At 37.3% G+C, this 576716-nt stretch overlaps 48 protein-coding genes, 4 long non-coding RNA genes and 1 other non-coding gene across 74 annotated transcripts in view; 37 read left to right on the top strand and 16 right to left on the bottom strand.

Annotated features, from left to right (window-relative positions):
• LOC126366813 (uncharacterized) overlaps positions 1–1688 on the top strand; it is a 2665-nt gene extending 977 nt beyond the window's left edge. The window contains exons 2-3 of the long non-coding RNA XR_007566393.1: positions 1–564; positions 1257–1688. The exon at positions 1–564 is cut by the window's left edge and continues 586 nt beyond it. This is a non-coding gene — a long non-coding RNA (uncharacterized LOC126366813). The remainder of the gene's footprint in view (positions 565–1256) is intronic.
• Positions 1–5822, top strand: part of LOC126366769 (larval cuticle protein LCP-17-like) — an 8328-nt gene extending 2506 nt beyond the window's left edge. The window contains exons 4-6 of the mRNA XM_050010010.1: positions 4486–4610; positions 5149–5317; positions 5696–5822. Of these exons, the coding sequence (XP_049865967.1) occupies positions 4486–4610; positions 5149–5317; positions 5696–5761 (360 nt within the window). The 3' untranslated portion in view covers positions 5762–5822. The remainder of the gene's footprint in view (positions 1–4485; positions 4611–5148; positions 5318–5695) is intronic.
• A 1067-nt stretch (positions 5823–6889) lies between these two features.
• Positions 6890–9045, top strand: LOC126366805 (endocuticle structural glycoprotein ABD-5-like). Of its 2 annotated transcripts, XM_050010059.1 has the most exons (3): positions 6890–7416; positions 8248–8372; positions 8838–9045. In XM_050010059.1, exons 1-3 carry the CDS (start codon positions 7414–7416, stop codon positions 9043–9045), a joined length of 336 nt encoding a protein of 111 aa, XP_049866016.1. In that variant the 5' UTR covers positions 6890–7413. The 2 variants fall into 2 exon arrangements, with proteins under 2 accessions (XP_049866016.1, XP_049866017.1); XM_050010060.1 differs by lacking the exon at positions 6890–7416 and having other exon boundaries at positions 7436–8372.
• Positions 9046–19798: 10753 nt separating this feature from the next.
• On the top strand, positions 19799–20545 carry LOC126366799 (endocuticle structural protein SgAbd-6-like). Its single transcript, XM_050010052.1, has 3 exons — positions 19799–19929; positions 20010–20122; positions 20200–20545. Exons 1-3 carry the CDS (start codon positions 19921–19923, stop codon positions 20423–20425), a joined length of 348 nt encoding a protein of 115 aa, XP_049866009.1. The 5' UTR covers positions 19799–19920; the 3' UTR covers positions 20426–20545.
• Positions 20546–22349: 1804 nt separating this feature from the next.
• On the top strand, positions 22350–23568 carry LOC126366793 (endocuticle structural glycoprotein ABD-5-like). Its single transcript, XM_050010042.1, has 3 exons — positions 22350–22433; positions 22810–22943; positions 23232–23568. The coding sequence occupies exons 1-3, from the start codon at positions 22425–22427 to the stop codon at positions 23455–23457; spliced, it is 369 nt and encodes a 122-aa protein (XP_049865999.1). The 5' UTR covers positions 22350–22424; the 3' UTR covers positions 23458–23568.
• Positions 23569–26435: 2867 nt separating this feature from the next.
• Positions 26436–28786, top strand: LOC126366792 (endocuticle structural glycoprotein ABD-5-like). Its single transcript, XM_050010041.1, has 3 exons — positions 26436–26476; positions 27167–27303; positions 28487–28786. The coding sequence occupies exons 1-3, from the start codon at positions 26468–26470 to the stop codon at positions 28713–28715; spliced, it is 375 nt and encodes a 124-aa protein (XP_049865998.1). The 5' UTR covers positions 26436–26467; the 3' UTR covers positions 28716–28786.
• A 1561-nt stretch (positions 28787–30347) lies between these two features.
• LOC126366946 (endocuticle structural protein SgAbd-6-like) lies at positions 30348–31405 on the top strand. The gene is made up of 3 exons (XM_050010290.1): positions 30348–30366; positions 30526–30733; positions 31183–31405. Exons 1-3 carry the CDS (start codon positions 30348–30350, stop codon positions 31403–31405), a joined length of 450 nt encoding a protein of 149 aa, XP_049866247.1.
• A 5034-nt stretch (positions 31406–36439) lies between these two features.
• LOC126366795 (endocuticle structural glycoprotein SgAbd-5-like) lies at positions 36440–42539 on the top strand. 3 transcript variants are annotated; one of them, XM_050010045.1, is made up of 3 exons: positions 36776–37024; positions 37318–37439; positions 41414–41703. In XM_050010045.1, the coding sequence occupies exons 1-3, from the start codon at positions 37016–37018 to the stop codon at positions 41637–41639; spliced, it is 357 nt and encodes a 118-aa protein (XP_049866002.1). In that variant the 5' UTR covers positions 36776–37015; the 3' UTR covers positions 41640–41703. The 3 variants fall into 3 exon arrangements, with proteins under 3 accessions (XP_049866004.1, XP_049866002.1, XP_049866003.1); XM_050010046.1 differs by lacking the exon at positions 41414–41703 and adding an exon at positions 42256–42539 and having other exon boundaries at positions 36778–37024; XM_050010047.1 differs by lacking the exons at positions 36776–37024; positions 37318–37439; positions 41414–41703 and adding exons at positions 36440–36576; positions 42256–42539.
• Positions 42540–43302: 763 nt separating this feature from the next.
• Positions 43303–44140, top strand: LOC126366945 (uncharacterized). The gene is made up of 2 exons (XM_050010289.1): positions 43303–43484; positions 43899–44140. The coding sequence occupies exons 1-2, from the start codon at positions 43303–43305 to the stop codon at positions 44131–44133; spliced, it is 417 nt and encodes a 138-aa protein (XP_049866246.1). The 3' UTR covers positions 44134–44140.
• A 1253-nt stretch (positions 44141–45393) lies between these two features.
• LOC126366774 (uncharacterized) lies at positions 45394–48109 on the top strand. 3 transcript variants are annotated; one of them, XM_050010018.1, is made up of 4 exons: positions 45394–45590; positions 46437–46615; positions 47210–47534; positions 47806–48109. In XM_050010018.1, exons 2-4 carry the CDS (start codon positions 46437–46439, stop codon positions 47878–47880), a joined length of 579 nt encoding a protein of 192 aa, XP_049865975.1. In that variant the 5' UTR covers positions 45394–45590; the 3' UTR covers positions 47881–48109. The 3 variants fall into 3 exon arrangements, with proteins under 3 accessions (XP_049865975.1, XP_049865976.1, XP_049865974.1); XM_050010019.1 differs by lacking the exon at positions 45394–45590 and adding an exon at positions 45597–45746 and having other exon boundaries at positions 47221–47534; XM_050010017.1 differs by lacking the exon at positions 45394–45590 and adding an exon at positions 45597–45746.
• A 6703-nt stretch (positions 48110–54812) lies between these two features.
• Positions 54813–58628, top strand: LOC126366809 (endocuticle structural glycoprotein SgAbd-9-like). The gene is made up of 3 exons (XM_050010063.1): positions 54813–54970; positions 55544–55659; positions 58286–58628. Exons 1-3 carry the CDS (start codon positions 54956–54958, stop codon positions 58467–58469), a joined length of 315 nt encoding a protein of 104 aa, XP_049866020.1. The 5' UTR covers positions 54813–54955; the 3' UTR covers positions 58470–58628.
• A 127-nt stretch (positions 58629–58755) lies between these two features.
• Positions 58756–62337, top strand: LOC126366786 (endocuticle structural glycoprotein SgAbd-5-like). Of its 3 annotated transcripts, none has more exons than XR_007566391.1 (3): positions 58756–59537; positions 60376–62006; positions 62113–62337. XR_007566391.1 is itself a non-coding variant. In XM_050010036.1 (3 exons), the coding sequence occupies exons 1-3, from the start codon at positions 59203–59205 to the stop codon at positions 60566–60568; spliced, it is 321 nt and encodes a 106-aa protein (XP_049865993.1). In that variant the 5' UTR covers positions 58756–59202; the 3' UTR covers positions 60569–62337. The 3 variants fall into 3 exon arrangements, 2 of the variants coding, with proteins under 2 accessions (XP_049865993.1, XP_049865992.1); XM_050010036.1 differs by having other exon boundaries at positions 58756–59214; positions 59422–59537; positions 60376–62337; XM_050010035.1 differs by having other exon boundaries at positions 60376–62337.
• A 119-nt stretch (positions 62338–62456) lies between these two features.
• LOC126366780 (larval cuticle protein 65Ag1-like) lies at positions 62457–82382 on the bottom strand. Of its 2 annotated transcripts, XM_050010028.1 has the most exons (4): positions 82367–82382; positions 65921–66089; positions 65404–65540; positions 62457–63326 (listed from the first exon to the last, which is right to left on the bottom strand). In XM_050010028.1, the coding sequence occupies exons 2-4, from the start codon at positions 66053–66055 to the stop codon at positions 63125–63127; spliced, it is 474 nt and encodes a 157-aa protein (XP_049865985.1). In that variant the 5' UTR covers positions 66056–66089; positions 82367–82382; the 3' UTR covers positions 62457–63124. The 2 variants fall into 2 exon arrangements, with proteins under 2 accessions (XP_049865985.1, XP_049865984.1); XM_050010027.1 differs by lacking the exon at positions 82367–82382 and having other exon boundaries at positions 65921–66160.
• Positions 72471–74673, top strand: LOC126366808 (endocuticle structural glycoprotein ABD-5-like). The gene is made up of 3 exons (XM_050010062.1): positions 72471–72550; positions 73218–73330; positions 74266–74673. The coding sequence occupies exons 1-3, from the start codon at positions 72539–72541 to the stop codon at positions 74453–74455; spliced, it is 315 nt and encodes a 104-aa protein (XP_049866019.1). The 5' UTR covers positions 72471–72538; the 3' UTR covers positions 74456–74673.
• Positions 82383–86635: 4253 nt separating the features above from the next.
• Positions 86636–98293, top strand: LOC126366746 (protein lethal(3)malignant blood neoplasm 1). Of its 2 annotated transcripts, none has more exons than XM_050009984.1 (4): positions 86636–86760; positions 95441–95588; positions 96873–97004; positions 97121–98293. In XM_050009984.1, exons 2-4 carry the CDS (start codon positions 95441–95443, stop codon positions 98056–98058), a joined length of 1218 nt encoding a protein of 405 aa, XP_049865941.1. In that variant the 5' UTR covers positions 86636–86760; the 3' UTR covers positions 98059–98293. The 2 variants fall into 2 exon arrangements, with proteins under 2 accessions (XP_049865941.1, XP_049865942.1); XM_050009985.1 differs by having other exon boundaries at positions 86675–86755.
• Positions 98294–101616: 3323 nt separating this feature from the next.
• On the top strand, positions 101617–150152 carry LOC126366755 (uncharacterized). The gene is made up of 5 exons (XM_050009996.1): positions 101617–101951; positions 113869–113924; positions 147451–147616; positions 148024–148145; positions 148223–150152. The coding sequence occupies exons 2-5, from the start codon at positions 113898–113900 to the stop codon at positions 148955–148957; spliced, it is 1050 nt and encodes a 349-aa protein (XP_049865953.1). The 5' UTR covers positions 101617–101951; positions 113869–113897; the 3' UTR covers positions 148958–150152.
• Positions 138742–139727, bottom strand: LOC126366797 (flexible cuticle protein 12-like). Its single transcript, XM_050010049.1, has 2 exons — positions 139688–139727; positions 138742–139148 (listed from the first exon to the last, which is right to left on the bottom strand). Exons 1-2 carry the CDS (start codon positions 139694–139696, stop codon positions 138804–138806), a joined length of 354 nt encoding a protein of 117 aa, XP_049866006.1. The 5' UTR covers positions 139697–139727; the 3' UTR covers positions 138742–138803.
• Positions 150153–150262: 110 nt separating the features above from the next.
• On the top strand, positions 150263–151926 carry LOC126366758 (uncharacterized). The gene is made up of 2 exons (XM_050009998.1): positions 150263–150342; positions 150878–151926. The coding sequence occupies exon 2, from the start codon at positions 150882–150884 to the stop codon at positions 151872–151874; it is 993 nt and encodes a 330-aa protein (XP_049865955.1). The 5' UTR covers positions 150263–150342; positions 150878–150881; the 3' UTR covers positions 151875–151926.
• A 911-nt stretch (positions 151927–152837) lies between these two features.
• Positions 152838–153950, bottom strand: LOC126366944 (uncharacterized). Its single transcript, XM_050010288.1, has 2 exons — positions 153828–153950; positions 152838–153307 (listed from the first exon to the last, which is right to left on the bottom strand). The coding sequence occupies exons 1-2, from the start codon at positions 153948–153950 to the stop codon at positions 152858–152860; spliced, it is 573 nt and encodes a 190-aa protein (XP_049866245.1). The 3' UTR covers positions 152838–152857.
• Positions 153951–155354: 1404 nt separating this feature from the next.
• Positions 155355–156295, bottom strand: LOC126366943 (flexible cuticle protein 12-like). Its single transcript, XM_050010287.1, has 2 exons — positions 156287–156295; positions 155355–155705 (listed from the first exon to the last, which is right to left on the bottom strand). The coding sequence occupies exons 1-2, from the start codon at positions 156293–156295 to the stop codon at positions 155355–155357; spliced, it is 360 nt and encodes a 119-aa protein (XP_049866244.1).
• A 1045-nt stretch (positions 156296–157340) lies between these two features.
• Positions 157341–159215, top strand: LOC126366942 (uncharacterized). The gene has a single exon (XM_050010285.1). The coding sequence runs from the start codon at positions 157341–157343 to the stop codon at positions 159213–159215; it is 1875 nt and encodes a 624-aa protein (XP_049866242.1).
• A 56-nt stretch (positions 159216–159271) lies between these two features.
• LOC126366737 (cytochrome P450 302a1, mitochondrial) lies at positions 159272–166593 on the bottom strand. 2 transcript variants are annotated; one of them, XM_050009971.1, is made up of 8 exons: positions 166481–166593; positions 162417–162648; positions 161536–161720; positions 160918–161119; positions 160537–160696; positions 160085–160333; positions 159535–159741; positions 159272–159451 (listed from the first exon to the last, which is right to left on the bottom strand). In XM_050009971.1, the coding sequence occupies exons 1-8, from the start codon at positions 166521–166523 to the stop codon at positions 159338–159340; spliced, it is 1392 nt and encodes a 463-aa protein (XP_049865928.1). In that variant the 5' UTR covers positions 166524–166593; the 3' UTR covers positions 159272–159337. The 2 variants fall into 2 exon arrangements, with proteins under 2 accessions (XP_049865928.1, XP_049865927.1); XM_050009970.1 differs by lacking the exon at positions 166481–166593 and adding an exon at positions 163617–164020.
• Positions 166594–166754: 161 nt separating this feature from the next.
• Positions 166755–168151, top strand: LOC126366744 (tRNA N6-adenosine threonylcarbamoyltransferase, mitochondrial-like). The gene has a single exon (XM_050009981.1). It carries the CDS (start codon positions 166905–166907, stop codon positions 168144–168146), a length of 1242 nt encoding a protein of 413 aa, XP_049865938.1. The 5' UTR covers positions 166755–166904; the 3' UTR covers positions 168147–168151.
• A 1553-nt stretch (positions 168152–169704) lies between these two features.
• LOC126366775 (uncharacterized) lies at positions 169705–170810 on the top strand. Its single transcript, XM_050010021.1, has 2 exons — positions 169705–170136; positions 170220–170810. The coding sequence occupies exons 1-2, from the start codon at positions 169916–169918 to the stop codon at positions 170581–170583; spliced, it is 585 nt and encodes a 194-aa protein (XP_049865978.1). The 5' UTR covers positions 169705–169915; the 3' UTR covers positions 170584–170810.
• Positions 170811–171074: 264 nt separating this feature from the next.
• On the bottom strand, positions 171075–173799 carry LOC126366764 (eukaryotic translation initiation factor 3 subunit G). Its single transcript, XM_050010005.1, has 6 exons — positions 173673–173799; positions 173196–173384; positions 172841–173005; positions 172197–172320; positions 171512–171726; positions 171075–171295 (listed from the first exon to the last, which is right to left on the bottom strand). Exons 2-6 carry the CDS (start codon positions 173382–173384, stop codon positions 171152–171154), a joined length of 837 nt encoding a protein of 278 aa, XP_049865962.1. The 5' UTR covers positions 173673–173799; the 3' UTR covers positions 171075–171151.
• Positions 173800–174105: 306 nt separating this feature from the next.
• Positions 174106–177140, top strand: LOC126366729 (band 4.1-like protein 5). The gene is made up of 2 exons (XM_050009958.1): positions 174106–174217; positions 174676–177140. The coding sequence occupies exon 2, from the start codon at positions 174696–174698 to the stop codon at positions 176721–176723; it is 2028 nt and encodes a 675-aa protein (XP_049865915.1). The 5' UTR covers positions 174106–174217; positions 174676–174695; the 3' UTR covers positions 176724–177140.
• A 1713-nt stretch (positions 177141–178853) lies between these two features.
• LOC126366941 (adenylate kinase 7-like) lies at positions 178854–185593 on the top strand. Its single transcript, XM_050010284.1, has 16 exons — positions 178854–179076; positions 179225–179380; positions 179460–179599; positions 179674–179801; positions 179878–180030; positions 180105–180186; positions 180289–180375; positions 180443–180601; positions 180682–180801; positions 182293–182480; positions 183062–183153; positions 183245–183355; positions 183713–183994; positions 184239–184366; positions 184834–184992; positions 185328–185593. The coding sequence occupies exons 1-16, from the start codon at positions 178854–178856 to the stop codon at positions 185535–185537; spliced, it is 2418 nt and encodes an 805-aa protein (XP_049866241.1). The 3' UTR covers positions 185538–185593.
• A 338-nt stretch (positions 185594–185931) lies between these two features.
• LOC126366731 (pickpocket protein 28-like) lies at positions 185932–191542 on the top strand. 3 transcript variants are annotated; one of them, XM_050009962.1, is made up of 11 exons: positions 185932–186254; positions 186356–186453; positions 186616–186676; positions 186760–186937; positions 187100–187245; positions 187328–187433; positions 187515–187784; positions 188633–188811; positions 189512–189618; positions 190624–190807; positions 191375–191542. In XM_050009962.1, the coding sequence occupies exons 1-11, from the start codon at positions 186076–186078 to the stop codon at positions 191484–191486; spliced, it is 1620 nt and encodes a 539-aa protein (XP_049865919.1). In that variant the 5' UTR covers positions 185932–186075; the 3' UTR covers positions 191487–191542. The 3 variants fall into 3 exon arrangements, with proteins under 3 accessions (XP_049865919.1, XP_049865917.1, XP_049865918.1); XM_050009960.1 differs by having other exon boundaries at positions 185933–186254; positions 186574–186676; XM_050009961.1 differs by having other exon boundaries at positions 185934–186254; positions 186574–186676; positions 187515–187791; positions 188673–188811.
• Positions 191539–211168, bottom strand: LOC126366723 (polyamine-transporting ATPase 13A3-like). 3 transcript variants are annotated; one of them, XM_050009939.1, is made up of 20 exons: positions 210956–211168; positions 207406–207633; positions 206847–207078; positions 206452–206656; positions 204473–204686; positions 203894–204024; positions 203474–203656; positions 202949–203137; positions 201854–202066; positions 200642–200779; positions 199844–199957; positions 199193–199466; positions 198748–198893; positions 197960–198083; positions 197495–197656; positions 196772–196926; positions 196243–196466; positions 195507–195655; positions 194904–195091; positions 191539–194271 (listed from the first exon to the last, which is right to left on the bottom strand). In XM_050009939.1, exons 1-20 carry the CDS (start codon positions 210987–210989, stop codon positions 194131–194133), a joined length of 3444 nt encoding a protein of 1147 aa, XP_049865896.1. In that variant the 5' UTR covers positions 210990–211168; the 3' UTR covers positions 191539–194130. The 3 variants fall into 3 exon arrangements, with proteins under 3 accessions (XP_049865896.1, XP_049865897.1, XP_049865895.1); XM_050009940.1 differs by having other exon boundaries at positions 207406–207621; XM_050009938.1 differs by lacking the exon at positions 210956–211168 and adding an exon at positions 208344–208631.
• A 373-nt stretch (positions 211169–211541) lies between these two features.
• LOC126366745 (popeye domain-containing protein 3-like) lies at positions 211542–230100 on the top strand. Of its 2 annotated transcripts, none has more exons than XM_050009983.1 (8): positions 211542–211726; positions 211806–211864; positions 211939–212023; positions 212115–212296; positions 212949–213080; positions 226055–226162; positions 229290–229587; positions 229851–230100. In XM_050009983.1, the coding sequence occupies exons 1-8, from the start codon at positions 211606–211608 to the stop codon at positions 230069–230071; spliced, it is 1206 nt and encodes a 401-aa protein (XP_049865940.1). In that variant the 5' UTR covers positions 211542–211605; the 3' UTR covers positions 230072–230100. The 2 variants fall into 2 exon arrangements, with proteins under 2 accessions (XP_049865940.1, XP_049865939.1); XM_050009982.1 differs by having other exon boundaries at positions 229824–230100.
• On the top strand, positions 214466–215716 carry LOC126366800 (uncharacterized). The gene is made up of 2 exons (XM_050010054.1): positions 214466–214843; positions 215202–215716. The coding sequence occupies exons 1-2, from the start codon at positions 214505–214507 to the stop codon at positions 215208–215210; spliced, it is 348 nt and encodes a 115-aa protein (XP_049866011.1). The 5' UTR covers positions 214466–214504; the 3' UTR covers positions 215211–215716.
• Positions 230101–244031: 13931 nt separating the features above from the next.
• LOC126366816 (uncharacterized) lies at positions 244032–244784 on the bottom strand. The gene is made up of 2 exons (XR_007566395.1): positions 244503–244784; positions 244032–244295 (listed from the first exon to the last, which is right to left on the bottom strand). It is a non-coding gene; the product is annotated as an uncharacterized LOC126366816 (long non-coding RNA).
• A 2089-nt stretch (positions 244785–246873) lies between these two features.
• Positions 246874–283156, top strand: LOC126366940 (blood vessel epicardial substance-like). The gene is made up of 9 exons (XM_050010283.1): positions 246874–246885; positions 248343–248460; positions 249572–249837; positions 250354–250556; positions 254011–254205; positions 257842–257950; positions 273514–273625; positions 281823–282002; positions 282936–283156. The coding sequence occupies exons 1-9, from the start codon at positions 246874–246876 to the stop codon at positions 283154–283156; spliced, it is 1416 nt and encodes a 471-aa protein (XP_049866240.1).
• Trnae-cuc (transfer RNA glutamic acid (anticodon CUC)) lies at positions 280557–280628 on the top strand. The gene has a single exon. It is a non-coding gene; the product is annotated as a tRNA-Glu (tRNA).
• A 4328-nt stretch (positions 283157–287484) lies between the features above and the next one.
• LOC126366738 (lipoamide acyltransferase component of branched-chain alpha-keto acid dehydrogenase complex, mitochondrial) lies at positions 287485–293947 on the top strand. Its single transcript, XM_050009972.1, has 9 exons — positions 287485–287708; positions 288670–288830; positions 289409–289593; positions 289902–290026; positions 290177–290416; positions 291188–291454; positions 291550–291678; positions 291911–291982; positions 293697–293947. The coding sequence occupies exons 1-9, from the start codon at positions 287625–287627 to the stop codon at positions 293859–293861; spliced, it is 1428 nt and encodes a 475-aa protein (XP_049865929.1). The 5' UTR covers positions 287485–287624; the 3' UTR covers positions 293862–293947.
• Positions 293948–294588: 641 nt separating this feature from the next.
• Positions 294589–296314, bottom strand: LOC126366938 (m-AAA protease-interacting protein 1, mitochondrial-like). Its single transcript, XM_050010282.1, has 4 exons — positions 296310–296314; positions 295650–295821; positions 295323–295521; positions 294589–294797 (listed from the first exon to the last, which is right to left on the bottom strand). Exons 1-4 carry the CDS (start codon positions 296312–296314, stop codon positions 294589–294591), a joined length of 585 nt encoding a protein of 194 aa, XP_049866239.1.
• LOC126366751 (beta-1,3-glucan-binding protein-like) lies at positions 294879–301386 on the top strand. 3 transcript variants are annotated; one of them, XM_050009992.1, is made up of 8 exons: positions 294879–295017; positions 297233–297422; positions 297872–298026; positions 298529–298692; positions 299233–299484; positions 299559–299704; positions 299953–300054; positions 300198–301386. In XM_050009992.1, the coding sequence occupies exons 2-8, from the start codon at positions 297237–297239 to the stop codon at positions 300312–300314; spliced, it is 1122 nt and encodes a 373-aa protein (XP_049865949.1). In that variant the 5' UTR covers positions 294879–295017; positions 297233–297236; the 3' UTR covers positions 300315–301386. The 3 variants fall into 3 exon arrangements, with proteins under 3 accessions (XP_049865949.1, XP_049865948.1, XP_049865947.1); XM_050009991.1 differs by lacking the exon at positions 294879–295017 and adding an exon at positions 296537–296562; XM_050009990.1 differs by lacking the exon at positions 294879–295017 and adding an exon at positions 296873–296975.
• Positions 301387–301392: 6 nt separating this feature from the next.
• LOC126366752 (beta-1,3-glucan-binding protein-like) lies at positions 301393–306644 on the top strand. The gene is made up of 8 exons (XM_050009993.1): positions 301393–301477; positions 302145–302337; positions 302727–302881; positions 303923–304086; positions 304593–304844; positions 305332–305477; positions 305567–305668; positions 306451–306644. Exons 2-8 carry the CDS (start codon positions 302149–302151, stop codon positions 306565–306567), a joined length of 1125 nt encoding a protein of 374 aa, XP_049865950.1. The 5' UTR covers positions 301393–301477; positions 302145–302148; the 3' UTR covers positions 306568–306644.
• Positions 306630–333185, bottom strand: LOC126366765 (rab-like protein 3). The gene is made up of 6 exons (XM_050010006.1): positions 332738–333185; positions 310057–310266; positions 309021–309160; positions 308706–308842; positions 307089–307143; positions 306630–306845 (listed from the first exon to the last, which is right to left on the bottom strand). Exons 1-6 carry the CDS (start codon positions 332868–332870, stop codon positions 306699–306701), a joined length of 822 nt encoding a protein of 273 aa, XP_049865963.1. The 5' UTR covers positions 332871–333185; the 3' UTR covers positions 306630–306698.
• Positions 310408–321194, top strand: LOC126366743 (general transcription factor IIE subunit 1). 2 transcript variants are annotated; one of them, XM_050009979.1, is made up of 9 exons: positions 310408–310574; positions 315368–315496; positions 315665–315781; positions 316158–316336; positions 317036–317262; positions 318068–318266; positions 318828–318960; positions 319812–319910; positions 320974–321194. In XM_050009979.1, exons 2-9 carry the CDS (start codon positions 315373–315375, stop codon positions 321147–321149), a joined length of 1254 nt encoding a protein of 417 aa, XP_049865936.1. In that variant the 5' UTR covers positions 310408–310574; positions 315368–315372; the 3' UTR covers positions 321150–321194. The 2 variants fall into 2 exon arrangements, with proteins under 2 accessions (XP_049865936.1, XP_049865937.1); XM_050009980.1 differs by lacking the exon at positions 310408–310574 and adding an exon at positions 311019–311053.
• Positions 311024–314471, top strand: LOC126366730 (tyrosine-protein kinase transmembrane receptor Ror2). The gene has a single exon (XM_050009959.1). It carries the CDS (start codon positions 311185–311187, stop codon positions 313108–313110), a length of 1926 nt encoding a protein of 641 aa, XP_049865916.1. The 5' UTR covers positions 311024–311184; the 3' UTR covers positions 313111–314471.
• LOC126366740 (putative ATPase N2B) lies at positions 321452–324873 on the bottom strand. The gene is made up of 7 exons (XM_050009974.1): positions 324037–324873; positions 323744–323938; positions 323260–323501; positions 322999–323173; positions 322693–322842; positions 322502–322615; positions 321452–322287 (listed from the first exon to the last, which is right to left on the bottom strand). The coding sequence occupies exons 1-7, from the start codon at positions 324433–324435 to the stop codon at positions 322162–322164; spliced, it is 1401 nt and encodes a 466-aa protein (XP_049865931.1). The 5' UTR covers positions 324436–324873; the 3' UTR covers positions 321452–322161.
• On the bottom strand, positions 326712–332731 carry LOC126366812 (uncharacterized). The gene is made up of 2 exons (XR_007566392.1): positions 329486–332731; positions 326712–329224 (listed from the first exon to the last, which is right to left on the bottom strand). It is a non-coding gene; the product is annotated as an uncharacterized LOC126366812 (long non-coding RNA).
• A 1765-nt stretch (positions 333186–334950) lies between the features above and the next one.
• LOC126366735 (zinc finger protein 729-like) lies at positions 334951–342922 on the top strand. Of its 2 annotated transcripts, none has more exons than XM_050009966.1 (10): positions 334951–335159; positions 335386–335477; positions 335611–335890; positions 335973–336105; positions 336481–336609; positions 336762–336986; positions 340183–340330; positions 340918–340984; positions 341532–341678; positions 342545–342922. In XM_050009966.1, the coding sequence occupies exons 1-10, from the start codon at positions 335049–335051 to the stop codon at positions 342833–342835; spliced, it is 1623 nt and encodes a 540-aa protein (XP_049865923.1). In that variant the 5' UTR covers positions 334951–335048; the 3' UTR covers positions 342836–342922. The 2 variants fall into 2 exon arrangements, with proteins under 2 accessions (XP_049865923.1, XP_049865924.1); XM_050009967.1 differs by lacking the exons at positions 340183–340330; positions 340918–340984; positions 341532–341678; positions 342545–342922 and adding exons at positions 337506–337653; positions 338060–338129; positions 338757–338903; positions 339334–339679.
• Positions 342923–342936: 14 nt separating this feature from the next.
• On the top strand, positions 342937–345915 carry LOC126366771 (prothoracicotropic hormone-like). The gene is made up of 5 exons (XM_050010014.1): positions 342937–344062; positions 344440–344802; positions 344922–344960; positions 345049–345159; positions 345591–345915. The coding sequence occupies exons 1-5, from the start codon at positions 344060–344062 to the stop codon at positions 345735–345737; spliced, it is 663 nt and encodes a 220-aa protein (XP_049865971.1). The 5' UTR covers positions 342937–344059; the 3' UTR covers positions 345738–345915.
• Positions 345916–346335: 420 nt separating this feature from the next.
• On the bottom strand, positions 346336–353105 carry LOC126366734 (zinc finger protein 347-like). 2 transcript variants are annotated; one of them, XM_050009964.1, is made up of 9 exons: positions 352767–353105; positions 352425–352516; positions 351984–352311; positions 351625–351850; positions 351238–351489; positions 350685–350832; positions 350290–350356; positions 349767–349910; positions 346336–348563 (listed from the first exon to the last, which is right to left on the bottom strand). In XM_050009964.1, the coding sequence occupies exons 1-9, from the start codon at positions 352902–352904 to the stop codon at positions 348333–348335; spliced, it is 1626 nt and encodes a 541-aa protein (XP_049865921.1). In that variant the 5' UTR covers positions 352905–353105; the 3' UTR covers positions 346336–348332. The 2 variants fall into 2 exon arrangements, with proteins under 2 accessions (XP_049865921.1, XP_049865922.1); XM_050009965.1 differs by lacking the exon at positions 349767–349910 and adding an exon at positions 349939–350082 and having other exon boundaries at positions 352767–353104.
• A 465-nt stretch (positions 353106–353570) lies between these two features.
• On the top strand, positions 353571–375091 carry LOC126366722 (rapamycin-insensitive companion of mTOR). The gene is made up of 24 exons (XM_050009937.1): positions 353571–353817; positions 353935–354214; positions 356167–356298; positions 356846–357072; positions 357726–357948; positions 359197–359350; positions 359803–359907; positions 360147–360272; positions 360361–361029; positions 361456–361644; positions 362343–362551; positions 363033–363420; positions 363556–363779; positions 364235–364442; positions 364975–365239; positions 365549–366080; positions 366157–366275; positions 366729–366819; positions 367184–367327; positions 367941–368102; positions 368458–368603; positions 368928–369341; positions 369720–369835; positions 371849–375091. The coding sequence occupies exons 1-24, from the start codon at positions 353781–353783 to the stop codon at positions 372080–372082; spliced, it is 5394 nt and encodes a 1797-aa protein (XP_049865894.1). The 5' UTR covers positions 353571–353780; the 3' UTR covers positions 372083–375091.
• Positions 375092–376754: 1663 nt separating this feature from the next.
• Positions 376755–377867, top strand: LOC126366770 (uncharacterized). Of its 2 annotated transcripts, none has more exons than XM_050010013.1 (2): positions 376755–376972; positions 377058–377867. In XM_050010013.1, exon 2 carries the CDS (start codon positions 377097–377099, stop codon positions 377787–377789), a length of 693 nt encoding a protein of 230 aa, XP_049865970.1. In that variant the 5' UTR covers positions 376755–376972; positions 377058–377096; the 3' UTR covers positions 377790–377867. The 2 variants fall into 2 exon arrangements, with proteins under 2 accessions (XP_049865970.1, XP_049865968.1); XM_050010011.1 differs by having other exon boundaries at positions 376758–376947.
• LOC126366810 (uncharacterized) lies at positions 377368–379705 on the bottom strand. Its single transcript, XM_050010065.1, has 3 exons — positions 379576–379705; positions 378743–378770; positions 377368–378155 (listed from the first exon to the last, which is right to left on the bottom strand). Exons 1-3 carry the CDS (start codon positions 379657–379659, stop codon positions 377983–377985), a joined length of 285 nt encoding a protein of 94 aa, XP_049866022.1. The 5' UTR covers positions 379660–379705; the 3' UTR covers positions 377368–377982.
• A 2125-nt stretch (positions 379706–381830) lies between these two features.
• Positions 381831–384889, bottom strand: LOC126366773 (zinc finger matrin-type protein 2). Its single transcript, XM_050010016.1, has 4 exons — positions 384839–384889; positions 384525–384742; positions 384114–384355; positions 381831–383943 (listed from the first exon to the last, which is right to left on the bottom strand). Exons 2-4 carry the CDS (start codon positions 384637–384639, stop codon positions 383704–383706), a joined length of 597 nt encoding a protein of 198 aa, XP_049865973.1. The 5' UTR covers positions 384640–384742; positions 384839–384889; the 3' UTR covers positions 381831–383703.
• LOC126366817 (uncharacterized) lies at positions 381831–572058 on the bottom strand. The gene is made up of 2 exons (XR_007566396.1): positions 571933–572058; positions 381831–382445 (listed from the first exon to the last, which is right to left on the bottom strand). It is a non-coding gene; the product is annotated as an uncharacterized LOC126366817 (long non-coding RNA).
• LOC126366757 (uncharacterized) lies at positions 464989–530210 on the top strand. The gene is made up of 8 exons (XM_050009997.1): positions 464989–465225; positions 480598–481003; positions 503108–503316; positions 506188–506323; positions 518389–518522; positions 528049–528252; positions 528650–528860; positions 529403–530210. Exons 2-8 carry the CDS (start codon positions 480937–480939, stop codon positions 529468–529470), a joined length of 1029 nt encoding a protein of 342 aa, XP_049865954.1. The 5' UTR covers positions 464989–465225; positions 480598–480936; the 3' UTR covers positions 529471–530210.
• LOC126366732 (luciferin 4-monooxygenase) lies at positions 565587–576456 on the top strand. The gene is made up of 11 exons (XM_050009963.1): positions 565587–565796; positions 568063–568270; positions 568839–569028; positions 569809–569931; positions 570294–570459; positions 572065–572202; positions 572547–572672; positions 573400–573480; positions 573657–573803; positions 575218–575383; positions 576089–576456. The coding sequence occupies exons 1-11, from the start codon at positions 565653–565655 to the stop codon at positions 576229–576231; spliced, it is 1632 nt and encodes a 543-aa protein (XP_049865920.1). The 5' UTR covers positions 565587–565652; the 3' UTR covers positions 576232–576456.
• The last annotated feature ends 260 nt before the right edge of the window (positions 576457–576716 follow it).

Raw genomic sequence — 576716 nt, 5'->3', positions numbered from 1 at the left:
ATATCATGTGGAATTTTCCATTGCAAAAATATAAATTAAAAATAATTTAAAAAATATACGCAAGTAAACGGAATACTCTTCATGATATTAACTTAGAATCATGAGCTGAATCATCCCTTTCAGTATTCGTTACGATGTCACTATGACATACAATACAATACTATTATAATAATAATACTACTATAATACTATTAGATAAGTACACAAACATTAAAATATTGAATATTGAATAATTACAATGTCAGAAATTCCTTTTTATTATACCAAACCTTTTTTTTCAGTCTGGTATTTATTTGCTGGTACTCTTTACAGTTCTGGTACTTTTTATGGGCAGCAGATAATCTTCAGATGACTAATAAGTACCTAATTCTACCCTACTTTATTTATTTTATTTTATTTATTTTATTTATTTATTTTTTACTTAAACAATATCTTTACAGGTATACCCAATGCGATATCGATACATAAATGCGATTAAATATTTTATAAAACAAAGTATGAACACACACACAACATAACATCTAGTACCCACTGAAATAATTTAGAGACCGTTCTGTGAATAATGTAAGTATAACTTACATAAAATATACTGAAATGTAACAAGGACTTATTATTAGGTACACTCTTTTTTTCCTGTACTCGAAGGTATATAGGGCCTATTTGCCTGTCTTATTTTTTTTGTTTCTGTACTATATACTCAATAAACTATAAAAAAATATATTACATTATGACGGGTTTAGGCGCCGTGGTAGACCTCGAAAGAGATGGCGTGTCGATTTGGACGCTTGCCGGAGGGACTGGCCTGAGTACGCACAGGAACGCAAAAAATGGAAAGAGGAAGGGGAGGCTTTTGCCCAGCAGTGGGGTCTTGTAGGCTTGATTATATTAGATTAGATTATACTTAGTAGTAGAACTGGTAGAGGAGTTACAGTGATTGTTATAAAGAAAATGTTACAAGTATATTAACTTTCTACAAATCGAATGTACTTAAGTGCTAAGTGAATTTACTACGATAATCGAAGCCCACGTAGACAAAGGCGCAAAGCTAGTTGTTTTATTTTATAATTGACCTCTTTGCTGGTTGATTACGTTATTACACGTTGAACCGCGAACAAACCATAAAATGACCTTATGATGTCTGTGACTCTAGTAGTGCGCATGTGTCAGTACATTCCGTAAAATTAAAATAAGAAACATGCAGGCAAGTACCAATACACTACTCTACTCGTAATTAAATTAAATCAATTTTTTTACAGGAAAAAATAAATTCGAGTAAAGATAGGTAGTGCCCTGCTCTTGCGCTTCGTTTTGCTCGTCTTGGTTGGGGCACTCCTATGCCCCCAGATAATAACCTCTCACAAATAGGATAAAACCCACAAAGACAGAAAGCTCGGTGTGAAAGGAGTACTCAGTTGCGAGCTTGTTTTTTTTTAATTGAGAGAAGCGCTTTTGACAACAATCTCACCTGATAGTAAGTGACAATGTAGTCGAGAATGGGACATGTTTATCTAGAAAATGGCTATTCGTTTAGTTTGTAATTTATAGGTAAACAATTTCATCAAGCTAAGGTCTTTGCCTGTCAGTGGGATTAAGTAGCCATGTATTTGTAATGTTTATTTCTGTTATTTGTACGTACTTACATCATTTTACGCTAATTTTATTTTATTTATATACTTACTTACTCAATGTTGCAGGTAAAATATTTTGCATTTATATTCAGCGCGTTAGTGAATATTCCACCATCTTCAACTCAACAAGCTGTGGATAATATTATAACATATTTGTATGAAAACAGCGGGACTGGTGAATACAAATTCCAGTAAGTAAGTAGTTTATGGAATGCATTTATTAAGGATATCTAAGTCAGCCAAAAAAATATACTTACTTATTCTAAATTGGCTTAAAATATTTTTTTCTAAATATATTAACTAAGTTGGGAACATAAGGCTATCTTACTACGATGCTTTAGTGGCGCCACCAAGGTTGCGCCACTGCTATCAATTTATTGCCGGCACCCAAATCGCGAATAATTTACCATCGGTAAATTCAGCCTGAAAAATGTGTAGTAATAACAAAACTTCCGTCGTAACTTTGCTTGTAATTGGCCTTTATTTACTACTAAGTATAACATTGTGGGAATTAAACTGTAAGCTCCCCAAACAAAAATAAAATAAAATTAATGATGACAATTTATATTTTTTTTATGAAATAGATTCCTCAACGCTAATTCCAGTAAATATTCTTAAACTTACTGAAACTATAGGTTGTTTTAGTTATTTTACTTTTAAATTTTACGTTGCGTGCATAAGTATTTACATTTGACTAAACGCCTATATTGTTATTCTATACAGATTTATGACATCAGACGGTACTACTAGAGAAGAAAGCGGTAAATTTGAAGCCGAAGGGAATTATGTTATCAGAGGATTTTATTCATACATCGATCCTTCGAGAAATGAGCAATACGTTTCGTATTACGCAGACAAAACGGGATACCACCCTACTTTTATTAAAAATCCTGTAAGTATCCTTATAATGTTTAATTAAAATAAGTAGTGTGTTAAAGCTATTTATGAACAAAGTACTGAATGCTCTATCGAACTCATGTCATTATTTTTTTATTTTTTGGTTATATAAAATTGTCCGTGTCTTTAGCTTTATCCGCCGCACACTAACTAATACTAATTCACCTAGAGGGGTAGTGTTTTGTTTAGTTCGGGGGGGTTAAAAGGGCCTCATCGAAGCAATTCAAATTCAACTTTATGCTTGTATGGCAACCGGTCGAAAGCAATTCATCTAAGAACGCAATATTGTAATTTGACATTTGCGCATATAAAAGTAAGTGCGCAATGACAAAAAATGTCAAATAGCAATATTGCTTTCTTAGATGAATTGCAACAATGTGGACGTTTTAGACACCTCGTTTATAATTAATATTTTAATGAAATCTTATTTATGAAATTAGTTTTATAAAACTAGTTTTGTTATACCCTTTTATAAACTAGCATTTGCATTTTCAGAAAATTAACAATTATTTTAGAACCCTCAAATACCTAACTACAAATTTTATTACTTAATTTTATTGTTTACTTTCAGGCATTCCCTGTAAGCACGGTGCAAGGATTACCTCCTGCAATAGTAGCTTCACTTGTTGGTTAAAATAAAACAAATAAGTAGGTAGCTTTAAAAGGACAGCTGCCTAAATTCTTTCAAGTTGAAAACTGTGTATTATATATTCTTCTTTTTATAATTGCGTAAATAATATTATTTTGAAATATTTTCACTACGTTATAATAATATTCTCATTAATATTATTCCTTATACCAAAACCTGTCCTATTTTCCTCACCTGACTATTATTGCTTTTTTTACAAATCCTTATTTTTCCCTTTCACACAGTAAAAATTCAGAATACCGTGGAATTATTTAATACATGTGTAGTTAACTATTGTCGGTTGACTTTTCACTTCAAACCTGTAGGGCTAACATGCGCAACAAAAAAAAATAATATGTCGTTTTGTCGATTGGGCCTAATATGTGAACCAAAATAAGCCATGTCGTTCTGTCAAAATACGAACAAAAAACGTGACACACATGTTAGGGGAAAAAAAACAAACTTATCGTTTTCGACAAAATTTATTGAATTGATCGATAATTTTATCACGTTGCCGTTGAACCAACTTACTTACTAGGCTGAATTTGCATCTTAAATCAAATACATCAACGTTTTTAAAACTTATTTTACCTTGGTTCTCAAAATGCAGGCATAAACAATATTGCATAACTTATCTTTGCCTTTATATTTAGAAACTTAATATGACACATCTGAACATCAGTGACCTAAGACTTGTTTGTAACTCCGAGAGAGCGCTAGTGTCTAGATTAAGAGAAAAAAAAAATAGAAACAAAATTTTATTAAGTAAGCAACATGCAGGTGAGTACCTACAGCAAAACAGAATTATATTTTGTTTAACCTTCTACTGTAAATTGTAAAACATTATCAGCTTATCACAGAATTTCTATTCTGTACAAAAAACCCATTTTCTTCTTGAACACGTTTTATAAATCATTATGTTTTTTGTACTACATCCTTTGATAATGCCTAAATTGATCGTTTATAAAGTCAAAATGAATAAAATTTTAACACGAAATAGTAATGTAAAAATGTTTACTTACCGGTAAAAGAATTAGGTAAATACTTTTACAGCAACAAAATACATTTTATAGCATTTTGGGTTAAAAAATATATAATTCTGACATATTTTTTGCATATTCAATTACTTATGGATAAAAAGTTTAATTATTTTACTGCAGTTATTTATGATTTTATGGCGTCATACAAAATACTTAAACACAACTGCATTAGCTTTGACATTTAATAAATATTTCATTTGATCCTATTAGTCTATACAATAGATTATACAAAACCGTGTTCAGTGCTCTATTTATTTACTTTTATCATATTATTCCGTTATTTGCATTACAGGTAAAATGTGCTGTATTTATCTGCATTGGATTATTGAATATTTTACCAAGTTCAACCCAACAATACACCGTTGATCCAACCACGTTTTTGTATGATAATCAAGGGAATGGCGAATATAGATTTATGTGAGTATTTTTATTGTTGTTGACATAATATTTTTTTAATCAATATTAACTTAAACTGCTCATTATTGCAATTATTATGGTGGGTCTTGGAGCAACTCATATAAAAACAAAATTTAAAATTCAATATAACATTTTAGATGAAATGGGCAGAATAAATAAATATATTTATCAGCAATATGGTCGATTACGTTCATCATATTACAACTATTCAATTATTATAATATATTATAATTACCTTAGTATGTCGTTTCCGTATCTCAAGCCTATGGAGTCCCGGACTTTTGGAAGGCGTGCGTGGGGCCGAAGCCGACACGTAGAGGCCCCTTAAGACCATTTAATCTAAATGTTGTGTGACACCAACCGGCGATTATCCATGTATGCACTATGGAAGTGCACCCAAAGCCAATCCCCAGTTCGTGTAAGACTATTGCAGATTATGGGTATAATGGAACTGGGCTATTGGGTTGGGGGTTAGTGAACCGGATACTGGGGCTATGGAGACTATGGCGTCTGCTCTAATTATAATTGTAATTTTCAGAATGAGGACGGCGGATGGCACTGAGAGAGAAGAAAGTGGTAACTTTGAAGGTGAAGGAAACTACATTGTAAAAGGATATTACTCATACTATGACCCTGCGGGGCAGAAGCAATATGTATCATACTATGCAGACAATACTGGATACCATCCTACTTTAATGAAGAAGCCTGTAAGTTTTCATGTTTTTTTTTTTAAATTACTGTATTTATGGGCTCTGTGGTTCAGTGGTTGAGCGGTGGGCTGACGATCCAGAGGTCCATGGTCCGAATCCCGGTGGGAAGTTCACAAAAAAGACTTTGTGATAGCAGGACATTGTAGACTGATCACTCAATTGTCTGAAAAACAGATGATCCGTGATTTTAATGGTGGCTATTTTCATCACTTTCACAGTCGTTTGCAACTTGGCTAACGGCTTCCAAGATCAGGGATGGTGGTTAATAGTATTATAATGCAGTGAATTATAAAAATCAATTCTATTTAATTTTATAATTATATATACATATTTTTAAAAGTAATATATTTTGAATTAATTGTTTCGTCCTTTCAGTTACCTGGTGATGTTCCCTATTCCAGCCCACTTCCTCAAGCACTAGCGGCCACGCTTATTGGTTGAATACACTCAAGCACACCTCAAACTAATTATGTTAATGCTTATAATACAAAATATGACTAAATTTTTCTTTTATTTGCTCATTATTTAACAATGTTTCTCAGTCAGTCAGATAATGGGTATTTAAGTCAGAGGCTTAGCTTTATAAATGTTAAATAATTTATAGAGGCAATGAGTGAATGTGACTGCTACTTTATATTGTATAATAGTGGACTAAAAAATGGACACAAGTTGTGTTGCTCGGGGGTTTGGGAAAATAATTGCCTACAAAACTGATTAAGATATAAACTACGAGTATATACCGGTAGTTAAGCATAATTTAATTTTATTGGTTGTATGTGTCGTGTTCCAGTATTTAACTAGAAAATAAAATTAATATTTTGATATCATTTTAACGATAAAGTTTATAGCAAAAAACAGAAAATGACAAACAATAATTTGTGTGGACTTTAGTTATTTTCTCGAATGCCCAGAAAAAGAGTCGATTTTTTGTTCAACAGTGTGTTTAACCAGTCATCATCACTAATTTAAGAGCCACCCTCTTGTCGGTGTAACATTCTCCGTGTTATTTTAGGGAAAAATATAGCAGTGGTTTCCCTCTTGCCTTCCGCCCCGCAGTACTGAGTCTGTCGCGAGTGGGATGGCCCCCAGAGTAGTCTATTTTCGTGTTATCTAGTATGCGTACTAGGACAGGAGTCCTAGTACGACTTTGAAATAGACAGCAGCAGGGAGGACAGGAGTCCTCCATCTCTGAATAGTACTGACAGTTACTGCTGTCTGTCAGGTTCCAGGCTCCCATCTCCGCCTCTGCAACCGTTTAACCAGTAGTGATAGTAAATACAGCAGGACGTCATTAATTTAGCTTGATGCATACAAAGCCAGGAGAGTACTACAAACAGCCGGATCGTGTTATCTAGTATGCGTTTAAATTCAATATCCTACGCTCATTAGTTAATCATATCACAATTTAATATGTGTATATGTTTATGTATACAACTTGTTAGATCTTAGTCATAATGATGGCTGAAACTTCCCATTAAGCAATCCAAATATATTGTGGTGGAAATATCTCGCAACTTCATTAGGGGTACAGTTTGAGATGAGTCATTGGATACTAAGTCCACTTTGCAATTTCTTACCCAAGTTCTCCCTAATAAGTTTTGAATGTGTGTTAGTGTGTCCACATAAGGATCCGTAGACATTGCTTCACAAGTTACGTTTGTTAAGCAGCTTATACTTCTGTAACTTAAAACTGTTAGAAGTATGAAGAATTACTTATGTGCATGTGCATCTGTCACATTGGTCTAATATATTATAATTGGGATATAGTGGGGAGTTTTTGTATGTATGTAAAGGTAATAAAGCGGTTTGTTGTATAATTAAACTGGAGTAATCATGAGCGATAAAAAAACGATAAATAAATGTCTATTAGGTGTACATAGCAACATTGATGTCGTAAACGTCCAACTGTCCACCTACAACAAAGTGTGACGTTTTATAAGTGTCAATGACACAGGGGAGTCCTTGGCGACGCATTATTTGCGAAGGAATGAGGTCTAGACATGGCATTCTTGAGGAACAGGATATAAGGAGTGGGCAGTGGACCCGCCTCACAGTCCACTTGCCTTCACAACGTGGATACAAGGACAGATATAATGGTGAGTCCCACAACCAGTTTTTAAAACGCTTTTAATATAAAAAACAACATTAATAAAAACTTAGATAGTTTTTTCATATCCATAAGTTATGTTATATATAGCTATACTTATAATTAATCATGTAATCATTTGTCTTTATTAATCATATTTAAAGTTTAAGAAGAAAGAGCTTCCAATCTCAAATTGATTACTCTCTACTATGGATGACATACTATGGCATCCGATAATGTCTGCCATATTCCATTAGGGTTCATCACTTTAGCGTAATCAGTCGACCGGCACACATAGCTCTGCCTTAGCCTTTACATTCAGTTACTCAGAAGGATACACCATAACTCACATTTATAATCATAATACGTGTTTATAAAAGGTTCAAAGGTTACTTTAAGGTCACACACAATGATAATTTATGAATTTTTAAACGCTTAATGTCAGTGTCAAACTAGAATAGCAAAGCTCATCAAGTATCAACTTGATCGAAGTGGGTACACAATTATGAATCAACTATAATACAATCAAAATAATGTATGAGAACCCGGAATTGGAAGTAGGAAGTCATAACCAAACAAGAGAACTTTACATTAAAAACGCAAGTTGAATAGAAGTTAGACGGAACCAGCCATCGTTGTAATAACGTCACGATAAGATAAAAAGATTTCAAAATACTGAAATGCTTAAAAGGTTTGGTTTGTCTCCGCCTACGCGAGACATAATATGGCTTAAACTAAGTCCCTAGCAGTGGTTACTAAACAGGTTTTTTGTTTAATAAATTTCACATTATATCGTCAGTTCGGATGACACGGTGGCCTTGACATATGATGCGTTGCGCAGGTAAGAGGTGCCTATCTTCTGTTGGTAGCCGTGGTTGGGATGAGTGTGCCGGCAGCCATCGGCCTTCAAACACAAATTAACAAATTAGTATACAACAACAATGGACTCGGCACCTACAGTTTTGAGTAAGTTAACAGACAACATTATTTTTATGTAGGTATGTCCAGCTTAATTTAAATAAATAATTTGAAAATGAGCTGAATATGTAAATCGATGATATCAACATGTCATAAGATTTTTAAATTGTATATCCTTTTATTTAAATTTTGTATAATATCCGATTTGTTTTTATAATATTGTAGTAAGTAAATATTAGCATAGGCACGTTAAGCCGTTGGTCCCGGTTACTACTTACTGGTGTAAGTTAGTAGTCGTTACATGAGCCATATCAGGGGCCTTTGGCGGCTCAATAGTAACCCTGACACCAGGGTTGATGGGTTTGGTAATCTACCTCACAATCCACACGATAGAAGAACAAGCATAGATAATACTTGTGCAGGAAAATGTAATCGACATTGTGATATTCAGAGAAAGCTAATTAAGGCGCCTGCATAAAAAAAAAAAGTCTTTTGTATATTATTTGTTTTAAGGTTCGAAACATCAGACGGGACGTACAGACGAGAAAATGGTGGTATGGTCCCCAAACCTGAAGGAGACGGTTTGGTCGTTCGTGGAGAATACGGGTATATAGATCCTCAGGGCCGCCACTACACTGTAAGATACATTGCCGACGCCAACGGGTTCCAACCATTAAACGACATTGAGGACACTAGGTTCAATGATAGAAACATTGTTTAATGAGTATATATATTTTTTAAATTTAATTTTTGGTTTTATTTGTCCGAATTGTTCCTATTTATTAAATATTTCAGTTTCAAATCAAAGCAATCAATGATATGCACAATAATATTCGGTATTGGACACGATAAAATCAGAAAAATAAATAATATATTTGAAAATAAAATAACGGAATTTTATGGTTAACCAAGTATTTTATCATAAAATATTCTGCAGTTTCTTTTTATAGCTGCATTTCCCAATAGGGCAAGTTGGTTTCTGGTTGGAATTTGCATTGCAGGTGTTTCTGAAATATCACTCATAATGTGCAAAATTACAGGCTGTCTATCAGCATACGTCGTAAGTGCTATTAGTTGTATGTTCGACACAAATGTCTAAGCTTTTAACGAGATTAATTCTTCATCTCCGCATATTATAGGTGCTCGGCTTAATCGGGTTCAGTGTTGCGGCAATTTATACCTAGTGAGTGTCGAAATTTATCGTGCATTAATCTGCATAAAGTTACATAGGGAGGGCATAGTTCAATCTGTTTCGATTTCAGTGAAGATGTAGAGTTGAGGAGGATTTTCCCAAATGAATTTCCTCAAGACACTATCAGAAAAAGCGGCTCGTTAGATCCAGAAGTAAGAAATTATTGATATAATTATTGTTTCATTTATTCCAAATATTACTAACTTTGTTATTTTTCCCAGCATTTGGGACGTTACACGGAATTGAAACATTATTTTAAGTATCCGAAGACAAGACTAAACAGTCATTTCGAGGAGCTCGTGTGCTACGAGGAAGGTGGAAAAAAGGTAACATTATGATTTATGCAAATACAAGATTACAGAGATTAGAGATGCTCTATCACGCTCGCTTACAAGTTGTTACAAAATGATCCTCTGATATTTATCGAAAAACGATATACGTATGCCATGATGATCATGTACTTCACGTTTTTGTACTGTATTACTTAAAATTACATCAGACATACCGCATCAAAATAATTTAATATTCAATCTATTAGTTGATAATGTAAATTAAAAAAGTAGTGTTCAAACTATATAGTGCAATGCCAATCTAACAATAGTATTAAATAATTTTAAATTTTCAAAGTGACACGCATTTTCCATCAAGCTTATTGACGTTTATTTCTAAGAAAAATGGTAACGAAAGCACATACTAGAAGATTATTACGACCAACTTGCAAAAGTCATGTATTATATTCGCAGGTGTGTAAACCTAAGTTCACTCGAGATTTTGACAGCCTTATAGAAAGTGAACGAACCAAAAGAAAATTATTCTTAGCAGATGAAGACGTTAGACAAGAAAAGAACTTAGGTAAAATGACGGGCTCAAGAAGAAAAAAACATTCAAAGAAACTTAATCGTCCTCATAAAATCAAAAAACACAAAAGGGGAAGGAAAAACCATGTAACTAAACATAAATGTTCTTTAGAAGATTTAAGTTTACATGCAAGTGAACATCAAAGTATAGAAAATCTGAACAAAGGAATGCGCCAAAAGAGAGAAACAAATAAGAATTCGTCTGAATCTGTATCCATGACTAGTGACGAATATTACTCTGACGAGAATTCTAACAACATAGAATTATTAAATTCAAACGAAATACCAAGGGTAGTAGAAAATAGTTCAACTACTATAAAAGACGGTACGGGGCGAAACCAAAAAGAGGACGGAGAGAGTTTAGACTTAAGCATAGAAAAACTTTCCACACGCAAATTAGTCTTTAAACCGATCAAGATATCGGAAGAGGATGACGACTTAGCGTACAATGTGATAAATCAAAACGGTCGAAGAAATAAGGGACATAAAAAAGTAAGAGTAATCATATTTAGAAAACAATTGAAGGATATCATGAGAGGTACATCCTTAACGAATGCTGCGACTTCAAGTATTGTATCCAACAACACATCGAGCCGATTTCATCATTGATTTAGTAACACCTACTTATGTTAAAAAATGTTTAAAATATGTTACATACTATTCTACGTTCCTTTCTCAAATAATTGTTTTTTTAATGTATTCCTTCCGCATCTTGCAGGAAATCAAAAAATATCGTATTGTCAGGAAAAAAAAGCAGGGAGCTAAACTGTCGTCGGATTTTCATATAAATAATAATATGATCGAGACATAATATTTGTAATAACATCTACTTACTACAAGTCACTACTTTTAAATTAATAAAATAGTGGGTAATTTATATTGTAGTATAATTGTCCTCCTCAAAATACTACCTCCATTCATGATAGGAATGATTACCTTGTTTCTACCGTCTTTAAGGAACACAGGCTCAAGTTTATACATAACATAACATACATAAACAATTAAATAGCCTATATGTATACGTCCTACTGCTGGGCACAGGCCTCCCTTCAATCAACCGGAGGGGGTAACGATGAATGTGCAAGTTTATAATGTATAAAAAATAAATTACCTATAATAATATGCCGACTATCGCCCTTATATTCGAGAACTCCATAGGTATTTGAAATCAGTAATGCCTAGGTAACCCACCAAAATACTTTAAAGAAAATTTTTACTAATAAATATACAAACATACATAAACTCACGCCTATATCGCACTATGTTCTTATTTTTTTAGTTTGTCTTGTTTACGCAGCCATTATGGAATTCCATAGTCTCTGCTTACCCCGGTGGGAAATAGAAATGAAGATGATCGTAAAATAAGAAGTACACTTAATTAATGCTGTGATTTAGATACTGTACACAATGGAAGCACATTACCTTAATAAATAAGACCCTAAAATAATATAAATAAAAATATTAGTAACTTTAAAAACTAAAACCGACTATGGAAAAATCACGCTCTAAAAAGTATGAAACCAAAAGTAAAAAAGTATGAAATGTGGCGTCCAATATGGAAATAAATGTTTTCTTTCTTTCTTTTTTTTCTTAAACAAGAATTTATTTCTCTGAAATTCTTCCGAATAGTGATGGTTACGAGATAGCCGAGAAATATGTCACTCAAACCATACTACGTTAATCAAACACATAACCTTCCTTTTTGCTTCGTCGCAGTCGGGTAAAAAGGGTACGATTACGTGATCGCTATACGGTCACTCATGTTGTCGTTTATATGAACTTGACCGGATTTTTCTGGTTGATCAGCTTTGAGATACCAGTTAGCAGTACTTAATTTATAATTGGTAAAGATTTATAAATCATCATTAAGCTTCCGATAGGTAAATATTACTACACTGTAGTTAAAAGAATATCATAGGTAGGTACTTAATAATTAAAAAAGGTATTTATATTGCCAATAAATATAAATATTTCTATATACATACATGTAGGGAAGTAAAAATACTATGGAAGGATAATAAATGGGACTTTGATTGTTTATGGTATGAATGGAGGATGGTTAATGAATGGGACGTAAGGCAGTTTTAAAAAATAAGAAAGGCGGGTCTATGGTGGGATGGCTGTCAAGGTTAGAGGATAAAGGATAAAGTTTTTGTTTTTTTTGGTTAAAATTAATTAAAATAGAAGGAGTAAAGATATTTAAAATATCCCGTTTTATTTCTATATCCCACATACATACCCATAGGTAACCCTACAGGTACGTCCCACTACTGGGCACATGTATCCCCTCAATCAATCAGATACAATAATAATATAACAAAATAGCATCATGCCTGCATCCCAGAATGAGTAACCGAAGGTTTATAGTACATCAATTCCTCGACAGATATGTTTAAGTCAAGTAAGTAAGTAATAGGGCGAGTCCATTGCATTTAACTGGGCACAAATCCTGGAAACAACATGATATTAATTATTTATGGTCCAAACATGGATTCAAACCCGTAACTCTACGATATAAGTCACGCGTTCTTCGAACAGGGCCTTCATGGATTCATCTACCAATATAGGTAATATTTAAATAATTATAAATTCTTAAGAAGAATTGTAGCGTTGACAGCGGATCTCCAAACGGCGACCCACGCTACGGCGAGTCTCTTTACGGCGAGTGGCCTTATTTTCCCTCTACGTCGAGCGAGTTTTGATGTTATAGTACAGTTATGGTAAAGAATAACGTTAACTTTTTTAACAGATTTGTAAAATAGACTTGGATCGTTACTCGCCCGAGGAGGACAGTTACTACTATTCCGCGCAGCTGGAGAGCCACGTGGACCGTCGCCGAGTCTTCTGCTTCATGCTGCTCTGCTTTACAGAAGATGAGCTGGATAGAGTCGTCTCATCATTCTAAACACTAATACATGTCATCTTATCAGAGTAATTGTTTTATTTACTATTATATAGAACATATCTGTATTCAGATGCCAATTAAAAACTTGAAGAAGTTTTCTGTCAATTTGTGTCTGTAAAAATAACAATACAATACACACTATTTTACAGCAAAAATATTACATTTTCTTAGAACACAAACACGGTTAAGCGTAGTCACTCCATCCATGGGTGTACCTCTGACTAGCACAATTGGGATAATCGTGAGGTAATGTTATGAAAAAATACAACAAAACAGTGAGTATACATTGTTGTAGTAAGTACATTACAAATTAAAATAGTGAGCAGGTGCGAAAATAATACAGGAATGAACGTGGCTTTAAGTATTTGACAACCAAGTAAAATTGAACCCAATTATCATACAATTCAACTGAACTTTGCTTGGCTGTCAAATACTTAAACCCACGTTCATCCCGGGTTTATTTTTTATTTGTAACGTGGATAATATATAAAATGACGAAGATACACAATATTTTTGTAACGTTTTTATGAGTGTGTTTTTTAACTGATGTTATCATCTAGTACATCTCTTTTCGTTACTTATTATTAGTCAAGTTATCAAGTTTTTGCTTTTTATAAAAAGCTGTTATACCAGTCGCGGTACAGTAGTATCACTGGTTTTGTAACCTATTCTTCTTATGGAAAAGGAATGATTGAGAGCTAAATGCTTTAGGTTACGCTGATTGCATTTTGTTGCCGACTATGGATGATGACGCTTTAATTGAATAACATAATTAATGAACATACAATCTATTTATGGTGTGGAATGAAATAAAAACAGAATGAAACGTCGTGTATATAGTCTTAAGCATAATGAAGTCAACCTATATGAAATGAAGCATCACATAGTATGATAAGTAAATAGCCAACTGTCGAAGGCTTCTCCTGCAAAGTGTGTGGTAGAATTCTCTTGCACAGCCATGAAAATAAGAGCATGACCCTGCGACTATTATAGTCGTGAATCGTCTAAAACAGACGTGTGAGGCCTATGATGACAGTAGATGAAGTAAATAACAGATTTTCATCCCTGCTCTTAAGACATATATGTATTTCCCTAGCGATATCCCGTGATCGCGGGGTCCGAATACCTAACTTGAATATTTGACAGGTTGTTTTTACAGAAGCGACCGTTCTGACTTTCCAACCTGCCTTATCAACGTATTTTATATATAACGCGATATCTAACGAGTGAGAGTTATGTGTATTTTTTACTTATAAGTACTATAACATAACATAACAAATACTTTATTGCACAAACAGGAAAAAAACAAAATTAAAAACAAAAGAGAAATAGAATGTGAATGAATAATATACTATCTAACATAGATCAAAATTACAAAACATGAATTATTTATTGACTGATATAAAATAAAAATGAACATAGTTTACTTTTAACTATTTCCTACTTCCTAAATCATAAAAGCTTATTGCTCTTAACTTTAAAATGCACAATCAAAGTAAACTAAAATTAGTTATGGATAATAAAACAAATCAGTAAGCTGTAACATCGTAAAAGCGGTCACCACGAGCATAAATTGTTATTGCTACACTCAAAGTTGACACAGTTACAATACTGTTCAATCATATACCCATCGTTTGAAGCGTTATGTAGTGTATTCAATATTTATCGATCACGCCTAGACAATACCCAATACAATGACTACAATAGGTATTACATAAGTGGTCAAGTTTGTAGTTTCACCCGGACGCATTTGGAATATCTGAATGTCTACGATCTGATAGCATTGGATGAAGTTGTAATGACGTTCCCATAGTCTAAAAAAATAGCTCAGCTCAGGGGTTCTCAAAGTGTGCGCCCGAACAATGAAAGTTGAGCAGTGAACATCTATTTATCTACTCTTCTCTAAACTAAAGTATTCGTGCGTATACAAGTATATTTTTTTATTTTGGGTCTACTTTGTGTCTAGTATCTTATGTGGACTAGCTAAGTCCACTAAGGTACCGAGACAAATACTAAACCAATCGCTTACATCACGAGTTAGTACTTCTTAGGACTAAGTATTATCTTCAAACTAAATGTGGCTCTGTAGTGACAGTGACTGCGGGTGTGAGTTTGTTTATGTATGTGTGTGTACCGGGAACTGAAAATCTTTGCGAACCCCTGATTAGCTTAACGGAGCCACCTACAAATAACATCGTGAAGAAACTGCCAGAGGAAAATGACATAGACAAGCTGTAACCAGCAGATAAACATTCAAATTTCATGTTTACGGCCTTCTTATTACATTTTATTTGCTACACTAACAGAATGGCTATTGGTAATACCTACTTATTAAGCTTAATAAATCTTAAACAGCCTCCGTGGTCTAGTGGTTAGAGCGTTAGGCTCACGATCTGGAGGTCCAGGTTCGATTCCCGATGGGGACATTGTCGAAATCACTTTGTGAGACTTTCCTTTGTTTGGTAAGGACTTTTCAGACTTGAATCACCTGATTGTCCGAAAAAGTAAAATGATTCCGTGCTTCGGAAGGCACGTTAAGCCGTTGGTCCCGGCTATTAGCCGGAAAAACACCTCCACCAACCCGCAGTGGAGCAGCGTGGTGGAGTATGCTCCATACCCCTCGGGTTGATTGAGGGGAGGTCTGTGCCCAGCAGTGGGACATATATAGGCAGTTTATATATGTTAGTATGTACATTTGACTATTTCATTCGAAATTATTATCATATATATAATACATAACCGGTACAACCAACACATAAGTAATGATAAGACAAGTAAATAATAAATGTACAATAACAATTTAACATAGCATAACGCCTAATCCCTGAAGGGGTAAGCAGCTGTATAGTATCTACACCCACTCCTCGCCAGCCGTATATGTACGTATTTAAATGTGTTTATAACAATATTCGCAGAAAAGTTACATTATCATTGTAATAAGCTGAGCAAGGCTTGCTCGTTAGAAAATCCTTCAAAGCCAGCAATAAAAATAAATAATGACTTAAGTTACTTAAAAAACTGAACATTCATGAGTTTATCATGTTTAATGCGACATGTTACTTTAGATAACATAAGCAACATGTTATATTCAAAGTTTTCTTATTGTCCGGTCACTTGGCATTTGCCATCTAAGTACAAAACTTGTAGTAATTGACACCTGTCAAAGGCTTATAAGAAAACGATGAAAACCATAAGTAAGTTGCATTGTAATGATGTAACAGTGGGTGTCTGACCGCTTGTGACCGCTACGTTATGTCAAACAACCTTGTCCTACTTTTGTAATTTATTTATTTAGTAGTGTTTAGGTGCCTGAACTTCGGCCTCAATAACCTGGGCAGAAATATTATTGGAATACCAAATTACGTTGGTGTCAACAGCTTGTTACGATGTTTATTTGAACTCTTTACAATTAATTACTTACTTAATGTTGAAATCAAAGCAAAATAAGATGACTCTACAAAGGTAAGATTAATAGGAAATAATTATACGAATATGTAAACTCCGGGTAACACCGCTCAGTGCTCCATATTAGTTTGGTTGTCACTAGAACGACTGAATCCTGCGACTTTTTTGAAACAGCGCAGTGTAATGATTGTCTATATTAGGCCAGCCTACATTATAGAGTGACCTAAAAATGTGGCAGTAAGGAAAGCCCGAGAGGCAAGGGTCACCGTCGCGTCTTTGGCGAGGCTTAGTTCAACACACTGTGACGTAATAAAACCGGTCCGCACCCACCACCAACCGCAACCTCACAGATAGCCTAACTGATCATTATTCACTCAATTTACTAATCTACTTACATCTGCATAAGAACTCAAGACAAACTCCTCCTCAATTTAACTCTCTTATTGTGCCAATTTATATAACCAATGCAATCCGATACAATTTACAAAAGTCTATTCTAAGCCTGGGAATGGTAGACGAAAAATATTTAACTGTAGTTAAATGCAACAATCTTATGCATTTATAAAATTATAATTCTCTCACGTACCAGTTAAGAACTTGGAATGAAGAAACTTCATCTAAAACACCCATCAAAAACCAATTGGCCACAAATTATTCAGCGCAAAATGTAAAACCTTGGCCTTTTCGCCATGATTATTGACTTAACGTTGTGGTTTGTACACTTATTAATATACGTCATGAGTGTTTCATGCAAGATGGACTTTATTTACTTGTTTTAGGAGTTATTTTGGTGTCAGAACGTAATAAAATGCCTCATCTTCCGAATAACATCCACCAATTGAAAACGCTAAAGGCCGCCGCTTGAGCTGATTGATGTTCCCACAACCTTCCAAGAATGTTGCATTCTATGAAATGTACACTATTATCAGGTGCAATACTTTTCTATATTTGGTGATCTAAATTACCTCATAATTATCTCTTTTTTGGATCATATCATGGGCACTACAACGTAATTATCACTTTATTTTCTTATAAAGTACACAATTATCCAATATGGTATATGGCACCTTTATTGTAGCATTACTTCACTCTAACGTTAATTTCCATACGCAATGATCAAGAAGCTTCTTGTGTATTTTTATTAGCAATAAATGTTATTATTATTTATGAATGAATTGCATCACTAAGTTATTGTGATATTTCTAAAGGCGATACATCATTTTGTAGTTTAAGAATAATTATATTTAACAACAAATTGAATGATTGCCCTAAGCATTTATGATACAGCACTATACTATGTATAAGAAGCGATTCACAGAATGTAAAAAAATGCGAATCAGTCCGATATAATTGGGTGAAATAAGGCTGAAAATGTAATGTTACCGTCTTTGCACACCATGATTCTGAGTATATATCAAATGGTTTTTGTTTTGTTTTTTTTTAATTATTATCAAAAAAAAATCCACTTGATATTAATTTAGAATCATGAGCTGAATTATTCCCATCAGTATTTGTTACGTTGTCACTAACACTCAGTATTTTAGACCCTACGATTATCTTTGACCTTAATCTTTGTTTTATACGAAATATTAATGTTTACGCAAAATAAGCTTAATATATTATATGTATACATCAATGCATAATTTTTACTCACACACAAATCTGTTAGTCAAATATTGCAACATCAAGTTATAGCCAACCCTACGGATTTCCTAAAGGTTGACAGTATTATGCAAAGTCATTATCATATAGTTTCAAATAATATGCGCCGTCGCCTTCGTGTCAGAGTTGAACATTATTAATTGCCTTTCAACTTGACTATTATTGCGTGTAGGTACTTCATGAATGGACTACTCCAAATAGAGAGTTCTTACGTATTGCTCAAACAGATCTTTGTCTGAACCTGCTCCACCCAATTGATGTATCTGTCCCAGACTCTCGTCAATAGACTTAATTCGTTTGCGCAAAAATATTTTACAAAGGATCCGCATGCTTTTCCTGTTGCCTTAACGCTTCAAGCTATGAAAGAAACCTAGTTTAATATATGTATATTAAACTTCAATAACATTCAGAATTACGCAATTAGGATGTCCTAATTGCGTAATTCTGAATGTTATTGAAATCGCACTTTTCATATTACTGTGTGTAAAGATTTACTTATGTAAATCGACACACAAAATTTGAATTCTGTACCACTAGACCACCGAGGCTGTTTACTGAGTACTTCATTTATTTTAAATGTTTCAGTTCCCTCATTCAGCGTTTATCGCAATCGACCCACTATTGGTCAATTAATTCTTTCAAATATTCTTCCTCTCAGATGACGCCCTGAGCCGAGGTTGCGCCCAACGGGGCACCCTCAGGCCTGTTGTCTTAAATTTTGTACCGGATGAGAGCCCTCAACGCTCCCGATTTGTCCGGCCAAGTAGTTAATGCCATCTGCGGCATATCTACAATTAGTCACGTCAAAAAAAAAATATTTCAATAGGTACCATTCCACTGGCAACTGGTTAAAATGTTACAGAATTGAATTAATTTGTTTCAAAAGCAAATAATGTTGTTAACAAATTAATTATAGTGTATTACGGTTGCAATAGAAAGACTCGCTGATGTTGCTGCCGTTAGGCAATCCTCATTCATTACGAGCCTCAAATATTAAACAATTTGGGCGCCTTCCGTGCGAAAGGGTAGCAGGTCATACACAGGTTAGAGGCGGCTCCTATTGAAAACCTCTTTCACACTCAAGTTCTAATTAAAAATATCACAATGCTCTCAATTATTGCCCCACAATAAACCATCCATATCGCTCTACGTCTCAACAACATTTGTCATACAAATTACATTGTCTAGTAAATGTACGTATAATAACGACGCATTGTATATGCAGAAGAGAAAATGATTACCTTATGAAATCCCTATTAACATTGACATTTATACTCCTATTATTACTTAATAAAAATTGCATAGAGTCCAATTGGATGTTTACGAACACATGTGAAGTGAAGCGTGCGTGTGCGCACTGTGGCGGGGCACGGGGCGGCGGGGCCCGGCGCGACGTCGTGACGGCTGGTGCAGCGCGAGCTTTACGAGAAAGAAGCTCCGACCGGGCATGGTGTTGCAACCAGGTATTAGAAGATACGAAACCGCTAGTACATATAAGAGGAGGGTTCGGACACGTAATCATCCCATACACTTTGTGTACTTTGAGGAAGACGGTCGTCCTGAACAATAAGAAAAATGAAACTGGTCAGTACAGTGCAGTGATTGTGTGAAGTGTAGTGACGTGTGCATCGGATACGGATGGCATAATGGATTTATTGTTTCAGTTGGTGGTGTTCGCCTTGATTGCCGCTGCGTGGGCCGCGCCGCAGAACCCGCAGGATGTGCAGATCCTGCGTTATGATATCAACAATGGAGGACTCGACGGCTACAATTTCGCGTAAGTACCTGTAACATTTAATTTACACTTTAATTAGTATTCTGGTTCAGACCCTAAACTCAATTCTACTTTTATAGGTGGGAGCTCTCAGACGGCAGCAAGCAGCAGGAAACAGGTCAGCTGAAGAACCAGGGCACTGAGAACGAGGCCATCGCTGTCCAGGGATCGTACTCGTGGGTGGGCCCTGACGGCGTCACCTACACCGTCAACTACATAGCTGACGAGAACGGCTTCCAGCCTCAAATCGAGCAGGGCCCTGGAGGTGCCGTACCATCCGCCGTCGTCGCCTCCCTCCTCGGCTAAACACACCCCACTTTCCCATTAGGAAATACCATTGTAAATAGTACAACAATATGAACCTGTATATAATATTTATATACTGATTCATTAGTATAATTTAAAAAATAAATACTATTTAAATTACTTGTCGTTTCAAATTTCCGTCGTTCCTCACAATGAAGTGCTCAAAGTTGATGGATTATCTAAACAATAATGAAAAAAAAAAATGAATGTGCAGTACACTAATATCTCTCATTATAAATTTAAGATGCATAAACTGAGGTCAACATCTATGAATAAGTGTAAATTAAATAAATGTCTTTTTTGAATTAATGCACATATAATTAACTTTGAAATGCCTATAGAAAACCGGTTTAATACTCGTTGGTAGATTTCGTAAAAAATCTTTCAATTTGTTGTTATCTCTTGATTTAAAAATAAGTTTAACAACTGATATAGCTACTAAATGTATACAACTGATTTTCGTAGCATGTTGTTCGTAATTGAATAATTTAATTTTCCTACGATGACTTGAAAATAAAATGTGTCTAAACTATTTGAGAAGTATTTTATACTTCTAATAAATAACCTATTTTTATCCCAAATTGACATTTGCATTGGTCGCGTTAAAAAAAATCTTGAAAATGTCAACAAGTATCTTGTAAATCATAACGGGTATAACTACTTATAAGTTATATAGAAAAACAACCACATTATCGAACTCACGTACCTACATTAGCACCATTGGGATAGACATACTTTAGAGAGAGTATTTTCAATCCTTTCTGTTGTTACTCGGTTTGCAATGTATTCGTTCGGAAGGAAACGAATATTTTCGAAAACATTCATTTGTTTAATTTTCTTTTTGTTTTTAATGCTTTATTTATGTTTTCCTTTTTTAAGATTACTCTATTTTTAATATAAAACTGTCTTGTTAATGGTATAAATTAAATATAACCTTTCCAAATCTGTTAGTTACACAGTTGTCTAGTTAATTATTTTTTTTTTTAACTACACTATTCAATAAAATCAGCATAATTTTCTAAACTTATTTCATACTCTGTATGCCTGTTTCATTATTTTTATATCCAGCTAAGTTAGGCTAGTAGAAATCTCCTTTCGAGATAAGTAATGTATTTTATAATATTTCTGCGAAAGAAAAAAAAGGAATAAAAAGAACGCAGGAATATAACTAACATTCTACTAGCCTCAGTAATAAATGTTACAAACTAGGTGAATAAAACGTCCGAATACCTAATTAAGAATAATATTGAACATTCTTAATTTTCAACCCAGAGTATAATAATAGAGGCTTTACAACTATCCTTAGGATTAACCTTAATATTAACTATGTTGTGTTTTTATAATATAAATTTCGATACTGCAGAGAAATATTCTTGAACACGTTTGTTCATTATGGTTTCTTTTACAGTTAAACATGTGCTATCAATATACATCAATATGAAATTTAGGGATACATAAGAAACATGCGACTAATGGAATGACCTAAACTGTACGACTGAGCCATCAGAGCTTCTAATATTTAATTCTAATTCAAACATTTAGTTACACTAATAGTTTACATCAAACGGACACTGATGGCAGTATTTGGGAGATGACAGCCATACTGAATTTATGTCACAATAGCAAACAATACATTATTAGCCATCATTACATAACGCACTATAAAGTTAAGTAATACTTGTGCCTCTAAAGGTTTAGTCAAGTATATCTCCTTACTAGAATTTGTATTGCAATATGTTGAGAGGGCATGACACGAATAGATTGACACAAACGTAAAAAGAATCTTTAATTGCGAATGTTTTAGTGAAGCTCCGAAAGCGCGGGATCTTCTAATCCGGAGTTAGGTAAGTGGTTCGCCTTCAAACTCCAGTAATGGCACTAGCTAGGTCAAGTTTGACATCGAAAACAGTATCATCTCGACCGCCACATATAAAGCAAAAATATATAGCACTAGGCTCATTCCCTCATAATCAGAGACAGATTCAACAATCGACTCACTATGAAATTGGTCAGTACTTTATAGTATAAATTTAACAATTGTCGTGAGTTGCGCGTGTTAAGTGTTGTGAAAGTGATAACAGTTAAATAGTACCATTTGATTTTGTTATTTTTATAAATTATATTAATTTAATCTAAAATTGAAAACTTTTGTGTGAAAACAAAACTACGTACTCTATATATTTATTTTCTGTTTCTATTTCACTTTTTACATTTCTACAGCGGTTAAAACATTTTAAGTTGTACATAATTAATTTTATTATTAACGCATATTCTACAGTGACTTAAATTCATTCATTCTGTGATTTTATGTAATATTTTTCATTTTTAATGCATAATTGTACATATATTATAATAATTCAATATTTTACATTTCTTCATGACAGGCGATAGTCCTTTGCCTGGTGGCGGCGGTGGCGGCTGCTCCTCAGAGAGGAGGCAACTACTACTCTGATTATAGAACCATACAGCTCCAGCGATACGACAATGACAACATCGGCGTCGGACCTTACAGCTTTAGGTAACCTTATTAACACATATCTGTCTAGTTATACTGCCTTTATGTTTTTCTATTTGCGCCCGTGACTGTGATACAGAAAAGAGTAAACTCAATGAAATGTTAATTTAGGCATATACATATACATACTGTAATTTCTATAACAAGTTGTATTTACATTTACACGTTTCGTAGTCAGGAACTTCGTAACACAATCGTTATGTAAAACAGAATAAGTAATGTATCGAAATAAGTTTAATAATTGTCATTTAAACGACAATAGTTTAATATTATATCACTTGATTTTTGCAGCTACGAGCAGTCAGATGGCCACAAGCACCAAGAGCAGGGAGAGTTGAGGAATGAGGGTCGTGAAGATGAGTCTCTGGCTGTGAAGGGAAGTTACCAGTGGGTGGGCCCTGACGGTGTCACCTACACTGTCACATACATCGCTGACGAAAACGGTTTCCAACCAGAAATCGAGCAAGGTCCCGGCGGCGCGGTCCCTGGAGCCGTTGTCGCTAGTCTTCTCGGCTAAGGCTAAAATATTAAGTCTGAACAACAAAAAACTTACAGAATGTAAAATATGATGTAAATAAAAAGTGAAAATATTAGTCATAATATAAGGACAATAAAAATCTTCCGGAAAGATGATTCATTTGATTACGTATGCAGCTCGTTTGTTTAGTTCTGTGTGAGCTAAACGATCTTTACACCATAACCTAAGCTAACATGCGGCCAAGTTGCAAACGATTACGAAGAACTGCAGCGACAGTGATCAAAATATATCGGATTGACGTGTAATCTTACCAATCCCATATACTTCTATCACTGTCGCGTTTCGAAATGGCTTGCAATTTTTTAATGAGGAAATAAATTAATGAATTATCTTAATTGAACCAGTTCATGAATTTCGGATTTTCTAATGAAATTGGTCAGTATCTTTACATACATAAAGTCACGTTACATTCTTATGAACTCTATCGGCATAGAAACCACAAGCCATCAATAATACAATCTGCAGCCACCCTTCATATTTATTTAGATATTCATCCCAAAATGGATATGGAATAAGGGGGACTGTTTGTCTTACTCGCTCTTACGCGGTAAGACAGCAGACGGTAAAAACGTGATTTTTGTATAGAGTGTCCGAGCTGTGCTCGGGTGTCAGTCCTTTGATAAATCATAGTGGTGGTAGACTACTCAGCTGTCTCCTATAAAAATAGTCCACAATTTGGAATATAACTTTGTTTAGGTGAAAGTGTGTGAAAAACCGTTGAAACAAACAGAATGCACAGTTAGTAATAGGCAGATAAGTCTGCTTGTAGTCAAAGATACCTGAGTAGATTTAAATTACACATGGATTGTGCAAGTTTACACATACCTACACACCTTCCCATTTACTTGCGGCTCCGAAGTTTTTTAGTTCTTCTTATGAAATACTGTGCAGAATGTAAGATGTTCATGTCTAGATCTATCACAATACAAACACTTCTTATTACACCAATATACAAGAAAAATAACAATTACAAAAAGGACAATAGAACCTTAAGGTGAAAGGATCTGTAAGTAATTTAATATTATAATCGTTAATCAAAACGGATAGATACCTACTAAAATAGAAACAAGCAATAATCGAAGTAAGATTACTATACTTCCCAATTTTCTTCCCAAGTATTGTTATTACGAATTAACTTATTTATTTATTTATTTATTTTTACAGTTTTACATTCAGCCATTACAGTAAAAACCAATTCGACTGAAACAAACACATATAAGACATAACAATTATTATTATTTAACTTGAACAATAGCGAAATGCCACATCTGTGAATTTGGCCACCGAACAGCTGTACAGGTCAACGTCCGGGTTGTCCTGGGCCAGGGCGTTAAGCATCCGCATCGCGCGAGTAACCGGCGAGTACCAACCAAGATTGGTTCTCGACAGCGGGACTTTAAACATTTGCGGTTGCCGTCGCACGTTGCAATAATTGTCCGGTACATAAAGACATAGTGACGACAAAATTTCCGGATTGGTAAATTGTCCTCTAAATACTTTAAAAACTACGCGCATGGCGTGTTTATTCACTTAAAGACTCCACTATAGTTCCATTTTTTTTAATGATGATTTTTTTAATCAAATGCTAAAACTAAATTAAAACCCAAACCTGAGAAACGGTGTAATGACAAGTTTTTAAGTCATCAAGAAATTGTATAGAATTTTGATGAGTCAATTCAATGCGTTTCATATAAGATTTTCAAACGTAATTACTTTGAGAATTATCACTTTGCCATAAAATACTACGATTACCTTCAATTGATGGTGTTGAATTGACTCATTGAAATAGCCTAATGAATCTGTGGCATCTCTTGGATATGGCAACATTTTGAAAGCTAATAGGTACCTACTATCCTCTTTGATATTATTTGTTCCAGTTGGATATTGAGATACATACTACATAATAATGTGCTAATATAATGTTGTGCGTATACATGAGTTGATCTTCATATCCTAGAAATCAGATATAAGTTCATTAAATTACTGTCTCGAGTATCTTTTACAAAAAATATTACAACTATGTAGGTACAATAAAATCATTCTGAACGGCCACTTTGCATTAAATATAAATATATTATGAATATATTTTATGATCTTTAATGATTTTTAGATTTTTAATGTTAGTGGTTTTCCTTGACGGCAAAATTTATTATGAAGAGTGCATCACTTCCTGGTTTTTGCTATTTTCGTACTAAGTATCTACAGAATACATGAAGATTTCATCTACAGTAGAAATCTATTTAAAGGAACTCTATTTTGACATTTAATTAGCATCATAGAAAGTTCAATTTTCTACCCTGGTTTCCGATTACTATGAGTCTCACAGTTGCCATAATAAACTTCTATCGTGATTCTTATTAAAAAAAACTTTTTTAATTTACTCCATGTTATTGCTCGAGTCCTGAATTTATTATTCTAGTTACAAAATATGGACCGTTAAGAAAAGGGTTGAGCTACCCTACATACTACTACCGCAGTTTTTCCAGTTCATTAGGTCGTGTATATCAAAAATAGGAGGACAAGGAGATTCTTGTGCCACCCCTGAGACGCGGAGACGCAAAGTTATTTTTAAACTAACATATAATAAAATCATAATATTTACTCTGGGGTACCAAATTAAGGGGCGGGTGGGTACAGGTGAGCAACAGACGAAGGGAGGGAGATTATGAATGGCCGCCGTCCTCCACCACCCCTAAGCATTATAACAATCGCACGGTTTATCAGCATAGTCTATCACTGGTAGGTATATTTTAAGAAAAAAATAAATTTTATATGCAGTTGACATTTTCGATATAGGTCATATAGTGACCTAATGAACTGGAAAAACTGGGGTAACTAGCCTTCACATTTTTGTAATGGCATAGGTTAAGCTTTCAGACTTCGAATATAGCCATAGTAAAATAATCTTCACAGCCGCATATAAAGTAAGAATAAAAGAAACCTGCATCATTTCCTACTAATCAGAGACAGCTTCAACAATCACCTCGCCATGAAATTGGTCAGTACCGTATTGTTATTCCTTTTTCTATGTCTCACTGTAGATGACTCTGTGCTTCGAAGAGTACGTTAGACTTTCATGGCCACTTCAATACTTCGAATAACCCGCAGCGGAGAAGCGTGGAAAAGTTCCATGCTTCTTTCGGTTGATAGTGGGGACGCGTGTGCCCAGCAGTGGGAAATATACAGGCTGTTTATGTTATGATAATGTAGAGTCATTTGTAAAAGAAAAGCCCTGTCAACAACATAAAAAATAATCCTTAGAAATTAGATTAAATTAACCACATAATATATAAACACACCCGGTTACTACTAATGGGGTGGGCAGAGCAAAAGTAATCGAAAGACAAAAATGACTGCCGCTTCTGTTATGCAGTTCCAAAATTGATATAAAATAATGCAATGTACCATATGGTGAAAGATGATCAGTCCGTTGCGCAAAGATGTAGTTCATCATTTTGGAAAGATTACATAATATATGGGATACAATTAGTTGTAGTAAATTAGACGAATAATAGAAAATTCTAAGTTATATTTGACCATTTCTTACATTGCAGGATTACCTTGACCCGTTCTGATTACGGCTTCTTAAACTGTACTCTATTTCTTGGACAAAAATTATGTGCTGTATTTGAAATTATTTTGTTATGTGTTTCAACTTCTCTTCGACTTTTTGACTTTTCTTTTACAGGCTATAATAGTTCTGTGTCTGGTGGCGTTGGTAGCAGCTGCTCCTCAACGAAGAGGCAACTACTACTCTGATTACAGCACTGTACAGGTCCTCCGATATTTCAACGAAAACTCCGGAGTCGGTTCATACAGCTTCGGGTAACCCTCATTATCATTATTTCAAGCGTCACGCTCTTGTCGGTGTAGCATTCTCCATGCTACTTTTTAGGGAAAAAGTGTTTTCCCTCTTGCCTTCCGCCCCTCAGTACTCTGTTTGACGCGGGTGTGGTGGCGCCCAGAGTAGTCTATTTCAAAACTTTACTAAGATTCCTGTCCACCTCTGAGTAGTACTAATAGTTACTGTGCCCTCCCGCCACCCTACCCTCTCCACACATACATACATAGGGTTACACCAGAGGGTAACCATATTATATTAATATACTTTATTATATGCATACATATTACTCTCTTGAGTAACCCTACGAATATGTATACAGGCACTGCCTTAATACTCGTGTGACGTTGGTAAGCAAACTTTCCGCCCAAGTAGTTATGGCATCTGCGGCAAATCTACAATAAGTCACGTCAAAAAACAAAGGTGAGCAAACAGCACCTCGCAAGTCATAACAGTTTATAGTATGACTTGCGCGATATTGTTTGCAAGAATAAGCAACCGTTATCCCCACAAAACTTATTAACATAACTATTATACATGATGGCCCTAACAGTGCCCTAATATAGGCATATATATATAGGCATATTATATATAGGCGTGTAAATGCACTGACTGTATTAATTTTCTTCAGTTCTACTGCGATTGTTTATATACCTACAGTATTTTTTTAGTATGTCATATTAATTAAAATATTAGTTTTTTTTTATATTATCTTGTTGTCATTTGTAAAACAATTTTCATGCACGAATATCCACAGCACATTATTGTAAAGCTGTTGTATTGTAAATAACAATCGATGGACAAAATGGCGCTAGGTAAAAAATATTTTTTACCAATTTACTCCCTTATCATAAAATATGGACTTAAAATACTAAGTAATCCGGTAGTTACTTTAATATGGTATAAACTTAAACCGTGCTTCGGAAGGCGCGTTAAGCCGTTGGTCCCGGTTACTACTTACTGATGATGATTACTAAGTTAGTAATCGTTACATGGTTCAATATTACCCTGAAACCAGGGTTGCTGAGATTGGTAATCCACCTCGCAACCCACACGATAGAAGAAGGAGACTTAAACTAGTCCCTAAAAACAACACGGTTCCTATTAAAAATGTTTCACGCTATCAATCTTCATAACGTGCAGTTCAAAAATCAAATAATTTTCCAGTTTCGAGCAATCAGACGGCAACAAACGCCAGGAACAAGGAGAATTGCGGAATGAGGGTCGCGAAGACCAGTATCTGGCAGTAAAAGGAAGCTACTCGTGGGTGAGCCCTGATGGTATAGTCTACACTGTCACCTACGTCGCCGACGACAAAGGTTACCAACCAGAAGTCGAGCAAGGTCCCGGAGAAGTCCCTGCCGCCCTCGCTGCCACTCTTCTCGGCGCAGGATAAACAAAAAATAGTCTAGTTATTCTGAATGTGAATAATTCTACTAATGTTGGTTACAAATAATACATCACATCAATAAATTCCCTCCAATAGATTATATAACAATTCTATTACGTGTTTCTATTTTACCTAACGGCACAAAATTGCGAAACGAATTCTTCGCGGCGACCTGTGGTCGTAAATCGTCCCTGCTAATAACGTCACTCGGGTGAAAAGTCAATGCTTGTGTTGATTGAAAGTTACAAAATTCTTAAGATGTTGCCCGTAACATTATGCCAGCTGAACAGTCCTAAGATAACGGTGCCCTGGTCAATGTTACAACAGAATGTATAAATAATTCAATTTTTAGGATATATAGATTGAGAATCGGAGCAGTTCCTCATTCTCTTGTGACCGTATCTCAACAGCGTATCTATAATGAAGTTGGTTAGTATCCTCATTCAGATCAATAGTGAAAGTGTGAAGTGCAGTGAAAAAAATCGCACAAAGAAACGGAATACATTGTAGACCATTTTGTATTGATATTATACAGGTTGTTAGTGACATCGTAACGAAAACTTTGAGGGATGATTCAGGCCATAATTCTGAGTTGATATCAAGTGGAATTTTCCGTCGCAAAAGTATGGAACGGAAAATAATTTAAATAACCTCTAAAATTTTCATGACTTCTTCGACAGGAAATTCCACTTGATATCGACTCAGAATCATTGTCTGAATCATCCCCTTCAGTATTCGTTACAGTGTCACTAACACCCATACCTACTTGTATGGCTACTGTATGTACTTGTATGGGGTGTAAGTGACATCGTAACGAATACTGAGAGGGATGACTCAGCTGATTATTTTGAGTTAATATCAAGTGGAATTTTCCATCGCAAAAGTATAGAATTGAAAATAATTTAAAAAAACTAAAAAAATAACATGAATTTTACGACGGAAAATTCCACTTGATATTAACTCAGAATCATGGTCTGAATCATCCCTCTGAGTATTCGTTACGATGTCACTAACACCCTGTATAAGAAAACGTGTATAATGTTAGTAGTAAGTAGGAATTCCACCGTACTTGCCTACCCTAACGATAGATGGGCGTGATCTATCTATGGAACGATTGATGAATGTGGAGGAAGCAAGAAAAGTGGGTCAGGATCGAAGCAAATGGAATTCCATAGACTCTGCTCACCTTGGTGGGAAATTGGCGTGAGTTTATGTATGTTATTATAAACATGTGGATTTTGCGAAAGTTACTATTTCACATACCACCAACTACCCATTTACTTGTGAACTTTTATAGTTCTTGTTATGAAAATATTACGTTGAGTTAATACATTTATTTGAAGACGGATAGGTTATTTCAAGATTGCTTACATAGTATAGTGAATATATTACTTTATTAGTAACTTTATTACATGTAAATTTACGTACTTGTGTTAAAATTGAAGACAAAAAGCTAGTACCTGAACGAACATAGTCGATGATGTAAAAGGAAGCTAAGTATTCGTGGGTGAGCCCTGATGGTCTAATATCACTGTCAACCATATCGCTCCTTCTTCTCTCATGTAGGTTGTGAGGTGGTTGACCGACCACATCAAACCTGGTATCAGGGTTACTATCGAGCCGCCAAAGGTTCCTAACATGGAACTAACTTCCATCAGTAAGTAGGTACTTAGTAACCGAGACCAACGGCTTAACGTGCCTTCCGAACCATATTTTCCAACAGTTACCCTGACATCAGGGTTGATAAGGTTCATTGGTCTCACAACCCGCATAAGAGAAGTATTATTCATTTATTTAACAGTTTTATTGTACACAGAACAGAATACAAAAACCACAGACAAACGGTCCAGCTTATTTCTAGTAGAAATCTCTCCCAGCAGACCGGGAATTACTTTATTGTTAATAATTTTACAGTTCATCGCGTTGTGTTTGGTCACGCTAGCCGTCGCCGCACCTCAAACTCAAAATGTGCAACTTTTGAAATACTTCAACGACAACGATGGACTTGGAAAATATCAATTCGGGTAAATATTAAATAATGTATATAAAGATAGAGCTTTATTATTGATTGATGAGCTTTGCGATGGCTAATGAGGACTCACAAATTACTTATAACAAGATTATCACCACATAACTTATCACTTATGATGCGAAATCCTAAGATGATAAAGACGATTTCTTGTAATTAGTAACCCTATTGTTAGCGATTGCGTAAATCTGATCGTATTTTAAAAACAAATCGTGCTACAATGGCGCCATCCCGCGGCTTTTAGCCGCGAAGGAGCATTAAGTAGTTGTCATTAGCGCAGAATGGCACAATGAAGAAAAAAATAATTACAACGAACAAGTTCAACGGAGATTATTATGTTAACAATAGTACTAGAGTGAATTAGATAAAGTATTTTGTAATTGGTAAAGGGACTACTATTATATTATGTGTACTGACTATACTAGAAAACTATTTCGGTTACAGATTCGAGCAATCCGACGGTACTCAACACCAGGTGCAAGGCGAGGTGAAGAACCAGGGTCGTGATGACGAGGCGCTGGTGGTGCGGGGGAGATACTCCTGGGTGGATCCCAATGGCGTAACCTACATCGTCACCTACACTGCCGACGAGAATGGATACAGACCTGTGATAGAACAAGGACCAGGCGGCGCTGTGCCTGGACCTGTTGTCGCCAGTCTTGGTTGAAAACATGCCACATTCACATTCAGCCCCTGCTCTTGCGCCTCGAGCTACCCCCGTACTTGCTATTATGTCACGGGCAGTGAATGTTTACAGAGAGCGAGAAACGTTGGAACTTTGGCGCATTAGCCGGCAGAATTTCGATTCAGCATGGGGCAAACATAGTGTGTAATGAGCTATACTACCAAATATAAATCTTTTTCTACTTCTGTAGAAGCGATACGGGTATTTTTGCGCTTCGAGGCTACTAATATAGATTTAAAAGTAAATAGGTACTTTAGTGTACAATCTACGTTCAAAAATATGAAAACCTAGTTTCAATGTGCACCTTCTAGGTAATGATGCGCCAAAAGAAGCATATTTGCCACTGTTATGGTGCAAGGTGACAAATGACCTTACTAACAATGCTAACATTAGTGATAGGTTGTCCTAGATTGCATACGATACAAAAACAAGAAGACCATTAAGTCGGTTTTTTTTTAAATAAGTACTTATAGCCTTTATTTTTTTCGTGTAGGTATTACTTATCTCGACTATGTAGTAGGATATGTACTGGAATAGTTTCACACGCAAAACAGAAGAGATAGAGGTTCTCTTTAATATATGGTTTTACGAGCAAACTCTAATGGCGGCAGCATTGTTCGTTGTTCCTAAATTTTGACAGTTCTCTATACTACTGAAGGATGAGTTGCAGTTAAAAAAAAGACAATTTTGATCGAATATAAGTTTCTCTACGTTTTCTGCTTTTCGATACTTAGGGAATAAATATAACATTATGATTTTGCAGTTAAACGCTGCGCAAAGGGTTATAGTGTAAAAATATAACAAAAACAATAATTATGTTTCTTTACTCAAATAGTATGTGGAACTTTTCAAAATTTTAGAACACTCAACAGTAGCGACACCTGATGGGAGAAATAGGCAATTTTTATCCTCAGATTTTACTGTTTCATAAAGTAGATTATAGCGGGAATGTAATTTAAACCAGCTTTGTAGAATTTTATGTGAGAATACAAATATACTTTATTATACCAAAATAAAAAGAAATAATTACAAAAGACTCTTAACTATGTACAATAGTAGGGGGGATATTACATCTTACAAGGTGATAGGGTGATCTATTGGTTTGCACATTATATACTCTCTTCATACTGTGGAAGATCCATCATAAGAAAACGAATTAAATGTGGCTGCAAATTATCTTTTGAACACTTGGTTCTGCCCGTCCCTATAAGTACTACCTATGTGACGTACCCAAAATGTTATTTACTTTTGTATGGAGGATTTCTAGTTTAAGTTAACTGAATAAATATAATAGTACCCACAAAGTATTGTTAGTAACAAATATAGTTATTGAGGGTCAATACAATACAATTCAATACAATCATACTTTATTGCACCAAAAGAAAAGAAAGAAGAGGCTCCTGTTTTTAATACAGTGTAACCTAGTCAATCTAGTTATTAAACTTCGAGAATAAAATTAATTAGAATAAATTTTTAATGTATGCGGTGAATAATGAAAATGTATAAATACTTCTTAAAAATAAACATAAAATAAAATAGACTTTTACTTATTGTTTTCATTTCTCTTTTTTAACCTATTTTATATTTTACTGTGAGGTTTTTCTTGAATGCTCTTATTTCTTGAGCTCTGTTATAAACATTTAGCTATATTATCTGTAACTTGAACCTAAGGCACTATTTGACTTATATAACTACAGATGTGTATTGGGTTCTTACCAAAAAATATAACGAGGAACTAAAGTCCTGCCGTAAAGAGAATGCGCATTTCACAGCTGGTGATTCGATATTCGGGATATCTTTGAAGCGGCGAACACATTACGATGAAAATATTTTGAGCTTAATGCCCATCCCTAGTTCTGTCAATCTGTTAAATGTCAAATGCGCATTCTTTTGACGGCAGGAATTTAGTTCCAGGTTATATTTTCAGACATAGTAATTAAGTAATAAACTCCTGCCGTCGGACTTTAGTACTTAATTACTATGTCTGATAGTTTCGCATTAATATATATAATACGAAGACTTTTAATGCAAATTCTGCTTAGTACTTAGCATTATTATTGATTGTATTGATATTTAGATTTTTAATGTTAGCGGTTTTCCTTGACAGAACTACAAAATGAAGAATGCACTTCCTGGTTACGACGACGTAAACAATAATCGCATCATGTTATAAAAATAATTAGGTAAGCTTTTGCCTTCAATACAAGTATAATAGAAAGAGAGAAAAAAATCTTTATCTTTTTTTAACAAATTTATAAAATTAAACACAACTAAAAGACATAAAACTATTGTATTATTTAAGTGGGTAAGAAAATAGAAATAGGAAATGAATTTATAAGTAGTTTATTTCTGTTATGATTTTTAATATGGTGGACAGAGAGTGTAAGAATGAACTAAAGAACGCGTTTTACTAAATTATTTTCCCGTAAAAGCCCTTTCCAACAAAACGGAAATTATTTACGGGCGATGGGCTGATTACCGCATACAGGGTGTTAGTATAACGAAAGTTTGAGGTAAGTTTCAGACCATGATTCTGAGTTGATATCAAGTGGAATTCTCTGTCGCAAAAGTATGGAGCTGAAAATAATAAAAAAAAACAAAAAAAAAAACATGAAATTTCTGACAGGAAATTTCACTTGATATCAACTCAGAATCATGGTTTGAATCATTCCCCTTAGTATTCGTTACGATCTCACTAACACTGTATATGAAAATCGTTGAGTACCAAAAAGTTTGTACCGATTTGAAAGCTATTACTAGATTGCAGCCTTGCAAAATTAACCGACGAGTTAGCATAATTTTGTTGCAACGTAAATATTTTTATTATAGAGAGTACATACACGAAATATAAACTTATTATGAAATTTTTTACGAAGATGCTACAAAGGTCAGGCGGTGACTGTATTGGGGATCCTCGTGCCATTAGGGTCAGATGTCATGAGAAAATAATCACTGTTAGGATGCTCATATCGTGGAAGGTCACAGTCAACCTTGTTTGAGTGATTAGAATATTAAGTAAATAAGGATTATTTTCGCGATATGTATTTTTGCAACTATACAAGCAAAAATACATATCGGGAATACTGTAAAAATAGGCATTTATTTATTGTTTTTTAACAATATTTTTGATTAGGATTGAATAACATAAGTACTCCAAAATACGAAAAAGGACTCGATATCCTTCGTAATAGGAGATGACTGTTTTAGAAACTACAAGTTCAGCAAAAATATCGTTTATAGTGTATTGACAATGTAATATATAAATATATTAATAATTCAGCGTGAAGATATAGATATAATATACGTGGAGATATGATTTTGCTTATAACACAAGAGGAAGAATTAAAACGAACGAGATAAAATTGTTATTTAACATCCACAGTACTAGATCTACAGACAAATACAAGAGTCCTACTACTTAGTGTATAATTTCCAAAAGCACAACAATTACAGTTTTATTTTAATTGCAAGAAGCACAAGAAGCATCAAAATATATGATTTCGTAAAAGTCATAAATCAGATATAAGTATAAGGATCAGAGAGCCTAACCCTTAACCTAACCTTAGGCAATATACACGGTTCAAGTATGCTAATCATCGCATTAGCTCGTAAAATGGTTAATCAATTTTATGACATTGTGTTATAAAAAGAGATTGAAATACTCGTAAGATTTGCATATGTAATCTCTATACGTGTTAACTGAATCACAACACACGTCCAAATGAACAAACATTTGTCTTCAAGTTCAACAGACTGAGAAATAAGAGGATTATAATTGAAAATTAATTTCAAAAGATCAAAACAAGGTTTGAACGGTCCCAACAAAATGTTTAATTGCCATCAATCAAACAAAGCGGTTATCAAATGCTAAACGCACATATAATTAAAAGAGTTGTTGCGAAAGTCATCATCATGTCCTCTGATGATGTGCGGGTTGCCTTCGCCGTGTAGCGTCGTTATAGGCGATGTCCATATACTACGGGCATAAGACGATTGAGTTTCGTTTTTTCAAGTCTTTTATGTGTACGTATATTGCTGAATAAGGATCACTCACTTCTCCTCCAAGCATTATCCCTTTTTGTAACAGGACCCGCTTACCTTACTTGAAGATTTGACACGTCCGGTTTTTTACAGAAGCGACTGCCTGTCTGACCTTCCAACCCGCGAAGGGAAAACCAGCTCAATACAGGTTAGGTCACATACTTCCAAAAATGTATTTCTCGGGAATGTGGGTTTCCTCACGATGTTTTCCTTCAACGCTGAGCACGTGATAATCATTTATCCAAACATGAATCTAGAGTCTGATCTATTTATTAACAGTAATCTTCTCTAAAATAATAAATAAATGAATCCTGACAAAGCGTTTAGTTTGATAACTAAACGCTATGATTATTTTTGTTTTTGATTTTTTTGCGTTTGTTTTATGATATGATTATCATAAAAATCAACTTAGAGATTAAGCCCTTTGTAATCATTATGATGGACTATTTGTTTGTGCGATAGGCTGGTAATCTGTTAAGATTACGGTGTATCAATCTATCTGCTGGGTAAAGGCCTCCTCATCATCCTTCCACTCTACACGGTTTTCGGCAATCTGTCCGGTAGGCATCAAGATCGTCGCGCCATCTTTTTGTGGTCTACCTCATTTTCGATATCGATCCTGAGATACCCACTGAGTGACAATATTGTTCCACCGCTCTTGGCTCCTACAACTTACATGACCAATGATAATTCCGAATCTTCTATCGTGTGGGTTATGAGATGGATTACCAACCGCATGATTCGAAGTGTATTGAAGACTGATAAGTTGTAACTTTTCCATCCGAACTGGTGTTTGTTCTGTTTGTTTATATTATGCCTAGTCAACTGTCAACCTATTTTGTTAGTAATCTTGCTTTCAAAAGTTTAAGGTACAGCTTACTAGAAACCCTCTAAGAAACATAAATAAGAACGTCTTTCAAAATATGATAAATTTGTTGCAATTTTGTAGTGCTCACTTACTAACTACTTACATGTTTCTCAGTCTATTATTGTTTTAAATATTTTCTCATGATTGTTGATATAAACGTCATTATAACTTTATTATATAAGAAACTTGTCCATGTTCCTCGTAGACTGTTTAAAGTCGCTAGTATAGATACTTGTCTAGGAAGGTAGGACGTTAACTAATTAAATCTTAGTATAATACACTAAGAGTATTTTAGGCTTTTTAATAATTATTATATATAACAAAGTGTCACAACGTAGTGTATACATTCATTTCATTAAAGTAATCAACAAATTCACATCATATGCGGAATGGAGTCGTCAAATTAGGTATTTGATTATTGTAGAAATTGTCGGATTTAAATAAACCGATGTCCAGGATCTGCAACGAATCGTATAAAATGGCCAGTGCAGTATGTGAAGCACCCCTTCTAAGAGTGTTCGGACATAATGTACAAAACATTATAACGAGATATTTTTGTACGTCAAACAAATAAGTGTGTTGTAACGCGATATTCGGAAAAGTATAAAACACGGGTTAAGGTAACTCATGCAAGCACAATTTGACTTGACACGATACGGTAAACCGTTTAAGTGAATCTAATCATGAAACTGGTTAGTAATTTTTATTATATTTAAGGTAAAAGTGTGAATAAAAAGTGTTTGATGTGAAAGTGTAAAACAACCCTTTGGATACAGTATTGTGGAATATGAGTTTTTGGACTTTTGAATTGTGAAAATTTGTTTCGGATGATAGGACATCTTCCCCTTTGGTTGTTAAGGGGCGACCTATGGCCGTATCCGTAGCTGATCGCTCAGCAGTGTACCTTCTAAGGGTCGCGATGTTACCTGGACATCTAATAGCAGTTTGTATGAGGGTGGTGTTTAACAGTGCGTGTTGGTTTCAGTTGGTGGTTCTCGGTTTAGTGGCGGTGGTGGCGGCGGCTCCCCAGGGTGCCAATCCCAATCAGGATATACAACTCATCCGCCTGGAATCCGACAACGATGGACTTGGCACCTACAGTTACACGTAAGTTTACTCCTTACTTTATTTTGTAAAGGAATATCCGATTTATTGGCTACTCTCCTGCCTTACACATTTATATGAGATGGTTCAAATGATCTCTCTCTCTCTCTTTATTTAAGAGCTGCGCTCTTGTCGGTGGAGTAATTGCCATTCCTCTCTTCTTCCCGCCAAATCTTTCACCTCTTGATATGACACGACCTGCATCTTCTCTTTTATTTGTTTCATAAATGTTCTAAGTAAGTAAAAAGTTTATTTCCTCTACAAAAAAGAATCCATAACAAAAGACATTTGGTTTGTGCATAAAATTTTTGAGAAGAGGCTGGTGCCTAAACTAGGTAAAACCTGTCATTAGGATACCAGGTCTCCACCTCTAGATATTAAACAGTTAACTTTACAATTATGAAAAATTTGCAGAGCAGCTGGTAGATAATACAGTAAAAGAGTAAAATTAAAGACAGTAAAATAATAAATTTCAACGTGTTTGTGTGTATGTATTTGTGTGTGTGTGTGTGTATGAATGTGTGTGTGAGTGAGCGTGTTTGTTATAGTGGACGTGAGAGTATGGTTGTTTCATTGTATTAATGCGTAATAATAAAACAAAGATAAAATAATGATAACAATGATTAAGATTCAACGAGTAGCGGATTTTCCGTATCATCATAGGCCAAGTAAGGCCAAGGAGCCACACTGAGACACATATTTTACAGCGGTAGTTATTTAATGGGAAAATATTGTATATCTTGTTACATTTATTATATAAATAATTACTAAGGAAACCAAAAAAACACTGCGAAGGCAGTTTTTCATGGTATGTTTTCACAGACTATGTCATGGCGTCTTTTTCAAAGAATTAGAGTGGGATCATAGTTAACTGTGGCATGTTTTCTCAATATTGTGCTTAGGATAAAGAGTTTTCTGACGGACATTGGACAATACTTCCCAAATTTTAAAAAGTTCATTAGTAGGGAAAAGGAAAGGCTTAAATGTGGCAACCTTTAAGACTGCTCTTTGAGCGGTTTCTAATTTTATTAAAGTAGTTTTAGGTGCACCACCCCAAGAGGTGATGCAATACGAAATGACAGATTGACAAACAGCGAAATAAAACATTTTTATAATTTTAAAATCTGCTATTTGACGGAGGGATTTAAAGATAAAAATTAATTTTCTAATACGGCTTGAAATGGTATTTACGTATATGTGGGATTGAAAGTTAAGTTTTCCATCAATATGTATAAGTACCTAGATATTTAAAAGTGCTTACATTTTCCAAAAGGGGACAAGAACAAAAAGTATTACAGACAGAAGAACAGGAATGAGCGATAAGAGATGGTACTATATATGGGAAGGATGAGCTTCGCATGCCGAACATCATGAACTTAGTTTTCTCTGCATTTACGGTTAGCAAATTCGTTCTCAGCAAACATATCACATGATCTAGGCCGGTTTGAGCTGAATTAAAAGCATCAATCCATGAAGTCCCATTAAAACTAAGGCCGCATCGTAGGCCAAAGTAATTATTCTACTGTTCGCCAAGGATAAATATCCCAGGTCATTTATAAACGCTAGAAATAGAGAAAGACCAAGGATACTGCCTTGAGGCACACCGTAGGTCACTGGCAAAAAGTTACTCACGTAATCCCCAATCCTGGCACACTGTAGACGGTTACTAAGGTAACTTCTGAATAACCTAAGCTGAAGGCCTCTGATTCCCAAGCGTTCCAGCTTTGACAGGAGAAGAGAAAGGTCGACCGTGTCAAACGCCTTAGCAAGGTCGAGAAACACGGTGACACATTTACGAGTATTGCCAATATCCAAGTGTCCGATTAGATTAGCTACTGCACCATCAGTGGATTTGTTTGTTCTGAATCCATATTGTTGAGGTGAGAGAATATAGTTCGATTCCAGGTAATAGACGAGTCTCTTATTTAAGTAGGCAAAATTGAAATAGGTCTGTAGTTGGTGACAGATGTTCGGAGACCAGACTTGAAGATGGGAGTAATTACCGCCTTTTTAAAGACATCAGGGAACACTACAAGTGATAGGCTTAGTTTACAAATGTGAGTAATCGGGGGTACAAGAATATTTATATAGCGCTTCAAAAAAGCTGAACTAATACCATCCCAGCCAGAAGTATTGCTAGTTTTCAGAGACATAATTAACCGCTCAACCTCTTGTTCATCCGTGTCAAACAACACAAGCGAGGATGAGCGAGTAGCTGATACCAAAGAAATATCAGGAGGAGGGTGAGGATTAGAAGATTTGATATTTTCTGCTAGTGTTTTACCCACATTTACAAAATATTCGTTTACCGAGTTAATAGATTCCTTAGGACAACTGAAAGATTTTAGTAATTCGGAAGAAGTCTCATACTGCCTTTTTATATTGGTATTGTCTTTAATAATATCCCACAATTTCTTACTGTTACGTCCCGCTTCAATTATTAGTTTCTTTTGATAATCTCGTTTTAGATTTTTAAGTGTGTTGTTACAAAAATTACGATATCCACGGTAAGTTAAAGCAAGAGTTGTATTATTTGGGTCCGATCTGAGTTTTAAATGAATATTGTCTCGATTTCGCATACATCGTAAGAGACCTATCGCGATCCAGGGTTTAAAAATAGTGACACGGCGTGATAATCTTAGAGTTTTGGTATTCTTTACAAGTGCTTGCATAAGAAGGTTGACGAACAATAATGCTGCATGATTTGGGTTGGAAGAAGACAAAACCGATTGTAGATCCATAGAGTGCATACTATTATCCAAGCCAATATAATCTAATTTGGAGTTAAAGCGCTGGGTACGGTTAGATTGATGAGCGTCTAAACACAGTAAAATTGGATGATGGTCAGTGACAGCTGAATGGATCACAAAGGCATTGCTAGGGTTTTTGGATTTTAAAACAAAGTGATCAAGACATGTCTCCTACCTAGTGAGCAATTTATACGTAGGTAACATGCTGTATGAAGCCAATAGATTAAGGTATTCATCTGAAAATTCTTCATTTGAGTCCGGTCTGATATCGATATTAATATCACCGGCTAATATTATGTTTTGAAAAGATTAAATCGATTTAAGTTTATTATGTAACGATGACAAAAATAGTGGCACATTTTTTTTGAAGCAGTGTGGTCGGTACATCGCGAGTATCGCCGTTCGGTTACCAATTTTTAGTAGCAAACAATTGCACTCCGGAAAGTTGGGTTCGGTAACGGAGAACGAGAGAGATTTGTTGACATATAACACAACGCCATCGCTTTTGTTATAGTTGTCATTGGTTTGATAAGAATTGTAACTCGTATCAATTACCGGGAGACTGTCGTGGTAAGTCGCTAACCAGCATTCTGACAATATGATGATATCCGGGGCAAAAGAAAACTATCGAAATTACGATTGATACTACGAATATTTAAGCATAATAATTTTGTTTACTTGCGTGAAAAGTTAAGTAACAAAAAAATGCTTTCCGCGTCACATTCCGTCGAATGTGATAGAAATCAAATGATAAATAGTGCTAATGTGGCTTACCATCCTGATAGATTATGGGCGTGAGTTATATTTATCTGTTTGTATATCTTCCTTAAATTGAAATTCTCGCTGGAACTTACCTGTTTAATAGACTTTTATCCAATTTATTCAAATAAGATGAAATCAATTTTAATAATCCATGAAATTAGAAGGTTATATGCTCTACATCTTTTATCTTTATGTTTGGGTATAAATGACGAGTAGTCGTTACATGAGCCATGTCAGGGGTCTTTGGTGGCTCTATAGTAACTCTGACACCGGTGTCAGGTGTCAGGGTTACTATAGAGCCCTGGGCAACCTCATAAACCCTGGGGTTGATGAGGTTGATACACCACCTCATAACCCACACGATAGAAGAAGAGAATTTTAATAATCACACGAGTACATAACTGATATCATCTTTGATTCCAGTTAACAATACGAGTACATAACTGATATCATCTTTGATTCCAGTTACGAGCAGTCTGACGGTAACAAGCGCAACGAGCAAGGGGAGCTGAAGAACGTGGGGACTGATGACGAAGGCATTGTGATGAGGGGATCGTACTCGTGGGTGGGTCCTGATGGCGTCACCTACACCGTCAACTACATCGCCGACGAGAATGGCTTCCAGCCTCAGATCGAGCAGGGCCCCGGCGGTGCTGTACCCCCCGGCGTCGTGGCCTCCCTCCTCGGTTGAGCCACCAACAACATAGTCAATTCTCATAGTCAATTTTTTTAATAAAATGCTGTTTACCTACTCATGTTTGTTCTTTTGTTCTCTCTTTATTTAAGAGCTGCGCTCTTGTCGGTGAAGTAATCGCCATTCCTCTTTTCTTCCCACCAAATCCTTCACCTCCTGATACGACACGACCTGCACCTTCTCTTTTATTTGTTTCATAAATGTTCTCCTAGAAATCAAATGATAAATAGTGCTAATGTGGCTTACCATCCTGATAGATTATGGGCGTGAGTTATATTTATCTGTTTGTTTATCTTCCTTAAATTGAAATTCTCGCTGGCACTTACCTGTTTAATAGACTTTTATCCAGTTTATTCAAACAAGATGAAATCAATTTTAATAATCCATAAAATTAGAAGATTAAACATTATAATAATATGCTCTAGATCTTTTATATTTGTTTTTGGGTATAAATGACGAGTAGTCGTTACATGAGCCATGTCGGGGGCCTTTGGTGGCTCTATAGTAACCTTGACACCAGGGTTGAAGATATATGTACTCCACCTCACAACCCATACGATAGAAGAAGAGAATTTGAATAATCATACATAACTGATATCATCTTTGATTCCAGTTACGAGCAGTCTGACGGTAACAAACGCAACGAGCAAGGGGAGCTGAAGAACGCGGGGACTGACGACGAAGGCATCGTGATGAGGGGATCGTACTCGTGGGTGGGCCCTGACGGCATCACCTACACCGTCAACTACATCGCCGACGAGAATGGCTTCCAGCCTCAGATCGAGCAGGGCCGCGGCGATGCTGCACCCCCCGGCGTCGTTGCCTCCATCCTCGGTTGAGCCACCAACAACATATTCAATTTCAGTCATTTTTTTTAAATAAAATGATATTTACCTACTCATGTTTGTTCATTTCTTATCCCTTTTTTAACTTGATTGCGTGACGCTGAGAGAATAATGTATTTATCCTACAAGTGTACTTTTCAACCGACAGAGGGATTGTGTCCTCTAACATGATGGACTAATGTTATGGGCGATAGGCTGATCCCTTATCACCATAAGGTTCATCATATCCATCTTTGGAATTCGTATCAACAGTGGCTGCAAGTTGTCTTTGATTACTTGTGGCTCTGCCCACCCCATTAGGGATTACGGGCGTGAGTTTATGTATGTATGTATGTATGTACTTTTCAAAATGTCTTATTTCCTTCTAAACTCAATACTCAAATGAAAAGCTCAGTTAGAGCGTGGCTACTCAAATCAGGTGACAATATTATATTATATTGATAATTATATAATACTTATTTATTTTGCTATGGCTTGTAATGTACAAGGGTTCCAGAAGAAAAAATATTGATAATAAAATTAATTTATCAATAAAAATATGTTAGCTTATGATCTTTTTTTTATGAGACAAATAATGTGGATTAATTTTGAAACAATCTCGCTACGGAGAACCTTTTTCATACATTTTGACAGAAATGACTGACAGAAGTGGACAGAAGTGGTATAAATCGTTTACTTATAGGAACAGTCACATGATAAATTTCACGGTAAGAGTTTCAATATTTGAAATGGTTCTTAATTGATATTATTTTATATTTATCGCTTAGCTGGCTGAGTAACGAAACTGAAATTATTCTAGTTACATTGTAAAAGCAATGGCAAAGCCATCCAGAAGAAAAGCTAATGTCTCGGCGGCTTGTCAGAACACCGGGGAAATAGTTTTATCAGCGATCAAAAAGTTAATGAAGAATACAGGCTGGACTGCAAGGACAATCGTCAAATTCATTAAAATGGAATATACAATAAATGACCCGAATATTAGCCGTAAAGTATCGAGGTACTTACGTACATTTTTGTGAAATTTCTTGTGCCTTTCATCATTAGTTTGAGCTTTTTAAACCATGTGTTCTTTAACCTACTTCACTGCTATTGAATGTATTCATTATGATTTCATCCCCATCAGAGATGTTTAAGTGAACTCTCCAATATTAAAACTTACATTGAGTTAGTAAGTAGATACCTGTAGTAAGTTCGTCCTTTCAAGCTCGTAATCCTCACTAAGCTGATCTACACCTAATCCATTTATAACAATATAAATTAGGAAAGGATTTTAGAGATTATCGGATAAGTCCAAGATAAACAAAAGATATAGAATATGAATGAAAAATATTTAAGCAAGTCTAGGCAAAGGCAAATATTTTTAAATTTGATTTTGACTGAGTGGCCTCCCTATAAAACCTATCACCAACAGGGCATTGAAACGCGGCGTCCGACTGGGGCTGCTGATGATGGACCGTGGTCGCTACCGACTCAACGACATGTCTCGCCTGGCGCGGCCCATCGAGGCACGGGAGATACGAGGTCGGCAGGCGCGGATGAACGAGGCGAAGGAGACCCGCGTACGACAGAGGCGAGGCACGCGCGAACGACCCCTCCGTCTATACAGCCGATCTTGCTCAAGAGCAAACATTAAACGAAAATCGTAAAGCTACTTATCACGATGTAAATTTTTTGACTACACATGATCTTGTTTCGGGAAATAAACTGACAATTTTATAAGTACCTATCTAACATGTTTTTGTGTACTTATTTTGGATTTGTGGCATTTACATTGTTTGTTTCATTCGTGTAGAGGCGGAGGACAGGAGTCCTAGTACGACTTTGAAATAGTCTACTGTAGACGCCACCCCAATCGCGTCAGAGTACTGCGGGGCGGAAGGGAAACCACAAGAGCATGGCTCTTAAATTAGTGATGTGATGTCTCATTCGTCTCATTCTGGTGATTGTAGATAAAACTTGTTTACAAACACAGATATGCATAGTAGAAGTAAACTGGAACTAATTTGGCATCCTCGCACATTCGAAGATAAAAAATTATGATGCAAGTTATACACCTCATTAAATGCATTAAAACCTTGAATATTGAGTATCTACCTAATACTATTGAAAATTACTCTTAGTTCTATGGGTAACATGATAGAAAATGGAAAACAGCAAGCGCCTTACAGAATTGATTACAAACACATTCAATGTAAGACTAGCGCCTGAATAAATATAAATAGTGTATTCGCTGGTGGGTCGCATGGTATTTCTTTCTATTCAGGCGTTTAATTTGAGTTTTGTTAAAGAACTTTACATGAACTTTCCTTTATTTATTACGTAAGTAACCAAGTGAGCCGTGTCAGGGTTGACTAGTTGAGGTCCTCAACTCACACTCACAACACACATGAAAGAAGAGTTTAATTGCCTAGCTAGACAATGAAAGCTTTTTATCCATTCACCACCTTGTATCTAGTCTTATACGTCTTACATTAATGTTCTTTTTCTAAAAAATAATATGTTTAATAATACAATCGTGCTAATAGAGGGTGCGTACTTACTTAGAAACGAAACGTAATCGGCAATTTAAGTAATCAGTTAATCGGAAAGTCCTAAGATCGTTCACCTTTAAATATCTCTATATTTTTTTTGTTACTAGATAATAAATATGGAAACTAATTATATTAATAAGACTAGGATAAAAAAGTACCTATTACTGGTAGGAACTGGTTACTGTTGTTATTATTACGTTATATACAAGGTTTGTAGCTATACGATGTGTAAAGTAGTGGAATTTGATATTCAACGTTATTTGACTTTACTTACAGACTACACTTGAATTCACCGCGTATTGAATACGTGACCATTGCTTACTGGCTTCGTTTATATAACTTTGTAATATATTCTAATATAGAGGAAGGTTTATTATTAACTGGCAGTATGGAGAGCGTCTGAGATCCACGCTGTCTACGCTCCTTAATGCTCGTAGAGTCACGATTGTTTATTTGTTATTACATTTTGTTATATGACGTTACGGTTATTATGTTCTTTATGTTGATATCATTAAAAAACGAAGGTCAGTCATTAGTGAGTTCGAAGAAGATTTCCACTAAACAAGAAACAGGTAAGTAGACTCTTGTATCTCATTCGTAATGTAAGAAGCAAAGGGATAGAACGTAAACACGTATTTTTGTTTGAAAACGTTTTCTATTTCTACAAGTGAGACTCCTTTTACATTGGTGATATTTCAAAGTGACTATTCAATATGACTATTTGCAAGGTAATATAATATTGCAACAATTTTCGGGTTCGGGCCACGGGATTCCACTCACTGCTATCCTAAGACACGCTTTTGTTTTTTCTTTTTTATTTATTTATTTTATTTAAGGAAAACCAACAGTTATAAAATACAGAAAGTAGATAGTAGTTAGTTTTTTATATATAATTATATAGTATGAGACTAGAACTAATTATATATGTTGCTGGCGAGAAGTGGGTGTGATACTATAATTCACCTCTGACTGCCCCTTCGGAGACACAGGCGTGATGTTAGTTATGTTATTATTATTAGCCTGTATGGTCCCACTGCTGAGCAAAGGCCTCCCCCATATCTTTTCAAGTATCCCGATTCTATCCAGTCTTTTCGATAACCGTCTAGATCATCGCGCCATCGATTCCGTGGTCTACCACGTCTACGGTGTCCGTCCTGTGGTACCCAGTGCGTGATGATGTTATGTTATATTCAACTAATATGTAAAACTTCCTACTCCCTACAAAATATATAAGTGAGGTGTTGGATTATGTCATCAAAAACAAAATATAGTTTATAAAGTGGTGTTCGAGTCTATAATAATAATCTTTTTATTTTGGAAAGGGTTTAACGGCTCTGGTCTAGTAGCCTTTTAAGCCTTTTAGCCTTTGTCATGTGAAGAAAGCCTATTCTATAATACCTACTACTATCTCATTTCAGATGACGACAATTTTGATTTTGCAACTCTTTCTATCAAGTTCCGAAAGTGTACCATATGGAAGTCTCCAACAAAACCAACGAGGATTTTTCCAGCCACCAATGATGGTTCCGAGGAAAGTTTTTATACCAGAGTTTTATGAGCCACCTGAAAATGTACGAGCAGGCCTTAGATTACAATTGTAAGTGAAATTTATTCCATCTATCTAGATACAATTAGCAGTTTGCTACCCCTCGGGGCATATCTTCATTTTGGATCACCTTTTTTGCTTCCATGATTATTTTTTTGACGTGATTCTACGCATATTGCATTAACAACTTGTCCAAAACTACTACTGCACTTTGTTACTATTGATTGGTTTGCTACTTGGTTACTATTTACTGATGTAAGTGAGTAATCGTTACATGAGCAATCATAACCCTGACACCAGGGTTGATGAGGCTGGTATTCCACTTCACAACCCACGCGATAAGAAGAGTTGTCCAAAAATGGCTGCCATGATAAACAGTTAGGAGTATCATGTATCACTCATTGCAAATCGTTTACTCTTAAATCGTTTACTCTTGAATTAGGTAAGAAAACTAAATTTGCTACTATCCCTGACACCTTCATCAACTAGCACCGTTGTAACGTATTGGAGTTTTGCTCCATACCCTCCAATCAATAAGAGGGTAGATCTGTGCTCAGTAGTTGAAGATACATAGACCGTTTTTATTACCATATCCTTATTATAAAAAAAAAGATACTTGGTTAGCATATTCACAATTTTTATTAGTTCTTTTACAGCACCTCAACCATTCAATCCAGTACAATTCACACCGACAAGTGAACAAAACTGGTTGCCTGACAATAATTTACAAGACAACCTAAATATTCAAGTTCGAGGGCAAAATAATGTCCTAAACAGTGAATCACCGATAAATGGTCCACAAAAGTCAACACATAATGAGGAACAAGGAAAATTGGCGAAAAACAATATTAAAGAAGATGACAAAACAAATGACGTTGATAATTTGAAACCATATGATGTACGTACTACAACAGTAGATCCATACTTTACGACAGAGGACACAACTGGAACGACAGATGAGTACGACACGGTTAGTAATAATGATCATTTTTGATATTTTTGATAATTTGTTTTTAAGTTTCTAAAAGCTAAATCCCTATGTATTAAACCACTCATACCCGCTAAAAGCACCTATAACAATGATGCAACAATATAGGTACTGAAGTATCTTTTACGTTCCGATCGATGAAGGAAAGCCCATCAATAGGATGTGGTGGTTTATTCGATCGTTGATGAATTATTTTTATATTTGGAATTATTAATTAATATATATAATATTTCGTACCTATTTTTTATTTCAGTCAACCTTCCTTCCCGACGAGCTCAATCGTTCAGCAGTATCAGCGCCTATAGTTGCTACTCTCTTAGGAGGCTAAATTAAATTTAGAAGTTAATTTAAGTTTAGTTTTATACATATTTATTTGCGTATATATATAATTATATACACCTAGATATATACGTTTTGTTGTTGTAATTGTGAATGCTGTATGTACCTGTAATTGGAGCACATATACAAAAACTAATTTAAGACTTGCATTTTATAATTTTACAATATGTGTACTGTTGGTATACTATCTAAGTAAATAAATAAATTAAAACATCGGACTCATTTGCTTATTTAATGATGAAAATAATTATGTTTTATCAGGAGCATTAGTACATTTCTTCTTTTTGAACTTCATATCTTCACATTTACCATGACAAACTTCGATTTGGAGGAAATTCTTGAAGAAATTCTCGACGTCATCTAAACTGTACATCCAAACTTCATTTAACAAGTCACCTGTCTCTGACCACTCTTGATACAAAAGACTTTCAACTTTTTTTTTCTTTCCTTGTCTCAGCGGTGATGTCTCAGTATCATTATTAACAGAGACAATTAAGACCCTTCGCCTATCTGTTTTGAAGGTACCGGTTGATGTTCCGTTTCTGTGTGAAAATTATGATGTTAGTTTTAGGAAAATCATTATTTATTATTATTATACTTACCTATCTCATTAAAAATAGTTCACGTAAAACTTGACAGATTATCTAGAAGAGCTTATAAATTATCATCATAGTACATATAGTAGTTCTTTATTTTTTTTACGCCTTTAATTTTTTTAATCTTCTTCTTCTAGCTATGAATTATGCTTGTGGGTTGGGAGGTGAATTACCAACCTCATCAACCCTGGTGTCAAGGTTACTATTGAGCCGCCAACGGCCCCTGACATAATATAATATAATAATATTTATTGACAAAAATATCGGTACATAGTTTTCCTTAAGTTAAGCATAATTGACATGAATATAATTGAGTAGGTACCATAGCCGACTAAGTATATAAATACTTGTATTTCAGTCTATGATGCCTCTCTCCTGGAGAAAGACACAAAAATATAGCCAGCATACAATCCTATGTTTCCGACAGAGTCAACAAAAAAGATACAATAAAGTTATTATCATACAAAAGGTTGTGAACCTCTCTTTGTGTAAAATGTAAGTGTACGTGAGTGATTGTGAGAGGGTGTGTGAGAAGAGTAAATACAATGTTCTTATAACTAATCATTAAATTGAATACAAAGTAGATTTTTAAAGGATTCATACATAAGTTTAAGGGTCTGACTGATATATAATATACATGTAATTGCAATTTATTTTAATCATGACAAAATATGTAATAATTCTTCAGTGTCGTCATACGATAATTTTTGTAACCACTTAGCTGTTTTGGTTTTACACTTATAATGATTCATCGAATATATTGATATGTATTTATTCAACTTATTGTATAGGTAGGCCCCTATAAAGCAGAAAAACCTTTTTGAGAAGGCCGTACTAAAATTAGAAGACCTGTGACAAACTACATCACACCTACGTTTCAATAGACTACCTGGGTCATACGTTAGCTCACAATGCTGTCTGAGTATGATGCTTAATATGAATAATTGTCGCACGGTAAGAACTTCCCAAGATTGATAGAGGAGCCGTGTTGGATAAAGATAGGGTTTGAATTATGGGTTTTGAATTATTATATGGGTCTCTATTTTACATAATGATACTTCATAATTATGTTCGTACATACCTTTCAGAGGATTTTTGCGTAACATTCAGAGTAGTATTTAAATCACAGTTTATTAAAGTGATCAACATTATTATCTGAGGAGTAATAAAAAATATTATGTAAATTATTGTACACAGCTAGTATATTAAATTATTAATGTATAATAAGATATATTTTTTCTTACTTACCCCAAGACATTTTATTATAAGAAACATTTTGTTGAAAATATCTTCCTTTTCTGAAATGTCATTACGAGAAAATGGTTTAAACACAGAAAAGTAATTTGTTCCGCCAATTATCCCATTTCCGGAAATCAAATAATTTAAATATTATTTTACAACCTTGATAAGGAAATTTGCGTAGCTTGATTACGATTTAACAAATTCCACTTGGTTAAATGTGCTTGTTTAATCAAGTAGAATTTGTTAAATACTCAGTTGTTGCTACACCTGAGTAAAAAATAAAAGCGAAGGGATATTACGAATCCTAAAGACATTATTTAGGATATCTGTCTTGATATAAAAACAAATAATATAATAGTGTTCACTTTATGTATAATATGATAGGTTGGTAAAATAGAGAAAAACACTGACGTCAGCGTAGACAATGTTAAAAAGATAACATATATTTTCTAAATATTTTATTAAATTAATTTCAAAAAATTAACTCTAACTTGAATCTACTTCTATATTCATCCTATCACGAAGCACTTCTACGACGTCTCTCAGGTCATAAATCGACTTCGAATATACAACTTTGTTATTTTTGTCAATTTCAGAATAATACAAGTCGGTTACTAGTGGAGGTACTTTTTCGTCCACTAGTTCAATATTAAACCTGTTGCGGAACAATACAACAGCATCATTGAGATTGTAAATCCACTGGCTATATACTAGCTTATTGTTTTTATCGTATTCAGCGTAGTGAAAGTCAGTTACTTCTCTTGGAAGATCAGTTTTAGGTTTCAGTAACAATTTATACAGTTCAGAAATAAACTTCTTTCGTCCCTTATCTTGTTCTCTTAGCACTTTTCTTTCGATACTGGAGCTGGATGCGCTTTCTTCGGACCCAACCGGTTCTCGTATGACAATTACCAAAGGTCTGTATTTTTCAGTAAGTCGTTCCAAAAATAAACCATTTGCTTTTATGATGATACAGGTCACAAATAATAACAAAAAGATTAGTTTCATCTGTTGATAGAAAAAGAAATAGTTAGTAGTAATAGTACTAAACTGAAGAGGCTAGATTTATATCTAACTCAGATAAATTGGACATGTATTGAAATCTAACAGCTAATTATGGTAACTTTAAAATACGAAGATAAACCGAGAATGAATATTTAATAGGTATATTTTATTGACATTGTCTCGCAAACAAACATTTTAGAATTATAATAAAAAGGCGGATCCTTTCTTGTTTTATATATAATAATGGTCTGTCGTCTGAACGTTCGGGCTAATATTGTAAACCTCTGAATAAATAAGGTATAATTATGTAGGTAGGTGGTTTTATAATCTGCATTTCTTCAAGAAGACTATAGGGGAAAAAATTACCTAGGTGAAGCCGAGTTGAGTCGCTACTGGGTATTTTTAATATTGTTATGATATAACAAGTAAAATTCAATTACCATTTGTTTTACCCTATAGTATTTACTGATTCCAAATGCACTCTACAAATCTTGCACGATTTGATAATAGCTTAGAAATCCAATTTTGTGTTCAATGAAGGATTCTGGTTGGAAAATGCTATCACAGTTAATTATACGGCTACCTCCAACTTAATTCATTAGTCATGTTGAAACTGTCACTGGCAAGAATTAAGTATACATTTTCATGTAAGTAATTCACTATTTGGTTATCGTGGTATTCACAAGGTAGCCGTAAACAAACGACCGTATAAAATATATTAATATATATTACAATATATCTACATTTTCTAATTCAATTATGAATTGAGGTGAATTATCTACATGAAAATGTATACTTAATTTTTGCCAGTTACAGTTTCATCATGACTAATGAATTAACTTGGAGGTAGCCGTATATATCTCGTATACTAGTGACAGACGTCAGGTTGGCGCATACCGCAGCTCGGAGCAGTGTCTGACAGGATTATATTTTAAGAAGAAGAGGGTGTGGACTGATAGCAATAGTGTTGAAGGGGGGAAATGCCATCTATGTTAGCGTAGTTGGTGTCAGGAATCTTTTCTTATAACATTAATTGTTCTTATTTTAATGTTCATATTTTTCTCAGTGCTTTTGGATGCTTGCCGGAGGGACTGGCCGGAGTAAGTACAGGACCGCGAAAAATGGAAAGAGGAAGGGGAGGCCTTTGCTCAGCAGTGGCATCTTGTAGGCTAGATTAGATTAGATTTTTCTGAAGGTCAGGCATGAGTAGAAAAACTTTTAGAGACAAACAGTGATACCTACAAATACTCGTAATTTTTAATGTTCCTTTTTTATAGATAATATGTTATTTATGGCACGTTTGTGTCGGAACTCGTGTAACATTGTCATTTTGCATTCTAAAAACATCATTATAAAAAGTTACATTACAGCTGATTTTTATGACCATTAAGAGCATTAGGTGGGCATTAATAAAAAACACGTAATTTTGACATCAGCTGCTAACATTGGTTTACAACTTACCTACTTATAGACTTGTTTTTGTTGATAAAACTATGTCGTCACAAGAATATAACTCATGATTCATAATCCTCTTTTTTTACTTTCATGGATAAACCACAAAACCGATTTAGATAATTTACGAACGTAAGTAGTTTCTAGAGATGAACTTAGTGCGCAAAATGACCGTAAAGCTAGTAATAAAATATTATTTCAGTTATTAATTTATTTTAATATAAGTGCAATTTTTATTACTAATAAAGACAGTTGGCATCGACGTTCACAGACGATTTTTTAGTTCATTATGCGATGCTGCATCTCTCTCGATCTCAATGACCGTGAGTTTATATTGAATTGTTAGTATTTATTATTGGGATTTAGACATAGCTTGCGAGGTGTGGGTGTATATACTATACACCTCTGCCTACATCTTTGGGAATACTGGCGTGATGCTCTTTATTTTATTTATAATCTTCCCTACTTTTACATCTTCCGGTTACCGTTGGCCCCGGTAATTACTTACTGATGTAAGTACGTAGTTGTTACAGAGTCATATCAGGGGCCTATGGTGGCTCAGTAATAACCCTGACACTAGGCTTGATAGGGTTGGTAATCCACCTCACAATCCACACGATAGAAGAGATCTTCCGGTTGATTGAGGGTAGCCCTGTAGCCAGTAGTGTGACGTGTATAGGCTGTTTACATTTTATGATCTTTTGAGCAAATAATAAAGGTGGTAATCATATAACTATGTGGTATAAGACAGAGTAACTCCGACGCCGTCGAAACTTATTTGTGAATGATATTTAAAAAAGAATGCTATATGATACTAAAAGTACCGTTCCGCTTTCTTGTTTTTAATTATTTTCACATTTAAAGCTTATCAATAAATTATTGTACCTTTATTATTTAGTAACATTAATTTCGCATAAACTATTTCGAAAAAAAATACAGACAATAAATTATAAAGCTCTGTTTTCCTTATTTCTTTTACGTGACTTATTTTATAATTTCAATCACTACTTACACCACATAGCCGGACTAAATGGGAACGCATTGACTCTCGCTGAAGGGCTTATTACACTACCCGATCCATCGAAACCGACACATTGGGTGTAGGTACAACATGTACAAGTCCCCTGATGAGCTATTGCACTGCCCGATTCATCGGGTGTAGGTGCAAAATGTACCCATCCCCTGATGAGCTATTGCATTGTCCGATCCTGACGCGTCGGGCCCGATAGATTGAGTAATAATAATATAAGTAATACTAAAATCCTTTAGCGTGTTTAAATTTTTTCGTGTATTCAATGTACCTTCAGTAGAGCAGTGGTGTTTTACCGTATGTAGGCTAGATAGAGCATTTTATTTTATACATAATATTATATAATTCATGTAAAGAGTGTCATATTTGGTTTTTGCAACAACGTTGAATTCTAAGCGCGAATTACCGTAAAAATGACAAGTTTTGAGGTCAACACCCTTCGTAATGGACGAAATCACTATCCGTTTATAGAAACACGGTTTATCTTAACAGGTCACGTACCAAAAATATGGTATTTGAACATAGCATTTTGTCTCATTCTGTTGTTCGTGTGAATGCGGTTGGTGACCCTGCCTGAAAATCTAATATAAGATCTATTATTATACTAATTTATCTGTGTAGATTTTGCCATAAGGGTGATATGATAAGACGCCAATACACCAGTGCAGCTGTGAGGCATACATACGAGTAGTTTAGGAATCAGACACTGGGGGCCATAATAATGGACGCAAAGGATGTCATGGAACTCTCGTCCCAAAGGACCTTGAATCTAATCAAGCGGTCTGGTCTGGAGGCTTCTTGAAGTTGGGTCCTGGTCACAATTTATAGCTCTAACTTATACAGCAGTTTTAGGAAATACCTAATAATATATACTTTTTAGTCTGGCAGTAAAAAAACATAGAATGTGTTTAGCTTTTTGATGATACTTATCGCCCTGGGCATAATATCATGTCGTGAAGGGCGCCATAAAACAGACTGCACCACAACAACTAGTACAAAAAGTTGTACGTTCGACTTCGTACAATTCGTCGATCTGCGATTTTGGTGAAACTGATTTACACCTTTTACGGTTATCAATAAAAATATTTTTTTGCTAAATCACTTTAGCAAAAAAATACAGATACGTGTAGTTAGCAAAGTCAGCTACGAATTGTGATATCAACTTCACGCGGTCAGCTGCAGTCGTCCGAAGTACCATTTCATTATCTAATGCTAAAATTCACGAAGTTAAAAACTAAACAGTTCATTTTGCAACGAGACAAACTAAGCAACACTCATCATCAACATCTGTCCTCAGTAGATGAGCATAGAGCCTTCAACCCAGATACTAACTCTTCCGATAATCTACTTCTACTACCAACTTATAACTGTAAATGTACGTACACTGCATACAAAATTTAATGTATCCTATCTGTAAATACCTAACCAATAATGTAAACATTCAAAATGGACGTATTGAGTAATAGATCAATTTATAAAACCATGTGCCATTTAGGCGCTATTGTCTGTTAAACGTCGTGTTCGTTGGTCGGAAAATCCTGAGTCTATTCACATGTCCATCGTAATGGCGTTTAGAACTGAGTCAGTTTCAGCCGGAGCTTGTAACACGTGCGCTGGCGCGGCGGCCGGGCGCGCTCCTCCTACTCTTTATATATAAGGAGATCTTGCGAAACTACGGTCGCATTTGGTGTAGACTGTCCAGGAAGTTACCTGTTCTTTTTGTCACCCGTGAATACAACATGCTCCTCACACTGGTGAGTAATATGTAGTACATGTGCTAATTGACGATCAAGCAATGATTCATTAACAAGAAAATGATGTGCAGTGATAAGTGATGAACGTTTACAATCGCTTGGCCTTCCCGCGATTACGCGACATAGCCAAATCTGTTATGTTGCTAAATGTCCAGTGCATACCTATTTGTGCGGATGCTAGACTTCTAACACGACCTTTGGTTTATCCACGCCTTATATTGGCACTTCTTAATTTATACTTAGCTATTTCTATATGATTCTAAGAAAACTGCACCTCTATTAGCCAGGACATAAACAACACTTTGCTATCCTATTAACATTTTAAATGTCTGCTTTTTTAGACATATCAAAATAATAAAGTTGAAGGCTAAATAAACCGACGTTTGTTTCTGATGAGAGTGTGATTGAATGAAGAGCATAGTATTCCACTTATTATGAGTTCGAGGTTTATTTCCCAAAAAGCATGCATCGTTCATTACATAAAATCAATCATCATCATCAATTATTGTGTATTCGATATTTGGAGTTTATGTTACTACTTTATTTAAATTGTATATTTTGTTGAAATTTCAGTTAGTAGGAGTGTCAATTCTGGCACAATCAATCGCCGCCAAGCCTGTGGTTGACAGCCAACCCACCTCACAAGTCCTATATAACACCGACAATATGCCCAACTCATACAATTTCCAGTGAGTATGAAACTTTCATATTACATATTTACTAAATAGATATTCTGCTCTTGTATGAAAATTTCTACACTCGACAATATGAACGACGCAGCAAGGAAACCATGATAAAAGGAAGAAACAACATAATGTAGCATTATGCCTCGAAGGGGTAGGCAAAGGTGTATATTATAGTATACATTCCTCACCTGTTATATGCTAAGGAAGAAATATATTGTATAAACAATTCGTGTCAAATTCATAGCTCTGGTTTTAGTGTTTCCAGATTCTATATCTTATTGCCATTTTAACATCATACTTAGTATACAGTTATTTAAATTAATAGAACAGGTTAAGCTTAAATCGTAGATACTAAATGTAATATTTCGCTGTCATAATTATTCATTTTTCATAGTTACAACTTAATTTTATATTAGCGTCGATAAAACGCATTTGTCATTACAAAAACTGTAAACTACCGAAGCCCATTTGTATTATAAGATATGTGTGACCGTCGGTTGCCTCTAAAATCTATTCAATAATTCAAATCCTTGGCATAAAGTTAAAGTATAGGAGCAACTGCGTATAGAAACATAAATAGTTAATTTACATGAGCGTCTTTTCACCGAGATGCTATTTCGATTGGGAAAAACCTGGATGCTATTAAAAAAAAATGTGCTTTTCAACTGAGGATGGAACTCTTAATAATACTTATACCTACGTAAATACCAATGTAGGTATGTGATCGCATTGCTTAACCGATATACCTCAGAGAAAGCGAATAAACCGATACATCCTTACACTTAATTTAATGGATGTTCCAAAGATAAGTAACGACACAAGAGTTATTTCGCACAAGTTTCTTAACCCTTATGGAAATCAGGAGAAATGCACAAGAGGTAAAAGTAAGGAAAGTTGCACATGTTAAAAGTGTCAATAGCTCGTAAACTCGTCGTAAAACACATTGGCCAAAACATTCGTGGAATAGAATACTAAATAAAGAGAGCATTATGACTCACACATCATAGATCGTCGGCTTACAAAAATATTTGCGAACAAACACCTAGGAATGCCATGTTTATGTAAATTAGCCTTTATATTGTCCTTGCGTGCACAAATGGGTACATATAAGTATCCGGCCTGATTACTCGCAGACACGTACGTGACCCAACGTTTAGATTGACAAGCATTGTTTTTGGCGAAAGTAAACATTTTAAGGTCTTCCGTGACCAAGCTGGCTATCTGCCATACCAGGACATGCCTTTCTTAAAAGATTTACTTGCTTGAATAAAAAATAATTGACTCACACATTCCAGCCTTTATTATAACTGGTAAACGAGATTTAAGTGTCACATCGAGTCATTAACATTGACAAGATAAACGGCTTTATCAATTGAACGCTTTTAAATCGGCGTTTTGTATACAATTAAAGTTTTTGCGTGCCATTGTCATATTAATTGTCGCTACATAACGCACCATAAATCATGCGACAATAGTGGCACAAAAAGTAGAACAGAGAAGCCGATGTGGGATACCTTTAACAAAACATAGTATGTGTTACGCCTTCTTGATAAGTTGAACATCCGTTGGCGGGTTAATACCCTTAAAATATCGAGATCCGTTAGTCGAGACATATCTCCCATAATGTACTAAATCCCTGACACGAGTATTAGTTTCCTTGGACATTTTATTTCCTTACGTGTCCTGAGGGGTTAAGGGCCACATATATATAGCAATAATATTCATCTTAAACACACCCAGATCGGTAAACCATATGGATTTAACGAAAATGATTAAACTATAAGCTTCTAAATAAACATTTACAAAATAGTCAATAGAGCCAAAAGTATAGTTCAACATTGTTAGCGATTTCCATAGAATGCTCCCATAGTGGACTTCCAGTATATTGACTTCTACCGTTCGCGCATTAACTTTACTGAACGTGTTAAAGCTATCCTCTAACATGCAAATTGACACCCCTTAACTAGTATATTTATTTATTTTACTAAGTATAATGTATTGTTCCGAGCAACATAATTGAATTCCTATACCTATACTCGTTGCACAATATCTCGTGTTTACTTCACGTTCACGGATGCAAAAGTGACGCAAGAGATCGATCTAAAACTATACGCCAATATTTATTTAAAGATGCATAACATACAACACCATTGATAAATCAAATAGCACAATAGCTGAAAAATCAATGAGCCTTAAAATCTTTTCTTAAAGTCAAACAAATGATATAGGTAAATTGATTGATCAATACTTACTCTTCCGTTTACTTACTTTATTGACCACTTGCTAAGTATTGCTTTTATTATAGTTTTTTTTTTTACTTACGTTACCAGTTTCATCATATGCCAGGGCCATTTGTACGAGATGACATACTCTTAATCAAAATATAGACTGTTTTGTTTGTAAATAAAATATTAAAGTTGTTGCCAGTGAGATCTGGAGGCAAAACCATCCCTGAAATTATATTCAATTACCTAATGCATTATAAGTAAAAGGTAGTGTGAATTTATCTGCTTTATATAAAAGTCTACTATTTTCTTTATTATATTATTTCGTTTATTTATGTTATCAATAGTCACTGGTCATAGACTCTCTGAACTTAATAACTTAAAAGTTTTTTTTTTCTTTTCAGTTACGACGCCGGAGATGGTTCATCCCGCACAGAGCAAGGGAACATAATAGACGCTGGCACTCCCAATGCTGCGTTAGATGTGCTAGGCACCGTGCGATGGTACGACAACAAGGGCCATTTGTACGAGATGACATACAAAGCTGGCAAACGAGGCTACAGAACCATCATCAAGAAAATATCCTAACGAAACATTCATCCGATCCAATGATATACAAAAATCAGATAAAACAAGACTGGAAAAAATACTTATAAGTATTTATTCGTACAATCTAACAAAATTCTAATCGATATGCCGCGAAGGAGGTTTATTTTAGTTACCTATTTATTAAATAATAATAATTTATTTTGTCATATTTATTTTTAATTACATTTTTAATTTGTTACATAGCTTTTGGAATAGACTCTTTATAATATTAGGTACGTATAGTAAAAAAGTGTATGCCAAAAAATGCATTTATAGTTTGCCTGTATCCACTGAGAAAAATTGTGGACGCCATTATCATAACTAGACCTATATCGAGATAAAATTGGCAATTTCTTATTTTTTCTGTCGAATTTCTAACTATCCTATTTTGGAGATAAGTTACTTTGGCGCATCATAATGATCAAAAAGAAAAGAATAAATATTTGCGCTTAGAAGTAATTGTGATTTTTAAACAAAGATGCCATTTTAAATTACAACATTTTACATGAGTACATGAGTGCTTAATAGTGCTCAAATAAGACAATTGGCAAAGGCTGTTTGTAGATGCAGTCGTAAGTTCTATGTTTGCAAAATTTCGTCACTAGATCCGAGTTATCACCTCAGATGGCACTTTGCCAATCGCTGTAACAACTACAAACAAGTGTTGTATTTAAGAAGAGTGTGCCACTATTTTTTATCAGTTGTCTTTATTGACGACATTGAGAATCGCACCATGGTCTCCTTGGTAAGTCTAACATTTTTTTTTTACTTTTTAAATATAATGGAATAGAAGGACAATTATTCCAAAAAGTGTAGTCTGGATCGATATATTTATTAAATAAAAATAGTAACCATGACACCAGGGTTGATGAGGTCTCTGCTCTCACAACCCCTACGAGAGAAGAATAAAAATAAAGCACATTCCTTTCATCATCCATCGTTAATTTTGCAGAAGCTGGTTATCTTCGCTCTGGTGGTCGCGACAGCGGCAGCTGCTGACTCCGACAAACCTGAAGTAGAAACCCTCACAGAAAAGTCTTTCGTCAGAGAAGATGGATATGATTTTGTGTGAGTTTCATTTATTGTTCGTGTTTATACGTACCCGTTCACAGATCTTCGCTGATGTCGTGAACTGGTGTATCTTCAAAAATTTTGGCGAAACTGATTTGCACCTTTTACAATTGTCAATAAAACACAAATCACTTTAGTAAAAATTACAGTTATGTCAGTTATCAAAGACAGCTTTTTTTTGACGTGACTTATTGTAGATTTGCCGCAGATGGCATTAACTACTTGGCCGGACAAATGGGGAGCGCTGAAGGCTCTCACCCGGTACAAGGTTTAAGACAACAGGCCTGAGGGGTTGGTATCGGGGTCATGAAGTGTTTGGTGTCGCGAGCTGATTGGCTGCCTCTATGGCTAGAGTAATTGGGTCGTCGGGATCACAAAGTCAGCCACGACACATGCGCTGTGCAGCATAACCTCTTGTTCTCCGTCGTGTCGCATCTGTATAAACTCGATATTAGGACTCACTAATAATGAATTTGGTGTTCTACTGATTTCAATAGTTACAGCCTGTTACTTGCTTAATACCATTATTCAATCCAATAACGTCTACAGACGTTGCTGTTTTTTCTTTTAGAGGCTTAATGTAAAAATGCATTGTTTGTCCTGGGTGCGGAACATGATATATTTTTCTTATTTTTAAAAAGTTACACACACATCTCCTGAAGATTTGACAGGTCCGGTTTTTTACAGAAGCGCCTGCCTGTCTGACTTTCCAACCCGCGATTGGAAAACAGCCCAAAAAACATAAATAGTACATAGCTGAGTATTTAAAAAAAACAGAGAACAGAAATTCATGCCATTGAAAATAAAGCTAATAGAATTTTCAATATAATTTCAGCTACAAGACGAGCGACGGCGTATCCCGCCAGGAAGAAGGTCAGCTAATCACCGTGGGTGACCAGCAAGGTATCGGCATTAAAGGCTCCTACTCATACGTGGCTCCTGACGGTCAGGAGTACCAAGTCACCTTCACAGCTGATGACAAAGGCTTCAAGCCGCAAATCCGCGTCATTGCCCCTGGCAGTCAATGAAATCTAAATTAAATAATTTTCTGTTAATATTTTATTTTTATTTTTCTACCGGCTTTTTGATAAAAAAATAATTTTAAATTTTCATTTTTATTTGGACTACCCTAGTAAGTAAAAAGTACTTCATGATCCTCTCCTAAACGTATAACCTGAGTCAAATTAAACGTTCCATTGAAGATTTGTAGATACTTCACCAATTCCGATAACGCCTGTCGTTATATTCATGTATCCACACACCAAAACACCAGTTGAGAAAATTGCTATTACAATTTTGTTGCGCCAAGTTATGCAGCAGTCAACATAAACATAGACAACGTGTTTATATACATCCATGTAATAATATACCTAGGTTATCTCCCTTATTAATTGAGGGAATACAAAGCACGCTACACACGTTATATTTTATGACAGCGATACATACACAAACTCACGCCCACAATCCGTAATAGAAATGGCAGAACCATAAATAATCAGTAGATAACTTGCAGGCACAATTAAAGTCCTGAGATGAATTATGTTGAGTGATCTTATAAGTACTTAATAGTAAGATACACGCCGTTTATCCAGGAAATTATTTTTCAACTTTAAAATGGAAAACGATCCCAAATACAAGTAAGATCACTCTGTTCGAGGTACTTACGAAAATAAAGCTTTTCTCAATGGCTTCGTTTCCATCAAACGGATTTCACAAACTGTTACAAAGTTGAGACATGAATGTGAGATTCGCCATCTTTATACATTAGGTATATATTGTAGATTTATTATAGTAAGTATACATTTCACTTATTGTTCGAACAAATGAGGACTCACCTATGATGACAAAATAATTCAGCAAGCTTTATCTTTGTGTTATGAGAAGATTATGTTGAAAAAAAGCGGCCCGGAGGGGGTCGATGGCGTATTTGCTACCGCGAGCTAAAGGTAATCAGAGAAATAAAATTTTGTGTTTATTCATAAAAACCAAGTGCTGTTATAATACGAATAAAATAATGCTGAAAACAGACCAATTTTTTTTTGGTATCGCGACCCGAATTTTTCAAATCAACAAACAAAACTCGACCTTTATCTGTTCTATTACTATTTTTTATAATTTCAACGTACGATGCGAAAGAATATTGGTTTGCTTTCAGCTTATAATACAACAAGCAAGTCAAACTCTATTGTAAATACAATATAGCTAATTATAATACATGTCACGTTCTCACGGGTCTAAAAATGATTTTACTGTCTGCGATTTTCAGGGTTCCGACTCTAAGTGGCAGAAACGGCATTGCAGGATTCATGCCGGATCACATTTTGTTTGCTATTCCTAATTATAATAGTTTTAACCAGCAGTTGGGGCCAACCACAATGGAACCTACCACTGGCTTTTGTTATTCTTTTGGTGTCGGAGGAAAACCTAATACGGAAACGAGGGACTTTAAACTCAACCCTCGAATAGGTATACTAATTTAGATACATTTTTACTTGTTGCACACACACAAGAAATAATTAATAATACGTCAAGAAAGATTACTTATCTTACAATTATTGGCGGTTTCTTCTAGGCGAAAGGTGAATACTTCAATAAGTTTTGGATTCTAAACCCTTGGAGCGCGAGTTTGAATTTGCACAAATTTATTATTTTGGTTTGTCTTGAAGACACTGAGAAAATTCAAGATTCGAAGTAACAATTGTGTGGCTGGTCTTAATATAACTAGAGTAATTTAAATATAATAAAGCAAATGTTTATCTTCATAATTATCCATGTAAAGTTGTCTGTGAATGCGCAATTAAAGTGAGTGATGTTCGTTGAATCTTATTTGTTTTTTTTAAGTAAATAATATGTTTAAAATGTCAAATTTAGTCAAGAGCTTCGAAAGATAAACACAGTTAAGAAATAAAAATCAAGTTTAGGATCTTAAAAATATTTTATTTGGTTTGTGCAAACGTCATTTTTGACAAAAGCTTTATGAGACTGTAAACGCCAGTTTTATCATCTCACAAGGCTAATGCAATAGGTACGGTCACGAGCATTAATATGTATACACTTTGGGGTACCAAAGTGATATGGTAATATCACATCAACTTTTTTGACAAATTGAACTGTAAGTCTCACTAAATGTCAAATATGTTAGTGTGACAGAGTCCTAAAGTGAGTACATTATATTGCTCATGACTGTACTCGTACAAGCGTAAAGTGTTTATTACGTCACCACCGCTAAACAGTTTCAAATTCGATTTGAATACGTGTAGGTAGACATAAGGGCTCTAATATACAATGCTTACAGACTTATACATTCTTAAAGCTACAAGTTATATATTAAGCACGATACAACATTACACACAAAGGATTCTTCTAGTAATTAACGACGCTCTTCTTATTTTATCACAAAAGCTATTAGTCACTCAGACGATATTATGACTCTTCTCGGAAGTTTCTCAACTTGATTTATGGTACACATTTTAAAATTATTTTTTACAGATGGCTTTTTGCAGCTAGAGTCAACCCTAATCAGCCAGTCGAGTAGCTAAAGAACATCGATCAAATCGTTTAAGTAGTATAAAGTGGCTTCTTTCTTAGGCTTGAGGGGCAGATTTCTGGTCATCTTTTTGTTCGGTGGGTTGGTAGCCGTTCTTGTCAGCGAGGAAGGTGACGGAGATCTTCTGGCCATCAGGGGCTGTGTACTTGTAGCTGCCCTTCACTGATAGACCCTGTTGGTCAGTGTCGTTCTTGTACTCGCCTTGCTCCTGGCGTGACGTTCCATCGCTTGTTTCGAATCTGGGTAAATACAACAACTTGTTTAGTTTATTAACATACGAGTACTGTTTTAAAAAGAAACAAGAATAGAAGACATAATCAAATACGAAAATTCTAAAAATAGTGATTAAATCTACAAAAGAATAAAGTGCATTCTCACTCTACTGTATTTTAACAACTAGACTGTTATGGTGGATTGGCTCATAATTTAATTAGTTAGTAATTAATTAGTTTAGTTATATAACTCGTTTATTCAGAATTGAGAACATAGGTGGGCACATAACTGCATTGGAAAATAACATTAAAAATAATTACTGTTAACCAAAGTAAAGCTTTATTTACTTCATTCGTTTGTTATTTTCCAATGCAGTCGTGTGCACACCTATGTTCTCAATTCTGAATAAACGAGTTATATAACTGATAGCAACTTCTCCTTGTACCCAAAAAGGTTTTAAGGCTACTTTATTTAGCAATCACGTGCATTCAAAACACTGTCAAAGGTTATGTTTGATATACAGGGTGTTAGTGACATCGTAACGAATACTGAGGGGGATGATTCAGACCATGATTCTGAGTTCATATCAAGTGGAATTTTCCGTCGCAAAATTCATGATTTTTTTTAGTTTTTTAAAATATTTTCAATTCTATACTTTTGCGATGAAAAAATCCACTTGATATTAACTCAGAATAATCAGATGAATCATCCCCCTCAGTATTCGTTACGATGTCACTTACACCCCGCACAAGTACATACTGTAGCCATACAAGTAGGTATGGGTGTTAGTGACACCGTAACGAATACTGAGGGGGATGATTCAGACCATGATTCTGAGTTGATATCAAGTGGAATTTTCAGTCGGAAAATTCATGAAAATTTTTGTTTTTTTTTTAAGTTATTTTCTGTTCCATACTTTTGCGACGGAAAATTCCACTTGATATCATCTCAGAATCATGGTCTCAATCATCCCTCAAAGTTTTCGTTACGATGTCACTAACACCCTGTATAAAAAAAAATATAAAAGTTAGCATTATAATACAACGAACCAGACGGTTCGAGTTAATAATTCTACTATAGTTCGGACATTAATCATTTACCAAAAAACAGTCTAATTACAGATAACAGACAATTCAAGAACAAAGCTGTCCTATCCCGTGAGTTCCGGATAAAATAAAGGTTTTTTATATAAATACTTATATACACAAATAGAGCCCCAGGTGCGATGTATAAAAAGTGTTTATTACTTCTGATTGATCGCTGCTAAGGTCAAAGGTCGGTGATTTATTTTTCTATCAATTCGGAGTTACGAAGGTTGCCAAGTTCCGAAGCTTATTATTGCATTAAAAGTGCATTTATAATTATAAAACAGTCTATAAGGCTGCACACGTTACGGCTCCGTTGCGTTCGTTAGTATTCTGATCTGTGGTTGCAATCTTCGTAACGATATGTTTTCAGCATACTGAGCTAAGTATCATTACGTCACAACGCATCGTATGGTCATCTTCTTGTATAGCTCATAAAAGCAACAAATCCCTAAATAAAACAAGTTGACAATATTATTCATAAAAGATAATTTAACTCATAGAAAAACATCACGGTTAGATCTCAACTGACATAAAAGCTCATAAACAATTGTGTTATGGCTCGAAATGTTAACTTGATGTCCTCATAAAAATAAACATGCATTTACGCAAAACCACAGACCTCATTTTGTTACAAATAAATTATTCTCCGTCTATTGTGAGTTTAAAGGTATATTTACTTAAGTGTACTTGCTAGAACATCATTTCCACACAAAGAAGAAACGAAGAAAGATCTCTCGATGGCTGTGGAATTTCAGTCACTACACTGCTCTCGAGCTAGGCTTCATTCTTTTTAGTAGTTTTTTTTTGGCGTGACTTATTGTAAATTTGGCAATAAATGCCACTTAATTATTTGGCAAGAAAACAGAATAAAGCTATCTGTCTTTTTATACAGCTGGAAAATGTGTAAAACTAATATTCGGACTCAGTAACCGCACTTTAGGGGGCTATGATGCACAGCTCATCATTCTATTGCTTTAATAAATAAATCAGATCGGTGTTTTTATGATGTACTTACTCAAAATTGTATCCATTAACGTCGACCTCAGAGTCCTGCTTGACAATGGACACGGGAGGTTGCCCGTTGCCCTGCGCTGGCGCATCCTGCTGCGGCAGTGCGCACACTAAAGCCAGGGCAGCGATGGCGAATACTGTCTGAAAATAAAATTATTTTATATCATGATTTTATTTTTGCCCCGTAACACCCCGATTTCAAGAGACAATAGTTAAACGATAGGGTCTTACACCCTTAATGCATGAGTAACTTTGTTATTCTGGATAGTACTGGCATTTTAATTTATGTATCTCATTTTATTATTAACAGACATTAATAAAAACATATTGCAAATAAACTAAGTTCCTAAGATTTTCGATAAATAGTTCAGACAGTCATATCATATAAAATATGTATTGACATCAAACACTCTGTATACCAATATTTTATGTTTATTTTATTATTTATCAAACACTCTTGTTTTAATCTACTACAGATAATAAGTCCTTAATTCACTTTATATTTATTTTCAAACACTTACAATTTTCATCATCTTGATTTTTTTCACTGGTGAAGTGTTTACCGGTGAAGGAGTCCTGTACGTCTCTGCAGTGAAGTGGCATCCTGGGCTATAAATATCTTGTCGCGGTATTGACAATGTGTTATGAAGTTTCATTGCAAGTCGAGGTGCTAATCACAATCGTATGTACCTAAATCAAACAGTTTATTTAAGGTGATCCACGAAAATGTTACGGTGATTTGTCAATCGTGTGAATTGTTTGCCTCCGTCGGCTCAGTCGACTGCGCGGGTGCCACTTAACCTGAATACGCTTCTTATTTTCTGATAACTATTTACATATTTCTATTTGTGAAATAAATAATAATCATTTATTTTTGACGATTTAAACTTTCAAGTAAGTAACAGTAATTTATTATATTTTTCTCATGACTAATTCAAAAGCGTCCATGTTCAAAATAACATTGGCAATTTGAATAAAGACAGTTATATACTTTTATCAGGTAGAATTAAGGCATTTAATTTTGTGACTTAGTTTATTTAAATTATGTGATATGTGCCCTGTGCCGCTCCAGAATTGGCTTGCACAGCCACGAAAAAAAAGGCATTACTTCGCGAAAATAATACATAAATCGAATGAATCAGACGTATGATTCCTGTGTGTGATATAAAAAATGGTAGTGTATTGTTTTAAAATGAAATAACAATTTAATTTGTTAGAGTAAATGGTGGACTGGTATAAAACATAATAAACAAGCATAAGATAATATCAAATCTTGGATGCAAATTCAGATTCAAGTTTTAACTCGTCACTATTTAAGACGAAAGGTCATGGATCCTAAAACATCAGTTATATTTTCATTCTTTAATAATATAGTACTCCCAGCTTTATGACTAAATATATATTTATAACATAGATACGTCTTGTAAGTAGGTAGGTAACTGTTGTATTTATGACTTATTCGTATGTAGGAATTTTAATTATGATTAAATTTTAATCATCTGAAACCTAATTCTGGCTTTTCGGATTAGCATGCAAAAAGCCGAAAGCCTTGAAGGGATATACGAATATCAGGTTCTGGTAGGTAGGTAAGTAGTCCCTTCTCGTCGACCATTTTCCAACCGTTTTTCACAGGGTCCGCTTACCTAACCTGAAGATTTGACAAGTCAAGCTTTTTTACAGAAGCGACTACCCTGTCTGACCATCCAACCTGATGGAATAACCAGCCCAATTACAGGTTAGTTTACATACCTCCGAAAACACATCTCGGGTGTCCTATGGGTTTCCTGATGAATTTTTTTTCACCACTGAGCACATGAATTCATGAATTACGTAAAATCATCAGTTTATGTCCGTGCTGGTTTTGAACTGGTGACCTCACAAGAGTCAAGCTTCTTCCAATTAGGCTACCATGGCTCCATAATATCTCGCGTATATGTCGCGTTCTTATGTTGTTTCATGTTGTCCCTGGTAAGTATGTGTTTTTTAAAAGAAGCGATTGCCAGTCTAGACGTATAACGATAAAGTATGTCCGTTAGGACCATATCAGCCTACTGCACTTTCCGAAGCACGTAATCATTTTACGTTAGGCTAAGATTTTGATCTGTGTATATTGTAAATATTCGAAATTTTTTTTTTAATTCACAATTATAATGTAGGATTTTCGACGAGCAAGTTCCATTTATTCATCATAAGTTTGCATACTCATACATTTACATTTCATAACCGATGTGGAGGGCTCATTAAACAACCATTTCTATATGCACATACGTACATACAAAGTTAAAACCACAAAGGACATACTTGATTCAATGTCGTATTATGTAATAATACAAGCTCAGTGATGGTGTTGCGTTGTTTTTAAATGTTTCTAACATGAGTCGATGTATAAAAACGTTTATATGATTTTTATGTTGTTTTCTCTTGTAGGCTTTATCTCTTTTGGAAGTTTTGTCTTTGAAGCAGCTTTGTCTCTTTTGCAAGCATTGGCAATGAGGTACTTTCCAGGCTAAGTTCCCCAAAATAAATACGCTGTTCAGATTTGTTGTTGTGATAATGACCTCTTTTCACATTGCTCGGTGTACATAATTATTCAAAAATATAATTTAATTACAGAAGCATGTATTAAAATAAATGTTGCTTGATATTTGGATCAGATACGTAAAGAATTATGTTGTTATCTATGTTGGTTCTATTTCTTTGAACAGAATAATAATGGGTGGAAGATGTGTTCTTCAAATAGGGAACATCGCCTGGAGTCCTGAAGTCTCTCATTATCTATGGTCTAACTAAATCATGTCCTAGTTGGTTACAGTATTTCATACCCAAAGGCAATGCAAATGCGTACTAAAGAAAGAAAGAATGAAAGAAAGAAAGAAAGAAAGAAGGATAGAAAGAAAGAAACATTTATTACTTCCGGACACCACAGACACAGACAGACAGGTACACTACATTCAACACAGGACAGAAACCACACGGAAATCAATACACAGAAAAAATACATAAGATCTAACTGTTTCCCATTAGGGTAGGCAGAGAGCACGGAATTCCACTTACTACGATCCTGACACACCACTTTCGCTTCTACCACTCTCATCAAAGACTTCATTTATGCTCGGCGGTTTAGAGTACCAAATACAATGGCAATGACCCAAATAATTTAGACATTTTTTCAGTCACTGTTTCTATTCTTGTTACGTTAAGTTGTCAAAGAACTGAATAACTTACAATGAACAAGTTGAAATATTATTATCATAATTTTATAATTGCTACAATCAATTGCAACGGGTTAACCTTCAAAATGACAAGATTAGAATACTTTACTATTTTTTGTTAATATAAGATTATAATAACAAATTCCCAATTAAATAAAGATTACGTTTTTGCAAATTAAATGCAAATATAAAAAGTATTTTTAACATTTTATTCCGTTTAAATCTAGTTAGTCATTTGTTCCGCTCATTTTTTACCTTTAGTACCTATGTACCTATTGAAACTGACTTTGTTTACATTTAGTTTCAACACATATTTAGGTACCTACATAAGTTATATATGCGTCGGTAATCCCTATTGCGGGCGGTAGAGCCAAGTAGACATACGACAACTAATAGCCATTTTAGAAGTGGGGTCATAAGATAAATATAATGTTGAACAGTGATGGGTGCGTAACCTATAATACTTTACTTTTTACAGGGTGTTAATGACATCGTAACGAATACTAAGGGGGGTGATTCAGACAATGATTCTGAGTTAATATCATGTTGAATTTTCCGTCGCAAAATTCATATTTTTTGTAAGTAGTGTATTTTTAATTATTTTCCGTTCCATACTTTTGCGATGGAAAATTCCACTTGATATCAACTCAATATCATGGTCTTAATCATCCCTCAAAGTTTTCGTTACGATGTCATTAACATATGTTATCATAATACGTCTATAGACATATATGTATTATGTATATGTTTTTATACATATTAAGGTCACGTCACGGGGTAGGCAGAGCTACAAGTAATCAAAGACAACTTGCTTGATACCAAGTCCTAAGATGATATAAGTGATTGCTTGTCTTGGCGGATCACCCTATGACTCATAATAATTGTCCACCTTGTCAGAATCGACACAGACCTGTGTTGTATTTTACGATAAACTGTATGATATGTTTTTGTTTTTTTATTAACTCACACAACAGCATTGAAGCAATAATGATATAATTACTTATAATCGTGTAATAATGATAAAATGCAAGGTTTTCATTTTCAGCAACACAAGCATGAAACTAATAAATAATTTAATTTAATTATTTAATAATAGCACCTACTTTATATTCTTGTCATGTCTCTATAGATTTTATAATTAATTCTTATATGTATACTTAATTATGTATTTACGTTGGGTAAAACAATTCCACTACGCATCATCTCAAAACAAACACGATTGCATCGCAATGTTTCATACTTATGAGTTATTAGTAAAAAACGTAGGTATGTCTGTCGAAACGTAAAACGTCTGTCATAATTTTAAAAATATCACGAGAAATTAATTCTGCCAAAAATATACGAAACCAAGCCCTGGAACCAATAAAAAAGACGACGATATGGCCCGTTCAATTTTTTATAGTAGTGCAGTTATAATAAGCTCGATTTTTCTAAACTCTGTCAGCACTACTTTTATCGGTGGTTTGTGGTCAATCTTTCGTCAATTTTCTGACAAACAGTATATGGCACTACAAATAACGATCATAACACTGTAATAATAAGGTCAATTTTTGTTTGAATATAAAATCTTGATTGACGAATGGTGTATAGATGTAATATCCCTCTTAGGATTTCTTTCAAAGCTAAAGAAAATATAATATCTAAATAACGACGCTGAAAAATAAGCTAAAAATACGCTGAAGAAACTAAAAGGGGAGCGGGTTGCAATTTTGCAAGTAAAGCAGCGATATGTCTAAAGCGAAGTTGTTGACTTGATTAGGACAACAAGCAATCATATTATTTATTTTAGTCGTGCAAGATTATGATCGGGTGCATACCATCGTACCGGATGTTAAATAGACCACGATTGCTCATCATTAAGCTTTATTTACTTACTCAAATTCTCAATCGCACTGAAATAACTTCCTAGAACATCTGAGCTATCCGACTATTTATAGAAATAGCTGTACATAGAAATGATTTTACTGTTTAAGCTTTTTGGAAGAAAAGACGTATTTAACTCAATGACTCGACATTTACTCGACTTTTATCGTCATACTCGTAATAATTATCAAATGGACTGTACAGGAAAGCAATAGATGGCAAAAATGAATATTTAATTATGTAGTGTTCAGAATGACGGACTATTTATTGTCAATCAAGCAACTAAAGGTACTATATATATTTTCTTACTTTGGTCATAATTGTATGATATAAAAATATATTTTAACACAATTTTGTGAACAACTTACAATAAATTGGAATTGACAGCGACAAACGCAAAATATATATTTTTAAATAATATAGGCTCGTGTTTGACCACAATCTCACCTGATGGTAAGTGACGATATGGTCTAGGGTGGATCACGCTTACCTAGCAAATGCCTATTCCCTCTAACCTTGAAGGCTTTCAGATTATAACGAGTTGGAAAAAAAGACGACGGCAGACAGTTCCAGTCCTTTGCTGAACTAAAAAAATAAATAAACTTATGCTGCCAAAGTAAACATTTAGGTTCCCAAAATCCAGGTCGTAACATTTAACCTCTACATTCTCGGCTTATCTTGACCATCTTTTGTAATTTAACTATTTCTCACTAATCCAGCAACCGACAAGCTTTTGCAAACGTGTGTCATCATTACTGTGATATGACGCTTTAAACGAACCTATTGTGTTTTCACTCACGTACTGTCACCTCATATTATATGTCTGTCCAATATAGTACTCGGATTTTTCTGTTAATTAAAATTGCAGTATTAAACAATATTTAATGCCTTTTAGGTCTGACTTATAGTAGGTCCTCCGCTGGAATTTTCTAGTTTATCTAAAATACTATTCTTTAGCTCACAAAATTAGAGAAAGCGCATAATTATGCGGACAATTTGACACGAAATGTCCTATTCTAAATCTAAGAATAATTTTGAAAGAATTGTTTACTTTATATCCTTGCACTATTCATTATCTCCCTAGCACTATCCCCTTTTTTTCACATTTTCCGCTTACCTAATCTGAAGATATGACGGGTCCGGTTTTTTACACTCTTTTATATCCTTTATAAAAGGATAGGGTTTTTTATATCCTTACACTATTAACCTATCAAAATGCCTTGTTTTTCTAATTCACTGACTGCCGGTTATATTGGAAGAGCTGGTTCGTCACATCGTGCATGTTTTTGATGTTACGCTTCCGGCCAAGTAGTTAATGCCATCTGCGGCAAATCTACAATAAGTCACGTCAAAAAAAAAAAAAAGATGTTACGCTTACATGCTTGTCGCGTGTTGCTGAAGGAAGCACCATAGAACCTCATCGTGCGATGGAAAAGTCGCGACTCGAGACGCGATGTCGCGCGGCTTAATTCACTTCATCTAATCGAGAAAGTAGATAAATTTAATTTAATTAATATTATAGGGCTACTATTGGTTTATAATATTGTGAATATAGTATTTACAATTCATAATTATTAAACCAACAGTTAACATTAACTATAGTTATATACAAAATAATCGCTAATTTTATTTATAGATATATTCTCCACAACAGTTGTTAGGTCTATAAAGTTTTCCGTCATTTAATTACATAAAGGTACATACTTGTGTTGCTTGCGAAAAAGTTACGAAACTAGCGGTTAAACAGCAATAAAACCCTTGTTTACAATGAACGAACCAAAATTATTAATGACCATTATTAATCATGTAGTTTCGTCATAATATTAAAAAAATATCGGTCCTATAGATTATGTAATTGAATCAATTGTATTGTCGTGACGGGTTTTGATTTGTGACCGTGTCAAAAGTTGGCTAAAAAAGTTAAGGTGTTGTGTGCACCTTCGACCCATCCTCGCAGTGACGTCACCTCGCCCCTGCATCTGCACCACGGAATATATATAAAATGAGCGATCATACACTAGTTACTCATTCGTTAGTTTGTGCTCAACTCGAATACTAAGCAACATGCTCAAATACGTGAGTCGCTTTTTGCTAAATAACAATTACAAAAATCACCGAAGGTCTTCGCGTTTAGGCTTTTTTTTATAATTACTGTTTACAAATGTTACGCAAGTGCGTCGTGACTTCAGTGATGTATCAAGGTGTCGTAATGTAACGAAGTCCAGAAGACAGAACAATGGACCTAGAAGTCGTTTCCATGAACTTCTGTTCGAGGCAGCGCTGTGATTTCTCCAGCGACTATTGTCTAAACGCGATGTGATAACATATATTAATTTCAAATTTAATATTATATTTAATATCTATATAACTACCTATATAACATCCTTTCTTAAAATCTAGATACACTCTTGTTGCTCCATTAATTAATTAGTACTAGTATAACACCAGCACGATCGGAACATCTTTTTTCTGCGGAAAACTTTGGTAAATTGTGTATTTTTAAGTTATATACAACCACGATTTCCGCAATTTTTATATACAAGGTCACAGTATTGTTATTATATCTTTTTTGTCTTAACAATTGCATAATTATAACACCCTTTAGTACATGTTACCCATAAAAATAGCTTTTCCGAGTACCGAATATAATATTACAAATTATATATTGTGTGTATCTCCGTTCGATGCACCTTGAACAATCTGTGAAAACTAAAACATGTAAATATAAATTGTACCTAATCAGGTGACAGTACTATGCGTGGTGGCCGCCCTCTGCGCCGGCGTACCCCAGAACCCGCAAGAAGTGCAGATCCTGCGCTTCGACAGTGATGTCCAGCCCGATGGATACAATTTCGCGTAAGATATTATGATATGTTTTTAATAATATCCATTTTTTTTCCATTTTCAATGTTAGTTATGTATTATAAATATATAGTTATATAAGAATTAAAGAAATTATCATTGTATAAATCAGGAGTGAATTTATGAATTTCTACAGTAGGTATCGTAAGTACACTTAGTTATTTTTTCATTAGTACAAGATGAGTAAGCAAGTACCTATCAAGGTACACCTATTTTAAAGCCATGGATATGTCTAGGTAATACAATGAAGTGCTAATGCATAAGTTAACAATGCCATGTTTACATGGGTTCAATGGTTTTACGCTAAGTAACTGCGGAAAAGAAACAACTATCGTCACATTAGTGCATTGAGAACACCTCAGTGAGAACACCTCGCTATATTTTTACAAAGTAGGCAGGTTTAAAACGAAACGAAACTGAAAATATACGATTTGCTCTGACAAACCCCATTTAATTTTATGAATACTTATTTAAAGCTTTATCACTTTAATTGTCCATAATTTTCGAACGGCTTTAGAGCTCTTATAAAAATACTTAATACCAACTGACTCTTGGTGTCAACTTTAATGCACCTATACACAATCGCCGAATACACACTAGCACGATCGTGTTGAAGGCATACTTGGTTGTATTTACCGATCATCGTATGAAGATCGCTTGTAAATGGTTTTGATCGGGCTCGCTCCCAAACATCTATAATCGCCGTTAGTGTAGAGGAGGCATAAGAAAGATTTTTCACTTTGCAGGTCTAGGCATAAAGTACTTAACAATAAGATTCATATTTTTTCAGGATCAAATATACTGTCCAGCGCTAATGTTTCCACCATATCTTTAGCTAAAGTTTTTCCTACGATTTAACAAAAGCGTTCGCAATATGTTTTTAAGGCTCACACTGTATGTTTACAATATTTTTTTACATGTTTCTGTAGATATGAAACCAGTGACGGCACTTCCCGCCAGGAAGAAGGCAAGATTGACAACCCTGATTCCGAAAACGCTGCTCTGACAGTCAATGGACAGTACTCGTACGTCGCCCCTGATGGCAAACACTACACCGTCACCTTCACCGCCGGACCCAACGGCTTCCAACCCAAGACCTCCCTCGGACAGAGGAAGTAAACCTTCGAGTCTTCAATCATGGTCAATATCTCTAAAGCTTCGTAAGTCCTTATCGCGCAATGCTCGATAACTCCTGTGGCCATTAGATCTCAGTCATCGCAGTACAGAATAGGGCATCGTTGTCTCTAAATTCTTGTGCCATAAGTCTTTTGTATTTTTTGTAAAGAAAATTGTGATAAACTTACTTACTTCAAGAAATAAAAGTTTCTTTTTGTAAATTTTATCTTTTACTTCCCCTTTAATACTTTAAGTATTCATTTAATTTTTTTAAATTTAAAATTTTAATTTTGAATGAAAACAAATTATTTATGAGTACGTAGTTAATATTTTATTACAACATAATACCATTCAAAATATACTTAGTTATCCGCGATCTACGTTATTTAATAATTATAGTGTATTCAAATTCAACACACAATTATCACTTTAACTACAGGTCATAAAAACATAAATAAAAGAACTAAACACCTTCACACGCCATATGATAATTCAAGGGTATTGTTGATTTCTATAATTGCCAATGTTTATTTAAGGACTTCGACCAAACTTAGAATTACATAAAGATCATCACAAAATTCACAAGTGGCTCAAGGACAACTGGCTTTTTATCTTACTTATAGAAAAAATTACACACTTAAAATCAATAAAATAAGGCTCAATAAAAAATATACCGCGCACAAAAACACATAATGGTTTATAAATAGCTCTCTAACTACAAACTCTTAAAAATCTCAACAGTTTTGATAGAATTTCAATAACTTTGTACTGAATTTATTTCTGATTAAGATTGTAATCACGGGTATGATTAAACAGATATGTTCGTCCCTCTACTGGTCGCAGCCCTCCTCATATAAACCAAAAAAGTCTTGTAAACTATACCCCACCACCACCCAGCTCCATTGCAAGTTGATGAAAATACCTATGATGACTGTTTTTACGTTTTTCCCGCTCATCATGTTCCGTATTAATTCATAGCTGGCATGAACGAATTGCTGTATTTCAGGTATTATTACAAAACGGGCATCAAAATAATAATTCGTAGTGTACTACCGCTACTTAAGTTGTGAGAATTTTAGTACCTTTAGCAGTCCCGTAGCGTGAATCGATCAGAACACAATTTATATTACATTTTTATATTATATACTGGTGAGCTTCACGGGCTTCTTGAAGCACGATTCAACAGGATAGGGTATTTCACACAATTAAAAATAAATTATAAAACATAAGGAGGTCAGTGTAAGAAGGAGTTCGACGTCACTAGACAGAAAATAAAAAAAATACGTTTTGACGTTACCTAAAAAGTCACTCTTTCGACTAAGTTTTAAAATAGCCTATTGCACGGCTATTTTAAGACTTCAAATACATAGTCTTAGTCATTCTTCTGAAAGTTGAGTGCTAAGAACTTGAAGTTTTATATAAATACCTTTTTAAGAAAAAGTAAAGTTTAATTTAAGTAATTGTACTTTACGGTCGGGACATCAACAAAAATTCGTCGACAAACGAGCATCGGTGAACTATTAAGCAAAACGTACATTACTAAGAAGGGTTACTTCAAAAGTCATTGTTTTTCACAATACTACTTATTAAAGGTGTGGGTATTTTATAGTTAAACATAATCCTGCAAGAACATTAACAGATATTTTACACCTTCGTAATATGTTAGACAGAAATTTCACGTTGCAAGTACTCAATACGCGTTTCGTAAACATGTAAATGCCAACACATACTGTGTGTCACAGATTCATCAAAACTTTACTCGTAAATAGCTATTTATAACTTTGTAATACATTAGCAATCTTTGCGTAGATTGTAATATAGGTAATATTTAAAACTTCATATTGTCGAGTCACATTACAATCTTATCAAGTATGTATACACATTCTGTGGTCGTAGGATCGAATTTGAAATTAATTATCATTTTGTTAGCATGTACAATCCTCCACCTACTAACAAACTCGCAAATTGTGGCCCATTTTTGACATGACTTATTGTAGCTTTGTTTTCATGTTTATAATACTTGTGTAGATAAATAAAGGCGTTAACCATGCAGAAAACATAAGACAACACCTATAAGGATGCCTAGGTTGGCGCTAACTCTGACTAAGGACATTGTTTACGAGGATTATTGGTAAGTGTGTAGACATACACATTCATACATACATACATAAGAACACGTCTATTTCCTGTTGGGGTAGGCAGAAACTACGGAAGTCCCAAGTGTATAGAATATTTAATTTGACCACCTATCACGTTGGTCGAACAGAAAGCTCGGTGAGGTGTGGGTACTTAGCTCATCTTGCGATGGATGTACATCTGACTACCCCAATAGGCATATAGTTGTAAGCTTATGTTATGTTATATAATTTATGCTACAAAACAACGCAATAATAAATAAAACGCATGTCTACGACATTGTAAGTGACAGGGAATAGGCCGGGTACTAGATGCGCGTCGTAAACGCTATGCCAGACCTGTGACCTAGCTGGTCATCCGCTCTTGCGCAATCACTTAGCGCTGGGCAATGTCAATTTTGTATTCATTACTAATTTTACTGTACCCTGTGTTAATGGAAAGTAAATATATTTTAAAATGTTTATTTGTTAACATTCCTGCATCATCCGCCTGGTGCGTAGGTAAAATGGTTTACTAAAAGATATTATGAGTATTCTCCTTCTGGCATGACTGCCTACAAAAAAAATCTAATTGCTTGTAAGTATAATGTTAACAGAACTTTGTAGATACTTTGCAGTAACCGCAGGTAAAATTTTTTAGAGTTTTGTAAGTGTTTGTTTGCAGGCTGTCTTTGAGTGTCACGACGTCGCATCGCATTGTGTAAATGCATAAACATTTCGAGGCATATGCCCCGCACACCCCACGTCTTACTATGTGTTATATAGGTACGTGCGTGGGCGTAGCACATGCTTCGCAATGTACTTTAGACCTCGCCACAACGACCAAACATCGTGTTGCCGCGCTTTATGATACAACTTTTTTTATTATTTCTTTCATGCATCTCGTATGAAAAATATTACCTATTGTTTTAAAAAAGTCTTTAATTTCCCCGTTACCTCGTTAATTTCAGATCCGGCGGGTCGTGTGTCGAAGTTCGGCTGATATAACGTAAAACACTCAAGCATCGGCGCACGAGTGTTAAAGAACCTTCGTTACGTCATATCTCATTATTTAAAATGGTTACAAAATACATAAGTATGGTGAAACCTAGTCACCTTTTGTTCTTACTTAATTTATTTAATTTTTTTTGTATGCGGCACAACACAAGACAAATTTGTTATAAACATTATAGTGCGCGATCCCGTCTACCACGTCGTGTTTTACTTGGCGCAATAACACAAGGTAAGAGAGATGTCGGAAGACCGGTGCTTCGATTTAAAGATTGCGTCAAAAGAGACATGAGCTCATTTGGAATTTACTACGAGGCATGGGAGGAGCTCGCCGATGATCGAGTCCTGTGGAAGAAGCGTGTGCTCGATAGACGCGACACTCATGACCACACTTGGTTTGACACACTGGCCAGCAGGAGAATGAAACGCCATCAAACCGACAACAATCCACCAGTTGGAGACTTCTCCTGCAGAGTGTGCGGTAGAGTTTGCCGCTCTAGGATTGACTTGCACAGCCATGAAAGAAAGTGCATTTCTTCGTAGCAATGACGTCATAAATCGTCTGAAACAGACGTATAAGGCCAATGAGGATGAGGCGCGCTCAGTTCTCACCTTGTGTGGCTCTTACTCACTCTTATTTTGCTTTCTACATTTAGGCCACTAATTATTTAAGCCCCGTCATTTGTACTTAACGTTTCATTTTGTACTAAAGGTTTCATGTTACTTGGAGATCAAGAAGATTAAGTACCTCCAGATCGAGACCCAATGCTCTAACCGTCAGACCACAGAGGCCCCTTCTGAGATTTAAAGTGAATGACAAAATTCATTCATTCCTATTTGGTCTCGAAGGCATAAAGGTCAGTCCATTCGCTCGTAACTAAATTAACACTTACCATTGATTAAAAATGACATTATTAGATAGTATATTTTAAATAAAAATTGGAGGAGATTAAAAAAGAAGTTTATTTCTTTCGTAGTACGATGCGATTAGCAAAGTAACTTGACCATTAAGCACAAATTTTAATCCAACGTAAGCACATATAAAAGGACACCCCTAATTCTATAAGCAGAGCAACACAACTATAAAAGAACAGAAAAATATATAATTGTAACTGTATTGTTTGTTTTCTTTGTTCGATCCTTTTGTCTGTTTTATTGTGAATAAATAAATAAGATAATAAAATGTATTCAATGTTAAAAAGTATAACACTCACATTATGTATGTCAGTGATAGTGACAGCACGAGTCTTCGATACACGCATACTGATAAAATTGCGACACGTAACAACGCATACATCATTATTACATACGTCTTTCAAACTAATTAGGTAATTAACGGTTATTGAGCCTTTTATATACATTATAGGTATACAGGTGTCAGTGACGTCGTAACAAAAACTTTGATGGGTGATTCAGATGTTCATGAATTTTCCGACAGGAAAATCCACTTGATATCAACTCAGAATTATGGTCTGAATCATGCTCCTCAGTATTTGTTACAATGCCACTGACACTCTACTTGTATATGTACTTGTGGTGCAGGGTGTAAGTGACATTGTAACAAATATTGAGAGGGATGATTCATAATAATGAGATGAATTAAAAATAATTATAAAAAGACACAAAATGATTTTTGCGACAGAAAATTCCACTTGATATCAACTCAGAATCATGGTCTGAATCATCCCCCTCAGTATTCGTTACGATCTACGTTACGATATCACTAACAACCTGTATATTTGACTGATATGTACGTACACTGATTATAAAATCTTCAAATTACGCAACACTACCATTGGTTATCAAATAATATGCGACTTAGATACGTTTTAACTAATAAACAGACAGGGCCGGATTTTTCATAGGTACGGTCACGAGCATTAATATGTATATACTTTGGTACCATGTCACATTAACTTTTTTGACAAATTGAACTGTAAGTCTCACTAAATGTCAAATATGTTAGTGCGACAGAGTCCTAAAGTGGGTACATTATATTGCTCATGACTGTACCTGTGTGCATTGCCTATGTATGGGCCCCGCAACGACTGGGGCCTCTTTACCAGATACATTTTTTATGTTTCTTCCTGTGTATGTATGATTATTGCTAGAAAAATAATGGCTAGACTAATCCGTACATTAGAATTTCACCTCACGGATTGTATTGTCAAAATTGACGAGTTAGTTTAATTTATATAAAAAATAATATTAAATATCTCCTGGTAAAGGTTGCCTGGAAGAGATTGCTATTTAGCAATAAGGCCGCCTATTGTACGCATTCTATTTCTCTTCTTGTATTTGTTTGTATTTTGTTTTTTCCTGTTTGTGCAATAAAGTATTTGTTATGTTATGTTATATAATCATAAGAGAAAAATAAAAGACATCAACAACAAAGAGAAAAAATACAACAAAGAGTTTTTTTAGTATTTATAAGTACTACAAAAAATAAAATATATGAGTGTATGCGGAAGAGTGAAAGTGTGGGTGCAAGAGGGTGTATATAAGGGTGAGTCGGTGTGAGTGGGTAAATAATGATGTGATGGTTTGTATGTGCGTGAGTGTGTGTGCGTAAATGACAAATATAATATACCTAATTAACTGCGTAGTATAGAATGTTTTAGAAAATTTGAAAAATCTTTATCGACGAGCATAGAATAAATAGTAATACTCGAAATGCCGCTGACATACCTAGTTAGTCCAACCCTGTACACAGATTACTGAAACAGAGGTCATCGTCGGTCAAATGTCAGTGACGATTAAGCCAAAGATTAATGCCTATTATTACAAAAATCATTAAGTACCTTCGTGTTCGATAATCGCAACCAATCTATAAAAGCAACATTATAAGGTTAAATCTCTGTAAATAAAAACGGAAGTATTTAGACAGTAGCAATTTTATAAAAACCTTGAATGAGTCAAAATATTATCCTTGCTTAATGAAAATGCTAATGCACTACCTACGCATATAAACAATACGATAAAAATACTATAATCTAAATGAATAATAAATTTTTCATTGATTAGTTTTTAGTAATTTTAAAAATTGGGAAATAATAGCCAAGGACATCATGTCCGTTAGGCAGTTAAAAATTTACAACATTTGTGAAGATTACCAACATTTGAAGAAGGTATCCATCAAAACATGCAATACTAAACACATGATTTGATGTTTGATGTTTGTTGCCTTTAAACAACTTATGAGTTAATTTCCATCAAAAAATATTGCTCAGAAATATAATGAGGCGTTGCGTATGAAACTTCAACGCAATTGTTACTCGCGCGATGTCTGCAAACATGAATACAACAGGCGTTGTATGTTCCTTGTTTCATTCAATGAACATTATTAAATATGTTATATAATATGTAGTCTAAGTGGATACTACGTGTCAATTAGCATATTCATTTTAATTATAAAAGTATTATAAAGTAGTACTTATAAATACTTGTAGGTACGCCATTACACACAAGTAACAGATTAAAAATTGCATAAGTTTTCGTTTCAAACTTAAAACCCCAATTGTTGTCTCAATAGAAAGCCCGGTGGGTACTTAACGCGATGCACGTACCGCTGACTACCCCAATTGGGATATAGTCGTGAGCTTATGTTGTTAATCGTTATCTACTTATATTTGTAATCTAATTAGATTGTTATGGTTGTCAAGCTCTTAAGGATTGCCTTCAGTCACAGGTTAAGAGCCTGAAAGATAGTTTTTATACATCTATTAAGGATATATAATTATTAATTAAAACCCAGTGGTTGAGCGTTGGGCTCACGATCCGGAGACCCCGGGCCGAATCCCGGTGGGGACATATCAGAAAAATCACTTTGTGATCCCTAGTTTGGTTAGGACATTACAGGCTGATCACCTGATTGTCCGAAAGTAAAATGATCCGTGCTTCGGAAGGCATGTTAAGCCGTTGGTCCCGGTTACTACACAAATTTTGAGTAGGACGAGTGTGTCTTCAATCAGTTCTTTACGAACGCAACTTAGTCTTTTCTACTTTACATTTTCTTACAAAGCCTTCATAAATAACGCATTAACCGTTTAAAATACCTCATAAAACTATTATTAAACTGATACGTAATAGGCGATAAAGCAGTTAATCGATGCAGTGACATTTAAATACAATAGGCTCCTTCATTACTAGATTAAGGTCTCAGGTAAATCATGTGTAAGCGTGAAGGAGTGTCATCAATCGTGACTAACATAGTTCCTGAATTGCCCTAAGAGGTCATCTGTTAATAAATAAAACAAACCTCTCGATTGTTTTATGGTCTACATACATTTAATATACATAAAATCCCGTCTATTTCCCATTGGGGTAGGCAGAGACCACGGAATTCCACTTACTAACACTTACACTTACTTACATTCACTTACTCAATCACTTACACTTATTTATTGTTATTTAAATTATTTTACCACCTTTTTGTATTTTATGTGTTCTCGCAAATAAATTGATTTGATTTGATTTACTACGATCCTGATACCGCTTTTGATTTTCCCACATATATTTTTACATAGAAAATCATGATCTGTTTCATTGTCGTGTACACGAAAACGAGTGATGGAATTATGACAACGATGAAAGCCTTTATTGTCTGTGATCTGCTTAAGAGAACCACAATTATACTCCCAAATGAGGTGAAGCTATCACACGATAAAGTAAGTACTTACCTGGCGTTTCACCCAGCTTTATTAGACCAACAATGGACGATTAAACTAATATTTCTAAATCATTTCTTATTTGTTGTTTATAACTGAATGTAAAAATAATAAATACCAACCATATAATGTCGTTGTCTTTCCCACAACCTGCGAGTACTACCGCATAATCCATGCATGAATTATTTAAATACCTTACTTAAACTACGCCTATTAATCATCAAGCTAGACGTAAAAGGTTTTCGTATAAACGCATCATTATATGCAATGTGCTACGTTGAAACACGCGGAAGTAAGCTTCATCATAAAATTGAAAAAAAAAAAAAAACATCTGCCGCCTAATAAACTCTTAGCTAATACTGGATACACTCAACTACATAAATACCTCGTTTTCAGAAATTCCAATATATAAACATCATCATAACATCTTAAAATACTAAATAAAGCTAATGCTAAAGTAATGCGAAGGAAAAGCACACTTTGTTGACATCGTAACGATTAAATGAGTTGATATCAAGTAAAATTTTCTGTCGGAAAATTAATGCAAATTTTAATGTGTTTTCTAATTATTTTCAGGTCCGCACTTTTGTGACAAACAATTCTACTTGGTATATATCAGAATCATGGCCTAAATCATCCCTCAAAGTTTTCGTTACGATGTTACTAACACCCTGTATTGTCTGAAATATAGCTACCTACGGCAACGCATTGCGTGCTGAAAAGAGTATAATTATTTATTTTTTATCTTGGCTTTTTGGAGATTTGCCGTTAATGACATTCATTACATGGTCGGCAAAAATATAAATTATAAATGTAGGTATAATTTGTTCAAATTGCACTGAAATTAGGTAACAGTATAATTGAATTAGACTTAATTATCTAAGTAAGTACAAGGAAATTGGCAAAAATGTGAGTACAAAAGAGCTATGTTGCATCCTTTCTCGATCTCAATGGCCTTCAATCATTTTGTTTGATTGGAGTATTTTATTTTTGACGTAAATTATTTTAGATTTACTTCAAACTGCGTTCACTAGTTGGCTGGACAAATGGGGACCGCTGAGGGCTCTCACTTGGTAATAGTTGAAGTACGTGATTGAACAAACCTTCGAACCAAATCCATTTTTATGTCATCAAACCGAATTTCTCTAAGTGGTGAGAGCGTTAGACTTACGATCTGGAGGTCCGGGTTCGATTGCCGATGGGCACATTGTCGAAATCATTTTGGAAAGCTGTCCTTTGTTTGGTAAGGACTTTGCAGGATTGAATCACCTAATTGTCCGAACAAGTAAGATGATTCCGCGCTAGGGAAGGCATGTAAAGCCGTTGGTCCCGGCTATTAGCCGTAAAAACACGTTTACCGACCCACAGTGAGCAAAGTGGTGGAGTATTCTCCATACCCCTTCCGGTTGATTTTCTTTCGAGGTATGTGCCCAGCGTTGGCACGTATATATAGGCTGTTTATGTTGTACCGAATTTGATTTCATTAATGCTATGTTATACTACGGAAACGTATTATAATAATGATTAAAGACGTTATATATAATATTCGTTCAGTCTAGTACCCTGGGGATGAACAATATTATACACAAATATTATATATAACACTTTTCAAATGACTCTGAGAAAAGACAATCTTGAATTCATCATAATGTGGCCTTGATTACAGGCAATTGTAAAGTAAACATTTAACACTCTGCTGACCTTTGTCAATTAGTTAGAGTATTTTTATAGATGGGCCATTGAGGTGTCAAGACCAGTAGTAGGTGGTGCAGTATAGTATTTTATGCAACAGTTGTATAAGAAGGGTCAAAAAATGCGAGTGGCGTGAGTTGCGATGTGAGCCTTGGCGAACATCGCAATAAGAGACGCCACGAGCATTTTTTGACCTAGTTATACAACGTTGCATACAATACTTTTTCTACGACGACGTAATTTTAAACGAAACACAAAAATTTTCCAATTTATTTTCCAACGCGCGGGAAAATGGCGGCAAATGTATACTTTTTTTTTATAGTATATCTATGGCACCAAACAAAGTAAAGGTGCCAGTTTCCAGGTCAAAAAAAAGAACAACAACAATGCTTTTTTGGCGACATTATAGTACAGTTACACTTTGTAAACAATGCTTTTATAGGCCATAGAGCGTACACTTTTTCAAAGAGTTTAATTATGTATGTACTTATATTAGACTTTTTGGTTATTTAAATGCCAGATTAAAGTAGAGGAGTAGAAAAAAAAACGAAACAGTCTCTACGGCAACTGATACTGTTAGGATACAGCACTTTGCAGACAAGGCTCCAGCTTACCGCGTTCTTAAACTTAATGGGTACGTAGGCGTTACCAGCAGATTCTGCACAACAACCCCGCCGCGCGTTACGTGGATAGATGTCGTACGGCCATTGATCAAAGCTCTCGATATAACTCGCACCGCGCGTGATATGGATGCCGTGCCGCAAGGGCTGGAGTAAGTATCGTAAGACCCGTGGTAGCCCAGTTGGAAGAACACTTGACTATCATTGTGAGGTTGCGAATTGGAATCTCAGCACAGGCCTAAACCAAAACACACCGTGAGGAAACCCGCATTCCTGGGTAATGCGTTTTCGAGGTTTGTGAACTAACCTATATTGGGCCGGATTTTCCCTTCGCGGGTTGGAAGGTCAGACAGGCAGTCGCTTCTGTAAAACACCGGTTCTGTCAAATCTTCAAGTTATAAATGGGCTGACGCTAGAGAGGTTGTGATGATGAAATATGATGCTTCTATAATAATCACCGCCTTGAGCTTTCTAAGTAACACTCTTATATTATCAAAGAGATATTGATGCATTTACTTTTTGTGTTTATTTCTAACAAAAGGCTTAGACAAAAATACCACTAAACTATACCAACTGTTCACATCAGACAGAGCACTGCGGGGCAGAAGGCAGGAGGGAAACCACTGCCCTATTTTTCCCTATAAAGCAGCATGGAGAGGAATGCTACACCGACAAGAGCTAGCTAGTTATGATGATGATTATACCTATTGTTGTCCCGAACAATGAGCATAGCCTGGACTTTGTGCCCGTGCTAGGCACAGGCCTTCCCTCAATCAACCCAAGGGAGTATGGAGCATACTTCACCACACTGCTCCAGTGCGAGTTGGTGGATCAATATACAGAATTTTTCATTTTGTTCTTGTTTAAATTTATTTAAAAAAAGCTTCAATTTTGCAATTCTAATTGGGTACAAAAAAACAGGATAATAAACGACATATCCGATTTAAAAAATAAAAGAAATATCAAATTAATAAAGGTAAGATGTAACTTGGATAATCTACGGGTGGTCAGCATTATCCACCATTAGTAGGCGAATGAAGACATTGACAATGCAAAATATATGTGCAAGGATCCATTATATAAAAACTAAACACGCGACATACAATATTGTTCACGGCGATGATTGTGTAACGAACAGATTCGACTCACAACAAGATTTAAGGTTCAGTGTCTCTCAGAGGTTTACAATAATCATAAAAGTTTATAACGTAACGTACCGACCACTTAGTAGGTATATTCGAATTGTAGATCATAATGCGGCTCTACAATAGATCACGTCAAATTAGTAACATAAAGTAGGCACTTAAATATAATATTAGATTTAAATAGATTCAGAAATTTACTTTTTATATTTAGTAGAAGATTGTTCATGTCATAAAAGTTCAAGAAGTGATAACCGCCGCATAAAAGTCGTATTCCTCTTTTTCTCATATGTTATTTTGTATACCTATTCATGCTCGATAGTTTAGGGTATATGCAACTGGCGTACCTTCAATATCGATCACCTCTACACTTTGGAGGTGTACAAAATTTATGACTATTGTGATATTGACGTAATTACGAACAGCCTCCGTGGTCTAGTGGTTAGAGCGTTAGGCTCACAATCTGGAGGTCCAGGTTCGATTCCCGATGGGGAAATGGTCGAAATCACTTTGTGAGACTGTCCTTTGTTTGGTAAGGACTTTTCAGGCTTGAATCACCTGATTGTCCGAAAAAGTAAGTTGATTCCGTGCTTCGGAGGGCACGTTAAGCCGTTGGTCCCGGCTATTAGCCGTAAAAACACCTCCACCAACCCGCAGTGGAGCAGCGTGGTGGAGTATGCTCCATACCCCCCTCCGGTTGATTGAGGGGATGCCTGTGCCCAGCAGTGGGACGTATATAGGCAGTTTATGATATTGACGTTAGCCTTAGCTAAATCAGAAACAAACGCAAACAAAAGATATTAAAAACTTACTTGAATATATGTGACGACCTACCTATTTCATATTTTTATATTTTTGCTACTGGTAAATACAACTTATGACGTATTCTTAGGCATAATGTAGTAGCTTTTCTAATCTGTGCGCGAAATTATTCTGTGCGTGTGTATTAATAAATTACGTGAAGCAAAGAATCGGCACAGTCTCGTGCGAACTCTTGCGCAACAGGCCGTTGGTGGCCGCACACTCGCCCTATACAAGACCCTAGGGGCTGCATATTGTAAGGTAAATAAATCTCATATATACTTATTCAGATACGTAAAACAGGATTGCCTACTCATGAAACTTGTTATGCCAAAAAATAAATAATATTTCAAGTGATAGATAAATAAAAGTTTATTTGATTCCGAAATAGTAAGTAATCCTTATTTACAATATGGAACATTCCACTAATAATTTATTTATTACTAATACTAATTATCTATTATTTAATGCAAGGCTATTTATAATTTTATTAACTGTCTGATAATAAATAATATCTTTGAAATGAAATGAACTTTTATAACCTATTATTAAGCTCTGACATCAAATTACAGAATTATAAATTATAACATAGTAGAGTACTAGTAGAGTACTTAACTCCGTAATTATATTAAATTAATGGTACAATGGATAAATACAACGAACTATTAAGTTAACCTACCACAGACATGACACATAAACTATTTTCTAACCATATTATCATAAGTACGTACTTAATGCTATTTACGTACAGACTTTAGAGCCAAAATACGCCTTAGACACTAAACTTTCCAAAGTGGCGGTGAAGTGATAGTGATTTCGGATGATCTTAGGTACTTATGTTGAAAATAAACAATTTTTGATATTTTTTTCAAAAATCTATAATATTTTCTCTTTTACCTTGCGCCTTGGAAAACAACTTGCTGTTATCATATCATATCGTGTATTATCATATCGTTTCAAGCCCAATGGATTGTAAATGAAAACCCGTGCTTAGAGAAGCTCCCAAAGAAAAACTTGAATTCTAAAACAATTTCTGACTTGGACGGGACTTGCACCCAATGTCAAGCCGGGACAAACGTGTTAACCATCGCACCACCAGGTCCTCCTCCAGTCCATGTGAAATTCTTGCGATCTCTGTTTGACAAGAGCTGCGGGTTCAAGTCTCGTCCGAGTCAAAAAATAATTCAATTTAAATTTTCTCTTTGATTGTTAATAGTCACGAGACCGAATGTCCTTTTAAAATAAAAATCCCATTTTAAATATTATGTCTGGAAATCTCGCCTGCGAGAAGATATTGGTAATACAAACATATTTTAACTAATTTAATAAAAAATAACTTTTACGACGTTAAGTACTTATTCTTCTTATCTTCATCATCACCAGTCCATTAACGTGCCCACTGCTGGGCACGGGCCATCCCTATGGATGGATAGGGAGATCGGGCCTTAAACCATCACGCGGGCCCAGTGCGGATTGATGGTTATTAACGACTGCTAATGCAGCCGGGACCAACCGCTTAACGTGCCTTCCGAAGCACGGAGGAGCTGGAGATAAAAACTTTTTTCCTCTTATCTAGCCTAAAGTGTCCCACTGCTGGGCAAAGGCTTCCCTCCATTTCTTCCAGGACTCTCTCTCCAGTGCTTTCTTCTCTCAAGTACTTATTACTAAAGTTTATTTATAAATGCCAAGTTAATACCTATTTAATATCCCTGACCGCGAAGGTACAGTACTCGTAATCTACTCATTAGCTACTCAACTCATGCGTACCTAATTGGAAAAGTTCCCGGAAAGCTTTCACTTCCATTGAATAGTAGTAGATTTTACTTCTTTTAAAACATATATAGTTGTTAAATTGATAAAATTAACATTTTAATAAGTATCTATTTAAAAAAAATGTTGGTAAAAGTTACATCTATAAGAAAAAGGTTCTTATTTCAAACCATATAGCGGCACTTCTTAGAACATTCCATACTTATTGTCTGTGACCTTACTAATTACTACAAAACAAACCAATAGTTCAATTTTTACTTAATGTTACCTAAGTATATTATTACTGACACCTACTTAATTATGTGTCCAGGTTATAATATAACGACTTATTATCAAAATTATCTTTGATCAAAAAGCTAATAACTATATTCAAGGACATTTTTAAATGAAAACGAAATAAAAAATAACTCTCATATATTTAGTATGCTATCTTTTATTATGGCTCTTTATTTGTTTAAGATGCAAATGCAAACGGCTTGACAGCAGATTTAGGTAGTAACTTACATCTATGTCATAAATTGTATTTTATGTCTCACCGTAAAATTGATTGAGAGCCTCAGTATCTAAGGACATACAACCAGCCGCAATTTTATAATACATATTTTATGGTTTTATAATATTAAATAGCATTAATAAAACTAGTAGGTAATGACGTCTCACGCATAATCACATAAGTGCTTGCTTCAGGTTACAGTCAATCTACTCTGATCGCGTAAACTTCTTATCTATTTAAGTAATTATCTTATAATTACATGTAAGTAAGCATATTATGCAATATAAAAAAATAAAAAGAAACCAGCTTTTTACAATGTCTAACATCAACATGTCATATGTGTGTGTCATGTGTGTCATATATATCAATACATATTGATCAATACGTATATATATATTGAGTCTCGTGTAAATCTGTCTCCCATTAGAACTAAGAATTACTTCTCTCATTGTAAAATTACTTTACTTCATTAACGGCAAATACTTAAATGTAAAATATATGTTTGGTCCAAAAGTTACGACTAATTTACAAGTTGATCTTAATAAAAAATCTCGCAGATCTTTCTTTTCAAATACAAAAATAAACCGTTTGTCACCAATTAAGAGTCGGTTAATGTAAAAGTAATAGATTAAAATGCAAATAATAGAAAAAGCCGGTATTCATCCGTAACAATCTAAAAATAACTTTTGAAAATATTTGTAAACAAGCTCAAGTTACGCTATGAATTTTACTCTCATGAAATATTTAGATCGTTGACCCACCGTCACTTTTAAAAAGGTTAAAGTTAGCCGTGACATTATCTATACCACGTGGCACAAATTTCGTTCAACAAAATCTACGACGGACGACAATTAAAATTTTCGCAGGTTTTTACGCAAATAAAACAAAAAATATGCTTAAAAAACTGGATTAGCAGGTGGCATCTTTCCGCATAATTAGACGATATTTCATACTCAGAATCATCTCGTAATAAGATGGGGACAACTCATTTAATACCATCAAAATGTTTATGCTAATTAGAATATTTAATTCAATTATTATCTAACAAGCCTGCGTTTTATGGTTAGTTTTATAGGGTTAAGTATATCTTTATCAAATTAAAACAACACTTTGGAATTATTAATTTTCTGTCTAAATTATAAATACTTGAAATTAAGAATCTTCAATGAATTTAAGTCTTCATCTACAGTCAATCAATTATTAATTGAATTTATATTTTAATACGACCTATTTTGAAACATTATTTTGTTTTATACCAGCAAGACTCATTATAGTTTATAATTCACAGTGTAGGTATGTTCAATTCGATAAAGTAACGAATAATAATCAGCATTTCGTTTCGTTCTGAGAGACTGTCAGAATTAAGACTTAAGATATGGTTAAGCATACGTATCTTATTTATGATACTACTTACTTACTTGTTAAATAAAAACTCTATTAGGATAGTTTTAATAGCTGATTAAATTGACATATTTTATTTCATCGCCCACTATTGTTAGTCACCAAACTTTAAATAAAAAACGCCATTGATGTCATAGTTTGAATAAATTTTATATTCACGTTTAGGCTTCTTCAATAGTATGATAAAATCAATACGGCCTCAAAAAATTGTTAAAATGTCGTAAAATTTTTGCCAGGCGAATAATAAGCAAGGTCCTATAATGACTTCATACATCCAAAATTTTTACCTTTGTTTACAATTGCGTCATAAATTTATTTTTACTTAGAATTTTTGTGTAAATACTTAGATGTAAGTACTTCAAAGCCATTAGGTTTTTTAACATTAGATGACATAATAATTTAATAGCAAGTAAGTTTGTACTTACATATAATAAAAAATGTTTTTTGCGTAGTCGAAATTCAGGAGACAAGGACTTCCTTAGATGTCAAGTAATAAATAGATACTTTCAGTACAATTTGTGGTCACAAAAAGTCAAATAATCCAACTTAAAATTACTTAACCTAGAACCCACTCCGTGTCAAACCTGGCCCAAAAGTGCCCATGACACTAGCAGCGTTACCGCGCTGGATTGCCACGGATAACCTCTGAGCCAAGTAAGACCCGGAGCGGGGGTCAAAGCCCTGCTCTCTAAGGCGACGGCCCACGTCCTTAACGAATTGCTTCGCCTCCTCCCCCCAGCAACCACACGTCTCCACCGCAAATGGCACAAAAATGTAGCCCCCCTGTAGCAAGGAGTACTTTGCATGCTTTAGGACAGCTGCCGCTTCGGCTGCCGCCCCTGCGCGCTGACTGGTTTGCCGAAGATGACTGGCGGCAAAAGTATCGACACACGTGGCGTCCCACACCATGCATCTGCCCTCACGCCAAGGCACCAGCGTTAGGCCGTCTGGGCGCTTGCCGTCCGTACGGCTGAGACCCGGAGGCTCCAGCACGCACGGAACACGAGCCGACACCAGCGCTCTTCGAATGATATCATTGGCCTCCACCATGGAACCGCAAATGCAAAGGTGTGGTTCACACACTTTGCAGCCAAGGCGGAGAGCCACAGCCACACGCAAGGAGTCCCCATCTAGAAGGGTCCCCATATGGGGCGAGGGCAGTGCCTGCAACCAAGCGCCGGCCTCAGCTCGCGACACAGCCATCAACCGGGCAATATCAGCTCCTGGCGAACACTCTTTTAGCTGTTCGAAAGTTGCCCTACACTGAATCTCGTCCCAAGAACGCTGAATTTGAGGGATTTGTGGTCCTCTTTACTAATTATGGATGTTCCTTTATGTTAGAATTTATATATCTTCATCATTAATTGAAGAGCCACGCTCTTATTGTGTAGCATTCCCCATGCTACTGTTTAGGGAAAAATAAGACAGTGGTTTCCCTCTTGCCTTCCCCTCGCACTACTCTGTCTGTCGCGAGTGGTCAGTCCCTGTGACTTTACCTTTACCATCCTGCATTGCCGTACCTATAGCTCCCATCTCCGATACTGCAACCGTTGAGGTCTTCACTCGTTATACCCCGTAAGTCTGGGTCCCTATCCGAACTCAGCCAGCATCTCCCTCTGGCCTACTAAGAAGTAAAAGGCACTCACGCTCACGGCAAGGACGCGCACTAACAGAAATTGCCCCAGTGGAGGGTAGACAAAAAGACTGTGTCCCCCCTGGGGCTGGGTTAATGCGGGTCTTGTATGAAACCAAAACCAAAGGCAAAGAATTTATATATATACTTAGCAATAATAAATGTCTTTAATTATAAGTAAAATCCAATGACAAACCAAAACAACCAAAATTATGTAACCACAGTGACAATAATCGTAAAATTAACAATTATTGTCCCTTTACGCGCTTTACAACTTATTTATTTATCTAATAACAACAATTAGCAAGAACATGATGTTTTTTACAGATTTTTAGATGACCTTAAAATCTAGTTATCATGTTATTTTTGTTGGCGCATTTACCACACTAATTTATTTATCTTGATTTGTGGAAAAGCAAAATTTTGTTATATAAATACACACTTGCTGGAAACGTACACATGAATTTAATCATAATATACAATTTCTAAATAATGTAAAGTTATTGTTCCCATCTGTTAGGAGTGGTAAATCCTAAATAAAAAACTTGTTCAAGTTCGAAAACTAAACATATCAAACACCATTATAACAAGCTTACCTATATCGACAATATTCTGAGGTTCAATTTAGGTGTCGATATTCGCAATCTCAACAATTAAAGCAAACACGATGAATACCATTTTGGTTTGTGCTAACACATTTTTTCCTCTCTTTACATAATCCTACTAATTTCGGAGAATTTCTAAGTCTATATTTTTTTATAAGTTTTAAATTTTTTCTTCAATTAACAAAAAAAAACCGACTTCAAACGCAAAACTAAAAAGCAATAAATAAATTTACTTCGCACAAAGTAATTAGTACGTATTTTCAATTAGTTAATTATTTTATAATTCTGAAGCCGGTGCCAAGGAAATGCTACAACGAAGTACCGATTCATATATTTTTCAATACTGATTGTTTTGTAATTTTTTGTTTGACATTGTTTTGTAATTGCTTTGATATAGGTATTAAACAATATTGTGTGTACATAGTAATTTGATATTGTAGTAGGGTTGTTGTAGCATTTACTTGGCACCGACTTCAGAATTATAAAATAATTAACTAATTGAAAATACGTACTAATTACTTTGTGCGAAGTAAATTTATTTATTGCTTTTTAGTTTTGCGTTTGAAGTCGGTTTTTTTTTTGTTAAAAATTTTATTTTATTTTACGATTTTAAGTGATGGTTAGACCGAGCAAGGATGCAGACAGACAGATTTTGTGATTTATATTCATATATAATAATATAATATATTATTAGTAGTGATCACAATTATTATTGATGAACATGTTTACACACACACACACTCACACACGCGCTAACGCACACGAGCACACGCGCACGTACACACGCACACACACAGACACACGCACACACACACACACACGCGCGCACACACACACGCACACACACACACACATGTGTATGTGTACATACACACATGTGGTTGTCAGTGGAAGCTGCTATCATACACACTCACGCATACATATAGATACAGTAGATTTCGCGTGGTTCGCTCGCTGCTAAAGCAGCTCGCGTGTCCTGTTTATTCGAAACTGTCCCTCTTCGTATGGCGGCCATCTTGTTTTTCCGCCACTTTGTTCTTTTTCACCGGCGACAGAATTTGACCAAGATTAAAATGGGTGTCGTGGAAACAAACAAAATCCAGGTGCAATAGGTTTGCCAGGCCGTAGGATGTCTCCCTGATTGGGAGCAGTTTTCAAAGATGACGTTCCGATCACACGCCTATACATCATTTTTACCCCCAAGACATTTTCTGGAAAAACAAAATTTTGTATGGCGGCCATCTTGTTTTTTCGCCATTTTGTATTTTTTTCACCGGCCATTAAATTCGACCAAGATTTAAATAGGTTTCGTGAAAGAAAAATTGGTTCAGGTGTGATAGTTTCGCCAGGCCGTAGGGTGTCACCCTGATGCGGAGCAGTTTTCGAAAATCGGGAAGTATTTCCATACTTAACATGACGATCCGACCACAACCCCGATATATATTTTATATCCCGAGACATTTTCTGAAAAAACAAAATTGTGTATGGCGGCCATCTTGTTTTTCCGCCATTTTGTTTTTTTTTTACGCGCTATGGAATTTGACCAAGATTTAAATAAGTGCTCTGAAAGAAATATTGGTTCACGTGCGATAGTTTTGCCAGGCCGTAGAGTATCTCTCTGATGCGGAGCAGTTTTTGGTGATCAGAAAGTATTTCCGTACTCTACATGACGTTTTGAGTAAGCGCCCCATACATTATTTTTACCCAAACGGGCTTCTTCCAAAATCGACAAAATTTTGTATGGCGGCCATCTTTTTTTTCCGCCATTTTGTTTTTTTGCACCGGCGATTGGATTTGATCAAGATTTAAATACGTTTCGTGAAAGAAAAATTGCTCCAAGTTGTATAGTTTTGCCAGGCCATAGGGTATCTCCCTGATGCTGACCAGTTTTCGAAGGCCGGGAAGTTTTCCCGAAGCCTAAAGATCGATCCGATCAATATGACTTTACAAACGCACTAGTCGCTCCTACGATTTTTGAAAATTCCCCTCGATTTCTCTGGTCTTCCATCATCAGATCCTGACTTCCTTGACATGGGACCCCCTTGGGTATATCTCCTTTCAAACAAAAAAAGAATTATCAAAATCGGTTCATATACGACGAAGATATGCCCGAACAAACATAAAAAAAAAAAAAAAAAAAAAAAAAAAAAAAAAAAAAAAAAAAATATACGGTCGAATTGAGAACCTCCTCCTTTTTTGAAGTCGGTAAAAATACAGCTAATTCAAGACGAGTCACATTATTTGTATAAGCTATATTTTTTTAAATGGACACGCCCAAATTATCACAAAAGTAGTGTGGCCTTTACATAACACATTAGTATGTCAACTCTATGAATGGAGTGGTTTTGAAATTTTAATTCAATCAATGGATAAATTAACAAATTATAAAAGCTCTTACAAGATGTTCATGGCTTTCTTAAGAACCATTGACCTTTGCAATATAAATATGAGGCGGAAGACTGAAATTCAAATACTTAAATGATGCACGTGTAAATGCTTCATCTTAAAATATGATATGACATTCAATGCCGTCGATGTGTTGGCGTGCACACACTATCACAATTTAGCATGCGAAAAATATTAAGTATTTCATATTAATCTTCATCTCCATACTTAATCTTAATCTTACCTAACGTGGTTAGGTCGCGTGGAGCATGTGGGTTATTCACGATGTCTTTCTTTACCACTGAACACGTGGTATAAACATTTATGATCCAAGTACGAAAAATTTTTTTTTAGTTATTTTATAAACATGTTTAAACATAACATAACTAATAAAGCTAAGGAATATATATATATATAAAAATAAAATACAAATAACGAATATGATCGTTACAATAAATAAATGTCAATACTTAAACTACTACATTAGTACTATGGTTAACACAATCTTAACGTATATAAACATTTCACACCAAAAAGAACTTCATTTGTTTCAGAGAATTTAGTTTAGTAGTTATTACAATAGATTGATTCCCAAAAAGTGTTCTATAATGATCCGATTTTAAAAAGTAACGATTTTTTCGTTTATTCTTCCAGATGTTCCAATTGAGCAGACTCTCCATCCTAGTAGTGATCCTGGCATGTTTCCTGCAGGCCCAGGGGGCTGACAAATACACCGATGAGAACAGACCCTACGAGTTCGGGTTTACAATTGAAGGGGAACAACACAGACATGAAAAGAAAAGTACGCATTAACATAATGAGACTTATTTTTGCCTTATCTTTATAAGTAAGTTTTGCTTACACCAGGTAACTCAGAAAAAAGAACATTTGTAATCTTGCCACATACTATAGGTACAATTTAATAGCTATTTCAACGTGACTTTTTGCGGGTAGGTACTCTAAAAGAGGAGAAAAATTTTCAAGACTTTTTTTCTCTAGGTTTAGTTTTAAAGTTTTGAATATTATTAATAAAAATTTACGATTTTTGACTAGAAGCTAGTTTTGGGCACGAGTAATTTTTTTAACGATAAGTACTGATTCAAATCAAAATATGATAAGTATTAAGGTCTATATTACTCACAGGCCCACACAAGAAACTTTTCTTGACCACTGTAGATAATATGTCTGTTGATTAAATATTAAATATCAAGAAAATCAATATCTTTTTACCACTAAAGGTCATAAGAACTTCCTCTAGTGATCAAAGTTATAACTCACATAAACTCGCTCCAATAAATCTGTAAGATGATATTTACATCGTAAAACTGGGAACCGTTTTTTATAAATATCTTTAATATTACACACATATTAATGATTATTATAATACGAATAATACTTACGTCATATTACATAATGAACTCCAAAATTAATTGTTTTTTTAAAATATTTTATTGTGATTTATTTAATTATGATTTATTATTAACAATTCCTGCGCGTGTATCGTTATTTATAAGTACGTTTAGTATAAACTGCTCGTAAGTACTGCTCAAACCAGGATCTGTTACGGTATTCGTTAGGTCAATCTATAATGTTCCATTCACTATTCCAATATCGAAAATTTATAGGAGACAAGTGGACGCCCAGGCCGGAGTCGCGCCGTTAGCAACCGGTCACGTTGACTCAACTTATTAACAATTCTGATATAATAACACGTTATTTTACACATTTACATAACAACAATTCAACCATTGGGAACACTAGACTAACCAATATTTCCATAATTTTATCCTTTAATGTGAAAGATGTTGCTAATCGCAACCATTAATATGCTCTTATCTTGTACAAAACGGATAAAGATTTAGTTATGATTATAATAATGATGTCACCTTCATAGCAATTTCGGTCAAATTAACATTGGAAATCGGTAATAGATAAATCACTGTTTGATTAATGTGTTCGTGATTGCATCATGAATAATATTGACTTCCTATTGCTGAGTTCCTTTCTTTACATTTTATGGAAATCTGTATTAACTTCTTCCTACATTTAAGCAAATGTTTTATGAAGTATTTTATTATATTTTCAGCTGAGGATGGTCTAATAGAGGGTGAGTTCGGCTTCATTACCGCTGACGGCGTGTACCATGTTACCGTTTATGCCACCGATGAGAACGGCAACTTCAAGATCCTGTCCATGAAGAACATTCGAGTGAAACCTTGTAAGTACTTACAACATTATTCTTTAAAAACATATATCAGTATCGATATCATGGTATTAAATACATTAACAATATAAATTATGATATTACAATAGTAATAAATTCATTTTTTTCAGACCCCACAGCTCCCGAAAGAAAAGGAAACTCGCTTCCGTTCCCTCCATCTGTCAAGAAGCCTTTAACTCAAGGACCAGAATTGGCTCCACCACTACCAGTGCAGTCTTGTTCTTCTTGCAGCATTCCCTCCACTACGAAAGCACCCGCGCTAACCGACTACGCCGTGGTCTCTCAAGATAACCCAAGTTACAACCAGCCTGAAAACCAATACCCGCAAAATCCTCAATATCCAGGAAAGTCACAGTATCCAGGAAACTATCCGCAAAATTCTCAATATCCAGAAAATTCTCAAAATCCTCGATATCCTGATAATTCACAAAATCCTCAATATCCTGATAATTCACAAAATCCTCAATATCCTGATAACTCACAGTATCCTCAAGAGAACTACCCACAGGACAACTATCCCGGACAACCGCAAGATTACCCTCAAACTTCACAACAGTATCCCCAACAACCCTTACAGGCTGGTGAACGAGACCCGAAGCAGATCAATATCCCACCGCAATTCACTGGACAGGATCCGAACAAACCTATCCTTATCTCCGCTCAAATACAGGTCGTTGACAAGAACACAGACATCTACTCTAAAGGACCCGGAGAGAGGGAAGGTCTTCCAAACGGCTTGAACAAGGGAGATATGACGCTCCTTCTATACACGTTCAACTACACCGTCGGTTTCCACGGCCACCACGAGGAAGGATACACCAACGGAGCCAAAAAAGGTTACTATTACGTAACTGGCAGAAACGGAGTTAGAACACGAATTGATTACGAAGCTGATGAAAGAGGTTTCCGACCTAAAATTACTCAAGAGTTGCTTGACTTAGCGTCTGAGGACGTGCCCAAACCCGAAACCGAAAAGGACGAGAAATATGGTCTCAAAGGCTACGAATTTAAGTGGTTGTACTACCCAACGGATTCAAAAAGACGATAAACACACTCATGTACCTTATTTAGTCTAGTTTTATACTTTTAGTGTTTATATTTAAGTTAGAAGTTTTATATTATAACACTAGTGATACATGTTAGGTGCAATTATTTTTACTCCATTACTGTAAACCTCCTGTACATATTCGTAATTACCGCCTTGTGAACTGCCATTAAAATTACTCAACTGTACATAACAGTCGTATTTATTAGTTGAAAAATAAAATGTTAACCAATTTTAACCTTGTCATTTCCTTTATTTGCGGACTTCTTCTTTTCTTAAGCATAAATTTAGATGTACTAAGTTTGAATTTATGTAATGTATCTAAGTGTTTACCTACAAATAGTATGTATAAATAATCCATACAACAATACTGTATTTGATCATTTCTTTGCTACTTGAATGACAATCAAATCGTAGCAATTCCTCAAAGTCCACTTAGGTACTTGTGGATAAAATTAAAATTAACTATATAATTAAAGTTCATGGCCTCACGTGGTCCAGCACATCTAACTTATATTAATAATAAAATTTAAATACAAGTTTTTTAAATAAAGATTGTTATCTGTACTTGCATAAATTATATCAAATATGATATGATTTTCCTCGATAAATGAGTAGATTTATTGTGCTTTTACTAGAGACATACCTACCTACATGATAGGTATACCAATTGCATAGGTACCAAAAAATCGTAATGTACCTATTGTGTCCTCAATCGTTTCAAGCTATTACTACGTATACCATACTATGTACACTAATCTACTTCTACAATAATTATTAATTCCATAAAGCGATAAGTAAGTAATGCATTCTCGGTTAGGACCTATTTTGGCTACCTAACATTAGATATATGTTTTACGTTGGGAAATGCACTTACGCATACCCGCTGCCATGGGGATGACGATGGGTTATGTGGGGCTCTGGAATATCCAGTATTCCGTCTACCTACTAAAACTCAATGCGAATCCCAGGCGGTATTCCAGTGTGGTCCAAGTGTGGCAGGTGTGCGGACCCAACTTGGTGAGCACTTCTCGAATGCTCGGAACCGGTCAGAGGCGTGTAGAACAAGCACTCCTACCAACACGGGGGACTGAATACCAGGCGACGGACGACCCGGATGGATGCGGATCCATCAACACATCCCCACTTACGGCGGGTCCGCCGATAACATCACATATACCTGGGTAATACTTCAAAATAATATCCAAGTCGGTACATTGATGTAGCGATGCTAAATGGGTATTATTAACAATATTTATTTTTACAATACACAAATTACAATTTGTTAAATGTGGATTTGTCCCATAACGTTTCAAAAGCCATATCCAGCAAATGTAATGAAAACGGGAAATAATTCAATACCATTCTATAAAGTTAAATTAAAAGTGTAGGTATAAGTTTTACGTACCACATAATATACTATTAGATATAATTTTACTCTGACAAGACACCAGAAAACTCGAACACTGCGCCATCTAGAAAAATCACAAGGAACTATTTCGGAGCTAAACATAACATTCACACTTGTAACTCTAACCAACTAACAAGCTTCTAAGTGTTTACTACACAAACTTGTTGGATGCTGTAACTTAAACTAGATGGCGCTTTTTTGAATGATCAAGTTAGGATGAAGTGTAATCTAAGTTATAATCATAATGAGTCAAGCTTAACAGATGTCGCTTAAGTGGTAAATCATCCATAGCAGATAACAAATAGTCAGCAGGGTTTGGTATACTTACATAAATATGGTACACTTACATAAAATAAACGTAGAAAATAAAATGGCGCGAGTCAAATGTCAAATATTTTGTTTCAACATTACATTGCTTGAACTCTGTTGTGGTATTAGAGTTCATCATTATCACTCCAAAAGAGTTGAAAGGATAGGTTTGTAATGAAGAATTTAGCAATACTTAAGTAATTTATAAAAATAGAACAAAATGGCGTAAGTAATTATAATACTTACTTCAGACGAGTGGAAATTTGTTTTATGTTTTGTGCCCAATAATATCACTGACTACACTCGTGATTCAATTCTTGTTCATGATTTAAACTTATCACACGCACAGAAAACATATCTTTCCTCTCTTGTTGAATAAACAATTATTATTTATATCCCTAGAGCAGATGTTTCACTGAGGAAGTCTTACTAAGTCTTGCTAATTCGAAATTTTGCAAACAATTCTTCCTAAATACCACCTGCTGGCTTTGACATTTATATTTTTTTAAAGTAGGATGTATAATTTTGGATGGCAAAAGAATTTAATGTTAAAATAATTAAGTACTACAATAAATTCTACATAGATTAATCGTACCTATTTTTCCTTCAACTTGAATGTCAAGACGCTTTTAATTACAATGATCTCTGAAATATATATTTTTTTTATTTCAAATTTATTACACTAATTATTAATTTAATGAGGGATTTTCCAGACTAAATTCACCGATAAAATATACTAGATGGCACTGCACAGTGTTGGCTACTTTTAATATCGTAATTTCATTGACAATAGACATATGCACCTTTTATCTTTGTTTTTGGGTATAAATGATGACCCTTGTTATTACACCCAGGCACAACACATCTTCCACTTATTATTATTCTGATTAAAATAAAGAGAAGCAATATAAGTAGGGTTGGTAGCAACATGATTCTATATATAGCTGATCCAAATAACAAGCAACAATTATTTTCATACTATATGCCTCCGCCTTAACATTATATTTTTGTATAATTATCTACCCGAATAACTATCTGAATAATTATCTGATTGTCCGAAAAAGTAAGATGATTCCGTGCTTCGGAGGGCACGTAAAGCCGTTGGTCCCGGCTATTAGCAGTAAAAACACCTCCACCAACCCGCATTGGAGCAGCGTGGTGGAGTATACTCCAAACCCCCTCCGGTTGACTAAGGGGAGGCTTGTGCCCAGCAGTGGGACGTATACGAGTATAGGCTGTTTATGTTATGTATGTACCCGAGCAATGAAAAAGTATCACGTTAAATCTGCGCAGTGGCATCTTATGTTTTTTTAGGGATCGTTGTTTGGAAAGTCCCTCATTACGTTAAAATAAATTGATATATTCTGGAACTGTTATTATTTACCAAAGTTATTTTTTTTTATTTTATTGTTAAACAAAACACATTTGTTTTGTCGGCAAATCGGCACTTTTCTCTTAACAATATCGAAGCGTACAATATAGAACAATGTAGTAAGAAGTAGAAGTAGCAAATGTGCTAATCGTTCCAAACCTATATATAGTTTCAAATATCATCAAACAAGTACAGAATATTAAAAATAACTTTAACAGGTGTTGAAATTACGGGTTGTGGCTACAAAGGGAAGATAGTTACGAAAATCTTACTACATTGTTCTATATTGTACGCTTCGATATTGTTAAGAGAAAAGTACCGATTCAAATGCGTAATCGCGCAGAAAAATCGTGCTTTGGCCGCAATAAATCAATAAACAATAAACTGAATAAGGAGACAATTGCATAATCTTGTTTATGAATGAGTCTGTGCAGTCGCGGTAGTATTTGCGCGTGGTTTTGGCGGGAAGCCGTACACAGTACGAAAACAGACGGCGCGTGCGCACCACGCGTTCGCATTCAGACCAAGCTCGATGCGATCGCGAACGCGACGTTTTGTCTCCCAGTCTCTTTGACAAATTTTCTAAATGGAAGTATTGAGGACACACCTCATTCCCTATTGTAACAACTCTGTTGTGTGAATATGCTTTGTTGCCTCATAAAAGAAGTGTTAGTTCTACTTTCATAAATTTTAAAACAAAACAAATCCTTCTGTGTATATATCACTTTAGAGAATAGAAAAAGTCCAATTGGAACAAACAATCACACCGTGCCTTCACACATTTTGGATTCTTTGATAAATCCTGTAAGTAGGTTTTCAGTAATATAGACTCACATACTCACTATCTTTACATTACGCATATTAACATACTACGCTGAAAGATGCTAACAATTAAAAAAACTTATTATCCATTTATACATAACATTTAAAATCGCTTAACTAAATAATATAACCAATAAAGCATCTATTCACAACTGCCTACTTTAATATGAGTATTGCAGAAACTACAATGATATACTTAATGTAAATTAATAATAGGCCTTTCCAGAAACGTAGAGTTTAAAACTATTTAGCTTGTGAAAAATACAAGGTAAATACGTAAACGATAATTTACTTTGCAAAATTACCCGCACGCAGAATACGCAACTCAAACCATGTTTTGAGGCAAAATACGTACTCTAAAATTCTATTTTCATTCATCTAAATTATTGATTAACGGAATGACATCATTGATATAACTTTAAAAACAACAACATATTTGCCCTATATGAGCCGTTTATGATTCAAAGCTAGCAACATCGCATATCTAGAGGAATACGAACAGACACCTACGTCTATTAACATAATACTGTGTAGTTAAGGTACTATATAGTTACTGAGATTAATTATTTATATGTTATAATTTGCTGTAATAACTGCGTGCCTCGAGCGACACATCTAAGGCCATCTATGAATGTCTAAGTCTAATGAAGCCTACAAGGTTGATAACATATTAACATACTGTAATTGTTTAATTACTGCTGCGGTCACTATGTCACTGTCTTGCATGTGTCATGGGCCATCTACCATCCGTAAAGCCTTTGAAATTGTACGAAACTACTAGTCATAACTCATCTCTATTCGCCGACAATAAAGTGCAAAATGGTTTTGAAAAATGGCAATGATTTGCAAGTGCAAATAAGTTGGCGTGAAACAGACATTAGCTTCACACTTGACCGCGTCTGAAACATGATGGATGGTAATTGATTGCAGTAATGTTCATGTAATACAGTACGTAAGATACCCGATATTCATGTACTGAGGATAACTGTCCGGAAATATCAATTGTAATCTAGATGTCAGGTGGTTCAACCACATTTTAATCAGGTAGAACCTTTACAATCGTAACGCCCAAATACCTTTTAAAATCTAAAACTCTTTGTTTAACTGTGTCTGGAAATCCGAGCCTTACTAGTTTAAAATAATTCTTGATTAATTTGTTTAATTATTCTTTATTTATTTATTTATTTGTACACAATGAAACAGACACAAGAAACATACAAAGAAAACAGATAGTACAGGCAAGCTTAGCTTCTTTATTTCGAGTCAAATGATGTTAGTAGGTATATTATGTTAGTACTTATTTACTATGAGGTACTTGGTATTGGTAACATTAGTGAAGCGATAAGGCACTTATTCCTCTCCCCATTTGTCTTCGGAAGACTGTTGGGGCTGACACGTATAATAGTATACAATATCATATGGTTAAAATTATAGGGACTTAGTCATAAAATGGAATGGAATGGAGCAGAATGCAAGAGGAAAACCACTGCCCTATTTTTCCCTAAAAAAGTAGCATGGAGAATGCTACAACTACAAGAGCATGGCTCTTAAATTAGTGATGATGAGTCATAAAATTAAATGGTTACATAAATTACTATTATAAACAATCGATTAGTTTGACAATGTCTGTCTGGTGTGATCTGTAATATTTTAAACGTGTATGTTCTAATTATTATTTTTTTATTAAAATATTTGAGTGCGTTTGACCAGGATCTAGCTTGTTCTAAAGCAGCGATGTGGTCTAAGGCGGAGCCCGCAAACTCAAATAGTGGGCACTATTTTTATATTCACTCTTGCTAAAATCCCTTTGAAAAATTTTACAGTATTTTTCAAAAATGTCAAGTTTAAATTACACATTTTTTTTTCTTGCATTTTCCGCATTAATATTTGTAAATGTCTTAACAATATAAGAGTAAAATAATAATATACCTACTGACATGTAATCTAGTAATTATAGCCCCACACGCGAGTGGCCGCACTAGCTCCGCATCCGATCGGAAGTCAGTTTTTATCCAAGTTGTCTAACACAAGAAGGGAAACTATTCTTATATAATACCTAACACTATAACTGCAACCAATGTTGCTACATTTATAACGTTTTTATTGACGTAAATTGAATTTAATCCAATTTGTAACGCAAAGATGAGATTTTATTGTGGAATGTTTGAAAGTAACTCTATAATTATATATAAACTCCTACTGCCACATCACGTGACCTCTCACACTTTCAGCACTTATCGCTATCGGCTTATAAGGGTTGATTGATTCTTTCAAATATAATCCTCATAGACGACGGCGACTCCCTGAACCGAGGTTCGCGCCCAACTGAGCCCTCAGGCATATTGTCTTAAATGTTGTAGGTGAGAACTTCTGTCGTGTGGGTTGTGAGGTGGATTACCCGCATCAACCTGGTGTCAGGGTTACTATTGAGCCACCAAAGGCCCCTGACATGACTCATGTAACGACTACGTACTTACATCAGTACCTTGACTGAGAACCCTTAGCGCTCCCCTTTGTCCAGGCAAGCAGGCCAGCCAAGTAACAAAAATATAACATAGCACCCCGCCTTTATTCATCATCAGACGCAAACCTACAATAAGTCATGTTAAATAAAACACTCGCGTACGGGATGACGTGGGATGTGGATGTGGATACATACTCCATTTGTCTGCTGACTTTAGACCATCATCATCAATTTAAGAGCCACGCTCTTGTCGGTGCAGCATTTTCCATGCTACTTTTTTAGGGAAAAATAGGGCAGTAGTTTCCCTCTTGCCATCCGCCCCGCAGTACTCTGTTGCTGTGTCTGTCTGCTGACTTTAGAGAAAACCAATAACATAAGCTACTGACTTAGCCAGAAATTGCTTCGTGTTTTTCAACAATATACATCGCGCGCGAAATTTCGTCGATGCACATTATAATTATTCAAAATTGTAGACAATTTTGTAACATAATTTTAAATCTACAAATTTTAAATCTACTTAATTCAAATTTTAATTTTTAATCTACTTTCCTCAACTTATGGTTGTCTAGAAGAAATCGCTTTCAGCGATTAGGCCGCCATTTGCCATGTACTTAGTTAAGAGTCTTTTTGTAATTATTTCTTTTTTATATTGGTGCAATAAAGTGTATATGTATTGTATTGTAAATCTGCAAAACTTTTGGAGTCCACAAATTATCATACTCGTAATAAAAACAGTTATTCCGACTTAAAAATCATATTATTATCTGTTTACAAATGCGAAGTTCAACGATCGCATAATATTCTTAAAAGGTAGCTTGATAGTACCTTATTAGAAACTTATCTTGTACCGGTTTATCAATCCTTTGCCTTTAGCTGCAACTGGTAAATAAAAATAGTTTGTTAAGAAATATAACCTATAGATATTAAGAGCGTAATATTATCGTTTGTACCTGTTTTATCTCTTGCGTTATCTAGAGTGAGCGTAGAGTAATCGATTGCTAAATGTAGTGACTTTCAAGCTTTCATAATAATGCTAAAATATCACATTCAACCCCTCTTGGTAAAATATCACGACATTCTTTACATTAAAAGCAACGCTTTCGTTGTCCATTGTAGGGTTTTTAAATTAATGAAGATGAGTTCTAAATTCGCATACTTGACATTTTTTCCCTAAACTTAGATCTACACAAAACTTTTAATTCATTTCATTTACAGACTAATCGTTAATTTCATAATAACTGGACTTCTTTTTTTTGACGCAGTTATACCAGGTTATCCCCAACCGCATAATTCGACAATAGCATCGGTGAAAATTCTATTTATTATTTTTGACCGCTTTGTAATGTAATGTTTATTGCTAAATGTTAGTGGTTAAGGTTTTTCTTTTCACGCGCACTCGGACATTAGGTACAGAAAATTTTAAAAATATTTAAAGCCATTATAGATAAAAAAAGTTGGCAGAACGCTTAACTCTTATTATGAGGTCGCAGGTTTGAATCTCAGCACGAGCCTAAACCAATGATTTTTAGAATTTGTTTTAGAATTCATCTTTGGTTTCTTTTTGTTTATAAATGATTATCACGTGCTCAGCGGTGAAGGGAAACATCGTGAGGAAACCCATATTCCCGAGAAATGCTTTTCGAAGGTATGTGACCTAACCTGTATTGGGCTGCTTTTCTCTTCGCGGGTTTGAAGGTCAGACAGGCAGTCAGGTTAGGTAAGCGGACCCCGTGAGAAACGGGATAACACTAGAAAGATGATGAAAATTGTAGCATCGCTTTTGGTTGCAAAGGAAGTAACAAAAGAATATATATCTACTATGTTCGTAGTTGCAAATGAACACGATGTCATGAATTTTATCTTATAATCGAATTAGTTCTGTTATTTGAACATGCTTATCACAAAATACTCGGTGAGTTTCTTTATTCGTCTTTTTATTTATTATCTCTATGACTCTTTATTTCACTTAAAACAAACATTAAAATAAACAATTATAGTCAGTTAGTTAGTAAAACAGGTGGCCACACACAAGATGATACATAAAATCACGCCTATTTCCCGTTGGGGTAGGCAGAGGCCTCAGAATTCCACTTATACACCACTCCTGACACACCACTTCACCACGTAGGTAATTATTCATTGTTAATTGAAGCAAACATGAGATCTTACTAAGTCCTTTTATAATTCCCAAACTAATCATTCAGAATAATCAGAATATAAAACATTATAACCCAGTCTAGATTTTTTGCATCGTTCTTAGAAACTTTTATGGTCTGTCCGACTAAATCAAATGGACGCGGTGATAAATTCATTTAAATGATTAAGAAGAACATTATGTATTTATTAGTCCCGACTTCGTTAAAATTCGTGAGAATTAAGAGCAGTTACGACATCCATTTTCGGTTTTTATTGGCTTGATGTATTATAGGTATTTTGACCAAATCCGCTATCAACGTGGGTGTGCCTTTCAAATTAACCATAGAGGCGACCAATCAGCTCGCGAAAACAATCACTTCAGGACCCCGATACCGACCACGTTTTTCTTCATTCAGTGCTTATCGCTATCGGCCCACTAGGGTCGAATAATTCTTTCAAATATAATCCGACACCTTTATCCGAGGTTGGCGCCCAACTGGGTACCCTCAGGCCTGTAATCTTAACTTTTGTACCAGGTTAGAGCCCTTAACGCTCCCCATTCGTCCGGCCAAGTAGTTAAAGCTATCTGCAGCAAATCTACACATAAAAAGCCTTTCAAATGTAAGGTTAGTGACTCAAATTGCCATGCATAAATCACATCACTAATTTAAGAGCCACACTCTTGTCGGTGTAGCATACTCCATGACACATTTTTAGGGAAAAATAGGGCAGTGGTTTCCCTCTTGCCATCCGCCCCGCAGTTTTCTGTCTGACACGAGTGGGATGGCACCCAGAGTAGTACATTTCAAAGCCCTACTAGGAATACACATACACGTATCGATATAATGCATTTTTTTATTTTATATTGCATTGGTAAAGTCTCAATTACAATACACCTACCTATCGGATGTTTTCTGGAAAATAAATTGTATTTAATTATTTAATACACTAGTTAGTAGCTACTGCATTTTATTTAATACACTAGTTAGTAGCTATTGGCTGGGAGAGTAACAGTAGATACGTAAACAATTCGCATGTAAGTACATTCCTTATATTGAGTATCCCCGTACACATAGAGGTGTACTGAACCATAAAGACTTAAGGAATGATAGGTCATATTCCTTAATTTTAAAAAGCTTTTGCTTAACCTGTATATAACCAAACCTTTCCAACACAAGCATATCCATTTCGGTAACTTTCGCAACCAACTTGACATAACGTTTAAATACTTTACAAAATACAACACGCAAATAGCTAAGCATAGGATTATCTGCACTACGGAACCTTAAAACGGTAGAACCTGCGGTAACCATGGTAACCGCAAAGAGCTGTTGGTTGTTGGCTATAAGGTTACTTATCCGTGTCTTTCTTGGAATAAGGTACATTAAATTATAATACTTGGAAAAAATATAGCAATAATCTAATTATTTATGTTTGCCTAAAGCTTTTAATACTCGAGAAGAACTAACTTCAAGCATTGCAAACAAATCTATCTACTGTGAATACTTCATGTATTGTTTTAAGTACTAATCATAATCAAAACATTTATTAAATATTGTAAATTTAATACTCTATCGAAGTTTTCTGAAGTAGTTCATGCATTTTAAATTCTATTCAGATATTCAAAAACATTACTCCTAAACTTTTTTCTATTATTCAACCAACACAATAACTTATTGAACCAAAGTTCGATAGACTAATACGACCTAGTTTTAGACCAAGCATTCCTCACTTGCACTAAACTGCATTGTTTGTCATATTAACATCATTGAAACGCTGTCAATCATTATCTATAGTCACAGGTCCACCAGTTACAATACAAAATACCTACTTAACATTCATAGTGCATACCAACATTTTCACTATCGTTCAATGTCCCATTGTATGCAGCACTTTCTATAAATGAACTTCGCCTTATTAAATTGTATTCATAAGTAATTACGTAGATATTTGCAATTGTTTGTGTGCAGAATAATGTTACGCGGAATTTGATAACTGATAGTAGGTACTGTGAAATGATTACCTATACAGTGGAAGAAGATAAACTACAATGTAGATATAAAAATGTTATAAAATATACAGGATTATAACGAATACTGGCGGGTAAAAATGTTTTAATGTATTAATTTGGCCGATACGAACGCATATACATACATAAACTAACTCTTATGCCCACTGCCGAAGACCAGATCAGGATCAGAGATCAGGGTCTCGTGATTTGGCCGAGACTTAAAAAATAAAAGATGATATAATTATGAAAAGTATGATAATCTTGTCATACTCTGCCCATTCGTAGGTTTAAACTTCTTGATAGACTATCTTTCAAATAAATGGTAAGTATAACTTCTAGATCTGCAATACAAAAATATCGACAGCCAATCTGCAAATGATGGAACTTTAACCATCGTTATCTGTTTTGAAGTCTATTCCGAAGAAAAGTAGCAAACAGTGAGATCTTCCTACTTACTAGGTTTCTAAATATCTCCACTGGCTGACCAGTTTTGTGCGTTCCACTCTAGTCTACTTAAGCATAGAAATACCCTGATACCGATCTGTCTCATAAAAGCGTGTTGCAATTCAATGTCAAGGTTTTACCGGTGACCTTTTCAAGTCTATACAATTGTTTTCTAATTGTTATCTGTTTGTTTTCTCACGCTTTAAAACTAATATTGATTATTCACGACGAACTAGAAAAATGCATTAAGATCTTAGAAAGGATGTGACGTCATTGAACTGTGTATTGAAAATGATTTATGACGACGATAGACGCGAGCAAGATGCTGTATAATAACTTAAATATTTAAACATAATTCAGGTATAAAATAATGTTTCTTGTGCAAGTAAACATTGCATTTTAGGACGCCTTTCAGCAAACTCTCAAAACTGAAAACTCTCAAATAAGTACTATATTTTCAAGTAAAAAATATTCTCTGGTTTTGTCACATATCACACTATACCACAAACCATAATAAAGCTAATTATAATCAATTTTAGCCTTAGACTCATATCACAATAAGAAATATTTACCGTCAGTTTTATCTTAGCCGTTGCCAAATAATTTCGGACTGCGCACGTAGAATGCAAAGTGCCTTCACTTCAATGTCGCGAGGCGCCGCCGGCGAGGCATAGAGGCACCACGCGTGTCTCGCGAGCCATACTGCCTTACACATTGCGAGCTATACACCCACGGCGACCTTGCCTAACTAGAGCACAATGCTTAGACCTACCGACCACAACAATCTGATGTGCACATGGCTCTGGAGTTGAGCGACCGAATGTTATCAGGTTGGTAAAGAGAGTTGTAACCTACATCAAACAACAAACAAAACAGTTTTGTTTTAAAGTTAATGTTAAAATCCGTATATAAAGATAAAAAAATACAATAAACTGTTAAATAAATAAATAAATCATTGAAATTCCTGTGAGGGTGATATATTATTTATACAAAAAACTTTTGAATAAAATAAATAGAAATAGAACTATATAGACTAATATAATATGACTGTAATCTTCGAAAAATTCACAATTTAAAATATATTTTTTACGCTCGTAATAATAAATTGACACAATTTAGTCCTCAAGTTACGTCCAATTCACATCACACCAAATCAAGTGACCTTTTGTTATTAAACAGGAACAGGAGGCAAAAATGAGAAAGTTGTTGATTGTTATGCAATAATATAGATGCCTTTATAAATGTCGACGTAAAGTAAATCAACGAGAAACAATGAGCGACTGGCTCATATTTGATTTGACGGATCTTGATGGCTCTGAGATAAGCAACTAAATAAGACCACACAAGTCTTAAAACATTTTTTAATTAAGCTCACTAGCTTTATAGCAAAAACAAAAATGTATATTTTAATATTAAATAACTTTACTTATTATTAAGTAGTAATTGTTGCTTTAATAGTAAGTTTTAGACACATTTCTAGTGAATATAAAAAACTAAAATGTACTTAAGTGTTCTCATCCTGAGCATGACATAGAAGTCAACTAAGGGCTATGGCCCTTAGTCACTAGGACACCAACACCACAGTCGCGCCACCAAAAAATGTACGCGACAAAATGTAACGAAGTCAAAAGCAAACCCATCTTAATTAAAAAAACGTTTATACAATGAGGAACTATCCAAAAAAAGTACAATAGATGGCGCTGTACAGATTTCCCTCTGTTTAACCATCTAATTTCATGAATAACAGACATATACACCTCTTATATTCGTTTTTGGATACCTACAAATGATGACCCTTGTTATTACACCCAAGCACAACACATCTTGCACCCATTATTATTCTGATCAAAATAAAGTGGAGCAATATAAATCCAAACATCAATTAAAAAATATTTTTATATATGCCTCTGACATTACATTATATTCTTGATTAATTTTATACCCGATTAATTAGAAAATAGGTAATTAACACGTTAAATCTGAACAGCGCCATCTACATTTTAAGGGAACGTGACCTGGAAATTTACTCATTGGTTACTTACATTTTGATGATGGCGCGACAATGGTATCCTAGTGAGATAGGTGGTCCAGTGGTTGAGCGTTGGGCTCACGATCCGGAGGTCTCGGGTCCGAATCCCGGTGGGGACATATCACAAAAAATACTTTGTGATCCCTAGTTTGGTTAGGACATTACAGACGGATCACCTGAATGTCCGAAAGTAAGACGATCCGTGCTTTGGAAGGCACGTTAAGCCGGTGGTCCCGGTTACTACTTATTGTAAGCACATAGTCGTTACATGAGTCATGTCAGGGGCCTTTGGCGGCTCAATAGTAACCCTGACACCAGGGTTGATGAGGTTGGTAATCCACCTCACAACCCACACGATAGAAGGTCGTAAAAGGGTCGTGTTTAAAAAAAACAGTTTATTTATGTATTAAGTAGTTAAAATAATAAACCCTTCAACTTTATAATATTGCCACTGAGGTTTTTTCCCCTATGCCACTCAAAGACAATCACTATGTCATCTAACCATCTGTCCAAGTAATTATCTCATAAAAACGTGATGTAATAGATATGAGGACAAAATCAAAACATACAAGTATGCGCAACCACCGCCCACAGCTAACCTTGCTTGCTCGCGACTTATCTGGAGCACAACAAGCACTTAACAAAAACAATCGTACAAAAAAATGCATTAACATATCAAATGTCACAGTGCCACTGACTTCTAGTGACAACCCGATTAACTCTAGCCATAGATGCGGACAATTAGGACGCGACTACAAACATTTAAGGCCCCGATACCGACCCAGCAGTAGTGGTCGATAATTTCCCTCATTTGGCACTTATTGTCATTCATTATTAAAATAAACTCCTCTCAGACGAGACACTCAAGCCTGTTGTCTTAAACTTTTGTACCAGGTGAGAGCCCTCCAGAGAAGAGGAGGAGCTCGGTGGCGCAGCGGTTAACGCGCTCGGTCTGCGATTGTTGAAGTAAAGCAACTTTCGCAAAGGCCGGTCATAAGCTAGGTGACCACAAAAAAAAAGTTTTCATCTCGAGCTCCTCCGTGCTTCGGAAGGCACGTTAAGCCGTTGGTCCCGGCTGCATTAGCAGTCGTTAATAACTATCAATCCACACTGGGCCCGCGTGATGGTTTAAGGCCCGATCTCCCTATCCATCCATAGGGAAGGCCCGTGCCCCAGCAGTGGGGACTTTAATGGGCTGATAATGATAAGAGCCCTCAGCACTCCCCATTTGCCTGGCCAACTAGCTAATGCCAAGATGGCATTGCCATCTGAGGTAAAACAATAATAAGACGTTAAAAATAAAAAACAAAAAACTGACTTCCAGTCTCCCACATATGATTAGACATGACTGACGATAAAATCCGTAACGTAATATGTCTTACATATTATGATTGAAGATACGTCAGTAATCATATCAGTTATACAGACATACATGGCGAGGTTTTCAACTTGTAACCTTGCCACGGGCTAGGGTTCAATAACTTGATCTTGAAACGTGCAAATACAATTTGGCTAGATGGAATATTAATATTAAATTCAATAAATAATAAGATTTCATATTTTCTTTCGAACTTAAACTGGTCTGTGATGGCATAAACTAGTATCTTTATTATATGCATGTATAAGGATGGATACTAGTCATACAGAGTACTAAAGAAAAGACATTTAAGTAGAGTACGATAGCTGAAGATATGATGTTCTTGAGACTTATTGTAGAAATTATATAGAGCATAACGAATATTGGAATTTGGAATCCATTAGGGAAAAATACCAAAAATATTTAAATTAATATTTAAAAGAAAACTAAATATTGAATTTAATATTTATTATCCCTGCTTTCATTATAATTATTAAACTTAAACGTGTGTGCGGTAGGCTCACGATCTGGAGGTCCGGGTTCGATTCCCGATGGGAACATTGTCGAAATCACTTTGTTAGACTGTCCTTTGTTTGGTAATGACTTTACAGGCTTGAATCACCTAATTGTCTGAAAAAATAAGTTGATTCCGTGCTTTGGAGGGCACGTTAAGCCGTTGGTCCCGGCTATTAGCCGTAAAAACACCTGCACCAACCCGCAGTGGAGCAACGTGGTGGAGTATGCTCCATACCCCCTCCGGTTGATTGAGGGGAGGCCTGTGCCCAGCAGTGGGACGTATATAGGCTATTTATGTATGTTAAACTTAAATGTAACGAATAATTCACACTTTAGTTATATATAGCTTTAAAGTCTCAATTCATATAAAGCCTTTTAAAATATATTTCTTGTGAGGTGCTTATAACAACTTTTACTGATCGGAGTGTTTTGAAAGTTGGCCATTTTACGACAGCGTCCAAACAATCTAGCAATTTGATCTAAGTGCCTCAGATCATTTCTAACGATGCTAGTTTTGTAATCATAAATTACTTGATACTAATACAATTTATTTTACATAACATTAGTAGTTACATAGTGTCCTAAACCTATATTGATTATTACATACTATAAGAATGCAAATGGAATTCCATAGTCTCTGCTTACCCAGGTGCTACTACCAATTATATTTCCGCGTTAATTAGTTCCTACATACATTTGAATACGTACATCATGTCATTATGGAAGCGTAGGCGATTGATAAATGTAGATGAAACAAGAGTATGTCATGATCGAAGCAAATGGAATTCCATAGCCTCTGCTTACTCTGGTGGGAAATAGGGTTGACTTTATGTATGTATGTTTATGGTAGTACTAATGTTATCACCGCTTTAAATTGTGTATTTGTAATTAACTTAATTAAATTAGTACCCATCTGTGATCGGTGATTTTTTTTTGTTTCAGACACGCCTACCACAACACTGTAATGAAAAATGTTTAAACAAGAAATTCTTTTGCTGGTAAGTGCTTCTTTTACAACATTTTTCACCTTTTGCAAAATAAACGAAAAATATTACCAACCGGGTCATTACTTTTCCATACAAAAGACATCAACGCGCTTGTGGTGTTATAAATCATTCGGTAAAAAATATAGTATATAGTGTAGTTTAGATTTTTGTCAAAATAGTAAATAGGTAAGAACATATCTTACACAGTTTATGGAACGTATCCCACTGTCGGGCACATGCCTCCCCCAATAAATCGGAGGGTAGTTGGGAGAAGTTAATTTAATTTTGTTTCTTGTATTAAATCATTCAAGAAATAAAACTAAAGCCAGGCCCATGTTAAGGATTAAGTCAACGACATATGTGATAGAGGTGACCCTGAGGAGAGTTATAATAATCATAGCTTAATATTTTAAAAGTTTTGTTTGAGAGCCCATATATTATTCCTATTGAAAGGAATTCTTTCAAAACATTAAATGTACCCATTAGTTATTAAGTGATCCTTTGTAGAGAGAGAAAAAAATAAAATAATAATAAAGGTTTCTATTTTGGGTCATCTCGCCATACTTATATAGATATTTTTATGCCCAGTAATTTCGTATTACAACCATTGTTTGTGTTTTCAAATTAAGTCCAATTCCTTGTAATAATTTGCTTTGGAGACTATATATATTTTATATACACACATACAATCGAATAGCAAAAGTCCAGTCACTGATCCCAGCGAATTATTTGTAAACAGTGGTGAAATTATGAACCATTACTTGTCATAATTATACAATTTTTAGTCTATTATAGAAACGACTTATAACCAGGAGGTCTTAAGTGCAACCAATTAACTTATTACTTTGCAAGAAATTGGTTGGACTTTTGCAGCTTATAATACGGTCACGAGTACTAATATGTCTACACTTTGAAACCATGTCACATTACCTTTTTTGACAAATTAAACCGTAAGTCTCATTAAATGTCCAATATGATAGTGCAACAGGGTTCTAAACTGGGTACATGATATTGCTCATGACTGTACATAGGATAATGTGTATGTGTGTGTGTGTGTGTGTATTTCAAGCCATAAAATAGATAAATATCTGTTATTACGTTTATCTAAAAATGGGGTAACACATACTAAACAAAACTACGTATATACATCTAATCTAGCCTATTATTTATTAGGGCGGAAGGCAAGAGGGAAACCACTGCCCTATTTTTCCCTAAAACTAGCACGGAGAATGCTGCACCGATAAGAGCGTGGCTCATAAATTACTGATGATGAGCCTATTCGATCCCACTCCTGAGCAAAAGTCTCCGCTTGATTTTTCCACTCATCTCTTCTTTGTGCGATCTCCGGCCAATCCCTCCGATAAGCATTGAGGTCGTCGCACTATCTTTTACGAGGTCTGCCAAACTTCTATAACCGCCTTGAGATATCCAATGGATAACGACTTGTGACACACAGAAATATACAACAAAATCAAGAGCAAATATATAGAAAATTAAAGCAGAATTTGCACAACATGCGCTGAGATATTACACTACTAAGATACTTGACATAAATAACGAAATATATAAACAACTTGCTGGCAAAATCTGTATCATATAATAATATGATTATATTTATTGCTAATAAGTTGATTAAAATAAAAAAAAAGATTATTAAATCCTTTTTACAGCAAAATTTTGTAATAAGCTCAAGGTGGTTAGCAAGTTGTAAAACTGGTCACACTTTGATTCCTCGTTTCTACACACAGAAATTGCTGCAGAGCTACCGTGACATGCAATCCTGCGCATCTACGTTTGACGGCCAATGTGGTAAATGTCGTCAAATGTCATGTAGAACAAACTTAGTATTTTTCGCGGGTTATCATTACAAAGTCTAACCAAACATTGGCCATGCTTGGTCGTTACACACTTCTTTTAGAAACAGGGTCCATATTTTTACATAAAAACATGCGACCTACTGCTGGGCACAGTCCTATCCTCGCTCAACGGGAGGGGTTATTGAGTATATGCTCCAGAGTTTTTTTTTTAATGGAATACTATTTAATTACTTATTTGCAAAATAATGATTCGTCACGCGTTGGTCCAGTTGGCAGGGCGGGGGAGGCAGACAAACACTAATTAGCAACTGAATCAGCTTGATTGACATTAGTGTCCGCCACAGTTGTCTCACCGCTCACATAGCTCAGGCGGTGACAACTTGTGCGTGGACTATGAACAGAAAGCTTGTTAAATCGTGGCTCCTTAGTTTAGACTTGTGAGCATGACGCAACAAATTTTCTAGCACCAAAACCATCAAATCGCACTAGGTATGCTGTGTCCAACGTGATTGAGCAATGAAACAACAATCAAAATGTTTCGTTCGTATTGAGAGTCATGTGTCTGTTGGGAAGTAATTTGTCTCCGCATGCCCGAACGCTTTATTGCCCGTAAACGAATGTTTCCAATTTATTTCAGTATCAACGTGCAGTCAACCAAACGACTAGCATTTTATAGCCTCCGACTTCCTTCTTCTTTATATTTTGCATGCGTGATGTAATAATATAGACATGAATTTCTCTTTTTTGTGTTTAGTCATCATTCAATGTGGTCTACACCACATCTATGCGGTAACGTACTGTAACGACTTACATATTATATTATATTCTATTTCGAAAATTATTCACTAAAGATTTGATGTCGGCTTTTTTTACAGAAATTTAATAAAGACGTAGTCTGCACTATTGACAAGGTAATATTATTTTATATTACAAAAACAACTCCACTATAATAATAAAGGGCTGAAATGAATTAATTACTTCATGTTTTTTAAAGTATTTTTTTTTAATTTGCTGACTGACGTCTTTGATATTTGACTACAGTAAAATGTTATACAAAATTATTTTGCAAGCTTATATGTGTAGTTTCCTATTGAACTCGTCAAGACGTACCCGGAATTCCGATTAATAATACGTGTTTTCCGTCATATTTCAAAATTAAGACACAACAGACAGCATCACGATTCTTGTTAATTTCTTAACAAAAACTTATACCGGACCTTAGGAAACTCGTGGTACAATATTTTTTTTAAATTGTAATTGTGACTAACTCTATAATAATAAATGAGTTTTTCAGGATCAATTCCCGGTGTGCACGCCGGTTGTGCCTTCAGGCCGCAGGAACAGCAACCCCAATGTACCCTCATATGATCCCTACATACCAAGATCCCACTCTGTATTTTACAATTGCACCAACCTAATATGCGAACCAATCAAATTGCTCTCCATAACCCAAGTAACTGATCCAAACCTCAAACTCAAGTCATGTTTCCAACACTCGCCTGGTAAATTCGACTGCGAACCTATTAGATATAACTACTTCAAGAACCTTGATAAATTACTGTTCCTTAGAAGTAACATCCCGAATAAGAGTTTCTATGTAGTTGACTGTTTAATATACTTGGATAAAAGTCGCGTATGTCATGAGAAAGACGAAGCCATACCCCTAGCCGTTGGACTGAACGCCATCGCAACTAAAGTTAGACCAAAAGAAGATAACGTTCTATCTCAAGAAGAGTTTATATGTGAAGAATCTGACATTAAACAGGTGAATTGTGACCTGGATCCCTTCGTCCCCTTCGATGACGGGTTAAAATTAAAACAATTTGTCGCAATCAGCGGAGATATTCTATTAAAATCAGGAACCTATGCTGTGATATTAAAACGAAATTGTGTGGATAGTTGGTGCGGCTACAGTGGTAGTGTATCGCCCTCAAGAAGAACGTGGTTCGAAAGATATGATCCTCCGGGTGGCAAAGTCTTCCGATGCTACTTCGCAAAACATCAACAAATTTGCAAGATGATAATTGATGACCCCAGGTCGGGTTATTCTAAATCAGGACGAACTTACGCGTGAAAATGTATTTTATTACTAAGTTAATATGAATAAACAAATATTATTGATTTTTAGTATTGTTTTTTAAATAGCTCGACGTCGTTGGGGCATGTAAATCAATCTGACTCAATACATTCGTATGGAAGTAGCACGTTGCGCTGCGTTGCGATACGCTCTGTTACCTAACATTCAAGATGAATTTTAGATAATGCAGTCTTTTGTATACGTAATCTTGAAATTCGATCTTTTTAGTTGGTAAATAATCTACAATAATTTGATAATACTAATAGATTTTGGCATATTTTTTATGTAGTGGGTTAATTAGCCGTAATTCAGTTAAGACAATGAGTGTTATAACGAAGGGGATTAAGTAAGAACATTCGACCAGCTTAACAATGCTATAGTGTCTCCCACAATGCAGTAACTATGTGACAAAATTAAATATGTGACATTAAAATTTGAATGCGTGTGCTAATTATTTTGACCTAAACTTATACTAACTAAAAACGATATAAGTACTTAAAATATTCATTTCGAATCTTCATAATCAATAAAACCGCTCTTTTCATTTCTCTTTTGTTTTAAAATGAAATGAAAGTAAAGTATATATACTTTATTAGACACACACGAAATACAAAACAAAAGAGAAATGAAAAGAGCGGTTTTATTGATTATGAACATTCGAAATGAATATTTTAAGTACTTATATTAATTTTAAATATTTTTATTTTGTTTTTGCAGAGTATGCAATTATAATAATAATATTTATTTTATCAAGACAGTCTATCAAAAAATGTGTAAAATTAATGCAATTAACTCCACCTGTTCACAACTAACAGCTAAACAATGGCATGACAAGAACACCTTGCACTGATTTCTCCCACTAGGCGGTCCACAGTTCATTCCCAACTGATCTTTAGCTTAGATGTAAGTAAACATTTGTAACGAAAATCCTCGATAAAACTGCGGCCGCTTTTAGACAGGATGGCGAAAGGTTTTTGTATATGAACTATATAATATTTAAACGCATAAGTACCGTATCTGATTTAAATCAGGGATAGTAAAAACACCAGATACAATTTTGATTTACTGAATTTCGATTGCTTGTAAAATAATTTATGACTGGCACATATCAAAAAGGTAGATTACATGTAAGCTATGCATAGCTGATCATAATTTCAAAATAACACAAACACACTTTTTTAAGCTCACGGTTACATTCCAAATTGGGATTGGTATCTATGAATATTTAATAAATCTATACTTATATTATAAATGGGAAAGTGTGTGTGTCTGTTTGGTTGTCCGTCTTGCACGGCAAAACGGAGCGACAAATTGACGTGATTTTTTTAAGTGGAGATAGTTGAAGGGATGGAGAGTGAGGCTATTTTTCGTTTCTTTTAACCCCCCACTTACCTAAAATGGGGGGTGGAAGTTTGTATGAAACAACTCGCAATTTTCAAAGCAGAAATTTAGGCCCTGCGCAGACGACAGACTATCCGTGACGCACTTTTTAGTCTGTGAAAATATAACCTATGCAATTATATGCAGTAACGCGCCGGACTTTTTGCGCGTCGTGTGCGTTACTGCATATAATTGCATAGGTTATATTTTCACAGACTAAAAAGTGCGTCACGGATAGTCTGTCGTCTGCGCAGGGCCTTAAAACTTATTAAGCGGACTATTTGTGAGTAACAAGAAAATCGTGAATCTTTTTTTTTTTTAATTTACTGCCAACCCCTTTAAAGAAGGGGTGAAATTTTATATGGGACTTTTCGCATTTTCAAGGTAGGAAGCTATAAAAGAATGGGTACATTAATTAGAAAAGGGGGATCCGTGTTACCCCGAATTTAACGCGAGCGAAATGAAAAGGTTAGTAAGTATATGAAAAATAATATTATGGCTGAAACTCTCGTTAGTCGATTTGGGAATGAACCTCGGAAGTCCGCACACGAAACAAGGGTTTTGCGAACACAATACGCATTCTTGCCAGATACTAACTACTGGGAGATCTTGTTACTTGTAGATATATTGTTGTAGATAACCATTGCAGATTGCGGTCATACACCATACCTACCTATGCCACACATTGTGCAATCATAATATAAAAATATCTCCGATAATTACTAAGAAACTATTCATTGTAGTACCGATCGCGCTTAGTACCTATTCTCCCTCCAGTAATTATAAGGCATTCATCAGTGCAATCCAGATATTGATGTCATAGCAAAACACACGGAAAAAAAAAATATTTGTAATATACTATTGCAAGTCATTAATTAAATACAATAATTCAGAATAGGTACAGTCATGTCATGAGTAATATAATGTACCCACTTTAGGACTCTGTCGCACTAACCATATTTGACGTTTAGTCAGACTTACAGTTCAATTTGTCAAAAAAGTTAATGTGACATGGTACCAAAGTGTATACATACTAGCTTTTGCCCGCGACTTCGTCCGCGTGGCGTGTTATAAAAGAGAGTTTTTTTTCATACAAAAGGATTTTCCCGCTAATTCCTGTTCCCGTGGGAATTTCGGGAATTCCTTTCTTAGTGCACCTGTACGGTGCCTAAGCTACGTCCCATCCAAATTTCAAGTGCCTACGTTTAGCCGTTTAGGCTGTGCGTTGATATGTCATTCAGTCAGTTTCTCCTTTTATACAGGGTGGCCCAGAAGTTCAGGTTCAAAATGAAAAATTAGATAGAGGGGCTCATTAGCTACCAGAAACACCCCCATGTATGTTCAGCAATTATTTACGGTTTAGTAGATATGACCCATTTTGTACCTTTTTCTAGATTTTCTACCTTACTTCAGAAATAATCATTTTGTCGCTATCCCTTTCATAAGAATTATTTTATTTTACTTCACAACTATGCCTTAGGCTGTGTACCGCTAAATCAAAGATAAATCAAAGTCAAATCAAGTATAAAAAAAAAGTTATCGGAAGTCAAAGTGAGAATTCGACCAAAATTGTTACAGTTGTTAAAACTTCGCCGAAGAATAATAAACACATGAGATTGTCATGGACCCTGAAAGTATTTCTAAAAACTGCTCCATTTAATAGGTTTTTAGAAACATCCAAAAAAAGTACCCTTAATAAGGGCATAAAACTAAGTAATTAGCCCTCAAAGATTGCAAGACAGACAGATTTGAAGGAAAATTTGACATTCTCATACAATGTAGCTGCTTCTTTCTAACGTTGTTAGGTATAAGAGGTAATTTATCGTTATGAACATGCTTTTATAAATCGCTGCCACCTGCATAATGTATGCAAAATTATAAATAACCCTCTTAAGAACCAAACCCATTTGCCGCAAAGCTCTGAACCTCAAAGCAATTAAAAATAATTAAGCTAGGTTCACTTTATTAATTCCTTAGAAAACATAAAAAGTGACAGGACCTATAAAAAACACATGATTTTCAGTCTTTCAGCAATTGAGAATATACTTATTTAAAATACATTAATAAGAGTCCTACATAATCTAAACTATAAATGGACTGTAATCGGCAGTTTCTAAAACAGTTAGATATTACAATAGGCGGCCTTATTGCTAATGGAGCAATCTCTTCCAGGCGACCTTTAGGTACAGGAAATGAATTTAACAAAAGCTATCGGGATAGACAGTGCAAAATAAAAGTTAAATACTTTAAGTATACCTACATAAACAATATTAAAAGCAATATATACAAGACAATAAATAATGATTATAATAATATATACGTATGTACATACATACATAACTATGAAAAAGAGGAAAACATGATAGTACTATTATATATCTACTTTATAAAGAAGAAGATGTAAGAAAAATGGAGTAGAGAAAAGAATGGAATAGAGGAAAGTACTTATTCATTTATTTAATTTTTATTTCGTCTTCACTCACAAGTCACCACGACTTGTGCATTTATGTAATCCCTAAAATCTTTATATTGACACCTTTTGAAGGACCAGATTTTGCATTAGTTGAAACGTGAATCAAATAGCATTTATGAGGTCATTGATTGATTAATAAGCCCAGTGGGAAGGCTGTTTGGGCTAGAAGGTGGCGTGGGTGCTCCACCTAGGTAAAACATGCCCATATAAGGTCCATACATTAAAATTTTACGTAGGTTACCTCTATGCCGTAATTACCGGTTTGAAAGGCAACTTAATATTAAAGTACATACAGTTAAGTAGGCTATTGGTATTATAAATGTATGGAAACAGGAAAATCTTTCAAGGATAGATATACTTACCAAGAAGTGTAACGATATTTTATGCATAAGTTACATATTCACTACGCGCCTTTTGCTAATAAGTACTACTTGAAATGCATGGTGTTAGAGAAATCATAACGAAAACTTTGAGGGATGATTCAAACCATGATTGTAAGTTGATATCAAGTGGAATTTTTCGTCGCAAAAGTATGGATCTGAAAATAATTAAAAAACACACCAACTATTTAATGAATTTTTCGACAGAAAATTCCACTTGACATTAATTCGGAATCATGGTCTGAATCATCCCGCTCAGTATTCGGTACGATGTCCCTAATACCCTGTATGAGTAAGGGACGTATCTGCAGACTAATTATAACATTTCTACACTTAGATATAATTATTTATCACTAAAATCTATACTGCACGATACTTATGTCGTCAACGGATGTCAAGGTCAAAGAAGCTACTTAAAATATACATTTCACTGCTATAAGCATCGTTAACATACTTTTCTGTCTGCTTATTTCATTAATCGAAGCGTTGTTACGTCACGATAGCATAAATATTGCGAAACGAAAACGCCCTTTACTTATTGCGGTAAGAATAGTATCTCCTCAGGATATAAGGTAAGTAGTTGGTTGGTAAGACAAAAGGTGGAGTGACCAGTAAGAGGCAGGCTCGCAAGACAAAGCGAATGTGGAGCAAGTTATCGAGGCAGTACGCTAACTGACTTGCGTAACACTCGCCAGCTCGAACCAGGGTTGCCCATATATGTACGTGACATTATTATAATTTTTACAACGAGTTTTGCGATATGACATAGGTACGATAGTATATTAAAATGATATAACGTTATAATGTGAAAGTGTGTATGTCTGTTGCTTAATCATATTAATACGACTGCTCAATTGGCCCGACCATCGTTAAAATTATCACAAAAGCCTGAACTAACTAATTTTGAAACAGTTTATTTCAATGTAATTCAGAGAAAAACATAGGCACGTGTAAACCAGTAAGTAATAAACAAAAATATTCCCGATAACAAAATATATGACATATTGCGGATGTTTCTTCCCTGATATTCTGTTTATTATTTGTTATTGAAATAACTGTTCCAATAACAAGGATATAGTTTACTAATTAGAAGTGGAACAATTGTTACATTTAAGTACTTATATATTATGTTTTTAAAAGCATATTTATTATTCAAAAATATAACTTTATCATGTACATGCAAATAGCTATTGTTTTTCTAATAAATAATTACTAAAAACAATTACCTACACAAAGGAAAATTATAATAATGACACAAGTACCTATTTTCCTGTTTTTCGTATGTTTAATTACTGGAAATATTATTTGTGTAATATAACAATGGCTTTAATAAAAACATTCTAAAACGGATGTTTTCGAAATAAATGATTTTATATAATACTCGTACCTAGTATTTTATTGGTCAGTCAAATCAAATAGTTTTGATTTTATATATAATTAATTAATTTAAAATGACGTCATTATTTAAATAACAATGTATAAATTGTGGTTTTTATTTTCAATATTCTAGCAATTAAATTAAGGATAACTAGAAGTAAATGAGTCAATAACAATGTATGGATAAATAATGTAGATAAGAATTCTAATTATAAATGTTTTACAGGAAATATTGCCAGTTTCGAGCAAATGATAGAGTTTAGTAAGTTTAATAATTAATTAATTTCCTTAATTGTCTTCAAAACTCTAGTCACAAAAAAGTTTACAACGATGTTCATGATGGTTGACATATATATACATATTTGTACTATGTAGAAAAGGTAGATAAAATATAGTGGCCTTTTCTGAATATAGGTAGTAGTATAATATGGGTAGGTATTTATGTTTCATAAAAACACTTATTTGACATCTGGATTTTCACAACGCGTATTGCAAAACAAACCCATTGCACTTAAGCCTACTAAGTGCATTCGAGACAGTTAATATAAATAAAAAATGCGACAAAATAAAATACTTGAAAAATGTGAAGTGGCAGCCCTACAAGTATGCAGCGCTACTCTCAGTGACCACTAGGATACACCCACAAATCACAGCCGAAACCTGTATCTATACCGTATCTATTACACCGACCCACTTGCAAAACCACGATTTCTCACAATTTCCATCTATCTATACCTTATTAGGTAGTACTGTCCATATACAATTAATATTCCCCATCGCATAAGCATGGTTATGTAAGAAAATTGTGCAAATGTTATAAAAAAATCGATGTATTTGTACTAAAATCTGTCATAGCTTACATAGACAAACTCGTACCTATATCTACAAGATCAGGAAAAACATTTTATAAAGCATCTCGGATAAGCTCTCGCTTTTGATGATTGCAATAATAACTTTTATTGCTTTGTTATAGCACAGGAAATCCTACGAAATAATATTACTAGTTTTATAGCAAATTAGTAATGTAAAAGATCGAAATGTGTTAACCTCACGAATGCTAAGAATCGAGAACATCGAATAAATGCATGCATACATAATACTCACACATAAACTCACGCCCGGGATCGCTAATGGGGTGATCAGAGCCACAAATTGTACGATTAGAAGTTTTGTAGTCCATCTCCCATAGGTTACTTGACAACTAGTCAAACTTTTTAAGAAACCTCAAAACGAAAGTTTACTTTGGAGTTTGTATGGAAATACTGTCCTGTGACATCATCAATAAAATTATCATTATGAATGCCTGCGACTTGGGTTTTTGTACCTACATACTTACCTACACTTTCATTTCCGTCCGATCTGTTGCAGCTAGTCGTAATTTATTCATGCTTTGCAATCTCAAGTAAAAACAACTGGCCTAAGTGAAATCCTTTGCAATAATAGATACACGAATTATCTCAAGGCTGTAGTTTTTTGGTTATTATCTAAGAGAGGAAAATCGACGTCAGCAAAATTAAAGTCCAACTAAGGAATAAATAGATAAGATGAATGAATAGGTAAGTAATCCGTACTTCGGAAGGCACGTTAAACTGTTGGTCCCGGTTACTACTTACTGATGTAAGTAAGCAGTCGTTACATGAGCCATGTCAGGGGCCTTTGGCAGCTCAATAGTAACCCTGAAACCAGGGTTGATGGGGTTGGTAATCCACCTCACAACCCACAAGATAGAAGAAGAGGAATAAATAGAATTCAGTATGTCACATAACATACATAAATAATCTACGTATACGTGCCACCGCTGGGCACAGGCCTCCCCTCAATCGACCGAAGGGATTCTGCACCACGATGGTTGGTGAAAGTGTTTTGGGCTAATAGCCTGAGATCAACAGCTGAACATGTCATCCCAAGCACGGAACCAGTATGACATAGGTCTATGAATATAAGAGTTGTGTTTCTGTAAAGATTAAGATCATAAGTGTTTTTTAAGAAAAAAAATGGTTACAAAAAGCCATAAGCACATCCAACACGCTCTTGGCCGATTAATTTTATTGTCTGTGTGACTCACAAATGCGACACCGAAATTATTCCATCTCGTTTTTTAACAAATCGTAAGGTCGACCATATTCAAAAACAGCAATATTTCAACATATTTGTATATTGGTCAGATATTTTTGACGCACTTATAATTAATGACTAAATATAGGTAGGTATATATATGTATATATACAATGTCTGGCGAAACATATATCTATATTATTATCTAGAGAGAAAAAAATTAAGTGTCTAAAGAATCAAAAAATCGGCTAGGTTATACCTAATATAAGATAAGGGCGCTTTATGTTCAACGACATCCTCCCTTCTTAGAAGCCAACAGGTTAAAAATAAAGTGACTCGGTCTGTCCGTCTGTTACGCTTCACGCCAAAACTACTGAACCAATTTTGATGAAGTTTGGAGCACAGATAGATTAGGCTTTTTGAAAGAACATAGGATAGTTTTCATATCATTTAGGGGTGGAATTAACATGTAATGCGATAACAGAAATTCATGCGGACTGAGTCGCTGGCGGAATGCAAGTATTTAAATGAGATCTCAAATATCCGAATAGTGAAGGTCAGAACGCAGGTACGAGCGAGGAATTAGCACTACCAAATAAACCAGCACTTGGGACCAGTTGTCGTCCCTATATAAATTGAAAGCGATGACCGCCGATGTTGGTCTAGGTCACTTCATCGAGTAAGGCGCAAGTTAGAGGCGATGGCGATAGTCGGCGTGATTATATCGAGGGTTTCGGCCACACGTGGATAGACGTGGTAAGGTCAAAGCCCTCGACATGGCTCATGTAACGATTACTCACTTACACCAACAAGTAGTGACCGGGACCAACGGCTTAACGGGGACTTTGGCGGTTCAATAATAACCCTGACACCAGGATTGATGAGGCTGGTATTCTACCTCACAACCCACACGATAAGAAGAAGAGAGAATGCCCTCGACAAAACACGCGCCGCGCCCGTCACGGTTGCCGTGCCGCGAGGGCCGGCTATATTAACACCGATTATCGATAAATCCTTCATAAATTAAAAAAGTCATATTTAATAGGAACATAAGAGGCAATAAGGCCGCCAGATTGTTCTGTATCTTTCATCCATGTGTGTAAAACTTGTTTCGTATATTGTGTGCAATAAAGTATATTTGTATTGTATTGTAACATAATCTTTTCTTTTTTTAAATTAAATTAAACGGGCAACAATTAGATAGAAATTCCAAAACATGTTTCGATGTACCTACCTAATAAAAAATTACATACGCGTAAAAAAAACAAGTTCACCTCAAAGTAATGAACTCAAATATTAACTAATTGTAGATAATAAAATCCTTAGAATACATTTTTTAATGTGATTGCTATTATTATAAATTCGTTTATACAAAATATCACCAACGAACGTCCACTAGTAACTTGAGTCGGCGCGCGGGCAATCAAAATCACGCGCGAATCAAAACAAGCCGATAATACTTGGACAAGTCTGTAGCTTATAACTTATAACAAGGCCACAAATCCATCAGTAGCTAATCAATTGATGTCACAAGATCTTCAAGAACTGTTTAAACAATATTGGAGGATGTAACTTTGGTAGGTAAGTAGATATATCTGTTTACTGGGGATCATACTCATCTACGCACGGCCTCAAATTTTCTTGGATTTTCCTAAAATTTTCGAAAAAAACCACAATGCTTCTTATGAAAGCTGATAATAAAAACATACAACAAAAATAAATTGAGCCAAATCAAGCCAACCTCAAGTAACGCTCCGCCACACATGTGGCAATTCTTATACAGAATAAAAAACTAATCTTATTAATTCAGTATTTCTTCTTTTGTAAAAATATGTTATAAATCATTCTAGTGCCACATTACAAAAAGATTCGATTTATTTTTAAATCTGTATTAGTAAGAAAATTACTATTAGTAAGGTGTCGTTGAATAGTTAGTTTTTGTTTTTAAATGCAATACTCCCTCTGATCATGTAACCCAGCACTAGCGCCTAATGTATAAGCTTATATTCTCATAACAATTAGGCAATATTTGCAAGTCTAAAATGTACTTAATAATGCTCGTTTTACAATGGCGACTCTTGCGGCCAAGGTCGGTGCCATGGCATGCATGATGCGACGAGGCGACACATTTGCTTACTCTACGATTACCGCGACTGTTCTAGCGTGACAAATTTTTCTCTTTATTTCTTTATCATTTGAAAGTAAAATACTTATACAATCAATTGTTCATCAACTGTTGTTTGTTGAGCGCTGCAGATAGCGCCATATTTGTAGCCAAGTTTAATAAGAAGAATTGTTTTATTTATTAATTAAGAAAAATATTCGCATCAAAAATAATTTCGCTAGCAAAAAAGACAACAACTTTGTGAAACATGATTTTGTTTCTAGACTAAGAATAGAAATGACTACATTAGACTAAAGTCCGAATCTTAACTATTGATATATTTTATACTAAGCGTACTTAAATCAATAATTTATTAAGAAATATAACAAAAAAGACAAAAATCGTGGTTATTTATTTTATTAGTCGTTAATTCCGTAAAAACGTAAATAACCGCAAAAAAGACAAATATTTACCAGAATTCTGATTCATTACGTCTTACGTCGTAATTATTATTATAATCTGATGACTTGATACTAATTCCGCTATTGTTACGTACGTTCGGTCACAATAGTTCTCAAGCTGAGTGATTAATTGTGGAGTTGGAGTATGATAAGGGCATAAACACTTTAATTAAACAGTTGCCTTGTATCAAAGCTGACTGAGTACTCAAGGATCGCACACACACAATGCGTTATTCACACAAGGTCTGGCGGTACCCACGTTCGATCAAACCTAACATGACACAACAATTTACCAGCGCCCACAAATGACAAGCTTGATCATAAACAGCAGACAGAGTAAGGACACCGATAATAGCATAAAAACAATGAATGCAGGTCCAAAGAAAGAATGAAAAAAATATGATTAAATATGCAATTCGTTATCTTGCAAGTCAAGGTAGGAACCGCCTAATAAAATAAAGTTTTTCATCTTTTCTATCTAAAAAATAATAATAATAATAAGTACTCAGGTAGCGATGTAAAATGTTTTAAGTTGAAATACTTACATTGATAGATTAGAAAATCTTAATCATAGTAAAATTATAATGTATTCAAACGTATGCATGTGAGGTTAGGTAACTCGAGGTGTTAAAGACTATACATACATATATTGATATGTGCTAAACTAGTTACACTAAAAGCCGTGTGTGCGGAAACTGCTAACGAAAGAGAAGTTCGCTATTTAGCAGTAGTAATTAGCATTCGCACACTTTCCAAAAGCTGTTACAAACTTACTAGAACTGGCAAAAACTGGTAATAATAGCGGTGAATTCACCGCGGAGCTCTGCTGCAAATTCTACCTTCCGTAGGTACCTACTTCGTATAGGTAACAGAAATACATCAAGTGTTATACCCCGTTAACAATGATTTGATTATAATAATAAGTTAGACTTAAATAGTATTTTATGCAACAGTTGTATAAGAAGGGTCAAAAAATGCGAGTGGCGTGAGTTGCGATGTGAGCCTTGGCGAACATCGCAATAAGAGACGCCACGAGCATTTTTTGACCTAGTTATACAACGTTGCATACAATACTTTTTCTACGACGACGTAATTTTAAACGAAACACAAAAATTTCCAATTTATTTTCCAACGCGCGGGAAAATGGCGGCAAATGTATACTTTTTTTTTATAGTATATCTATGGCACCAAACAAAGTAAAGGTGCCAGTTTCCAGGTCAAAAAAAAAAACAACAACAATGCTTTTTTGGCGACATTATAGTACAGTTACACTTTGTAAACAATGCTTTTATAGGCCATAGAGCGTACACTTTTTCAAAGAGTTTAATTATGTATTTACTTATATTAGACTTTTTGGTTATTTAAATGCCAGATTAAAGTAGAGGAGTAGAAAAACAATATAATGTCCAAATATTCTAATCAAACTATTATTAAAAAGGCAAAATATTTATAATATATATCATTTTGTTTTTTTTTTTTCAATTATATTTATTTATTCAGAAACAATAATAATAAAAAAAACAGAATGTAAATCCACCACAGGCTTCGTCAGTACCAACATTCATATTAAAAAAAATAAAAATAAGGGAAAGCATATTCAATTCATACATAATAAAATCCGCACAAGCTTCGTCATTTTGTTATTTTATATATTTTTTTCTACTCCTCTACTTTAATCTGGCATTTAAATAACCAAAAAGTCTAATATAAGTACATACATAATTAAACTCTTTGAAAAAGTGTACGCTCTATGGCCTATAAAAGCATTGTTTACAAAGTGTAACTGTACTATAATGTCGCCAAAAAAGCATTGTTGTTGTTTTTTTTTTTTTGACCTGGAAACTGGCACCTTTACTTTGTTTGGTGCCATAGATATACTATAAAAAAAAAAGTATACATTTGCCGCCATTTTCCCGCGCGTTGGAAAATAAATTGGAAAATTTTTGTTTCATTTAAAATTACGTCGTCGTAGAAAAAGTATTGTATGCAACGTTGTATAACTAGGTCAAAAAATGCTCGTGGCGTCTCTTATTGCGATGTTCGCCAAGGCTCACATCGCAACTCACGCCACTCGCATTTTTTGACCCTTCTTATACAACTGTTGCATAAAATACTATTAATTGCTGCTTAGCAATAAGGCCGCCAGAATGTACTGTATCTTTCGTGTAAAACTTGTTTTGTATGTTGTATGCAATAAAGTACCTATATTTGTATTTGTTAAAATTCGATATTTGTCAGGGGTGTACCCAAATCTTATCCAAATCCGCTACTGGTTAGCGGTATTGAGAAAAAACCGCGTGAAACAATGTTATCAGTGAGTGACCGTGTCGAAGGTCGTCGAACAATGTTGTTGGCTTGTTGCTTCTCGCCTCGTTCGGGAAATTCATCCATCTGTACCGAGTCAAGGTTCGATTCGCGAGAACTTCTACATCAGACTCAATGTCACCAAACTAATCATTAGAACACACATCACACCGATCAATGTCAACTCCGATGTGATTTTAATACTATACAATGTTTAACTCAAGGTGTTATTGTTCCTGTTTGTTAAATAAAAGACGGCGTGTGGTCGATACCATATGTATTTCAGAACTGCGTAATGATATCTACCTACATACAAATATATGAAACGTTATAGAAATACCCACCACCTTCACCCTTAATAGTACTTACATAACATTCTTGTTTTACACCAAATGCTTATAAATACAAAGTTTTACTTTTACAAATACCCACCACTGTGTATAATTAACCGCTGACATTACTTTTAACTAGGCAACTTAAATAACCATAATCCTCCATCTTGACTTAATCTGCGACAAATCTCATTTAACATTTATGTTGTATTATTAAGTATAATGTCTCTCTACATTTTACTGCGCGCACGTCGTGATCTGTAACATTACTTATTGGGACATTGAGTTCAAAATCATTTGTCATTTGCATATTTAATGGTTGTAGCTGTAACATTACGCAATTGTTTGATTTATAACCGTTGTTGCACACGTCGCAGTCTCGATTCCCCGAGGTGTAAGTAATATTATATTGTAATTGCTCTAATTGGAGCATTCAGAAACGTAGCGATATACTCGTATTGCGAGAGGTGTGCCTAAAAGCCGTAGCTAATTCTAACTTGGTTTATTGTGGCATTGAAACTTACTCACTTTTGATACAATAGCCTGGTATTTAGTTCAATAGTGTAAAAACTGTCTTTATTTGGTAAGGCGAAACTGTTTGAAAGCTGTTTTTTTATGTTTCAAGCATAGTCTGGGATAAAGTGTTAACTTCAACCGTATAATAATCTGGTGATAAAGACAAAACGAGGTATATGCGATGAGTTATCTATACCAGTTTTTTACTCGTGTAGAAAGGTTACTCAATTTCATATTCAATTGAAATGCTTAGGCTTGACTGGATTACGTCAGTATCTTTCAAATCGATGATTAAATGCACCGGTGCGCATGCACTTGCTAATTATAGCAATCAAGAGACGTAAGCGCAGCAACCGGGTGCGTCGCATACAAAGCCTTAAGCCACGAATCTAGGCAGGTCACGAGCGTTTACGTAAAGCGACGACATAGTTCGACTGGTCCCGTAATGTCGCGGACGTGCTCTCCCCACAGCGTGGGTGAAAGTGGTCCTTCCTCGCTCGCCCTTACTCGGCCCGATTCGGTAACCTGACTCAACCACGCTTTTAGTTAGGACGTGAATCACGCACGCCATATCTGATCTCCAGATATACACAACGCCGTTTTCGTAAGCCAATGTCACGGCTTATAGGACTCCATATTGTCCTTGTTGTAAACAAGCTTGTTAGTTTAAACAAATATGGACGAAAAAATGGAGTTGTTGAAAATTGACCGGAGATGACCTTTCCTGATTAGAATATCACTCAAGATGCGTTTAATATTCTTCTTTTCTACTCTGATGTCTAAAAATATCCATTTTAAAATGATACAGTTGTTAAAATCGCATCAGTAATAATAAGATTATATAAACTAGATTGATAACCTCGGCATCATTTATTAAAAATGAATTACACTTTTTACAAAAAAAGACCGACTATTTTGATAAAATTTTATGTAAGTTTACTTTTTTTTTCGCATGTTCTTGTATGATAGATAATAGTCGTAAACTTTTCAAAGGAAAAGCACATAATAAACAGATACCCGTTTATCTGGGTCGGCCCACCCACCTACCGGATAATGGAAAGAGCCGATAGGAAACGTACGAGAGATCTCTTGATCGCATTGTCGCTGCTCAATGACGGTTAAATTGTGAGAAGTATTTATAATTGGCATTAGATAACGTTGTTTTGATTTTGGCACTATTGACTTGTCCGGTTAAAGTTTTCAATTAGAAAGCGCTGGAGGTTCGGGCACATGCCAATGTGTCGCAGGTTATTGTGTAACTTGTTGTGTAATTCAATATGTTAATGTTTCGGACTTCCGATCGGACATGTCAATTTAGCGACGTGCAATTGCACGTTTGTTAGTGTCGACGTTCTCCAATCAATTCTGGTCACGTTAGTTGCCATACAATTTGTCTCGTTAAAACGTGGACCGGTATACTGAGAGTACAATGAATGTCTGTTAGCACATAACGAGATCTGATACGTTCACGTTTTTAAATAAATCTGAGCAGGTGTGTGCGAAATCGAAGTTTGTAAACGGGGACAAAATAAATTGTGAGCAAGATCCGTTTCGTGAACGACTTAGTTTACCCGTGGACCATACTGCGTTGACCCAAATCGGGCACAAATTCACCAGTCACAAAACCAAGGCTGTAGCTTACTTACAACATAAAATGCATTAACCGATTCAATTAATCGGCACGCCCGTGCTTTATGGTCTCATTCGACGACTTTACTACGATATTAGACCACCGAGCCTAATTTATAATTAGTTTTTATGCCTCTCGCACACCACTCTATACTTTTATGTTACCAATTTTAATTTCACCTCAAAAATAATACTTAATTTCTATACAATATCAACACACCTACATGTTGTAGAAATCTATTAAAGTTGTAACTTTGTCTTGCTGGGTCTGCATGTCAACTGCGCCGCACGCGGCGGGAGTTATATCGAGGGCTTCAACCAATAGACGCAGCGATTGCTATCTACATAGATAGATGTCGTACATAAAATACTTAATTATTACTTTAGATACGTCAACAGCTATTTCTTCTTGTGGAATCCTTAGTAGTCTCTCCACCGTAACATAGCCCATACAATTACAGTAATATTGTATTTTTAGATGACTATGAGTATATACGTGTATCTACTGTTTCGATTCATGCATTATTTTTGGACATAAAATAAATCAGGCTAAGTATGTTTTGAGATTGGGTTCCGTTGCATAAATGTATAACATGAAATAGGTTGGTAGCTTGTCACACGACTATGAATTATTTATTTTATGAAACATGGTCTTAAATATTGACAGTTGTTTTCTTACGACTTTTAACATTGGTTATCTAATGCACAGAGGATTAGGGTCGTCAGATTATGCGTATGTATAATAAAAAGTGAAAACGATGTATTAATGTTACATTAGTAAATAACGAATAATATTTATTTATTACAATACTCGTAGCTTACGTATATTAACAAAGTAGTTACTTTACAATCAAAATATGGTTACCTTATTAATGATTGAATACATATTTTAAATAGATTTTCCAATCTTCTTCTTTTTCTATCATGTGGGTTGTGAGGTGGAGTACCAACCTCATAAACCCTGGTGACAGGGTTACTATTGAGCCGCCAAAGGCCCCTGCCATGGCCCATATAACGACTACCTACTTACATCAGTAAGTAATAACCGGGACCAACGGCTTAACGTGCGTGATTTTCCAATATTACTAACTTTATAAGTTGTATATATTATAAGTAATGTGTAAACAAAAATGTTATAGTTTTGTCTACTTTTATCTGGTAACACACGTTTACGCCCCAATTGATCTCATGTTTCAAGATAAATTTATAATGAAACAAACAATAACATTGTACATGTTTTATGTTAAGTACTCATAAAATACGATGTCAGATTATCATAAACGATTTGTTAAAACTAGATAAATTGCACTTGTGTTTCTTTTGATACGTACATAGTTGTTAAGTTATACAGGGTGTTAGTGACATCGTAACGAATACTAAGGGGGATGATTCAGGCCATGATTCTGAGTTAAAATCTCAAAATAATTAAAAAAACACAATTTTTTTTTATAAATTTTCCGACAGGAAATTCCACTTGATATCAACTCAGAATCATGGTCTGAATCATTCGTTACATTGTCACCAACACCCATACCTACTTGGATGGCTATCTGTATGTACTTGCACGGGGTGTTAGTCGTATTGAGAGGGATGATTCAGCTTATTATTCTGAGTTAATATCAAGTAGAATTTTCCACCACAAAAGTATAGAATTAAAAAGAATAATTCAGCGACGGAAAATTCCACTTGATATTAACTCAGAATCGTGGTCTGAATCATCCCCCTTAGTATTCGTTACGATGTTACTAACACCCTGTATAGTGAAAGAATGTATTACGGACTAATGTCCATATAAACGTCGCGATATCTTACATGCTTAATGATTGTAATGATTAATTGACTATGACTAGCAATAAAGCATATTTTGTGAGTTACGTTTTTGGAAAGGTACCTAATTCGTGTTACCATAATATTACATTATAAATACTTATTATGCAGTTCTATTCAAACAAGTCCAAATTCGCGGCATTGCGTATGTCGTATCGCTCAGAATACAATAAGCCGGTCACAGGAAGGTAGGTCGACATGCGGTGGCCATTAGGGCTGCCAATGAGGGATTTTCCACGCTACTTTCATCAAAAATAATATAAATTGCGTTGTACAGCTTTAAAGTGATAATTACCTATGTTCTCATTACTTGGGTACATTTATTCCAAAATACAATGTATTGGCAGAAGCATATTATATAAAAACTAGCGACACGCCCCGGTTTCGCTCGGGTGCAAAGCTGAGGAAAAAAATAAATTATTTACGACATCACATTAAAAACCTCAAAAATAATAGTATTTTTCCACTATTTAATGGATGTTATTGAACATAATATAAACCTTTCTCTTGAATCACTCTATCTATTAAAAAAACCTCATCAAAATCCGTTGCGTAGTTTTAAAGATTTAATCGTACATAGGGATATAGGGACAGAAAAAGCGACTTTGTTTTATACTATGTAGTGATAATTTTTGCCCGATATTTGGATCACATTATGTATAGAATTACGTTACTACCTATATTGCTTTTCTTTATTTTGATCAGAAAAATAATGAATGGAAGATATAATTGTGCCTGGGTGTAATAACAAGGGTCATCATTTATACCCAAAAACAAATATAAAAGATGCATATGTCTGTTATCCATGAGATTAGAAGGTTAAACGAAGAAAAATATGTACAGCGCCATCTATATTGTTTTTGAGGAACGTAGTCTGGAAAGTCCCTCATTATTTAGCAAGTTTTTAATTTGCCCCAAATTTGCTAGACATATTTTTTGCTAATGACGTGAATATAATCAAGCAGATTGATTAGTCTGGAGGAGGATTTTTAAGATCAAAATAAAATAAGATAAGGTTAAAAACCCCTTATCGAAGCAATTCATCTAAAAAGCAATATTGCAATTCGACATTTGCAATGCAAACAAGTATCAAATAGCAAAATGGCTTTTGTAGATGAATTGCTTCGATATGGCTTTTTTAACCCCCCTGGTCGGAATTCATTCAGGCTGCTTCAAAACGACATCTTTTAGGATAAGTACTATAAATAATAATAACGTGACTTATCATATAACCCGTTAATTATATTCGACACAACCAAGCCTTTGTGCTTATCCAATAACACATACATATGATGACAATCTGTAAAACTGTATACAATCCAGCAACATAGAATACATTGTCTAGAAGGAAGTTTTCATAGTGATTAAAGTTACAACGAAGCAGTTCGGAATTTTTTTTGAATAGTTTTCTGGAAGACCCTGCTCAGTAACCGTTGCCCGCGGGCTGTTACGTCACCAGCTTTCGTCGCGTGAGAACTTGCGCGTATTGTGGTGCGCGAGCACAGCGCGCATCACTTTCATTGTTCGCGCGGAACTGCGCACGGACCAGCTGTGCGGAAGATCACTCGATCGCATACTCTGCATAAACGGGCGAATGTGTCCCGATTGTTGCAGTTTTTGTTCCTAGTTAAATTACTTTTTTACCATAATGAGATTTTAAACAAAGTCGCAAGATAACAAAAGTGAAAGATGTTCACAGAAACAATTGCAATTTTTAAAGCTAATTAATCGTGCAAACAAATACATACATACATAATTAAGGAGCTTAGTGGTTAGCTGTAGTACTTATTAGGTAATGTCGGTAATGTCAAGTGCAGTATGCCGTTACAGTTATAATGACGTCATTAATGCCGCGGTCGGCAAGGCATGTGAGTGCGCCGGCAACAGGCAGCCGGCGCGCGCGCATCCCGCGACTTTAAAACGCAACTAATGAGCTTCACACAACCCATGAATACCCTTTGAACGTCAAATGCAAACTTTCTACAATAAAAGATTGCCGTGGAATTCTTTACAACTCTTTGTTCTTCATGCATATATGCTATTCTTTAACATTCAATAGGATCTTTAACTGTTCCCTTCATTATACTCGTAGTCTTCTTAAACGGCGCTTTCCCACTATTAGTATAGAGAATAATCACAAAATAATGTGTCATCCTGATTACTGCGCGTTTTGAAAACAAAGTAAGTATATTGAAAATAAAATTAGTTACTCAAGATCATGAGCATCTATTGCAAAAATGCAGGACCGACTAACCTAGATCGTTACGAAATTGGTCTGCGTAACGAACACGAGAGGCTCTTGTTCCACAAAACCCATCTCGAAGAACCTTATGCAAGGACCAAGGATAACATGTTCGAAGTAGGTAACGGACATGTACTAGCTAAAACCCATTTAGTTCTAATCAGTAGGTAGCTGATAGATATTACGTTTTCTTATTATTTTATTTATTTGTACACAACAGAACAGACAAAATAAACATACAAAGAAAACAAACAGTACAGGTAAGCTTATCTCTAAGAAAGAGATTTTTTCCAGCTGACCTACGTGGCAAGGAGACATGCAGTGTATATTACTATAGATAGACATACCTACATACGCGTACAAATTTTATGAAATTACATGAACAAATCTACCTACTAATATAAAACTAAGACAAAAATATATACATAAAACTAAGAATTAAAATACACTAGAATAGATTTCTTCTTCTCTCGTATCGGTTGTGATTGTGCGAATAATGACCGACCTTATCAACCTTGGTGTCAGAGTTACTATTAAACTGCCAATGACATGGCTCATGTAACGACTAAAGTAAATAGTAGCCGGGACCGACTTTTTATCGTGCCCGGATAAGCACGGATCATCTTACTTACTGACAATAGGGCAATCAGCTTGCCATCACAAAGTGTTTTTTGTGATATGCCCCCTACGGGATACAAACCCGGGATCTCCGGATCGTGAGCCCGACGCTCAACCACTGAACTATGGACGCAGTCACTTACTCATAAACTGTAATGAACATATAAAGATCCGTATGTACCCTACATCTTCATATAGACACATACCTATACGGAAAATCATTAACAAAATTTGAAGAAAGTGAACATATCAATAACAAAGTAGTTGAGGTAATGTTCTTTTAATCATTGAAGCATGCAGTACGGAACTTGGAATACGAAGCGCTTCCAATTACCGGCTTAGTATAATCGACAAACCGAGAATTAAACTTATTAAGTACTCGTACATAGAGCGTGAACATGCGACCAAACTAACACGTGCTCCACATTTATGGATTAATGGTAATGAAACCAATAAGGAATGTAAATTACACCTGATAAGACGACTTACAAGGTTACTTACAAGCGCAATGCGGATTTGCGCACCCTGAGAACCCACGCCGTTTGTGGGCGGCGCCCACGGTCATTAATGCGCAGGCAACGAAACTAGAGTCTTACCTACATAACTATAGTGCCTTCAGCGCAAAAATCGACTCCAATTACGCGTGAACAAATAACTCGCCGCCCACTCTACGCTACTTGGCGTCTCAGCGCGCTGATCTCATATCTCGACATTCCTGTCACAATAACTGTCTGCAAGACTGATATTTTAATTGTGAATTGATTACTGTGAGCCTTAATTAACGTTTAGTAAAAACGTACATAAAAAGTGTGAACGAATAACACGGAAGTTTGTTTATTGTCCTCTATTTCTGGACAATCTAAATTCGTTTCAGCTTACATTGGGTACAGATCAGAGATCAGAGCAGGAACTGTGGGCAGTTGAGAGCAAACATTGGAGGTATCATTTGCATAATATAATACCTGCGCAATATAGGAAGGCTGGTTGTGACCCTAATGCGAGTGCGGCGAGTGGGTGTATCGTCCGGCGCTGGTTGCACAAACGTGAACACTACACGAGGCCTGGCACTGTCGCCTCCAGGACTAATTTGTGGCCATGTAAGGACATCGGCGCGCCTCTAATGAATCAGAACAAACCCAACCTTGTTGACGTCAGCGCGTGACTAGTTCACACGACATCTGACTACTGATAAACCTGAGGTTTTAGACCATGACGACAACGAGGAAAACGTTTTCTCCAAAACTATCAGAAAAATGGCAAATATAATAAAAAATAAAAGTATTCGTTTAAAGCTTTATTTTATTTCACGGGGAGAGGTTCGGGCGCCACGGGCAGATGGTTGCCCTCGACCTTGACGCCGTCGAAGCCGGCGCTGTACTTGGTGACGTAGGTGCGGCCGTCGTCGCCGATGTATGAGGTCTCCCCCTCGGTGACGAGCACGTGGCCGGTGCCGTCCGGGTTGGGCACCAGCCGGCCGCGCTCCGACACCACGGTGCCCTCGGCGGTCACGTAGCGGAGCGCGTACTGACCGAACTCGTCGTGGATCTCCTCGTGCTGCAGCGCGGGCAGCGCGCGCCGCGCCGCAGTCTCCGGGCTCGAGGGCGCGGCCGCTACCGCGACGATGAGGCAGACAGCAACCACAAACTAAAATCAACAAAAACATATGAAATACCATTCACGGACATTATACTTAACAAAACTGCAAGTAAACCAGACTTAACCTCGAGCTGTCAATTCTATGAAAAATTTAAACCATAGACATTACTCCTTCTGAATCGTAATTCAGATGGTTAACGGTGGTCATGCTTTAAGATATAATCTGATAAATATTTAAGAAAAATAACGCTGTACTTTAATTTAATTTATTATTTGAATTGTACATTTAAATAATGCAACAAAAGTTAATGACACCTCAAGATCAGCCAATCATAAAGGTATTCAAGGGTATCATAACCCAACTGCTCGATTAGAATCAGGCACCATTATTATAAAAATGTTCACGAAATTTATATACTTACGACTATAAAATATTATCAAACGCTCTAAGGTATCTCCCGATAGAAGAAAACAGAGCCCCAAATCGAGATGATAACAGGTGACCACGGGAATAATAAACTGGTTTTCTATTCGCCCCAGACTACGTTTCGCACTAATTTACAAAATAATATGGGTTGTGTACTCACCAATTTCATTTTAGAAGGTAAATTCGTAAAATAAAAATATCTACAGGTAATGCGTTGCTGTATTTACAATTGACTGATGCCAAAACGTTCCCCATAACAGCTTTTATACTTGTAAAAAAGAGGATTTATTATAATATTGCAATTCAATGATTAGGTGCAATTAGATTAATGAGATATCTTTGTCATTATGTAGATAATGAGAGAACTTGATCCCTAATGCTAATCGGCGAAGCAGTTATAGAGAAATCATGAAGTCATTACAAGTTGAATTCTTGACATATTTTACAAATGGCTTCGTATGGTATAAACAGGACATACTCAGCCTGTCTCGCCCTTTAGGGGACCGGTCTCCTTTTCCTTTCACCATACGACTACATAAGACACCATGGGTGCATTTTCTACGTGTAACTTTCTATAGGAAATCAAACTAAGTATTTCAACTATGTTCAATACATGCGGACGGGTGAGCCATTGCGTAAAAGAACATATCTTTTTATGAGTGAAATTACCCATGAAAGCCGCCTCACGTTTTATGAGGTTTTGATGACATTGTCCTGACTTCCTAACTAGATAACGAATACGAATTTCTACAATTTGTTTTATTTACGTTGTTCCATAGGTATATAATATTAACAATAGATTACATAACTGACGTTTGATTGGACACTGCTGTCGTCAAAGTATTGTGTTCCTTCATAAGTTTAACAAGGTTCGTATCCCAGTGACGCGTGTTGATTGAAAAAGACTGAGAGTGAAATCACAATGTCAGTCTTTTTCATGCATACATGAGCATGAGTAGTCACTCATGCTTCGTCAGTCAGTAGATGGGTGACGATTTTATCACTTGTCAGTTTCTGTTTGGAGCGACGATTGTATTTTGAGACGATTGCATTTATATGTAGACAAGAAAAAGACTTGGATTATATTTTTTGACATGTCAAAAAATCCAAATACTTAATATAAAAGAGGAAATAATGGCTGTTCATGTAAGATTTTCATACACTTTTCGCTCCAGCTTATTTTAGTTGCCAGTTAGTGTAGTCGAGTAGGTGCAGCAATCAAAATACATAATAATACTCGTAGGTAGGTTGTTTGTTTATGTAATATTTGGATATTGATACTCAGTACCAGAAATGATAGAGCGGTGAAGCTGCGCTGGGTTCGTGGGATACTTTCTAAGGCGAGGTCAAGGGTTTATTCCTGCTCGAACGAGTACCTAAGGTCTTCCGCTTTAATATTTTATACCTAAACATAAAATGACACACCGTGGACAATATCTATAATTAAATTATCAGCTCATGCAACACCATGATCGCCATAAAACATTTATTAATCTTATTCTCCTACATAAAATCCCGCTATATCTGTAAGGTCTGTCTGAAGTGGCAAATGTTCAAATTATGTACCTCTGACTAGTTATGTTATGTTATAAAGTACCAGGTACCATCTATTCGTAATCAATTCATCACGTTAAACAAGCGTATTTCTTGGTCTACTTTTAAATCGTGCTCTAAAAGATCATTCCCGAACATCATCTCAAAATGCAAGGTACATTTTTGTTTGCAATGATTGAATTTGTAATTTTTTGTTCAATAATTATTCTGACATTTAATATACTAAACGAATATATGAAACAAACATTAATGTTTAATTGTCCTTAGCTAATCATCGATGTTGTATACAATATTATTATACCGTCATCATTATGTCAGTAGCGTAGCAAATTCGGTACTGACCATCCGGACCATCAAAGACGACTTTTTTCCTCAAATTCCTTTTTTTACAGAACTCACGAAGAATTTATTATTCATCCATTAGTTAAGCTTATTACAGATTACATATTTTGTTAAAAAGGAATGATGACTTAATATTTTATTTCTGTGTTCACGTCATGTATGTAGAGGTACTCGTATAATAGCAGACGCATGTGGCGTTAATGATTGTATTTGTTACAAACATCAATCCTACGCCGATAAAGATGTATTGTACAATAATATAATGGAATATTAATAGTTAACATTATGCTTGAATAGATCTCGGGGGAGGTGGATGAGCGGCACGTTTCCAAGTAATCCTGTAACCTAACACAATTTTACTAATTTAAAAAAAATATCGGTGGACTCAAAGACGTAGATGCTTGTAGAACTAAACCCTGTATCATAGTAGATAAAATAACATAAACAGCCTATATACGTCCCACTGCTGGGCACAGACCTCCCTTCAATCAAGAGCGCAGTATAATAATACTAATTAAAAAGCAACATAATTATTTAACTTGTATTTTAATGGTCATTACCACAGACACAAATTGCTATATAATTAGTAGGGCATACGTTTTAGATACTTAAGGAAATATTCAAACGACTTCTTAGGGATTTAAAGGTTGCAAAATGTGCATGTGTTTGAACTTGCAAATGTATGCAAACCTCACAACCATGTCAAATCTAATAAGTTGGGTAAAACTTAATTAGTATGACATTCACGTGGAGGTATTAGTTACGCTATACGCATGCAGAGTACAAACAAATAATTATTTGGACTCAAATGAGAGGCTTTTGTGACAAGGCCCTTAAATCGAGCACTAGGTCGACATTGCACCACCTGAGATGCTCTGGTATTTTTCAGAAAGATGCGTAACGGGTTAGTGAAGTAGCCAGAAAGTGACGCTATTTTTGGCTACTTATTGTTTTGACTACAGAACCCTAAAAATATACTTTTTACATTAACTGGTTCACTTTCGATCGTAACCGTAAGTAGTAAATTACATCGTAAATTTTGATGTTATGAACTGCATAACATAATCGTAACGTTTATTATAGAAAATACTCAAATGTTCGAGAGTGTTAACTGTAGCACTGCATGAACACTTATTTTGATTATTGCCTGCTTAAGTTAATGACAAAATTTACGAAAATTAAAAAAATAATAATTATAAATTACATCACACACAGTTGAAGTTGTCTCCACGAAAAGTAGTCAAAATGAGAAATAGACTGTTTGAGAAGTAGACCCCTGGCGCCGGAGGGCGATATGCGACCATAAAAAGCAGTGATTCATTTTTGTACGTGTACGACACACCAAAACGCTTAGGTCTGGTAACTACCGATAAACCTTATCTACTTACTTATAAATAAGTACCGAAATACTTACTTATAAGTAAGTACTTACCTAGTAAGTAAGTAATAAGATCGACAAAAAGAAGCATGATTTATGATAAGTTGCGTGCATAGTGACAGTTTCATCGGATATAGCTCTCGAATACAGAGTACTAAAGAAATTTAAATCATAATATAACTATATACATCCCATTATAGTATAATTAGGTCAATACCGAAAGCGATTGCCAGTTCTATCCTGAACGCAACCTCAATATTTCCAGTTGTACCTCAACATTTCTATTACGAGCGTGAAACTATTCAACATGAACTGACCGATCTACTACTAAGTCTTGTAAAAAAGTCTATCCTCGTCAGTGAAGAGCGATGATTCAAAATAAGATTATTCCTTGATTCCTCTGTTAGAACCGGGAGAGTTCCTGTTGAAAAACTCTTCAATAGTTAGGACACTGGCTGGTTTTTTTTTCAAATTGTTGTTTCTTGTGCTCTGGCCTAAAGCCTAGGTGATAAAGCTTTTTAAGTACATAATTTTGCGTCCGACTTATTGCGCTATTTTTCGGAAATCACATCACACGATTAATAAAGCTAACCTTAATCCATATTAGTTCTGTACATGCTTCCTTACAATGTAACATGTTCTATTCTGGTACAGTTACATGGCAATCAGCGTGACTAGGTACACGATGAGACGGAAAATACGTACCATTGTCATAAATAATCATTTTTAACTCATTGCCATGCGAATACTGTCCTCCGGCACAATTAGTGCGACACTGTTGAAATACCATTGTCTGCTTGTTTACTCATCGTCTTTGGTTTCTTTGACAAAAGAATTTGTGAGTTGTGGAAATGAGATAGCGGTGGCTTCAGCGAATAAAAGAGTTACTCATAGGTTTACGAATAACCTATGATTTTTTAAAATACTTGTAGGAAAAGTTTCACTTAGTTACTCGGGAAATGATTCATCGTCACCAGCGAACGTCAATCACCTAAATTGTCGACGAGGGTAAAAATTTTAGTCTAGTTCTGACATTGGCAGTAATGGTTGTCTCTACTCTATGACGACCGGTTGCCATACAACCATAAAGTTGAAGTAGTGTAGTTCTTAATCATACAATACCAAAATGGAATCTTGCAAATCCTAGCTCGAAATTATCTCACCATGTATGGTCATCAAAATAGATAGAGCTTTATAATTACCAGCATGATTCTGAGATCCGGAATGTTTTTCCACGTTTGTTCACATTACTTGGAGTAAAAACAAGTTTTATTTTTCATGATAATTATTACAAATTCTTAATTGCGTGTAAAGTCCACGAACATAAAATGTGCATTATACCTAAATTGTTTCTATCTTTAAGTACTAAAACACTTCGATAAGTATTTTATTATTCTTCATTTTGGACCACATAAATCTACAGGTATCTTCTCACTATTAACAATATGAATAAAATTTAAGCAATAATGGAAGTCAGAAAAATTATATTTGCTTGCAAAATAATGAAATTGTTGCCAATTCGACATATTTAGTGAGAGTTACGGGTGCAACTGATTCAGTGAGCTAATTCAATAACTCAACCACAGATTAGGTAATAGAGTCAAATCATCGATTGTGGGTGTAATTTGAGGGAATGTTAGTTGATTCATGGTATAAGAAAACCAGGTATGCTCAAAAGTGACAGCTAGCATTTCAAGGTTAGCCCAGCTGACGTCATCCCACCCTACGTTGCCATATAGTAAAAAATGAATTACCCACGAACAATGTCTTTATATTTACTTTGCAAGTAAATTTTGAACTTTTAGTAAAAGAGTTAATAGTTACAGTTTTCATGATTTTTACATATGTGATAAGGGATATCAATTAAACACACATAAACATAAATAGCCTATATACGTCCCACTGCTGGGCTGCTGGATAATTAAATACATTAGCCAGTAATTCATTTCATTTTCAATAATAAAATTTATGTCCTTGGAATGTTGGAGATACCAATTTAATGGTAACACAGTGGTCAACACTCATGTCATCAAAGTGCTAGCAATGGTGGCTTGTAATAGCCTATAGGATTGAGCATACCTAGTCTTCTTATAATGTTATAAGAAGACTAGGTACGCTATGTATGTAGGTTTATATCTCAAACCGAAAACTGCTTAGGTATTTATCTAGTTCTTAACTGTTTTCAAATCTCTAAAAATCTAGATTAAATGCTTGACAAAGTATAACTAGCTATTGAAGTTGATTACAAAAGTAGTCATTGAATTAAAATTCGAATATTGCTTCCAGTTTATTAACTATGTCTAGTTTCCGCGTAGAGGCTCATTGCTTAGTTTCCGACCCACGTCTCTCACGAGGCTGTCGTGGGTCGGTTGATGAACATATTGTTATTCCATGAGAATACTCCTTAAGGTCGACCCGACACATCTGTCATCATCACTATTATTCTCAGTTTCCTGATACGCAACCTACCGTGCCCAATTAAAAATGTGCAAAATTAATTATGTATGGTATATTATAAAAAAAAAATTCAAAGTGCCTATTCTTAAAAAAGGAAGACGCTTGTATCCCTGAAGGGGTAAGCTGCGGTTTATAGTATAAACACTCCTCGCCAGCTATGTTTAAGGGTGGTATTAATAAACTAATCTCAGCTTCGAGACTGCCCTCAAGATCATGTCAATGTGACAGTTCTCATATAAAAACAGAGACTTGAGCGTGATCTTGAGGGCAGTCTCGGCTGAGATTCGTTTATTAATCCCACCCTAAGTCCCATGTAATGGGCGAGCTTATTCCATTCACCAGGCACAAATCCGGCAAGCGCTCATGATGTTTGTTACTTCTAATGTTATTTTGACTATTTTAAAGATAGATGCGCAACGGTAGGGGAAGTTAGTGGACGCGTTCTGGACCGGGAGACGGGCGGGACAAACTCAAACATTAGGTACTTACAAAAAATCTGCATTCAAAATCCTTTTAGTTCACAAGAGACAGTTAGATTGTGCTTAATAGTCTAAGACAAAGTAGTTTATTTGTATACCTATATTCTAGCCGTTCACTGCATAACGAATATCAAATTGTCCTATTCATATTATGTTAAAAGAACTGCTATTGAAATTGAGAATAGTCATTTTGCTTCTCGAACCTTTTACATCATTTACTTCACACTTTACTACTATTGAAATCACTTTCGTTGCCAATTCTAAATTCAATGCTGCAAATCCAAAATTTCTGCAACAGCGTATTGTCTCAGTGCATGAAGAATCGGTGTAATTTTTCTTTTCATATAAATGGTTTTCATAATATTCCATATCAGTGGAAGGTCCGTATGTTGCCACATCACGGCCTTCGAGGCTCAGTTAGCATCTATTGTTTACAAAATTGCTGACTCTGGCTCTAATTCGAACGAACCCATTGTTTCCCACCGCCTGCTCGATTTTACGGAGACTGCACATCGCGAGACTGACATCTCAATAAAAACACCTCATTTATACATACCACTGGCAAATTAAGCGTGTTTTACCCAATTACTTAGGTGTATTCAACAATAATTCAATAAGAGTTTGTATACGATTCCGCGGATATCTCTTTGATTTTTTATCGGGACAATAAGCAATTAACATAATAATTATGATCATGCGGATACCTATCCGCCTGAATACCTATTCATTTGGTGTTATTGTTCGCTCCAGCAAGTGTTCCACGTTGTCCTTGACACCACATCTGATAAACTGTTGTTGCAAACAATCCATCCCACGCCGCTTGTGCAGCGATTTATGAATCTAATACACTAATCGACGAGGCACTAAGCCTTGTCTTAGTACAATACGTACCTATAGCCCGTAGGAAGGTAATAAACGATTAGGTACAAGAGAACGGAAGTTGTCTGACGGATGCATATAAATAAGCCTATAGACATTTGCTTTAGAAACAGAAACTTACTACATATACTTATTTTTTGCTGATTCTTCTCTATACCTACTAATCATGCTTCAATACATAAAAGACGGTTTACCAGTCCATTAATGTCCCCTCTGCTGGGGCACGGGCCTTCCCTATGGATGGATAGCGAGATCGGGCCTAAACCACCACGCGGGCCCAGTGCGGATTGATGGTTATTAACGACTGCTAATTCAGCCGGGACCAACGGCTTCACGTGCCTTCCGAAGCACGGAGGAGCTCGAGATGAAAACTTTTTTTTGTGGTCACCCATCCTATGACTGACTGGCCTTTGCGAAAGTTGCAAACGCAGACCAGCGCGTTTACCGCTGCGCCACCGAGCTCCTCTACTACTTCTACCTATATGTTTTACTAATGTAAGTTTTGGGGTCCTATCAGCACCGTATTCTGTACAGTAACAGGTAGCCAATCCGTATCATATCATTATCATTTGTCTATCTATTTTGACCCTTAAGTCGACTTGTACATGCTTGGATCAATCAGCATCGGAGAGCATCAGACGTACTTACTTTTCAACTTACAATAGGTAATTGATATCACGTGCTTACCAGGATTTGTGCCCGGTTAACGACAATACGCTTGCCCTTACATGAGAAAACATAGCTGGCGAGGGTTTATATACTGTATACCTCTGCTCTCGTAATGCTTTGTCATGTTGTGTTATCAACTAACAGAACCGTGTGTATGATTTCCAGGTGTGGGCATGCAGCGCTCTGGCGGCGCTGGACGGCTACAGCCCGCAGCAGGATCCGGACCAGTTCCACATCCAGACGGACGAGGACGATGAGCGCTACTTCCTCTACCAGACACACAACGGACAGTACCGCAAGGAGAGGCGACTCAAAGACGGCTCCGTCGTCGGTAAATTACAAAATTAATATTGTTTTCATAGTCAACGAAACTTAAGTGATCGGAAGCGTCCAACTGAGCACCCTCAGGCCTATTTACCGAGTTAGAGCCCTCAGCCCTGGCTATTTGTTCAGCTAAGTAACTAGTTAACTAAGTATATAACAACATCTGAGGCAAATCTAAGGCAAAAAAAATCTAATTGAGTTCATTCAGTAGCACGAACTAAGTGACTTTAGACTTAAATTTAAGGGTGGTTATTAATAAGTAAACTAATCTCAGCTTCGAGACTGCTCTCAAGATCATGTCATTGTGACAGTTCTTATATAAAACAGGGACTTGAGCATGGTCAGTCTCAGCTGAGATTAATTTATTACTACAAAAAAGTATAAAATAAAAAACATTTCTATTTTATCTTACAGGGTCTACAGGATGGGTAGGCGCAGATGGATACCTGCGGCTTCAAGACTACATAGCTGACAACCAAGGTTACAGAATCTACAAATCGAAGACTGTTTACGTGGGACTGAACCGACCAATTGGCGTAAGTACATTACCTTACCTTATACAGGATGTTTCATTTGCATTAATGTACTACAAAATACGTTTATTGATTTTCAGGAGTCACTGAAAATAGCGAAAACAGCGCCGACCGATTCTGGCTTTGGCATTACACCTGCTCCCGCAGTACAGTCGCGTGGACAACAGAGGTTCAGAACTACTACCTCAGCGCCTATTGCACCTTCCACATACGCCTCTCCGCACTCGTTCCCAGCAGAAGTGTCTGTCACACCTCCACCAGTCGCTTATGGTCCAACATCAACACCACAAGTCGTTGTGTCACCTAACTCTATAGATTCTTCGACTAAGTACGACTTCAGACCTACTGTTCCCCCGATAACGGCTAGTGAAGCGACGCCGTCACCCAGCCCATACGATTATGATTCGTCAAACACGAATACAATTGATGATGGATATTATGGAAGTGACAGCTCACCCTACAGACGCTATGACGTGTACAATCCGAACTCGTACCGGCACGCTGACGCATGGCTGCAGCGACAGCAGCAGCGGCCGGCTGTCAGACTCGGAGATGGCTACACCCCACAGTTCCCAGGATACGATGGAATAGCATTCAGGAGAAACGGGTTCCGGTATTACCTTCCCAAACAGTACCATGAGGAAGAAACAAGTGAGGCTGACGACAGGACTGGAAGCTTCGGTTATGTCGATCCTTTCGGTATACGTCGTGTAATATACTACAACACTTCCCCCGGGCAAGGGTTTCAAATTCGGAAAAACAACAGATACGTCGGTCACAACGCAACGCCGTACGATCCCAGACCGATAGATTAATGTAGAGCAAATTACTTTTGTGATAAGTGAAATTGGAAGTTACCTATTTATTTATCAGTATTGCCAGTGACTGGGTTTTATTGGAGACAAAACGAATGAACCGAACGATGCGAATAATGTCTTAGCCATTAATTTGTTTTTAGATTACTTAATTATTTATCTGTCGAAGGTCGCTAGTAGAGATATTTTTGTTAGCAATGTTGATTTCTGTGTTAAAATGCCATTCCAGTTTATTTAGTTAAATCTATCAATGTAGCTAAAGCTATAAATACTTAGTAAATAAGAAAGCTTTAACAGTGTGATGTGCTGATTTTCAACAACTATTAATATTTTTATTTTATCAGTCTCAGTGCCATTGTACTGCGAAATATTTCGTACTTAGATGTTATGTGTCAACAAACGGTACAGACCTAAGTAATATAATGTGACACCAAAAAGACACCTGTCTACAGATCTTCACATTGTCTTCTATACATTGTACGCCAAATAAGCTTAATTTACAGGCAAATAAAATGTACCGTTAATGTATTCAAATCAAAATGAGCAATAAAATCTTGTATAAGGAGGTTCCTGATTATGTCCAAAATCACAAAGGTCGTTGAACCCATTTATTTCGTCTGATTGGTCATTTTCCTTGCTAGTGTTTCATGTAGGCGAGCAGAACGCTTTAAATGTATCTCACGAGTGCCTTTTAAGTTAAGTATCATTTGCTATTCCAAGTACAGTGCAAAGTGTAAAAAAAAATGTTTTCCTCTCTACTATACTTATTATTTTCAGGGATATGATATGATCATACTTTATTTGTCCTTAGTTCAATCTTGTCTTTGAATTATATAAGGCGTATTTAATTTGAATTTATCTTTAACACAGTAGGTTTGGTGCAAGTCTTAAGTCATTGCGAATAACTTGCCATTATTGAACGACACACTTATGTTCCGAAAGAATGTTATCATTTTACCCGACTGCGAAGGAAAATCTAAGAGAAAGAGGATTATGTTTGATTTAAATGTCAACTTGTTGCAGTGACTAAAATGGGAAATTATTTATAACTTTGTAGGTTAGTATCACGTGGGTATTATAATAATTACTTGTCACGTTTTCTTTGCTGTATATAATCATAACATGTATTTGTCATAGACAGTGAATATTTAACTAATGTTATTAAAAATAAATAAATACCTTTGTTAACGATATCGAGTTTTGTTTTTATTCATATTTTTGCAATATAAATCCACATTCCTGTTTTTGATATGCATAATAATTTAATTTTAATTATAATGACTAATTGGCGGTCATTTTAGTATTGGATAATGTTAGCAGTCGTCTATAAATAAACATAGTAAGTGAAGCTGTAGTCAGCTGCAGAGGAGACACACATCCAGCAGGTAATGTTCACTTTATTAGGTGTTTTAGATAAGTTTTTTTCTTTTTATATATTGACCAAGTATAGTGGCTCAACTATAGTAAACATACAAATGTAAACATAGAGAAGCCCTAATTGCAGTAGCAATTGAAAAGCAACGCAATGAGTCATTTTCGAATCAGTTGCGACTACCATACTGGCCTACTAGGTGCTTCTTCACGCTTCGCTTAAAGGTTTGTTTTAGATAAGTAAAATCATTTCGCTATTAATTGAATAAGAAAAGGAAGGAGTTTAGTAACCTTATAATTCTTAGCAATAGAGACCTTAAAAAAGTACGTAAATGGGAGGATAGTTTTTAGGTAATTGAGGGATCGGTAATAAGTCATCCTCATAATTTGCTACCACTAACTGCAATGATTTTGGATTCGACGTCGAAATTGTAAAATTTTCGTAACATCTCCAGTCTCAAACAAGTCACAATAATTTTTGGTTTGTAATTTGCTAATTTGTGATTAAAAAATATTATGACTAATTTTCATTTATTTTGAATGTTTTAGGAAGATGCTGGTTCTCACAACGTGTATGTTACTGGCGACGTCAACCTTGGCGGCTGACTTCGCTCCTTACACCGGCCAACAGGCTCATCGCAGGCCACACAATTATGCCGCCTCCGGAGCAGTCTACCCAATGGACTACAATGACGACTTATACATCAACAATCCATTGATCAAACCGGGATCCAATATTATTTACAACTTTGAACAAACCAGAAGAGATCAGCCGCCTCAAGTAGAAATGAGAGAAGAGGATGTGGGCAGATACATGTACAGAAGACCGAAACATACTACTACTACTACTACCACAACTACCACCACAACCACACCCGTTCCTGAGCCAACAACAGAAGAGATCCCTGAGGAGGTCCCTGAAGAATTCCCTGTCGAAGTTCCTGAGCAAAGTCCGATATACATTCCGGGTTACCAAAGACACTTTCAACAGCAAGCTTACCCTGAAGAAAAAATATGGCGTCAACCACCTGAAACCAAACCTTTGACAACCCTAAGAAGGCGTAACCAAAATATCCCCACACTTGATGATTTTCCAGTAGAACTTCCCGATTCAAGTAAAATCAATCCAGCATCCCGGTACCCGCCAATTAACCTTTGGCAACCGCGCGTCACTTCTACTCCAGTACCACCTCCTCTGCCAAAATGGGACGACTTTTCCGAGAAACTCACTCTCCGACCCCGCTCAGAACAACGTTCTGAACTTAGACGTAACAGTTTCCAAACTCAGCCATCAGTTCCTGCAGAACCATCGAACCAATGGTCCGAGATGTCGGGGCGCTCGGCGCCAATGTCTTTCTCAGGCAACACGCCACGCAGCTCCAATAGGGGAAGTCACAGATTTAGCTGGGATGACTTGAAGCTGGAGGCCCCCGCCCCACCACCAACACCAAAGGTCCCAGCGCCTGTGGCGCCCGCAGCGTTGAACAGAAACGGACCACCACCACCAATTCCGACGTTGACTCCATGGGCTGGAGACAGCTTTTAAAAATGTGGATGTACTTAGTAATAAATAAAATACACTGGCATTCAAAACTAAATCCTACACTTTTAATTTTTTTATTATGTTCAAACCTCTAGAAGTTAGCCGTTTTATAGATAATTTTGTCCCTTCGGGTCTGAAGAAGCGTTGCTAGATTCCAACTGCATTTAGGTGGCGATATCTCAACACAGTAGAAGCAATATAATATCTGGATTATAAAACCCGACGAAGAAAACCTGTTATTAAAAATAAATAACCATGTAAAACATCCTTATAAACATAGCTAAAAATGGCTATTTACAAGAATATGCTTTATTTTTTCTGTTACTTATGTACTATAGTTACAAAGAAAGCTGATAAAATTATGAACATTTATTTTTAATTTACATCTCTAACTTCTATAACTCGTTTAGAAAAAGGTTTAAAAATGTAGTTAGTTTAGTTTTTCAAGCTAGACTCTTCTGAAAAAATAAATTCAACCATGTTACTACCCCTCCTTTGTTACTGTTTCAATATCTTCAGCCCTAATTTATAAAATATGGTATTTTTATTATTAAGGTAAGTGGGTATGTACCTACTCGATATCTGCTTCTAATAAATTCGCTAACCCAACCTCGCACGATACGAATTGCACGGTACGGTAACAAGCCAGCTTGCCACTATATCTTCATTATTGTGAGTTAGTCCTTTATTTTTTTCACTATTATTTATCGTTTTTCTATATATATTTAATCTTGTAGACAAACCATAATTATATTTTAGGAATAGGATGTAAGTTCGATCTATTCAGAGGAGTTTTGAGGATCTAATCAAAATGACATCAGTAAGATTTTGAATGTACTTATCGGTAATGTTCTAAGAAGAAGGGAAAATAAAACACTAGTTCCACAGCTTGATACATTTCAAACATCAATAATGTCGATTACTAAAACATTATCATCATAGAAAAAACCTGTTTTCTCACTCGTAATAACATTAATGTAAATACCTTATTTTTCAGCATATACATAAGTGGGGTATCTGAGGGATATGTATCTTTGTGAACCGCTGGCACCTGGGAGACTGGGTAACCAGGAAGGCCATGACGGGAGGGTTAGCCACGACGGCCGAGATATCGTAGGTATAAATGACCCTAGGGACGATAAGTTTGGTATTTGAAATGGAATTAGGCTCAGTATTCCACTAGATGTAGTTGGAGGCGCAGGATCTTCAAGCTTGATCATAATAGGTTTCAGTTCTTCAGGCTTGAATGCCGGGGCAGCGGGGGCAGCTGGCAGAGCGGGTTTTGGTTCTTCTCGATGCTCTTCTTCAGGGGCCTCTTCGGACCTAGGAAGATTTTCAACGGCTTCTTCAGCCGGGTCTTCATCTGGTTCCTCAGAAGGGCTAAGCTTAGCTTCTTTAATGGCTGGCGCAGGTAGATCCGCAGAAAGCGGTATGAACTGAATACAACACAAAGTAACAGGAATATTAGATCTTATTGACCTCTTAGTCAGTTAATTAGATAGGAATTATAAAATATGTAATTTTTGTAAATACAAACTGGGATTTACACTTGCAAGTAAAATAATTATTTCTACTGGGCAAAGTCAAAGGGGCAAACCAACTTTGACTTTGTATACTTAATATTTAAGCAAAAATTGAATTATCTTAGGGCTACTGCTGCAATACAGGGGAAACCCTTGTGCAAGGCCCGCTATTGACTGATGTTTTAATTTGTTTAAATAAAGAATTTTTACTTTTTTTACTTCAACTTTAACATACTCGATGCGAGGTTGATAATCCCAACCCACATCATAAGTAAATGCGCAATTCAATGGAGTAAAAATATCATTGTCAGCGAAATGAGATTCTTTTTTAAATTATGCGGCGATTGCGGATATTTTCCGAGATAAAACAAAGCCACGAAAAAATGCAGATGTTCTCCTGCGGAAATCTGATGATATAATAATACGAAGTTACCTGGCTAGTCCGCAGCGGCGCCGGCGCAGGGATAACGAGCAGACGTGGTGGTAGCAGCTCAGGATCGGGAACCGGAACTGCTACTACTGCCACCGCCAAACATATACTAACGAATGCTAACATCTGTAACGATATTTTTGTTTTTTATTTTTCAGGAAAGGATTTCTTTTTGTGCAGGTAGACTATAATTTTGAGGTAATAAAGTGGCACTTTGAATTCAGATAGAATTAGAAAGAAAGAAAAAAAATATTCGACATACGTATAAGACTTATAAATGAATTTAATAATAAAAACAAGATAGAATTAAATCTCAGGACAAGGGGGTAAAATTATTGAAAATGCCTACCTTTATGCCGTAGTGTCACACCAAAAATAATAACACTAAGATACCTAAGATGATTCGCTTTATATATATTTGATACAGTTGATTTAAAGTTAATAGTTAAAGCAATCCATATCCAATTAAAACAAAGGTTTTCCTTGAGATAATTTTGATGAATTAAATCTATAATCGTTTTTCTCATTAAAGCATAAGTTTTAAAAATATCCTAGAAAAATCTTTAAGTGATTCGAGAATTGATAAATGAAGTAAATAAGTTCAAGAGGAATTTATTAAATAGATAATTTACAGTTATGCGCATTCTAAAATAAATTAAACATAAATTGAGTAGAGACATTACTAGTCTGTAAGCACCCTAAGTGAACACAGCATTCAACATAAAAAGCTATAATCCCACTTCTTGAGAACTCAAACAAAAACAAACTATTCCAACAGAAATACACAATTAAGATAGAAAGGACTATGCTCACAAGATTTACCTAACCTAACCCAACCACTTATGGCTTTGTTAAGTGTCTCAATGGAGATGGCCATGCATCCGTTTCCTGACAATAACCATCATTATTAGCTTCTTACGAGTGTAGCAGATAATAGGGTAGTTTCCAACGAGTCAAATCAGTTACTTTTTACTAAACGCCAAAACACGAAATTACTATGGAATTTCAAAAAGCAACGTCATAGGAAAACGTGACAAAGTATCGCACTTATTATTACTTACATTTTTCTTTATTAAAATTAATAAATAAGTTAAATAAAAAAGAAGAAAACGTCACCTTAGATCTCTTTTTATTTAGTAATCAGAATTATACAAAAGAATAAATAGGTCTCCATGAGTTCTTAGAAATGACGGTTATGGCCACAGTCAGATGACTGGATACCTACTGATGATGACAAAGTCTATTTAATAGGAAGTCTAAATTGAAAATTGAGACGTATTAGATTAGTATAAGTATTTATGACTTGGTTCCATGATATATGCAGAAGAAATATGAGTAATTTACGCAGCTTATTCCGTGAGCTATAACAATAACAAGGTTTCTATGAGGTAGTAGGTACCTAAGGAACAGAACTGAAATAGATATTTTTCGAAATGAAGTTCATCAGATTATTTCAAATACCAGTAATCAAATAAAAGAGAAAATTAAAGTATGTATATTTTTTTATATTATTTAACTATTCAAAGTTTTTCACTGAGCTGGAAGAGGTTCGGGCGCCACGGGCAGATGGTTGCCCTCGACCTTGACGCCGTCGAAGCCGGCGCTGTACTTGGTGACGTAGGTGCGGCCGTCGTCGCCGATGTAGGAGGTCTCCCCCTCGGTGACGAGCACGTGGCCGGTGCCGTCCGGGTTGGACACCAGCCGGCCGCGCTCCGACACCACGGTGCCCTCGGCGGTCACGTAGCGGAGCGCGTACTGACCGAACTCGTCGTGGATCTCCTCGTGCTGCAGCGCGGGCAGCGCGCGCCGCGCCGCAGTCTCCGGGCTCGAGGGCGCGGCCACCGCCATCGAGATAGCTACTAAAGCGAAAACCGCGAAGAACTGAAAAAAAAAACCATGTTCAGTACGACATTCAAATCACATTATAAGTTCACTACTTGACGGAATTAACTTATTTGAGTCTTCTTCTTCTATCGTGTGTGTTGTGAGGTGGATTACCAACCCTATCAACCCTGATGTCAGGATTATTATTGAGCCGCCATAGGCCCGACTCATGTAACGACTACGTATTAACATCAGTAAGTAGTAACCGGGACCAACGGTTATGTCCATATCCTAACCAAACTAGGGATCTCAAAGTGATTTTTGTGATTTGTCCCCACCGGGATTCGAACCCGGGACCTCTGGATCGTGAGCACAACGCTCAACCACTGGACCACGGAGGCCGTTACTTATTTGAGTAACTGCACTTGTTTGTACTTATACGAGTACAAACCTTGACATAATGGATATACCTTCGGCAGGCATTATCACATAACATCAGGCCTGTATCGCTGAAGGGGACTAGGAGGTGTATAATATATTAGTATTATCACCTTTGGCAGTAAATGGCTGATTTGCTGGCCCAGTAGCTAGCAAGTATTATATTGATAGGTACCTAATAAAGAAGATACCATTCTTACCTTATTCATTATGATCACGTTTAGGTTTTTTTTAAGTAGGTACACACTTTACCAAGCCTGAGTGAACGATGGCTACTAAACAAGTAGAAATGGTTTATAAATACTATCTAATTAGCTAACTAGCTCTGTCAACTATATTCCACATGATGATGACAAAAAAATTGTGCAATACAAGTTCCGGACCTATACTTCTTCATGACGAGTTGTAGGAAACGAGTTCGTTGTTTTAAAACTAGATTAGGTATTATTTACCTACTTACAATCAAATATAAGGCACCATACACATAGCAGAACCGGCATGTGCGGGGTAATTCTATTTGCCAGCAGTTTTTCCAAGAATTTGTACATAAAAGTAAGCAGTACCATTGGTCTACAACTTTTTGCTTGGCTGGTTTTCCAGTTTGAGAATAGCATTATGATTGGCGTGCCCTTAAATGAAAGACACTTAAATAATGTTATTTTATTTAACACATAAATATCCTAACGGTTTGTTTAGTATTTTGTTTTTGTATGCGTTGACGTGGATGTTCTTTTTGTTAGTAGGTAGGTACTAATAGGACAAATTTTTTTTTGTGAGGCGAATTCTCAAATCGAATATCACAAGTTTTAATACGCGTATGTGTACCAGCCCTAATGAAATCATAATTATTTTGATTTACATTGCAATTATAAGGCTAATTATGTAACTAATTATCAATTTTCAATAATCGTAATACGTAAATGCTTATTGTTAAACCAACCTGTTCTTCTGTTTTGGATGTTGCACCTATAAATGGATGCGAAATTAACATTTGACATCACAAAACGATTGATCATCCAAAAAACATCATGGTAAGCAAGATCAAAACTAATATTAAGTAATTCAATAATTTTTAATTATGTATTTCAACTATTTATTTATTTATTTTTTATTAATATTCTTTTTCCTTTTTAGTTTGCTCCAAGAATTTTGTTGTTCTTATTTGGAACAACAATAGTTTCTTCTCACGTGCTAAGAAATGGGAAACCATGCATAGATGGATATGATCATCTCGCACCAGGCCAGGGCATATTCATGGGCCCACCAACAGTCCCAAAATATCCCTTCCTGCAGCAGGGCACAAATCTATTTTACAAACCACAGTTTATGGTTCCTGGTATGGCTATTCCACCGCCAATAATGAACATTATTAATGATAATAATATCAAAGAACCAACAAAACCTGAATTTATTATTCAAGAACCGTTACAAATTCCGGAAGCACCAATTGTGATTGCACCAGCGCCTGTTGAAGAAATAACTGATAATAAGCTTGAGATTCCACAAGCTCCTGAACTTCCGCCACTTATAACGCACGAGCTTCCCACCGTAGTGCTTGCAGAACCGGTCCCTGAACCTGTTGAACCACCAAAGACAATAGAAGTTCCACAAGCACCAGAATTGCCACCACTTATTCCTGGACAGATCATTCCCGAAGCAGTTGTGCTACCCGACACTGAACAAAAGCCGATTGAAATTCCGGAAGCCCCAATTCTACCGCCTTTGCCTGAACTTCCTGCTTCAATTATCATTCCTGCTGCACCCGAAATTCCCATAATCGAGGAAGTTCAACCTGCCTCAGAACACGAGACTCTCCATTTGCCAGAGGCTCCAATTCTACCACCATTCACAATGCCGGAGTTGCCTGCAGTCATAGTTTCGACCATACCTGACAAACCTGAATGCGACGAAGCGTTAGCTGTACCGGACTCCAAGCCTGTACAAATTCCTGAAGCTCCGATTCTTCCATCTTTCACGATACCCGAGTTGCCAGCGCCAATGTTAATCCCAACTGTCCCAGAAATTCCCACCTTCATTGAAGTTCCAGAAACCGAGCCTGTAAAAATCCCTGAAGCTCCCGTCCTCCCGGCGTTTACTATGCCCGAGTTACCAGCTCCGATCGTGATTCCTGTTGCTTCTGAAATCCCCGCTGTCATTGAAGAACAATCTGCTCCCGAACTTAGACCAATTGAGATCCCTGAAGCTCCTGTTCTACCACCATTCACTGCGCCTGAGCTTCCATCGCCTGTTGTATATCCCGCTGCCCCGGAAAATTCTGTAATAATCGAGGATCAACCAGCTCCAGAGTTTGAGCCCATCAAAATCCCTGAAGCTCCCTCCCTCCCCGCTGTTACGTTGCCCGAGTTACCAGCTCCAATTGTGATTCCTGCTGCTCCAGAGTTTGAACCCATCAAAATTCCTGAGGCACCAGTTCTTCCACTTTTTACCATGCCTGAATTACCAGCACCCATTGTTATCCACGCTGAAGAAGTTCCTGCTCCATGCCCTCCAGCGTCCGCATCTCAACCTCTTGAAATTCCAAACCCTCCTGAACTATCTCCTTTTGAAATACCTGCCATACCCGTCTTATATGATGAATCTCCTAAACCAGCACCTGCTATAATTCCTGAAGCACCTGAACTTCCTGCTATTGTCATTCCAGAAATGCCAACAATTCCAGAAGTAATAGATTATCAACCTAAAAACATTCCTGAAGCTCCTCAGTTACCTCCTTTTACTTACGCTGAAACATTTATAGAAACTCCTTCTCCAAACATTCCTGAATTTAAGCCTATTGTCGTTCCTGAAGCCCCTCAACTACCTCCTTTAACAATCCCAGCAATACAAGAACCTGTTCAAGTTGAAGTTAACCCGGAACATCTTGAAGAACCCTGTGACGATAACGAGCTTCGGTCGAGGAGTCCACTTTCAACGCTTGTCATGCCTCAATTACCTATGGTTGCATCTCCAGAACAACCACAGATATTGCCACCCACGTTTTGGGCTCAAAACATTATAATAGAACGAGTTCTTCCATACATAATCGTTGGTGAAAAGAACCTTGAACGCTTAGAATTAGATTCAAAATACCCAGTTTTCCCCAAAACTTACATTTCTCCACAACAGTAGGTATGTAGGTACTGAGGACTGACATGAAAAATGCCACCAAAATAAATATTTGTACATACCCTTAACCAGTTTTATTTTTTCACTCAGTCGTCATAAATTAATAATATGATTAAATGTTTAATTCAAATAACTTTAGGTGTAAAAGACAAAGTCAGAGGTTTGTCAGGCTTATTAATTAAGAGAGTTCTAATACCAAGCTCGTCTCCCAACCATTTTACATCAAATTCGCGGAATACCTAAAAACAATAAACGTTCATTAGTACCACACATCTACACCTATCTATAACAGATTAGCAATATATTATATGCCTACACTTACTCGAAGCAAAGTAATAGAAATGTTTTGTTCGGCCAATCTTCTGGCTATACAAGACCGTGGTCCGAAGCCAAACGGCAGACTGAGGAATGGATGTATATTTTCGTAATCTGGAGAGCCCCGTAACCAACGCTCTGGTTTGAATTGTAATGGATCTCGTACATATTGCGGCAAACGAGATGCTATCATATTTTGTGTTACTATCACCGTCTGAAAATATGAGAAGTATGTTAATTTAGAGCCATTTGAACAAGACGTCATAGATTAAATTATTTTCTTTTGTCATAAAGGGTGGATTACCAGTCTCAGCAACCCTGGTGTAGGGTGAGTCACCAATGTAAACAGACCAACGGGATAACGTGCCTTCTGAAGCACGGATAATCTTACTTTCAAACACTCGGGTGATCAGCCTGTATTGTCCTTACCAAACCAAGGATCATATTTTTTTACATCCCGTAATTCTAACCCGGGACCTCCGGATCGTGAGCCCACCGCTAAACCACTGGCCAACGTAGTCTGTTCAGCTAGATTAAATAATTATATATGCACTTACGTCCTTAGGTATCAAATATCCCTTCAACACAATATCCTTCTGTAGAAGTCGCCCAACTCCTATTGAAACTGGATTGAGTCTAAGACTTTCTTTGACACAGCTCCGAACATAAGATGCTTTCGACAAGACATCAGCAGTTAATGGAGTATCCTTTGTAGGAAAGACCTTTACAGCTTCTTCGAAAAGTTTTTCTTGGCATTTTGGATTGCGACTCAGGTGATATAGCGCAAAAGCCGTCGAATATGCTGTCTGGAATAAAAAAATGTAAGTGGTGTGTTGTATCAGTTTTACAAGAGTAATTGAGTATAAACATTGAACCATGGTAATAAATGGCATTAACCATTGCAAAGGTTACGAGATGATTCAGAGCATTTTATTTGTTTTTTGGGATATAAGTTGGTGGCGAAAACAAGTAGTTTTTGACACAATAAGTAGGTTAGAATAACACGTACGGTGTCTATAGCAGCCATCAGAATATCGACCATCATTCCTGTGATATCTTTCAAGTCCGTGTTAGGCTGTTGTAGGAATGAAGTCAATAAAGATTTGTCCACAATCTCATTCTCCTTTTCGAAAAAGTTAATCTTTCTAAGTAGAATTTCTGATGATATCCTGTGCAAGAAACATATTTTTATTAGGTAAATGTGTTTATTACATAAATAAGTAAATAAACGTTAAAATTGTTGTAAAGTGGAACTTAAAATTTACTTAATAATTCTAAAAAGTCGAATCAACCCATTTGTAGTAAGTATTTAAATAAATAAATATACTGAAACAGTAATGGAAGGTTTTTTACTAGTTTATTTAATAATGGAAGACTTTTCGATACTAACTTCTCCAAATACCCTTGTGATTTGGCAAGTCTTTTGTATAGCGGAGTCCTGAAATACTTCCATAGGAAACCTTTATCCAGCTTCATGACGCCAGCATTGGAGCCGAAGGCAGCTTCTATAATCTTACTGCTGCGTGAATCGGAGTCCTCTTCACTTGGAGAAAAACTATTAAAACGCTCATTGAATGCGACTATACCCATTACTGAAACATTTTTAAATAAAAACATATAAACATAATCTCTTGCATATATCTGCTCAAGTATGTAACGCAGCGTAAGTAAGACAAAAGTTTGCTAATTATTTTGTTTAAAACCTATGATCGATCACCTAAGCCGACTTCTACGACAACCATCACAATATGCAAACAAAAAAGAATCTTGAATATTGAACCCTATCATGATGATGATATTGTCACATTTTAACATTTTCTTTTCATTTCATATGGTTGTGGACTTGCCTGATTCAGAATGTTTGCCCCAAAATAAATGGGTAGGAACCTCTCTCCTACTCCTGAGTAACGTACTTCATCGTGAGGTTAAGCCACGCGCCTTTTCGCAGGCTTCTTCCACGATGATATTAAAAAAGATTAAATAAACATAACCGTTTAGAAGTATTTACCTTCTAAATTAAGGCGATTTAAGTATGAAAGAAAATCCTCGTCACCAGATAAGTTTTTATCCTTAATCCATTTCACAAACTCTCTTACAACGCCGTCTGTGCCTTCTACATGTTCTTTGACGCTCTGAGGACTTGTGAAATTCTTTTGAAATGAGCTCCTCAATCTCCACCAGTCTGGTCCATTACTAGAAATTTGAAAATATAATATATAAATCAAACAGATTTCTAAGTAAACATAAGTAGGTACGTAACACAATATACAATAATGTAAGCGCCTACTGTATTATCAACTTGTTGACAACTGCAGTTATGTGATTTTGCTTGCATACTACAGGAAGCCTTATTCAATAATTAGCCTTTGTCGCATGGTTACTGTTGGTACTTTATGGGTTTGACAAGAACCCCAAGGTGATGACCATGCTGCCTAATAAGCAGCCTGTAAATTACCTTAGTCCTAATGACTTGTTATTAAATATTAAAAACTAGGAAAAGATTCACATAAACCAAATATCAAAACAATTTATTTTTATACTTCTCCCGATAAAATAATGACAATACTTATAATACGTTAATCATTTTTATATCGCACCATTGTTCGTACAATTTGTTATGGCGTTGTTATAATCAGTTAACTAATAAAAAAAGAATTGACTGGGTGAAGCAGAACGACACTGTAGATAAACTATTATTGAAAACATCGCATCGAGATTTTTTTGTGTGTGGCGCCTATCCTATTCTATTCTAGATGCGGCAGACGAATGAAAAAGGTTGTGTTTGCATTGGAGTACTGGCACATGATAGATAACGAGTGTTGTGTGTTGTGGTGGTGTGTAACGAGTGTGTGTGTCCTTATATCCAATTTGAAAATGAAGTAGTCTTACGTGGATATCAATCCGCCAGTGTTGTAAACATGCGGCTTGCTCATCCGGTAGTGGTACATGGCAACATGGCTCCGTCGCGCAGGATACCTGTCGTCCTGTCTGAACACCGCCTCTATATCGTCAGGGTCGAAGACATGCAGCAATCGAACGAGAGGCACTTCCCTCGCCAACTCTCCATATCGCCGCCAGTTCAACCATGCGTTTTTATCCAGGCTTTCTGCATTGTAGTCGCCTTAAATGCGATACATTTAGTAAATACACACTCACCTAACATTTATCAAACAAAAGCGTTAACGTCCCTTTGCTGGGATAGGGTTCCCCTTAATCAACCATTGAGGAGAATATGAAGCATATTCCACCACATTGCAGCTCCAATGCGGGTTAGTGGAGAGATACATACACAAATACATTTAAATAAATTAATGTGTTAAGTACTCATTACTCGGGTAGGTACATAATTATTTGAAAATATAATGTAACGGCAGAAGCATATACCTATAAAAATAATCGTTGCTTGATATTTGGATCAGATTATGTAGGTAGGTGTAGAATTATGTTGCTACATATGTATTGCTTCTCTTTATTTTACACAAGCAAAGATAAAAGATGCAGAATATGTCTGTTATCCATGAAATTTGAAGGTTAAACGAAGGCAACTCTTTACAGCGTCATCTGTAAGTTTTTGGGGAACGTAACCTGAAAAATCCCTCATTGTCACGCATTGCTTTTTGGTAATCGAAGTTATAGGTAGTTTTTGAAGGTAGGTTATTCAATTTTGTTCCAACCAGTAAAGTAAACACTACGTTAGAAGGTATCTAATCTACTTACATTTTATAGGCTAGAAATAATCTAGTAAATAAGCAAGTAAATATGATCGTGACTTATTCTAGGTGCCATTAACTAGATAGGTACCTACTTGGCCGGATCAAATATCACTGTTCCTAAATAAAATACAGTCATAGGTTCCTATTCTAGTATAAAATATAATTAAACAACAATCTTTGTATCCGTACTTAAAGTAGGTAGGTATAGGGTGGGTGACATCGTAACGAATACTCAGGGGGAAGATTCAGACATCATGAATTTTACGACGGAAAATTCCACCTGATATCAACTCGGAATCATGATCTCAATCATCCCTCAAAGTTTTCGTTAATATGTCACTAACACCCTGTATGTATTATTTTTAAGTATACTTACCGACAAATGGCAAATACTTGTGCAGTGTCCCAACAATTGGATAGCTCTTGGGCCCAGGAATTTCTTCAAAACTTTTAACATTTTCATAGTTTACTCTCACACTTTCGTTTTTATACTCACAAGAAGATTTTGATCTGAAACGTATTCCTAGGTACGGTCTAAATGCATATAATATTTGCTTATCAAATAAAGTTAGCATGTTTATGAGAGTAAGTTCGAATTACAAACACGTATCACACTCTCCACTGGGTTTTGCATTACTGGTATAAGATACCGTCCGCTTCGAATTATATGCGCATAAAATAATGCAAAACAAAAAAAAAACTTATGGGCAAGATGCTGTTAAGTAGGTATCCCACCTATGGAATTATGGATGACTTACTTGGGATATACAATGTTGCGATCATATTTATTTATCTATAGCTTTTTTAACAACTTAGGTACCTACCTACCTACCAACTTGTATTTGGTACTAGCTTTTGCCCGCGACTCCGTCCGCGTGGCGTGTTATAAAAGAAAGATCTTTGTGTGTGTGTGTGTGTGTGTGTGGGAGAAAGGTTATTTTTAAATGAGGTTACAGTATAAGTAGCTCAGTTAAATAATGAATTGTTATTAATTTCTAGATTATTAGTTTATGATTTGGTTTGATATTTTAGGAAAATAGGATCAGTTTCGAAAATTTAAACAAAATTTAAAAATTACATCAGAAATACGCCGTGAAACGTCCACCTGGAAAATTCAACAGAAAACTACCTACGAAAGATTTGAACCATCCAAGAATAGTGAAAAGTTCGCCCGCAAAATTCAATATTTGACACGACCATCAACGACGTCTGCCCTCACGCGTCTGCCTATTTTCAAGCCTCTAACTCGCTTCCCGTTCCCAGGGAAATTTTTAACTTTGCATTCACTAAGGTATATAATATATGCATGTCAAATTTCAAGCATCTAACTTATGCAGTTTAGATTTTTTCATACAATTTTTTTTACCCGTTAATTCCCATTTTTCAAAATTCAGCCATAACTAAAATTTATATTTACTAAGGTATGCATGCATGCTTTTATTCGTAGCATGCATGCTAGATTGAAACCATCTATCTTACGCGGTTTAGATTTTATCATACAAATGTTTTTTCCCGCTAACTCCCGTTCCCGTGGGAATTTTGCAATATCCAGTTGCAACTAAGCATTAAGTTAACTATGGTACCTGCATGCCAAATTTCAAGCGTCTAACTTAAGCGGTTTAGAATTTTTATACAAAAGGGTTTTCCCGCTAATTCCTGTTCCCGTGGGAATTTCGGGAATTCCTTTCTTAGTGCACTTCTACGGTACCTAAGCTACGTCCCTTCCTAATTTCAAGTGCCTACGTTTAGCCGTTTAGGCTGTGCGTTGATATGTCAGTCATTCAGTCAGTCAGTTTCTCCTTTTATATATTTAGATATTTCCGTCATACATGATTTCTATGTAACTTTAACCATTAAGGCTGCTCACGCGACGGAAGCTTAAAAAATGGAGTAACTTCTCCCGTTTTCCCAAAATTTCCCTTCACTACTCTGCTCTTATTGATTTTAGCGTGATGAAAAGTATACTATAACCTGCCCAGGAATATGAAGAATAATTGTACCAAGTTTCATTAAAATCCGTCCAGTAGTTTTTGTTTCTATAAGGAACATACAGACAGACAGACAGACAAAAATTTTACTGATTGCATTTTTGGCATCAGTATCGATCACTAATTACCCCCTGATAGTTATTTTGAAAATATATTTAATGTACAGAATTGACCTCTCTACAGATTTATTATAAGTATAGATAAGTTTAAAATTACCTTAATTCTCACGATAAGTACATTACGTAAGTCTTGTTTTATGATGGGATGAAAGGGTACAAAAAAGTTGAACGTGCTCTTCAACTGATTCTTCCCGATCATGTGTCGTAAAAAGCGACAGAGGTATAGGTAATTCAGTTATTTATTATCCTTAGGTAGGTACCTGATCTGATCTGATCACCATGCAGTGTGCTTCCTAGGCACCTATACGGTGTCCGTTTTATTAGGACCGGTCTTTTAGAACAGTAAGCTCAGTGAAGCGTGGGTAGGTACTACCAGATACTTCTTTATAAGATTTTTATTCAATATAATTAGAATACAATGACCACGAACCACTTAACAATTCCGATTTTTGGTGATAAAAAAAATATTTCCTCTTGTTCACTTTGTTTAGAAGTGTACTGGTCCAAATCGGAAACAGGTCGAAGAATAAATTAAACATGAATAGAATAACACAAAATCTAGATGTTCAATTAAAACATAATAATGTTATCGACATCAAAGAAAAACTCTACTTATAATAATTTGGTAGGTAGGTACTACCTACTTAGTTTATCTTGCGATCTCATGAGGTTGTGAGGGACTTTCCAGGCTAGGTACATTCCCAAAAAAAATAATATATGGCGTTAAACAAATTTAACGTACCTAATAATTATATAATATAAAATGATTGTTGCATGATATTTAGATCAGATGTAATGAAATGCAATGTCAAAAGTTGTAACTATTGTATATGAATAAAATTATTATTATTATTCCATATCTCGGGGCTAGGTATGGAGTCCCGGACTTTTGGAAGGCGTGTGTGGGGCCGAAGCCAACACGTAGAGGCCCCTTAAGACAGTTTAGGTATATTACCTATTCTATTAACAGATACAGTACATAATTATGTTGCTAGGTATCTATCTATATTGCTTCTCTTTTGATCAGAATAATAACGGGTGGAAGATGTGAAGTGCCTGGGTGCCTGAGTGTAATTAATAACAAGCATCATCATTTATACCCAAAAACAAAGATAAAAGATGTAGGTACCTACCTATAATGTCTGTTATAATGTCCATGAACTCTGCACACATCATCTATTTAAAAAAAAAATGCCTGAAATGTCTCTCATTTTAGTGTTCGCCGTCCCTCATTTTACTTGACCTTACACTACAAACTTTGAAAAAATCATTTAATAAATAAAATAAATAAATCTCTAAATACATAAATAACAACCTAACAAAATGCCACTACACTCAAACCAGGCAATGAAACATTTAAAAAAAAATTACGTCAATGTCACTTGAAAAGTTAGGTTATATTATTATTATTATTATTATAATTCTTAATAATTTCATTTGGTTAGATTTTCCTTGATTAATATTGAGCATTAAAACCATTTTGGAGCTTTTGACTCACCAAATGTTTACTCAGTAATATTTATAATTCACAATAAGTGTTATTTAGCGGTTCAAAAAATGTTAAACTATTCAAGACTACTTCGGGCAAGTTTCAGAATACGAAACTCTATAAGAAGTTCTACAGTAACTAACAGCATAAACTTTCATACAAATCATGCCATTCTTGGAATAGAGACTTCAGCAGATGATACTGGATGTGCAATTATTAACGATAAAGGGGAATTGTTGGCAGAAAGTTTACACTCACAAAATTTGATGCATTTAAGAAATGGTGGAATAATTCCTGATGTGGCTCAAGACCTGCACAAAGCATACATTGAACCTATAGTATCAGAAACTCTTATAAAGGCAAAACTTTCTATGGAAGAGATTTCGGCTATTGCAGTTACCTTACAGCCTGGACTTCCACTGAGTTTGGTTGTGGGTATGAAATACGCGAAACATCTGTCGAGACGACATAATAAGCCTATAATACCTATTCACCACATGGAAGCACATGCACTTGTGGCCAGAATGCATCATAACATAACTTTCCCATTTCTAGTGTTGCTTATATCAGGAGGCCACTGTCTGCTTGCTGTAGTCCAAGATGTAAATCATTTTCAATTACTAGGACAAAGCATTGACTCTGCACCAGGAGAAATGTTTGACAAACTTTCTAGAAGAATGAAATTGAGAAATGTACCTGAATATTCTACAGTGAGTGGAGGACAGGCAATTGAAATGGCTGCATCCAAAGCTACAAATCCTCACACATTTAAACTTCCTTTACAATTAGCTGAATATAAGGACTGTAATTTCAGTTTTAATGGTTTAAAAACAGCAGTTTTACTTCAGTTACATAAGAAAGAAAAAGAGCATCAAATAGTTGCTGATCAACTTATACCAGAAGTAAACGATTTATGTGCTGCTATGCTCATGGCTACCTCAAGGCATCTAGTCCACAGAACCCAACGAGCTATGGAGTTCTGTCACCAAAATAATTTAATACCAGAAGGGAAAAAACAACTTGTAGTCTCTGGTGGAGTAGCATGCAACAACTTCATATTTAATGCCTTAACAATGCTATGCAATGAATTCAACTACAGTATATACAGACCATTACCTAAATTATGTACTGACAATGGTGTAATGATAGCATGGAATGGCTTTGAAAAATGGCGAAAAGGTTTAGACATAGTAACAGATATACAAAAACTGGACATACAAGCTACTAGTCCTTTAGGTGAAAGTTTAATACATCAAGTTGTGCAATCTAAAATCCCTACGAAATTAATAAAAATTAAATTAAGTATCTAATTAAATTATATTGTTTTTTTTACTGATTGCATTGCATGATGCTAATTCATCAAATTTTATAACAAATTCAATAACTTGATAACAGATTAATTAATGCATGGCTGAGTTTGAGTGTTAGGTATGGGTCATTTAAAATTTAATATCCCTATCTAACATTGTGTGAGTTCGATGACCGACTTCACCAATCCTAGTGTCAGGTAGAGATGGCGATCTGAGATCGATTAATCGAAAAATCGATTTTTCGAGCCAGGAAAATCGATTTTTTAAATCGATATGTAGTACTGGATCGATTCATTGGATCGATACATCACCCTTTAAAATCGACATTCGATTTTTTTTGTTTTTGTATTAACCATACAATTAGTTGTAGGTGCCCGTATTACAAGAGTGCTGCCGGTTAATTACTCAAAAACTTACGAGATGGCTGTGTGTTTAGTTTCCTTCGCCTCACTTCTCTTCAATAGAAAAAAGTTACGTTTATAATCTGTGACTTTTTTTATCTGTTCTGTGATTGCGTCATCACATCATTCGATTAAAGATCGTTAATTATAACATTCGTCTTATTTTGAATAAAATTGATTAATACTTATAATGGCCCCGATTCCTGGAGACACCGTCTAATTTAATTTTAAGTTATATCTGTCATTTTTATATCCGTCGAAAAGGAAAGGGACGGATGATTCACAGCTCTTAATTTTAGGAAGAATGAGTAAATGAACGTGTAGGGTTATTGACTGATGTAAAATTTTTAGACGGTTGGTTTAGATTTGTGCTTAAAATTGACGTGTGTTCCATAAATTTTATGCTTGTCGATTACCCGTCCCTTTCCTTTTCGGCGGATAAGAAAATGACAGATATAACTTAAAATAAAATTAGATGGTATTTACAGGAATTAGCACCATTGTAATAGAAAATTGGAAAAAAGATCGATTTTTTGGAAATCGATATTTTAGATCTCGATTTTTTTGTGGATCGATTCATCAGGTCACGATTCGAATCGATTTAAAAATCGATCTTTTTTGGAATGGATCGCCATCCCTAGTGTCAGGGTTTCATTTGGTCATAGACCTAAACCTACAAAAAAAAAACACGTGACACTGACGTTTCATTCAGTTGTCAATTTTGACATTTCTGATGGCTTTTTGGCGGGAAACGGGAACGGGACAGTTGCTTTCTTCGTTGAATGATCTAAATAATTAAGACGAAGTGGTGTTTTGTGGTTAATGATCGCATTAAGTTAGTCGGAAGACATTCGCGAGTGTTATTATATTGGAGTATTCAATGAACAAAGTGTATCTGCCTATTTTCGCTTCGTGCCAGGAAGCCGCTTCATAACTCAAAAGTTTATGCGGACTTTTGAGTTAATTCGTTTGGGGTTCGGAGTAGGAGTCTACTCCGAGGGTGGGGGCTTAGGTTTCATCATCATCACCTTTCATCATTTCATTAATCATCAAGAAAAAAAATACGTCAGACATGGCTGTATGGGCATAGTTCCCTTCGGGGAAAACCAAAACAAAAAAAAATGACATTTCTGATTCGGACTTTCGGAGTCTGACAGTCTGTCACTGGTTAATTTTCTTTCTTTGTGGCTTGGACGATTTCATTGCAAGACCGAGATTATAATGCTTTTTATTGATTAAATTACAGTATAAATAACATCACAAACCTTAGCACTTGCCAAATAATGTATGGCACTGTAACCTTGTTATAGACAGTGGTATAAAGTACAGTAATCACTAACAACTGCATCATTGTTCTGTATGTAAAAAATGGAACTATTGGAGCGAATTTACCGTGCTTTCCACAGTCAGGTTGCTAATCTTCCGACCACTTTACCAAAAACTGTGGATTATGTGAACAAGTCATTAAGTAAAGTTAGAATACCACCAATCACTAAAGACAATGTCTTATACTATTATTTGCCAATGCAAGGTTTGGTCAGTTATACAACTTTGTCAGTAAGTGTGATGAACCCGCATTTAATGGTCAGGTATGGTGTTATTGGTTATACAATATGCTTTTTATCTTGTTGAATTGTTTATAATTATCATATTAATGATGAATTGTTTACAGGTTGTTCCCACGGAGAGATATAACTGACATATTATTTCTATCGGCGGGCACCGGCGCCGGTCTGTGGTTGTGGGCACGGCCCCATATGGCTGCTGCTGTACCAGCCAGAAGGTTTTCTTGGGCGTTCCTTGGAGGCTGCCTCTGGCCATTGGGATCTATATTTTTATGGGCAATTTTAAGAAGCTCTGTGGGTCAGAGACCTGTCATCGGCACTGTACTTGGTGTTACAACTGGAGCTGTTCTTACCAATATTGCTTTTGATTATTTTCGTTATGTCGAATTGATGTTTTGTGGAGAATTGCATATTCCTGAAGAAACTTACAGTCCCAACAGTGACGATGAGAAATATGATATTGATATATAAATTAATATTAAAACTATTTCGATGGATATTTTGTAAATATTAGGGTGGTAAAAGTACTGGAAACTTATGAGCATGCAGCTTATTAATTGGGCAAAGTGTTAGAGATAAATCTGATTTCCTATCAGCACTTTTAGGTAGTAATTATGTTGATTGCTGTCATTGTCTGTTTAGTCTAGTCCTTCTATCTCATTTACAGAATTGGTTATAATAAATTAATATTTACTGTATTAACTGCATTTTTTTTGACTGATTTTATCTTAATTTCATGCCTGCATGCCTGAAGCCACTTTATTGTCCTGGCTGTTAGCCGTGAACCATCTGCACCAACCCACAATCGAGCAGCATGGTGAAGTCTATATCCCTGGTTGATTATGGGAAGGCCTGTACCCAGCAGTGAGACATATGTAGGCTGTTCATGTTATGAATGTTACACAATTTTATAAATTGTTATTTTTAAAATATTTCCTAGGTTGCCAGTGAGAAACCAAATATAATTATAAGTCACTTTTATTGGTTACTTGAAACAAATTATAACTGTATACAATAAGCAAAATATGGAAATGTATGTTTAGTTGTTCTGTGGAGGCTTAGACCACTCAACATTCAGGATCAGATGGTCAAAACCATGGCCGTTGAGGATCTGGATAGCCTTGGCAGCATCAGCACGGAACTTGAAGTGCACATAGGCAAAACCTTTGCAGTGACCGGTACTCTAAAAAATGCAAAAAATATTTTAATGATTGTTTTGTTCTTTGTTAGCACAAAGCAATATAAATCATGTATATAATATATTAACATCCCACTGCTGCACTGGCTAACATACCATGATTTCCTGCATTCTTCCACTTTGAGGAAGGTGGAGCTTCATATTGTGTCAATGCAAATAAGGGGAAGACAGAATGAGAGAACACTAGTATTTAAATCATACCTTTTCCTTAGCAAGGTAAAGCTTCTGAACAGGGCCAAAGCCTTTAACCAAATCTTCCAAGTCTGTTTCGACAGCAAAGTTGCTAAGGTTAGAGATGCGGATGGCGGCAACATCGTCACGGCGTGCGCCCGGAGGCTCACGACCCGTGCCGCGTCCAGCGCCGCCGTCGCGGAGGTACGGCGCCACGTACTTGTTGCTAGGTGCTGCTTTTGAGTCTGAAAATAAACCACCAAAGTTAGATCTAAGTGTTACTGAATAAATGCCTATTTTACACACTATTTCATTTCAATAAGTCTATTAATAATTCGTCATGACTCCCATAATAACAGTGTCTGCCAACCGCATTAGGGATAACGGGCGTGAGTTTATAATATTGCCTCTTGACTCTTGATTGCCTTAAACAATGGAAATACAAAAAACCTCTGATACATATGTAATCACACCAGAACTAACAAGCACTTTTGAAATGAAGTCCTCAGATGAATTTGATGAACCATCTGACAAGTCGGTATAAAATTGATGCCACCTACAGCATCCTCTCGAAAACATTTGTGATATTCATCTTTTGGTTCTATCATTCCCAATTGACAGTGGATTCTATAGGTTAAATTCAAGTCTCCAATGATAATCCTACATTATAATAGAGCTTTATGTAATAGATTGTAGTGTAAATATGAAATTTTACCGGCAGATTTAGCAGCTTCCTGAGCCTTAGCCTGTGCCAGCTGGGTATGCTTGAACGGGCAACTGAGGGTCCAGTGCTCACCCTGGCACGTTCGACACTTGAAGATCACACTGCTGGTTTGAGGCTGAAATAAAGAAAGTAAAATTTCAGAGACAAGGTTATATAGCTAACAAAAATAATGAGTTGTATCTTCAACAGTTTAAATATTAGCCATTTATTAATTAATTCATTAATTACCTGTATGTACTAAACCCAGATACAATTCCATAAGTCCTTTCACTAATTTATACAGGGTGTTAATGACATGGTAACAAATACTGAGGGGGATAATTTAGACTGTGATTCCAAAGTTGATATCAAGTGGAATTTCCTGCCAGAAAATTCAATTTCAGTGTTTTTGTCTAATTATTTTCAGTTCTATTCTTCTGCAATGGAAAATTATACTTCATATCAACTCAGAATCATGGTCTGAATCATCCCTCAAAGTTTTCATTACTATGTTACTAACATCCTATATGTAGGTATCAAGTCTTTTTCTTTTGTCTGCTTTTGTTTGCTTTACTGTTGTTTGTATTAAGTATATTGTGTGGGGCAAGCTTTCTCAATCAAGTGTTTAACCATAAATTATTGTTACTTAAGCATACCTTAAGACCATCAAGATCTCCATCGTCAGGACGCGTACTCTCCTCTTTGCTGGTGATGAACTGCATGAAAACATCTTCAGCTACATTGGTGGTGGCTGGATTCGGGCCAGGCTTGTCACTTGCAGAATCACCAAACTTACTCCATGTTTTACGTTTGGCAATACTCTGTAAATAAAAAATAGTATCATTACTCTCTTTTCTCTTTAGGAGTATATTATTTTGTCTAGAAAATTCAAGAAACAGATATGTAATAGATGTCACATATAATCAAATGAAGAAGTATTGAATAGTTGAGAAATTCTAAATTACTTATCCTATATCTAAGATACAAGTCTTATTCAGATTGAGAACCTACCTTTGAAACTACACGCTTCTCGATTTTATATGTACGGACAATCTTGACCTTCTTGTTATCATTATCATATTTGTATTCTGTTACAATTTTCAGCCCATTTTCAACAACTTCCGATGGTGGCGGCAGGGCACCCTGATCGATTTCAACCTCATCGGCCCACGAGGACTGGATGTCATCAGCTACTGGCATCTAGAAATAGAAAATCAAAACAGTATAGACCCCACACATAAATTTCATTAACATTAGCTTAGCGTTACAACCACTGTACGACTTATTTTATTTAAGGTTCGCCGTGTTCCTGCAATATACATTAACCATGGAAAAATAACCAAATCAAATTCAAGAGATCTAAGACTAAAGGATCACATTGAATAATTCTGAAAAAGTGCCTCTAACCTTTTGGTTATAGCGACATTGTAAATACGAAATATTACATGAAATATAATTTACAAAGGATATTTATTTGTGATTATTTACCTTGAATGTTAAACTTTGAAGTTTTTAATAATTTACTAGTATTTTTAGTCAATTTACTAATTTGATGACTTTCCACTCCACGCACACGCACCACATTTGATGCGTTCTAATCAAAAAGAATGTTTCAATCGTGACAACAGAACAGCTAGATACAACATTCAGGTGTTAAACAGAGAAAGACGGTTTTGTTTTTAATTGTGTTCCGCATTCACAAGAACGGCATGATAATACTGATTGAACCGTTGAACTGAGTGAGTCAGTCATGAACATGGCTCATGCCATGAGTGACATAACAGAGTACTGAATGAGATAAATATATACTAATGGGTATAAAGTAGAAAGAGACAACAATATAGTAGAATCGCATAGGGTAGTGATAAAAGTGATTGATTGAGTTGACTTTATTTGACAACTACCAACAACAAGAAGAAAACATCACTAGTTGTTCAGTGAATGGCCGTGGTGGTGATAAATGTTTGTTCTTCGTCCTAAAATAATATTTTTATGACGATTGTAACTTCAAACTTACTTCATCCTTTGTTTTGGTAAGTTTTAACAAGTTGTACTTTATTTTTAGTGTAATTTTATGTGAATAAAAGTGCATACGTTGCTAAATACCCATACTATGAGTACTTTGCTCGGCGCAAGTTTGCCCAATCAAGTTTTTGTCGCTCGACTCGCTGCCCCGTTGACCTAAGCAAGCTTTATGTCAAACTCGCTAAACCTCCACGTTCACAACAAATTGAATTAAGAGGACGTTATTATTATTTTAGTAACAGAATACCGTATGGTAATTTGTGAAGCCCTAAAGGGTGTGACCTAAGCTTAGAAAAATCCAGAAACGAAAGTCAGATGTCGCATTCCGCATTTATCACTTGTTTTCGTAACAATATGAAAAGTACATTAGATCTTACTGAAAGTCGATATCCTCCTTTATGTTGTTAAGATAGTTAAATTATATGACTTCGTATTTGTAAAAAAATAAAAACTATATTGCTTGTAGGTGGTGTTCAAAGGGTGACAATGCTACGTTTCCTCAGCAGAAGAGGACGCTCTTCGAGCCAGAATCGCAACAAGCAAGGTCAGAAACCTTCCATTAACAAAAACCTCATACAATGCAAGGTAATGTTGCTTGATGACACCGATTTGTCTATTAATTTGTCTAAAAAAGCCAGTGCTGCTGATCTCTATGAACAAGTTTTTTATTCATTGGACTTAATTGAAAAAGATTACTTTGGTTTACAATTCACTGATACAAATAATGTCAAGCATTGGTTGGATCCCACAAAAACTATTAAGAAACAGGTGAAAATTGGCCCACCATATACTTTACGGCTGAAAGTAAAGTTTTACTCTTCTGAGCCAAACAATTTGAGAGAAGAATTGACTAGATATCAGTTCTTTTTACAATTAAAAAAGGATATTCTGGAAAGCAAGCTTGAATGTCCACATTCTACTGCTGTAGAACTGGCTGCCTTAGCCTTGCAGTCCGAACTTGGAGATTTTGATGAAAATGTGCATACACCAGCTACTGTTTCAGAATTTAGGTTTGTGCCTAATCAAACTGAAGAAATGGAAATTGAAATATTAGAAGAATACAAAAAGTGTAAAGGACTTACACCAGCTCAAGCTGAAGTAAATTATCTTAACAAAGCTAAGTGGCTTGAAATGTATGGTGTTGATATGCACATTGTTTTGGGAAAAGATGGATGTGAATATCACCTTGGTTTGACACCTACAGGTATCTTAGTTTTTGAGGGACCCCAAAAAATTGGTTTATTTTTCTGGCCAAAAATAAGTAAACTTGATTTCAAGAAAAAGAAATTAACATTAGTGGTTGTTGAAGATGATGACCAAGGTCGAGAACAAGAACACACATTTGTGTTTCGCCTACACAATGAGAAAGCTTGTAAACATCTATGGAAATGTGCTGTAGAACACCACACTTTCTTCCGCTTGCGAGCACCAGTTAAAGGTCCATCTGCCAGACAAAACTTTTTCAGAATGGGATCAAGATTTCAATATTCAGGTAAAACAGAGTATCAAACAACTCAACAAAATCGCGCTCGTCGTACTGTACAGTTCGAAAGGCGACCTAGTCAAAGATTCGCGCGTCGCCAGAGTCACGTTTTGCGGGAGCGTGAAAAACAAAATGTTGCTGCAAAAACTGACACAGCTGTCTCTTCAGAGCCAAGTAATGAAATGCCCAGTACATCTGCTGAAGCAGCAATAACACTTGTTCCTGATACTGGCCTTGATACATTGTCTAGAAAGAGCAGTGCCAAATCACAAAAATCAACCCTCATTGATACTGCTGAAACAAAGGCAACAGAAATCGGAGAGTCGTCTACTAAGAATTTGCTCCATGATGAGCAACCTGAAGAAGTTTTGATATCGAAAGATGATGCTATTAGCAACAAAGTATTATTTAATAAAGCAGAAAAGACTGTTCAAGAAGAAAAGAAGAACAATTTGACTCAACTTGTTATTAATAAGCCTTCTTGCAACTGCTCATCACCAGTTACTGATTCTAATCCATTAAATGATCTCTTAATGAGCTTGGTAAAAGAAAAATTAAACAATGATGATTCCAAGAATGAAGTTAAAAAAGATCAGTTAGATTCAGTTGAGAAAGAAGTACCCAACAACCAAGCAAAATGTTACTTGTCATCCACTAAAGCCCTTCCGCCTGGCCAACTTAAGTGCAATAACATTTTAAAAGCTCGCGAAAACGAAGTTAAAATCATTAATGAGTCTACAAATATTAATCTGTCCATACCATCTACACCATCGCCGAAAATTTTGAATGATACTCCCACACCAAATAATTCTCAATATGTGTCTATAGTGGTTGTAGAGCCTCCTCACACTCAAGCAAAGGTGTCTTCTCCAAAATTGCCTGAAAGGAAAGAAGATGTGACGCCAAAATCACAGCCGATATCTTCACTCTCACCATGGCTTGTCACTTCAGAGCCTAGTTCGCCATCAGGCATCGGAGAAAAGGAAATAACGATAATTCATCGTAAATCTGTTATTACAACTCAATTGTAGATTATTTGTAGGTGATTTATCATTATGTAGGTAATAACAGGTGAGCCTAGTTCAAGATTGTAAGCATAACTTACTTATTTAAAAATATTAGATTTATTTTTTGTTTGAAAGTTATATTGCTTTCTAGTTTTAATAGTGCCTTACGACTTAAGTAACGATAAATTTTATTTATCAGCGTTGACCAACGCCTATTGGTGATAAAATAATTTATTAAGAAAGAAAATTGTACTTAATTAAATATATTTTAATGGTGCTCTCCTACTGTATGGCCACAGGTATGGCGAACCGCCATTGGCGACATTGGATGACGATAAAACATCAATGCAATGTTTTACCTTATTTGGGTAGTAAATCGTAATGATGTACCTATGCTCTTGTGCCTTTTATGTGTAAGAGTTTCAGAATTACTATTTTTACCGACTTCAAAAAAGGGGGAGGTTCTCAATTCGACCGTATATATTTTTTTACCTCTTCCAATTGAAACGGGACTGAATGTGTGACTTACACGTGTATCACGGAGTCGAATCCCAATCCGGGCTCTAAACCACTGAATTCGACTTTATTCACATTTGAATCATAGACAATTGATATGACGTGATTTCCAGTATTTATGCCTGGTAATGGCAATGGGCTCGGTCCCTATTACATGGGACTTAAACATAGCTATAGCGAGGAATGGGTGCATGCATATACTTTACACCTCTGCCGACACCTTCGCGGATATAGACGTGATCTTTGTTATGTTAAATATTTTCATACGTAACCCGAATATGATGATGTCACATGATTTCAAAGCCAATATTTATAATAATAAGGATAGTCTCCTTTCGAGAAGTCTGGTAAACCGCCTTATATATCATTGCAGTTTATTGTGATACCATGAAATTCGATTAAGTACCTACTTAAATAAAGTTCAGAGACTTTTATTACGTTTTTATCAAGGAAGACTTAAACGTAACGTGAATCATTCCATTTTATATACCTACGTTTGATTTTATTGATGTACTTAAATAAGTTAGATTAAGTGATATATTGAAATGAACCGTCCTTATACATTGTAGGTGATACGATAATGTTGATAGTAGTAAGTACAACATGCTTGCAGTATTACATGACAATCAAATTTTGTGATAAGTGCCATAGTATTTTTTTTTAAATCAGTACTGGATAACGATGAATAAATTTATCAACTATACTAGCTAAATTAGCTATTCAATTTTCGTAATATGTGACTGACATTTTCAATTACGGTTGCATATTATGAATGTGTCTGTATAAAAGTATGTATACTACTCACGATTACTAAATAAGGTGCTATGACGATAATCTGCTTGATTATGAAAAGATTTCTGGAATACGATAATAAGTGCCAATTTATTAATGGTTCAGAAAGACACAATTTGAATTTGACGAGATATCTTTTACATGAACAAAACGAAATACCTATCTGCTCCAATTAAATTTTTATTTGCAAAATACAATTATATACTTTATGTAAATTTTAAATGTTACAAATGAAAGATATGCCTAATATTTGTTAAATCCGTTTCAGTTATATCATAACAAATTAATATTTTTTTCATATTTACAATATTTTAATAACAACCAATAATTTTAATACACGACTTTCGAGGAAGTGGAAACGTAGTTGTACTACTTAATGAAATACTTAATCATTTAATTAACTACCTTAATTAAGCATTCTAGCAAGTTACAATTTATCTTAATGTCAATATTTTAAGGATTACTATTTACAATCAGCTTTATATGATGTTATATTATTAATAAAGTACATATTTTAACTCAAAGCAGTATTTTCATTTCATTAATATTATTACTCGATAGACATCCTGTTAGAATCCCATGGAAAAGCACTTTTTTTCCTCTTAATTTTCCGGGCAACTTTTCCAATGTTTCTTTCTGATAAAAACCTTATTCGGACTATCATAAATACTTTAAAAATATTCAAATCGATGCAGCAGTTCTCAGACAAAGGAAAAATATAAAATCTTTTTTTTGTCTGCCTCATTTCAACGACATTATAGATGAAAAATACGTTCTGTCAGTTTCGGATATTTATATTTGTTTCAGTACCCATACCTGAACAAACTTTTGCACTTTTTAATATCAATGTCTTCTGTAGGATCTTATGAATTAGAACATCAATTTTCATTCAAGCGTTATTTTATAAATAATTTAGATTCGTATCATGGCAAATACATCTTGGCAGAAGTGTCGAAAGTGTTGGAAAAAAACCAGGCGGTATCGGAGAAGGGGAGTATGCGATCCATCCTCGGAGAAGATGCGGAACCTCTACCACCCCCTCCTCCCGAGCAGCCCTATGAAATAATAGGTAATCTAACTACCTTAGATATTCGCCTCTAACACGTTTCGAAATCGTTCTTCCTCTAAGTACTTTCAGGTGTTTACCGGCTTTGTTTTACGTATTCTTTAATTTTTCAATCTTTCCTCGACTTGATTTGATGCAGTTTTTTTTCTAGGAACTGTTACCGATTCGAAAATAAAAACTCTGGATAACGTAGCTAGAATCATACCAAAGGAAAATTGCTTCCCTACGATACTCACTTGCGGAACAGTCATTTGGGATGTAAGCTATTGCCGAGAAGAACTACGAGTTGCTTTGGAATATATGAATCGTTAGTAAAACTATTCGATTGTGACCTAAATACAACATTTTGATAGCTGGTTACCTGACTGAGAGTGATTATTTTACAGTTTTAAAGGAGCTGTTAGAAAAGCAAACCCCACAGCAACAACCGAACGATGCAGACGGAGGTGGCGGTGAATCCAAAAAACGATATTTGATTCTAATATCCTCTATAATGACATGGGCTTCCACAAAACCTTTAGATCCGGTAATTGACGTAAAAACCTATTTTTTTTAACATGTGTTTGCCTTTCTTTATTTGACAAATATTTTGCCTTTTAGGAGTCTCCAGATTTGCCCTTCATCGAAACAGACTTTAGGAAAAGGAAACCCCATCCGAATTACAAACTACACTACGATTGCGAAAACGAAGTCATAGGCATTGCTAGAAAATACAGAACACAAATTGGGTAAACTAGTCAGACTTTCACGGTTTATTGTTGTTTCAACATCTAAGACTTGTTTTCAAATGATCACGTTTCGCAGAGCCCTAGTGGTGGCGCTAGGCGTAACATACGGAGGACGCGAGGATGTGCTATTTTACTGGTTCCAGAAAGCTTGGGAATGTGAACGTCTTTTGCCAATTCTAGGTCGCGGCAGTAACGTCATACCACTTCTTAACGTATTAGATTTGGCCCAGTAAGTATTTTTGTACCTAACTGATTTAAATGCTGCGTAATTCTAGTTTATAACGCCGAAATACTATTTTTCAGGATAGTCTACAACCTGATATCCGACTTTCCAAAGAAACTATACATTTTGGCCGTTGAACAAAACGTTACGAAGCAACGAGAGGTCGTATTGACTTTGTTTACTTGGAAGCTCGCTATTGTCTTTTATCGTAGGTTATTGAATGGTATGTGGGGCAATAGATAACGAAAGTTTCGCACGTTGCAGATAGTGAAACCTCTTGGAAAAATAATAGGCACCGGAATGTTCAAATGTATACCTCCCGAGGATGCTTTTTTGATTCCAGATATAGACGTAAGTGTTGCCCGTTTATTTGGTATTCTTAGTTGTCGCTGCGTACGTATTACCTGTAATGTTGCAGCAAAGAATTTTCGATTTAATGACCCTGAATTTGAATATGGAACCGACTTTCATTACGGAGACAATGGGCTTGCAATGGACGTCCGAGTTGACTTTTGCGGAAAACGTGCCTGTTCTCATGAAGCAGTATAGAAAGGAACGAGGCTTAAAACCTTTTAAGGTAAAGTTCATCGCTTTCTTATCTTTCGGCTCGGCTGTTGCAAGGTCATACAGCTATTCTAAATGCTTGTTACCTCACAGATAATTATATACGGTCCCCCGATCGTGGGAAAGACGACAGTATGTAAGCAACTCTGCGAGGCTTATGGCCTCGTGTACATATCTCCGGATACTGTCGCTCAAGACATCATGGAGGATTTGGTTAGTAAGGCACAAAGCTACCAATATTTTTTTATAGTAGGAGTACTTATGTGAAAACTAAGTACATAAATATATTCCATTTGCCTTAATTTTGCCATGCTTCTCTAGCCTGTTGCTAATCATTTTCCTAAGTAGTACATACGAGTATAAACTGGATCCTATTCATAAACGTGATAGGTAATTGTAAATAATCATTTTGGTGAAATGTGTGATTTGAAGTATGTATTTTACAGATTCATTTATTATTATTAGTACGCGACGAACACCAAATTTACGTACAATTGTCTCGTTTATGAAATAGGGCCCAGGGGGGTTAAAATGGCCACATCGAAGCAATTCATCTAAAGAGGCAATGTTGCAATTTGACATTTGCGCATATAAAAGTAAGTGCGCAATGCAAACAAATGTCAAATAGCAATATTGCTTTCTTAGATGAATTGCTTCGATGTGGCCATTTCAACCCCCTGATGTGAAATAACCCACCCAGTTTATAAAATGTTGGTTGGTTGGTACGAGTATATTAGAAAGGTGAAACATAAAACGCCCATAAGCAAAGTCCACGTCCATGAGATTGCGCAGATGTATTACAGGCACAAATGACTCAATACGGCATGCATTGTATAAAATATTAACAAATCATAACGATCGATAGTACGTGCGGAGGCATATGGTACAAATAGATAAGCATTTGTAATAATACCGACTTGACCGAGTAGGTAGGTACCTATATGATGATCGAGATTATACAGATGCGTTGCAACAATAGAATATGGTTGCATAACTCTCACGAACGTTATGAATAACACATAGAGATTTATCTAGATCAGATTTTTCTCTAGAGGAGCCGTGGTAGCCTAGTTGGTAGAACGCTTGCCTCTCACTTTGAAGTCACAGGTTCGAATCCAGCACATGCCTAAACCAGTGATTGACGAAATTGTTTCCGAATTCATGTTTGGATCATTAAATGATTATCACGTGCTCAGCGGTGAAGGATAACATTATGAAGAAACCCACATTCCCGAGAAATGCATTTTCGGAGGTATGTGACCTAACCCGTACCTATTGGGCTGGTTTTCCCTTCGCGGGTTGTAAGGTCAGACAGGCAGTCGCTTCTGTAAAAAACCGGACCTGTCAAATCTTCAGGTTAGGTAAGCGGATCCTGTGAAAAACAGTCCTGTTTTGTGCTAGGGAAATGGTGATTTTTCTCTAGAGGTAGAGTAGAACATAAAGATACGTTAAGTAAAATCATATACCTACCTACTTTTATAGATACGTGGTGTATCACCTAAGGTTAAGTATACTAACTGCATTATAAAAACAATCTGAGCTTTTGAAACTAATCTTCTAGGTATCTACATATCTCTTTACTTGGTACCTTTTCTAAAAGCGGAGGCGCAGACCACTAACAATAGAGCGTCCTAAGTCGGTAGCCTCAGTTCAGTAGGTAGCACCTTGACAATCTCTCATACAAATACTTGTAAACGTCAATAGACGTGGCGTATCCAACACTGGGAGACAGGAGAGTTGGCGACTCTTGGGATACCTCTAGCTGAAGATGACGACCAGAACGCGGGGTCCGGAGACGATGCAGGGGAAGAAGAGGGCGCGCAGGAAGCGGCCCGCGCCACCCTGGCTGTGTTGAAATCAGGACGCCCGCTTACTGAAGAAGAGATTATTGGGTAATACCTTATTGATTTATTGTTACTATAAGTAAGTATGTAACCCTCTGTTAGGTTGTCCGGCGTTAGGTTAGGTTAGAAGGTCCCGGGTTCGAATCCCAGTGAGGACATATCACAATAATCACTTTGTCATCCCCATTGCTATCTGATCGTCCGATTGCCGAAAGTAAAATGATCTATGATTCGGATGACACGTTAAGTTGTCGGTTCCGGCATTTATCTAAGTGAGTATGTAGTTGTTACATGAGCCATGTCAGGGCCTGGGGCGGCTCAATAGTAACCATGACACCAGGGTTGATAAGGTCGATTATTGACGTCACACGAAAAACACCGACACGAAAGAAGAAGTAGTAGATATTACACGGAATGCAATGCTAGAAAAGGCCTATATTTGTCTGTCGCTCTATCGTCATCGGTTAGTAGCCGTCGTGGGCGTAAGTATATTTTTTTCGTCCACCAATCCCAAATAAACGTCGACGTCAAATGAAGATTTAATCAGGTAATTCAAGTAGCAAAGTTACATACGTACCTAATACGCTTTATAGGTCACCTACATTATCATCGTAATATGATTTTCACAGGTTTTTGCGCCAGAGACTATTGTCTCGAGATGCATTGAACAGAGGATGGGTTCTCGATGGCTTCCCTACATCGTTAGCCCAGTGCGCTGCACGTAAGATTTTCTTATAACATTCCACTATTTGTATGAATTCATTAAAATATTATAATGTAATTTCAAAAGTAACCCGAGAATATTTTAATAGTTTTTGACAGAGGTGAAGAGACAGACTCAATAGCAGAAGAGGAAAACGAAGATGAACAGTTTGAAGAGGACGCGGATCTGTATAGTAATGTATTGAAGAAGATGTTACCAGGTTTGTGCCGTTTTCTTATTATGTATAGGTCTGTACCTACCTACAAAACAAACTGGAACTGACGTTTATTTCGAGTTACATAAACTATACTAATCATCGGCAACGTTTAGCGTAGTTTCGACGTCATGGATCCTGCGGTTTAAAGCAAATTGTGCATGTCCTAATAAACATTATCACACTTAGATACTTTACAACATGCGTCTTTGTGTATAATCTTCTTATAACCAAACCCAAACCTACCCATTGTTGTAGAAATAACTACTTTTAAAAATAGATTTCTCATTTCCTGTTTCTTGAAGGATCGCTTGGTGTTGTAGAGAAGTAAGAAAGTTTTCAAACACGGCTCAATACTTTCAGATATTGTGGTTTCACTTGAAGCAACAGATGAGTTTATTTGCGAGAAGGCTATGCGCCAACCAGAAACCGAGTCTCGTATGGACGAGGAAATAATTCTGAAACGTCTGAGCGACTTTCGGGTCCAAGACGCTCGGGACGTGACGCCGCTAAACTTCTTTGATGAACTTGATATACATCCGCTGGTGTTACAAGTGAAGGATCACAAGGATTACGCGATGAAGAACACGTATAGAGACGTTTCTTTACGTATGGGGCGACCGTGTAACTACGCCAAGCTAATGGGTAAGTTTATTCGAAGGATTTTGTGCCTTGAACTAAGCAATTACCAAGTAATTATGCTTGAATGTTATAACATTCTCGGTAACTAGCCGAGTTGTAGAAAATATTCTAAGGCTACTTAATATCTACTTTGTCTCATTGGTTAGTGAAGTAATAGGTAGATAGGGATGTTCAAACAAGTAGGTATTCATAAACATTCTGTTTTGTTCTTAACATAAAAATAAAAGTACGATATTTACTTTAAAAGCTCTGATTGAGGCGTCATACAAGAAGGAGCAGGAAGAAATAGAAACTTTACGTGTCAAAGAATTGAAAGCACTGAAGGAACTCGAAAAGAAGATGAAAGAAGAGCGCGAGGACAAAATGGAGTATTGGGTAAGTTGTATAATGCTCTAACAATAAGTAAGTCACCATATTCAGCCGTAGGATTGTAGGCGTGTGGCTATAGGTACCATTAATAATTAATACTATTAATGATCGCAGAAAAGCAATTTGAGTTAGTTTACGTGAGTTGGTATAGGTATGTTTTCAGATTCATCGGTAGGTAGGTAGGGTAGGGTCGGTAGGTAGGCGATAGGTCTACCGATCCACGATCTATCTAGAGAGATGAAAAAGGGGATTTGTGACTGAACCTTTGCTTTAATTAGGTATTTTTTGTATATTTAGTTTTAAGTTTGACATTACAGTAAACATTTCAGGTCTACCTATCTTCGTTGTAGCGGTGTTTCTTTTTCAAAAACGTACTCTTACTGCTGACTGGCATCATCATCATATGTTTATATTCCATCAAGTAACTAACCTTGTTACCTACCTACCTACCTTAATGACGTCATTCCTGTTAGTCGGAGTTGTACGCGTTGCTGCGCGAGGAAGAAGAGGCCGCGCTGGCCGCCGCCGGCGAGCCCATGCGCAGTTATTTGATCGCGCACATCTTCCCGACCCTCACTCCAGCGCTGCTCGAAGTCGCCAAGCTGAGGCCCGCAGATCCTGTTGACTTCTTGGTAAGGACAAGTTTTACAATCGTATCTTTTATCCAAACTCATGTGGGTAGAGTGAGCGAAACGTGGAAGAAAAGACCCGGAAAGCAGACCCAACCACCACGTCTGAAAAATTCAAAGAAGATTGAGATCTATGTCTTATTCAAACTAAAGATTACTTCTTTAGCCCGCTAATGGACTAAGTATACTAGAAATCAAGGCTCGACTTAGATCTAATACAATACACGACTATACGACGACTTTACAGATACAATCATATCGGTTTCATTCTTTCGTTACCTAATTCGGAGTAATAGGACGCATTAGCAACCTGACCGATAATAAATAACGTTTCACAGGCGGAATACCTCTTCAAGCTGAACCCTAGTGGTAAAATGCTGGAACCAGGCTATAACTTACAAGCTGAAATGTTACTGGGGAGAGTGAAGATGTTGGACGAAGCTCTCAGAGGCCTCGACATCAAGATCGACCCGCTGATCCCACCCGAACTGAGAATCGAGGAAGACCCAACAAAGAAGAAATCGATCAATCCAATGAGCGCACTTTAATACGCTTTTTCTATTTCTGCATATTTGTTTGAAAGAAATTAATATGCTTTCAAAATTATTAGAAGTCACAATTATTTCTATCAAATTGATTTCATAAATGTGTACAAATTGCTTGCTAATAGCATCAATTTAGTAATTTCGTTTGTTTGATTTTGTAATACTCGTATCTTGTCATAGAGATAGGTATATATCTTGTCCGATCTCTTAAGAGTGTGAACGGTTGGATGTATCATTTTAAACATGGTAAAAATAGGAATAGTCTTTTAGGAATATTTTCCAAACATCTAGCGATTGCTATTAATTTATTCAACCACCGCTCCAGTTTTATCTTTAATGGTAATCGTGAGAAGGTAGCATATTCACCAACACCAATCATTTTGATTGTGTTGATTTCATTAGTAAAAACGTTGCTGACACGGTTACATATGACCTCACGCAACGGGTGGTCGATATTACTGATATTATCTGTGTTAGCGTGATTTAGTCGCATGTCAGTGTTGACTGACTTCGTATCAATAGAAAAAATGTGAAACCAACAATGAAGGTTTACCCCGAAACTTCTACGAAAAATAGTCGACTGCGGTCTAAAAGCTCTGATGGAGGTGGGCTATCGTTGTTGGCCACTAGTCTTCGTCATCAGACGACTGAGTTCTTCAACAACTCTACCTTGCATGGCGTCCGTTACATCGCGGAGAAAGAACGACCTTTCTGTGAAAAGTATGTATATTGTTGTATTCATGATCACTAAATGAATTGCGTGCGATGCTATGAATCACATACTTCTTATGGGTGGTTGTTCAATACTTGTTGTATTGCAGGTTCATGTGGTTTAGTTTTACCGCAGTAGGAGCTGTCACCACTTGTATCATCATTGTCAGCTTGTGGGAGAAGTTTCAAACAAATCCTACCATTACCGGTAAACATTGAATTTCATATGATTCATTAGTAACCTACCTACGTTAGTTAGCGATTGCGGTGAGCCAAATTTCTGTCATGTTTTAATGTGTTGTTGCAACATTTGTGGTTTCCAAAACAGGTTTGGACACAGACTTCCATAACTGGGACGTTCCGTTTCCAGCTGTTACGATATGTGATATGAACCCTGTCGACGATGAATTATTACAAGAGTATATCGAACGGTAAGCAGTAATTGATTACTACTTACTGAACTTATATATTTACCTTGCGTCCGATGGCCTTTGAGTTTCTCGTTATCTTCTAGCACGTGGGGGTCAAACCCGCCGGCTCGAGCAGCAGACATGTTGCGATGGCTGACCACACTCAGCTACCAGTCCATTGCTGAGCAAGCACCAGAATTCGTGACAGACAATGACTTATTGGCGGTTGGTGAGAACGAAGCTGGTGAACCCAAGTTGAATCCTAGAGACGCGGTTTTTAGCGTAAGCAGAACAAATTGAATACCTTATAGGTATTATTGATACCTATGCTTTATGAAAGATAGTTCTAGTCATACTTTTACTTCTTCTCGTATGGGTTATGAGGTAGAATACCAGCCTTATTAATACTTAACTACTACTATACTATATTTTTACTTTTTATAGATTGTTCGCCGCTGTGAGACTTTGTTCTACGATTGCGAATGGAAAGGGGATTCGGAAGAATGTTGTGATTTATTAGTGCCTGTCTTCACAGAGATGGGGTTTTGTTACGCTTTCAATTCACGTCATGCCGAAAAGACGTGGCCATGGTAAAAAACTAAGATATAAAATTTGCTTCTGTCAGATAATTCAGTAATGTTCAAGAGTTCGCAAGTATTGTTATGGTTCCAGGCAGTCTGAAACACAGATCGAGGCATTCACAGAAGCGTTTATTCATGAAACAGACGCGAAGTGGTCGTTCATGTTTAATTCATACCGCAACGATACGATTATCGACGTACGTATTAAAAAGTATTTCTCACGTTTTTTTCCGCTGTCAAAGATACAGCTATTATACTTAACGCACTGTTTCTCATAGATCTATATTCATTCGACGGAGGAAATGGCAGGACTAGAGTTGAGTGCACAACATTCGTGGGACCGCCGCGTGGAGAAAGTCTCATTTTCCGTGAAGCACACGTACACTACAGAGGACGCTCGTCAACTGTCTATTCGTCAAAGGAGATGTGTATTTGCGGATGAACTGCCTCTAGAAACGTCCAACATTTATACGTATTCCGCTTGTATGCGCCAGTGTCGTATGCAGAGGAGCAGGTCCTTTTGCAAATGTGTGCCACATTTCTATCCGGTAATACGTAAGTGTGATTAGCTTTCATATTTAAATGCTTTAATACCTTCTAGGTATTTAAATTCTGTGTCTTTAGTTAACGTGCCCTCCGAAGCACGGAATCATCTTACTTTTTCGGACAATCAGGTGATTCAAGCCTGAAAAGTCCTTACCAAACAAAGGACAGTCTCACAAAGTGATTTCGACAAATGTCGCCATCGGGAATCGAACCTCTAGATCGTGAGCCTAACGCTCTAACCACTAGACCACGGAGGCTGTGTGTTAAGCTGTTGGTTCCGGCTATTAGCCGTAAAAACACATCCACCAACCCGCATTGGAGCAGCGTGGTGGAATATGCTCCATACCCCCTCCGGTTGATTGAAGTGGGGCCTGTGCCCAGCAGTGGGACGTATATAGGCTGTTTATGTTATGTGTTATGTCTTTAGTTAAAGCCCAACGCGCGCGGAAACAGCATTAGTTCTCCAGGTCGTATATTTTTTCACGCGTTCGTATACAAATACGCTCGTCAGTACGTAATGCTCGCACTTCGCGGTACCACCTCTGTGTGTATTGGGCTCGATGCGTAACAGTCCTTAAACGCATTCTATGTGGGGTCGGCACAACACGCCTTCCATTCATCTCTGTCAATAATCTACTGAGGTGACTCATTCCTTTCGTTAACATAATAATCTTTCTTAACACAATCCATCCCCACTTTGTAAGGTCGTTCCTTATCCCTATTTCCATCCATATTAATATGTGTTATTCCTTTCCATGATGGCGTTTGCATATCGATCGCGTTGCAATGAGTCAACGTTTTTGAATACGCGTTAAATAGTTCAAGCCTATTGGCGTATCGCTTGCTACAGGTGAAGGAGACTGCTTTGTTTGACTGTTGGAATGTTGCAGCCGGTTACAGGGTGTGCACTTTAAGCGAGCTAGAATGCATAGCGAAGTACGAGGCCGCTATCACTGACGTTACCAAGTGTACCTGCGAGCTCGGCTGCTCGCATACAGTCTACGAAGTCGAGAAACTCACCGAGATTGAGTGAGAAACGTTACTATGCTCTTACCTTTTTTATTATCAGTTTATTTATTTATTTATAATAGGTTCGCGTTTGACCATAATCTCACCTGATGGTAAGTTCTGATGTGGCTTAAGTTAAACGCTTATTTAATAAATGTCTACCTATTCAATCTCGTATTGAAGATACCAATATTGTAATTAGTTGCTTTAATTATTGGTCGATATGTACGGTCACGAGCATTAATATGGTATACACTTTGGTACCATGTCACATTAACTTTTCTGACAAATTGAACTGTAAGTCTCGCTAAATGTCAAATATGTTAGTGCGACAGAGTCCTTATGGGTACATTATATTGCTCATGACTGTACTATTAGATAAATAACGTAACGTAACAGAATACTTCATTGCACAAACAGGAAATACAAAACAAAAGAGAAATAGAAAGAGTACAATATGCGGCGTTATAGCTAAGTAGCAATAGCTACGTACAATATATTAAGCTATGATTAATGCTTTAGTCTCTACTTCCTCATCGTTATATGTACCTAATACACTTTATTAAGGTAAAAAACTTAGCACGTTGCATCATTAATCATTAACTAGGGGGCAAAGAGTGTGCCACCCAGAGGGCCCGACAGGTTTCTTACTCTCCGGTAATAATATTTTATGGATTTTGAATCGTTGAAATAGGAATGTAAAACTGTCATTATTTTTCAGTACGGGGAAAGGCAGTGGTGCAACAACGTCTCTCGAAACTGAATTCGTGTCGTGGCCTATGGTCCGATACAAACGTGAGGTGCTCTTCGGCTGGGTGGATCTACTGGGTAAGCGGTTTTCCTTCTAACTTATGTATATTTATAAAGGGAAATCATGTGCAAATAATTGTAATAACCATTAGAGCGTCACAGGAAACGTATATTAGTAAATGTTAATTTTTGACGAGTTTCAGTTACCTTTGTACGATAATAGCTATTTAATTAGGTAGGTACTACTTCACGCTACCTATATCTATTCTTTACCATATTATACAGGGTGTTAGTGACATCGTAATGAATACTGAGGGGGATGATTCAGACCATGATTCTGAGTTAATATCAAGTGGAATTTTTCGTCGCTAAATTCATGAAAATTTTCGTTTTTTTTTTAATATTTTCTGTTCCATACTTTTGTGACGGAAAATTTAACTTGATATCAACTCAGAATCATGGTTTGAATCATCCCTCAAAGTTTTCGTTACGATGTCACTAACACCATATCAAGAGTCAGAAATGCTGGCCAATGTCCGGACTACACTGATTTTACATGTTTTTCTAACTTTATAGAAAACGTCACCATCAACACATCAGAAAATGTCTTCAATCATTTTTTATGATCGCTGGACTGACGTGACAAATCTTTCAGCATTCCTCAGACAAAGTTTCAAGTCAGGCCTATTTCGTCGTTTAAATGAAAACGACAACGGTCTCTATGGTCCACCGGTTGAGCGTTGGGCTGACGGTCACGGGTTCGAATTCCGGTGGGGACATATCACAAAAATCACTGTTGTGATCCCTGGTTTGGTTAAGACATTACAGACTGATCACCCGGTCTGAAATTAAGATGATGCTTGCTTCCGAAGGCACGTGAAGCCGTTGATCCCGGCTGCTACTGTACTGATGTAAGTACGTAGTCGGTGCATGAGCCACGTCAAGGGGCTTTGGCGGCTCAATAACAACCTTGAGACGAGGGTTGTTGAGGTTGGTAATGTATCTCACAAGTACTCACCAACCCACACGATACAAGTGTCCTTAGATTAATCGCCGATGAAGAATAATCCCTTTCTGTCATAGTCTCCTTCGGTGGCATAGCGGGTCTTTTCCTGGGCTTCTCTCTGCTATCGGGCGTGGAGTTGGTGTACTACTTTACACTGAGAGCGTGCTGTGCCGCGGCCCGTGATGGTAACATGTTGAGGCAGGAAAGGGCCCAGAGGCTTGCTCAGCCTAAACCGCCGCATGATCTTAGTCTCGTGCCTTGGTTGGTATAACTTTTTTGATAATTTAATTGTTCACTTAATTGGGGTTGTTCTCAGTAGCTGCCTATTGATAGGCCACAATAACCTATCGATAGTTTGTCATCATCTCAGGCCTTTACATCTTTATCAAATGATTCAAACAGCGTTTCTGTGGCAGTTATGTCATAGATCATCTAATGTAGCTGGTGGGGGGTAATATACATTTAAGCTACGTTTAAGCATAGAATTAAGGAACAATACTACGTATAGAACGGCAACTCTCCGCTCCCCGCCAGCGTCTGAGCTAGGTATACCTCACCCCCCGAACATAAGTTTAGACGTCTTAAATGCGCGTGTATGATAACGTCAATGTATGATGTCCGTATAAAACGAGGTTGTTTTGTATGAAGCGTCCGGAGTGTGGTTAAGTTCCATGTATTAGTGGGCGAGCCTTTTGCCATTAACCGGCAAATATTCAAACTTATTCGCGTTACTATTCGGCTGATCCGAAGATTAGGATCTACTGTGTTGTCACCGCATTCAATAAGTAACATGCGGTGAAAGTAATGTGTATTGTTTACAATGTGTAGGTGGAGGCAGCCTCCCGCGCCGCGCAGCGCCCGGCCCCTCGTCGTGCGAGCTAAGGACTCACAACCACCACAGTATTCACCGCCTCCAGGGTACAATACATATCTCCCCTGAACGTTTCCCAATCAAACCTTACATCATATTTCTAATGAATAATAAAACAAACTTTCTCGAACCATTAACGTTTATTTATTTCTGGTCACATCGATTCTAAAGTTGTCGCAATTAGTAAAAATTGTATCGAACTACATTATCGTGAGAATTGGATACAAAACATTTAACAAGTTCCAAATATTCGAGAAATACCAAGACATTCACCGTAACAAATATGTATACTTAAGTCGAAAACCTACAATAATGCAGTTCAATAAATAACAGGTTCAAAATGTGTTCACAATAGTAAAACGTCTCGCTTGAATAATACCATTTCTCAAATTAAGTATATTTAAGTATTGTTACGATGTTGTAACCGAAGTGACTAACTAAACAAAAGAAGCACCAAACATCTAAGTACTTACTAAATAATAGGAATGGAACATAGCCCTGATTTAATTACACTATACATGATGAACTAGCGTTCACTTACTAATTATTTGCTACGACAATTGACAACCTATGAAAATCATTGATCTTAAAGGAATCTGATGAGGACGATTTTGGCTTAATTTAATAATTCTAAAACTCGTATGTTTTCACAATAAAATTTAAATTTACGAATATGCCACTATAAAAATAAATTCCAATAACGTTGTACCTTAACATTGTTGCTAACTAATCAAACTTTGGCGTAATAATACATTCTTTCCGAGTATAGTGACTCACAGTCAAGGACCAGACGATGGAACATGATAGCGTAATGTTAATGATGTTCTTAACAAGACCATTATCTTTACGATTTTAAATAGTTTTTATAAATATAATTAACGTTTTATAGTTTAGCACAAATTCAGAGGTATAGTAGATTCTGTAATACTTTTGTGGGACAACATGTAGTTGATTCTAAGTTATATTACGAATAATATCAACTTTATCTGGAAATATAATTTATATAATAAGTACAATAATTTAGGAAGATTGTGCTACATCGAGGTGTTTTACTAACTACACTGGTAGTAATTATGTTCAAAGGGGATAAAAGGCTGGGCCGAGTTTTAAAAATATATTAGATTCAATGTAGCAAAACCTTGTACATATTTTTGTGCACATATTTATGTCTTTTATGATAATGATATAATAATACAGCCTAATGATTTTCTTTACGAATAAAGTGTGGTATTGTCGATACACTCATCGCTACTATGTTAGTCATGTGTAACGAAAACGTTTACCATCACTCGGTGATTAAACTATCTATTTTAGTAACTACATCACAAACGAATGAGCACAGAGCAGTAAGTACTGTAAATGAAGTACATCATACCAGTAAATGCGAAGCGATGACGGATGTTGCCTAGTTGCAAAAACATCACTGGCCCGCAAAAAGTTACTCTTTACCATTACGTCACTCATGTATGGAGATCAAAAGGTATGAGTTACAATCATTTAATTACCTAAATATTATTACGTTATTGCTTACTTAATTGCATTCGATCAAAACCCCTTTTTGCAGACCAGCTTTTTCAATCATCAAACTATTTTGTATCGTGTATAAAATAAATTAAGTAGCTTTTCACTTAACCACGTACGTAAGTTGATTTAGGGGGAATAATAAACGATATTTATCTAAGGCAAAATAATTTATAAAAAATAAAAATACAAAAGAGTTGTATAAATAAATTATTCAAAGGTAACTGGAGAGAAGAGCAATTAACGCCCCTCGACATTTAAAACTGTCTACGATTATTGCCTTTTACATCGCAATAGGATTAAAACTACACATTGTTTGTTATTATAACTAAAAACCTACGGCTTCAGAGGCCGAAAACGGAACTACTTTTAAAACAAAATAGCACAGGAATCGACAGGAGTCGTGCCTATCCTGAGCCGTAGTTAGGTGTGTCCACGCACTGCATCACTGAATGACGACCGAATTCATCAAACAGGACAGAAATAGTATCAATAACGAAATTAATTAATTTCGAAGATAATTAGCTAACCTTGCGCGTTACTTCTCTATCACCTGTAACAGGCTATCACTAGAATATAGATGCTACACGAGCACAGCCGTGAAGCGTGGTCTTTTTGAACCAGCCGCAAGGATAGTAACACTGGAAAACGGCGAGAAGTTCATATTCTTATTAAAAGTTAGCTTTACACATCAATACAATTTGTTTAGAAAGCCGAACAACGGCACGCGACCGGCAAATTATTGGACAATTTCGATAGTAAAAGTGGTAGATTGGGGCAAATTTTTCAGACAATCTTTTAAACTTCCTTACGTTAGCTTTTGGTTCCGTGCGGCTGAGACCAATGAGTCCGCACTTCGCGGTGACAAGCGATTCACCTCTCGTTTACTCGTAACGAGTGATACGTAGTACCGCGCGCTGAGCGTCGAGAGCGTTTTCACATTATCAAACACGATATCGTTACCAGACACCGACGCGGGACAAGTTAAATGCATGAAACAGGATGCTGTGACGTGAAAGGTGCCTTTCACATCGCACCAAGACCGGGGTTTGAATCCAATATTTTCATACACATTACGTTGCCCGCTATCGGAGTGTTCGACAGCGTCGTAGGTAATGTGAAAACGCTGTCGTCATCAGCTGAGTGGGGGGCGCGGGTGTGGCGGGCGGTGCGGGGCGCGCGGGGCGGCGCGTCAGCAGAGGTGCGCGGGCGAGTGCGGCGGCCACAGCGGGCACGCCGCCTCCGCCTCCGCCGCCGCCTCCTCCTTGTCCGAGCAGCGCCGCCGCACCAGGCGGAACACCGAGCACAGCTTCTCCGTGTCCGAGAGAGTCGCCTGCGAGACAAGTCAAATATCCAGTAACGTTGCAATTGCAATACCACTACATAATACATCTCAGCATAAACGACTATTGCGCAAGTAATGCCTTTTAGAGTATTTTTACAAATGTGGCTTGTGTGTGTTGTGGTGGCAGTGGCTGCAAGTTCTTTGATTACTTGTGGCTCTGCCTACCCCATTAGGGATTACGGGCGTGAGTTTATGTATGTATGTTTACAAATGTCCGGTACCAGTCCTGGATGGCTAGTGAGGTTTACTTATGTATCTTATGTATGACTGTAAAATACTGTCACATAAATTATTTCTTTGCGCATAATTTTGACAAAATATGTATATAGCATTTTTACTTGTTTGTCGATTGTAGTAAATTCACGGCCGATAATTACCGTTATTAGTTGTTGTCTAACTGGAATGACCTAGTATTTACGACATATTTCAAAAAATTAACTGATGACTAATGTCCAAGATAAAACAAACAGGATACTCAGTTGTCAGTTCTTTACTATTTCATAATGCAACATGCTCGGCAGCATACCTGTGCGTGTCTCTTTTTATAATTAGAAGACAACTATACTGCGCGTCAACTACAGTTGTGGCAAAACAGAAAAAATAACATGATAAAAACTCACCTCTATAGCTATAGCCAAGACGAGATGCAGCACAGGGATGAGCAGCACATAGACACGGAATATAGACTGCTCCTTATTCAAAGGGTCCATCACTATCACCTCCATGAAGTCGGCCAGCCACTTCCATGGAGCCAGGAGGCAGACTATCACAAACACCGACTGCAGTAGCAGGGTGATTACCATATAATCTGTGGGCAAATTTGTTACTTAGATTATTCTAATTTATGTGGTCTTTTTTGACAAACCCGTTCAGAAATCGCATGGCCAATACTATACAGCTCAACAATACCCATTGCAATGGAAACATACATAACATAAACAACCTATATACGTCCCACAGGCCTTCCTTCAGTCAACCGGAGGGGGTATAGAGCTACGCTGCTTCACTAAGGGTTGGTGGAAATGTTTTGGCTAATAGCCCGGCTTAACGTGCCTTCCGAAGCACGGAATCATCGGTCAATCAGGTGATTCAAGCCTGCAATGTCCTTACTAAACGAAGGAACAATGTCCCCATCGGGATTGAACCCGGAACTCCTGATCGTGAGCCCAACGCTCTAACCCTAGACCACTGAGGCATTTAAAAACATTTAGTTAAATACTTACAATTGGCACAGAATGGTTGCCGGAAGGGCCAGCCTTTCGCATAAACGCAAGCCATGATGAGGTATTGGAACGCAGAAACTATGAATATGACTGTATTCTCCCAGCACAACACTTGCTCTGTTTTCGCGTCTCCTTGCACTGGTGAGTACCTGAAATATTACATTTATGTCAAGTAAGTGTTATGGGTAAAATGAATTTCACCTCTTCAGCACGAAATGAGTGCTTTTCTTGTATTTAAACAGTGAGGAAAAGCGCGTTTTATTCTCTTTTGAGACAAAATAGCTTTTGCATTATATACTCGAATTTAACTATGGGATAAGATCAATGGAACATAGTCATACAGCCTGATCTACAGTGTAAACTCGGCGCTTAATAGGTGGATTATATATTATATTGTATGTTATTTACTGATATTTAAGTTCATATATTGTAAATTATATGAAATCACTAGTAAAGTTTAACTATAAGAATCGGCCAATCACCGCGAGGGAGAAAGGGAATTTTCTCTCTCGCACGCTGTGTTTGCTCGATTCCGCACGTCTCCGCTCCGCTTCAGTCGAAACGTACCAGGAGAGAGAAGAAAGAAGGAGCGAAGAGTTTTAAGATATTTACTACGTAAAATCACTCTCTATAAAATCGTGTTCCATAAAGTCGGCTCACGAATGAAACTATAAACTATGGTACAAAACTTGTGGCCAGCGAATATATCTATATTATAAGCAGTCATGTGACGTACCAGGGCTGCAAGTGCAGTAGTCTGACGGCGGCGACCTGCAGCAGCAGCACGAGCGACACCTGCGCCACCAGCGGCAGCAGCGACGACGCCGCCACCAGCGACACCGGCGGCGACGTCCGCGTCAGTACAGTACCGGGACCCGCGCGACCCAGCGACAGCGCCAGCAGCGTCGTCAGCACCAAATCGATGTACAGGAACTGATAGTTGCCCAGGATCGAGTAATACTGCAAATAAATACGTCAATGTAATATCAGTTTTCAAAGTTTATAGCTAGAAGAAAACGTTTCAGCACCATTGTCGTAACTAAAAGTCACACACGAAGGCCGGTCGCACTTTAAACGTGTTTTCGTACGCATTCGTCTCATAAGAACATACAAAATCATAGCCAAACTTGCAAGTACGACGCAAGCGCGCGCACTGTTGTTGTGGACAAGATTGATAGTGAAAACGCGTCCTACGTGCGACCGGCCTAAAGTTAGCAGCAATTCGCAATATATTCTGGATATAACATTATATTGCTCATACTTACATTGTATAATATGAGTATAGAGAAGAACTGTATGAAGGAGTAGAGAGCCATATACTTGAAGATGGCGAAGGAGGTGCTGAGCGCGCACCGACCTTCCAGCGCCAACAGCTTCACGCACCGAATGTTCTGCTCTTGAGACGTGAACGGTGCTGCCACTGCAAAGACAAATAGAATATTATTTAGTATCTAAAATACTAAAGATGAACGCTGAGATGCACACGCGTCGAAGTCATCGAATTTTACGGCAAAATGCTGGTCGTGCGGCGCGGATAGATGTGCGACGTTGCATACGTTTCAACATTTCTAAAATGGGATGACTTCTACGTGTGACGCTCCTGCAATGCGTCTGGGCATGAGTATATCTTTAGCGATACTTCCACAAAAACGGAGAGAAGGGGAGACGAACGGTGACATGCGGAATCAACCAATCACAACGTGCGAGAGCGTCAAGACGATCTGTCCGTGTCTGATAGAGCTAATTGGTCAATTCTTGCATATATAAACATTTGTCTCTCTCTCCACTCCGCTTTGGTGGAAACATGTTTCCACTAGAAACCCACTGGTGTGGAGTAGAGAGTTGCCATTCTATACGTAGTATTGTTCCTTATTCTATGCTTATGTGTAAAAACTCAGGGCGGGTTACATCCACTGCTCCTAGCAATCCAAATAATTAACTTTAAGATTTGAAACTCATTACAATACTGTTATGTATATGAGGAGTACCTGAAGCATCAGCCTCGGAGAGCGATATCCCGACGTGCGCGGCCTTGAGCGCGCCGCAGTCGTTGGCGCCATCGCCGCACATGCCCACGATGAAGCCTTCGCCTTGCAACGCCGTGATCAGTTGCGTCTTCTGATCAGGTCCAAACCGCCCAAATATCATGCCTGCAATTGTTTCCTCAATGTAAAAAGTACCCCTTGATGAACAAAACATCTGAAATTCCACCTGAAGCAAATCAGATCCGAAAGTTTTATCAATTTTGAAGGTTTCAATATGGCACGAAAGTCGGGCAGGTCCGGTTTCTTATCACGTGACCATTTGTTTGGTATAAATCATACCAAAGGCAAAGCCGCTGTTATTACACTTGCTGTTAAACAGTCTGGGTCTATCTGCCTGATAGGTTACGGATAGTCTATCAGACAATTATCGCAAGACAAAGAAAAAGCCTTTATTTTATCATATCTTACCTTTGTTAAGGATAATTGGCATAAACTCGGGATAATGTGTTCGGATGATGGACCAAGTTTTTCCTTCCATTGCTATAGCATAGGAATCCACGGACATTTTTGGCGGGCCTCCATCACCAACAACCTGGAAAATAAAAGTAAATCTTAAGACATTCATGTAAGGTGAAAAGTGCATATATCGTAATTTGTGTTGTGAATAACGCATCAAGTAAGCTTGATAGGTATTATTGTATATACGAATATAGACGATAGCTTTCCAACACAATACTCTCGATTCGGGCAACCACTAACTTGATTGGACAAGACTAAAACTAGCTTTATCTCTTTCTTGCACTTGTAAGTGAAGGACGGCAATAGTTTAAGAGCTGTCAAACTAAAATTAGATTGTGTCCGCCAGAATTAACACCGATGTTCTGTCATACGAACAATAAATCTATCAATTTAATTTACCTAACTTTATAACACGAACCATGAATAAAAACATTCATAGACACTATGAGCATCAATAGTTTTTCTTTAGTTATTGTAATGTGGTGGACCCAACTAGTTGACCAGCTGGTTCCGCCTATAACCAACAGATGACGCGCACAGCATTTACTGCAGTCCTAGAACGCGCTAACGAAGCTTGCACAGCGCGACGCACATATACAATTTCCAACATAACACCATTCGATCGTCGATTTTTAGCCACTACCTACTTGTAACTAGCGGGGTACTATGCTCAGTTCGGTACCCCGGCAAATACCCTTTGGCGGCAGCGCACTTTTCGCCCCCAACATAGCACTTACTTCCATACAGAGCGGCGGGCGGTTGTCGATGACCGGCAGTTGCGGTTGCGTCTGCGGCTGCCCGGCGGTGATCAACAGCAGCTTCTGGTGCGGCTGTACCATGAAACAGCCTCGCGCCACCGACATCGCCGTCATTATATTGTCTCCTGTTTGACATCAAACATGATATGTACTTCTAAAAGTTATTGGGGTTTCAATGTATTACTATTATTGGATAAAAATAAGGAACCATAATTGCTTCGTTTATTAACCTCTAATGTGTCTAAGTCGATCAGCTTTCCGGTAGACAAGAAGTTAAGATTTTTATGTATTACATTATGCTTGAAAGATCGCGAGTGGAAATCTGTTATTCGAGCTTACATCCCAATAAGGGATAAAAGGACTAGAAGAAGAAGACATTATGGCCGGCTTGCGAATAAGAACAATACATAAAATTACAACTAACCTGTCACCATAACCTGCTTCATATTAGCCTCGTGAAGCTCCTTGATCACTTGAGTGGTTTCTGGCTTTAGGCTATTTTGCATGACTAGAAAGCCTAGGAAGGCCATATCGCACTCGAGTGTGTCTCTCTTGATCCTTTGAGCGTCCATCCACTTCATCTTACGCTCCAACTTCTTGTGGGCGAGACCTATGACGCGGAACCCATTGGAAGTGTACTCGTGAAGAACTGAACTGAAATTCTCTGGCAGAGTGTCTGGCGAACACATGCCTGCTACCTGGAGATAGATGAATTTGGGTTAAGTTAGAAGAAAAAAATACATACAGTATGCTGGTTTACAAGGTGTGGATGTATTTTTTTGTATCTTTTCTTCAAACACAATGGCGATTGAATGAGATGTGATTATGAAAAATGTTTTCCTGACGTCAGTATTTCGTTTCAAATTAATTTAGGTTTGTTGCTGTTTATTCAAATCAAATATACTACTTATTGCACATAAACAAAACATTCAAATATTTATAAAACATTTAGCAACAGTACAAATGGGCTTATTCTGTGTAAAATGTGAAAAGAAATGTATTGTTTTAACGAATGTTTTCGTAATACGTGTTTTAACTAATTATTAATTGACATTATTGATTCCACACCCTTTACCTTTTCGGGGGCACCCTTTACAAAGTACACCATCTGCGGTTGCCCCAGTACTCGGGCAATAACGCCCATAGATTGCTGGGATGATGAGAAGTGGAATCGCCGCAGCAAACCGACCTTGAAAATAAAACAAACCTTTTTTAACCAGTTCTACGTTTAGTCGATAGCTCTTCTTTGTTTGCTAGAAATAATATAATGTAACGGTTTACATACTAAGCAACTCTTAAGCTACTGCCTTATAAGTTGGAATATGATGTATACCTGCCAGGGGTGGAAACTGATTCCATGGTTATAAGTACTCAAAATAACAAAACCCTCTAAATAACTCAGTATTTACTGACCAAATTTCTAGAAGACTGACCCTTTGTCCGTCAATTTTATATCTTTTGTTTATTAAGAAAAAAAAAATACGTAAAAGATTACGAGGAGTGGAAATCTGTTATTCAAGCCATACATCCCAACAAGGTTTAGAAGAAGAGGACACGCCATATAAACCATCTTGGGTTTGGAAAACTAAATATCCTCTTCTTCTATCGTATGGATTGTGAGGTGGAGTACTAACGTCATCAACCCTGGTGTCAGGTTTACTATTGAGCCGCCAAAGGCCCCTAACATGGCTCATGTAACGAGTACTTACTTACATCAGTAAGTAGTAACCGGAACCAATAGAGTACTTTAGTATCATAAGTATGTAAGCCACTACTCAATGGGAAAGAATAACCACGTTTTTGTCACATTCTGTTTATAGAGCCTTCTGATGGCAACGAATAATACAGTTACATAGTTTCCAGTTCAATTTACCTCATAAGGCATCTCCATAGTAAACGGATCATAATTGTCCAGGTTCTGCAAGTCCTCATCCCGCGTGGTGGCGGGCTTGACGATAGCCGGAGTCAGATGATCGTATCTCGTGTTCTCTGGTCCCGGCTCTTCCAATACCTGTCGAGATAACAATAGCTTATCAAGATTCCACGCCACAAACGCTTCAAGGTCACTGATAAGACTCTTGACATTGTGACTAAAGAAATATGAGTAAACGTTCGCGGAATCATTTGGCAAAAACTTTGGGAAGTGTCGACGAGTATTGCGTCAACGGTGACGTCATTCCGAATACGTTCCAAGAATTCTTCGGTGCCTTGTTTTTCAATTGAACCATTTTAACAAACCACTTAACCTAAATAGTTGTATTGTGCTTGTGAATAACTACTAAATATGTCATCATTGCATGATTAGATGGCATTCAATCAATGGTTACAACTTTATTGAATGAGAAAATATGTTTACTGTATTTTCACTACCCATTTATTGGGAACCAACTTCACTATATTCAGTATTATACAATGTTGAGAAGTCATGCAGATTTTAAGTAAAATGAAGTTTATATCTCGATAGGTAAGAGACATATGTGTTTTACATTCGGTCAAGAATAGAACTGCAAAACGTTTGTGTGAGGCTATAATTATATTAGACCGAATTAACCGGCAATATTACCATTAGTCATGGAAAATACATATTGATGCTGATTCCTGTAGACACCATCTAATTTTATTTTAAGTTATACCTGTCATTTTCTTATCCGCCGAAAAGGAAAGGGTCGGATAAGCGATAGGCATAAAATTTATGGAACACACGTCAATTTTAGGAAGGAATTTTAAAATCCTCCCATTTATATATGGCCAATAACCCGACAGAATTAAGTTAACAGTACACGTCAAAGGGGTTGCATACCAGCGACATGCCTATTTTATTCGCCCGGGTTATTCATTCGTTTTAAAATTAACAGTTAAAACGACAGCTATAACTTAAAAAAAAATTCCGCTGCTAGCCAGAGACCTCTCAAAGGATACTATACTAACAGAAAGAATCAGACTCGGACGGGAAAAGCCGGGAAGAGCGTGATAATCATTATATCACAGTCCACACACTCTAGGTCTAGGTTACACGTCCTTTGTGAGTTTCCCTAACCACAGGTAAGTGCCATAAAAACAAAATTCCTTTATAGAAAGAACTTACCCACTGAGTGAACTCAAACATTTTCAGATCTAACGGGTCGCCTTTGAGTTGCCCCTGTATGCTGGTAAGATCGTGGCAGGAAGCGAGTGCTTGTACCAGCGGACTCTTCAGTGGAAGCATGTTGACGTCCACCACACAACGCCCAAAGCGCTCGCCGGAACAAGCGGGAATCACCGCGTATAAGTCCAGGCCGTCTTCTGTTAGAGTTCCAGTCTGAAACGTCATATAAGTACTTTTCCCTTATACAGACTTTTCACGGCTTTCCGAGGGAAGTTATCACAGCAATATAACCAATCCCAATAAGACTTCTGCTCGTGTATGGATCATATATATAGATTCATCAAATTATCGTTCTTCTGAATTATTGTACTTTAGATAGATAACATAAATATTATTCTATACACAGTATAAATATGTATTTTTTCAGAATGAAAGACTATAACACTAAAGTTTATTTTAAAGTTTGTTGATATATTTTGTGAAGAGCTGATGACTAAACTAAGTTCAAAAGTATGAATCAACAATAAATAAATATATGTAATTATTATTATAATTTCTAGTGAGAAAATGATACATTTATGTTCTTGTTATGAATATAGTATATATAGTTCATTGTTCAAATAGTCATTGCCCACTAAAATATGACTCAAGTAGTTGTTTGGAATATATTTTGTGGTAATAATGTAGGTAACGTGGGCATCATAAACAAGCAAATATGAACACAAATATCCCAGAAAACGCAAAATGATATTACTGAGATGGTTGGTTCAATGGATTTTTCTATTTAAAATGTACCTTTGAAGAAAACATGGAGCATGTATCATATTACTTGACTAAAAATTGATAATGATATCCAAGTCTCAACTGCCTCGGTAGCATGATGCAAGCATATCGCCCGTTTTGCGACATATGAAGCAACCCTATTGGCTACGCGTTAAATAAACCTAATCTATTGGATTAATTACCGCGTCGCGCGCGGTATGCGGTTGCCCTATTGTGAAGCTGTTATTGTCTACCCACTATAGCATACGTATTTGTTTTTCCTAGGTACGTGGATAACTTAAAACCAATACCAGTCTTCCAACCAGGACTGACCTTATCGAAGCACATGACCTGCAGCTTGCCGCAGATGATGATGCGCGGCGGCGACACGCAGAAGATCTTGTTCCTGCGCAAGCGCTGCTGGCTGTACACGATGCCAGCGGTCATGGCGGCCGGCAGCGCGGGCGGCACTACGATCGTTATAATGTCCAACGTGCGCAGAAGGATTGTGCCGATCTCGCTCTGTATAAATAAGTATGAATTATTACACTCCTTCTGGGACAGTCGGGTAAAAACAGAATATAAATATTTTCTTATTTATCCCCATCCCACTAGCAAAGACATTCGATTAATCTGTCCAACTTTCTCGGATCTGGTGCGAATAGTGTCTTTCAAAAACCTATTTAGGAATCTATTAAGACTACTGCTTGAGCCGATGGATCGTTACAAAATGTAACTAATATTTATGTAATGTTGGTATATGATCCATACCCCTCCGCTAGTTTAAGGGGGGAGGCCTGTGCCCATATTTGTTAATAAAAAAGCAAAAAGGAAAAGCCAATACCTCAATCTACTCACCCCTCTCTGAATATAAAGCAGAATGGAGTATCCCATTCCGATAGCGGCAATGACTGCCATGAAGATGACGAACTTAGCAGCGTCCTTGTAGAATTGGAACTGAAACTCCCTGGAGAACAGGATACTCTTGATCAACTCTCCTTTGGCTGTGTAAAATCCAGTGCGCACCACTTTCGCCAATACCTATAAATTACAAATTAGCTTTCATTTCGGAAAATTCTCAATCCACACATATGCGCTACCACGGCACCAGAAGTGTTCCGGACCGGGATTTTGTTAGAGTTAGCGTGTTCACATAATAATAAATCACGGATTGGCGAGGTGTCAAACATATCGATAAACGATACTTTTATGTTGATAGGGCGAACTCAAACAATACTATCGAAAGAAGAATCGATTATCACCATTTGAAATGTTTACCTGATTGTTGCCGTAAAATCTCGTCTGAATCACGTGGGTCCCAGCGAAAAGCGTATGTCTTTTGTGCATTTCAGTGGAATATGGGTCCGGAGACAAGCATGGAGGTCCTTTCACAACCGGTACACTTTCACCTACAAAACACAATATACACGTTAGATTACACAGAAACTTTAAACATTAAACGAGTACTGAAGACGATTCCCGCATTATCGAAGAGGAACTTTCGTTCGTGACTATATAAATCGGGATAACTTTTTAAAATTCAGAAGAATCCCATGTTTATAATGCAGTTTTACAAATCATTCAAAGGAGATAATCGATAGCAAAGGCAGGGATGTGCGATTTCCTAAAGAATCCCTACGTCAATATCAGTCTATGTGCGACTTCCGCAACACTGTCAATGATCCCACGGACATTGCAAATCAGTAAGCATCAAGACGTCGCAGGGTTGGCTGGCAGATGTGCTGTTACTGTCCACAGGGAAACAGTACCCGCACATCTGCCGGCACTAGGCTACTGGCGTTCACGACTCGTCGCGACTAGAGCGCGAAGGTCTCACTGTCACTGTACATGACTTACCAGTGAGCATGCTCTCATCGACGATGCAGGTGCCAGTAAGCAACATGGCATCGCAGGGCATGACACATCCGTCGGGCGGCAGCACCAACACGTCACCAGGAACCAGGCGGCTGGCATTCACCACGCACTCCTCGCGACCGGAACGAGACGGTCTCAATACTGTCACTGTGAACGCGCTAGTCGTGCCCGCCATCTTGTGCAGGTTTATGCTCATCTGTTGATGGAACAAATGTAACATATTGACTGTTTGTGTATTTACGGTGTTTTGCACAGTAGAAGAGAAGGTACAAGGCAATGCTAAGGGCTCAATAGCCCCAAAGTATCTGGGATCCAATCCTGACAAATCTCAGATTAAACTTGACAAGTTCAAGGGAAGATACCGGACTTGGAGCAACCAAAATCATATCCATAGTAGAATAAGATTGACAATGATCAGCATAAAAAAAGTTAAAAGGCGGATCTATACCTTTGTGGTTTTATGTGGCAATTCAATTTTAAACGATTCAATTTCAGCCATTCAATTCAAGCACCTAATCAATAAACATATTGATCTATCCTTCGGAGGGCACGTACCTAAATTATTATCAATCAATGTCAATTTATTGTAAATTACATCGAGAGATTTGTGAAGTAAAGAAAAACAACATACGTAATATACTATGCCTATTTCCCATTGGGTTAGGCAGAGACTACGGAATCCCACTTGTTATCTTGATATACGAATACCTACCACTTTCACTTCATCCAATCTCATCAAACTCTTCATACATGCTCGGTTAAAAGTACTTTTGATCAAAGACAAAACGGTTATAAATAAATAAACGGCAGGATGCACCGACGCGATGTTGCAGACTTTAGCAAAACGTATCATAACACTAAATGACAATACAGACTAGATTTTCTCATGACAAAGTGTTATTGACAAACGGTCACGGAAAATTTAATTTTAGTGCTTGATGTAACCTAACACCCTCCTAAACAACATAGCATCACGCCGCATTCCCGAAGAGGTAGGCAGAGGTGTATAGCACAATCACTCCTCACCAGCTATGTTTAGTTCCCATTATTTCAATACTTCCTAAATGGAGGAAATAACAGTCCATCTTAAAGTACCATAACGCTTAAAGATTACGGTAAACATATTGCTGAAACCTGCGTAAGCTAAAGACAACTTGTCCTATAAAATTACAGGAAAACACCAGGGTTAGTAAACCTTTGAATGGGCAATCCCTACTATAATATACATGCGAAAATCTGTCTGTCTGTCTGTTAAGCTTTCACACCAAAACTACTAAGCCTATTTTGATGAAATTTGGCACAGATATAGATTAGACCTTGGGAAAGAACACAGGGTACATTTTAAATTATTTAGGCGTGGAGTAAACTTGCCATGCGCGATAACCGGAATCCACGCGAAAGGAGACGCAGGCAGATAGCTAGTATGTTCATTAAGGAATAGAGCATTAATTATGCGATATCTGTTCCAAGTAGTGCATTTAAGGTAGGTACTAGTATATAGGTTTATTATTAATATTTTTTACCGTAAATCGTGACTAAACGACACCTTATGTAAATAAAGACAAGAGGATAATTCGAGAACAACTTGACCATAAAAACATAATAACATGTGGAAATTCCACCTGGTCATTCAAGCTACAAGGTAAACCTTATAACACGAACACTTATAATACCTTCGAGGCGCCACTTGTTTCATACATATTATTATACGTCTATGCAATAGTATAAAGGATATTGGTGTTATCCTGTTATATTTTATACAATGATTAATTTACATAATATAAAAATGAATTGCTGTTCGTCAGTCTCTCTAAAACTTGAGAATGGCTGGGCCGATTTAGCTGATTTTGGTTTGAAATGCTTGTCGTACTCCAGGGAAGGTTTAAATGGTGGGAAAATATGGAAAAAGGGGGTAAGAAGCTCACCGGGTCACCTAGTATACTATAGAACAAATAGCTTACCTGCTTCGTCTGGTAGAGGGCCATCATGCAAGATGCAGTGGACAACAGGAACACACACGTCGCATACTGATAGTATTCGTCCAAAGACCACAGTATGATCGAGAACACTTGAAACAGGTAGAACGGGTTGAATACTTCGTTCACGAACAGTGTCCAGTAGCTCTTCACTTCTACTTCCACAGAATTCGGTCCATACAGTTTTATCCTAAAAGCATAAATGTTTATAACAACTGGTTATGGGTATAATCGATTTGATTAAAAATTGGAATAGGACGAACCCGGGGAAAGGCGTACTTAAGCTACTTGCGAAATACTGGTACATCCTACATCGATATAATCGACGTCCACGCGGAAGACATTGCAGATGGAAAGCTGGTTGAAAATATTTTACTTACAGTTCATTTTGCTGCCTCTTGTTGATTCCACAGTTGTTTTCCATTAGCAAAGTAATTGTCATTTTCTCGTTCAGTGCTACAACATTGACGAAAGACCCATGATCGTGGAGCCAAATGTACCGACTATGTTGGTAGGTAAAGAAACGCAATTTATTTTCTCTGTGGGTTGAAAGATTCAAGTCCATTTCAGTTACTTTTTCCATATTGAAAGCCTTTTCTGCGGCATCCGTTACTGAAAACAATAATCCATGTTAATTAAATGATTCAATAGCTTTGAAAATAATCGATAGAACGGAAACAATCTAATACAAAGCAAACAGGAAATTAAACACGAGGCTCCGAAAGATCTAGATATAAGTGATAAATACAGCATTCGGTAAAATTAAACAAGTTACGTATAAACACAACAAGCGCCGTATGAAAGATAAGATATAGTGTGTAATACTTGTATAACCAATTATGTAGATCACGGATCACGTCATTATATCTATTACGAAAAACTATCATTTAAAGATCAAACAGTCTGTATTAAACAGCCAAGAAATATTCCTGTACTTACTGCACACTTCTTCAGCCGTTCTCAAACTGCATTTTAGGTATTTGAAGCGGTTGAATGACGGATAGCAAGCCAGAAAAAAATATGGCAGGCCACATAGCGCAATGCATATGCTGTGGAATATAGCCGCGCGCAATTTGGAGTATTTGAAGCCGTATATTTTGATGAGCTGGTCGTCCTGGGTATTCTCGAGTATCTGCCATTGCGCTTCGCCGATAACTTCGTATTCGTCTGTAACATAAAGCAAACGGTCTGCAATCCTAACCGGGGATACCTGTTGGGCGTTGATGATAACACTGTGTTTGCATTGCCCGCACCTTATCGTTATATAAACATGAATATTCTATCATACATTAGCGATACTAAATGAAACCTAGCATACCTGCAAGATACGAAATAGGAAATGTATTATTTTTCTATTTTTATCCCAATACATAAATCAATAACATCTTATACCAAAAAAAGGATGTAACCTTATATCAAGGATCTATATTCAGATTATATAAGGTAAATTGAAAATAATAAAGCATTTTCCTGCATATCTAGATAACGATTACTATAGGGAATCCCTACCTTCGTAAAATTTAAAATTCTCTTACAATAATCAATACAAGATTTATTATTTAGTTCGATATTTCTTTGAGATTGGCATTCTATTAAGTAAAACTACAATACATTGATGTACTGTAGTTTACCATACGAAATTATTTATTTATGAAAATAAGATTTACAAATCTAAACAAATAACTATGTGTCTAGTTTCTAAAACTATATTACGAATATTACAGCTATGTTTTCTACGTCTACAAATAACATCAAAGTATACCGCAACTCAGTAAACAACTCAATTCAGTAAAGTGTATTTTACAATTTAGGTATCTAACATTCACCTAATATAGTTTTAACTGGCATATATTCAGTGGATCAATAAAAAAACCTACCATATGGCTTAGAAGGAATGGAACACACATAAGCATCAGCGGAAGCTTTACATGCTGAACACATCCAAACAAGTTTACAGTTTTCTAATTCAGAAATATTTGGACACTTGTTATCAGAATAAGACTGGCTATTCACTACATCCTCTCCACATGTTTCACATTTGACAGCCATGATGTAATGTCACATAATGTCGAACACAAGAAATATATTTGACAATGCTTGTTTCTGAGCAGCGAAACAAGACATTACAGCTAGAGACCGAGTTGCACACTGAGGGTCTTAGGCAATAATAGAATATCAAGAAATTAGTTTCCTTTAAGTTTAATGTGCATATTTCCTTATAGAAAACAAGAAACCATTAAAAATTGAAGGAAGTTTGTGATTTATGGGTCAGCAGTTTGAGGACGTAGAGGGAGCACTCTATGCCCCACGAAACTCCACAAAATAAAACTAATCCTACAAGGCTAAGAATGTTAAAGGTACTATCTACAAAAAAAGTTTTAAGGTTCTTTAACATAACATAACAAGTACTTTATTGCACAAACACGAAATACAAAACAAAAGAGAAAAGAGTACAATAGGCGGCCTTATTGCTAAGTAGCAATCTCTTTCAGGCAACCTTAGAGAGACATTTAATATTAATCTTTCAAGAAAGATTAAAAACAAGTGCTTCCTTTGTCCAGCAGTAGGACGACACAGACTAGAAGGGGAAAGCATTCAAGATAAAGACAGACACTCCTCACACCCATAATTCTTAACAGGGTGGGCAAAACCACAAGTCACAAGTAGAAGTCCTAAGATGAATAAACTTACACAAACTAGAAACAATATATTAGATAACAATAGGTTTATGCAATAATGAACAAGTTTTAATAAAAATTAATTAAAACTTGTCCATCAACTATCAACATTTACAAAAAAAAATGTTTTAATAAAAAATGAAACCAATTATTTAAAACAGTATTTGAGACTTTTTAATGTCTCTGTAAAATCTGAATTTCAAGAGATATTGTTTAGGAAACCCTATCTGTATGCATTTAAGATTTAAACATGATTGTTCCAGACATTTCCCATGCCTGGTACGACGCAAATTGTTTCATGGTTTTTTTTTGTTATCTTATCAGGAAGTAGACAATATTTATGAATTTGTGGTATCGTTTGAAACTAGCAAGCAAATCTATGATTATGACAGTACTGCAGTAACTAGTGAGCCAAAATCAAGCAATATAAAAGCTAACCCAATAATACTAGCTAACTACGGCACACTATGCATAACTTTGTGAAATGTAGACTATGATGAAAAATGCATTGATGCACATTAATACTTTAATGATACCCTAATCAAGTATGAAAAATAAACATATTTTTAATGAAAATAAGGTGATTCTGCTGATTTTATCAAGTGAATGTATGCAATAATGTAGGACAATTTTTGAGAACATTATTAAATGTGCAAACACATTGTGCCATCACCACACATAATAAAAATAAACACACAAATGCAGATTAATAAAAATATAAAAGTTTAACCACATATATAATATATCATCTTAATAAAGACATATTACAATTTTAAAAGGATTGATAAAAGAGAATAGTTGTGTGTTTATATTTATTCCAACAGTATCCCCGGTAAAGCAATGAGTGCATGTAAATAGAAACATAATTAATCATTCAGCTGCAGAAACTTCATGCCATCATCAATCTCAATCATCAAAACAGTTAATCTCTAGAGTATGAGATAGATTTATAATGAGCATCATAAAGATTCAACAACCGAGTATTAACCTCTTGACCACCATTAAAGTAATAACATAATAAAGGACAATATTGAATTCAGCAAATTAATGCTCATTTCTATCAAATTTAATCTCCACTGATGGTCAAAGGGTAATGGCATTAATGTCTAAGTGGGAAGTGCTCATATTAATATTGGCATTGAATATTATCAATAGTGTCTAGTAAACAAATAATAGTTGACATGAAAAGACAAACCTAATGGAAATGACCCTTTAAACAGGCATATTATCAAGGTTATTAGTTTAACAACAGAAGATGCAGAGGATATTGCTTCATTAATTCTAATATGTTAAGGACTCCCAATAAATGTTCGTATTTTAAATGTTCCATATTGAATTGACAATATATTGTTGCATAATATTTTAAAATAAAAGCCCGATTTCTACTCATTCATACTATCTGCATAATTATGACATGCTACATTTGATGAGGCTGTTTATAATTTTTCATGGCATTTTTTTATAAGTACCAATATTTTTCCACTGTGTGTGGAATTATGCAGTATTGAGATTAAAATTATTTATAATTGCCAAAAACCATAAGTAAATTACAGTCCAAACAGGATAACAGTACATTCTGGAACTCTTTTCAATTACTTAGAAGATTTCAGTATGTTTTTTTGCCAGAAATGGTTAATTTGTTGAGTAATAGGTTAAAATACAAGGCCTTCTGACAGACACTTTGCAATACGCAAAATACTTTTCCTTAGAGTGCAAGTGCCTCTCGTTCATGTAATTGATAATTTGTGGAATTCTTTGCTCATGGTTATGTGAGTCATACAATTTAATCAAGTGTTCAAGATTGTACTTACCATTGGCGACGGTGGCACTGATCGAGTTCGGCATTCCCGCAGAAACTATTTTATACTTATGAAACGAAAAACTTAAGGCATATTACCGAGATGTTACTGTTAAAATAAAATGTGATTATAACCGATGCTACCTCATTGCAAATACGTTGTGGGAATTCATAAAACCTAACAAAATCACACTGCTCACATCACACTTTCAAGAACATGAATGAGAATGAGTGATTGCATAGACTAAATAGAGGAACGTCAATTGTAGTTTTAATTATCAGTCATTCAGTATGGATAATGGGTTAATAATATTCTGCCAATCGTAACGCGAAGAAGAGGTTTAAGGTTAAAAATACCTGTTTGTCTTATAGTCAACATTGTACAAGAAAACACTTTTGGTATCATAATAAAATTATCTTATGAAAATGTATTGTACTAATCGCCTTTTATTCCCTATAGTTTAACCATAGACAACCTGATATTAAAATCTTCGGCTAGATGGCGTAACTGTGTTACTGAAGAGGCTGAAGAAAGCTGAAAAGTGCAAGAAAAGCGGAAATTATTGATTTGGCGCCAAATAGTGTGAAGTTAGCAAGAATAGTAGAATAGCAAGGAACGATTGTATTTTATTTACGTGTAAATACGAAATAACATAATAAATAATGGCTCACCAAGGAAGCTTAGCTGATGTAAAACATGAATTTATAGAAATAGGTGAATATAATTTTTCATGGCCTGGAGATAATGGGACATTTGGGCCAGTAAATTACACGCTTCCATCCGGTAAGTGATTATATGTTAGTTAGACTCGTTAGTTGATTTCGTGCACTTATTTAGAACTAACACTTATGTACATTCATAGGACCATGGTATTGGCCCTGGTGTCCGTTATGGAGAATTTCGCAGCATCCACTGTTCCAGGTAGGTATATTTACATTAATCAATTATTAATAATTCTCTATTGCCCAATAGATAATCAAAAGTGCGTTTTCCAGTTATCCAATATGCTATTTGTAGCATCATATTGCGCTCCAAGTACAAAGAAAGGGCAGCTTTGGATGCATACCATTCTTATTTTCGGTAAGTAACTTTTACTGACTTAGGTATCTACTTACGTAATTATTCTCAAAAAGCTAAGAATGCAGATGTTGATGATTACTTTCATACCCAGGGTTTATGCTGTATTCAGTCTGGGCTTGGCACGTGATTTGTTCTCCCGATGCCTTCTCGTGGAATTTCGGCTTCGTGTTTTTAAATTTAGCCCAAGTCGTGTACTTGGTGTATGAAATGAGACCGGTCAAATTCGATCCCGAGCTTGAAGAGGTGTATCATACGCTTTTTGAGCCGTTTAAGGTATGTAGATACATCACATGTCATATTACCTATTTATTAGAACTTCTTTAAAGCTAGTCACACTCAGTCATGAAAATGTGTCATTTTGTGATTATAATACAATAAAGACGACCACAAAATGCGCTAACAATGAATGTAACACTACAAAAAGGTGAAATATAAAAGGAAAACCACTGTGTTTTCCCGTCTTACTATTCTTATGCTGTAGGTAGTTATAATCTTATTCTTGGTTCAATTCAAACCACGCACCAATGAGTCACTATATTTTTCAATCATACAGGATAATCCCAACGCTAAGAACAATAGGTACCTACTATTTACTGTTTACCTCTTACTATATTATATTTCCAGGAAATCATTATACTTACACAAACATTATTATATTATTAGTAGTATCTATACTCACTCTTCTTGAAAAAGATTCTACCACTTTACGTGTATATTTTAAAATAACAGGAAATAGTCGTTACAGGTAAAATGTTTCCTTCGGATATTAAAACTCCGGAGAATGCAGAAGGTACCCATATAGAATGATTATTTCGTAGGTATATCCAGGTGCTGATCTTTGACTCTCATGAATCCACTGAAATTAATACGTAATTTGACTTTTCTCAAAAATAGTGCGAGGCAACTGACGAAGGCATTACTTTAGGTGTCGAGACTGCAGTTCAAGCGCATGGTGTCACCGGATTTCGCACACGTGATGTCCCTGCACGCTGGCGAGGCCTATGCCATGCAGAACCTCACAAAGACTGACCGCCTCGGACTGTTATTGGCTGGAAAGGTAAGTCGTTACCCTAAAATAATAATTTAAATAATGTAATGTAAGAAGAAGAGATGGCGTACGACTTAGACGCTTGCCTGAGGAACTGGCTGGAGTACACACAGGACTGCGAAAAGTGTGAAAAGAGGCCCTTGCCCAGAAGTAGGATCTTGTAGGCAAGATTAGATTAGATATAAGCTTTTCTTTATCGTTCCGTTCCAATGTGGCACCTAATATTGACGGCAGACCTTGTTTTGCTTTGATAAACAATTGTATGAAGAATTTATAGGTACTTAAGTAAATATAATGCAGTTGATTCTCCATTTATAAAGTTTTTTAGACTTCACGCACATTTTTGTTGGGTACAAATTTTAACGCAAACACATCCGTAGGTATTTATTGTAAGTACGTAGTTAGGTAAGATATATCCAAGGACAAAAAAATAACTCTAGTTCATTCATCATACGCCATAATGGTAGGTACTTACCATTTTCAAGGGGAAGGTATCCAGAGACAGAAAATAAAAGAAAACAATATGACAAAGAATCATTTGCTTAGAACGGAGTATTTTTCCAAATGCCCGGTAGCAAGAGTCGAATTTTCCCGTCCCCGTTCTTATATTATAATAGATACATGTAAATAAACAGCTTTATATATCCCGGATAGTTATAGATGAAAATGTTTTATCCTTTGTATATATATGCAGGATTCGTAGATAAAACATTTGTTTTCCTTATGTTCAAATTATGATAAACGATCAGTGTGCGTAAAGAATGTTATTTGCGTAAGATTTTCCTTACAGTTTATCCTTTACCTTGTGTTAAGCTAAGCTGAAAGCTAGGCATAAGTTTCTTTACATAACATAACGTAAACAGCCTATATACGTCCCACTACTGCACGTATACCTGCCTTCGTTCAACCAGAGGGGTATGGAGCATACTTCACGACGCTGCTCCATTGCAGGTTGGTGGAGCTGTTTTACGGCTAATAGCGGGGACCAACGGCTTAACGTGTCCTCCGAAACACGTTTTTCGGACAATAAGGTGATTGAAGCCTGGAATGTCTGGATTTCGACAATGTCCCCATCGGGAATCGAACCCATCATTCATATAATTCTTAAGATTCTTACAATTGATACATAATATTAAATAGAGCTAAGTATATAACAGAAAAGGTAAAATTAAGAAAGATACTCAAATCAAATAAAGGTGTGCAGGTTGCACTTGAACATTGCGGTCTCTTTTGTATGTTATTTTGTATTTGTCTATTATTTTTTACTTCTTTGTATTTTGTTTTATTTTTAGTTGTCATTATACTTTTACTTATGTCAGCCGCTCGTTTCGTTCTCCCAATTTTTCCCTATTTTTATTATTAGCTTAATTATATCGCTCTCATTTTTTGGTCCTTCGAGCGGTCTTTCATTTTTTGGTCTTCTCACCGGGAACATGAACACTCGATCGCGTAATAAGCGGCTGGCATCGCCGGCTAAAAGTCTAGTGGGACGCACGGAGACATGTGCGCCTGCTGTGGGTGGGCTCGGTCGGTCCGCAAGTCAGGACCCCTTTAAGACCGATGCCACCGAAACACCCATAGCACCAGGTGTGTCGCGCACGTGTCCCGTCTCCACGACCGGCGCTGCGGTGAAGTATGATGATACCACTAGTTACAGGTCTCACAAAGCGAGCTCGTCGCGTTCGTCGGCGACCATAAGAGCTCGGAGGCTGTCTGCGGAGGCCGAGTTGGCCCGCAGAAATTTGGAGCGCGACCAGGAAATGCTCGAAAAGGTAAAGCAGTTAGATAAGTTAAATATGGAGGCGGCCTTGGCAGCTCAGGAGGCCGAAGAACGGTCAGCGCGATCAGTAAGTGATGCATTTTCTAGGACTGCGTCCTGGGTAAGGAAATCAAACCAACGCGACCGTCCCGCATGCGAAGTCTTCAACCAGGACGACCGTCCATTGCCTGTCAACTTACAAAATAACGACATTATGTTGAAGGCCATCGCGGATACTGCGGCTGCAGCAAAGGCTCTAGCTACAGGTGGTCGAGCAAAAATAGACCTCCCCGCTTATTATGGAAACGGTTCTCAGTGGCTACAGTTTAAGCGTTTATTTTCTAGTACTGAGTCGTCTTTTTCTCCCGCAGAGAATGTAGCGCGTTTGCAGAATGCGCTCCGCGGCCCGGCGCGCGAGGCCGTAGCGTCGCTGCTTCATACAGCAGCAGCCCCCGAAGAGATCATGCACGCCCTCGAGAGGTCATTTGCGTGCCCCGAAATGATTGTTTTCGGTGAGGTGCAGGTTTTGAAGACGCTACCGCGGCTCGGCGCCGACTTAAAAGAAATTGGTATTTTTGCCAACAAGGTACGCAATAGTTTGTCTACAATGAGATTGCTAGGCTTACGTGAATATTTACAATCGCCGGAGCTATTCCATAGCATTTTAGGCAAATTCAACCCGATGATGAAAATGAGATGGTCTGACTATGCGTCAGAAATGTCAAATCCTGACATGTCAAAACTTGAGCTTTTATCAGATTTTCTAACACGTGAACACGAGCGATACATTAAATTCGCTTTATCGCCCGATATAGGGCTGTCTATCGCTTCTGTTGCCCCGCAACCGTTCGGCAAACCATTTAAAAGAGAAAATGTTAATATTATAACGCAGGAAAACAATAAAACTGTATGTGTCTATTGTAAAAACAGTCACAATATTAAAAACTGTCGCGATTTTGTAAAGTTGTCTGTCGACGATAGGTGGAGTTGGTTGCGTGAGCATAAGATTTGTTATAAATGTCTAAAGCGTAGTTCACATCAATGGAAATCGTGTAAGGTTAATCCTTGCGGCGTCGACAGGTGTACTTTTCGACACCATCCACTGTTGCATGGCAGGCAGGTAATATTTACGTCACCGCAATCACCCAATGCGCAGGTATTCAATAATACTGTTGATACTACTGCCACCGGCGATGTTGGGTGCGAAATTGCGTCTGAAAGTGATGTCCAGTTAGCATCGTGCTCCCCTGCTGCTGCTCAGAAGATCTCTAAAGAAAATGTGACAGTCTCCAATACAGGTATTTTGAGTGTTCATGCATCAACATCAACCAACGATCAGACTAATAATACGTTGTTGAAAGTAGTTCCAGTTACTGTTAGTGGTCCAGCTGGTAGTTACGAGACCTTTGCCCTTCTTGATGACGGCTCGACGGCCACGCTAATTGCCGCTGACGTGGCTGCTCGTATCGGGCTGTCAGGTCCTGAAGAGCGTATTACTCTCAACGCTGTAGGTGGCTTGCATAAAACAACTACAATTTCTTACGTTGATTTCTATATTCAAGGTAAATACGAACATGAAAAGTTTTTAGTCAACCGTGCTAGGGCTATGCCTTCACTCAAATTGAGCACGCAAACATTGTCCAAACAAACCATACAATCGTACGAGCACTTAAGCGACTTGACTGATTATTTGTCATATGCTGATGCTACACCAACCGTGCTTATTGGTGCTGAGCACTGGCATCTGTCAATTCCTCGTGTTGTCCGCGCGGGCAAGCGTAATGATTCTGTAGCTTGCCACACTTTGCTTGGTTGGACATTGTATGGAGTGGCTTCTATTAAGATTAAACCAGTGGAGTTTATAAATCATTGTAACCTGCAAACCATTGATCTTAGTAAAAATGAACGTTTAGAAATGCTTATTAAGGAAAATTATAAACTGGATTCGCTCGGAATTTCTAAACGCGAAAATTTGCTCAGTAAGCAGGACGCTCGAGCAGTTGAAATCTTGGACTGGTTCTCTGGTCCCTCATTTCTTCTCAGTCCTCCGGAAGGTTGGCCTGTGGAGCCGGCTGGCCAGCCGTGGGATCAGGAAGAGCGCAAGCAAACTCCTGGCCTGGTGGTTGGTCATCTGGTACTTAAGGCAGATTTCAGTCGTTTTAGTGACTGGTTATGTTTATTGCGTGCTACTGCTCGCGTTTTGCAGGCTGCGGCCAAATTTCGCTTGGTTTTAGATCGCGTTAGACACATAGGCCCTAGCACCGCTGTTCGGGCTCGTCCTCGTACAAACGCGTCTACATCCACCACTCTGTTACCCCTGTCAGCGGAATTACTTTTTTTTTTTTTTTTTTTTTTTTTTTTTTTTTTTTTTTTTTTTTTTTTTTTTTTTTTTTTTTTGACGTGACTTATTGTAGATTTGCCGCAGATGGCATTAACTACTTGGCCGGACAAATGGGGAGCGCTGAAGGCTCTCACCCGGTACAACGTTTAAGACAACAGGCCTGAGGGTGCCCAGTTGGGCGCGAACCTCGGCTCAGGGCGTCGTCTGAGAGGAAAAATATTTGAAAGAATTAATCGACCCTAGCGGGTCGATAGCGATAAGCGCTGAATGAGGGAAATCGTCGACCACGCCGGCGGGGTCGGTATCGGGGTCCTGAAGTGTTTGGTGTCGCGAGCTGATTGGCTGCCTCTATGGCTAGAGTAATCGGGTCGTCGGGATCGTATATTACGTCCTTCGGACGCCGATACTTTTCAGTACCGTCCCTAAGCGGGATGTATTCGGAAGCCGCAACTACCAGGGGATTTGGGTGGTGCGGAGCAGAATCGAAAAAACGTTTGGAAGCTAATTTGAGCCATTGGGCAATGGTTGGCAGACCTAGGTCAATGTGCAGATTTTCATTGCGAAGGAACCACGGAGCTCCCGTGGCTTTCCGCATGAAACGATTTTGTATTACCTGTAGACGGTGGATTTGAGAGGGACTCGCATGAGCGAAAACTACCCCTGCATAGGTCATGATCGGACGGATGCAAGTCGTGTAGATTTTGACCTTATTCCTAAGGGACAATTTACTTCGCTTGTTAAGGAGACAGTGAAGACGGCCCATTACAAACGCGGCGCGATCGCGCACACGTTTGATATGGGCCTTGAAAGTAAGACGTCTATCTAAGACTACGCCGAGATATTTGACTTGCTCCTCCCAAGGGATCGGCTTGCCAAACATCTTAATGATTTTAAGTTGACGGCGTGACCGTGGCGTGTTATAATAGCCCTTTGAAAAGTACACCGCTGCACTTTTCTCCGGGTTTACCTCGATTCTCCATTTGCGAAACCACTTGCCCAAGGCATTGGCCGCGCGTTGGAGGATTCCGGTCATCATAACTCGACCACGGCACGAAGAATAGATGGCTGTATCATCCGCAAATAAAGCTAATTCGGTATTAGGGGATTTGGGAATGTCACTAGTATACAATGAAAATAGTAAAGGGGAGAGGACGGAGCCTTGTGGGACTCCGGCATGTATCGGGTGCGGTGACGAGAGCGTCCCTTCCACGCGGTAGCGAAAGGTTCGATTTGAGAGGAAGTCTCGTATGATGTGCACGAGACGGTCTGGCACTCCCAGTGAATAAAGCTTGTAGATCAAGCCGTTGTGCCAGACTTTGTCGAACGCTTTCGCCACATCGAAGAAGAGCGCTCCCGTAGCGACAGGTTTTTTTAAGTTTAATCTACTGGAGATATGTTCAACAATACGGTGCACTTGTTGAACGCAGGAGTGTTTGGTTCTAAAACCAAACTGCTCTGGTGGAATAAGACTATTGGATTCGGCGTAGTCCCGTAATCTAGCAAATATGAGCCGCTCATAAATCTTCCCCATGGTATTGAGGAGACTTATAGGGCGGTAACTGGAAGGTTCGTTTTTAGGTTTCCCAGGCTTTGGTATACCAATTACAATTGCTTCTTTCCACTGCTGTGGAAAGACGCAGTTGCTCATGGCGACGTTGAATATTGCCGTTAGTAAGCAGATGAGGGGAGCACCGAAGTTTTTAAGGACACGATTCGTGATACCGTCTGAGCCAGGGGCTTTTCGGGTATGAAATCTTTTGATGATACCTAGTACCTCTTCCTCAGTAACCTGTGGAAGAGGAGGATCGGTGGGAGGTACAGAAGCCCTACGCTGAACTTCAGAGTTCACCGTCGAGAGGTGCCTACGATCGATAGGGAGAGTACTGGGCGAACATTGGGCTTCGAGACTGTCGGCAAGGCATTCGGCTTTTTCGTCATCGTCAAAAGCGGGGGGTTGGTTAGGCCTATTGAGAGGAGGAGTAGGAATAACCGTATCCTTTTGAAGAGACCTAGACAGCTGCCAGATGGCCTGGTGGTGGGGCTCAATGCCGCTCAAAAGATTATCCCACCGATTCTGTCGCATGTCATTAATACGTTTTCTTACAGTATGCTGCAAGAGACGCAAATGACGGCGACATTCCTCGGTGCGATTGGAATCATATGCGCGGGTGGCTGCGTTTTTCTCCGTTAGCAGATCACGGATGTCGGTAGGCAGTTTCCAGCGATGGTCTTCCATCTCCGGAACCTGTTTTGAACTTTCATTCAAAACCGACCTCACGTGATCCGTGAGGGAGTTAATAGCTGTCGAGGCCTCCTCTAAGGAGGCTATTTCTACTGGGATACTATCTAAGTATACTGAACTAGAAGACTGGAGGCCTTCGGCCACCTTCTCCCAGTCCAGTACTGTCTTAGGGGTTGCTGGATTATCAGGAGCGTCTAAACGGGAGCCTAGTTTTAATATAACAGGTCGGTGGTCGGATTGTAACTCGTGTAGTACTTCTATAGAACATAAACGTAAGTTTATGTTCTTTAGAAGCGCCAAGTCGAGTATTTCTGGTCTGTGGTTCAAGTCAGGGGGATATCTAGTGGGCTGCAATGGTGTTATTATATCATAATAGAGGGGCTCGGCTAGAGTTTCTAATACCCTGCCTCTTGTGTTTGTTGTTAAGCAACTCCAAGAAAGATGTTTAGCGTTAAGATCGCCTGCAATTATGACTGAATTACTGAGATTAAAGAGGGCTTCGAGGTCACTTCTAAGTAACCTCTTAGAGTTATTAGGAGATAGATAAGCCGACACTAGTGTGATTGGCTGATGTCCTGTCATGCCCACTCGACAGATCGAAGCCTCAATGTCAGTGAGGGCAGGCGGGTCTATAGGTATACAGTGAAGTGACTTTCTATAATAAATGAGAGTGCCCCCTTTGGGCGCAAAGATCCTGTCGTTTCGCACTAAATTATAATTCGCCATCTTGGGGTCGCGATTAGAAGGTTTGAGGAAAGATTCCTGCACTAATAAAATATCTACCTGATGATGTTTTACAAACTCGTGAATCTCTGCACGTTGACCTAAGATGCCATCAGCATTGAAAAAACCTATTGTAAGGGAACGCGGTTTGACTCTACTTTTATTCGTACAATCCATTATTAGGCTTTAAATTGGGACAGGGAGTCTAATAAACTGTCAAGTTGACTAAGGGCCGACTTAAAGAGAATACTAAATTCCCTAAACTGGTTGACAGGAAACGCAGAGGCCTGAGGGGCCATCGCAGGAACCGGATGAGGCGCAAGAGTGGCTGCAGGAATACCTAAGTTGCTACTAGGTTGGGCGCGGAGCGGATTTGTGGGTCGGACGATTGCCGGGGGACGAATCCATGCGGATGGACGCTGTGGCGCGAGTTTGGTCTGCGTGAGTGGCAGAGCCGGGAAATCGCGAGTAGAGTGCGAGGAAGGGGCCATATGGGCCTTAGTGGGACCGGGTTGGGAAGCTGCAGCGCGGGCTGCCCTTCGTTGAGCTACCTTATGGTGGGTGCGTGGAGCCTTGGTGCATCCGCGATAGTTCGCAGGATGACCTTGCTGACCACACAGCACACAGCTAGGGGGTTCCACCTCGTTTTTGCCTCTAAGGCAATCCGAGGTAGCGTGATCACCTAGGCACTTTACGCACCTAGGCTTGGCATGACAATGCCTACTAGAATGCCCGTAAAGTTGGCATCTATGACATTGCGTTGGGGGGCCTCCCTTATGGGGAGTTTCAACTTTAAGGCCAGATAGACCGCAACAAGTCTTCAGGTTGAAGATCTTCTTGCCCTCATCCGTCCTTTCTAATATAACGGTGACCATGTCGTACGGGACTTGGCCACGACCGCGGTGCATACGGTGCACCTCGAGAACCGGAAAACCGTTTTTAATAAGGTCCTCCTTAACAAGAGTGGTTTCCCACTCCTTAGGGATTCCCTTTAGAATAATACGGAGGATACGTTCCTCCGGGAGGGCGTAGGTATGGAATTGTATTCCTCTACCTTTTAGAATCGAAGTGAGCTTCCTATGCTCAGAAGATGACGGGACCTGGATTTTGATCCCATCTTGGGTCGTGCGGGCGCTGGTGATTACGATGTTCTCCTCTTTCGCCCGAAGGGAGACTTCATTCCACCTATTTTTGTCCCTCATGTACAAGGGCGGAGGGGTGGGACCTTTTTGTACTTCAGTGACAGCCTTAGAAGGGCTGGAAGGGACCTTACGGACCTCGGGGATGGAAGAGGGGGGGATCGACGTTCCCGAGGACGTTTTCTGAACCTTAGCAGGCTCAGATTCACGGTGACGGCGGGCTCGTTTTCCCTTACGGCCCTCCACGAGCGTGAATATGTCCTCCGAAGAGGACGACTCCACACACTCCGACGACGAATCGGACTCGGCAACGTCCATACGAACATCGCACGATACCTCATCGTCACCGGCGAGGAGGGAAGCAGGGGAAGGAGATGACGCGCGCGATTGGGACAAAGCTAGAGACGCGGCGGGGCGGGCAGGGCCGGGAAACGACGCGAAGGACGCGGTGGGGCAGGGGGTCGCGGGGAGACTGGGTGACGAAGCGCGGTCGGCACGAGGGCTATCAACGCGAGGCGCGGAAGGCAAGGTTAACGCCGCAACTTGAGGTACTAATCGGCATATCTCAGCGTAAAGCGCGCTGCTTTTATCCGCTAGGATATGCGTCAAAATGAGTTTACCGATTTCGGCCCACAGCTCGGAGCTGTCGGCCATTTTTAAGGGACGGCCAATCTGCTATAGAATAATTACTACCGCTTCGCAAAAGCGTTCCTCAGAGAATAAGCGGCGCAAGAAACTCTGAGGCGATCGCTCGCTAACTTTCGCAACTCGAGTGGGATTGCTCGAGGGTGTGTGAGAGTGAGTTTTGCCTCTTTGGTTGGGGTTAACAAAGAGGATGTGTGCTTATGGTGTGCCCTAAGCTGGTATCCCTTTGCCGATCTTATTGTGCAAGAGGGTTCCTATGCTCTAAGTGCGGAGGGTTTTTACACCCCGAAACACGAAGAGAAAAGAATAAGGGGTAGAGATTGGTCACTCTACCCCGGGTGACAGCTAGAGTCGACTAGGGTAGACCCCAAGGCCGGTGGTTCTAGCCCCGTCCGGGTAATATGCCTGCCTCAAAGTGAGGCAAGCGGACGCCCCAGGGCCACGTCCCACTCAGCTTAGTTAACACCGCAAGGTATCCACTGAGGACCACGAAACTGTGGTTTTAAATTAAGATCGATGCAACTGTAAAATAACAGTCGTTATTTTAACCTTGAAACTTAGATAAGCCAGCAAGTTCTGAAAAGAACTATTGTTGGCTCAATGAATGGCGGCAGGGTCACGCCAGCAGGTAGCCGGCAGACAATGGCGGCACGGGGCGCGGGGCGCGCGGCGGGGGGCTGCGGGGCGCAGCGCGGGGAGCTGCGGGGCGCAGCTCGGGACCTCTGAACAAACGACCGTTCGGGACGGCCGCTCGACGCAGAGTAGCGGAATTACTGCAAGCCGCAGAAAGGCACGTCCTGCGGAGAGTGCAGGCAGAAACATTTGCTGAAGAAATCCAAAGAATTGAACGTGGAGAGTTGCTGCCTAAGAGTAGTCGGCTGGCGAAGCTGTCACCCAAGTTAGGAACAGATAGGCTGCTACGCATGGTCGGTCGGATAGAGGCTGTTGAGGACGTCGGTTCAGGAGTCAGATCGCCCATTCTTTTAGATGGTCATCACCCAGTTGTGCACCTATTGGTACTGTTTTATCATCGCAAGGCTGGGCACGCGAATAATGAGATGGTCGTCAATGAGCTAAGACAAAAATACTGGCTTCTTCCCCTACGCAGCACCGTTCGAAGCGTCACTAGCAAATGCTTGTTTTGTCGGATCAGAAAAGCAAAGTCGATGGATCCAATGACTGGAAACCTACCTCCACAGCGGCTTGCGCATCATCGTCGCCCATTTACTTTCACTGGTTTGGACTATTTTGGACCAGTAAACACCACGATTGGTCGCAGGAAGGAGAAAAGATACGTAGCCCTGTATACTTGCATGACGTCCAGAGCGGTTCATTTGGAGATGGTCCACTCACTCTCTGCGGATTCAGCGATAATGAGTTTGCGCCGGTTTATCGCAAGAAGAGGAACTCCAGAAACTATATTCTCCGACAACGGCACCTGTTTCGTCGGTGCAAATCGCATTTTAAGGGAGTTTTACCAAAATGAGGTCAATGACTTCGCTGCTAGCAGAGGAATAAGGTGGAGTTTCATCCCTCCCGCTGCTCCATTCTTTGGCGGTTGCTGGGAGCGGCTGGTCCGGACGGTCAAGGTCGCGTTGAACGCCACATTGCGTGAAAGAGCGCCGAAACCAGAGGTGCTGGAGACCCTACTTCTAGAAGCCGAGGCAATTGTAAACTCAAGACCTTTAGGCCATGTCCCAGTTGGGCAAGATGATGAAGAAGCCTTAACACCCTTTCATTTTTTGATTGGCTCCTCATCCAACCAATCACTTCCTGCAGTTTTGAATGACCGGGACCTTCTGGGAAGAGCGGACTGGAGGAAGGCTTTAAGGTTAGCCGATCAATTCTGGAGCCGATGGGTTAAAGAGATCCTGCCCACAATGCAGCCACGTCGGACACCTCAATACGGGCAACATAGTTTGAAGACCGGAGACCTTGTCCTCATAGTAGACGAAAACCTGCCGCGAGGAACATGGCCACGTGGCCGCGTCACGAAGACATTCCCTGGCAAAGATGGTGTGGTCAGGGTGGTGGATGTAGCCACACACGGTGGCATTCTTCGTCGGCCCTCCAAAAAACTGGTCAGGCTAGACGCTTAATTGCGCCAGATCCTAGCCTGGTTAGTTTTGTGTGCTTTCGCACACAAGGGGGTGGGATGTGCAGGTTGCACTTGAACATTGCGGTCTCTTTTGTATGTTATTTTGTATTTGTCTATTATTTTTTACTTCTTTGTATTTTGTTTTATTTTTAGTTGTCATTATACTTTTACTTATGTCAGCCGCTCGTTTCGTTCTCCCAATTTTTCCCTATTTTAATTACTAGCTGTCGAAGGCTTAATCACACCGCTCTCAAAAGGTCTTCTACTTTTTGTTAAGTGGCTAGCCTAACAAAGAACAATTCAATTTAAAACATATCTGACTCGGACGGGACTTAACCCCGCAGCTCTTGTCAAGCCGGGACGAGCGTGTTAACTATTACACCATCGGGTCTTCCTCCTGTCCATGAAATTCTTTCAGATATTTTTTCTCGATTTAATTTTCTCTTAGTGAGTTTACCTAAGCACGAGTGAGTGCTATAAAAACAAAAATATTTGCCTAGACTAACTCTATAAAAACAATAAAACATTCTAATAGTAGCTAATAGTATGCACTTTATTACAATATGTATGTGATGATGATGATGATGATCTCCGACCGATTTCGGCCATGGCGACCACTTCGACTCCTAGTCGGCACGACGCTGATGCGCCCGAAGATGGCTTATGTAGCCTATCTTTACAGTTTACTCTTTGTTGCCTATATTTATGTACATCTATAATCTAAACACACCTGCATACAAAGTAGATAGGTACTCAACTCAACCAGTCGATAGGCATTATATTCACGTGCAAACCCAATAAACGGTATCTCATTACCATCTACCGGGCCATGCATTTTCCTCTGGAAAGTACACTTTAAATATAAGCTGTATTGCACGGACCCGACGCCGCAAAATATGCAAATGGAAAGTTTGTACGCCGCCGATAACCACGCGGGAGGAATTTAAAACAATTTTTGTGAGTGCACGTGCCAATGTTTGCAATGAACGCCTATCACGATACGCTCCACTCGCGTAACGATGGAAACGTGCCCTCAGACGTCACTCCACTATCGTCACAATTTACCACAACAGTCTAGAAATTTCACATACTTACTTAATATATTTTGGAAAGTAATTTTCTGGTATCTGAGTAATATTTTAATATACCCTTTTTCCTCATGAACCATTTCCTCAAGAAAATCAAAGGTAATAAAATCAGAAAACTGGTTTTGGTTGTAAAAGGTACTTAACTTATATCCGTCAATCAAAATTAATATTTTTAGGTAGTAATAGATTAGTATACACCTGCATACAATATAGTAAGTAGTATTGTTACACTTATGAAAATGTGAAGACTCGACGTCATAAGGGGCTACCCACTTAAATTATTAGCATAACATCATTATGGTGCTCCCTGTTATAATAGTTTGTAGGATATGGTGCGAATACATTGTAAGAACATATCAAGTACTTATAGTTAGAAAATGTTGGCAAAAATATTTACAATGTCATCTCTGTCGATACGAACCGCTTGTTAAATGCTATTTTTGGCAGCCGGTTTACTACCTTCGTAATGGCTTGCACATTCCGCTTATCGCGTGACAAAGTGCCGATATTTTTGAATTATCAATAAAATGGCACGAACTCGGTCGTGGGAGTAGGTACATACATGAGTGTAAATCTACACTTAACATAATATCAACTACGTAAATATATACGTACAAGAAGTACTTATAATAAATACTTTCTTAGGAAATAACATACTTACTTACGCAACAACTAGGAATCGCATAAAATAAAGACGCGAAGAGAATAAATTGATTTAAGTAATTATGAATAATTTAATAAGAGGTACCTTTATGATACGGACATGCACTATTCGAGTGTTTTCAATGATGCTTACTAGATCAGGTCACTAAAATGTCGATTACTTCTTCTTCTATCGTGTGGGCTGTGAGGTGAATTACCAACCTCATCATATAATTACTTAAATACAATAAATACTTTATTTTTCGAAATCTAGTATAGAGATTCATCCTCGGAAAATTTTGACAGGTCAACGTGATGAGTGGTCATCAGTTTCTGCACCCGATCTTACCCTGCGAGTTCCTGGACTCACCAGAGTTCGAGTCCAGTCGGGCTACTATCGACGAAAAGTTCAAGGTAGGATACTTACCCATCTTCTTCTATCGTGTGGATTGTGAGGTGGATTACCAACCCCATCAACCTTGGTGTCAGGGCTATTACTGAGCCGCTATAGGCCCCTGACGTGACTCCTGATTGTTCAAAAAGTAATATGATCCGTGCTTCAGAAGGCACGTTAAGCCGTTGGTTCCGGTTATTACTTACTGATGTAAGTACGTAGTCGTTACTTACCAATTGTCTAAATAAAAACGTTCACTGTCTAATCGATCATTCCCCATCTTTTTTTTATAAGCGGTAATTCTTCTAATGCACGGGCTTTTTACCATTTACGTCCATTTTGCATACTTAAAGTGAACTTTATCTCCAAACTGCGATTTTATTGTCAGCAGTAGACAACTTTTTTGGCTATTACCGAGTGCCAACTCATTAACATATCTCCCGCCTGAAAATAACTTCAAAAGAGGTGCAAATTGCAGTTCCTACTACTGAAACAAGCCGTATATCTTTCACTAACGGTTTTTTTAGTTCACACTAATAATATAATGGTCTATTCTATCGTGTGGGTTGTGAGGTGGAATACCAACCTCATCAACCCTGGTGTCAGGGTTACTATTGAGCCGCCAAAGGCCCCTGACATGGCTCATGTGACGACTACTTACATCAGTAAGTAGTAACAGGGACCAACGGCTTAACGTGCCTTCCGAAGCACGGATCATCCTGCTTTCGGACAATCAGGTGATCAGACTGTAACGTCCTAACCAAACTAGGGACGACAAAGTAATTTAATGATATGTCCCCACCGGGAATCGAACCCAGGACCTCCCGATCGTGAGCCCAACGCTCAACCACTGGACCACGGAGGTCGTTAATAAAATGGTGATGTTGGTTAAGTAGGTTACCTACTAAAAACATGAAGCCTATGGCTTGTCGCTTGAATAAGAACGAAATTCACGTCCTACCTCATTTACAGCAAACATCTGCCTAATGGATGTCCTCATCAAATTTAGTAACCGAGACTAATTTACAATTTTGACACAGACATCTTATTTTCCGCAAAAATTTGCTTCACCTTGTTAAGTTAGTCAATGGAGCTAACTAACACGCCGAGCCGCTGATGAGTTCATTATTCAGGGGAGAACGTGCTTTTGACAGGACCCACCGTTCCGTAACTCTGACCTATATAAACAATACACTAGAATGACTGTTTGAACGTAAAGGTCGAGTTAACCCTGTGCTAACTTATGTAAAATAGTTTGCAACCCACACTGCTTTTCATAACTGAGATATATCTGATTTCCTGAGTGAATAAGCATGTGAGTGTGCTTTATGTAATTTAGTTATGGGCTTTAGTTTGTGGTATATTTTACAAGTTGGGCTCTTGATATCTCTCTTTATTTAAGATTTGCGCTCTTGTCGATGGGGTAATCGCCATTCCTCTCTTCTTCCTGCCATTCTTTCACCTCCTGATACGACCTGCACCTTCTCTTTTATTTGTTTCATAAATGTTCTCCTCTACCCCTTCCTCTCTTCCCTTCAATTTTTCCTTCTATGATGTTTGTCATAAATGAATCGTGTCGTATCAGGTAATGAAAATGGACATGTAGCTTAGGTACCGTAGAGGTGCACTAAGAAAGGAATTCCGGAAATTCCCACGGGAACGGGAATTACCGGGAAAATCGTTTTGTATGAAAAATCGAAACCGCGTAAGATAGACGCTTGAAATTTGTCATGCAGGTACCTTAATAAACTTAAAGCTTAGTTGCAACAGGATATTGCAAAATTCCCACGGGAATGGGAGTTAGCGGGAAAAAACATTTGTATGAAAAAATCTAAACCGCGTAAGATACGAGTAGATATTTTTAATCTAGCATGCATGCATACCTTAGTAAATATAAAGTTGAGTTATGGCTGTATTTTTAAAAATGGGAGTTAGCGGGAAAAAAATGTTGTATGAAAAAATCTAAACTGCATAAGTTAGATGCTTGAAATTTGGCATACACTCCCACACACACAAAGATCTCTCTTTTGTAACACGCCACGCGGACGAAGTCGCGGGCAAAAGCTAGTCTATTATAAATAAAATCCGTGATAGCCCTGTTCGGAGAACGCGTGACTTACATCGTAGTGTAGCGAGTTCGAATCCTGGTTCGAATGCACCGAATAGGACCACAGATAATTGAAATCTACGTGGTTTACAGAATTTGTGTGTCCGGTTAATGGCTCTAGGCTCGCCACATATTACATGGGACATAGACCATGTTTGCAGAGGAGTGAGTGTAAATACTATACACCACTGCCTACCCCTATTATATCTATATAATAATACGATCTTAATAAGCTTACACTTTTTTCCAAGATTTAAATGTTTTATATTTAATGCATATTTCACAATCAGCCGTGGTATAGGTCACAGTGCCTTGGTATTACCTACTCCATTCCGTGACCTAATTGTTGTCTGATTCGGCCGTATAAAACAGCCAAAGCGGCCATAAATGTAAGAACTGGGTTAAATATCGACGGAAGTATACACTCTTACGAAATTATCGAATCGCATTCAAGTAAACTTTCAAAGGAAAGTAACGTAGTTTTCATTTCATTGATTGGCGTTTCATTCACTTTCCTGTACCATTATATCGGTAATAGTCTGTAATTTTCTTACTACTTAATAGATAAAACGTTATTAAAAGTTACGCGTTAACTGATAGCGTTAATACCTAATTAATCTATTACAGCTAAGAAATAACTTACTTCAGTTTTACATAAATACTTTGTTTGATATATGACGATATGGCCAGTTGCGATTTAGCAATCTTGTGAATGCACCTAAATCTTTCTAGAATTATAGAGTAGACATATACGGCACAATTTATGTGAATATCTGGTGCAAGTACCTAACCCCCCCCCCCCCCCTACAGAATGTCTTCCTCAGACATTAAGTATCACTTGCTTGACGACGTGACTTTGCCTGGAAGATAGTAGTCAACCACGTTCGAAGCTATGCGACTTTAATTTCTAAATGTATATATGTATGGTTGGTTGGTTGTTGTATGGTCTATATGTATGTATGGTTGTATGGCTGTTTGTTGGTTGGTGGTGGTATGGTTGCGTATATGGTTGTATAACCATTCTTGTTTTATTTGCCCAGGTATCGATAGTAGCTGCGTCATCGTGCCGCTACGTGTATTGGCAACGGAGTTCTCTCGAATATCTGTTCGTGAAGGAGCCATATTTGGCGTGCGTGGTAACCACGCTTATAGCACGTGATATTACTACGAAGTTATATGCTATGAACAACAAGATTGTGACTGAAAGAGGGTCGCATTTAGACATACGCTTGCCGAGTATTTCACACGCGCTGGCTCGCAGCCCGAGGCGGCTCCGCTCCGCTAAACTTCCGCCTCCTACTACCGTGCAGCCAGTCCCGCCTGAGAAACGACCGACAAGTGAGTAAAACTCGCAAACGCAATAATATATGAAGTACCTCCGAACGAGGTTTATCGCTTTTAAACTAGAACACGATATGTACTCCTCGTAGCTAGGTTGTGTACTAATATTCACCAACACCGACGTTTTTACGATCTTTTAGCTCTTTAAATACTAGGTATACCTATTCAGGTATAGTTTGTAGTATCCATAGATGGGTATAGACTAACTTTAGATGCTTAAAATTGATTTCCAGGTAAAATACCTAAGACAACTTCCACAGAATGTTGGACTCAGCAGTCTGAACAACAAGTCCCAAGTGCTTTGAAAAGAAACGGTGCTGCGGCGTCCTACGGCGGCGATGAAGAACTCATGCCCTTGGCAGCTCACGAAGCGCCGGCCGCTTCCTCCGATGACTTGTCTGTGGCAGACAGCTGCCCGGACACCTCTTCCAAATATCATAGCTGTGAAGCCGTAGAGACTGACGATGAATTAAGACATTAAAAATAAATATTACTTACTTAAATACTCGCTACAATTCTAGTCCTTAAAAAAACTTTGTAATCATATTATGTTGCTCTATAAAACATACAATGTATTTATATGCTGCATAATTAAATAATTATTTTGTAACTCAGTTTTTCGCTTTTAATTCACTATTTTCGCCTGCATTCCGGTTGAAGTTGGTAAATATTATCTAAGTTAAGAAGCCACTTTACTCCTCACAGTGAAAACTTGCGTGACTAGCTCCACTTAGTGTAAAAGTAAAGGATGTAAGTACCTAAGACCAATGGTCACGACGAAAAAGCTTATTTCCATAATCATTGTCCTTACTGCCTTAATAATTTGCCCAGCAGTGGGACACCTCAAGGGCTAGATAAGAAGAAAATTATTGTGGATCTGCCCATCTCCCTTGTGGGAGAGCCTTGATCGAAGAACGTGTGACTTACATCGTAGTGACATGGGTTCGAATCCCGGCTCGGACTCTAAACCACTGATTTGGACTTTATGTAGATAATTAATAACACTTAGTTTCTAGGATTTGTTAATCGCTTAAACATAGCTGGCATACATAAATATGTATAATAAACACCTCTTCCTACCCCTTGTGAGGAGCTCAGTGGCGCAGCGGTTAACGCGCTCGGTCTGCGATTGTTGAAGTTAAGCAACTTTCGCAAAGGCCGGTCATAGGATAGGTGACCACAAAAAAAAATGTTTTCATGTCGAGCTCCTCCGTACTTCGGAAGGCACGTTAAGCCGTTGGTCCCGGCTGCATTAGCAGTCGTTAATAACCATCAATCCGCACTGGACCCGCGTGATGGTTTAAGGCCCGATCTCCCTATCCATTCATAGGGAAGGCCCGTGCCCCAGCAGTGGGGACGTTAATGGGCTCATCAGCCCATTAACGTCCCGAAGGGGTAGGATCATCATCCTACCCCTTCGGGAACAGATGCGTGATGCTACATTATGTAATACTGGACATTAGGGCTTACGGAAAAAAGACATACATTCTTTATAATAATGTACTTACTTAATAGTAAAAAACTTCAAAACCTATTTCTAACGTGTCGATTTACATATCGAAATGACCTGTATGAAGGATTTTTGCAGCAGTATGTTTGTTTAGTTGTCATGTTTCTCTATTAAAAGAATAAATATCTAACAGAAAAGGGAAGTTGCAGATGGTCGCTTGAAATCGTAGAAACTAAGCAAGTAAACACTATTATCGTCCCAACCAACTTACTACCTATACAAAATTCAACATGTTTCCGTCGCTTAGGGTGCATAAAACTGCTGAATGCAAAAGTTTGAGTTACTGTACTTTGTCAGTTTGCAAGTTTACTTTGTCAGTTTCAAAACATAGTGTCTTTTCAAGCACAGTCGCCAACAGCGATTATTCAAACTCAAGTCCTAATCCGTTTCCATCTGTCGAATTAAACACATACGGAGTCGTTTGGCTCCAGGCAGCGGTCAGAGTGCCAGCTACCGGCAGATATACGTCCGGAGCCAAGCACAGACGGCCACAGATGCAGGCGATGCAGCCAAATGAAGCCCATCTAACTAAACTAGACGCGACCTGGCGCGACGCTTTTTGGCGGACACCCCTAACGTGGGTGTAACAAATTAACTTTGTTATCTATATCCGGTGCTATGAAACCAATCCAACCGGCCGTGTTCACTCGTCATAGCACACTCTGTAGTTATCTATACATTTTGTAGGGATAGGTACTTTGTTTTAAAGTTTAAACAGGTTTGCGCGCTGTCTGTTGTCCCAGTACACATAGACCGGAGTGCATAGGAACTTTTTTGTTCAAACTTTCATCGAGTAAATAGAAACTCACGCCAGAAATGTGATTGCAAACGTTGATGTATGGACCTTTGTAACAAACTACTCTTGCTGTTTGAAATGACACCCAAGTTTATTAGAATTATTTAAAAAGTATAGCATAATTTAAAATAAACATCAAAAATTAAGTAAATAGGTAACATACCTATAGGTTTTTAGTAAACTTTTTCCATCATTTTTTTCTGCCAACTTAACACCTTTCTATGCCCTTTTCACTTTTTTTTTCAAATGTTTTACTCAACCATTAAAATTAAAGGTTTCAACATAAACCAGACATGCAATTTAATTTGTAGGCGGTAAGGATAAATAAATTACCAATTACGTACAGTCCTAATTACTTTACAATCGATGAGGCTCAGTGGTTCATGATAAGTTATCGCAACTATATACACGTACATGTAGGTAATTAACCACACAAGCAGCACCATTCTCTTGATTGATGCCGAGCTTAACGAATCACTTAATACTTGCTCAACTATATTATAACTTAGCTATGCATCGTAACTTAATTAACAAATTACTTAAGGCTAAAGTGATAGACAAGAAGCGAGGAAGGCGTTAGAACGAGGTTAATGTAGTTGTTAGATAGGTAGGTAATGTACAATGCTTCTAAAATAAATTTAGATAAAGTTAATCGGCAATCATCGTATTTCGAAATGTAATACGAAACCCAGACAAAATTATTCATTTTGTCTTCAAATCTATAAATAGTGTAGGCATGAGTAATGATATAGGTAGAAATGGTAGAATACTTAGACAAATACGCAAACACAGCTGTCAGACAAAAACGAAAGTCAAACCAATTTCACCTGCACAGGTTGTGTTGTCTCCTATTCTTTTCAGATCTGTACAAAAAAGACCTAGTTTTATTTTTATTTTGTATAACGAACGTTTTACAACTTTGACATAGTTGTTCTACATCAAAAACTTAAGGTACAAACCTACTAAAAAGTAGAATCTAATTAACAAGAATAGCGCAGCTGACAGGCCAGTGTGGCACTGCCCAATTTGAGCTGATGTCTCGCCCGTCTCAGACGACCTATTTAAGCAAAAAGTAGGTAAAGTAAACTCGTTAAAGCTGTGCAAAGAGGCTTACCTTTCTAACGATCGATTTTACATTTACCACCTAGATGGCCTAGATCAGAAGTTTGCCAATCATGATAATACCCATGCTATTTCACTGGTTTCCGCGTTCGCGCCGATATACGAAATCGATACGTGCATACAATTAGTATAGGTGCAATGTACAGCGATAAAGAATTGTGTAAGACTGTAATCGTTAAACGTGCAATGGAACTGGTTAAAATAGAACAGTAGTAAGATGGATGATTATTGCCGCAGTGGACAGCTTTGAACGTCGTCGCTACAGCAACTTGCACAGGGATGTACCCACAACTGAATAACACTAAAAAAGTGTTCCGAGTTTTATAATAAAATGATATGGGTGATTTTATTCATGCTATTAAACCTCTTTCGCAACATCGTTGATGGAAGACACAATAGTGTACTTCCCCAATCAGATATTATTGACGTCCTTACTATAGGAATGGGCAGAAGATTAAATTTGTAGGCGCATTCACTTGGTGAACAGGGCCAGGGTTGATGATTGAACTCACAACACACATGATTGGAGAAAACTTGGTAATTTTAATTATTAAGATAAATATGACGACGAACCGATTGGTAACACGCTACCAGACCAATTGAGCCCATTTACTTAGATAGTCTAGGTATAATGTTGAAGAGAACACAACCACTTAATCGACTTTTACCACATTAAGTAGTAGATCTATGTTTTATTTACTCTCAGTCGAGTTGAGAAGCAAGCAGTGCATATGATCGATAATAAATGAATAACGATCTAACCATAGATATTAAAAGCGAATTTAAAAAAGCAAATAATTATTGAGGACTTGGTAAAATAATAATATAGAAGCAACTGTTAAGTTTATAGAGACCGATGCGAATCGTCCGTCTTCTTTATCTTAACAGCGCGTGGGTGACTGGTAGGGTGGCGAGGAAGCAATAGCAATAGATGTAATCGCGGCAGGCAGTGGCCAGCAAAGGGTGGCCACGGCAAGGCCGCATGATGCTTCCTTATCCAATGCCGTAGTATTCTTGAGCATTACGTGCGATTTACCATTTCAAACGTTATCTTTATGGCCTGGGGGCTAACAAAGGAGCTCTAAATAACATTCAACCAGATCGATATACTTGGCCAGTCTTGTATGGAAACGAATCCCAGGTACAACACGAATTGTTATAAGTCTTCAAGAATTCCAAAGAAGCATTCGGGAAATGCCCTAGCACGCGCTTATTCGAAATGTTTTATGTTCGCCACATTACGATCTAAATTCGAACAAACATAAAACTAACCACTCCATGTTTTTAAAACTATAGCATTAATAGGCGAACTTTTAAGTGCAGCCAAATCCACTGCAATTTACGAATTTTGTTCTCTACAATTCCAATTCTGAAATAAGGAAATTGTGTCAGCGAATAATCTCCAAGACCAAGACGCTATAAACGTTCGCAAATGAAAAATGAGCTTTGCTTAGCGAAGTATTGCATTCTATTATTTGTGTCGTATCCTCTAGTTGGGAGTAGGGGAGGCTGCGTCTCGCTCGCCGGCGCTGGACTGCTGCCAGCCGCTAATCGTCACGCATTTATACATTCAATCGCAGGGGTCGACAACTTAGCCTCTGAGCCCGCAATAAATAATACGACCTTTTATCACCGCAATTAGGTAAGGTAAGAGTGAGGTCGTGTAACAATTAGTTCGAAACCCACTCATTTGATTTATAACTCCGAAGCTAATTTGCATAAATTACGTACATGCAGAACTGGTTTAAATTCAAAACAAAACAACCCGCTTAGTTACTTTGGTACCTACCAATACCGTCTCAGGTATTATTAGCTTTTCGCCAAACGCCATCTAAAGTTTGCCTTTAGTGTATTGAGGCCTACGAATAAATGATTGAGGTGAAAACAATATTTGAAATAAGTACTTAATAAAAAAAACTATAAAATACATGCATTGCTTTTTACAGGTAAGTAATATTTTAAAAATATCAGACTTTTGGAGCCAAGAAATTTCGGCCGTAAACGTAGGTAACGAAATATAACCGAAGACTTTGCTACATAAAATATTTTACTCAGTAAGTACTCGTATTTCAGCTTGTACCAAAACACGGTGACTTATGATTTCCTTTCTTAATTCAGAATTAATTTTGGAAAGATCTCCGTTCATCCGGCGCGGCTCTCGACTCGCAATGATTTATGAAGAACCACTGATGCTGCCGAAAAAGTGTAGCCCCCACCTGCGTCAATACCGTGACTCCGCCGACCGCACAACACACACGCTGCGTCTGCTAATTAAACGTCACTCACCGCAGATTACATTTAAATATCAACGCAGTTACACTTAATAATACGCAATTTAAAATGCCATTATTTATCGTCCTCAATATCAATCCACTGAAACCTATCAATAGGATCATTTTAGGACAAGATAAAATTGCAGGCGTGGTAGTCACTCAATTTCATGGTCGATAAATGAAACATTTGACAGCTGGCTGCGGATATCGGACGAGTTGATGTCGTACAATAATTTTATTGATAATATCTAAGTAGGTAGTAGCGAGATGGGAGTAGGGGCGCGCGGGGCGGGGGTGACGGGGCGCGGGTCGCGCGTGCGTGGCGCCGCCCGCGCCGCGCCCGTCTCTGAGCGCCGAGCGCCGAGCCGTCAGTAGTGCCGCGCGGCGCCGCTCCATCACCGTCGCGCCTCCGCCGCGCGCCGCCGCCTCCTAGTATGCGTCTCGCGTGTCGCGCTCACTCGTGTTGTGGTGCTTTATGATGGTACGGCATGAGAGTGCAAGATATGCGGACGTTCCGTGAGCGACGTACTGAACTCGCCACCGCCGCGGCCGCCACAAGTGGGCGGAGAGACGGGACGCGTCTGCCGCTGCTCAGGTGAGCGGTCCTTCGCATCTCGCACTGTCGTCTAAGGACGCTGTGATCTAGGGGTCGATAAGGAGCAACTTGACACCAATGTGGAAACTTACACGCTTGCAATCGTACGTAGCCGGCTTGCTACGAATTGCGTAGACAACGCTACGCAAGCTCCATTCAACTCAATCGCGTCAATGCCGATCTTAGTCCGTCAATCCAATATCTCTCAGTAAGACTAAGATATACTAGTTAGGGTTCATAAGTTTATATTCTACTATATTTATATGTTGTGTGTATGGTAATAAACTATTAAATATCAAATCTGTTACTGTTGCAACATAATAAAAATTATAAAATATTCAGGTTGTACTGGATTGTAGGGATGGAATCATATTTACTTAAAGAAGTTGCATTTGCACATAACGATGTCTTATATGTTTACGTATAGTTTATCCACAGCTTATAAAATATTTCGCGAGTGTGCTTCAACAGAGATAGGAAACTTTCTCTGGGAAAGTGCTTTGTAACAACTTTATTCTGGACAAAAATACCTACAACATAGCCTGTATACATACATCACTATGTTATCTCAGCTTTACCTGAGATTTATCATTAATATACTTAGTACTTTCATAAAACGTAGGTAAACTGTCTCAATTATCATAGTGTAGGTATGTAGACCGCGGCCGTGAAAACAACATTAGTGTGGTACCCATGTAATTGAAGGGTACCCCAAACATCCAGAATATTCACGGACATGCGGCCAGGTTATATATTGATACATTTTGTTTTATCGAACACAATGAGCAAAGTCGGCGTGTGCACGTCAATAAACCACAAAATGTATCGAGAGTGACTCGTGACTAGAAGTCGTCACGCAATATCGGATATTTGGGAAAATAGAAGAGTTATCTGAGGCTAAATTGGGCTGCCATCATGAATCTCAATCCTGCGATCTGAGTTATTTAAAGCTTTGTATGGTCACGTGCCGGCTCACCCACGCAATGTTAACTATTTATCTCTTTGTAGCAAATTTATGTATTCCGATCAAAAATACTGTCCGAGGCAAATTAACGACAAGTCACGTAAAAAATAAATAATACTTAATATTGGTGTATGGTCAAACCATTTCGCTTACGGAATAGGTACTTATGAAAAAAGTAATGTTTAATACTTATTAAGTACCTTTTAGTTTTATTACCCTTTGCACGTAGCATACGTAAGTATCTTGTTGGTGGCATCATCACGCCATACAGGCAGCCAATCAGCTCGCGACACCAAACACTTCAGGACCCCGATACCGACCCCGCCGGCGTGGTCGACGATTTCCCTCATTCAGCGCTTATCGCTATCGACCCACTAGGGTCGATTAATTCTTTCAAATATTTTTCCTCTCAGACGACGCCTTGAGCCGAGGTTCGCGCCCAACTGGGCACCCTCAGGCCTGTTGTTTTAAACGTTGTACCGGGTGAGAGCCTTCAGCGCTCCCCATTTGTCCGGCCAAGTAGTTAATGCCATCTGCGGCAAATCTACAATAAATCAAAAAAAAAAGGCATCATCACGTAATAGATTACCGCCCGGATAATCTCTTAGAAAACAATATCTATTATTTCACAATTTCAATCATGGATATGAGACTCCCAATATTTTTATTTTTGATTTGGATATTTTTGTTTTTATTTTTTTTTAAACGCGGTAAGAACCCCCTTATAGGTTTTAATTATAACAATATCTATTAAAATTATATATAAACACCAAAATTCCCAGCACGTGTATAAGATTAGACTGGCAATCTATCTACAGCATTACGAGGCATTCTCCACGTAGGTATAGTTTGAGACTAAGTGGGGTTATATTTGATGTGTAAGAGGATATCGGCGAGGCGAGGCGGCGACACGCCGTCGCCGCAGCTGATGTCAGTGCCAGCCAAATCACCCTGCACCCGCCATAAAGCCATACACAAATCATAAATGAAACTAGTTCATAAAATTCAAATCCCATTCACATATTCAACCGTCAAAGGAATGGGATGACCTGCCGCAGTCTGTCTCTGTTATGACTATCTTCGTATCTTCAAAACCTTAGTCCACAGCTTCACAGACCTGGTGAGATTGTGGTCTAACGCGAAACTATTCGTAATAAAAAAAACCGTCAGAACTGTTTGAGGTCTCAATAAGGCTTCACCGTCTGCATAACTGAGTCATGGCGTTGTTTGGATTCCCAAACACTCGCAAGTTACCGCTTCCGTGTGAAAAGTTAGGAGTAAGAAGTAATAACATTCACCTGGCTTAACTTTGTTATCCAATCTCCGCCTCACTTCACAAGATTAACGATCACTTTGCATGATTTATGTTGATTGTAAATTCCTAATTAGCTATGGTATTGGCTTAAATGTATACCTAAGATGTGGTTAACTTAATAACATTGCAAGTACAAACATTGAATAGGACTAAAGTTATAAATATCACTGGGTTATGCCATAATTTTGTCCGCGATTCGATTGCCACGGTGAAGGGATGAAATAATACGTAAAGGATGTGATAAACAATACATCGAAATGTTCTACATAGCTTCGCATTGTGAACCCTTCACTAGTCTTTGTTCATAAATTGTGGTGACCGTAATAAATCGAGAATAAATTCTGTCGTGTAAGCAAGCGTGAGGCCAACATTCGATTCAATATGAGTTTTCAGCGCTCGCATGTAGCTACGTAACTTATTTCAATATTAAAATTTTCCCTCAACTATGCTGCGACGGGCAATCGTTGCTCGTGAAGAATCCCTGTATTATCAAACTCGAGTATTCTGTAGTGAGAAAAGTTGCGTTATTACTTTGAAAATTGTGGCAGAAAAATGTACTTTATTAGAATTTGATAATAGATCAACGCACTTAAACATGTACCGGCAGGGACACAAAGAGAAACATGTTAAAGTATTTACATAAAAATGTATTTATAGTCACTAATTGACTAACGACAGTAGATGTTGCTGTTTTTGCTTAGAAAGGCATTTCTTAGTTGTACTATTTTACTCCTAGATCTACAGTTTATTATAAAAAAATTTGACATTCTATGTGTGTGAGAACATATAACGTCATTCCGTCCCATATTAAGGAGCTACCCCATCTAAAGTTTCGATCCCAACTCAAAAACTGGTTAAAGGAAAAGCAGTTTTATAACTTAAATGAGTTTTTCAGTTTATAAATAGGTTTTTTTTTATATAGATAAGTATGTAATTATTTGTCAGTACCTTATGTAATTATTATTGTATGTCACAACATGACTAAATGTGCTGAGTGCTATAAGCATCACTTCCATCGATATACCTACCTTATTTTATTACCTACATTTCATTTCATTTGTACTGAAAATAGAATATTAAAATTAACAGAAGTTGTTCTGACTCTCTGCCTGCTCCAACTAAAACTAATCTCTAATGGGTGCGTAATTCTTAAAGCATGAATCCTTAATGTAAGCGATCAGGTACATACGCGTAAATTCGAGAGATAAGCGTTACCCTCGTTTCTCCTACCGTCGTCGATTTTATCAGTCGTGATCACCTGCTACGCCGTAGCAACCCGTAGGTGAATCGTAGCTCCCGTAGCATTAGCGTAGTCTGCACACGTATTACATTCACTGCTCTCTAAAGTTGTATTTACGATTTAACTTCGAAAGCACTACTTTTAAATTAATTCTATATTTGATTTTTATATTTAAAACTTGTTTGTAGTTTTCGTTTAAAACTGCATGTAAACTACACGCAAACAACTGATAATAGAAAAAGTTTGCCACTTTCTTTACCCGGAATGCCATAATTTTATTATTTAATAGTTTAATATTTGTATTTTGTTTGTTGCCAATAAACATTATTATTATTTGTATGTCGTTTCCATATCTCGGGCCTACGGAGTCCCGGACTTTTGGAAGGCGTGCGTGGGTCCGAAGCCAATATTATTATTATTATTAATAACTGCATAAGATTCAACGCAAAGTAGCGTAGAAAGATTGAGTTAGTACGCTCCAACATATTCTTACCTTTCTCAGAATGAAGAAGGGGATTGCTATAGTCAATAGTGGGTGGGACGTCCATAACTGTTAATGTAAATTGGATCCTAACGAAATAGTCACCCAATAAAGCTAAAGAGCGGGCTTAGAATGTATCCGGCTCGGATCTAATGCACTCGAGGAAGGTGCGATTAACCCGCATACGTTTCGAGATCGGATGTTCGGCTACTTCAGTGTAATCTATCTTACTTATCGATGGAACTAGCCACAGTTTTGCCCAGCATTCGAGCTAGTCTTGAGTGAGTTTTCAACATTTCTATCGTAGTCTGTTTCTGATTTATACACACATACATTTATAACTACTTAAGTAGATACATAAACTCACGCCTGTAACCCCTAATGGAGTCGGCAGAGCCACAAGTTCATAATCAAATTAGTTTCAAACAGATTACAAAATAATTCTTCTTATCGTATGGGTTATGAAGTGGAATACCGACCTCAACAACCCTGGTGTCAGGGTTATTATTGAGCCGCCAAAGGCCCTTGAAATGACTCATGTAGCGACTACATACTTACATCAGTAAGTAGTAACCGGGACCAACGGCTTAACGTGCCTTCCGAAGCACGGATCATCTTACTTTCGGACAATCAAGTGATCTGCTTGTAATGTCCCAACCAAACTAGGGATCAAAAAGTGATTTTGTGACATGTCCCCACCGGGATTCGAACCCGGGGCCTCCGGATAAAATTATTTAACACTACTCTTGATGTGAAGTCCTAAGATGGATTTGGTTGACGGGTGAGCAATCCATCGCACACAATAATGATCCATCATGTTAGAGGAAGGAAAGGTATTTTTTTTTCTATTATAATTATATATTTGATCAGGGAGATCGGCCGGAGACTCAAAGTCAGAGGGGGTGACCCTAGGTCTGCGTCTTACCTGGTCCAACGCCTGTCAGTGGCTGTGCAACGGGGCAATGCCGCTAGTGTAATGGGTTCGTTTGGACCAGGTCAGATTCAGAACACTTAAACGCCTAGTTGGACGTGACGAAGTTACGTATGTTTCTGATTATGTGACAAATTGTATTAAGTATTATAATAAAATTGTGAATTGTAAAATGTTAATAAATTTTGTGAATTTTGTTGATTATACAGGGTGTTAGTGACATCGTAACGAAAACTTTGAGGGGTGGTTCAGACCATGATTCTGAGTTGATATCAAGTAGAAATTTCCGTCGCAAAAGTATGTATTGGAAAATAATTAAAAAGAAAAGAAAAATTTTTATGAATTTTTTGACACGAAATTCCACTTGATATCAACTCAGAATCATGGTCTGAACCATCCCCCTCAGTATTCGTTACGGTGTCACTAACACCCATACCTACTTATATGGCTACCGTATGTACTTGTACGGGGTGTAAGTGTCATCGTAACGAATACTGAGAGGGATGGTCCATCTAATTATTCTGAGTTAATATCAAGTGGAATTTTCTATCGCAAAAGTATAGAATTGAAAATAATTTAAAAAAACTAAAAAAAAATCATGAATTTTGCGACGGAAAATTCCACTTGATTTTAACTCAGAATCATGGTATGAATCAACCCCCTCGGTATTCGTTACGATGTCACTAACACCCAGTATATTCCTAAAACATATTTTTCCATAAACTTACGCCAATAAGCTGCTTCGTTCAGAAAGCCGAAAGTCGTCAGATAAAAAATCTCCCGCTACTTTTGACAATATTCGGCTAAAAATAGATATGAACATTTACTAGTCAATCTACAGTGACAAGTCCATTCTCTTCGCTACATTAATCACGTTAGAAGTGATCTTCTATAAGGATTCATCATCATCATCAGCCCATTAACGTCCCCACTTCTGGGGCACGGGCCTTCCCTATGGATGGATAGGGAGACCGGGCCTTAAACCATCACGCATCATGCTAATGCAGACGGGACCAACGGCTTAACGTGCCTTCCGAAGCACGGAGGAGCTCGAGATGAAAACTTTTTTTGTGGTCACCCATCCTATGACCGGCCTTTGCGAAAGTTGCTTAACTTCAACAATCGCAGACCGAGCGCGTTTACCGCTGCGCCTCCGAGCTCCCAGAGCTTCTATAATGATTATCGTTAACTTATAGTGAACCATGTAAGCGCCTTTTTGATAAACTACATTCGGATGTGGTTTTTGTTAACGGAATCTCGCAATGGATACGCCAGTTTCAAACCAAAAAACAAATTATGGTCACAATTTTTACCTGGAATGAAATAATGGAAAAAAAGAAGGTTTCGTTGAAGAAAATCGACTATTAATAATAATAGACTATTACTCTTCGTCTTTTTGTCAACTTATACAGCAACCATTTCTTCTTGTCAAATCCATTTATCGATCGACCTATGTTTTGCGACCTCAGTATATCTCCCCTGCTAGTCACGTGCAGAGAATAGCCCTATTCTATTTCGCAACCAGGACATAAATAATGATACCTGTACCACTCCACTTCTTAGGAGAACTGAGCCTCAAATAAGAATAACTTATTATTCTTCGTCTATCGCCCACAACGGGCGAGTCTGTGAGGTGGAGTACCAACCTCATCAAACCTGGTGTCAGGGTTACTATTGAGCCGCCAAAGGCCCTTGACGTGACTCACTTAACGACTACATACTTACATCAAATTACAAGTAGTAACCGGGACCAACGGCTTAACGTGCATTCCGAAGCACAAATCATTTTACTTTCGGACAATCTGGTGTTCAGCCATCTTATTATTGTAATGCAATGACGTCACTTTTATATCCTTAATTTTTTTTATACTCAATTTACTGTAATACAAAATTGTCTGTGTCTAAAATAGGTCTAACCCTGTAAGAATCGGCAGTCAGTAAAATATCCAAATCAAGAGATTATTATCTACTTTATTACTTTTCTTCAAACTTTACAAGCCATAGCGTGAAGATAACATACGTATGGCGTATATCTTTTTATTTTATTAGCCTCTTTTATGTCACCGACTATACCAATAGGCACTCGTACGTTTTACGATCGTGTACCATCTTATAGAAATTGAAAACGTTCGTCTGTCGGCCTGCGGTAATGTCTGCGTATAAAATATTTAAATCTAGTACTGCCTAGAGGGTTCCAACCTGCCGTTACGTTTGCCATTCTAGTATTATCCTGCAGACTCCAGGATAGAATTAGGTCACATACACAATATATTTTATAGTTCCCAGAACAAAACTTAATTTCGAATCGGAAATTCGAATAAACTCAAATATAAATAAACATCTCTCATTTTGATTTCAGAATTTATTCGAGCGTTAAATTAATTTTCAGTTTGTTAATTCATGTACGAATAATGTTTACGGATTGAAACACTGTATTGATTGATAGTTATTGGATTTCAATTCGAGCGAATACATAACTAGTATTGGTTGATATTGTATAATAACGGTTTGTATATACGTAAATGCTCGTTGAAATTGTAAAAGCCCTTGAATAATTATGAAGAGCTTTATGAAACCTACACCAGTTGATAATTATTAATTGGAATGGTGTTTCAGTGTATGTATATGATAAATATATACATGTATACACGCCTGTAAACTCTCACGGGTTGGGTAGAGCCACAAGCAATGCTACGACAACTTGCAGACGCATCAGCGTCTGACCATACCGTCTATCAAGACGGTATGGTCATAGGTAATCAACGCATCGCCTCTAATTGCCTTCTTAATACTTTAAAGTTATGGTCAGGTCCAACTCCAAAGAAATCTTTTTATTTTTTTAACAAGACTTATTATAGATTTGTCTCAGATAGCATTAACTATTTTATGCCTTTAGACAACTTATATCCGATGCACCGATTAGTTAATATAGTATCAGTAGCATAATTTGTTGCCTTTCTCCCAATTTCTACCAAACAACTATTTTTAAAGTTCTTTTACCGTTGTTCCATGTAATTTCAGCGTGGGTTGTACATAACGTGGTAAGTTTTGTAATTCGAATGTTTATGGCTATCAATTACGCTGGCTGTAGCGGCCTCGACTACGTTTATTACACGTTCGTTAGTTATAAACAGTGCACTGGCGTATAGTGCTCGTCAAAATCCAGTCTAACAGCATACTAGTACTAGTTATGTTATGGGTGTACCCTATTTTATAACAAAATGACGACTGCTTCGCTGAACACCCAAAGTGTGCTCCTGGTGGTAGAACGAGTAAATTTTGTATGATCCGTAGTGCTCCTTTGGTGGTTTGGTGGAGCACATCTTATGTCGTTATATTTATGGTTCCACTTTACCCCTACAAAGGATGGAACACATGATGACTATTTTATTTGCACTTGACTCTGAAGAGTACTTCAAATAAGTTATAGTATCTCTACAATAAAATCTACTTAGATAGAACTACTAATTTGCATAGTCTTTGTTATCATCAGTCAATGTCAGTGATATTAATATAATTGTTAATTATCAATTGCTATAAGTATTTCCTTCTTTTATTGAAACATGGATATAAAATACATTAAAAATATTTTCAAAAAGGGGATGATAGAAATGAGCCATTTATTAGTCACTGAAATTAATAAAAAATACAAATAATTTTTTTATAACAATAATAAATTAAAGACATTATAAGTAGCAAAATATATATTTTTTTTAACTTAGAAGGAAGAAAGTTTTGGTTCAATAAAATGTTCTTTATTCTTTAAATACTTAACATTATACATTTAAAACAAATATTTCAAGTACTTATTTCATTTTAGTAGTCCCTCCAATGTGTTCATAACTTAAAAGGAGCACGACAGGTAACTCAAAAGTTTCCCTTCTGTACCACTAAAGGGGCACAACAGAGCATTAGAATTTACCCGTTCTACCACCAGGAGCACACTTTGGGTGTTCAGCGGAGCAATCGTCAACAAAATAACATAGCATCACGTCTGTATCTCCCAAGTGATAAGCAGAGGTGTATAGTATATACACCACCATTGCCATTAACCGGGCATTAATGGCAATAGGCTTGCCTCCTATTATATGGGACCCTATTTCAAGCAAGGCCCAACGTTCTTTTAAAATCTAAACCTCATTTAAATATTGTGTCTGGAAATTTGAGTCCCAGTAGGTTAACTGGAAATTAAATCCACCACACAACCCACACGATAGAAGAAGAAATGGAAATAAGGAAAGTAAGTAGGTACCCACACCCATTAATTGTTACGTTAATAATTTGATACGCAACTATCGACTCAGATACTCGAGGACGCTCACAAAGTATACAGTATGAAGTAGTGGTCATAAAAATTGTACTTACGTCATAAACTAGGTTTATAAAATCCAATGTGGCGGTGTGTGCATGAACGCCGGGACGGGTAATGCAATTTGATGCAAATGTGACGATGTGGCGATAGCATAGTGCCGGCTTCCCGGCGGCGGCGCGATGACTTAATGTGTGCGGAAGTGTCGCGATTACACGGCTACCAGCGTAAGACCTATGGCTGCCTGGTACTTTAAACGCTTTGTTAGCTTCTGTAATGTATATGTTGTAGTCGGATAACAAATCGTCGTATAATAGGGTAGTCAACTAGTCAAGCCAGTTACTTTTTACTAAACGTCAAAACACGAAATTACTATGGAATTTGTATGAAAAAGCAACTTGTGACGTCATGGCAAAATGTGATAAACATCGCACTTATTATTACTTTTTTCTTTATTAAGTACATAAATAAGTTAAATAGAAAAGAGACAACTTTTTTGTTATCTTTAGATCTGTCTTTATTTAGTAATCAGAATTTCATAATTTATCTTTGACCTCGGAAACTACCCAATTATTGTAAAGGTAATTGTTAGGCCTATTTTTGAAAACAGCTAGACGTAATGGTGGGTTTTTCAATCCGACTGCGACATATATGCAGAGATTTATTATACTTAGCAACTGGCTTGCAATCTACCACGACACCGTTCACTTGAGTCGCTGTAACATTTTTTCTTTCAAATTTCGGATACAATTTATAATAATAATAATAATTTCATAGTCCCACATAGCCCTAGTATCCCGGTCCACTAACCCTCAACCCAATAGCCCCGTTCCCTTTGTTCCTATAATCTGCAATAGTCTTACACGAACCTGAGATTGTCTTTGGGTGCACTCCCATAGTGCATACAGGGACAATCGCCGGTTGGTGTCACACAACATTTAGATTAAATTGTCTTAAGGGGCCTCTACGTGCTGGCTTCGGCCCCACGCACGTCTTCCAAAAGTCAGGAACTCCATAAGCCCGAGATATGGAAATGACATACAAATAATAATTATTTATTTATTTCAAGAAAGATGTCTCATATGTGTTAGTAAACTTATTCTAGATTTTAATATCCTTATCTAATATTAGATGCTATGACTTGCAAGTCACAGCATCTACGCAGATACGGGCAATCGAGCCGCGCACTTACCATCGCCAGGGCGGGGTTGTTGCCGGGGTTGGTGATAATAGGTATGAAGTTTTTATGATTGTTGCAGAAAATTCTAATGAAATAAAAACATAATGTAGTAATCTTTAAACACGTACCGATAGCAAGGCAGAGTACGGTTCACTGACTGTGTGGCAGACGTGGACAAAGGTAGCTCAGCAATCGCTTTGAGCTGAGCCCGAAGCTTTGGCTTTCATATTTGGCCGTTTCAGTCTGGCCTTTAACTTTGTGGGGTGATTACCTTACCAACAAACTAGAGGAAACTATAATAAGAATAAATTGAAACCGCTGAGGTAAATAGTCGTTATTGGTAAATGCGTCTATGAAATAAAACTAAGTTGGGAAAGTTTATTTTTTATATTATTGTCTTTTTGACAATTATTGTTTGTTATTATTGTCATTTGAGCAATGATTGATTAATATTGACTTCTACTCGTGACCAAGTAATTAATTGTAATGTGAATCTCTAAGTCTGTGAGTTCTGTGACATAGTAATATACAGGATGTTAGTGACACCTTATCATTATACTGACGGGAATGATTCAGACCGTGAGTCTGAGTTAATATCAAGTGGAATTTTCCGTCCCTCACAGTTTTCGGCACGGTGTTACTAACACCCACAACATGTAGGGTAGTAGAGCGCTAGTGTCGATTACATATACGCCACATATGCGTTGACGAACAAACATAGGCGAAGTTGCTTTTAGAGGATCCTATAACAGAGCTGTTGGCATTGCCGAAATCTAAATGAATCTAAATGAAAAATAATTTGTTTTGGATTTACACCTTACACTCAATGTTATAATAAATACATTGCCAATCCATGAAATCTACCTTCTTCAATATATCGTAGAAATTATTGGCAATCTATCAAATATAATAAATTCAAAAGATTATCTATAAAATTTATGTTGAAAAAGATTGGATCAAGTGAAAGTAATATACGTAGAAGAAAGCGTGCGGTGCTTATAAAATGTTGTACGTAGCAAATGGCTACGCGTTTGCTACGGGTTACGCCCCCGCTACGCTGTCAACGCGAAATGAGCTAAAACTTTTCAACTTTAACGAATCATAACAAGAGGTTAAAACCATTTCCTTGTTTCTGCTAGCCAGTGAAGTTTCCATTTATATTTCAACTATTATTAACTTAAAAGACCTTTGAAGCTTAAACAGATGTCCCAAAATAGATTCGATAGAAATAGGCATCGTGGTCTACGGCCTGCTACCTAATATGCTTAGTTTGTTTTTCGCAGAGGGCAATAACCAAACTTCGGTATTTGAAGTTCAAGGCCACACGATACAAATTAAGGGCATCTGCCCTTATGACTGCTGATATTTATCAGCGGTATTTATTAAATTTTTTGACCGTCTAGCCCGCAACGGATGTGAATAATTAATAGCTCCGATCATTGACATTTCTTGGCAGGCCGTCTATTTTACCAAACCTATACGTATTCATCTTTCTAAAATAAATATAAAACAAATGTGCTTAAGGTTTCTTTTTCGTACTTACGGATTTTGTTCAAATGACAGTATTTATTTACAGTTTCATTCGGTTCGAAATCAATATGTATTCAACGAACTTGTCTGTAGTTGTACATATATATTTTTTGTACAAAATAATATTGTACAATTTATTTTGCTGCTCATCATCCCGGAAATGACGTGCCGTGGGATTGCGTTGTGCCAAACAATTCTAACATTATCAAGGCAATATAGAAAATCCGGTGGTAAGCTAAAAATCAAATGTGATTGCGTGTTATTTGTTTACCTTGATAAATACATACATAAACACAGCAACTCAATCCGACAGTCTAAATATAATATGATAAACAGTATAATGACAGGGTAACAGTTTTTATATGTACATTATGGTAAACATTATTTTATTTTCTTTACAATCCGAATCGAACATGTATTCAAATACGTTAGGTTAAGTTTGATGATTCACAATTGCCGAATAAAAAGTATGTTGAATAGTGTTTAACCGCGTGATATTGTTCCAGATAGGAAGGCGTCGAAATTGTGGAGTGGGCAGGCAGTGTGTGGTGATGGAGGTGGTAATACTGAAGGCAAGAGCCCAACTGAATCGACTCGTGCCTGGGCGCGAGGGCGCGGAGGCTGGTGAGCATAGCGAAATTTAATTATAATGTTATATATAATATATTTCTTTTTCTGTGCAATAGTGCAATAGTATACGAATCCCAGAGCGCCTAGCCACGTGGCAAATGTTCATATTTGTACTAGCATACACCCCGTCCAATTAAAATAAACACCTTGCATCAAGAATAATAGGTTCCTGTAAAGCGTCTCGGTTCGAGTGGAAAAAATTGCCAATTGACTAGGTTTATAGTAACATATATTATACGTCAATGGGCTCAAATCGGGATACAATCTTCTTTTAAATCTTCTAGAGGATTTATAACGTAATCCTCCACGCTCGCCCTACAGAGAGTTGGTAGAGAAACTGTCTCATGATAATAAAGACCTTTATAATCCTTTCAGGTTCGAAGAGTTCTCACGATTTATTGTCCTTCATAGTTAAGAACACGTGACGTGAATTTACGATCAATTTCTTTAATTATGAATTCGAAAACAAATTAAGTGATATTAGGACTCACTCACTCAAATGAGAGTATATGTTTACAGTTCCAGCCGGCCCGAAATCAAAATGTATTCAACGAACTTGTCTGTAGTTTTTTATATAAGGCTATCTATGCATAGTGATCTCTTCAGAAACCATTCAGTGGTTCACATTAAGTATTAACTTTATTGAACCTCTATAATTTCACTGCTCTGCGAGGTCTCACGTTATCTTCATCTATCGTAGGTAGTGAAGGCAAACGTTGATAAAATCTTCGGAATGCGAATGCATTCCTTCGCTCCTTTTTATTTTCCTTCGCTCGACACGTAGGCAAATAATACGGTAGGATTTCTAGATATTCTGTGAATATACAAACAGGGCACAAGTCGACGAAGATATTTCTTGATGTAAACCTCTTACCACGGCGTGAATACACAAAATTACAAACCAAAAAAATATGTTTTTTAAATGTAAGTGATGCAAATAAATGAAGTAGAAATGGAACTTCTTTTTTAATTTCGTAAGGTTGGCCTTTGAGAAAAATTTCATCTTCTTAAATGACGATGTGGCCTAAGGTGTAACGCTTACAAAAATTCTTATTCGCTGAAAACTGGGTTTCAGTAGTACTTAAGATTTATCTTTTGCCTTCAGTTGAAAAGCCGGTAGGCGGCGAGTCGCGCGTGCGCGGGGCCACGCGGGCGGCGGCGGGTCGCGCGCGCAGCATGGCGGCCGCACCAGGCGCGCCGCCCGCGCCGTCCGCCGCCTCGTGGCTCAACGCCAGCCTCGCCTACAACGCCTCGCGCCTCAACCTTTCCCTGGACACAGAGTTCGACTTGCTCAATGCCAACGCCACAGATGAACACGACAACCACTGGTTCTGCGCAAAATGGACCAGCGCGCAGCAGGACCTCTTCCAGGTACGGTATTCTTCGGAATTATTGGAGGGCTCTTACATTAGACATGCTGATATTCCTGTCAACTTGTATTCGCTTTGACGCTAACGCTCCCTACCGCTAGCTTTTCGAATCGAATTGTCATCATCCAAGACGCAAGTTGTCCATTTGATTGGGACGAGTCAGACGCTAGCGAGCGCAAGCCAGTTGTTTTCTGGTGAATTACAGCGTCACCCACCCCGAAAGGGATAACCGGCAGGAATTGTGTCTTATTCCTTCCAACTGAATTTTTGTTTTGTTTCTTTTTTGTATTCACGTTTGGATTACTTATAGATAATTGTTAGTAAGTAAGTACATGGTTTCCAGGACTAGTTCCCTGGTAAAGGCAATAATTATAGGCCCGCCCCCTATTACATGAGACTTAAACATAGTAGGCGAGGAGTGTGTCCTTTAGGGATACAGGTTCGAAATTCTTGAGTTGCAATCGACTAACTACAATGTTTGCAGTAACATTATTGACTGACTATATTTCCTCGACAGGCGGCGAACCTATGCTTCGCGATCGCATTCCTGGCTCCGAAGAGCTTCAAGCAGAGCATCCTGGTGCTGCGCGCGCTGGCGGCGGCGGGCGCCGTGCTGATGGCCATGTGGGCCGGCGCTGAGGTCTGCGCCCCCGACGTGCTCGTCTGGAGCCTCGCGCTCGTTTTCGTTAACTCTATACACACTGTCTTCTTAATCATAAGGTACAGTCTCTCATATATAACACAACTCTAAGTATTCAGAACGGCAGGTACTGAAGCGTTCGGTGGCCGGATTTTTTGTAATGTTCGAGTTGGTATTCCTCCGTTTCCACAAAAAAGGAACGTACCCGGTACCGCCTCTATGTGAGCCAATAGCTACACTATATTGTACCCCATAAGCAATTTCTCCCAAGCAACCGCAGAATGGCTACCTTTTTCCTTATTTTGTATTTACATCTCTCTTAGTATTTATTCCGGAGAAACGAATGCCATCTGACCTCCCAACCCGAAGGGAAAACCAGGTTAATTACAGGTTAAATCGTATACCTACTTTCGAAAATATTTTTTGTCGGGTTGAGTATGCTCGCGATGTTTTTCCTCTACCGTTACTAAGCACGTGTTCCATAAGTACTTAAATAATATTTTTATGTAGGTATGGGTCGCAACTCGTTGGTGGTACAAGCACGCTATGAGGTCATTTCACTTTTATGTTTTTAGAAAACAACTTGCAGGTTTTGATACAAAGTCCTTAAATTGCCATAACCGATAATAGTAACAGATAACAGCTTATTGTTAGCCATAAGTCATTTTGGAGTGGACGCAATATCTTATATAAGTACTTTATTAACATTACTATTTCTTCTTAAGTAAGTAAGTAATATAATAAAGATCGCCGTAACGACTTTACTACACGCGGAGTAGCGCGTAGCCACGGATAGTTTACCGACAACGTCGTAGCAGTCTGTGTTCATCAAACTTCATCACACTTCATTTCTAGGCCAATGTCTTACTTACATGACAAATTGCAAAGTAATAATATCCATCCCACTTGCTGTAAAGAATGCATTAAAGTTTCAGTTTCAACATTATTTTCAATTGTATCGTTTCACACTGTCATGTTGAGCTGTTCAAAAAGTTCTATTTGTCAGTCTGTCCGGGTGTCTTCTATTTGTCGGAGAAGTGCGACCTCGGAGTGCGACAAATGAACCGAACCAACTTGAGACAGGTATCTGACAGCTGCAAAAAGACACCAGCGAACAGCGTGGAAGACATTCTTAGGCTACTTTCACACGATATTGTATTTGCCGTATGACGTTATGTGAGATTTTATTAAATTTAGCAGTGGCAATATATAAACTAGTATTTTTCACACGGAAAATCATTTTTCCGAGACATATTGCTCCGCGCCCGTCCGGAATACGTGAAAAAATCGAATCCAATAGTCGCAGTGTGGACGTAACCTTATGAGTTATGATCGTAGCTCCGTCCATCTATATTTTTATCCGCAACGGAACTAGAAAGGATTGGAATGTGAAACGAAATCTTTGTTTGTGCATACGCTTGTTTCCATTTATCTTCGAAATGGATGATCCGATTACAATGTTATTTTATCGACCAAAAGTTTTAACCTCCGGCCTAGCTCTATTTTAGAATGATTTGCCGACTATATATTGTCTAAATTTGTGCCCAGGCGTTCTCCATTTAAAGATGATTCAGCTCATTATTCTGAGTTAATATCAAGTGGAATTATTCATCGCAAAAGTATAATAATTTAAAAAAAATAACATGAATTTTGCGACGGATAATTCCACTTGATATTAACTCAGAATCATGGTCTGAAACATCCCCCTCGGTATTCTTTACGTTGTCACTAACACCATGTAAACACATAAGTAGCCTACGTATATACATCACACTGCTGGCATAGGCCTCCCCTCAATCAACCGGAGACCCCTCCGGACCCCTGTCATAGACAAAAATATAACATAGGTACTGTAGGTCTTAGGACTTTGTATCAACACTAGCTGTAAGTTGTCTTTGATTACTTGTGACATTGCCCACGCCATTACGAGTTACATGCGTAAGTTTATGTAATTAGGTACCGTTATTTTGATCGGCGTCACATAGTTCGTTTCTTCTCCGTAATAAATAATAAAATTACGGATTTACAGCAGAATTTTCGACACAAATTGTGAACTGTTTTAGTTAGTATTTAGGTTCCGCCGGTTCTGATCTGCTAATAGCTTTACTTCTTTTTTTGAGAGTATACAAACCGATGGCGAGCCGCCAAATTTTTTGAGTCGGTCGTTCAAGTTTGTACCGAAGGCTTTTCTGGACAAACAACGTAGCAAATAGTATATCCACGAAATAAGTAGTACATTCAGTACTTTACAAGCGAGACCACGGCACGCTACGAGTGAAATTATGTAATATTTTCTTGTTGCCATTACAGGTTATTTAGATAACAATCTGCTCTACTTATAGACTGTCCATAGTTTGTAAGTAATGAGACTATATTCTTACAGATAAAACTTGTGTGGAGGCAGCGTCTTTATAAAAATAATACCAGTGTACCCTATGCCTGAGTTATATTTCGTCTGTCCAATACGAATTCGAATTGAATGCTAAAGTTTTTGCACAACTTGTAAACTCACTTGAACTATAGTAATCATGTTTTATTTTTAGAAAATGAAAAAAGAATAAAATAATTATATTTTTTTACGATTTTGAATTATTCTTCCTCTATCGTGTGGGTTATGAGGTGGATCACCAAGGATCACCAACCTCAACAACCACACGATTGAAGTAAAAGATTATTGTGTCAGGGTTATTATTTAGCCGCCAAAGGCCGCTGAAATGGCTCATGTAACGACTAAGGCTCGTGAATTAATAAGTACAATTCATTTGAATTATTGTAACCCAATAAGAGACAAAATGTTTTGTTTTGTGTTTACCAACCTATATGCTAGACAATTGAAGCAGTCGTAGATATAAAACTGCAATAAGCACGTTAAAGTCTAAAATCGTTCCAATATTTGAGTTATAAAAACTATGCAGGACCCTAGTGAAATAAATATCTAAACTACTGTTGCTGAACTATTGATAGTTTGATTACCAATACTATAGCTCATTTAGATTAATACTATCATTACCGCCTGATGTCTATCTGTTGCAAGAACTATCGATACTATCGATAGTGGCCCCGATTCCTGCAGATACCTCCTAATTTTATTTTAAGTTATACCCGTCATTTTCTTATCCGCCGAAAAGGAAAGGGACGGATCATTTACAACTGTTAATTTAAAAATGAATGAATAACCAGGGCGAATAAAATAGGACGAAATAATGAATCCGTTAACGTGTGCTGTCAACTTAATTCTGTCGGGTTATTGGCAAATATAACATTTTGGAAGGTTTTTTAAACTTTTGCCTAAACTTGACATGTGTTCCATAAATGTTATCTGTGGATTACCCGTCCCTTTCCTTTTCAGCGGAGAACAAAAAGGCAGGTAGAACTTATCAAATCAGGAATCAGTACCAGTAACTAACTAATAAGTGATAGTATCGAACTATCTATTGAATATCAATACTATTTATTTTCTTTCAACTATCGTTAGGCTAGTGTCTAATGGCGTATTGATAGGCAATAGTAATCTTAACCTTGTCTTGCCCGCAGGTTTCTACCGCCAGCTCTATCGCTAGAGTTGACCGAACTGTACCTGAAGCTGTTCAAGCCGCTGAAGGTGAACAAGAAGCACTTCCAGGAGTTGACCCGGGAAGCCAGGGTCGTCCGCCTGGAGCCGGGGGAGGCGTACGCCGTGGAGGAGGTCACGCCGGCTGATGAACGCCTCTCTATACTACTCAAGGGAAAGTAAGTAAACAAATATAAAATTAAAGATTACTTAGAACTAACTACATAGATGCATTGTTACATATACTGTACACCTCTGCCTAACCCTTTTCCTTCAGGACCCCGATACCGACCCCGCCGGCGTGGTCGACGATTTCCCTCAATCAGCGCTTATCACTATCGACCCTCTAGGGTCGATTAATTCTTTCAATTAATTTTCCTCTCAGATGACGCTGTGAGCCGAGGTTCGCGTCTAACTGGACACCCTCAGACAACGGATACGAATACGGATTCGTTAGAAAAAATGTCTCGTCAATGATATGACATTGCCAATCACACTGGCAAATTATTTTAATAACTAGTTAGGTATAAATACGTGCTCACATACTAGCCATTAGACAATTTAGCATTCACTAAATGCTCTCCTATGCCTGCCACATGTTCGTTCACACCCTAGATAACAGAAAGAATAAACCCACGGCTGTCAGCCGGAGATACACGGAGTTTATATTTTCACTCCATTGCTTTTGCGGATTAGTTCAAGATACATTCTAATTCTAATTCTAATGAAAGCTTTCCAGCCGCTAATCCCTACGACCTTTGACACAGCAGACAATGAACTACTTATTGAACAAATAATATGTATGTATCGTTATGTTCGTTCATAAATAAACTTCTGTAAGTATGTAACAAAAATATTTATTTAAAAAGCATTACAATGCAATGAATACATCTTCTCCTTGACAGCTCCCGTGGTCTAGTGGTTTAAACGCTGGGCTCACGATCTGGAGGTTCAGTTTCGATTCCCAATGTGGACATTGTTGAAATCGCTTTGTGGGACTATCACTGGCAAAGACATGCAGGCTTGAATGACCTAATTTTCCGAAAAAGAAAGATAATTTTGTGTTTCATTAGGCACGTTAAGCCGTTGACCCCGACTATTAGCCGTAAAAAAACACCTCTACCAACCCGCTGTAGAGCAGCGTGGTGAAGTATGCTCCATATTCCCTTGGATTGAGGGAAGGCCTGTACCTAGCAGTGGGACGTATATAGGATGTTTATGTTATGTGTACACCTTTCCCATATGGATAAAAGAAAAACAGCTTTTTTTTGACGTGACTTATTGTAGATTTGCCGCAGATGGCATTAACTACTTGGCCGGACAAATGGGGAGCGCTGAAGGCTCTCACCCGGTACAACGTTTAAGACAACAGGCCTGAGGGTGCCCAGTTGGGCGCGAACCTCGGCTCAGGGCGTCGTCTGAGAGGAAAAATATTTGAAAGAATTAATCGACCCTAGCGGGTCGATAGCGATAAGCGCTGAATGAGGGAAAAATGTACAGCCAATCTTTTCCTCATTTAAAAAATGTCTGCGTCGACAGTCAATCTTCACCTGACTCTTTATTTTATTGCCATCGTCTCTGTTTATGGATATTAATAGCTTCATCTTTCCGCGTCCTAGCAGGAAATATATTTCGTCCCGCTTTCATCTTGTAAACGGGGATTCGTTATCTGAGCCTGGCTCGGAATTGGATATTGTGTAATATTGAAAATCGTTATTTATTTATATGCCGTTGCCAAAATACTAGACACTAAAGTCTGAACCTAAGTAGTTTACTACTATTCCTTCGCAATGGTACATCGATTTTCTTGTATTTAAGGTAAAGTGAAGAACAGCAACATTTAAAGAGTTATTAAGGTTTTTCACCATTTTGTATCAGCAGAAGGAATGATTTTTGCAAGTGAATACAGATTCTTGCGATGGATGTACCTCTGGCCACCCCAATTGGGATATAATCGTAGGGATGTGTTATGTGTGTTATATCAATTCAGAACCACTTTGATCAGTACAATTCTTCTCCGTATCGTGTCGATGGCAAAATAATAGTATCGGCCCAAAACTACAATACAATATAGTACAATTTATCTTAACACAATACATATTCAACAGCTTTTAAACCCGTGTCTGTTGTAATCCTACACGCAGACATACTACATGGCCATTAGCTAAACACTTAGCATATTGTCTGGGCTTGCCCGCTAACATTGGACTACAGTGTACAATTTCATTTCCCTTATAAACCATTAGGGAGCTATATGACAAAATTACAAATAAATATAGTGGTACATTGTGGAATAACTATAATTTAGCCTGCTATTAACTCGTCGCTACCAATACGGGCGTTTCGGGCTAAAATGAGGTTGGTTCCACGTTTTACTTATTGGAACACTAATGTGTAAGTGTTTACGGGTTACCTACTGTCAATATTGTATTGTCTGTCGCGCCACAGCTTCCAATTAGGTTGGAGACGAAAATATTTTGCACTTTGGAATTTGGTGCTTATTATATTTGATCATAATGTATATACTTAAGTACCTTAGTTTTTATTAAGATCGATGCATGATGTGGTTGTATAGGTATAATAATTGGAACATCTTAGCACGTGGAATAAAACGCAATTTTCAAAGACACCTTAAAGGTGAAAGGTTACGTTACTTAATAATACATTACTATTGAACGAATTACTTATTGAATGAAAACAATTTTCATTCCTTTTTCTTATCAAAAACAATACATCATTGATGACAAACATTTCGATATCAATAATAAATAGTGATGTATTGTACGATAAGGAGTGGTGATATTTGCTTTTAATTCATTCCATTCATTAAGGTATAATTGCCTTTTTATTTCAGTACTTATAGATATTGAACTGGGTCTCTATAACAGATTCATTAATATTGAGTTCTTATTAATAACGTAACATAATACTCGTATGTTCATATTATATAGTAAAAAACCACAGATCATAGAAACAAGGGAGATATCCCCTCAGCACTAAATTACACGAGTCCGCACATAGAGTTCTTGTTACAGAGAGATGCCGCGAGAGCATAGCCGGTAGGACCAAAATAAAACTTTTCAGATTGGACCGCTACATCGATTTACCTGCTCATTACGTACTTACACAAGCGCTAGTTGTGGATGCCCAATACCAAAAAGCAATGAATAACGTGTAAAGTTTAATGATACGATCGTTGCCTCGGTAAAACAATTCGTTTTGCAACAACATATTTCAGTCCTACGGGCTGTGCTCCTGCGGCGCCCTTCTATAACAGTTAAGAACTCTGTGACTACTACATTAGTAATTAGAACTTAGAACTCGTTATACATTTTTGCGTTGTCTGTTTCCATCATATTAATGAATTCTATGCAACGTTGTTTCTATGTATCTATCTATAAGAGTACTATATGACAGTTTCAACTAATAACAAAGGAAACGTACAAATAACACAGGCTCTACTGTTGGCATACTGTTTCCACTTCCGTGTTTTCCTTCCTTCGGCTCCTTATAGTTTAAATATACGTACGTAAATTCACGCTCGTCATCCCTAATGAGGTGGACAGCGCCACAGTAATCAGAAGACGCTTTGCACTCACTGTTGTAACTTATTTAAATAAATATGTAGGTTTTATAGGAGTCAAACATAGCTGGAGAGGACGCCTATACCTTGATGTGCGATGTTATGTTGATATATTATTGATTTATATCTGGACTCATAAAAAGTAAAAAAAAAGCTTAACCTATCTTCCGAAGCACAGAATGAATACCAATGACACGTGGTGTTAAATTGTGTTGTTTTGTTGTACCTATAGAATGCGCGTGAGTTGCGACGAGACGCACCTACACTTCATCCAGCCGTACCAGTTCGTGGACTCGCCCGAGTGGGAAGCCAACCGGGAGCAGTCTGACGATGTCTTCCAGGTAAGCATTAAATTAATAAACTCATCTCACACAACAGTCACATCCTCTCATCTCACACATTTAAGCTCTACCCTTACACACGAAGACTGGGAAGCGGGAAATTTGTTTGGAAATGCACTCACCACGGCTAACTTCTGTATGACCGTGTGTATAAGACAAGCTCAAACATTACAAAGTATTCCCAGACTGGAAAATTCCTCGTGCCGAATAAACAAACAAAAAAGAACGAATCAGAGAAAAAAATAATCTAACGTGGATAAAAGGGTGTGGACGATGTTATTGCTAGAAGCGATTTGTTTCGGACAACCTTAACTTAAGAAAAAATTGGAAAATGTATTTTTTTTGTGGTTTTATCTTGCGATCAGTCTCATTGACTATAAACAGATGAGTTGGGTTTATAATAATATAGCATAAGAGAAAATTGGAAAATTAAAAATAAATAAATAAATTTGAAATGGCATAAAAGTTATAGTGAAAATATATACAAATGAAGGATATTACTATAGGTACTTACAATACTTATTGTATAAAAATAATATTAAAAATATACCAAACCCTAAATTGATACTTATAGGGATTCAATGTATCGTGGATACCGGTATAATACAGGTTTCCTTTGACAAATGGGATTATTTTGTTCACCCCTGACATAATATTTGCTTCGAATGAATGAAAGTAGACTTACGCAAAAGATTTATGATGCGGATGTAACTGGTATGTATGTGTATTTTTGCGTTTTTTGCCCGTGGTACTACTGGTAGTACAAACGGGCACATTTGCACGTAAGACTAATCTAATCTAGCCTACAAGATCCCACTGCTGGGCAAATTTCGGACATTCCTTCCGGTAAGCATCCTAGTCATCACGCAATTTCTTTCGAGGTCTACCACGACGCCTGTACCCGTCATGATAATAAGGGTCCTGCCCGATGGGGCAGGACATGTTTGGGAAAAAAATGGGATTCCATTTAAGTCTGGCGACTTTACGTCTCACAACAGCGATTCCAGGTCTTGATCGTAGTGTTATATTGCACGTAAGCATTTTTTTTCCTCTCAGACGACGCCCTGAGCCGAGGTTCGCGCCCAACTGGGCGCCCTCAGGCCTGTTGTCTTAAATTTTCGCTCCCCATTTGTCCGGCCAACAAAAGTCACAACAAAAAAGCACGTAAGCACCTAATGTAATGTTTTGTACGAAAAAGAACTAAAGCTTTGTTACCGTTATGTATGGACACAATGGACACATACATGGTAAATTGTATGTGAACGTCGGCTATGAGATTGGAAAAGGAAAATACAGACAATAAAATTAATCTAGCTCCTAACTGGAAAGTTCGTCGATTTGTGCAACTGACGTTCAACTTTATAAACAGGATATCTGTTCCCTTGTTCAAACAAATGTTATTTGCTTTGCGAGTGAGTGCACAAGCCCTCGGGTTAACGTTCAACTGAATACGATAATACTGCGTTACCATTTTGTTCTAAAATTTACTGAACATAGTCAACCAGGGTTGACATTGCGGCATTCAAATTAGTAACACAAACTATGACGAGGTTTTACGTCATATAGTTTATTTACAGACCAAAAACAGCAAAACGGGTTAGTACTAGCAATAGTAACGAAATGCAAAAAATGTGAACAACAGTAAATGGGAGACCGCTTGAAAATGCAAAATTGCCGTCGGTTGGCCCTTCATTTACACATTCATGAAAGTCGCATTTTGCGGCAAAACGACACTTTGGGACCTTCGAATAATTTAAAATATTTCATTATGTCATTAGATACCTACCGCTGGAGTACCACTGCATCTCTATGCGAGTATTTCGTTACGAAAATAATGACTGTCTATTTTCTGACAACTAAACATCCATTTACCAAGAACGGGCAAAACCTTATTTTACAACTTACAATTCGTGTTTACGGTTAACCTTGAACTTTATATCTTTACTCAACCCAAACTATCTAGCTGTTAAATCAAATGCATTCTACATAGCTTGCAGAATGTACCCACCTACCATCCATGATGCTTGAGGGGAGGCCTGTGCCCAGCAGTGGGACGTGTATAGGCTGTTTATGTGTATACATAGCTTGTAAGTAGTTGTAAGATGAGGAAAATAACCAAGAGAAAAGGGCAGCGACGCGTTTCATTATTGTCATTCTGCGCACGATTACGTTAAATAATTCGGTGCGCGACGGGAATAAATAAAGCATTGCCCCAATGACAGGAGATTTATTAAACGGAATTAGGATAATATCCGTTGATGTGCATTCCATCCTTCGATGATCGTTCCCCAAATATTTGCTATTATTAGGTACGTGGATCACGTGCGGTTTAGGTAAACTGGGGTGTAATATACTCTTATTCGGAATACGAAGACAAATAAATTTGATTTTTTACCGACTTCAAAAAAGGAGGAGGTTCTCAATTCGACCGTATATTTTTTTTTTTTTTTTTTTTTTTTTTTTTTTTTTATGTTTGTTCGGGCATATCTTCGTCGTATATGAACCGATTTTGATAATTCTTTTTTTGTTTGAAAGGAGATATACCCAAGGGGGTCCCATGTCAAGGAAGTCAGGATCTGATGATGGAAGACCAGAGAAATCGAGGGGAATTTTCAAAAATCGTAGGAGCGACTAGTGCGTTTGTAAAGTCATATTGATCAAATCGCTCTTTAGGCTTCGGGAAAACTTCCCGACCTTCGAAAACTGGTCAGCATCAGGGAGACACCCTATGGCCTGGCAAAACTATACAACCTGGAGCAATTTTTCTTTCACGAAACGTATTTAAATCTTGATCAAATCCAATCGCCGGTGCAAAAAAACAAAATGGCGGAAAAAAAAGATGGCCGCCATACAAAATTTTGTCGATTTTGGAAGAAGCCCGTTTGGGTAAAAATAATGTATGGGGCGCTTACTCAAAACGTCATGTAGAGTACGGAAATACTTTCTGGTCACCAAAAACTGCTCCGCATCAGAGAGATACTCTACGGCCTGGCAAAACTATCGCACGTGAACCAATATTTCTTTCAGAGCACTTATTTAAATCTTAGTCAAATTCCATAGCGCGTGAAAAAAAACAAAATGGCGGAAAAACAAGATGGCCGCCATACACAATTTTGTTTTTTCAGAAAATGTCTCGGGGTATAAAATATATATCGGGGTTGTGATCGAATCGTCATGTTAAGTATGGAAATACTTCCCGATTTTCGAAAACTGCTCCGCATCAGGGTGACACCCTACGGCCTGGCGAAACTATCGCACCTGAACCAATTTTTCTTTCACGAAACCTATTTAAATCTTGGTCGAATTTAATGGCCGGTGAAAAAAATACAAAATGGCGAAAAAACAAGATGGCCGCCATACAAAATTTTGTTTTTCCAGAAAATGTCTTGGGGTTAAAAATGATGTATAGGGTTGTGATCGGAACGTCATCTTTGAAAACTGCTCCCAATCAGGGAGACATCCTACGGCCTGGCAAACCTATTGCACCTGGATTTTGTTTGTTTCCACGACACCCATTTAAATCTTGGTCAAATTCTGTCGCCGGTGAAAAAAAACAAAATGGCGGAAAAACAAGATGGCCGCCATACGAAGAGGGACAGTTTCGAATAAACAGGACACGCGAGCTGCTTTAGCAGCGAGCGAACCACGCGAAATCTACTGTATCTATATGTGTGCGTGAGTGTGTATGATAGCAGCTTCCACTGACTACCACATGTGTGTATGTGTGTGTGGGTGTGTGTGCGTGTGTGCGTGTGTACGTGCGCGTGTGCTCGTGTGCGTGTGCGCGTGTGTGAGTGTGTGTGTGTGTGTGTGTAAACATGTTCATCAATAATAATTGTGATCACTACTAATCATATATTATTATATATCAATATAAATCAGAAAATCTGTCTGTCTGCATCCTTGCTCAGTCTAACCATCACTTAAAATCGTAAAATAAAATAAAATTTTTAACAAAAAAAAAACCGACTTCAAACGCAAAACTAAAAAGCAATAAATAAATTTACTTCGCACAAAGTAATTAGTAGGTATTTTCAATTAGTTAATTAATTTTATAAATCTGAAGTCGGTGCCAAGTAAATGCTACAACAACCCTACTACAATATCAAATTACAATGTACACACAATATTGTTTAATACCTATATCAAAGCAATTACAAAACAATCAGTATTGAAAAATATAAGAATCGGTATGTCATTTATATAAATACCATTTTACAAATATAAGCACAGGAAATTATTGATTGAAATGCATTTTCAGTCTCAAGATGTTGTACGGTTGATATCTTCTTCTTCTTCTAATACTTTTATCCCCTGTTGGGATGTAGTGCTCGTTTAACAGATTTCCACTCCTCGCGATCTTGCAAAAGACCTCTGTATCTTGTTTCCATGATATGCCGAGAGTGTTTAACTCTCGGTTAACCGAACGTCGCCAAGTCTCTTTGGGCCGCCCCTTTTGCGTTTTCCACGCGCACACCAGGTCAGAGCTCATCGGGACGGGTGCTCCACAGGTCTTCTAAGGACATGGCCAATCCTCCGCCATTTCCGTGTGCGGTTGTCAGCCTCCACAGTATTCAATCAATCAATCAATCTGCCCAGTCAATCTCCACAGTTCGGTTCATATACCACTCCAAAAATCAGACTGCACATAAAGCACCTTCAATATATTTAGTTTAACCAAGTTGTGCCAAAACAAGACTCCTGCCTTTCTTAGTGCGTGTTTCAGCCTTGTAAAGTGCAAAGTTTTCCGGTACCAGATGGCTCTACGTTAACGACGATCCCATTTGCCCTAAATAAGTGAACATTAAACCGTTACGGTACATTTAACCGGGAATATACACCTACTTAGACGAGGCCGTGGACGTGAACAGCTTACATCTTAGTGGGTATTGTCAGGAGGCGAGAAGACAGACAGGCGGTTGAACGCCCCGAACTCAATTATTTAGCGCGCGTACTTGCCATTTAGTTTGAAATAGCTTTCATTTTTTAACATAACTTATTTCTTTTGGCGTCGATGTCGCAAACTGTGATTCAGTTACGTTCCTAGAGTAGGGTTATTAGTTATGTATACGGTTATTTAGAGACGTTTTGTATTTTTTTTTGTTTAGAGTCGTGTTGCTAGGGATGTTAGTAATTAGGTGCTTAACTACATTTCAAGATTAATCTGGTGAAATGATTATCGAAACGGGAGGTGCGAAGTGCCATGTATCTGGTATGTCATGATTCTGGATATGTCGCAATCGTAATAGAAACTAAAGATTCATACATAACACACATAAACATAAACAGCCTATATACGTCCCTCAGCAGGGCACAGGTCTCAATGAACCGGAGGGGGTATGGAGCATACTCCACCACGCTGCTCCACTGCGGATCGGTGGAGGTGTCTTTACTGCTAATAGCTAAAACCAACGGCTTAACGTGCCCTCCGAAGCATGGAGTCATCTTATTTTTTTCAGACTATGAAGTGATTCAAGCCTGTAAAGTCCTTACCAAACAAAGGATAGTCTCACAAAGTGATTTCGACAATACCCCCATCGGAAATAGAACCCGGGCCTCCAAATCATGAGCTTAACGCTCTAACCACTAGACCACGGAGGCTGTTCATACAATAATATGTGAGATGAATGTTTATGTTATGTTATGTAAGATGTACCTTCTACAATTACCTATAGGTACGTAATAGATAATAACATGTGAATGTTTCCTTTATAACATATAAAACTTTCATCTTACTATCACGTGCCGTCCAAAATATATGGAAGTCGTGTCATGTACTCTACCGCGAGGTATTTTATGGCTAACCTATCCACGGCAAACATTTTTACATTCTCTACCCGTATGCATTTTAATGTGCGAGAATAGAGGCATAAAACTTTTCGCGACTTTTTACTGCTGGCTTTAAATTATTGCATTTTTAAACGTAACCGTTTCATTTTTGAGGGTTCCACGAAAAAAGTTGTCAGCATTTTCTATTTTAACACACATAACATAAGGGGAACACAGAGGTATATACTACCTACATACAGCCACTTATCGCCAGCTTATGTTTGTGCGGCTCGCCTATTGCAATTTATCGGGTACAAATCCTGAATCACGTAATATTATTGTTTGTTCCATAGACTTAGAATTATTTTAGAATTCGCTAACCCACTACTATATTTGTACTTTTCCTATACCCAAAGGTTGCCTGGAAGAAATTGCTGCATGAGCAAGAAGATCGCCTGTTTTTCCTTTCTGTATCCTGTGTCCGCTGTGCTCAATAAAGTATATTTATCTTATCTTTAACCTTGATTGAAATATTTATTCTATGGTGCCTATCAGCCTATCGTACATAAAATTGAAGGAAACAATCCATGTGTCGAATTTTACGACATGCCCGACTTATAGGCTATATACATCAACAATGGTTGCAAGTTGTCTCTGGTTACTTGTGGCTCTGCCCTCCCTATTAGGAATTACGGGCGTGAGTTTATGTAATTATGTAATGTTTCATTATAATCAATTTAAGAGCTACGCTCCTCCTTATAAGGTACGACGTTCACCTACTCTTTAATTTGTTCCAAGTAAGCTCTTCGTGGTTTTCCTCTTCCTCTCTTTCCTTCTTTCTTCCCTTCTATGATGTATTTGATAAATTCGTTGTGTCTTATTAAGTGTCCAATCATCTTGCCCCTTCTATCCTCAAAAACTCTCAATATTTGTCACCTTTCCTTTACTCTTACTAGCACTTCTTCATTAGTATCCCTTTCCGTCCAATTTATTATTTTCATTCTCCTCCAACACCACATTACAAAGGCTTCGTAATGTAATGTTTAGTCTATGGTTTTTGTGACGTTGCTTTGTTGGTAACGTTGTTCTACTCTATCCGTGATTTTAACTATTGCGTGTTAAATTACATCATTTTTGTGGAGTGCTAAGGGGTAACCCAGCCGATAAAGATCTGTCCCCTTCTGACCTTCTAATTCAAATTGCACTCTTACTAGTTTAACTTGGTCAACTTACTTTCTTATTATTTATTTTACGCGTCGACCTCTATAACCTTATATCAGTGATGTTCCGGTCGCAGGAATGCTCCCAAAGTGAGAATGATCCTGTTGTAAAAAGTCTTTAATAGTAAGGAAGGTCCTTTTCGCCTGCTTTTTATCTTCAAATTGTTCTTTCTTGTACTCTGATCCTGGCGTGGCTTGAACGGACGTTCTGTCGTGCTGCGTAAGCCAGAGGCCAATTGGAATGGAATTTTATAGAAAAATGAGTTTGTAAATTAAAATAAAGAATAGACGTGGGGAGAGAACTGCCCTGGCCCGCTTCAAAGTAAAAGGTGTAAAGAAAAAGAATAAGATTAAGACTTACCTCGGCCGCCGCTGCTCACTGGTCTCCTCGGTTTAATTCTATGTATTATTAGTATTTTATTAGTTTGTTAGTGCCCGGCCGGGTTAGTTATAGTTTTAAGATAATTAGTTTAGTGTTTTAGTTGTTTAGTATAATTTTAAAGATAGTTTATAGTTTTATACACACACCATGTTCACAGATATTTGCGGAAGATGGCTGCGCACTCTGACGCGCCGACTCAGTATCTTCTTCGTTCGCGCATGCGCGTAGGAGCGGTGTGCTCATTTCATAGTCCAATTATTTGTTAATATATTTTTTAGGGCGATTATTATAGCGGCCAAGGTTTAGAAATTAGAAGTAAGAAACATGAAATAAAGACAGAATAGCAAGCCATAACATTCCCCCCCACTTGGAATCACTTCAGGGATTTCAAAAGATAAATTAAGAGTCAATCAGCTTAATCAAAATACTGTATAAAACTAAAATAGTGACAAGTTAACAGAGAATGTTCATACGAATCGGACTTTCAAATGTACAACTGTTTATAAGAACAAGTTTACAGAGAATGTTTCAAGATAATCACATGAGTGAGCAGAAAGTAGAATGTGTGCTTGGAAAAAAAAAAAAAAAAAAACAAAGCGAAAGAAAACGTAAATAGATATATTAAAAGAAATTGGTTGATTAATTACTAAGAGGTAAAGGACAGATTTTGGCTACAGGTCTACGTAACAAACCCTTCGCAGTACGAAGCGTAACAACTCGTACGACGCCGTCGTTGCCCGGATGGATATCGACCACCTTACCGTAATGCCATTCTAACGGAGGTAAGTTCTGTTCTACGATTGTTACGATATTCCCAATTTTAACATTTGCCTGACCTTTGAACCATTTTACCCGTTGTTGCAACGTATGAAGGTAATCACGTTGCCACGCGCGCCAGAAACTTTGAGTGAGCTTCTGAAGCATCTGCCATCGCTCGCGTGGTGGAACATAAGTATCCTCGAGTTGAGGTTCGGGGAGTGAAACCAACGGGCCACCAGTCAAAAAGTGTCCGGGAGTTAAAACGTCTACCTCGCTGGGATCGGATGAAAGAAAACACAGCGGTCGAGAATTAAGAACAGCCTCGATTTTAGTTAGTACTGTTACCAACTCTTCGAAAGTTAAAACTTGTAATCCTACTACACGCTTGAGATGGTGTTTCATTGACTTAACGCCGCTTTCAAAAATACCACCGAAGTGGCTGCCGGTTGGAGGATTTAGACGCCAATCTATACCGCGTCCTGAAAATTCCGTATTTAATTCAGACTGCTTGGTAAGTAGCAATTGATGTATTTCGCTGAGGTAACGCCTCGCACCTATAAAGTTTGTGCCACAATCTGAAATCACCATTTTGCAGAGACCGCGTCTAGACACAAAACGATCAAAAGCCGCAATGAAAGCTGGAGTAGATAAATCAGATACGACTTCTAGGTGTATTGCCTTGACAGCAAGACACACTATCACGCAAACATAAGCCTTATACGTTTTTGCATTTCGTCGTCGACTCTCTTTAACCGTAAATGGTCCTGCAAAATCGACTCCGACGTTTTGAAAACAACGCGCGGGTTGTACTCTAGGCGACGGCAGGTTACCCATTATAGGTTGACATGGTGTTGGATTGACCTTGAAACAGGTGACACATTTAGATAGTCGGGACCGAATCAAATTCCGAATACCTAGAATCCAAAATCGTCTCTGCACGAGAGATTGTAAGGTTCGGGGGCCACAATGTAAATGCAGTCGATGATAATAATCGATTATAAGTCGTGAGATGGGAGATAACTTCGGCAATAATATAGGATGAATTGTGTTTTGTGGTAACTGAGAATTTTTCAGCCTCCCCCCCACTCGCAGAAGACCCAACTCGTCAATAAAAGGGTACAGCTTTTGTATAATGCGACTACAAGGGATGTTTGATTTGACGGAGTCTATTTCTTCCGAAAACGATGCTGCTTGTTCATGTCGAGCTAGCGTAGACAGCGAAGTGTTCAATTCCTCAACCGTTAATGGTGATGTTATACGAGCCTCAGACGAACGCTTTGAATTCGCAACGAAACGCAAACACCACGCTAAGACGCGTTGTACACGTGAAAGAGATGAGCACTTGTGAATAAGTTGTGAAACAGCATCATCCTTCTCAGACGTTGGTAATGCTACGTGAGCTGTAGATTTCAGTTCGGGAATATTGTCAGGGGAAACTAATTCTCTTTGAATAGGCCAAGATGTTGATTCGGCTAAAAGCCATTTTGGTCCAGACCACCAAGTTGGACTCGTAATAATTTGAGAACAGGGAAGACCACGACTGCAATGATCAGCCGGGTTATCATGAGTCGATACGTGTAACCAATTTTCGACGCTTACTTCGTCTATTATTTTAGCCACACGATGCGATACAAACGTCTTAAGTTTGTAGGGAGGTGTATTCAGCCACGCTAACACAGTACTACTGTCTGTGAAGGCAGTTACTCGCACGATGTTAATTTGACTGTGAAGTAAACTATACATATGCTTTAACACGCGCGCAAGAAGAGCAGCACCACACAACTCAAGTCGGTTAACCGTTAAAGGTTTTAAAGGGGCTACCCTAGACTTCGCAATTAACAAGTGCGATGTAATGTCGCCGTCGCCAATTGATCGTTGATAGACGCAACACCCGTAAGCCTTCGTCGATCCATCACAAAACCCGACTAGTTCGTATTTGGTTGTATTAGAAAGTGCTACTCGACGAGGAATACGCACTTCAGTCAAATTTTGTAACTCCGATACGAAGTTTTGCCACTGTTGTGAAACGTCCGCAGGAACGGATTCGTCCCAGTCCAACTGACGTCGCCACAGGTCTTGAATAAGCAACTTGGCTATAAGAACCACCGGGGTTAACCACCCAAGAGGGTCATAAATGCGAGCGACATTTGACAGAATAGAACGCTTTGTACATTTCGAATCTAGCTGAGATGCCGAATAAGTGAAATTGTCTTGAGTTGGATCCCACTGTATTCCAAGAATCTTAAGCGTGTGTTGATTGCTATTGTCACAAAACGGTTTTGGTATTTGACAATGCTCCGAAGGTAATTGGGAAAGAAACTCAGGGGAATTGCTACTCCATTTGCGGAGCTCGAATTTAGCACAGTCCAGTAATGTAACTAATTCGTTTTTCAATTCAATAGCTTCTTCTACAGAAGGGGCTCCGACTGTGATATCGTCCATAAAAGTGTCATGTTTGATTATTTCAGCAGCGCGGGGCCACTGTGCACAGTGATCATCGGCGAGTTGATGCAAAGTTCTTATTGCAGGATAAGGTGAGCTGCTCACCCCGTAAGTAACAGTAGTGAGTTCGTACTCGCGTACAGGTTCTGAAGTCGAGTCTCGCCAAAAAATGTGTTGGTATTTACGGTCTTCCGGTCGCAAATCAATATTACGGTACATCTTAGAGATGTCCGCGGTGAAAACTACCTCGTGAAGGCGGAACTTAGTAATGATGTCTACGATATCATTTTGCAGTTTTGGACCGGTGTGGACAATATCGTTTAAAGCCTTCCCGTTAGTAGTTCTCGCGCTGCCGTCGAAAACTACACGTAGTTTGGTAGTTGAACTATCTGGTCTTAAAACGCAATGGTGAGGAATTATATTCCGGTCACTATCGTTCGGTGGGTCAACAGGTTGCATATGACCCAACTCGCTATACTCGCGCATAAAGCGGACGTAATCTTCTTTCAGTTGGTCGTGACGATGAAGTCGTCTTTCAAGGTTTGTGAATCGTGATAAAGAAATATTATAAGAATCCCCGAGTTTTTCGCACGGCTCCTTGACTAACATAGGAACGACGTACCTTCCGTCAGGATTGCGTTTCACTAGATTGGTATATAACTGTTCACATTTATCGTCTTCTGGGTTTGAAATATCAACCGACGGGGGCTCTTCGACCTCCCAAAAACGCTTGACCACATTGTCTAGGGCAAGTGTGGAAGCAAAGAGGGAAGAGGTAGTCGGTGGGGGTCGACACTCGGGGTCGAGCTTCCCCGTGAGAACCCAGCCGAATACGCTGTGCAGAGCGACCGGCAAGCCCGGGCCCAAATTTAAACGCTGACCGTCATAGACATTATGAAACAGCTCGGCACCTAACAATAAATCAATGTCATTAGGTTTATCAAAGTTTTCGTCCGCTAGAGTTAAATGTTTAAAAGAATCTCGAACAGTAGAAGGGACTTCTACTGCGGGCATTTTGTTTGTAATAGTGTTCATTACGATCGGAGAGACATCGAAACTTGGTTCATGGGAATCGCAAGGTTGTATAGAACATGACGCTATGCCCTTTATCTGGTGGACAGTGTTTTGACCTAGACCAGCTACGGCTACGTGGCAGCGACGTAAAGGTAAGCCCAGACGCTGTGCACAAGCACTAGTCATAAAACAATCTTGCGCTCCGCTATCTATAAGTGCGCGCACGTTAAATGTTCCTGCAGGCCCACGCGCTCGCACCGTACATGTGCCGAGAAGAACGAGTGCACGGCTGTGTCCAACGTGTGCGCCAGAACTCGTGGTGTTCATAGTTACTGCGGCTGGCTCCATTCCGGATGCTGACGCTTGTTGGCCAGGCATGGAGGTAACAGGGCAAGCCGCGGCGGTGCCTTCGTCATGAAGGAGCGTATGGTGACGTGCATTGCATTTCGAGCAAGTCGATTTCGAAAAACATTGATTTGCAGTATGATTCCGTCGCAAACAATTTGCGCAAAGATTTTTTGTTGTAATAAGTTTTTGTTTTTCATTAAAATTTAATGCATGAAAGACCGGGCATTTATAAATGGAATGATGGGAAAAACCGCAACAATAACAATCTGGATACTTGTTTACACTCGAGTTCGGCCCTGTAGCTGAATACGCCTCTGTCGTCAGAGCAGTCTGTTGGTTCGAACAGTCCCCCGCGTTAAAGTACGGGTCTAAGTACGGCCCTGTATCTGAGTGCGGCCCTGTAGGTATGTATGAACATATCTCCGAGTACTGCTCGACGCCCAAGTGCGACTCCGTATTCGCGGGGAAGGCGGACGATTTGAAACGATTATTATTATTACGTGTCTCAAAATGAGGTTTTTGGATTTGATACATCTTTTGTGATGCAGTAGGAATTGGAGCGGAAGACTCGCTCGCTTCAAGAACTTTGACATAGGTTTGTAAGAAAGTCAACAAATCGGTAAAAGTAGGCAGGTTTCGACTGTTTTGGGTTTCAAAGCGCTTTCGTGTATCAACATCCAATTTTCGAGATGATAAATAAAATAAAATAAATTCCCCAAGGTTATCGATTTTTATAGCTTTAAGAGCGTTGACTGATTCTTGTAATAAACTTGTTAAATTACGTAATTCGTTCAGGTTACAGTTTCGCAAAGGTGCATGGTTACATATTTTATCCAAATAGTTCGCGGCTAAAATGCGTTTGTTTTGAAAACGTTCAACGAGAGCGTCGAATACAATTTGATAATTGTTAACAGTGACTGGAACGCCCTTTGCAACCGATAAAGCGGAGCCAGAAAGACAAGAAATCAAATAATGAAATTTCTCGATTGTACTTATGTTCTCATTTTCATGTACAAGTGACAAAAATGTATCATAAAAAGTCTGCCAATGTTCAATATTCCCATCGTACTTAGGCAGTTCAATTTTCGGCAATCTGACCTGCGCAATAGGTTTGAATTTCGCGGCTGAATTCGCAGTGGACTCGCCCAACGCACGGTCAGCGACTCGCTCCCGTGGTTACGGCATCAGCTGATCTGCCGCGGCTTCGACGGCGTAGTAAAGAGTGTCGAACGCTTCCACCGTTTTCATATCAATAACCTCTTTCGGATTTATAGTAAGCATTAATGTATGAATATCATGAACGACATTTAAATATTCCTGACGAATTGATTCTACACGTTTGTAACGACTTTTGAAGGCATTGACCTTTGATGGATCTGTAGCTACTTGTTGCGACAAATCAAACAATATTTGAATATCACGGAATATATATTCACGTCTAATTACAAGAAGGTTTAATTTAGAATTATCGTCCATGGTTATAGTAGGTATTGATATTAAGTCAAGATTCGAATAGTAATATGTAATAATAATATCCACACGCGTAGGTAGGTAATTACTGATATAACCCTACCAAGTTTAAATGTTTTATCCAAGCACAGAAGTTTCGTAAAAATGAGTTATTGAATGTTTTATTACAAAAGTATGAATGTAAATAGAGAGAGAATTAGGTTAGAAAGACAATACACTGTAAACTGGAGTTTTCTATTGAAATTGAACCCAGTATCCATAGGAAATTCGCGCTCGATTAGGACCACTTAAAAATGGCGTGGCTTGAACGGACGTTCTGTCGTGCTGCGTAAGCCAGAGGCCAATTGGAATGGAATTTTATAGAAAAATGAGTTTGTAAATTAAAATAAAGAATAGACGTGGGGAGAGAACTGCCCTGGCCCGCTTCAAAGTAAAAGGTGTAAAGAAAAAGAATAAGATTAAGACTTACCTCGGCCGCCGCTGCTCACTGGTCTCCTCGGTTTAATTCTATGTATTATTAGTATTTTATTAGTTTGTTAGTGCCCGGCCGGGTTAGTTATAGTTTTAAGATAATTAGTTTAGTGTTTTAGTTGTTTAGTATAATTTTAAAGATAGTTTATAGTTTTATACACACACCATGTTCACAGATATTTGCGGAAGATGGCTGCGCACTCTGACGCGCCGACTCAGTATCTTCTTCGTTCGCGCATGCGCGTAGGAGCGGTGTGCTCATTTCATAGTCCAATTATTTGTTAATATATTTTTTAGGGCGATTATTATAGCGGCCAAGGTTTAGAAATTAGAAGTAAGAAACATGAAATAAAGACAGAATAGCAAGCCATAACAGATCCTATTTGCCTAAAGGCTAGGTAATAAAGCTCTTTTTACATAACAATTGCGCCTTTTTACTACACATCACTGAACATACTCGTAATATATTTGACATACGCAAAATAGTAATTGGAGGAAAAATATTCAATAAGTAAAGTATTCGTCATTACGGAAAAGCGTCGTCCGATTTCCTTGCCAAAACAAGACCAAGCAAATAAGTAACAAAAGCAGGAATCTACAATTGTTTTTGTGAAGGAAGGGAAAACACATTTACGTCACAGTTGTTATTGTTTGTGTGGAAAATGCACAGACTAGAAATATTTATAAAAGGGTTATGTAACCAATTTTATTATGCCACTAAAAACAAGTTGTGCGACGATGCAACGGGGATATTAGCTGTATGTATGTTATTATGAACCATAAAGTAAGGTACTTAATTAAAGGTAGCCCGGAAGAAATTAGTACAGCCATAAGGCCACCTGTTGTAACTTTTTTATATTTTATTTCATATGAAATTTGTTGACATACATAAAAAATATATTTCTGCATGGTTTGTCCTTTGCCACATCTTTTTGGTATTATCTTAAGTGCAGTTTTCACTAACACAGTTGGCTCGGCCATTATAGACGGCGATACGGCTCACCACCTAACAGAAAACTCGGTAAGGCGTGGGTACTTAGTTCATCTTGCGATGTACCCCTGGCTGAGCTATAATCGTGAGCTTATGATATGTCTCCGCAGTGGAGCAGCGCGATGGAATATGCTCCGTACCCCCTCCGCTTGATTGAAGGCCTGTGCCCAGCAATGGGACGTATATAAGCTGTTTATGTTTATGTAATTATGATATATACAGGGTGTTAGCGACATCGTAACGAAAACTTTGAGAGATGGTTGAGGCCATGATTCTGAGATGATATCAAGTGAAATTTTCCGTCGCAAATGTATGGACTTGAAAATAATTAAAAAATACACAAAAAATTTCAGGAATATTCAGACTGAAAATTCCACTTGATATCAACTCAGAATCATGGTCTGAACCATCCCCCTCAGTATTCGTTACGATGTCACTAACACCCATACCTACTTGTATGGCTACCGTATGTACTTGTGTGGGGTGTAAGTGATTATTCAGCTGATTATTCTGAGTTATTATCAAGTGGAATTTTTCATCGCAAAAGTATAGAATTGAAAATAATTTAAAAAAAAATAAACAAAATCATGAATTTTGCGACGAAAAATTCCACTTGATATTAACTCAGAATCATGGTCTGAATCATCCCCCTGAGTATTCGTTACGATGTCACTAACACCCTGTATATTTTGTTCAGGTGACGGTGATCGCAGAAGAAGTGTGCACGTGCATCTGTTGGCCGCGCATGCGCCTGGAACGAGTGCTGCGGCATCGCCCCGCTCTCAAGGTCGTGCTAGACTGCCTTATAGGTCAGTACCCTCTAAGGCTCACGAAATCCAACCAGACGCTTAAGAAAACATCTAACTTTTGTTCTGATCCTGATGTAAGTATGTCATTGAATTGAGCTCTACAACTTATTTATCCTTGAAACCGGCATCAGAGTGCGTTGATCGGTACGCTGACATTGAACTCTAATCCTTGAAATAGGTAATCAGTCGGTGACCCGGCGACCATAATACATTGTAAGTATATTACTATAAAAAAAACAAAGTGTGGCGATTTTCTTACAATAATAAGCAACGATGTGAATAGCAAAGCTGCAATTCTTCACAAAGTCTTCTGAAAGTTGCAATACATTACATTTAGGTTTTTCTTCTGTCTTCTGTGGGTTGTGAGGTGGAATACCAACCCCATCAGCTCTGGTCTCAGGGTTATTATTGAGATGCCAAATGCCCCTGACATGGTTCATGTAACGACTACTTACATCAGTAAGTACCCGGGACCAACGGCTTAACGTGCCTTCCGAAGCACGGATCATCTTACTTTCGCACAATCAGGTGATCAGCCTGTAATGTCCTAACCAAACTAGGGATCACAATTTTTTTTTTGTGATATGTCCCCACCGGGATTTGAACCCGGAACCTCCGGATCGTGGATTCAACGCTCAAACAACTTGACCACAGAGGCCGTTATTATTAAATTTAGGTAATCTTTACTTAAATTTAGGAGTAGTTTACTTAATTACTCCAAATTATTTGTCTTATTAGAGTTAAAATTATACGACGCTGGTTTCGAACAAGCATTACGAATTTGAAGGCACTACCGTTATTTATAGAAGCGGTGCAGTAGTGCTACTATAAATTCATAGCAAATGATTCAATTTTAAAAGCTCTTACTAAGTATTACGTACGCTCCCCGAACCGATTTCAAGTATTTTTATAAGTTATGTTAGTTGTCGGTATTATGGATCTAATCCACATTTAATAACAATAAGTACACTATTATACTTACTAGACTTACGGTGTCGCTCAGCGGGCAATGGAGAGAGCTATGCTCGGTATTTCCCTGCTGGATCGAATCAGAAATGAGGAGATCCGCAGGAGAACTAAAGTCACCGACATAGCTCGGAGAATTGCAAAGCTGAAGTGGCAGTGGGCAGGACACATAGCGAGGAGAACCGATGGCCGATGGGGCGGAAAGGTTCTGGAGTGGCGACCACGTGTCGGACGACGCTCAGTGGGTAGGCCCGCTACAAGGTGGACCGACGATCTGGTGAAGGTCGCGGGAAGCCGCTGGATGCGGGCAGCGCAGGACCGATCGTCGTGGAGATCCTTGGGGGAGGCCTATGCCCAGCAGTGGGCGTCATACGGCTGATGATGATGATGATGATGAGACTTACTTACCTACATTTCCTAGATTGATAAACCTTCTCAATCATTTCACCCTTCACGAATAAGTAAGCCGTGAGTAAGCCCAAATAATGAAGACGATCTATCAAAGCGTGGTATGGTGTACGTTTATTCTCGTACCTACCTGGAAACTATGAATAAATAAAAGCTCTAACTAAACCCAAAACATTTCAAAAATAAACTTCCACAGTTATCAACTTGTATTGCTACAAATTCTGTTGGAGCGATGAAAGCGTCGCAATTTTCCCGAGTATTTGTTGAAAATATTCCCTATAAAAAGCGAAAATAATGTTGAACGAACTGGTCGAAAGGCTGCCACTTGTTCTGTAGATTGTACCCCGATGACGTAGCACTTCGCCCCTATTGTACTCCCCAGCTAATGTTTATAATGGACCTACAATAGTACGAGATTAGCAATTCAAAGAGATTAAATTCAAATAGACGTTTAAACGCTCTACAGAACCGGAAAGAAATACGCTATTTCTCTAAGTGCTGTTATTTCAAACCTCTTTAAAATGTTTTATAGCCTCACTTGATAGTCTTTATGAACCAGTTTAATCATAATTTAGGGGTACTTATTACGAAATAATATGTCAGCTTGCACTACCCCTTTTTTAATGGGTAAAGATTCATCATCATCTAGATACCTAATCATTTTAATCATCATAGGTGAATAGGCATCCTTTTTATAACAATAGGCTATTTTCCAACTAGTTAAACCAGTTACTTTTTACTAAAAGTCAAAATACGTAATTACTATGGAAATTGCGTAGGCGTGAAAAAAATCTGTCTAAGTAATTATGGGAATTTGTATGAAAATGCATGCTGTGGCGTCATAGGAAAACGTCGCAAATTGTCGGACTTATTACTACGTTTTTCTAATTCGTCATTTTTGGATCTATCTTTCTTTAGTAATCAAATCAAAAATCAAATTTCTCTACTGTAATACTTGATGCACAATGCTCAAATGGCGGGAAAACGCAGGGCGCAGGATTTTGTATGAAACCGCCAACGAAATTCCGCGCTCTCGTTTGTTTTCCTGGCTCTGTGTTCAAGCTTTAAGGCAGGGTCATTACAAAAAGTTGACCCTCAGGGAGACACTCGTGTCTGACACACGGGGCCTCCGTCGGATCCATTACGCGGACATGCGCGACATGGAACCTCACTCGGATCAAAGTAGAAATTCTTTCCTTCTCTACTTCACGTTAGGTTACTTACCGATAGCTGTCTAACATTTTATCGACGAGTATATAAAAATAACTAGATAAGGCTTTAGATACGATAACTTAACATTTCTTTCGCTACATTACGTTAGGTTACTTACAGAAGAACCTTTTATCGACGAGAAGATAAAAAAAATAAGGACTTAGATATGATAATTTAAGAATGACTTATAGGTAATTAATAAAAAAGATGACTAAGTAGCTGCTGACGAAGTAGCGAAAGAAATGTTTCCTTCGGGGTTAGACGTGATATTGTGTTATGTTATCTTGATTAAGTATATAAGTAATATAAGCCATAGCCGGTCTAGTAAAATTATCATAATGAACATTACTAACAATAGGGACGTTATTTTTCAGACGTAATTAATTACCTGCCAACTACATAGGAATCGATTGCACCACAAAGGCATTATCTTTATTTTTTCCGCCTTCAATGTAGTTTTGAAAGTAAATTTTAAATTAAAACATCCTACTCTTTTTCCATAAAACAATGTACAGTTTCAATTAATGGAATTGAATCTTCAATTAAGTAAAAAATGTATCTAGTTAAAATTACAGTGAAATTTTTATGTAATTATCTTATTTACGAACTAGCTTTTGCCCGCGACTTCGTCCGCGTGGCGTCTTATATAAGAGAGAGATCTTTGTGTGTGTGGGAGTGCATACTTATGCAGGTTAGATTTTTTCATACAATTTTTTTCCCAAAACCTCCCATTTTTCAAAATACAGCCAAAAATAAACTTTATATTTACTAAGGTATGCATGCATGCTAGATTGAATCAATTGATTGAATTGATTTTTTTTAAATTGATTGATCATTGAGTTTTAATTTTAATACACACTTCCTCTCTTCCCTTCAACGTTGCTGTGCCCTACAGGGTCCATGTTTTAGTTCCTATGCCTATGTAACACCCCATTGTACTACATGGAATGCAATAAATAATTTAATTGAATTGAATTTAAAACATCTATCTTACGCGGTTTAGATTTTTTCATACAAATGTTTTTTTCCCGCTTACTCCCGTTTCCGTGGGAATTTTGCAATATCCTGTTGCAACTAAGCTTTAAGTTTACTAAAGTACCTGCATGCCAAATTTCAAACGTCTAACTTGAGTGGTTTAGATTTTTCATACAAAAGGATTTTCCCGCTAATTCCCGTTCCCGTGGGAATTTCGGGAATTCCTTTCTTAGTGCACCTCTACGGTATCTAAGGTACCTGCGAGCCAAATTTCAAACATCTAACTTGAATGGTTTAGATTTTTCATACAAAAGGATTTTCCCGTTAATTCCCGTTCCCGTGAGAATTTCGGGAATTCCTTTCTTAGTGTACCTCCACGGTACCCAAGGTACCTGCATGACAAATTTCAAACGTCTAACTTGATTGGTTTAGATTTTTCATACAAAAGGATTTTCCCGTTAATTCCCGTTCTCGTGGGAATTTCGGGAATTCCTTTCTTAGTGCACCTCTACGGTACTTAAGGTATCTGCATGCCAAATTTCAAACGTCTAACTTGAGTGGTTTAGATTTTTCATACAAAAGGATTTTCCCGCTAATTCTTGTTCCCGTGAGAATTTTAGGAATTCCTTTCTTAGTGCACCTCTACGGTACCTATGGTAGGACGTAATATACGATCCCGACGACCCGATTACTCTAGCCATAGAGGCAGCCAATCAGCTCGCGACACCAAACACTTCAGGACCCCGATACCGACCCCGCCGGCGTGGTCGACGATTTCCCTCATTCAGCGCTTATCGCTATCGACCCACTAGGGTCGATTAATTCTTTCAAATATTTTTCCTCTCAGACGACGCCCTGAGCCGAGGTTCGCGCCCAACTGGGCACCCTCAGGCCTGTTGTCTTAAACGTTGTACCGGGTGAGAGCCTTCAGCGCTCCCCATTTGTCCGGCCAAGTAGTTAATGCCATCTGCGGCAAATCTACAATAAGTCACGTCAAAAAAAAAAAAAAAAAAAAAAAAAAAAAAAAAAAAAAAAAAAAAAAAAAAAAAAAAGGTACCTATGGTACCTGCATGCCAAATTTCAAACGTCTAACTTGAGTGGTTTAGATTTTTCATACAAAAGGATTTTCCCGCTAATTCCCGTTCCCGTGGGAATTTCGGGAATTCCTTTCTTAGTACACCTCTACAGTATCTAAGGTACCTGCGAGCCAAATTTCAAACATCTAACTTGAATGGTTTAGATTTTTCATACAAAAGGATTTTCCCGTTAATTCCCGTTCCCGTGAGAATTTCGGGAATTCCTTTCTTAGTGCACCTTCACGGTACCTAAGGTACCTGCATGACAAATTTCAAACGTCTAACTTGAGTGGTTTAGATTTTTCATAAAAAAGGATTTTCCCGCTAATTCCCGTTCCCGTGGGGATTTCGGGAATTCCTTTCTTAGTGTACCTCTACGGTATCTAAGGTACCTGCATGCCAAATTTCAAACGTCTAACTTGAGTGGTTTAGATTTTTCATACAAAAGGATTTTCCCGTTAATTCCCGTTCCCGTAGGAATTTCGGGAATTCCTTTCTTAGTGCACCTCTACGGTATCTAAGGTACCTGCATGCCAAATTTCAAACGTCTAACTTGAGTGGTTTAGATTTTTCATACAAAAGGATTTCCCTTCACTACTCTGCTCCTATTGATTGTAGCGTGATGAAAAGTATACTATAACCTGTCCAGGAGTGTGAAGAATAATTGTACCAAGTTTCATTAAAATCCGTCCAGTAGTTTTTGTTTCTATAAGGAACATACAGACAGACAGACAGACAGACAGACAGACAGACAGACAAAAATTTTACTGATTGCATTTTTGGCATCAGTATCGACCACTTATCACCCCCTGATAGTTATTTTGAAAAAATATTTAATGTACAGAATTGACCTCTCTACAGATTTATTATAAGTATAGACAAGCACTGTAATTGATTACTTATCATTTTCATTGTACTCGCGGTATAAAGTGAGCGCATTTGATTGCATACCACTTCAAATTAGTAGGTACGTGCTCTAACTAATACCCGCCTCTGCCAATTAATTCTTGTGAATTTGCGAACCGAAATATAATTTGTCTAATGACTTTGTCGACAATGCGCTGCAGCTCAACAGTTAACTTATTTCGTTCTCCAATTTTCCATTCGCTAAGTAATTAAAAGAAATGAATATCAATCGATCAGAACTTAAATCTTTATTGCACAAAAACATATACTTAGAAATAAAACCATTACAAGTAAGTACTTAATGTGTTCTCGTTGTGTTATTCCTTTAATGTAAGTAGGTACTATAAATAGTAAACAGCCTCTGCTATAAACAGCCTCCGTGGTCTAGTGGTTAGAGCGTTAGACTCACGATCTGGAGGTCCGGGTTCGATTCCCAATGGGGACATTGTCGAAATTACTTTGTGAGACTGTCCTTTGTTTGGTATGGACTTTTCAGGCTTGAATCACCTGATTTTCCAAAAAAGTAAGATGATTCCGTGCTTCGGCGGACACGTTAAACTGTTGGTCCCAGCTAATAGCCGTAAAAACACCTCCACAAACCTGCATTGGAGCAGCGTGGTGGAGTATGCTCCATACCCCCTCCGGTTGATTGAAGGGAGGCCTGTGCCCAGCAGTGGGGCGAATATAGGGTGTTTATGTACTATAAATAGTAATATAAATTCTGTATCATGTAAAAGAAAATGTTTTTGAAAGTGCCTCTTATATTATTGCGCATGTAATAATACATATTTGTTATTGATCGACTTGAATGCTCTATGAGGCTCTTACTCGTAAATAGTACTAGAAAATCCTGCTCCACCAAAGTTACGTATAGAGTAACTTACAATTGAATAAATAATTTAGTAAAACAACTTATGTGAAATATACGTTAGTCGAAGCAAAAGCAATCATGTATGTAATTTCTATTTTTACCAGTAATTACTGGTAAAATGGATGATTGAATGGTCGAAGCAAAAGCAATCATGTATGTAATTTCTATTTTTACCAGTAATTACTGGTAAAATGGATGATTCAGAAGATAATATAAGCAAATTTGCTTATATTATCTTCTGAATCATCGAATATGTAAATTTAGGTGTCAATACACACAGTACGTATGCAAATATAACGAATCTATGGACTGACAACGTTGATTGCATGTACAAAATGATGTATGGTCACAAATTTCCACGTCGACGCGTTTCCTGATATTATGTGAAATATGAAAAGAGCTTGCCAGAAACACAAGCAAGCACCGCTCAAAAAATGTATTTGTACAGTATAAAATTGTGTAGATTAGATATCTGAACGTAATTATTGGATTACGAATTCAACTTTTTATTTGACGGGTCTCTGTAGTCCAGTGGTTGAGCGTTGGACTCTCGATCCGGAGGCCCCGGGTTCGAATCTCGGTGGGGACATATCACAAAAATCACTTCATAGTTTGGTTAAGACATTACAGGCTGATCACCTGATTGTCCGAAAGTAAGATGATCCGTGCTTCGGAAGGCACGTTAAACCGTTGGTCCCGGTTACCTTTTACTGATGTAAGTGAGTAATCGTTACATGACCCATGTCAGGCGCCTTTGGCTGGTATTCCACCTCATAACCCACACGATAAGAAGACAAGATGGGTAAAAAAAATCCAAATGTGTCGGTATTAATGTGTGTGGGATATAATATGGTTTTATTTCTCTCTTAGGTTACTAACTTGGATTTTTAATTACTTACATAAGTACCCTTTTTTAATTTAGATACTAAACTAAGTGCTATTATTTTATCGCTATATTTTAAAACATACAATGCACGCTGATGACATCAACAATTCAATGTTTAGAGAGAATGGTATTACTAGAGAAGCTAATTTGAAAGTTAAATCATTCTCAAACAACCCTCGACGCGTTTTCCAATTGCATTCCGTAGTGATAGGTACGTCGGCACTATGGAATATATGGCTACAGCGATATTCCAGCTCATACATAGTAATACTTATGTAACAGTATATGTACAGTTTTAATGCTAATCAATACATAGTGCTGTAATTGGAAACGTTAGTTGGTTTCATAGTAGAAACGATAAATTCGGTGTCATCATCTATTAAGTAATATCTATCTACTTACTAATAATATTCAAATGTAGCTAAATACTTACTTTTTCCACATTATAACACTGGTGGTATTGGAAGCGAATCATCCCAAGCGTTATCCCGTTTTCACACGGGGTCCGCTTACCAAACCTGAACATTTTCAGGCCCGGATTTATTACATAAACGAGTGACTAAATATCTGACCTTAGCCCGCAAAGGGAGATTTCTCGCATTTCTCAGGAATGTAGATTTCTTCGCGATGTTTTTCTTGACCGCTGAGCATATGATACTCATTTATGATGCAAACATGAATTCGAAAATCATTGCTTAAGGTCATGCCTTCTTCCAAATGGGCTTCCGCTACGCTGCGCCGGATGGGTGCATACATAAGAACACTTCTGCTCCACCCTTCAGATTGTCCTTTACATGTGTCATTTTGGTAGTAGCAGCCTAACGTACAAAACTCTGCAATTTTAATTTTTAATCTGCATATATCGGTAAATTAATAAGTGTCATCGGTTGGTTTCAGGCAAGGATATAACGCACAAATTGTACTCAGTAAGCGAGGGTTTGGGCGCAGGCGCGGGCAACGACCGAGACGCGCTGCCGAGCCACCTGACGCGGTCGGCCAGCGTCGACGCAGTGCATGAGGGCACCCGCGGTCGCCTGCGCAGCGTCGCTTGGCGAGCTCGCGCCTCCACACATAAAGGTACGTATTTTCGTACTAGTACTAGTATTCTAGTACTAGTTAACCCAACAGACGTCCAAACAATACAAAATCCTCGCCAGTTCATCCAAGAATGGAGAAAACGTTTTCAGTTTTCCCGTAATTTTTTCCTTCCATAGTAAAAACTTAGATGAGCTCCAGCTCGCCGAGACCCATGTTCCTCCTTCCCTTCCAATTTGTAATTTGTAAATCTACAAACGATTGTCAGATGCCTAGTCGGGTGAGAAAGTTTCAGAGGACCAAGAGATTTGCATTTTTTTACCGCGACGTGTACTGTTCCTCTATACAATATACAAATACAATCTTTTTTTTTTTAATTGATGACACTATAAATTGGACTTGTACTAAGCAGGAAAGAAACATGCTTCTACCTTCTACTACTCCTGGTGGGGATATCATCGATCCGAGTAGCTGCTGAGTCAAGTTCTCTGGACAACAATTTAGTAAGAGCTGAGCTCGAAATGATGTTGTTTAACTTGTCGGCTTTTAGCTATATATCTCGCCATTTGCCATTCAAAGTACATTTACAACAAAATGTCCTAATTAAAGAGCTTTTCGTGAAACTCGCTCCATAAAGTTGCTGCCTATACCTACACGCTCCTCAGGTCTTTGTGCAATTATAATTATATATACAGCCGCGTAAAAATGTTAAATGAATTGTGATATTAACCATAATTTGTGATATTTGTGAAATACTTAAGTTCATTGAATATGAACAAAAGCTCAGAGAAAGTTCACTCATAAGAACCGAAACCAAGAGTCTGTTTTGGTTTGTTGTTACATTATCTTATAGCCACTTAAAAACGTGTGGGCAAACGGTAGAACCGGATGAGTTCTGGCTAAGTTATGAAATTATGAAACAGGGCCATTGTTTAGGCATACTAAGTAACTCAATGTAAATTTTGCGTGTTACAGCGACGTCGTACTGGGCGCCCGTGACGGCGCGTCAGTTCCTGCGCCAGTCTCCGTTCTCACGGAGCATGACGCAGCCGCCGCGGCTGCTGCAGCAGGCGTCGTCGGCCAGCCTGCAGCCGCCCGCGCTGCGCCGCAGCCCGCCGCGCCGCGCCACCTCGTTCCGGCGCGGTCGCGAGGTCAAGTTCGCGGAGGCCCCAACGACGCCGGAGCCCGCCGTGTGACGCGGGCCGCGGCCCCAGCCCGAGCTGGTGCCGCTGGTCGCGCCGCGCGCCCTCTCCCCCGCCTCCCCCGTCGCCACCGCCTCGCCCCTGCGCTCCCCCTGACCACTACATGAGCGAACGATCATGCCTCACACAACTGACTTCTAACACGGAATAGATTGTCTTCCTACACGCAAACTCTACAATGTCTTCGCTTGTGATAACTTCTAATCGAATACAGTGAACGAATGTGCTTCAGTAACGTAAAAAACGTTGAAAGAGCGACAAGAAGACAACCTATTCTACAGTTTATTTTTACTAATCATTAGAAAAAGAGAGCTTCCTGTTATAAAAGTACCTGTTAATTACTTCTATATCTAGATTCAGCTTTCTCGTTCGCTCGAGAATTTTCCGTGTGAGACAGGCCGTTCAATAGTGGCAGTGCAAACCACATAACTGTGCGTTATAGTGACAAAGTGAGTTCGTTGCTTACAAACTGAAAGTGTCGAACTAATAAATTGTAATTATTGTGAGAGGATGTAGAGTTAACTAGGTATATAATATACTACCGCATGTTACGTTGCAATCATAGCGCTCGAGCACCCGACAACAACAGTCGTACAAAGTGCTCACCTATAGGTAACACGAATTGAGCGAAAATTCCAATAAAACCGGAAACACTGATAGGATATGGAATTGTAATCATAATTTTTTTAGCAATTGATATAATCCAAAATGTGGAATTCTAAAAGTATTTTAATGTTAATATAATTGTTTACTAATATTAAGATGTGTTAAATTCGTGATAAAAAATATTAAAGTTACTGCGAGGAATTATATTCGATATATTTGTTCAGTAAAGAATGTACCTATTTTCGTGCTCTTTGTCCTAAGAAATATCTAATGATCATGTTGAATCCTAGGGTCTCTATACTCCTGAAATGCAGTCAAATACTTTTACATTTATTAACTCGCTTTCCTGTCATGTATTATACACAGATTCTTTATTGACACGAACGCCTGAACTATAAGTAATCTTAAAAGACTAAAAACTCTTCCATCGAAACTTTCGCTCCGAGCTGTTGCTTATTTCACAAATTTCAATTCCACATGTTATTCTGTCGCCTTCTTACTTACGTTACTTACTATTCCTACCATTACTAAACTGAAATTAATTTCGAAATCTTCATTAAAAGCTATGTATTTGCTGAACACGTGAGTCAAAAAACAATTAGAACAACGAACGTTGGGTCTTAAATAAGCAGTGCGCTAATTGAAACACCATGCGAGTGTGTCATTAGATATGCTATTTTATTAATAAGGTAGAGTAATCAGGACAGCGCAACATTATGAAAAGTATGTCTATACAAACAGACTCAGTCTACATAAAAAAATAACGGCACAATAATAAATATAAGAAATTCTTTTAAAACTACTTAATGTTCGAAATTGCACATTTGAAAATATTTCTCACAAGTTCATATAAGTGCTAAGAGCTGTGCTTTTAGTAAATGTATCTACTAAGATGCGGACGCGCTGTGTGTTGGGGCGTGGTGGAGTATGCTCCATACCCCCTCCGGTTGATTGAGGGGAGGCCTGTGCCCAGCAGTGGGACGTATATAGGCAGTTTATGTTATGTTATCTACTAAGAAAGGTGACCGTGCCGCGCGCGGTCGTAGCTCTTCCTAATTACTTAGGTGTCATTTCACATCAGCATAATAATAAATTCACGTCGGTGTTTAGTTGATGTTGTCGCTTCGTTACTGTACGGTGTTTGACTAGATGAGCAAGTAGTGTTCGTATTTATTGTACCTAAACCTTGTCGAGCGACGTCGTCGGCTCTTGTAGATGGCGTACAATGCAGAGATAACAAACCGCGGCCCAAAAACCAAGTTTAAAACGAATTAAGCCTTTCTAAGGAAAAGATTAAAATATATAGGCCGTTACTCGTTGTACACTATACAACATTTTATCCAAATTGTACGGTATCTCTTGCGAATACATATCGTTCTTCGTCTTGTCTCGTCTCGTTAGTTACTTCTCTAATGATGTAGTGAAAATGTCTCGATGGGCTAAAGTGTTTTGAAGCTGTAGATTACAAACCATTATCTTTCAGTTTTAATGATCTCATTTACCATGATTGAAATATTACGGCTTTGTTATCAATTCATTAACGACAAAGAGAGAAGTGTTATTAATATTTAACAAATTAAAGAAAAAGAATAAAAATTCTTATAAAAATGTTTATGAGCAATTTTACATATTTGTGCATGAATTGACTTTAACTTTGGAGGTAGTCAGGCACTACTCTCTGTGTTGAAGTCGTATAATAATAACTACAAAAATGTTGGCCTTGCTCTTATATGGTGTACCTAATAAAATAACATTGTAAAAGGCTAGTGAAATTTTGATAACTTAATAACAACTAGACTTGAAATTATAAATTGATAAGGTGTAAACATAACATTAATTAACAACTTTACACGTACTACGTATACTTCTCATTCAAACGCTTTTTGTATTTTGTGTATTCGAATAAGTTAATACAGATTGGGCGTCACGTATATTTGACGACTACTGAATAATAACTAAGTACAGAAAATTGATGCCATAGCAGGAATTGAAACCACCTTAGGATATAATACCTTGAACAAGCTCCGAACTCCAAACGCATATATCTGCTTCCTTCCTTGACTGCGTAATCCGTAATCTAGGTAGGTACTTCAGTTAATTTCAAACTACTTCTGTTACGTCTTCCAATATATTCATCACCCTGATTTCATAGTAAAGTGTTGTAATTTTTTCATTAACTAATCTCTATTCGCAAACAAATATTGCTTTAAGGGTTTTTTACACGTAATTATCCAAATGATCGAAAATAAAAACGCAAGCAAGGCCCTACAAAACATAAGAAAGTATATTTACGTTATTCTGTTACTAATGATGTTACTAGAGCTGCATTAATCTATCTTCAGCTATGTACAAAAATGGGAGCAATATCTTGGCTTAGTTAAAATAGAAACACGTTCTATGCTCTTACAACTTTATCTAAGGAACTGTCTAATGTACAAATCAAATGTCTGAATATCCCACTAAGGAAAGGACTTCAAAATAAACAAATCGTTATGGGAAAATAAAATCTATAAGCACATTATGTTTATTTTGAAGTCAATTAAAATGTAAATGATGTATATTCTTCAATATACTTACTTAGATACGTGTATAGACAGTTATGATGTGATAATGGCGTATGCATAGAATCGTGAAAGGCGCGAGTTAATAGTATGCACAGACATTGTTTTAGACAAATAAGTTTCACTTTAAGTATAATGAACGTTCGATGTTAAGCAAAATACTGATATTTGTATGCATTTTTTTTCTCAAGTGCGTAATAAATAGTGTCCACGAGCTGTCTACTAAAACAATGACGTAGCAACACTTGACAGAGCGCCTCTGTGATACACGTTAGCTATTTTAGAATAGTCGTCGGTTGGAATATCATGTATGTACTCGCAATCTGATGTTACTCTGGTTATGGGTTGCCCCGCGTCTCGTCATGCATGACATAACCGTTATCGATTATATATTATTGTATTTATTCACTTTATTAACATGTTTATTATGTCTTTAATAAAACAATTGCTTACGACAGGGTTTTATTTACGACGTTGCCCTAACTCAGGATTGTATTGAAAACTTGGAGGAGCAATATTATAATATTATTATGATAATGGCTTGACGTTTACTGCGTTAGCGATAAATGATAATGAAACTAAAACAAAAGTTGACCTTAGCTAGAACTACTGGCATCAGACTTAAAAGGGTAAACGTGCCCGTTGTTGACCTTATAACAAAACGTTTCTACATTTCTTTTACTAAACACAATCAATACATCGCACATCTAGTTCTTTAAGGTCATAAATGTAATTTTTAAAATTTTACAGTAGAGCGCTTTAACGATTTTTGTTTTGCCATATCTACGTTAATTACTAAGTTAACTCAATTTCAGATTTTTTGACATTTATGACTTTTAAGAACTAGATGTGCGACATGTATTGATAAATATTTACTTTTAGTTGATAATATTTTATTTTACATTTGTATCGATCTGAATAATCGCAATCTTTTTTAACTATAAAATTTAAAATCAAGTTAATCATGTTTAATTGAATTATTACATACAATTAGACCCACTATGTAATTCCCAAAACAGAATTTATAATAAAAGTATGAGCAAGTATAAGTCAAACCTAACATTTCTTATAATCTTGACTATAATGGCAGTGTTTACCCTACTACTAAAATGTTTAATTGTGAATTTGAAATGGTAATCGGCTCGTCAGTCTGATAACGTGCGATAACATTTAGTTGCCGGCGTCCACGACCCGAGACACTCCTCTGCACCATGTCTCAATAAAAAAACAGTTTACATACAAACGTATTAAATTAAAAGACTTTAAAAATAGTATTGTTAAGGAAAAAACTCGCCATGGCATTTCTAATGAGAAGGTGTATAGTGAATAACATAAGGAACATTGAAAAATGTCGCAACTTGTGTGTGTTAATGCAATGTGTAAGTGTTTTAATAATACGTATTTTAATTTAGTAATGTTTCGAATCTACAATGAGACCTTCAACTTTAGTTAAACATGTTTCTTTAAACTGTGCATTATCAAGTAGCAATATAAAAAAAACACTCGAAGTTCACTTTAAAATATGAAAATTAGGTATCAAGGAGACATGTACAAATTAGATATCAAGGTAAACAGACCCCCAAAACCGAAGACATAGCAATAAGATAAGACGTAATGAAATACCTAACATAATCTTATCAGAACAAATAACAAGTCACACGTAATCAAAACAAGATATGTAATTACTTGCGCTGATTTCACTTTCGTCAACCTTGCATGGCCTTGAATAATAATATCTATTAGGTAATAAATATATATTATTTCAAAGAGATGATTATGACTAATTTTATCTTCTGAACCTATAATCTTCTGAATAAGTTAGCAAAATCCATATGAATGGTAAACACACTTTGACTAGTATTACCAATTTGTTGCACATGTAACCAGTGGTTGCGGTTAGGTAAGACTCCCGTATAGCGTTGAAATAACCGGTTGATCCAGTCAAACGCCTGGTTAAAATGTTAAGCAAAAATTAGAACTGTTAAGATTGACTGATTATAGATGGCGATACGGCTCACACCCTACCACTTTGGTCTAATAGAAAGCTCGGTGAGGTGTAGATACTCAGTTCATCTTGCGATGGTGTACATCTGACTACCCCAATTGGAACATAGTCGTGAGATTATATTATGTGTTATGTGTGTTATATAACTGATAAACAACGCCAATGACGACTAAATTAATCATAACTCAACTTATTTTAATTACTGACATATTTTGTAATGCAAAAGGATAGAGAACACAAATATACTTATATCTTTATAGTCATGAAATATGTACAGGACAAACCAAAGACTAATCTGAGCTATTTTAACTTAACAATATACATTATTATTCCAGGACAGTTATAGTTCTCGATATAGTACCACAGAGCAATCCCTCATACGAGAAAATCATTTTAGAAGAAGACACTTCCATACTACTCCTGTTGATTACAAAACCGTCGCATTCAAGCTTTCTGATATCGGCGAGGGTATCCGAGAAGTGGTGATTAAAGAATGGTAAGAATAAAAAGCCTTTAATAATATTATATATAACCAAGTTCTTTGATGGAATTAATTACATAAGTACCTACTTTTAGAGTCGCGCACTGATGTTCGAAAAACAATCTCTTGAAGTTATTTTATCTATACTACATAGGTAAAGAGTTATTTCAAATAATTCTACTCTCCATATCTAACGTATAGATGATATGGAATAAATAACGTAGGTGAATGGAAGGAAGAAGAGTAAAGGCCTAGGCGAAATGATCACAACCGAATCTAAGACATATTAAAAAACTAGAGAACTTTTATGAGATTGAAAGAGATTTATTGGAGTCATAACAAACAAAAACTATCAGACTTAACGCTAAGAAATACGACGCTATCGTCAAAATTATAACAAAATTTTATTTTATATCATATTGTGATATAGTCCGGAGTTCCCGAAATGAATGGAACAGGATTACTCGTTGTACCGACCGCACTGAGAGGGGGATAAGGGAGGAGGATGATGAGCCCAGAATTCTGGATATATCACAATATTTAGGGAATCGGTAGACACACGAAAGTAAACGCCTTTGAAACACAAATTCTAGGTTCGTGAAGGTCGGTGACAAGGTGCAGCAATTCGACAACATCTGCGAGGTGCAGAGCGACAAAGCAGCTGTGACGATCACCAGCCGATACGATGGAGTAGTCACCAAACTGTACCATGATGTCAACAAGACTGCGCTGGTCGGACAACCTTTGGTGGACATCGAGACCGACGGGGACGATGAAGGTAAGAGCAACAGCAGTTTTTCACGTGTTATATTTATTTGTTACTCATAAAGACCCTGTGAAGTAGATGTAACTCTTCCAGTCCCTGCTCGAGAGAATTACGTAAGTTCGAATTCCGTCCAAGTCAGAATTCCTTTCTCAAACAAAAAAAAATATTGTATTTAGCATTCAATGTTAGATAACATAGAGATTGGATAGATATTCAAACAAAAATCATAGTGAACCATAATAAAACGATATTAAAAAGTTAGAAATGCGCCAACCTGAAGGTTAGACTAGTGAAAATTCAATCGACTTTTCCGATTTCAGGATCTTCATCTGAATCTGACAAAGAAGAACAAAGCAAAGAGGTCCCCAAATCTACAAACGATACAACTTCTAGAGTAAAAATACTGACTACACCATCTGTTAGAAGAATTGCTGCACAATATAAAGTGAGTTAAAATATTCACATACTTACTGACAAAAACCCGTTGATTTGTTTAACAAAGTAAACGCATAGCATTATGACTGTATTCAATTAAAGTAAAAAATATTTAAATGTCCATGTACCTAAGTAAAAATAATAACCTTTATATTTTAAGGTAGACCTAAGCACAGTGAAAGCGACCGGAAAAAATGGTAGAGTCATGAAAGAAGATCTGTTATCCCACCTAAATATAACGTCGGAGAAGTCTAATGAAATACCAGACATTACCACCGTGCAAGCTGTGTCAATACCAGTAACACAGGCTCAAGCAAAAATAGAAGTTTTATTTGAAGACAAAGTCGTTCCTATTAGTGGATTTACCAGAGCTATGGTTAAATCTATGACGGAAGCAATGGTAAGATAAAGAAACTTTTATTAAAAGTGCATGAGACTATTAACAGCAGTTGAACGATAAGAATTTTTGTTTCATCGAAACATCTATGACTTAATATTGACTAGGTGGCGACCTCCGTGGTCCAATAGTTGAGCGTTGGGCTCACGATCCGAAGGTCCTGGGTTCCCTAGTTTGGCTAGGACATTTGATTGTCCGAAAGTAAGATGTTCCGTGCTTCGGGTGGCATGTTAAGCCGTTGGTCCCGGTCCCATGTCATGGGCCTTGGCGGCTCTATAGTAACCCTAACACCAGGGTTGATCCTTCATTCTCAAAATATTACATTCGCAAAACATTACATTCGCAAAATATTATATTCTCAATATAATTATTATCTTTTGTATAATGAAGTACAAAAGTATTATTCACAAAAAGTAGATAAACATTATTACTTTACAAATTGCACAACAATTAAATCTTTTGTACTTCCCTGTGATCCACCTATTACAACATTGGTACTCACAACCCACACGATAGAAGAAGACTGACTAGGTATGTTAATTTAAAGTACTGAAGTCTTAATATATTATAGTCTTACTATTGCCCCCTATTGACATCATGAAGAAGACGGTGGGCGGCAGCATACAGAGGGCGGTCCACGCAGCATATAGCCGTACCGAGTCGAAAACCATAACCTGTGGGCGCGATCCTCAGCAGTGAGTGAACGACGAAAAAGAAGAAGATTGCCCCCTATTATAAATAACCATCAGTAAAACTACAAAAATATTTTTACAGAAAATACCTCATTTCGTGTTCAGCGATGAGTATGACGTCACGAAATTAGTAGAATCCCGAGAGATCCTGAAGACCATGGCGCAAGAGCGAGGAGTGAAACTGACATACATGCCGTTAATCATCAAAGCTGCATCTCTCAGTCTAGCAGCACACCCGACCCTCAACAGCAGCCTCGACAGTGCTTGCGAAAATATCATCTACAAAGCAAGCCACAACATAGGCGTTGCTATGGACACACCCAACGGTCTAGTGGTTCCTGTAATTAAGGTAACAAAATATTTTTTTTGAATAATAAAATATCATTTTATAATAATATAAACAGTTATGCATTTGTCAAATAAAACTTCCGACTTGTTTCACAGAATGTTCAGAATAAAACTATTTTGGAAATTGCCCGAGATCTGAACTCACTCCAAGAAAAGGGTTCAAAGGGCCAACTAGGATTGAACGACCTCACTGGTGGCACTTTCACCATATCGAATATTGGCATAGTAAGTAATTGAGATACTCGTATTGAACCATTACTCTTATTGTTATTTTAAATTAATTAGACTGATTAAGTCAAGTTTTGATCAAGTTAAGTTTATGATTAACAAATCATTACGTTGAATATGATTTCCTTGCTGCAAAATATCACTTTTGCTTTTCTCAATCAAAATCGAGGAAGCCCAATGGCTTCCTCGATTTAGCAATTGTACTAAAATGATAATTTGTCAATTACAGGTGGGTGGAACCTACACCAAACCTGTAATTTTCCCACCACAAGTATCAATTGGAGCCTTGGGAAAAATACAGGTAAGAACAAACAGTTTCATATAAATTAAGAAATAGGTAGGTACACACATACATACATATACATAGGTAGGTATATACATTTTGCGAATACTTACGAATGTAAAATGTCAAGAAATGTGCGAATATTCGCGTTAGTACCTATCTTTAAAACGCCACGTTGAATCCCCTTCATGGTCATCTGATCCCACATAAAAATCGTCCCGCGGGCTGAATGACCCCTTTCAATTTTTTGCGAGGGTGAGTCGTTCCACCTGTCTGGACAACTGAGCCCGCGGGTTCAGTTGACCACTCTCTATCGCTAAAGGGTTTACTTAGCCCGCGGGTTCAGTCGACCACTCTCTACCACTAAAGGGTTTACTTAGCCCGCGGGTTCAGTTGACCACTCTCTATCGCTAAAGGGTTTACTTAGCCCGCGGGCTTAAGTTGAGAATACCCAAAAAGTACGAGAATTACGCGGTTTTTCGAGTGCTGTAAAGTTAGTACAGGTCTTTCGATGCTGCAAATTTAGATACAGTACTGGTAGTCACTTCTAGAGTTGTGCGTTGAACAGTTAAGGATGTAGGTATTTGAGCCTTTCCTATTTTCTTTACTTATTTGATACACGTTGTAGGTGTACACAGTGAAACTAATTTAATTTACAAGAAGAGATATGTATATTTTTTTAATTTTAATAAATGTTTAATAACCTCGTACATACATTTTAATTGACCTTTAGGCAGTTTGCGTTTAGTGAACAGTGCCCAGTGGGCATTGTTCATATTTTTACAAGTTTAACTATTATAAATCTGTGGGCCGAGTAGACCCTTTGGTTGAATGTAGTAGTCGTCTGAGCCCGCGGGTTGAGTCAAGTCCACTCACCCACGCAAAAAATCGAAAGGGGTCATTCAGCCCGCGGGACGATTTTTATGTGGGATCAGATAACCATGAAGCCGTTGAATCATTTCATCTAAAACAGCAATATTGCTATTTGACATTTGTTGACGCGCACTTACTTTTAAATGCGCAAATGTCAAATAGCAATATTGCTTTTTAGATGATTGCAAGAATGTAGCCTTTTTAGGCCCCCAGTTCTTATCAGATATATCAATTAGTAATACGAGGCAAATGTGAAAGCCAATATTCGTTACAAGTTGACAGACGCGACGTCACGCCATACTATCGCACAATCGAGAGACACGAAACGAAGCTATTGTTATCACATCGAAATATCAAATGTGTGTAAAGACTTTAATTAATTGCTCCAACACATCATGTTATTTTGTAGGTTCCAATTTCTGGACTTTATATAACTCCTAATTTAAAAAAAATATCAAAAACCCGTCCACCATACGACAGGCTTTACCCATAATACCTATAGGTCTTTGATATTGTTGTTCGAATACTGGTTATTTTAAAGTTCAACATTTTTATAATTCAAATTCATTTTAAATATTTAAATTAAGTAAAAAAGTTATTCGTTTGTTTTTCCGGCTATTGTTATTCTTTGACGTCGCATCGCTGTCTCCGTAACCACGAAAAAATCTAAATACGCGCTATTTCGAATATATAAGGTCTTAAAAGTACTCGAAACTCTCCGTCGCTCCGTATTGGTTTATCCTTTCAGCACAATAAGGCATCAAATTATACTTACTTACTAGAAATGATATCGACACAAAGACTAAATGACCCCTGGATATAATAGCCTCAATTACTACTCAGTCTCATTTCTGTCCAGGTGCTGCCAAGATTCGACTCTGCAGGCAACGTGGTGAAGGCTCACATCCTCACAGCGAGCTGGTCTGCCGACCACCGCGTCATCGACGGCGTCACCATGGCTCGATTCTCCAACCAATTTAAGAAATATCTCGAAAATCCCTACACTCTTCTCCTGGACTTATAATCAACTGAAGTCTACTCCGACTTAAAATAAAAATCCAAGAATTAAATTATAATTTTTATTAAAAATTATAATACTTAAAATTGCAATATTTTTTACTTTTAAATATATAGGGTTATTCCCAAAACGACTTTTAATTTTCCAAGTACACAAACCCGTTAATAAAACAATGTAAATAGACTCGAACACACATTCCCAAACCTGTGAACTTTACAAATCACACTTCAGAAAATTTGCCACGTGAGCCGTTTGTCTTTCCTTCATTTTATTAATTTTCTACGTTGACCAAATTCGTTTGAAGTCAGTGGAATCCAACACATCAGGAATAAGTTTTTTTAATACTCAAAAAATTAAATCGTTTCAGTTTTCTTGAGTAATCAATCCTTAAGTGTAATCTCCGCCTTGTGCCGGTGCTATGCTTACAATGAACTCATTATTGAAAATATGCAGTAAAGGCCTGTCCCCACGAGTGCATTATAACACAGCTGTTTAACGTTAAATCGATATAAAAAATCTTTTAAAACACCCTTTACTTTGCGCCCCATATTTGTGTTGATTAGGGCGCCGAGTTTCGTGTCCCGTTATTGTTTAACGATATGCAAACGCGGTTTAATTAGTTCAGTATGCATCTATTAAGCAGTAGATAAGCAATAATGTAGACATACAGCATGAAACCAGCAAGAAAAATGGGCATCGTGGTTTCTAGTGGAAACAAGTCTTTACAGTATTATTACAGATTTTGTGCTTTCTTTTGTTGTCGTCGTAGCACTTCGAAGCGTGTTACCTTGAAGTATGCAATCGTCCATTCTGGTATGCAGTGTGGGGTATATTCTCGATGGAACCGGGCGAATATTTCCGCAAAAATTAAAGAATCTATGCTATTTATAGGCGCCCACTTGAGAGCCAGAAAAGCCATATCGACATCACAGAATTTCTTATCTGAAAAAGATATTTCATATCGAAATCTTGAACTATTCAGTATCTTTATGAGATCAAAGCGGTAAAAATATAGTTTTTTTAACAAAAACGATATTTTTCTCACTTTTCTCAAGTGAGAAGTCATGGCTTGTTGTCATCTTGTCATTCTATAGAACAAAAAACAATCAGTTGCTTAGAAACAAAATTAATTTAATAAATATCCATCCAAAACCGACTTTTGGTAAGTACCTTATTTTTGTTGGCATGTGACATAAAATTTCATTACTTACATATCTCTATCAATCCACTTCTTCAAAGATTAAAACGGTCAAAATACGTAAACAACACAAGGTTGCTGTAAGTAGGCATAAGAATGATTAAAACCGAGTTTTGGACTGGATTTTGTAGGAAACCGCCTCTTGCTGGCGGCGGATTTCTATGTGAACGAATGCATACAAACTAGAACATTACAAAAAATGTCCCGGTACTTACCGCCTCTGTGCTCAGCTCTTAAATTATAAGTTCTTAAATGAACTTGAGATTTACCTCCTATTCTGATGAAGTAGACTTTTCGCGGCGAAGATATTTGTATGTCGTCACGTTGCAGCGCTAGTAGGGACCTCTGGCGCTCCCCCCAATTGCGATCCAACTCCCGGAGTAGGCTCAAACGCGCTGCCTTCGTCAACAGACCATTCAATTCCGAAAATTCTCCACCGCTAATGACTTGTGTCACTCGAGATATCGCCTACATTCAAAAGAACTTTCATCAATATACTACCATGAATTTAACAAAGTATATTTACTTCACTAAGTTCATAAATTTGTAGCGCACCTCGACTGCTACTAGAATAGATTTTGAAAAGTAGTACACACCTGTTTTGTTCCAAATTTAAATTCCCTTTCAATAAACGAAGGATCCCATACCGTCTTCAATACACCAAAATCTATTTTTATCATCAACCATGTCAGCGGGTTCTGAACTAGTATCAATCTAGGTACACGTTTCTTCCTTGGGTTTTCGTCTTTTTTACCAAAAAAGAATGTTCTTTTAGAACCAAAAATTTCTGAATGTTCCGACTTAAGTAATTGAAAACTTGTTTTACTTCGTGGTGGATATAAATTTCGAAATAAAACTGGACCCCCTTGTCTATATGAACAAACGCCGCGACTAAGGGCGATTTGTGATGGAGTTTTCGGCAATTCGAATAAACAGTTACAGCGATTTAAAACATAAACAGAAAATTTATCTACAGGCACACATAAATTTCTTGCAAATAATTTAACCGCACCGGCCATCTGTGAATACAATATGATCATTAATTTATGATACCAACAATTTAAATTATACTTAATGTAGTGAATATATTATAGTAATTATACTATTATACACTCACCATACCCCCATTGCCAGGGTTTTGGAGTTTTTAAACTAGAGATTAGTCTACACTTTGAATTTTCCTCATTTTTTTCCTAATTAATAATATTCATCAATCATTATACAAACATTCCGTGTCAATAATTACTTTGACATACGTCATATTTATTCTACTTACATCGAAAAAACATGATTGAAAAGGTTTTAATAGATAGATACGTAAAATAGGAAATCGTAAATTCGCTCCTGAACACATCACCATCCATATCCCGTTTCTCACGGGGTCCGCTTACCTAACCTGAAAATTTTATAGGTCCGTTTTTTACAGAAGCGACTGATTGTCTAACCATTTAACCCGTGAAGGGGAAACCAGTCCAATACAGGTTATTACATGGCGTAAATGCCTATTATGTAAGATAAATATATTAATCGGTTAATGGGTGATGGCACGGAAAACTTCCAACTCCTTGTTATAATCTAATCTAGCTTATAAAGACCCCACACTTGGGTAAAGGCCTTCCCTTCCTCTTTCCATTTTTCGTGGTCTTGTGCGTACTTCCTTACAATTAAAATTATTTGAACATTAAGTCAATTAGTCTCGAAGGAAGAATTATCGGCTAAACGACCACGTACTGTATTTAATTGGAAATCGCTATTGTAACTGCCGTTTAAAAAAGTTATACTCTGCGTCTGTGTTTATTACATGACCCTCTATCAGTCGAACAATAGTATCGGAAGGCTGAACACAGATCGCATTTATAATTCTATACTCAAATAGCTTGCTAAAATTGCTGCTTTATGAAACCAGTTCAGCCTAATAATAGGTAAGACCGTTGATATTCTATTTATAGAACTGAGCAAAAAGGCTTCTAAATCAAAGTTTCTAAACATATAAACCGGATTACTCTCGTGTCTATCTGTTTGCTTGTCTTAATTGTTACAGGAAAACGCTTTATATATTATAAATCATAATTATGTCAGTCCGCTCTTGGACGAGCGCCATAGCGGTGTACTTAGTCTTTAGCGCGTTTAGAATTTAGATAGATCGCAAAAATAGGATAGATTTTAAATATTTTTTCAGCATCATGTGGCCAGTGGTATACATAGCACTATTAGCGCCTACTAGTTTAGCGTGTATGGTCAGTGAAACTACCGTGAGCGGTACTCACGCGCCTGCAACGTTCTGTTCTGGAGATCTCATCTTCAGCGACGATTTCCAAGAGTTCGACTTAGAGAAGTGGCAGCATGAAAACACGCTTGCCGGTGGTGGGGTAAGATCCATAATGATTTATTATAAGCAGATCACAAACAATCTAAAACTTGGTAAGTACGTTTCTGTACTCCAAAACATTTTATCATGTTTTTATGGCGCCGCCAGTAACTTCGAAGCCACTATGCACAAAAAAGATAAGATGGAGTTTTCGATACCATTAAGAAATTATTATCATCAGAAATCTAATATCATTTTAGTTCAACATATAAGGGCTAAACAGTTGTATGTTATTATCAACCATTTATTTTTATCTTTTTGACCTCTTTATTATTATTATAAAAAACTAGCTTTATTAGCTCGTGTCGGTGTAGCATGGAAAATGCTGCACCGACAAGAGCGTGGCTCTTAAATTGATGATGATGATTATTATTATTTCCTTTCATCATATTTTTAAGGTAGTAATATAAAATATTACAATTCATCTAGTAATTAAGATTACAATTTTAGAATTGGGAGTTCCAGTACTATAACAACAATCGGACGAATTCTTTCACGCACGACGGGTTGCTATTCATTCGACCTTCGCTGACTTCCGACCAATTCGGAGAAGAATTCCTGTCCAGTGGCACACTCAACATAGAAGGGGGCGCCCCCGCTGATAGGTAAGTCAGTAAATCCATTAGTTTTCCGTAATGTCCACTCATTTACCAAGAAGGTTAGGTACTCGTACCTACTATAATACCTAGTCACAGTACATTGCTCGCGGAAAATACGAAACCGCAAAAAATGAGTTTCTAATTCAGAGACAAGAAACAGGTGACATATGAACACTAGGTACGATCTTCGGGTCTCACAACCATAGGCAGGTAGGTTAAAGCGACTGGTATTAATAATCTGATCGATATATAATCCGAACGGCTACGAACCTGCCAATTTCGGAATCATCGATTTTTTGTATACCTATTGTAAAAGACCAATTAGTAAAAAAGACAATCATAGATCATTCAAGTATTACCCAATGTCAACATAAGACTTAGACTGTTTATATAGTTATCTAAGAATCACTTTTTATGTAGAGTACATTTTTCATTACCGGGAAATAGATAATGAAAAATGTATTTTATTTACAAACGTAAATATTACGTAAAATATCATATTTCCCAGATGCACTAACCCAATTAATTACGGCTGCGAGCGTACGGGTACTCCGTCCCATGTCCTGAATCCTGTGAAGAGTGCGCGCGTGCGCACGGTCAATTCCTTCAACTTCCGTTACGGCCGCGTCGAAGTCCGCGCCAAGTTGCCTGCTGGCGACTGGCTTTGGCCTGGTAAGTAAACTATTTTGTGCCCTACCCTATCACCATTAATACTGTTAACCGACTTCAAAAAAGAAATAGGTTATAAAATATTTTTACCTATTAAAACAAAACTTTCATATAAAAGACATCAACGAACGCACTTCTATTAATAAGCTTAAATCCAAATGTCGTCTTTAGTTAGAACATATTGTCATCAATTTACATTGAAACAATTTCCTTTTGGATAATTTTTATTACTAAATTTAACGAACTCCGTGGTTCAGTGGTCCGCTTTCAAACCCGGTGGGGACTTATTAAAAAATATATATTATATTATAATTCAATTTGTTTAGGTAGGACATTGCATTCGTCCTATGGACGTTTAGCAGTCGGTCCCAGCTACTATTTACTTATCTAATTATGTATGTTGGCTCAATAGTAACCGTGATATCAGGGTTGATGAGGTCGGTTATTAATTATATCTCACAACCGCCACGAGAGAAGAAGACTAAGTTTAATAATAATATCTACGCTTAATACTAAATACTTAATACTTAAGTATTTTTTTAGCTATCTGGCTGATGCCTGCATTCAACGTATACGGTTCCTGGCCGTCCTCAGGCGAGATTGACTTAGTTGAGTCGCGCGGGAACCGGAAATTGTACCAGAATAATGTCAACATTGGCACAGAACAAGTAGGATCCACGCTCCACTTCGGTCCCTATTGGGGAATGAACGCGTATGAAAGCGCTACCTGGTCAAGGCACAATAATTCAGGATATGACAATGATTTCCATCGGTACCAACTTGAGTGGACTTCTGGTAATAATGTATCCGCTTTTGTTTTTTTTTCTTTCAAATTGGTAACATCTATATAACGATTTTTATTTCCACAGATCATATAAAATTCAGTATTGATGATGAACAGCTTGGGTATATATCACCCGATGCTGGCGGATTTTGGCACCACGGGGGATTTGATAAGTCGGGGCTACAAAATCCTTGGCGTTACGGATCTAAGATGGCGCCTTTCGACCAAAAGGTATGGACATTACAACTAACGGGATAAGTATCAATATTGAAACATAAACATAATAATCAAATCACACTGCTGGGCACAGCCCTTCCCTCAATTATCGGCAGAGGATATGGAGCATGCTTCCCCACACCGCTCTACTGCGGGTTGGTGGTGTTTGAGCTGGTAACCCAATCGATCCATACCCAGACCAACGGCTTAACATGCCTTCCGAAGTGAAATACTTTATCTAGTTTATTTTTTGTCTAATCCAGTTTTACATCATCATGAACTTGGCTGTGGGTGGTACCAATGGATATTTTCCTGATGATGCATCTAATCCTGCCCCAAAACCATGGCCTAATAATTCACCACAGGTAACACAACCACACTATTTAGCACTATTTGCCATTTTTTATTTAAATAACATTCCATGCAATCCTTGAAGCATGGTATCTGGTTCATTCGCGCAGCATATTATCCTTTAATCTTATGTACCTTACGTATCTATTTTTAACAGGCAATAACAGATTTTTGGAGCAAGAAAAGCGACTGGCTTCCTACATGGAACTTAGACACCGACGATGGAAAAGATGCAAGTTTGCAAGTAGATTACGTAAAAGTTTGGGCTCTTTAGGTCACCTCCAATAACAAAATATGGCTCAGTTAAAAAAATGTTGACATGCCCTTATTCATTTATTTTTTGTGTTATTTACTTCATTGATTCTTATATTAATATTTAAAGAATACTGGAACATTATTGCAGTTAGTCACTTGTTTGTAACTAATATTATTATCATGTTTTGTTTTTCTAACACGCCGAGCGTGATACTGGAACATTAATACTGGAACATTATTGCAGTTAGTCACTTGTTTGTAAGTAATATTATTATCATGTTTTGTTTTTCTAACACGCCGAGCGTGCTATATGACTTAGCTATGGACGAATGCAATTGTTAGAACCTTTGTGACACACAATAATTATTTGTAACATGTATATTTATAGATGAAACTATCTAAACGGAACTAAATAATCAGGTGTTATGTTAGTGTTATTTTTACATAACATGCGTAATACAATCAAAAATATAATGTATCTTGATATTTCAATATTATACAGGGTGTTAGTGACATCGTAACGAAAACTTTGAGGGATGATTCCAATCATGATTCTGAGTTGATATCAAGTAGAATTTTCCGTCGCAAAAGTATGGATAGGAAAATAATTTAAAAAAAACACAAAAAAGTCATTAATTTTTTGACAGGAAATTCCAATTGATATCAACTCAGAATCATGGTCTGAATCATCTCCTTCAGTATTTGTTACGGTGTCACTAACACCCATACCCACTTGTATGGCTACCGTATGTACCTACTTGTACGGGGTGTAAGTGACATTGTAACGAATGCTGAGAGGGATGATTCAGCTGATTATTCTGAGTTAATATCAAGTGGAATTTTCCATCGCAAAAGTATAGAATTGAAAATAATTAAAAAAAACTAAAAAAATAAATCATGAATTATGCGACGGGTAAATTCCATTTGATATTAACCCAGAATCATGGTCTGAATTATCCCCTTGAGTATTCGTTACGATGTCACTAACACCCTGTATACGCTACTAATTTCATAAATATGATAAGTTATCTAAGATTAAACACCACCTGTAAGGGCCGTGATTTCGTTATGATTAAATCTTCATTAATCAATCAGTTGTTATCATTATCGCAATAAGGTATAAATTCAAGTTTATCCTGAAAAATACGATTCCATTTCAAACTTTCACAAAAACAGCAACCGGTGAGTACTTATATTCACTATTTTTTTTATTATTATATACATAACTATGTATATAATAGCCTTACCTGTTACCGTGCCTCTCTTGATTTAAACTCATACTGCAAAAGTTCAGAAGATAAAATCTATTTTATCGACAGATAAGGGGTTAATGTTCTTATATGATTTATTATTTAGGTAAAATATTCCTACAAACTTTAACATAACATAAACAGCCTATATACGTCCCACTGCTGGGCGCAGGCCTCCCCTCTATCAACCGGAGGGGATATGGAGCATACTCCACCACGCTGCTTCACTGCGGGTTCGTGGAGGTGTTTTTACGGCTAACAGCCGGGGCCAACTTCTAAACTTGCCCTCCGAAGCCCGGAATCATCTTAATTTTTCGGACAATCGGGTGGTGTCAAACTTTATATTATATTAAAGTCATGAGATGAATATGATGAAACTTACTTATAGTAAATGTTTACTTGGCTATCGCGCACCTTGCTTTAGCCTGGCCTGCATATCGATATATAGCATCCTTTTTACTTGTCCGAAACGATAAACAGCTAACGTCACAAAAAATGCTTTGGTTTTTCTACAAAGTAGGGTGATTTTCTCTCTTTTATCACATAGTCAGCAAAAGAGATGAAACATTATATTAATCAGTTGTATATTCCCTTGACAGCACAATGTGGTCGCTGTTATTTGGCCTGTCAGCGCTGGTGACACTGGGCGCCGCGTGCACGCCCAGTGCGACCACGGTGAGCGGCACGCATGCGCCGGCCACCGTCTGCTCAGGCGCACTCATCTTCTCTGACGAGTTCAACGAATTCGATCTCGAGAAATGGCAGCACGAGAACACTCTCGCGGGTGGTGGTGTAAGTTTTAACTTCCGATTATTTAGCAGAAACTGTGATGTTCCATTTGAATTAAATAGTACTCTGGAGTCTCCGGAATCAAATCCGGAATGAACTAACGCCTGTATTCCCTAATGGAGTGAGTGGGCAGGGCCACAAATAATGGGAAGACTATTTGCAATGACTTTTGATGAACATGTCATAATTTAGTGCATTTTGGCATAAGACGCTAAGATATTTTATTTGTTATGTTTTCTGAAATTGTACCTTGTTTCCATTATGAAGTGAAGTCATGCATTTCGATAGAACTGTGATAGCTGTTTCTTTTTTTTTAATTTATTTACTTATTTAGAACTGTAGCAGCAGAAATTGCACGTACTCGATTTATTTTTTACTTATTTTTACTACAGAACTGGGAGTTCCAGTACTACAACAACAACCGTACGAACTCGTTTACCCGCGACGGTGTCCTGTACATCCGACCATCGCTGATGTCTGATCAGTTTGGCAATGCGTTCCTGCACAGTGGACATCTCAACGTTGAGGGAGGCGCTCCAGCTGACAGGTAAAGGATTCGCTTTCCGGCTGCACACGCAATATGCACGCAACGCTCCGACTAAAAGAACCTGGGGTTTAAAATTGCCACATCGAAGCAATTCATCTAAGACAGCAATATTGCTTGCTATTAATTGACATTAGTTTGCATTGCGCACTTACTTTTATATGCGCAAATGTCAAATTTAAATATTGCTTTCTTAGATGAATTGCTTCGATGTGGTCATTTAACCCACCTGTTCTGCTTAATGGGTTTGGTCCCCAGGTCCAACATGCTGACATTTTTTTTATGACATTTGCTTAGATGTATTTTTAAACATAATGTCTGTAAACGTATCTATCCAAATAAATAAATAATAAATTATATACTTGTAAGGCATATCTGTCCTGATAGATCCTTTCAATCAAATTGCTCTATTATGAGGACTAAGAGCATCTTCTGTTTTTTGGTGTACCTAAACTCGTGTGGCTATAATAGGCAATCGAGCGTCGCCTAACACGTAGTCACTGTGCACGCACAATAATAATTACCTACGTTAAGGCACAAAGGTCGACATTGGTGTAAGTAATGGCTGTAGGTGGTTTAGCCCCAAGGATTATAAGTACCTATCGACATGAGGGGGAATAAAATGGTCACAACAAAGCAATTCATCTGAGAAAGCAATGTTGGAATTTGATATTTGCGCATATAAAAGTAACTGTGCAATGCGAACAAATGTCAAATAGCAATATTGCTTTCTAAGATTAATTGCTTCGATGTGGCCATTTTAACCCCTCAGATTTTCTTAGTTCTTCAATATCGGCCACTTTTGTTGCACAAACGGTTCCATACAACATAATTTATATAAATAATTTATAAATAAATAATTTTAAGATTAGATTATGACTGTTATAAAAATACAAAGTAAAAATAGTACCTATAAGTAAGTAGATATCGCACGATAACCGCTAAATATCCACAATACTTTACGTGATGATTTACCTACACCATTTGGAAGCATTGCTGTTTTGCAATTGATGTAACGAGATATTTTCTTTAATTATTTTACAGATGCACAAATCCTCAATGGTGGGGTTGCGAGCGTACGGGAACGCCAACCAACGTGCTGAACCCGATCAAAAGCGCGCGCTTGCGCACGGTACAGTCCTTCAGCTTCCGCTATGGCCGCGTCGAAGTCCGTGCCAAGATGCCTGCAGGCGACTGGCTCTGGCCTGGTAAACCTTCTCTTTTAATACTTTTAATAGTACTGACTACCGGTCGTTAACTGTAGTTAACTGTACTCGTTTTATGTAGTTACTCCATGATAATAGTATGACACTTGGGATCAAGACAACTATGTACTTATTGATCTTTAAAATGAAAAAAAATCTAAATATAACACAAGGCGAAATGCCCCAAAATCAAAATATCTTTAATGGCGTAAAAAGCTGATTCTAAAAAAAAAGATATTAGGAAAAAGCCAGGGGGTTGATTGATTAAGAGAAAAGTCCCCAGAAATGTCACTGATTGATCAAATTACGGAACAATAACAGACTGGCTTTTTTTTTTGACGTGACTTATTGTAGATTTGCCGCAGATGGCATTAACTACTTGGCCGGAATTAACTACTTGGCCGAAATTAACTACTTGGCCGGATAACAGACTGGCAAACTTGTCACCTACTTTGGAAAAGTGCGAAACAATAATTTGATCTTTGACAACGTTTTCCTTTCCTCTTCAGCTATTTGGATGATGCCAGCTTTCAATACTTACGGCACATGGCCGGCGTCGGGTGAAATCGACCTTGTGGAATCACGAGGCAACAGAGACATGATCTCGAACGGCGTGCACATTGGAACCCATGAGGCCGGCTCTACCCTCCACTTTGGACCTTACCCAGCACTAAACGCTTGGGACCGAGCACACTGGGTACGACGGAACGCTGCCGGTTATAATAGCAACTTCCATCGCTACCAACTGGAGTGGACTCCAGGTAATTATCTTATTATTATTTCTGCCATACACCATCCCACTGCAGGGCAAAGGCCTCTTTCCCTTTTTTCCACTCCTCTCGATTTGGGCTCTCTTTTTCCAAGATATCAAGTGTACATCCAAATTTTCATCATTATCTTATTCAAAGCCTTTTTTTCTTGAGAAGATAGAAATTTTAAGAGTGAATATAGGCCGTTGGCCGCTTCTAAACGATTGAAATGTGAATATAAATATTAACAAGATGAAATTAAAGTGTTAGGAGTTAACCAAATGTAGTTACCAATATTTTCTCTAGGTAGTACCTATGTCAGTAAAACCATTTTTTTAAACATGACTTGAAGTAGATTTGCCTCTGAAAAATTTAAGAATACGGGTCCGAGGATGCCCAGTTTATAAAAAAAACACATAAGATATCTATGTAACTCTTCTAGTAAAACGTAGTTTTATCACATCTTTACACATAATTGGTGTTTCTTTATTGTTTCTAGATTTCCTAAGATTCAGCATCGATGACATCGAGATTGGCCGCGCGACACCACCTGCCAGTGGTTTCTGGGACTTCGGGGGTTTTAATAACCATAACGTAGAGAACCCTTGGCGATTTGGATCCAAAATGGCTCCTTTCGACCAAAAGGTAAGAGAGATCAAAGAAGATGTTGTTTTTATACTAACTAGTCTTTTCTGTGATTGGGAGTATAAAATAATGCATTTTTCGTTTTCCAGTTCTACATTATCATGAATTTGGCTGTCGGTGGTACCAACGGTTTCTTCCCTGATGGCGTGCAGAACCCTACTCCCAAACCTTGGTGGAACGGCTCTCCTACGGTTAGTTCCAGCATCAACATCATTAGCCCATTAACGTCCCCACTGCTGGGGCACGGGCCTTCCCTATGGATGGATAGGGAGATCGGGCCTTAAACCATCACGTGGGCCCAGTATGGATTGATGGTTATTAACGACCGCTAATTCAGCCGGGACCAACGGCTTAACGTGCCATCCGAAGCACGAAGTTCCAGCATAGTATAACTATATTAAACTTATTCTGATTACATTCATCTTAGAACTTCACATCAACATAGCTGCAAGTTGTGTAAATGCTCGCCCCCTTCTGATTGTTTGACTGAGTAGGTAGCTTATGCGCAACCATAATACGTGTGCAGGATGCATAGTCTAAGTGTATTTACTAATAATAATACTTATCCTACGGCGATAAGGTTCAGCCCCACCCACCTATTACGTTAGTCTAACAGAAAGCTCGGTGAGGTGTAGGTACTTAGTTCATCTTGCGATGGGTGTATCTGATTCTCGAACTCATCTGACTCATCACAGACTACCCCAATTGAAATATAATTGTGAGCTTATGTCAATGAATTAGGAATAATACTACGTATAGAACGGTAACTCCCTATAAAGCGTCTGAGCTAGGTTTGCCTCACCCCGCCTCGAACATAGTTTAGACTTGAATCGTATGGCGTCAGACGTCACACACACAGATGCGCGTGTACGATGACGTCAATGTGCGGTGTCTGTGTAAAACTTTGGTTTGGTTTGGTTGTTTGTATGAAGTGTTTGGGGTGTGCTTATGTTAAAAGTTTTCTATGTTTCAGGCGGCGTCCGACTTCTGGAATGGACAAGGTGGTTGGCTACCGACCTGGAATCTTAACGTCAACGACGGCGCTGATGCTTCTCTACAAGTTGACTACGTTCGTGTTTGGGCCCTATAAACAACTATGTACCCATAATATATATGATACTCTTATGTATAATGTTAAATAAAGCACTGAAATACGTCGAAAAATAATTTATTTTCATACTTACATGGAATGATGCAACAACTTGTACAGTTTACGGAAACTCAATCCATATGGTAGAACCTTGGGCTCATATATTGCGGAGGCTTGTTTCCGGAGAGAGGCGTCGACGATGCCATGATGTACGGAGGTATATTACGTCGTTTGTCCGTGAACGGACTGATCCGAGAGTAGTAACGTCGTTCTATCACCTGTGTGTTAATTTAAAAAAAATCTAAATACCACAGACACAACCCGCCTTCACCTCGTTCAGTTCTTTCATCCAATCATATAATAGACAAATGCCTGCTTTACAACTTGCCGATAGGTGGACAATAGTAGGACTTATCTGGCACCACTATCAGACACATATCCGACGAATTTGTCAGCAAATTGTAAAACAGATATTATTCACTGCGATTTTTAAATAAGCGTCAACATTGACTTCAACATACCTTATCAAAGAATCGAGTCAATTTAACAGAATTACTCGTCCCTGGAGCGAGAGATCTGAAAATAAACGTTCGATTTAAGCAATCTAAATCATTCACTAATAACTGCCGTTTCTTGGAGAATCAGGGTTTTAAAGATGTTGTCCTTCCGAAGGCTCACAAAGCCGTTAGTTCCGTATACTATTTACTTCATTACATACGAGGGGAGGTCAAAAAGTTCGCGGAATGGAGGGGTTGGAGGGGGTTGGTTTGCTCGTACCGGTAGCCGCTAGTTGCACACCTCATTAACAGTATATGTACCAAGTTTGAAGCAAATCGGGTCATTAACGTTTGAACTATCGACCAGCAAACAAGTGAATCGGGAAGAACTCAGCGAATATGGAGAAAATTGAACACCGCGCCGTCATTAAGTTCCTCACCAAGCAAGGAAAATCCGCTCAGACGATTTTCCAAGAGCTGTTAGCAGTTTACGCGGACTCTGCCCCTGGTAAAACCATGGTTTACAAGTGACATAGTCTTTTCAAGCAAGGAAGAGAGTCGATTGAAGATGACCCCCGCTCCGGACGGCCCATTGAGGCCACCACACCGGAAATCATCGAAAAAGTAGAGAAACTTGTATTAGAAGATACCCGCTTGAAGAAGAAGCAGCTTGCAGCAATGGTCGGTGTATCCGAAACAAGTATTTTAAATATCCTACATCAACATCTTGGGATGACTAAGGTCAGCGCAAGATGGGTTCCAAGAATGCTCACGCCACTTCAAAAAAGCGAGCGTGTCGAGTGTTCTCGCCAGTTTTTAGAGCTCTGTGGAGAGAATAAGGAAGAAGTTATGGCCCGGATTGTTACTGGAGATGAAACCTGGGTTCACCACTATGAACCTGAGTCGAAGCAAGAGTCGATGCAGTGGCATAAAAAAGGCACACCTCCTCCAAAGAAGTTTAAGGTGTCACAATCGGCCGGAAAGATCATGGCCACTATTTTTTGGGATACAGAAGGTATTTTGCTGATTGATTATAAAGATCGTGGTGTGACTATAACGGGACATTACTACGCTTCTTTACTGGATAGATTGAAAGAGGCTATCAAGGAAAAAAGAAGAGGAAAGCTGTCAAGAGGTGTGCTCCTTTTGCACGACAACGCACCCGTCCACACGTGCCATGTTGCGACGGCTGCCATTCACCGATGCGGGTTCGAAAAATTAAACCACCCGCCTTACAGTCCAGACTTGGCCCCCAGCGATTATTATTTGTTCCCAAAAATGAAAAAGGAACTGCGTGGACGAAAATTTGGCGATGATGAAGAAGTCAAGTCTGCAATTTCGGCCAATTTTGACAGCAAAGAGAAATCTTTTTTTTATGATGGAATAAACAAATTATTTGATAGATCCGGAAAATGTGTTAAGGTTAAGGGAGAATATATTGAAACGGAAAAATAGTTTCGTGTTTAATTTCGACCCCCTTCCCGGGGTCATTCCGCGAACTTTTTGACCTCCCCTCGTACTAGTCGTGTTTTTAAAGGTCAGATTACTTGTCGTTGTTGCTTCTGTTATCAAATGGTCCTGTCAATGTCAATAAACGGGAGATGATGAGGGATCAAGTTAGGTACCTAGTATATTCCTTACCGTGCTTGGTGACAATTGACAAATATTTCATCTGCTCCACACTGCTCTGCAATGCTGCTAGCCAGCCTCCTGTACTGGTTCTTTCTCTGTTTCTCCTCAGCTAAATCGAACTTGGTTCCAATCACCAGAATAGGAATCTGTAAGTTATTATTTTTGTGTGAAACTACTCTTAAACCCCACAAAGATGGTCCAAGGAGTATTTGCTGCGAAGCAAGAAGCAGGATTTCATATGAAAGCCATGGATGTCTGTGCGAATGGTTGTATAAAAACTTGAAGATAAAAAATAATAATACGTAATAATCATCTCTTACTTACTTGAGTTGATCCTAAAAACTGTTCTGGATCAACATCAACATGCTGAAGAGTGGGGTTGTCTTGATTTAAGATCTCAGAAAGCCATTTTTGCAAGTTTATTTGACTCTTTCTGTTAGTTAAGTCATGTACTAAAATAATTCCTGCAAAATATAATAAAATCATAATTATTTATGCACTTACCTATAACAATTGGGTTCAAAGAAAGTTACGGTTCGCAAGAATACGGGATTTATTAAGGTATAAATCCTGTGTAGGATTTATAATACTTTTATAGGTGTTTTACAGTGTTTAAACCATGGAATAGGAGAAAGAAGTTAGAAGAATGCCAAACGCGCGCCATACAAGTAATAAAGCACTGCAAACTTTACGATGCACGGAGCTCCGCGATAGTATATTAAAAGGTCGCCTTGTGTATTATAACTTTCAGGACAATAAACCAAATAACGACTATCATGCAAGGAGATAAAAACCTCAAACACCATAGTGTGGTTAACTATTTATCAAAATAATTAATACTTCTTTATGCAGTACCTAACGAAAAGTAACGAAAAACTTGCAGCCTATCACATAAATATAGGTACATTGCCGGAAAATTGGCTATAGAATTTGAAAAGCCGTAGAGCTATCGTAGTTATCTCTTTACAGTTGTAGTAGTAAAAGAGAGTTGGGTTGAACCGGTGACAGTGGTTTGAACAGTGAAGGAAAACATAGTAAATCGTAAGGATGTTTAGTAGGTACCAACTTGTTTAAGAAAATCTCTCCTCAAACCTTCAATAACTTATTTATTTATTTTATTTATATTTACCATAATTAAGCAATGTAGGCCCAACAATCTCCTTGCTCTAGACACATTGTCTAGAGGCTAGTAGCATAGAATAACATAGAACACGTGTTGCTCTCCTCCGCGGTAGAATAAGGAATAATACTACGTACTAGTAAGTAAAATAACGTTCAGGTTTAAGTAGAGGGAAAGATGGACCTATAAGACTACCTACATAATTATCTTATGTCTAAATAACGTATCATGTTAGTTTACCATGTGTTGGTTGATAAAAAACGTTTCTTGTATTTCTATGTCCATTTGAACCGCCAACATCCCAAAGCTCCACAAAGAAAGTGTTTTGAGCTTGCGTGCCTTCCTTGTACTTGTGCAATTTGACTTCTACAGAGCACCCCACTGTCCATCCCGGAGACAATAACGGTTTATTGTGCGCAATTAGATACGTGAGCGAAGTTTTCCCTACCCCTGAAACAAAAAATTAAGTCATTGTAAATGATATTAATAAAATCAGCCAATTATTAAAATTAAACTAATTTGAAAATAGTTTAAATAATCGCGCCAAAAACATTTCCAATGTTGGCTAACCTTCAGGAGTGTCATGGCGACAACCATGTTAACAAACAACAAGTTGGACTGTGGAGTGTAAATTATATTTGTGATGTTAATATTAAAGTGAATAGTGCTTTGATATCCATTAACTAAACTCTTAATTGCAATTTACCGGAATCGCCAAGAACGACGACTTTTACTTTCTCAATTGCAGCCATTCACAGGTAAAACGTTCCGCGTAAATAAATTCGGTAACAATTTTATTTGACGTTTCTTTCCAACTGGCGGAATACGTTCAAAAATTTTATCCCTAACGATTTGTAAATCTGTGATGATATTGTTCTTTCAATTCAATTTTTTGAAGTATTATTTGATTTATGAAAATTGGTTGGCTTTTAGGTGTAATATAGTCTCTACTCCTCTTTTTATAGAGGTACTAAGATGAATATGAATCGTATACGATATCGAAAAGAAATATCATTAATTTTTTAACACATTTAATTTAGGAACGTGATCCTGACTTTTTCCGTCAATGCTACCAACCACCAAGTGAGAAAAATCGCGTTCAGTTTAAGGTGTTTTTGTAATCCTGTCATATTCACTTTATCTGCAATGGCAATACTACTACGTTTACGAACCGGACTCGGACTGACTGTATGTACTTTCTTCAGAGCAGAGACGCAAACAGAAATATTCGTGCAAAGTAAAATCAATAATAAATAATGCGACCGCCATTGTATATTCAGTATTGTGTTTAGACGACATTTATATTAGTTTTTTAAAATGCAACGATCTATTTTCAACGAAAATCTATCATATTTATAACATAAAACTATGACAATGGACGTTTACGGCAAGGTGTTTTTTGTGCTTCTTTATATTAAATCAGTGCATTTATATTGTGGTCCATACAATGGACAAATATGCAGAAGTTACTCTACTGGATACGTATGGTATAACAGTACGGGTGGTCTTGAAAATGAAAAAATTACAACTGGACTATGGAAAGAAATGATATCAGCACTAAAGGAGCCATGCAGAAGTAGAGCCGAAAAATTACTTTGTGCTTATGCTTTTCCAAAATGCATAAGTAAAGATGGAACAGGTTACTTACCGTTGCCACTTTGTTACGAAGACTGCATGGCTGTTAAAATGCAATTTTGCTATAATGATTGGATTGTGTTTGAGGAACAAAAACGTCGCGGAGTATTTTTTGAGTCAAGAGGTCACTTCCGCTTTCCTGAATGTGAGAAGCTCCCGCGATTTGCTGGCAAAGGATCTCAAGTTACATGTCACAATACTGGCATCACAGATATGGACTTCAGCCAGGTAACTACTACTTGTATTCGTGGAAATGGACAGTATTATCAAGGCACAATGAATATTACTGAGAATGGTTTGGCTTGCCAAGCTTGGGAAGCACAATTCCCCCAGGAGCATACAAGACCACCTTTAGTATTTCCCGAAGTACAGAATTCTTCAAACTACTGTAGAAATGCTGGTGGAGAAGAACGTAAGCCTTGGTGCTACACTATGGATGCTCATGTGCGATGGGAACATTGTGATATACCTATGTGTGCCAACTCTACTGAAGACTTTGACAATATGGATGGACCAAACATAGTAATGGAAAATTATTTCACACCTACATTTGTGTTACTGCTTTCGATAGGCGGCCTTGGTTGCATTTTATTAATAGCATCAATAGCTCTATTGTGTCATTACTTCCTTAAAAATCACTATTCTAAGTGTAATCTTTCCAGTAGAAGAAATGTACAAAATATGGATATAGACTTGGATAAATTACCGAGCAACTTAGCCTACCACACTACTGGAGCACAGTTAAATCCAAAGTTAGAGAAACTAGAGTTTCCCAGAAATAACATAATTTATATCCGAGACTTAGGACAGGGTGCATTTGGAAGAGTGTTCCAAGCTAAAGCTCCAGGACTAGTGCCTGAAGAAGAGTTCACTCTTGTGGCAGTTAAAATGCTGAAAGATGAAGCATCTCATGATCTGCAATTGGATTTTGAAAGAGAAGCTTGCTTACTAGCTGACTTTGATCACCCTAATATTGTCAAATTACTTGGTGTATGTGCCATTGGGCGACCAATGTGTTTATTATTTGAGTTTATGGGGAAAGGAGATTTAAATGAATATTTAAGAGCATGTAGTACAGCTACAAATTATCCACCAGGTGTTGAGAACAGAGAAGATCTGAGATTACTAGCAACTCCTTTGAGTCACCTTGACCTGCTCCATGTGGCCCGTCAAATAGCCTCTGGTATGGTTTATCTGTCAGATCGGAAGTTTGTGCATCGTGACCTTGCTACAAGAAACTGTCTAATTAATGATGATATGGTGGTGAAAATTGCTGATTTTGGATTATCCCACAAAATCTATTTACAAGATTACTACAAGGGAGATGAACATGATGCTATTCCTGTCCGATGGATGCCTTTAGAAAGTATACTATACAATAAGTATACATTGGAGTCAGATGTGTGGGCATATGGTGTGTGTCTTTGGGAAATATTCTCTTTTGCATTGCAACCTTACTTTGGTATGACACATGAAGAGGTTGTCAGATTCCTTAAAGATGGAAATGTACTTGCCTGTCCTGACAACACACCTCGTTGCGTATATGACTTAATGAAACAATGTTGGAACCATCATCCAAGTGACCGCCCCAACTTTAGAGTTATTTATCAAACTTTGGATAACATACAACTTATTCTGGAAAGAACTCATTCTGAATAATTATTATTGTAAGCACCAAAGTTGTATTTGTGTATGGTACTTGTATGTTTCAAGTGATACATTCTTGCCCCTTGATGTATATATAACTGAGAATAGATTAATTTTTGTCATATTTATTATAAGTATTCATCTGCCTATTTATTGTTGGTCAATTTGATGATGATAATAATAATAATAATTTGGGTTTAACTATATACACTTTATATATTGAAATAATCTGTAGGTGAATTGTTTTAATTTTTGTGGCAATATTTACATTCACACAAGTAACATGATTTTTTGGTTTATAGTAGCATTTTTTCAAATTCAAATCAGATTACCAGTGTTCCTAAGAAGTTAAATACATTATACAGCCCTGTTAAGTAATATTGAAAATTGAAGCTATTAATGCATAAGCTACATAAAATATTTTGTTCATGTTTAATATTTCCTTCAAGCTTAATATAGTACATTTATCTATTACCACACAGTCATAAAGCTGACCCTGGGCAGTATTTGCACCAAATCCTGTTTTCTGTACTTACATATCAGAAGTTTCCTTACTTATAATCCAGTTAGCTAATTATTTGAGAAGACTGATTTTTGTAACTATAATTTAAATTATTAATCAAGCAAGGGTATGTACTTTCAATTATTTGTTTATGCACATACTTAAATCACTTTTTATAATGCAAATTATACATAAGTACCAGCTTTTGTAATGCAACTTATATTCCTTCAATTTAGTTAAAAGACCTTTAAGTTAATATCTTTAAAGTTAAGCACAAAATGACAGAATGTTCTACTACAATAATGTTATTTCAACTGAAGTATACTGCCAAAATTTAAATAATGATAAGGTGTTAGCTTTTATCAAGAGTTGAAGATGCATTTTGACCTGTAAAACATTAAATTCTGCCAAAGAAAGCTAATGGAAATTGTATATAAAATCATAATATTTTTTGTATGTAAGTCAAAAATATTGAAGTTTATTGTAACAATTTTAATTTAGACGTTTATAAATCTGTCCTAACCACCTGTAAGTGTAATTTTCGGACTGAAAGTTGCTCTAGATTAAAAAACAGAAAACAGTAATTTTAATTGGTTTTGTACTATTGTTATTTACAGTAAGTATATTATTAGTACTTATTAGTAATTGTACGACGAATTTAATGTTTTTAATTGGTACCTACATATTATTTATTGAGTGTCTGTGTCATTAAATACAAAGTGCAGAAGTTAATAAAGAATAAAGAATTATTATGATTCTACTGAACTGTTCCTTTAAAAGACATTATTTTGTTTAATGGCGCAGGTATTATTTTAGTTGTGAATAAGGAAAATACTTACATACATTAAGTGAACTGGAATTTAGTTATTTTTATTATATCTGTTTTTAAAGTAAAAGAGAATGGTTATTATTTAGATATCCTCATAAATAACTTTACTCTTACAACACAGAATAAAAAACGGTACTTCAAAGGTGTCGTACCTAAACACGAAGGCGACCAGCTTATGCATCACAGTGTTCTACAGCGCTCATGTGCTGGTAGACCTAAAATAATGCAGATTACAGTTCATATAATGCAATATATTCTACTATGCTACCCTTTGCGTGTGCAGTAACCAGAACACCATGCATGACCTATGCTGCACACCTTTTGGCTGACCCACCCAATATTATTAATATCATGCGTCCAGTTTTCCGAAACCTAAGGATTTGTTGCCTTATATCACGGTTTTTTTTTTGTATTGGAAGAGTAAGTAGGTCTACGAAACAGGCGCGCAAATATGACGTTACCTTCACGGCACAACACCCACAATGTAAAGCAAAGAGTATACCTAATAATACCTACTTGCTAAAGGAAGGAATTTTCCACCCTTATAGTTATGCAACGTTTAATAAAGGTCAGATTGTTTTCCTTTATCGAAAAAACACTTACACACACTTATTATTGTTGAGTAATATTATATGGGGATGATGGAGTGATCACCTTATTACCATATGTTTCGTCATATGCATCTTAGAACTTCGTAGCAAAGGAAGCTGGATGTTATCTCCTGATTACTTGTAGCCATAAGTAATCAGGAGATATGCCCACCGCCCACCTCATTAAGGATTACGGGAATAAGTTTATGAATGTAAGTATTTATTAAAAATCTTCATGATATCGATCGCGCTTTCCAATATAACTAGGTAGGTACCTACCTTATCTGAAAGATGTCGCGCTAACGGATCTTCACAAATAGTTTACTTAATTATAATATGAAATTACAGGTAATATGACTGAGGAGCGCCTAGTAACAGAGGTGCCCAGTAGTTTGAAACATTTGGCTCGGCTTGTCGTCCGGGGGTTCTACACGATAGAAGATGCCCTTATCGTCGACATGTTAGTCAGAAACCCTTGTAAGTGTACTGCACCTTTTCTTACCTAAAACGCTGTTTCACTCTTATAAAGTGTTTATCAGGGATCTCTGCCTACCCCAAGCTGAAGAAGGCGTGATCTTACATGTACTTACGTGATATAACTTCATTATATTGTGCTACCATTAAATCCCACCGTTTTTTTACCAGGTATGAAGGAAGACGATATTTGCGAACTGTTAAAATTCGAACGCAAAATGCTAAGAGCCAGAATAGCAACGTTGAAAAACGATAAATTTATACAAGTCAGATTAAAAATGGAAACAGGTAATGTGCAAGCATTTTTGCAAAAGCTCTTCGGTCAACGCCGAAGGTTAACGCCCACTTACCCATCTGCGTAGCATCGAACTGTCGATAAAGTAAACATTTATAAATATTTGTCTAGCCTACAACACAAATCTTATAACGCACGAGCAAATCTGGACTGTTGTTATTGCAAGTACAACAGCTACCTGATAAGTAAAATATATTACTTTATTTCTGAGAACCTCGTTTGTTTATACACAAGCGAGAAAATTAATTTACCTACTAAAACGTGAGGGTTATTGGTTACCTTATGTACCAATTAAGGCACACTTTTATTATAGACACTAAACATCTTAACTATAAGTATGTCCCCTTCAACTACCATTCCAATCTCCAGGTCCCGATGGCAAGGCACAGAAAGTGAACTATTACTTTATAAATTACAAGACGTTTGTGAACGTGGTGAAGTACAAATTAGACCTGATGCGCAAACGGATGGAGACGGAGGAACGCGACGCCACCAGCCGCGCGAGCTTCAAGTGTCCCGCATGTGGGAAGACCTTCACAGACCTCGAGGTAAGTATTTATCAGTCATCATCACGCATCATACATCGTTTCCAGATGATTTATAGAGTGTCTAGAAGGCCCTTTTTTCATGACTACGTATATAAATAAGTCAATGTGATAGCGGTAAGGTCTACCACACGCTCTGCAGATGTAGACAAGGCTGGAGGTCCTGTGCCACTTTCGTGTCGCCTGGCCCTTTTCTCTGCCAAGAGATCAAACCAGTCATGACAATACAGTCAGAACGTAGTCAGAACATTCATCGCAAGATGAACTAAGTACCCCACCTCATCGAGCTTTCTAGTTAGACCAACGTGATATGCGATGAGCCGTGTTGCAGTCTATAATGGTCGAGACTAACATAAATTAATAAGTCATTGGTATAAGTCCGGCACAGGGGTTCGAACTGGCGCTTCTTCGTTTCAGAAGCAAGCCGGTGTACCAAGTGATTAATTATTTAAATGTTGCTGGTATTTTTTCGCAATCTAGAGCTTTGTCGATTCATAATAATATTCGCTTCGATCAAAATCGCACCTCATTCTGTGCCTATGGGGCTTTCGTATAGGAATAGAACCTCTTACGGTTTGTAAACAGACCCCAGGCTTTGCTATATAAGTTAATATAATACGTCCTTTCCTTACCCATTTAAGTATCTGTTAACTTTTACACAAGAGTGTGGCTCTTAAATTAAAGATGATGATCAACTTTTAGGCGGATCAACTTTATGACATGATGACTCAAGAATTCCGGTGTACATTTTGTAATCAAGTCGTCGAAGAGGACCAATCGGCGCTACCGAAGAAGGACTCGAGGTTACTGTTGGCCAAATATAACGAACAGTTGGAGCCTCTGTACATACTCCTGCGAGAAGTGGAAGGAATCAAACTGGCACCGGAGATATTGGAGCCTGAACCTGTGGATATTAACACTATCAGAGGGTAAGGAATAACATCACGTTTTTGTTTCAAGTGCCTCCTTAGGTAGGTTGTAACAGCCTCCGTGGTTGAGCGTTGGGCTCACGACCGGAGGTCCCGGGTTCGATTCCCGGTGGGAACATATCACAAAAAACACTCTGTTTGGTTAGGTCATTACATCACCCGATTGTCTGTAAGTTGATCCGTGCTTAACCGTGCACGATAAGCAGTTGGTTCCGGCTACTATTTTAGTAAGTATGTACTATGTAGTCGTTACATGAGCCATTACATTTAATTTTTTACCAGTGTCAGGGTTATTGAGCTGCCAACCCTCGGGTTGACGAGGTTGGTAATCCACCTCACAACTCACACGATAGAAGAAAAAGGTAGGATGAAAACTTTAGGTGCAACACGCACTGCTAGAATCGAGGCGCGTCTTTTTTTTCATCATGTCTCCGCCGCAAATTCCGGTAGTTAACTCACGTAGAACCGGCTCCATACAAAATAGAAAGCGCACCTTTTGGACGCCACTTTCCGGTGGTATAAGGCAGCCTGTCCACCGGAGCGGAACGGAGAAATATTAACCAATAGGATTGAACAAACCTGTTCGCAACCCTGTATTGGTTAATATTTCTCCATTTCGCTACTCCGGTGGAGAGGCAGCCTAAGGGGATGCCTATACCCAGCAATTATAATTATATGTGGTAGTATGTATGTAGGCTGTTTATATATGTTATATAGGCTGTAGAATAGTACTGATCGATTACTTCTTGGCTACTGAAGACTCAACCTTTACTCACAATTATAACTCAATCTTCTCTTGAACCAGATTGACATCAAAGCAGCCACTAGCGCGGCCTTCAGGCGAGCAATGGTCGGGTGAAGCTACACGGAACATGGGGCTGGCGGTGGAGGAGACACGCGTGGATGTTACTATCGGCGAGACGGATACCAACGCCGACGCCGCAGCGCAGCGCAAGGAGCGCCCCGTCTGGATGGTCGAGAGCACCATCGTTACCAACGACCAGGTACCATTTCAGTTATACCATACAATAAGGAATACTTCGTACCTATAGTACGGCAACTCTCCGCTCCCCTCCAGCGGCTGAGCTAGGTTTACTTCACCCCCTCAGTCTTACTTTAGTCTTCAATCGTATTTTAGCCAGGCGCCTGTGCGCGTGACTTGTATGTAAGAAGTGTCCGGGATGTGGTAACACCATAACAAATACTGAGCGGGGATGATTCAGACCACGATTCTGTGTTGGTATCAAGTGGAGTTTCTTGCCGGAAAATTTATGAAAAGTTTTCGTTATGATGTCACTAACACCCTGTATTAATGTAATAGAGGCGGTGCCGGAAGCAGATTTTTTTAAACATCCTCGTTTTACACACACTCTACACGTTATCTTACACGCGCATCTGTGTGTGTGACGTCTGAGACTATACTTACGATTCAAGTCCAAACTATGTTCCAGGGGGGGTGAGCTAAACCTAGCTCAGCCGCTGGTGGGGAGCGGAGAGTTGCCATTCTATACGTAGTATTATTCCATATTCTATGGTTGTAGTCTAATACTTTGTCATTTTTTCAGAACGAAAACGCGCAATCGGCAGACGCTGCGTTGGAGAAAGCGGCGAGCAACGCAAGCAACGCCAAAGTTGCCGGCAAAGAGAAGAACGACGACATTATGTCTGTCTTACTGGCTCACGAGAAACAAAATACAGGTAAAATGGGGTGAAAAAGGCCACGTCAAAGCAATTCATCTAAGAAAGCAATATTGCTGTTTGACATTTGATTGCATTGCGCACTTAATTTTATATGCGCAAATGACAAATTGCAATTTTGCTTTTTTAGATGAATTGCTTCGATGTGGCCTTTTTTAACCCCCCAGATGCACTATTTATTTTAAGATTTGTTTTTCTTTTTTTAATTTTAAGTTAGACGCAGTTATCTCACGACGGTAAGTGTAGGTACTTATTTACGTACTTGCTGGTAGTGACACGTCGCGGCCACCTCGCGTTTGTATCACAACTAAAATATTGTTGGTTTTTTTATATTATTCGATCCAAAAGTTAGGATGAATAGTTTTACAACTATATATGTGTATTGTTATTATGAGGGACGACCTCCGAGGTCCAGTGGTTGAGCGTTGAGCGCGATCCGGAGGTTCCGGGTTCAATTCCCGGTGGGGACATACCACAAAAATTACTTTGTGGTCCCTAGTTTGGTTAGGACATTACAGGCTGATAACCTGATTACCCGAAAGTAAGATGATCCGTTGGTCCCGGTTACTGCTTACTGATGTAAGTAAGTAGTCCTTACATGAGTCAGGGGCCTTTGGCGGCGCAATAGTAACTCTGACACCAGGGTTAATGGCGTTGGTACTCCACCTCTCAACTTACACGATAGAAGATGAGGTTATTATATTATGGGAGTTGTGCTGCAAACGGCAAAGCAGTATTGGTCATATACTATCTATTCAGCCAGCCACTGCTGAGTATAGACCTCTTCTCTTTCACGCCATCCTGTGCAACTGTCATCAAATCTGTATTGAACTTACATTATCCCTTTGCAGGAACCTCGGCTACGAATGCCTTGAAAGATGAAAGCTCAGATTCCAGCGATAACGAATCAAAAGACCCGTACAAACTCAAAGACGAATTGCCTGCTGTGGGTAAGTGTACTGTTAATTAACAACCATATAGTATGAGAATTATAGATCAACAGCATGGGGTAAGGCAATGGTGTAGATATTCAAGACCAAAAAAAGCAATTATTTTAATAGCAATCAAATAGCCTTGAGGCGATAAAATATGGTAATGATGCGATGACAAAAACATAAGAGAGAATGTGAGAAGAATCATCAACAGTGAGGTCACGTTCAACAAATTTCACAGTACACAAGTTCAAAAATATCTTTATTCAGTAGGTAACATGGTTACACTATGAATTGACATTTTTTAAATAACGAACTCGGTGGCGGCAGCGGTTAACGCACTCGGTCTGCGATTGTTGAAGTAAAGCAACTTTCGCAAAGGCCGGCCATTGGATGGGTGACCACAAAAAAAAAGTTTTCATCTCGAGCTCCTCCGTGCTTCGGAAGGCACGTTAAGCCGTTGGTCCCGGCTGCATTAGCGTGATGGTTTAAGGCCCGATCTCCCTACCCATCCATAGGGAAGGCCCGTGCCCCAGCAGTGGGGACGTTAATGGGCTGATGATGATGAAATAACGAACGTCTCATCCACCCAAAACTACTGCAGCTTCTCACAACCTATATAGAGTCCGCGCCATGAAACAAGTCCCGTCGCAGTATCTGCATACAATTATTGAGTTGTCAATTAGTTTCATTGAAATCAGTCACTGCCCAATGGGTCCGTCATCTCCCTAGCTTAGTCCAGTTTTTCACAGGGTCCGCTTACCTAACCTAAAGATTTGACAGGTCCGGCTTTTTACAGAAGCGACTACCTGTCTGAACTTGCACCCAGCAAAGTGAAAACCATCCCATTACAGGTTAGGTCACATGCTTACAAGACGCATTTCTCGGGAAGAATGTGTGTTTCCTCACGATGTTTTCCTTCACCGAGCACGTCATAGTAATTTATGATCCAAACATGAATTCGAATATCATTGGTTTAGGCCCGTGATGGGATTGGAGCGTCCTTCCAACTGGGCTACCACAGCTCCATCGAAACAAGCAATAATTCAACATAACATAATAATTCTGGAATGTTTTCCAGCTGAAATGGAGAGCGAGGATTCCGACTCGGATGACAACGCCCCTACGGTGATGGTGAACGGCAAGGCCGTTCCTTTGACCAGCATAGACGATGACGTCATCGCCCAGATGACGCCCGCAGAGAAGGAGACCTATATACAAGTCTACCAGGAGTACTACAGTCATATGTACGATTAGATTATAGGTAAGAGAAAATGTTATAAATAAAACGTCATAAGAGAATTTCGTTTTTCTTCGTGCTTTTGCTCGATAACCCGCGGATATTGATCAGATGGGTAATGTTAATATTGATTGAACTTTCCTTGCGTATAACGTTACGTAAACTCACACCTGTATTCCCTAATGGGTTAAGGTCGGCCACAAGTAACCAGATGAAGTAAGTATGCCATTAGTATTACACAGCTACAGTAACTTTATCGAAAACGTCGTAAGTCTACTTGTAATAAAAACAAGGTAATTTAAAAATAATGCCAACCCAATTCACGCAAACGTTTTTTATTAATAATAAAATAAATTAACAAAATAAATTATTTCTTAATATGACCACAAAAACATAATTAATGGAGATTGCACAATGCAGAACTAAATGCCCCCAAAATATCAAAACATTTAATTTTTGATTGAATAGCTTATTGTACAATTTGTGTTAACTACGCCAAGCGATGTCTCGTCTAGCAGATAAGAAAACTCATATATCTTTGTAAATCCTTTACGATGATTTTTCAAACATGGGCCTCGACAACTATAACTAACGTATAATTGGTGAGGTGTAGGTATTAGCTGCATTGTAACATCTCCGCTTATTCCGCTAATTCTCCTCGCGTACTACTTTAAATGTGTATGAATGTACTAAAGTAACAATTGCTAAAATTATTAAGTATATAAATAATCAGAATGTTAGCTAATACTTTTTAAGCGCAAAATCTCATTTTTTAACGTCAACAAATACAACGAAATTCTTTTACCTAGTTACGTCCGCTTAAAAATAAGAATAAGAAAAAGTTTACAAACAATACTTTTTTTACTACTCTATAATTATATGGCAAATAAATAACGTAATTGAGTATCAGTTATTGCTTGGAACTCAGTACAACCTAAGGTAACTTAGCATAATATGAAAGTGCAAAATCTTTGTAAGTAGCATGAAATATGTTAATTTGCTAGATATTGTTCTAACTACAATAAATCGTCAATTTATATGCTTTCCCCACTTTTCCCAGTATTCGTCCGTCTGCATTTCCATTATTCTAGAAAGGCACCTTTCACACGCGAATCTTTCTTCTTCGCCTGTAAATATCGCAGCTTTTGCATCCTCCTGAAAGCAATCATAAAATGAGTCGTATAATGGCAACTATCCTTCTCCAGAATGGTGCTATTACTACTGGTCGATTTATAAAGAATGCACATCATTAGACATCAAAAACTATAATCGTAGTCTTTAAAGATGCTTACGCCATTCTATTGTTCTACCAATACATTTGCTGATAGTTGGATGACTGATTCTTAATTTGGATGATCAAAATACTTACAGAATCTTTTGTAATTCTCAAATCATCCATTAACATTCTGTCTGAGTCACCAACTTCATCAATTTCATCCAATGACAAAAGTTCCTTTGGCTCAACATCTGCTGATATGACAACCTGTAAATGACGACACGTTTACGACTTAAAGTACACTCAAACTGAATGAATGACGGCATTTAGAAATAGGTACATACCCTCACTCTATTGTCATACAATGTGTCAATTAAAGTAATGAATCTCCTCAACTGAGATCTATGACGAATTATAGACAACTGGGGTAAATCCCTTATGAATACAGTGTGGAAAGTCTTAGATATCACAAGGTAATCACTAGCACCAAGAGGCTGAAAAACAAGAATTATAATTATTAAGATAATATAACAAAATACAAAAACATTAATTAATTGACTTGTTATGAGAACATAAAGGTACAATTTATTTAAGCCAACTACTAGAAAATTATTTCGTTATCAGCCACCACAGAAAAACATTGAACTTACTCTATCACACAATTCCACGAAAGTAGAATCTAAAACCCTCCCACAAGCTTTAGCAAACTTGACATTTCTGCCCATAATATTTATAACACGAGGTCTGACTGTGTCAGTCTCCTTTGATATGAGAAATTTAAATAAATTGTTCACTGCATTGTTGTCTGGGGTTAACTCACTATTTCTGCAACAGATAACATTTGCTATTTAAATGTGTTCTTTTAATACCATACTGAAACAAGTATGGAAATTAAACAAAATAATACTTACAAAAAGTATTTACTGTACTTGTTGCCCATACCACGTAACCTATAGTCTATTCCAGAATCTAACTGAATAACACCGCAATGTGCTTTTAATATTGGAATAAAAGGCAAAAAGTTAGATCTTTGTAACCCATTTTTGTACAAATCATCAGGTTTTCTGTTACTTGTGGCTATCACAACACATCCATTATCAAACAACTGAGTAAACAAACGTTTTAAAATCATTGCATCACCTATGTCTGTTACCTGTAAATAAAATACAACAATAAGTCAATAACTCATACATTAATTATTATGGTATACTTTACAATATTTGTGCAACCTATTTATAAATCTTGCATTAAATACAATTTTATTTGTTTAATTTTTTTTTATGTCTTTAGCCATCAAGATACATTTAGTAAAAATAGTTGACCACCTTCTACTATATTTTGCTATACTACAGCTCTGTCAAATATTTTATATTTTTATAAAGTTTTATAACTCACCTGAAACTCATCAAAGCAAATGAGCCATGACTCTTGTGTGATATCTGCTGCAACTGGGGGAATAGGATCAAATGGTTTAGGACCCCCTTCGCGAAATGAACTTGCTCCTTTTCCAGACTTAATTTTCAATTCATGTATTCTAGCGTGTATATTCAACATGAATGAATTGAAGTGAACTCTCAACTTTTCTTTGATCTAAAAATAATTGATTTATGATAAGCTGGCTCGGTCAAATCTAAAAGACATTAATAACCATTTTTACATTTATGTATCAATGAAATAGGAATACTTACCGGAATTGTATCATAAAATAAATCCATCAACATTGTTTTCCCTCCACCAACACTGCCATAGATATAAAGCCCTTTAGGAGCTATAATTTTTTGTGGCTCAATTCTTTTAAAAAAGTTTAAAAATGTACTGTTTTGTGGTTTTATAATGGGCCTGTCAAACGCTATAATTTCTTGATATACTTTTTGGAGCTCTTTCACTACTTTTTCTTGGTGTGCATCTTTGACCAATGTTCCATCTGCCACCTTCTGTGAATATATCTGCCAAGGCTCTTCATTGGATAATGATAATTCTGGTGCGTTTGACGATAATAACTTTATACACTGATTACAACGCTTCCAATGGTACTTCACTAGTGAAGATATGTGAAAACAGGAATTCTTTGCGAACATTTTACTCATTGTCACCTGATCCAACTGTTCAAGGAAACTAATACCATATTATGTAACTTACAAGCTTTATACCAACGAAATGGCAGACAGAAAGACATAAAATTCTCATATTTCCATATTTTCTGTTCAATTACTGTCGTCATTAATATAAAATAACTATAAACTTGAATTTACTAATAGGTTACAAACTACGATAACGATAATATCGCCCGACACTCGTGTTTCCGTAGCTTTATAAATGGTAAAATATAATAATTGAAATCTGTACTACCCAAGTACTACCCTTTTTCACTGTTTTGTGTATTCAAAAATATGCAGCATAGTGGCAGTGTAAAGCACAGTCGTAATACATTTGGCAATAGAGCTATATGAACACTATGGACATACAAAATGACATTTCATTCACTGACAGTTTTATACGGATGCGTTCAGGGGCTTTTCGGCGGGAAACGGGAACGGGACAGTTGCTTTCTTCATTGAGTAATCTAAATAATTAATACGAAGTGGTGTTTTGTGGTTAATGATCGCATTAAGTTAGTCAGAAGACATTCGCGAGTGTTATTATATTGGAGTATTCAATGAACAAAGTGTATCTGCCTATTTTCGCTTCGTGCTGGGAAGCCGCTTCATAGCTCAAAAGTTTATGCGGACTTTTGAGTTAATTCGTTTGGGGTTCGGAGTAGGAGTCTACTCCGAGGGTGGGGGCTTAGGTTTCATCATCATCATTCATCACCTTTCATCATTTCATTAATCATCAAGAAAAAAAAATACGTAAGACATGGCTGTATGGGCATAGTTCCCTTTGCCTTACCCTTCGGGGAAAACAAAAACAAAAAAAAAAAAAAAAAGGATGCGTTCAGTAGAAACAAATTTCGCATAAAATATTTTCTTGCTTCTATTGTTGTGTTGCTTTCACGAAAGTGTATGAGTTCCAGGAGGTGGTTTTGGTAACTTTTTCCACAATATTATTTACTTCCTTCATTATTACCAACATTCTACGAATTACTAAGTAGTAAGTCAGAATCCCGAGGCGCAGCGACCCGACGCGCGACGTGGATCTTGGCCTCTAACACCAAAAGCACCATTTATTTCTGTTCTGTGCTGTCTACTGCCAGAAAGGCATGCCTCAGCTCCACAAGCATATGTCGGACGACCTAGCGGTAAAATACCGGTGGATCACCCAACATACAGAGAGATGCGGTAAAAAAGACGCATCACATTCACTATAAAAAAACTAGGTATGTATAATTTGCAAAAGTAACTGTTTCCTATTACCTTTTCACGGCCAAAGTCCCAGACATATTTTAGATGTATATAGTATATCGAAAGATGAACAAAATACTTCGCAGACGGATTTAAAGAAGGTACTTACCGAGACGTCGCGGGCGGAACGCTAGGTAGTTGACTATCACCCAGGACACGAAATCGATTTATATGTATAGGTGCCTAAGTACCTTTTCTTTTTCATTATATTCTATTCTGCTTACCCCGGTGGAAAATAGGCGTCTTTTTCAACTCGAGCATAATTTTATATAAATCATGTACCATTGGACGGAGCGCATTGTCAGCAAGATCACAGGTTTTTGATTGTTGAGATTAGACTCTACCAACCCAACTATGTTTCAATTTACGCGGCCATAGCAACAAGCGATGCATACCTACTTCCTCTAGTTCGAATGATATTTTCGCGCCGTTTTCGTGTCGTTTGTTTTGTAGCTGGATTTATTGGTTGCACCGTAGGATCCACCTAGTCCTTTCACTAAGGTAGCTTTTCCACCATCGAATGTGGTTTTTATCTAAATAGTTATTCGAAATCAATGGAGTACTAATCACATGTAGGATCGTTTGTTTTAAGCTTAGCTCCGGTCTGGTGGTGGTAATTTCCTTTACATATTCGATGAAGCTATGTGTGGTAGCTAAGCATGTGGCATTTTTTTTTGTTAGCGTGACTTATTGTAGGTATAGGTATATCCCTCGGATGGCAATTGATTGCATCCACTACTTGACCGGATGTTGTTAGCTAGGGATACTCTAATAGGCAGTGCTTACAAGTCGTACGCATTCCTTACTTTACCCACTACCTCCTGTTCCTCTTCCTTATTTTCCTTAATTTTGACTAGGTACCCAAATATTGTTAAATTCTTCTCCTGCAGAACTGAGCGAGGATAGAGCTCAGGACTTACCAAAACCAGTCACGCCATATATTTTCATGGTATTGAGTAGGTACCTAGTTATGTTGAATCTAAAACAATGCACAATGAAGACAAAAAATAAACAATGCAAGCTTACTCATGAATTATTCAAGTAAGTTTAATTGACCCAGCTTATGTATAGTTAGGTACACGTCTTCATGCTTAATTATTTTTTAAAATGTTCGAAGTATAGGTAATACAAATTTGTTGTAATGGATACTTACTCCGTGTTTAATATTATAGGTAACTAATTCTACGTGAAATGTATTAACCAGAGTAAGGTCCACTAACTAAATATCAACAGTTGCAACTTGTTCAGAATCAATTGAGGAAAAACATTAACACTTTTAAAGTTGAAGTACCTAACGAGACCTGTTATTACCCATAATCACATCCTGATAACAGTAACCAGAGATCATGAACACAGGATGTGATAGTGGTTTAAAAAAATTACCCCTTACAATAACAAGAATAAGTTGAGAAAGCAGGACGTGTTTAAATTGAAATCGACGTCCTGACTGCATTGATGCAAAGTGCACATTGCAATCAACAATCACGCATTATCGTACATCCTCTTTTTCTTGAACGACTCAAAATAGGGGTGCAACAAGATTGTACCAACAGCAATTGAGTAATGTCGTGGTACTGACTCTACATACTGCCGATTAAAACAAATGGATGGTTCTTGACTAATAAATGCACGAAAATAGACGCAATCTTTTTATAGGAAGGAATGATTACGTCCATTTTATTTTTGATAATACATTTTTATATAATCTATTGCTAATAGTCGTGCAATTTTGTATTTAATATTTCACGTGATCTGTGTGCTAAATCTGACCCAGCCCTCGATGAAAGCAGGACAAGAAGGTTATTGCCGGCAACGCGTCAGTTTATTTAATTTATGAACTGTTTCTTTTATTTCTGTCTGCGGTCTTGTATCTCCTGGAATTATGTCCCGACGGCTTACTAAAATGCAAGTGGCGCTATTTTCGATCGGTTTATAGCATGAAAGAAGTTGTGACGAGTTATTGCCCCATTGCGTGTGATGTTTGCACACTCGTGCACTTCGTGTGGTTCAGCTCCCTACTGTCTTAATAACTATAAATAGATCTAGAAATTCACACACGCAGATAATCCGTCTGCTTTGCGAGTTCTGTTAATATCTACTACTATACGGTAGTAAATAAATAGATCGTGAATGCAACGAAAGATCTAGTATTTACTCCATTAGTCGAGACTAGAGAGCTAATAACACTGCATACCTTATTATAGGATAATGGGCTTCTTGGATGATGTTAGTTTATCTAATAAAATATATTGTTATCTCAACGAACTGCGAGGTCACGCCCGACTAAAAACTATCGCATGTTAGTTTACGTTAACACTGCGTTGAAATCGTCGCCCCAGGTGTTCTTTTTTGTGGTCAATGTCAAGGTTACCTTTGGCGAACTGACCTACGGAACCTAAATTGCTCTTGAACTCGCTCACACACTGGCCTCAATTGTGCTCCGTCTAATGCACCGGTTAACAACCTCTAGTGTCAAGGTGCCTGCTGATGTTTGCATAGTGAAAGGAAGTGCCAAAACTGTTCAATAACCTGCGGGTCGCTAACGACCCCTGTACAATCGTGACAAACTCGTGTTAACTTTAGTTTATCAACAACGTATCTGGTTCGCGTTAAGCCTCGCCAAGGGCACACTGTACACCGCAACCACGTTACACCAATCACGAGATACTATTAGGTTTATAAAATTTATGTTTTGTTTAAATTACACGAGTACCTAGATGCTTTGATAATTTCTCAAAGAAGTCACATATTTTTATAAACTGACTCTAGTATGTGTTATGACCATCAAAACCCGATAAAGCCAAGATCGTTTTATTTTAGTCGTAATTTATTAATAAAGGAACGACTCAACTTCATATAAAGATAACGGAGACATACCTAAATTCAAATTATTGTAGGTATAAAGTTTCGGTCGCCTTCCTAAAAGCACTAACCAAATTATATCAAACGCGTGCACTGTGAGAGCAAGGTCGTCAGTTATTAAACTCTGACCAATAATAATATATCTTTCGGCTAGGGTTGTCTAAACTGACTGTTTTGTTTGGATAACGTTTATTGTGAAGCATGGACATGCACGGGTTGATTGCTCAGTTTTGTTCGAGGGTGGTCGACGCATGCGGGCTCAGCTGCGCAGGAGTTTCGCACGGTACAATGAGATGACATATTCGCAACTGTGTATAGGATGCGCTTTCCGCACTCGAGATATCCGCAAATGCCCCCCAACCGTGCAGAATATACTTATACGCAAAAGGCTGGAAATCTAGTTAAGCAAACGAAGGTAACTAAAATCTTTCCTATCTCAGACAGTTGAAACTTATGCTATTTAGAATTCTGGTTTGGGATTTAATAGTGGGATAATATGTCTGGAGTGCGGGTATACAAATGCGGTCGAGCCATCTTGATTCATGGGCAATTAAGGTGACTGCGAGCAGCCAAAACAATCGATCTGCTGCAAGTGGCTCGTTGAGTGGACACGCACTGTTCGCTCCGTTCGCCTCTACCGCAGCTTCTCTATATTCATCTGCCGTATTCAAAGCTGCAATATAAAAACGAAATTTTAGTAAGTAACAACAATACACAACCTCATGGGTAGTATACCAACTTATAGAGTTCTTAAAAGTCCTTTGGTATGTAAACAAATTTTAGGTACGCGCTCCCTTAACGGACGTAAGGGGTGTCTTGACTGTCTTGTCTATGTCTCAACCAAAACTGAAATTCAGCACGCCCAATATAATTAAACTATGACAATGATTCAGTATCCATTTATGATTACCGTAATTATTTAAAAGATACTTACCGTACTTAATAATCTGAGGTGATGTTTATAGTCTTACTTTCTCGTGTACTACCGATTTGCTGTTTATCTGATGGCTGTTTCTGCCTCTAATATTCCTTCATTCCGCAATTTAGCCTAATCGTGTTTTCGTGTTGGTAAACACCGGCTGTCAGGTAAATTCAGGAACCTCTAGTCGCTGCAAAACTCCAAATTAACTACGCAAACGAGCATACACACTGTAACATAAAAACAGAACATTTGTAGCCAGAACTTTGATTATATTGCATGATTGTTGCTAAGGTATACCTATTTAAAGTGATTCCGTCACAAGAACCAAAGCAAAAAATAATAATTATAAAATAAATAATTTGAAGACACGGTCTCGGTAACAGGACCACGTCCTTGCTTTAAATTCTTAAGTACTTAAATTAGAATATTTATCAAAAATATGTAGAATGCAATTCAATTAGGGGTAGGAAGATACTATTTGGTCGACTCGTACCTACTTCTCCAACTAAACGAAATCGGTAATGCATTTTGACAGCATAATTAAAGCTCATACAATATGAATTGTGAAACAATTTAGGGGTAATATATTTCAATAATGTTTTGCGATCGTTTGGTGCGATAACCAAAATGTCAATTATGTGTAACATTTTGGGAGGATGTCGCTCTTTTCACAAAATTAAAGTAATTGATTTTAATCACGGTCATTCGTGGGATATTTATAACGAGTATATATGCGGTCTAGGAACGAGAAAATAATGTATGAGTCTATGCATATAGAGAGGAAAATCCCATTTCTCTTATCTCTCTGTAAGTACACTGACGTGTCGCTGGATCAGAGAAAGATCCGTATTGTCTGTAGGTTAGGTCAGGATGAGTTGGAGGTAATTGTAACCAGTGGAACGGGTGACACCTAGATACATTTTCGCTAATATCTCGGAACATGCGTCTGTGAAGCGGGAGTGATCAATCTAAAATTGCAATGACGCTCCGAAATCGTAGCGTACGTCGGGATTATTAGGTAATGTGTCAGGAATTGTGTCACTCAGTTAAACGGGGGCGGGACGTTTGCACGGCTGGTCGATTACTAGTCGAGGGCAGTGTTCCTCGGACAGCGGGCTCCGGCCGTGTTTGGCAGTGTCGGAGTCCGGAGCCGACAGACGGAGCGTCGGCAAACGCCCACTCGTCGGCAGCGCCCGTGCCGCTGTCACCAAGCTGAGCTCGCCTTACTTCGCTGATTACGTATCACGCTATGACGTACACGGAAGATACACTTTGACATACAATTCACAATTAAAATTACCGGGTCACTTTACCCGCATTACGATTCCGTATAGGTACAACAGTCGTTCTTTATTATTAACGAACTGCGTAAAAAACTTGCAAAAGGATTAAGTAGTTGCCTACCTACTTATCACAATTAGTATGTACTGGGGCGCTGACGTATTTAAATCGAACACTAGGTAATTTCTGGTTGGTGTCTTACAGACCTACTTATAGTTTGGAATACGTGGTACCTACAAACTTAGAGCACGCCGCTCTCCGGTACAAGGTCCGTGATGCTTTAAAAATGCTATCTTCCATCACCATTTTTACAACTCTCACAATTTAGAAAATTTATTCAATTGAGCAAAAAGTTTTGTGGTGGCGGCCACGCACTCTTCAGCCTAATTGATAAATTTTCCAACTCTTTCAGCCTCTAATAATCAATTGATATTGAAAAACAAATATAGACACTTATCCAAATAAAACGTTTACTAAAAGGAGAGAGTGCAAGTGAACTGCATCCTCTCGTTTCATTACCAACGTATCTATCGGCCGACACGAGTACCTACATAATAAGTTATTATCAACATGATATGCTAAAAATAATTAAGTCCCACAGTAGCTACGAGATATAATATTAACAGCTACAAATATAACATTGTATTTTTCTTAGTTTTATAAAAAAAGCTGTATAGCACAATAAATTAAATTGCCGTCGGTAGATAAGTAAGTATGTTATTAGTATTTTCCTTAATCATTAGGTACGTATGTTAAGTAGATTACTTTTTAAAAATGCTTCTATAATTCGGAAAGATTATAGAAGCATGCAATGCGAATGAATAAGTTTGCGTTACTTTATAATGATGTGAGAAGCGTCGCAATTTGGATGACCGACAGCATTATCATTGCACTAGAAACTATTTATACACACTATGTTATAATTAAACTTTGTATCTGTTATCGAAAGCTGGTTTTTGCTGACATACTTGTATATCTCCGTGAAGAATTTAAGTACCTAAATGCAACATACTTAATTAAAAGACGGTCTCATCGGAGACACTTGCAGACTAGCCGGGGCGGTTGCGACTTTTTCACTTATTGTTGTGCTAACAAATTATAATAAGCATCAATTAGCGACTGGCTGATCGCTCAGTCGCACTGTACTAGGCGTTATCGACGGCAGCGGTCGAAGCCCCTTTGGCTCACGGTACCAGATTACATAGTTGTTTGAACTCAGATAGCCCCGTTTACGCATTGCAATAATTATTTCACCTTTATGTAGGTACTCTGTTCGATATCTCATGAAATCCGCCAAAACCGTAATGGACATAATTTGTTTTTATATTACCACTGAATATTATTTATAACTTGATCCACATAAAGTAAGCATCCAAACCATTATTAGTATTGAACGAATGGTAGACGCTGTCTACTGCCCAAAGTTTGACTTGAAATCTAAATAATATATGTATGCATGATCATTTAAAAAGAGCACATATGTACTGTACTACCTAAGTAACTGTTGCAGATATTGTTATTCAGGACCTGTCCCAGGCAATCGCGATTGCCATCTCAACGACTCTACGCGGTATTGCAAACAATCGCGCTCTTCAATGTTGAACCAATCACTATCTAATTAGAATTTACAATGCGTGAGACGACCACGAAATGCCTAACACATAGGCTATACACGTGCCTGTCAATGAACTCTGTCGACTATACAGTAGATTTCACGTGCAAAAGTTTCTTAAGCTTTGAATGAACTTGAGCAACCTTTTGTCATGCTCTACTTTATGTGTGATCCAAATTGTACCGTCTCGGAACTTGTGATCAATTAAAATACTTCAAAAAAACGGTGACCGGTAATAATTCATCGCTGTCTGTCTGTCTAGCACGTTAGGTTACTAGAGCTAGGGGCATCGAACTTAGCTTCATGATGATAAATGATGGGATGGGACTAATAACTGGTGTGATGGAAAATTAAGAACTTTTGATACTAACGCGCAAAGATAAGGACGTTCTCGGTGCGGGCGAGGAAGTCGTCCTGCTCGACGTGAGTGACCAGCGTGCGGGAGTTGGAGGGCGCGTCGGCCTGCACGCCGGGCGGCGGCGGGCGGCGCTCGTAGCGCTCCATGAGGTCGGCTGGCACCGGCGGCAGCTGCCGGCCCGTCGTGTTCGGCGCCTGCGTGAACCCGAGCTTCGCCAGCAAGCTCTCGCGGATCACTCGCAGGCTGTGTTCGCGCGCGTTCTCGTACGAGCGGCAGGAGGCGCACGCGACCTGCGCCGCCGGTGGCTCCTGCGGACAGGCCAGGTCGGCGACGGCGGCCGCCAGCCACGCGGCCAGCAGCAGCAGGCTCGCGGGCCTGGCCCGCGGCCCGCGCGACGCGCCCAGCGGACGCGTGGTGCGGCAGAGCGGGGAGGCGCGGCGGCTAGCGCGAGGAGCGATGTGAGCCGCGGGCGGCGCGTGCGACACTGCAGCGGCGCGCGCTTGCACCGCGGCGCCCGCGCGGCCCCGCGCCCCGCGCTGACTCACACGCCCGGCGCCCGCACCACGAGGGGAAACGCGCCCACTGCGCCGCCGCCCGCCCTCCGCCCTCTGCTTGCTCGACGCTACCGTTCTACATTGCTACTGCGTGCCCTTGTGCCTGGGTCCTGGCTGGTGGACAGGTACCGTCTTCTTCTATTGTGTGCGTTGTGAGGTGGAGTACCAACCTCATCAACCCTGGTATCAGGGTTACTATTGAGCCGCCAAAGACTCCTCACAGTTACCATCAGCAAAACTAAATAAAAAAGGCGGTAATTTTTTTCGTGTTTCAACCTACATACCTAAATATTAAACCACGGCACCTTCTCTGAAGCTATTCTCACGTTGTTACGATGTTTTATTTGTAGGACTGGAGGTGAAGAACAAATGTAAAATGCGTTCAGCTGCTTAATATCCATCTTGGGGCTTTTAATACAAAGCCCAAACTCGCTTTATCTAAGTAGGTAAGTACTTACTGCTTTGACTACTTACTTGTAGCTGTGCCCTCCTTAATAAGGATCACAGGTGTGAGTTCTCCGTTATGGAGGTAAATGATCTGATATCGGTACTAAGGACCAATTGCTTGCAACATGCTTCCCGATGTAGGTACCTACCTATTTCAGAATCTAAGTGCATCAAGCTTCTAAATGGTCACTCGTCCAATGAAACAGGTCCGAGATTGCATTTGCTAAGTACAATTTTCTACAGAACCGGGAGTAAAAAACATTGCGTTCAACTGCTTATGATCCTGGGCAAGTCGTCCTCTCCAAAATATTGGAGTGGGTACTTAGGTACCTACTACCTGTAACGTACCTGCTGATATATTACGCTGCCACCATACGGTTCACGAGTTCATCTTATGCATCTCAAGGTCTCAATGGCAAGATGTAACTGTATGTTATCTTCTCAAAATGATGACTTAATTAATTGTTTACGAACAACAGTTTATGTGTGTAGATACGTTGTATGTAATGATGTCGAAGAGGTGGCGTTGCGGGTGAGTCAGAGCACCGGAAATTAAAATCCTTAGTGTTATTATTGACTTCCGGTGGTGTGAAACTATCCGATGACGACCTATTTAAGTATTCACCTGGTTTATATACAATAATCATCATCATAATAGTGCTTAACTACCAAATGCTTTCATCTTACGAATCAGTCTACTGGGTAATATGGTAATATGTGTTTACGTGTAAAATATTGTACATCTGAGCACTTCCGTAGCTTCTATAGGTAAATAGATGGAGATATGATGATACAATTGTGATACAATGAATGATGGAATAAGACTTACGAAGACCTAAGACACGTGCGTGAATTAACTAAAATGAACGCAGCTAGTCATATTTTATTTTAGTTTTATTTATGACAGATTATAAAATAACAGGTTGCAAGTTGCCAGTTTGGGTATTTTTTCGCTATTTTGTGGAAAAAACAACTTTTGAAAGTTTCGGGGAAATAAAAACGATGACGAGGAAAGTTTTTTTTCTCAACCATTCCGTCTCCATCTCAACTATTCGACAGACATTGAAAGTGACATGACACTTGACGATTTCAGTCATTTATATTTATAATAATTATATTTATTACACAAAATAGTTTTGAACTTTTGAGGAACATGAAATAGTATTGTTGCGAAATTCCATTACACATCTAGCAACCCTCTACTTAACTGTCAATGTCACTGGAACATTCACGGCTGTTGTGCTGTTTGTAAATCAAAGAGTAATACTATGTTGTAAATGGTTTTTGTATTTTTGTCTAAAATATTATTATTATTATTTATCCATGGATAAGTGTCGGATATGTTTAGGTTACAAAAAGAATTGCTTATCAATATTTATAAGCGATAAGGATACACAGTACGTTGAAATGGTACGCTCATTGACGAATATAAAGGTACCCATCATTTTTCTTCATATATTCTTAATTATTATTAGGATATAAGGATAGACGTTTTATTTAATTAACTATTCAACATACTACATTTTGTATAGGTTCAATGATATCCTTCTAAGCAATAAGAGTGAACTTTTGTATTATTTCGGGCTGAATAATTTTGTTTTGTACTTAAATATTTGTCTGATTTACTATCCTTTAATTTTTGTAATATTCCTGTTATTAGATTTTGAAAGATGATGGAATTACTGACAAAATATGTCGCGCATGTCGCAAAGGACTTAGAGATTCTTACGAATTTAAACTCCTGATTGAAAGGTAAGCATGGTGAAATACCTAGGTACTTCTGATGTTGTAGTACAAAATAAATAGTTGGGGACTAGGTATAGAAAGAGAAGAAATATATTCATTTTGTAGTAAGATGTTTTATAGTAAGATGATGATTTTACAGGTCTAATGCAGCACTGAATGATAATGCAAAGCTGAAAAAGTTTCAGTTTAATAATATAAATGATATAAAACTTGAAATAGATGTAGATAGCAAACCAAATATGACTAAGTGTGAAGATTTTAAGGAATATTTTACAGAGGGAGTCTTTGAACTCAATTACAATAATACAGTAATAAAAAGGCCTAGTGCAACCAACAATGTTGGTTTTGGACAACCAGTGCCAGTCTTAGAGTTTCTAAAGTCAATTAAGGAGGATCCTGATGATGATGGCTGTGCAGATGTAAGTAAATAAACACACATTTCACAAATTGATATAGAACATTTCATCCAACATAAATATAAATTTTATTAATCTTTTACAGAACATTGATGACTATATAGCAGATGATTGGGCAGCAGATAATTATGATCCAACTGATGAAGATGATCACAATATTCCATTAGCACTTCGAAAGAAGAAAAACACTAAAACTAAGTACAAGAAACATGCGACAAGTAAGTTGCACATTTAATGTTCAATTTTATCTAATTCTTTATGGAGATAGGTTGTCTGCAACCTGGTAAACCCCCCCCCCCTTCCTACCCTCTGACATAAAAGTTGGATCTGGGGGGTTAAAATGGCCTCATCGAAGCAATTCATCTAAGAAAGCAATATTACTATTTGACAGTTGTTTGCATTGCGCACTTACTTTTACATGTGCAAATGTCAAATTGCAATATTACTTTCTTAGATGAATTGCTTCGATGTGGGCATTTTAACCCCCCTGCTTCTGTCTGTGTAAATGAAGAGTGACATAATATAAAGTTATTGTAATTTCCAATAGGAAAATAGCTATTGAAAATGACTTCACACTTTACCATTCTTTTCAGAAAAAAAATATATTGACATGGATTATGTACCAGATGATTATGACCCAAATGATGGAGATGATGACTATATTCCTTCAGCACTTCAAAAGAACAAAAACTGTAAATCTAAGAACAAGAAACAAGCAACAAGTAGGTTACACATTTAAGATTTTCGTTCTATGTATTTACAGAAATAATTTTGTTATAACTACTTAGAACCAACAGGAAATATAAAATAATATTTTTTTCTTACTAAATCTGCTGTTATTTTGGATGATCTCTAAGTTGATATTTTGTTTCAGACAAAAGAATAGGATCTCAAAAAAAAACAGATAAAAGTGACGAAGGAGTAGTAAAACTCAATATAAAGCCTGTATATCTAAAAGATTTAAAGCTTATTTATACTTGTCCTGTAAAAAATAAAGAAAAATCGGATAAAAAAAGAAAATGTTATCAAAAACTAGAAATGTGTCCTTACTGTGGATTAATGACTAAAACTTTGAAACCCCATTTGTTGCAGCACACAGGTATGATTTTTTCACATGTTACTGTTATTCAAAGCAATTTTGACTAGTAGTTTGTCATAGAAATGACAAACGTAAAAACATTACTGATTGAAAACTACTTCAGTTATAAAGTGGTTGATGTTCCACAGCAGAGGAAACATAGTATGAAACATTATAATAATAATGGCTTTGGATCTCCATCCAAAGCATAGCATAGCTACTAAATTAGTTTAAATACTTTATAAATAATATCTTGACAGCCAGTTTGTGGCTGTGATGAATTAAACCTTATATCTTGATTGCAACTTGCTTCAAGCTACTTTAATCGATACGGGAGTGATTGTTGTCTACAAATTTAACAGATAAGTATAGCAGTCTTGTTGTTTCCTAGTTTTCATGTACATAAGAATGTTCATCCCATATCTACTATAATTGTTATAATTTCCAATTCTTTATAATCTATTGGAGTTGTGTGAACATTCAAGAAGTACTTATCCCATTTACTTCTGTTGTATTGGAACATTTTTTCTTTGATTACAGGAGAGCGATCATTTAAATGCGAAGATTGCGGTAAAGGATTCTTCGCTGCTAAACACCTTATAAAACATCGTAAAATACACTCTGGTACAAGGGAGTTTAAATGTGATCTTTGCACAGCAGCTTTCAATATAAGGCCGTCTTTAATTAAGTAAGTATTATGAAGACTTTCTAATCCTCGACACAGCACTTCTTTCTCTATTACGATGTCTCGTCATGGGCTATTTCTCTCAGATCGGATTTAAATTTTTTTGGCAATGCCAGAAGTCAAGTTCCAGTTCTACTCTTAGGCGTCTTGCTCCCATTGCCTATGGAAAATCCTCTGCACATACATTTTGTCTTATCCATATAATGTAAGGGATAGATTATTAATTGTGAAACTCATCATGAGGTAAATTGATCAACTCTAAATACTTCAGATTTTTGGAATGAATGTTGGCTGAAATAAGTAGTGTATGTTGGCATATACCTACATCTACCAATTGCCCTATGCATCTACAAATGTCCTTACTAAAATGATAGACTATATCTAATTGCTATTTCTATGTTATTTTCAGTCACTTGAAATATAGACATTCGACGGAAAGAAATTTCATTTGCGATATTTGCAACAGAGGATTTAAACGGGTAAGTGTATTAACTGGCAAAAATTGGCTGGAAATCCATTCCATGATTGACTTACAAAATATCACATAGTATGCAAGCACGCTCACAGTTGGGGGGTTTCAATGGTCTCCGTAATTACCGTATTCTTTTTCGGTTATATTTCTATAACCCATTGACCTTGTATGCAAATAAATACCTACTACCATACTCCGTAAAAAAACGTCCGCGGCGGCGGCGCATTTTGTTACTAAGCGACGGTGCGTCGAGATCGAATTTAGTCACAATGACCACGCGTAGTGTTTTTGAAGGTGGCCCGACAATCTGGTGAAGGTCGCGGGAAGTCGCTGGATGCGGGCAGCGCAGGACCGGTCGTCGTGGAGATCCTTGGGGGAGGCCTACGCCCAGCAGTGGGCGTCGTAGGGCTGATAATGATGATGGGCGTAATGACGGGCACTATAACCGATATTGCTCTTTAATTTAACCATCATAACATCTTAATTTGAGAAAACGAACTTATACTACATGCATAACTTAATGTATACGTATTTACAACAAGGTTCGTACGCTATTTTAGTAAAAAAACCTTAGCGGCTGTGCGTCTGTTTGTTCGTAGCGTGTTAGTGCTTACATTTTTCTCATGTTACACAGAGTTACGCGTTGAAACGCCACCGCATGATGCACAACTCTGCCAGCAAGACTGTGATGTGTGATCAGTGCAACATGTCGTTCTACAACAAATATGGACTGCAGCATCATATGCGAATACATACTGGCGAAAGGCCGTACAAATGCGAGGTGAGTTAAACTTTGTAAAAGTATTTGGCAACAAATACTCCAGAGTAATCAATGTTGTTTATTATATCGGCTGGTCGTAGAAATTGACTAAAGAGTTGTCTCTGTTGTGTAACATGATGGACATAATCAGTGGGAAATAGACCGAAAATCTATGATGTAAACTGTGTTTATTTTTTAAATTAATTTATGATGAAAACTATCAAATACTCAACTTTCACTGCCGAACTCAACAGGCAACGAGGTATTCTGACGCTAACGATATTATTTACACAACTTAAGAAATTATTATAATACTTTCACCACGCCTTCTAAACGAGAGAAGAACGCGAATGCCAAGAATGATTGCAAATTGTCATGACTTTGGTTTTGTAGATCTGTACACTCGTGAGTTTAGGTGTAAGATTTCATAAAAAATATGGGTATCTTCCAGATTTGCTCGCAGCCATACAGCTACAAGCACGACTTCAACCGACACTGCTTCAAGAAGCACGGCGTGTTCCTCAAGCGACGCTCCGTTTACGTGATGAACGAGGAAGTATTGAAACAGGAGAAGATACTGATGAGAGATCTCATGCTCAGAGTGCACGGGCTACTCAAAGATGATAAACCTCTCAACCCCTTCGACGGGCCACAGGCCGCCCTCGCATTCGAGCAAGCGGTGAAGGCGTTAGAAACAAAACAGATTGTTGTGGACTTCCAGATATGAACGAATTATTATATTCTGATTATTACTTCGTTACAAAATAACTATAATATAAATAAATATTTTCAGATTATATTCAGTATTTTTTTCTACCACCTAGACAAGTAATAGGTAGTTCCTATAATATACGCGATTCCAGATGTCAGTGGGTTATTAGCTACCTTCACTATAAAAGGAGTTTTCAATCTAAATTTTATCCTTACCGCGTAATGTAGCCATAATACTCATATAGCTATAGTCCATTTTGGCTGATATAAAACTGTTTCTTTCTATTATCATTTTTCATATATTTAATATTAATGAGAGAATATTATAAAGAAAGAAATTGTCAGCAAAATAATAGTATAAAAAATCAGAACTTAGAGACATCCAAGGTTATGGTTCCCAATCATCCTGTACAAACTCCCGGATGTAGTTATATACTTACCTAAACAAATGCACTGTTTTTAATCCATCGAGTAAATACTTCCAGAAAAATCTACAGTCCATACCAACTTCAGATTCATAGTTTTGATTGAGAATCTGAAGAAAACACCAAACAAATGTCTACTGTATAACTGGTTTCCTTGATTACAGGTGAGCGGTCATATAAATGTGAAATATGCGGTAAAGCGTTCTTTACCGCTTCCGGTCTGATATCACATAAAAAGCGCCACAACGACACAAAGGACTTCAAATGTGGATATTGCATAGCTGCTTTCCACGACAAGCAGTCATTAAAGAGGTATCTAATTGATCTTATTATGTACATCTTTTGTACCTAATGTTGTCTAAGTTCTACCTATATGCTCAACCCAATGCCAGTCGTGCGGCCGCTACTGTCGCTCTCGCATTGGACTTTATACAGCCATTTTAAAAGCTGCTACAGAAACGCTGTTTGAATCATCTGATAAAGATGTAAGGCCTGAGATGATGATGATATGCTATGTTTATTTTGCACTACTTGTATCTAGACAGTTTGTGTCTAGACATCTACTCAATAATTAATATATGTACATGGGCAGATGCTCACCTGCAGAGTCTGCATGATAACCGCGCTGCGCTCGGCGCGGTTGCCGTGCAGAGCCTACAGCAGTCCATAAAAATAAACTATCATGCCGATAAGGCCTCAACCTCATATATATACATACATAAAAACACGCCTTTCCCGTTGGGGTAGGCAGAAACCACAGAATTCTAATCTAACAACGACTAACCACCACATAGACGGAATATTGTAGATGGTTTTTCGAAATACCCGGGTGTATGTTTATTATATAGCGTATGTTTATCAAATGTCTGAAACATTCAATTTTTTTTACGTAATTTCAGTCACCTACAAATGCATTCGACGGAAACTAATTACGTTTGCGATATTTGCAATAAAGCATTTAAACGGGTAAGTGTATGATTATTTACTGTTTCATAGTTACTTAATTAACAATATATGTAGAGTATGGGTGGATCGTGCATGATATTGTAATCTTTCACCTTTCGTCTTTTTACTGCGGCAGCCAAAGATAACATAAATCAGTATATGCGGCAGCTCTTGTGTTCTTGCATACCTACTTATAGGTACCTATAATTGGGTCGTGCACTAGGTTCATGCATGATAAATTATGAAATTCTAATTACTAAATAAAGACAGATTTAAAACTAACGAAAAACATTTTCTTTTTTTTGAAAAAAACGTAATATGTCCGACATTTTATCACGTTTTCTATGACGTTATAGTATGCTTTTTCATACAAAATCTTTATTATTTATTCGTAGCAAAATCTACTTCTACATACTAATTTAGTGTTTTGATGTTTAGTAAAAAGTAACTGATTTGACTAGTTGCAAACTAGCCTGTCGACTATTTAAACATGGAGCTGTTATCTGCTGCAGAAGCTTTTTTTAACCCTTCAAAAAGGTTTGTGTTCATAGTCTGCTCTTAATAACAGAGAAACGCGTTGCGGCGCCACCGTTTGATGCACAACTCTGCCAGCAAGACTGTGATGTGTGATCAGTGCAACATGTCGTTCTACAACAAATACGGACTGCGGCATCATATGCGAGTGCATACAGGCGAGAGGCCATACAAATGCGAGGTGCGTTCAAATACCTATTTATAAATGTACCTACTCGTTTGCATGTATTTCTCAAACTATTTTCAAGTTACCGCAGCACCTGCATTGGAGGCGTGTTAGCGACTGAAGCGTAGTTTCTTTAAGTTATTTGCTATTATAATATCCTCGTAAGGCCCGGATTTACAGACACAATAGTTAAACAATGGGATTTGGATTTTAAAAGGACTTTGGGCCTTACGACCTTAAAATACTTAATTTGTCCAATCCACTTCATTCAGCAGTCAATATTCGCGGTGGCAAATCAGTGTCAAAATTGATCGCTGCTCTAAACTTGCCTTTTCGTACTTTAATTAGGTAGTTACAGTCATAAGCAATATAATGTACCCACATTAGGACTCTGTCGCACTAACATATTTGACATTTAGTGAGACTTACAATTCAATTTGTCAAAAAAGTTAATGTGACATGGTACCAAAGTGTATTATACATATTAATGCTCGTGGCCGTACATTGGCTACTCAAAGGGCTACACGTGCCCGTAAAATGGAGCAGAAGACCGACATACTTATACATAAATCTAAGTTTCTACTTTCTACATGACATAAAGTGATCACATTGAAGATTTTTACGTTTTAGTTACAAGTTAATAGGTATTTGGGTATAAATACCAGTAAAGTTGGTGACTGATAGATAACGGCATTGCTGTCGTAATTAATGGGTATTTGGTTGATATTTGACATATGAGTAACAGAATAGTCGTGTATGTTTAGGGTTGCCACCTACCCCGAACTTTACTAATAAATTAAAGGTAGTAAAGCCCTATTGTTTTACTGTTGTACCTGGAAAACCGGATGTTACGAGGTTATATTTGCGTATTTATCTTCCAGATTTGCTCGCAGCCGTACAGCTACAAGCACGACTTCAACCGACACTGCTTCAAGAAGCACGGCGTGTTCCTCAAGCGACGCTCCGTTTACGTGATGAACGAGGAAGTATTGAAACAGGAGAAGATACTGATGAGAGATCTTATGCTCAGAGTACACGGGCTACTCAAAGATGATAAACCTCTCAACCCCTTCGACGGGCCACAGGCCGCCCTCGCATTCGAGCAGGCGGTGAAGGCGTTAGAATCAAAACAGATTGTCGTCGACTTCCAGATAGGTATGAATGAATCATGATGTTCACAGAATAGAAAAAGTTTTAAAGATGTGATTATTACCTAATTAATGTTAAAAAATGTTTTTAAATAAAGACCGTTTGATTAACTTTATTATTTTATTCCACACCCCGAACCTTGAAGATTCGATTTGTCAATATTGAATAGTCATAATTTATAAGATTAGTACAAAAATCACGTAGAATGCCTAATGACCAAGATTTCGGCTAAAGATATCCAAATTCCGAACTCACTGCAATTGGCGCCCAACGTGGGGCTACGTAGTATTAATTTCTTATTCTATGCTGGGGCTATAGTTTTATTGCATACGAAAGCCGCAGTAAATATCTGGATCCTCTCAAGGACATGACTTGTCCTTAAGCAACAGGTTACCAGCCTATACATACATTCAGTTTATCAAGTTAGACAGAACGTAAGAAAAATAAAAATTCAAATAAAAGGTAAGTCTTGCAAATTCTGTTGAGATAAAAATGTTCCATACGTTGTGAAAACTGAGATTAGATGTGATTATCGATAGATGATTGAATTAATAACGATATTGTTACCCTGGACGTTGTCACCCCCTCTATCTTTATAAATGGCGTGAGATAAGTGTGAGTGCAGGCTAAGGTGGGATGGGTTACCTACAGAGTCGGATTCAGTAATAGGCCGACGTAGTTCTACTCTGCCTACACCGTAAGGATCACGGGTGTGATCATATTATGGACATCGTCATGACTAATGGCTGATAACACCGAGATGGTCTTCATTTAATTTACTGCTTTTGCTTTTGCATATACGCATTTGTTCGTTATATCTATCTACTCAGCCTGTATCCACCCACTGCTGGGTATAGGCCTCCTTTCTTTCACGCCATTATTTTCGATCCTGTGCAAGTCTCATACCTCACAATGTCATCCGATTATCGGATTAGTGGTCTGTCTTGATATCGTCTACCATCTCATCATAGTTCATCATATTCGACCTATTTGTTCACAGGAAACATCTATACCATATTATACCTATGTCTACAACCTTAACTGTCCACCCAGTACAGGTCTCTGAAAACATTATATCCTTAGGTATTAGTTTACCTAAACAATGCCCCATCCCACATTACCTTTAAAGAAAATATTACAAGACTAATGGATCTATTCTCTAACCCGTCAATCAATTCCCGGTATATAAGGACAAGAAAACTGATATCCATGAATAGTTGACTAGAGGATCCCATAGGGACAGCACCATGGTAAGTGTATAGTTAGTATAAGGTTTTATTGTAATTAGAATTTAAAATAATTATTAAGGTGTGCCACGTGTAATAATAATAAATGTTATAGGTACTTAAACCAAATAACATTTCTTTACGCGAGTTTTCTACTGCATCGTTTTGGGTCAGTCCTTTTTATATACAAATTATGCAACCGATTACCAACTGGGTGATCTTTGCAACAAAAAGTATTTAAAATAATGTTCTTTAAAATATAAATCATACACCTAGTTAATTTAGTGTTTTTCTTTTTTCTTAATCCCACGAGCGTGTTCTTCTCGGCGAATAACACCTTGTAACGAAGAATGTCTCGAAGTTAACATGCTGATTTAAATTAAGTCCCTCTGAAATTGCAGATCACGAGAACGTTCATAGTAATACTGGCATGCTGCAGCTACTTATTTGCAATACAAATTGTACCTCGGACATTGGCTATAAGGATCACACCCAATGTGGATGAGTTCATGATTGAAAACCAAAGGACAAGAACGCGTACGAGACAAAACTATGTGGTGCAAGCGCTCGACGACGACATTTCAGCTAATCTGGACAACTTGGTCCCCGCGCCAGTGGCAGAAGCTTTCGAACCAGAAACAAATCCCGAGGAATTGACCGCTCAGATTGTGGACTACGCTAACATGATCCGCAACGACATAATATTCTTAGATAACTCCGTTGAAACCACGACGCGGAAAAGAGGGAATATTAAGAAGAAAAATGTGAGTTAGGTATTTTACTGCCCATGGGGATAGAATTTGCCCTTCTGCAAAGTCGCTCTTTAGCGAACAATCTTATTACCTACATTTTTCCGTGGAATGTAACTATTTTTTTGTTACAGTATGGAACACCAGATCCACCATGCAACTGCGAATCTGAGGCAAGTATATTGCTTTGTTGAATACTTATCGAGTATACATCGCATTCATTTTTACAACTAAGTGTAAAGACAAGAATTTATGTTTCAGAGAGATGTGATAAACCTTGGTGATAATTACTACCCAACGAGGGTAGAAAACCGGAAATGCTTGGAAGGGTCGTGCCCTCCTCCTTATCACTGTAAACCAAATTATTATTCTGTAAGTATAATCAAATTGTGTTCATGTACCATTTCTTCACGCTGTTCTCATCGCAGGGCGTATACATCAAAAATATACGTCGCCTACAAAAGTTATTGGCAACAATTTAATCAAATATAATTTTATGAAATAGCAACATTGTGCTTCTTCTACGACCGGACGGAGGTCCATGTTGTTCTATGTCGCGCGTCCATTACGTGTTGAATATTCCGAACTTTTAATCAAAATAAACCGTGGTCGGACTTGAAACCGACGTATTCTTTTACCATCCTCATCATCACTATGTACACCAGCCAGTGTATGTATACATAGTGTCAACATCATGCGACACAAGATTTACTTAAAAATATTTTCTCCATTATCAAAAGCGTTTCTTCGTTTATAATATAAAATATATGCCAACTTTTATGTATTTCCATTATGAATTTCAGATCACAGTCCTCAAGCTAAAAAGAAGTTTGCTCCGTAAAGAGGAGTCGACAGTGGCGTTACCGAGCGACTTCCACCACAGATGGGTCGCTCACAAGATGAATGTCACAACCTCATGTGTCTGCGCTAAAAAAAACGATGAAAACTAACGATTAATTGTATATTATTAAGATAGATCATAGAACTGAAAACAGTTCAAAATTACTGTAATGAATGATTCTTGTATTGTACGAGTTAATAATTACTAATGTTAATGTTTAGGCGACACACATTCACGATTGGATTGTAAGATATTTACTTAAAATTAATAACTGTGATGTTATCGTACTTGTTTTTTTTTTCAATCCTATTAACGCGGTAAAATGTCTTTGCCCAGCGGTACAAAAAAAACTTAGCCAAGTGGGTACCTACAGTGTGTACTTCGCCCTGACAGTCTGTAGTAATTTTTCCCTTCGGAAATATTGATTAGGATGTAACTAACCCTTTTACCTACTTCGGCAGTTTATACCTATAAGTCGCTAGAAATAATACTACTTTTCTGAACAAGTAAATATTTCGTATTCACAAACAACCTGAAAATTAATTAATTTCATTTAAAATTAAAGGCTTGTATATATGTACATAAGAGTAACTTTAATCTACAGAAATGCTATGTACAATCAACTTAATTATAAGAATTTCCTGTTCTCACTTTTTACTCACTCACAAAATACATGCATGCGTCAATCAACAAAAGAAACAAAAAAATGTGGCCTAATGTTTTTATAGTTCTATGTAGGTACTTTTAAAATAAAAAATACCAAAGTGTACAAAACTTAAAATATTTAACTTGGCGCAAAAGGTATACAGTCAACAAATAACAACACAAAACAAATAAATTGTGCTGTGCATAATTTCCTATCTGGTCTACACGTATTCAAATCAATATCTTTTTTTTTTTGACGTGACTTATTGTAGATTTGCCGCAGATGGCATTAACTACTTGGCCGGACAAATGGGGAGCGCTGAAGGCTCTCACCCGGTAAAAAAATCAATATCGATAAGTACGTAGTGGTACTGATAACCAACTCCATTCAAATACCACCCTCCTGCCTAGAGGCATAAGCAATGTTCTGGCATGGGGCCTACCAATCGATCCTACAAAAGTAGGTGAAAATAGATCAGAACAAAAGTTACTGTAAATATCCAACAAAAAAAATAAAGTATGACAGTATCCAGGACGGGATTTCAGTCGGAGAAGGATAGATACGAGTGCATATTCGCACGAAAGAGACGCAGCTACATTGAATCGGCATGAGTCCCCGTACAAAATGCGGGACGTTACTAGGCTTCGCATGACGTCTAATCTCGCGACTTTGCTATATAGTTGAAGAGAAAATATCTGTCTAGTGGGGACGAAGCTTGATTGTACTACATATATCAAATGTAAAGTACATCACCCCACTGCCTTTTCACTATAGCAAGACAGAGTTGGTTTGCATATATGCTAAGTAACCGTGCTTATCGCATCATTACCACGAAATAATAAGAAAAATGAAATGCAATGTAGTCATGAGCATAATGTACCCACTTTAGGACTGTCACACTAACATATTTGACATTTAGTGAGACTTACAGTGCAATTTGTCAAAAAACATCATGTGACATGGTACCAAAGTGTATGCATATTGATGCTTGCGACCGTACAATGTCACGTCACTGGGATCAGCAATGATCTTACAACGTATTTCTGTTAGTCAATAATGAAGAGAGCACGCGTGTTTCTCTAATATACCACATGAAGTAGAAATGATACTTAAGACTTTTCACTACATTTTTAGGAATACATTAAAGAATGTATGCAAACACGGTGTTTAGGGCCGTGTTATTACGGTATATCAACTATTACACTAGTCCGATAGAGGCCCTAAATTTCATGGTGCTTAACATTTGCAAAACACTGGCCAAGGTTCATTGACTTCTCATTCAATAGTATGAGACTTGGGATCGGATCAGCATGTTATACCATTTGGTGTGCGTCAAGCTAGCGGCCTCAAAAAAAAAATGGGCACGAAAAAATAATTTGACCATACCAAAAAATAGTACTCTTATTGAAAAAAATAGTACCTGTTGTAAAAAAATTAGTACCTTCACGGTTCTGGATTTATAGCCATGTTTTATTGCACTTGCTAGCTTGACGGTGAGCGAAATTTGGCGAGAGTTAACGACAAGGTCTTTCGCTTTGATTTAAACGCCAAAAAATAGTACCGAAATAGTACTTACCCCCTGCAAAATACCGAAATGAGTACTTCAACGGTTCCAAAGTTATAAAGGCAGTTCTTTGATCCCGCTGGCTTGACGTTTTGAAAATACCTATTATCTAGGGAACGCTTGCATACTTCAGTATGTAACTAATTTCAATAAACTCGTATGAAATAGTACTTCCTACCATCATAATTTTGAACCGATTCTCTTTCTAGAAATATGTATGACTGCTAATCTGGCGTTCCAACCTTTTCAAATACTGAATTATGTCATTTAAAATCCAAACCCCATTGTTTCTGTATTGTGAAAAACGAGGTTATGTAGATTTTCTTTATTACATGTTAAGATCCGCGTCCACTGATGTGAACGTTAAAATTCAGCATCTACATTTGCATTCGCGGATGTTTAAAACATCAGCAACATCCCTGTTCTGAAAGCTAGCCTACGCACCATGCTATAACGTATAGGTATTATGTCCGATGGTAAATGGGTAGTTATAATTAATAATCAGAAGAATGGTGTACAGTTTCATGCGCGGCGGGCGGCGGCACGTCTCCTATGCCGGGCGTTATCTGCATGATGGCCATCCGAGTCTCGTTCACCATGCCCATCTCCCGCCGGAGGATGTCCTCCGTCACCGTGTGGATGGACTTGAACTTGAGGTTGATGCCGTGAACCTTGTACACGTGGTTGTTTAAGTTCACCTTGTAGCTGAACGCAACGTTGCACACCTGTAAATTTTGTGTAAATTACTAACTAGAACTCAAAAATATTCATTAGGCTTTGCACTTTAAATCGACAATTTTTATACTCTTTTCATATGTTTTGTCGCACGTGTTGTGTTATCTGCCTAAAACTACTGCAGCTACTATTTTGATGACGATTATTCTCTATTATTACTTTTATGATGATATTATGATCTGCGTTATGAAAGTCTGGATAGATAGACATAGGGTGAGTTTCTACTAAAGCGGAGAGAAGAGACGTGCGAAATTGACAAATCACAATGTGCGAGAGAGCGAGAAAGAAGATGCTCTTTCGCTCTCTCCTTTGCGGTGATTGGGGGATTTCGGCACATCTTTTCTCTCCAGTTCATCTCAACCTAAAACAAGGTGTGCAATTCTTCTGTGCTTTGAAAACTGTGCTGAGGGAATCAGGCGCAGCGGCTTTGGTGTAAATCGATCGGCAAAACTTTAGTATAGTAAGTGAACTTTGCAATACTTACCACCCATATCGAGCCATAGAGTTAGTTATTAGAAACAAATAATTTTAGAATATAATACTCACAAGGACACGATGACTGGAAGATAGCAGGAACAACTTGACAGTGAATATGCGACGTTTAAACACTACAATAAACAATACAATACCTGTTGAACAGGGCGTAGTTGCTGCAAGTCCTCGTGGTACAGGCATTGTATTAGACAACATAAGCTCTCGACCATATCCCAATTAGGGTAATCAGAGGTACATCTATCGCAAGATCAACTAAGTACCCACACCTCTTACGTATAATAAAAAACTAGAATAATATCCAAGAGTAGCTTTGTTTATAGCGCATTCTGCTTAAATTGCTTTTTTTTTGACGTGACTTCTTGTAGATTAGGCGCAAATGGCATTAACTACATGGCCGGAAGAAATAGCTGTGAAATGTCTTTTTCGATATTATATTCTGCATGTGGTTTCTCATTTAATGACAATAGGTAAACAGCAAATCTTGTAAAAATGCTTCTTTCTTTAATTTACAATCTTAATTACCTTACTTAAACGCACCTTCCACGTGAAGTCACTACTTACACCATACGCGGGCTAGAAGAGATCTCTTTTAGAGATGGTCGTTGCCCAAATCGACACTAATAAAGAATAAATAAACAAACTTGTACCTTCTTATGTAATCGTCGCTCCAAGTCATCACCAAGCATAAAAATACGGACCTGACAGAGGAAGGGCTTGTCGCCAGTGTGAACGAGCATGTGGTTGCGGAGGTGGTGGCTCTGCGTGAAACTCTTGTTGCAGATGTGGCAGACGAACCGCTTGTCACCCGTGTGGATCCGCATGTGCCGTCGCAGGGACTGCGCCTGCAACGTAAATAATGACGTCACGCACCTGGCAAGTGTACGGCCGCTCCCCGGTGTGCATTCGCTCGTGGTTTTGCAACTGGTGCTTCGCGTTGAACGACATCGCGCAAGTCCCACACTTGAACGGTTTGTACCCCGAGTGTATGCGCAGGTGGCGGTTCAGATCGCATCGCTGAAATACAATGTCCACTTATTTTTCTACCCCCTAGCAAACTGTACAGGCTCCTTTTGAATTTTTCGTGCTCTAGAGCAAGTTATTTAATAATTTATGGTTTCTTTGATTAGAAAGTAATTAATTTTAATCGATTGATATAGTAAATGTAAGTTTTTCATGTAAAATTTAAATATTGCAGTTACATAAATAAAGGTAAATACTTACAGCAATGAACTTTTTCGGGCACAAGTTGCATGCGAAAGGTCTTTCTCCCTTGTGTATCAGATTGTGTCTGAAATAAAGTGAAAGTAAAGGTAAATATAAAATGGATTAAGAAAATTTTTCAAAAGCTTTATTTAATTCATGTATGTTGATAATTTATGTCTACATCTATATCATTAAGGTAACTTATGATGACTTATAATATAAGTTCCCATATCGTGCATTCCGAGAATTCCCGGGTCTCGAAAATGACACCCTACTTATATTAAAAAAAAAAACTAAATTGGATCTTAGCCTACCAGTGATTTACATTTTGCGCTTTCTATTATCTACATTGGCCACCAAGCTTAGGACCACACTTTATAAATAACATGACAATAGCTTGCTTGTTGTATTACCTGACTAGAGACTTCTGACTGTAGAATCCTGCGCCGCATATATCGCAGATGTAGTCCTTGATGCCCGTATGTTGCTTCATGTGTGCCAGCAAGTTGCCCTTCTGTGCAAACGAGCGCGCACATTCCGAGCAGTTGAACTTCTTCTTCTCTGTTTTATTGAAACAATTTATTAGATTATAACTGTCATCAGTCTGGACCGCGTCGCGCGCGGCATGAATTATATCGAGGGCTTCGAATAAACAATAAACGCAGCGAATGATATCTATGTAGATAGGCGTTGAAGGGCTATTGGTCGGAGCCCTCGATATAATTCGCGCCACGAGGGCTGATCAATAAATTGCTAGTTGAATTTTGAAAAAAAAATAAAAATTCTTTTAATTTGTAAAGTGAAAATGAATAAATAGCATGGGAGATCCATCTTCCAGGCATTGAAGTTTTTTTTTTATAATTCGTATATTAATTTTGTTTAGAAAGGTAGGTAAGAATTTGCTAGAACTAGAACATCAAGAATTTTACAAATCAAGACTAAATAGTGTAACTGTTCAAAATTTACCTTGGTGGGTCGATATGTGGTTACCCAGAGTGAAAGTGAGTATGCCACATATAGGGCAGACAAGCTTTTCTCTCTGTTTCACTACAGGCTTAGCACTCCTCACCACGCGAACTGTTTTTTCTCTGCTAAGAACTTTAGTCTCCCCTGATGACGATTTTGTTTTGTAACTAGGATGCACCTTAAGTACTGTGGCATCTTTTGGCCTCTTTAGAAGGATTGGTGGACCTCGTGACCCATTCTTCATAATTGGATCTAAAAGTCAAACATACAATGTAAAAAATTACTAAAGTGTAATTAATATTTCGTAAACAAAAGTAAGTATGCACTATAGAGGAATTACAACTAACAAAATCCTATGCAATTTTGATGTAAGAAAATTATACATACAGCAAGTTATTGTCGTAGCCTTGGATTTGCCTTCGCCTTTTTCTTTGCTTTTACCATCCTCAGATTTGACTTGTGTAAGAACTTTGACACTCCTTACAACAGTTTTCTTTCCTTTAAACACTTTGATATCTGACAATTTTGGTTTTTTAAACTTAGTTTTCTTTTCTGGAGGGACATAATCATCGTCATCATCTTCTTGGAAGAAATCATCATCTAAGTATTCAGTCTGAAATTAAAAAAGTATTATCAAATAAATTGTTTAAAGCAAGGCACAAAAGGCCCGTTCTGGGCTTTGTTGGCCTTGTGTAGGAATAAGGAAATCATTTATTTCTGTTCTGAGATTTAAATCAAACACTCACATCATAATCACTGCCTTCCTTCTTTTTTTGCCAAGTCAGATCTACTTTATCTGAAAAAATATCATTTTTCGATTCCAAATCCTTATTATCTTCACCACCTTCTACTTTTCTTATAACTGTGTTGGCTATGACTATGTCCTTTCCTTCCATGGTCTCTACTGGTTTCACATTGCCTGCTGTATCAATTTCCAACTCCCATTTTGGTTCAGATTTTACTGCTAGTGGGCCAATCTCACTCTTTATATCAGTAAAAGAGTCGAAAGCTATTTTCTTAGTCTGAACATTTTGATTCATTTTTACCATTATTTTTCGAAGTTTCTTATCCGTCCTGTGTAATACAGATAAGTTATAATAAAATGTAGATTATATTAAGAGTGAATTATAAAAATGTAATAATTTCAACCCTGCAAAAGAGTTATTTTATTAGTAGTAAGTACTTACCTTTCAGCCACAGTTTTAAGAAGGTATGCCTTTTCCAAGGCAGTACAACACTTATGGCATATTCTATCTGGAAGCCCATCGTTGGATGCAACCTGTTATCAACAAAAAGTGTTCATGTTAATTTAAGTAATTATAGAAAGAGATGTAAAATTGACACGAGCGAAAACGCCGAAGTGTTTCTATCAGTGATATAAAAAATATTTTGAATGAATAATATACTTGGGTTAGAGAACCACGAAACTACAGCTTTAGGTGAAGCCTTGTGGTTACAATAATAAGCAAAGGCAAGTTTTCTTCCGAAAGTACAATAGAGGTTTACAAGTTGAAAAATTAGTAAATTACCTTAACATCAGCTATCGCTGTGAGCATTTCGGCATAATTACCCGAAAGCTTGTATCTAAAAAGCGGGCAAAGTGGTTTCTTGGTCGACAAACATATTCGACACGATTTCATATCAATTGCATCGCTTGACTCCGACATTTTTGCCCCGTAAATAATAAAATCAAAACAAAAAGTGATGAACCAAATCCGTAACTATCGAATAATGTAAAGTGTTGTCCAGTATAGGGATTGCTTTGTCGATTTATGGCTTCTTTCTTGAAACTATTCCACGGATTCCACCATTTTGCTTTGCTTGGCTTGCTTCGCTAGCATTCAACCAATCCAATCCACAAATCACTTCACTATCATAGAGTTGAGTGTGATGCGTGAAATAATCGAACTTATGTTATTGATTACTGTTTCTCGTCTGCATTTAAGTGAAAAGGCAATGGCAAAAGAGTTTATAAATAATTTAATAACACCTACTAGTTAAAAATTTGGTCAATAATATCGTAAAGAAATAAAAATAGAGAAAACAGTATTTTTCTTTTATTTTTTTCAGCCGGAAGTTGGCCTATATGTCGATTTAATCGATTCGTTTTTTATTGATTTGACAATCACATTCCTTCGAGTTGCTAAAATTGTCTATTGAGCATAGCATGGGTCATAGACAATTTTATTTCTGCTTATATACAATTAGAAATAGCAACACTGGTATAACCTCATCGCCGATTTGTTTACTAGTGGTCTTTATGTCACTCAGATAGAGTTTAGAATAGCACCGAAAATTAATATACCACAGCATTATTTCACCGAAATTGTGCGTGTAGTGTAGGCGATATGCGATTTGGGCGACTGTACAAAAGCAAAAGCACGCACGATCTGTCAAATATGCGTAGCAGGAAAACAGGGTTTTATTAAATTTATTTTTGGTGCGTGTCTATTACTAATTTACAGGAAAGCTTTGATGTATTCAATATAACAATTATTTACTTTCACGTCCATTAATTTGTATCGATACAAAATGTTATCATAATGGCCACCTTCGAAAATTGGTTGAACCGTAAAAAAGGTATGTTCCACTGTTTTATTACTGGTATATCTTGAAAAATCATGATGATTGTGTATTTGCTATCTATGAGATATATCTACAAGTGTTAGTTACCTATGTTTATGATAAATTTCGCAGGTAAACACGGTGGTGATTTGTTCAAGTTGGACATTAAGAATAAAACTCCTGAGCAGAATATAGTGGACATTATACAGGGCTTATATGTAAAAAAGCCAGTCCAGAATGAAATCTCACCGACGAGCAAGAGTGGGCCCTCAGAGTTCAGGACAGGGCTCCGATGCACACCAAGAAATAGCTCTGACAACCGCAGATTGTCCTACTTAAATGCCTTAGTCACACTTTTATGTAAAGAAGATAGGAGTAATTTGGGTTTTACGGTTGATGAGTTAATGACATGGTAAGTACTTCAAACTTATGCTTTTAATTTAATATTTACAAATCTGTTCTAAAACTGAAGGTACAGGAAGGTTAATGCTATTATGATATAAGTGCTTTGACTTGACTTACATGAAACATGTATACTTTGCATCTATATTTATTATTAGCCTTTATTTCAGACATTACATATAGACTTTTTTATGTTTTATTTTTGCCTGTGTGCCTTCTGCAGGCAAAGGCCTCCCCCAGCTCCTTCCATTTTTCTCTGTCCTTCGCTATTGTTGTCCTTCCTCCACCTGCTGTGTTTTTTATTTCGTCTACCCACCTTCTGAGTGGTCTACCTCTTTTTCTTTTCCTATTACTGGTGAACCAAAATAGCATTGTTTTGGACAATTTATCTCTCCCTCTAACTGTATGACCTGCCCACTTCCATTTAAGTTTTCTAATTGTGACTGTTAGGTGTATCTTTCGTTTTTGTATGTTTTTTGATAGTTGACATTTTGGTTTTGAGATCATTCTTTCTCCTAAAATGGGATAGCACAAGGAAGAAGAAATCATTCTTTAAGACATCTATATAAAAACTAGATGTCGCGTGGTTCGCTCGCAGCAAGCTGCTCGCGTGTCTTGTTTTCCCGCCATTTTTTTACCGCGATAGAATTTGACCAAGACTTGAATAAGTCTCGTGAAATCAAAAAAGTTCTAGGTGCTATAGTTTTGCCGAGCCGTAGGGTGTCTCCCTGATGCGGAGCAGTTTTTCAAGATGACATTCCGATCACACCCCTATACATCAATTTTACCTTTGAGACATTTTCTGGAAAAACAAAATTTTGTATGGCGGCCATCTTGTTTTTCGGCCATTTTGTTTTTTTTCACTGGCGATAAAATTTGACCAAGACTTTAATAGGCTTCGTGAAAACAAAAAAGTTCCAGGTGCGATAGTTTCGCCAGGCTGAAGGGTGTCTCCCTGATGCGGAGCAGCTTTCGAAGATCGAAAAGTATTTCCATACTCAACATGATGTTTCGATCATATTCCTCATACATCATTTTTACCCCCGAGGCATTTTCGGGAAAAACGAAAATTTCGTATGGCGGCCATCTTGTTTTTCCGCCATTTTGGTTTTTTTTCACCGGGGATTGAATTTGACCAAGATTTAAATAGGTTTCGTGAAAAAAATATTGCTCTAGGTTTTATAGTTTTGCCAGGCCGTAGGGTGTCTCCCTGATGCGGAGCAGTTTTTCAAGATCGAGCAGTACTGAAATACTCAACATGACGATCCGATCACATCCCTATACATCATTTTTACCCTCGAGGCATTTTCAGGAAAAACGAAAATTTTGTATGGCGGCCATCTTGTTTTTCCGCCATTTTGTTTTTTTTTCACCAGGGATTGGATTTGACCAAGATTTAAATATGTTTCGCGAAAGAAAAATTGCTCCAGGTTTTATAGTTTTGCCAGGCCGTAGGGTGTCTCCCTGATGCGGAGCAGATTTTGAAAATAGAGAAGTGTTTTCATACTCCACAAGACGTTCCGATTACATCTCCATACACAGTTTTTACTCCCGATGCATTTTCTGAAAAAACAAAATTTTGTATGGCGGCCATCTTGAATTTCCGCCATTTTGATTTTTTTTCACCCACAATAGAATTTGACCAAGATTTAAATAGGTTTTGCGAAAAAAAATTTGATCCAGCTATAATAGTTGCGCCAGACCGTAGGGTGTCTCCCTGATGCGGAGCAGTTTTCCAAGATCTGGAAGTTTTCCCATACTCACCGGGAGGTCCCGATCACTCCCCCCATACATCATTTTCACCCCCCGACACTCCTTCTGGGAGAACAACTATGTCAGTCAGTCAGTCAGTCAGTGGGTTTGTAGCTATATATAATATAAAGTCTAAATGTACAAGAAAGAACAGCCATCCTAACTCAATATTAAAACCACTTATGACATATAATAATATTTTATTTCCAGTATTCGAATAAGCCTAGTTGATGAGTCTATGCTAATAAGAGCTGCAGCCCTAAGAGTGCTACGATATTTGATAAACACGGAAAGTGATGTTGCAACATTCAACACACTAAAACTTCCATACCTCGTCACAAGGTAAATTAATAGTGTTTAGTTTTTATTGCTGATATTATGCTAGCTGATAATTAAGAATGAAGTAAAGTAGAACAGATGATATCAGTAACTTATCTTTTATTTTAACTTTAAAGTAAATTTATGTAGGTACTCAAAAAAATGAATATAACTGACACTCGAGATTACTAATAAGGTAGGATATACAGAACCATAAATATATATTTTTTTATTGAAAGTTTTGTAACCACTTTTGCAATCTATTAAAAATAAGTTATTATATAAAATATATGAATCCTGAGTCTAATATAACAAGTGGGACTATGTTACTTAATTATACTGAGAAAATACTTTAATTGAATTGATTGTAAAGCTATTGAACTGTGCAGAATAATGAAAATGAGACATGCCTTGTTCAGAGGCTAGCAAATGTACCTTCTTTATTAAGTCTGATATGCTCTTTCTATTCTCTTTTGTTGATTTGTATTTCGTATGTGCAATAAAATATTTGTTATTTTACGTTATATCCTTTACACTGTGCTTTAACTAAATATATATGTAAATGGTGCAGGTCTATGGACCTTATGCTCCGGAATGAAGAGGAGCGCACACAAGCACTACGAGTGGTACGTCGTGTGATCGGCGTTGTGGGCGCGGGTCAGTCCCGGCGGCAACGCGCGGCGTTTCTCGAACATGGGCTGTTGCGTTGTCTTGCTGCTGTAGCCCGGGCGGGGTCAGCTACCGATGGCACTGGTGATCGGCTCGCCAGGCCCGCTATCGCAACCCTCGCTGAAATATGTAAGTTACTTTTATTTTATCTTTCTAGCTCAGTGGTTCCAAAAGTTGTCTGAGCTATACGATCTATTTAATACAAGTTTACAAACTCGGGACTTTTCAAAGAACAAACATACCTGAAGTCTGCTTGGTCAGTTTGTTTGTTGTTCTGCGTACAGGGCACACTATATTCGCTCACGGCCCACAAGCGGGTCGCGACCCATAGTTGGGGAAACCCTGTTCTATCCCATATTGTCCCAGTGTTGGAAAAAGCTTTCCTTTCATCTTTTTACGCTTCTTGCCTTTATGGTGTTCAATGAAATCTGGCTGAGATAGCAACATAGTCGTCGTTCGTCAACAATAGCTCTTTTTTTAATACGCCTGTCGTCAGGGAGGCTAAACGAGTGGTGTAGCAAGTTCGTCTGTAGAGGTTTCCAAGAAGAGTGGTTCCTCCTTTTTTCTGCCACAGTGCGTTAGCGCTATAAACTAAAATTTTAGAAGCATCCAACAAACTGCTGTTGTGGGTTTTCGACGTAACAATCGATCGACTTGGCGATTGGTAGATAAGGATGGCCTTGTAACCGGGAACTGGACTATCCAAAATGCATAGAATTTGTGGAACTTGTAGATCAACTGTAAAATGGTTTCGGGAATATCAACATTCGCGTTTTGTACAGGTGTGTTAAACCCAGAAGTGTTCATCATGTGCGGCGGCGTCAACGCAGTGACGCGGCAGCTAGCGGAATGCGCGACCCCTCGCATGGCGGAAGCTTTGTGCGGAGTTTTACTCCACACGCTCAACCAGCCGGCGTCGCGCCGCGCGGCTCGCCTCGACCTTTCCTGCCTCGCCGCGCCATACTGCGACTTCCACGTGCGACCCGCTGGCACTGACACCACTAGGTATAAATCTAAATATATAAAAGGAGAAACTGACTGACTGACATATCAACTCACAGCCTAAACGGCTAAACGTAGGCACTTGAAATTTGGAAGGGACGTAGCTTAGGTACCGTAGAGGTGCACTAAGAAAGGAATTCCCGGAATTCCCTCGGGAACGGGAATTGGCGGGAAAATCCTTTTGTATGAAAAATCTAAACCGCTTAAGTTAGACGCTTGAAATTTGGCATGCAGGTACCTTAGTTAATATAAATATATGCCGATATTGTACCGTTAGGCTTAGGTCTCAACTGGAAAGGGCAGAATGACTTTATTCAATTTATGTATATGTAATTGATCCACCCTCAGGTAAGGGACATTCCCTTACCAATCTGCTAACTAGACATGTAAATCAGCAGAAACTGAAAATGTATTAAACTACAAAAGTAGCTCGGTTAACGCGCAATTTGAGATACCAACCTGTTGGAGTAATTGGCAAGTTATAAAGTAAAGCTGTTAGAATCGGAAACCCTACCTAGTACTATCGAAAGTCTTTAAAAGGGCAACTAATATTTTACTGTTTTCCACTTACCCCTTTTACACCTGCCTTGTTACGCCTGTTATGAACTATTTGCGCCTAGCACTTGTTACGGATGCCGATAATACGCACCATGTCTTCGTCATCAATATTTATTTTCTTCTCTCGTGTGGGTTGACTTTGTGAGGTCAGAAATTTACCTCACCAACAGGATTACTTTTCGGCCGCCAGGGGCTCATGAAATGGCTCATGTAACAACTACTTATATACTCAAGTAAATCTTCTCTTCTTATCGTGTGGGTTGTGAGGTGGAATACCAACCTCATCAACCTTGGTGTCAGGGTTATTACTGAGTCGCCAAAGGCCCCTGACATGGCTCAAGTAAATAGTAGCTGGAGATTATTGTGGCGTCTGAAGCATCATGACGTTTCCACATGAGTCATGGCTCATGTTACTGTTATTTCTTTACACTAATAAATAGTAGCTGGGGCTTAGGCCAGGCGCGCACTACGAGTTTTTCGCCGCGCGGCAGATAAAAGCAGCAGCATAATGTCGCACTGTAATACTGCGCTGCTGCGGTGGCTCTGGCGTCAAGTGCGCGCAATACAATTTAAAACTGTTTGGTACAGTATTACGGCGCGGAAAGCGGCGAAAAACTCGTAGTGCGCGTCTGGCCTTATCGTGGCTTCTGAAGCATCTGTGTTAAATAGTAACCTATTGGGTCGTTATTGTAGGGATGAGCGTGAGATGCGGTTCACATGCAGTCGTCTCTCCCTGCTCTGCGTGCTGCGGAGTTGGCCCGGTCTGCTTCACTTCTGTCACCCATACAGCTCGGGCGGGCTCAGGGCCCTAGTGGCCGCGCTATATCTGCCTCGGTTGGAGGTTCGAGTGAGTATGGCATCGGATTCACATTACCATAATCACTGTTTTAGACATAGACACAACACAAATAGACTATATATTTCTTACTGCTGGGCAAAGGTATTCCCTTGAATCAATCACATAAATTTCGTCTTTCATATATGGGTATGGATCATACTCCACTAATTGCTCGTACTTATTGGCACGCAATTCTTAAACAAGTCAAATATAAAAATAGGATTGTTTTTAGATCTTTTTAAAATGACTTCTATTCTTACATACCCATCGATAAGATCAATAATGTCCTGAATACATATTTTTTAAGACCAAAGACAGCCAAACGCTGTTCAGGACATCATATGAAGCCCATTATGGTAATATTTTGCCAAACCCTCGTCTGTAATAACTTTTATACCTAAGAATTTATACCTACATTGCTTTGAAATATGTTTTATAATGTAAATTTTATTATTTTTCAGAAAGCGATTTTGGATTTGTTGTATGAATTGGTTGGGTTGCCGCAGCCCGAATGGACGGACGAGATTTCAGTGGCGTTAGATGCTGTTGATCCGTCTGATTTTCAAGTGAGTCTTTGTATCTTTGTAAATGTGCCATTGTCACATGTGATATAACATGCATAGCTTCGGGTTTTTTATTTATTTATTATGGACAACTTACAGCTAGCTTTTTTATAGTATCATTAATCAAATCCTAACATAAAGGTAGAACTTCCTTATGCCACCACTGTCTAGTGGAACATACTTAAGCTCCATGCTGTAATAATTTAACAATAGGTTTAGTAAAACCTAACAATTGTTTTCAGGACTCATGGCGACTGAACGAAGGTTTCGTTGCCGCAGAGGGCACTGCCATATTACCTCATTTGAGTTCCACTGGTCCAGATATAACTGAGATTCACCTGGCCCTTCTACTTCAGTGTTTCCTAGAGGTAATAAGACTTAGCAAGCATTCTTTATCTGGTCTTTCTTGAACTTGGGTTATTTAAATACTTTAAATGTGATGTTTTCCACTTTCAGGCTGGTTTACTAGACGGGTTGGCTGAAGTGATTGTTACAAGTGATACATTTATATCTGTCCGGGCGACTGTATTATTAGGTCAACTATTGCATTTAATACACCTTTTTCTACCTCCTCAATTATGTAGTATAACTCCGGCGCTCCCTTCGCTGATGTCGCAAGCATCAGCGGGGAAGCCGCAGGCCTTGGCAGCGGTCGCGGCGTTGCGTAGACTGCACACTATGCTCGAAGCCCGACCCGCAAGCAACAGTTTGTTCCTAGACCACATCATTCAGTATTGTAGTGGTGCATTTAGAGAAAGAGAAGAAGACACGACGAAAAGCAGGAAGGAGAAAGACAACGCGAGTATGGCGAAACCGAAACAGAACATTTCGTTGTACAAGGAGAGCAGCATGGAGTTTCTCGATGAATCTGACAATGAGAATGAGCCAAAGCAAAGGCACAGTATCGGGTCTCGCGCCGATGTCGCTACTAGGAATGTGAGTGCGCTAGTGAAAAGCAAAAGTGTTAGTTCTCGGACTAGTGCGGCAGTGAGTAAAGTGACGAAAACGGCCAAGTTCCTGAACATATTCGAACGCGAGAGCGACAACCTGATTCGGTGCACGCTCGTCATGCAGAACAAGGACGGCAACACGTGGAATTGGGAGATCATCCGGACTATTCTGAAGGTGAGTTATCCCGTCACTTTAATTATTAACATGTGAGCAGATGTATATTGTTGAAAATTAATAATTTTAATTATCGATGTTAAACTGGTTAATGGTCAATAAATGTAAAGAATATTTACACATTTTTTAAAGCAGTTATGTAGTTCATGAAATATCATAGTTTTCTTTGATCTTACATTTCCAAGTATTACTTAATATTCACGGAATGGGTTTCCTGTTAACCGGAAAGGAGAGGAGACATGCGGAGATGTACGGAATCGGGTAATCACAAGGTGTGAGAGAGCGATTTCTGCATATCTTCGCTCGTCTTTTTCACTCCCTTCTGGTGGAAACTCATTTGACATTCTATAATGACGTTGCGAGATGGTCTCGCTGGCAGCGAATGCCGCTGCCATTATTGTTACATTTTATGTATGTGTTACTTAGGAGAGCGACGGCCCCCCTTTACTAAACCTGAGCGAGAGCGCGCACAAGGCGTGGGTGGCGCGCATCATGAACTACCTGCGGCCGTCGTCTAACAAGTACTCGCACACGGACCTGGCCGCGCCCGTGCACGCGTACGCCGCCACGCGCGCCGGCTGCCAGCTCGTGCGCCACCTGCTTGCGCACTATGACGTCAGTATTTGCACATACTCTCTACATATACCCCTACATAGATACGTCGTCCAACAAGTACTCGCACATGGACCTGTGCCCTAGGAGCTTAAAAAGGCCACATCGAAGCAATTGGGTCGTGTACGAGGTTCAAGATAAATTATGAAATTCTGATTAGTAAATAAAGCCAGATCAAAAACTAATAAAAATCATTTTCTTTTTTCTATTTAACTTAATTGTTAATTTTAGGCACGAAAAACCTACCGAAAAACGTAATAATAAGTCCGACATTTAATCACGTTTTTGTATGACGTCACAGTGTGCTTTTTCGTACAAATTCCATAGTAATTTCGTGTTTTCACGTTTAGTAAAAAGTAACTGATTTGATTCGTTGGAAACTACCCTATTCATCTAAATATTGCAGTTTGACATGTGCGAATATATATTTGCAATATTGCTTTTTTAGATAAATTGCTTCGAAATGGCCTTTTTAACCCCTCTGTTTATCATTACTTGCCGAATCGACCAATCACAGCGTACGGGAGAGCGAGATAGAAAACGCTCTATCGCTTGTGGTGATTAGTCTATCTCTCCGCTCGTCTCTTTTTTGAAAAACACGCGTGATTCTGAAATAACAGAACCTTAGAGCGAGATACCTACGTCTTTTTACTTTTACCAACCATATTTGAACAAAACTACTACCAATTACTTCTTTTTAGGTCGACTCCCAAAGGATGCTGGAAGAGCTGTTCTACGACGTGAGCCGTCAGATCGAAGCAATAGAGACGGGCCGGAAAGCGCACGAGTGTCTGTTCAGCCCCCAACACATGTGTAACACTATGTGCCAGATGTACTTCCTGTTCATCGGGCAGCTGTGTCACTCGCAGACCGGGCTACGACTGTTCAAGCAGACTAGGCTGTATGAAAAGTAAGTGTTGTAGATATGTTCACAGCTTTAGCGATTCGATATTCTATTAATCTGCGATAAGGTTACCACTGGACCACATGTAACAAAGAGTTCGACAGTTATACATTTTTCGAAGTCGCCATAACTCATTATATTGCATACAAATTCCATCCTCCCTATACCACATCCCGGTCACTCGATAAATAATCTCATTCTTACCGTGTGCTGCCTAACGCTTAAGTGCGAGCGAGACAGACAGTCCGCTTACCGCCATTTTAGTAAGACTCAGAGGGGGTGAGTTCGGTGTCCGATACGAATTGGTGAGGGGCGGAGAGTGACCGTTCTATACGTTATATTATTCTTTATTCTATGCCTATACTCATGTTGTCAATTGTTTTGATACACACGAATCGCGTCACGCTGCGCTGTAAGATAGATCGCTATAGGTAACCTTTTTGAAGATGCTAGTGGATCGTTCAATTAATAGACTTTAAATTTTCAGTCTCCTTGAACTATCAACGAAGACCCACCACAGTTGTTACGTAAAGCTGGTCATATCGAGTCTGGACTACACGTTAGACTCGTATCCTCGCGACATTCTTGCCAAAACCCTCACTTGCAACATAGAAGCCTCAAGACTGTACGCAACTCAGTTCCTAAATGTTCTTCTGCGAGCCTCGAGAAAGTCTCGAGAACTAGTCAGAAGAAAGTCCAAGTTGAAGAAGAATTTCGTCCAAGATCATATAAGATCACATAAAGATGATGGGGATTCTCCCGGTGTTGATATGGACACGTGGATACTGCAAATGCTTGTTGGCCAAGTGAAGGATGAGTCGAAAGTTGTCGTCAAGTGCGCTCTTTCGATTTTGGAGGAAGCTTTCAGTGTCTCGGTGAGTACAGATAACAATCGATCTACACACTAAAGAGTGGTAGAATTATTCAAAAATGACACTTCCCTTCATGGAATCTATCTTAGTCATGGTTCTGTAGTCTATTTTGTCTACAATATATATTTCATCTTTCAGACCTATGTCGAGAAGATGATGCCAATGAAAGACGTCCTATGCCAGAACTGTAGACTGGATAAATCCGCGGATCCTTCTACCCTGGATTTCTCTGCCGTGGGCGACCGGGGGTACCTTCTATGGTTGAACCTGGAGGTCGCAGCGGCAGCGCAAACGGGTGACTCGAAAGCCGTCGCTTTCCTCAAGAAACATTTGGATTTCTGGACCAAAAGTTACAATTATAGGTATGCACAAGGCTTTATAGTGATAAGAAATATGTTTTAGATGTTCAGTTCTTTTTATAATTTAAATGTGGTCCTCATCTGCGGTTTCTGCACGGGTTTGCTATCGCGGGCTGATTTCTCAATTGTCGGATAGCGTCTATTCGTAGAATAAGGTGTTCCAAATTTGAATATTTAATAAAATTTTGCTATTCCATTGGCAAATAATTTATCCGTTTTAATAGCATTCCCTGCGTCTATCGCCGCTGCCGCGTAGTTTGCATTAACGCAACCCGTGCAACGGTCGCTGATTGCCATAACACTTCGGTTTCTGAACTCAGAATGTGGTATATCTATGTTTTTACTTACGGTTTTATGTCATGTCAAAATATGATTGATAGAAATGCAAATGCCGTTTTATTGAATATATTACACAGAGTATTACGATTCTATCAATGTGCCACTCCGTCCGTGTCCAGATACGCGCGCCTGGTGGAGGCCGGGGTCCAAGAAGCGCTGACGCTGTGCGGCGAGGGCCGCGCGGGCGGCGGCGCGGGCGGGCCGGGCGCGGCGCGCGCGCGGCGGCCGGCGCGCGCGCCGCCGCACCTGCACGCCGCGCTGGCCGCGCGCCCCGCCGCGCCGCACGCGCGCGCCTTGCTGGCGCACACGCTGCCGCACCACTACAAGGTGCGTACGACTCACCGACTGCTGCCGTCACAGCACACTCCCTAAACGCGTACCGTATCTGTACAACATACCGCCTGTCCACGTACGACAGGAGTGCTAAAGAGTACATTTTGTAAATGTTTATTTAAACATCATAACTGTGTAAGCTAACCCGTAAGTAACACCTAGTCATAATGTACGTAATTGAGGTGTGCAAATTAAGCCATTGCATTCGATACCCAACACAATACCATTGGAAATTATTATTTTTCGTCTTTAGTTTATGTCCTCTAGAGGGGGCAACATTGAATTAAGCGTGACACCGTACTATTATTCCTTATTCTATGATAACGCTACGTAGCCTATATAGATAATCAAGACGCTGCTAGTGATACCTCATTTGTTAAAAGTATGTCATAAAAAAATATATTTTCCAAATCAACATAACAATACGTGATTAAGTCTTCCCTTAGAGTACTTTAAAAGACTCATTACGCTACATAAGTCCATATTACTCCACTGACGTAAAACACATGTTTGTTTTTCAACACAGTACCTCCAGAAAAAGAAGTGCTCAACAGAGCAAGAAATATTCGACTTGAAAGCGTCATTATGGGCAGTGGGCAACACAGCGGTCACTTCTCAAGGGCTACAACAGCTGATGAACCTCACTAACGGATATCTAGAAGATTCGGTACCGGTGCATATAGTACGCCTGGCGAAATACTGTCCGGTGTATTCTGTCCGAGCGACCGCATTCTACGTGCTCGGACTTATCGGGAGCACTTATGATGGCGCGAACTTGCTTGCTGACCTTGGTAAGTGAAGTTACTCTATTTATTTTTTATAAATTTAGATATCTAGATTATATTTATCTAGAGATTGTTTTTTTTTTAATAAACTTAGATATCTAGATTATAAATTCCTATACGATGCCACATAAGTCAAAAGACGGACTAGCTATTATGTATTATTACTATTAGCTTGGAAGAATTAAAATTCCCTTCAAAGGTTTTATTTGTAGACAAAACCTATAGACATACAGAAAAACAACCCTATAGTTGTACAGATTATAGACTTTATTGTCAACCTACACCATATCAATGTTTTATTTATTTCATTCAAAGGTTGGCTATGTGTAAGACACACGAGACACGACCAATTTCCAATCATACCTGACGAGACTTATCTCAATCTGGACGCGACACACAATTCGGTCACCTCACCCGACCGCCGCTTCAACGCATTCGATGTGGAAGTGAGCGAACACTCAGACCTCACCGACCAGAGCGTCGCGGAAAGTTTACACTCGGAATACACCAAGCAGAAAGAAGAACAAAAGGACCAAGACGTAGTCGACCACAAAATGAGCTTCACAGACCGAAGAGAACCGGACAAGAGGAAGTCTCACACGCTTCCAATTCAAGGCGCCTCTAGTTCGCACGATCGGCCGACGTTGTCAGAATCAAGAACTGTTGACATATTGAGGGATTGCTCGAACTATGAAAGACCTGTGCACACTCGGCCTGAGAACCGACTTCTGATTGGAAGGATGAACTCTTTGGAGCAAGCTCATGAAGGCAGGGTCAGGAACACAAGCGAATCGAGCACCAGCGGCGTTAGCAGTTGCGACTCGTTCCTTGGGAAATATGCTATTCCGTAAGTATCTGTTTTAAACAGTTATTTATTTAAAGGAAACAGTAATCTGACACGATAATCAACCATTTTGTTACAGCGATAGAGTGCTAACTCTGAGCCCGATCCCAAGCTCGTCGAGTCTGTACGGAATGAAGAGCAGCAGTAGTTCCCAGCGACCGAAAATATCGGACTTACAACGCCGGACCTCCACGTCAAGTAAGTCACATAAGAAATCAAATAGATACTTTTAGGTTTATCGATATAATGACCGAAATGAAAAGAACTGAAAAGTGCGTTAAACGGTGCAAATGTTCATCCGTATTCAAATACAAAATTCAGAAAATATGTATCTTTATTCAGTAGGCAAGACACCATGATACCCCACCACGGTGGTGGCGTAAACAATTAAAAACAAATCACGTGTCAAACACAAAACAATTTCAAAAAAAAATATGGGCAAGGTATAAAGTAGTATATGACAGCAGTTGACAATCCAATATCAATAAATAAACATAGGAACTTCATTATTGTGGTGTGGTTACCTAATAAAAAAAAATGACACCACAGTGGTGCGGTTTCGTGGTGTCGTTGACAATACATGCTAATATCAATAGCTTGTAGCGTAATATCAGTCCTAATGTTGAAATTGTCTAATAAATCTTTGTACAGGTTTCACTGCCCCTGATGTGGCTAGTTCACCTCCGTCGCAACTGGATATGACAGGTTACGCGACATTGAAATCACTGAACAAACATAGAAGGTATAAAACAACTATCTTATCACATTATCTAATAAAAGACAGGATAAATATACTCGTTGCCGCTTTTACAATCTTATTTTTGTGCAATAAGGTCCAAATAAGCATGGAGAAACAATGAATATGATGGTTAAAGGAGTTTCTTTTCTTCGAAGATTGTGCGTATTCGGGAGGAAAGAAACTAAAACACCTCTTAAGTTAGTGCCGTCCTTCACTTACAATAAATGCAAGAAGGAGATAGAGCTAGTTTTTCCTGTAGTTAGTCCTGTCAAATTAAGTCAAAAGTTAAAACTAAGTCGGTGGTTACCCAAATCGGCGCCATTGACCTTTGTATCTGCATTTTTTTTTAAATTCTTTTTATTTTCAGGCCCCATTTATCAGAAAGCGCGGCGACATCTAGCGACATTGACGATTTGAGTTGGCTACTAACGGACTCAAATCGTCGCTCGAAACCTTTCTCCTCACTTCGCGATAGAGCTAAGTCTACAAGAGAGAGAATGACTAAGATGAGGTATGTAACTTTGATTAAAGTTTTATAATAATAATCATATTCAAACTCAGCGACACACATACCCTTTATAAGTTAAAACGACTGGTTGCTTACTGCTGTTTATATTATACCTTGCGTTAATACAAATAGCGTATATGGTGCTTGTTTATGTTTTTTGAGAAATAAATAACTTTTTATTTATTGGGGATGGACTAATGATCAGTTTCCACGGAAGAGGGACGTAACAATCACAGCGCGTAAGAGAGAAGACGTTCTGCCGCTTTACGACGCCGTTATTGGTCGTATCTTGCATATCTCTGTTCTGCTTCATTACAAATTTCGCTAATGTTTACCGTGATCACTGACATCCTATAAACAAATATACTGACATTCGCTAAGGAGTTTTTCTACTAAAGTTTCCGAACCGTTTTGTAAATAAGTATACATTAAGTAATGTAGATAGCATAAGTTCGTGCCCTGAAATTAAGATGATATGTCTCTTCAAATGTCAGTGTCGTTACGCGTCGTCTATTGTGACAAGATGCTGATTTTTTAGAGAGATTGGTTATCTATTTGTTATACGAGGTCTATGCCCGTGATTAAAAATCTATATAACCCCTTACCGTCCCGTCAGCCTGCTAGACTACGACTGGAAGCCACTATCGGTGGCAGAAGGCCGGCAGTCCCCGCCGCCGCCGCCGCGAGCCGCCCGCCGCCCCGCGCCGCCGCCCGCGGCCCACCCGCCCGCTTACATCGGCATCTGCCTGCCCAGGGACCTGATGGAGTTGTTTCCAAGGTCAGTATGGTATTGGCGCACCAGGTCTTTGACACAGTGGCCACAGCATGGAGGAAATTTTAGTTCAGTAGCGAGTATCACGGAACATTATTTTTAGTAAAATTGTGTTTACTCCTACATGGTCCATTAGATGGTGGGTTGCCATAAAAACGAAGCGGAGATATGTCCAAAAATCGACCAATTGATTCCTTACGTCGCCTCTATTTTCCGCTTTGATGAAAACCTAACCTAACATAAATTATAAATATTTCTAATTAATAACTTTGACCCACACTTCTTATTGACAAGATATATTTCTCTAGGTGAAATGAATGACAAATTCATGTCATTAGTCGTCTTGTTTTTGTTACCATAGGGAGGATGAAGGGAAGGAAGAGGAGGGTGACAAAGAACAATCAAAGCGTACTCGAGTGCCGTCATTTCTGGTCGACTCGAGCAACGCTAGCACGGAGAACAAGTCGCGCGCCACGCCGGACAGCCAGAAACTAGCTGCTTATAGAGGTTAGTGAAGTCTTAAGTCGTCGGTTGTTTCCTTACAAATTGCCGACTATAGAAGGCGACGATCAACGATGATTTAGTGTGATGGCGCACTAAGAAACTTCCACTCACTAAACACCTGACAGCATATCCAGAACTTGCTAGCAGATATTCGAGCTGCGGGACTGGTCTGGTAGAGACTCATGTGGTTGTTAATTGGAACTATTAGTTTGTATGTAGATTAATGAACTTTTTCTAAACAATTCACGTTGGGTGAATGAAATCCTGTGTTCCAGACATACTAGAATAAAATATCAGTTAATAAAAACATCATGCTTTCCCAACCAGGTGGTGACATAGTGCGATCAGCCGTCAACTTCGTAGCGAGTACGATGACAGGCTGCGGCGGTCCAACCGTGACTGGCAGACTCGGCACCCTCACAGCTTCACGCGAGGCTAATGTTGCCACCACAGACGCGCCCACTGTTGCCAAACCTACAGACACGAAAGCGCCTAGTACGACTACTAGCGAAACTGGTACGAAGTCAAGCGCGGCTGGAAGTGACGCGGGGACGACTTCGAGTAAAACCGGGGTGGTAACCAAGCCCGTGGTGAACACTAGTGCGCCCGCCAGTGAAACGGGTCACACTAGCGCCGCGGTGGTCAGGGTTGATCGCTGGCGGCATTCCACTGCGGACTGTTTGGCTTGCGTGCCTACGAGACCGCCTTCGTCGCATGAGCTCCGCGAGGCGTTCTTTGCTGGTAAGATTTTTAGCTGATTGTTACATTCAATTTAACTAAAGATAAAAAATACACATACAATGGCCCTAATTCCCGCAGACACTATAATCATTCCTAATTTTACATTTTATAGTGACAGATGTCAATTTTAAAATAAATGAGTAAATGAACGAAAAACCCGAATGAATGAATCATTTGATTCGCCCGGGTGATGCATATTTAGGCATCTTGCTGATGACAGGTATAACTTAAAATATAATTAGATGGATACTGTAATCAGCACCAACGTTAGATTCTTTGTCCAGTTCCTTGAAACACAATTTATTATAATAAATAGTTGCTGTTACTGTTATATGCTATGCCAAACAAAATAAAACATTGTTTACATTGGTGTGTTAGGAATGGATGCGTCGATGGAGGCTGGTGGCAGCGCGTCACCTATGCCGGAGCGGTCCCCGCAGGCTCAGGTTCTGCACCACGTGCACTTCATGGCCAACCCTATACATTTGCGACAGGTGAGCAACAGGTGTGCGTCAAGCTAGCGGCCTCAAAAAAAAAATGGACACGAAAAAATAATTTGACCATACCAAAAAATAGTACTCTTATTGAAAAAAATAGTACCTGTTGTAAAAAAATTAGTACCATCACGGTTCTGGATTTATAGCCATGTTTTATTGCACTTGCTAGCTTGACGGTGAGCGAAATTTGGCGAGAGTTAACGACAAGGTCTTTCGCTTTGATTTAAACGCCAAAAAATAGTATCGAAATAGTACTCACCCCCTGCAAAATACCGAAAGTAGTACTTCAACGGTTCCAAAGTTATAAAGGTAGTTCTTTGATCCCGCTAGCTTGACGTTTTGAAAATACCTATTATCTGGGGAATGCTTGCATACTTCAGTTTGTAACTAATGTCAATAAACTCGTATGAAATAGTACTCCCTACCATCATAATTTGGACCTGATTCTCTTTGTAGAAATATGTCAAAAAGTCATTATAACCTATGTCATACATTTATCAAGACGAGTACAGTCGCGAACAAAATTATTACACATGGTCAAGAATGTTGTCAGATTTCAGTATTTTTCCCCATTTTTGGGTAAAAATTGGTGAAGTGCCAGGGTTGTTAGATGAAAGTAATATCATTGTTGAAACTCTTTGAGTTATTCTACAAATACTGCAAATTGTTTATTAACAAACACTTCGATCCGTAACAAATTCAACATGAAGGTATAAATTATAAAATAAAACAGCAGATTAAAAATGTATTATGATGTATTAAAATCACAGATTGTTTTCGATAAGAACTAGACCCATGCAGCCATTTTCTGTTAAAATTAGTGCATATGGGTGTATGCAATAGGAATTTTTTGTAATAGCAGCACTGAAGTGCAAAGAAATGGTAGGGTAGACCTCCAAAATGGCAATACTTACGAATAAATTGTGAGGTTATGTAATTGTCTACGTGACTGTATCAACAACAAATGTATGGCATAGGTTATGATGATTTTTTAACATTTCTACAAAGAGAATCGGATCAAAATTATGATGGTAGGGAGTACTATTTCATACGAGTTTATTGACATTAGTTACATACTGAAGTATGCAAGCGTTCCCCAGATAATAGGTATTTTCAAAACGTCAAGCTAGCGGGATCAAAGAACTGCCTTTATAACTTTGGAACCGTTGAAGTACTACTTTCGGTATTTTGCAGGGGGTGAGTACTATTTCGATACTATTTTTTGGCGTTTAAATCAAAGCGAAAGACCTTGTCGTTAACTCTCGCCAAATTTCGCTCACCGTCAAGCTAGCAAGTGCAATAAAACATGGCTATAAATCCAGAACCGTGATGGTACTAATTTTTTTACAACAGGTACTATTTTTTTCAATAAGAGTACTATTTTTTGGTATGGTCAAATTATTTTTTCGTGCCCATTTTTTTTTTGAGGCCGCTAGCTTGACGCACACGAGCAACAGCCGTTTTTTCGAATCGTTCGTTTTCTATTGGCGTGCGAAAGTATATACTCATTTCAGATAGCACATCTGAATTTGTCATTTACAGATGAGTCAGGTATATGTTTTAGCGCGCGATCTTAACTTTGGGGCGAACGATAAAAAAATACAAGCCCTGGATTATTATACTTATAATAAAAGTGTCCCCTTTCCGGGTATACTCGCCCATTTCACAAAAGCGACTGGACGAATTAAAATGAAATCATTATTGACATTAGGCGTTTGATTAACATCTGCGATCTTCTCGTACATCTGAACGAAGATATTTAAGTTAGCTCAGGGTACAGCTAATAGTAAGTATAACATTACTCTGCATCCATTCTATTCAAGAAGAAATTATTTGTGTTGTAAAGTTGCGTCGCGTCTTCTTTCTCGATCTCTGCCTGATGTTGTATCTAGGAATGAGCGTATTAACTACTCTCACTTGAAATAAGGTGGTAATGACGATCACAAATTAATATGTTGTTTGATTTTTTCCTTTTCGACAATAATTAACGCCGAATATCATCTTTCACAGACACGTTCGGCCCTCATCTCTCTCAAGCAGCGTCACCCGGACGTGTTTCGCAGTCCATGTGTATATTCCGACGTGTGCTCGTTGATTGCCCGGGGAACGTACATGCTATGTGCCCGTCGGTTTCTTCACGAACTATTCCTCGACGTAAACTTCGACTGCTTCGCCTCCGAGCCCGTCGCCGTACTAGCGAGACATACTCCGCTGCCGTCACCAAGTACGTCGCGTACCCAATAGTATACAATTATACTGTACTACTCCAGTGCTAGGACGGGCGTTTCATAGGGGTAAGTGACCGTGGGAGGTCTTATTCGTCACAAAATTAAAAGGTGATTGTTAAGGCCACGCCTTCCACGGTGATTTCTAGACTTTACCTAAATGCTTGGCTAGGTAATCGGTTTCGCGATCGTAACACCAGCGGGTCTATTTTGTAACTTTTACATCTTGGACGGATAACTGAGACCTGTCCAAATCAATTTAATTGTGGTAATTATCAAACGTGGCCTGGTGCAATATTTTTGGGATTCTAAGATGACAGCTGCTTCTTTTAACAGAAATTACGAATAGGCCATTTGATAGACCGAGCGTATTGTTTAGTTGCAAAATATGTCTGCTGGTCATCTTTACATGTATCGCGATCCCGGTCACTGAACCAGGTGTCTTACGATCATACCCGTAAGATAGCATGGTACAACGAGTTATGCTCAATCCTATGAAAAACCGCCATTTCTTGACGTAAGTGTTTTATACATGAGTGTTACCATTAAATTGGTATCTCAAACATTCCAAGGACTTAAATTTTATTGTTGAAAATTAAGCGAATTACTAACGAACTTAATTATCACTTGTTACATATATAAAAATCATTATAACTGTAAGTCTTTTACTAAAAGTTAAAAATTGCCTTGCAAGGTAAATTAAAAACATCAGTCGCGCGTTTTATTTTATTTTTTTCAAAATGGCAACGGAGCCTGAGATGACGTCAGCGCAACTAACCTCGAAATTTTAGCTGTCACTTTTGAGCATACCTTGTTTTGTTGTACCATGTAAGATAGTACACCTAGCATGGAATAGTACACTTTATTGGGCTATGCGATTGAGAAACCTTAATGTTTGCCTAAGTGCAGGCAGACGTATTTATAAAAGATTATTTCTTAAGTCATTGCGACTGTTGGCGTGAAATATATATGCTTTTTGCATAAATTGTGTCTGACCAATGATTTCTATAAATTGGCCAAATTCAATCTTATGACACGACAGTCGTAATACGTATAAATTGTGTTGACATTTTCGTAAATGTGCATTTTTGATATGATAATTCGCAGCTCGCCTGCAAAAAGCTAAGTTCAGCTTTTATTTATTTAATTAGTAAATATAACAGAGTTATTATCATGGCAGGTTATATGTAACTACTAATAGAAACGTGTCAAGAAATTACTAATGCTATGCTTCGCGAGTCCAACAACACGTCGAGCTGGTTATAAACGATATTATTGTAAGCTTTTCAACAGTGAAGTCATATCATCTTGACTTTTACTATATTTATTGAAAGTTACTTCCCACTTTAGGATAAAGTCAATCTTTTGTATAATTTTGTATATAAATGTTCACACTAAGATCAGTGTAAAAAATTATGCAGAGTGCAGCCATTACAATAAATTCAGCGTATAGAAAGTCGCGATGTTTAAAGCCTATCTACATAATATGCTTGATAAATTATTTTATTTTGTAAGATAAGTTATGTAAGGCTCCTAATGTTATGTATTCGATTGAATCAGTTCCGTTTAAGTATTTAACAACTTGTGTGGTATAAGATATAGAACATGTTCCTTGCTAACATATTTGTTTGCTTTGTTGATCGAACTTATTAAGTGAATCTGATGACTTGCATTTATATTTTGTAATATAGTGGAGTGGGACGCCCCGTATGTCCCATCAGACCGTTCTCAAATCACCTCCTTCCATTACAATATGACAATAGTGATGACTACAGACTGAGTATTCCACCATTCCCTCTGACTACAACAGGTAATTTTAGTGATGTATCCCACCTACGGCAACGATACGAGATGTTTCCTAATATAGTTTTTCATATTTAGATGCAAATTATAGTCTTAAATACACGATTGTGTTCAAATTGTTTCTTATATTTGCATTTAATTTCGTTATTCACCTATTTGAATAGTTGTTATTTATATGTAAACTCAAACAGAATAGCAATTTATGTTATTTTAATGATATTGTAAGTATTATTCATTATAAGAGCAAGCTGGATGACACATATTGCTGTTTGTTATTTTCTTGTTAATGTTCAAGGGTAATATGTTATAGATTAAGTTAGTTTTCTTTTCGTTTTTTTTATTCTAGACTTTCTCCTTAATAAGTCCTCAAAGACGCGACGCAGTATTCCTACAGCCTATTAGCACTATCCCTGCTAGTTATTGTATCTATACTACCTACTTATACCTTCTCTGCATTTAAGACCCTAGTGTAACCAACATTTTTAGTTGTTGTGAAATGGCAAAATTCTGCATCTGTGTTCTAAATGTTTTATTTCTTCAACTGCTAGTCCTTATTTAATAAACTTTTACTTTCATACTGTCTATCGGAAAACAAAAACCCAGAAAATGTTACGGTAATGTTTAGAACAACTGCACTAATTTTTAACATCAATTTTTTGGTTGTTATTTCAGTTAATTCTAGTCTACATACTTTTAACGAAAGTTAACAAAAAGAAACGCAATCTAATTAGTTATCCACACAACCGCTTAAGACACTGAAAATAAAATAATTTTGTTATAAAACTTACTAGTTACAAATAGGTAAGGTATGTTTAATTTTATTATAAGAAATATCGAAATATTTTTATACGAAAGAGTTTAATGAACGAATTTTGTTAAGAGTTAGTGCATAGTTCATTAAATAGTAACTTTTCTGGCCTAACATGAGAATTATAATACAATAAACTAATGTTATTTTTTGAAATCCTCATATTACTGTATACATGTAACGCAAAAGAAGTACTTGCAATGTCACGCATATAGTTGTGTATCTATTGTACGATTTTGATAAATGTGTGTGTTTGTACATTATGTTTCTGAAAAACAGATACTAAAGAGCAAAATGAAATATAGTGCCATTGTACTGGTTCCTTAACATATTATAACAATGTTGCAATATTATTACAGACTATCAATATGTCACATTCACTATTCAGTATAATAAAAAACATTATTTTATACTGTATAGGTATTTTGTTTCATTTATTGAGGTAGTTCCAAGCTACGTTCCCCAAAAATATATAGATTTTCCATTGTTTATCCTCTAATTTCATGGACAACAGACACGGATGAATGACAACCCTTGTTATTACACCCTCAGATTACACCCAGGCACAACATCAAAATAAAGAGGAGCAATATAGGTAGAAACGTAAGTCCGTGTTGCTCTACGTTCTATACGTATCTGATCCAAATATCAAGCAACAATTATTTATATAAATGCCTCAGCCGTTAGATTATAGATTATCAAATCCGGGATCTCGGACCTTTTACATCCCTAAGTTCCTAGTGTCGGAAATATCCAATGCTACCTACGTGTTTTTCAAGTACTTTTATGCAATATTGTAGTTTCTACTTGGCAACACTGGAAATCAAGAAACCAGGTCAAAAAGCCTGACATAGCTAGAAGCGAAAGGCAAAATGGTTTTATGATCTTACCGTGACTCTTAAATAGCGAATAAAAAAAAATACAGATTTGACTGGGAAACGATAATTCACGACCACGATAAAGCCCAACCGAGTATTATAAATACAAATATTCCGTGACCATTATGTACACGGAATTATCAATCAATCAATCGTGGCTGCGGATTAACACCTTGTACAAAAGCGACACAAGGTGATAATGCCCATCCAAATATTCCATGTACACTTCCTCCTATTGGTCGATCTCGCTCGTCGCCTATTGGTTAATAGATCAATCTTTTAATTGTGGTTGTACTTCGTTTAGACGCAGTAGGAATGTATTCTATTACGATGTAGCGAGAGAAACACTGTCAAAGAGGCTTGTTTGTAACCTCGTTTGTTTTTATATATTTTTAATTCTATTTTTATACGTTTAAATAAATGTATAAACAGACGAAGATTTGTTTCGTAGCGACATCAGTCACGGGTGCGAGGTTTACCTAGGTTACGACGTAAATAGGTTACGAAGGCTGTATTAGGTTACTTGTGACCATCGAGGCCCGAAGGGCCGACCTATTAAGGTCACTGATTTTGAAGGTTTATTAACAGTACTGTAATGAATGTTCAGCATCATGATATTTTGGACACAATGTATTACGGCCAACTGTAAATTCGGAAAATAGTTTTTCCTACAAATCAAACGTCGGAGTAACGAAAAAAACGAATTGTTATTAAGTCAAACGAAACTTAGGCGAAGTGAAAACAATAGAAACGAAAATAGTCGAAAAGTTTCTGTTCAAAAAAATTCGAACTTAAGATAGGTAACCGTTTCAACAAATAAAGCTGAGGGCACTATGGGGCCTATATTTTGTCTTTGTCTAACATTATGATAATACAAAATTGCCTAATGTAGCTACACGGTAGCTAATTAAAACGACGCATAGCAATGGAGTTTTGTCTATGATACTGAGCCCTGATTGGCTGACAGAATAGATGGCCGCCGTCTTGGCTTCACCTGGGTGTCTTACAGGTATGTGCAATCCGTGTACGGACTGATAATCCGCAGACAATATTTCCCGACCATGGGTATCAGGTCGGATTCATGATTCATGGATATCAGTCGTGACCATGGATTGTTATGTATACGGAATATCAGGTCGTACATTACGTGGATGTCGGTGGATGTACATTGACTGACACGACTGACTCGGACTGACATTTGGACTTTGATGATTGACATACATCACATACATAACTGAGAGAGATGGCTCGGAATAGAATACCGTGATATCCCGATATCCAAATTAAAGTTATTTACGGGTTTATTTCAAGGAATATAATTATTCTGAAGTATTACGCAGTATTCCGTGATATTGAAAACAAATTTACCACTGAAGTTCCTTAGATTTGTGACTGGTAAGTACGCCTGTTTTCTCTGAGGGTACGTATACGTATAACGAAGCCCTTTGTTATTTTTTTATTTGGAAAGCATAGTTAAATAAAATGTTGTACCGGTATTGTTACAGGTTTTTATTAGAGAGTATAGTGGCTAGCTCTAAGTAGCTATGGGGGAAGACAGTGTATTATCGGAATGGAGCAAAGCTGAGAAGTACGAGTTGCTGCGCATTTTGAAACAATTAGGATCGCATGATATCGCCGCAATGCAGGTAGCCATACCCACCAAAACATCAGAACAGATACAAGAAGCTATCACATATTACAAATTAAAGGCATATAAAGTACCTAGTGCAAATGGACAGAAGAGGAAACAGAAAAGTGATAATAATGCTAGATCCAGTTTACCCCTATCTAACTGGGCTGAATTTTTGACAAATACTTTTACGTTCGAAGAGCTCCAGACTGAAATAGCTGTAGCATTGCGAATCATTGCAGACTGTAGTGACATTCCTCCTGCAGCATGTACTGATGGTGTGGACTATCGGAAAGCTTACTTACTACTTGCTAATGCTGTGGAAGGAAAACCACTTCCAGCAGATAAATACCAGTTACTTCTTATAAATAAATGTGTTCTTGAAACAGCATTGTTAAGTAAAGCATTCATTCGCAATCCAATTCTAAGGCACATTATAGAAAATATGACCATAACAGACCAAGAAGTAAAGAATTTTCCTCGTATAGCAGCAAGCAATGAACTTTCGACATTGCTACATTTGGCTTGCCAAAAAAATTATAACCCATTGAATATTTCAGAAGATTACTTGTCTACTACCAGAAACAATAATATTTTTCCATTTTGATTATATAACCTACCTTTATTTTAATTTTAATATGGCCATGTTTCTGCAACAAATACATTTTCAGAATATTTTATATTTTTTATTTAGTTTTATTACACCTCATTTTATTTATGGTACACAGTTAAGATTTCTATTTACACACAGATAATACTATGTAAGTGGCTTGGAGGAAAAATAACATGTCCCACAAAATTTATGAATTTAACCATTCTATAAATCGGCTGAAAAGTTTGAGTGCTACTCGTACAACTCGATCCCAGAAACCAGCTTCATCTTGTTGTTCTTCATTTGCTGTTGTTGGGTAGTCTTCAGCATCAAATGACTCAATCTGGCGTCTTGCCCTTGTCAATTCAAATTCATCATCACCTGAAAAATATATAGTTACCTTATTAGTTTTTGATAACATTGCATAAAGTAGAGAAAACTCAAAAAACTTTATCAACACAGCTTTGTTGAATACTAATGATGTATATATAATTAAAACAAAATTATGAAAGAAGATTTATGTAGCAAACTATCTACTCATTAACCATTCGTCATCAGATGATGACGATATGAATGTTAGGGAGATCCCTAACATTATCCCGTTTTTCTATTCATTATGTATTATAATACATATTCTAATGAACACTTACACACACATACACAGAACCCACGACATTATCTATGTGGTAATTGTGCATTGCTTGTTTTTCCCATCCTTTTAAGGAGTGATATCTGAGATAAAAAGTAATAACAACCTGTCCTTATTTCCATACCACATCTATATCGGTTCAGTGGCTTTTACGTGATAAGGTAACAGACTAACAAGAATTACTGTCGCATTTATTATATTCGTGTGGATATTAGGAACCATAATAACTATTCTCTAAATAGAGTGACTACTTAAGAGAGAGTGTTGTAAAAGGGTTATCCATAATGGATACATTACGAATGAGTAGGTAGGTACTTACTTGTTAAGCTTGGTCCGTCAAATGATATCTGAAAAGATTATACCAACATTCCATTACTACAAATCACCACTACCATATTGTTATGCATGCAATGAAATTGCAAATGCACTTGTTCCTTTGACATACTTTGTGTTGCTACTTTGAGTCTGTATTTAGGAAACGCTACTAATTTTATTGTTTCTGGTTTATCAGTGCATCTTGGCTCGAACACTTCATACAAAACACATCGTTTTACAGACACTACACATTGACGTTATCGTACACACGCATCTGTGTGTGTGACGTCTGATGCCATACCATTGAAAACTAAAGCAGGACCAGGAGGGGGGTGAGGTAAACTTAGCTCAGCTGCTGGTGGGAAGCGGAGAGTTGCCCTTCTATACGCAGTATTATTCCTTATTCTATGCTGTCAGGCAGGGGCCAAGTTGCAAACGGTTACTAAAAAACACAGTGACTTATATGTCACCTTATATCAATCCCGTACATTTTTATCACAATAACAGTCACTTTTCGAAATCGTTTGCTACTTAGCTAACCCCCCAGGTGTTCGTCACCAACCGTCACTAGACTAACCACTAGGCACGTTAAGCAGTTACTCCCGGTTACTACTTACTGATACAAGTAAGTAGTCGTTAAATGAGCCATGTCAGGGGTCATTGGCGGCTCAATGGTAACCCTGAGGTTGGTACCCACACGATAGAAGACTCCTATATAAGTATAGATATTGGACTAGGTACGTTCCGTAACCCTTCTGCCTAAGGGGGGAGGGTTTGCGACCAGCTGTGGGACGATATAGTTATATCGTGCATGCGTATCGTAATAATAAGACTCACATGGTGTCCTGAAGTACAAACAAACAGGATGGCTGTAAGTGCGATAACAGCTAGGATGTGCAAGCGCAGGCTGATCGACCGCATGGTGTCGCGTGTCGTCTCCACATTGAATCTCCATGACTGTGAACTTGCGTTTTATACGAGGGCGTGGTTATGCTCTCTGCACGATTGCGGCGGAAAATCATGGCTTGTAATAGTTGACATCAGTAATTACAGGTGGTACAACAAGTGTTTATCGACGCTTTTTGCGTTCGTCTGTTGTAAACTTGTAACAGACAATATAAAATTGAATCTGTTTGGGTACATTAGTAATATAGCTAGATAAATATTAAAGCCCACAGGCTGAGTAGAAGTTAACGCTGAAAAATATATGAGATGTAGCTATAGGTATGCTTGATTGTTCTTATATGATGGACTGGGAGTGGACAAAGACATAGAATTTGTTCAGCCGCTTAACATCCCGAGCTTGTCGTAAAAACCGACAGAGACTTATTTTGTTTTTAACTTAATTACCTATATGGGCGATGTACTGATCACTAACTAGGTACAGTTCGTCATATCTGTCCATCTTAGGATTTCATTTCCAGAGTGTCTGTAGGTTGTCTTCTAATTCTTGTGGCTCTGTCCACCCTGTTAAGCATTCTGGGCATGAGTTTATTTATACATAACCCCCACTGGTGTTTTTACGACTAATAGCCGTTGGAGCTTAACGTGCCCTCCGCAGTACGGAATTATCTTTTACTTTTTCAGACAATCAGGTGATTCAAGCCTGCAAAGTCCTTACCAAACGAAGGACAGTCTCAGAAACATCCCCATCGGGAATCGAACCCGGGCCTCCAGATCGTGAACCTAACGCTCTAACTACTAGACTACAGAAGCTGTGACTTTATATAAGTATGTCAATTTTAAGGTTCCCAAGATTGAAATCTTTATTGCAGAATTAATTATATTAGATAAATTCTAGTAACCCATTTAGCTAGCGACTGTACCGTCCACACCTTACGTTCATGCAGTGTGGTATTTTTTACAGAAGTGACCTTGTCGATTCAGCTGAATGTTCCGCACGAAAGCATGTGCACAATGGGACTTGTGAATCAAACAGGCGTTCGAGAAAGGGAGAGTCATCACAGTCACCCATCTATTTAGTTAATTTAGTTACAGCTTGTGGGAAATACGTCGCAAGCCCAAAATAATAGGATTGTTTCGATGTGGGTGACTTGGTGTGTTTGAATTGAATGTCGTTTGTTATTTGTGAGGTGGACTAGAATAATCTATTATAGGCGCGATAACCGAGATGTGTTTTTTTAGGTTTAGCAGTGGATGACCTAATTTAAATTTTAAAATTCGATTATTTCGAAGCCCGCATGATTTTACATAAACAGGATATTACTCGTTCGTCAGACTGCTGGCTATGTGATGATGATGATTTTACGGAGGGGGTATGAAGCACACTCCACCACGCTGCTCCACTGCGGGTTGGTGTCTTCCGAAGCACGAAAATTCGAATTTCGGAACTTGAATTTAAAAGTAGCTAGACAGCTCAATTTACTTACCATCCTAATAATAACTAATATAATACTTAATTTTTATTATCACCTATGCTGTGGTGAGCCACGACATACGTTGATACTTAATAGTAAATTGAGTCTATATACCTATTGTCAACTAGGTATAAAAGATTCACAGCAGGCCATGTGGTATTCATCAACTAAAGGTTTGGAGAATCACAGCTAGATGAACAAAAAATCTGACTCTTAAGACTATTGTAATTTGGTCAGACTACATCGTCAACCTATCGATCCTGTACCTGTTTCTACTATACTTACATACATAGGTAATATAACTATTAAGGATGTGACGCTTTTCTTATCACATGTAACTATCATATATGTACAATAGATGGTTTCTGCATAATGCAACAGGCAGGAAGTGTGTTATTGAATCATAACTATTAGCAACAATTACTAATGACGTTTGTTGGATATTTTATATAGGGTGTTAGTGGCATCATAACGAAAACTTTGGATGATTCAGACCATGATTCTGAGTTGATATCAAGTGGAATTTTCCGTCGCAAAAATATAAAACTAAAAATAATTTGAAAGAATTCTAATATTTTCATGACTTTTGCGACAGAAAATTCGATTTGATATCGACTCAGAATTATGGTCTGAATCATTCCCCTCAGTATTTGTTACAATGTCACTAACACCCTGTATGTTTAACAAGAAAGGTTTAACAATGGAAACAAAATGTTTATTATTAACTTAAGTTTATTAAACATGACATGGATGGTTCAAAAATGCATACAAGGTTTTAGATTTGATGTCAGTCAATCTAGAGTGGGTTACACTGGACAACAAAATTGCAATTTTTGCCTGATGATTGACTTTTGATGCATGATGTTTGTTAATTTGATGTCGCTGATTCTAAATATACCCTCATTTTTTTTGTAACAGCTCTTGTTTACGATTTATAGCATTCACTCAAAATTCGCTAAGTTTCAGTCTTAATTTGCACACAATAAAAAAAATATTAATATTTTAATACAATTTGAAATGGCATCATCAAGTCGAGTATGTATAAATGATCCAAATCATTTTTGCATTATTTGCGGAGAGTATTATGTTTAAAGAATACCGTTTAAATGTGACAGCGTTCGTTAATGAGGCTTAGAAAAATTACTTTGGACACCCTATGAATTCAAAAAAAAGCGTTTTTTTTTTTTTTTTTTTTTTTTGACGTGACTTATTGTAGATTTGCCGCAGATGGCATTAACTACTTGGCCGGACAAATGGGGAGCGCTGAAGGCTCTCACCCGGTACAACGTTTAAGACAACAGGCCTGAGGGTGCCCAGTTGGGCGCGAACCTCGGCTCAGGGCGTCGTCTGAGAGGAAAAATATTTGAAAGAATTAATCGACCCTAGTGGGTCGATAGCGATAAGCGCTGAATGAGGGAAGTCGTCGACCACGCCGGCGGGGTAAAAAAAAAAGCGTTGGATTCCGCAAAAGGTATGTAAAACGTGCGTTGAGTTTATACGTTTGTGGACAAATAAGAAAAGAAACAGATTTAGGTACGAAAGTGCTATAATCTGGGACAAACCCGTAAACCACTTGGACGACTGCTATTTTTGTTTGGTGAACATAACTGGCATTAACCGAAAAAATCATAAAAAATGGGAATATCCATGTATTCGGACGGCGTGTAGACGTATCTTGAGCCCTAAGATGCCACCTGAACCTCAAGCTGATGCTTCACCACAGGAGCCAATGAATTTTGAGGCGAAATCGAGTGCAGAGAAGATAAAACCAGGCAATTTTGATCGGTCTTAGATAAGATCATTAATAAATTACTCAAATTTTACGGATATTATGACAGAAAATGAGAAAAACGCATGAAATGAGTTTGTTTGGGTTGTCCAAAATTTTTTAGGAAACAAGAAAAGTTCAGATTACTCTCAACATATTGAACAATTAATGACTAACTTTCAAAGGCTTGGATGTAACATGAGCATCAAGTAACACTTTCTTCACAACCACCTGGACTATTTTCCTGCCAATCTTGGGGATCTAAGTGAAGAACAGGGCCACCAGGACCTTCGTACGATGGAGGAACGCTATCAAGGCTACTGAAACGCGCACATGATGGCTGACTATTGTTGGAGCATCCAGAACGCATCTCTGGCTTCATCTTCAGCAAGGAAATCCAAAAAATTAAAGTTTTTTCAAATTAATTACGAAATAAAGTAGGATCATCCTTAAAATATTGTGTTTTATTGTTAAAGGACCCATATGCCATATTTTTTTAACTAGAGCTGATAGAGAAATTTTAGTCACAGATTTTAAATTGTCTTTAAAAATTGACTTTATATCATGTATCGGAACCCAATCATCAGAAATGCTGTTGTGCAGTGTTATGATATATTAGTACCTGTAGATAAAATATGAGTGTGGTGCAGGTCTATTATGTAATCTAGGCTCTAGGTTATCAGACATTTTTTTTTTATATATGTGGCAGTGGACATTGATGAAAAGGTTCTGTACAAAACAATGTCAACCTCTATTATATAGACCCACCCATGTCAAATATTTTATGAACTAATATGAAAATCTTAAAATACAGTAGTGTTATTTTTTAGAAGCTCCAAATCCTGAGAACCCCATGATCTGAGCGAGTTCTGACTGAGCAGGGGAGTCTTCTGGTTCCTCAATCTCATGGAGTTTGCGCTTCTTGTCTCGACGTCTCTCACGACGGAGTTCCTTCACCCTGGCTTCTTCTTCAGCTGCCTCTCGTAGTCTACTATCTAGTTCATACTCCCGCTTCTTTTCTTCAAGTTTACGCTTGTTCATTGCAAAACGGGCTTTTACCTGTAAAGGTTTACCAAAGTATTTTTTAGAATATAATATCTATTTCGTTCTATTCAGATTAAAATAAAAATATATTTTTCAGTATATAATTTAAAGTAAACTTAGAATGGTGCAATTGTATACAATGTAAGTATTATATTCAACTGAAAATAGTAACAAGCGATATGTACCTGATCCAAAGAACTCCTCTCAATTTTCATAGACATGCCAAGATTCCTCTGATGTTTCTTGCCATTGATGTGATCAAGAAAGTTGATGGAGTCTTTAACAACACAGTCACAGACATTGCAGTAGTAGCCTCCGGATTGTGATGTAGGAGTGTTCTTGGTTATCACTACACTCTTCCCCAATTTTGAGTCCAAATCTACTTTGTAATCACGTTGTTTAAGGAGCTCTCGTTTGACTGGAGGAACTGCAATAAGAGAAATAAGAATTTAGTGGCAATTATTAAATAAAAGCGAATGTCATTCGCTCTATTTAGAGCATGCAAAATAAACATGGAACGTTTAGACAAGTATACAAACACACAAGCGCTTCATTGCTGCCTTGCTGTCACATACAAGATGTGGAAGATTCATTACCTTTCTTTTTTGAGCGTTCCTCTTCATCTAATTCCTCCTGAAGCCTTTCTGCAGCGAGTCTCTCGAACTCTTCCTTGTCCCATTTTCTGCGATGGTCATCTGGCCTCATAGTCATTTTGACGAAAGACTAAGAAGACCGGGTTTAGTATATTTTTAAAATAAAATTATGATAATATGGGAAACAGAACTTGCAGGCTACAATATCAATTTTGTATAAATTTTTTTTTTTTTTTGGTTTGGTTTTCCCCGAAGGGTAAGGCAAAGGGAACTATGCCCATACAGCCATGTCTGACGTATTTTCAATTTTGTATAAAATAACAAGTAAAATAAGCTAAGCCCCTCTGATCGTGTTTATTTGCAACTAGTTTTTTTTTTTTTTTTTTGGTTTGGTTTTCCCCGAAGGGTAAGGCAAAGGGAACTATGCCCATACAGCCATGTCTGACGTATTTTTTTTCTTGATGATTAATGAAATGATGAAAGGTGATGATGATGAAACCTAAGCCCCCACCCTCGGAGTAGACTCCTACTCCGAACCCCAAACGAATTAACTCAAAAGTCCGCATAAACTTTTGAGTTATGAAGCGGCTTCCTGACACGAAGCGAAAATAGGCAGATACACTTTGTTTATTGAATACTCCAATATAATAACACTCGCGAATGTCTTCCGACTAACTTAATGCGATCATTAACCACAAAACACCACTTCGTATTAATTATTTAGATTATTCAATGAAGAAAGCAACTGTCCCGTTCCCGCCTACCGCCAAAAAGCCTTATTTGCAACTAGGTGAACTTGACATCACTTTTGACAGCTGACATTAAGTTTTTTTTTAAATCAGTGTTGCCATTTAAAAACATTTACTGACATATTTTTTGGCTTGGATTCAAATCGATCAACCTATTAATAAAGTACGCAATCTAAAATGATGGTAAATTGTAAATGAAAATGATATTCATGAAAACAACAAATAAACTGCTCTAGTTCTTGTGGACTGAATTTGGAGCTGGGCCTCTAATCAAATAAGATAAATAAGACTTCAGGCTTTTCTGGCTACGTTCCTCAAAAACAATTTATATGGCCTTGTACAGATTTAACGTCTAATTACCTATTTTCTTACTTGTCGGGTACATTATTATTCAAAAATATAATGTATTGGTACAGGCATTATATAAAAGTAAAGATAACTGATGCATTATATCTTTTATCCATGAAATTAGAAGGTTAATTAAACCACAGGTTAAACGAAGGCAACTCTGTATAGTGCCATAGTCAATTTTTTTTGGGGAACGTAGCCTGCAGCCTGCACAGACCAAGTAGAGATGCCAAGTCCCTCATTTACAAAAGTTATTTAAATTTAGTCATGTCTGAGTATTTTCAACTTACCCGCAGTGAAGCAGCAATTTAGCAGCAGATAGGAATGAGCAGCCATGGAACACGCACTTTTTTTTAAAGTGGTAGGCAGAACCACAATTAATCAGAAGACAACTGTTCTTAGCAGTCACTTTTGGTACGACGCACTGGAATGGATATGGTGAATCATGTGCCATCGCAGCGTGCTCGTTCATGGAGGCAGGTGACCAGAGCATCACCCACATAATGAGCCTGATCATGGCGAAATCATGGTAAGAAAAGTATAAAGGCAATAAATCGTAAGAAACGATTTTACAACATTTGTACAATCTTTGCTTTGTGTGCAGCCGTTCAGAAACCCTGGACGCAGCATGCATTCTCTATGAAATAGGAAGTAATCTGAGTATGTATGTTTGTGTGTGTACAGTCATGAGCAATATCATGTACCCACTTTAGAACCCTGTCGCACTATCATATTTGACATTTAATGAGACTTACGGTTTAATTTGTTAAAAAGTTAATGTGACATGGTACTAAAGTGTATACATATTAATGCTCGTGACCGTACCTGGGTGAATATCAAAATGTGTCAAGTTTGGTGGCGACTGTCATAAAATTTTTTCGTGAAAAATTGGGGAAATTGGGAAAATTAGGAATTGAAAAATTCCTTTTTCATGTCGGAACCGAGGATCCTTTTGGATGTTTTTCATGTCGGAACCCAATTTTTCACGAAAAAATAATAATAATATGAAAATTCGCCACCAAACTTGAAATTTTGGGATTCACCCACCTACGCTTTTTTCTGTATAATGGATCTTTCACGTGTGTTTCTTTTCTAAAGATCAAAGGTTCGGTTTTCCTCGAATTATACCTAATAAAATCATTGATTTGTTTCTCAGTGATGGAAAACGCCTTGAGGAATTCTAATGTTTGTTTCTTCTACTTACTAGGAACTGAATAAGTATTAGTAGGTAGGAAAACTGCTCTAAAGTAGAACTACTTCAAATGAGATTATTTTTATAATGACATGAAATGTTTGTTCGTCGTAAAATCCTGATTTTGTACATACCTACCATGAATCGTTTTATTCTTGATCTACTTAGGTACTTTGTGCGGGCGATTTTCAATAGGTACCTATTGAAAATGTAATTCAGGAAACAATCGAATTTATGTTTCAACATTACTCGCTGTTTATTCTTTATATTAACAGTCTCCGTGGTCTGAACAGCCTCTGTGGTCTAGTGGTTAGAGTGTCGAAATCACTTTGTGAGACTGTCCTTTGCTTGGTAAGGACATTGCAGGCTTGAATCACCTGATTGTCTGAAAAAGTAAGATGACTCCGTGCGTCGGAGGACACGTCAAGCCGTTGACCCTAGATTTTAGCCGTAAAAATCACCTCCACCATCCCGCAGTGGAGCAGCGCTGTGGACTATGATCCAACTACTCCCTCCGGTTGATTGAGGGGAGGTCCGTGCCTAGCAGTGGGATGTATACATATAGGCTGTTTATATGTAATGTATTTATGTCGCTGTGAAGCCTTTTATAACTGTTCATCATCACCAGCCCATTAACGTCCCCATTGCTGGGGCACGGGCCTTCCCTATGGATGGATAGGGAGATCGGGCCTTAAACCATCACGCGGGCTCGGTGTGGATTGATGGTTATTAACGACTGCTAATGCAGCCGGGACCAACGGCTTAACGTGCCTTCCGAAGCACGGAGGAGCTCCAGATGAAAATTTTTTTTTTGGTCACCCATCCTATGACTGGCCTTTGCGAAAGTTGCTTAACTTCAACAATCGCAGACCGAGCCACCGAGCTCCTCATTATTATAACTGTTCGTTAATGTTTATTTATAAATATTGTTTCAAAAAAGGAGTCGTAAAATGTAGAGCCTAGATACTACAGGTGTAGTAGGTATAAATCAAGATGTCGAGATATAAAAGGTAAGGGTTTCTCTATCAGTCCTCGCACGGCTATAACGCATTTAGATGACTTCGTTAAAACCTGCTTCCACTGGACGACGTCCGAATTTCGACGGAACTAAATCGCATTAGGAAAACATTTCGAATTTGGAAATCTAAGTTACTTGTATCCTACTCCTTAGTTAATTATTATTACAGTATTGATCTTATGTTTAATTGATGAGTGTCTATAGGTACTTTACATTTAGTTAATTTCAGTTCGCCTAGTAAGTATAGGTAAGTTTACTTAATTATCAGTCTCGTCTCGAGTGGTTGATGTAAATAGTTTGTCCGTTATTCGTTACGTCCTAACAGATTTTGTCCATAATCGAATGACAACTTGAAGCCCAGTCTTCATCAATCAAGTTTGATGCAACCGCAAGCAGAATGTCACGTCATAAGTAAGGAGAAACAAAATCCTCGTACTAAAGCCTGGCACGGTAGCGAGCATCAGGACAAAATGCGCATACATTTATCAGAAGAAAATATAGAAGCCCTCATAGACAAGCGAGGGTTAATGCGACGCTATTTGGGACAAGGGGGCTGACGGAGTGCGCTCCCGCGAACGAGCGTGACACATGGCACGACCATAACATTATTATGACGAGAAATTTCTTCATTTCGCCCTTTTTGCCGGCGGGATAGCCGTTATCTATCATGCCTTGTGTAATCTAGCTTTGTGCTCACGACTCAACTAGCCCTCGCCAGACAAGCCAGACAGAATGATGACATGATTTTACTACCTAAGCCAATTTGAGGGTAACATTATGTTGCCTACAAGTCAAACTATTTTGAAATGAAAAAATAACGTTAAGTACTTATTTACTTTTGTATGTATCTAAGTTCCATTTTATGAATGTGTTTATTACGGCGCTACAATAAAATTATTCGAAACGTGTTTAATCTCCTGCGGCACCTCGCAAAAACTTCCCGCATGTAAATTTCATGCGCCACCTATAATAATACGGTTTAACCTTTGGCGTAGGCTTTTATTAAATTTCCAATATAGCCCTTACATGCTAAGTTGGAGAAATGTTTGAGATTCCTTTGTTAATAACATCGTGCCAGCTTTATTTTTTCAGGCGCTCTCAATGTAAATTGCATTGGTCTCAGGAGGCGAACAACGGTTGTCAGAGGGGCGCGAGCGGCGGCGGCGGCCAACGGCCCTGATAAACCGGGCTCACCTAACAAAACGACATCATTCCGTCACGCCCCATCACCTGCAAGCATTTTAGCTATCCCTTCGTAGACTTATTAGCTACCGACCTGCCTATAATGTTATCATTCCCTAAAGACCAATTACAACTAATGGAATTGGGCACTGCATTTTAATACTTATTATCTTATGGCTTAGTAAAACCTGTCCTAATAAGAAATAATTTTCACCATGTAAAGCAAGATAAATTGCTTGACGTCGCCAACAGAAAGTAACTTAAAATTGAGGAAGTTTTAGTTTCTGTAGACGGACCATTAAACTTTTAGGTTTAAAGACGGGGTAGGTAAGCAAGTCCTGTCCTTAGTGGGTAACTATTCCTTACTCCTGTGACTGTGAAAGTCTTTAAAATATTCTATTTCCATAACAGGTACTACGGTCGAGGTATTGACTGTTTATACTACTCAAATTACAGGGTTTGTCAAAGCCAAAATGTATGTGTAACCACTCTACCTTTGACTGGCCCAATATTCAGAGAACTGAACCTCTTGTGGTAGGCCGTTTCATGTTTAGTGTTAGAAGGTCAAAGGGACAAAACAACAACACGTTGGATTGACACTCGGTGAACCGTGAATAATGAACATGTCACCTGGGATTCGGAATTTGCATGAATTACATGACTACATGTGGCGGGTTGACATCGCTCGGATGTCGCGCGTGTTCTGCCCGATTAACAATGGCTACATACCCTACAGAATCGCACTTCAAATTGGAGGTACTCGGAGGTAGTGGAAGCACGAACAGACTCGTCATTGTGTGTGACAGTCACAACATGTGAATTGTTTCATAGCCCGCGTTCGGCGAGGCAATCTGCCCAGCCGACCGCGACCTGCGACCCACATATTCATGCCCAATGTCTTTGTCAGGTTATTGTTGTTGGATTGTCATATATAATACAGACGTCTAGATTCAGGCCTTTGCTTCAATGAGTTACATTCTCATTTCATGTGGAAAACCTTGCCAACAAAAAAAAATGTACCAATTGTAAAATAATTTATTGTGATGAGGTTCACTATAAAGAAGGAAGACACTTTTAACTGCCTTATCCTCGCCTTTTTCTCCTGCTCACCAGTGTTATAATTTGTCGTAACCGCAGTAAAAACAACGAATTTTAGTGGAAATAAAATTTTCTTAGGAGTTTACAAGCCAGTGCGATGCGACCCACTTGTACAAAAGTCTTTGTCTCAACTTCCCAGATTAATGTTTCTTTATGCGGCATCGTACTATTTCACTACCTCGGTACAACCGATTTTTAAAGAAAATGGAAAACAATGCTGCACTTATTGAACAAACATATTGTAACAGTAAATATCAACAATACAATTACAATACCTACTTTAACAACTCTTTGATAAAGGTTAATGGAAGTGTACTTAGCTAATCCTTTTCAATAGCGTTATTCTTCAATTATTATCCATTACCTTTGTAATAAGTTTTAATTACCCATCGTTCTGAAAACCCTTAATAAAATAGCAGGTGCCTACTTATCTCAAAATTACATTATAATGATTCGTCAAAGGTAGAAACGGAACCTGATCAAACGAAAGGACAGCCAAAGAGTAGGAAATTAATTCGAAATACGCCTTTGCCTTTGCTTAACGTCGAGAAACCGTTAAGGAAGGTTAAAAAAGCATATTGAATTTCTGGAGCACTAGCGTCGACGTTTAAAATATAGGATGGACAAAAACGGTGTGAACTGCGACGAGTTTGAAAAATTATCTCTATAAGTCGCGGGCCAGTATCACATTCCAATAAAAGATATTGAAAACAATTTGCGAGGACATTTGTCGGGACGGGGCAGTGCAGTGATCCGACAGCGGCGGGCCGGGCGCCGTCGGTCGCACACCACGATCTGCTCTCGACCTCCTCGATAAATCTGACGTCATCGTTCATCCTCCTCTGATCTGGAACTGCCACTACTACAACATGTTAAGCGGGATGAGTCACATCCACGACTACATTATTTTAAGTTAATAAAATAATAAGATGTAATTTAAGTACTTAAGTAAGTTTTGCTATTGGCACGAGAACAAACTGGAACAGGCAAGAATTAAGATAAGAAGGAAGGGCAGGTGCCCCGCAGTGGGACATCGAGAGCCATAAATAATAATAAGTATTGGTGTAATTTCATATAGCTTTTTATAAAAGAATAAATCAATATTGATTTAAGAATAGACAGATAGGTATACTTACTTACAGTTAACTTTGTCGAAGTTCCGTGATCCTCTTAAGAACAACGTCATGGTAAGCGCTGCTTTATTTGTTTGTGTAAACTTGGTGAAGCTTATGGAGAGTTGTGAGGAATACTTTAAATTTTATTTTAATCGTTTTTAACGAAAACTGCAACAAAAGTCCGACATTAAGCAGGTATTTGTGAAATGTATATTAAGTAAGGATTTTAGGGTAAGTAAACAATTTCAAAGGTAGGCGGAAGGAAGATCATAGGAATATTAATTTGAAGACGATGTAGACTTTATATACTTAGTAGTAACATTGAGTTGTTATATTATGGAAGAGAGTTGGTAGGAAATGTGATGTTGACGACGATTCGGGAATAATGGGTCGGTGCTGTGACTTGTGAGGCAGTGGCGGCGTCTAGTTTCAGCTTTCTAGGTCACGGCGCGTCGCGGGCGCCGGGCGGGGAAAGACAGACGGGCACACATTAGCCCCCAGCTAATGAAAAGTTACCTGCTTGTGGTGCACACACCACACGCCGTAAACGACTCTTTTCGCCCGTTTGCTTCGGACAATCGTAACAATATAAGACACGGGCCATAAAATACTAAAGAACATTGAGCAGTATTGATGCTTGATCGGATACTTACATTAAATTCCCAAGAAGTCTATTTGCACTTTTCATTCTCCAACCCGTATTTAGACGTAAATCCCTTCTACTTTTATGGAAATGGAAGGTGTACTTAAAACAGACCTATTTTTTGTAGTCAACCGCTACGGGCTACAGAACAAAATCCATAAAACATAAAACGAAACAGATGGAATGGCGATTCTTATGGCAGAACAATAAAACACAAATGAAAATGTTTATAAAAAACGGCAAATTGGTAAAATACTCCAGACGAGTGGGCTGAGTAGGTAGGTACTGTAGGTATTTAAAGTTGCAGAACGAACCAATTTGTATTTACGGATTGTAAAATTAACGTAGATACCTTCCTAGTTACCTACTTATTCAATATATTTTCGGATAACTGTAAGTACCATTCTGGTAGACTTACCACATCTCTGAATTCGCTGGGGATTTGAGAGAATGTCGTAATGTGTGGCTGAAAGCGACATGTCAGCATTGACAAAACCAAATTATATTCGGTAACAGAAGGAAGGCACGTTACATAGTGCGCTCAGGTATTGCGGAACAAGTTTACGTCGAGTATTATGAAGCGACATTATTCAGCTTATTTCCCAGAGGCTCTTCTTCATATTTCATCGCAAACACTGCTGACTGCACACACAGAAAGCCATTGCTTGCAGTTTGCACAAAATAAAATTGTACGTAAATATTTTATTCATGTTGGGCGCTCTTTTCTGAGGTATATTTGTCTCTTGAGCATTCTATCTAGCCAGCAGGTACTTACTTACATTAACAAAAACCATCTTTGATACAGTATTTTTTCAATTACTTCTTATTTTTCTTTATTGGAACGGATTTTTTTTAGATATCACTTGGAGTTAACCTGATTGAAAATCATTTGAAAAGTATTGGAGTTCTTTTTGATGTTAAAGAAAATTCACTATCTACCTATTCTTATAGGTAGGTAGGTAATATGTTTTGCTTGGCTACGTGTTTACGTTACGTTAATTTAAGAAACATAGATGCAAACGACTAATACTAATTTACTTGAACAAAAGTTCAAATGGGAATTCTTCATGCTTGTGCATTATTTAACAAAATCCAATTTGCGAAGTTTCGTACAGCATACGAGTACGTTAGTGTAACTGTACGTAAGAGCTCACCCGTTTCAGGCAGGCAGCCTAAAATAATAAGGATAAAGTACTCAAAAGAAAAAAAAAAACTTTAATGGGTAGCGGGAACACGCCCACATTTATAAAATAATCGTTACAGCGGTCAGTAATTAAAAATACACTAGACGGCTCCTGACAAAAAATAAATAAATATACAAAAACGCAATTCGGAAACGTAATAACTGAAGATCAAAGAACGAGATTAAGGATAAAATTCCCTAGTCTTTGAAATATAAATGTGCGTACAAAGATATACCAGAAGTAGACATAAGCAGGGGTCGTTGTTCTCGGAATTATTCCATGGCTTGACTCTCATGCTCAGCACTTGGTACCATCTTGACGTTGACAAATGAAGGAAATCCATTTATGAAAGTGCGCGCTACTTTCAATAGGCTATTTTCATAAATTATACACCATTACGTACTCTTCAAACGGAAATATATAATGAAAAAAAATATTTGATATATTCTAGTTAATTATCTGTATCATGCATGACTCAATGAGAGATGTTTGAACATAAGAATTTCTTTATTATATAACGTACATATTTCTGAGAAATCTTTTGTACTTATTAATATTTCTTACCTGGCTAATATATGAATGACTGTCGGAATTGAGGCCTTTTGAGCAATAAACCTAATAGTAGAAAATTGTTTTTTGATCAAGATTGATGACGTAGATAGGGTTATTGCTTGGTGGTGCACTTTGTTGAATGGTTGCATGCATAATACAGTCTGCCGCAAACTGGGAGGCAAATGGAGATAGATAGTTCGTGCAGAAGATACGAACGGATCTCTGAAAGAGGAAGGAAGCGCTACTTCCGCCTGGTGGGAATTTTCCGAGGCTTGAAATGTATACGAATAACAACGAGTAGGTACAAGTGACTACATAATGTAGGTACTTACATCTTAACCTGGGTAGGTCAAGGTGTCTTACTTGAGCAAAACCGGGGTTTTATGTGTTCTGAATTTTCTAATTTAAATAGATTTTTATTTTTTAATACACACGAATAATCGGTCATAAACAATTACGAAAAAGACAAAATAAATCGTAACTTTCAAACTGAATTACTTAATTATTTTATAAAAAGTCTTAAGGAGATTATTTTGTCAACTTTTAAAATATACCTTTCCAAATACTTTCTTAAATAAAGTCTACAAGATAAGAGTTTTATAATGACAGCAGATTAAATTACTTACTTACTAAAAACTTACGTTAATTTAATTTATGACTGTTTCATCTAAAACGCAATTGCTAAAGTATAATTTGTTTTGTAAATTAGGTGATGATTGGATTTTATTTCCAGAAGTGTTTAGTGGTGTAAGTACATAGGTAACCTAAGATGTCCTAGTACAAACACTCCAATACCTCTCTTGAGTTCAATTGATATTATTATTAGACACCATTACTGTTGGATAAAATGAAAATTCGTTCATTCAAAATGTTCGTTGTATAAAATGAAAATCGTGTCAATATAGCTTTATTTATCAAGACTTTCATATTCGTATCATGCGCGTCAGGGTTGTCATGTTCATTTCATCGCACTATCAATTTCAGGTGCGCGGCGGCACGGGAATCACGCACAATAACGCATACCCTGTTTCTATGATCAGGGATTACGGGGGTGCCGGGAACCCTTATCCTGAATATTTCACTCAACAAGTTGGGTTCCGTTTTCTCGCGCCTAAGTAACGTAACAACGTGGCGAACACCCTTTGCTTTCATATTAAACAGCTATTTCGTTCCGATTCTCGTATAGTTTTTCCATGTTGCGCAGAATACTTACGATGTTCCAAGTAGGACTAAGGGTTCGCTCACTGTCGTCTATGTCTACGACATGTTACGAATTTGTAATAGGCTATGGGCAGGTTACACAGGTATCTCTCTCTAGCCGCATTCAGTCAAATCTCGCAGTGTCTCACATCATTGCCAGGAGCGCTTAAGCTAATAACAGTTAGAGGTTGGGTAGGTTACCTACAAGTGTACCTCATTTAATACTAGAATCAAAAGCAGCTGACAGGACCTATGTGTATCGATGTACGTTTTCAAGATTAATTATTCTCTTTATATGAAATATACGTGTCACTATTCCGTTAGCACTAACTAATGAGAACGATTACGCTAACAAGCTGAATTTTAGCTAAATTAAATTCGCATCATTAACGTTTTGGCTCGTGTGGATGACAGAGATGACATACGACCGTGTCACTAGATAGCTACCCGTCGCAAGTTGTTATAGCTGTAATGGAGCTTGGATGTAGGGGTATTAGACTCTTTAGGTTGTATGATCATGTATGTAACGTCTGTACGTATGGCGCTGTCTAGCCATTCATACGCTTTATCCCTACTCGGCACGATCTCAACTCTGCACGCTAATACCTTACAAAAAGTTGCACAGGACACGCAACGGTAAAGCCGAGTCAGAAAGCAAATAGTTACCTATTGTTTGAAATGTGGCTGCCAAAGCCGTAGGTACCTAATGCGTTTATCTACTGCTATATATAGTTATATATTTTGAAAGAAATAGTTACGAACAATCGATATGATATTGATATGTTATCATCAGTCTTTATTAGTGGGTTGCTATTAGATATTACAACTTTAGCTATAACATTAGAGCTTCTCCTCAGTTCGAGGCTCCGAACTTATCAGTAAAAGTCAAGTACTAAAATGTAGTCTCAACATTTCACCTTTTTCTGATTATTAAGAGGTACCTACGCCTACCAACAAAGGAATAAAGTAACAAAGCGGTAAATGTAGCCTTGATATCTACGTATACTTTCTTTACACTTATTTTTAGATACAAGTATTTACAAAGACTCATCGACAAAACTCCCTTTGTATATTTTAGAAGTGTTGGTTCTTCGGAACATCGTATCATTTTCAATACCTGTAGTTATCTCGGCACTTACATTATTTATGGGCAAGTTGCCGGGGAAGTAAAACTTGAGGCAACATTTATTGGGGGAAGTTACCTGTTAAGTCCCTGCGGCGGGAGTGCGGGAGTTATTGTTTGCCTATCGCCGCCGGCGCCAGGCGGTGCACTACACAAACAGGATTAGGTCCTAAAGACACGATCCAGGCTTTGTCTCTCACCGTCTCCCGCGCTGCTTCAATTAGTAATCGTATCATATCCGACGGCTACGTCATACATGATTCCGTTAGTCAAGCGCGTTTCTCTATTTGTGTTATGTAATATACATAATACCCCTTGCAACTATTGGACGAGTTTATGTTACACAACGCTCCTTCATGCTTGCACCGAACGGGGAACTTCGAGATCACATTTCATAGAAAATATTTCAGTGTTCCATGCTCTAGCATTCTCGCCATGATTCAACTAAGGGATCACATTTTGACTAGTAAGTACTTATGAATTATAGACGATTCGGCTCTCTGTCAATTACAATTATTATTTATTTATTACTTACTAAGTAAATGGCAAAATTAGCTGTTGTTTGATCTTCCGATTATTAGTATTACGATAGCGTGGTTATAACTCTTGTACCAACATGCTACATGAGTTTAATATTAAACACAGTTTCTTCATGCTTTCGTATATGTAAGCGCACTGCAGTGCACAGTCCAAGTTCTCTCAATACCGACCGCACGCACGTCGTGCATTGTAATCGCGAAAGTCATCTATAATATAGCAAATACTCAAAAAGAAAAATAACCACGTAACTATATAAAAAAAATAACCACGTAAAAACAGTATCACGTAAGAAAAGTTACAGAAGTATCACGAGAAACCTGCCAAGTTCAGATTTCTAAGTAAGTAGGTATTATAATTTTAGAATGGTCTTAAAAAAGTTTTATTCACAACTATAACCTTACCTATTTTAAGTTTGGAGTATGGTAAAGAACATTCATACTTTGAATTAGACTAGCTTTCAATACCTTTTTTGTTCAATAAAGCCATCGCCAACTGGGCCGCCTTTTTTAAAAGTAATGTTTATAATTACTTGCGCGTCTACCCGAAGGTTTGTGAGCTCTAGACGTTTAGTCGTCTTGTGATCCGCCTACGCACTGCGGTGAACTTGTGACCACAATCGCTAATCCTACAAGCTTAATATTAAATGTTTATTTCAGACGAAATCAAGTAAAATGTCCGCAGGTATTATTCATAAATTCGCCAGAAGCTTATTAATAAAGGAGTAGATACGCAGTAGAGATGTCTCATTATTATCTACTTCATAAATGCTTTTGCCTACTCACGTTTTTCGCCTATAAGAATTATAAGGGTTTACAGAATAAATTAGGCAATTTTATACTAAATTGCACATTGAAAAGTGTGAGGAGGCTCGCGACTGGAAATGTTTCATAAAAATATTTTGGACGCGTCGTCGTAGCGAGATTTAATTTAATTTTTTCTTGGACCCCATTCTATTTTATTACAGACTTACCTTTTTATGGAGATGCTTACTTTTTATTATATTGTAGCAGCCACACTAGCATAGATTCAGACTCGATTTTTGGGTAGTTTACTTAGTGAATGTGAGAGGAACGTGATAGACTGATAGTTATACAGAGCAATGATGTTAATAATAATATATAATTTTATATTAAAATTATTATTTTCCTGTCGCTGTGGCAGTGGCAGCCCTGTCTTCGAGTGCAATTTGCAGTACGGAGCGATGCTCAACATTTTTGGTGTTTTCGATTGGTAATGGGTTGAATATGCAGTAATAAATCGCGAATAGTTGGGCATTTTGTTTGTGTTTGTGTGGCGGCGGCGCGGCGGCGGAGGGTGCCCGCACATATATCGCGAGCTTTCTGTTATGGACCATTACTGGCGCATTTACTGCGCTCATATGAAAATTACCTACGATACAATTTCAGCAAAAGGAACGCGAAAATGCCGCCTAATACGAGCCGTCTCCACGTTGTTTGTAAGAGATGGAGCATTCACCTTGCGGAGAATTGTTTTGTTCAGCTCCGTTCTGTTTGTATTATACTTACTTGAAAATGAATAATAAATAGCAAATCATATTTGCCAGTCCTTAAATATGATACAATAGCTTGTCATTTAATATTATATAATGTAATAAGAGGCTACGAACGGCTTTGCAAATTATGTTTGCAGACATTGTATCTTCGTAATAGGCTCAATAGATGCTTAATAAATAGACATAATTGAACACAAAGGTTTCTTAAGTATTAGAACCTTAATTGTATAAGTCCGGACGAATCCATTTGTAATTTTATTATTGTTTGTCGTTTTCATTCAATAAATAATAATAACATAAACCTTTATGGAACCGTGTTCAGTTTCAATTTTCCAAACAAGAATTTTGCGGTTGCGGGCCTGAAAACTTTCATTAGCGGTTACAATGGGGGAGTTTTCTGTAATTCTACGCTAAATGTTATTTGTAACTTTTCATGGTAATAATAAATGTATAGATAATTTGATTTTAGGGGAGAATTGGCGTGTTTTTCAGTAGAAAACGGGAGATAAAATGGTGTGAGTCGGTTAAATGAATTTATGAGAATATTTAAAATGTATGATGGGGATGGGGAGGATCACAGTCCGCGCTCAGCATCCTGCTACATATTCTATATTGATCCCACAAGTCCCGGGAGCAAGGACCGGTTGGTACTCCCAGGACCACACGCCACCGGATCTGAATTTATTCCTTTCATTTTACTTTCTCGCGAATCCGTGAAGTTTTTGTTCGTCATTTCAGAACGAAGTGGAAAACAAGGCAATCACAAGTTTGTGACGAAGCCGAGCAAACTTCAGCCGGGTCTCAGGCAAATTGACTACATTGTGTTACTACTGAAAGAAATCATGTCACTGTAAAATGGAAACACCGGAGTTGGCACCGGCACAAGTTTTTGCAGCCAACTTATGATAAATAATCGTAAGTAGGTTCAGTGTACAGATGTACCTACTATGTTAGTTCTGCGAAAGACAGATTTTTCCGTTGAAATGTTTTTGGAATGTAAAAAAATAAGTCTTAGTTATAAAAATATTTTTTGGAAGTACCTAAACAGGATATTGTATCTACTCACTCTATATCACTCCCATGTGGGTTGAATTTCAGAAAAAAAATATGTACATCTAAATATAAAAAGATTACCTACGCGACACGTGCCAGAATACAAGTTTAAGGCTCTGTAGACTTTTGGTGATTTTATTCACATAAGTATATAAATTCACTCCCATGTATGGATGAATAAACCTTGAAATATAAGTACTTACTTAGGTACTTAATACTTAGGTATTTATATTGTAACAATTGCCGTGCAGAGTTCGTTGATGGCTGTATAGCTGTGGTGCGCTGTGCCGATGCTGAGCTGAGCTGCGCTGTGCTGATGGAGTTTAAGCTGCGCTGTGCTGATGGAATTTAAGCTGAGCTGAGCTGTTATTTATTATATCGAAATAATTACGTAATTATTGTCATTAACAATCAGAATAATTCTCCTTGGTGGATTATAGTAGGTATAATCTACCAAGGAGGCTCAATCATAAAATGATATAGGCATAATTTAAAATTCTTACGTTCGGTTCATTTTTAGTCTGTGGGTTTTATAAAGAATAGTGATGATTGTCGGTTGTTATTTTTCTGTAGCATCTCTACTTGGTCTGTGTTTGGAGGCAAATGTGAAAAGTTGTTAAAATAATAATAGCGCAATTGGGTCAAAGATATATTATAAAATTCTGATTAAGTACTAAATAAAGGCAGATTTAAAGGTGACATAAACCGTTTATTTCTATTTATATATCTAAGAAAAATGTACTTAATAATAAGCGACATTTTGTCAAGTTTTTCTATGACGTCACAGGTTATTTTTCATACTTACAAATTCCATAGTAATTTCAAGGTTTAGTAAAAAGTAACTGATTTGACTAGTTTTAAACTACCCTATTTCTTATACACCGTAAAACTATTTCGTATTTAAATCAGCGTGCACCTTTACAATATGATACTTATTTATCCTGAGCATGTCGTAGATGTGTACAGAGGGATCACCTTTGTTATATGGTAATAACAATCTTTTTTAAAGAACCAGTGCTGCTTTTTGACGACAATATGTATCTACCCCATGGGGGACCACGGGCGTGAGTTCATGTTATATTATTTCAACAAGTGGTACAATCATTTCCATAAGCGTTTATGTTATTTCAAAAGGTAATGTAGAAATGTTTTCTCTGATTTATTCACCTGCGTGCTTCCATTATTCGACAGGTGTTTTTGGTAAGGTTATGTATTTTATTGCTCTCATACGAAACATTATCGGGATAAGCTATAAAATATCTTTTCCATTTGTAAAACCTAAATAAATCTTGACTAAAAACTTTTATCTTGATTAAAAAATAAATCCAATTAAGTTGAAAAAAAGGCTGTCAAGGTCTCATCTGGTAGTTAGATTTCGTTCGCATTTGGGAGATAAATTAATAACGGTGGAATATAAACTGGAGATAGAAATTTGGTTGCGAACATAACTCTTTTCAGTATTCATACAGATGTAGCTTTCAAGCTTTTTGCGGAAATTCGTAACTAATTAAAATAACACACTAGAGTAGCTTTTAGTTTTACTTTGCAAAGCTTTTATTTGGCAATGAATGTAAAAAGCTTATATTCATAACTAGGTAAAAACAATACACGGTCGATTAGAGACATAATTTGTACATAGGAGTAGGAAAGTATCAATGTAAACATTTTCGTTCACTCAGGTCACAGAACCTGAGCTTCACCTTCCGCATAATTCATGTGTTCTTATTTAAATTAAATTCTATCTTACTTGACTCGGGACTACTTGGGACTACGTCATTTTTTCTCAACGTTTTTTTAACGAGGTAAGTTGTTTTGTACACGAAAAACGGATGGGCGAAGCTGGCTCAACGGGTCGCTTTAAAATTAGCGTGCTTAGCTCGTGAAGCTCCTTTTTGGATTATATTCAGCGCAAAGATAGAACTTTTGCGTTCCAGTTTACACACAACGTTCGACTTTCAAATGTGAAATATTATATGTGAAAGCGTGGTCGTCTGTTTCGACATCCCACTTACCAACATCGTGTATACTCTTGCCATGAAAGACGGGTTCACCTCTATTTATGAATTTCAGATTAGGGTCTTCGGTATTGCCGGTATTGAATAGTATAATAATGTAACTAACTAAACTTGCCAATTTATGGGAAGTTGGAACAAAAGGGGTGTCAAAGTGGCGGCGTATATATATTGTTGGCGCAGCATTCTCGCTCTCACAGCCAATAGAATTGAATCATTCGCGTTTGCTTCTGTTTGCTGTCTTGGTACAAATAACAATTGCTCGGAGCCACAAATAAGGAGCTAGTAGCTGCTAAATAAGTCTGAAATAGATGAAAAAGCAATCAAAAACTTTCATGCTAACGTGTCTTAAAATTCGAAAGATGTGTCACTCGATCATACATATACACATTATCAGCTCACGAATATGTCCCAATTAGGATAGGCAGAGGTACATCCATCGTAAGATGAACTAAGTGCTTACTAACCTAATCTCACCGAGTTTTCTCAATCATTCGCATTAATATTATTTACGTATTATTATAAATGCGTTAATATTTATTATTATTACCTATGCGATGGACAGTAAGTACTCTTTGTTCCATTACCCTACAGTGATGGGCGTAACCAACTGTCACTAAGTATACAGATTACAGGTTATTTTTGGACAACAACCAAAAGTGGATGTGTGTGCGCCTTGTGGCCTTGTGACCACCTATGATTATTTTACTTAGCTGTCGAATGTACCCATAATAAAGGGCATTAGTCAAATCTATATCTCTTTAAATACATGTAGATACCCACCGATAAGAACAATACTTATAAATATTTCAATATTTGATAAAGCTGCCGGTCTATTTTAATATAACATACAATTTCCAAGTAGTTAATGCCATTTGTGACAAATATACAATAAGACACGTTAAAAAAAATCTAAAATGGGGTTATGATATTTATTCAAAAGTCGTAATGCAATATAAAGGGACACCACAGTAACAAATACAAAACAAATAACAAATATATAATATAAAAAACACGGAATTGCATGCTGTGATTATTTATAATTAGTAGCTAATTACTTACATTTAGCTTATTATAATGTTTTAGGGTAAGTGATTGTTAGTAAACCTAAATAAATAAAATAGATATTGACCGGTCCAGATTTTTGATAGAAGCGACTGCCAATCTGTCCGAAGGTATAAAAATAAGTGCACAATGCACGCAAATGTCAAATAGCAATATTGCTTTTTAAAAGAATTACTTCGACGTGGCCTTCTTAACCCCCCAGGTCCGGATACCTTCATTTGGTGGTAATTGCTAAGCAATGTTCCTTTTAGTTGACATTGGGGTAGGCAGAATTCGGGGAATTCCTCTTATTTCGCTTATTCCACCTCATGAAAATCTGCACCCAACCTAAAGTACTCTTAGCCCTGGTCTTTCTAAAAAAACATCAAAATTTAAATAATATTTGTAGATAATTTCTACCCGTAATTCCCGATTACAATGACTTGTACCATTCACGCTTAGGCAAATGTTTGTGGGCAAGCGAGGGGATTCCGATGTTGTATCTGTCTCGTACTGTACCATCTACTCCGACAGTTGTTCTGGTTTCTTTAAGTAAACATCTAAGGTAAACGCTCCTATTACCGCCAGGTTAAGCTATGCTCTGATTACCTCTCAGAAATTAAGTACTTCTGTATTTGCTAGTGCAGCTTATTTATTTTATTTGTATTGTTATGACTGTCTTCTGCTAAATACATCAAGAATTTTTAATTTTGAGTGAATATTTTGGATAAAAAATAATTTTATGTCCGAAAACTCACTTTCCTCTATTACCGCCACATAAATTGCGGTTTCTTTCTATTACCGCCTTTGCTGCATCGAATACCGCCAACGAGATATCTAACCAACTATTCAGGTACAATAAAATACTTTATTTTAAAAAAAAGTTGTTTTTACCACTGTTAATGCAGTTAACAAAAAATTAAAGTTAATTTATGTATCTAACATAAATTGGGAAGGCACTGTCTCTCAAAATACAGGTTCACCTAGTTTGAAAGACAGCGTTCCAACAAAAACTGTAAACGAACTGTTTTCAATAATCATCATCATCAACAGCCGTATGACGCCCACTGCTGGGCATAGGCCTCCCCCAAGGATCTCCACAACGATCGGTCCTGCGCTGCCCGCATCCAGCGGCTTCCCGCCACCTTCACCAGATCGTCGGTCCACCTTGTAGCGGGCCTACCCACTGAGCGTCGTCCGACACGTGGTCGCCACTCCAGAACCTTTCCGCCCCAGCGGCCATCGGTTCTCCTCGCTATGTGTCCTGCCCACTGCCACTTCAGTTTTGCAATTCTTCGAGCTATGTCGGTGACTTTAGTTCTCCTGCGGATTTCCTCATTTCTGATTCGATCAAGCAGGGAAATACCGAGCATAGCTCTCTCCATTGCCCGCTGAGCGACACTGAGCCTCCTCACGAGACCCATAGTAAGCGGCCACGTCTCACTGCCGTAGGTCATCACTGGCAACACGCACTGGTCAAAGACTTTCGTCTTGAGACACTGGTATTTTGGACGAGAAGATATTCCGCAGCTTCCCGAACGCTGCCCATCTGAGTTGGATCCGACGAGAGATCTCTTTCTCGAAGTTGGACTTACCTAACTGGATTATTTGTACTGGTCTACAACTTCGAGTGTAACGTTCCCAACCTGAACTGGAGTGGGTGCGACATGGTCGTTGGACATAATTTTCGTCTTTGCCATGTTCATGCTAAGACCCACTCGTTGGGATGCTTTACTGAGATGCTCGAGCATGGTGTTCAGTTCTTCCAGGGTCTCAGCCATTAGGACTTTATCATCGGCAAATCGAAGGTGCGTCAGGTACTCACCGTTGATGTTGATGCCAAATCCTTTCCAGTCCAGAAGCTTAAAAATATCCTCCAATGCAGCAGTGAACAGTTTCGGAGAGATGACATCTCCCTGTCTCACTCCTCGCTGCAGTTGGATCGGATTAGAGCTCTGGTTCTGTACTCGAACTGACATAGTGGCATTTTGGTAGAGGTCCCTTAGCTTTTCGATGTACCTATGGTCCACTTGGCACCTCTGAAGAGACTGCAACACCGCTCAGGTCTCGATCGAATCAAAGGCTTTCTCATAATCCACAAACGCCAAGCAAAGTGGCAGATTATACTCTTCGGTCTTCTGTATAACCTGCCGCAGCGTATGGATGTGGTCTATGGTGCTAAAACCTTTTCGGAAACCGGCTTGTTCGGGAGGCTGGAAGTCGTCAAATCTGCAAGCGAGACGATTCGTAATGACCCTCGAAAACAACTTGTAGACATGGCTCAGAAGCGAGATAGGTCTGTAGTTCTTCAGTAGGGCTTTATCACCTTTCTTGAAGAACAGGACCACCTCGCTTCCGCTCTATGCCCTCTGCGTTTTGCCCTGAAATATGACGGAATTGAAGAGCCTCTGGAGGGCTTTGAGTATTGGCGTTCCGCCCGCTCTCAGAAGTTCTGCTGTGATTCTGTCATCTCCTGCCGCTTTGTTGTTTTTGAGCTGTTTGAGGGCCATCCTAATCTCGTACAGGCTGACGTCCGGGATATCTTCAGTGTAGTGTCGGGTAAGCTTGGCTCGAGGGTCTCGAGCCATGCTTTCGCCTGATGTTTTCGTGGAATATAGCTGTCTATAGAAACTCCCAATCTCCCTCAGGATTTCGGGAGTCGACGAAATGATTCTGTATGAGGAGTTTTCAATAAACTTTATTATTATTGTTATTTTTTTATTAAATGAATTATGACATAAACTACAGAAAAATCTTTTGGTTTCATAGATTTATATACATAATTGACGTCTGTCTCTGTCCATCCGTCTGTCTCTGTCCGTCCGTCTGTCCATCCGTCTGTCTCTGTCCGTCCGTCTGTCTCTGTCCGTCCGTCTGTCTCTGTCTGTCCTTCTGTCTCTGTCTATCCGTCTGTCTCTGTCCGTCCGTCTGTCTCTGCCTGTCCTTCTGTCTCTGTCTGTTCTTCTGTCTCTGTCCGTCCGTCTGTCCCTGTCCGTCTGTCTGTCTCTATCTGTCCGTCCGTTTCGGTCTGTCCGTCCGTCTGCCTCTATCTGTCCGTCCGTTTCGGTCTGTCCGTCCGTCTCTGTCAGTCCGAAGAATAATGCATCACCCTGTCTATAAATCATGAGAGGGAATCTATGGTGGCGGTAATAGAAACATGTATGTAATTTCTGTGTTTCAATTTCCGCCACATAAAAATTAGCCTTAAGAAAACAAATTAATATTCAAAATGAGAGCTACGTATGTAATAACCAGTTTCAAAGCATATTTTAATAAATATATAAAGTATTTAAATTAGAAATTCATAATTACTTCAACTACTTGTTCATACATTTCTTAAAAAAATACATTAACTTATATGCAGCACAGGATACTTGAATTCCACCAAATGTGTGGCGTTAATAGATTTTAATATAGTTCCTGAACCATACTATAAAATAAGATGATAACATTATGAATGATTGGGCATGTTACCATAAATAACTAAAAAATACAAATATCATACAAATATCGATCGCCGCCATAGGTGGCGGTAATAGTAACCAAACTGCAAATGTATGCTTCTATCACCGCCACATTTTAAAACTCAAATTAATCATTTAAAACTAACACAAATATCAAATATAGCATGCTTTCTCAGTTCTTAAACGTATTAACAAGTAGTTATAATTACTAAAATGAAGAAAAATAATGTTTCATCGGACACAAAACCTTAAGAAAAAAATGTTGTATGCTTATGCATTTCAGTAGTGGCTTGTATGGAGCGCGTTGCTTGCGCGGACACTGCACACTTACAGATCAATCACAAATTAGACTGTTGTTGCCCACGCTCAGGGGAATGTTCGTTTCATGGTCAATTAATACATGTATCTTTTGACATTTGAATCAATTTTCTATCTCGGACACAATTCAAAATATCCGCAATTTAAAAAAGGTGGCGGTAAACGATGTCGATTTTTGGGTGGCGTTAATAGGAGCGTTTACCTTATTTTATTCCAATCAGAATGTTCTGGAAATAAGAATATCAGAGCGTCTGGTTTTGCGAGGAGTACCTAAATACTTATTAGAGGGTTTTTTCGCTGTCGGTTTTGACGGCGAATTAAATAAATGGACGAAGGACCTGAACATGGATCACATCTTTTCCCTTTCGTTTTAGAAAATGTTCATTATCACTTATTTAAGAGCCACGCTCTTGGCGGTCTAGAATTCCCCATGCTACTTTTTTTTGGGAAAAATAGGACAGTGGTTTCCCCCTTGCCTTTCGTCTCGCAGTACTCTGTCTGACGCGAGTGGGATGGCGGCAAGAGTAGTCTATTTCAAAGCCGTATTAGGCCTCCTGAACTCCACCTTTAAATAGTACCTACTGGCAGTTACTGCTGCCTTCTGTTAGGTTCCAGGTTAGAAAATGTTATATGCTTTTATTTAGTTATTGATATTTTATCCTTTTCGATAGTTTTACTAAATTCCAAGTCAAAAGTCTGTAAAAAAATTGGAAAAAGTTACAAAAGGCTTAAGATATTAAAACTATAGGTATTCTAACGATCCAAAAAGAACCGGTACCGTCTTCAATACACTAGGGAGGCATGATTGCCCAAAACTATCGCGAGCATCCGTCGCAATTTGTTTCGTACGGTGAAGGATTACCGCATAAATAACACAGCGTGAAAATAACAATATCGTGTGGAACTCTTTGGTAATTTTTCACTCGACTGTCAAATGCTCGTCGGCTGATATTGGAAACAATTTGAACGATACTCGTATCTTGCCCCCGCGGACGTATTTGAACCTTATTTGAACAGACGCCGCCGCCGGCGACAGGCACGTATTTGGAATTTGCTTTCAGAGAGGCAGTCCATTGTGCACACGGTTCATGGAAGTGAATGTATCTTGTAGATTTGTTTGTATATTATTATACATACCCAAATTACGTCGATGCAGAAATCGTAAGTGACCTTTTAAACAATAGGGAAGAGCTTTGGGTAGTGCATACTGCATGATAGACAATTCCTGCTACTATATAATAATTAGGTGAACAAATCCTAGGTAGTAATAAAGTCTTAAAAAGCATAAAGTTTGTTATTGAATCATTGACGATGAAACATAAAATAGATTTTCTGGATGTTTCTGGAAGTTGTTAGATAGATAGGTCTGAGTCGTTTCAACTCCTTCTAATAGGTTATTTGACTGGGTCAAAGATAAGTTATAAAATGCTAATCTAGAAATAGAAGCTAGTCTAAGATGATAAAAAATCAATCTCATTTTACTTTCCGACTTATTTTCAACGAGGACGACGTTTGACTGCGTTTATTGATAATGTCACAGGACAGTATTTCCATACAAACTCCAAAGAAAACTTTCGTTTTGACGTTACGTAAAAATTGTATCATTTGACTACTAACCTATTGATGAGGGTAGGGTTGTGTTGACATATTAGGCAGTTTATAGTTTATGAGATTGATGAGAACCTATACAATATAATTGATCCCACTGTTGGGCAAAGGCCTTTACTTGATCCTTTTACATTTCTTGGTTTAGCGCAAACTCTGGTAAATTAGAAAGCCCTCAGGGTTTCCCATTTGTCCAGCCTAGTAGTTAATGGCTTTTGTGGCAAATCTAAAATAAATCGTGTCAAAAATGAAAAGGAGAATTAGGATTTATTTATTATTATTTATAGTATTTATGTATTTATTATTTCTCCTTTCTTCATCTTCATGGTTCGTGCGGGTCGTGACGTCGACGTTTGGGTAGGAGTGGGACGCATACTTTTTGGTTTTTTATTTGTGTTTTGTGTATTATTTCTTTATGAACTCTATCATAATACGTGCCTGACCGCGAACTAAAGAAATATGAATAGCAATCGCTTACTGGTATAGAACTACCTAATGCTCTCCGCAGTTCAGTGATTCTCTACTGGAGGTTCCAATTTATTTTTTGTCCTGGTCTTTGTGTTCTGTAACTACAGCAGTCTCTTTATTGGATTTATCATTTATTTGTATTACATTCCAGCACATGTCTATGGTTCGAAGTAAGTATGATGAACTTCCGTGTTCTTTTGTTCTTCTGAAGTTATAAGCATAAACTTAGAATTAAAAATAGTCTCCGTGGTCTAGAGGTTGGAGCGTTAGGCTCACGTTTTTTAGGGTTTGATTCCCGATGGGGACAATGTCGAAATCACTTTGTGAGACTATCCTTTGTTTGGTAAGGATATTGCAGGTTTGAATCACCTGATTGTCCGAAAAAGTAAGATGATTCCGTGCTTCGGAGGGCATATTTAGCCGTGGTCCCGGCTATTAGCCATAAAACACACTTCCACCCACAGTGGAGCAGCGTGGTGGAGAACGCTCCATACCCCTTCAGGTTGATTGAGAGGAGGCCTGTGCCCAGCAGTGGGACGTATGTAGGCTGCTTAAGTTTAAGTTTATGCGGGGAGTATAAGTATTTTTAAGTAAGTATGTAAAGTTTTAATTGTCTTTCGCATTTTGAACATATCAATCATTGGATGGGTGACCAGATGTTTTTTCTTTTTTAATAAACGAGTACTTATTCCAGACACCAAGTAGTGGCGCAATTTTTTAATTTTTATATACAGGGTGTTAGTGACATCGTAACGAAAACTTTGAGGGGTGGTTCAGGCCATGATTCTGAGATGATATCAAGTGGAATTTTCCGTCGCAAAAGTATGGAATTGAAAATAATTTTAAAAAACACAAAAATATTCAGGAATATTCAGACTGAAAATTCCACTTGATATCAACTCAGAATCATGGTCTGAACCATCCCCCTCAGTATTCGTTACGGTGTCACTAACACCCATACCTACTTATATGGCTACCGTATGTACTTGTACAGGGTGTAAGTGTCATCGTAACGAATACTGAGAGGGATGATTCATCTGGTTATTCTGAGTTAATATCAAGTGGAATTTTTCATCGCAAAAGTATAGAATTGAAAAAAAAATATATTAAAAAAAATCATGAATTTTGCGACGGAAAATTCCACTTGATATTAACTCAGAATCAGGGCCTGAATCATCCCCCTGAGTATTCGTTACTATGTCACTAACACCCTGTATTTCCTCGCCTAAGGCCGCCATTAGCCATGTTACCTAGTTAAGTCTCTTTTGTAAATATTTTATTTTATTTTGGTGCATTAAAGTATATTTGTATTTGTGGTGTCACAATGGAGTAGCATAGGTAGTAGCTAATATATCTACTAGGTACGGCCATCGGCCGATGGTCTCTATACAAAGGAGCTGTTAATGAAACGTACCTAGTAGATATATTAGCTACGAGTACTACCTATGTTAGGTATCGATCTAAGTGAGGAATTATGTATAGGTATGAATGTAATATGACTAGAGCGTTATCTAGTATCTGTCCGAGTGTCATCTCTGTCCGTGGAGATTTTTGGAGACATTTTAATTCGTCGGAAGAAAACTTCTTAATAAGTACGACTTCTGGGATGAGAGCCAAACGGAGAGTCGCTATTAGTACTACTTAGGCTTAAGTACTCTTCCCTTGAAGTATTAATCACCTTTAGAGCTGATGTTTTAGGTGAGCGCCTTTGAAATAATTTAGTTTTTTTTATCAGGGTTATTTAAAAAAGTAACGACTTGCCGCTTCTTTGCCTGGCTAATATTTTTGTCCCATAGCACAGGCTTTATACATGTAGGTAGTAGGTTAGTACCCCTTGGGTTCTTAGAGAAATATTAGAGGCTATGGTAAAAACTGCATGCAAATCCATTCTGTTAATCTCGAGATTAGCCATACATATTATATATATAATGTAAGTACACATCAAAAACATTACATCAACAGTACATTATCAAAAATATCACCATCTCCCTGGCGCCATTCCGATTTCACGGGGTCCGCTGACTTAGGTAAGCGGGCAGGTTAGCCTGACGATGTGACAAGTCTGTTTTTTTACAGAAGCGACTGTCTTGACCTACCAACCCTACAAAACGTATGTCGGGTATGCGAGTTTCCATTGTTAAAAAAATATAAGTTTGAAAACGAGTACTTACCGAAAAATTACGCTCTAAAAAGAATGAAACAAGAAAACATTCTCTTCTATTCTCTGAAATAATGACAAGTGGTTTAGAAGCTAGGTGGTAACATACGTGCATAGACGCATGCACATACATAGCAGTCAAACACTAACCTTCCTTTTTGCTTCGTCGTAGTCTGTAAAAATTATATACCTATAGGACGAAATCAGCTAGAGGTGAAGGGTAAAAGAGGTATTTAGGTATTTATATAAGAGCTCCGGTTCATTTTGCCTCGCGTTTGTTTTTGATCACGGATTTTCCCGTTAATAATTAAATCTAGGGATCACCGGTAGTGTACCTTGCCGTATTGTACATAAAGTTTAAGGCTATCAAAAATCGACAGCTTCATTGTGTAGCTATGAAGTTATATTCCACGCTTGATCGTCTTAATTAGAGTAGGCGTAAGTACGATCAATGCCTATAAACACTCCACAGAAATAAAGATCTTGTAAAAACATATAACATTGTACGATTAGATATCCTATTTACATAATACACTAGATGTTATATTAAATTGACTGCCAAAACATTTCAGGAAACGCGGCACACTGATAAAATTTAGATAAATTATTCTTCGTGAAGGAGAGATAGGACGTAATTTCATAATAAAAAAAGAAAATCTGGTCATAGCGAAAGAATTTCCTTGTCAAGTTATATCCGGCCATTTTTTACTAAAGCGTCAAGGCAGTGTTTCAATCATCGTTTTATTTTCGAGACACGCGGCGGTGGAGGGACAATATTACTCTGCGTCACTCAGGCCTCCGCACCGGCCCACACTTTACAGCCCACATTCGTCTCGGCATGACTCCATACACCCACATACACATAAGTACCATCATATTCTATATCCGCGACGTGCCTTCTAAACTTACGCGATTCAAAACTCTAAAAAATCATCAAATTTTAAGTTGATACCTACTTTTAAAAATGCTCCAAAAACCTTCGTAATTTTTCACGTCTCGAAAGTTTGCGCTAATCAATAAACTAACTCGATTGTTGACGTTTGTTGTAAGTTTACAGTAACAAGGTTATTTATCGGTCGTAACGAACTTTCCATGAATACCTACAAATTAACAATTTGCAAATGAAGCATCAATTGAAATACTTGGTTATTGTTTTTGTTCGTCTGATTTAAATGGTCGTCTTAGGTTTATTGCGGGCTATTCAAATGAGGGATTTCTTTGGCTCTATTCTGGAGCTCGGGCTAGGGTTGGAGTTGTATGGCGGCGGTCAAAGGGCGGCGCGTGCGCCTGGCGGGGCGGCTGGCTGGCCTCATTAATCGTGTCGGCCGGCTGTGTGAGAATGACAGCACTCGTTAGTTATCCACCCATTTGCTATGTTGTTATGACCCCGACACTATCTATTAACGCCCGTTGATACAGTCATTTGCGACATTATGACCCGTTTTTCCGGTACTGTGACTTAACTACGGTAGCTATGTGCGGTAGACAAGATGAAATCGAGTTTCATGCGGAAGGGAAACTACGTACCATAAAACTTCCCAAGTTAAAAAGTTCGCGAGCAAGCGCATCCTAATGACGTAAAAGAACTGCGCTACTTCGAGCTGGCTAGACTGAATGAGTCACATGTTCGTGATAAGTAGGCACGTATAATAAAACCGTTGAGAAGCAAGGAGCGGGACGAGAAACATGGTTTACTTCATAGGTCGTACTAACAAAACCTGCAAGCATAAAAATAAACATAAACTACAACACAAACTGAGTGTTCATGAACCCGTTTAAGCTTAACGATGCCATCAGCTGGAAATGTTATTGAGCTCGGAGATGTAAAGTGCAGCGTCGACGCCGACTTACTTAGGCTTTAGTCTCCTTCATATCGGGCCGGGGCTGATAGCGGTTGTACTATGCGCTGCAAACACATTCATTACACGCTGTCATTCGATAAGCCTCAAGCTATATAGCGGTTTACAAAGCAGCTGGTTTACGATGAGACTAACTTTACTCCCCCGCTAATATCTTCCGCTATCCACAGCTTCCAGCCCTGAATTTATGACATAATACCTATAAAGTAACTCATGGTAGAGGCTAGTTCTACACGCCACATTGTATTAAAGTGAGCGTTGGATAGGTCTCCGAATGCCATTATAACAATCTCGACAAGCTTTGACTGGTTAAGCCGGTAAATAGAGCGGAAATTGAGTTCAAAACGTACATTTCGTATTTTATGCACAAGTTTCGCTGAGTTAGACAGCTTTGTATACTACCATATTATAACTTGCAGAGATTGCATGTTTCATTTTAGTAGGTAATTATAAAAGTATATATAAATTACTTTTATTTCGTCAAACATCTGTGTATGTGTACCTAAATGGCCGGCTGTACAAAATGTAACTACAAGCAATTACAAGGCGCCCGTCAACCCTCCCTCCGAAGGTTATCCGGGATATATTGTAGTAAATAATTAACGAACACAGCTTAAATTAGGACACACGGTTGTCCTCATAGACCCCAGCTTTTATGTATAGTGACAAATATTGGACGCTGACGGAATATTACGGCTTTAACGTCTGGCACTCGCATTTGGGCGGAAGGGGTGCGAAATTCAACGTTAGCAATTCATAGAATGCCTAAAGTCATCTATTCTTCTGTAAACAAGGTATTTTCGCACGTATTCTCCGTTCGTCGCATATTTATTTTTGAGAGCAATTTCCCTAATAACCTCCGAGCGTTTGCGAAGGAAATTGGCGACCCGCTTTGACGACACTTTGATCCTTCCTGAATGTTAGTCCACGGGAAACGTTCGTATTTTCTGCATCTTATTACTAGAAGACCAATTGAGACCTATTCAATTTAAGCTGATTGTCATGTCTGTTGAATGAGACTATTATATTAGTTATAAGTACCTACAAAAGTATAAAGAGGCTGATTTGTTATAATATCTTTGATGTCGTCTAATATGAAATGTATCTTCTTTTTTTCATTATCCGTGTCAAAAAGCAGTCAATTATGACGGCTTCGTATTCGACGATCGAGATACATCCATCGCAAGTAAATTACACTCAACCGAAATGTAATCCGTTTCTCAAATTTCAAGAGAAATACAAATCTTCGGCACAATAGCGTACATCTTGAGTAATGTGTAATCAGCGTAGCTAAATCTAAAATGGGTCCATTCAAACAACGTCATGCTTTTGTTCTCGTAATAAACTGTCAGGGCACAAAAGAATTTCACCGACATCAGATGTCACCCGGTGAAATTTAAAGCTTTTCTCACACGCCACGGAGATATCCCCATTCAGTCGAGAGCGGTTTATCAAAAGAGCTAGCACATCCCCACCACATTCACCACTGTCTGCACTGACGCACATACCTTATTAGGTATGAAACATATCTGTTACTAATTCGTTCCAATGTGTTCAAAAACCAATGATTATTGATTACTTTATTGCACGTATATCCGATGCGGAATATCAATTGAAAGCTAGGAAAGGGAATGGGTATAAAAGATTTCAAAATATAACAATTTGAAAAGAAAAATACAAAAGGGAATTGTAGAGAGCGGTCGGCGCGCGGTGAGCCGGAGGTGGCAAATCACCGCGCGTTTCCGCCGGGACGATCCCCGGAAATTGAGAAAGTCTCCGGGCCTCTGACGTCACTACATCATGATGAAAGAACAACTTCGCTGATATCCTACAATTTTCCGCGATCGCATCGACCTACCTTAACTAGCACCCCAAATATACCCGTCATCGCCTACACTACACAAATATTTTTATTACCCCAACTTTTCGTGTAACCTTGGGTACAGTTTTACTGTAAACAACTTTAGTTTCTGGGTAATATTTACGACTTGGACTAGATTTTTTCATAGCATGTTTGCGAGCTTCCTCCCGGCGCGATACAATTCACGATGAACAAGTGGCGATTAGATACAGATAACTTTACAAAACAATATTTTATTTATATATCTATAGTTTAGACAATAGGGTAATATTCATATTTATAAGTAAATTGTAAATATTAATATAACAATACGTCACAAAAACAAACTTAAAAACTAGTCATTAAATAACCTACCCCTCACTGTTCCCAGAGCAAAGGTGCCCACAACACTAGCCGCATTACCGCGTTGAATGGCAATGGCCAACCTTTGGACCAGGAACGAGCCGGAGCGGGAGTCACCTGTTTTCTCCCTGAGCCTGAGACCCAATTCTGACACAAAGATTTTGGTGTCCGCCCCCCAGCTACCAAAGGTCTCCACGGCAACGGGCACGAAGTTATATGCAGGCAATAGAGCTGCATTCTTCTCCCTCTTCTTTTCAGCAGCATCCTCAGCCGCTGCTGCCGGTGAGTGGATGGTTCGACCAAGGTGGCTGGCGGCAACAGTGCTGACACAAGTAGCGTCCCAAACCAGGCACTTGCCATTTTTCCAAGGCACCAAAGTCAAACCATCCGGTCTCCTCCCGTCAGACCTACACAGGCCCGGGGGCTCAAGCACGCAGGGTACGCTCGCTGACACTAGGGCCCTCCGAATAATATCGTTGAGTGCATGGTGACGCGAAAACCTCCCCGCGCAACGTCGACAACTCAGTGCGTGATGGCCATCAGCTTCCACCATGGAACCGCAGGTGCATATGTGGGGTTCACACACCTTGCAACCCAGGCGAAAAGCCACCGCCACACGCAAAGAGTCAAGTGAGGGGAGGGTAACGCGTGCAACCATGCCCCAGATTCAGGTTGGGAAACCGCTCGGAGTCTGGCCAACAAACAAACAAACAAACTTTACAAATAGTCAAAACATAATTATTATGAAACTTACGATTATCACGTTCTCATCGGTGAAGGATAACATCGTGAGGAAACCCACATTCCCGTGAAATGCATTTACAGAATTATGTTACCTAACCTGTATTGGCCGGCCGGACCTGTCAAATCTTCATGTTAGGTAAGCGGAAGCTGTGAAAAACGGGATAATGCTATCCGGATGATAATTATTATGAAACCTAAGTATATGAAATAATGAGTAAAATGAAGTCGTAACAAAATGGGCAAAAGTCTATTACTCGTATCCCTACTTACCCTGAATCCATGAAATATCCGATCGCATTTTAAGGGTGGGTCCTTCAGTATCCGTACTAAGTACCTAAACAGAAAATCTTGTAACTTTATCTTGTTAATTAGCTAACAAACTGACAAGACATTTTCTAGATCTTTGAGATAAATAGGTTTTCCAAGTTTTGTTTCAGAAAAAGAAATAGAAAAAGTTCGAAATTTTTGCCAATTTTTTTTTCATTTATTTCGAAAATGCGTTAAGAAGTGAGTTTATGATCTATACTCACTTACTTGTGTAGGATTTTCCGTACGTTAACTTTTATCGCTACTTTAGTTTTTCTAGAATATTGATGAGGTTAATATCCAACATTACTCTTCCCTGCTTTGAAACCCAATGCACATACCTAAATTTTTCTAATGTGAATCCGTATGGTTATATGTATATAACCTGAGCTGCCGGGTCTGCATGACACCGCGCCGCGCGCGATGCGAATTATATTGAGCGCTTCGACCAATAGCCGTTTAGACGTCCATATACGTAGATAGCATTCGTATCGTTTATTGGACCAACTGCTCGATATAATTCGGATGTCACTAACACCCTGTAAGTATAGCACTCATAGCACGGGTTAGAACTATTTTAAGACCCTTTGATATAAATGTTTTATCTTTTTCTTGTTTCAGAGTATTCTCGGTGTTCAAAAGCATGTATGATGTGGGTGCTCCACCCAACTAAACAACTCATTTTACAGTTAAATTACATTAAATACTGAAATAACATACAATTTCACGTCTAAAGGTTTATTCACAGTGATTGACGTCGCCCACATATATTCTTTGGGTTTACACGTGGCGTGGCAAATTTAGGTCGTAATGTGACTGGTTATCATTTGCTTCCCTCTGGGCAAAGCTACGACGTCAAAATACCTTCAGTAAGTATGATACTTAAGCACACGCCATTCTGAGAAAAGAGCAATTGAGTTTACAAGCTAAATGATAAGTAACCTATGTATATATGTATATAAATATATTATAGGCAACAAAAGATTTGCAAAATGTGTGTGTACAATGGAATTTCTACAGAACACTTTTCATTGGCGGAATTTTTTGCGACATTAATTTAACAATAAGAATGTTCAAAGACAATCCATAGGTACCCCGCATTATCGCACTGCTGGGTATAGGCCTCTCCCATTTTGCCACCACCTTTTCCGGTCCTGTGCTAACCTGATCCACAACTTCCCGCCGTTGCAATAATGTCATCTGACTACCGGCTGTTGGTTTACGCACTTACTTTTTCCGTTCTCGTGGTCACCATTCTGATGGTACAGGTGTTAGTAGTATTAATTAAGGCATAATGATAGTAAGTTGCTTCTGCATAACCTACTAAGAAACATTTGCGAATTTCTTTTCTATGTGCAGTTTGAAATTTGAACATTACCTATACAGTTTTTCTGTGGGATTACAGAAGCTATTTTAGCAAAAGATATAATAATCTATGTGTAAATAAAACTGCGTGTGTATCAGTTGTTCCCGGGACGCGGCAGTGACTAATGAGCGGTCAGCCCGCCGACTGCTGACCCGGGGGAGCAAACCCTAACCTAACCGGCCGTACTCAACATATTAATACAAGCACATTTATTTTTGACGAAATCAACACAAATGCTATGGGTTTTATTCGAAATTCCATTTATGGATTTGTATTTTCCGGTCGGTATTCGGCCAGGTGGTGAAAGCCATCCAGAGGCTAATCTATGTAGTACCGTCAGAAAAACTTTTCACTCTAGTGGTAGAAAAGTTGCTATATATTAAATAATACGAGTATTTATTTATGATTTAAGATGAAATTGTACAGTTGATAACATAATGTCACTATTATATCCCAATGGGGTGGTCGGAGGTACATTAATCGCAAGATGAACTGAATACCCACACCTCACCGAGTTTTTCCGACTGTACAGTTTCATAAAAGTTTGAATATCAGAATATTTCCGCTGACAAATCTATGAAACATTGCTATAACATTCACATTATCGTACACTTACGACGTCAATCACACACCTTTTGGATCCATTTCATTACGAATTGATTCTGAGTGCGAAGTATTATTTATAACTTCAATTTGCGAACATTTGTAACTCTGACAGATTCTCTGCGATATGCGAAAAATGTCAACACGAATGATGAACGACGATCGTTTCGCAATTGGCTATGGAAATACGTGCGTACCTGGGACAATATTTCATGATACTGTATCGCATTGCTCGTCAATCTACGGATCGATCTGTAGCTCTAGGATACGAAATATTCGCTTTGGTTTAAGTGGATTTCTGTTTGCGTCCAATAATTATTTGTCTTGTTTCTTGTTACAAAATGAAATGGAATGCCAAAAGAATAATGTTTTGTATTGTATTTTTCTTTATTTGAGTATAATAATGTTATAAGTCCAAATATTTTGCTTTTGTTCGTTCATCATCTGTTTGTTCGCAATGTTATTCCGGCTGTCGTCGGCTGACAGGGCCGCGCTGGCACGGGGACGATGACGCGCGACGTTGACGCGTGTGAACGTATCTCAACTAAATTATTCCATTTCATTTCACTGGATATATTGCTCCTCTTTTCCACGATAAATCTTCATCGTTTACTTTCTTTTGAGCATTTAAAATAGAATTATTGTAGGCGCGAAAAAGGCTTTGTGTTATTTCAGAGAATGTTTCAGAGCTTTCTTTTAAGCCATTTTAAATGAGTTCGTTGTCCCCGAGTCTTTAGTTAGAGTCCTCATTAACTGTAAATTAAATAAATAAGTTTCTAAGTGACGTTGATCCCCGATTGTAGGAGGTAGGCGGCCGACGCCGCCCGAGCTGTATTAGTGTGAGCTGGGAGCGATTGACAAACGTCTGGAGAGCTTATTGTTTATAGAGCGACCTACGATTTATATTATAGGTACCCTGTGTAGTCTCCGAGCCCTTGGAATATCCATTGTATAACTCAATTTATAGCACTAAAACAGTTGCCTGTCGTCCTCAATGACTGCGTATCTAAATCAACTAGAATTATGTTGGTCACTTCGTTTACAGCTTTAATGGAAATTGCGCCAAGTAATCGCTGTGATTTACCTAGACTGGCAGGTACGGAATTGAAAAAAAAATAAGTACTGTGTCATCTATAACACCACTTAGAAGAATGTTTCATTAAATAAGTACTTAGTTCACTTTTCTTCAAAAACATTGATATCAATTCAATAATAAAGTAATAAATCATCTTCCCAAAACTTTTCCTATCAAAAAGCGTGTGGACGAGTCGGAATTTGTTTAAAATCAATTATTTAGGAAAGCTTGGGAGACGTTATATGGGATGGAAAAATGAGAGGATGATTTGTACAGAAGTAGCAAGAACATTATAATAAAAAGTCTAGAAAGTTTTCGTATCCTGTAGAATTTATCTGTCTTATTCTTACTAATTTACTTATAAGTGCGAAAGTAACGCTGTCTGTCTTTTCACGCTTAAACTGTTAAAATATACATTACATTATACGCTGAAAAAAGTTAAAAGTAGCATGTAATATTACGTTATACTGTTTTTTAATTCGTTTTAGTTTCACTTTCGATTCTTAGACTTCATAATAGGAACATAATATATTATGATTCATCAAATGTGGCCTTTTTAACCCTCCAGATCCGTAATTTTACTTAAAAATTACAGATTTACTTAAGAAAAATACTTTACTATCATTATATATAAACTCGGTTTCTTTCTCGAAACTGGACCAGGGGTTTTAAAAATTATTATTGTATGTCTTTTTCATATCTCGGGCCTATGGAGGCCCGGACTTTTGGAAGGCGTGCGTGGGGCCGAAGCCAACACGTAGAGGCCCCTTAAGACAGTTTAATCTAAATGTGGTGTGACACCAAAGGGCGATTATCCCTGTATGCACTATGGGAGTGCACCCAAAGACAATCCCCGGTTCGTGTAGGACTATTGCAGATTATGGGAACAAAGGGAACTGGGCTATTGGGTTGGGGGTTAGTGGACCGGGATACTGGAGCTATGGGGGACTATGGCGCCTGCTCGACCAATGTTGGTAAACATGGATAAATGAGCAGGCGGCGACTCGCCACTCACTGGATGGGCCACCTATCTAGCCGACGCGACTGGACGGCAAGGCAGCAACATGGTTGTGAGCAGCTCAGGGTGTCGAGAGGTGTACACCGCTTTCGGCGAGGCGGTTTACCCGCCTCACCAACTCGCGACTTATGCATCTTTCACTTCCACCCTGCGAGCGTATAGCTCTAACGCCCCACTCTGGCCGGCTAATGAATTATTTATTATTATGGGGCCCTTTAAGATTGAGAGCAATATTGCAATTCGCGCATATAAGAGCGCAATGTCAACAAATGTCAAATAGCAATATTGCTTTTTTAGATGATTTGAAACCAAAATTATTGATTATATTTTGATCTACTCATTTTCATGAGTACATTACCATAAGTATTACTTATGTACCAATTTGAATTTAAATCGGTCTACCGGTTTAGGCATGAATAGTATTGTCGCCAAACGAAAAGACTGCACAAAACTTTATGGTCCAGTCCTTTAAAAAGAAACATAACGGCGGGCATTTTTAAGAAGGTAACAAGAAAAGGAGACAGTTGACGATCGGAAGCGAAAATGATTGGTCATAGTTGAACTACAGACATTTACAATTAGTCATATTGAATAAATACTGGTAATTGGTAGATGATAATCGAAACAAATGTAAGTGTATAATGAATGTTGGATGTCGGTGTAAATGTGTATGAACTAATATTGTTTTTCCTTAATAATAATAGGTCACAGAGTTCCAATTATAAAGTTAGGACGGATGCAAGGTTTTCTGTTCACAACATGACTTGACATGTATTTCTTTACTAAATCTGAATTACGGGGAAGGCTTTCCGTATGTTAAATCGTATAGTACAGATAAGGAAAGTTTACCTTCAGATAACCTTATTATATCGGGATAAGAAACGTGGGTACCTGATCACATTTCCTTTGTTCCCATTCGACTGGTAAACATAATCTATCCTTTTGATCATTGCCCTCCAAACAAATAGTGATAACAGCAAAACCCAAAGAAATAAAACATTCAGAAAGACTGTTTTTCATACATACATACATACATAAACTCACGCCCGTAATCCCTAATGGGGTGGGCAGAGCCACAAGTAATCAAAGACAACTTGCAGCCACTGTTGATACGAATTCCAAAGATGGATATGATGAACCTTATGGTGATAAGGGATCAGCCTATCGCCCATAACATTAGTCCATCATGTTAGAGGACACAATCCCACTGTTTTTCATATTAAGTACAATACTTATGTATCTTTAGATAATGTATTCGTTTATAGGTAAGAAAAACGTCAACGAATTAAGTAAGTATAAAGATTTTAAGGTGCTTTTAATAATATAACATTATGTACTTAAGATAACTAAGTTACTTATTTTTATATTAAAACGTCTAAATACTTTTAAGACAAATTAATATTTACGTGATATTTACAGTAGGTAAGTATGATAATCTAATTGACGCATTTTTTAAAACTGTGTAGGATTCTTATACTGGGTGTTAGTGACATCGTAACGAATACTGAGGATGTTGATTCAGACCATGATTCTGAGTTAAAATCAAGTGGAATTTTCCGTCGCATAATTCATGATTTTTTTTTTAGTTTTTTTAAATTATTTTCAATTCTATACTTTTGCGATGGAAAATTCCACTTGATATTAACTCAGAATAATCAGATGAATCATCCCTCTCAGTATTCGTTACGATGATACTTACACCCCGTACAAGTACATACGGTAGCCATATAAGTAGGTATGGGTGTTAGTGACACCGTAACGAATACTGAGGGGGATGGTGCAGACCATGATTCTGAGTTGATATCAAGTGGAATTTCGTGTCAAAAAATTCATGAAAATTTTTCTTTTCTTTTTAATTATTTTCCAATCCATACTTTTGCGACGGAAATTTCTACTTGATATCAACTCAGAATCATAGCCTGAACCACCCCTCAAAGTTTTCGTTACGATGTCACTAACACCCTGTATATACGTATATTACCTAACTGTTTTATTGTCAACTATGTGAGACCTTTGTTTGGTAAGGATTTTTCAGGCTTGAATCACCTGATTGTCTGAAAAAGTAAGATGATTCCGTGCTTCAGGGGCATGTGTAAGCCGTTGGTCCCGCAGTGGAGCAGCGTGGTGGAGTGTGCTCCGTACCCCCTCCCGTTGTTTGAGGGGAGGCCTGTGCCCAGTAGTGGGACGAGTATAGGCTGTTTATGTTTGTGTTTTAATGTAACTGTTTTTAACGAAACTGAGACGCATAATGTTATAGGTAATTTGAGGCTCTGCCCATGCCGATAGTAAATACGAGTACTCTGTTCTAGAATATTATGTCTATGAATTAAAATAATTATGAGTGCCCAACACACGGTTCAATTTCACAATAAGATATAGAAACGGCCTCCGTGGTCCAGTGGTTGAGCTATGGGCTCACGATCCGAAGGGTCCCAGGTTCGAATCCCGGTGGAGACATATCACAAAAATCACTTTGTAACCTAAGCTAACCGAACTAGGGAGTTCGGTTGTCCAAAAGTAAGATGATCCGTGCTTCGGAAGGCACGTTAAGTCGTTGGTCCCGGTTACTACTTACTGATGTAAGTTAGTAGTCGTTACATGTCCCATTTGGCGGCTCAATAGTAACCCAGACACCAAGTTTGATGGGGTTAGTAATCCACCTCACAACGCACACAATATAATAATGTTTATTATAGAGAAAATTAAATCCAAAAAGTATGACTCGGATGGGATTAGAATCCGTGTAGCTCTTGTCAAGCCGAGACGAGTGTGTTAAGCATTTTTTTCGATCTAAGTGTATCATATCGTCACTCATTCAACGCCGATGTTTATTATAATAATATTATACAAATATATTGTTTATGAAACAAAAGAAACAACAACAGAAGATATAATTGCGGTCTTATTGCTGAAAAAACAATTCCGTAAAAACAGTCTTCGGGGTACATCAACAAAGCTTAAAACTACGTCACAGGGCCGGAGTATCCGGGTCAAGTCAAAAGTTGGAATTGAAAATTATGTAAAAGGTTAGGGTTTTGTTGTTCAAGTTTTGGCACGGAACCCTGAAATTACCAGCAGCTTATGCTGGGAAAGATAATAAATTATTCAGCGTGATGTGATCATTAATTTTGTAGATCGTATTTACAAAGTAAACTTTACGAAATTTAATTTCATCGTTAAGTAACTATAGTTTATGCTTATTAATGAGTTTGCATTTTATAATAATGACGAATTATTATTTATTAAGTCGGTAATAAGTGAAGTTATGGAAAATTATTTTTGCATTAACACTTTGAAGGACAGAAAGTCTAAGGACGTTCCGATTCCAAGGTCCATTCCATCAATGACCCATGATCTCTGTCCGTGAAAGGGTTAAGTATGTCGAAATAATTATTTTAGGTACCACGGACTCGTTAGTATTATAGATGAGTTGGTAAACTGTTAATTCAGAATGTTCATTTGACTTGACTCCCCAGTCAAGTTGTTTTTTTTAACAGGTATATTATGGGCATTGTTTATGTATGTATGAAGTTTGTATTAGTTTAGAGAAAAGTAATAATACAATTCACTGGTATACAATATAACTGGATAGACATGTTATTCGCAGATCTAGCGAAGCTATTACATCTACATAATAGTGTTCGGAAAGATTGTGTTTGTTATTGTAGGTCAAGAAGAGCAGTAAGTTAACTTCAAGTGAAGTTCAGTGTAGGCTTGCGACTTGGAAAACATATCGCATTATTGCGTAACGAAATTGTTGAATGTTCGCCCCAGTTGTCGCGGCAGTATAATATAACTTGATACAGAAATATCGCCGCTAACTCGCCCGCGGACCGCACCAAATCGCAAATTGAAGGAAAGAGGAAATAGTAAACAAAAATATATCTTCGGCAATTACTGAATCACCTCGATAATACTGCAGTCCGCAATAAGCCGTCATAACTTTTCGGCTCACGACGTTTACAGTATCGCGTTTCGCAGGGACGCAGTTTATCCACGATATAACAATTTAATGCATCCTTAACCCCTAATAATAATTTGATCATATAACTACAACTTTTCAGATAACATCTGCCTTAAATGGACACTATAACACGTGCCAACATTATTCGAAAACTTGATAATTTTCTCTCAGTTACCAACTTATCCAGACGACTTTCTCAAAGACAAAAATTTGCATATTCCAGTCAGCTGAAAAATTGCCTCTCTGGGCTTCAATACTGGATTATATTGGAATGTACTGCCCGTACAACTCACTATTGTTCTAACTTGGTTGTGATAAAGACGACGTTTGCAAATTATTGAAAAACTATTCGGGGAGGTTGTGCAAAACTTAGCAGTAGGTCGGAGGATCAAAAAGATCCAGCTGTAAAAACTATATTGTCGTAGTCGTAGCGCTACGCCGTAGCAATGTACTTACAGAAAAACAGATAGATTTTCCTTCTATTTCAGGCGACAAAGAAGCGAAGAGAATAACTAATACGAAAATAAGAATATTGTTTTATTATCCGTTATCTTCTTTGTTGCTTTTAGACAAGGAGTTTAGCGTGCTTGTAAACCTTTGGCCTAAAATACGATAAATAATATGTGTTTTTTCTCCGACATGCTTGAAATAAGAGTTATTAAAATGAGATCTAAAAAATAACGATTTTCTAAATTTTCAAAGGGAATCACTGTTAATTAATGTAAGAAAGTAATGATAAAAGAAAATAAGGATCGAGATAAAAAAATATGTTTCTTTTGATACAATAAATATCAAAGTACGGGTCATAAATTGTACTTAGTACCATTAAAATTTTCTGATTGCTTTCCTTTTGGGTCCGTTTTGATGAAAATACTTTATTTTACGACGAATAAAGTATTTCCGAATTTAATTTATTCACCAAATTATCGAAAGTATTTTAAACCAATCGGCTTTGCGAGATATTTATGAATTGACAAAGAGTGAATTTTATTTATTGTTTATGGTCAGCTTAATGAAAAAGAATATTGTAATAAAGAAGAAAACTTTCAATCGAACAATGTTATTTTGCGAGCGTGAATTGTGTTCTTGTTTGTTTTATTGAAGAGCTATTGAAATATTGTTTGTTCATTACGTGCATGGCACTGTGATATAAACACTAAGAGAAATAAAATGTTCTCTTCAAAATAGATTATATTCTACTATGTAAGTACATATTTAAAATTCAGACGAATCCAAAATGATACTAGCCGAGTAAACTATTCCTACTGTAAATATTGTCGATCCTTAATTTAAAGTAAATCGTCTGTATATAACCTACCTAATTAGGTATCGTCTGAGTTTGCCTTTGGGGAGCCTTGCTGTCTATACTAGACTACGGCGGCGCCGAAAGGACTGGTGGGTGAATTTTTGAAAGTGCTTACCTATACGTAATTTCGACGTCAGAAATTGCACAATGGGATATGGGATTTTTTAATCTTTAATTTGGGGGATTTTTATTCTAGAAGAATAGGTATACAATCCCATCGTGCCTTAATCTTCTTAACCCTAAAAAATAAGACAATAAAGAGGTCACTGCTGAAATAAGGTGAGTCTTGTGGTGACTGATGTTTTTCTCAATTGCATAGAATGACTTATTTTACCAAACTGTCTTTTTTATAATTAATTATGCTTGACTTATAGGTTTATGTTTTATTTTACGAATCCTTATTGAAGTGTATAACACGATACACTAGAAGGTATGTAACACCACGCGCACGTAAAGACAAGTAAACGCTACCAGAGAATTAGCGCTGAAACTTGTGAAAGTAGCTTCCGAACAAACGTCTCAGGTAGAATGTTCGTTGTTCACACACTCTGCAAGTACAAGTAAGGGTCTCCATTATACGCCGCTCGGCAAGTTATTACGAGTAATGTAGTGACGCGGGAAACTGCTTTTTGTTGCGAGGACAAAGGACGAGCAAACAGATAGTTCTTGCAAACAATGCAGCCCGAACAATCTCGCCCGTATTAGCTACTAACGTTTTATAACTTTTTAATACAGGGCGCTAAAGGAGCACGAAGTTGAAGTTTATTATTATTTTATACCTACAAACTAGTGTAAACGTCGGATTCTAGACGTATCTTTATAATATATTTTGATGTTTTTATGTACTTCTTAAAGAAAGTTAATATATTGGAATCTGCTCGCTCCAATATTCAATAATGTACATTATATTTGAAAGGTATTTTCTACTAGTATCTATCTACACCTAAGTGTAAGTACTAGAGACTTTTGTTTTGTCTGGCCAGATATCCAAATGATCACAATATAATATAGCTTCTGAAAATATCTGTAAAAAAAGTTTTAACTATCCTGTTGTTTTTAACGAACTCTTAAAACAGTGCGCTTCATCAAAAGTATTTGTGGGTTGTTCGAGTTCTTTCGTGTTTAGAGAGACACGTGCAAATATTGGCAGACGATAAACAACATAATACTATGCTATACCTTCTTTTCTGGCACATTCCACTTATAGTCCCTTTGGGCGGTTTCAAGTGATGGTTAAGTTGATCTGCCAGCCGAAAATCTATTGTAGACCAACAATGTGCCAAGTTATAATTATTCAATTTTAATTTCACTTCCAAACGTATCTATAGTTTGATTGATATGAGAAAATTCTGGCGTAATGAGAGTTGTAGATATTTTCATTTCGTCAAGAACAAGGTTAATAATATAATAAGCATTCCAATATTTCAATAATAACATATAAATATTACGAGTACTACTAACTGTCAGCTCCTATTAAATTTAAGAAACAAATAATAATAGGTTCTGTTGATAAAAACATTAAACATTTTCATTATTAATACGTATACGTAGGTAGTCGTTACTTGAGTCACGTCAGGGGCCTTTGGCGGCATAATAATAAACCTGACACCAGGGTTGATGAGGTTGGTCATTCACCTCACAACCTACACGTTAGAAGAGAAGATTAATTATTTAAGGGTCCTATCACACTAGAACAACATGGTTGCGCAAAATATCTGGGATTCGTTTGCCAGCAACAAATTGGTTGCGTAACCATGTGAGATACCTTTTATAATATACGTCTGTTTTTAGTGGTGGCACAACCGTGGTGTCCTAGTGAAATAGGGCCCTAATGATACTTGAGTTCAATCAACAACATAACTTAACATCAGGCCTGTATCCCTGAAGGGTAGGCAAAGGAGTATACCTAGTATATCACGTGGTATATGCATTGTCTCTTCACCAGCTATATTTAAGTGTCTACCAAACTTGCCATCAACCCACCTCAATAACTTGTTACTAATACAACTGTCGATGTTATCCGACCAGATATCGTTGTTCCCAATATTTTTCTCGGTGCTCGACCAAAGTAATTAATTGCATGTGTTTTTGAACGTCGAAACAGAAAATTCGGACTGTTTTGGCTTGGCAAAACGTATCAGTGTAGGCACCTATGAGTTTCCTCGTTTATTGTAATTTATGTACGCAGTGTAATGAGTCCATAAATCAAAAAGATTCATTGGAAGCGCCTAAATGTCTATTAAAAGAAATTTATTCCACAATACTGGGCATAATGAAAAAAAAAAAGACATTGGCTATGATATTGTTTTAATACTACACAAGAAATACCAATCATTGTAATCTGATAATTTTTTTTAGTGCCATAATTTTGCGATCTCCTTCTTCTGTCGTGTGGGTTGTGAGGTGGATTACCCACCCGATCAACCCTGGTGTCAGGTTTACTATTGAGCCGCCAAAGGCCCCTGGCATGGCTCATGTAACGACTACTAACTTACATCACTAAGTAGTAACTGGGACCAACGGCTTCACGTGCCATAATTTGTATTATATAATAAATTTTATTGGAATACCTTTATGATTAGAATATAAAGATACGTTTAGGGTTATTAATGTAATTATTGGTATCTACGACAATTGTGTCGGACGATGCTTAGTGGGTAGGCCCACTACAAGGTGGACCGACGATCTGGTGAAGGTCGATGGAAGCCTCTGGATGCGGGCAGCGCAGGACCGATCGTTGTGGAGAACCTTGGGGGAGGCCTATGCCCAGCAGTGGACGTCGTACGGCTGATAATGATGATGAATGAACGACAATTTTTAGACTTATTTTAAGAGGATACCAAGAATATGTCTCCAAATAGAAAATGTGTACCGAATATCAATGACACTTTCAGAGAAGACAAACTTTTCATGTTAAGCAGACAAAAAGTTTTCTTTTTATCCAAAGTTTATCCAACTTTGTGAAATCTGTTTTCTAAAAGAAATGAGGCGTGGTTGACTGATTATAGATACGACACGAGTGATTGAATGGTTGAAGGTTGCAACAAGCTCCATGAGTAGTTGAAGGTTGTTCGCAAACATTATACCAATGATCAGGTTCCGGATTTCTGATTAAGGGTTATTGTGTCTAGATTATATTGATCATCATTCCTTCATTAAGGAAGTATTTAGGCGCTGAGCAAGTCCATAGGAAATGATAATTATATTGACATTATGAGAGTATTCCCGCAAAGTAACCCGGAAAAGGAAAAAAATCTTTTTTAAAAACGTGGAAGTAAAACTCAATATCATCGTGCGTCAACTTCAAAAAAAAAATACATGAGGTGGTCGTAGCTTTTTTCGAACCGCCGCGCGCCGTAACGTTGTGAGAAATTCAATATATTCAAAATTATGTAAATGCAGTGTTCTGTAAGTATCTTTTATTATCAGTTAGTGCTTGCGGTCTCCGTCAGAATCGCTGGTCACTCGTATTTTGTCGGCGTATTTTAAGTTGAATTGGTGCTCAATAATTCGGTATGTAAGGGAAACTTGTAAAAACAGAGACGGTCACCTCGAGATTTCGTTATTTCTCTATTTTTATCTCTCAAATCAGCCGGATTTAAGTAATAATCGTGTATTTATTTGTCATTTGTGAGACCTGTAAAGCCCGTCTGTTTACACAAATTTGTCGTTGCCAAATGCCGTTTAGGTATAATAAATAAAAGTTAATATAATCTGTGGTTATCACTCTCGGAAAGGTGTCCTACAAGTGTACGGCTACAAAACTTAATGACAACATGTTGTTGTTTCTTAGAAGCATAACTATACAAACTTAATTAAAGAAATAAAAAATCAACAAGATATTTTTACCTATCTTATCGGACCTGAGTACTCTTAGAGACCGTCCACAATTTGGGGAGTTTACTCTTACTAAATGTCAATATTAAAATTTTAATACAAAGTAAGCAAAAATAAATTAAAACTAAGGTAAAATATAAACGCCATCCTGTGTACTAAAGTAGGTACTTATTAAAAAAATACAACTGATTGAAAAGCAGAAATATAAAAATTGTTTTTTTTATAATAGCCTAAAGTCTCATTTAAAAATATTAAAATTTTATGAAGGTACTTATTCTGTACCTTCAAAAATACCTTACATACCCAATTGCTGCCCACTTAGTGCCGCTTAGTGCTTATCATTAGTCAATTACTTAATTCCAACGTATTTTAGCAATAAAATATAATTTAAAGGTGACCATTTGAAGAAATAGGTTATAGATCTATAACCTATTTTCAATATATTATAGGTTATAGATCTATAACCTATTTATTCACCATTTGTCATCGCAGATTTATCAAAAGGGACTTAGTAACAACACTATAGTAACATTCCTACCTAATGCTTACGAAAATCGAAACAGCAAGCACAATTGATCGTGGGGATCATTACTTTCACTACTTTTTCCTATTGGTTTTAGACAAGAATTTCATTAAGCATTGAAAAAGGTAGAAATGAGGTAAAGTAAGATAAAGTGGTTTATAAGGCTGTGTACACATTTACCGCGCAGGGACTCTACCCCGTAATTTAATGTGACGTGGGCTGCGACACTGTATGTTACATTTTATACCCGCTCCATTTATTTACTATAACACCGTACGTGGATGCGACAGGCAGAAGACAAGAGTCATGCCTAAATCATAACCATAATCATTTATTTGTGAAACATGTGTAACATAACAATGATCTTACAATTTATGTTGTAAGCCTTGATTTTTATTTTCAAGCGTCCCCTTTATAAAGCTTATTTTCAAGGTTACCTTGCCCGTAACTATTTTAAAAGCCTATAAACTTAAGAAAAATGTTTAAAGTTTATAAAAATAATATACTTAGTAATAATTTAATTATTGTTTGTAAGTAGGTATATCTAGCGCTCTCTCATATAATGTACCTATGCCACGTACTTTTGCGGTGCCCCTACAGGGTGTCACATGTTTGTGTATATTTATTTATAAGAAGTGTGATACATACCATGTGACATGCAAAAATAAATAAATAGACCCTGGTTAATAAGACTATAGGCAACAATAATCACTTACCATCAGGCGACAACGACTTAGTTTAAAATTCTTTCTTCAAAAATCGCCAACAGATTCTTCTTGTTTTTGAACAAAGTATCTACTCCGTTGCCAGAGGCAAGGCAAAGACCACTCTTGTAAAAAGTTTTCCAGTCTTGTTTCTTATAAATTTAAATCCTTGCTGCTCGAAAGAAATTATAACTTTTTAAAAATTAATTATTTTGACATCCGGCTACGTGGCGGTGACTAGAGAGGACAAGTAATTGCCATTTAGCGACGATTTTCATTAAAAGTTGTCGGGTTAACAAAGCTTCTGAAGACCTTGCTTTTGTTTGTTGATATTGTGATAGGGGTGCGGTACCGGTACCGAAGAGTAAACGTAAATGAAAGTGATCGCTGAAGGTGCTGATATTTTTGCGTTTTATGGATACCTAGAAAAGGTAGAGAAAAGCGATAGGATTCGAATAAAGCGGGGAATGATCGCTGGGGTGGGTGTGTGCCGTCATGTAGCGTCACATAAACATTGGAAGTGAAAGTGGCGGCGGGTGCTAAATTGGAGGTGTATGTGTGCGGCCAGGGTTACACTTTGAATAAATCAAGGCGGAGGAGGTCGCAAGGTGAACGTTTGAGCGGCGGCGGCGGTCCTCCGCGGCCAATATCGCATTTATATGAGTTCGTTACGTGCCCGCTCCAAACACCCGATCCTGTTATCGAACTTCCGACCTCGCGGAGAAGATAGACGTAATTTGGATTTTGACGACCCTTTGACCCTTGAGAACCTTTGACCGCTAATCCCGGCACTACTACCAGTAGCCTTATTTGAGATAAAATTCGCTACGTCTTTTATACTTTACCGTTTATATGGATATCCGCTGGGGTTTGCTTTTAAATCACGAAAAGGAAGACTTTATTACTGGCATACTTACTGCTTATCTTGGGCTTGTTGTAGAAATCGACTATGAGATTCAGCGTTACGTGCATCTTATTTTATACCTTATGATAACGTTTGGTAACATTGCATACCCCAATAAGCGAGGTTACGCGTTTAAAATAACCCAAACGCAATATCTACTCGTATTTGGTACGAAATCTTTGATGGATGATCGTGAATGTGAGTTGATATCAAGTGACAAAACTTTTGCGACGGAAAATTCCACATGTAATCAACTCAGAGTCATGGTTGGAATCGTCCCTCTCAGTATTCGTTACCATGTCACTAACACTCTGTATACAATAGGGACGCTCAGCCGGGTAGTGTGTCTGCTTGACCTCTCATTAAGCCAGGCTTAGTCTGGCTCGCTTTCTAATAACCGCCATTCCTTTTCCTTCCCTACTTCCACTGATGTATGGCAGTGGCCGTGACGTGAATCTTAACCGAACTAATTGATACCTATTGAGGATTTACTGTACTGCTTAGGAGCTTATTTCTTCTGACCAATTTTATAAAACTCTAACATAGGTATAATATCAAGTCAGCCCTTTGGGCAGAGAGACTAGTAATCCGAAGGAAGGAAATCCAAACTACTTTTGATACGAAATCCTAGGATGGCTACGTCGTGTCCTATGTTGACCGGCCAGATATAAAAGGACGTTTAAAATGTCTATAACTGTTAAGTGGCAGAAACATGCGTTCAAGTTTTCATAATAAGGTTCTAGATAATCAAATTGGACCACAAGATTCGTAACATTGAGAAAAATTATGGTCGTAGTATTATATTTCTAGTTTATTTTAGAAAAGCATCCCCGCTAAACAAGCTGGTGTTTTCATAAAGTTTAGAGTTGGTTGCGGACGAACCTGACACCTGCCACTCTGCTTTCAACCCGCCTTTTTGTACTGCACGCCAGCCGCGCCTTTATTCGCTGGATGACGTAATCTGTGTACAGATTCCCACTACGTAAAATAGACTCTGTAGGAAGTAGTAACTCTACAAGAGCTCTCAATGCGACACCTCGGGCTATAGTCGACGCTCTGATCAAGCCAACAATATTTTGCTGTGCTTCAACACACCTTTACTGCAGAAACGATGTCACAGATTAGCATGTTCAAAATAATTTAGATATAAGTTTGTATTGTTAGGTTAGGTTAGGAGAAAAGAACCAATCGACCTAATCTCGACTGATACATCACTAGCTAATGAACGTCACCACACTAGCTGACGTACTTTGGCGGATCTAATAAATTCTTACCGCGCATTGAGACTGAGACTAGTGTAAAATGTTATCATATTGAAATATAATCACTTATTGTAATAAACTGGTTATTCTGTTTAATAGTACCATTCTAGTTCATAGTGCCACTGCGTGTGACGTACCTAACGTTATAATGACAGGCCCCAAGGGCTTGCTTTATAATAAATTTGTACTTGTTTCTATTCCGTGATTAGCATTTTATAATTTATCTTCAATATTATGAAAAGGGAACAAGGGAAATTCAAAAACGTTTCATGATTCCATGCATAACCTGAATATTCATCGCTTATCAAGCAACATTATTACTTCAATAACATATATCAAAGGCAATACCTAATTGCGACCTTGTGAAATAAACTCTTGAAAAGAATCATATCGTGTAGGTAAATGAAAACGGGATGTTCTTTGTGTCATTACTTACGCAGGCCAATGTAAGGAGCACATTCCTATTTACTGAAATACTTTAATAATGTAACGGATGGTTGCTCACCTGATAAAATATTACCCGACAAAGGGCGTCGCGTCTTCCCATTTCATACGCTCCGGCGACATTACAAAATCGTAAAATAAAAATGGTTACGTTAATATTATACGGGTGCGATGAGATTTCGAATGGCTGCCATGAAATAAAGGAGGCAATGTACCGTAGCGCGCCTGTCACCTGCGTCTCGTTATATATCGCGATATTATGTGCGCAGCATTAGTCCAAGACGACGCCTCATTAAAAGTTAAAACTGAGAGTTTTAGATTGTATTTTTTCAAGGAGTTTCGTAATTTTTCTTTGTTTCCGGGAAATTGTGAAAATTTCAATTTACATACTTATTTCATGAAGTTTTCAAAAGGGAAATCCATTTTGTAATTTGAGGGCAAGGCAGTGTCCTTTCTACATCGATCGATTACTACTGTATTTTTTGGAAAGTCTGACGTAGTTTACGTACCAATAAATGTATCGGCGTCATTATTATTATACTATATAATTTAGTTTGTACCAGCTAAACAATGGTTTTGATTTAGGTTCATATTAATTAAGTTGGTTTATAGGCTTTGTATAACACATTCCAACGCTCAGGGCTCATTGTAATATTGCTTTGTTAAGGTAGGTATTGAATTATATTATAATGATTATAATTATTCTCGTTGTAAATCTTAATAGGCGTCGTTGTATTAAAGGGTGGGAATCTAAACTACAACTGGAATATACTCCACTATTGAAAAGGTTCAGTACGATCTACTCTGAACCGGCGTGCGTGTATTAAACGATTAATGAATGTGAAGGAAGCAAGAGAAGTTTGTCAGGATCGAAGCAAGTGGAATTCCATAGTCTCTTACCCCGGTGGGAAATAGGCGCGAGTTTATGTATGTATGTGTATTTATTGTATAAATGTACCATATTTACTGGCGAGATTGGTAGGTATTTAAAGGCAAACTGGTTAATAAGTGTGCATAATAACTAACAATTATGAGACATGATTCATAGGAAATTCTTTGAACAATATCGTTTATATTATTGAGTAAGTTTCCAATTGCAGTAACGTAAGGAGACGTTATCAAATAAAATAAAAATACTTACAAGAAACTTCGAAATTTTAGGAAATAAAGTTGTTGCAACTTTTAACGGTTTCTTTCTATTGTTGGCAAAGAATTGGTTTTAGGTTGAGTGAGTTGGTTTCTGATCGGAAACGTAGCTGTTTTGTATGTCGATTTCAAGTGAGTCGTTTTGTAGATTTACATGTACAATTTTCAGCTTCGACGAGTACCAAGAAATCGTTTCTTCAATAACCCATATAAGTGTCTATTGAATTCCTGTCACGGGTACTTTACTGACTTTATCGATACTTAATGGAAGCTGGATTGTGAGCCTCTTGCCCCGAATGTGCGACCCAAATCGTGTAGGTTAGCATTCATTAGCAAATCAACTCCCAAGTTATGGTTGTTCCAAGTTTAAAGTCTCTCCTTCCGACTTACACATCTGGGCGCCCGAACTTGCTAAGTGAGCAATGTCGTCACCTACTACTTATAGTATTATTAGCCACTATCTAGACATAAATAATGAATTGTTCTACATTTTCATTTGGAGTAAAGTTGGAGGAAACTGAGTAAAATTATTGTCTGCATATCTAATAATACTGCAGTAAGGATTTATGTATTAGAGTAGCGTGTGTTCCTCAGTGGTACTACACGTTTGTCCCGAGATACAGGTAGAGCTTGTAAAGGGATATTTAGGTAAATGATGGATTACCTCACGACACAGCCGCGGTTGTTGTTAGCTCATATCTAATTGGATAACAAGACGCATATGTAGAGTATCTGACAGTGTAAGCAGTAAACACAATGCAGAAATCATCTTAAAATCACACATACTGTTATGATTTTATAATATTATCTAATAGTTGGATTTCTATGTTGTCGCTCTGTGGCTTTTGAAAGTTTATTTTGTGTTTATTACCAATTTCGTTAAGTAATTTGATGTTTGCGATATCGATATAGCAGTTTTGATGGTAGATTATACTTTGTTTTATGATCAGTAATTATATTGTTAGGAAAACATTTGCATTTTTTCATTAGTATAATGCTATATGGAAAACTGCTAGCATAGAGCTTTTACATAAAGTAGCATAACTACTTAGGTATCTATATAGAATTTCAGTAAAACACTAGTAAGGTTCCAAATAATGCGATTGTGACCAGGTACTGTTTTCCGCTGAATACAGTGTAATGTACCTACGACGTCCTTTATCAAGGAGTGCGGGTAATGAGCTCAGCTGAAATCCTTATCGATTCCATCTCCGAAGGCAAAAGTTGGTCTATTCCTCATTATTCCCGGCTCACACCACCCCACGGGACGCGAATGCTGTAACTTTTGCCTAACTCGTTGTCTCATTACGGAAACCTCTTGGGGATGTAGACATTAATTTTGTTATTTAGCGTTCCGTGGGCTTTATATTATAATTGGGTAATTTCCTGGGTCAAAGATAAATTATGAAATTCTGATTACTAAATAAAGACTAAAGGTGACAAATACATTTTCTTTTTTCTATTTAACTTATTTATGAATTTTAATAAAGAAAAATATAATAATAAGTGCGACATTTTGTCACGTTTTTCTATGCGTCACAGGTTGTTCTGACGTTTAATAAAAAGTAACTGATTTGACTGGAAACTACCCTATTGTTGTTGGCGTTACAGTTACCTGCTTTAACTTGTTATTCATTCTACTGTTTCCTTCTCGTTTTCAAAAGTTTAGTGATTTATTACATATTTATTACATTTTGCGTTGTCTTTTTTTAATCAAAATCAAATCAAATCAAGTATACTTTATTGCACAGAACTAAACTATTACTATTATTTTATTATTATTTTTGTTTTTTATTATTATTATTATAACTATTTTAATCTATCTTGTACACAGTTGGACCGACCATTTTAAACGGCTCATCACCGACCCGTCGTGTCGTTAAGCCGTTGGTTCCGGTTACTATTTACTGATGTAAGTAAGTAGTCAGGGGCATTTGGCGGCTCAATAGTAACCCTGACACCAGGGTTATGAGGTTGGTAAACCACCTCTTAACCTACACGAGAGAAGAAGATCACCTAACAGAAAGCTCGGTGATGTGTGGGTACTTAGTTCCTCGTGCGATGGACGACCTCTGACTACCCCATTGGGATATAGTCGTGAGCTTATGTTATGTTATTCTTGTACTAAAAAACCCTCAACTTTCACTTAATGGAATATCGTCAGTTTCTAAGGCTTGTTTGTCGATCTACGCATTTAAGTGATTGTTTGTGGTAAATATGAACACAAAAGAAATACGATGAAAGGGAAGAAAGCCGGTATGCACGGTCAGTTAAGCAATTGCTTTGGGATGCTATTGATTTTTACTACACGATGGCTTCTTTTGTCCAAGAATTGTATTTACTTGTAAATGAATGGCAATGAAATACATGTTTTATTGCCCTATCGTGTGGGTTGTGAGGTGGAGTACCAACCTCATCAACCCTGGTGTCAGGGTTACTATTGAGCTGCCAAAGGCCCCTAACATGGCTCATGTAACGACCACTTACTTACATCAGTAAGTAGTAACCGGGACCAACGGCTTAACGTGTCTTTCGAAGCACGGATCATCGTATTTTCTCCTTTCCTTTTTCTTTCTTTTTTTCTTTACTGTTTTATTCAAGAAATCCAATCTAGAATTAGAGTGGCATCGACGTTTACGCGTTCGTAAAGTACCTGTTTATTTATCACAAACAAAAAACAGAAAATGGACACAATTAAGAAAATGAGAATTTCAGTAAGTATACGTATATATTTTTAAGATTGCATGGTATTTACTTGTTATGACATAATATATTATTACAACACGCAGTACTTTTCACAGCTATTCCCTAATTTCCTTTTCAAAAACCGTTGCAAGTATTTATGTATTTATGTATTAAAATCCCATTTATGAAGTAGAGCGGGGTCGTATTAAACTAAATATGTTATTATGTTTATATGTATGTTCTCGAGTGTAGAGGTGCGGAAAGGTCCCAATGTTTGACTGTGGCGATTTATTTAACGAGTAGCTTTATTTGTTTGTGAGCCCGCGGCCGGCAGCCCTTCTAATGCCACCCCATTAACTTCGTGCTTTCTCCAAATTATACCAGTTTCAACTTTATCATTTAGATGATAATATTGACGTCATCGGGTTTACAACTGTCATCTGCGCATGTGTTATTTAATTAATGACTTAATAGTTGCTGGTCGCGTCATGTGTACATATGGTGGTGTAAGAAGGTACCTACTTTGGACGTGATTGCGTCGCCGGCGCCGCTTTGTGAAGCTCTGGGAAGTTTCGTTTCAACAAAATTATAAAACGACTTATTTGAGGAGTTGTTATTTCTTTAATTAGAAACTACATTAGGAGGGCCTGCTTTATGAACTTTATTTAAAGTAATATTAACCACCACGTGACATACCTTCCTGTAGAATATAAAGTAACTTTTACCAGCTAACTAGCTTTTGAAACGAAAATCAATGTTAATTAGATGTCTTTGTTGCTTAATTTTACTCTGGTGGTAAAAGGATTGCACCATTTCCTTCACATTTCACAGCTTTATAGCACTTTCGCTAATTATTATTTGACCTAAGCCCCCGGCTTTTCTTCGAAGTGGCGGCCGCTCAAGTCGGCATCTCCTTCTAATTGAATTACCTTAGGTGAGGACCAATTCTCTTACAATTAAACTAAGGTCAGGTTTATCGTGTTAGATACATACCTAAGCAAACGATATTGTATATTCAAAGATTAATTTTTAAACAAACAATTCCCGGACATCCTCTCATCAAAATTGATGAGAGAAACTCAAATTTACAAAGTTGCAGAATTTAATTGATCATTATATTATAATAATAAACGTCTAGAGCACCACTTACCTAAAATGACAACACGGTAAGTCTCTAAGATATTTAATCTTAGCATTTTCCGCGTAGGTGCTCCTTTTGTTATAGATATTAAGAAAACAAAATGAAGAAGCGATGAGAATTTAAAAATACACTTCAAACGCTAAGGTACTTGGTGTAATTTCCTTGAAAATTGATTTACGAGATATAAATTGATGTGTTGGGGAGTGTCGTCGGCAAAACTCTTCAAATCTAATAACTTGGAGCCTTCGGCAGTGAGCCGCGATGGATTAGAGGACCGATAAGCCCTCACTTGGTGCATTTATAGATCGGATTAAATCACGTACAACCCTCTTGACAACTACGAGAGTTCTACTTTGAATTTGGTTCTTACAATATTATCATGACCCATACTGGTTTGTCATATTTATTTTTCTTATTGATACTTACAAGATCGACTTGAGAAAATAAGCTGTTTACAATATTTGACTTTTCAAGTAGTTTATAAGTGGTTTTAGAAGATTGGGTAGCGTGTGTTCGGCCTCTTCCAGAAAATCAATTGTAACGGCAAAGCACTTACAGCGCACGAACAATGCTAACTGCAAAAAGTAAAAATACTTGGTGCATTAGCAAGGCTATTTGCCTAGCATAATAGAGTCGCCGCAGTTACTAACAATAACTGTTTTTTATACTACTTTTACGCTCTCAGTACCTGTGGCATTACTCGGGTGGATAGAGTTGAAATTATTTTACTGCAAATGTTGTTTGGTATTGTAATTTGTTAATTTACAATAGCATAATATTTTGTCTTAAATATTTAAATCGAGTTCAATGGAAGTAGCCTCTAATGTTGCATATTAAAACATCGGAATGAATAAATAAAAACGGCCAAACCTGTGAATATGTCTCGTATCGTGAAAAAGAATTGCTCCGCTCACCTGTGCTTGAGTGATGAGTACATGGTACGGCTTAATTCAATTATCCGGGCAGACGATATCGTAGACCCGCGGGAGATAACATCCCCAAAACATGAATGTTTTGCCTCCCTCGTCGACCATAACTGACGCTTCAACAGGACTGATCAGAGCAATACATAGCGTTTTTCAAATTCTACTCGGTATCGTAACGCCGAGCCGTCCAAATTCAATAAGAAAAAGAAAAAGCATTTCCTCTTTGATAAATGAAATATGAACGAGTTGTGTTTCTTTGGTCTGTATTATGAAAGTGATAAGGAAGTTACTGAATTAAACTTGTTCCGTAATCGACATAATTTATTTTTGTCCTAGGCACATTTTGGTTTTCCTTATTATTTATTTTCATTTCACTCTCAAACCATTTTGATAAAAGTACACGACAATTTCTGAAGATCTCATACTTATTTGAGTCATAAATAAAGGGATATCGAAATACTAATTGGGTTAGTAGTTTTTTTATGATTTGTGTCATTGGTAATTTACCAGCGTTGCCAGCAATGGATATCTCATCGAAAATCCCACGTTCCACCTCCATTCACTCTCTGTAATTCATGGGATGTAACCGCAGTTCGTGTTAAGTTTTACACTGTATATTACCCATTTACTGAGCTGTCAAAGTTACTATCGGTGTAGCGAACAGGTAATGAATGTTAGACTGAAATATTGTCTGTGATGAGTTGATGGTGTTAGAGGCCGTTTAGGATTGGTGATTGTCGTTTGAATAACCGTATCTGATACGATCACGGAGACCGCCTGTGTTAACATTGATCGGACGGAGTGCCTAGATATCTACGTTGTACTAGATTGCACGCTTGCAATCGTGGCTTGACTAGATCGACCGTGGCTATTTACGTCCATCGATGGCCGCACGCTTGGCTCGCACGGTCGGTTGACGACTAAGTGTAGATGGTCTCCTAGAGAGCAGAATCCGCCGCTGGTCGATGGCTCGTTGTGGACTCGAAGCACAATTTATCTTTGGCTCTGTGGTCCATTACGTTAACGACTGCCAGGAAACTCCCGCAAAGACCAGTATAAAGGAGCACTAACACTTCACAGACCAAAGTAATGTTTACATCGTTTAGGAAAGTATTAGTAAGTATCCTTGTTTATATTGTATTTTCTCACTAGCAGCACTCGATGGGCATAATGTAGTGGTCGTTGTAAGAAAACTTCGAAGCTGCTATAAATGGCGTGTAATGATGCAAATACGACCGTTGTGAGTCCAATGGGGTCTCATTATTCTTTATTGTTTGTTTGTTTGTTATGACAAAAATAGAGTAAGTATTTCGGGTAGGGTAGATACAATGTTGTTTGCTGATTTCGCGTGTTGTAGTCCTGAATAAGCATTAATCATTACACTATTTTTATAAAATGTTTTGCTTTACCTTTTAACACTTTACGTGTTAAATTATTTGTCTATTTAGAACAATAAATATTACGCCTCTACTTCAAAGTTCCATCGTAAAAGACTACACCACTCGGCCGCAGGTGCCCAGACTACCTAAATACAAATTCCGTGAAGTTTCACTTGTTACTACATTCTGTTAACAAGCCAAACACTCCGTAAAGATAAAACAGTGATCATGATGAGCCGTGGTTCGTATGTTGTAAGGTGAAATTCTAGGTAAGACATACGAAGCTTCACATCAAAGGACGCTCTCCTGTTCATACTAATACGTTGTGCTTACTACATCTTTGAAACATATTACGTTAAATACTATACGTAAGTAAATACTTAATAACTCATTAATAGTTAAAATGTTCACAAGGGTATGTGGAAATCAGTTTCTTTAGCTTAGGTACTTAAATTGCTCAGCACGTGATAATCATTTATGATCTAAGGAGAGTGCGTTGTGTGCGTGGGTGTTTGTGTGAGAGACATTATTATTATTATTTTGTTAATAGGCTTAAATGTAAAATACTTTTACAATAAAATATTTTTATACTCGTATTATTGGCTAAAGAGTATTTAATAGATATATTTTTAAGCTTGATTGAAAATCAATTACCTTTATTACCGGATACGAAAGCACGTTTATGAGTACCTATATTGCAAACAAACAACAGTTCGTTTCCGTACTGTGTTTAATATTCCCTGGGGTTACGATTACCAACTTGCCGATGGCGAGGTTCATTCATTACCCGTCAGAAAATTTACCCAACATATTTGTCAAAACTAGCCTCTCGCGTCCCGCCGCCCGAAGCCCTCAGTTCGCCGCGAGCCAAGACCGCAACCAACTTGAAACAAAACAAAACAATTTTATAACAACTCCTTTGATATTATGTTAAAACCCAGTAAACATAGCCAATTACAACTTTGATATTTCTACGTGAAAATCGTATGAATTTTGTTATAAGTTTGCCGCGTTCGTGTTGAACGTAATTTTGAGATTTGGATTAAAATAATGTTTTACACTTATAACTATTTCTACGAATCACACTCAGTCGAACTACTTAGTTACTTCTCTGAAAAAGCATTACGATGAAACCCTTTTTCGTATAAATCATGACCATTTTCGTATAATTTCAGAAAACACTCAATTAGATATTTATTTTTAAATAGCATAATATGATTAGTTCGTTGAAACAGCGACCCGACTTTCGACGTCCGGGATAAATATAATATATTAATTAGCATGAACCATTAAAACAGTCGTGAGATTATGTGAATTATTTCCTCCGGTGCAACGGTGTATGCTGAGCGGTTCTCGAAACAAATTGTGTTGATTTATCGCGCCACCCATATCGCGGCGGAAATAGCACGCCGACACGGACATCTTTTTATAGGAACATTTATAATCTTACGCATGCTTTTTAAAGGATTAGGTAATAAATATAGCTTATTTTTACCCATGTGTAAATAATAAGTTTAGGTATGTATTTTATCTGTCAAGATCAAGATTAACTCTTGACAGAGTTCTTTTAAGAGCCAACCCGTAGCGTACAGACAGACGGACGGACATGCCGATAGCGATACTATAGAGTTCTTGAGTGTCTAGATAACTCACAAACTTATTTTCAAAATTATCGAAGCTTTTTTTTAGTTGCCTTGCTTATCTAACTAGCAAGTACCTACTTAGTGTTGAAGTGTGCTGTTGTGGGAAGTGTAAACAATTTACCAGGAATCTATAAACGGGTCTAAAGTTTACGTTGTTTGGGCTACGGTCCGGCGAAAGTAATTTACGGTTACCGTTCTTTAATGTTCTTACTGGTTAGTTGTTTAAAGGTCAGAAGATGTTTATTATAAGCGAAATTTTATTACACTTCTTTAAAATTATTTAGTATGTAATAAAAGGAGAAAGAGCCTTTATTTGATAAAATCTACGTATTGAGTGTAATGTGTATAAGTTATTACTAAAGGAATGGAAGGAATACTAGATGGAAGAAGATGTGACAGATTTCACCACTTTCTTTTGAGAAAACATTATTATGAAGAACAGCTTTGTCTGGTATAGAATAAACGGGTAAAAATAATTATGATCATTATACTCCATAATTTATTAAGTACCTAATGATGATAATTTGTAAATAATAATACAATCATAATGTTTTTGGAAATTACGTTTCCTTGGTTCTTAGGTTTGGTTCTTATCATTTGGTTATTTCGCGATGTAGGTTCCTAGATGGATATTATTCGGTTGTGAATAATTTAAATCTCACAATAATAATATGGCCATTTTGTCTCCCTGTTTTCACGATATGATATGTTAAAGTATTTTTAATGAATTTGTTCATCACGTAACTATAAAGCACTCCTATAAAATAGGTCTTCAATATGTATTGAAAGTCCTAAGTTTAATAAGAATCTTACAAGTAGGCTAAAGTAAAAGCTCTTTCCACTAAAATCAACTTTTGGTGGTAAGTGGCTAAAGAATTCTACAAAACGAATACTTTTCAAAAGTTTGTATAAAGAGATTCGGTTCTAGCGAGCTCTTTCTCTACAAGTTACCTTTGTGAAAAACGTTCAGTGAAAACTAGATTTTTATTCATAACACAGGGAATGGACCAACTTTTTATATGAAATTGTGGTAAATTAAATTAGAAGTGGAATTCTAAGGTTTATTTCATAAAATGCTTCCGTTTCCCACTTTGGTTTCCTCCCCCAAATTACCTAACACAGTAAACGTGGAATTACATTATTATTCTACCTGAATAGCAGTACATGGGTTGTTAGAAGCAGTAGGTAGTTATGCTATCATAATATTTCAATTTCATGATTCATTTGCTTCGATGATAGATGTGTTGGTATTATCTACCGCGGGTATTAGTAGTAGGGTTTGCAGAACCGTAATTTTGCAGAAATTATTCGCAATTCTGATTATGTACATAATACACGTCTTCAAAGATACATAAAAGCCGAAGATAGGCTGCCGAATCTAATCTAAAATCACTTCTGAAGCCGGTTATATTCCGTGTATTGCACGTGACGTCGTCTATCTGCTATAATCGCTTTGTTTATCGCGGCCGATCTTAATTGTATCCATCAAATTTTTCACAGTAGCTACTTACAGGGCAGCTTGATGGCCGTGTTTGTATAAGCCCTTATATTTAATAGCGGGGAGGCGTTAAGGCGATACATCAAATATTAAAAGGCGCGCGCGCCGCGTCCACCTGTGCTCCGTAATGCGGTGCTCTATCTACGTCGTACAATGTAGAGCTGGTAAACCCACGTCATGTAGATGACTACACTTACTCAAATGCCTCTTTTATGCTCATTTTCCATTACAATAATGGTCATGGAATTTAAACTTCAACTCCAAGGCAAGACTGCAAATGCCGTTACTTAAACTATAAATTGCTCTTACCTTTGTGGGCTTGAAACACATGACTCAGAGTTAAATATCACTTTCCGTTCGAAAGGACAACAACCGGAAACGACTCAGTCGTTTACTTTTAGAGCTTGACTGAGCAGAAAAATGCTGTGAGAGTCGAATACACACATACATACATAAACTCACGCCCGTAATCCCTAATGGGGTGGGCAGAGCCACAAGCAATCAAAGACAACTTGCAGCCACTGTTGATACGAAGTCCTAAGATGGATATGATGAACCTAGAATAAAAACTAGAAAACTAGTATTGGTTAAACAGTTTCTTAAACTTAACACGGTAAAACAAAGGGTTGAATATAAAGGAGTAAAATGACTCATTGTTGCAAACAAATTACCTACTAGACAAGTTTATCGAATAAAGTTGTGTATATTGAGTTTATACCATTACCCTCGCTTTTCCTGTCGGAGGGAACTCGCGGACTCAACTTTGAATTAACTAAGTTAAACGCATGTATTTCACGCTACTTCCGAGAACTCGCACCTTCTTCGCTGTTCCCATGCAAACAACCTATGTTAATTAACTGTATTTGTATTGTAGCCACTTTTTTATTGACTCACAGATTTCATATTTTTGGAATTTGTCATTTAAACGCTTGAAAATTTATTTACCTTAACTAATAGTGCTGATATAAAAGCCGACCACCCTAAAATGTTTAGAAGTCGTTCAACTTGTTTGAATTAGGCCCTGGTACCATTGGCATCGACGGCAATGCTTTATACTTATACATTTTGACAAGTCAATCATCTAATTGTGGCAGTAAATACACCCCTCGCGATCCTTTGATCGATGAACTTGCCCCAAACTACAATTCACCCATGGTAAACCTCCCACCAGGATATTTTCTTTTTTCGTATTTTCTAGGAGATTAGGCAACGTAGGGGCCAATTCGTAGGATCAATTGTATTTACGATCCATAAAACCCTTTTTCATATGTATGTGCTAAATTCCGACCCGTCTGGAATATTCGCAGAGTTTTTATATTGTATTTTTCCTGACGGAGGTAAGGGAATAAGACTGAAGAATGTCATTTTAATAACCTATCTCGAACGATAAATTCTGTTAAAGTTAGATCGGTACGGTCCGAACGCAACGAATAGAATGAGCAATTATGATAAAGAATAATGCTAAAGGAAAGTGTTATTAAATAAAGCCATTAAGAGAGTAATGGGCACGCGCTAGACAACAAGATTGCATGTGTTCGAGCACATTGCAGAGCGTGTATTATATTCGCGTAACCCTTTTCAGGGCGTCTGCCACTTTCTATTTATGTCAGTTCGAGCTGGGTGGTGCGCCCTCCATAAATCAGGGGCGTTTTGTTCAGGCCCATTACGCCGTTTTACCGCCTTCCTACTGAGACAAAATTAGATCATACTGAAGGGAAACCCTATTCTGTCCATACATAACCTTTGTTGTAAAACCTTTAATAGTTACAACCCAACGTGTTGGGTAGTTTGCTGGGCGCGACCCTCCGATGGCCGTTTGTTTCATACCTCATATACCGGAGTAATGTTACGATGGTTGGCACCTAATCTAACAAGGGATGTATTGATTTAATCCTGTTTGCTGTAGTGGCCTTGTTTGGCCTTGCCGAATTCTTGATCGGGTTTTTGGTGCTCTACCACGAGCCCGTATTGGATGGAAGCTTTTGATCAGTTTTTGTAGAATCGTGAAAAAATACTTTAACTACATGCTGTAGAGTATACGTTAGGGTAACAAATACGGTACTTAAAATAAAGTTTTTAATTTATAAATAGCCTTGAGCGGCCACACTGAAATAGAATGAGAGAATTTCCACGCTACGTTCTCTTAAAATATATAGATGGCGCTGAATAGATTTAATGTGATAATTACAAATTTTCTCAACTCCTAGTAGGTACATAATTATTCAAAAATATAATGTAATAATAAAAATATTGATTGCTTCATATTTGGATCATAATTATATGTATACAATTATGATGCTACCTATATTGCTTCCCTTTATTTTGATGAGAATAATAATGAGTGGTATTATGGCCGGTCATAGGATGGGTGACCACAAAAAAAAAAGTTTTCATCTCGAGCTCCTCCGTGCTTCGGAAGGCACGTTAAGCCGTTGGTTCCGGCTGCATTAGCAGTCGTTAATAACCATCAATCCGCACTGGGCCCGCGTGATGGTTTAAGGCCTGATCTCCCTCTCCATCCATAGGGAAGGCCCGTGCCCCAGCAGTGGGGACGTTAATGGGCTGATGATGATGATGAATAATGAGTGGAAGATGTGTTTTGCCTGGGTGTAATAACAAGGGTCATCATTTATACCCAAAAACAAATATAAAAAATGCATATGTCTGTTATCCATGAAATTGGAATGTTAAACGATGGCAAATTTGTACAGCGGCATTGATATTTTTTTTTTGGGAACATAGCCTGGGATGTCCCTCATTGACTTTCAATTAGAGTTATCTATAGGCTCTATGTAAGTATATTGAAATACATGATTTTAATTTTTGAATTAATTATGGAGGAACGTCATCGGTTCTCGTTTAAATCATTAATTTGGTGATTTCAAAGGAATTTAATATCATAATTGTTTGTATTTGAATGTCAATCATCATCAGCCGTACGACGCCCACTGCTGGGCATAGCAATGTCAATATATATTGGTAAAAAAGTGTCTCATTTATGGACGGATAAGTATAAAAAAATGTAAGTAATGTTAGTGACAAAAGTATTTATTATAATCTAATGAAGTTTATTCTTTTTAAAATCCTTTCAGGTTCAAAGTTCGAAACGTTCTAAATTAAAATTAGTTTATGTAATACGTGACATTAACTTATTAGTCCAATTTTTAAATAGCGATAAAACCCTATTATTCAAACCCGACGGTCATGAATGTTCGACGCTCGACGCAAAAACATCTTGGGGGTTAAAATGGCCACATTAGAGCAATTCTTCTAAGAAAGCAATATTGCTATTTGACATTTGTTTGCATTGTAACATTATATGCGCAAATGTCAAATTGCAACATTGCTTTCTTAGATGAATTGCTTCGATGTGGCCATTTTAACCCCCTTGTCTACGATGACAAATATGTATATTAGATCGCATACACCATTAAAAAATTCGAAATAACAAAAAAACTCATAATAGGTAGTTCCCTATTTTTCCTTTTCTTTTTAAAGATTAGCACTGAGAATAATGAGTAAAAGAGCAATTTCTTAAAGACGCTTACTCAGAATATAATTGAGTGAATTTCGCGAGACTACAAAATAAAGTGAATGTTAATTGCAAGTTTTTATGCTGATTACTGAAAAGCTGAGGTGCTTACAAATTAAAAACATAACTTATTTACGCTTTCGTGTCTAAAAGAGGATTTTAAGAACTTTCTATAAATTGATGGAATTTTGTGTTTTAACATAACCAAGTTAAAAAAAATATATTGAGAGACTATTTTCTAATCATGATAGACATTTCTCCTTGGTTGCCATGTATTTATTTTTGACCTAACTACTCTATTATGCTCACGATGCGTATGATATTGTTATTGTACTTAATTGGAAAGAAAATGTTTCTACATTTCATTTTCCTTTCACAGTGGTATTACCGTTACCAAAACTACTTAAAAGATAATGATTAACTGAAAGTATTAAAACGTGTTTACTTATATTATATATTTCTCCTCTAACAGCATTAAGCGGTGATTCGGGGACATTCATTCATTATAGCTAAGCGGCTTTCCTCACAGCTCGATTCGATATCGTATTAATCTGCGTTATTAGGGTAAAAATTACTGAACTTAACCATGCATGTAACACAGATTTTGGTGATTCCATGTTTTGACGACCATTCACAATTCATGTTTTCATATAAATTCCATATATCATCATCATCATCAGCCGTACGACGCTGGGCATAGGCCTCCCCCAAGGATCTCCACGACGATCGGTCCTGCGCTGCCCGCATTCCATATATACGTGACGTATTATTTTAAAGAGTAGGTACATCTACTTTGTCATGTGCCCTCAAACGTTCATGTATATTAAAATCGTCAATTGTTTTGGTTTCGCAAGCAACGTGTCGCATTGTCAGGAAGTTCAGTGAAGGCGAGTGAAAAGCGGAGCGGATGCGGGAGCGGGGGCGAATTGGACAGCGGGGGGAGGGAGGGGCGCGGCGCGGCGGGACGGCGCTGGCGGCATTTAATTGAGATTTGAGACGACTCACCACATTGTTTTATTAATAAGATCAACCCGAGAGGAGTAATCATAAACATAAATCCTGCCCTTTGAGAGTAAATTATCTCGCGTATTTTTTTTCAAAATAACACTGAATTAAAAGTTTATTATTTACCATGTTGTTTAATATTAAGACAAAATACTATGAATGTATATTATGTTTTTCTCAGAAGGTGCTTTGTGACTTAAGTGGTTTGCTTATAAATTGCCATTAAGGATTAATTACCTTTGCATGGAGTATTATGAAAGGCCTTTCAGAGAAATGTTTAGGTGGGTGATTTCATTTTGTATAATCAAATAGAAGAGACTATTTGTTTTATGTTTATTTTAAGGGTCAAGGAAAGGCAATATGTACCTGGATGGAAAATATTAGAACATGGTTTTTGTTTTACAAGTCGCTGAAAGTTATTTTTCTGAAAATGAATTAACCTCACATCGTATCCAGGGTGTTATATGCGTAACGAAAACTTTGAGGGATGATTCTGCCCATGATTCTGAGTTCATATCAAGTGGAATTTTACGTACACGTAGCCATACGAGTATGTATGGTTGTCAGTGACACCTGTACATACTTGTGGGTTTGAAATTTTCAATCGCAAACGTATAGAATTGATTATAGATAAAAGAAAAAAACACAAGAAATTATGAATTTTGGGACGGAAAATTCCACTTGATATTTACTCAGAATCATGAGCTGAACCATCCCCCTCAGTATTCGTTACGATGTCACTCACACCCTTTATGTACTTACAAAAAGTTTACTGCTAACATAGGATAACTTTTAATCGTTAGAACCGATCGCCGATTTCAATGGTGCACTAATATTAAACTAAAGGAGAACAGTAACTGAGTTTGGTATTCGTAATTAAACTCGAATAGCCGGTTGGAACAGTCCTTGATAAATTTACCAAAGCGCGACCGTCATATTTGTACGCCATAGTTACTGTTATGAAATCGGTTTCTAGCATTTGATCTTGTTAAATACTTGTCATTGTATTTCCTTCTTCTATCGTGTGGGTTGTGAGGTGGATGACCAACCTCATCAACCCTGGTGTCAGGGTTATTATTGAGCCGCCATATGCCCCTGACGTGACTCAAGTAATGACTACGTACTTACGTCAGTATGTAGTAACCGGGACCTACGGTTTAACGTAGGTCCGAAGCACGTGATCAGTCAGGTGATCAGCCTGCAATGTCCTAACCAAACTAGGGATCACAAAGTGATTTGTCTCCACCAGGTTTCGAAACCGGGGCCTCCGGATCGTGAGTAGAACGCTCAAACACTGGACCACGGAGGCCGTTATTGTATCGAAATACTATTAATGTCAATTAATACAATTGAATATAAGCCATTACTAATTTATAGCTTTTATACTTACGTGGAATCAAATTGAATATCAAAGTGATTAAAACCAACAACCAGACCAAGATTACTAGGTATCTGGTTCTACTTCTCTAGGTTTATTAATTGAGCTCATCATAGATAACTCAAGTCCTTACCAACCCGAGACGAGTAATTATAAACATAAATCATGCTCTTTGAGAGTACATACGTTGGTACATATATTATATAAACTCCCACCAGGGTTAGGAAATACTATGGAATTCCATTTGCTTCGATCTTGACTTATTTCTTTAAAAAATAATTTTATTAATAATAATAATAAATAAAAATTAATAAGTAAATTATCTCACAATGAATTATGAAGTTGATGATGCTTAGACGTAAATTATGTGTTGAAATCATCATTATCCCGTTTCTCATAGTGTCCTGGATGTCCATTTTTAGGGTTCCGTAGCCTAATGGCAAAAAACGGAACCCTTATAGATTCGTCATGTCTGTCCGTCCGTCTGCCTGTCCGTCCGTCCGTATATCACAGCCACTTTTCTCCGAAACTATAATAGCTATACTGTTGAAACTTGATAAATATGTGTATTCTGTGAACCGCAATTAGATTTTTACGCAATGATAGCAAAAAAAAACAATAAATTTTGGGGGTACATAGAACTGAAACTCAAAAAAAATTTTTTCATCAAACCCATACGTGTGGGGTATATAGATTCCCCTTCTTATAGGATAGGTCTTCCAAAATGGTATTGAGGTTTCTAATATTATTTTTTTCTAAACTGAATAGTTTGCGCGAGAGACACTTCCAAAGTAGTAAAATGTGTGTCCCCCCCCTGTAAATTCTAAAATAAGAGGAGGATAAAACTAAAAAATATATATGATGTAGATTAGCATGCAAACTACCAACGAAAATTGGTTTGAACCAGATCTAGTAAGTAGTTTTTTTAATACATCATAAATCATAAACCGTAATTTACTTTTCATTCAATCAACTCAAGTATAGGAAAGATAAAACTAATTGGTGCGTAAGTTCATGTATGTATATATAAAACTATTTATTTTCCCTTTTCAGTTGTTATTCATATCTGTCGGGGTTAGAAGTCGGTTTAATTTTTTAAAATTACTTTTTATTACTTAATCTTTTTTAATACGATTTCTACTTCAGTTTTGTGTTACGAGTTACGGAACCCTTCATGGGCGAGTCCGACTCGCACTAGGCCGCTTTTTTATAGTCAAATCAAATCAAAATCAAAAATCATTTATTTCAGACATGATGGTCCATATTACATTAATTAATTACACACTTAAGAAATAAAATCAAAATTAAAACCAAAATAATTACACCTAACCTAACCTGAAGATTTAGCGGGTTTGGTTTTTTACAGAAGCGACTGCTTGTCTGACGTTCCCATCCGTGAAGGGAAAGCCATAATGACCTCGATGTGATGAAATATACTATTGTATAATTGTACATAATATTTTTTTTTTAATTATAGTTTATTTGGTTAGTCGAAAGGTTAATAGCAAAATAAAAAAAACGGACAAGTGCGAATCGGACTTGATGTTGCGATAACATCATAACAGAAGTTCGCTTTGGACCCTAAGCTACAACTTATATAGATAAGTTGTCGAAACGCTCAGCTCTGAAGTATTGCAAATAACTAACTTGGCACAGCCAACGACATTTTTGTTCTGCAAAAGCGAACCATTCGGGCAAGTTACAAATTGAGACGTGGGACGTCACCTAGAAATTCATATTTTATCATTAGAATCATTATAATATCTATTAAAACTTAATATACTGATTCTGCTGAGTTAATATCAAGTGGAATTTTCCCCCTCTGTATATTTAAAAATATGTTGCATTGTTTAAAATATGTAATTGAAGATATACAAACTAATAATAGGACATTGATAAATTTTAAAAATATATATTACAGAACGATTCTGTTCGGGAGAAAACGCGACATGAAAGCGCTTCGTATGATCAAGGGTTTTCTGTTACTCGGTATATTTACGAAGTCCTTTATTCTTCCGCTTTGATTCTAATGACGTCGTGTGTCACAACAAGATATCATGTGTGAACTGTTTCCTCCCATTGACGGTTCCCACTCTCTGTACAGTGTGTCGTTAAATTATTACACGTAGTAAGATAGTAACCTGATTTTCATTTAATAAAATCCTTTATCTAATGTTCTGTACAACTTTGTAAAAAGTGACTACTTGATAGGGGACTTTTTGCGCATTTTCTCCAAGGTATTTTAATTCTTCCGATGTACTTGCCAAAGCACTGCTCGTACGCTCCAAATATTAGTAATCAGGAAACGAGAATATTATAAAATTAATAACAAAGTAGTGCACCCTGTGTTTGTAGAGTCGGACGCGTCGATTGTCGTTTATTTAGAACAGATTTCACAGCTCCTTACGCCCTTCTGTGTTAAGCCGTTTTTGTCACAAATACAGTCACGCTTGATTTGTTTCTTCCGGTCCTACCCATATGGTGGAGTGTGTTTACTTTTTCATGGACTTGAATTCTTTATAACCATGTAGCTAACATTCTGTTAGCTTGTATTTTGGTGATACACTACATGAAATATTTATCTTCAAAGCACACTGTTATTCACTCAGTTAATCCCTTCTGTGTATTGTCATTTCTAATTAATTTTGTAATGGCAGAATTCCCAGGGAATTACGTTGCGCACTTGGGCGTAATATCTTTGATCGTGCATGAAGTGATTTACTATTGGATCTAAATAATATTAAGTAAAAGGAAATTGACAACGTTATGTTTTGATGTCTCCCTTTAAATTTATGGCTACGACTGTGCTAGGTGTTTAAAACCTGACATTGACATATGTCTAATGGATTCAGGAAATCGAAAATATCTATTTCTACGTGTGTGTTTCAGGCACCGATGACGGCACATCATAACGGTTCCAATTCCAATATCGCGTACTGTTTGTTACTGAAGTCATGTCGCTGTCATCATATGATGTATGTTATGTTGGGCCGCTTGGGCCGGTTTTATCACATATTTTCTATTTTTGTCACGACGCGGGTGGCGCTCGACCACAGTAAATCTAGCTATATATTATTTAGGTATGTTATCCGCATCTTTTTTCGTTAAGGAGAAGTGGCCGGCTCACTGTCCATGGCCCGAAAGGATAGCGGAACTTATACACGAGATTATTTCGGATTGGTCAAGATCTCCTGAGGTATTTGATCCAATGCTATTCCGTTCGTTATAAATCTTTTGTGAGGCTAGGAAATTTGAGTCTGTGGGTATTGATTTAACTTGTTGGTTTGATTCTCAGACATGTTGGTTTGGTAGTTGTGTACGGACTAGTATTGTGTGGGAGGTAGGTATGTTATGCAGAGTGTTTCCTTATTGATGATCGATCAAGTTCTAATTGAAAACTTGTTCTTGGCACAGGGCGGGGCGAGTGGCTTGCACTGCGGTAACGTATAAATTTAATTAGTGTAACTAGCTGGCTATAGGATAGAGGGTGTTCTCAGCTCGCCAGATCGTTATCGTCAGCTCTCAACTAATTTGAATGCGGGCTTTTTTAATTAAATTTTCCCTGTCAACATTTTACTACAATCGTACGTTCCGTGTAAAGAAAAAAAATATTACGCCAGTACGAGAAAAAAATGGCTTATTTTCTGTCACAGCCTCCCAGGTTTAAAAAAGTATTTTTTCTTTATTTACCTGTGTATTTCGTAAAATATCTGTTTTAAGCTTGATTTAACTAATGCACGTCTCGTCCAGTTAGAGAATGAAATCTTGTGGAAACGGTGGAACGTGCTTCCTGGGCCATGAATTGAATGAACGTGCAAGGGCAAAAACCTTTTCTGTGAAATGTGAAAAGTTACTTTTATAAATAAACCTCAAACGCACAATAACTCGTGCTATCTGTTTCTTGCATACTCGTAACAATGAAATCTTCTTCATGAAATTGTTTTCCAAGTAAGTTTTATATCAACCTACCTGACAAAGCTGACAAAGATTAAGTACTTACGCTGTTTTCTCGTTTAGCTGCAGCTAATACAATAAAGATTACAACAAGTGTATCTATTCTTAGTACACGTTTTGATGAAATTTCGCTTGATCCTCATATATTTTTCTTTAAACAAAAGTCGTGGAAACATTTTTACGTATTTTAGAGAGAGGAGATTTGCCGGTTTCGGCTTTGCCTGGGGTTTCGTTGGATATAGAGGCGTAACTAACTGTATGACTTGAAATGTGTTTTGCTACGAACAAATCCTGGGTTTCTCTGGATTTATTTTACAATATATAATACTTACTCAACAATGTCAGTCACACAAAGCCGTGTTGAGATTCGCTTTCGTGAATTTAAATGCGGCCATATTCTTATCTCGTATTGTTACCTAGTGGACTAAACTCGGAATAAAGATATTCAATTTAAAGAGAAGGGTTACGAGTAAATATTTTTGGTTTCATGGACGTGGCATCATGGGTTGTATCATTTATTGTCATAAAAAGGGGATAAATCAATTTTACAAATGAAACATTCGTGGATAAAATCCATAGATTGCGTAAATACCCTTCTCTAGCCATCGTAGTAATCCACCAAATACATTTGGATACAACATTCTAGTGAAGGAAGATAAGTGAATTTTAATCCGCCAAGAAATACCGAGTAAAACGGTCTATATCCCTTATGTGAGATTTTTCAACAAGTTTCTCAATTCAAACGGGGGGTTAGCAGTTTTACGGCTCCCGAGAGAAACACCCGATCACTTTGCCTACAAAGTATTATTTCATATGAATTTCTCCCGCCGCCGGTGGGTATATTGCATTAAGTCGAGGTACCCTCCGCTCGTCGTGTCCTCGGACTGCTCCTCGCAAAAGGGCCTATATTCTTATTTCTGCGGACATTTACTGCTGCTCCTATAACAATTCTAACAAATTGGATTTGAACCGGAGAGTTTGTCATAAAAACATGAAAATCGTAAATTCTTTTATTTTTATTAACATTTTTGATGTCAGTTACAATTTATCGCTCAAGCGGATTCATGAATACTCGTTCACAAAAGGGTTAAAATGCTTACATGAAAAATGTTATAGACAATTGATTTACAACAAGAGTGATTTAAATGCATGGCTAGAGATATTTTGACTTGAATGAGATTCGACGATGGATATTGGATATAAGCGGTTGATTTATCACTCGGTATGCTAATGGCCTCTGTATCATTCGATCTCCCTGTTAGTTCAAATTCTCTAACTCCATTATATCTCTATAGCTTTATGTTGGAAGAGGTAAGTATTTCGCCTTTGACTAGGACGCAGGTGGTCGTGGAAGTAATATCATAAGATACAGCACGGTTGTCGAGTGCGGATATTCGGAGTCGTCACTTGTGTGGTTTAGTGTTCACTACGATCATATTCATGAAACAGAGAACGGAAATGGACGTCTATTTCAACGATATTTATGGGTTCCAAAATGTAAGAAAGTTAAGACTTAGCTTCGTGATAATGTATGAATATTATCATTGTAGGAGGATGAATCAGTGCAGTAGATTCTCAAATTGTCGTCTTTTATGTGCTTGATTTCTCTTTTGTCTTGTATCTTGTTACAATTTTTTGTCACGAGTAATTTAAAATATCATACAGTTCAGCTTTTAGTATTACAAATAAATTTCAACTTTAATAAAAATGTATAGTGTACAATTAACCCAAGTGAGTTGAATTATTGAGCAATGGGGAAGTGAACGCATGTATAAAGATGCATATCTTTATATTTATATAAATATATATGATTATATATATAATTTTAATATTATGCTTAGGGACTAAGGGTCCATTAGAGCAAAGAAACGGATTCTGCCTCTTTCGAGCGTAAGACAGACAACATGCTTTAACTCTTCTCTCTATATGCGCGGTTATAACGTTATAAAATAAAGTACCTATTTTCCAGTATTCTACGAGTCACTTGTTGGCTTCAATGTTAGACTCCATCATGATACTAGGAACGGAAAAGGATGTCTATCTAAATGTAGATATCAGCAGCGTGTTGTGGTGTGTTCCAACAAGTCGGATACATGGTTCGCGCCGTAACTCTCTGTTTGTGGCGGAATTAATCACATGACTAATAGGTTGTGCTAACAAAGTATTCACACTATTGTGTGATTGGCTTCATTATGTAGTTCGGTTTCGGTTACATTATTAAAAATGTAGCGGAAGTTGTAATCAATATATTATATAATGTCAAATGTTTATATGTGTACTTTTTTAGCCCAAGTCCGCCGGAGGCCCGTGTTGATTAAACGTGATATTGTATGTATAGTAGGACAATTCTCTCTTTACAGAGATCTCTTTAGCGAGAGCTTTTTATCTTTAAGTATTTTATAGACAGCTGCAAATCTTTGTCTGCTTTAAGCATTTTGTACTAATTTGGAGGGCAGGCCAAGGAAGACCTAGAACAAGAGGAAGCAAGAGAAGTGTGTCAGGATCGAAGCAAATGGAATTTCATAGTCTCTGCTTACATCGATGGGAATAGGCGCGAATTTATGTATGTATTGTACGAATGTACTATATTTACTGGCGAGATTTGTAGGTATTTAAAGTCAAACTTGTTCATAAGTGTGCATAGGGACAATTATGAGACATGATTCATATACATCAGTTATTGTAAGGATCGGTCTTTCTAGAAATTCGTATGTATGTATGTATGTAGTAGACAATAAAAATATAAGTATATAAAGATAATCTACCATGTTAGAGTCGACACAATCCCGAGAAATATAAAAATGTTTGTCTTTTGAAAATGTGTTCTTGCTTTAAGATTTATGTACTTACTCGTTAAGCTTTAAAGCTAGGAATTGTGTAAAACATTCATGACAAGACAAGTAAGTACGATTCAGGTAAGGTGTGTCAGTTTCTGCTGCCGAAAACGTAGGTATTATAAGCACCTACCTCCTATTCTTTATGTTCTTTTTAACCACGTATAATATTACTAAAATAAAATGTGAGAGAAGTGACATACCGATATTTTTGGACCCATTTCAAATGACAAAGGCGAAATATAAGCTGCTATTAGGCAAATGTGTAGAGTAATATGAATATTTTTCCGCTTAGAGCCCAGGACAAAAGAAAACATATAATATTCGATACATTATTCGTATAGTTTGTCTTCAATCTCCAAAATATTGATCGTGTCTTGTGGATGGTATCCAATTAAGTCTAATATGATGAAAGTATTGGTGATAGACTGAACTTTCAGCAACTTATCACTATCATCATCATCATTAATTTAAGAGCGACGCTCTTGTCGGTGTAGCATTTTCCATGCTACTTTTTTAGGGAAAAAGGGGCAGTGGTTTCCCTCTTGCCTTCCGTCCCTACCTACCTACAACTACCCTCACTATAACATCCATAAAAGAAACCTCATAAAAGAAATATTATACTAATTACTACCCTTACACAATTGTATGCGCCTTACAATTCTTGGCACGAGTTGTAGTAATATTTGCGTTGGGAACCGATTCTTAAGGTTATAAGCCCCAATATATATTTGAAAACCAATTCTAAATAATACTATGTATAGAACGGTATCACTCACCAATTCGTATCGGGTGCCGACCCCCCCCCCACCCCTCTCGGTCTTATTTTAGTTTTAAATGGCCGTAATTCGCTAAGGACTATGAGGTGCGCGAACGTGGTACGCTCGAACTTACGCGCACGGTAAGAATTAATTTTTTGTATGAGTTATCCGGGGTGGGATACTAGTGCTAATTCCTGCAGACGCCTTGTAATTTTATTTTAAGTTATACCTGTCATTTTGTTATCCATTGAATAAGAAAGGGACAGGTAATCAACAGGCATAATATTTATGGAATAATTACACGTCAATTTTAAGCAGAGAATCTAGAACAACCGTGTAAATTTTTTACATCGGCCAATAACCCGACAGAATTACGTAGAAAGCACGTCAAAAAGATTGCATACCAGCGAGTTGCCTGTTTTATTCGCATGGGTTAGTGATTCATTTTAAAATTAACTTGTTGACTATCATCCGTCCCTTTCCTTTTCGGCGGATATGAAAATGACGGGTATTACTTAAAATAAAATTAAGAGGTGTCTCAAGGAATCGGGGCCATTGTGTTTAGAAAACCCGGTCTTACGAGGTTAACATAATGGCATGCAGGTATGTGTAGGCGGGTAGAGAGGAATCTGCAGGGAATTCGGATACATTTGACAGATGACAGCGTTTCTATTCTATTTAGGATACAGAAATAGTGGGTGCCGCAGCGGATATGTGGAGGACCATCCGGGTGAGTCAGAGCTCAGGAATGAATGTCATTTGCGCGTAGTGATGTTAACGCGAGAGATCTTACTCCTGTTACTTGGTTGAACATAACATCGATATTTTTTCGATTTAAATTTTCTCTTTGTGAGTTTCCTTAAGCACGAGTAAGTGCTATAAAAACAAAAATCATCGATACAGGTATATCACTGACTCGCATCACCTATTTAGGAAAATAGTTACTTACTGCCCGCTATCGCTAATCGAATTTAACTTGTCGTCTATTAAAAGGATTCCCTAATCTATGGAGAACATTTTCTAGAGAGTGCTAAGTGCACCGAATGTATCCTGCGATAAGTATCCTTCTCCTGAAACAATAGAGTGAAGATTCACAATATGAATGTATACTGTTTATATATAACATAAAGAAATAAGTAAAACACTCAGCATTTTCCTTCTATCTTCAAAATTACGTATTCTATTGGAGTCACGTTGAAAATTACGATCCAGTCTATAATAATAGCAGCTCCAGTTAAAGCGAGTTGGATTCAAGTTGCAACTCGAATTAGCGGCATAATTAATACGAGAAACTCGATGAGTAATTCTAGAGTAATCGAGCCGTAGCATCCCTACCGCGCTTAATACGCGCGTCCCATACATCACTCTCATAACGCGTCAAACGCTTTACAGCGACAATTTGCTTATTGCTCATGCCCGGTACAATGCTCCGTCGTTGCATCATCGTATAAAAGTAACGTGTTCATTTAAAGTTTATGTCGTTTAGTGGAATTCATAAAACTAAAGCGTTACTACCATATGTACTCCATAGTTCCGGTGGGAATAGGCGTGGGTTTATGTATGTAAACTAAAGCGTAACCTGATGTTATGAGAGTTCAGTGTCTGTTGTAAACTATAGTAAGTACGTAAAACTATTCCTGAGTTTGTCGTAAAAATATCTTCGCGTATCAACACTAACGAACGAAATTTTGAATAACTAATAATTATTATGATGAATTTTAATAATGAACATTTTGTAATAAATGACATATTTTAATAAAATCATTAAATAAAAACGACGGAAAAAAAAGAACGTTAACTATGAGGAATCCGGCCGCAATATGAAAATGTTTGTTACATTTCTCTAAAGTTGACACTTAATTTATGCTCACGGAGATTGGGTAGAAGTGGCAGCGGGGAGCTGTCGTCATATTAACGTGGCCGACAGCTGGCCAGTCGCCGGATGCTCTCGAAATAAACTCTGCCCGCGATACCCACTCCCGCCGCCTCTCCGCTCGTGTCCGTTCCTGAACAGGGTTACCAAATGACAAACACTTTTGAGGGTTTTTTAAAATTATGTAAGTTAGGCAATGGAGTGACGTAACTCTGTGCAGCATTTTAATATATCGCGGTAACTACGACATACTTACCTAATTAAGGCATTTTATTTCTACCCACGTTCCTATAGAGGGTGGTAATTCATACTAGCTTTCAATTTCAAGCTAACTTCTTTCATTTGTTTCGTCATCTGTATTGAGCACCATATTGTGTACCATAGGTTCTACACTTTACGTAGAATATGTATTCCAAGTAGCAACAATGAGGAACTTTCCAGACTACATTCCCCAAATAAACTACAGATGGCGCTGTTCAGTGTTGCCTTCGTTTAACCTTCTAATTTCATGGATAACAGACAATGCATTTTTTATCCATGTTTTTGGGTATAAATGATCACCCTTGTTATGGCACAACACATCTTCTACCTTTTATTATTCTTATCAAAATAAAGAGAAGCAATATAGGTAGTAACATAATTCTATTCATATCTGATCCAAATATCAAGCAACAATTATTTTTAGACAATTTGCCATTACATTATATTTTTGAATTAATGAGAAAATAGGGAGATATCCCGTTACAAATCTGTAAAACTGTACGACGCCAACTATATTGTATTTGGAGAACGTAGCCTAGAAAGGAAACATACGTTATCATTAGCCTACCGCTGTACGGTCACGAGCACTAATATGTATACACTTTGAAACAATGTCATATTAACTTTTTGACAAATGAAACCGTAAGTCTCATTAAATGTCAAATATGATAGTGCGACAGGGTTCTAAAGTGGATACATGATATTGCTCATGACTGTACAGATTTTTCATTTTGATGCATCAGATAATTTTAGATATTTTTTAGGTGGTGACCCTATTCACAGGTGTCTCAAAGCGTGACTATACTTCCGACGTAATTATCGTACGAAGGATTGCCTCAAACACACTGATTACTTCTAATAATAGATATAATAAAACCATCATTCATCGGGTGGTTGTGGTGTCAGAATATTATTACTAGACACGCCCCCGGAAAAAGGTTCTCTAGGATTGTATTAGCTAACTACTGCTGAAGGGCTATTTCTAGAAGCGTCGTGAGGAATACAAAATGTTTAGTAACCGTATTTCAGCCTTTAAGACTTCTAAGTTACTGTGTTTAGTGTAGATAGGTATCTGTTATACTGTTAAAATGTTGTAAAATTTGTCTTAAATTTTTTACTGCTAGCTTTTATGAAAATTAGTAACGTAGAGTAAAATAATTACTCAAGTAATAAACGTGCAAATCGTGAATAAAATAGTACATAACACTGAAAACAGGAAGTAAGCAGTATAAGTATTTACAAGAATGCTGTAGGTATCATTAGAAGATTACAATTATTTCTCGCAGTATGGAATGTACATATACGAGTACTTAGTTAAGTTGTCGTGAACGCTCACAAAAGTGATTAAGTATATGTAGGATCAAAAGTGATGTTGAACTAAAACCAAAATTAAATGGATTTCAACAAAGGAAAGTTCCACTCATCAGAATAAACGCAATTAAATATGCCTTAAAACATTTCAGAATTTGAATTATAAAGTCTTCTATTACAAACTCATGTTCTGAAACTAATTTATCAAACCGAGTCTTGTACGTTGTTTTCTCTTATTCTTGTAATTATAATAACAATGATTAGAGTTCAGTTAGGTACTTTATAGTTACAATTCTCATTGTAGTTAATGTATATCGACTGAATGCTTTATATATGAAACAAGGCTATATTCTGATAATCAATGATATATGTGTTGTAGTCACGAATCGAATTAACGTCCATATAGTTTATTCCTCGGAATAACGACGGACTGTTCGTATGTAGGTAAAACGTAATGGAAATCTAGACCACGCCCACGATGTTACTTTATGAATTCACTTTGAGCGAGCGTTTCTGCTCATAAAACTTGCTCATAATTCTACGAAAGGTTTTGAAGTTTTTGCTTTATTTTATCTGTGAAGGTAGAGCAAGGTAATCCCGCACAAACGCCGTCGACACGTCAAATTGCATGATTTAGGAGACGACTCGTACGAGAAACTGTTTTCACAGTTGGCGCGGTCTGTCGTGAGATTTTACAACGATGTGACTTGTACTGACATGACGCTATTTCGTTTATAAAGTAAAGCAGAACTCACACATAAGTACATTGTAATGAATAATTTAGTGAAACAAAATAAACTATATTGTTCCAGTAAAAAAGTGCCTTTACATTAAATATTATGTATAAATTAAATTTTGTAGTCCTAGAATAGTCTTCAATAATTTATACTATTTACGTAACGTATTTATTCGTTGTAGGTGGTATAGTCAAACGTTATCGAAAGTTAAATGATCGGAATTTCCTGCGCATACTTTGAAAGCGAAGTGTTCAACTCCGAGACTAATAAAACGTACCTACGCTTTATGAAATCGCTCGCCTGGGAAATTCTGTGGGGAAATCATTTATGAAAATATTTACGTTCCGAATGACGGTTGAAGAGTGTAAGATTTAAAAAAATATACCTCCTGGTCACGTACGGAGGCATACGTGAAAGCTCGCGCACGAATATAGACGTTTCCGAGTAAAAGCGATTGCTATTTGCTCCATGAGAAGGTACAATAAAAACATTTTATTTCCAATTTTATATTCAAGAACTCAGAAAGGTTATTATAAGCTATCATTTATGTTCACAGTGGTTTCATTCGGTTTTATGGAATACATATTAAATGGTATTCTTCGAAAGGATCATGAAGGATCGGAGCGTTCTCTACCAAATTATAAATTTTAATGAGAGATCAAATGAATACGTCGGAATAGCAGAATCATGGAATCATGTTGAAAATTTAAAGGGAATTGGGATTTGGTGATAATATCTTGAATTCATAGAAGCGTTTGTTTAAGTTTACAGTTGCGTGAGGGAACAAAGAATCTCGTGTTTGTCTTGTATCCATTAGTGTAACAGACTTCCGGGGTCTGGCACCCTCGCACCGACGATGTCGCCACCCGGCCCAACTTTGGAAAACTTTCACAGCTGCGAACATATATTGTTTACCATGTTCTTTTACATTTTTCCGAGCGAAAAAACCGAACTAAGGGAAAGGGTTAAACGGGAACATGGCCTGGTTATCCACAATGATAAAAATATCAGAAGGCTTTATAACATGTGGGGTCACCGGTCATTTTACTATATACTTATTTCGCCCCATATGTGCGAACATGATAAAGTGGAGGCGAGAATTTATGTTTTACCGAAATATTCAGCTCCGTGACTTCTTTCAATACATCATACCGAGTTATGATATGAACTAGTAGCTAATATAGGAAAAATAATGTTCGGAATTTTTATGTCTCCGCTGTTGAGATCGGAAAGAGGGGCAATAAAACGCGTGAGCCGTGTGTGGTTGGCTTCCAAATAAAAGGATAAGAGTGTGGACATAAAAAACGTAACGAGGATGTAGGACAGTGTGCGTCAGGAGGACAGCCGCGCTCGCGCCATTAATCTCGGCTTTATTATAAACACAGGGCCGACTAAATCATAAACACGTTGAGCGCGCACTCTCGTGCACTCCGTTCAAACGGGCTGTACTAAAATAAAGCATCAAATTAAGCACGGGAATGTGTTTATAAGCACGCTGACTCTGACTTGCTGAACTTTGTTAATAAAGAAGGTAATAATCAATATGACGATGAACTGCACTGTAGTAATTGTTGGATTCAATTTGCACAAGTTGGAAGAGTGCCATTATTGCAATGTTTTATGTAAGACGGAAAGACAGACTCTATTATAGAGGTACTGTTTAAACTGCGGGCTTTTAATGTTATTAAATTATGAGCTGGTTTACTGATTGCTACAAATAATATAGTTAAAATTTCCTTACAATTAGATTATAGTAATTTAATGTACATTATCAAAATTTCGGCTAGATAATCCATTGCCTTGGTATACCAAAACTAGTTGTTTTCAACCCGAAAATACGTATTTAGTCACTATGTATACTAGTTGTTAAGAGTACCTAGCTATTAGGCAACATATTTTTCGGTGATATATACAATTCGAAAACAGGCGTTGCTGTTAATAAGTGTGAGGAACGGTGGTCCAAAGTGCCAATTACCACTATTAATGTTGGTACTTGGTCTTCTTTCTTGTGTCTGGTAGCGCTCTATGAATGCGTATATTATTTGAATTTATTATTTCCGTTCGCCAAGTGTTGTTAATTGAGGAAACGGTAGTAATGATGTTATAAGTGTTTTGTGACTTTTATCGGTATAACAATTCAATATAATTTACAACATGGTCTGTGAAGGAAAGTAGATAGATTTCGTGGTGCTTATGTGAGTCACAAATCTCGTGGTGTCTAAAAAAATATTACATATTGAATCTATAACTATGTGTGGTTTTAACTATTGAAATAATAGATAAAATGTAGGTACTCCTTAGTTATGTATAATTTAATATTGCGGCTGGTGATGTGGAATAGTACTAGATAGTATATACTGAAAAATGGCTGAATTGAGAGTTTCAATAGGCAACTCATGTAGAACATGACATGTGTTAAAGCGAAGCACTAATTTTTATATTGGCCACACAAGACCCACACATTACAACGTGAATAGTCAGAACTCTTCCACAATGTTTCTCATTCCCTTTCAAACAATATTAATAATTATTAAAAATAAGCATTTCTTATTAAAATATTTTTATAATCAACTCTTTCCTTTGTAAACGTAGTTCATTCCATAGTAAAGTATCTCAACTCTAAAATGAATAAACTAAGTAAAGATAAAATTCCTGTAATAATAACATTGAGAACACTTAGGTAAAACTTTAATAATAGAAGCGTTAGCCACTGAGATGTTTGTTTAAGTTATGAACTATGAAATTTCGTATAAGTAATATAATATTATATAACAATATACATCTTCTAGAGAATATGATACTCTGTTCTGTTTACTTCTAAACACGTTACTCCGCGACGACGTGCTTATTCTGTGCGGCATAGGGTTGTACTTCTTAGCTACATAGCGCTTAGTTTATATTGAATAAATGTTTAACGTGTTAACATAGACACATCTCCAGGGGGGTTAGCTAAGTTGCAAAAAATTAAGACAATCGACAGTGATAGTGATAAAAATGTATGGTATGGACATTAGATGACATTAGGTAATATTATGTCAATCCCATACATTTTTATCACTGTAGCTGTCGTTTGTCATAATCGTTTGCATCTTGGCTAAGGCCCCTATACATTATTAAAATTGCGTGTTTATTTCCGAAATATAAATACGTCCTTGCGCCTTGGTGAGAAACTGTAACCGTCTTATTTTTCTAGACTGTAATAAGAACAGAAGTTTACTTATTTACCGGCTCCCAGTTTACAGCCAAAAGAACGTATTTGAAAAGTTTCTGGATTTATGCGTACCAAGTGACTGCTGTCTGAATTTCTTTCCTATAATATTAGGAAGGCAAGTTCCCTTCTACATTTTTCGTTGCTATTCGCAGGTGTGGTTGGCTTCCACCCAAAGATATTATTCAGGTCGATAGTTGACCTGGAATATAGTTACTATTTAGTTTGGACTAAAATATCTGAGTTCGGAATACGGACGATGTCATGAACACTGCCAAACATATTATTGCGAGCGACCACGAGGAGGCATTATTTTATTTACTTCTTATTAATCTCGGAATAAACTGTTCCGTTTCCTTTCTTCGCGTATTATTTCGTTGATAAGTAGACTATGTATCAAGAATTATGTTCCGTTCATCGTAATCGTCTACAAGAAGAGGAAAATAAGTTAATTGTCGGATGAAACTATATCCAGTTGTATTTCTGAATAGTATTTCAAAGAAAATAAATTATCTTTGCTCTACCTATAGCAGAAATGGATTAAAAGATTAAGAGCTTCGCTTACCTGTTTGTGATAAAATGCTAGGTAAGAACTAAAGCGGGATTAATTTAAATTATGTCTGAGCAGTTTCATCTTAATTATTTATTGAGATGACAGTTAATTACAGCACTAAAATGTTTTCCCGGATATACTTTCAAACTGCTGTTGTTTTATTGACTGGAAGTTCCATAAGCGGATTTTCAAACATGGACTAAAGATTTATGAGATAGATTGTCATGTCTGACATAAGTGAATAGAGTAACAGACGATTCCACAACACCTAAGTACCTAAACTCCTGATGAACCAGAATAATCCGATTCGTAGTCGGTAAGTACCTATTTACGGTGTTATTTACTTGCGTTTCGTCTATTATTTACCTTAAAAATAACAGTAATCATCTAGTTCGTCGGTTGTTTGAAATAAATATTCATTATTGTGCCGCGGCCGGGTTTCTAAACTCAAAATATCGTTATCGTACCTCAGTAATTGATGTAATAAAGGTCATATTTAATGGACTGGAGATTTTATATTACAAGGTAATAATGAAACACATTATACTCGAACAATTACGTACATCAATTCAGAGATAATGTTATAACAACGTTGACACAGCTGATGTAAAGTTATGAAAGAAGTGCCGTGGCGCGTGGGTAAGTCGTCAAGAAAAATGTCTCAGAATTTTTTTCTGTTAACGTTTTCATAACAGGGATGAATTAAAAATCTTAAGCGCGCCCATCGTACTCAGACTGCTTTGAGCATGGAACGCCATAAATCTGAGTTAAAAGTTAATTTTGTCAATCCGGATAATTCCTCAAGGTTTAATCAGACTAAGTTGGGTGTAATTAATGTTCACTAAGGCCACACAATCTAGGAAAGCTTCGGCTTAGCTACGGAAATCGGAGTTTGCAGCGGACTGGGCGGCGCGGCCGGCGGCGGCCGGCGCAGGGGCGGCGGCGCGCGGCAGTGTTGTGGGGGCGCTCGACAGCGCGCACGTGCATCCTAGCCCCGCGCCGCGCCGCCCTCTGCGATCCCGACATACGCGCCACAAACTCGCGCCGATAACTATGGAACTAACTCACAAGTCCCGTGCAAAAGTTCCAACAAAACTAATCACAAAAAAAACGTGCAAGTGATTTTAATTGTTTCCCCTCTCGCACTACTTTGAGACGCCGAAACTTTGCGACTAACTGATGGTAATAAAAATTTACACTTAATTATTTTTCTATTTATTATCTGTAAGTACCGCTAATAATTTAATAAAATGTACTTTATTAAATAACTTTTATCAGATCATGTCAGATAAAAGACGCTTATTAATTCAAATACTAGGTGATTTAATCCATAGTTGGTATCTAATGAAAGCTTTGACAGATATATCGCTCAGTCAGCATTCATAATTTATGATCGTAGGTGGGTAATTAGCCTAATATTAATATGCTGTTTGTTTGAATTTGGGGGTCTAGAGGTACTATGGAACTACAAGGATTACATATAGGTCATCTTGTACTAATTAGCTTTATGATTATTCATACTTTTATTATTATTGTTTTAAATAGTTTAAGGGCCAGCCTGATTGCTCGTTCTATACGTTTTAGGTTGTATCTCCTACTCACTTTGCGTCAGAAGGAAAGTCAACATTGTTACATCAGAAGACGGACTTCGTTTATTTAAAAGAAAATTACGGTCATGAAAAACATTTGAACATAGACTATTTATTCTGTCACCGTTGGTCCTCAGGGTACCATCCTACTTAATAATCGAAATGTTCAATATTTTTGTTCAAACAAGGGGTTATTTATTGTTCAAAGTACAATTAGGGTCTTATAATATGTTAAAATATGTACATACGTACATACAAAACTCACGCCCATTTTTCACCGGGGTAAGCAGAGACAATGGAATTCCATGTGATTTGATCCTGACACACTTCTCTGATTTCCTTCATATTCATGTTAAAATACGATTATTAATTATCATCATCACCTTTATCTGTCTGCCTGCTGCACGACATACTTAAGCTACTTTTTAGGGGCATTTAATAAAGAAAGTTCACCATAATTATCACGCTTAACGAGAGACGGGACTGGCGACAAAAATATTGGACCAAGAATCAGAGCTCCGATTCTCGTGCGGATAACTTAGACTCCTTTTTATTTCTAGTAGTGAACGGGCCCCCTCGAGTGTGGGAATATACGTCAGCCTTTCACCAGCAGTATTCGGCTACCGAATCTATGTCCATAATACGGTTATTATTAATACATATATCAGTAGGGGAGCCCTGAAAAGGGCTGTTTGTGGTTGAGTCTTAAAAAGGACTGTTTTGGGGTTCCATGATGTAATCGCAGGATAAAGCACCGAATTCGCAAGGAACAGTACGAAAACCACCATAACATACCATATAATACCATATAATACCAATTAATACGGTAGTTTCCAACTAGTCTAATAAGTTACTTTTTACTAAACGTCAAAATACGAAATGACTATGGAATTTGTATGAAAAAGCAATCTGTGACTTCATAGAAAACGTGACAAAATGTCGCACTTATTGTTAAATTCTTTATTAAAAATTCATAAATAAACTAAATAGAAAAAAGAAAACGTTTTTTTCACCTTTAGATCTGTCTTTATTCAGTAATCAGAATTTCGTAAATCATATTTGATCTAGGAATCTACCCAATTAAGGTCTAGGTACATGCAGTTTCAAAACCCAGTCTGCTGGAACCTTAGGACTTTGTAACATCATTGGCTGCAAGTTATTTTTGATTACTTGTGGCTGTGATCACTCCATTAGGGATTACTGGCGTGAGTTTGTTTTTAGGTATGAGAAACCTTAGGGTATATCTGTTCAGCTGAGCAGCTGATCACTGAGCTGAGTCCAGCTGATCACAGGGCCTGGCGAGTGAGTTAGTAATCCCAGTATGATAGTAGGTATAGCCATCTAATGAAGACGCTGCTTTACTTCTCTGTTATCTATTCATAATAAATAACGCATAATAAGTAGGTAGTTACTTGATTCTGTCCACGATAATGTGGGCGAATGTTTTAGTGGCTGTAATGCAACTGATCCAATTATAATAATTATTCTTCTTCTATCGTGTGGGTTGTGAGGTGGATGACCAACCTCATCAACCCTGGTGTCAGGGTTATTATTGAGCCGCCAAAGGCCCCTGACGTGACTCAAGTAACGACTACGTACTACATATTATTGTAATAATTATATAATAAATAGTTATATAATAATAATTATGTGATTCTGCCCATAATGATGAATATTTTGATCCATTCTGACAATTCAAGAATAACAAGAGTTATTACATGTTTTAGATAGCTTGTAGAAGATTTTTCATTTAGCTTTGTGGTGTAATGCCTCCCCGATACCGACCCCGCCGGCGTGGTCGACGATTTCCCTCATTCAGCGCTTATCGCTATCGACCCACTAGGGTCGATTAATTCTTTCAAATATTTTTCCTCTCAGACGACGCCCTGAGCCGAGGTTCGCGCCCAACTGGGCACCCTCAGGCCTGTTGTCTTAAACGTTGTACCGGGTGAGAGCCTTCAGCGCTCCCCATTTGTCCGGCCAAGTAGTTAATGCCATCTGCGGCAAATCTACAATAAGTCACGTCAAAAAAAAAAAAGGTGTAATGCCACTGCCGGTCCCGCCACTGTGTCCCATTAAGGCGTTACTTTGTTACTTTTCGATTTCATTCCGATTCCCGCCCCATTTCTGCAGTTTGCAGTCTCCAGCGACGACAGATGGTTATTTATCAAAACACCTGGACACCTTATAACAGTGTTACCCTCTCCAATGATTTATATAAATATCTAGTACATATTACAATCCTTCAAGATCATTGTCGCAGGGATCCCTTTTTCTATCTTGTGGATTGTGAGGTGGATTACCAACCCCATCAACCCTGGTGTCAGGGTTATTACTGAGCCGCCATATGCCCCTGACATGACTTATGCAACGACTAATAACTTACATCAGTAAGTAATAATCGGGACCACCGGCTTAACGTCCCTTACGAAGCACGGATCATCTTACTTTTTGGACAATCAGGTGATTAGACTGTAATGTCCTAGCCAAACTAGGGATCACAAAGTGATTTTTGTGATTTGTCCCCACCGGGATTCCAACCCGGGACCTCCGGATCGTGAGCACGACGCTCAACCAATGGACCACAGAGGCCGTTAGGGATCCCTGCTTAGTGCGCTTATCGACCAGACGATGGTGACGCCCTATGACACACACCGCGCGCGTTACCATGTTGTATGGCGGGCCCTTTCATTTATTTATTTTATTTATTTATTTGGCTCACAAAACAGGTTGGTTGGGGTTGGATTGGGTTGGGTTGGTTTCGTTGTATGTCACAATAAAATACAACGTTAATACGTGTTGTGGGTATGGTGTCGGGACAAACCTTCATGGGATTTAACAATGTCATATTGTAACAATAAATGTATAAATAAAAAAAATGACGATGGGCAACCTTTGAGCACCATATTTTTATAAATTAGACAGAATTCAATAGTACAATAGTAGTAGTAGTGTAGTACTAAGTAGTCTACACTGTACTGAACTAAATAAATCGAAATTTTACGTAATCGAATATAGACGGAATTAAGCATTTAATTTTGAACGTTACACATTTTATATCGTTCCTGATGGATATTTAATAAGGCTCTTCAATATTAAATTAAAATATGTGATAGGTATATAATATTACTAATACAATTTTGCCCAAGTTCGCCAGAATCAATTACTTTACGGTTGTAGTTTCAAATTCGTGAACATACTTTCAAAATTATAGATCTACCTTTCCACCACGGACGTCGTCCGTCCGTTTGTCACAGCAAATTTTTATTCAAGTTAGTCCAGTGGCTTTAGAGGTAAGCTTCACAAATAGATGAATAGATGCAGAAAGAACACCATAGTTATCAAAAATCAGTAATATAAATCGTGGAATAATGAATACTACGTACTAACATCACTTTTTTTTAAAAATTATTGTCCCAATGAGCCCCGGCGGCCGCAGTTTCCGCGTCACGTAGCGTAACTACCCACTTTTTCTCGTATTTTTCTTCTACGATTCCAAAATGGCCGCCGCATAGTGGCAAATGACCAAATGAGATTGATTGACGGTGCCTAACTGCGATTGTTCTTGTCGCTTTTAGGGGAGGCAGCCATTATCCTGGAACGTAGCCTTACTTACTCCATGCCTATGTTTTTTGTTCCAAGTTAAGTCTCTCACGCGTGCGTCCGTTGACTTAACTTGGCTTCCACAAAAACGCCTTTAATAGGGGTAAGCGATGCAGCAAAAGTGCAGTTAAACAAACTTCCTAGAATTCTCGCTCCAATAATGAAAAAGTTTAAGGATTGAAAAATTTCCCAGTCACTTTTAGACGTTTTTTGTTTCGAAAATTGGCACTTTGGCACGAATCGAAATTAAATTAAACGATACTGAATAATTTAAACAGAGCATTTATGGAAGATAATTATTAATTTCCATGTAGTAATGTGCGTTATTTGTTTACCAATATGAGCATGTTTGTGTACATATGAAGTTGCTGATTCCGTGTTCAAATATACGATAAATTTAATGCACGGCACCTACCAATTTATAGAATCGTAATAATTGCTATTACTGTATGCCTACAATGTTTCACCAATGCATTGTTACTGGCTATAAAAATGTGAAAGAAGCTTGAATATCAGTATTTTACGAGGCGTTCGATCAAATAGATCGTATCTGCAGATATCTTACGCCCGCCCAAGTCGATTGGTCATCAAGACCTGCCACTTGGCCCCTTTACGCTCTTTACTCCCGATTCTTCAAACCGCTTATGCGGATAAAACGATTCAATAACAGATTTAAAAATACATTTTTAATAAAAGTCTTACTTCAAGTAGGAGCCACGAATAACGAATTACAGAGAATGGAAAAATACAAACGGAGATAGGCGCGTCTAGGAGTCTTTCATTGTAATATTGTCATGAAATACAATAATGAGGCATGATTTTCTACATTTTGTGGCTTCTTCGTAATTCCACTCGTAAATATAAATACACTTCTCATCAAAAAAATCGAAACACTTCCGTTTTCATTGTTTCTGTCCGAATTTAACACAAAAAAGAATTCATACGATGAAAAAAAATACATAAATGTATAGCTGGCAGTTTGGCCATTACAGTAATAAGCGAAAATTCTAAATTCAAAATTAGAATTTCATTTGTTTATCTTATAAACGAAATGAATCACTGGTTTGAGACAAATGTGTGTTTAGGGTTGGAGTACATTTAGCGTTTAAAAACTAAAAATTGGCGCCTATCCTTAAACTTTTTGTTTTTTATTTCAATACTGTGACTTTGGGACGTCTGAAAAAAGGTTTTTTTTCTAAAACGTATGGATACTTCGCCCACAGAAGCCGCCCAAGTTGTGGCATTGCTGGATTCTGGCCTTAGTCAGCGTGTTGTGGCTGCAAGACTGCATCTAAGCCTGTCATCTGTTCATAGAGTCTATAAACGTTATCGGGAGACTGGTTTGTTCACGCGCCGTTCAGGATCTGGCAGGAATCGGGTCACTTCTGAGCGAGATGATCGATTTATTGTAACAACTTCTTTAAGAAATCGACGCCTTAATGCTTTTCAACTGCAGCAGCGGCTTCGTGTTGTACGAAGGGTGGCTGTAAGTGACTCTACAATTAGAAGAAGGTTGAAGGATCGTGGACTGGTACCGCATAAGCCAGCAAATGGGCCGAAATTAACTGCAAACCATCGAAGAGCGCGCCTTAACTTTGCACGTGAGCACCTAAATTGGTCATACCTACAGTGGAGCAAAGTTCTCTTTTCTGATGAGTGTAAAATTATGCTGTATGGTAACGACGGAAGGAACAAGGTCTACAGAAGAGACGGAGAACGCTATGCACAATGCTGCATTGAAGAAAAGGTCAGCTATGGTGGCGGTTCCGTAGGTATGATCAATTTAGGTGCTCACGTGCAAAGTTAAGGCGCGCTCTTCGATGGTCTGCAGTTAATTTCGGCCCATTTGCTGGCTTATGCGGTACCAGTCCACGATCCTTCAACCTTCTTCTAATTGTAGAGTCACTTACAGCCACCCTTCGTACAACACGAAGCCGCTGCTGCAGTTGAAAAGCGTTAAGGCGTCGATTTCTTAAAGAAGTTGTTACAATAAATCGATCATCTCGCTCAGAAGTGACCCGATTCCTGCCAGATCCTGAACGGCGCGTGAACAAACCAGTCTCCCGATAACGTTTATAGACTCTATGAACAGATGACAGGCTTAGATGCAGTCTTGCAGCCACAACACGCTGACTAAGGCCAGAATCCAGCAATGCCACAACTTGGGCGGCTTCTGTGGGCGAAGTATCCATACGTTTTAGAAAAAAAACCTTTTTTCAGACGTCCCAAAGTCACAGTATTGAAATAAAAAACAAAAAGTTTAAGGATAGGCGCCAATTTTTAGTTTTTAAACGCTAAATGTACTCCAACCCTAAACACACATTTGTCTCAAAACAGTGATTCATTTCGTTTATAAGATAAACAAATGAAATTCTAATTTTGAATTTAGAATTTTCGCTTATTACTGTAATGGCCAAACTGCCAGCTTATACATTTATGTATTTTTTTTCATCGTATGAATTCTTTTTTGTGTTAAATTCGGACAGAAACAATGAAAACGGAAGTGTTTCGATTTTTTTGATGAGAAGTGTATTAGACGGTGAACATACCTACCGCGATCAAATCCTGGATGTTTTAAAAAAAGACCAGGTCAAGAGTAAGTACTTTAAACCGGCGAGCATATATGACTATTTTGAAGAGAGTGAAAGAAGTGAAAGTTGTGTGTCCAGATCGTAGTACTTAAACGGTATTCCGTGGTCTCTGCCTACCCCAATGAGAAATAGACATGATGTTATTTATCGAAGAAACGAATATTTTACTAAAACAACACTCGCAAAGAGATGAAAACACGGATTCTCAAAACCCTGTAACGAATGACAATACATTTTACATTTAAGTATGCGAGAAAAATGCATGACAATTCACATGAGGCATGGAAACAGGCAGAATAAACGCTTGCATATCATCTCGTTAGAAAATATGGGACGCGATGCGAGGCGCTCAGCAGAATGTGTTCCATTGCTCTTTGTGTAGGTTCCTTTGTTTCTGATCCACCCACATGGCAAGGTGTGTAAATAGTTGAGCATTTTTCCGCATTTTTAATTTGTTCACCGTTGTTGCTGTGCCAGTGATTCTGTGATTCCATTAAAACAGTTTTTCTTACGTTATTTATCGCATATTTGCCTACTTAGCTGGGGAAATGGGGAGCGCTGAGGGCTCTAGCCCAGTACAGAATTTAAGACATGAAGGTGCCTAGATGTGCCATTAAAACGGTTGTCTTATCAAAAGATTTGCTATGTTCCATTCATACCAATGTATGTAAAGAAAAGCGATAACGTGACTTCTTACAGTTAATTTAATACGGTATGTAAACCACTAAAAAGCTATGGAGGATTTAATTATAACTATTGTAAATAAACCAGTAGAAACATGCACTGTAACTAAGTGCCCCTTCGTTTTAAATATCGTACAAAGGTAGTGCTGTAAGAACCATAATCAACTACTTACTAATTTGATTTTATTACCTCCAACTATGCTTTAATCACCGACTTAGCAAACATTAAAATCTATTTTACTTTGGTTAAATATAATCTCGTTGTTTTTCGGTCGGTTGCTCTTATTTTTATGTCAATTAGCCACCAACACGTGTTACAAATTGGTTCGAATGGCGTGAGAGCGTGACCGTTCAAAAACTCTGTTAATTTTATTATGTTCTGCGCAGATAAAGCCATTTCAATGTTTACCAAGAGTCCCTTCGTTAAAGAAGCGCAGATGCGTTGGCACGGTATATAAATGTTAATAAGTGTGTTCTTATTCTAAATTAAATTTTCCGGGAAATTTTAACGAGGTGTAAAAGCAAATTTTTCAACCGAGTACTATCATCACCCTTTATTATTATAAATTTTTTAAAACGGAAAATGAGAGGTATTTTTATGTATTATTTTTTATATGTTGAATATTATAACCGACCAAAAACATTTTCATGTAAAATGTAGCTAAGACGATCATATCGATCGCAATATCAATCAGATCATAGATCTTATGTAGAGCCAAGCTTGTAACTCTATGTACATCGCTTTTATTAAATCTTAAATCCGATGGCTCAGTAAACTACCAGGAACAGCCACCGTGCTGCGCGCGGCATCGCAAACTATATCCAGGGTTTTGATTATTAGATGAAGCTATCTACGCAGTTAAACCTCATACAGTTGTACAAAATACTTAATGTCAAAGAATGGAAGAGACCGGAACCATCTTTTTTGTGTACTAATACTAGCTTCTGACAGTACCTTATAATTGTGATAATCGTTAATGAGTCAGTAAGTGTCAAAATCGGGGAGTTTTACATATAAATAAAATCTAAAGTATGATAGCTATGCATTAGATACTTTATACTTTTAATAATTTTCAACAACATATCTTAAGAATTTGGTTTATCTGGTATAATCCAAACAAGAGTTATGAGGGTTTAAAAATCGACGAATCGTTTCGAGAAAAGATAGGTAGTGCCCTCGCGTTTCGTTTTAGCCGTCCAAAACGAAAAAAAATGACCGAAATGAACGAATGAATAATGTGTGATGATGATGATGAATGAAATGAAATTGACCGTTTACTTTTGTGTTATCCAATATTCAAAGAGGATATTATTAATGGTCTATTTATTGAAGAAAAGAAATCAAATTTAAATGAACAGAAAAGGACTGAAATGTCGTCGAGAAGTTATTTGAATGTTAACTTCCAACTTACAATAGTGTGAAAATTCTCACCAAATATCATATAAGTAATATCTGCACAAAACAATATGAACCTTCGCCAGTATCGGAACTAATATGTATTAATAACCCTCATCTGACGTATGAAGTGTAAGTATTCAAAGCTTACAAAGTGGTGGTATTAAAACTCTTTGTCTGATTAATGTCAGTCATGATGAATACTGACAAGGGTTATCAAATTTCGGAGGCTATAAAGTTACCGACCCACATCCATACATGAAACCACGCCCGTAACCCCTGAAGTGGGCGATGAAACTTTTGTTTTTGTGTCTTGAGATGGATATGATAACAAGACGTTTGGATACTTACTGTAATACCTCTGTCTGCAGACACGATCCCTAGCCGATTTCGAAATGCGGATACAAACATCGCGAGTATTCGTGAGCCGTGTGCGCCTCACGGGCTATACATATATGTTATACGTGCGTAGTACATACCTCGTCACGAATATGAGGGTACGCGTGCGGCGCATGGCGTGCGTTATATCCAGCTTAGAAAATCCTACAAACCCGTCTCTGTAGTATATCCGACTGACTCAACGTTAGCTGTAAAATTCGTGTTCTGATCTCATGGTACATAACTGGGTTATTCGTTTTCCTAATTTGATCCCTCACATATTTTCCTTGAACATCATATCGTCTTCTGTAACTACATTTCATTCATGTTTGATTATCATCATTTTCAGCCTTAGTTTTCACATTCGTTATGTCACCGGGTGAATAAATTTAATATTTTTAGGCAAACAAATTGAGTAGGTACTTACTTGAAATATTATCTGTCTCGTATTTTTAGGAAAAGTCGGACAATACTTGTTTGGTAATATTATAAAATCAACCTACTGTACTCGTATTTTAGGATACGTGTCCACAAAATTCAAATAATTCCTATGATAGATTTTAATTTTTTTCATGTTAACGAAGCCATTATACTATTTAAGTGTATCATGTAATTAATACTCTAACAAACGTAATTGATCTTGTTACTGACGAAATAAACTTTCCCCATAAGTCTATTAAGTGAAACAAAATAATTATAAATAGTTTATGTTTTTTATACATTTAAAATGACTCTGCTAATTGTTCGGCATGATTACTGAGTCACACTTCCGCTCAACTGATCTGCGAAAAAGATTAATTTTATCCCTGTCCTTCATAAAACTCATTGGACCGTATTTTTAAGCTTTAAATCTTGATGCACATAGAGTCGAGGAAGCGCCGAGAAGCAGCCGTCGCGGACCGCCGACCAATAGCCGTACGACGTCTTTCTACATAGATAGCATTCGCTGCGTCCATTGGTCGAAGCCCTCGATATTATGAATCGCGCGCGGCGCGGTTCTCGTGCAGACCCTGCAGGTCGGTGTGCGGCATTATGTTTCTGTGCCTCATCATCACCAGCCCATTAACGTCCCCACTGCTGGGGCACGGGCCTTCCCTAAGGATGGATAGGGAGATCGGGCCTTAAACCACCACGCGGGCCCAGTGCGGTTTGGTGGTTATTAACGACTGCTAATGCAGCTGGGACCAACGGCTTAACGTGTCTTCCGAAGCACGGAGGAGCTCGAGATGAAAACTTTTTTTTGTGGTCACCCATCCTATGACCGGCCTTTGCGAAAGTTGCTTAACTTCAACAATCGCAGACCGAGCGCGTTTACCGCTGCGCCACCGAGCTCCTCAACCTCTCTTCTGTGTCTATCCTAACAAAATCAGCGACATAATTAATATACCTAGTAAAATAATAAATATATTTATATGAATTGTCGGATTTAAACGTACTCACATAAAGCTTTAAAATAAAATTCTTCTTCTCTCGTGTGGGTTGCGGGGTGAATTACCAACCTCATCAACCTTGGTGTCAGGGTTATTGTTGAGCCGCCAAAGGCCCCTGAAACGACTACTCATGTAACGACTACTTACTTACATCAGTAGGTAGTAACCGGGACCAACGGCTTAACGTGCCTTCCGAATCACGGATCATCTTACTTTTGGACTCAGTGATCAGCATGTAATGGCCTAACCAAACTAAGGATAACAAAGTGATTGTTATAATATGTTTTAGAGATATTCAAGTACTAATGACTTTGATAGTATTGAAATTGAAAAACTTATCGACAGCCAATCGTTCTTTCAGCAACACTAATAAATGAGACGCTAAGCTGGCATATTTCCGATACACGCCGATAGAATTTCAATTTGGAACGAATATATTTTTGATATTTATTTCTCGGTAAAATGTCGAAAATATTGGAAATTATAACTTCAGACTGTCTATTATGAAATGAAATAACTGATTGTTTCTGATTATTGAAGCGTAAATGCTGCGTTAAATAGTAATAATTACTTACCCAAAAAATATAATAGGTAGAAAGTATGTTTTCGTGATACGATTTAATTGTTACCATGTGTTTATATAATAGGTAGCTATGTATTTCCAAGTTGACAAGGATATTATTTGCAGTATATATTGCCCGCAAACGCGAAAACATTTTACTTATATGCGAAACTCCTCGTAACATGCAGTTGCGCAATATTTTAGCACTTGCACGTATAAGACGACTTTGTCGCTGCACTGCCCTCGAAGAACATTCTCAACGTGGATTTCTTTTTAGTGTTCGAAAGTGCAGTTTCTGGCAATATTCCACGCTACCCGATCTATGTCTACGTCTTTTAAACACTTAAATTTTAAGAGAAATAAAAGTCATTTTAATATTTCCATGTTCTCTGTTTACCTACGTACTATATAAAACATTTTTTTCTAATAATATCGTTTTTATAATGGATACTTAGAATTACAGTTAAATAAATGGATTAGGTAATCCTTAAAAATGCGATCTGTTATTCTATCGACTAAGATAAATTAACTCTTTTTGATTAAGTACTTACTTGAATTAATTTTTACAGGTTCCGTTTTTGTGAATTTAATCTGTAAAAAAATCAATACATTTTTTTCTTACTAATCAATGTTAGCGTTAAACACAGCAGTGACGTATACAGGCCTTATGTTATATTTTTAATTTATACTCCAGTTAATATTATATAAGATGATTGAATGTAGGCTTTCATTTCCCAGAAAAATATACATTCATATCTTAAAAAGATAAAAAGGGCATTTTTCATACAGTTTGTAGCCGGAGCTATATTTGTCAAATTTCGACAAGGGTGGAATTAGAGTGCGCCGCTAAGATTCTGTTCCCGCTCATTCCATCCGATTACACTAATAAGTCCCGCTTCATTCTTGACGTCCTCTACTGATGCCTAATTACATGAATAACGAACATTTGTTAATTATATCGTACATTTGATTGCGAAACCATTTCTGGGAACAGAGAGACTTGTTCATTATAAGTCTTGCAAAGTAGCTTCGTATAGTTTGTACTGCCGGAGCTTTACTGTATATCGTTATTATTACTAAGGGAACGACTTCGTGCATGACCCAAGACATAAAGGGAAACTTAGAAATTGGACTAGATTCCCGTCATGTTTATTATTGACGTAGATACAAACGTAAGATCGGTAACGTGTCAAAATTGAAAACATGATAGAATCAGAATCAGAATCAGAATCATTTATTCAACGTAATTATCATGGATAAACTTGTTGAAGGTTAATGTAACATTTTGAATTTACGTCATTTCGCAAGGTGTTATGGCTGAGGAGAAGAAATGACAAGAAACTGCAACAGCAACACATCTTTTAAATCAATGAGGGTACATTACAAGTTATTTAATAACTAGAGGAACACATTCAATACCAGACATTTTTATCATTTAGGTAATCATTAATCTTATAATAGGCTTTTTTACATAAAGTAAGCTTCACGTGAGCTTTAAATTTGTTCTCTGACAAATTTAAAATATTATCTGGTATTTTATTGTAAAAACGTATACATAACCCCAAAAAAGATGAATTTAATTTACTTAATCTAGAATTTTGAACAACAATTTTATTTTTATTCCTTGTATTGTAAGTATGCCTTTCACAGTTTCTCGGAAGGAGAGATACATTTTTACGCACATACATAATGTTTTCATAAATATATTGACTTGCGACCGTCAGTATATTTATTTCTTTAAACAGCTCCCTTAAAGAGTCCCGACAACGCAGATTATAAATAGCGCAAACTGCCCTTTTTTGAATAATGAAAATAGTTTCTACATCAGCGGCTCGACCCCACAATAAAATACCGTAAGACATTATGCTGTGGAAGTAGCTGAAGTAGACAAGTCTAGCAGTGGGTACATCTGTGAGTTGTCGGATTCTTCTGACGGCATATGCTGCTGAACTTAGCTTGCCCGCTAGTGACACAATATGTGGGCCCCATTGAAGTTTTGAATCTACAGTAATTCCTAAGAAAACGGTGTGTTCAACAAAATCTAGTTTCTCGTCGTTAATTTTAATGTTATTATTTACTTTCTTTACGTTTGGTAGAACAAATTTAATACACTTCGTTTTCTTAGCATTTAGAACTAGGTTATTTACTGTAAACCAGCTTAGAACCTGCGACACAGCGCTGTTTGCTTCGTCAAGTTCCTCTAACTTTCTATCGATTTTAAATATCAACAATTATGTTTCCTTTGATAGTGCAGCTTTGACCAGTGCATGAAGATTAATGAATGCCATGTCTAAACACTATGATGTAATGACATCAAATAAAAAGAAATGTCATATTTATGGTGGAAGATACCTTAAGTTTGAGACTTATACTGTGTTTTCTTTTTTCATATTTCTATGTCGAATGAAAAGGCTTTATAAACAAGACTCACACAACAAGAATTCTCATATAAAGTCTCAGTCCTGGTATATCCAGGATAGAAAATATTTACGAATCAAATATAGAATAATAACAAGGCAAGAACATACATCACATCATACTTAAGTAGTACATGTTATGTTACGTGTTACATGTTAAATATAAATACGAACGAGGGATTTCTGGGAAATATAAATAGTATCTACAAGCGTGATTAGGGATTTCAAATAGCGAGGATAATCTTTACAGAATTTAAGTATAAATTGTTCTTTTTACCATAAACAAATTGTTTTCTGTTTTGTTCCCAAATCGCTGAAAACAGAATTAAGATAATGAGACGGCGATTTCCCTTCATAAAATGCGAATAAATTCATACAAAAAATGTTTTGACTTGCTTTTCGGTAGACAAAAGCTAAAAGCTTAATCAGCCCACTGCTTGTTAAAATTTAATACTGATTCTACTGTTAACACTGGTTTTAAATGGACGGATATTTAAATGATCATAAAACAGCTTTAATAAAGGCAATGATTGTTGTTATTGCCTAATTTACATTTTATAATAATAATTCGCATGGCGGTGTTATTAAATTTTCATTAAGGCCGCTAAATGAATTGGGTTTTACTGAAAGACAACATATTTAGGAGAATATTTATTGGGAACGATTATTGAAATGTAAAATTGGGATAAATAAGGGTCCTTCTAATGAATCCCGTGTGATTTCAAAGGACAATCGATTAAGCCGGGACAATCGGTAAACCCAGGTCCGAAGTCGCAGGTGGAAATTATGAAAGTCCGGGACTCGCTCGTAGCAACAAGGTTTAGCAATTAAAACGAAGCAATTGTTTAGAGATTTCTATCAAAATAGTATTAGAAAATGCGTAAGTCATATTGATTGAGTACACATCCGGTGGTTCCTGGAGAGCTAGAGCGGTCTAAATTGAAAGATTAAACTCGTCTGTGTCAATATGATAAGAGCGGGGAAAGGCCGAGGCTTTGACATAAATGTAAAATGCAAACAGCGCAGAGGCGGTCAGGCGAGGTGGTCGAATTGTATCAGCGACATCTGGTGTCCGTCGTCGCTCCGTGCCGTGTCTGCCAATCTCTGCAAATGTCTGCCAACCTCTGCAAGGTGCCTGCTGTTGCCGGCAAACACGTTTCACTGCAGCATACCTACTACAAATATAACTTACTGCAAGTTACTACGATTTTTCGATTTGAAAGCGAAGATACTTCTTCTGTACAAATACAGTTATTAAACGTTTTTGTCTCTTGTTGTATTGTCAAAATTGTAACAATATCATAACCATTATGTCATCGGACTCTATCGCTAACAAATAAGTAGAAATGATGCGCAAATAAGAAGAATAAAAATAGAACATGAGCTAGCATATCTTCGAACTTTCGATAACAACCAAAGAAATAACAGATGTAACTAAATAGTGGATACGTAAACTTTTGCTTTCACAGTAAGAATACTGATTATAACTCTTACAAACTTACTTGGTGGCATTTATTGTGGCTCTGCCAATAGAAGAGTTTAGTTTTATGAGATAATTTCTTTGGAATGCACTACTTTAACACTACCAAATGCATTGAGTAAAAGCATTGGAGATTCTTTATTCGTATATAAGTAGGAAGAAACAAAACGTATTTCAATTCTATTGTAGTTAAAAATAAACACATTTTAATTATCATTAAATACAATAATAAATGAATCGATATCAGATAATAATAAAATAAATAAGAAAATATAAATTTTATTGTAACTATAGTATTACGGTATTTTCTTTATGTACAATCCAGCAAGCTAGTGCAAAGCAATTTCCAGAGAGAATTTGATTTAATATAAAGTACTATTAAATGATATCATTGGAACATTACTAACCTCTTATCCGTCTTCCAGGAAACGTGCGAGGGTCAAGCGTGATAATGTACGTGTACGAGTTACGAACTATCCGGTATTAAGTGCCATTGATCACTATTCAGACAGTACCAGTGCCATTCGTGCTCCAGTGACAGTGCGGTGCTCGACCAGTTAGCAATAGCACCTGGGATATTGCTGACTGTTCATCTTCGGGAATTAAGTGGCACGGTTTGCATCAAGTGACGTCTCATCGTATGCATTAAGTGACGATTGAATAGTTTGCATCAAGTGACGATTGGGAGGTGTACTTTGTAGTCAAGGGCCGTGTCTGCATAGTGGACAAGTGTGATATGTGACAGGGTACGAACTGCTGGTGGAATGGAGACCGGAACCAGAGGGAGCCGCATCTTCGTGGCTTTCTTTGCTACTGTCTTCTGGGGAATGGGTGAGTTTTTACTTGATTTTTAATAAAAATAGTTTGAGTTCAACCATATTTTCTCCCAATATTAAGTGAAAATGTTATACAATGTCATTGCATGTAATACAAATTTAAAAAGGTGGAGTCAGATGACATTGTTTTAAAATATTGTTGTACTTACTTATTAATTTGATTATAAAATGAGGAGCTCGGTGGTGCAGCGGTAAATGCGGCGTTTGTTGAAGTTAAGCAACTTTCGCAAAGGCCGGTCTTAGGATGGGTGACCATAAAAAAAAGATTTCATCTCGAGCTCCTCCGTGCTTCGGAAGGCACGTTAAGCCGTTGGTCCCGGCTGCATTAGCAGTCGTTAATAACCACCAATCCGCACTGGGCCCGCGTGGTGGTTTAAGGCCCGATCTCCCTATCCATCCATAGGGAAGGCCCGTGCCCCTGTAGTGGGGACGTTAATGGGCCGGTGATGATGATTAATTCGATTATAAAATACGTAAGTGATATCAAAAAAGGTTGCAGTTGTCGTCTATTATAATAGGAATAAAAATACAAGTCAAGTAAACCATTCTCTCGTAGAAGGAACTATTACTAGCCAAAGAAAATAAAATTCAAGGTTGAGATTTTCATTTAAATGATCGTGCTCGTAGAGAGGATAGTAAATAAAACTGCATCTCTCTACAAAGAGACAGACGGACTCACGGAGTTAATATCCGATTTGAAAACCAATAAAGCTACTGGAGATAAGTTTAAATATTTAGGAGGGACGAAAAAAGAAAATATAGCCAAACCGTTTCTTTTTACGGACAGGAAACTCGATACGGCTAGGATTATTATTGTTATTCCGATAGCCGTTATCAGTCGCCATCGAAGCGTCAATTCAACGAAAAAGCTCCTCGAAATATCAAATACAACCCTGTCTCTTTTGTATTCCAAATCTTTTCTTGAATATCAATCAAATAATGAATCTTGCGTCTTCTTCATCTTGAATCAAAGCGTTTTGTAAGCTCTGCTGTTACAGGTCGTATTGCTCGCAATTTTCTATCATTTGATTACCCATCGATAGATCGCAGTCGACAAAGAATATCATAATGTAAGCAAATCGTCACAAAATGAAATTCTACTGCTTATTGCAAATCCGACAGAATAAAAGTCGTAACGTATCTATACTTTCAGCAATGCATAAAGGTAGGATTTCTGATAACGAAAGACAAAGAAGGTTTTTTTAACATAGCCTAAAGGTGTGTTTTGAGAACTAAAGAGTTTTAAAAAGTAGACTTATAGGTAGATAAGATTAGTAAGCGTCTATGTTACTGCCCGGGAAGCTTTTCACTCTGAATCTTGCTAGATAGCGAGCATATTTGTGAAACCTATACAGGGTGTTAGTGACATCGTAACGAAAACTTTGAGGGGTGGTTCAGGCCATGATTCTGAGTTGATATCAAGTACCGTCGCACAAGTATGGATTGGAAAATAATTAAAAAGAAAATAAAAATTTTCATGAATTTTTTGACACGAAATTCCACTTGATATCAACTCAGAATCATGGTCTGAACCATCCCCCTCAGTATTCGTTACGGTGTCACTAACACCCATACCTACTTATATGGCTACCGTATGTACTTGTACGGGGTGTAAGTGTCATCGTAACGAATACTGAGAGGGATGATTCATCTGATTATTTTGAGTTAATATCAAGTGGAATTTTCCATCGCAAAAGTATAGAATTGAAAATAATTTAAAAAAACTAAAAAAAAAAAAAAAAAAATTTTGCGACGGAAAATTCCACTTGATTTTAACTCAGAATCATTGTCTGAATCAACCCCCTCAGTATTCGTTACGATGTCACTAACACCCAGTATATGTTTTATTCTATACTGATTTCCGAACTTGAACATCTATTCAATGGCTAATTAATCCCAAGAGATGAAAATTTTCCTGCATGTTATAGATAGGTTTATTGAATTAGGCTTCTGTGAATTCTCATCAAGTTTAGTCACCATCCAATTGTCTTCGAGATTACTTTTCTATTCAATTAACGTCAACACTGAGACATTATTGTACTTTTCGGACCGAAGCGGAGCAATATATATTAGTTCTGGGAAAGAAGAAATTCTGAGTTGGAAATTCGTTTGGTTTTGTGAGGATGGTAGACACCATTGTTGATAGGTCATATATATAGTATTATGTTTGTTTGAAGATAAAGGGCCCAACAAAGTGTATATCACTACCGTTTATGTGGTCACGATTTCAATAAAAGATACTTATTTATCGAAATATTTAGATTATAAGTATACACACAAAGTCACACACGGTACTATAACCTGGAACCTGACAGAGGGTAGCAGTTTGTCAGTACTATTCAGAGGCAGATGACAGGAGTCCTAGTACGGCTTTGAAATATACTACTCTGGGCGCCATCCCACTTGAGTCAGAGTACTGCGGGGCGGAAGGCAAGAGGGAAACCACTACTCTATTTTTACCCACGACGGAACGGAGCAGTATATGCGTTTAGGGTGAGAGATGTTTGTGTGTGCGTTTGTGCAAAGTAACGTTACTACTTATCTTCTAAACTATTGATCCGATTTTGATGCGGTTTTCAATAACGGGTGTGTCTTTAATGAGTTCATGTTATTAGACAGGTTTCATGGCTGTAACACACTAGGGGGCGCCACAATATTAGTGTTTAGAATCAATATTATTCGAAACGCCTCTTCAATTTATAATAGCACTTTTATTTGCAATAGTTATTAGTTAATAGTTTTTGACAGGCGTTTTTTTTTCGTTTCCATTGATTACACGTAATTACGTCGAACACGGTGCTGTTTCATTGCTACCTAAATCTCTTAAAACTCAGTAAATGTCATATCAGGCATATTCAAGGTCCTTCGAGCCGGATTTCAGAGAAGATCATAATAAATAAATTGTGGATAAATTAATACGAAGTGATTGGCGAAGATTTAAGAAAAATCAAGATCGACTATAAGTGGCACGTGGATTGTGTGGTCAAGTGAATTAAATTCCTCCAATTAATCCTCATTTAATTCATAAAGTTGAACCCATCACTCAATAATCAGGTAGTATTAAGTAAAGCAGTGTTGTTAATTACGGTTAGTATAATTTTTATTACATTTATTACCCACGACGGAACGGAGCAGGTATATGCGTTTAGGGTGAGAGATGTTTGTGTATGCGTTTGTGCAAAGTAATGTTACCACCTATCTTTTAAACTATTGATCCGATTTTGAGGCGGTTTTCAATAACGGGTTTGTGCTTGATGAGTTCATGTTCTTAGATAGGTGTCATGGCTGTAACTCACTAGGGGGCGCCACAATATTAGTGCAAAATAATGTTGCAATATAATCAAAACGAAATGTCCGATTACAATACTGTTTTCAGCAATGTGTACGTGGTAGCTTAATGCATTTTCCCAAATAATAAAAATTACGTCTTTAACTCACTAAAGGGCGCTACAATATTAGTGAAAAATAGTATTGCAATAATATTAAAACGAATTGTCCAATTTCAATGCGGTTTTCAGCAATGGGTTCCTAGTTGATTGGTGCATGGTCTAAGATAAGTCTTATGATATTAACTCACTAGGGGGCGCTGCTATATTAGTGTGAAACGTTTATATTGCAATATTATTAAAATTAAAACGTATTGTCTGATTTCAATACGGAATTCAGGAATGAGTTCGTGGGTGATTGTGCATGTTCTCAGATGAGTGTTATAGAGGTAACTTTAAACAGAAAGCAACTGTATAATATTTAAAAAGGAACTTAATTATTATGTGGTAGGATGAATCACACTTATTGTTTTGCGAGATCTTACCTACACATTATATAAATTATAATTCGTATATTATACTCTCTTAAAAGTCTGAAATAAAATTAAGCTAAATTAAAAATTTTGAAATACCCACGACGGTAAAAATTTCATCGAAAAAGGATAAAATAACTCAAAACCCCCGACTTAACCCAATTATTATGTAACGAAATATTATAATAGACTTAAAAGTACTTTCTAAAAAAGAGTTGATATCTCGAGACATCGGTAATAGATATGTATACTTAAGTACCTAAACAATGAATATAGATGTTTACAGTTTTTTCCTAACGTGTCTGTTTCTCGAAGATATACTTAAATGTAACGATAATAATTTTACCATAATACTTAACCGAGGATTATCCGTCGGGGGCTGCCATTAACCCAGCTAAAGTTTTTCTAGTGACGTGAATACAATTATTGAAGAATTGTAGATGTTTAACGACGACATTAAATGCACTTATGAGTATGATTAAATTTTTGTTGAAATTTCATATAGAAAAGGCAGCCCCCGACGGATATTCCTCGGTTATGTATTATGGTAAAATTATTATCGCTACATGTAAATTTATTAGGGATATTAATGTAATTAAGAAAATATAATAAAATGTTAAAAAAAAAAATAAAGGTAAAAGGAATAACAAAAAAATGATTAAACATTTTAAACAGGTCACGAAGAATGCGTACCTATGGGAGGTATGTGACCTTACCTGTAATGGTCTGGTTTTCCCTTCGCGGGTTGGAAGGTTCGATAGTCAGTCGCTTATGTAAGCGGATCCTGTGAAAACGGAATAACACTACGGAGATAATGATTTTAATAATTTAAATAACTGGAAGCTATTGATTTTGTTTTTTAAATATTTTGCTGAATATGAACGAAAAGTGACATTATGAAGCCATTATCCTATATTATCACTAAAAGTGTAAAAAGACGTATCATTTAACTAATGACCTCGGTAAGTCAAACTCGTGCCGAGGTGTGGGGTAGGTAATATTATTATAATACCTCGAAGCGCGATGGCGGCTATGTACCTATACTGTACCGTTAAATAAAAACGCGATTCATTTTTGATTCAATTGTTTATTAATATATCCATACTAATATTACGTATAAATAGGTAAGTGTATGTGTGTCTGTCTGTTCGTTTGTCCGTCTTTCACGGAAAAACGGAGCGACGAATTGATTTTCAAGGTAGAAAGCTAAAATTACTTTTTAAGTAATAAAAAGAATCGTAACATCATGTTTTTTTTTAAATCAGCCCCCAAAACTCTTCAAAGAGCTCACCAAGTGTAATTAAAATATTAATTATAAAGTGATGTTCTACTTTGATAACAATAACGTAGTAACGGAAATCGTCGATACCGTGAATATTAAACGCGATTATTTATATAAAAAAAAGTATTTTTCCCACCTTAATTTGAGTTGTAACGAAAAGCAACTAAACGAACACCTTTACCCTTTTACTGAAAAAAAAAAACCTAGGACAAGGCTAATTCCCCGACCAGCTTAATGTCTGTCGTTTTAGTGCATGTAATATCATCATCATTGGCCACAACATCTATCGTAGATGATTCTTGCAGCACTTGTGAGTCTACGGGTTCCCGCAGCGCCGCCGATGGCTATAGAGCCCTATAGCAGCGTGGCATTTCTTGTCACATCGTTCGCACACAAAACGCGACTTCTCTCGTCTCATGTAATATAGGTTAACTGAATCCAATATTACCTTATTGTACTTTATACATATACCCATCACGTATACAACATTATATAAGGAATTTCTATAAAGCTTGTTCTATGGCCGAGTACTTATATATAAGCAATAATACGGACAGATGTGCCCTATTAGCAGCCGTCATGATGCTTTTTTTTATCGTTTGCTAAGGTCGATTGACGGTTTATCGACGTCTCCCGGAGATTATTCGAACCCGCGGCTCCCGTGCTGCCCCGGCTTCCGTCGTCACCGGAGAAGCGACGGGAGCCACCGGGAATTTGGGGCCTGGGTTATGATGCTATTGAACCAAATTTCAAAAAGTACTTCACCTACTTTAATCCTTGTTGTTTGACTTCTTCCACTATTTAAGGCCGGATTCAATAAAATGAGCTACCACTTCAGTAGTAATTAAACCAAACCAAATATAAACTCTATTAAGGTCCTTCATTAAAAATCTTATTAACCTTTAAAGTTTCATTTCCTTTAAAAAATAGCCTCAACGAGCTCATTCAGAGGTCAAATTCGATTTGTCCATAACCAGGGCCGTAACGACATTCTTTATAGCTTGATGCACATGGAGGCGGCACCGGAGCCATCCGGTACTGTTATGCGATTCTTTAAAAACATCGCTGTCCGTTTCATTGTTCTGTCGATGAACCAAAAACGACGAACTGGTTTATATCTTCAAAGAAAAGTGTCAAACTGGTTCACCTTTAGAGTAGTTTCACCTGAAGCCGCGACCACTGGCGTCGATTCCACGGTACTATTATGCCAAATCACACTGCAATTCCTTTGTAATGTTCAAGTTTGTATCCACTCGAATGAGTGAATACATAGAAATTCGTTTATATCGCACGTCACCATGCGACCTCCCAGTTCCGATCCACATATCGACGCCTGGCTGCAAAATGATGATGATTTCCATTCTCTTATATTAGACCGATTATTTCGTAGTTTCATCTGGACAGTTTCCCGGGAGTTTGAAAGTAAATTTTGACATGCTCTTTTCGAAGTTCAATCAATCAATATTTCTTTATTGCACAAAGATATAAGTAAAGGACATGTACAAGCAAATAAAATACACACAATAGGCAGCCTTATAGCTAAAGAGTAATTTCTGCCAGGCCTTAGGGTGAAAGAACTTTATGTATTTGTGAAGTTGAAATTTACCACCTAGTATCGTTACCAATCGCGCCACAATATTAGTATAAAATGGCGGAAGTTAGCTATAACAACACATACTCTGTAAAAATTATAACTGGAGACCAATTACAGGTCCAAAATCAAAAACGGTTTTCCACTCTACGCACTGTATCTAAAGAACACCATCTCTCTAACATTATCCCGTTTTTCACAGGATCTGCTTACCTAACCTGAACATATTTTTATAGGTCCGGTTTTTTTACAGAAGCGACTTCCTCTTTTACCCAACCCGAAGGGAAAACCAGCCCAATGCAGGTTTGGAGGTATGTACCTCCAGGACGCATTTCTCGGGAACGTGGGTTTCCTCACGATATTGGCTTTCACTGCTGAGCACGTGATAATCATGTATGATCCAAACATGGATTCGATTGGTTTAGGCCCGTGCTGGGATCGAACCAACTGGGCTACCATGGCTAATCTCAAGGGTGCGTATCTCAAAAACGCTAATATATTAAATATGGCCGAAGATCAACCGGATTAATGACGACGTCTTAAATGACTCGACTAAAATGCTGAAGAAGAATTACATTTAAAACCAGTCTGTTGCCTTCAACTAGCCTACTGAAAACTTTCCGTAATTTTGAGTTTTCAACGCCAGAGTGACTGGCATTTAGTAGGTTCCTAGATAGCCATCTTAAACCTCAATGTCATTTATTTAAAAATATTTTTATCAACATCGATCGTACATAGATAACACTGTTATATTGGCCACTCATTGATCACACGAAGGCACGAATGTGTCACCTGACAGACAATAAGTATCGACTTACTATTAATGATTAGATAGACAGTGTTTTTTCTCCATAAATGATTCTAATACATAACTGTATAAAGATAAATGAGTTGTACATGAAATGACAAATTGTTCAGTAATGATAAATTTGATAAATACTACGTTATTGTGGTGCTATGCGCCTTCGTCTCGTACGCTATCTATCTGATTGCGGCCCTGTCGATTTCAAAGATTTAACTTACAAAAGAACCTTTCATTCGTTATAATGAAAGAATGAAGTCGTCAGGTGGAATGCCTTTTCAATTAATAAAAGTTTGGCTTTTAATGAGTGTACGAAGTACTTCGAAAGGTTGGACATAATAAAGATAGTAATTACACCTTGCTACGTGGTATTTACCTAGAGTTATTAATATTTAATGTTGTTTACATTAAGTAAACCTCTCCTGTGGGGCAGTTATTATTATACAAGGGTGATAATTACGTAATTAAAGCATCTGGCTCGGGTAATTACACTGTGATGATTACCCCATCGGTTCTACCAACGTGTCGCTACAGTGTTGCCATCATTAAAACCCACGCGGCCGCGCTTCGTTTGTTTACCGTAAATATTAAGTACAGAATAATAGCACCTGATAGATTTTTCTGGTATTTTTATATGAGCGCGTTTTATGGCTGCAGACATGAGCCATGTCAGGGGCCTTTGGCGGCTCACTAATAACCCTGACACCAGGGTTGATGAGGTTGGTATTCCACCTTACAACCTGCAACCTGCTGCAGAGTGGGCTCTATGCTATTATAAACATACAAAATTAATAACTATCCTTTCTACTATCTATTCGTTCAGCACTTATGCTATCGGTCCACTAGGGTCGATTAATTCGTTCAAGTATAATCCTCTCAACGATGCCCGGAGCCGAGGTTCGCGCCCAACTGGCACCCTCAGGCCTGTTGGCTTACATTTTGTACCAGATGAGAGCCCTCAGCGCTCTCCATTTGTCGGGCCAAGTAGTTAATTCAATTTGCGGTATATCTACAATAATTCACGTCAAAAATATCTATTCTTTGCATCACAAATGGCAAGGCGGTCGCTAGCCACGCATTGTAAACCTGAAATGTTGGACTGTACCTAACACAACTTTTTTGATCTAATTTGACCTAGTTTTATGTTTGTATTTTAATTTAATAAATCAGTACGTTTTATTTAGAATAAGCCGTATTCATTCAAAGAATATTTTGTATTTCTGTGCGAATTACAAAACTGCAGAGACAAGTAGTTGGGTCTTGTGTTAGGTAACCTTACATAACTCTTAGTACGTAATGGGGAAAACTTAGCAAGAAGGATATACATACCATGGTATAAGAAGACCAGGTATGCTCAAACGTGACAGCTAACATTTCAAGGTTACCCCAGCTGACGTCATCCCGCCGTGCGTTGCCATTTCGTAAAAAAAAATTACCCTCGTCCAATGTTTTTATATTTACTTAGCAAGGAAATTTTGAACTTTAGTAAAAGATTTACTTACAGTCTTAATTAAATATATTAGTCAGTAATTCACTTAATTTTCAATAATAAAATTTACGTTCTTGGAATATTGGAGATACCAATTTAATGGTAACACTTCCGTCATCAATGGGTTAGCAATGGCCGCTAGTCATAGGATTGAGCATACCTGGTTTTCTTATACCATGATATACTAAAGTACTTTGTGTTCTAATGTAGAGATAGGATACACCTGTGATAAACACGGTGACATATATATTATTCAACAGCTAGGTAGGTACGTCCGTAATCAACATCAATTGACACTGACTAGTAAGAATTGAATGCTTCCTGTCCAGAAGTGACTGTAATATCACACTAATGGCTACAACAACACAACAAGGGTTAATTTACTTCTAGAAAGACGATTATATATCTCCGCATAAGGTGATATAAACTAAAGTCCGCTGTAAGTTTACCCTGTTTGCGTAAGTTTTTTAGGCTTTTCTATTATTTAGGTGTTACTGTTTTCTTAGGGGAGATGTTCTTGCAGAAATGCCTATTTATATATTACACAAGTATAAAATATATAACTACGAGTACTCCTTAATTAAACGAGAGACTCTTATAGATATAATTCATTATTTTGTGAAGGTTATCTAAATAAGCGATTCCGTACGTAAGTATTCTTTTGTCAACTACCTATAGGGGGACTTTTCCTTTGATTTTATACCCAGATCGGTCATTCGAAATAATTCGAAATATTATAAGTGATCAAAAGTTTTAAAGGTCGACCTATTTACTAAAAAAATATCCGATTGGTTGGTATAAACTTTAAGATACTTATATATTTTATAACGTGTTTATTGTAGACTTGCCGCATATGACATTAATTACTTCGGGAGCGCTGAGGCTCTCACCCCGTACAAAATTTAAGACAACAGGCTTAAGGGCGCCTAACTGGGTGCGAACTTTTGCTCAGGACATCGTCTGAGAGGAATATATTTGAAAGAATTATTCGAGCTTAGCTAGCGGTAAGCGCTGAATGAGGGAAAGCGGGAACCATGCCGGCGGGATCGGTATCGGGGTCCTGAAGTATTTGTCGTTGCGATTGACCGCCTCTGTGGCTAGAGTAATCGGAAACGGTCAGGAATAGTCAGGATCGTATATTACGTCCTTCGACTTTAACATATGAAAGTCACACATACTGTATTGTTTATTCATAGAGACGATATATTTGTTTAATTAAGGAAAGATTAGTATCGCCTACATTAGTAGCACGCGCGCTTGCATGAAAACTAAAACAATAGAGAGTATGTACTGTTTCGCAGAATATCATATCCAATGTTGGTAATTAAGTAATAATAATATACTTAATGTAACTTTATTTTTTTTTTGACGTGACTTATTTTAGATTTGCAGCAAATGGATACTTGGCCGGGCTCGCACCCGGTACAAAATTTAAGTCAACAGACCTGAGGGTGCCCAGTTGGGCGCGAACCATGGTTCAGGGCGTTCGTCTGAGAGGATAATATTTGAAAGATTTAATCGACCCTAGTGGGTGGACCCTAGTGGTGGTAATAAAAGAGAAGGTGCAGGTCGTGTCGTATCGGGAGGTGAAGGTTTTGGCGGGAAGAAGAGAGGAATGGCGGTTACTCCACCGACAAGAGCGCAGCTCTTAAATAGAGAGAGAGAGTGGGTCGATAACGATAAGCGCCGAATGAGGGAAAACGTCAATCACGCCGGCGGGTTGGTATCGGGGTTCTGAAGTGTTTGTTGTCGCGAGCTGATTGGCCGCCTCTACGGCTAAATATTTCTCACCAAAAGTACATTTATGTATTCGTAGCGAGCGTAGTTCGTTTCAATATGCTAATTTTGTGCATACCTATAGAATTCGATATAGTCTTGAAAAATTACCATATAGTAAGAATGTCTCTTAGTCTTATTTATGTGGAAAGACATAATGGAAATTTTCCTTTAAAAAATGTTAGGTATGTAGGTATTTATGTTATTATGTTGGTATTTATTTCATTGCAGGGAGTAAGCGTCTCTGTAACTACCTCAGTTTTACTTAAAAGCGCAGTTCTTGCACAATCCTTTTTATCTAGCAGTCTCTTTAGATAAAGTAAAGTAGCTATCTAGGTATCTTGCTGTTCCGTTTAGACACTCGTCTCATTGTTAACGAATAGCGTATAGGGTAGAAAATAAGTAACAAGGGTTTTAACACGTAGCAAACGTAAAAAAAAAACATTAAATTAAACTACTAAACTGCATTTGTATCTGTGTAATATTAGAACAAGTTGTAGAAGTCATGTTGAATAAAATTAATCTATAATAACAACACACTCTCTCTCTCTCTCTCTCTCTCTCTATAGTACTGACTTCTAGAGTAATAATAACAACCAGAGTTATGAGGGTTCAAAAAATCGGGGAAGCGTTTCGAGAAAAGTAGGTAGTGCCTGCCCTTGCGCTTCGCTTTGCTCGTCTTGGCGGGGGTACTGCCGTGCCCCCAGATTACTTTAGTATTTTTCATAACAATGTGTTAGATATGATAGTTCTTGTCGTAAAAACAATTGAGTGGAGTGTCCTAGTTTAAAACATAAGCATGACTCACGACTATATCCCAATTGGGGTAGTCAGTGCTACCATCAAGATGAGCTAAGTATCCCACTTCATCAAGCTTTCTGTTAGACAAACGTGATAGGTGGTGAGCCGTATCGCCGTCAATAAAGGATCCTTGTTTACGATTGTATCTTTTTCATTTAGATGTGCATTATTATGACATTTGTAGGAGTATTTCTAGGTAATGTACTGAAGCGGAAATTAAATAATTGTTTTCCGTAAAGCCTGATTTAATAAAGGAAAATACGTACTTGATCATCTGTCGCTTTCCCGCTGTTAGTGAGACAAGAACTTTCAAAGCTCGTATCCCAGTTCAATCTCCAGTGTTACTGCTCTCAGACAATGCCATTTAGCACATAGAGTACTATATACGCGGAAAATTAAAATCGCAAGGTTTCTTTAAGTAAATACCGGAACATTCCATATGCATAACTGGTCCCGAAGGTTATGACGTGGCGTGAATATAGGTTTGCTTAATTATGCTTATAATAATATTATGTATGATGTTCACAGCATACTACAGCTGTTTTTGATGCCACTGATCTTCTTCTATCTTGTGGGTTGTGAGGTGAATTACCAACCTCATCAACCCTGGTGTCAGGGTTACAATTGAGCCGCCAAAGGCCCCTGGCATGGCTCATGTAACGACTATTTACATCAGTAAGTAGTAACCGGGACCAACGGGTTAACGTGCCTTCCGAAGCACGGATCATCTTACTTTCGGACAACAGGTGATCAGCCTGTAATGTCCCAACCAAACTAGGGATCACAAAGTGATTTTTGTGATATATCACCACCGGAATTCGAACCCGGGACCTCCTGATCGTGAGCTCAACGCTCAACCACTGGATCACGAAAACCGTTACCATTGCCACTGATGTTTTCTGTTCATATTGATAACGATAAAGATAGGTGTAAAGATTTAAACAAAATTAAAATGAAATTAAATAGTGTTTGAGTATAATACAATCCGATTGTAGGTGACGATGCAGCTTTGGCGGAGCGTAGTGGGCGGAATATACAGATTGTGGCAGGCTATTAAAGCCTTTACCTGTTGTGCTGTAAAAAGAAAGCAAAGCTGAGGAGGTTTTCCGCCTGAGAAAGCGGAATACTTTTATACCGCCATTATTATGTGCTACGAAAATGTAATATGTTATTTAGAACTACAATCTTCATCTTTGAAACAATGTAGATTTCGACTAACAAGATCATTTCTTTACTAGCGTCATAGTTTAATTATTATGTTACGGGCTGGTGGTTTAACAACAGTTTCTTTTTGCCTCAAAGCTGTAAACTGCAACTTGTCTGAACAGTTGTTAGTCTAACTCACTCCGTTTAGAATTAAGGTTAATCTATGTAAAAGAAAATAGCGTTTGTGGAGACGCCTTGCAGTGAATCGTCAAACCTCGGCAGTGGTGGTGTAATGTCACTTAATGTAAAAATACTGTCATAACTCTTTTGCTAGCAACACACCTATTGTCACCTATGCTATAGTATCATAGCTATCATTATATATACAGGGTGTTAGTGACATCGTAACGAAAACTTTGAGGGATGATGCAGGCCCTAATTTTGGGTTGATATCAAGTAAAATTTTCCGTCGCAAAAGTATTGAACGCAAAATAAATTAAAAAACACAAACATTGTCATGAATTTTCCGACAGTAAATTCCACTTGATTCAATCATGGTCTGAATCATCCCCCTCAGTATTCGTTACGATGTCACTTACACCCTGTACAAGTACATACAGATAGCCGTACAAGTAGGTATGGGTGTTAGTGATACCGTAACGAAAAGTATGTAACGGAAAATAATAATAATAAAAAAAAAACTAATAAATATCATGAGTTTTGCGACGGAAAATTCCACTTGATATTAATTCAGAGTCATGGTCTGAATCATTTCCCTTAGTATTCGTTACGATGTCACTAACAACCTGTATAATGATAGCTATGTTATTCTTGGTTTTTAATGTCAAAAATACAGACATAGGTAGTGATTATATTATATTTATATAATTATGTCACCTCCGTTTCAACATGTCCATTAATGGAATGTTAATAGGCAGAATCTTTATTTGAAATAGTTTTTTGGACATTACAGATTACATAACCTTAAACGTTAAAGGACAGGAAATATTGGCGCCAAACTTATTGATATCGCGTAAAGTGTCCGCATGATTGATCGATGTTCCTCACTCTTTTCAAATCGGTGAATGGCGTTCACATTCCTATACGACTTGTTTAGCTTTCAAGTGATTTTTGCGTTGAATTGCAAGGGACAACAAAATATGCCGCGTCATTATATTAAGGCTATTCCAAACTTATCGACGGAGAAGCGTCCCTTTGGACCATATCGGAGCCAGATTTCGTAGCCGGTTTCGACATGGGAAACGAATATCTCGTTTCGAAGCTGGTTTTGAAACGGGAATAAAACAGTTCTGTTTCGAAATTGGCTTCTTAGAGAGTTCTTCTGAGAGTAAGATAATCCCATTTCGTAGCTATGAAATGTTACGAAGAACCGCCTCACCATATAGTCTTACACCTTATGGAGCTGACTGAAATTGGCTAGTATTTTGTAGGATCGGCGTAACTGCCCTAGTACCGGTTGTACATTCAGAAACAAATCCAGTCTCATGCAAGACAGAAAAAGTATATACGGGGTGTTAGTGACATCGTAACGAATACTGAGGGGGATGATTCAGACCATGATTCTGAGTTCATATCAAGTGGAATTTTCCGTCGCAAAATTCATGATTTTTTTTTTAGTTTTTTTAAATTATTTTCAATTCTATACTTTTGCAATGAAAAATTCCACTTGATATTAACCCAGAATAATTAGCTGAATCATCCCCCTCAGTATTCGTTACGATGTCACTTACACCCCGCACAAGTACATACTGTAGCCATACAAGTAGGTATGGGTGTTAGTGACACCGTAACGAATACTGAGGGGGATGATTCAGACCATGATTCTGAGTTGAAATCAAGTGGAATTTTCAGTCGAAAAATTCATGAAAATTTTTGTTTTTAAGTTATTTTCTGTTCCATACTTTTGGGACGGAAAATTCCACTTGATATCATCTCAGAGTCATGGTCTCAATCATCCCTCAAAGTTTTCGTTACGATGTCACTAACACCCTGTATATACTATATACTATACACTATATAGGCGATCCTGATGTTGACGGCAACCGATAATTATATCGAGAAGAAGATAAGTAAGAGGAGAAGTCATCATTTACTTTTAATTATTACGATTTATTTCAGCCATAATTTAATTATTTTTAATAAATATTTATATTAATTAATGTAGATATAAATGTCATACTTCCTATTAAAGAAAAATGAACTGTACGTTCGTGATTAAAATATGTGTTAAAGAAGCTGATTGATTGGATAATATGGTTCACACACACATTTACACAGAAAAGATACCATTGTAACTACCTCCTACCTTATATAGTACTCAAACACTCCACCTTCAAACAGATAAGAAGTGGTAAAGGATTTGGACGGAAGGAAATCTGACGACCTGATAACATAATGCAACCAGAAAGAGGTGTAATTTATTAGACACCTTTCGGTAGCTAAAATGGAATTAGATTATTTAGTCGATTTATATATGTAGTTCAAATAAATAAACAGTTGAAATCAAGGAATCCTTATTTTCAGCTTTTCCGTAGTATGGTAATAAAAATGGCATGACCAACTGCCATTATATTGAAATTGTACTGCGTGGTAAAATATCACTATCTTTATTTTTGTACAAAACGAATATTCATTTGTTTAAATGTTCTGTTAGTTGTCGACATATAACCATCTGTCACAAAGCAGTTACTTATACTCAATAGACATATTCGAGGTTCTTTATTTATGTATTTATTTATATCAGGTAACAAAGACCCGTAAAATATATCATCATTATCATCATCAGCCCATTAACGTCCCCACTACTGGGGCACGGGCCTTCCCTATGGATGGATAGGGAGGTCGGGCCTTAAATCATCACGCGGGCCCAGTGCGGATTGATGGTTATTAACGACTGCTAATGCAGCCGGGACCAACGGCTTAACGTGCCTTCCGAAGCATGGAGGAGCTCGAGATGAAAACTTTTTTTTTGTCGTCACCCATCTTATGACCGGCCTTTGCGAAAATTGTAAAATATATACCTTAACGTAAAATACATATTTAATATTATAAACACAAACAAAGTCGGCACTTATTGTTTTTGTTACCTAATTGAAAACACAAGACAAAGACTCAACCTACTTTGAAAAATCATCAATCTTCATCTAGCTATACGGTTACGTATTCTGTACGTTAGATATGACCTAAATTAGTACTTAGCAGTTTTACCAACATTAAGACATTAAGTTTTACATATCTACCATTCTCTAGTTAACCTAGTTAGGGTTCCGTGGCCTAATGGCAAAAAACGGAACCCTTATAGATTCGTCATGTCTGTCCGTCCGTCCGTCCGTATGTCACAGCCACTTTTCTCCGAAACTATAATAGCTATACTGTTGAAACTTGATAAATATGTGTATTCTGTGAACCGCATTAAGATTTTTACGCAATGATAGAAAAAGAAAACAATAAATTTTGGTGGTGGGACATAGAACTGAAATTCAAAAAAATGTTTTTCATCAAACCCATACGTGTGGGATATCTATGGATAGGTCTTCCAAAATGGTATTGAGGTTTCTAATATCATTTTTTTCTAAACTGAATAGTTTGCGCGAGAGACACTTCCAAAGTGGTAAAATGTGTCCCCCCCACCCCCTATAACTTCTAAAATAAGAGGAGGATAAAACTAAAAATATATATGATGTAGATTAGCATGCAAACTACCAACGAAAATTGGTTTGAACCAGATCTAGTAAGTAGTTTTTTTTTAATACATCATAAATCGTAAACCGTAATTTACTTTTCATTCAATCAATCAACTTAACTGTTACGGAACCCTTCATGGGCGAGTCCGACTCGCACTTGGCCGCTTTTTTATTTTTCTTATTCGACGTGAGTAGTATATCTAACCTGCTCGTAAGATGCACGTTGAATTTGACTTGAGAGATGAATAGTCTGACTATGCCGCTGGAAAGGCAAAATTACGTAAGCGCCAAAATATCCTAAAATAGTAGTCCATAATTATTATGATTATGTATTGCCAGAAATTGAATTGTTCTTTATCCACAACTTTATAATTAGGTACTTTCGTAAAATACTCAGCCCATGTCAGTGAAATTATAATAAACTTCAGGACCCGTCTAGTTCCTATCCGTTACCTAGATGGCGTACATAATAGCGGAATCTGTGTAAAACGTAAATAATTTAGTCTTTTTAACCCCCGACGCAAAAACGACGGGGTGTTATAAGTTTGACGTGTCTGTGTAAATGTGTATGTGTCTGTCTGTGGCATCGTAGCTTCCAAACGGATGATCAGATTTTATTGCGGTTTGTTTTTGTTTGAAAGGTATATCAGTCGAGAATGTTCTTGTATTTCAGGCTATGTTTGGTGGAAATCGGTTCAGGTCTTCAAGGTCATCAGGTCGTTTGTTAAGTGTGATAGGAATGTTACAAGCTCAGTTTGCTTGCAAGCATATGTGGGATAAGTTATTTTTGCTTTTTATAGGGTTTAGCCTGGTTTAGCATTTTTAACCTTTTGTCATAATAATTGAATACTTTTTTTGGTCGGGGTTTTTTTTTTCTCATTAACCATTTTTTCTGAACTTCATTTTATTTGTGCCTCAACTCACAAGAGGTAAAATGATAATGAATTTTCTTAAAATTATTGATGTCTTATGTATGAAGTATTTATTTCCTGTTTGTGTAATTATTGATTAAATATACAATCCCATACAAAAGTAAGGCATAGTCAAACTATCCATCTCTCAAGTCTAATTCAACATGCATCTTACGAGAGAGTTTGAGGTTAGATAATATACTATTCACGTCGAATAGGAAAATTTCACTAAGAAATTCAAATTGCAATTGGGTATTGTGTTTCAGTAATGCTAATAGAGTTCGCATTGCTTAATGCCGGTTCATGTTTAATATGTATAACTTGAAGAATATTCAAATAATAAAAGAATATAACTTAACTGAATATAGCATTTCAGGATTTAAATTGCTACGTCTCGAGATGGTATTATCAGAATATTAAATGCAATAAAATATTCACAAAACGAAATAAGAAACGAAACCGTTTTCTTTTAAGTTCACAAGAGATACATTAAAAAAGCTTATTTGATATGGATAATGCGAGTCAAGAAAATGAAGTTGCGCGGTGTATTTGTTTGAGCCCTGCTACATGAAACGAGTGTATAGTGTATACTTTAGAGTATATACTTTGGGATATACACTCGTTCTCAAGATTTTCAAGGAATTCGGCTATCCCGTATTTAATATCAGCATAATTTATTTATGACCTTCCGTTATCTTAAGAGCTTACGTTGTACGTAGGTATTTTTTTTCCTACGGAAAAGATTGATGGCAGAAAGTTAATATTCCTTGTATTCATAGCCCCAAGCTTGTCTAAAGTCGGCTAGGTGATGAGATGATTTGATGAAATACAAAAAATAGAAACCTGTTATCATGTTGGTCTAATAAAGCTTGGTAAAACGCGGGTAGATCGGTTGTTTGTTTGCGATGGCTGTATGGTCACAAGTACTAATATGTAATCACTTTGAAACCATGTCACATTAACTTTTTTAACAAATTAAACCGTAAATCTCATTAAATGTCATATATGATAGTGCGACAGGGTTCTAAAGTGGGTACATGATATTGCTCATGACTGTACCTCTATGTTAATTGGGAATATATTTAGTGCTTATATTAATTTATATATTTACCCGATTGCGGTGAAGCAAAAAGAAGAATTATGTGTTTGACCGCTATGTATGTATGCATGTCTCTTCCACCCAACCTTAGCACAAATTGGCATTCGGAAGAATTTCAGAGAAATTTACCTATTTTCTTATTTCACGTTTTTCAGAGCGTGATTTTTCCGTAGTCGGGTTTTTTTTATTTTTTATTAAACGACGTCAATAAAGGAGGTTATCAATTTCACCTTCAAAATATGTCTAAAATAAAATGAATTTACATTTTAACATTGTATTGAACAAACATTTTTAGTCGTTTTTTTTTAATTTACTTACTTTTTTATTTATTTAAGAAGATACATTATTACATGGTAACTATTATTAAATTTTAGCGTATTTCTCTAGACTTCTCATAATGCTAAGACTGATATTTATTCTTACAGGCAGACAAACGTATTTCAATTTAGAATGCGATGTAAGGACGAAACTTTAACGAAATTAAGAACACCGTTAGGCTTGGACGCCGATAGGTACGCTAGGTAGTGTTCCTTTGAAGGTAAATACAATTGGATTTTGCAAATATTCGTGAGAGATTTCAATCATAGATTTGAAGATCCGAAGCCTAATGCTTTGTTCTTTTATTCATGGTTTTATTTATTGGTGAAATATTAGTAAACCCTGTACCTATGGTACCTTTCATATCGAAGTCGACATTTTCATGATAGGGTTTCAATACTTGAACACATTTTAATTAGGTATATTAATTCCCTTAGCGACGCTATTAGAATTGGTTTAGGTATTCCTCGCGTAGCCAATAGAGTTGGATTATTGTTGCTATTTATAATCTGCATTATCGAGATTCTCTGAGGGAGCTGTTTAAAGAAGTTAATATACTGACTGTTGCAAGTCAATATATTTATGAAAACATTATGTATGTCTGTAAAAAAGTATCTCTCCTTCTGAGATACTGTGAAAGACATACATACAATACAAGTAACAAAAATAAAATTAATAAAATTAATAGCCGGAACCATCGGCTTAATAACGCGGAAAGCTTGGAATCATCTTACTTTTTTGGACAAACAAGTGATTCAAGCCTAACATGTCCTCAATGAAATAGAATCAAGATTTTTTTTGTCGTGAAATTGAAATATCTTTCAAAGTTACAAAGCTGAAAAGTATAATCTTCAATGGTAAACAGAACCACACGAACTGAACACATCATTTCTTGATCGCCCCGTTTTGCAATCAGATATGGAAACATGTCGGTACCCTGGGTCACAGATATGAAGCAAATAGAATGCGAAACAACCTCTTTAAAGTAAGCATTGGAAAGGAATTGGAAAATGGTAGAAATTCATGTAAACAATCCGACCAAGTGGAAAGAGAAGTTTATTTCTATCTGCAATTTAAATGCATCAGCTAAAGTTATAGGTAATCTATACTTACATAATTATGTAGCTACATTGATTTATAAACATAAACACTACTATACTTGATTTGAAGTAACAATAAAATTATCTTTATAGGTATATCATATCTTCTAAGCAGGTACCTAGAAACCTATTTTGAAAAGTTCATGGGAGTTATTGACGAAGCTCTACGTGAGATTTAATAATGTTTCTATAAAATGAAGAAAACGGGGCGGAAAGGTTCTAGAATGGCGACCACGTGTCGGACGACGCTCATTGGGTAGGCCTGCTACAAGGTGGACCGACGATCTGGTGAAGGTCGCGGGAAGCCGCTGGATGCGGGCAGCGTAGGACCGATCGTCGTGGAAATCCTTGGGGGAGGCCTATGCCCAGCAGTGGGCGTCGTACGGCTGATGATGATGGAAATGAAGAAGTGGCGAGACTTGGATAACTTGCTTACATTAATGATGTTGAGTATTTTAAAGATATTACTTTTATTAGTGTAGGAAAGGAAGCTAGTGGACCCCAACATTCATTTCTCAGGCGACAAAACTTTGCAGTATGATAAAGTAATGTGAAATAAACTTACTTACTTCATAAATATCCAAAAAAGTCTTCATTTAGTAATCAGAATTCCATAATTTATCTCGAACCGAGTACACGACCCAATTCAGTGACAAAGTCCTACTAGCGTCTGTCTAGGCAAGGAAGCCGTGTAGTGGCGCAACCCCTTACGTGCGTCCATTACTTAAATATTTAATACAACCTTGACCCAAAGAGAATATAAATACACTTAAAGAACTTCTTGCCCTGGACATAATATCTACAAGTCAGCTCTATCTAAAGACCTTGAAAACGTGAAAGGTTTTTCAACAATGACAATGAAATGACGAAACACAATGTGTATCAAAGTAAGATTGAATTGAGATAGATGCTCGTAGATTTCTATTTGACGAACGAAGAAAAAATTGTTGAAGATACATTAGAAGCTACACCTATCAAGATAGTACAGTGAAAGGTGTGAAACATTACATTAACTAATTTAATATCAAAATTTGAACATATTTGAAACATAAGTGATAATAAGTCCAAAGGTTATTATAAAGTTAGTGATTAATTAGAAGATATAAATGCATGGGATTAACTGTCTGAGAACTGATATTAGGCAGCTAAATTACTCAATTGTATAACAATATTTTATGGTTTTTTTTTTAAAGAACTTCTAGGGCCCTGTGCCGAGGTTTTCTTGCAGCTTCTTTACCCCGGCTATACAGGTTGTGAGAAGCTGCAGTAGTTTTAGGCGAATGAGACGTTCGTTATGTAAAAATTGACGATTCAAAGTGTAACTATGTTACTTACAGAATAAAGATATTTTTGAATTTGAATTTGAAAGGTAGTAATGTAAGAGAGTAATATATTTGTACTTTGTATGTCAAATGACCTTGCAGGCAGCATTATTATTTTTGTTTCATATCATAACAAATCTTTTTCTCGAATGTGACGTACTGTGCACATATGACTCTGAAAACAACATATTTATCGATTTATGATAATCCTGTGATTAGCATTTCTTTTATGATTCATAATAATAATAATTAATTTCTTGTTGTTTATTTGTCTTCGGGGATATAGTACGTAGTATTATTCCTTATTCTATTACACAGGTGTGACGCTATGTTATATTATGCATTCTAAACTCTATTCATCACAGTCCATCTCTCTCTCTCTCTATTTAAGAGCTGCGCTCTTGTCGGTGGAGTAACCGCCATTCCTCTCTTCTTCCCGCCAAAACCTTCACCTCCCGATACGACACGACCTGCACCTTCTCTTTTATTTGTTTCATAAATGTTATCCTAACATTCTCTGATTCTGACTACCCTAATAGGGATATAGTCGTGAATTTATGTTGTCTGATTGTAATTTGGTGTTGTATGTTCCTTTCGTGCAACAAAGTAGAACAAGTAAACAACAACAAGTAGTAGTAAGTAGTAAAAAGATTCGTGCTTCGGAAGGCACGTTAAGCCGTTGGTCCCGGCTATTACTTACTGATGTAAGTACGTAGTCGTTACATGAGTCATGTCAGGGGCCTTTAGCGGCTCAATAATAACCCTGACACCAGGATTGATGGGGTTGTAATTCACCTCACAATCCACACGATAGAAGAAGAAGTAGTAAGTAGTAGTGTGTAGTGTAAGTGTAGTATTTGTGTTGGCATAACCACCAAGAGTGGCTCAAGCCTCGAAAACAATTAGATTAAAAAAAAAGTATTTGTGTATTGTATTGTAAAGGTAACTTTTGTCAACAGGCGTCCGAGGCCTCCACAACCTGGAGATCAACGTACCGACGGCGGTCCTTGTAGGGGAGACAGTGACCTTGGAGTGTAGCTGGCAGCTGGAAGACGAAGAAGCTCTGTACAGCGTCAAGTGGTACAGAGGTCGCGAAGAGTTCTACCGATACATCCCTAAAGAACTCCCTCACACGAGAGTGTTCCCTCTACCCGGAATAGAAGTGGATGTAAGTCTTTGATGATTATTCTTATATCTTTGAATTATGTACTTGGTAGAACGCTTGCCACTCACTTTGAGGTCGCAGGTTCGAATCCAGCACAGGCCTAAACCAATGATTGTCGAATTTGTTTTCGAATCCATGTTTGGATCATAAATGATTATCACGTGCTCAGCGATGAAGGAATAGGTACATCGTGAGGAATCCCACATTCTCGAGAAATACATTTTAGGAGGTATGTGACCTAACCTGCATCAGACATAAAAATCAGATCAGAATTAAAAAAACGGACCTGTCAAATCTTCAGGTTAGGTATGCGGACCCTGTGAAAAATGGGATAATGCTAGGGGTATGACTAAAGCAAGAAAAATGATTACAAGTAAGCCTGCTGCATCCCATTGCAAGGCAAAGGCGGGTTTTTCTTTGTATAAAATGTTTCTCTTTTAAATTCTAAGTAGAAAAATATTCATAGGAGTCTTGGTACTATTTATTCGTAATAAGTAAGTATATCATCAAAAGATTTAAGTTTCTCATTTAGACTTGTCTTTTTTTACCATACCTATCTAGCAATGAAATGAAAATAAGAATTATTGATGAATAACCTTCTTGCAATATTTAATACAAGTCTATAAATATCGATGGATTTAAATAATGTTAAAGAAGACGAAATATATATTTTTATATTAAATTCTCGTGAATAGGTATTTTCTCAAATCTACTCGTGGTATGCACTTTGTTAGTAATTTTTTTGTCAAATACATCCACAGCGGTATGCACAGGGTATTAAGCAGGCGTTACCATAGAACAGCTATAATCTTCTTTTTATGATAGTCCTATATTCTATTAAAAACACTTTTTAAACACTTTTGCACCATCATAGAATCTAATAAGCCAGGATCAGATCATCTAATCAGATTAGATAAAAACATATATGTGGTATATTTCAAGAATTATATAACGATGGAAGGAAGCGAGTCATTCCCGATACAAGTCTTTTTACTACTTAATAGGAAGACTTATTCACATATTGTTATGTTGATTTCGAAAATAAACTAATTTTATTTTATTTTTTAATTATGTTATTTATACTAAATCTATTGATAAAAAATCAACAAAAAAACTATTGGTACTGGTTTATTGGTATGATATTTATTATATGTGTAAAAATAAAAACAAATTAAACATGTGTTATATTCATTACGATCACAATTTTATCAGTAATTTAAAAATCTTTTTAAACATTTACTGTCTCAATATTAGTCAATATTATTAGTGTCTGTTTGAATTGCTAATCAACCACGAATTATATTCCGGGAACGCCTTATAGTCTGCAGGAATAAAAGAACGAGAATTTTCGGTTCAAGGAAATTACTTTTTGGTACTAACGTCCATGCATGCTATATTACAATCGAATACGTATGATTATTTTCGAAACAATCAGAACCCAACCAAACCAATTGCTCTGCGGAGCACGCTCAACAACTTTAATTATTAATTGTCGTAAAAGCAAAACTATGTATGTCGGTTACCTTTTCACATTTAAATCAAATCAAATGTACTTTATTGGACATGCACACAAACAGAACATACAAAACAACAACACATAACTACTTACACTAAACTAACTGCTCTGCATGACAACAGCGCCGCGCGTGGCGCGAATTATATCGAGAGTTTCGACTAATAGACACAGCGACTGTTATCTACGTGGATAGATGTCGTACAGCTATTGGTCAAAGTTCTCCATATCGCGGCATGGTTGCTGTGCCGCGACGGCTGTACTAATTTATATTTCTTTTTTAAATTATACATTAAAAAAAAATTGGCACAAAGAAGTATTGAAACCCAGGAACAAATTTAAAGTACCTACTTACATAAAATGTTATTGCATTAGACAGATTACAAACAATAGGTACCTACTTATTAATCATAATTTTGATGAGTTATTAATCCTTCCGAATGCAATTATCTCTGACGTAAAACAATCGTTGGTTATTCCATTTAGTGTTTGTTTCTCTAGACACTAATTGATATAAATTACCTGTAGATTTGATATCAGGTTGTTATCAAATCACACACCTATGTGGTATATTTAAGTAAATATACAGTAGCGACCTGAAAATCGGGCAAATGATAGATTCATCTATCAACGGTTGATTAGGAACTTGAAAAACATTGTGAGGAAAGGAAACCCACATTCCCGAGAAATGCATTTTCGGAGGTATGTGACCTAACCTGTATAGGGCTGGCTTTCCCTTCGCGGATTGGAAGGTCAGACAGGGAGTCTCTTTTGTAAAAATCCGGACAAGTCAATTCTTCAGGTTAGGTAAGCGGACCCTGTGAAAAGCGGGATAATGCTAAGGGGATGATGATGATATCAGGTAACTATCATCATCATGTCTCTAGCGCCTCCAGTTTTTCACAGCGTTCGCTTACCTAACATAAGGAATTGTCTGGGCCGGTTTTAGTTGGTCGCAAGTTATCTTCTGATTACTTGGAGCTCTGCTCACCCCATTAGTTATATTGTGTTCACAAAGAGAAAGATTGATAAATAACTAGATACATTTACAGCTTTTCCATATACTGGCTTCAGCCCTCCTACAACTATACGTTTAATTCTGCTTGCCAGTTATTCTGTGCGTCATGTGGCCGAACCTTCAAATCGAAGTTCAGTTTTGCTAGCCACATTAGAGCCTATCATAACAACGACCTGGGATAGACATTTAGGAGTCGCCGTCGCCGGACACGGCTTGGACGCCATGATGATGATGATGATGTACTGGCTTACAATAAAGCTGCGGGTTCAAGTCTGAAAAGCGATCTTTTTCTTTGTATATTTTTTACTAAGCTCGATTATTAAATATGCATTTTGTTGCTCAGATATCCCGGTCAGGCGCTCGTCGTGTGGTCCTGCAGCAGGCGACGCCTGCTATGGCCGGCAGATTCCGCTGCGAGGTGTCTGCTGACGCGCCCACCTTCCACACCGAGATAAGATCCGCACCGCTAGAGGTCGTTGGTAAGACTAAAAGACATTGCAACTATTCTCTGGGAATACCAATAAGAAATCGTTCATATTCAATTTAGGATCATCAGAGAACACATATAAAAGTCAAGATTCTATGGAATGTGCTATGGTTGAGAAGATTCTGAGCGCGAAACTCCGTGTGGTTGACATACGGTTTTTTTTACCATATGGTTGGAGCGCGAACCGTCGTCCCGTCGTTTCATCCCCCACCCCGGGACATATACCTAAACCAGAACAGAGATGATTGGAATAATTCGTCGCAATATGTGTTTCCCTTTCATCACAATTTTATAATTCTCGACCGATAAGAATTTCATTATATCACCCACCTTATACTTGTCTATTGATAGTAAGTGACGCAGTACAAGACATTTTTTGAAAATCTTTTCAGTACGTCTTGAGCTTTATTCTGTAGAAATAAATAAATAAATTGTATCCAAGCTGTATTGTAATAAATATTTAATATGGTTTAAGAAGTCACGTAGGTACGAAGCCTGGATTAGATAAAAACGACCTTTCTACAAGCAAAATCCTTTAAGATGATATAGGAAAATGATACAACAGGTAACAGTTCTACTGTTCCTTTTGTAGATAACTTGTTATAAGCCTATTAAAGCTCTCCATACAGAAGCGCTACTCTGAGCGTTGCGGTTCGGGGAGCGGACGTGTGTATGAAAACGCGTTCCGGCGCGGTTTTTAAGCGAACGCGTGCATAAAATCTCGAACATTACATAATATTCCCAACTCGAAACGCCTCCATGTTGCCTTTATGTGTATCAAACACTTTAATTTAAAGTAGGCAAACTGTATGCTGTATGCATGTTTTTGATTTATCGAACCACTAAGTCAGTAAGTAATAAATCTCTTTCTAGGCTTGTAATGTTTAAAATTTAATGAAGAGATGATGATGAAGATGAAAAATGGATGTATGAAGAAATAAAATGTAAGACATGGGTTTAAGTACTTAAATTTATTAATTACTAAGAGAACCAAAGTTACACAAAAATATAAATAGGTATTTGGAACTTTTAAATCCTAAGGGTACATTCCAGGTATTCAAGGCCACTGGTCATTCGTTAAGCATTATTAAATAATAAGAAAGGTATTATAAAAACCTCCCTAGCTCGTTTGCCCTCGGCGGCGGGAAGGAAGCCGAGCCGACTAGAAGCAGCTACCAATAAGCTGTAGCTGTAGCAGTAGCAGAACAGCTGTACAAAACACCCGTCATAGAACAGAACAGCCTTCGTAAAACAGCCGTCACAAAACACCTTCGCAAAACAGCCACCCCAAAACACCTTCCCAAAACACCTCCTGTCGGAGGTCGAGAAGCCACGTATGCGGCCAACGTACGATGACGTCGATGCCACGACGCTGGGACAAAATGGCGGAGCAACGTGTCCACGCCACGGACACCAAAACCACACCAGAATAAAAATTTACGAAGATTTGGCGGCGCGTGCGACGGAGTTGCGGGCCACCGGTCACACGCTTATAAACCGCCCGAAATTCACACTAAAAATCGAAGGTGTGGACACACCCGCTCGGCGGAGCGCTGTCTGGGGAATGCGGCAGCTCGCAGGCGCAGGACTATATAAATCGCCCAATTCAACGCCTACGTCACGGACAAAGCTAGTACGACCTCAATCGTCCGTTAGATGACGCCGCCGTCGCACACTCAAAATGCAAGTTATTAACAAGTCCAAGGACAGGAGACAGACCGAAAATTCCCAAATATAATTTTGTATTAAATATTGACACCAACATTCTTCAGCAGCCACGTGACAAGGGACTCCAAGATATAGCCTTCCGTATAATATCGGCACACGCCATCTTCCGGTTACTGGTGGAAAGTCGCCGACTGCGGAGCCAAACGATAGCAAGTCGATGCTTCCGGACCTTACATCGAACAAGGCGAGATGGCGCTGTGTTCAATACTACACAAAAAAGCTATAAAACGGATCCCCTGTAACTAATCCGGAGGCTGAAAGAAACGGCACTACAATACCTCCCCACCCAAAAGGATTTCCGAGTGAAAAAAAAATAATTAAAAAATAAAACAAACGAGGAAATCCCAGCTGGCCCTCCAGCTGATCCCTCAAACAAACCAAAACTCAAACCTCCACAAAAATATTCAAGAGAAATAATTTAAAATAAAAAGTAAAACTATAGCAATGAAAATAAATAAAGGCAAAAAAATGCCATTCCGTACAAACAGTAAAAAGAAAATCCTAGAAATACAAAGAAAAACTTAAAAAGAATAGAAAAAAAATAAAGGCAAAAATGCCATTGCCGGCGGAGGCCAAACAACGTAAAAACTTGCCTGTGACGGCACATGAACCACCCGTGCTCACCATGAGCACAACAACATCTGATAGCATCCAAGAAATTCTTCGCATCCAAAAATACTTCGCATCCAAAAAATACTTCGCATCCAAGAAATACTTCGCATCCAAGAAATACTTCGCATCCAAGAAATCGCATCAATAGCGCGCATACGAGCGCCAAAAACATGTCGGTAAGCAAGTCGCAATGACTCATTACAACAACAATACGTGTCCGTAGCAATAACTACGTCCACCAACGAACACTAACGACTTCAAAAGCCATCAGTCACAACCACCACTCCCTCAACATCTTAAAATGGTGGGGAAGTGACCTCACCTTACAATTGGCGAGTGCTCGACCCCAACCATCAACAAACACTAATGACTTCAACAGCCATCAGTCACAACTACCACTCTCTCGACATCTCAAAATGGTGGAGAAGTGACCTCACCTTACAATTGGCGAGTGCTCGACCCCAACCATCAATAAACACTAATGACTCAACAGCCATCAGTCACAACTACCACTCCCTCAACATCTCAAAATGGTGGAGAAGTGACCTCACCTTATAATTGGCGAGTGCTCGACCCCAACCATCAATAAACCACACGATTAGGTACTAATCCCTACCTAACGCGAAACAAAAAAAAAGTAAAAAAAAAAATATAAAAAAAAACGACCCAACTTGTTGATGGCGGCGCGGCGTGCCGCCGGTGTGGCCGCGCGTCCACCCGCAAGCTGCTCGGAAATAAAGTTAAAAAGAAAAAAAAATAAAAAAGAAATAATAAAAATAACTGGATATGTCGACAGTGGCAGTGTGGGGAACCTAGGGAATGCCCACACGTCCACCGTCAACAATTTAATAGGCCACAATTCGCCAGTGGCGGCGCGGCGAGCCCCGCAGCGGCCGCGTGTCCACCAGTAAATCGGCTCCTATACCTAACCTAAAAGACAACTAACCTAAATGATTCCCCAACGCTGCCGGTGTACCCACACCTTCAAAATGTGAAGATGTATAGTACAAGTGGTGGCCCTGCACCATGAAATAATACCTCGTAAATTATTTCATCTTTACGTAATAGATGAAATTTAATTGAACGTTCTTCCAATGCCATGTTTAAAAAAAATGAATGACCAATGTACTTTAACAAAGATTTAACTAAGTACTAAGTTTTAAAGAAAAAATAATCAAAGAATATTTTCATTAACTAAATACCTACTTGAAAAGTAAAAATAAATGCAAATAAACAAAATGCACATGTAAAAAAGTAAGTTATTTGTAAAACTAACAATGTATAAATGTTATTTATATATCGTATTTAATCCAATTGAAAAGATTAGAAATTATCCGGTAATAGAATACAAAACTATTAAGCAAACAATAGCTCAACAATAAAAGATTGTACCACGTAATACTAACGAGCGTATAAAAAAAACAAAACCAGTTTATTTGCTATAAGCTCAAAAGGAATGCAAGATAGATAACAAGCACGTAGGTACTTATGTATAGCCGTGGTTATACAACCAAGAACTATAATTTCACTAGACAGCAAGTTAAATGTTTAATTGAAATTAGGCCGAAATGCTTTTATAAATTGTTGCATAATTTGAAAGAATTTACAAATTGTAAATAAACCTTGAGGGTATAAATCAAAAATATAATTCTAAACTCACGCCAAGTTTCATAAAATTTTGAAGAAAAAAGCTGTGTAGCAAAGCTAAGCAGTAAACTAGCAACAATAATAATTTTACTCAAGAATGTTAAAAATTCAAAGTTACATTAAAAAAAACCTTCGTAGGGTATATAATGTTTTGTTTTATAAAAGCAAATTTGTGATAAAAACAAAAAAGTAAGCTCAAAATTTTAAGAAACAATTAAAGAAGTTTAATAATACAGAAAAATAGCTGCAACGCAGTATAAATTTTTTTAACAATGTGATGTTATAAAATGCTATACGAGTTCAAAGTCCAAACTTTAAAAGTATGCAAAGCAAAAGAAATATATAATGCAAATTTAAATTTAAAAACACAGTTATACAAAATAGTTTGTAGGTATAAGTAAATTAACTTGTTTCGTTTAAAGCACACATCAATATGAACACGATAAATCTTATTCACTAGGGGGTAAATGAAGAAACACCACCACCACACAATTTGTTCTTTTTACACGTTACAAAAAAAAATACACAACGAATGACCAGCCGATCCTCGAGCGAAAGACCGAAGACCGGGGGCGTACCCTGAACCTTTAGACCTCAGTAATCGGGCGCCATGTAATGTTTAAAATTTAATGAAGAGATGATGATGAAGATGAAAAATGGATGTATGAAGAAATAAAATGTAAGACATGGGTTTAAGTACTTAAATTTATTAATTACTAAGAGAACCAAAGTTACACAAAAATATAAATAGGTATTTGGAACTTTTAAATCCTAAGGGTACATTCCAGGTATTCAAGGCCACTGGTCATTCGTTAAGCATTATTAAATAATAAGAAAGGTATTATAAAAACCTCCCTAGCTCGTTTGCCCTCGGCGGCGGGAAGGAAGCCGAGCCGACTAGAAGCAGCTACCAATAAGCTGTAGCTGTAGCAGTAGCAGAACAGCTGTACAAAACACCCGTCATAGAACAGAACAGCCTTCGTAAAACAGCCGTCACAAAACACCTTCGCAAAACAGCCACCCCAAAACACCTTCCCAAAACACCTCCTGTCGGAGGTCGAGAAGCCACGTATGCGGCCAACGTACGATGACGTCGATGCCACGACGCTGGGACAAAATGGCGGAGCAACGTGTCCACGCCACGGACACCAAAACCACACCAGAATAAAAATTTACGAAGATTTGGCGGCGCGTGCGACGGAGTTGCGGGCCACCGGTCACACGCTTATAAACCGCCCGAAATTCACACTAAAAATCGAAGGTGTGGACACACCCGCTCGGCGGAGCGCTGTCTGGGGAATGCGGCAGCTCGCAGGCGCAGGACTATATAAATCGCCCAATTCAACGCCTACGTCACGGACAAAGCTAGTACGACCTCAATCGTCCGTTAGATGACGCCGCCGTCGCACACTCAAAATGCAAGTTATTAACAAGTCCAAGGACAGGAGACAGACCGAAAATTCCCAAATATAATTTTGTATTAAATATTGACACCAACATTCTTCAGCAGCCACGTGACAAGGGACTCCAAGATATAGCCTTCCGTATAATATCGGCACACGCCATCTTCCGGTTACTGGTGGAAAGTCGCCGACTGCGGAGCCAAACGATAGCAAGTCGATGCTTCCGGACCTTACATCGAACAAGGCGAGATGGCGCTGTGTTCAATACTACACAAAAAAGCTATAAAACGGATCCCCTGTAACTAATCCGGAGGCTGAAAGAAACGGCACTACAGGCTGCTCTAAGAATTTCGCCGTCATAGAGAATTTCAATTGTAAATTGATTTAATCCATTAAGAAATATAGACCACTTATTAATAAAGTTGCCGATTATATATTATTTTTTGTACACTTGTGCCTAATAGAATGGCTATTAAACTAGATCGCTTTTGGTCATTGCGCTTCTACTTTCATTAGGTAGGGAGTACTTATAGTGTCGATGTGTCTTATAGGCATATATATTCTCATAAAATGGCTGCACATAAATATACTTGAAAGAACCAATTTCTCCATATACTTTTACATAATATTACATTCACTTCAAGTCCTCGATCATACTACTTACTTAATTTAGGTAACGTAGGTATATACCAACCACATAAAAGTGAATAAAAACATCTGTCCACTTAAGAACCATTGAACATTGCGAGGTGCACACCGGTCAGTTCTGTAGCCACTTGTAGGTCAAGATGCGCTCTGCACCTCTTCAAGTTGTTTGAAAGACACTTCTTTTTTCTCTACAATTATCCGTTGTTACGTCCAGCTGGTGAAAGAACACGAGAACTTTGTACCGTATTCTTGTGTACGTGAGTTTAAAAAGTTTTGATCTCTTTTACATGAGAAACACAATAAAGTGAGGATTTAGTTTGATCCTTATTGATTACTATATAAAACTGATACTATACCTATAACAATAACTAAGAATGAATTAAGTCGAGTGTTATTTAATAGTTATTTTTAATAACTGATCTTGACTGTCCTTTGTTTGGCTAGGGCATTGCAGGCTGTATCACCTAATTGTCCGAAAACGTAAGATGATTACGTGCTCTGAAGCATGTTAAGCCGTTGGTTCCGGGCAGCTAGCTCAAAACACCGCCATCAACCCACAGTGGTGCTATATAGTGGAGGGGAGTTGTGTGATCTGCAGTGGGACGTATATTATGTTATGTACTGAACAGTTATTCGCCATACCCGTAGCACAAACGCAAGAAGATGGCATACGAAAGACGCAGGCAGATGGTGAACAATGCACCGTCCGACGACCGAGCTTAGCGTATAAATTATACTGAATTCATATTGCAAGTTTAAGATGACATCGTAACAAAAACTTTGAAGGTTGATTCAGGTCATAATTCTGAGTTGATATCAAGAGGAATTTTCCATCGCAAAAGTATGGAACGAAAAATAATTAAAAAAAAACACTAAAATTTTCATGAATTTTCCGACAGGAAAATCTACTTGATATGAACTCAGAATCATGGTCCGAATCATCCCTCCAGTATTTGTTACGGTGTCAGTAACACCCTGTCTGCTTGTATGGCTACTTGTATGTACTTGTACAGGGTGTAAGTGACGTCGTAACAAATACTGAGGGGGATGATTCAGCTCCTTATTCTGAGTTAGTTAGTATCTATGTGTATTTTGCTGTGACCTCGTACCTGGTTGTTGACATAGACCCCGCTCCGCCGTTTTCCGTTTTGAAAGAACAGGCCAAGGACGTCACTTCTGCTCCACATTCAACTACCTAATAAAAGGCTTCCTTCACTTAGACACTAAAATGGCTGTTCATAAAAACAAGGTTATCCTTACTCATATTTCATATACGAAAGTATCTCAGTCTGTCTGTTCATTTTTACGCTTAAACCACTGAACCGACTTAGATGGAATTTCGTATAGGTAAACTTTGTTCAAGACCTGGGAAAGGATATACCTCTTCTTCTTCTATCGTGTGGGTTGTGAGGTGGAGTACCAACCTCATCAACCCCGGTGTCAGGGTTACTATTGAGCCGCTACAGGCCCCTGGCATGTAACGACTAATTACTTACATCAGAAGCACGGATCATCTTACTTCCGAACAATCAGATATACCTAGTATACTTTATATAATGAAAATCACCCCTTAAGAGGATGAAAATGGGTTGGAAAGAGGTGAGGTTTATGCGAACGGAGTCGCGGGCGGAAAACTAGTCAGTCTAATAAGGGCATAACTATTTATGCTCATAATATTTTCGAAACATTGCCGCCGGTTCGTATGTTGATGAATACAAAATCTTGCCAAATGTGGTGAGACGCTGCTTGGCTCCATTATTAGTCGGTAGAATAAATTGGATGGCCCAAAACATGGTAATACACGAGATGACGGGATAATCACGTCGTGTCGCTGTTTTGTTGTTTGTACAGCGACATCGACGCAAGAGCACGAACAGCGAACGATAAAAAACGACTCCAATACGAATTAATACTATTCCCGTATTGCCCTTTGCAAATCGTATATTTGCTTACGCATTACAGCCTCCTGTTGATAGGTGGGATAGTCCTATTCTGGGTTTTTGGGTGAAGATGCATGTGTGCTCAAGATATGTTACGAGGAGGATGCTGTTGTAAATAATAGCAAATTGGCAGTTCCTATATATGTGTAATATGTGTGTAGGATAGGTACTAACATAGTTTAAGTTTACATTGTTTCTAACAAATATGGATTTAGATCTGAAATAAAATAATTAATTAATTCATTCATTCATTACCTGAGAACTGACTCTAGATTTGAAAGCGAAAATATTATGTTGTTTTTAATTTGTTACGGTTGAAATAAATCGAACAAGAACAGGCCGATCTATCTTTTGCTTCTAATTTTTTTTTTAATAATAAGATCAAAATACAAAAGAACGTTAAAACCTTTGTCACAAACAAGTTCACAAAGAGTCTGTTATGAAAGACAAAACGGGGTTGTTCTTTTAATATTTTTTTTCTTCCCTAAAGTCTTCAAAACAAGGTAGGTCAGTCTTTTAAATCGCTCCACTGCCTTCGTTTTGCCTTTTCAGTCCAAGAAGTCTTAGTGATTCACTTAATTAATAATTCTTCACTTAACCGTACAATGAGATTTAGAACATATATTCAATAAAACAAATCTAAAGAATAAAAATACTTCGTTGTTTATGGCTTCGTGCTTCGGTTTCCATTGTTAAAGTTGGTCTGACTGATTTCATTTAAAAACCGATTGACACGATGTCTGTAGACCCGAATGGTCTTGGTCACGCGAATTAATATTGTTTTTTTATTTATTTTATTTATTTAGATAGGTATACCAACAGTACACATATTGTAAAGTTATACAATACAAGTCTTAAATTAGTTTTTGTATATGTGCTCCAATTACAGGTACACACAACATTCGTAATTACAACAACAAACTTATATATCTAAGTGTATATATATTTATATATAATTAAATATGTATAAAACTTAAACAGAAATTAACTTCTAAATTAAAACAGCCATAAATCTTCTTAGAAAACATAAGAGTTAAAACTATAACATATACATAGGTATACAACAAAATTAAGTAGTGTTGGAAACAAATGAATTAAAATTAAAAATTAAAAATACAAATGGGAAAATGTACGTTATGAATTTATGATGATACAGAGTTTGTAACATGCCTCAGTATCTTAGCTTTCAGTGTGTGAATGGAATCATGGAAAATGTCTATATCCTTTATTTTAGAATTTAACAGGTTGTATTCGTCACAGATCCTTAATATTGGCGAATGTGAAGTGAGGTTGGTTCTACAGAATGGTAGTTCGAAAGTTCTATTGACAGGAAACCGAGGAATACAGCGAGGAACTTTCAGCGCCAATTTACTTAAAATTTGCTCACAGTCAATTGTTAGTGTTACTATGCAAGCCAAATTCTATTTAGTAATCTATGTTTGTGCTCTATTTGCCCCGGTATGATTATTATGAACGTGCTTGTATTTAGACCGGACACTTCTATTGTGAGTTGTATTACTACTACATAAGCGTAACTTATTCACTGTAGACGATGTAAGTACAGAATAAAGAAGGTACCATAGATTCGCTAAGCGCACCACGTCAACTCGAAACGAATTTCAGTGAAAAAGTGTGCGTAATTCATCGTCAGCTTTTAAGAGACAATGTGATCTTACTGTCAGGTATTACGTTGCATTGTGCTACGCTAGCGTAACGCTGTGCTACGAGCGTCATACGCCAGCCGACGCGCGACGACGCCGCCCCACGTCACCCCATGTATCACGCCACAGAAATGCTTACCGCCGCTCACTTTTGTCACGTGTTCCGACATAAATTGTGAATTAGACTGTATTCCGTAAACGTTTTTCGTGTTAATTTATTATCATTCCACAGATTATATTTGGAAAGTAAATACGGTTTTCATTTACAGCGACGTTATGGGTCTAATAAATATTTAAACTTTATGTATTCTCGTGATAGAGACCCGCTGTCGTAAATATTTAGCCCTTAGATAGAGCACGATCACTGTTTTATAAAAAGTAGTTTTACCGTGTTTTAATATATTTTTGAAACAGATAAGTAAGAGATTTTCTGATACTCTAAAATACCAGTGTGAAAACTGTGTTCGGTACAAAAACATAGGTATTTTATTATAACTCTGTGTATCAATAAGAAAGAGTAAACAAACAGGGAGAGACGTGCCGCGAGCATGGGCGGTGGTATTAAATTATGATGGCTGAGACACGGGCCGAAAAATAAAAGGATTAACCCGTCTAACTTGAGCTAAAATGGATTATCTGACCTCAACCGGGAATCTCCTTCCCTAAGGTCACAGGAGATTGAACAGGATAAAAGATTTTATTTTTCCATTGAAGTACCCCACCTCACCTTTTGTATTTGACGTGTTCTAAATTGAATATTAAATTGATTTATAAACAACTGTTCGTTTCCATTGCTTGCAAAAACTTGAACAATGTTCTTTTATAAACAAAACTCTGGTAAGAAAATTTTCAACAGGATAATGAAAATTCATGAATTATTATTAGTTTATTATGTTGTTGAGAAATTAGTTGTTATAACATTTTCGTACTTATAGTACTTGTAACAGTGGTCTAATAACTGCTAAGTGAATCTTTTAAAAAGGATATTGTGAGAATGCAATGTTAATTTATGGTCAGATAGTTTGAAATAATTGTGTTTTATATAGCTACTTCTTCTCTCGCTCGCCATTTGGGATACATATTGTGTGTACTTGTTCGTTTTTAATTTGCTCAAATAACTTCGTGAATAGATTACGGCGCTTCTTTTACTGCCACTGTTTAACAGATATATTACTTAAAACAAGGAAAACATACCTATCACTCGATCCTTCCAGGAATATCACTGGCGTCACACGCAAACGCGTTTATGAGATAAAGATCTTTCTGTGTGAATTACGTACTCACGTGGAACTTATTCGGGACGATTTATTCTGAAATAGAATACCGTACTGAATTTGCCAATAACGCAGATAACAGCATACAATATAGAAACACCCGCTATCACCACATGTTCATATGATTCACAACAACTACAAGGAATATAATAATATGATTGGATATACGTAGGATAAGGTGCAAAATCCAATCAGTTTCTTGCAAAGTAATAAATTAACTGGTTGCACTTAAGACTTCCTGGTTACATGTCGTTTCTGTAATAGACCAAAAACACCTACAAAAACATACATTTTATAATTATGACAACTAATGGTTTATAATTTCACCACTGTTTACAAATAATTCAAACTCAGTGCCTGAACTTTTGCTCTTTGATTGTACATATAAGTACATAGTTACTAGATACACTTCCCACTATTATTATTGCTCTACATCGATTGCTTCAGCACAACGTAATTTCTTTTCTAAGAAACTTCATACAGAACTTGACTCAAAGCATGAGTTGAGACAAGTTGTAATGGCTTGGCCGCGAAGGAGCGGAGAAGCGTGTGTGGTGCAGACTTTGATAGATATTGCACTACGAGTTAGGTACCAGTTACATAAATATAACTCGGTTATCAGCAAATAAACGTCAAACGCTGCACATATCCCTTGACGCTTACGTGCAGTCAGGTAAACTTAAATTCATTTTGAATTGGTTTCGTACGGATGAGTACGGGAATCTAGGCTAGCCGCCAAAACTACAATGTGTTTTAGGTAATAATTACTAAGTATGAAAAGTATGAAACTATTAGTTCCAACTTCACATTTCATTATGATGACAGAATTACATCATAATTAATCGCTACATAAATAATTTGACAAAAAAATGTGCCTTATTTATATTAAGTACTTACATCACTTGCATGCTATTTCAATATTAGCAAAACAAGAATGTACTTACTTTATTAATATTATATCCACCATGTTTTTTGAACAAATAAATACATTATATTCTATTGTATGAAAAGTAGATACCTAAAAGTTTTGGTACACGTGGTTATATCCACATTTTCACATTGTCCAGATTAAAAACCATTAAACTTCTATTCCTTGGACTTTTACCTCAAGCATTGCTCATTAAATATCTGTTTGTTTACACAGAGCCACCAGAGTGGGCCCCGAAGTTGGTGTCGGACCGGTCATGGTACGGTGTGGGATCTACACTGCGCGCAACCTGCGCCTCGCCGCCCGCGCACCCCGCAGCTAACCTCACCTTCGCGCTTAATGGACGAGAGGTATACACAGTATAATATAACACCCCTGTGGTCGGGACACATAAATAGATAAATAGATAAAATCTTTTAAAGACAAACAACAACAAGAATTTACAACAACAACAATTTCTTTTTTCTTTTTTTGATCTTTTTTTATCTTTAAATCACTATATGAGCCTTGGTTTGATTAGGAAGTTAACACATTGCAGGCTGATTACCCGATTGCCCGAAAGTAAAATGATCCTTACTTCAGAAGATACGTTAATCCGTTGGATACGGCTACTTACTGTTGTACTTTGGCGGCTCAATAATAACCCTGACACCACGGTTGATGAGGTTAGTAAACCACCTCATAATGCACACGATAAAAGATGGCCTTTATAAACATGACCAGCTTGTACACGTCCTATTACTAAGCACGGGAGGGTTAAAAAAGGCCACATCAATTCATCAAATAAACAATATTACAATTTGACGTTTGCGTATATATACAAGTAAGTGCGCAATGCAAAGAAAGGAGGACCGGCAAAATTACATGGACCTTGGCCTATGGACCAATAACGTTAAGCGATATGTTGTTGGAAAGGTTTTTTTATTTTCTACAACTTTTACTATGGCGGCAAGTCTCGAATCGCTGTGGGAAAAACGTTATGAGCAAATAAAATGAAACTTCATCTCAATATCTTTACAGCTTTTATTGATTATAATAAGTTGTTATAAAGGATTTTAAACGTGTTATTTATATATTAATGCATAGTATTGTCCATAATTCATATTCATAATTCAATTAGTGGGGGTGTAAGGGGCTCCAAATGACACCTTTCGGAGCCCAAGCCAACCTCGCCTGCACGCGGTACATCCTGCTGGTCAATGAAAGAGGCTCTGGCGACCCACCAACACGCACTGGACCAGCGCGGTGGGCTTATGGTCCAAACCCCCCCAACATGACCTCAACACAAGTAAAACGGCCCCCAGTCCCCGGCAGCCCCGCTGTCCGTGGCTACGGTAGCGGCTACGGTAACGGCGGGGCAGGGGGTGCGAAGAATCTCCGGGCTGGATTGGGCTACCACCAACGACGACTGTACCTGGCAACACATAACACGTGCACACTGAGGACCGACGAGAAGCTTACCGAGTTGGAAGAAGCTATCAGCAAGTTACACTGGGATGTCATGAATGATGTCTGAAGTCCGAAGAAAGGCGAGGACACGATAACTCTGGACTCCGGTAACTTGCTGTACTTCCGGGAGGGCGAGCAACTGTCCATGGGTGGTGTCGGGTTTATCGTCCACAAGTCCCTAGTCAACAACGTGTTGACCATCGGTAGTGTTTCGAGCAGGGTAGCGTACCTGGTACTCAGAATATCATCACGATATTCGCTGACTGTCATCCAGGTATACGCTCCGACCTCGGGACACCATGATGACGAAGTGGAGACTATGTATGAGGAGATTTCTAAAGCCATGCATAGCCATAAAAGCCACTACACGATTGTGATGGGGGACTTTAATGCACAGTTGGGGAAGCGCTGCGGTAACGAGCTGAGAGTGGGGCAATCTGGATTTGGGGTCCGGAACACCAGAGGCCGGATGCTTGCGGACTTTATGGAGAAGGAGAACCTCTATATGATGAACTCCTTCTTCAGGAAGCCCGCGACCCGCAAATGGACCTGGATAAGTCCCAATGGCAAGTATAAATACGAGATCGATTTTATCATGTCGACGAAAAAGCACATATTCAATGATGTCTCTGTGATCAATGCCGTTAAGACGGGAAGCGATCACCGCATGGTAAGAGGCACATTGAATATCAATATCAAGCTAGAAAGATCGCGACTGATAAAATCCACGCTCCGACCGTCGCCAGCCCAGATCCAAAACCCCGAGCGCTTTCAGCTCGAGCTTCAAAACAGCTTCGAGTAGGTACCTTGAGAACTGCGCAGACGTAAACGACGATATAAACGACCTGATGGTGGATGCTGTCCGTACGGTAGGTTCTAAACACTTTAGAACCCGCCGTACCAAAACACAGAAACTCTCCGCACACACACTCGAACTCGAGCATCTCAGTAACGCATCCCAACGAGTGGGTCTTAGCATGAACATGGCAAAGACAAAAATTATGTCCAACGACCATGTCGCACCCACTCCAGTTCAGGTTGGGAACGTTACACTCGAAGTTGTAGACCAGTACATATACCTAGGACAAATAATCCAGTTAGGTAAGTCCAACTTCGAGAAAGAGATCTCTCGTCGGATCCAACTCGGATGGGCAGCGTTCGGGAAGCTGCGGAATATCTTCTCGTCCAAAATACCTCAGTGTCTCAAGACGAAAGTCTTTGACCAGTGCGTGTTGCCAGTGATGACCTATGGCAGTGAGACGTGGCCGCTTACTATGGGTCTCGTGAGGAGGCTCGGTGTCGCTCAGCGGGCAATGGAGAGAGCTATGGTCGGTATTTCCCTGCTCGATCGAATCAGAAATGAGGAGATCCGCAGGAAAACTAAAGTCACCGACATAGCTCGGAGAATTGCAAAGCTGAAGTGGCAGTGGGCAGGACACATAGCGAGGAGAACCGATGGCCGATGGGGCGGAAAGGTTCTGGAATGGCGACCACGCGTCGGACGACGCTCAGTGGGTAGGCCCGCTACAAGGTGGACCGACGATCTGGTGAAGGTCGCGGGAAGCCGCTGGATGCGGGCAGCGCAGGACCGATCGTCGTGGAGATCCTTGGGGGAGGCCTATGCCCAGCAGTGGGCGTCATACGGCTGATGATGATGATTGTCCATAATGATATCCATAACATCAAATAACGATTGCGGACGATAGCCAGTGTCTCGCACGGAGATTCCTATCGTCCCCCTCCCCTCCCCGCTCCCGTTGCTCTCGCGCCGCTTATCTACGAAACTCGTGGTGTTTACGCTGGGATAACTTTTTTCTCACAGCGATTCGAAACTTACCGCCATAATGGAAGTTGTAGAAAATAAAAAAACCTTTCTAACGATATATCGCATAACTTTATTGGTCACATAGGCCAAACTGTCGGACCCCCTTTTTTCAAATCGCAATATTGCTTTTTTAGGTGAATTGTTTTGATGTGGCCTTTTTAAGCCCCCAGGCAACAACAACAACACATGTTGCCCTCGATAATTTCAAGAATCAATGTGCTAAATAATTTTGAACAAATAATCAATTACGTCAATTCTTAGAAAAACGTTATCAGTCTTCACTTTTAACGAAATTCGTATAATGATCGATAAATGTCGTTGATTCTTAAGATTACTGAGGACGAAACAAAATAACCCTGTTTCGTTATTCGCTGTTCGTCAGACGTTTTGAAGGTTTCCTATCAATCAACCGGGGTATGCAGCATGCTCCATTATGGTGGTCATCGCTCTGGAAAGACGTCTTGGCCAATTCAGTTAATAGATTTCAATCCTACCGAATAACAGCTTAGGTGCTCTCTAAGTAGGAGAGCTATACGCTACGAAATAGTCACCCATTCATAAATTGTTTGTGTCAAAAGTCACCTAGCTTAATAAATCGATTCCAGTTTACATATTACGTTGTATAGCCTGAGGTACCTAGTCATAGTCTCATAATAGGCTACTTCACTACCTAGTCAAATGAGATACTTTTTTACGAAACGTCAAAACGAAAGTTTTCCTTAGAGTTTGTATGGAAATACTGTCCTGTGACGTCATCAATAAAAGAAGTCAAACGTCGTTCTCATTGTTACTTAATTATTAAATAAAATTCGAAAATAAGTCGAAAGGTAAAATGAGATTTTTGTTCGTCTTAAACTGGCTTCTATATTAGGATTTTATAATTTATCTTTGGCCTAGATTCAAATCTTTTATGACGCGAGGAATATCAACTAACCAATAGGCTAACTAGCCTTTTGGAAACTTCCAACTAGTCAAATCAGTTACTTTTTACTAAACATCAAAACACGAAATTACAATGGAATTTCTATGATAAAGCACACACTGTGACGTCGTATGAAAAGGTGATAAAATATCGGACTTATTATTACGTTTTTTTTTTGCCAAAAAATCATAAATAAGTTAAATGGGAAAAAGAAAATGTTTTTCGTTAGTTTTAGACCTGTCTTGATTAATAAATCAGAATTTCATAATTTATCTTGAACCTAGTACGAGTACACGACCCAATTGTTAAATATTATGTCTCGTAATTTAAGCGAAATAATGTTCAAAATATGCTCACTATAATAGTCGCTGAAAGTACTTACTTCCTGTGTTTATGACGTCATCGCCAACTGAGGGCGTATGTACGTATAAACCTATAATATATGCAAATGGAAATGTATATCTATTCATATTATGAAGTGAGAGCGTCAGTTTGTTTGTGTTATCCGAGTGGAGGTTATCCGGGGATAACCAAACAAATAAATTTAGAAGTACATTTGCATTTGTATATACTGGCTCAATCACAGGGCTCTATAGTCGATGACGTCAGTGGCATGACACGAAGTCGAGTTTGGCCTATAACACTGAAATTAACGTTGTATATTTTATATAAACATGACTGTGTACCTACGCATAATTGCTTGCGGTTTGTAGCAACAGACTCGCCCCTATTACATGGCACTTAGACATAGCTGGAGTGGGTGTATATATTATACAATACACCTCTGTCTACCCCTTTGAGGATGCAGGCGTGATGCTATGTTACATAATTGCTGTGAAACATACTCGATTCTTTGATAAAGATTATGGAATACATTTCCTCACAAAAAGAGCCATAATTTTAGTATTTAAAAGTCACAGAAAACAAGTTAAACCAACGTTATTATATTTTAAAACTTCGTTAGACTATAAAACATTTTCCGAGTAACAAGAAAAATGTTCCGTACGGTAACCATTCAGTCGTGGAAACCGATTAGCCGCTATTAAGAGCGCGCTTTTCTTGTAATTGCAGTTATTATGAATCGTGAAGAACTAACGTGGCGCTTATAAATTGTATTTAGTTTACATTAAATCCGTTCCGGTGTTCCTGGAAAGGTTGTAACTAGATTTTAAATTGATTACTGTACTGCACATCTATGTTCAACAATAATGAGTTGTAGTTTTATTACTTTGTAGTACTCTATTCCATTATTTTAATACCTAAGTTAATAATGCCTAGGGTGTACTATATACCTAGATTTAAAATTTTGCCTGGAATAAGTATAGTCTATACCCACATCTTGTAGTTGTCTTCCAATAACTGAAAAAGTAGGACAAGTCACTGACGGACCACATTGTCGTTGAGGATAAAAATTGCATATTTCTCCCTTCAGGTTCGCTAATGTTGAGAATATCCAAAAAATTTGCCAGTTCCCTATACCTAACATAGACAACTTTTATATGTCACACTGCTGGGCACAGGCCTTCCCTCAATCAACCGGAGACTATTTGAGTAAACAAACATATTGTTTATGGTTATATTTTTACACTATAACCCTTTGCGCAGCGTTTAACTGCAAAATCTGCAGTGTGTTCGCTTAAGATCGGAAATAAGAAAACGCATCTTCAATCAAAAATGTCTTTTTTCAACTGATGGTTTTTTTTTTAGTAAGTAACTCATCCTTCAGACGGGATACACTCCACATTGCTCCACATTTTATAGTAATTTATCACGAATTTCAGCTGGACAGTATATACAACTGGTCAAAACTAAGGAACACTCTGCTGCCGCCTACATTCTAGTTTTATCCTCATATATAGCAAAATAATGCGAACTTTTTTGAGGCAAAACTTTCTTTTTAGTCATATCATAAATACCGTCAACTTTTCGTAGTAGCACCCCTCAGAGCCTACGTCTAAGTGCGAAATTCTGAAGTTTTGTCATTCTTATATAAAACAGAAGGCGCTTATTACGCAAGCGTGATTATGTAAATTATTAACTTTTAGCTTCTTATTTAAAATGAGAAGTAACTGCTAGTTTTAACAACTTAGCGATAGACCACCCGCCAGAAGATCAGATGACATTGTGAAGTATCGAGGTATGCCGGATAGCAATGGATAGTACTTGCACAGGAACAGGAGGTCAAATAACGGAGGTCTATACTCAGGGATACTTTCAGGGTCCATGACAATCTCATGTGTTTATTATTCTTCGTCGAAATTTTAACAAGTGTAACAATTTTGGTTGAATTCTCACTTTGGTTTCCAATATTTTTTTTATCTTTGATTTGACTCTTTTTTCACTGGCATTGTTATAAAGTAGAATAAAAGAATGATTAAGAAATGGATAGCGACTAAATGATTATTTTTGAAGTAAGGTAGAAAATCTAGAAAAAAGTACAAAATGGGTCATATCTCCTAAACCGTAAATAATCGCTGAACATACATAGGGGTGTTTCTGGTAGCTAATGAGCCCTTCTATCCAATTTTTAATTTTGAACGTGAACTTCTGGGCCACCCTGTATATGTATGTATTTGTGCGTAAGTATATTATTGTTGTGCGTATTTATTGATATGGGTAGGATTATATTATGTTATTTTTCCTATTTCTTATTACTTTTTTATTTTATTGCACCATCCTGCGCTCGAATGCATAAACTTCTTTCACCCTAAGGTTGCCTGGCAGAAATTGTTGTTTAGCAACAAGGCCGCCTATTGTGCTTATTTTATTCGTCTGTATATATCCTGAGTTTATGTTTTATGCAATAAAGAATTATCGATTGATTGATTGATGTGTCATACTATTTTTAAATGCCTATTACAATGAGGATTAGATGTCGGATATCTAATAAAATAGATCATCATAATGACTGTAATCATAATTAAATCGAAAATCGTAAATAAAGATATCAGGATTAGTGGTATTCCAAAAATTCCAATCACTGTTGTTGACGCCAACGACCATAAAATTAATATTTTTATGATCTAGTCCTTTTAAACATTATACCATAGAGTGACTCGATACATGTGTTTATATTTGATAAGATATAGTTTATTTCTTATCAAACTATAATTATGTAATGATAATTATGATCACTAAAGTTGATAGGTTTTAATAATGTTACTAGAAAGTAATAATCCTATGATGCTAAAGCTTTATAAGGTCAAACATATTCCACGTGTTTAGAATTAAAAATAATAAGGCCAGTAGGTTAAGAAGAGATTAGCTTGCTAACTACAAACTGCCCACTAAACAAACATCAATTTATTTTTAATTTTTAAAATACTTGAGTCATTCTGCAGCAAACACTCTCCAGTTATTGTCGTTTTCCTAAAGAGTTTCTAACAATGAAAAATGCAGTACTTTAAAGTTAGAAAATGAGAAATGCTTTTAGCATTTTCTCAACTGCTTTTAGTGTAGTTCGATGAGGTAAGTGTAGTACATAAACTCTCGCTTGTACACGAATAGGCAAATACAAGTCGTGCCTGAAAATTAATGACTATATTATATTTATTTTGCATTGATTACGCCCACATAACTTTCACAATCATAGGCTTCGCCATCTCGGAAATTTATCAATGCAGAAACTTGACATTAATACTTATAAAAAATTAACCCGCATAAGTACTTTCTAATAACTAATTTGTAATTCAACATACGGTTCATTGGCTGATGTTGTTCAGAGTTATTGCCACATTCATACCTGAAGGGTTTCACTATAATCTAGAACTTACAATATGAAGATAAATATTTCGTCTCTGGTTTATTTTGTAGGATTACTGAACATGCATTGGAAATATAGGGTGTTAGTGACATCGTAACGAATATTGAAGGGAATGAGTCGATTTGTCGAGAATGTCTTGTCGGAAAAGTCATGAACTTTTCAGTATTTTTTTTTTAATTATTTTCAGTTCTATACATTTGCGACGGAAAATTCCACTTGATAGCAAATGAGAATCATGGTCTGAACCTCAAAGATTACGTTACGATGTCACTAACATCCTGTATCATAATGTTTAATAAAGCGTTGACAATTCTTGTCAACATTTTCTTCACTTAGATAGTCTCTCGAACTAAAATCCTCAAATGTGGGGTCGTGTGATTGAAGGAAAATAACTCCTTTTATTGGCGTTTTCCCTGTATATTCCTTGTAACGTATTGAACATTTGCGAGGTTTAGAGGCTAATAAAATTCCGTCTTGTTGATTTGACGTTTGATCAAGTAATTTATTTTCACGCTTCAAAAGAAGTAATGAAGTACTGAATTGAACCAAAAGTAAGGTGTTATTAGGATTTTCATAAGCATTTACAGTCTTAGCCGTAGGCCGCTTGTCTTGCTATGCGTTATGTGTCCGTAGCACAATCCTCGCCACGAATATGATGAGTGTTTCTGTCCGCTTTTAAAGCGATGCCACATGATTGCGTTGTGGCTCCGTTGCGACGTCTTTCTCCGTTGGACCATTACCTTACCGTCGTTTTACATACCAACGTTTACAACATCATGCCACACGATGCGTTGCAGATCCTTTGCGAAGTCGTGGCATTCAGTTTTAGTTTGTTGTTCCTTATTAACGTCGTTACGATGGAAAAGTCTTAGGCCGGGTTTCTACTGACGTGGAGATGGGCGGAGATGAGCGGAGATGTGCGGATTTGACCAATCACAGCGTTCGAGAGAGCGAAAACGAAAACGCTCTGTCACTCTCTCCCTCACCATGATTCGTCGATTCCTGCACATCTCCGCTCATCTCCGCACAGCACCGTCTCAATGGAAACGCAGCCTTATGCACATCTAATAACAGTCTCACTCGTTTTCCGTACGTATATATAATTTTTTGGCTGATTTGGTTTCACAGATTTTCAACATGAAAACAGGGTGGGTTGTTAGAAGGATTGGTTGGTTGTTTACAAAACTAAATATAAAGTTGATTTACCGTCTGGAAAACAGAAAATTATGACTGCAATTTTGAAGAAGACTCTCTGCCCGATATTTAGTGTTCGGTGCAAAATTACGAGGTATTACCGTTTTATCCTTTTCCAATATTCGCGTAGAAACAGCATGAGCTGAAGATTGAACCCTGTTTCACATCATAAATCAGGTTATTTCGCTGCAATACTGTTGAAATTCTGCTTAAAAAGTGTATTTAAACAACGGCCAGTGAACAGACAGGCGACGCGGGTCCACAGAACAATAGACTGTACCTACTTACTTCACTTTGACGCGCCGTTGTTTTTGTCCGGCTGTTGCTGCGTAGGCGAGTTCATTAATCACAAAGCAGCTCTCGCTAGATAAGCTTTCAACGTTCCTTTATCACCGATCAGTTTCTGTTACATTCCCAGCGTCCATCAATCGTCGGTGGAATGCAGGCTTAATGCATTGCCTGTTTCATGTCCCCTCACTAAACTGAAATAGCGCATGTTTGCGAGTAGAATCACGTTGCAATCAAGAGACCAGTCTATTTACCTAATGTATACTGTTGCATCCGACTATTCATCGATATAGCTATTTCACGACAGTTGTACTAATAATATACAGAGATGAACCGGAGTTGGAAAGAATTTTTTATTTTATTTTATTTTTCTTTATTAAGGAAACAAACAGCTTACACAATAGATACTTTAATAATGTTTTTTTTTTGTTTCAGATTGATATGGACTCGTTTGGGCATGTTCTACCGGATTGGTTTAAGTGGGATCCACCGCCGAAAGCAGACACCACTACGACAGAGTCGCCGGAAGACGAGAGCTTCAATATATTTCATGACGATAGCAACATTCAATATCTGGACGAGTCGTATATAAATATACACAAAGAAGAGATACGGAGGCCTCGGAAGGAGAGTTTGAAGGTTATTACCCTTACTCACAACACAGTCTTATACGATACACACATATACACACACACACACTCATGCAAGCATATACTTAGGAATTTTCTGCAAGCACATAATAACTTCCTAGTACAAACTCGATCCTGACACACAATTTCGCTTGTCCATTCTCATCAAAATCCTCATAAATATATGATCGCAGATATAGAGTGTTTCTGACTTCGTCTTTCTTTAAACCATCCTGAATCAAATCGCGTTATATTCACTAGACCTTCCTCTTCTAACTGTACTAAATAATTAAAGATTAGTTTTAAAAACTGGACCTGTCAAATCTTCAGGTTCGGTAAGCAGACCCCGTTAAAAACGGGATAACGCTAGGGAGATGATGATGAGGTATTATTTATTTTATTTTAAGCCGGTATACGAGCGGAGTGGGCCGGACAATCGACTTCCATCAGTGGGTGAGGTAACGTTCGTGGTCCGCACCGAGGCCTTCGACCGCGGCAGCCTGCGCCTCACCTGCATAGCCAGCATATACAACCTGCATGCCTCCCGGGCTGAACTTATCTTCGACATGGAGCAACCCGAAGTCGCATCCGTATTAGGAGTTCGAAATAGTGCCGTAGGTAAGTGCCCAATAGAGAAACAAGTTACATAAGAATAAGTAAAATATAATGATAAAGTAGTAATCAACAGCTGGCCTATATCAGTGCGAATATAAGCAAAGTTAAAAGCACATCAGTTTTCTTCGGAATTATAGATGCGCGTCGTCAGATCTGGAATTATAGGTACTTACTACTATATAACGGATAATGTTGAAATTCTTATATTTATTTTGAAAAATTCGACGCGTAATTTTAAACCGCATACTGGGTGATATCCGATGCGGAAGAATGCAGTGCGCTTTCACTTTGTCTGTTTATTTATATTAAAAGCACTTACTATCATGGATAAAATTGAATAAATACACAAAATCTTTTTATTACATACATTGTCAATGAATCAAAGGGTAATTTACTATTGAAATACATCTTTTCGGAAATAAAAGGATAACAAAGAATAGCAGGAAGACATGACTAATATCTTTGTTCGCGGCTCAATGATTGTTTTCCGTTGATAACAACTTGAGTTGTCAGTTCCTAACAAGTTTAATTAAATTTTGTTTCAGATTCGACTTTCTTCAATATTTGGAGAATATCAATCCTCCTCGTGCCACTTTTATACAACATCCGGTAGTTTATTCAGATATAAAATTATATTTTAAGTACAAATTTAATTTTAAGAAAAAAACCGAGTTTTATATAAAATGCGAGTCTCATTTTGTACAAATTCATTGAACATATCTAATTGAATGAATTTTATCTTCCGTATTTCGTCACAAAAATCTTTTACGTATATCATGTATAGTTTTATAGAAAATTATCCATACTTATTAGTTGTAGGTCAAACTGGCCAAAATGTAGATTGTAATTGTAAATGAAGACAAACATTAATATAAAATAATATTAAGTATAATGAGAAATAATTATTTAATGATAAATGTGATAAGTAAAACTCGTCTTATTTACAAAAATAAATACTATTGTGGATAAAATGGATCTATTTGTGAAATATGTTCCATTCAGGAAACTATCTGCCCTTCATTGGTAGGTGAAATAATTTTGTTAGTGATGACTAAGTTTGTAGGTTAGTGCAAACATAGTAATCTTATAAAAGACTGACGAATAATTTATTATGCCTAGATCCTACTGAGGAGAATCCTTTGTTAATATAATAATTATATATCTAATTTTGGTTTCAAATCTTTATCGATAATAACAAAATTACGTCAAATGTTACTTATTAATATTATTGGAAAGATCCGATTACTACACTGTCGAAAATTTGGTTGTTAAGTATTTTGTAAATAGTCTACAGATCTATGTAGTTTAAGTTATACGAAGAAAATAGAGTAAAATAAAGTGATGTTGAAATTTTTTCTTTATTTGTGTTAAAATTTATCCTGTAATTATCTACTATTCAAATAAATATAACTACGATTCTACACACACATGTAAGAATTAAAGGAGGCACACACCTACCCAAACATGCGTAATCACTCTCCCTATTAGACGATTCTATACATGTAATACTCCCCATAACTACGTACGAAAATAACGAAGTAATTTCCTCTTGGAAGAGTTCCACCTAAGCCCCAATCAATCATAGTAGGAGATTGAGTCCACAATAAACAGTGGAAAATCCCGCCATTATCCTTATGGAGAAAATCATTTATTGAGCAGTTACGAGTGCTGCGAGAAAATGGATTATTCAGCATCGAATCAACCGTTACGTATTAGCTATTTTGGTGGCACAAGAATGTGCAATATTTTATTCAGGTAACCGCAATAATCATTTAAATTTCCGGGTCGGTTCCGAAGTTATAAAAACCCAAGTTGTCACATTCACTCACATTCCATTCAACTTTCAAAAGATTACACAATACACAAGTTTTTCTTTCAGTGCTTTAAAAGACAAAGCAGGATTTTCAATTCTAAGCGGGAACGTGTTTCCTAGAACATTAGGAACTATAAATATAAAATCCCATTTATACGTCCATTGCCCTGCCCAGTGAGCTTCCAACAAAGCCAACAATTTATTTTTCATTACCACCCATTGTCGGCGGGCGGTGCGGCTTCGCAAAACCAATAACAATCTGTTATAGAGGTACAGAGCTAAGGCTCTCGTCCGCAGCCGCACTATTGTCTCGACAGTTCACTACTCTTTCATTCACCAGCTGCCGGTCCATGGGCGAAATTTATCACAGCGCTGAGTCACTCCGTTCCACAGTCTGCCTATTGATTTTACTCGATCCCAGTCGTAAGTTTTCCAAAATTGAAAGATTTCTGAATTGACGTAATACTTTTTGGGTCCCCTCTAATTAACTTCGTTAACCCTTCGATGCCAGTGACGTGAGTGGTTTTAAGATAGCACAGGGAAGCAAAACTGCCAATGCAAAGTCATACTTTACTCGTATTATTAAATGTGAAATTATATTTTAAAAATGTAGATACTCGTAAGTATAATGAAAGTTTAAACAAATTCTGCGAAAGTTTTGAAAGCAGAGCTAAAGTTTGCAATCGCCGCGGGCGTTACCGGCCTCTGTGAAAAGCGCCCTTGTGGTTAGTGTCTGATGTTACTTTTCCGTCTAATGGATAATGGGTGTATTGCGGATGAACAAATACTCAAACCAATACTAGGGTCGATCATATCATGGAAAAAGTATTCTTCAACAAAGACCCACTTTGTTCCTGCTACTGGCCACAAGTTTCCTTTCAATCTGGGGGATATGAATCATAATTGGATCACTCTGTTTCATTGCGGGTTGATGGAAATATTACAACAAGTTGTCAACCCACTCAGCAGAGTTTTCAAGCTTCCTGTAGGCATTCGACAGCTTTACGTGACGTGAATCACGGAAGATACTCGTGGAAGCTACTAAACGGTCATCTATAATAACTGACCGCACCTGAATTTGATCAAGTTTGGTGATTAGTAACCAACAGGCGCCACTGGGTTACGAGCTCCTTTAGTTGAATTCGCCTCTGTGGTACAGTGGTTGAGCGTTGGACTCACGATACGGAGGTCCTGGGTTCGAATCCCGGCGGGGAGATATCACAAAAATCACTTTGTGATCCCTAGTTTGGTTAGGACATTACAGGCTGATCACCTGATTGATGATTCTTGCTTCGAAAGGCACGTTCAGCCATTGGTCCCGGTTACTACTTACTGATGTCAGTACGTAGACATGAGCCATGTCAGAGGCCTTTGGCGGCTCAATCATATCCCTGACACCAGGGTTGATGAGGCTGGTATTCCACCTCACAACCCACACGATAGGAAGAAGAAGTTGAATTGAAAAACAGATTATGGAAAGAGGTATTGGAATGTAGTCATCAGACAGCAGTAGCACTCGTTTATTTTGACGTACTGATCTAAAATCGTTCAAAGCTTTCACGCCAATTAAACTGAAATTTTATTGATAAATAAAATAAAATGACAATATGCAAAATTAATAAAAAAAGTGTATTTTGGCATCAGCTTGAAAATAAAGTCTTCCGCATTTAAGCCAACCACAACCCCACTCGATGCCTATTCAAGAGTAAGTACCCTTTAAACCGGAATAAAATCCTTCAGAGAAAAGAATTAATCCGTGTTCCGTTGAGAATTTCCATCAGTTAACAATTTTGCCTCTTTATATCTCTTTTCTCGGCTTTTACAAAATTACGTTGCCAAAAGTATAGAAAAAACACAATAATCTGTGATTTGAAACTGCGCTTTCAAACGTATGCCAGTGGAGTGGATAGTATCGATGAAAACAGGGCACCGACCGTGCTGACATGAAATATCGTCAGTTTTATGTCAGTGTTCCGTGGTGCAAAGTATGAGTGATGTGGCGGCAGTTGCAGATGACACGCTACGGGCGGCGGCGGCGGGCGCCCACATCATTGCCGAATGTGTCACTACATCACGTGCTCTTTCGATGTCTCACAAACACACTTCGTGACACACAATACAATGCCTATACATTATAACATTATATAGGTGAGTAACCGATAAGTCTTTATTATAGTTATGTCCTAATCGTCCTACTAGTACTGGTCACAAGCCTTGAAAAGACGAGCCATACTCCACCACGCTGCTTATTACGGGTTGGTAGAAGAAGTTAATTTACAAAAGTTTGTTTCCTAAATAGTTACGTGCATCATATCCACGTCAAATCAAAAGAAAACATACTTCTTTATGAAATGCCATGAGAGCAGCTAGACGCACTACAAATAAAAATTGAAGATAATAAAATTGTTCTTAAAATTTAAAAGGAATGAAAAGAATGAATGGATGGATTGAGAAGGGAATGTTAGGTTGGTTTGGACACGTAGAGCGGATGAAGGATAATAGAATTACGAAAGCGGTATAATAAAGCGAAAGTTGATGATAGGGCTGGCAGAGAAAGACCTAGAAGGACTTACATTGACCGAATTGGAGATGTCCTTAGAAAAGGTTTAGTACGATCTACTCTCAACCGGCGTGCGTGTATGAAGCGATTGATGAATGTGGAGGAAGCAAGAGAAGTGTGTCTGGAGCGAATAAAATGGAATTCTATAGTCTCTGCTTACCCCGGTGGGAAATAGGCGTGAGTTTATGTTTGTATGTGTGTGTGTGTGTGTTAAAATTTAAGTAGAGCCTAATCTCCCAATAATGTAGAACAAACGTAATCAGTACACTTTATGTAGATTGACACTGGTACCCATCAATGGCTAATCAAGCAATTGACATGCTATTTGTGTACAAATGCGCTGAAAACCAAGTTAACAACATATTGATCCCCGAATTGCATATGAATAATTTATATCCTGAATGTAAACCTCATGAAAGCGTATTTCATATTATTTCATTTCCAGCAAACAGAAATCACGGGTAGCTCGCGCAAATTAAATATAAATATTCAGGGCATTGCTCTTGCCCTCATAAATTAGATCAAGTGTCCTCTTTCTGAAAATGATACGAAGGAAAATGGATGTCTACATGGAATTTTACTTAAAACTGAACAGCGCTTTGAACTGTAATCACGCCTATAACCCTTTTCGGGTAGGAAAAGACACAAATCGTGAGAAGACAGTAACTATTGTTGGTGGAGAGGTACCTAAATTTGTGTGTAATTGCGTAGTGTGTAGGCAGCTTAGGTCACCAACTAATAGTCTATTAATGCAAATCATATAAGGGGTTCCCAGATAGTGCCAAAAATATAACTACATGAAAACTTTTCGCCCAAGTACCTATTTCTTAGCTGACGAATCAGAATCATTCATTCAACGTAATTATCATGGATAAACTATTTGAAGGTCACTTTACATTTTTGAATCTAGATCATTTCGCAAGATGTTATGGCTAAGGAGAAGAAATGACTAGAAACTGCACACAACAAGTTGTTTAATAACTACAGTTTAAAGACTACACATTCAATACCAGGCATTTTTATCATTTAGGTAATCATTAAGCTTATGATTAGCTTTTTTTACATAAAGTAAGCTTCACATGAGCTTTAAATTTATTTTTTGACAAATTTAAAATATTATATGGTATTTTATTGTAAAGAAGTATACATAACCCCAAAAAAGATCTAGAATTTTGATTATCAATTGTATTACAATACGTACAATTTATATTTCTCTACATACAAGAATTAAATTCAATACTTAATCTTAATTTTCTTTGTAAATAATACTAATGTCTAGTTAGAGAGTAAAGGGAAGTTTTGTTTAGAGTTTTTGGGTTATAATGTCGACCCATGCCACTCACCGAGAGGCCGAAATAGCGAGCCCTTTAGCCTCCAGCGAGTTCATGCAACAAACCTGTTTGTTTCGTGCATCAAAGAGATGGTTGGGTTATATTAATTCATTTATTTTTAAGCGTTGTTTCTAATACTTGTTTAATCTTGTTACTTTTTGGTTCATTGTACGCAGGAGATAATATAGAAACAGACAAAAGGTAAGGTAAGTATAGCTTATGTATTTCGAAACTGTGTGTATGCATTGTCATTCCCAAATCCACATTCTTGAATTTCATGATAATACTCACTATCTATGCTATCGCCTCATCTTCACTAATTTAAGAGCCACGCTCTTATTGGTGTAGCATTCTCCATGCTACTTTTTAGGATAGGAAAAATAGGGCAGAGGTTTCCCCTTTGCCTTCCGCCCCGCAGTACTCTATCTGACGCAAGTGGGATGGCGCCCAGAGTAGTCTATTTCAAAAACGTACTAGGTCTCCTGTCCTCCGCCTCAGAATAGTACTAACAGTTAATGCTGCCCGCTGTTAGGTTAGGTTAGGTTAGTGACTTGACCCTTCCGTCCTGCATTACCGGACTGATGGCTCCCATTTCCGGCTCTACAAGGGTTCTACGTTAACCGTAAGTCTGGGTCCCTATCCGAACTCAGCCACCATCTCACTCCGGCCTACTGAAGTAAGAGGCGCCCAATCCCGCGCCGCGGCAAGGATGCCGAACAGGAATTGCTTCAGTGGAGGGTAGAGAAGATGATTCTGAGTCTTGTATGAAACTAAAACCAATGGCCAAAGTTCGCCTAAGACATCAATATTATTATCATAATCCTTATTATACTGACAAGAAGAAAAACCTAACAAAGATTGCGGAAATCAAATAAGCTTTGGCCAGCGGTTATTGACGTAAATTATAAGCAACTTATCAACCATTCAATCACAAATTAATGGACATAAATACATAATCCCAGGTTCATAATTGAGTTGATAGCAGAGTGTTTTCTCAGAAGTTAATACAGCGGTGACTTTTGGTGATATTGATGTAGGTAGATACCGATGTACAGTCATGAGTAATATCATGTACTCAATTTAGAAACCTGTCGCACTATCATTGACATTTTAAGTAAATTAAATTCATCTTTTTTGGGGCTATGTATACGTTTTTACAATAAAATGCCAGACAGTATTTTGAATTTGTCAGAAAATAAATTTAATGCTCATGTGACTTTATGTAAAAAAAGCTTATTATAAGATTAATGATTACCTTAATGATAAAAATGCCTGGTATTCATTGTGTTTTCCTAGTTATTAAATAACTTGTAAAGATGTGTTGCTGTTGCAGTTTCTTGTCATTTCTTCTCCTCAGCCAAATACCTTGCGAAATGACAGATTCAGTAATGTTATATAGACCTTCAACAACGTTATCTGTGATAATTACGTTGAATAAATGATTTTTAGTCTTACGGTTTAATTTGTCAAAAAAGTTAATGTGACATGGTATCAAAAAGTATACATATTAATACTTGTCAAAGTATACATATTAATACTACGGAGTTTTCGATTAAGTATATTATGTGAACGACAGATCGCCTATGTAGGAGTCCTAGGTCATAAATGTTAGAGATGATTTTCTTCTCAGAACACAAATACCACCATATCATCATATTCAGTTAATGACAAAATATCAGGAGTAGGTGCGAGATGTGTTGTGGCTTCTCATTAATATTTAGTCACTTATTAAATATAAATATTACACGAGCGTGTTATATTTATATCTGAGTGTAAACACATACAGTTGTAGGTGTAGGTATATTGATGTCCAAAATAGTAAGAAGTATGATACATTCTAATTGAATATTTTTGTATGTAACTACGCAAGAAATGCATGAACTAAATTCAATACCAAAAGATTACTTGCACGTACATGTGCAAGTGATTTATTGATTATACTATCAAATCATGCATCAATGTCATTATATTTAGTTATATAATTATATATAGCTTACAATATTTATGAATCGCTTGCCATACATTAATACATAGTACATAAAAAATAAGTCTATCACATAGTACATGCTCGTGCAATGTAGACATACGTTTGGGCTTGTAAAGAAAACCGCTTGGCTATAGCCGTAACCGCTCCCCATTTATCCGGCCTAGTAGTTAATACCCTATGCGGCAAATCTACAACAAGTAAATAAAAAAATAAGACTTTTTACCCAGATGAAGCCGGATCGAGTCGCTAGTAAGTTTAATTGAAAAAATGAAAAATCACATTTACGCGAAATATGTTTAATTTTTATTTATCGCGTGATACACGATAATTTAACAATATTATAACAATATTTATATTACAGATTACATCTTGCTGTTTCCAAGGAGAATTACTTACGTGTAAATCAATGCGAGGAAGATGTACGGGCGGAGGGGGGCTGTATATATTTGTAGAAATGACGTCATCCAGCGCAGATTTCGCACAATGATTTAGATAATATACATATTATGTTCACACTACAAATACCTACTTAGGTAGCCAGATTTGGTCTTCAAGTCTAACGTCGCGTCGTATAATTATTATATTAAGAACTTTATAATTACACGAATAATTGGTGTGACCTTCTTAACCAATCTTTTCCTCACCATTCGTTCAACTTTCTAACATACTTACCTAATTATAAGGTCCTTTACAGACTATGTTTTTTTTGCAATGATGCGTTTCGGAGGTATGTGACTATGACCTAATCTGTATAGGATTACTTTTCCATCTTTCGGGTTGGAACAGACAGACGGTGGCTTCTGCAAAAACCGGACTTGTCTAATCTCCAACTTGCGTAAGAGGACTCCGTGAGATAACGCTAGGGATGATATTGTAATCATGTATACGTTAAATGATGTAGAACACCATATAGTTCCTATTCCGTGGGCAAAATAGTAGAAACTCTAGATTCCTTCAGGTGGGAACTTTTGCCTCTACGGACAAATCCTACATCTTTAGCATAAAACTTTCTACATAAAATGCCGAAACATCGTCGAGTCGTTACAGTTTTATTAATATTCTGACCACATTTGTATGAAAAAGGGTCGATGGCTTTGTGATGTTCATTGAAAAAGTTTTTGCAGTAATCCATCACATGTACCCGTCGAGAAATCTGTATTTTATCGACAATTTAAAATCATGCGTGTGACTGAACACCCGCGCCTCACAAAGAGAATTTTAAAATAAGTACTTTACTACTTGTAGTAAAAATTTAATGTGTTGCTTATAATAAAATGAATGTGGTAAATATTAATTTTATTTTTCAGTATTTATTAAAAAGGGCAAAATCTTCGATCACTGTTCATAGTCGCATACATATTGTATCATAAATAAAGACTAAATGGTCGGGAATTAATATATTTTTAACCAATCCGTAATGGAGTATGATTTAGTATGTTCTCTGCTAATCATAGTTTGTTGGGCAAAAACAGAAAGTTAATGACCATTTGAAAATTTCTAACAAATTCAAAAGCACAACATGCGGCCTAATAAAGTGCGCGTATAATTAAGCATACTTCAAACAATATTCTTCTAATTAAAAGGCTCTATAATTTTCATCGTACCCGAGACCCGACCCAATTTCCTTTACATATATAGGTCATTAAAACTATTTGCAGTCATGTCGAATAAATTAGAATTAAACCAATAGCCAGTCGTAAAATCCCTTACTTGACGACTAGCAATTCGGAAACCCTTTCAGACTATTATTATGCATGACGAGTATTATTCATTAAAACTTGCAGATTTATATAGAGCGTTTGAAGACAATAATAATACTGTTTAATATAGGTACATAACCTGAAAAACATTGTAGGTACCTATATCATAATCATAAACAGCGTATATTATGTCCCGCTACTGGGCAAAGGCCGCCCATCAATCAACCGGAGTGTGTATGGAGCATACTCCACCACACTGCTCCACTGCGGGTTGGTGGAGGTGTTTTTACGGCTAATAACCGCACCAACGGCTTAGCATGCCAATATAACATGAAACAGGATTCGGATCCTCAGAATAATCTTACTTTTTCAGACAATCAAGTGATTCAAGACTGAAAAGTCCTTACCAAAGAAAAGATAGTCGCACAAACTGATTTCGACAATGTCCCCTTCGGGAATCGAACCCGGACCTCCACATTGTGAGCCTAACGTTCTAACCACTAGACCACGGAAGTTGTTGTTGTGGTTGTGTAGATATAAGTAGGTAAATTAAATCAAAGTAACTAAGTACACACATATAAATTAAACATACAAAAATCATACACAAGAAAGATAACTGCACAATTGGCAGCCTTATTGCTCTAAAGCAATTCAAAAAATCTACGGTAGGTACTAGAGCATGATAAATATAATACTTACATAATATAGATAAATAAAATTCAACTTGACGAAACTTACTTTCACTTAAACTTATTTTCGATAATGTGTGCTAACAGGTTGACCTTTGCAATTGGTTGGTTACTACACATCAAAACTTTGTTAACTTTGTTGACACATAATAGGCAGTTTGGCCGTTTCTCCAACTGTGATCAATCTTGAGTTTATTTATTAAAAAGAAAACTTTCTTTGTGAGAACGCAGACGTGGCAGACACAATAACTGTACAAGTTGGGAAATTGGATTCGCGCCCGTGGGAGTCGACAGGCGGTGACAGCGGCGGGCTAATCACGTTTCGGACCGCTACTTGTGTGCGAGGACCAAGGACGCCCACGCGACGGCTACTCGTAATCGTTAACCGACTGTTCAGACGACAAATAATCTAAATCATAAATACCGTTAACCATATTTGATTGCAATTTGATTTGAAAGATTTAAATTTGGAATCCGCTAAGTCTAGTACGCTCCATAATCTTGAGATTAAAAACAGAAAGCTAACATAGAATAGGTGCTCAGACATTATTCTCGTGGGTACGGTGTTTATTATCATAATATTAATCGCTAATAATCTATTTTAGACACAACAGAGTATTAGAATGTTAGGTAGCTTTTAATTTGATTTCAGATTTTACTGCTCAACGGGATTTTATATTCACATACTAATTAACAGAAGTGAGTGACGCTTACTTCTTCTATCGTATGGGTTGTGTCAGGATTACTATTGAGCCGCCAAAGCACCCTGACATGACTCATGTACTCACTTACATCAGTAAGTAGTAACCGGGACCAACGGCTTTTAGACAATCTGGTGATCAGCCAGTAATGTCTTAACCAAACTAGGGACCACAAAGTAATTTTTGTGATATGTCCCCACCGGGAATCGAACCCGGGACCTCCGGATCGTGAGCCCAACGCTCAACCACTGGACTACGGAGGTCGTTCATATTTGATTGTAATTGATTTAAATTTGGAGTCCGCTAAGTCTAGTAAGCTTCCTTGTTTTTTTTTTGTTGTCCTTATCTCTGTATTTTGTGTCCATTGTGCTCAATAAAATATTTTATCTATCTATCTTCATAATCTTGAGATTAAAAACAGAAAGCTAACATAGAATAGGTACTCAAACATTATACTCGTAGTGACGATGTTTATTATCATAATATTTATCGCTAATAATCTATTTTAGACACAACAGAGTATTAGAATGTCAGGTAGCTTTTAGCTTGTCAGGCAGCGCAGAGCTCAAATTGGTGTGTGCGTCAAGCTAGCGGCCTCAAAAAAAAAATGGGCACGAAAAAATAATTTGACCATACCAAAAAATAGTACTCTTATTGAAAAAAATAGTACCTGTTGTAAAAAAATTAGTACCATCACGGTTCTGGATTTATAGCCATGTTTTATTGCACTTGCTAGCTTGACGGTGAGCGAAATTTGGCGAGAGTTAACAACAAGGTCTTTCGCTTTGATTTAAACGCCAAAAAATAGTATCGAAATAGTACTCACCCCCTGCAAAATACCGAAAGTAGTACTTCAACGGTTCCAAAGTTATAAAGGTAGTTCTTTGATCCCGCTAGCTTGACGTTTTGAAAATACCTATTATCTGGGGAATGCTTGCATACTTCAGTTTGTAACTAATGTCAATAAACTCGTATGAAATAGTACTCCCTACCATCATAATTTGGACCTGATTCTCTTTGTAGAAATATGTCAAAAAGTCATTATAACCTATGTCATACATTTATCAAGACGAGTACAGTCGCGAACAAAATTATTACACATGGTCAAGAATGTTGTCAGATTTCAGTATTTTTCCCCATTTTTGGGTAATAATTGGTGAAGTGCCAGGGTTGTTAGATGAAAGTAATATCATTGTTGAAACTCTTTGAGTTATTCTACAAATACTGCAAATTGTTTATTAACAAACACTTCGATCCGTAACAAATTCAACATGAAGGTATAAATTATAAAATAAAACAGCAGATTAAAAATGTATTATGATGTATTAAAATCACAGATTGTTTTCGTTAAGAACTAGACCCATGCAGCCATTTTCTATTAAAATTTGTGCATATGGGTGTATGCAATAGGAATTTTTTGTAATAGCAGCACTGAAGTGCAAAGAAATGGTAGGGTAGACCTCCAAAATGGCAATACTTACGAATAAATTGTGAGGTTATGTAATTGTCTACGTGACTGTATCAACAACAAATGTATGGCATAGGTTATGATGATTTTTTAACATTTCTACAAAGAGAATCGGATCAAAATTATGATGGTAGGGAGTACTATTTCATACGAGTTTATTGACATTAGTTACATACTGAAGTATGCAAGCGTTCCCCAGATAATAGGTATTTTCAAAACGTCAAGCTAGCGGGATCAAAGAACTGCCTTTATAACTTTGGAACCGTTGAAGTACTACTTTCGGTATTTTGCAGGGGGTGAGTACTATTTCGGTACTATTTTTTGGCGTTTAAATCAAAGCGAAAGACCTTGTCGTTAACTCTCGCCAAATTTCGCTCACCGTCAAGCTAGCAAGTGCAATAAAACATGGCTATAAATCCAGAACCGTGATGGTACTAATTTTTTTACAACAGGTACTATTTTTTTCAATAAGAGTACTATTTTTTGGTATGGTCAAATTATTTTTTCGTGCCCATTTTTTTTTGAGGCCGCTAGCTTGACGCACACAAATTGGTGGTTGTGCCAAATAAGGCAGTATTGATCAATAAAATAGTTTTAGATTTTACTGCTCAACGGGATTTTACATTTACATACTTACTAATTAACAGAAGTGAGTGACGCTTATTTCTTCTTCTATCGTGTTGGTTGTGAAGTGGATTACCAACCTCAGCAACCCTGGTGCCAGGGTTATTATTCGAGCCGCCATCAAAGGCCCCTGACATGACTTATGTGACTACGTACTTACATCAGTAAATAGTAACCGGGACCAACGGCTTAACGTGCCTTCCGAAGCACGGTGCATCTTGCTTTTGGACAATCAGGTGATCAGCTTGTATTGTCTTAACCAAACTAGGGATCACAAAGTGATTTTTCTGATATGGCCCCACCGGGATTCAACCCGGGGCCTCCGGATCGTGGGCAGAGGCGCTAGTGACGCTTACTAATGAAGAATTGTTTATAATTGGATAATCTGGTATTGGAACTTACTGGATAAACTATGGTTGACACGTCTTTACGTAGGACACTCAGTTGGGATAGATTAAGGGCGATGTAGGGTAACCACACTGATTAAAGGGATAGAAATTCAAATTAATGTAGGTGGCCATCCTTTTGTTTACTCTAGGTTTGTCGAATAGAAGTAATCATATGATACACTGCTGAGAACATCGAACCAACCATAATTATGTACAGAAAGCGGGAATCGGCAGAACTAAAAATTTTGTCAAAAATATGATACCACTAAATTAGAAAGCGGGTACTATCAAATTAAATTTTGTTTACTATAAAAAGTACAATAAATATGCATAAATAAGTAGTACAATAAATAAGGCAATGACAATACTTTTACACAAATTAATGCATATTTTTTGTCGTATTGAAGTCAAGAGATAAAAATGTGCAAATAAGTACACTTATAAATAAGGGCAGTAACACATGTGTTGCGGCGCTGTTATGTAGCTAGCTTAAATACCATGACAAGCTGTCATCGTCGATACTACTAAACTGCAAGGTGATAAATGAATTACGGAAAACAAAGGGTATGTTCAGTTGATTTTTGGTTAGCAAAAGAATAAGAAATGTATTCATTTAGAACAGTTTATTTTTATGGATAGGATATAAATTCTTAATCTAATACGAACACTTGTTATACGGATCAGGTTCGCAACTCGACATCTCGGGAACGTAAGACTTGTGTCGATTCTGATGAACAGATTGGAGACTACTCTAATCAAGCAGAAAGAATTAACAGCAGAACTTTGAAGGGGCGACCAACGAGGGAGGACATGTATAGGGTGGGTAAAGCGGGTTTTTTTTTTAGGATAATATTATATGTTCAGTTTATTTTATAGATTTGTATTTGATTTGAATTTGTAATGTACAGTCATGAGCAATATAATGTACCCACTTTAGGACTCTGTCGCACGAACATATTTGACATTTAGTGAGACTTACAGTTCAATTTGTCAAAAAAGTTAGTGTGACATGGTACCAAAGTGTATACATATTAATGCTCGTGACCGTACCTTTCTGTCTGTGTCTGTGGTGTCCGGAAGTAATAAATCTTTTTTTTGTCTTTTTTTCTTTATTTTGTTCTGAAAAGGTTCGCGGATGACCTCCATCTAACCTTAGACACGATTCCGTCGAAAATGGAATACTAATTTACCTTAACTGCGTTAATTTTGCCGGGGTTAGGAACAAAACTACGGATTGAAGATGATTATAATTCTCTACAAAGCAAATACTTGTGGGGTTTTTATATGAAGATCAATGTTTTCGTCCAGAAATGGACATACTTGCATTAAAACCGAACATGTTTGAGGGAATTAATACGATAATAGAATAGACTTACGGTTTAATCGGCGACGTGGTTGGAATCATTAATTGTGACAATAGGTTTGAAACTACTTTTATAGTTATACTCACAGTTTATGTTGGCAGCCAAAGCTTGTGTATTGGAAGTGCGAACAGAATGGAAAATATTCAGTGAAGCGTTTTGTCGGCTGTGCTGTGTGTCGATGTTTAAACTTGCTACAAATGTTTTAGGTTTTATTATTGTTAGACATGTAGGTATTATTATATTTTTCACAGGCATGCATCAGCTTAGGCATTGCAGTTGAGACACATAATAACGGGTTCTTACCGCGTTTAAATGGGGATATGAGACAAAAAAAACAATGTATTGCAGTTGAGGTACATCTCCATGTACTCGCAGGCAGCCGACGCTGCAAATACAACGGTTGCTGGTTCAGACAACCCGTTGTATTAGATAAGGTTGTAGGTTAAGTCACTCATGTCTTGATACAGTTTGATTCATCAAATGTGGGGCGTCCGTCTCTCCCTCCCCTGCTCCCTGAAACTTGACTAGCTTCGGTTACTGTTTGTTTTCATAACAGTTTTATTTTTTATAATGGTTGCATAAAATTTTATTAATGTTATAAATGTGCAGATGAATCTTGCAGATGCCATCTAATTTTATTTTAAGTTAACCTGTCATTTTCTTATCCGTTGAAAAAGAAAGGGATGGGTAATCGACAGGCATAAAATTTATAGAATACACGGCAATTTTAAGCAGAAATCTAAAACAACCGTCTAAAAATTTTACATCGGCCAATAACCCGACAGAATTAAGTAGACAGTAGAACACGTCAAACGGATTGAATAACAGCAAGATGTCCATTTTATTCGCACGGGTGATTCATTCATTTTAAAATTAACTTGTAGTCAATCATCCGTCCTTTTCCTTTTCGGCGGATAAGAAAATGACAGGTATAACTTAAAATAAAATTAGGAGGTGTCTGCAGGAATCGGGGCCAATATAACGATTAGATTAAATGAAATGGTTCCTGTAAAATGCACTACATTAAAAATACATTTCTTGTTTATACTTCTCGTCCTATGGAACGAGACACATAGTATGCCATGTTGTGTCATTATTGCTGGCACAAAAACGTAAACTTAGATTGCATGCACTATGTTGTTTATTATCTCGGACATGAAAATATTGAAAAGGTTATATATATGCATGAATGAAAACTGGGTTTCTGTCCTGATAATTCGTTAAAGGTATATGTCAAAGGAATAAACAAATAGAAAAATATTGGAACGGCAGACGGCGGGCAGTCTATCCGTCAGGGTTGTATGGAATACCGCTCGATTTCTATTATGTTTTTTGCTTTTGATCAACACACTGAATGACCGATGGAGCGGGACATTTTATAAAGGCTTTGAACGTGGTAAAAATGAGAAGTTAGTAAATAGAGTACAAAATAAATGTATTGATGTTATTCTGTAATTTCACTTCAAAGCGTAAAGCATTTTTTTTTTTCAATAAATATGAATTTTTCGCACAGCCCGACCAATAACAAAAACCACTCGCTGCGCAGCAATACGTTTGCTTTTTCAGTCCTTTAGCCAGACCCATTTTAATTTCAAGTTTGGAATAGTTTTATTTTGTTTTTACTTCACCCAGAAACGTTGTTTACCGATTGTGCCCCTTAAAAAGAACAAATGAACGTAAGAAAAGTCTTTAGAACTGCCATTTAGTTTTATTTCGTTTGTTACGCTCAATTTGAGAAACAAAAATGTGCTAGATGGACGTTGAGACGGTGGAGTTCCAATTAAGCACACAGTAAGTACAATTTGAAGGTAGGTACGTTCAATTTTAAGCGAAGAATCCTAAAATAACAGTCTGCAGGGAAAGGTCAGCGTCATTAATAAAATTTATACCTGGAACGGCACCATAACCACTGAACACGAAGTTAATCAATGAGATTAATTGAATCAACCTCGTCAGCTCCAGTCAGCCATATCAATAACCAGCACTTTAATATTATCGCTATCAACAGATTCGACAACGTTCATTCTAATCATTCTACGCACTAGTTTATTTCTTAATAAAACTCTAAATAAACCTTCTTCAACTTGATTACTTTAGTATTAAGGCTTAATACTAAATCAAACTTGTGGAGAAAACGTTTCAGAGCAAACCTTTCTGTCCTCCAATCCAAACAATTTCTAAATTTGATCGCTTCATTAAAAAGTAGATTAATTGTTTAAATTACGCACAGGGTGTTACTGTTGCGCCGCGGGTGGGCTCGCTGATAGATGCCAGTACTCAATCTCCGTCTACCTAGATTATTGAGAGCTTACCTTCTTAGGGAACCCACACGTCCACTTTATATAGCACTAGGTACCTTTTACTGCGAGTCATTTTACTTGAGAGCACATTTCTAAATTAAATAGATGTGCCTAGATTTATTTGGTAGGGTACAATGGTTTTATAGTATTACTGTTTTGGTAAGGACTTACACATGCGGCACATAGCGTGCACTTGCATTGCAATGTCTGTATCCGCCTCATTAAAAACATTGTGTAACCCCAAATAAGATATTTACTTCATTAAATACATATAAAATGCTCAACTTTACATAAACAGTATATTGTGTATTGTCTCACATATCCATTCACCAAACAAATACCAGCTTTGGAACATAAGTTCTTGCGCATGCCAACATTTGAAAGGTAGTCGACAAAAGCACGTACAATAAATAGTTGGAATGCTATGCGGTCCTGACAATACAACCGGTTTATTCGAGCGACTGACTTGTCTCGAAATAGATTATAAAATATTTTACCTAAAGTGTTTTATACTAAGAAAGTTCCTCTTGATGTTGATATGATTTACTTTCGCGTTTGGTCTAAACGATGAATTAATTGAACAAAGGTAAATTATCAATGTACTAACATCGGCCTTTAGTCATTTATACCATAATACTACGCCCTAAAGTACTATTTTACTTTTAGACTAGAGTTCTCTCTCGGCTCTGAATTATTGTTACCGATAAAACTGATTGATGGAATAATCAAAATCTTTATCCTTATAAAGGAGACAACACGATTGAAAGATCCTCGAGAAATATTCAAATTTCGAACGCTTCGATATCTGATAACTGCCTTTGAACATCGAATCTGAATCAATATTGAAACGTTCGGAGTATATTTTAAAATAAATCATGATTTTAACATATAAATTGTATAGGTACCATTCCTTTATTTTATTACAAAATTGAATTAAAACGTAGAGTAATGTATGACAGCACAAAGCCAATGTCTGTAGAGTGTCTAAATAAAGCTAGTCAGGTCGTGTCTCACAATTATGTTTGTTCCTCTAAGTAAACTACTTTACCTTTAGTCTATGAAATTTAAAACAAAAACTTTTCTAAAGGATTTTGTCGGAGAGTAGATTTGCGACAACCTTAGGGAATAGACGAGCTGAATGAAAGTACTCGGATTAATTTAAAAAAGGGGATTTCTTTTTCTCAATTTTATAAACAGTAAAGGATGATGGGAATGGAAAATTTTAATGTAAACTCATAAATATTAGCTTATTTCATTTTAGATTACGATATCGTCTGAGATAAAACGAGTCTACGAATGAACGTCAATTTACTTTCTAAATAGACATTTATAACATTTTGTCACGAGTTGTAGCGATGCTGCGAGTTTTTACGAAAGCGGCGGAGTGATGAGGTGTTTGGGCGCCTATCCATCACGACCCCGATAGCAGTGATTGATACAAGCGGAATGCTCCCAAGACGGGCCTACATCCATCACTACGCCCCTTTAAATATAAACACAACATGAAAATCATTCAACAAGTACAACAAAAGCGTATTACTTTTGTCCGTTTTCGCAATTCTATTACCATAAAGTAAAAAACGATGTCGTAATTTCTGAATCTGTTTACCTATGGTCACAGATCATATAATACTAACGTACTATGGTCTAAACGATTATGCGTAGACGTTTGCTACGACGTAGCACGGCACATGACGTAGTCAAAACTTATTGTTTTACCAAAATTATAATTTACCAAAGAAAGATAGGTATTAGAATGCGGAGCAGCTTTTTATTTGTAGGAGTAATATATAAAGTGGATATCGTAGAGCTTAAAAGATTAAATATTTGTGAAGCAGCGGACATGTTATCGTGTAGTGGCACTCGAAGCGATGTCGAGAGCGGCGCCGTGTCTACAGCTCGCTTTTTGCCACAAAGTGCTCTCGGCCAGCTATGAGCCACTGTACTCCTCTCAGCTTAATGCATTCCATTACCAGTTATGCTCCACCCATGCAAATTAATGTTCAGCCGGAATTCTTCGCATTAGTAGCAAGCGAGCAATCCCAAATAATTCCGCGCGTCCCAATGTCGAATGATGAATTTGCGAATCGCACTGCTCGAGAATCATACATAACCAAATTCGGTAATTGAAAATGGAGTTTACTTAGCAACAATATTAACAATCGAGTCACGCGCGCCAATGGACGTACATCGAATACAAATAAATCCATCCCTGATGCATCATTCTTACAGCCTCCACTCTGAATATTTTTATTTTTGATGTAATTTTCACATCTGATAGCGCGTGTCAATTCCGCTCGTGTGGAACGAAAATACCTTTTGGAGGAAATATTCTTGAACACGCGTCTCTTGAATAACGCAGTGGGAAATAGAATGGTTTTAATATACTGTTTCTTATTTATTTATTTTATTTTATTTATTTATTATCACTTATGTAGTGGCACTCGAAGCGATGTCGAGAGCGGCGCCGTGTCTACAGCTCGCTTTTTGCCACAAAGTGCTCTCGGCCAGCTATGAGCCTTATCCTTGGGGGAGGCCTATGCCCAGCAGTGGGCGTCGTACGGCTGATGATGATGATGTAGACATTATATTTTATTTCACTTAAATGTAATATTATTGTGATAAATATATATTATACAATATATTTCAGTAAAAACTGTAACATAATTTAGTCATAAACAGAAATATTTTCAAAATACGCCATTTAAAACACATTAAGATTTTACGAATTTATTATCTTCAGAGTTTCGTTATAATCTCAACGCTCGCAAGTTTCAGAAAACAACACAACATTCGCGAGATATCGTCAGAACTCTCGTTCAAAGATGCGTAATCCTTGTCTCGACAATAATAATCCTTTGAAATTAAACAAAACACATCCACTGAAATTAGACACACATTTGTAGGGAATTAAAATAAACGTTTCCCCTCGGTTGGAAACGTGAGTGTTGGTTTAAAGAGGGTGATTAGTGCTCACGTACGAGCGAAATTGCCGCAAGACGCCGCGACACGCACTGTTGTCAACCACGGCCGCCCCCGCTCCCCGCTACGCCTATGCCGCTCACATACCCATAATAATTTAGCCGCATGCTCTCCAACTTCCGATGGAAGCATTTCCACTTCAAGAAGTTTCTTAATGTATTTTAGAGGATACATCGGCACACATCGACTCAAGCTCACATCAGCGCATCTTCGGCCAGACTATCAACTTTGGCATCAGAAGTAGGTCACAACTTGGGTTATTACTAAGTGTATAAAAAATTCAAACCGCAGCATAAAATTAAATTCATTGAACCCCATAAATTGGCAGGACTGATGATCAGCGTCGACAATATGGACGGAGTTTGGGAATATTTTGTTCTAATTGCATTTTTTAGATTGGAACAGATTCAACAATTCAGAAGTTCCAATTTCATGAATAAAGGCTCACAAAAAGTTTTCACATAAAACGGTGCAATTCTATTGTCGTTGGAGAGGCAAATTTGAAATTGAAAATAGCAGTTGGAGCTGGCTGCAGCATCCGTTCGGGACCGTTTATGTAGGGCCCGAGCGGTCGCGCTTTGTTCTAATGTAGCGAGATGCAGGTACTTCCTTTAACTGTCTTAATTTATTCCAACTCCGTATTTGAATTGACATTGCACCGTTTGGCATTTTACTTGTTCCAATACCGAATTTCAGTGCGCTGTTCGAATAGTAGAATAAAATGTTGTCCCAATTCTTCTTGTCAAAGTTTCGCTTTAGACGAATGACTGGATTATGGGGACAGTCCGACGAACCATGAGAATGTCGTTAGTCGACTTTTGGTGAATATTCTCATCGAACAGTTGACGTCAAAAGCTGTTTTTACAATAGTAAACTATTATATATAATTGCATGTTTAGTATAATAACCTAAATAGCCTAAGTAACATAATGTTGACTTTTGCGTGTTCTTTTCAGGCATCGCGTAGTATTTCCGGACACAAATGCAGTCGTTAGCGGAACGGGTCCGTACTCAACTTAGCAATCTAAACATTAACTTTTACGCCCCCATTCGGAAATCTCACACGACCCTTGCGATTATGAGTACACGATTTTCGTTTCGAGTCTATTGTTTATATTGGCCACTAAAGAAACATTTCGGGGAAAAGCAGAAGATAACGAAATAAATATTGGATAGAGAAAGAAAATAATGTAATTATTATTAGTAGATTTGGCAGATAATGATAATATTCAATATGTACCTACATAATCAGATAACATTGTAATATAAATTAGCGACGTTCCAAGCTACGTTCCTCGAAACAATACAGATGGCGCTGTAAAGATTTTTCCCCGTTTAATCTTCTAATTTCATGGATAACACACATTTGCATCATTTATCTTTGTTTTTGAGTATAAATGATGACCTTTTTTGACCTTCTGGTACCTACTAGGTAAGGTTTCCCTGCGTCAATCAGAGAGTCAGATGCTTACTCAACCCTACTGCTCCACTGCAGTCATCTGGGCTAGTAGCCAATTCAGAAACGCAGTGCCTCAAGGCTTTCGACTTAACTTTTTTGCAATAAACCTATACCTATGATCACCAAAACTGACAGCTTCACGTGTCTTTCTTTATTATCACTGAAAGTTTCAAAAAGACGTATCATTTTATTAATGACTAATAAATCAAACCCGAGTCGAGGTGTAGGGAGTGGTAACAATGCCCCGGTGGTTACACGCTCTTTTGTTTAATAGTGAGGTAAATAACATTCCACATTCCAGTAGGTACCTATTTATTAGTTAGCAAACTTACGATTTTCAAATATCACGCTACTTATATACTTAAGTAAGTAATTTACAATCTAGAAACTATTAGCATTTGTGAGTCTAGAAATAAACGCATTAGCAATGAAATTAAATCGTTGTCTAAAGCTTTAAAATTCATGTTTAATACGTTACATACTAAGTAATTTGAAATATGAAAAAATATTTCCAAACTTCCGCCAGAAAAAATACCTTTTTGTTCAGTAACAAAAATTGTTGATCAACGCGGAAAAAGCTGGTTCATTTCACATGTGTACTCATGTGTAGGTGGCAAAATGTTCGTAAGGAGATCGACATAAAAATTCGTTGGGTAGTCGCCGAACAGTTACCGTAAGAGCCTCGTTAATATTCTCGAGGCAAAGAGCGATAGTATTCATGTGAGCGCGTGAAAGTGGGGGCAACGGGGCCATTGGAGGCCACAGAGGGGCACTGGGGCCACAGAACTGGCGGCCATTCCCGCTGGCCACTGCCATTCTGATTATTCGATTCGATAAATCTCAAGCTATTGGAATGCTACTAGAGTTAATACAGCGCGTTCACCTTTAAAATATTTTCCATTTAATGCTTAAATATTTTGCATTTATTTGAAATAATAAATAGAGAAAAATAATCTATTTTCTGATAAAAAAGAACGCAGTTTCGGCATTTAGTTTTGGAACTTATTATGACCAGTCACGTTCCGTATTCAATCAATCATGGATTCTATTTATAAACTTTCATACATTTTAAAATCGTAGTACAAAATTAAAAGCAAAGAACGTATTCGAGAAAAAATCAAGCATTGTTATGAGTTCCTTATAGATGTAGACAAAGTGACAGCTATTTGATTTTTTATAGCAATTCAACACTGCCCTAGTCGCGGACTCGTAATCTTATCTATGTTAAAGTACTAAATCGATGTTTGTCATAGTGTTTACTGCACCGGGCATTAACGTCATTGCCTTGGGGAATCACACACCAGCGCTAACTTTTATCTGAATAACATATTATGGCATCATGTCTATATCCCCGAAGCGGTTGGCAGAGATATACAGGGTGTTAGTGACATCGTAATGAAACGTTGAGGGATGATTTAGCCCATGATTCTGAATTGAGATCAAGTGGAATTTTCTGTCGCAAAACTATGGAACGGAAAATAATTTAAAAAAATACATAAATTTTCATGAATTTTCCGACAGGAAATTCCACTTGATATCAACTCAGAATCATGGTCTGAATCATCCCCCTCAGTATTCGTTACGATGTCACTAACATCCTGTATAGTATATACACCTACTCCTCCCCAGTAACAGCGGGGCAGCCTATTCCCATTACACGGGCACAACTCCTGGAAACCACGTGATATCAATTATCTATGATTTAAACATACATATATTTAGACTTATAAATTGAGCGTCCTGTAAATAAACCTAAGTATGATAAAAAGTAGTGTGTAGTCATGAGGTAATCTACTTACCCAGTTACCCACTTTAGAACCCTGTCGCACTAACATATCCATCATTTAGTGAGACTTGCAGCTTAATTTTTCAAAATAGTTAAATTGACGTGGGCAAAATGCATACATAGGTATTAATACTCGTGACCCTAGAACTGTTATTATTCCTTTTCACGTATTAATCTATCAATCTGTCACGAAATTAGCGAATAAATAAAACCAATTTTTAATCAGTTCAGGCTTAGATAAACTACAAAATATGTCTGTAAAACTGAAAAATATTGAAAGTTTATTACAAAATTTCAAGTAGACTTATTGCAGGAAGTCACACCAATACCGAGTATACTGAGCTTATCGCAACGAGCAGGTACCTACTGACCAAGTGAGTATGAAAAGCGAGAAGAATTTAATGTATTTTGACAATATAAGGGGCACAATAGATTACCTTATGAAATTATCTTCTAGGTCATTTATCTATCGCTAAATGACCTCTGTGGTCCAGTGGTTGAGCGTTGAGCTCATGATCCGGTGGTCCCGCGTTTGTTTTCCGGGTGGGGACATATCACAAAAATAACTGTGTGGTCCCTAGTTTTGTTAGGACATTATAGGGTGATCATCTGATAAGTAGTCGTTACATGAACCATGTCAGGGGCCTTTAACGGCTCAATAGTAACCCTGACACCAAGGTTGATGAGGTTGGTACTCCACCTCACAAGCCACACCATAGAAGAAGATCTGTCGCTGAAACACTAAAGAGCTGCTTTTAGTAAGTAAAATGTTGACGCATGCTTATATTCTGCTCCCTCATTCAGCGTTTATCGCTATCTACCCACTAGCGTTGATTAATTCTTTCACATGTTATCCTCTCAGACTACGCCCTGAGCCGAGGTTGGCCTAACCGAGAACCCTCAGGCCTGTTGTCTTAAATTTTGTATGGGTGAAAGCCCTCAGCGCTTCCCATTTTTCGGCTAAGGAGTCAATGCAATTTGCGGCAAATTCGCAGAAAGTTACATGAAAAAACTTTCACATACTTACATACATAAACTCATGCCATATATTTCGATAGTCTCTGTGTTTGATATAAGCATGCCGGCCACGTCACAAAAAGACATGCTTATATTGCAGAGATTACTTTAACTAGGTATGTAAATAGGCTAGTGAACTAATCATATAATTATAGGTGGACTGATTATCGTCATGATGTTACAGAGAAAGAAATGTATCATCATTTAAAATTTATCACACACAACCAAAAATGTCTAACTAATAGAAACCATCGCAACTCTATTTTTTCTGCAGAGTTCTGGGTGCTCACCATCCGAAGCGTGTCGTAAAAGTTAACTAAATAATTGTGTGTTGAATTCCCTATTAAATGAATCATGACAATGTTGCTGATTCCTGTATACACCACCTAATTTTATTTTTTCTTTTCCGCTCAAAAAGAAAGGGACGGGTAATCGTCAGGCATAAAATTTATGGAACACACGGCAATTTTAGGCAGAAATTTAAAAAACCCTTTCAAAATTTTATATTGGCCGATAACTCGACAGAATTGAGTTGACAACACACGTCAAGCTATTTTATTCGCCCGGGTCATAAACAAACACAGACCTCCGCGGACCGCCCGGAGGTTACTCATTCATTTTAAAATTAACAGTTGTCAATTGTCTTTTACCTTTCCGGCGCATAAAATTAGGATGTGTCTGCAGGAATCGGGGCCAATGGTCATTTATTAAAATGTTTTTTTTAAGTGATAATACTATACCCTACCAGACCCGATCTGCCTTCTTTAAGAAAGCGTTAAGAATTACGCTGAAACTAGCTCCATTTCTCAATCACTTCGTTGTTAGAATGCACCCAATGAATGTAAGTGCCTAGGTTATTTAAACATTAGCACATCCCTACTATAGTAATTAGAGACATTTCTGCTTTAAAATCGGATTACCTACATTTGCTTGCTCTCGCCATGTAGATATAAATTTACTTTTTAATGAGAAAACTACATCATAAATAGCTCTGGCAATTAAGGTAAATTCGAGCTCATGCTGAAATATTTCATGCGTGTCACTAAACATTTTTACTACAAGTTTTTTACACTTTCTGGAAACATTTGAATAACATTTTTTTTTCGATACATTTCGTTGATATACAATTAAAACCCGGGCTCAAAGTATAATTTTCCCGGTTTTTTATTTATTGAATGGATCACAATTAAACCCCCTCTCCCGATGCTCCATACCCCCTCCGGTTGATTGAGGGGAGGCCTGTGCCCAGCAGTGGGACATATATAGGCAGTTTATGTTATGTTATGTTATGAATGGATCACAATGGATCAGCAAAATTTGACAATGATATCTAGCTTATTTTCTATGTCGCTAGTTGAAATATCCCGTTAAAAAAATATTCCAACAGTAGATCATAAAAACTATTTTTTTTTAATATTCGTACAGCGGCTAGGTGACTGTTATATAACGTAACAAAAGTTTTTATGAGCCCATAAAAAATTAACTACACAGCTAATATAGTTGGGGAACGTCACGGACGTCGTGTTTACTGACGGTACGACATCTCGTTGCCTCGATAAAAAATATTTACCTTAGTAATTACAGTGCGTCACATATACAAAAAGCTTAAGAAGACCCTAGTGAGCAATATACATTGTGGGATTTCAGTGAAGTGCCAGGATTACGGTGCTAAACTTAAAATTAAAAATCCACTCGCGACTCGTAAACCTAAAGTGTACCCACATAAATAATTACTGGAGCAAAGTGGCAAATAAAATTCGTACAGTGCATATAACACATATATTTGTAGTAAAATTTTACACAAGTTATATTATTATACTAAACAAACTTAAAAAGTGTCACTACCAAAATTGTACGAATATTTACATCACACTAACGCCATCTGTTAGGTTTGTTGTGAACTTTTGTTTTAAATAACAAACGGATCGATCGAGCTGTTACAACTATGCCGGTGAAGTGCAGTGCGTGCTGTAAATTCATGTCCCTACCAGACGGCATCGTGTGTCCTGGCTGCAAAGGGGCAAGCCATAGGTCGTGTGTCAATGTACCTAGGGATACACAAATACACGAGTCTTGGCGTTGCCCGAGCTGTAGAGCCAGAATGCCTACAAAAAATGACAATAGCACGCCCATACGCGGTGTAGGTAACGCCTATTTACTGGACGACTCAATGTCCGAGTCTTCGGCTGCCACCCAGCCAGCCAGCATCGAGCTTGGTGACGCGCGTGAGGTCGCTGCCTCGCTCAACACAACAGCGCTCGACGTCACTGTCGAGTACCAAGAGCCGGAGGCCATCCTGTCTGCGGAAATGCGAAAGTTTCGCGAGGAGATGCGGCAGAACCGAGAAGAGCTCCGTGAGGAGATGAGGCAGACTCGGGAGGAGATCCGCGCGTTCCGCCAGGACATGCAGGACCTGCGTGCCATGGTGTCCTCCTGTGACGCACGGCTCAGCAAGCTGGAGGCAAGGGTCGATGCAGTGGAGCAGACTACGAGTGTCGGGGGAGACGGTGCCCAAGGTGGGCTCATCAGCGCGTTGGAGTCGACGGTCGCGCAACTGAAGCAGGATCTCGATGATCGCGACCAGGAGCTACTCCTGAACGAGGAGAGTGGGGAGAATGTCGCCCACCTCGTTGCGGCGTGCGCCGCGAAGCTCGGAGTGACCGTCGACGAGCGCGATATGGTCAGCTGTGTGCGTGTAGGCGGAGTGCGCGCGGGGAGCGAGAGCGTCCCTCGTCCGCGCAACATCGCCGTGCGGCTCGCTCGCCGCACCACACGCGACCGGTTCCTGCGCGAGGCGCGCGTGCGCCGCACCGTCACTACAGAGGGGATAGGACTACGCGCCGAACCTAGACGCTTCTATGTAAACGAGCGCCTAACCAAGAACAACCGCTTGTTGTTCGGCCGTGCTCGTAAGTTGGCGGGTTCCACTAATTGGCGGTACGTTTGGACACGAGATGGCAAAATTTTCACCCGCCGAGACCAGGGAGACCCGGCTAACCGGATTAGATCCGAAAAAGATCTTGATAGGGTTTTTGGTCCGACTCAAGTTTGTCCCGCCCCCGCAGCAGTCGAGGGCAATAACTCGGCCTGATTTGAATGTACCTATACGTATCACTGTAGCTTGTATCTATTGTCTGTTTGTTTTCTGTCGTTTGTTTATATTGTTGTTATTTGCCGTGTGGCTTGGTCATCAGTGGTGGATCGTGCAAGCCGTTATTAATATGTGTATATATATGGTATATTATTATAATAAAGAATATAAACAAAATAACAATATTAAGTCGCATATAAGTTCACCTTACATAAACTACATTATAACATTCACAACGCAACATTCGTACTCTAACATTTTATCACATTATTTCATAAATATTTACATTGCCCTTTTACTTAAGGATATTATTATATACATACACACACATATACACCCACACATATGCTCATATAATTTTAACTTAGCAATTCTGATACAATTCAATGTAATAATTTTATGGAACTTAGGTAAATACAATTCAATAATATTTTATTCTTCTATAATTCAATAATTTGCGCAAATTCAAAGTTGGTTTATTTAATGCGGGTTCGTTGGGGACAAAACATGACGAATTTCTCGTGGCGATGGATCGCCATAATGTGGATGTATTAGCCATTAACGAGACTTGGTTACACGACGGTCAGGAGGGGCGCGCGCCCGCCGTGCCGGGATACCGGCTACGGCACATACCGCGCCCGCCCGGGCGCTTCCTGCGCGGTGGCGGTGTCGGATATTACATCCGGCGCGGTATCGCCGTGCGCGTGCTGGCCCACCCACCAACTCCACCGGTTGAGCAAATGTGGCTAGCAGTTACTATCTGTGGTTGTAAGTTGGTGATAGGCACGGCCTATAGACCCGATTGGGTAACTGTCGACTCACTTATGGATGCCCTTTCATCGTCTCTGGAAGCGTTTGCTTGGTGCAGCAATGTCATATTGTTGGGCGATTTTAATATTAACGTCGTGGACACATTAAATCCGGAGGTAAAAAAGTTCAATGAATTCTTGACTTGCTTTAAACTTACACAATTGGTAACAGATTTCACGCATTTTACTTCGCATAGTCAAACTATGATAGACGTAGTATGTACGGATATACGAGGTTGCACTACAACTGTAGATTATATACCCGATCTTGGTAAGCATGCGTTCGTTACTTGTTTATTGAATATTCCCAAGTTTAAACCATCTCCTGTGAGGGTCACCCGTCGGGGACTGCGGGACATAGACAGGGACACGTTTAGGGAACATCTAGATTTGGTGGAGTGGAGTAAAATTGCGGCAGTTTCAGATGTGGATGACTCAGTCTTAATGTTTAATAATGCTTTACTTGCCCTTTTTGATCTGCATGCCCCATTGGAGACGTTCACAGTAAAGCATCAGCAGTATCCTTGGATAACTTATAATATCAAAATTATGATAAAAAAACGCGATGATGCTCACAAGCGAGCACGTATAACTGGTTTAGATTCCCATAAGGAGTATTATAAGGATTTAAAGCACTTAGTGGAAAAGGCTCTGACCAGTGAAAAACAGGCTTATTACGACCACTACGTCAATAGAAACTGTAATGATCCTCGCACACTCTGGTCTCATATAAAGAAAAATGTCAGAATCAAACCACAACTAGAAGTACCATCAAATATATTTAACGATCCTGATGTTATAAACGATCACTTCTTGGACGTTCCTAGTGCTGGAAATGTGCCATTCTCAAATCTATGCTTCTTTCGCGATCAATGTAAGGTCACTTCAACTTTCGTGCTGGGTGGGGTTTCAGAGGATGAAGTTCTAAAGGAAATTAATTCCCTTAGTTCTAACGCCATCGGCATAGACGGTATCTCCTTAGATATGTTGATACTAACACTTTCCCATATTGCGCCTGTAATCACCTCTATTATAAACAAATCTATCGAGACTTGTACCTTTCCCCGCATATGGCAGAGCGCAATTGTCAAACCGCTGCCGAAAAAATCTTGTCCAGCTACTTTAAAGGATCTTCGCCCAATAAGTATTTTGCCGTGCCTATCGAAAATTTTGGAAAAGATCGTTGCCAAGCAGATGAGAACCTATTTGGAGCAGAATGAAATACTCCCCGTATTACAGTCCGGATTTAGGAAATCTCACAGCACAACAACTGCTCTTTTGAACGTGGTTGATGACATTTTGGCTGCACAGGACGTAGGGCAGGGCACGATATTGGCGCTTCTCGATTTTTCCCGGGCATTCGATTGCATAGACGTACCCTTACTTTTAGCAAAGTTACATTATTACGGGTTTAGCGCATCTGCCATCAAATGGTTTAATAGTTACTTTGCGTATCGGAGCCAATTTGTTGAAATGCAAAATGAGAGGGGCGAATATCAGGTTTCCCAATCTAAAACCGTTACTCGTGGGGTCCCACAAGGATCTATACTGGGCCCACTGCTTTTTATTATATATAGTGCCGATGTAGTAACACACATCCATGATTGCAAGTATCATATATATGCCGACGATTTACAAGTTTACATTTCTTGTAAACCAAGTGAGACTCATTTCGCTGTGGCCAAATTGAATAATGATCTTGAGCGTATTACTTCCTGGTCTGAGAAAAATTCACTAGTTCTCAACGGAAGTAAAACCAAATATATGATATTAGGGTCAAAACAGCAGATAAACAGAATATCAAGTTACGGGGTGAATGTGAACATCAGGGGCGAAACAGTGGAGCGGGTTACAGAGGCACGAAATCTTGGTCTTCTTATGGATGAGGAATTGAGATTTGAAAAATACATAGTTAATACAGCTGCTAATTGCTTCTATCGGCTCAAAACCTTATATCTAATTAGACAGTTCATCAATACTGGCACTCGTATAAAGCTCTGCGATTCCCTTGTTCTGTCCAAATTCAATTATATGGATGTCGTTTACGGTCCTCGGCTCCTTGCACGGTCACGGAAGTTGATTCAGAGGGTTCAAAATGCGTGTGCAAGATTTTGTTTTAAAATACCTCCCCGCACGCACGTTACGCCGTTCTTAAATAATGCAAGTATTGTAAAAATGAATGCTCGAAGACATCTGCATCTCGCTACACTTCTATTCGGAGTTGTAAAATATAGTATACCATCCTATCTTGCAAAAAAACTGGTGTGGTCCCGTGACGTTCAGTCATATCAAACACGCTCGACGATCTACTCACTAGCAGTGCCGCGCCATCGTACTGTTGCCTTTCGCGGAAGTTTCCGGTTCGCCGCATCCAAGTGTTGGAATGATCTGCCGCCACCAATTCGTAGTCTGAAAACAATCAATAATTTTAAACTTCATTTTAAGCAACATCTTCTGCGACTACAAAAGAGTTCTTAATAAACAAAACCACTTAAACCTACCTCTGTGGTCCAGACACGACACGATGGCGGAGTCTAACTTGCGACGCGGATGCGACGGCAATATAGCTCTAACAGGCACACAGCTACTCATTGAAAACACACTAGTAGGCGGTACACAAATATGCGTCTAGTCTGTTCATTGGGGGTTATTTGTTATTTTTTTATTGTAACTATGGTCACTGATTCGTTAAATGTTTTTTATTATCAATCAATTATTTATATTTTTTATTCCCAACACTTTTAAAAACACAAAATAACTTTCGCGACGGGTTTTTTGTACAAGCTGATTACATAATAAACGTTGCACTCGGACGGCAGTGGCGGTTGAAACTGACTAATGCGTTTGATAAAAATGTTGACGTAGTAAGCCTGCTAACGGTAGTTTTACTCCGGCCAAACCAGTTTGAGTTGCAACGTACACTACGTTCTTTCGTTCAAATCCGCACGCACACTAACTTGTCACATTCTAACATTTCTAACTTTATTTATTTGTTTATTTTATCGTTTTATACGCATTGTTTTGTAAGTATTATTGTATTTCTTTCATGTATTTGTAGATACACTGCACACACACACGCTTTTAATATATGTTTTTGTAAACTAAGTACTTTATTTTATAAGTAAATATTATTATGTATTCATTCAAGTTGTATTTGTGGGAGACACGGCTTCCGTGCCTCACTTAGCAGGGTCCACAGAATACCAGCGTCGTGGCTCGCGCCGCGGCTTATGCTGAGTGAGGCCCTTTTATAAAGGACACCACCACCATCGTTGACCAGTCCATACACACAATTATTTGTATTTCTCGTGTATGTTGTCTTTTAATTATTTTTTTTTTTTTTTATTATGTGTTTGATTGTAAGTTATGTGTTACTCCGTGTTTTATATTATATATTTGTTACTGTGGTGTCCCTTTATAAAAAAAAAAAAAAAAAAAAAAAAAAAAAAAAAAAAAAAAAAAAAAAAAAAAAAAAAAAAAAAAAAAAAAAAAGAACAGTCTAAAGAATTATCTTCGCAGGTGTGCGAAAAAACTCGTCACATTACCTCGTTAAGAACTTGCAGTAAAGAACTTTTAATTTCATATCGTCTGTCAACATCAAAAAATTCATTCCACTGTTACGAGCCCGTAAATTTTCGGACTGCGTTTTATGTAACGATTTATACAGGGAAGTCGAGATAAAATTATCCTTACTGCCTTAAAAATGCAGAGGAAAATCCTTTGGCTATATCCAGCCAATGAAACGGTTGCCAGCGAGATCTAATTTAATGATGTGTCGTAAACAGATGCTCAATCGCGATAGACAGGGAAAGAACAACAACCCGCGCGTACACCCTTTTATTACCTTACATGTCTTTCAGCGACTGTTTAACCTCCTAAGACCGAATGTTCTTTATAAATCCAAACCCCATTGTTTAACTATTGTGTCTGGAAATCTCGGTCTTAAGAGAATATGGCGTATTATGTAAATATCCTTTTTTACAATAACATCCCGCACACTGACGTGAAATACGCTTTCAAACGACCTAAACTCAATGTTGTCCCAATTACATCCAATTACTAAATCTAATGAAAATTAAATATTCCCCGCAGTCTTGCTTTGTCCAAACTCTAACGAATTCAATTATCTCTGACCGTTAATTAAAACTTAAGTATAATTTCATATTGAGTTGTGGCGAGAATGTTCTACAAACAGAACAACGTGAAACTTCTTAGGACCTGGCTTAAGATAACAAGAGAAGAGAAACTCATTAAAGTTTTATGTTCGGCGCCTGGCGGTGAGATGCTGTTGATTTTATCTAAGAGCAAATTATTAACGGCAAGTGTTACCAGTGGGTGTGGTAATCAGAGGTTGCACGGACGGGCCTACCCAGGAGCTCAGAGGCTCAGCCCCACTTTCCCGGCCTCGTTCTCCTTATCGTATGATATATTATGTGTTAATATCTACGCCGGATGGAAAAGTTCCGTTCCTAGGAAATTTCGAGCAGCATTTTCCAGAGAGTGAAGAATTTAACGATGTTTAAACAGAGTTTAACGTCTGCCAAGTCTTAAGTCTTTAAACTAATCTCCTCCGTGACCGAGCTATTCTTGAATATTCATACGTACGTATTTATAAGCTTAATATTATGTCTCATAAAAATAAAAAAAAGATGTGTGAAATACCAATCACAAGTAGTATATTATTTATTACATAACACTCCAAAAATGCACATCACAACTACAATTGGCCGGATGACATCAATTAAAAAGATAACGAAAATATTTCGATATCTTAAATACGTTACTGTTGTTATCTGAGGCTTAATAAAATCACCAAAAAGATTTATTTGATCAAATGATGTTAATTATTAATCAGAGTGTCACGGTTAATGTTTATATTTATGTATAACTTACTTACTATACTTATGCTTACTGTTATACTTACCTACTTACTTATATACATATATAATATATTATATTACCTATATAAATTATGTATATTATATGCAACGATTTTTTCAATGCAACTGAATTATTCAAATTTCAAATTATGGAATAACATAACATAATCTGAAGTAACATTATGTTACTTATGATATACATAACATAATGTTACTAGTGATATGATATCATAGGTACATCTGATGAATTAAGTACCCACACCGCACCGAGCTTTCTGTTAGACCAACGTGATAGGTCAAAGCCTAGACCAGGTTATAGAATAAGGATTTGATGATTGTGTCGACCGAAATTATATTGGGAACCTTAAGCAAGCAAAGAGTATACTCCAAATACCTCGTTATTCTATTTTGGGTTGATAAATGAAAATATAACATAAGTAGTTGCAAGTTTTTATTCATATACTTAATGGCTCTTTATGTGTGTCGACGACACAAATTTGGCACTTGAAAGACTAGTAGAAATGTTTAAGACGTGTATAATACAGTTCTGTAATAAAATAAAAACAATCAAGACTCTATTTCGATACATAAACGGATCTGACAGTAATAATTGGCTACTTGAGAGTATTATGATAAGTATTTTAAAAATAACAAACGATTATTTAGGATAAGGGCTGGAGGATGATTAAGCTTTATATAGATAGAAAAAAAAACTTATTTTTCTTCTATTGTTTCAAGTTTCGCGCGAAAACGGTCAGTCTCATGACATTTTGCCGTGACAGTGACATTTTAACAAACTGCCAAACAGTATGATTTGAAACCTGACAGATACTTATTCTTTATTTTGTGAAATGTGACGTCACACGAAGCTCAAAAATATAAACTATTGGATAACTATCGTTAAATGATAAACAATCATATACGTTATATTTTATATTTTATGTGATATTACTCTTAGCTAACAAGAAAAGAACTAGATAATTTCGGAAGACACCTGCAGCCATTTTTGGAATTTGAGTCTAAAGATCAATATCCTAATGAACTGTACAATCTGTGTTAGATTATCTACCAACGAATAGAGTGACAAGTTGCTAAATTATCGCCTCTATAACTTTTATCTAAATACACAAATAACACTTTTTATCAGTTAGGAAAAATGTTTCTCAATCACATCGATATAATCCTAATACAATAGATAAAATAAATATCAAATTGGGATTACCCACTTAATATTCTTTGATTTTATTAGATTTTAATCATGGTAATCTGATAGATTGGTTATTGAAGAAAATTGTTTTAGAGTTTGTCTGTCAAACCTTCCTTACGGCTCACATGTCTTAGATTGCTCGGATAAAACTTTTATTTGTAAGGTCATAAACAGTCATTCAAAGCCTCCGTGGTTTAGTGGTTGACCGATGGGCTCATGATCCGGAGGTCCCGGGTTCGAATTACAGCAGGGGCCTGTCACAAAAATCACTGATACCTAATTCGGTTAGGACATCACAGACTGATCACCCGATAGTCCGAAAGATGACCCGTGCTTCAGAAAGCAGGTTGCTTTTGGTCCCATTACTACTTACTGATGAAAGTGATAGCTACTAAGTCGTTACATGAGCCATGTCATACTTTTGGCGGCTCAATAATAAACCAAAACTATGTTTGCTGAAGTCAGTCATCGCTCTCACAACACACACGATAGAAGAAGATTGAGACGGTTCCTTTTTTCCATGATCGGTATCTTTTGCCAAATCTTAAGCAGTAGATTATACGATTATAATTATGAATCATGTGATTTATATCGTTTTTCAAAATCTTATTCTAGACGTGATTAGATATACATCCACTCTTTAAAATGAATCAAAATGACAATGCATTACCAATTAAAAAAAGTACCTAGGTGATTCACCTTTCTAATTTTACGGAATAGTCTATAATTAATATTACAATGGCCCCGATTCCTGCAGATACCGCCTAATTTTATTTTAAGTTATATCCGTCATTTTCATATCCGTCGAAAAGGAAAGGGACGGATGATTCACAGCTCTTAATTTTAGGAAGAATGAGTAAATGAATGAATAACCCGGGCGAATCAAAAGGTACGTCGCTGGTATGCAATCCGTTTGACGTGCTGTCTACTTAATTGCGTCGGGTTATTGACAGACGTAAATTTTTTAGACGGTTGGTTTAGATTTGTGCTTAAAATTGACGTGTGTTCCATAAATTTTATGCTTGTCGATTACCCGTCCCTTTCCTTTTCGGCGGATAAGAAAATGACAGATATAACTTAAAATAAAATTAGATGGTATTCACAGGAATTAGCACCAATATATGTATAAGTATTACATTATCAGCATTCATGTGCCGTTCCTGGGAATGTTCCCACTTTGGGAACGTTCCCGGCAGTAAAAAGGCGCAAAACTTAATGTAAAAAGAGCTTTGTTACCTAACCTTTAGGCAGATAAGACCAGAGTACAAGAAAGAACAATTTGAAAAAGGAAAGCAACCAATGTTCTAAGTACTAGAAAGAGTTTTTACAACGGGAATATTTCCACTTTAGGAATCGGGATTCCCGGGAACGGCATATCACTGATCATCAGATTATCAGCGAAAAATAATTTCCAATAAAGGTAACCAGATTTAACGTAATACAAGGTCATACTTGAATACTAAGATGAAAGATGTTATGAAATCGGAAATTGGAAACATTTTCTTCTACGCGTCGTTTTGTCTCTCTTCTTCAGCAACTTATTTCTTATTTTATTTAAAGACTTTTTGATATGAGCATTTGAAGTAAGCTTTTTGGTCTTTCATATTTTTCCATCAAACCCAAAGTCCTTAGACTTCTAGACGGGTACTATCCAGCCTACCCTTACATATTGTGCGGAGATACAAGCACTTAATATTATAATTAGGTAGATAGATTACGTGAGACAATGCCACTTAGGCCGAAGGGTCGATCCGTAAAGTTTAATTGTGCGACGTCATTGTTTGTTTTAAAGTTTGTACCCGAGGCTCGAGCTTCTAAACACCATTGTATTGATCAGTCTTCAGCACTTTACTAAGCGATTAATATAAAATAAGGATAATGGTGAACAGACTTGTCTGCGAATTTGAAAAGAATTTTATATGAGGCAGACTAACGACAGTTAGTACCTACATTGTGCATCAAATGTTAGTGAATAGATTTTGTTGAAAATTCGCAGGTACATGTGATGTTTAATCAGACGTCACTTGTAGTGACTCATTTAAAGTAGTTGTAAATTCTTTTAATGAGAATCTTGTTTCTAACGCAGCCGACACATATCTGTAATGTTTCAAATATGTTTAATAAATAAACGCGCTATAAAGAAGCATATTATAGAAAATAACAAATCCTGTCTAATTATGTTAAGTACACGTGTGCGTTTTGAGGTTGACATGTGGGCACGCAATTTAATACCCATGTTTACTCAGGTAAACGTGAATAACAACAGACAGGAAACACAAATATTATCATAATGTTAAAAATTCTAAGTAAAGATCGACTAAGTTAATGTTCACATTGATAGAAAAGAAGCACACATCGGCAATTTACTTTTATAAAAACTCAAAAATGATGTGAAATGCAATTAGGACTATTATATATAAAACAGGTATCTACCAGAATTGATAACTGGAAACAATCAAATTGATGCACTATCAAAGTGAATTCTTGCTGAATACTGTAAGATGTTGAGAGATAAGACAAAGGGTATAAAAACGCACGATATCGTAAATTACAATTATTGTGAAGTCAGGAGCCCTTGGACAGTTTTGTGGTGGAAATTAGTTAGTGACTAAACTGGTGATTTGAACAATTATTAAAAATGTTGGATGAAATTCATATTCGGCAAAGGATAACTGCGTTAAGGTTGAAAGCTGCTCAGAAGTATGACATCATTCCGGAGAAATGTCACGTTGGACATGTTGTACTTCAAGCCATGCTGGAGGCTCCTGCCAGAGTACATCAGGTTAGAGATAGCTATGAGTTTTTTATTGCTCGCACATTACAATTAAGTACGTTCACAGACAAAGCTTAATATTAAAATACACCAAGGCGTTCCATTACAAGTCAAACTTTAAGTATCTAATTAAACGTGCTCACGGTTTTAAAAGTGTGTTTCAATCTAAAAAAAATATTGATGAACGAATTTCTAAATCAGATGAGTTACTAGTTCTTCTTCTATCGTGTGGGTTGTGAGGTGGAGTACCAACCACGAATCGACTACTTACTTACATCTGTAAGAAGTAACCGGGACCAACGGCTTAACGTGCCTTTCGAAGCACGGATCATCTTACTTTCGGTCAATCTGGTGATCAGCCAGTAATGTCCTAACCAAACTAGGGACCACAAAGTAATTTTTGTAATATGTTCCCACCGGGAATCGAACCCGGGACCTCCGGATCGTGAGCATAACGCTCAACTACTGGACCAAGGTCGTTACTAGAGAGAGTGGTCGCGAGTTACTAGTTTAGATTTGAGGACTAATGTGGACTAGAATACGAACACATCAGTGAGTCGATTTAACATTAAATGTTATACCACCTTCCGGTTTTTTCTAGTGTCTTTTGTTGTAAATGGTGATAGGGATAGCTGATGGAGATTACGAGTGTGGTAGTCCAAGTTTCCAAGCCGCCTATAGGCGTTTAATCTAGTTAACTACTCCTGACATGGATTAATAGCAGGGATCGTCAATTTTATGTGCTCTTGAGCAGAAAACAATTGTAACTAAACGTTCAACAGACCACTGGCGGCTTGCGTAGATAATTGCTTAACTTTTACGGTCGCCGTTTCCGACCAAAGATATGCGCAACTAGGCTACGGGCTCTTCGGTTACTTATAGTTACAGTTAGTTTTAGTTATCCACTTGTTGCACTATGATCAAAAGTATAATCTATTTGTTTGTTAGTTGGTAATCTTCTACTGTCGTGTGAGTTCAATGACCGACTTCATTTGTGGTATCAGAATTATTTTAAAACCGCCAGAGGGGCCTGATATGGCTTATGTTCCATACTCTCGCTGACAACTATTCATATCGCAAGATATAATCGGGTAAACAAATCAATTGATACCAATCAATTAATTGACGAAATAGTTATCTTTAACAAGGTGGCCTTGTTAGATATTATTTAACGGAAAATTACCTAAAGGCTTGCATAAATACCCTTTCAAATAGGTGGTAAAAGTTTAAAATGTATCTGAAAAAGTGCCTTTGGTTATTCTTGAGTGTTACCTCATTTAATCTAATAAAGATAATATTTATATTCAAATTCAAAAATATCTTTATTCAGTACATAACGAACGTCTCATCCGCCTAAAACTACTGCAGCTTCTCACAACCTGTATAGCCGGGAAAAAGAAGCTGCAAGAAAAACCTCGGCACAGGGCCCTAGACGTTCTTTAAAAAAATAAAAATAAACATAAAATATTGGTATACAATACCAGATGACTGGATACCTGATGATGATGACTGGAATATTTAACTAAATAGTTATCAAATATAATAGGTGCTTACTTAATATCTTCTTTATGTAATTTGGTGAACTATTAACATTGTAGTTAAACACAACGGGCCTTAGTGGATGTACTAAGTGGTCCGCCACAGTGAAGATGTCTAGATTTATGGTCAGCGTTCTTCATAATTCGTTTGTGCGAACAATTTGAACCTAAAAGTAATATGGGGAAAACGCACACTTTATGCAAGTTAGTAATACGAATAGTATAATATACGTACGAAAACGCATCTAAAATATAACCAGGCTCTTTTTATTTTTAGCGAATCTATATATCTGTATAGATTTATATCTCTATCATAATCCAAATAACAATTGTTATCTTTTGAATTAACTACAAAAAGACACATTATGACGCGCGTATTATATCGCAAGATTTTAGGATTTTGAATCTCTATGTAGGTCGATTTAATAATGATTATGATATCACTTTACTTATCAAATCCGCGTGACGGAATTATTTTTTAAATCGACACTTGTTTGAATACTCATTGAGTACAGAACGCGCGAAATGCAACATTGATATAACAGATGGCTTTATTGCTTAGGAAACAATTTGTATCAGGTGTACTTATTTTGAAAAATATATTACAGTTTATTAGAGTAGTATTAAATAAGAACTTACGTATAAATAAGACGAACTCACACAAACATTATGCCAACTACTGCAAAACGAACTGTTGTGTCTTATATATGTTGTAATTTTGTCAATGTTTTTCTTAGATTGAAGGGGTGTCGGGACAGTCAGAGACGAACTTATCAGTGGCCACGCGGTCGATGCGTCTGGCAAGCGCGATGAGAAACAGTGGTATCCAGATCAACGACCACGTAGTAAACATGGGCCACAACCACCTCGACCTCGGCATACCCTATTACGCCTGCCACCTCAACGGATACTCTCAGTGCGCTATCGACCCACGAATGACACTATGTAAGTTTGAACGTTAATGTCAGTCCAGCTGAGAGGCAGAGATTAGCTTCAAAATTCGGAATCAGAAATCAGAATTCAGAATCATTTATTCAACGTAATTGTCATGGATAAACTTGTTGAAGGTCAATGTAACATTTTTGAATTTACGTCATTTCGCAAGGTGTTATGGCTGAGGAGAAGAAATGACAAGAAACTGCAACAGCAACACATCTTTTAAAAACCAATGGTACACATCACAAGTTATTTAATAACTAGAGGAACACATTCAATACCAGACATTTTTATTATTTAGTTAACAATGGTGATTCTCATAAACACCACGACATGACACCATTATAGACGTCGATACGGCTTACCACCGTTGGTCTAACAGAAAGCTCAGAGAGATGTGGATTAGTTCACTTTGCGATGGATGTACCTCTGATTACCTTAATTGGGATATAGTCGTGTTATGTTATTTATGTCACCATGACATGCTCATTTTTTGTCATTTTTGGATAACGTACCAATGATTTAACTTAACAACGAAGAATGTCTAATATTACGTTGTTATCTCTATCTTTTCCAGTGGATCTGACATCACTCTTCGGACACATAGACCCAAAGATAATTTTCGCACCGCAAGAAAAGTTAGAAGACATAAAAACGGCGTTAGATAAAAACAACAAAGAAAATGTTCGTATCGTCATATTTGACGACAAGAAGAATGACCTTGAAGCGTTTATTGCTGAGCATAAAGGCACTGATGAAAAATTCAGGTATTTTAATTATGTATTAAAATGTACGCACAAATCTATCTATGTTACCCCTTTATTACAATGCTGGAAGCTTAAAAATTAGAGTGAATAGGCATATCTTATTACACGCGTCGGGCATACAGCGATCTGCGCGTCCAGTATAATAACGCTTTCAGGATATTGTTGAGGTTGCCGCGATATTGCAGCGCCTCTGGTATGTTCGCTGAGGCCCACACAGATGGTTTTGCAGCAATCATGCGGAAACGTTGTGCGTCGCTTCTCACGCGGACTCGAGCCAGCCCCAACAGTATCCTGAAGACGTTATGTGATAGGTGACTCCCCCCTTCTAAAAAGGTGGATGGAGCTTCACACCCTATAATTTGAACTTATGATCGCCCGAATAATGTCCTACTAACACTAGTTTATAAGTCATTTGTATACTAACATTCTGTGGACTTTGTCCGAAATAAACGATTTTTATTTATTTGTTATTTATTATTAGGTAAGCCTTAGCACCTTAGGCCTTACTACAAAAGTGGTCAAACGCGAATCATATTTGTTTATTTGTGTCTCTAAAGCTAACACTTCACGGCCTTCTTTCGTAAAGGAACAAGTCTAATCTAATAAAGACATTTCATTTATGAATAACGAAAATCAGTTTTATAATAAATCACTTCTTCTTTACAAAATAAAATAGTGTACTTAACCATTTTATGAAAGTTTACAAGATACTAAACTTCTACCCTTTAGTTAGGTTACTTAAACACATAAGCTTACTAAAAATATGGTCTCCATTTCCAGGCCAGCAGAGTTCGACCAAGCTAAAACAATTGCTTGGTTGATGCTGACAAGTGGAACCACTGGTCTACCGAAAGTTGCCATCATACCTTTCGAAACTCTCCTCAACGGATTGTGTTTGTGGTGGTAAGTGATTTTATTTAAAATCAGAACAATAACAATTTAATGAACCAGATTCTTTGTATACCTATTTTATGAAGTAAACAAATGTGACGTTACTATTAAAAATGTTTATTACTAGTAGATAAATATCAATTTAAAGTACGCGTACGTTACTTGCACGTAGCGACACAGCGGCCTATGGCATCAAACAATTGTACCCAAACAATTACAAACTATAGTGACATTATATCAATGTTTACAGATACATCAATGTTGATGTAATGAAAATTAAACAACGATTTTCAACCTCTCATTATAAGTAATATTAGAAATATAAAATATTATTTTAAAATTTATTAACAAATCAATACGTATTTCCATTTCAGGGCGCCATTCACTAAGCAGTGCTCGGTGATCATGGCTATAACGACAATCCAGTGGATGTCATCATTGTACTTCTTCATATCATCACCAATTATGAAGTGCACGAGGGTGCAATGCTCAATGCCTATGACCCCACAACTGCTGGTCATGGTTATCAACAAGTACAGGGTAAATTGCTTTTAATAATACTCTAGGTACACTTTTCCAAAAAACAAAATACGCTCTTATATATAACTCAACTCAAATACCTACACTCTTATCCACATATAACTAACAATAACACACACAACATCACATTTCGTTATTTTTATGTTAATAGGTTCGCATAGGCGTGGTGAGAGCCGGGGTAGCTCAGTTGGTAGAACGCTTGCCTCCCATTTTGAGGTCGCAGGTTCAATCCAACATAGGCCTAAGCCAATGATTGACTAATTTGTTTTCAAATTCATGTTTGGTTCATAAATGATTATCACGTGCTCAGCGGTAACATCGAAGGAAACCCACATTCCCGAGAAATGCAATTTTCGGAGGTATGTGATCTAACCTAACCTGGGCTGGTTTTCCCACCGCGGGTTGGCGGGTCAGACAGGCAGTCGTTTCTGTAGAAAACCTGTCAAATCTTCAGGTGGGCCCTGTGAAAAACGGTATAATGCTAGGTAGATGATGAGGCTCGCCTAGGCGTGATCGTATATTATGTTGCTGTTAAAAAATTCAATCTTAGAAATACTTATTAAGTATAGAGGTAAATATCGAGCATTAGCGTCTGGCAAAAAATAAGTATTGATCGCGGAAAGCGTCTGGCAATAGTATAAAGATGGCTTGCTAATACTATCCCACTGAATATATTTAAACGCCAGCTTTAGCAAAAGTGTTTGTGTACTCTTACTGCCTGTTACGACTGCCGATAGGGACTGTCATTCAAGCTTAGCTAATGTCCAATAATGTACATTCGTTTTTTACTATTAAATTATATTATCGTAGAAAAAAATGGTTTGTTTTTATTTGGTAGCTCTGTGACCTAAGCTTGTGACAAGTAAGTCATTTGGTAGTAACTTTGTTCATTAAGAAAGTAAAAGCAAGACTACTTAGTGTTTCAACAATGGAGTATCTAGACATCTTAGTAAGCTGATTAATGAATAGGCCTTTGTATAATATATTTAAACAGAAACAGGAGCTAAATAAATACTTTATTTAAGACGATCAAAACAGACAAACTCAACAATCACTAGTTACATTTATCAGAAAACTTGTAGCACTCAACCGAGCATTAAAGTTTTCCGATAGTGTAATAAATTAAAAGTACATAAGATCACGCCTATTTCCCTTTAGGGTAGATAGAGATCCTGACACACCACTTTTCTTCCACTCTCATCAAAGTTTCATGCATGCTTGCATTAAAACAACTTAAATTAGACTGACATGTCTCTTAAATAATATTGAATAATATTGGATTAATATTGTTGTCTCTTTAATTATTTTTTTTGATTAATATTATTGTCTCTTTATTTATATATTATTTTTTTGACGTGTGTATTGTAGATTTGCCGCAGATAGCATTAACTACTTGGCCGGACAAATGGGGAGCGCTGAAGGCTCTCATCCGGTATAACGTTTAAGACAACAGGCCGCCAATTGGGCGCGAACCTCGGCTTAGGACGTCGTCTGAAATGAAAAATATTTGAAAGAATTAATCGACCCTAGTGGGTCGATAGCGATAAGCGCTGATTGAATTATATGATAAAGCATATTTTAAAATGAGTGAATATAATATTTCAGCCCAACATAACGGTATGGTCTCCATTCTTACTGGCCCAGTTCATAAACGCGGTCGGCAGTCACGTCGACTTATCCTGCTTCACATACATCGCTATTGGAGGCAGCGCCATCGATAAAGCTTTGTACGACAAGTTTAGTGTAAGTAGCTTCCTTCCCATTCTTCCTATTCAACTAAAATTTTGGACTTAAGGAACCTATCCCTTAAGTATAATAGAGAAAAAGGTATTTTACGTAACGTTAATTTTGTCAAATGCAAGTTTATGACAGATATAATAAGTTGCGTTCATTATTAGCAACATTACTTACCTCAGAAACAGTGAATAAAATATTTAACTAAGATTTATAATATAGCTTATACTACTAATGTCATAATGGATTCCAATGATTTGACAAGTCCGTATTTTGGCAGTAAGTATATAAAACTTATTTTTCTCAATACGCAATAATAAGCGATGGATTTATTTATTCATTGATATTTACAGGAAAAATGTGACGCGTACCTGTACTTGGTGTATGGTATGACAGAACTTCTGGTGCCCGTGTTTGATTTCAAAGAAACTACACCATTCGGATCCACAGGAGTGCCATTCGACCGATTCCAGTATAAGGTTAGTTGAACTTTCTAGGAAAAACTTTGCTCTTTTTCGAAAATAGTTTTGCGCTTGGCCACAATTTCACTTGATAGTAAACGAGGATGCGGTCTAAAGCGCAACATGCTTAACTAGAAAATATTTAAATCACTCTAGCGGAATTAGCTAGGGAGATAGTGGGACGTGGTAGTTAGTACACAAACGTCAAGAATTATTACTGTACCATTATCTCTCTCAGAATTCTAACACTGATTTGACTGCCATTTCGGCTGCTAATGGAAGCTACGTTACAATGGAGATAGTATTCTAATCTTATATATTTTTTGAGCATAAACTGTACAATGTTCATGTACTTACATAAGTAGGAATGTACGTCTACAAAGGCAAAGAGTAAGGCTCCTAGTCGTAAAAATACTTTGACTCGGATAATATTCCGTGCTCGTCCGACACTAGAGAATGTCTGGCCTATATTGCTTTGATCTTTAATTAAAATTATAAGTAATGGATTCTATTTGGGAAATATCGCCAGGCAAACAATAAGTTCGGGAAAATATTTACGAAAACTTGGGACCTAATCTGTAATTGGCCTGCATTTTTTTTTCTAGGTCGTAACGTCAAATGAAAATAGCTTCTGTAAAACTAGGGCCTGACAATTTGTTCAGATTACATAAGCAGTAGCTGGAATAGATGAGATTAAGTTTAGAACAAAGAGAAAGGAACTGATGTTTTATAATATTATTTTCAGCTTGTGGACGACGACGGTACAATTTTGGAAAAACCACACGAAAGTGGAGAGCTATGGATAAAAGGAGATGCATTCTTTAAGGTAAATAATAATTTAAGTCACGCAATAGGAATAGAATCTCCGTTTAAACTGTATATAGACCCAAATCTCACAATATAATAGACGTCACTAGACAATAGTATCATGCTTTATCCTCTACATTTTCAGATAGGTTGCTCCAAACAACGTACTTATTGAACAATGTATTATAATTTCAGGGCTATCTCAACAATCCTGAAGAGACTGACAAACTGCTAACTAACGATGGATGGCTCAAGACTGGAGACATCTTCTACAGAGACGAAAATAACTACTACTTCTTCGTTGAGAGGAAACGATTGCTTATTAAATATACTGGTTTCTGGGTAAGTATTTGTTCATGCACCTCTACGGAAATATTATCAAATACTTATGGGTGATGGGCTGATCCTTTGTCACCATAAGATTCATCATGTCTATATCGTCATCATTATCATCATTAGGGCATCGTATCAACAGTGGCTGTAAGTTGTCTTTGAGTACTTGTAGCTCTGGTCACACCATAAGAGTTTACGTACAGTCGTGAGTATATTTATGTATAGTTAGTGAAGCCTGCAGTGGAGTAGCGCGGTGGAGTATGCTCCATATCCCCTCTGGTTGATTGAAGGGACGCCTGTTCCCAGCAATGAGACATATACAGGAAGCTAGTGACATCGTAACGAAAACTTTGAGGGATGATTCAGGCCAGAAAAAACCACTTGATATTAACTCAGAATCATGGTCTGAATCATCCCCCTCAGTATTCGTTACGATGTCACTAACACTCTGTATACTGTAAAGGCTGTTTATATGTATAGTTAGTAGAGTAGGTGACAGAGTCGAAAGCACTTGATTAGAGTCAAAAACTTAACGCAAAATCATAGGTTCACAAAGTCCAAGATCGATGCCTGTCGATTTTTTCTAAAGCACCTAATCTCGTTAGGTGATGCACTTAAAGGTCGTTCCCATCTACAACTCTTTATTTTTATTTGTATGTACATAAGATCACGCCTATTTCCCGGTTGGGGTAGGCAGAGACCGCGGAATTCATTTACTACGATCCTGACACACCACTTTCGCTTCTTTCACTCTCATCAAATACTTCATGCATGCTCACTGGTTTAGAGTACTCTTGACAAAATAATAGGAAATAACAATATATTAACTTTAATAAAATATTAATAATAGATTTAGAATAACTTTCAAACATTTGAATATTGTGACAAAGTAACATGCCTAATCTAAAATTAATCTAAACCGCTTATGCGTTTATCCATTTTGAAATAACTTCGTCGAACTTTGTGCGTTTACAATTTCAACAAAAACAAATCAGCTTTTAATATTTTTGAAAATTAATTTCAGTTTAGTCCGACAAAATTTTATACCCTTTCCTTTCATTTCGATTACAACGAAGCGATAAACAATTTGGCTTTAAACGTAATTTTGGTAATCAGTGAGGTATAATGGGTGCTAAATATTGTTTTTTTTTCTACTACTAGACTTTTACACAGCACTTTAATTTTTTCTTTTTTGTTCGACAAATATATGGATTCAAATATATGGGTTAAAATAGTCACATCGAAGCAATTCATCTAAGAAAGCAATATTGCTATTTGACATTTGTTTGCATTGCGCACTTACTTTTATATTGCACAAATGTCAAATTACAATATTGCTTTCTTAGATGAATTGCTTCGATGTGACCATTTTAACCCCCCAGGTCAAACGTTCTGCAACTTATAAATATCTTTCTGTTCTCAGATTTCACCCCTACAATTGGAAGATGTAATCAAGAAGCACCCGGGAGTAGAAGAGGTGTGTGTTGTGGGAATCCCCAACAAGGAAACGAATCAGACACCGGTAGCCGTCATCGTACGGAAAAAAGATCACAACGTCCAACCTCAGCAGATCTTCGACCTGGTTAAAAGTGAGTATGCAGGGCGTTAGTACCGAATATCCGTACCGAATACTGAGGAGAATGATTCAAGAGCATGATTCTGAGTTAATATCATGTGGAATTTTCCGTCGCAAAATTCAAGATTTTTTGTGTTTGTATAAATTATTTTCAATTATATACTTTTGCGATGAAAAAATCCAGTTGATATTAACTCAGACTAATGAGCTGAATCATCCATCTCAGTATTCGGTACGATGTCACTTACACCCCGTAAAAGTACGTACAGTTAGCCATACAAGTACATATGGGTGTTAGTGACATCGTAACGAATACTGAAGGGGATGATTCAGACCACGATTCTGAGTTGATAACAAATGGAATTCATGAAAATTTTAGTTTTTTTTTAATTATTTTCAGTTCAACTGAGAATCGTGGTCTGAATCACCCATCAAAGTTTTCGTTACGTTGTCATTAACACCCTGAATAATACGAATAAAGAAAGCAAGATGCATATAAGAATCTATGTGGACGTCAAATGACTGGGAGCCTTCTTCGGAAGTAGTGTAACTACGTTAACTATTTCATTTTGCTTTCTTAAGACAGTCAGCCTTAGCTATTAGCTAACCAAATATCCTAGCTGACCTAGCGTTGAGGACTGTACAGTAACGTTGCTTACGAAATCCTCCATCCATTCATGTAATTAATATACATAGTTCAATCATCTTCTCATTTCAGGTGAAATGCCAGAAATCAAGCAAATCCACGGAGGTTTGTTCTTCGTCGACGCGTTACCAGAAACGCCTTCAGGTAAAGCACATAGAGCCAAGATTCGTGACATGGCCGTGACCGCAGAAAAAATATTCCCAGTAAAGCAATAAGTTACTTATATTATTAGTCTCGTTAGAATTACGCTAGTTGTGTTTAGTATAGAGATAAATTTAGAAAGCAGCGCTGATAAACGACTTCCTATCGATTAAATTATAATTTTAATTCCTCCTTCAATTGAGGAATATATATCGACGCACTCAAAGAGTGATTACCCGCTCAAATAATCGAATTATTTCGAAAGTAACTCTTATTTGTTCACAGAAATTATATAATTATATCTATACTTATAATAAATCTGTAGAGAGGTCAATTCTGTACATTAAATATTTTTTCAAAATAACTATCAGGGGGTGATAAGTGGTCGATACTGATGCCAAAAATGCAATCAGTAAAATTTTTGTCTGTCTGTCTGTCTGTCTGTCTGTCTGTCTGTCTGTATGTTCCTTATAGAAACAAAAACTACTGGACGGATTTTAATGAAACTTGGTACAATTATTCTTCACACTCCTGGACAGGTCATAGTATACTTTTCATC

The sequence above is a fragment of the Pectinophora gossypiella genome, chromosome 5 (assembly GCF_024362695.1).
Source record: "Pectinophora gossypiella chromosome 5, ilPecGoss1.1, whole genome shotgun sequence".
NCBI lineage: Eukaryota > Metazoa > Arthropoda > Insecta > Lepidoptera > Gelechiidae > Pectinophora > Pectinophora gossypiella.
Note: the sequence above shows the minus strand (reverse complement) of the source record. Positions and strands in the feature narration are given on the sequence as shown.

What these genes read in the sequence shown, in the direction of transcription:
- LOC126366946 (XM_050010290.1), top strand. An exon ending in CTTGGAAAATATCAATTCGG is followed by an intron (nt 30,734 to 31,182) that starts GTAAATATTAAA and finishes TTTCGGTTACAG; the next exon opens with ATTCGAGCAATCCGACGGTA.
- LOC126366723 (XM_050009938.1), bottom strand. Translation starts at nt 208,515, where the DNA reads ATGGCTGTCAAATGTGAAACATGTGGAGAGGATGTAGTGAATAGCCAG. An exon ending in TGTTTGAGTTCACTCAGTGG is followed by an intron (nt 200,780 to 201,853) that starts GTAAGTTCTTTC and finishes TTATCTCGACAG; the next exon opens with GTATTGGAAGAGCCGGGACC. An exon ending in TAAAGGGTGCCCCCGAAAAG is followed by an intron (nt 199,467 to 199,843) that starts GTAAAGGGTGTG and finishes ATCTATCTCCAG; the next exon opens with GTAGCAGGCATGTGTTCGCC.
- LOC126366765 (XM_050010006.1), bottom strand. Translation starts at nt 332,870, where the DNA reads ATGGAGCGCTACGAGCGCCGCCCGCCGCCGCCCGGCGTGCAGGCCGAC. An exon ending in GAACGTCCTTATCTTTGCGC is followed by an intron (nt 310,267 to 332,737) that starts GTTAGTATCAAA and finishes TTTTTGTTTCAG; the next exon opens with GGGTAGGGAAAACTTCGCTC. An exon ending in TGACTCGATTCTTTGATAAG is followed by an intron (nt 306,846 to 307,088) that starts GTATGTTGAAGT and finishes ATTAACACACAG; the next exon opens with GTGATAGAACGACGTTACTA.
- LOC126366740 (XM_050009974.1), bottom strand. Translation starts at nt 324,435, where the DNA reads ATGAGTAAAATGTTCGCAAAGAATTCCTGTTTTCACATATCTTCACTA. An exon ending in TTTGCTTTGATGAGTTTCAG is followed by an intron (nt 323,502 to 323,743) that starts GTGAGTTATAAA and finishes TTTTATTTACAG; the next exon opens with GTAACAGACATAGGTGATGC. An exon ending in TGAGAATTACAAAAGATTCT is followed by an intron (nt 322,288 to 322,501) that starts GTAAGTATTTTG and finishes GATTGCTTTCAG; the next exon opens with GAGGATGCAAAAGCTGCGAT.
- LOC126366786 (XM_050010035.1), top strand. Translation starts at nt 59,323, where the DNA reads ATGACACCAGGGTTGATGAGGTCTCTGCTCTCACAACCCCTACGAGAG. An exon ending in GAAGATGGATATGATTTTGT is followed by an intron (nt 59,538 to 60,375) that starts GTGAGTTTCATT and finishes ATATAATTTCAG; the next exon opens with CTACAAGACGAGCGACGGCG.
- LOC126366799 (XM_050010052.1), top strand. An exon ending in CTCGACGGCTACAATTTCGC is followed by an intron (nt 20,123 to 20,199) that starts GTAAGTACCTGT and finishes CTACTTTTATAG; the next exon opens with GTGGGAGCTCTCAGACGGCA.
- LOC126366800 (XM_050010054.1), top strand. Translation starts at nt 214,505, where the DNA reads ATGAACACTCGATCGCGTAATAAGCGGCTGGCATCGCCGGCTAAAAGT.
- LOC126366729 (XM_050009958.1), top strand. Translation starts at nt 174,696, where the DNA reads ATGCTACGTTTCCTCAGCAGAAGAGGACGCTCTTCGAGCCAGAATCGC.
- LOC126366722 (XM_050009937.1), top strand. Translation starts at nt 353,781, where the DNA reads ATGGCCACCTTCGAAAATTGGTTGAACCGTAAAAAAG. An exon ending in ACCTGCTTGCGCACTATGAC is followed by an intron (nt 361,645 to 362,342) that starts GTCAGTATTTGC and finishes ACTTCTTTTTAG; the next exon opens with GTCGACTCCCAAAGGATGCT. An exon ending in GAAACTAGCTGCTTATAGAG is followed by an intron (nt 368,604 to 368,927) that starts GTTAGTGAAGTC and finishes TTTCCCAACCAG; the next exon opens with GTGGTGACATAGTGCGATCA.
- LOC126366780 (XM_050010028.1), bottom strand. Translation starts at nt 66,055, where the DNA reads ATGAAACTTCATAACACATTGTCAATACCGCGACAAGATATTTATAGC. An exon ending in AAATCAAGATGATGAAAATT is followed by an intron (nt 65,541 to 65,920) that starts GTAAGTGTTTGA and finishes TTTTATTTTCAG; the next exon opens with ACAGTATTCGCCATCGCTGC. An exon ending in GTTAATGGATACAATTTTGA is followed by an intron (nt 63,327 to 65,403) that starts GTAAGTACATCA and finishes GTATTTACCCAG; the next exon opens with ATTCGAAACAAGCGATGGAA.
- LOC126366792 (XM_050010041.1), top strand. An exon ending in GTCGGTTCATACAGCTTCGG is followed by an intron (nt 27,304 to 28,486) that starts GTAACCCTCATT and finishes ATAATTTTCCAG; the next exon opens with TTTCGAGCAATCAGACGGCA.
- LOC126366755 (XM_050009996.1), top strand. Translation starts at nt 113,898, where the DNA reads ATGTTTAAACAAGAAATTCTTTTGCTG. An exon ending in AACAAGAAATTCTTTTGCTG is followed by an intron (nt 113,925 to 147,450) that starts GTAAGTGCTTCT and finishes TATGATTTCCAG; the next exon opens with GTGTGGGCATGCAGCGCTCT. An exon ending in CAAAGACGGCTCCGTCGTCG is followed by an intron (nt 147,617 to 148,023) that starts GTAAATTACAAA and finishes TTTATCTTACAG; the next exon opens with GGTCTACAGGATGGGTAGGC.
- LOC126366746 (XM_050009984.1), top strand. Translation starts at nt 95,441, where the DNA reads ATGTTCCAATTGAGCAGACTCTCCATCCTAGTAGTGATCCTGGCATGT. An exon ending in ACACAGACATGAAAAGAAAA is followed by an intron (nt 95,589 to 96,872) that starts GTACGCATTAAC and finishes TTATATTTTCAG; the next exon opens with CTGAGGATGGTCTAATAGAG. An exon ending in GAACATTCGAGTGAAACCTT is followed by an intron (nt 97,005 to 97,120) that starts GTAAGTACTTAC and finishes CATTTTTTTCAG; the next exon opens with ACCCCACAGCTCCCGAAAGA.
- LOC126366745 (XM_050009982.1), top strand. Translation starts at nt 211,606, where the DNA reads ATGGCTCACCAAGGAAGCTTAGCTGATGTAAAACATGAATTTATAGAA. An exon ending in AAATTACACGCTTCCATCCG is followed by an intron (nt 211,727 to 211,805) that starts GTAAGTGATTAT and finishes GTACATTCATAG; the next exon opens with GACCATGGTATTGGCCCTGG. An exon ending in GACTGTTATTGGCTGGAAAG is followed by an intron (nt 213,081 to 226,054) that starts GTAAGTCGTTAC and finishes AAATTTTGACAG; the next exon opens with GTCAACGTGATGAGTGGTCA.
- LOC126366793 (XM_050010042.1), top strand. An exon ending in GTCGGACCTTACAGCTTTAG is followed by an intron (nt 22,944 to 23,231) that starts GTAACCTTATTA and finishes TGATTTTTGCAG; the next exon opens with CTACGAGCAGTCAGATGGCC.
- LOC126366734 (XM_050009964.1), bottom strand. Translation starts at nt 352,904, where the DNA reads ATGTCGGAGTCAAGCGATGCAATTGATATGAAATCGTGTCGAATATGT. An exon ending in AGTCAGAAGTCTCTAGTCAG is followed by an intron (nt 350,357 to 350,684) that starts GTAATACAACAA and finishes ACTTTATTTCAG; the next exon opens with ACACAATCTGATACACAAGG. An exon ending in GCCCGAAAAAGTTCATTGCT is followed by an intron (nt 349,911 to 350,289) that starts GTAAGTATTTAC and finishes TTTACGTTGCAG; the next exon opens with GCGCAGTCCCTGCGACGGCA.
- LOC126366808 (XM_050010062.1), top strand. An exon ending in CCCGATGGATACAATTTCGC is followed by an intron (nt 73,331 to 74,265) that starts GTAAGATATTAT and finishes ATGTTTCTGTAG; the next exon opens with ATATGAAACCAGTGACGGCA.
- LOC126366810 (XM_050010065.1), bottom strand. Translation starts at nt 379,659, where the DNA reads ATGCGGTCGATCAGCCTGCGCTTGCACATCCTAGCTGTTATCGCACTT. An exon ending in TTTGTACTTCAGGACACCAT is followed by an intron (nt 378,771 to 379,575) that starts GTGAGTCTTATT and finishes TAATCTTTTCAG; the next exon opens with ATATCATTTGACGGACCAAG. An exon ending in TGACGGACCAAGCTTAACAA is followed by an intron (nt 378,156 to 378,742) that starts GTAAGTACCTAC and finishes TATATTTTTCAG; the next exon opens with GTGATGATGAATTTGAATTG.
- LOC126366938 (XM_050010282.1), bottom strand. An exon ending in TTAAATTTGGAACAAAACAG is followed by an intron (nt 295,522 to 295,649) that starts GTGTGTACTACT and finishes TTTTGAATGTAG; the next exon opens with GCGATATCTCGAGTGACACA. An exon ending in CTACTTCATCAGAATAGGAG is followed by an intron (nt 294,798 to 295,322) that starts GTAAATCTCAAG and finishes TATCTTTTTCAG; the next exon opens with ATAAGAAATTCTGTGATGTC.
- LOC126366941 (XM_050010284.1), top strand. Translation starts at nt 178,854, where the DNA reads ATGTCTTCTGTAGGATCTTATGAATTAGAACATCAATTTTCATTCAAG. An exon ending in ACTGAAGAAGAGATTATTGG is followed by an intron (nt 182,481 to 183,061) that starts GTAATACCTTAT and finishes TGATTTTCACAG; the next exon opens with GTTTTTGCGCCAGAGACTAT. An exon ending in ATTGAAGAAGATGTTACCAG is followed by an intron (nt 183,356 to 183,712) that starts GTTTGTGCCGTT and finishes CAATACTTTCAG; the next exon opens with ATATTGTGGTTTCACTTGAA.
- LOC126366805 (XM_050010059.1), top strand. An exon ending in CTCGGCACCTACAGTTTTGA is followed by an intron (nt 8,373 to 8,837) that starts GTAAGTTAACAG and finishes ATTTGTTTTAAG; the next exon opens with GTTCGAAACATCAGACGGGA.
- LOC126366809 (XM_050010063.1), top strand. An exon ending in CCCAACTCATACAATTTCCA is followed by an intron (nt 55,660 to 58,285) that starts GTGAGTATGAAA and finishes TTTTCTTTTCAG; the next exon opens with TTACGACGCCGGAGATGGTT.
- LOC126366940 (XM_050010283.1), top strand. An exon ending in ACTGTCTTCTTAATCATAAG is followed by an intron (nt 250,557 to 254,010) that starts GTACAGTCTCTC and finishes TCTTGCCCGCAG; the next exon opens with GTTTCTACCGCCAGCTCTAT. An exon ending in CGTGCTAGACTGCCTTATAG is followed by an intron (nt 273,626 to 281,822) that starts GTCAGTACCCTC and finishes GGTTGGTTTCAG; the next exon opens with GCAAGGATATAACGCACAAA.
- LOC126366744 (XM_050009981.1), top strand. Translation starts at nt 166,905, where the DNA reads ATGTTAAACTATTCAAGACTACTTCGGGCAAGTTTCAGAATACGAAAC.
- LOC126366758 (XM_050009998.1), top strand. Translation starts at nt 150,882, where the DNA reads ATGCTGGTTCTCACAACGTGTATGTTACTGGCGACGTCAACCTTGGCG.
- LOC126366732 (XM_050009963.1), top strand. Translation starts at nt 565,653, where the DNA reads ATGTTGGATGAAATTCATATTCGGCAAAGGATAACTGCGTTAAGGTTG. An exon ending in CTTTGTACGACAAGTTTAGT is followed by an intron (nt 572,203 to 572,546) that starts GTAAGTAGCTTC and finishes TGATATTTACAG; the next exon opens with GAAAAATGTGACGCGTACCT. An exon ending in GATCTTCGACCTGGTTAAAA is followed by an intron (nt 575,384 to 576,088) that starts GTGAGTATGCAG and finishes TTCTCATTTCAG; the next exon opens with GTGAAATGCCAGAAATCAAG.
- LOC126366757 (XM_050009997.1), top strand. Translation starts at nt 480,937, where the DNA reads ATGGAGACCGGAACCAGAGGGAGCCGCATCTTCGTGGCTTTCTTTGCT. An exon ending in CGCACCGCTAGAGGTCGTTG is followed by an intron (nt 506,324 to 518,388) that starts GTAAGACTAAAA and finishes TTGTTTACACAG; the next exon opens with AGCCACCAGAGTGGGCCCCG. An exon ending in AGTTCGAAATAGTGCCGTAG is followed by an intron (nt 528,861 to 529,402) that starts GTAAGTGCCCAA and finishes ATTTTGTTTCAG; the next exon opens with ATTCGACTTTCTTCAATATT.
- LOC126366764 (XM_050010005.1), bottom strand. Translation starts at nt 173,384, where the DNA reads ATGCCAGTAGCTGATGACATCCAGTCCTCGTGGGCCGATGAGGTTGAA. An exon ending in AGAAGCGTGTAGTTTCAAAG is followed by an intron (nt 173,006 to 173,195) that starts GTAGGTTCTCAA and finishes TTTTATTTACAG; the next exon opens with AGTATTGCCAAACGTAAAAC. An exon ending in TTTACCTTGCTAAGGAAAAG is followed by an intron (nt 171,296 to 171,511) that starts GTATGATTTAAA and finishes TGCATTTTTTAG; the next exon opens with AGTACCGGTCACTGCAAAGG.
- LOC126366743 (XM_050009979.1), top strand. Translation starts at nt 315,373, where the DNA reads ATGACTGAGGAGCGCCTAGTAACAGAGGTGCCCAGTAGTTTGAAACAT. An exon ending in TCACGAGAAACAAAATACAG is followed by an intron (nt 318,961 to 319,811) that starts GTAAAATGGGGT and finishes ATCCCTTTGCAG; the next exon opens with GAACCTCGGCTACGAATGCC. An exon ending in AGACGAATTGCCTGCTGTGG is followed by an intron (nt 319,911 to 320,973) that starts GTAAGTGTACTG and finishes AATGTTTTCCAG; the next exon opens with CTGAAATGGAGAGCGAGGAT.
- LOC126366731 (XM_050009960.1), top strand. Translation starts at nt 186,076, where the DNA reads ATGAAGGTTTACCCCGAAACTTCTACGAAAAATAGTCGACTGCGGTCT. An exon ending in CTAGAGACGCGGTTTTTAGC is followed by an intron (nt 186,938 to 187,099) that starts GTAAGCAGAACA and finishes TACTTTTTATAG; the next exon opens with ATTGTTCGCCGCTGTGAGAC. An exon ending in CGGCTGGGTGGATCTACTGG is followed by an intron (nt 189,619 to 190,623) that starts GTAAGCGGTTTT and finishes TTTCTGTCATAG; the next exon opens with TCTCCTTCGGTGGCATAGCG.
- LOC126366738 (XM_050009972.1), top strand. Translation starts at nt 287,625, where the DNA reads ATGGCATTTCTAATGAGAAGGTGTATAGTGAATAACATAAGGAACATT. An exon ending in TGTGTGTGTTAATGCAATGT is followed by an intron (nt 287,709 to 288,669) that starts GTAAGTGTTTTA and finishes TTATTATTCCAG; the next exon opens with GACAGTTATAGTTCTCGATA. An exon ending in TAGTGGTTCCTGTAATTAAG is followed by an intron (nt 291,455 to 291,549) that starts GTAACAAAATAT and finishes CTTGTTTCACAG; the next exon opens with AATGTTCAGAATAAAACTAT.
- LOC126366737 (XM_050009970.1), bottom strand. Translation starts at nt 163,815, where the DNA reads ATGCTAACTTTATTTGATAAGCAAATATTATATGCATTTAGACCGTAC. An exon ending in GATATTTGATACCTAAGGAC is followed by an intron (nt 159,742 to 160,084) that starts GTAAGTGCATAT and finishes TCATATTTTCAG; the next exon opens with ACGGTGATAGTAACACAAAA. An exon ending in TTTCTATTACTTTGCTTCGA is followed by an intron (nt 159,452 to 159,534) that starts GTAAGTGTAGGC and finishes TATTGTTTTTAG; the next exon opens with GTATTCCGCGAATTTGATGT.
- LOC126366773 (XM_050010016.1), bottom strand. Translation starts at nt 384,639, where the DNA reads ATGACTATGAGGCCAGATGACCATCGCAGAAAATGGGACAAGGAAGAG. An exon ending in GGAACGCTCAAAAAAGAAAG is followed by an intron (nt 384,356 to 384,524) that starts GTAATGAATCTT and finishes CTCTTATTGCAG; the next exon opens with TTCCTCCAGTCAAACGAGAG. An exon ending in AGAGGAGTTCTTTGGATCAG is followed by an intron (nt 383,944 to 384,113) that starts GTACATATCGCT and finishes AAACCTTTACAG; the next exon opens with GTAAAAGCCCGTTTTGCAAT.
- LOC126366730 (XM_050009959.1), top strand. Translation starts at nt 311,185, where the DNA reads ATGACAATGGACGTTTACGGCAAGGTGTTTTTTGTGCTTCTTTATATT.
- LOC126366735 (XM_050009966.1), top strand. Translation starts at nt 335,049, where the DNA reads ATGGATAAGTGTCGGATATGTTTAGGTTACAAAAAGAATTGCTTATCA. An exon ending in GTACAAGAAACATGCGACAA is followed by an intron (nt 336,106 to 336,480) that starts GTAAGTTGCACA and finishes CATTCTTTTCAG; the next exon opens with AAAAAAAATATATTGACATG. An exon ending in GAACAAGAAACAAGCAACAA is followed by an intron (nt 336,610 to 336,761) that starts GTAGGTTACACA and finishes ATTTTGTTTCAG; the next exon opens with ACAAAAGAATAGGATCTCAA.
- LOC126366795 (XM_050010046.1), top strand. An exon ending in CTTGGCACCTACAGTTACAC is followed by an intron (nt 37,440 to 42,255) that starts GTAAGTTTACTC and finishes CTTTGATTCCAG; the next exon opens with TTACGAGCAGTCTGACGGTA.
- LOC126366942 (XM_050010285.1), top strand. Translation starts at nt 157,341, where the DNA reads ATGGGCCCACCAACAGTCCCAAAATATCCCTTCCTGCAGCAGGGCACA.
- LOC126366774 (XM_050010017.1), top strand. An exon ending in GCAGGCCTTAGATTACAATT is followed by an intron (nt 46,616 to 47,209) that starts GTAAGTGAAATT and finishes AATTTTTATTAG; the next exon opens with TTCTTTTACAGCACCTCAAC. An exon ending in CGACAGATGAGTACGACACG is followed by an intron (nt 47,535 to 47,805) that starts GTTAGTAATAAT and finishes TTTTTATTTCAG; the next exon opens with TCAACCTTCCTTCCCGACGA.
- LOC126366944 (XM_050010288.1), bottom strand. Translation starts at nt 153,950, where the DNA reads ATGTTAGCATTCGTTAGTATATGTTTGGCGGTGGCAGTAGTAGCAGTT. An exon ending in CGCCGCTGCGGACTAGCCAG is followed by an intron (nt 153,308 to 153,827) that starts GTAACTTCGTAT and finishes TGTTGTATTCAG; the next exon opens with TTCATACCGCTTTCTGCGGA.
- LOC126366751 (XM_050009990.1), top strand. Translation starts at nt 296,950, where the DNA reads ATGAAACCAGTTCAGCCTAATAATAG. An exon ending in GGGGGCGCCCCCGCTGATAG is followed by an intron (nt 298,027 to 298,528) that starts GTAAGTCAGTAA and finishes CATATTTCCCAG; the next exon opens with ATGCACTAACCCAATTAATT. An exon ending in GGCCTAATAATTCACCACAG is followed by an intron (nt 300,055 to 300,197) that starts GTAACACAACCA and finishes TATTTTTAACAG; the next exon opens with GCAATAACAGATTTTTGGAG.
- LOC126366752 (XM_050009993.1), top strand. Translation starts at nt 302,149, where the DNA reads ATGTGGTCGCTGTTATTTGGCCTGTCAGCGCTGGTGACACTGGGCGCC. An exon ending in ACACTCTCGCGGGTGGTGGT is followed by an intron (nt 302,338 to 302,726) that starts GTAAGTTTTAAC and finishes TTTTTACTACAG; the next exon opens with AACTGGGAGTTCCAGTACTA. An exon ending in GGTGGAACGGCTCTCCTACG is followed by an intron (nt 305,669 to 306,450) that starts GTTAGTTCCAGC and finishes TCTATGTTTCAG; the next exon opens with GCGGCGTCCGACTTCTGGAA.
- LOC126366770 (XM_050010013.1), top strand. Translation starts at nt 377,097, where the DNA reads ATGGGGGAAGACAGTGTATTATCGGAATGGAGCAAAGCTGAGAAGTAC.
- LOC126366771 (XM_050010014.1), top strand. An exon ending in CATGCAACTGCGAATCTGAG is followed by an intron (nt 344,961 to 345,048) that starts GCAAGTATATTG and finishes TTTATGTTTCAG; the next exon opens with AGAGATGTGATAAACCTTGG. An exon ending in GTAAACCAAATTATTATTCT is followed by an intron (nt 345,160 to 345,590) that starts GTAAGTATAATC and finishes TATGAATTTCAG; the next exon opens with ATCACAGTCCTCAAGCTAAA.
- LOC126366775 (XM_050010021.1), top strand. Translation starts at nt 169,916, where the DNA reads ATGGAACTATTGGAGCGAATTTACCGTGCTTTCCACAGTCAGGTTGCT. An exon ending in AACCCGCATTTAATGGTCAG is followed by an intron (nt 170,137 to 170,219) that starts GTATGGTGTTAT and finishes AATTGTTTACAG; the next exon opens with GTTGTTCCCACGGAGAGATA.
- LOC126366945 (XM_050010289.1), top strand. Translation starts at nt 43,303, where the DNA reads ATGGCAAAGCCATCCAGAAGAAAAGCTAATGTCTCGGCGGCTTGTCAG. An exon ending in ATTAGCCGTAAAGTATCGAG is followed by an intron (nt 43,485 to 43,898) that starts GTACTTACGTAC and finishes TATCACCAACAG; the next exon opens with GGCATTGAAACGCGGCGTCC.